Below are 576,716 nucleotides of genomic sequence, written 5' to 3' on the forward strand. Positions count from 1 at the left end.
GGAAAATGACGGCACAAGGCATTGGCCGCCATCCGGGAGCTGTCGGCAACTGCGCAGCCAGGGGCGGAGGGGCGGGGGCTGGAGGGAGAGAGCGCTGCAGCCGGGGACCGGGGGACCGGGGGACCAGGGAGCTACACCTCCGCGCCTCGGGCCCAGCGCCTGGGTCTCGCCTCGCTGCACCGCGCCCGCTTCTTCCTTGCGGGCGCCGGGCGCCTTTGAGGCTCCTCACGCGTTCCGTGACAGAAGTCCCTGGCCTCGGCTGCCTGCACAGCCCTCCCGGAGAGGGAGGGGAGGCGAACTGAACGAGCTGCGGGGCTCTGCCAGTCCCAAGCTTCCGCACTACCCGGAGGTGTGCATTTCCACAAGCGCAGCCTGTTTTCGGGCGCCTTAGCATCGCCAAGATCTAGAGCCGAAAAGGCCTCCCTCTCAGGCCACCGGGGCCCACTCAGGCTTCTCACCGTCTGGGAGACCAAGGCCCCTGGGAGATGAAGTAAATCTCCAAGTTTCGCCGCCCTCTGTCTGCCTGCCCAGCTTTGCTCAGCTGCACAGACTCTTTGATAGGCAAACCCCGGTGCTTACTTACCAGGGCCATAGTCTATAGTAAGAACCCCAGTGCCGAGGAAAGGAGCGGCACTAGGAATGCAGGCAGCAGCTGCTCTTGGAGGTGTCCTGGAGAGGAAGAGGGTTGAAACCCTGGGCCTCTAGCCTGAGTGCCACCCCATCTGAGTTAAGGAGTGCGGCAGGCGAACTGATGGTCTAAAGGGGATGGTGGTGGCTGCTGTTATTAAGAGTTCAGAATTCTCCTACGTTCTAACAACTGCGTTCATTCTCAATACATGGTTTCTTAATAATCATTTTAATTAGAAAAAAGCTGTCTTATTAAAGCTAATTAAAGGCAATTTGGGAGCCTTATTTTCATACAATCATAAAATTAGAGAAACAAGAGGCTGGAGAAATGGGGAATGTCTCAGCCTTTCTGCAGAAGGGGGCAGGGGGGAGCTGGGAAGGGAGATGCTAGCTCCAAGCCAGGCCTGCAGGACAGGAGTGTCGGGTGGATGCACAGAAGACCCCAGATTTGGGTGGCCTCATATTGTGCTGGGGGACAGCTGTGGGGAGGGATCCTCTGTCCACATTTCTCCAACTGGAGCCTCAGAGTCCCCTGACCGTCTCCCTCTGTCCCATAATGAGCCAGTTTTCTCCCTCTAATTATCTTTAAATTGGAAATGAACTACCATTACAGCCCTGATTTACCCCAGACCTCACCTCTTCTCAAAAGCTCCCCATCTGTCTCCAGGCATTCCTTCCTTCCCCATCCATTCTATGGCTGATTGTCCAAAATCACCAGGCTAGCAGTTTCCTTCACCTCTCAGGCCTCTCAGTGCCCTGCAGACTTCAGCCCAGGCTGTTTGCCCAACCCCACCTCCTGCTCTCTGCAGGGAAGCGTCTGCTCCAGCCACTGTTGTCTTCTCAGTATCCTCTCCTGCTGATCCGCTCCTTCCCGTCGCCCAGCCCTCACCCCTGCTTCACCCTTAGCCTCGGATAACCTTGCCCTGTCCTCACTTATGCAAAGAGTAACTTTCCCTCAAGGCCAATTCAAGGTCATTTTTTTAAATTTTATATTATTTTATTTTTTATACAACAGGTCCTGATTAGTCATCAACTTTATACACATCAGTGTATACATGTCAATCCCAATCACCCAGTTCAGCACACCACCATCCCCCCCCAACTGCTTTCCCCCCTTGGTGTCCATACGTTTGTTCCCTACATCTGTGTCTCAATTTCTGCCCCACAAACTGGTTCATCTGTACCATTTTTCTAGGTTCCAAATATATGTGTTAATATACGATATTTGTTTTTCTCTTTCTGACTTACTTCACTCTGTATGACAGTCTCTAGATCCATCCACGTCTCAACAAATGACCCAATTTCGTTCCTTTTTAAGGCTGAGTAATATTCCATTGTATATATGTACCACATCTTCTTTATCCATTCGTCTGTTGATGGGCATTTGGGTTGCTTCCATGACCCGGCTATTGTAAATAGTGCTGCAATGAACATTGGGGTGCATGTGTCCTTTTGAATTCTGGTTTTCTCTGGGTATGTGCCCAGTAGTGGGATTGCTGGATCATATGGTAATTCTATTTTTAGTTTTTTAAGGAACCTCCATACTGTTCTCCACAGGGGCTGTATCAGTTTACATTCTCACCAACAGTGCAAGAGGGGTCCCTTTTCTCCACACCCTCTCCAGCATTTGTTGTTTCTAAATTTTCTGATGATGCCCATTCTAACTGGTATGAGGTTATACCTCATTATTGTAGTTATGATTTGCATTTCTCTAATAATTAGTGATGTTGAGCAACTTTTCATGTGCCTCTTGGCCATCTATATGTCTTCTTTGGAGATATATCTATTTAGGTCTTCTGCCCATTTTTGGATTGGGTTGTTTGTTTTTTTAATATTGAGCTGCATGAGCTGTTTATCTATTTTGGAGATTAATCCTTTGTCCCTTGATTCGTTTGCAAATATTTTCTCCCATTCTGAGGGTTGTCTTTTGGTCTTGTTTATGGTTTCCTTTGCTGTGCAAAAGCTTTGAAGTTTCATTAGGTCCCATTTGTTTATTTTTGTTTTTATTTCCATTACTCTAGGAGGTGGATCAAAAAAGATCTTGCCATGATTTATGTCAAAGCGTGTTCTTCCTATGTTTTCCTCTAAGAGTTTTATAGTGTCCAGTCTTACATTTAGGTCTTGAATCCATGTTGAGTTTATTTTTGTGTATGGTGTTAGGGAGTGTTCTAATTTCATTCTTTTACATGTAGCTGTCCAGTTTCTCCAGCACCACTTATTGAAGAGACTGTCTTTTCTCCACTGTATATCCTTGCCTCCTTTGCCATAGATTAGTTGACCATTGGTGCGTGGACTTATCTTTGGGCTTTCTATCTTGTTCCATTGGTCTATGTTTCTGTTTTTGTGCCAGTACCATATTGTCTTGATTACTATAGCTTTGTAGTATAGTCTGAAGTCAGGGAGTCTGATTCCTCCAGCTCCGTTTTTTTCCCTCAAGACTGCTTTTGCTATTCAGTGTCTTTTGTGTCTCCACACAAATTTTAAGATTTTTTGTTCTAGTTCCGTAAAAAATGCCATTGGTAATTTGATAGGGATTGCATTGAATCTGTAGATTGCTTTGGGTAGTAGAGTCATTTTCACAATATTGATTCTTCCAATCCAAGAACATGGTATATCTCTCCATCTGTTGGTATCATCTTTAATTTCTTTCGTCAGTGTCTTGTAGTTTTCTGCATAAAAGTCTTTTGTCTCCCTATGTAGGTTTATTCCTAGGTATTTTATTCTTTTTGTTGCAGTGATAAATGGGAGTGTTTCCTTAATTTCTCTTTCAGATTTTTCATCATTAGTGTATAGGAATGCAAGAGATTTCTGTGCATTAATTTTGTATCCTGCAACTTTACTAACTTCATTGATTAGCTCTAGTAGTTTTCTGGTGGCATCTTTAGGACTGTATATGTATAGTATCATGGCATCTGCAAACAGTGACGGTTTTACTTCTTCTTTTCCAATTTGCACTCCTTTTATTTCTTCTTCTTCTCTGATTGCTGTGGCTAGGACTTCCAAAACTCTGTTGAATGATAGTAGTGAGAGTGGCCATCCTTGTCTTTTTCTTGATCTTGGAGGAAATGCTTTCAGTTTTTCACCATTGAGAACGATGTTTGCTGTGGGTTTGTCCTATATGGCCTTTATTACGTTGAGGTAAGTTCCCTCTATGTCTACTTTTGGGAGGTTTTTTTAATCATAAATGGGTGTTGAATTTTATCAAAAGCTTTTTCTGCATCTATTGAGGGGATCATATGGTTTTTATTCTTCAATTTGTTAATATGGTGTATCACATTGATTGATTTACGTATATTGAAGAATCCTTGCATCCCTGGGATATATCCCACTTGATCATGGTGCATGATCCTTTTAATGTGTTGTTGGATTCTCTTTGCTAGTATTTTGTTGAGGATTTTTGTGTCTACATTCATCAGTGATATTAGTCTGTAATTTTCTTTGTTTGTAGTGTCTTTGTCTGGTTTTGGTATCAGAGTGATAGTGGCCTCACAGAATGAGTTTGGGAGTGTTCCTTCCTCTGCAATTTTTTGGAAGAGTTTGAGAAGGATGGGAGTTAGCTGTTCTCTGAATGTTTGGTAGAATTCACCTGTGAAGCCATCTGGTCCTGGACTTTTGTTTGTTGGAAGATTTTTAATCACAGTTTCAATTTCATTACTTGTGATTGGTCTGTTCATATTTTCTATTTCTTCCTGGTTCAGTCTTGGAAGGTTATACCTTTCTAAAAATTTGTCCGTTTCTCCCAGGTTGTCCATTTTATTGACATAGAGTTGCTTGTAGTAGTCTCTTAGGTTGCTTTGTATTTCTGCAGTGCCTGTTGTAACTTCTCCTTTTTCATTTCTAATTTTATTGATTTGAGTCCTCTCCCTCTTTTTCTTGATGAGTCTGGCTAATGGTTTATCAATTTTGTTTATCTTCTCAAAGAACCAGCTTTTAGTTTTATTGATCTTTGCTCTTGTTTTGTTTGTTTCTGTTTCATTTATTTCTGCCCTGATCTTTATGATTTTTTTCCTCCTGCTGACTTTAGGTTTTGTTTGTTCTTCTTTCTCTAGTTCCTTTAGGTGTAAGGTTAGATTGTTTATTTGAGATTTTTCTTGTTTCTTGAGGTAGGCTTGTATAGCTATAAACTTCCCTCTTAGAACTGCTTTTGCTGCATTCCATAGGTTTTGGATCATCGTGTTTTCATTGTCATTTGTCTTTTGTTATTTTTTGACTTCCTCTTTGATGTCTTCAGTGATCTCTTGGTTATTTAGTAATGTATTGTTTAGCCTCCATGTGTTTTGTCTTTTTTATGTTTTTTTCCCCTGTAATTCATTTCTAACCTCATAGTATTGTGGTCAGAAAAGATGCTTGATATAGTTTCAATTCTCTTAAATTTACTGTGGCTTGATTTGTGACCCAAGATGTGATCTATCCTGGAGAATGTTTTGTGCACACTTGAGAAGAAAGTGTAATCTGCAGTTTTTGGATGGAAAGTCCTATAAATATCAATTAAATCTATCTGGTCTATTGTGTCATTTAAAACTTCTGTTTCCTTATTAATTTTCATTTTGGATGATCTGTCCATTGGTGTAAGTGAGGTGTTAAAGTCCCCCACTATTATTGTGTTACTTTCCTTTTCCTCTCTTATAGCTGTTGGCAGTTGCCTGATGTATTGAGGTGCTCCTATGTTGGGTGCATATATATTTATAATTGTTATATCTTCTTCTTGGATTGATCCCTTGATCATTCTGTAGTGTCCTTCCTTCTCTCTTGTAACATTCTTTATTTTAAAGTCTGTTTTATCTGATACGAGTATTGCTATTCCAGCTTTCTTTTGATTTCCATTTGCATGGAATATCTTGTTTCATCCCCTCACTTTCAGTCTGTATGTGTCCCTAGGTCTGAAGTGGGACACTTGTAGACAGGATATATATGGGTCTTATTTTTGTATCCATTCAGCAAGCCTGTGTCTTTTGGTTGGAGCATTTAATCCATTCATGTTTAAGGTAATTATCGATATGTATGTTCCTATGACCATTTTCTTAATTGTTTTGGGTTTGTTTTTGTAGGTCCTTTTCTTCTCTTGTGTTTACCACTTAGAGAAGTTCCTTTAACATTTGTTGTACAGCTGGTTTGGTGGTGCTGATTTAGCTTAGCTTTTGCTTGTCTGTAAAGCTTTTGATTTCTCCATCGAATCTGAATGAGATCCTTGCCGGGTACAGTAATCTTGGTTGTAGTTTCATCCCTTTCATCACTTTAAGTATATCATGCCACTCCTTTCTGGCCTGTAGAGTTTCTGCTGAGAAATCAGCTATTAACCTTATCATAGTTCCCTTGTATGTTATTTGTCATTTTTCCCTTGCTGCTTTCAATAATTTTTCTTTGTCTTTAAATTTTGCCAGTTTGGTTACTATGTGTCTCAGCGTGTTTCTCCTTGGGTTTATCCTGTATGGGACTCTCTGCGCTTCCTGGACTTGGGTGGCTATTTCCTTTCCCATGCTAGGGAAGTTTTCGACTATAATCTCTTCAAATATTTTCTCTGGTCTTTTCTCTCTCTCTTCTCCTTCTGGGACCCCTATAATGCAAATGCTGTTGCATTTAATGTTGTCCCAGAGGTCTCTTAGGCTGTCTTCATTTCTTTTCATTCTTTATTCTTTATTCTGTTCCGCAGCCGTGAATTCCACCATTATGTCTTCCAGGTCACGTATCCGTTCTTCTGCCTCAGTTATTCTGCTATTGATTCCTTCTAGTGTAGTTTTCATTTGAGTTATTGTATTGTTCATCTCTGTTTGTTTGTTCTTTAATTCTTCTAGGTCTTTGTTAAACATTTCTTACGTTGTCTCTATCTTTGCCTCCATTCTTTTTCCGAGGTCCTGGATCATCTTCACTATCATTATTCGGAATTCTTTTTCTGGAAGTTAGCCTATCTCCACTTCATTTAGTTATTTTTCTGGGGTTTTATCTTGCTCCTCATCTGGTACATAGCCCTCTGCCTTTTCATCTTTCATTCTGTGAATGTGGTTTTTGTTCCACAGGCTGCAGGATTGTAGTTCTTCTTGCTTCTGCTGTCTGCCCTCTGGTATATTTGTTTTTTTAAACTATTATCCTTTATGCCTGCACAGTCCAAAGCCCATCTCTGGACGCAGGTTGGAGTTGTAACAGCCTGTGCTGGCAATGGATTGGATCCTGTGGCTGATGAGCTGGCGGAAAACCAAGAAAACAGCTTTCTGGGCCAGTTGGGAAGTTCCGAAGGCTGGGAAGTCCAAGATCAAGATGCCGGCTGATTGGTCTCTAGCGAGAGCACCCTTCCTAGCTTGCAGCCAAGGTCCACATTTTGTACGAACCCTTCCCAGGCTATTATAGGCTGGTCCATGACTTATAAAATGTAATATCCCCCCCCATCTATAACGCTTTTCAGCTAGAATCTTTATATATATATATATATATATATATATATATATATATATATATATATATAATTATAAAGTCGGAATTAAACATGGGTTTTAGCATCAGAGACCTTAGTTACAATCTTGGCTTTCCATAAATTTGTGAAGTGATTTATGGGCACATCCTTGCTCTAAATATCTCGTGTCTAGTAAATGGCTTGACTTCCCTGAGCTCTGGTTTCCTCATGAGTAAGTGAGGCTAATGTTAATACCTACATCACTAAGTTATTAGGATGTGTAAATAGATAATGCATGTAAATCATTTTACGCAGTGCAGGCATATGATGCTAAGAGCTCTGTGCTCATTGTCATTGTTGATGTGGCGCACCATTCAGGGGGTATGAACAAGTACACCAAGAAGAGAGAGCCCACAGTCAAAGGGATTCCCTGGCTACCTGAACTCCTGCTAGACGCATCTCTAGGGGTTTCAGTGCCTCAGTGCCTCCCCTTCATCCCTTCTCTCCAGGGTTTCTCCAAAACCCTGGGATAGGACTCTTCTCTGGGGACCACAGGGCAGTGGTTTATGGGCACATACTTGCTACAAGCGTCTACTGTCAGAACTCAGCAGAAGAAAGACAGCAACCCTTCCTGTAAATGAACACATTCTGGCAGGGATCTAACAGTTAAAAAGAGCTCTCCAGTAAATCCTACCATAACACCGAGCATTCTTGCCTGCGCTTGAAAACATAGCTTGGGACATCTGAGGATTTTGCATAGCAGACCTTGCACCTCTCCTTATCTGTCGCTTAGGCCATGAGACAGTGAGTGGCCGTGAATGAGCAGGAGCCTTCCCTGCTGTTCACCCCTGAGCATCCTTTAGATGAAGTCTCAACCATGGCAGAACTGACCACAGAGGAAGGACAATGAACAGATCACAAGGCACTAGTGTTTAGCTGCCTATTCTCCAAGTAATTGTTTAAATAGGGCCTCTGCCTTGATAATAACTATTATCACAAGACCTTATGTTTATTAGAGTCTTCTCATCAGAAGGAAATGCAAACATATGGCATTCTGATTCTGATAAGCAGCACGCTTTCACCTACCAGGGGCTGTAATCAAAACAGAAGTGGCACACAAATTAACCAGCAGTCCCCCACATATCAGACACAGTGTATATTTTCTTCATCTCAGCCAAGAAAGGGACTCATTTCCCAACCCTGAGCATCAAGGGCTGTGTGAGCCTCACCACAGCTTCCGATGGGGCTGGGACTAGCCTGACATATATGATTAAAGCTCCGTGTTATACAGCAGCGGCTGTGTTTTCAAGGAGATAGAGGAAACCTCACAGGACCCCTGGGGCAGGACACAACACTGCTCCTCAGAAAATTCCCTTTAAAAAAGTTGTCATGAAATCCAATTAACCAGCTGGAAGGCCGGTGTGGGCAGCCCTCCTCGGGGTTAATAAATAATAGAACATGCCCTGTATTGGAAGGGGTCTCTCTCTTCTCTGAGCTCAGAGGCTGTGACAAGCCCTCCCCGCAGGAAGAAATGGGTACCATCCCCACCACTACCTCCTCCCTTGGTCCCTGAAACCTCAGTGGGTCCAGCAGGTATGTTCCCCTAGACAGAGGCCGCAACATCCCAGGGGGCATCTCCTCCATCCCCTCCACTGCAAGCCACAAGTTCCTCAACCCAGCCCTGAGAGTAAGGGAATGATGGGGGCTTGTCTTGAGGGAATCCAGCATAGGAATGGGCGCCAGGAGTTCTGGTTTTAGTTCCAGGTCTGGCCCATTCTCAGATAAGCTCTGCAGAGGCTCCTAACCCCAGATGAACTTCATAGTGAGGCCTGTGAGGAGGGCGTAGCAGGCCCTTCCTTGCTGGTCCTCTCTCCAAAGCTGACCACCCTGGATGGGCTCTTTGCTTCACTTTTGCAGGACCAGTACTGTTCAGTAGAAATATAGTGCAAACCAGGTATGTGATTTTAAATTTTCTAGTAGCCACATCTTTTAATTTCAAAGAAACGAGTGACATTAATTTTAATAATATAGTTTATTTAACCCAAAATGTACAAAACATTATCACTTCAACGTGTAATCCATATAAAAATAATGAATGAGATATTTCATATTCTTTTTTGTTGTATATTAAGTCTTTGAAGTCTGGTGTGTATTTTATACAACACATACCACTTAGGACAAGATACATTTCAAGTACTCAATAGCCAGATGTGTCTAGGGGCTACCATACCAGACAGTGTAGTTCTGGACCCTTTGGGCCAAGGCCTGGCTGTGGGTCTAAGCCTGGATCCCCATGATCCCTTGTACAGGGAGACATGAAGCTCCCACCTGGCTCACAATCACATCCCTTCTCCTCCCTGCTGTCCGGGCACCATGTTCATGCTTCTTGGAGACCCTCAGGCCCAGCCCTCTAGTTCAAGGCCATGGGACCAGAGAAAGGCATCAAAAGCTCTGCCTCTCCCAGTGATTTCCAATGAAAACTTCCAGCACCAGGGGGTTAACATCTTGGGCTGGCCTGGCTCTGGTCCATTCTCTCCTCACATCATCCCCACTCCCCAGGAGGGGGTGGGAAGGGGCTGCAGACAGCAGTGTTCCCAGGCTGGCAAAGGCCTCTGTTAGAAGCAGAGCAGTCTTTAATCCTCTGTGCTACCAGAGAGGCGGCAAGTAAAGTCTTGTCGGGGAAAATACTGGCAGGAAGGTGAGCCACATGCCCGGGGAACTGCCAAGTCCACCACGCCCCTCCTTTGATGTCGTGCCTCGGTGCCATGCAGGCCAGGTCAAGCCTGTGACAGACACAGCCCACCCCGGGTGAGTGTGACTGGGTGTGTGAGTGTGTGTCCCAGCCTCTAATCAGGGTGCCCCTGCCTGTCTCTGCATCTCTCCAGTCTGAGAGTATCCCGGGGTAATGAGTCCTGGGTTCATGTGTTGACCCCCAAATTTAGACATGAGAAATGGGAGTGTGATGGAGAGGACCACAGGACTGGGACAGATGGCACTGTACCCATCAAGTCCATCCTTCCTCCCGGACTGCTCGTTGCCACCTTGTGGAATAGAAGTGGGTGGGTGACCACGTGACTGTCCCCACCATCAGTATGTTGAGTAGAGGGAGACGGGGGTTACAAGGAGCAGAGAGCTTTGATGGAAATGATGTTCACAGGCCTGGACTGTGGAACGTGGTGCAGCCTCAGTGAGGCCCTGGGAGTGGGGAGAGGACCATCTGTCAGTGAGAGAACACAAGTGGGGTTCAGTTCTCATACCAGGAATTTGGTGAGCTCTGGCTGGATGTCACCACCAGCCCCCAGATGTTAGAAAAGGAAAAAGTAAGCTGGCTAATTGAGCTCTCATATTATAAAATACTTTTTGGCTTATAAAACCTTTTACCTCGATTGTGGTATAATTCTCCTAACAATCCTATAACGTTGCCAGGGCAGGTATTATTATTTTTGTTTTACAGGTGAGAAAACTGTGTGGCTCAATGAAGCAAAAGACTCCTTCAAGGGGCAGCACCAAGATAAACAGGCAGACAGGCCTTTCCAGCATCCAATTCTCCAAAATCATTGCCCACAGAGACCTGAGAGCAAAGTTCTTAAAATTGGGGGGGTTTAGTTTTTTGGGGGAGTCTTGTTAAAACTTTGAATCCCCTCACTGAAAACCTGGACTTCAAATGGTCTACAACCCCCTTGAAATTTTAGAGAACGTATTATATGTCCATTTTTAGGGGTGGGGAGTAGAGACAAGAAGAAAGAGGATCAGATTTTTAACAGAGTCTATGACATCCAAAAGGTTAAGAATTAGAGAGCTGTTCCAATGCCTTCATTGAACAGATAAGGAAACTGAAGCTCAAAGAGGGCTAGTGATGTACACAGCATTTCTTGGCCTCAGGGCAGAGGTGGGACATCTGAGTCAGGCTGCTCCTTTCACTGTTCACCAAGCTAATGAGGTCTGCAGGGGCCTGAGCTAGCTGCTCATGGATCCAGGGAATCACGGCTTCGGAAGCAAGATAGAGACTAAGAATGGATGTGCCGTCTCAGCTCTACACTTTGCCACTGCACAACCATGGCCACGACTCTGCCCTCTCTGGACCTCATTTTCCCTTCCTGAACCATAGAGAGAGGTATCCCCTGACTCCTTACTTCTGAGGATCAGTGTGAGGATACAAAGGTAGGAAACACAATGGAACTCCAGAGATGCAGGACAGTGGAGGGAAGAACAGAGGGAAGCAAGTGGATGTGGACCCCGGTTGAAGAGGCCAGGGCTGGGCACTCGATAAATGAGATAGGTTTGTTTTAGAGTCCCACTTCATTCCCTGGGACTAAATTTCCCCTGGGATGAGCCCCTTCCCTTGCACTGTGTAGCAAAATTCTCCTCAAACTTTGCCCCTGAATCATCTGTATTATCGGAGTCCTTCTTTGTAAAACAAAACAAAACAAAAAAGCGGTAATCTTCTCCATCTGGTTAAGTATAATGAGATTTTTTAAGGATATTGGGAGGACTGAAAAAATAGACTCCAGCTGAATTTCTAGGACAACTCCCAGAGCCACACTGCAGACCTGGCTGCCACGGGAGCTGCTGCCCCTGTCAGGAGCAGGAAGCTGCTAGCTCCGACCCATACTGTGCCTGCTGCAATCTGATGCCAGCAAAAAAGTATGACCCCTGCTACATCCCTGTCTTTAGGTAACTCTGTTCTCAGTCAAAAGTGCATCTGATGGGTAGAACTTAAAGCCCTTACCTGCCCCCTCACAGCAAGGGAAACTGGAAAACCTGGGCAGTTTCATTTTGTGTTACTTTTCTTGGGGAAGTAGGATGTATGCTCTGAAGAACTATTAAAATATCAAGAGGGTGTCTAAAAGATTTGAGCAACCACAAATAACATATATCTATGATAGTGCCCCTTGGGATGCTGGGGACATAGTCCCAAGAGGTTTGCTACAAGAATTAAGTTTTTTGAGGTCTCTCATTTTAATTTAAATATTTTTTGAAAATTCATGAAAATTCTGTATTATATGTGAATATATCTCAATCTATCTACCTATATAGACATAGGTATGTATATATGTCTACCACAGCACACACATATACTACTCATAAGTACACACACACACACGTACTCTATATGTATATATATATGTGTATATATATATATGTTTGATTTAGCATAGTAATCATATTTCTCCTAAAATCTTCAAATAGAATTGAGATGCTGAGGGAGATATTTGAAGCTAATTTTCTGGTTGCCTAAAACCTCAGCTGCACACACACCTAGGCCCTGAAAGATTTTAGGAAGGGAGGATAGCAAAATGTCCAGGTTTATCTGGAACAGTCCTGGTTTATGCTTGTGGGCCGGCATAATTATTAATAACATCCCTTTCCCTCTCCCAAATGTCCCCATTTTGATGAGAAATGGTATGGTCGTTTTATTCTTGGGGGACACCTGACAGGTCTTTGGCCTCTTGGATGTGCTGGCAGAGATATCATTGCAGCCTGACCCAGCAATCCCAGTGGCTGGGTTTGAATCCCTTGGGGAAAACTTAGCAGTCCGTCAATTTGTCTTTATGCTCCTACTATCAGATGTTGGAGATCCAGGCCCTGCCTCACCACCCTGGACTAGTCAAGCTGAGACCTCTGGGGATGTGGGCTTCTAACTCCTGCTCTCTAAGAGCTAAGAATGTGCAGCTCATAGACTCTCATACTCAGCCTGTTGTCCTATTGTCCTTGCCAAGCCATGGCCATCCAGCTGCTCAAAACTGCCCTTTTATTGGAAACATCCCTAACCCATCCCACTGTAAATATAATTCTTTGGTGAGCTATGTCCTCACTTTGCATGAAATTCAGTGGAGCCTGTTTTCATGCTAATTTGGTATGAGTTTCGTACCTGTTTCATCTACTACAGTCCTGCCTTCCCTATCAGACTGGAGAACCCAGGGTCAGGAGATGTCTATCGGGGATCCCTAAATGCAGGAATTGGATTTCCCCCATGAAACTGGGGTTCTCTAAGGGCAGAGAACTGTCTCTTCTATCAGATGGGGGCTCCCAAAGACGGGAATCCTGTAATCTGGAAGACAAATATTTCAACTCATCCTGGTACTGTCTTTGCCTTCTGTGTCCGAACTTAGCTCCCAAGGTTCAAGGGAAGTTACAGGCGTGAGGCGCATTCTCCTAACTCCTCACCCACTTGGGCTGAGTGAAGGGGTGAGATTTGTCCCTGTTGCTCCCCCTCAGAGCAATTCTGATTTTTCCAGTCTGCCTGGGCCTCCAGGCTGCAGAGTGGACTCCTTGCTTAATGAAGCGCATTCTCCATCTGTGGTCTGGCCCTCCTGGCAGCCCCAGCTGCCGGGGGCCTAGCTTTGGGGGAAGCAGTAAAGAAGTTCCCTCATCCCTGGCCCCCGCCCCTCAAGTACACATCAGGGGATCCACTCCCTCACGGCCAGCCCTGCCCCACCCATTTTAGGCTAATGAGATCCAGACCCCACACCGGAGCTGCTCTGACTGGCTTGACCTATTTAATTAAAACAGCAGCTTCCAAAAATGGAGGTTCTGCTCCCAAGGCTCTGCCCCTGTCCACAGAGACAGACTCTGGCCGTCTCCGGCCAGCTTGGACTTTGGCATTCCTTCTCAGTCCCTGACTTTCTTCTCTCCCTCCCTCCTTCCCTCTCCTCCATTTTCCAACATCTGTGTCCAGAAAGGAAGAAAAACCCTGTTTGGACTGGCCTCCTTCCATCTGTCATTTTTTTCCCCTTTCAAACGTCTTGTCTAAAGCAGAGTCAGTTACATAAACATTCCACCTCTTTCCATAAATTGGCCGCAGTTTCTGAACAATAGAGTTACTGTGAAGGGGAAGAGAGAGCCCAAGGCCACACCCCACAAGTGCTGGTCCCCCAGCCAAATAGAACCAGAGACTTATTCTTTGAAAGAACCAAAGAGGAAATCCAGAATCTTCAGGCGAGACCTTTGCTGTTGTGCTTGGAACCGTTGCTTCACCAAACCCCCTCTTGCTCTGCCCCTCCCGCTGCCGTCCTTCCATCTCTTTAGCTTCAAGCTGTTTGAGCTGATGCCCAACTTCTGTTTTTTCCTCAACTGCCTGACAGTGTATGTCAGTGTGCATCCCAGTCCCTAGGGCAGAGTGTGTGAATGATGGAGTTGGTGGCTGTGGTGGCGGGGTGTGTGTGTGTGTGTGTGTGTGTGTGTGTGTGTGTGTGTGTGTCTTCTGGCATGATTTTTGGAGGCACACCCTGAAGATTTTGTTGCCTTTTTCTTTAAATAGAAACAGTTGGACCTCACTAATTCAGACCAGTTGGAGAACAGTCCGGAGGGGAAGAAAAAATCCGACTTAACAGAATACGTTGAAATGTAGGCCTTCTTATTCCCCCCAAGTTCATCGAGTTACTGGAAATGGACTAACCGCACTGGCAGATGTGGTCCTGCCAGGTCTGCTTCATGTATAGATGAAGTTTGTCATTAGCAACCTCTTGAATACCTAGTTAAATGTGAGAGCTCCTCAGCGTGTGAAAATACATTATTTCATAATAGGTCAGATACTTTCAACATTAGTAGCACTTCTCATTGGCTTAGCAAACTGTCTTCTTAGCCAGGCTGTACGCTCTTTAAGGACAAGTTCCGCATCTTATCCATTTGCTAACCGGTGTCTGTTGTAGCTCCTACTAAGTGTGCAAACTATGTGTTGAATAGTGGAGGGAGGGATAGGTTCATAAGATGAATGAGGTAGGAATGGGGGCACGCGGAAAGAGTCTCGGTAGGGGGAGGTCGGAAGGAAGCTTTCAGCGACCTCACCTGACGTGTGGAGAGGGGGCAGAGGTCTGCGTCAGAGCCACAGCTTGTAACTGAGAGCACCCCCATCAGCATGTGTCAGGAGATGGCAAAGGAGAGATGTCTGGGGATGTGGCTGCAACAGCGAGTCAGTTTCGAGAGTTCCGGTGAAGCCCAGGTAAGGAAGGCTAGAATGGAAGGTGACTGGTGGGACAGTGTAATCATGTTAATGGATCTGTGAGCAGGTCTGGCGCTGGACGACGATGTGGGTGGGCAAAGATAAAAACAGATTAGTCACTTTGTCCCAGCTCACCCTTCCCCCTCCCCATATCCTCAAGTCCATTCTCTAGTAGGTCTGTGTCTTTGTTCCCGTGAGAGAGTGGCATGGACATATATACACTACCAAACGTAAAATCAGTAGCTAGTGGGAAGCAGCCGCATGGCACAGGGAGATCAGCTCGGTGCTTTGTGACCACCTAGAGGGGCGGGATAGGGAGGGTGGGAGGGAGGGAGACACAAGAGGGAGGAGATATGGGAACATATATATATGTATAACTGATATACTTTGTTATAAAGCAGAAACTAACACACCATTGTAAAGCAATTAGACTCCAATAAAGATGTTTAAAAAAACCCAGATTAGTCTGTTTTGAGGAAACAAAGTTCAGCGGATGCTTTTTTTTTTTTTAAAGATGCTTTTGACAACAAGTAGCAAATAGTTTAGTTCGGTTGGCTTACACTAGTGGTTCTCAATGGGGGATGATCTGATCCCCATAGGGGACATTTGGCAATATTTGGAGACATTTTTGGTTTTCACAATTGGGATGGGGGATCTCTACTATTATTATCTAGTGGTTAGAGGCCAGGGATGCTGCTCAATATCCTATGATGTATAGGGTGGCTACCCACGATAAAAGATTATGTAGCCCACAATGAAGGATTATGTAGTCCAAGATGTCAGTAGTGATGTTGTTGACAAACTCTGGCTTAAACCAATAAGGAACAATTTATTGTCCCGTACCACAAGCAGTTCTATGGTTGGTTATTCTGTTTGCTAATTGAAGAGCTAGGTTCTCTCCATCCGTAGGCTTTGCCTCTGCCATTTATGGGGCCTGTGTTCTCTCAGGGCCACAAGAGACTACAATGACTCCAATGCTACATCTTAACCCAAGAGCATCTTCCTGTCCCTTTTTAAAGCTCAACTTCCCTTCCTGTGTCACAAGCCTTGTATCACGTGCCGACTCCTAAATCAGTCCTGGGCAAGGGGAGTCCCATGACTGGTTTTAAATTAATTGTGATTCCTCATCTCCCCCACCCCCCTGGGGCCTGAAACCTGAAGGCAATTTATATTTTGTTAGAAAAATATGTGCCTTCCAGAGAGGAGAAAGTGCACTGTGTAGTTCATAACAAAACCTCTCTGGCTTACTGGGCTCATAAAACTGAGAGATATGCTCCTGGCCCTCAAGACTGGAGCTTGCCACTCACCTATCCACTTGGATCCAGCGCTCCTTAAGTCATTCATTTCATGAGCAACAGCTATTACAGAAAGCCTCCTCCCTGTGCTAGGGGTGAAACAGACATGGCTACTGCCGGCCTGAAGCTTTTGCTCTTGTAGGGGAGATATCATTCAAACAGTCTCATGGATGATATGCAATTATAGACAGAGATATGCTGTGGCTTAAAAGTACCTGGAGCTGTGACAGCATATGACAAAATCTTACAGGGAGGATGGAAGAGAGTCAGATCTGAAGAATGAATAAAAATTAATTAGGTAAAAGGTGGGAAACAGAGGAGATTTTCCTGGGAGGATGGGCACTTGTACACATCCCTCTGAAGGGTGGACCACAGCTCAATCCAGGAATTGGCAAATGGCAGTGGAGTGCAGAGCAGAGATCCAGAGGGTGGCCCAGATTTTGAGAAGTTAGGCCTTGTAGCACATGCTAAGGATTCTAATCTTGATCTTAAGAGCATGGAAAAGTCATTCAAGTGTTCTACACAGATCACGTTGATGGCAGTGTGAAGAACACATTGGAGGGAATCAGGTGAGATTTGGGAAGATGGGGAATGGCAGGGCTAGAGGCCTGTGAGGAGTCATGGTGGTTTGAACCAGGCTGGTAGTGAGAATGAAGAGAGGCTCTTAGATTAGAGAGATATTTAAGAGAGAAAACTGACAGAATTTGTTGTGGACCAGGGGAAAGAAGAAAGGGTTACAGATGAGTAAGCCTGAGTTCTAAGTTTCTGGATTGTGAAAATGGGAGGAAGGTGGAGCCATTTCTGAGAAAGAAAACACTGGAAAAGGAGCAGACTTGTGGGAAAATTAGAGTTTAGCTTTGGACATGGTGAGATGGCAGTTCTTTTGAGACCTCCAAGTGGAGACAATGAGTAGGCATTTGGAATATGGCTCTAGAGATCAAAGGAGAAGACTGGCGTGGAAATATAAATGTAGGAGATATCAGCATACAGATAGGGTAGTGGCTGTCTATTGCCAAGTAACAAATTACCTCGACGCTTAGTGACTTAGAACAACAACAATCATTTATTATCTCTCATGGTTTGGGTCTGTTGGGACTTTGGACAGGGTACAGAGGGGATGACTTAACTCTGCTCTACAATGTCTGAGGTCTCAGCTGGAAGACTCAATGGCTGGGAGCTGGAATTATCTGATGTTTATGTTGGCCGTTGGCTGAGACCTTAGCTTAACTGCTTAGCTGTTGGCTGCAACACCCACATGTAGCCTCTCCATGTGGCCTGGGCTTCCTCGCAATTGGATGGATTGGTCGCCAAAGGAAAAATCCCAAGAGAGAGAGCCAGGTGGAAACTGTATCCTTTACATGACCTAACCTCAGAAGTCATATAGTGTCACTTTCACCATACTTTATTGGCCAAGGAAGGCATAAGCTGCAACCCAGAGTCAAGAGGAGGGAACTCAGACCCCACTTTTTGGTGGAAGAGTGTCAGTTACATTGTAAGAAGAGTATGTGGGATGGAATAAATATATAGATGTGGCTATCCTTGGGCAATACAATCCGTCACAGATGGTAATTGAAGGTAATGGATGAGATCTCCCAAGGAAAGAGAATCTAGATGAGAAAAGAGCCTAGAATGGAGGCTTGGAGTCATCCCACATGGCAGGATGAAGGAGATGGGTCTACCATGGAGACAGAGAAGGAGCAGGCAAGGAGAGAGGAGCAAACTGGAGAGTATGGCATCACAGAAGCCTTTGGAAGACAGTTCATTCATTCATTCACCAAAATTTATCAAGGATCGTCTATGCCAGCCTGTTCTAGGTACTGGGACTATAGTAGTAAATGCAAAATTCCCTGACTTCATGATGGTTATATTCTAGGAGAAAAATATCTAGTTAGGTGAGGACCAAAAATAAATGTGCCTGGATGTAGTGACATGAAGGTCAGTGGTGACTGTTATAAAAACGGCTTTATTTGGAAGCCAGATTGGGGCTGGTTGAGGAACGAACGTAATAAATGGATTGGGGAGGTGAAGATAGCTCTGGCCTTCTGGTGATAAAGATGGCCACCATAGAATCCCCGCCTGGGCATTGCATCCCCTCTACAGCATGTCCTGTTGTCAGTCTGGACATCTGTGTTGGCTCTTCAAGCCCAGGAACACAGAAGCTGGGAGGAGTTGAAGCCCCATTGAAACTGGAAAGAAACCTGGATGAATTTTTCTCGGGCTCCACACGGTGTTGTTCGGGAGGGAACTGAGAGAATGTGCTGCCTTCTGCAGCCCCTCCTCCAAACCTTAGCCAACAGCTCTGTTGTCTCCCTTCCTGTCATGGATTTTTCCCTGAATGGCTTTTGGTTACTGCCCAGCTCCATCCTGAACCTGCAGCCCAGACTCCAGCCACATTGGTTTCCTCACAGGCTACACCTGGTCCCACCCTCTTGATGCCTGGACTCCTCCCTCCCTCCCTCCCTCCCTTCCTCCCTCCCTTCCTTTCTTCCATTCCACTCACCACTTGAGGCCCAGTTCAAGACTCCTTCTCTGTGAAGAAACACCCACTCCAGCCTTCATGGATCCCCTTAAACACTGCCCCAAGCTTGATCCTGCACCTGGTGTGGCTCTGACCAGCCCATGACCTGTCCGTCCTATTTAGTCTCCCCAGACCCCATGCAACCTCCTTGAAAGAGGAGCAGGATTAAGGTGTTTCCTATGTCTTCACAGTTACCCTGAGCAGAGCTCAGCATTGAGCTAAGCAAACAGCAGGAGACCAATATTTGTTGCATCCATTGAATGAATCAGCATAGAGCCTCCCTGTGGCCTCCCACACCTGCCCAGACTACATGTCCTTTGAGCTTGTAGCAATAGCTGAATCCAGGAGAGGGATGGGGATGATTTTTCAAGAATCTGCTTGCTCCTGGGGAATAAACAGAAGAAGAGACCCTTTCTATACTCAGGAAGCTTCCATATGGGGACAGGGGAAAGAGGATATGGTTCCCCATCCCCAGCAGCATTCCTAAATCAGGTAGAATATATGAATTCACAGCAACAGCTGAGCAAGCCCATTTAGGTACAGTGAATAAATACAAAATAGAGAACTGACTGAGGCAGGGTGGTCCAGAGAGGTAGTATTTTTTCCAAGTGAAATGTCTTAAATTTGATGTGGGAGAAATACAAAGCATCACTTGCTAGCTGTATCACATTGTGCAAATTGCATAACCTCTCTGAGCCTCAGTTTTCCAATCTTTAAAATGGGAATAACAATTCCCACCACATGAGGTTGCTAGAAAAAGTGAGTGAGATAATGCACAGTCAGCCCTCATTATTTGTGGGGTTCTGTTTTTGCAAATTCACCTACTAACTCAAATGTATTTGTAAATCTGAAATCAATATTTGCTGTGCATTCAGGATCATTCCTGGACATGCACGAAGAATGCAGAAAGTTTGAGTCACCTGGTATGCACGTTTCCAGCTGAGGTCAAATAAGACACGCTCTGCCTTCTTGTTTCAGCCCTCATACTATAAACAAGTGTCCACTTTATGGTTTATTTAGTGCCACGTTTTCGGCATTTTTGTGCTTCTTGTTGGCAATTTCGCTGTTTAAAATGGCCCCCCCAGCACAGTGCTGATGTGCTATCTATTGTTCCCAAGCACAGGAAGGCAGTGATGTGCCTTATGGAGACAATACATGGGTTAGATGTACTTCATTCAGCCGTGAGTTATAGTGCTGTGAGTTCAATGTTAATGAATCAAAAATATATATTAAATAAACACGTAAAACAAGGTTGTGCGTTGACTGGTTGATGAAAACGTTGTGACCAGAGACTCACAGGAGCCTAACCCCATATTTTCCCCAAAAGCAATGGTTCAGCAATGGTTTGCTAATTCAGGGTTCACAGCGACTTTACAAATAAAACCACCATAAACAATGAGAACGGACGATGTGGAAGCACCTACACAGCACCTGGTGTAGATAAGCGTTCAGAAGTGTTGACTCTGAATCTCAGTGAGAAGAAGGCAGGAAGCCCTCCAGCCAGTTTATTGCCATAATTGTTCATGCTTTGACAGGAATTTGGTTCCTAAAAGAGTCAAAAAAATTCTTTTTGCACGTCCCCACACCATTCTCTCCTGGCAGAATCAGTAATACAACAATGGGGTATAACCACCCCTTATAGCTCCATCCCGCTGCTACAAATTTTGTTCTTGTAAATACGTTGCTCTCTTATTCCTTTTCTAGCCATTGGATGCCTCACATCTCTGTCCTCAGACAAGGAGCTCTAGGCACGTGCTACATCTCCTCACAGCCTGGGGATGTGAAGGGGGCCGTCCGTGACTCTTGCCCTGTGTGTGTTTTCTGCCCTCCTTCCCTCTCAGTCCCAACTGTCTTCTGTTTGTGGCTTCCACTTTGATTGTCCTTCCTGGAGGGAAGAAAAAGAGGAACAAAAGTCTTGTGGGTATCCAGGTTTCCTGGCCGGGTGAGGACACCTCTAAGCTCCAGCCCTGGGGCAGGACCGGTGGAGAGGGCGGGAGGGACCCTGGCCACCAGCTTTCCCCCAGAGGAAGACTCTCCCAGATCGGGCCACTCTTGTCTCCTCCCAGGTCGGGTGGAAGCATCAAGAACAACGGGAAGGGAAGAGAGGCTTTCTCTACACCTGGGTCTCATTAGACTCCCATTCCTGAGATTCTGGGCTTGAACACTTTCTCTCCAGGCAGCCAATTGGAGAAAATCTGTAAACCTGCGCCGAGGCCAGGCTTCAGGAGGCAGCCCCCGGTGAAATGGGAGGGCTGTGGGTACTTGATCTATATCAGAGCCCTCTCTGCCTCCCGGCCTCCTGCCAGCTCCCAGTCGCCCCCAGCCAGGAGTCCCGAGGAATTCAGAGCCTGGGGATTGTATTACCTTCTGAATTCTATTAGCACAGGCTGGCTGGGGCGGGGATGAGGGCCGGTAGCGCTATAAAGGGGAGGGGGGGCATCCAGCAGCTTTTGGTGCCAAGTAGGGCCTTCAGTTGCTTGTCTCTGTTTCTCCAGGTTCCGCTCCCCCTCTGCCCCCATCTCTCAAGCTCTCTGCAGGGAAGGATGTGGGTTAAGTATATTTGAACTAAGAAAGATATGGCGTTTCAGATGTTCACAGGAGAAGAGAAATTAACAATGATGGTAATAATAGCAAAACTGTGTTCTAGGCACTAGTTTAATTGCTTTATATACATTGGCACACTTAGTTCTCAAAATATCCCTATTTTACACATGAGGAAACAGGCAGACCTGTATGAACTTCAGGACATCGACACATCCCTGTTTTGAACTGCCGTTTCCTCATAACTATAAAGAGAGGTTAGATGAGATAAAGCTAAGGCACATTTCAACACCAATATTTTTTTTTCTTTTTGTTGGTCTCTTTTAACAACAAGAAGGAGGAAAAGGAAGGAGAAAGAAGAATTAAGTCCTTACTACATGGGGTTCTGTAACAGAGTCGGTAAACGCTTGTGTAAAGAGCCAGACAGTAAATATTTTAGACCTTGAGGTCTGCGCAATCTTTGTCGTCTGTTGTCACAACTACTCAGCTCTACTTTTCATAGTGTGAAAGCAGCGATAGACAATGTGTGAGTCAATGAGCACAGCAGCGCTTCAACAGAATTTAACCAAATAAGAAGAGGGCTGGATTTGGCCCTTTGGCCAGGTTGCTCTATAAGAAATCTGATTACGCATGCAGGGGCCCTGCTCTCAGAAAGCTTACACTCTGCTCCAAGCTTTGTCATGGGATGCATGCAGTGACTGACAGATTCCATCTGTTAACATGCAAACTACATACATCTGTGGACACACACACACACACACACACACACACACACAGTGTTCCCCAGCCTTATGTCCATTTACACTAGCTAAGCTCCCTTTTACATGTTGTTTGGCAGTTTATATTTCCAGATGAGGTACAGTTGACCCTTGAACAACATGGCTGTGAACTGCCTGAGTCCACTTATACGTGGATTTTTTCCACTAAATACATACTACGGTCCTACACGATCCATGGCTGGTTGAAACCAAGGATGCGGAACTGTGGATATGGAGGTTGACTGTAAAGTTGTATGTGGATTTTCCACTGCTCGGAGGGTGGGTGCCCCTAACTCCCGAGTTGTTCAAGGGTCAACTATAGTATTAAGCAGGCTGTTACTGGGCATTCACTGTGTGCCAGGCACCGTGCTCAGTGCTTTTCATATATTATCTCAATTCGTCCTCCTAACGATTCCATCAATAGAAGTTAGGGTCCCTGTGTTAGTTTGCTAGGGCTACCATAACCAAGTACCACAGACTGGGTGGCTTAAACAATAGAAATTTATTTATTTTTCTCACAGTTCTGGAGGCTAGAAGTGCAAGACCAAGGTGTTGGCAGGGCTGGTTTCTTGTAAGCCCTCTCTCCTTGGCTTGTAGATGGTCGCTTTCTCCCTGTGTCTTCACATAGTTGTCTCTTTGTGCCTGTTCCTGTCCTAGTCTCCTCTTCTTATAAGGACACTGGTTATATTGGATTAGGGCCCACCCACATGACTTCATTTTACCTTGATTACCTCTTTAAAGGTCCTATCTCCAAATACTCACATTCTGATGTACTAGGGTCAGGACTCCAACACGTGAATTTCAGGGGCGGTGGGGAGAGGGCTTACGACTCAGCCCACAACAATCCCCATCTACAGAAAGATAACAGAGACTCTGAGGGGCCAGGTAATCTGCCCAAGGTCACACAGAAGTTTGAATACCTTACTCCAAAGCCCATGTTCTTAATCTCTTGAAGGTAGCTTTTTCGTCATGGAAAAACCACAGCATTTTGAAAGTCAGAGATAGTAGTTTCATAGAGCTTTATGACTGAAGGCTTCTCTATGGAGAACCCTTAAAGTAATAATCCAACACCATCGTGGCCCTTTCCAATACTAGAAATATGGTCACTTTCAAGAGAAAGAAGCTATCCTCCCGCACCAACACCCCCATGTTAGGAATTGTCCTGGAGCTCATTGCAACCACCACTGTTTTCCTCCTCTTCCTCTCTCTCTCATTCCCTCCTTCTCCTTCTTCCCAATAAAGCATCTTCCCAGGGGTAGAGATTTCATCCTAATGGCCTAAGAAAAGGCACCAGGTCCCAAGAGAAATAGCCCTGAGACAGAAGAGGACCTTCCTAGGACCATTTAACCATAGCCCCATGGGGAAGTACCCTGCCCTATGAAGCCCAAGTGACCACCAGGTGGTAGGTCTGCAGTGGTCACAGGGCAAATTCAGGGCAATTGTAGTCACTGAGGTAAGTAAACCAGGGTTTGATTGGGCTAAACATATTTCTTGGGAGAGAAAGAATCACTCACAGCTCCTCGATGCCTAGTACTTTTCCCAGAAGATTCTTTGGAGTTCTCTATAGCCTATTCAACCCTCAGATACCCTGACCACTGTCTCAATCTTCCTTTCACTATTGATTAGTTGCTCCTGTTCTAGAACTTCATATTAAAGGAACATAGAGTATATGTTCATGTTTGTCCGGTTTCTTTGGCTCAGCATAATGTTTTGGGGATTTATCCATGTCGCTGCTTGTATCAGCAGTTTACTCCTTTCTATTCCACTGAATGTATATATCACTGTTTTCTTATTCATGTTTTTCACTGATGGACATCTGTGCTGTTTCCAGGCTGCTATGAATAAAGCCACTCTGAGCCTTCTTACACAAGTCTTTTTGTGGACATAAGCTCTAATTTCTCTTCACTAAATATGTAGGAGTGGAATTGCTGGGTAATAGGGTAAGTGGAATGTTTAACTTTATAGGAAATCGCCAAACTATTTTCCAAAGTGTTTGTACTATTTTACACTCCCACCAGCAATGGATGAGAGCTCTGGTTGTTTGATAGCCTCATCAACGTTCGGTTGTTTTTTCTCTTTGCTACTGGGTTGTAGGAGTTTTGTTCAGGAGATTGACTTCTGACATGAGAGAGTGGGGAGCTCTGCAGGACCACTCCCCAGTGAAATTGGTAACAATTCTTTAAAAACAACAACAACATTTAAAGGCTCTGGAAATGACCATAATGGCATCTAGCAAATAAAGAAATTTCTACTAAAGAAAAATGGACAAATATTTGGTGAGAAAAGTGATAGTCTGTGGTATTTAAAACACTACTTCTTTGTAGAAAGTTTCTTTGACAGGCTGATTCTAAAATTCTTATGGATTTGCAAGGAACTCAGAAAAATCTTGAAGAAAAAAGAAAATAAAGTAGGACTCATACATACCAATTAAAAAACTTACTATAAAGCAACAGTAAACAAACATTATGGTACTGGCACAGGAAAGACATATAATCACATTTCAAATAGTTGAAATGTGAATAGCCACATGCAAAAGAATGAGGTTGGATCCTTACTTCACACCATATAAAAAAATTAACTCAAAGTGGACCAAAGATATGTATGTAAGACCTAAAACTATAAAGCTCTTAAAAAAAAACATAGGGGTAAATATTTATAACCTTGGATTTGGCAAAGGATTCTTAGATATGACACCAAAAGCCCCAGCAACAAAAGAAAAATTAGATAATTTGGACTTCATCAAAATGAAAAACTCGTCTGCTTCAAATGACACCATCAAAAAAGTGAAAAGACAACCCACAGAATAGGAAAAAATATTTGCAAATCACATATATATAAAGGGACTGTATCCAGAATATATAAAGAATGCTTACAGCTCAATAATAACACAACAAGTAACCCAAGTTAAAAATGCGGAAAGGGGGGACTTCCCTGGTGGTGCAGTGGTTGAGAATCCGCCTGCCAATGCAGGGGACACGGGTTCCAGCCCTGGTCCGGGAAGATCCCACATGCTGCGGGGCAACTAAGCCCGTGCGCCACAACTACTGATCCTGCGCTCTAGAGCTCGCGTGCTGCAACTACTGAAGCCCGTGTGCCTACAGCCCGTGCTCTGCAACAAGAGAAGCCACCACAATGAGAAGCCTGCGCATGGCAACGAAGAGTAGCCCCTGCTCACCGCAACTAGAGAAAACCCACGTGCAGCAACGAAGACCCAACACAGCCAAAAATAAATAAATTTATTTTTTAAAAAAAATGGGGAAAGGATCTGAATAGACATTTCTCCAAGGAAGATAAACAAACGGTCAATAAGTGCATGGAATGTTGCTTGACATCATTAGTCATTAGGGAAGTACAAAATCAAAATCACCTGCTAGGATGGCAAGAATCAGAAAGTCATATGCCTGTGCATTTGAGCTTTATAGCAACAGCCTTCAAATGCTAGGTACCTGTCTTCAGAAGACAAGTGACTATGCACCTGACAAAGAGTTTGGGCATATTTTGTAGCAATTTCACATGAGGGACTGTGTTTGTCAAACGCTCAGCTAAAGCAGCCTGAATAGTTGGAAACTGGGCGTGATTTTAAGGGAGATGATAATCTAAACATAGGAAGCAACCAAGAGAGTTTTTCATCTGGGGTCCAGAGACCTCCAAAGGAGTCCATGAGTAGAGCTTTATCTCAATACAATTGGTTTCCCAGGTAATCCCATGTATTTTTTATATATATATATATATATATATTTTTTTTTTTTTTTGCGGTACGCGGGCCTCTCACTGTCGTGGCCTCTCCCGTTGTAGAGCACAGGCTCTGGATGCACAGGCCCAGCGGCCATGGCTCACGGGCCCAGCCACTCCGCGGCATGTGGGATCTTCCTGGACCTGGGCACGAACCCATGTACCGTCCATCGGCAGGTGGGCTCTCAACCACTGTGCCACCAGGGAAGCCCTATTTTATATATTTGAAAACACTATTTGGAGAAGAGGTCTGGAGGCTTCACTAGTTTGTCAAAGTGGTCTGTGGTACCAAAAAAAGGTTAAGAACCCAGGGCCTCTCTCTCCTCTCTCCTTTCTTTCCTTTTCTCTCCTCTCTATCTCCTTTCTCAGTTTTCTTAGCAGGGCAACTGCAAGACAAAAAATGCCCTTTGATGTTAATACCGACCCCTTCTCATAGCACACTTTTTTTAAATTAATAAGACTTTTTTTCATTATTTTTTGGCCACACTGCGTGGCATGCGGAACTTCCCCAACCAGGGATGGAACCTGTGCCCCCTGCAGTGGAAGTGCAGAGTCTTAACCACTGGACCACCAGGGAAGGCCTCATAACATACTTCTGATATGTTTGTTTAAAAATGAAACATCCCTGTCAGGAGAGAATGGGGAAAACAAAGGCGCTGACCCCACTCTCACTTTCTAGCGGGGAAGGTGTCCGTCCAATGGTTTATTTGTATCCCAGCTCCCTCCAGAAAGGGCTTGCGGCAAATAAAAATATTTCAACATATGCAAACCTATGTCTTAGGTATCAGACAGCAGGATAGAGAACACAGGAGTGATCCTGGAATGCTGGCAGAGACCTTGCTCAGCGGTTGAAATCAGCATTAGCATTTGGCTCTATTCCAAAAAGCTCCTTCCCCACCTTTAGAGCATATCTCGGAATCTAATAATAATCTACGTGAGTATTTTTGTCAAACTTAAAAAGCTTAGCATGTTCTGTCCTTTAATAATCCCTTCTCAGAAAAGGTAAGCTACTTAATAAATCTCAGTGGTAATGGATGGAATCAGTCAGGAGGAAGAAAGTTTATTTAACAGTCATTTGACTTAATTAGTCTTCAAAATATTTTCCTGGAAAGGAATCGGACAATTCAAGACTTTTTCTGTCAGTAACAGTGAGAAGTGGCTTTGGTACTTAGGTAGTTGTGGGGTCACTGTAGGAAGTTTCCAGCTTCCAACTCTGTGTACAGTTTGGCTTTTTGAATAGTAGTCACAAACAACATGGTACAACTTTGCCAGGTATTTTCAGAAATCATCAGGAATAAAAATTCCACTTAGTTCCTAAAATATGCATTAGTCCTATAGCATATTGGTTTGCCCCCAATATCCATTTTCCCTTCCCTTCTTTAGTATAGAATCACCAAGATTTATCTGGGCACATTATTACGTAGCTAAAGACCACATTTCCAGCTCTTTTGCAGCTCAGTGTGGATGTATGACTGAGTCTTGGCCAGTGAGATGTAAGCAGAAATGATATGTGCACCTTCCAAATCATTCCTTTAGGAAAAAGATGTGCCCATCATCACCTCTTCTCCCCTTCCCACTGGCTGGAAGGTAGAAGTTATGGCAGGAGCTGAAGCAGCCATCTTAGACCAGGAGGTAGAATTGCAAGCAGCAATATAGAAGAAACCTGGCTCTCCAAGAAGATAGAAGAAGCCTGTATCTCCAACAACACAGAATCACCCCCCTAGCCTTAAATCACCATCTATCCTAATCGTTACGTAAGAGAAATATACGATGTTAGAGACACCATTATTTTGGCCTTTGGCATAGTAGCCAAATCTGTGTTCTACTCCATCTTGGTCCCAGCCACATTTTTTCCTGCTCCTAGTTACTTTTATCCTCGTCTAGACTCCATTTCAAACGGCTGGTCAACCTCTGACATTTTGCCACCATGATCCATTGCCAGTTTCCTCAGTCACTCTCCCTTTCTTACTGCAGCTTATATCACTTCCCCATCCAATCCCATCCTCAATTCTACACCATGGCCCATCTCTAGACAATCTGTGATCTCCAGCTTCTGAAAAGAATCCATCGAAATAAAAGAACAAATGCTGACAATATTTATTCAGTGCTTATCATGGGCCATTTTCTGTTCTAAACTAATTACTCATTCAAGTAACATCTTAACTAATGACATTTCATTTTAACCTTTCAACAACACTCTGAGGTAAAAAGTTTTATTCCCTCTATTCTGGAGATGAGGAATCTGAGGCACAAAATGATGAGGGGATGCTCTTACCGTTAATCATACAGGGATCCTGACTCTAGAAATCCTAAACAGAGACACACAAGGATAAAGTCCTCGAGGTCACTGAAGAGTGTGAGAGCCAGGCTATATACGACCAAGGAGGTCCCTGGGGCAGCTGTGAGCTCTTCTCTGATGGCCCTGAAACCCATGTGCTGAGGGCAGCCTCTTCTTGCACAAGTCACTCCAGGCGACCAGCAGCAGGTAAAGAAGCAGAGCCGGGAGCAGCTGGCACTTCTTGTATTCCAGGTTGTTGAGCTTTACAGGACAAGCTGACGGGATTCCCTAGGCAGACTTTCCTAAATGTGTAATTCCATATATTCCCCTCCTCCGCCATCACCATCTCCCTAGCTCCTCTTGGTAGACCTCATTTTGTCATTGACCAAATCAGTCTTCCTCGCCAGGGACCACCGGGTCTTTGGCCAGTGTCCTTGTGCGGGTCTTAGCTTAGCAGGGGAACAGTCCTGCCATTGATTCACCAGAACTAACATGAGGTGGGCATTCAGAGCCTACCTTGTTCTGGTACCAGGGATGGTTCTGGGCAGAACCCTAATAGGGGTGTAGAGATAAGCTAAGAAACTTTGGGGTCTCCTGCAACACGTCTGGTTCTCAAGAAGCTACTCGGCTGCTCTCAGGGTTCTGTTGTCATTTACACACTGCCCCACTCTTCCTCTTCCTCCTTGCTCCCCACACATAGCTCCACAGTGGTTTTTTTTTTTTTTTTTTTTTGCGGTACGCGGGCCTCTCACCGTTGTGGCCTCTCCCGTTGCGGAGCACAGGCTCTGGACGCACAGGCTCAGCGGCCATGGCTCATGGGCCCAGCCGCTCCACGGCATGTGGGATCTTCCCAGACCAGAACACGAACCCGTGCATCGGCAGGCGGACTCTCAACAACTGCGCCACCAGGGAAGCCCTCACAGTGGTTTTAAATGGTGTTGTCCCCCAGGGCCCCGCAGAATCCTCCAATCCTCACCCTCAGGCCCTCTCCATTTTATCTAATTATTTTTTCTTTGTCAAGCTCCGAGTTTAATTAGAACCACATTCTAGCAGAGAGTAAGTCACCATGCCAGACCCCCAGAGGGCCCTAGGAGGAGGAACTGGGTCTCTCCCCTCAGCCTGAAGACAGCTGTGTCCTTTCCCCACCCCTCACACTGACCAGCTGAAAGACACCCAGTACAGCCACAGAGAAATCAATCTGAAGTAAAAGATGCCTATTCAAAATGGAAAATTCTTCTCCCTCTCTCTCTCATCCTTCCTCTTACCACCTAGAACATCCCTCTGTTTCTTGCTCCCCACTTGCAGTTGCAACAAGGATGGTGTGTACCCTCAAGTTAATAGAGTGTAATTCCTCCTCCCATTAAAGTGTTTGTCCGCGGGGGAGTTTCATGCTCTCCTACTAGGGGTGCCACAGATAGGTCTTTGTTCTTTACACTACCATAGAATAAATGCAACGTGTTAGCTGTATTATTGTTATTCTGCCAAAATGGCTGAAAGGACTGAAGTGATGATGGTCGATGGTCACTTAGTATTTGTTCCACCTCCCCAAGTATGACTTCCTGGATTACACAGGCTGAAACGCTCTGTTTCTCAGACTCCCTTGCAGCTAGGATTTGGGATGAGGATTTGGGCTCTGCCAACTCGATGCACTTGAGGCAAGTAGGCAAAGGCCGTCTTCCTGCAGCTTTGGCTGTTGAGCATCTACCTGAGAACCAGGGATTTCAGCTTGTCTGACCTCATGGTCTTGCCCAGAGTAATCCTGGAACCTGCAGCGGGTGTGGCTGTGTAGACACTATGAGTTCCTGCAGCAGCCTTCCAGTGTTCTGTCACCAGTCTTGTAGGTGTCAAGAAGCAGTGGCTGTGGTGGTGGTGGTGACAGGTTCCTGATCCCTGAATCCAGCTATAGCCATGGCCATGTGGGTTTTTTAATTCATCAGCTTCAGATTCACCCACCTAGGTGTCAGCTCCCGTGTTGGGGCAGTTCCGGGGTGCTCTGGGAGTTATTCCAGAGGCACCATCTAGAGCCTCCTGCTTCAGCCCTTCCAACAATTTTTCAGGCCCCTAACTCCCAGTAGTAAATAATATTTCTGTTTAACATAGGTATAATGGTTTCTGTTTCCTACAACTGAACTCTTTTGAAATAGGAAGATGTGGAAGAAAAGAGAGTTGAGAACTATGGAAAAAAAGTTTTAGTATTTGCCTGTGGAAAGAGGAAGTCATATTACTCTTCTTGCTGAAATGCCCATAAAAAGCTAGAAAGGTATTTCTTTATGGCAATATTTATTCCAGTTTGGAAAGAAGGCTTAGATTTCAAGCTTGCCCTAGGAAAGTTTAATTCATTCACTCAACAAACATTTATTTTGTACAAGAGACTAGGCCAGGCACTGGGGTCAAATGAAGAATAAACCATGATTTTTGCCCTCCAAGTACCTGGGGCAAGCATCCAAAGTTTAAAAAAAAAAAAAAAAGAGGTAACTTGGAAGAAAAATTTTAATCAAACTTTGGGAACAAGACCAAGCTTAAATTGTGATTGATGACAGTTAAAATTAACCGACTCTGTGTAGCTGTTTCCCTGAAATCCTTTTTGGAACTGACATGAGTCAGTAGATAGATATCCTTGCTTATGTGTTTTATTGAAAAGCTTGCTTCCTGAGCATCTTATCCAAATGGTTCATATGCTTTAGCAAAGAATTGTAATTTTCGTTTTTAAAGTATCTGAAAATTTTATCATTCCAGGCTAGATCTTAGGTACAACACACGCAATGTAGTTTGGAATGTGATAGCAAAGCGTCTACCGCCAGCTGGGTGCAGAGCATTCCAATTCTGGGAAAAATAGAACATCCTGAGAGCTGTATCTGTAAAACTAAAGTTTTAAAAGGACAACAATAAAGGGCCAGTGGCTGACACTTCATCTCTGTACCCAAAGCTTTTTGGTAATATTGATTGATTAAACTGACTGCTTATTTTAACACGTACAAAACAAAACCCTTCTTCGTTTTCTTCCCCAAATCTTTCCCTCTCGCAGGGCAGGGATCTTATCTATTTTGTTCAGTGCTGAATCCCTAGCAACTAAAATAGACATAGCTGAGCTCAATAAATATTTTTTGAATGTGGAATAAATGTTTTAAAAGGATCCTTCTGGCTACTGAGTGAAGGATAGGCTGTCAGGGGTATACCAGATGCGAAGTAAGGTGGCCGTTTAGTGGGCTGCTATGGTAATCCAGGTGTGGGATGGTGGTGGCTTGGATTAGGATTGTTGATGGAGGTGATAATAAGTAGTCTGATTTGGGATCTCTTTAGAATGTAAACCTGTCAGGACTTGCTAATGGATTGGCTATGGAGTTTGGGGGAAAAAAGGAGTCAAGGATGACTCTTAAATCCATGGCCGGAGCAATTGCATGAATCATAGGTCCATTTATGGGAACTGCAAGCCTAGGCAGGTGTGGGCTCAGCCTGTTCAAGGAGGCCAGTGAGTGAGCTGAGGTCACAGAGGTGGCAGGAACCAGATCCCAGAGAGCTTGTCAGCCGAGCGAGACTCTTTTGAGTGTTGTTCTAAGTGATGGGAAGGTCTTGGAGGGTTTTGCACCTTGTTGTAACATGATCTGATTTGCATTTTAAAAGGATCACTCGGGCTGCAAGTGTGGAAAATCAACCATAGAAAACAAGAAACAGAAATCGGGAGACTGGCTAGAGGTTATAGTAGTGAATCAGGTGGGAGACAGTGGGGGCTGACCAGGTTGGTAGCGGTGGTGTGGATGAGACAAACCAGATTGTGTCTCCCCTGTGATGAAAACTTGCTCCTTCTCAAGCACACCAAACTCACTCCCTCGTCTGGCTCTGGACTGTGCTTCACTCTCCAACTCACTTCATTCAGCTCTCTGCCCAAACGCTACCTCCTTGGAAGTCTCAATCCCTTTTTTTGTTTAATTTATTTTTTGAAATATAGTTGATTTACAATGCCATGTTAATCTCTATTGTATAACAAAGTGATTCAGTTATACATATATATATATTCTTTTTCATTATGGTTTATCACAGGATATTGAATATAGGTCCCTGTGCTTTACGGTAGGACCTTGTTTTTTATACATCTATACCTCAATACCTTCTTGCATTTGGTGCCAGATACGCTCTTCTCATTCACTCCCTTTCCCTTCTTCAATTTTTTTGGTGGGGGTGGGGGAGGGGTGTGGGCTAGGCCGAGAGGCTTGTGGGATCTTAGTTCCCCGACCAGGGATGGAACCCGGGCCCTTGACTGTGAAAGCACAGAGTCCCAACCCCTGGACCGCCAGGGAATTCCCTCCCTGCTTCATTTTTATTCACATTCTGTATCACTCCCTGTTCTGTAGTTTCTGTTCTATAGTTTATTTCCTTACTTTTATCATCTGTCTTCCCCCACTAGAAGGTAAGCTCCGTGAGGGCAGGGGCTTGGATTTGCCTCTTGGCCAGCGCCTGCAAACAGACCCTTCACAGGTCTTTGGTGAACACAGTGAAGCACTTGTGTAGGAGCTGGGAAGGTTTTCTTTATATGAGAACAGGGTTTCATATGCAAATGTGTAGCGTAAACATGATTTAAGGGCAGGGGTAATATTCAAACTACCTTAGGGAACTTTCTATTCTAAATACCTGTTGCCACACAGCCAACTTGTGAGGGGAGCACCGTTAGGTTGGTACTTATATGGATGTGAGCAATTTCTTGCATCTCAACACAGGTTTAAATGAAAAAATTATTTATTTATTTTAAACAACTTATGACTGATTAATCTTCTAAAAAATAGCACATATCCACAATACATATCTTTATACAAATGCATGTGTCGAGTGTACACATGCTCTTTTATTATTTTTTTTAATGCAGTCTTTCTTTTCATTTCCTTTTTTTATGGTCAGCCCTAGCCGCATTTTCTACCCAGCTTAATGCCTTCAATATAGAGTATATTTTTCGATATTTTCTCTAGGCTCACATATTCTACATAGAATATATACATATACACATACTGAGGGGAGGCTGTTCACTGGTTCACAAATGTGGATCATTTATACACCTTTTATCCCCACGCCGTACTTTTCTCCCTCAATGACATTTCATAGAAATTCCTCTGTGTTATCTGGCATAGCTCTGATTTTTCATGTTCGTTGGTTACATACTATTTCATGGTGTGGATGTACAATAATTCCCTCTTGGAAGGCATTCTCTCTCTGTTTCCTGGTTTTTGCTCCTTTGAACTATGCCACAACGCCCATCCTTGAAATGTACAGTTAGTTTCCGAGCTGGAGGTGAAGTTACTTGTTCTTTCATTCAATCCCATAGTTTTACAATTGAGGCAATGAAGATCAGAAAGGGAAAGGAATGTGTCCAAGATCACACAGCTCTTTAGTATTTGACAAAAATTTGAATAGGCATTATTTCACAGAATCTTCACAAGCAGGGCAAGTATTATCAAGTCATCCTTAAAGGTACAGAAACTGAAGCCAAAGAGACTAACTGATTTGATTTCATGGCCAGTGAGGGCAAAAGCCAGAGCTTAAAGCCAGGACTTTTGATTCCTGATTCCCAGTAGCTTCTTCCACTCCTAGTTTTATTGATGTCATTAACACAAACCATCTACAGGGCTGTCTTTGTTAATTTATTCTGGACTTAATGCACTCTGCCTGCAGAAAAGTTTTGCTAAAAGAATGACACAGTTCGGATTTGCCAACAATTCAGGACACACGTTCCTTACCCACCAGGTGGAAGTCATGGTTGGGGTTGTAAAAAACAGTCTTTGGAATCAGACAGATTTAATTTTGCGTACTGGCTTTGCCGCTAACTCTGCGACTTTCAGCAGATGACTCAGTATCCCAAAAACCCAGTTTCCTCATCTGTAAACTAGGGATAGGATTGTACCACACCTACCTTATCAGACATTGTTAGGATTAGATAACACAAGATGCGTGAGCAGATAGGACAGTGCCTGGCCTTAGTAAGCTCTCCATAAACATTAGCTATTACCTTGGATGTTTGGCTCCACCCAACTGACTGGTAGATATCTATCCTTCCTAACTGTCCTTTATCTGGGATAGGAAAAGCCTTTCTCATGGCAGGCCCAGGTCAGTTAGGATGTCCTTGCTGGTTGCCCTGTTGTTTCTTCATAGGCAGAAGGTAAGAGAGAGAAAGACCTGGAAAGAGTTTTCCCTTTCTGCATTGCACAGTGCCTTAAGTGGAGGGGAATCTGTCTCTTAAAAAGGAAAGCAGGACTTCCCTGGTGGCACAGTGGTTAAGAATCCACCTGCCAAGGCAGGGGACACGGGTTCGAGCCCTGGTCCGGGAAGATCCCACCTGCCGTGGAGCAAGTAAGCCCGTGCACCACAACTACTGAGCCTGTGCTCTAGAGCCCGCGAGCCACAACTACTGAGCCCGTGTGCCACAACTACTGAAGCCCGCGCACCTAGAGCCTGTGCTCCGCAACAAGAGAAGCCACTGCAATGAGAAGTCTGCGCACTGCAAGGGTAGCCCCCGCTCACTGCAACTAGAGAAAACCCCACAGCAACGAAGACCCACTGCAGCCATAAATAAATAAATAAATAAATTTATTGGAGGAAAAAAAAAGGAAAGCAGGAACATTCTGACCTTCCTGAGTGTGCCTGCCTGTGTGAGACACGGCGAGTGCAGACATTTTTCAGCAACAGAGCATAACTGTCAATAGATGTGTTACAGCTATTTTAGTGCCTTCTCCTCTCCAGGAGAAAAGCCATTTTCAAGCCAGTTGCTTGCAATGCATCAAGTGATGAAATACAGATAACAAATTGTGCATTTGTTTGGCTTCATGCTTATTACACCCCGGTTCTGGAAAGCATTGCACTTAGCCCCTTAATAATCCCTCTCGCGAGATCAATTACCGGGATTTATCTGGTTCCTCGAGCATAAAAGTGTTTTATTGTTTTTACTTTTGCTCCAAGTGAAGTGTGAGGGGGTAGGCCAGGTTTAAAGGGACTGTACCAGGCAAGAGTGTGAAGTGGGGATGATTGGCCCTGCTTTCCTGTCTACTAAATCCTCATGAACAGGAAAGTAGGGAACATTTGGAGGCATCTCCCCTGAGGAGTGACCTGGCCCAGATGTTCTCATCCCTGATTATTTGCACTTAGAATGTAGGTTTGCAGGTGCCTGGGAAGGTGGGTGCTGCTTGAGGGGAGAGGCTGGAAAGCAGAGCTAAGTTACCATTTTAGACCAAATCATTTTTCCTCTAAAGTTTCGCTGTAATCCAAACCAGTTGAGCATTTGAGAAGAAGTAGGTACCATGAAAAGGGGTAATGGAATTAGCTTTCATGTTTTTCCAGGACTCTAAACCATATTTCCTGTCACAACTGTACATTATTAATACAAGGCATCTGTTAGCACAGAACTGCCCGAAAATGTGCACCCAAAACCTTACATCTGGTTTCGATAATTTATTTCTGACATTTGTAGTTGGTGGGGAAGGGTGGGGGGAGGATGGGAAAAGATGGGGAATTAAACCAAGATGTTGCTTTTAACCCATCAGAAGCTCCTAGTCGGAGCCAAAAGACGGAGTTCTTAACGTGGTTTTTGCATTAGGTAATATAATTATATTAATTTAGCAGCAAATAGCATGACTCCGGGGCTGGTGGGTGTGGGTCCACGCTCGCTTTTATCCTGCCTTCTCTGGCTGCAGCAATTAGCTTCCTCTCGCGAAGGGGATTAGCAGGACCACCCCCCCGCCCTGCGGGGGCTGGGGGGACTCGCTCAGAGCTGTCAGGTGTCACTCGGTTTTCCCGGGCCCCCTCCCCCTCCCCGCCCCTGCAATTAATTCCCTCTCCTGCTTTGCCCGTAGACAAAGCGGTCTGTTCCCGAGGTGTCTGACCTCCCGCCCCCTTGGCGGGCCCAGCCGGGGCTCCTCCAGCAGGAATCGCCCCAGGCGCTGTGAGCCCGAGCCGGCCAGGTCTGAGACCCGCCCCAGACTTTTCACGATCAGATTTCAGCTCGACTAAAGAGGAGAAAAGAAAGAAAGAACGCGCGACTTCCGCGAGCCGGAGCCGCTGAGGCCCGAGGGAAACGCGGCCCGGGTGGGAGGGGAGGCCGAGGGGCTCCGGGCTCGGCCAGTGTCTGCCCCGGGCCCGGCGGGAGGATGGGTCCCGCACAGGTGTCCGAGGCGGGCCGCCCTTGACCGGATGCGGACGGGCCCCCTGAGCCTCCCTCCAGCTCTGCAATCATCTCCCCAGAAATGCCTCTGCGTCTGCCGGGGCGTCAAGGTCGCGGATGCTGTGTGCGACGAATGTCCGCTTAAAGCCGGCGGTCCTCAGTTACCCCGCCAGAACTGGGGGGCAGCGCCCAGATTGTCCTCAATAGAACACTCAGAAAACAGGGCGTTAGTGGCCTTTGGGACTTTGGGCACTGTTTTTTAAGGCAAGAGACTTCCTTGCTAGACTCGTCAGCTTCGAAACACAGGTTTTCTGTTTGTTTAATATTAGAACCTAAAAGATCATCAAGTCCAACAGCCTTCTCCTTTCCCAGATGAGGGAACTGGAAACCAGAGAGGTTTTGCGTTTTGCTCAAGGTCACACAGGTGAAGTTTGTGGTTGGGCTGGGAGGAACCAAGTCTGTTGAGCCCAGCGCAGTGCTTTCTGCAGCTATGATAGAAAAAAAAAAAAAAGAAAAAACCTTGGCTCTGTGGGAGATGGGGGAGACATCCAGGCCTGACTTGGGCAGCCAGGAGTGAGGCTTAGTCCGGGGTTCAGATTTTCCTGGAGCCAGTCCACTGGCGGTCAGGCCACATGTGAGTAATAAAGGATTGAGTGTTGTATACTTTAGACTGGTCCCCCTCTTCCTGGCCCCCTTCCCCGGCCTTAACTTCCTTTTGGAGTCCCTACTGACTTCTGGGTGTCCACCATGGGCCTTGTTGGAAAAATTTCATCTCCATCTCAGAATAAAAGGAATGAAAACCTGGGGAAAGAAGCCAAGGAGGAAAGCCACAAATACGCATCTGGCCGCGGCAGACGGAGCAGCTCCGAGTCTGCAGAGTGCACTGTGACGGCTGTTTGCAGATGTCAAGCTGCCAGAGGCTCGGGTGCCCTCCCAGGACGGTTCCTGAGAAGTGAGACCAGCCAAGAGAGCAGGCACATCTTCCCTACCACACTCTTCCTCCTGCCGCCCACCCAAGCCCCGCAAGTTGCTGCAGACGGTGGGGGAATAGCAAGAGCCATGGGAGTCAGACAGCCATGCATTGGAATCCTAACTCCACAGTCCATTGGCTGGGGCCTTGAGCCAGTGACTGAACCTCTCTGAGCCTCAGTTTCTTTACTGATTACGTGGGTAACGAGAGGACTGTACCCAGGGCCATATTGTGACTTTCATGGATCATAGCCACTTTTACCTTTGTGGCTGTGGGCCCGCTCCTCAAACAGTTTTCTTTTCTTTTCTTTTTTTTAAAGACAGAGAGGCAGTTTTTATTTATTTATTTTTGGCTGTGTTGGGTCTTCGTTTCTGTGCGAGGGCTTTCTCCGGTTGCGGCAAGCGGGGGGCGGGGGGCACTCCTCATTGCGGTGCGCGGGCCTCTCACTATCGCGGCCCCTCTTGTTGCGGAGCACAGGCTCCAGACACGCAGGCTCAGTAGTTGTGGCTCACGGGCCTAGTTGCTCCACGGCATGTGGGATCCTCCCAGACCAGGGCTCGAACCCGTGTCCCCTGCATTAGCAGGCAGATTCTCAACCACTGCGCCACCAGGGAAGCCCAAAGTGTTCTTTTTTAATAAAAATATATTTTATGATTGCATGGGTATAAAGATGCATATACTCATATTATGTATTAAAACATTTTTTAATCTAAAATTTTATTTTTCCTTCTGTTTCTACAAAGAAAAGATTTTCACGGGCCCCCAAAAGTACTGTGGGCCCTCTGCATGGATAATCGTAATGGTAAGTGGGCTGGCCCTCACCCAGTGAGACTCTGGGCTCTCAGCTCAGAGTCTGCTTTTGGGGCAGCCCAAACTAAGACATACTGCGTTAGAGGAACTCCAGCAGAGAAGCTACTGAGATAGGAGTGTGTTGACCGAGGGCTGGGGGACGGAAAGGAGCAGCTTCACAAACTCATCACCCACTGCCCCCTCCCATCCAGTCTCCACCCCATGTGGGTTGTGGTGCAGACTTCCCTGCAGGATGGGTCAGACCGTGCTTCCTTTACATGTGCCTTCTGCACCTCCATGCCTTCATTTCCACTCCCTCTGCTCATACCCAGGCAAGTAGAGTGAGGCCCACCCACCCCTCTAGCTCCATCTCCTCGGTCCCTTTTCAGGGACGGGCATCTATTCTGCCCCTCCTGCCAGGGGACATCCCGGGCCCTGGGGCTCTCAGCCGGCCTCCCTCACTGCGTGCCTCCTGAGGCCCACATCTGGCATATCTGGCTGTGCCTTCCCCACCCTCTTTCCTCCCTGGAGCAGGCCCCTCTTCAACTTCCGAGAGCCTCAGGAGGAGAGTGGACAGGAGAAAGAAAGCCGCTTTTGCATGATATTAGCTTCTTGCCTGTCTCAAGTCACAAGGCTGGATCCTGCCGCCCCTGGGGCCTCAAAGCCCTTATGATTCTCTTCAAGCTATCAGGCAACTGGCGGGAACTAAAGAACTTATGTTTCGAAAGTGGGAGTGGCTGGTGTTTATCAAAGACTGATGGGCTCCAGTGGCCCCTCCAAACGATGGCTGAGGCCTGTCCCGAGCGCTGTGGAAGCAGGAAGCTCCCGGCTAGGCTGGGGCTTGCTGGCTTTGCTGGAGAACTGGCAGGACCTGAGGAAAGCATTCCTCACAAATGTCTCCTTCAGAGGCTGCTGGATTCCTTTAACAGCTAATTAGTGAGAAGTCGCTACTCTGATGGGGGCTGACCTGGGCCTTCCTCCACCTCCTCCTAGGGGTCAAGGCCCCTGGGGAGGTCAGCAGTGCTTTACTATGGCCATATTTCCTCCCAACGTCAGCTGTTTCTTTGGGAATCATCTCTCCAGCTTAAGCCTTTTTTCAGAAACAAGCTTTCCCCTGACAAGTCTGCAGCTCAAAAGAAGCCGGCCCCTCTTAACTGTTGAAATCAGGCGCATCTGGAAGCAGTAAACTTTTCAACAGGCTGAGAGAAAGAAAAGACATATTGTAGGGGATGGATTCACCTCTGGGACTAATTATTCTTTATATTTCACCCGTCACATTTACAATCTTCGTCAGAGCAAAGAGACAATAAATGATCTCATTAAAACCCAGAAAGATGCTTCTCCCTGTCTAGAAGAACCTCCCCTCAACGCCCTGATCTCTGACGAGAGAGCCGTGTCAGTGAGGCGGGTGCTGGGTCCCGGGGACCAGGGATGGGAGGGGCAGGGCTCTGCCAAATGTTTTTCCTTGTCTGAATACAATATCTAATTTTTCCATCACTGGAAATATCCTCATGAGTCTGAAATCAAAGTCTTCTCTGGCCACATTTTCCCCAGAGGCAGGATTTTGTGGCGGAGACAGTAATCAGGAGGGGGTGTTGGACTGTGAGTTTTAAAAAATCATCTGAACCAACAGAAAGAAAAAAAGAAAGAAAGATGAAGAAGAAAGAAAAAAAAAGTTATCTGAATCAGCTCTTCTTCTTTCTTCCTCCCCTATCAAAAACCCATCCTGGGCTTCCCTGGTGGTACAGTGGGTAAGAATCCGCCTGCCAAGGCAGGGGACACAGGTTCGAGCCCTGGTCTGGGAAGATCCCACATGCCACGGAGTAACTAAGCCCGTGCGCCACAACTACTGAGCCTGCACTCTAGAGCCCACGAGCCACAACTACTGAGCCTGCGTGCTGCAACTACTGAAGCCTGTGCACCTAGAGCCCGTGCTCCACAAGGGAAGGCACCGCAATGAGAACCCTGCACACCGCAGAGAAGAGTAGCCCCTGCTCACCGCAACTAGAGAAAAACCCGCACATGGCAATGAAGACCCAATGCAGCCAAAAATAAAATAAATTAATTAAAAAAAAAAGGTCAAGAACCCATCCTGGTGAAAAGATTCCAGAGAAGACACTGAATCATATTCTTCCAGGGCTGGGGTGATGCCCACACAGTCATTGATATCAGGATCTGAGGGGGCTCTTGTTACCCCCTTTTCCAACCATACAAAGGGATGGCCCAGATTGGGCACCCTAGAGTCCTCCCAGCCATACTTCCTCATCCTCCACCAGGCACAGTGGCCTTAGGGCAACTTAGAATCCCCCCCCCCCAGCTCCTACTCAACTCCCCAGTCGTTGGGGCTGTGTGCCAGAGGAGAAATTCTGCAATCTTGTCGGGTGTTGGCCCTGCAGGTGGGAACTCCTTCTGCTGAAGGGGGCTGGTGTTTTCCAGGTCCTTGCCACTTAAAATGTGATCAGAAGCATTAGCATCACTTGGAAACCCCTTCAAAACACAAAATCACCTCACCCCTTCCACCCCCCTATCCCAGGCATTTTAACAAGACCTCCGGGTGATCTGTATGAATACTAAAGCTTGAGAAGTAATGCCCTAGACCAGCGGTTCTCAATTTTTTACTTGGCTCAGGTCACCTGGAGGGCTCATTAAAACTCGGGATGCAGGACCCAGAGATTCTGATTCAGTAGGTTGGAGTGGCTAAGCATTTGCATTTTGGATACATCTCCAGGTGGTGCAGTTGCTGCTGGTCCAGGGACCACATCAAGCTGATTCCCAAGCCTAACAGGACGCGCTTAAGGAATCATATTTTAAAATACCGATTCCTTGGCTCCACTTGAAGAAATGCAGATTCAAAGATCTTGTCATCTAATAACAGTGTCCTTCCAACAATGTACATCTGTCTAGCACAGTTGACAAAGCACCTTGACAATCAATATTCCATTTACTCTTTGGGAATGAGAAACTTCTTACAAAGGATGAGGCAGCTCAGGCTCTGAGAGGTTATGTGAATTACCTAATGTCTCTTAGAGAGTGAGTAAGCCAGAATTTGAACCCAGAAATGCCAAAGTCACAACCTATACTTTCCCACCTCAACCCAACCTGCCTTAACAAAATCATTTTAAAGACGGTTGAGTCCATTTCAGTTATTTTAGTTTCATGATCATATTTGAGTCAACTGTTCATAGCGTTTCCCAGAGGTGGTTTTATGGTCCTCTGGAGCCTGGTTAATGAACAGGTAAGACTATTTTGTACCGAGCAGCATCCATTGAGATGCTGGTAATATCCTACAATACTTAGAAGCATGCCAAATAGATTGAGCGTACCTTCTCTGATCTTGCCTACCCTTTCAATTTACCTTTAGAAACAGGTTTTTAAGAGAAAGCAAAAAGACCCAACCCTTTCTTCGAAGGTCAAAATGATCGGATTTTGATTTAGCTGTGTCTGAATCGGTGAGTTCACTGGAGTTCACACCTCCAGTGCCCATCACTGCCATAATGCCCAGTGAAGCTTTTTCAGTCAAAGTAAAGGCATTTGCTTGCATTGTAAATACTAGTTGTTGATTAAAAAACAAAACAAAACCCACAAGCAACATTGTATGCCTTAGGCCATAGCTATGAAAAGAAAAAAATCTTCCCCTGAGTCTGTCCTCAGATCCTTTTAGAAGTGCAAGTTGAGACAAGGTTTCCAAGCTGGCTGGAACGGAGAACAATGCCCTGTGGGCGTGGGTGCAGCTTGTCATCCGGCAGCTTTTGAACAGGTATCAAAAAAAGGCCAATTTGGAATAAATGGTCCTGTTGCCTCAAAGAGAGCAGTACCTAGGTCAGAAATGTCCAGAGGTCTCTTTGAAGGAAAAAAAAAACAACTTTTCTGCTCCTCCGTGTCTGGAGGGGAGCAGAGCTGGTATTTTCCCATTGACTGAGCATTTTCTCCCAGAGGTGTTTCTGGAAGCATAGAGATCAAATTACTAAGCCATTTTCTGCCTCACAATTACTTGGTTGGGTTTTTAACTTGTAAAACTTTCTTCTTTCAAAGTTTAGTGCTATATTTATTTTCCCTCCCCCCCCCCCCGCTCTTGACAGGGGTGGGAATCAAGGTGGCATTAGCCATCCCAGAAAGTGAGCCAAGGGTGCCTCTGCGTTAGATCACATGTCCTAACCAGGAAATATTTTTAGAAATTAAAAAAAAAAAAATCTCCTGGGCAAATGGTGTCGATCTTGTGCTGTTTGGGGAAAGTGGCTCATCAGCGTAAATGCTTCTTTCTCTGATGCCTTAAGTATCCTCCCTGCCTCAGATGAGCGGGTTATTAAGGTAATGTTACCCTTTATTGCTGAAAAGCCGTGTAAATAGACACCCAGACTACAGAGATTACCAGCTTTCAAACGGCAGAAATGAGACACTTTCTCTTACAATTTCCTTTTCCTCCAAATAGCATACCCTATTTACTTAGGGGAATAGTCACCTTCTTATAAGGACCACACCCATTCGCTCAGACAGAAAAAGCTGGCGAAGTAAGTGTAGCTATTACGTGGGCAAATCTTTGCGTGTCTTCCCCCTCCTGTGTGCTCCGCTGTGTGCTCACTGCCCCCTGTTCATTTGGTCACGTACAGAAAGTACTGCCTCCTTTCTCCTGAGCCCTCCTTTGACAAGGGTCAGGGAACTCCCAGTCCTAGGACAGAGGATGCCTCTTGACTGGTGGGGGAGGAAACCCTGAGACTGGGTGAGGAGACACAGCCATCTGTGGTTGGAGAGCTCCTAGTTGATGGAGCACAGCGCTGACACTGAGGAAACTTACATATATACAATACACACATATTCGTATATATCCACATACACACGTTCATACATATGTGCACAGCCATATACATTATATATTTCCACTAAACATTATTATATTTATTAATATATAAATTGTTTTTCTTAGAATGCTTATAGAAAAGTGGCATTGATGAATAACGCTGAGACTTGAAAACAAGGACATAATTAGTATCAGCTGACCCAAACTCTGGAGTTAGTGCCGAGGGAAGAGGTCTTTAAAGGGAGAGAGTGTGGCCGGGGTACACTCTGAGTGCTTAATATTAGGCTAGGAAGGAATGGCAGAAACTCCGCCTCCTCTTTCCCGACCGAGATTCCTTCATAACCAAAGCACAAAAGCTTCACCCAGCCCACTGTAACAGGATAAACAAGTTTGATGTAACTTCCAAATCTATTTTCTATTGTAAGTTCCATTTATTGAATAAAATAGCAATTCAACATGTTTGCAAATCATGGTGCTGTTAGATGCCAGTGCTGGCAGGGATTCATGTGTTTACTGTACAGCTCTCCCAGCTAGGCTCTGCGACTCAGCAGAGCATCATTGTGGAATTCCAAACAGCTGCAAGGAGTAAGTTGAAAGAAATTCTGGTTAATCTTTAAGGGGGCTGTGTGGTATGGTGGAAACTGGTTCCAGACAGCAGAAGGTACTTGCTTTTAGACTTAAGACTCAGAACAGCTTCGGATACTTGCTTTTCGGACTGACGAAAATCAAGAGCGAGGCTGTGACATGACATTGCACATTTACATTTAGTATCGTCTAAACGTGAACCTGAATTGGCTTTATGTTCAAAAACCCCTCCTTTTTCAACATTTTTTCGCCCTGGTTCCCAGGCTCTGGGAAAATGCACAAAAGCAAAGATGTGGCCCACTTATGGAGGAAAATGGGAAAGCTAACGCTACCTCCTCAAGCTTCTCCAAATGATTCAGAAATTCTTCAGAGAATTTGTTGTTGAGCTAGGCTGAAGGTAGAATTCACCTTCATGCATTTGGCTAGAGAAGAGTTGATCTTGATTTCCTGGTCAAAGCACATTTTCAAGATGGAGATGCAGAATTTGGTGGTGGTCTACCAAGTACACCTAATCTGTGAATTGCGCCGTTCAAGTTTGGCCACCACAAAATCAGGACTTTGCAGGCCTGATGCTTGGGTCCTTCCTTTTGCAGTGATTCCCAGCCCCATCCCACCACCATGTCCTGCCTACAGCCCATGGAAGCCCAGCCTAGAGGCTGCGTTTCATTCCCATCAGGACCGGGATGGGAAGACCCTCTGCAGCTGCCTTTTGCTGGTAGCTGGAGCACTGTGGACACAGCCTTGAAACTGACTGTAAATAGAAAAAATAGAAGTACATGAGTAGCCAGGCTGTCTGCCTGGTCCCTTCTGCCCTGGTCTTTGGCATGGAGGTAGGCCTAGCCTGTGTTCCAGCCGCCCGGCTGGTTGCTGCCAGTTCAGTTTCCCAGGACTTGGGTCTAATCCCAGTCTCACACCTCACATGGAGCTGGCTGGTTCCTGTTAGCGTTTCAGTCTACCCCTAACAGGGAGCATAGCTGCTGCCAAGAACTCATGAAACTGGATTCCCATTTGGCCCCTTCTGATCAGACCCTGCCGGATCACTTTGCCTGCTTGGAAACAGATGGTGGCTGTACCACGTCTCTCCATATATTCTGATTCAAGTTACCCCCTGTCTCCCCAGCTTGTGGTGCAACAGGCTCTGATCTGGAATTCTAGGTAATGCTAGCCCCCTTTCAGAATAGTTCCTTAGAGATATAACCTGTGCCAAACAAAATAAAGAAACCTTATCGAGTGAGGAGACTTTCAGAGAACTTTATCTATTTTTCAAAGTCTTCCACGGAAAGTTCCCAAGAACATTCTAGAAGATAACATGGTTTTATTTGCTCAGCGGCTTAGCTCAAGTCAGAGGTGATTTGACAGATTTATGACGAGGCCTTTTTTAAATGCGTCGATCTGGTGATCTGGCTAGCTTTGACCTGCCCTCGAAAGAATGCTCTGCCCTGAAGCAGGCCCATCTGGTCAGACATAGTTACACAAATGGGAAGGTTCTTGCAAATGGTCAATCAACTTACAGCGAGCAAAACAACCAGCCGAGCCTTTAGTTGTGTCTCAAAGTACGGCTATTTTCAAAGCTGTTTTCATTGAGACCTTCTGCCTGGAGGAAAACACTTGTTAAATCTGTGTGTTATGAAGTGTTAGGCTAGTGACATTCAAAACTGTTAACACTCAGACAGTTTTTATTTATTAATGGACTTTTCATCTTTTCAAACTGGCTTTTTAAAATCAATAATAATCTCTGTTAATCAAAATGCATACAGAAACACAATTTATGAGTTGGTCATTATTCTTTCTTGCTATAGAAAATTAGCCAACAGCTGTTCAACAGACCCACACAACCAGCAATAACTTTGAAATATAGTTAATAACAAACATATTCATGATTTTTCACTATCTTGCTTGTTTTCAGTGATAAGAATCAATATAAATGTCTCGTGTTAAGATTTGTGTTTGTTCCTTTCTGGTGTGTGCAAAAGAAATAAAACAGTATTCCCAACAGTTAATATTTTAATTGCTTTGTTCTTTTCAGTGTATTTTAGAAATAAATCACTTACTCTGGTCTTATCCATTAATAAAAAGTTATTATGACTTCAAATCCTCTTTTGGCTAGATTGCGAATACAAATAAATATAGAATCCATTGAAAATCTACTACATACAAGTCACCTAAAACAGACCTGTTTTCAAGACCTTTCTACTAAGCTATGGAGACCTTTTTGTTAATTTATGAAAACTTTCCTACTCTAGGGAAAACAGATGAAATAGTGACGGTCATGGTTGAATTGGTGGTGAAAGGCCCAGAACCTGCCAGGAGCTACTCCCCCAATCTCAAGGTCTCTCTCAAGGGTTACCTCCAAGCACTCAGGCTACCGTGAAGCACAGTTAGAAAGCTACAACCTGATAGGCGAAATGTGATTTCAACCCTAGTTCTTCTTGGGTACTGAGGGGGGTCACCTTAACAGCATCAATCCAAATTTTAGTGAGTCTTCTTGCTGTGTATTCAACCAGGACCTTCAACCTATTTCAATAAAGTCCCACCCAGACTCCACAGAGATGTCTCACATGTCCTTATGAATGGTGACCATGTTATTACAGGCAACATGCAGATTCTCCCAGGTGCATCCCCTTTTCCCTGGCCCTGGCCGATCCAAGGTCCTCTGTCCACAAAGCCTCTTGAGGGTGCCTCCCTGACCCCTGCTTCTGGCCACCACAGTCAGAATTTCAACTTTCAAGCCAAAGCAAATAAATATAGGGTCCAAAGCTGCCAATCCATTAGGGTCAGAATAGCGCTATATTCTCGCCCATCTGTCCAGCAGCCTGTGTCATGCTCTCCTGGGGATATAAGAATGCTACTCGCAGAGTCCTTCCTGAAGACCAACCTTACAGCTTTGGCTCAGGCCCTGTTCTACAGGGCTCAAACACCAAGCTAAAGTGCCAGGAGGGAACAAATCCCATGCTGGCTTTTCATTTTCACCCCACCAGTCGTCACTAAACTTCCTCCCTTCTCTTTCAGCCCCATACAACAAAACTACAAACTGACTACTCTCATCTACTCAACAGTGTAGGTACATTCTCTGACACGTGTGGACCTCGGTTCGGGCTCAAGGTGGAATTCATCAGACTATGTTACTTTGAGCCAAGTTTGATATCAGCTGTCCTGCTTTGCTTTAGAATGACACCATTGACTTGTCCAAGCCGAGGCTCTGAGCCCAGCCCCTGAGGTGCCATGAGCTTAAACGCAGAGATGTGCTCAGGATATGAGACAGTTTCAGCAAACACATCAATTCTTTTGGCCCTTGGAATGAATGTGCTACCCAAAGGGCGGCTACTGTCTTGATTATATTTCCCAGAAAGCTACGAGGAAAAACAAACAAACCAACCAACCACAAAAGCTATTTCCTGGCTCTCCCAGCAACTCTGACTAGTTTTGAGTGGTTGTTTTTTATTATCCCTTCCTTTGGGGAACAAATTAAAGTTGTGTGTTTATTTCTGCAACACTGAGAAACACAAAGAGAAAGCCTCCCAAAAGGATGATCCTGTTTCCCATTCCAGAGATTTGCCAACAACCACATGAAAAGGAAAAATAAACTTGAAGGTGTTGCATTATGTAATAGATTTGCCCTTTAATATGACTTATAATTCCATTTCTGTTTTAAATTCACTCAAGGTATGACCATCCTCAACCCCCTAAAAAAGTCATGCTCCCCCGAGACAGACATAGGTAATAAAGTGAATGCTCACTATATACCTAGTATATCTGTTATGTAGAAGTTCTCATTCTCAGGTTCCTCAAAGTGGGGCATAAATGTATTTTTCCATAGTGTCTGCATAAGTCAATCCAAACCTTAGGGACTTTTTATGACAGCTTGTACTCTAACAATGTCATGGTCTCCCCCATGTCTCTGAGATTAGGCGTGATACAGATGGAACTGAGATATTATCACACACACCAGATTGTCAGGGACAGATACCCTGGCCGTGGCCTCCTTGCCTGGTCTAACTTAGTCCTGGTCTTCATGCCCCAATACCCAGGCCAGATACATAGACTTATCTCAGTCATTGTGGGTCTCCTACTTAGTCCCTGCTCCTGAGGTCTAGAGGCTGGATTGTGTGAGTGGGTAAGAAGCAATAAACCTGGGCTATCAATACCACAGGTCTTTGAGCTTTTCCTGTGCCACCCAGTTGCAGGTTCCTACACTGTTTTTCCTGGTGGGTGGCCCCTGGGATTTCCAGGGGATTGACCATAGCCCGGATGGTAACAGAAACCACTTAGCCCACATGTTTCCCCAGAAGGAGATCTGTTCCCAATGAAGGTGCACTGGCTGATCCCAGAGCTTGGGAGAAGATCTCCTTGGGATGAAAGGACTTGCTAAAGAGAGCAGCGAAAGAGCATTGGAGCTTGAAGGCAGCAAGCCCCACTGGCCTGAAAGAACTTACGTGTCAGTTTCCTAGGGTGGGAGAAAAGTTGGAAGGACCCTGAAAGTTCTCTTCAGCTCTATGACTTCTGGTTTTAAGTGACCACATCTGCCTTGAGAGCAGACCTCAGAGAGCTGGGGAAGAAATACAAATGTTCCTGGTCCCAAGGGAGAAAATCAGGGACAGAATGGGGAGGACTTTGCTGTGCATCTGTCAGTGTCTGTGAAGAGAGTAAGGCTGCTTGCCTAAGGCTCCTGGGCTGGTCACATCCCCCTTTCCCTAAGCCCTCAGGGTCATCACCACTGGCTGTTGTCTCTCCCTAGTATTTTCATGCTCATGCTTGACCTGAGACATTTTCTCAAAGGGTTGAAGTTCCTTCTTTCTTTATTCTGCCCACCAGACTGGATAGGCTATTCTACTGTTCCTCCAGCCACCTCACTGCTAAGACGGATGTCTAAGTTTCTGGCCCTTATGTGTATCTGTAGAAAAGTTCTGAGGCAACTATGCATCTATCTCTGGTCCATCTTAGTCAGCTTGGGCTGGTATAACAAAATACCATAGACTGGATGGCCTAAACAACAGACATTTTTGTCTCACATTTCTGGAGGCTAAATCCAAATCAGGGTGCCAGCATGTTTGGGGTTTTGTGAGGTCTCCTTTTCTGGCATGCAGATGGCTGCCTTCTTGCTGTGTCCTCACATGACAAAGTGTGCACACTGGTCTCTTCCTCTTCTTGTAAGGACATTAATCTGATCGTGGGGCTCTACCCTCATGACCTCATCCATACCTAATAACCTCCCAGAGGCTCTGATTCCTAATACCATGACATTGGGAGGTAGGGTTTCAACGTACGAATATTAGGGGCACGGCGCAAAAAGGTTCAGTCCATAACACTGGTCCATAAGCCAAGATGCACCACAGCTGGAAAGAGACACTCATACAGGACATCACCAGAGAGAAAACGATTCTAACAAAAGCGAGTCATGACCATATTCAGCATCTAAGATGGGGAAAACCTACTGTCTCCTTCCCCATTGGCTCTCCTTTTGGGTCACTGGAGACAGTCCTTCTTGAGGACTTCTCTGAGCTGATTTCAGTTAGTGGCTCGTTAGAGTCCAACATTTTCAGAATCATCCAAAAACACCATTCTGAAGCAGTCTTGCTTCTATCAATAGTGATGGCCTCTAATAACTGTGACATGTTATTGTGGTAAAATAACTCCTTTCCAAGGTGAAGGAGGGATGGAAAAAAAGGCAGTGAAGGGAATTGTGAGATACACATGTATTAGTTTGCTACAGCTGCTGCAACAAATTACCCCAAACTTGGTAGCCTAAAACAATAGAAATTTATTCTCTCACAGGTCTGGAGGTCAGAAGTCCAAGGTCAAGGTGTTAACAAAGTTGGTTCTTTCTGGTAGCTCTGAGGGAAAATCTGCTCCATGCCTCTCTCCTAGCTTCTGGTGGCTGCTGCAACTCTTGGCATTCCTTGGCCTGCAGATGCATCACTATGACCTCTGCCTCTGTCCTCACAGCACCTTCTTCACTGAGTGTCTTCTCTCCTATATAAAGAAACTTGTCATTGGATTCAGGGTACATCCTAATTAAGATCCTTAATTAAATTACATCTGCAAAGACCGTTTTTCCAAATAAGGTCACATTCACAAGTTCTAGGGAGACATATCTTTTGGGGAGATACATTTAACCAATACAACATGTAAAGGAAAATCAAGTAAATCCAAATAAGAAAGGTAACCAACATCTCTATAACAATCGTAGAACAGATCAAATAGACTGGAGTTGTGAACTGGGAGTGAAGATATTGGGTTATAGTCTTAGTTCTGTCAAGAATAGTGATTCTGTAATCTTGGGCAATATCCTCCCTTTTGTAGGCTCAATTGCTGCATCTCGAAAATGAGAAAATGGATTAAATGAGCTCTTCCAGCTCCACTGTTCTATGGTTCCGTTTGATAGTCTTTCTTCTAACTAGATCTCATGTGTGCTCATGTGTGCACATGCGCACACACACACATGCGTGCACGCAAAGCACACCCCTCCCTGCTGCAGATCAAGCCAGACACCTCCCAGTCACCCAGCTGAGTATTGAATTTATACTGTTTCATGTGGGGAGTCTGGAATCTCGCTTCCATTGTGTCATGTTTGACTTGGCTGGAGAAATCTATTTGGCAGTGCTTAAAAATGCCGCACCTTTATATCCTGAGTTTTTCCACAATCTTCTTGTCCTGGGTTTCGGAACACTTCTTTTCTTCTTTTCCATTTGAGTATTTCAGTCTCTGGTCTTCGGCGGGTCCACTGCTCTTTCTGCCCCAGGAGTGGTCACGTCTCAGATGGTGTGTCCTGGCTCTGGCAGATCATTCAAAAAGAGGGTGATGGATAAAGAAGAGAGGCTAGGAAATTCCAGGGCTTTGTTTCTTCATGGAACTCCTGGTGGTATAACGACCAAGTACTGGAATTTACATCACGACCCTACTCCAGAAAACATGTGTGGTAGATAATTAATTGTGGTAGATAAACTGTATCTTATAATCCCATAGTTTACATGCGAGGGCTGGGCAAAGGAGGACGGTAGTCATGGAACCCAGGATGAAAGAGCTGGAGAAATCGTTTGCAATCGTTCCTATGTGTATGAATGTTTAGAAAATATAAGTTCTGTGAGAGGACAGGGGTCTTACTGTCCTGTTCTTCACACCTGTATCCTCAGCGCCTAGCTCAGGGTGTGGCACATAGTAGACACCCTTTTAATTTCTGATTATGACTGAAAATGAATGTATGAATCAGATTCTTAGAAGAGTACAGATCTCATGCAGTGCCCTCATTTCTGGTTCATTTTCAGCAGGCATAAGTGTTAATAGGCTAACACTTCTCTACTAAATAACTGATGATCTCAAAATGATTAAAGGTATTGAGGGAATTCTGCTCCATATTAGCTCTGAGGTCCTTCCATTAATAGGTATTAAGAAAAATAACCCTCTACTTACCTGTTTTATAAATTTAGGTATTTTGATGTTGATTATTTTTCTTAAACGTCCATCTTTGCCTCCTCATCCTCTCCACTGGGCACGCTCCTAAACGCACACACACAGACACACACACCACACACAGGAGTAGCTGGGGAGGGTCTGGTGTCTGCCACCAGCTTGTCTCCAACAGGAACAAACAGGTGGTCTGTGTGGCCACCTAGTGGAGTCTCTTAATCCCTGCAGTTCCTCGTAGCTTTTGAAGGAGCTGAGGGAAACTGCACCCACGAGGTACTGCGAAGATTCCCCACTTCCTCAGGACGTTGGAGACCCGCCCTGGAACGTAAGCCAGAGGAGAAAGGCGGGTGAACTTGAAGGCGTGACCGGCTCGGGTCGCTGCCCCACTTCCGCAAGGATGGGTGGCCAAAGCCTGCCGCGCCTGAGGCTGGGCGACCCTGATCCAGCCGGAGGAAGTGATGTCACGGCCTCCTCCTCAGAGATGCCTTTGAAACGGAGGGTGGGGTGTGTGTGTGGGGGGGCGGGGAGAGTGGAATGAGTGCCCGGGTGAGACAGAAAGTCCTTGTTTCCTGGGAAAGGTCAGGCTTTGAGAGACTTTTTAGCAAAGATCTCTCGCCTCAATTTTGAACTCTCCATTCGAGTTCCTTTAGAGAATTGTTCTTTGGGACTGAGAAACTGTAGTGATTGTGGAGGACACAGAAAAGGAGCAGCAAAATGGTGATCAGAGAACAGAGCCAGCAAAACGCAACAGCCGCTGGGAAATGGAGTTTAAATGAGGAGTTTGGGCTGTGACATAGAAAGAGGCTCCTAGGAGGAGACACTCTAGAACCTTCCCACGGGGCCCTCAATCTACGTAGATCCCTGAGTACTGGGCCCCAAGAAGGGAGTGGCGCTGGGAGACGGAACTACAAGATCAGCACTGCTGAGACACACACCATTACCAAGAGCGTCCCCCAATTTCACACTCATCCTGCAGGTGCCACAAAGAATGAGACTATTGTGAGACGTCACCTTTCCTTTGCTAATTTTTTTTTTTTGCGGTACGCGGGCCTCTCGCTGCTGTGGCCTCTTCCGTTGCGGAGCACAGGCTCCGGACGCGCAGGCTCAGCGGCCATGGCTCACGGGCCCAGCCGCTCCGCGGCATGTGGGATCTTCCCGGACCGGGGCACGAACCCGCGTCCCCTGCATCGGCAGGCGGACTCTCAACCACTGCGCCACCAGGGAAGCCCCCTTTGCTAATTTTATCAGGTTTTGCCTGAATGTGCACCACATTGGAAATCACCTCTAGCCCTGGCACCTACCTTTACCCAGTTAGCTCTGTGTAAGCTCTTCCTGTGCGCCTACAAATTCTCCCTATCGATCCTTAGGTTTCTCCATTTAGAATAAGAAGAACTTGTCCTCAGTTCTTGTCGTGCTCCTCCACATCCACTCTCCTCTCCGTACAGGTGTCTCCAAAGAGCAGTTTATTCTTTATTTTCTTTTCCGCATCTTTATTGGAGTATAATTGCTTTACAATATTGTATTAGCTTCTGCTGTACAACAAAGTGAATCAGCCATATGCATACACCTGTCCCCATAGCTCCTCCCTCTTGCGTCTCCCTCCCACCCTCCCTATCCCACCCCTCTAGGTGGTCACAAAGCACCGAGCTGATCTCCCTGTGCTATGCGGCTGCTTCCCACTAGCTAGCTATTTTACATTTGGTAGTGTATATATGTCCATGCCACTCTCTCACTTCGTCCCAGCTTCCCTTTCCCCACTCCTGTGTCCTCAAGTCTGTTCTCTATGCCTGTGTCTTTATTCCTGTCCTGCCCCTAGGTTCATCAGTACCGAAGAGCAGTTTATTCTGACCCCTCTGTCCTATTCCCATCTGGTTCTTGTCTTAACCATTCCCTGGAAATTGCCCTTTTAGAGACTGCTCAGGACTTTCTCAGTGCCCAATCCAAAGGCCTCATTACTAATAACATGTCAGGTTTGATATTTCTTACAGTCTCAGCCCCTGGTGTTCAAGGATATAACTTTATTTTCCTAGAACTGACCTCAGACCAGCAACTCAGACTCCAATGTCTGCTTGGCAGCAGAAAACATAGCCTTTCCTAATTCAACATAAACTCAGCCAATTCTGTTTTATTTTTTGATCCATTTACAGACAATAACTTGGGGGATTATGATTCAAAAATTAGCTTTGTTTTCTGGTACTTCAGGCAGTTCTGTTTTCTACATGGTTGTGTTATATATCACTTTGTCCTTTATATTATGGTAAGGAAAACATAACATAATAAAAGTATGTGTTTTTTATTGAGATGTAATCGACATATAACATTATGTTAGTTTCAGGTGTACAACATAAAGATTCAGTATTTGTATATGTTGTGAAATGATCACCACAATGAGACTAGTTAACATACATCACCAAGCATAGTTTTATATATATATATATATATATTTTTTTTTTTGCGGTATGCGGGCCTCTCACTGTTGTGGCCTCTCCCATTGTGGAGCACAGGCTCCGGACGCGCAGGCCCAGTGGCCATGGCTCACGGGCCCAGCCACTTCGCGGCATGTGGGGTCCTCCCAGACCGGGGCATGAACCTGTGTCCCCTGCATCGGCAGGTGGACTCTCAACCACTGCACCACCAGGGAAGCCCATAGTTATAATTTTTTTTATTGTGATGGAAACTTTTAAGATCTACTCTCTTAGCAACTTTCAAATATGCAATACAGTGTTATTAGCTCTAGTCACCATGCTGTACGTTATATCCCCAGGACTTATTTATCTTATAACTGGAAGTTTGTATCTTTTGACCCCCTTCACCCAGTTCACCCATCCCCTCCCAGCTGCTCCTGCCTCTGGCGACTACAATCTGTTATCTGTGTGTATCTATGAGCTTGGTTTTTGGTTTTGTTTTGTTTTTTAGATTCCACATATAAGCGAGATCTTACAGTATTTGTCTTTCTCTGTCTGACTTTTTTCACTTAGCATAATGGCTTCAAGGTCCGTCCATGTTGTTGCAATGGCAAGATTTCATTCTTTTTTTTAAAACTGGTGTATAGTTGATTTAAAATATTATATTAGTTTCAGGTGTACAACATAGTGATTCGGTATTTTTATCGATTATACTCCATTTAAAATTACTATAAAATATTGGTTATACTCCCTGTGTTGTACATTACATATTTGTATCCTACTTGTTTTATACCTAGTGGTTTGTACTTCTTAATTCCTTTCCCCTGTCTTGCTTCTCCTGACTACCCTCTTCCCATTGGTAACCACCCCCTTATTTTCTATATCTGTGAGTCTGCTTCTGTTTTGTTATATTCGTTTGTTGTATTTTTTAGACTCCACATATAAGTGAAAACATACAGTATTTGTCTTTCTCCATCTGACTTACTTCACTTAGCGTAATACCATCCAGGCCCATCCATGTTGTTGCAAATGGAAGCATTTCATTCTTTTTTATGGCTGAGTAATATTCCATTGTGTACATATGCCACATCTTCTTTATCTGTCATCGGTTGATGGATACATAGATTGCTTTCATATCTTGGCTATTGTAAATAATTGTAAATAATGTTGCTGTGAATATCTGTGGTGCATGTATCTTTCCGAATTAGTGTTTTTGTTTTCTTTGGCTATATACCCAGGAGTGGAATTGCTGGATCATACGGTAGTTCTATTTTTAGTGTTTTGAGGAACCTCCATACTGTCTTTCATAGCGGCTACACCAATTTACATTCTCACCAGCAGTTTACTAGAATTCCGTTTTCTCCACATCCTCACCATTTATTATCTGTGGTCTTTTTCATGATAACCATTCTGACAGGTGTGAGGTGATACCTCATTGTGGTTTTGATTTGCATTTCCCTGATGATTAGTGATGTTGAGCATTTTTTCATGTGCCTGTTGGCCATCTGTGTGTCTTTGTAAAAATGTCTATTCAAGTCTTCTGCCTATTTTGTAATTAGGTTTTTTGTTCTTTCTATATTGAGTTGTATGAGCTCTTTATATATTTTGAATGTTAACCCCTTATCAGACATATCATCAGCAAATATCTTCTCTCACTCAGTAGGTTGTCTTTTCATTTCATTGATGGTTTCCTTTGCTGTGCAAAAGCTTTTAAATTTAATTAGGTCCCCTTTGTTTATTTCTGCTTTTGTTTCCTTTGCCTGAGGAGACAGATCCAAAAGATATGTCGCTAAGACTTACGTCAAAGAGTGTCCTGCCATGTTTTATTCCAGGAGTTTTATGGTTTCTGGTCTTACATTTTGGTCTTTAATCCATTTTGAGTTTCTTTTTGTATATGGTGTGAGAAAATATTCTAATATCATTCTTTTACATGTAGCTGTCCAGTTTTCCTAACACCACTTATTGAAGAGACTCTCTTTTTTCATTGTATATTTTTGCCTCCTTTGTTGTAGATTAATTGACCATATATGCATGGGGTTTATTTCTGGGCTCTCTATTCTGTTCTGTTGATGTGTGTCTGTTTTTGTGCCATACCAACTTGTTTTGATTACTGCAGCTTTGTAGTATAGTCTGAAGTCAGGGAGTGTGACACCTCCAGCTTTGTTCTTTTTTCTCAAGATTGTTTTGGCTATTTGGTGTCTTTGTGGTTCCAAACAAATTTTAGGATTATTTGTTCTAATTCTGTGAAAAATGTCATGGGTATTTTGATAGAGATTGCATTAAATCTGTAGATTGCTTTGGGTATTATGGACATTTTAATAATAGTAATTCTTCCAATCCATGAACACAGGGTATCTTTCCATTTATTTGTATTGTCTTTAATTTCCTTCATCAGTGTCTTATGGCTTTCAGAGTATAGGTCTTTTTCTTGGTTAAGCTTATTCTTAGATATTTTATTCTTTTTGATACAATTTTAAATGGGATTGTTTTCTTGCTTTCTCTTTATGGTAGTTCGTTATCAGTGTATAGAAAAGCAACAGATTTCTGTATATTAACCTAGATCCTGAAACTTTACTGAATTCACTTATTAGTACTAATAGTTTTGTGGTGGAGACTCTAGGGGTTTCTATATCATGTCATCTGCAAATAGTGACAGTTTTACTTCTTCCTTTCCAATTTGGATGTTTTTATTACTTTTTATTGTTTGATTGTTGTGGCTAGGACTTCCAATACTACGTTAAATAGAAATGGCACGAGTGAACATCCTTGTTCCTGATTTTAGAGGAAAATCTTTCAGTTTTTTACTAGTGAGTATGATGTTAGCTGTGGGTTTGTATAAATGGCCTTTATTATGTTGAGATATGTTCCCTCTATACCAACTTTGTTGAGAGTTTTTTTTTTTCATCATGAATGGGTGTTGAATTTTGTCAAATGGTTTTTCTGCATCTATTGAGATGACCAAGTGATTTTTATCTTTCATTTTGTTAATGTGGTGTGTCACATTGATTGATTTGCAGATACTGCACCATCTTTGCATCTCTGGAATAAATCCCACTTGATCATGGTATATGATCCTTTTTATATATTGTTGAATTCAGTTTGCTAATATTTTCTTGAGGATTTTTGCGTAGATTTCATTCTTTTATGGCTGAGTTATATATATATAATTATTATAATATATACAATTATATATTATATGTAATATATATTATATATATTATATAATATATATATATATCTCACCTCTTCTTTATCCATTTATCCATTGATGGACACTTAGGTTGTTTCCATATCTTGGCTGTTATAAATGATGCTGCAATGAACATGGGGGTGCATATATCTTTTTGAGTTAGACTTTTCATTTTCTTCAGATAAATACCCAGAAGTGGAATTGCTGGATCATATGATAGTTCTATTTTTAATTTTTTGAGGTACCTCCATACTGTTTTATAATTCTGGTTCTAAAACAGGATTAAAACATGGTCTCTTTTGGGTAGCTATTCAGGAGTTTTCTTCTCTTTATTCCTTCTACTTCTTTCAGTCTTTGTAGCTGCAGAGGACATCCGTCTGGGGAGTGGAGCTTATGCATACCCTGATTTGGAAGGGAAAGCAGTGTACAGCCCACCAGGAGGCTCTGACACTGCTAGCAGCTCTTCCCATATGGTCCCATTGTCCTGAGCCAGTGTCAGCTCCTGAAGTCCAAGTTTCCACCATTGCTTCTCCTTGCCTATATCATCATAGTCTAGAGTCTAGTTACTTTGAGTCTGTTTGGCTGGCTCAGGGCCTCTTATGCCTTCCTCTTGGTGGCCACAGAAAGTTTTCAGATCTTTTCCCACCTTGCCAAGATGCCTAGAACTCTGTGCAGCCACCCTAGGCTACAGCTTTCGTGTTCTCCCAGCACCATTCTGGATGCAGCAATTCTCCCAGGAGCCGCTGTTCTTCCTGGGACACTCCGAGAGGAGAGACACACGTGCCCTCTGCTATGGCATTTCTGGTATGTGCAAATTTCATTGACTGTGAGTACAGTAGGAAATACATTTTACATCATGGCTGAGTACATGTACACAACATAAGTGAAACAACAGCTTCATGAAACAATATTTACCATTACTCCAATGTACTCCATTGTACTGCAATGTACTCTGGTATTTTCTATTTCATTCCATTTCCTTTAATACCAGCTTTAACCCAATAAATCAATCTTATTATCCACGAGTAGGTCTCAACCCACAGTTTGAAAAACACTGCCCCCTAATAGTGGGTTTCTATCCATCACTAGTCCTGGGATTTGGTTCATGGGGTGGGCACTGGGCCCCAAATCAAAAATCAGGAAACAGTTCCACACTTGGGTGGTTCTTTCTCAAAATGCACAGCTTTTGGAATAAAAGAAAGTTCTGCCTTTCAAGATGTTATCTCTACTACGAGTTATCCATTCAGACATTCAACAGACTTTTAATTTTCAGCTTTCTCTACTCTCTGAGAACAATATGTATAGAATATGACAGAATGGTAGAGGAAAGAGTAGCGGAAAGACACAGAAAGAAATCAAACTTCAGTTAGTATTTCCAAACATCTTATGTTCTATTGCTCATAGTAATAATAATAGCTAATGATGACTGAGTGCATGTTACGGGTCAGGCACTGTACTTGGCTTTTCACATTTACTATTTCAGTCAATCCCCATAACATCTCAGTGATATGGTACAAATATTATCCCCATTTTATAAAGAGGCAATGAAGGCTAACCTACATTTGACTCTGTCCCCTCCCTCAACATCTAAAGACCATTTCTCATTTCTATTTCCTACTTTGTGCTGATTCCACCTCCGTAAGATGAGGGATGGGGACTAGACTATCTCTTTCAGCTAAAAAAGAGCTCAGCAACCTTACACGAGGCACAGCTGCTTTCTGTGAAGTTTGAAAAGTAACAGTCTGGGGCTTCCCTGGTGGCGCAGTGGTTGAGAGTCCGCCTGCCGATGCAGGGGACACGGGTTCGTGCCCCGGTCCGGGAAGATCCCACATGCCGCGGAGTGGCTGGGCCCGTGAGCCATGGCCGCTGAGCCTGCGCGTCCGGAGCCTGTGCTCCGCAACGGGAGGGGCCGCAACAGTGAGAGGCCCGCGTACCGCAAAATAAAAAAAGAAAAGTAACAGTCCGTTGTAAGCCTGTAGTTTGACCTGCACATGATCCCCTCCCGTTGCTCTTAGTCACTTCCCATCCAGGGCTTCTTCCTACGGCCTAGAACTCAAGGTCATCTACAATCTTCTCCCAAACTAGAAGGGATTGGAGTCCTTCCTGGTTCTTAGCAACCTGCAGGCCCTCAGAGGAAATGACTCTAGTGACTTCTCTTTATCTTCTAAAACCCACATCTTTAGAAGGGAGAAAGATGCCTGGATAATGCAAACAAGAGATAAATCACAAACTATGAATTTTTTTCCCTTCCAATTTGGTTAGTTCGTGTATTCCACACATATTTATTGACTATGTACTAGGTACTATGCTATGTAGTATTGGTGATTTGGTGGTGAGCAAGACAGTTCAAACTCTTGCCCTTCTGGAGTTTATATTCTATAGGGGCTGTTTTCAGGGGAGGGTAGACACTGACAGGTCAGGTGCTTTTCAACCTTCTCGCAAATCACACCTCCCAGTAAGAATACTTTTGCACAGCTGAGAAATTCATTCGTTTTCTCTTCCCGTCACCCAACAGAATAAAAAGTTTTGTAGAGTAACACTCTTATTACGTATAAAAAAACCCCCCAAAATTAATATTAATACTTGAATGCAGCATAGAAAAAATTCCCAAATAAGCAATACAAAGACAAAAATTAGGCAAGATTTTATTTAGTGCACTAGGTGCTTGTACGCTTCTCAGTTCATTCCAGTCCAGAACATACAAGGACGATACTTTGTGCATCAACGCACGAGCCTGTTTCTCTCCTTTGTTTTAATCAGTTTTAAAGTTTGAAACTCCTGGTTCATACAATAATGGTAATAATAGTGATGCATTCTTTTTACCTGGCAATGGAGATTCTTCTTTAATCTCACCCTAAAATGGTGACGAATTTAATGCCTTGTGATCATCCTTTAGTGCAAATGAAGAACTAAGGTGCAATAATTCATTTGCCTCTCTGAGGCACCAAGTTTAGGTCAATTATTGCTTCCGAATTTTAAAAAAGAAAATGATTTTTTCATCTGAAAGAATTTTCTTAGTATTTATAATTTCTCTTCTGGAAAGTAATGATTACACATTTGAAACTAAGAAATGGAATGTAACAATTTCCCTAATTTGATTTCCGTCCCTGTCTTTACTGATAATGTCCTTTTCAATATGTCGTGATGATACTGGGAACAAATAGGAGTGAGGGTGATTGCTTTCACATTACTTGCCATAACAAAATGTCGTTTGGAATCCTGGATATGTTTAGCTTGCTGAATTATCATGTTGTTTTCTCCCTGAAGTTATAAATTTCAGTTTATTAAAAATATCAATATCGGGCTTCCCTGGGGGCACAGTGGTTGAGAGTCCGCCTGCCGATGCAGGGGATACAGGTTCGTGCCCCGGTCCGGGAAGATCCCACGTGCCGCGGAGCGGCTGGGCCCGTGAGCCATGGCCGCTGAGCCTGTGCGTCCGGAGCCTGGAGCCTGTGCTCCGCAACGGGAGGGGCCACAACAGTGAGAGGCCCGCGTACCGCAAAAAAAAAAAAAAAAATCAATATCATCAGTTAAATATACTAATTCTAAATCCCAAACATCATCTTCAAAAGTGAGATTGCTTGCCAAATGAGATTGCTTTTCATCTAGAAAAATATGACTCATTTCTGAGTTTATTCACCATGCTTAATAGTGAGTCACATTTTCCTTGGGTTCCCTTAGGACAGTCAGTGAACTTCATTCAGTGTGCTTCAGCATGAGGGTCTGGCTAGCTCCAGTCTGAACAAAACACATCAATATTTTGGCTGTTCCATGAGCTCTCTTTAATAAATTTAACACCTTCACCATTTTTTTTTAACACTTCCATGAGATACAGCAGAATCATTTCTAGAGATGTCAAGTAGAATTCCTATTGATTCTAAGCACAAGTGTTATTAGTAGCTTTTAACAATATTTAAATAATTGTTGTTATGTTTTCTAGCCACATCTGCTGGCTCCACCACTCACACTTCCTTTATTATTTTTCCAGTTCGATAGATATTGACCGACAAGGCATTTTTTTCCAGTTTTGTAAATACATCTGACCCAGTGTATGCCAGGTTAAATTTAAACACACTCACACGCACACACACACATACATTCCTTGTCATCTTGCATAAACTAGAAGAGTTGAATAACTTAGAGCATCCATGCTCTTTTGGAGATGGATCTCAAACTCGATACTGGATTTTAACTACATGAGGAGCATGGCTTTGGAAGTTTCTGCAATAGTGCAGATTCAACTAGAAATAGTATTATCCCAAAGAGTTGTAAATTTTAATTTATCAGCTGATTTAGCATTAAAAATCATACGCATCATTTCTATTTATGTTAGAAGAGTAATGTTTTAACATCTGTATGAGCCATTTTCTCTTTGCCAAACCATACGCAACAAAATATCATTAACAGTCTGTAGAACAACTAAGAAATTGTGCCAATAATTTTTCGTCTTTTGTTTTCATTTAAAAGTGTTTGAGTGGCTTGTTGACAAGTCCAGTATGCTGTGTTTCTAAGTGTCCTACTTAGTTTTGAAGGTGTCATTACAAATAATATATTGGGATTTGTCGCTTTTGTTGGATTTTACTCACTGAAAAAAATACTGTAAATAATCTGCCTCATAAGATCTTCCATTCTTTTTTTCTTTTTAGAATGCTCCTCCAATGAAGTTGAAGCTTATTATTAGAGCCAATACTTTTCTCAACATTGTCTACAGTTCTAGATACCTAGAGTTTGAACTGGGGCGTTCCTCCAATTTTCCCTTCATCATTCTTTGCTCTTGTAATGGTAAGGAGAAATCCCATTAAAGGGAAGTTCATGCTAATTTAATTAAATGTACATTTGACGCAAACCTGAAACATATCATGCTTGATAACGTTCTTTCAGAAAAATGCTTTACAATGAAGTCTGAAAAATTTTAATATAAAATATAAATTCTGGTTAATTGTTTTGTAATGGTGATGGTCATATTCACATCATATACCAAAAAATCAAATGAGATGTTAATTAGAAGAAGGTGGAATAACTTGTATTAGTCAACTGAAATTCATCATAGCCTTCCATTATTTCTCTTAATTCTGTTCCTAGCAAACAGATATAGTATTTCCAAGTTCACAATTCTTAATAAAAATCCAGTGATGTGTTCTCATTCTATTCTATTCTACTCTATTCTATTGTACTTTGTTTAAAAAAAATTAAGTCTGGTTATGACCCATTAGCTTTATTTTACAATCTACTAAAGTATTATGTCTTGCAAATAGCCGGAATAATACTGGCATCGATAAAAAACACATGTTAAAAAACCAAGAGAAGTTCAGAGAGTGGCAGTGCTATAGTAAAATATAAAAGAATAGTGTAATAGAACAGAGAATGACTGGGCAGAGACTAATTTTGCCAAGGTGGTCAGGGAAGGCTTCTTGGAGGAGGTGGCATTGAATTGTCCTCTGTAGAGTTTACCCTACTGATATGAATCCATTCTTCAGCATTTATGGGCAGTTTGAATTATATTACTTTAAATATACTTATTATTTTTTAGCTGTTTTGTGTATATTTGATGAATCCCCAGCTAGACTGCAACTTCCTGTGGGACAAGTCTTTTTTTCACTTAAAAAAATCTCCCCCAGCATTCAATTTGTGCTGTGTGTAAAGTAGTTGCTGGACAAATGCTAGGTCAATGTTGACTATTGCAAATCACCATAAAGTAGAGCGAACATCCTCGTAGGTGGAGCAGATGAGAGCCTGTGCCAGGTGGTGAGGGTTGGGAAGACCCTTGAATCCTTCTGAATAGCTCCCCATTATTGCCTGTGCCTGAAATTTCATAATTAGAAATTCACTCCTTTATCTTTAAGCCTTTATCAATTAAGTCTCAACAATCATTTGTGCCTCTGTTGAATCAGTATAATTTCTATGAGTCATAGTTGAATTCACAAAGAAGAGTTGGCTGGTTAATCCTTCCTAAGCACCAGTCCTGCCATCTGGAGAGTGGCTCCCAGGTGCTCAGGGCTGCCTGTCGAGACAGGAGGCCCCACTAGACTACTTAGGCCCCACTAACTGAGAGGGCCGGAGAGAAAACATGCCCAGTGAAGGTACCTGATTAATGACTTTAGGATCAAAATAATGGTATAAGGAATGACTGACCATTAATTGCCCACATTTACATACTCATTTTGATATTTTTGCTTTTAAAGAAACATAATGCCAAGGCACAAATTAGTTTCCTCTTTTAAACCTCAATTATCATCAATTTTGGTCAGTTTACTCTAGGCATGGTTCGCTTCTCAACTCCAGGGAGGAATTTCTCTGGCTTTACTTGAATGGTCAGAACAGAGGCCTTCCAAGGCAAGGCAGCTCTGGCTATGTCTGGGCCCTGGACTGGCCACTTCAGCTCCAAGTCAGGGAGCTCCAGAACCCTGATACTTCTGCTCTAAGACAGGCACAGATCACTGAAGGCCAGATACTTCCGCCTGTGTGTAAAGCACTGAAGAGAGAAGGGAAAATCCTTTCCTCTTCAACACCCACAACTTTTCTCCTGGTGTCTAGATTCTGACATTTACTCCAGTTATCTTCCCTCTCACTTCCAAAAGGGGCTGAATATCCAACCTTCCACTCTAAACCCTGGCCTTTGTGAGATGTCCATGCTTTTCAACAAATGGTGTTGGGAAAACTGGATATCCACATGCAAAAGAATGAATTTGGACCCTTGCTTTACCCAATATACAGGAATTAACTCAAAATGGATCAAATATCTACTATAAAGAACTAAAACTATAAAACTATGAAAAAAAACAGGGGAATATTAGAAGAAAAGTTTCATAACACTGGATTTGGCAATGATTTCCCGGCTATGACACCCAAAGTGCTTGCAGGGAAAAAAATAGATATGCTGGACTTCATCAAAATTAAAAATTTTTGTGCATCAAAGGACACGATCAACAGAGTGAAAGGGCAACCCACAGAAGGGGAGAAAATACTTGGAAATCATATGTCTGATAAGTGGTTAATATCCAGAATATATAAAGAGCTCCTACAGCAACTCAACATCAAAAAGACAACCTGATTAAAAAATGGGCCAAGGACTTGAATAAACATTTCTCTAAAGAAGACTTGTAAATGGTCAATAGGCACATGAAAAATGGTCAGCATCACTAATCATTACAGAAATAGAGATCAAAATTACAATGATTTATCACCTCATACCTATTAGGATGGCTGTTATCAAAACAAAAAAATAAACACAACATAAAACAACAACAAAAAACAAATGAATTTCAAAATAAAGTGAGGATGTAGAGAAATTGGAATCCTTGTACATGTTGCTTGGAATGTAAAATGGTGCAGCTATGGAAAACAGCCTATGGAAAACAGTACGGCTGTTCCTCCAAAAATTAAAAAGTAGAATTACTATATGATTCAACAATTCCATTTCTGGGTATGTACCCAGAAGAATTGGAAGCAGAGTCTGGAAGAGGTATTTATATACCCATGTTCACAGCAGCATTATTCAGCATAGCCAAAAGGTAGAAGCTACTCAAGTGTCCACTGACAGGTGAATGGATAAAGATTGTCTATACACACAAAGGAATACTATTCAGCTTTAAAAAAGGAAGGAAATGCTGGCACATGCTACAACAGGCTAAGCCTTGAGGTCATTATGCTAAGTGAAATAAGCCACTCACAAAAGGACAAATGCTGTATGATTCCACTTATATAAGTGGCCTAGAGTAGTCAAATTCATAGAGACAGAAAGTAGAATGGTGGTTGCCAGGGACTAGCATAGTGAGGAGTTACTTTTTAATGGGTACAGAGTTGCAGTGCTGCAAGATGTAAAGAGTCTGGAGTGGCACAACAACGTGAATATACTTAACACTGCTGAACTGTACACCTAACAATGGTTATGATGGTAAATGTTGTGTTATGTGTATTTTACTACAAAATTAAAAAAAACTCGATGCTATTAAGCTTGTCCCCTTTTAGAATGTAAAACCCAAGGCTGTATATAATTTGCTGAATTAAAAATAATGTTTAAGGTACTTTAATTACGGTATGGTTATGTGAATGACTAAGTTGATAGATTCAACATAGAACAATTTGCTAAGATAGACCCTAGGTTAACAGACAGCATGCAGAGTTGGCTAAGGTGTTTATATTTAGGGAAAATGTTTTAAGGAGCTTTTACTGTTTAGATAGTTTCAGCATTTAATACATGATTGTGCAAAGGTGAGATTCTAGAGTTTGTAAAACTGACATTATAATAAAAGTCCTTTGTTTTTTAGGGGGTATCACCTTAAGATTTTTCTGTTATAAAATTAATTTGTGCTTAATAAAAATGTGGAAAAATTAAGAATAAAGTCCCACCACCCAAATTTAACCTTATTTCCTTTCCAATCATTTTTCCATGCACAAGTTTAAAAAAATATTTAGGGCTTCCCTGGTGGCGCAGTGGTTGAGAGTCCGCCTGCCGATGCAGGCCCGCATACTGCAAAAAAAAAAAAAAAAAAAATCCAAAGGAGATAATCCATAATGTAGAAAATGCTCTTTACAAACAAAGATTTCAATTTTAATTTATATTGTTTTAATTTATACCATAATAAGGTAAATATAGTATAATGCACCAAAATATACTATAACTGGCGGGGGGATATCCTGAAAATTCCCTAATTTTCCAAAAATAAAAAAGTGGAAATTAAACTAAAACTTATATACTCTGTCATCTATTATACTTGCAACCTCTTAAAATAATGGTTACTATTCATATGTAATATGATCATAACTAATTTTTTTTTTTTTTGCGGTACGCGGGGCTGTCACTGTTGTGGCCTCTCCCGTTGCGGAGCACAGGCTCCGGACGCGCAGGCTCAGCGGCCATGGCTCACGGGCCCAGCCGCTCCGCGGCATGTGGGATCTTCCCGGACCGGGGCACGAACCCGTGTCTCCTGCATCGGCAGGTGGACTCTCAACCACTGCGCCACCAGGGGAGCCCTCTCCTTTGGATTTATTCCCATAAACAAAATTCAACATCAAAAGGTTTAAACATTAAGGGTTTTCATAATTGTAAGGGTTTTGATATTGCCAAATCGCTTACCTACCTAAAAAGTGTATAAGTGCTGTCACACAGCACCCTCGCCAGCCTTTAATGTCATTTATTAATTTTTGTCAACTATTTTTGTGAAAAATTGTGTTATTTTACTTTGCACTTCTTTGAGCTTCTTTCAGTATGTTTGTGTCCTTATTGTATATCCTAGTTTTTTTTTAGTGGATTGTTTATTCATGTGTCTTGCTCATCTACAATTGGATTCTAATGTTTTCTTATTAATTGTATTTAATTTATATATAATAAACAGTAACACTTTGTATCATAGTTCCTGCAAGTACTTTCCCCAGTCTATTGCTTACATTTCAATTTTGACTATTTTTATTTAATTGATGTTTCTAATTTACCTATGATGGAATCTGCCCTTATTTTCATTTGTGTTTTCCAGTGAATATGTTGTGTGTGCAGAAAGTGGTTAAATGTAAATGGCAGTGAACCTACATTATTGTCCAATAGTGTCATTTAGAAATAACACAGGAGTTATCTCATTCCTGTCCCTGAGTCTGACACTACCTGAGTAGTGAGTAAGAACTCTCTACTCTGCCAAACCCTTCAGGTGAGGGTTGCCAGATCAAATACAGGATGCCCAATTAAATCTGAATTTCAGATAAACAACAAATGCTTTTTTAAAAAAGCATCAGTATGTCCCAAATATTGCATGGGCCACATGGATACTAAAAAAATAGTATTCATTGTACATCTGAGACTAGATTCAATTTTAGCTGGGCATCCTGTATTTTTATTTGCTACATCTGGCACTCCTACTTGGGACTAGTTTATTTACACCTGCTTACTTAACACCATCCTGTACTGTGTTGGGGCTGCGGATGGTGGGAGCTGAACGAGGAGATAGTTCCTGTCCTCAGAGAGTTTATATTCTGGTTTCCCAGAGAATTTTGCGATCAGAAAAATAATCTCCTGGACTATTTCAATGACTGCTAGAATATACTTTGAGCACAGCCTCTGTATTTTCCTGCTGCCTAACGCAGAGTTGTCCACGTTCACCTGACCACAGAACCACCTGAAACACCCCTCCCCTGGGGAGTCTGATTCTTTTGGTTTGAAGAGGGATCCAGGTGCCAACGGTTTTAACAAGAGCCCAGGTGATTCTCCTGCCCAGGTAAGTCTGTGGAACTCTGGCAGCCTTGGCGTTGGAGGCCTCTGAGTAACACCTGGCATAAAGTCACGGTCCAAGGCAGCTTCAGATCTTCCACTCTTTTACGACCTATTCAAAATCACTGATACACATTTTGCAGTGCTGATCATCTTTGTAAGCTGCTTTAGTTCATGAAGTTCATCCCATTTGGTCTTCACTCTAATTCTCCAGGAAAGCCGGGAAGCTTATTTCCGCTTTACAGAGAAGGACAAGGAGGCTCACAGGGGCTAAATTCACACAGCAAGCTCCAGAAGCCGCCGGAGCGGCAAGGCCCGCCCTCTTTCCACCCCACCGAGCTACCTCCTTTCGCGTACAAAACGTACGTGGGGACCACTGGGGCTGGACTTCAGGTGACTTCCGCTCCCAAACCTGCAGCCCCAGGCCTGCAATTAACAAACGGGGGTGGAGAGGTCCGTGCGCTGCTGGGCGCAGGCACCGGGGCCCACGGGTGAGCGGGGGCTGGGGCTCCGCGGGCCGGCGCCAGGCGCTCCGGGTGCGGAGTGGCGGGCAGTCCTCCTGCGGGACCCCTCCAGCCGCGCGGCCTGCTCGCTACCGCTCCCGGGGCGCCGCCTGCTTGCGAGCCCGGCGGCCTGGAGCGGCGCGCGCGGGCACGGCGGCGGCGAGGACGCGCGCGGGGCTGGTTCTCTAACCGCCGCTCCCGGGGAAGAGGGCGGCTTCCCGGGAAGCCCGTCGCCGCCGCCGCCGCCGGCTCGGAGGTGCGGAGAGGGTTATTGGGAACTCGGGGCGCGCGTGAGCGTCACCAACGCTGCCGCCACCCGGGACAGCCCGGAGGTTGGTAGCTGGTGATCGTAGCGGGTCCTCGGGAAGTTAGGTGTTGACTTTCTGCTTCGACTGACTCGGTTGAGAAAAAGAAACGCCCGATACGCTTTCTGTTTCCAATTCCCGTTCCTGAGTGCGCGCCCGAGGGCGGGGCAGAGGAGCCGAGACAAAGGCGGGGGGGCGCGGTGAGGGGGGCGTGCGCCCGGGTCAAGGCTGCGTTCCCCCCCGGCCGGCCGAGTCAGCTCACGCCCCTGCCAGCGTCCCCACTCCTTGGCTTCGTCCCCAGTTTCTGGCACTGTTGCTGGAAGTGTGGACGCCGGTCCCCTTGGCGATCTTAGAAGTGCGCCTGCCTGACTGCTGCGGCTCCAGTGACCCCCAAAGTTAGGGACTTTTGCTATCTACTCTCCGGACTCAGTTTCCCTCTTTTCTTCTACCTGTGGCCTTTAGGTGGCATCAGTCTTGATGTGGAAGGGCCCTCCTCCTCTCAATCCCTACAAAGTGGGCGGGAGAGGTACTAGGATGGATAGCACTGGTGATAAGAAATGTGCTGCTTCATTGCTTCGTGGCTCTTGGATCAGGGCAGTCAGGCTAGCCAGTTGGTATCCTCGGTGGTTTACATTATATGGGGGTGCGACTCACTGTTTCTGTCCTTTTCTGATTTGTATTCCTCCTTCATTCATTCGCACAGCTAGGCGTTTACTTCCATGTGATAAGTGTTATGGGAACACAAGGAGAGGAGAGGGAAGGCTTTCCTGAGGAAGGGGTGGTTTTTATACTGGAATTTGAAGAATAAGTATGATTTTTTTTCCCTTTCATTCTTCATGTTCCACCTTTCCTATAATTTGTCTCCCTCCTTTCTCAGTGGCAGCCCCTAACTGTGATTAAGTGTTGGATGGGAACAGTCAGTTCTGACTTGAAAGATTCAGCTAATAGTGATGGGGACGGTGTGCTTGTCAGGTGCTTTAAATCCATTCTTTTTAAACCTTGCAATAACTGGGAAGGACACCTAGTGTTAGCCCTTTTCACAGCAGAAGAAAGGAATACTTAAATGCCAGAGCCACAGAAAGTTAAGTACTGGGATCGGGTTTTGCACTCCTCTTTCTGGGTCAAAGCCTATGCTTTATCTGCTGTTTACTTTGCCCCCTCCTTGGGAAGTAAGTTATATAGACTAACTTAGAGTGAAGGCCAAGTCTTTAGAGAGAGCAGTCATTTTTGTGGGTGGCTAGATGTTGGTGGGAACTCTGAAGGTAATGTCAGGGGCTAGCCAGGGTGGGCCTTACTCATCTGTGTGTCTTCTTCCAGGCCAGGGCCTGGCCAAAGGGAAGTGCTCCTTAACCGTTGCCTGGGAGTTCCATGGCTTGGGTGAGATCCTTGATTCTTTGTAGGGGTTCCTTACCCTTTTTTTGTGCCATGGACTTCTTTGGAGTCTGGGGAAGCCAATTTTTAAAAGGCATTTTAAAGTACGTAGAGTTACAAATTATATTGAAACAGTGATCAAAATAGTGTAAAAACCCCAACATTTATAATAGTATTTTTTTTTCTTGATTAGTGCATTAAGTGACAAAATTCAGGGCTGCATCAGGTAAGTCTCAGAATTTCAAAGTAGTGATGCCCATATAATGATGTTTTGCAGTATTTGCAACAGCTGCACTGTAGTATGACAGAATTTGTGACACTTATTGGTGACAGTCACCAGAAATGCTCTTACTAGTGTGATTTGCTCTTCGCACTTACAATCAAATGAAATCCTGAATTTCAGTTAGAGGTTCGTGAAAATACAGACATATGAGAAAAGGTACTTAAGTTCATGGCCTCCTGAATTCTGCCTATGGACATCTTGTGGGTGGAGGGCTGGGTATCTAGGTTACAAACCCAGCTAGTGGTGGTTTTTCTTCCTCCACGTTCGTGCTGGCCACCCTACAGCGTTACTAATGGCTGTTCCCTTCTCCTTCAGTTTGTGTCTCCTTTTCCGCAGGTGCACAGTTGTTTCTGGTGATAAAAGCTGTTGAGAGAGAATTGCTGGATTGTTTACATGCTCTACCTCTCGCTCCTTCTGTGCGTAATTCTACTGGAGAATATTCCAGTGATAGTGGATTTATTTGTGTCATATAATGCATGACCATCTTCCCTTCCCTCCTTCCAATGGTGTATGGTATTACCAGTGTCAGGGAAGAAAAAAGGAGTTATCACTACATATCCTACAGACATTTAAAAAAATCTTCAGATGTTATTATGAACAATTTTATGGTAATACATTTGAAAATTCAGATGAAATGGACAAGTTTTTTCAATAAAATACCTCATAAGACATAAGAACTAGAAAATCTGTATACTTCTATATCTATAAAGAAATTAAATATGTAATTAAAAATCTTTTCATAGCAGAATTTCCAGGCCTAGATGGTGTCACTAGTGCAATATTACAAACATTTTAAAAAGTGAAAAAGAAGGAATACTCCCTGACTGCTTTTATAAGGCCAGCACAACCTTGTTACTAAAGCTTGATAAGGAGGTTACAAGAAACTATAGTCCAAACTCTCACAGAAAAGACGCAAAAGCCCTAAAATGGGTATTGGTAAATCAAATCTAGCGACCTATACTTATATTTATAGGATAGCAAACCATGACCAAGTTGGATTTATTCCAGGAATGTAAACTTTGTCTAACATTAGAAAATCAATAAATAATTTAACCACAGTTACAGAATAAAGGAGAAAAACTACTTGATAAACTTCAACACCCATCTGTGATAAAAATTCTTTGCAAAGTAAAACATTATTGAGAGAATTTAAAGTTTTAAAATAATGAAGGTAAGTCATTGCTCTACAAATAAATGTGTGGATTCAGTATAATCCCAATCAAAATCCCAGCAGATTTTTCCCAAAAATAGTAAGCCAATTTTAACATATATTTGGAAATTCTAGAAAATCTAAGTAAAAGAACAAAATTGGAAAACTCAAGCTAATAGATAGTACTGTATGTAGTTTGTCAGCATGGTGTTGGCACAGTGCTAGACAGACCACGGAACTGAGTACAGAATCCATAAACAGGCTCACATGTATGAGGCCTCTTGATTTATGACATAAGTGGCACTGCAGTGCTCTGGAGAAAGGACAGCCTTTTCAGTAAATGATGCTGGGCCAACTGGATATTGCAAATGGACAAGATGAATTTTGATCATCTACCTCACCCCATACACAAAAATTAATCAAGGTACATCATACATCTAAATGTGAAATCTGAAACAAGAAAGCTTCTGGAAGAAAGCAAAGTCAAACACCTTTATGACAAAGGTTTATTGACTAGGACACAAAAAGCAGTAGTTATAAAGGAAAATATTGGTAAGAACTACTGTTCATCTAAAGATTCCATAAAGAGAGTGAAAAGGCAAGCTACAGAATGGGTGAAGGTATTTGTGATAGTTATATCCAATAAAGGACTCATACTCAGAATGTAGAAATAATTTTTACAAATCATTGAGAAAAAGCCCAGTAGAAAAACAGGCAAGTCACTTCCCCAAAAGATTTCCAGATTCCCAATAAACATATGAAAAAGTGGTTAACCTCATTAGTAATTAGGGAAATGCAAATTAAAACTACAATGGGATATCACTCTATACTCAACAGAGTGGCTAAAAACAAAAAACAAACCAAAAAACCTGGCAATGCTGAGTATTTGTTAGGATATGGAAAACCTGAACTTCTCATACATTGCTGATGTTATGCAAATTAGTGTAACTTTTGGAAATTGTTTTGCAGTATCATTTACTAAAGATGGGCATACACATCCCCTATGACCTAGTTTACTGTTTAGTGTCTATCATTCTTTGATAAACACTAAGCAGTAAGACAGGTGTATTTGTACCGAAAGACATGTAAAAGTATATGCAGAGCAGTATTATTCCTTATAGCCCCAAGTTGGAAGCAACCCATGGGTTCATCCAGAGTAGAATGGACAAAAGCCTAAGTAAATTGCTTATACAATGGTATACTCCACAGTAATAAGAATGAACAAATTATTGCTTTATACACAACATGGATGAGCCTCACAAATATAAAGTGGGGCCAAAAGAAGGTAGACACAACAAGAGTAAGAGCTATGTGATTCCATGTTTTTGTTTTTTTTTGAAGTCCGAAGATGGGCAAAACTAAATAAACTAGGGCGTTAGGAGTCAGGCTAGTGGTCACCTTTAGTGGAGTTATAAGGAAAGAACAGAAGGGGCATTCAGTTTTTTATCTGAGCAGTAATTCCTGGCGTGAGTCTGCTTTTTGAAAGCCTTACATTTTTTTTTCTTTAAGCATACTTTAATACAAAGTTTACTTAAAATATATTATTAAAAAATTTGATTCACTCAAGATGCCCCTAATCTGGAGAGTGTAAGATGTGGTGGGCATGATTCTTGGTGATTAAACAGGCTTAAAATAGGTTGAGAATTTTCCGGGGAAAGGATACAATATCACACCAGTAGCTTTCCTGAACTAGGGGCTTATAAATCTGACTCCTTTTCTGCCAATCTTTAACAGCAGAGATCTGGCTTAAGGGCAGTTCATATAAAAGGACTTAAGAGTTATGTTTGATATTAAGATTGATATCAGTGTGAGACAGAAGCCAAAAAAAATGCTAAGTTGAGAACTGAATGCAAAATTTTTGTTTTCAGGTTTCACTTTCTTGCAATTTAAGTTTTTAAAGTTTATAACAATTAGATTAAAATATTCTGATGTTTTATATAAATCCCTTTAATTAGGTACTTTCCTTCCACTAGGCCATGAACTAATTGAGGGCAGGGGTAGCATATTAGTTTCTGTAACAAATGACCACAAACTTAGTGGCTTCAAACAACAGAAATTGATTACCTCCAGTTCTGGGGATCAGAAGTCCACAATGGGGTGGCGGGGCTGCACTCCTTCTGGAGGCTTGGAGTGGTGGGGGGCGAGGCAGAGGGATGGTGTCTTTCTTCGTTGCTGCTGTTCTCTGCCCCTACCATTCCTCTGTCCTCGGCCCCTTCCTCCATCCTCAAAGCGTTATCGCTCTAACCTCTGCTTCCATCGTCATAGCTCCTTCTCTGTCTCTGACCCTCCTTCCTCCCTCTTCGAATGACCCTTGTGATTACATGGGCCCACGTAGATAATCAGGGATAATGTCCTCATCTCAAGATCTTTAACTTAATCACATCTGCAAAGTCCCTTTTCCATGTAAGGTAACATATTTACACGTTCAGGGAATAGGGCATGGACGTTTCTGGGGTAGCTGTATTTGGGGGATCCTACGGACGGAATCTTTATATTTTGCCTTCACAAATAGTGCAGTTCCTGATCTTCGGTTGGAGCTCACTGATATCTGTCGAATGCAGGAATGAGTGTAAGATTTCACTATTTGAAGTATAGCTTCGGAAGAAGAGAGACGATGGTCTTGTTCTACTCTTGCTCTGCCACAGCTGGAATTTTGGGCTCAGCTTTAGGTACCTATACTATAAAGAGACAACTGACAGAATGGGAAAGGGTCTGGGAAGCAAGCCACTGAAATGATTGAAGGAAGCATGGGGGTTTGTCCTGGAAGAGGGCTTGGGATGGAGCGGGTAGCATTAATTATCTCTAAATATTTGAAGGAGTATGATTGGCAGGAATAATTAAGCCTTTCAGTATACTTAATAGTAGCAGTAATATTAAACACAACAAGAATGAGCATTTTAGATCTTATTATGGCCAAGGTAATATTCTATCTCTTTGTAAACCCGTTTAATCCTCACAGCAACTCTCTGAGGGTTACTGTTATCTCTGTTTCATAAGTAAGGACATTGAGGCACAGTGAGGTCATGCAACTTGTGCTGGGTCACACAACTAGAAAGTAGCAAAGCTGGGATTCAGCCTTTGGCATTCTGACTCCAGAGCCATCCTCTAAACTATCATACTATCTGGCCTCCGTGCTTTTAGTTCCTGCAGGTACAATAGGACTAGTAGCAGAACGTTTTTTAGAAATAGAGGGGCAGATTTTGTCTCAGTTGAAGAAAAAAAAAGATGATAACAATAAGAACTTCCTAGAAACAGAGTTTCCCTGCCTTGCAGTGTTGCTGGAAGTGGTCAGGTAGGTTATTGTAAAAGGAATTCCCAGACTGGCTGGAGATTAGACCAGATGACAATATTGATTTTGAAATTTTGATTTGAGAACGTAATTCTTTAAAATATACATCTCTCTCAACCTTTGTGACATTTTATGTAATAAAGACCTACTGTGAGATGTAGTTTTTCCACTAACTTTCCAGATTTTATTTATTAGGAGTTCTAACATACTGGTATGGTAAGCTACGTCCCCGCCCCTTTTTTAGGTGCCATTGCTGTTCCTCCAGTAAAGAGATGGAAGCTGTTCTCTCTTTCCCCTTGAATCTGGGCTGGGCTCTTGACCGATAAAATGTTCTTTGAATTCTGGAACCTGGTCCTTAAGAGACCTTGCACCTCTTGCCTTTGTTCTTTTAAGACCCTGAAGCCACCGTGCTATGAAGGGTCCAGCCTATGGAGGATGAGTACCCACATGGAGGAGAAATAAGGCACCTAGGTGACAGCTGACACAAAATGCCAGACATGTGGGTGAGATCATGTTGTCCTCCCCAGTTTCCTTGAGCCATGCAGTGACTTAGTCATCTGAGTGATGCCAGATGAGATCAGCAGAAGAACTGCCCAGATTGCCATCCCATAGAATCACGAGAGAGAATAGATCTTGTTATTTTAAGCCACTGTGTTTCGGGATGGTTTATTGCACAGTGATACATAACATTTGGTGCATATTTAGAAGTAGTGATGTGTATTTTTAAATATTCTGTAATTAGACTTTTGCCCAGCCCAATGGACCTCGTCAATCTAGCTGATCACTCCAGTGCATTGGTGAAGGCTTTCTGGGTGTGGAAAAGCGTTTCTCTGTAGTATCATGTGGGTAGAAGAGTAAGACTCTTTGTAAGACTCTTAAGCAGGGTTTGGAGAACACTGTACTGTGAGAAGACACGATGAATCTGGGTCTGGTTTTCCTGGTGAAAGTCATGTAATTTATATTCTGCAAAATAGGTTTCATCAAATTCTACCTGGAAAAGAGCAAAAGCCTCCTAACATCTTTTCCAGATGTGCTAGAATATTGCTCTACTATTATATTTTCTTTTCTTCAAAGCCATTGTCATTTCAGTGGGCATGAGTTCCTTTTACTTTATTACTCTGTGGTTTCCAGAGTGCTCATTTGTTCCTAAATTTAGAACTATTTCCATTTTAGTCAGCCCTTACCTCTATATAACTCCTGACTTTCCCCTCTTATTTCTGAGGTAAATTGGTTTGGTTTAGTTTGTCTTCTTCAGTAAATCTTCTAAGGAACATACGAGTTAGATGTTTCATGTGTATTTTGAGTACATCTAGTTGATTTTCTTCCTGGGGTGTATCTACGTTATACATAACTTTAAATTCTTTTGCATGTATATAGCTTATATTATCTTCTAGCTTTCCCAATGAATTGATTTTGTCATAGATGTTGAAAAAATGAATCCTGTGAACTCTGTAAGAATAGGGAGGTGGGTGAGAGAAGGCTCTGGAATTAGACTTGATGAGTATGAATCTAAGCTCCGCTGCTTACTAGCTGTGTGATTTGGGGCAGGTTTCTTGATCCTTCTGGGCTTTGGTTATCTTTTGTGTTAGATGAGGATACCAGAAGTACCAACCTCAAAGAGTTGTTATGGAGATTAAATGAAAGAATGCTTGTAAAGTGCTTTCTCAGCATAGGTAATCTGTAAATACTCCTTATTGTAGTACAGCTGTTGCTAAACACTGGGAAAACTCAGAGAAAAATTTCAGTTTAGTTAGTTGGGAGTGATGATGGTGATGGCACTGGAGATTGTTAGCTTCATGCTGCAGGTGCCGTTTTAAAGTCCTCTGGTGCGTGGGAGTATTTGGTGATAGCCCCTTTAGCGCTAAATATCAAGGGTGAGGAGCAGAAAAGAATTTAAAGTGGGAGTGTTGGAATCCATGTGTTGTATTTATCAACAATAAAGATAAAAGACTTTTATGTGCGTGTGTGAGTGGTACGCGGGCCTTACTGTTGTGGCCTCTCCCGTTGCGGAGCACAGGCTCCGGACGCGCAGGCTCCGGATGCGGACCGGGGCACGAACCCGTGTCCCTTACGTCGGCAGGCAGACTCTCAACCACTGCGCCACCAGGGAAGCCCAGATAAAAAACTTTTGAAAAGATATTAGAAGTTACTGGGGAAAAGCATCTTACAGAAGTTATGTGTACACTTCAGGCTCTGGCATAGTGAGCTATACTTTTCTGCCAAGAGTAAAGAACAGGATTTCTGCCTGGGAGAGTGGAAGTTGAGAACTTGGGTTCTCTTTTTTGCTCCATTGCTGGCTTCTCCGGATCCTTGGGCAGATCATGTCTTTTCTCTGAGCAAGATTCTGATTCCTGAAAAAAGAGCTAACAGTTAGCCCTCCTGGTGAGAATGAGAGTGGATGGCATCTTTGAAAGCAGGTGGAGTGTTAAATTACAATGTGAATGCAAATGTACGTTGCTTCAGTATAGAAAAATCCCTCTAAGCTGAGGAATTCTTGCCATTTTCCAGGTAAGATTTTATTATGTGGGCCGCTTGAGTTCTACAGTTCCCAGATAAATATAATACTTTTTGGAAATACCCAGCTTGGGGCTCTTGTACCCAGTATGGGGGTAGAGAAATCTTGTTCCTCCAGTTTGACTTCTTTCCCCTAATCCCAGGGAAAGCTCTGCTATGATTTTCTTCTAAGACCTAATCTTAAATGCATTTTCTCTCTGTCTTCACTTTGTGCCCGTTTCTCACCTTCATCAATAATATTCAGCTTTGAGACACTGTAGTCTTGACAGCTTTGGAGATGCTATTTTATGTCTTTTACTTTCCTCTCCCCCGCCCCGCCCCCCCCATGCCTCCTGGACTAACTTGGTGCCAGGTGCAACTTAATTTTCCCTCCTCTCTGTTGCTTGGTTCTAGCACTTTCTCTCCATTTCCCACCGAGAGCCTGAATCGCTGACCTCCCTGCCTTTAGTCTCTACTGCTATGTCAAGGGGCTTCTTCCTGAAGCTTCATGAAAAAATTAAATGTGCTGGCTCACAAGCCTGAGGTTTCTTCAGGTAATCAGATCCGAGCCTGTCATCATATATGTTTAAAACCCTCCGCCACTTGGCTCCTAAACTGTCCCCATTTTTAAAAAAATTTATTTATTTATTTTTGGCTGCATTGGATCCTCGTTGCTGCGTGCGGGCCCCCTCCAGTTGCGGCGAGCGGGGGCCACTCCTCGCCGCGGCGCACGGGCCTCTCACTCCGGTGGTCTCTCCTGTTGTGGAGCATGGGCCCCAGGCGCACAGGCTTCAGCAGTTGTGGCACGTGGGCTCAGCAGTTGTGGCTCGCGGGCTCTAGAGCGCAGACTCAGCAATTGTGGCACACGGGCTTAGCTGCTCCACGGCACGCGGGATCTTCCCGGGCCAGGGCCCGAACCCGTGTCCCCTGCATTGACAGGCGGACTCCCAACCACTGTGCCACCAGGGAAGCCCTGTCCCCATTTTTTTCTTCCTCACAGTTCTGACCAGTATTCCCACCAAAGTGGAAGTGTTGTCAGACACATCTTCACCATCAGACATCCCAGCAACCCGCCTTAGCTCTCACATATCAGTACTATAACCTCCTTTATATAGATCGATCAGGTAGTCTCCTACTTAAAAACAGGCTGTGTTGCTGTAGATTGGCTGTTTCCTATAGAAGTCATGTTATAAATGGTGACGAGTTTCTAGGCTATCGAATGGATGCCCACTTAGCTGATAATGTTGCTGCAGGACTGAATCTTATGCATGAAAAACAGAAAAGAGGCATTACTTACACATTTGAGTAAGGGCTTCTTTGATTTCATCGTGGTAGCTTATGCCTAAAGAAGAACATAAGCATGTTTAGAAAATGAGACATGGAAACTTGAGAATTCTCTGAGAGAGTTTTTAGGAACGTTTATGGGTTTGGACATTAAAAAAAAAAAGTTCTAGTTACATTCCCAAAGGTACAGCTTTGTGTTGTGTCATTGAATCCTTTAAAACGTATCTACTCTGATTGGCTCTCTGAGTGCACAGCTGAAATGAACAGGGAGGGGGGAGAAACACTGGGGAGAGGAATTTTCTTGAGATAAGTGGACAAGAGTTGAAAAGAAGTATTAAGGAAGAAAGATCTGTTAAGAAGGACAGGTGGGTGTCTGTGTGGTGGTGGTGTTTTGAGGTCACATTCCTGGGATTGTGAATGATGAGGCAAGAAAAGTGAGGACTGTATATAATTCCTTTGGGGCTAAGAGGTGGTGAGAAGAGACAGTGGTCAGAAAGCTCTCCAGGTGGCTCCCAAGGACAGTTTGTTAGCTGTCTGGGGTGGCCTTGGGTCGAATGTGGGGAGAGGATGGGGATGAGAAACTGGAGAGAATTCTGGGGATGCCGATCAGCTGAAGAAGGCCCAGCAGCAGGTAGGATGCTCACCCCCTCTCCCCATGGAAGGTCAGTTAGCTGTCATCAATTCTGAAAGGAAACCAGGGCTCTGGCTAGGTGAGCTCCTGATGAGTTAAATTCACTAACTGGTCCTGCTGGACAGATCTTAGCTAATGTTTATTGAGTGCTTGCACTGTGCCAGGCCCTGGGTAAATATTTTACATTTAATCCATTCAATAACTCTATGAGGAAACGTATCTGGAAAGTTGTGATCCACTTAAATTCCTCAGCCAGTCAGCGGCGGAGCCCGGTCTCCCCTAGGTCTGCATCTCTCCCTGATGCATCTCTCCCTGATGCATCTCTCCCCTAGGTCTGCATCTCTCCCTGATGCATCTCTCCCTGATACGCTGTCAGTAGGAGGCTATTTGGTCCAGTCCCCAAATTTTAAATATGAGGACACAGCCCTGCTGCTTTGTTGTTTATTACTATGTATCTTTGTGTATATGTCTGCAAAACATATACACTGTAGCTAAGCGCAGCATCAAAAAGGAAAATGTTATAAGGCTGAGTTTTCTAGTTTCCTGACAGTTAAATCACTAATTCAGGGGAACTGTCCTAGGAGAATGTCCATGAAAAGTTTCAAAAGAGCAGGGCTTCAGGAACTTTGATTTAATCTCCAAGATTATTTATGTTCAAATTTAGTAGCATTTGAAGAGGGGTTCAGCTCTTTGCTAATTGAGGAAGTCATTCAATATAGTAATACCAACATCCTTGGAAAGGAGAGACAATACGAAACCCAGAGGTTGAAATTCACTTCCCACTAAATTGAAAATTACTATATTCCTACAAAGTTCCAGAAAGAAATCTTAACATATTCTAGGAGATGCCAGGTATTTAAAAATAAAGTGTGACTAGAAATGTATGAAGTTAGAAGTGGCTCTGAAAAGTAGTAGGGGAACCTGAGAAGGTGTTGTTGGAGTACTAGGGCTTAGAGAGCTTGGGATTGAGAGCATGAGTGGCTGCTCTTGCAGCTGTCCATGTAGGTCAGATGGTTATGATGTTCCTGTGAACCTCCAACAAGACAAATGTTATTCTCTGTCCTGCAACTTTTTGTCTCTATATGAACGAAAAAGTATTATACCATTAAAGGTCAGAGCCTTGAGAATGGGCTCTCCTGTATGTTTCAGGCAATATTTTTAACTTGTAGCAAATGCAATAGAATACAAAGGTTAAAAGTTAAACAAAACAGATCCAACATGGAGTCAGATTTGTTCTTCCCTATTACAAAAGCTAAAGTTTATATCCCTTCCTGCTGCGTCTCCCTGTAGCCTGAAGAAAGGAGTTTGTGTGTGGCAGATTCCGAGCCAGACCCTAAGGACAAGTAACCCTGTGAACTGGCAGTAATGGGGCTGGTGGCTGTACCTGAGCAGTGGGGTGAGGACCCAATGGTCCCAAGACCTGGATTTGAGCCCTGGCTCAGTTGTTTCTGATTGTGTGACCTCACCGCGCTTCACATTCCTCATCTGTAAATGCCTACCTCCCTTGCTCCACCTACTTCACCTGGCTGTTGTGAAGGTAAAACGAGCTCATGTGTGAATTCTGATTTTTGGCGTTACTGTCACATATTAGAAATGCTTGCTTGGGGCTTAAAATTTTGCTCTTGTTTTAATTTGACATCCACAATGAGACCTATTTGAGAGGTTTAAGTAAAGCAATGAGGGCCATAAAAGGGTTTACATTTAGTTAGCTCTTTGTTATTTGGGAACTGATCATTTAATTTACAGCATTTTAGGACTTTCTGTTACCTGCTTTATTACTTAGAATATAGACATGGCAGCCATAACAGAGAGATCGAGAACAGCACAGGCTTAAATATCCTGGGGATGCATTTCTCTTTCATGTAATGGTCCAGATATAAGAGGTTCAGGGCAGTTTTGGGGGTGGGGCTGAGGTGGGGCGGTACATGCAGTCAGGGACCGAGGCGCCTCTGTCTTGTTTTTCTATGTGGCTTTTACCTCTTGGTCCAAAGGTGGCTGTTCCAACTCCACCCAGCAGGAAGGGGATGACCACAGCCTCAGAGCCAGAACTATTCAAATGTCCACACTTGGATACACTGTAGAGTTGAGCTCAGCATCCATGTGTTCAGATAGAAATTCAATTACTGTGTAAGAAGGGAGCTTGCATATACAGGGTGGGCAACTAGCAGGCTATTAACTTCTGTTTAAGAAGTGCCCAGAAGATGGACGACAGAGTGGCTTTATTAATCCATTCTTATAAACAACTGTGGGATGACATTTGAAGGGGAGAACAAGGAGGTTAATGCTGTTGGCTTAGAAGAGGTTTGGAGATGATTCGTGCTTTTCTTTTATTCAGGCTTTTGAATAGTAATTTATTATTTATTCATGGAGCATTTAGTAGTCCTTTCCTGCTACATTCCACGTCCTGTGCTAGCTGCTGGGACTCAGAGATCATGGTCCCTACTCTCTAAAGGTCCACAGGAGGAGACAGGTGTGGCAGGTAATGAGAACAGAAGTGTCTGGTGTACAGTGTGACGGGAGACAGATGGGGGGCTGTGGGAACTCATAGGGAAAGACCTGCCCCCCCTGGGCAGGCAGGGTGTGTGTGTGTGTGTGTGTGTGTGTGTGTGTGTGATGTGATGCAGGTGGGATAAGGTCATGGCAGGAGGAGGTGTGATAGGATGAGGGTTATGTCTGTATCCCCTTGAGTAGTGATGGGTCCCTGGGAGAACAAGTAAGATTCTGTCCTCTAGTGTCATGTTTATGGTTTAATGTTTTTATTTCTGTTTCTCTTCCTAGAAACTCTCAGCGTGGGCCACGGGACCCTTTGTCACAAGGAGCAATGCTGCCCCGATGGGAACTGTCTTTTTACCTGTTTGCTTCCCTAGGCTTCCACTTCTATTCTTTCTATGAAGTTTACAAAGTCTCCAGAGGTAAGGCGCCAACTTTTCTAAACTTGTATCAAGAAAGAAAGATGGAGGAGGGAGTGCTCAGAGGTGGAAGATTCAGGAAGGTAGCCTCATGGGCTCAGGGTACTTGAGCCCTGCTTTGTTTTCCTCCTGTCTTGGACAGTCTGAATCAATGACCTGAGTCGTGGAGTTTTCCACCCTAATCCTGGATCTTTTAGGAGATCCTGTGGCTGGTCTTCTGTAATAAGAAGGTTTGATTCAATGGCTACTGAAGGCCATGGAGATGATTTGCATTCATAATTAGCAGTAATCTCTTTAACTTCTCTCTCGCCATTACTCCCCTCAGACACACGGAGGCCCGGACTGTTTACTCTTCTTGTTCTGCTGTCCACAGTGCTTTTGTGCACATGTTGAAGAGGACTCATTACCAAGTCCTCATGCCAGCCCATGGGAAGGGGCATGGGAACCCTCCTTTCCTTTAAGGGCAGCTTGGAATAAACATTGCCCTGTCACTTCTGCTCACACCAGTTGGCCAGCACTGAGTTCCCTGGCCACAGCTGGAAGGCTGGGAAATCTTGTCGTTAGCTTGGTGGCCGTGTGCTACATACAACTTCCCATACTGGGGAAGAATGGAAGAAAGAATTTTGGAGGGTCCATGAGTGATATCTTCCGTAGTCAGGGACAGTTTCCTAGAGGTGATGGTGAGCCTTGTTTTAAGGAAGAACAGAAGTCAGCCAAGTAGAGAAAGGGGCAGAGGCTCTGTGGACAGATATGTGTTTGCAGGCAAATGGACCAGCATGTGCAATGCCTTTGGGGTGTGAGAAAACACAGCATGACCTGGGAACCCCAAACCACTTAGGAGGGCTGGAGTGTAGTGCGTGGAGGGAGAGTGGTAAGAGTTGAGCTTAGATCAAAGAGCGAGATAGATTGTGAATGACGTTGTGTATTCATTTGGCCGAGGAGTCTGGACTTTATCTTGAAGGCAGGGGAGTTTGCTGAAAGTAATTGTGGTCACTTAAAATGGCAAAGGTAGGTTTTGGGAAGCACAGTTGACAGTGCTGCGCCCCCAGCAGCTGCCTCGCTGTGGATCACTGGGATTGATTTGCGTCACTGGGATCAGCTTTGCCCGCATTCTACATATGTCCCACTCAAAGCCATGGGAGAGACTGACCATCTAAAGTAGATGAAGGGGGCTTCCCTGGTGGCGCAGTGGTTGAGAGTCTTCCTGCCGATGCAGGGGACACGAGTTCGTGCCCCGGTCCGGGAAGATCCCACATGCCGCGGTATGGCTGGGCCCATGAGCCATGGCCGCTGAGCCTGTGCATCCGGAGCCTGTGCTCTGCAATGGGAGAGGCCACAACAGTGAGAGGCCCGCGTACCGCAAAAAAATAAATAAATAAATAAATAAAGTAGATGAAGACTGTTTGGTCAAGGCTGTCCAAGTAGCTGCATTCCCTGGCTGGAGCCTCTGAGCTCTCAGGGCCCATGTGCAAGGAACTCACCTGGTCTTTGTCAGGCACCATGTTAGGTACTTTATGTACCCTGTCTCATTCTATCTTTAGAGCAGCCCTGTGAGATGGTGTGTTACTTAGAAGATAGGCTTGGCTGCAGAAACATAGCCTCCAGAATAACTGTGGTCAGGGCTGGTATGGTGTCTGGATAGCATCCATGACCCTGGCTCCTTCTACTATGCTCCTCTGCCATCCTTGGCATATGGTTCCACCTCATGACGTGAGGTGGCTGCTCCAACTCCAGCTGCCATGTTCACTTTTTTCCCAGCAGGAAGCATGCAAGGGAAGGGGGAGGGTAGGCCCTCTCTTTTTTTAGAGCATAACCTTGAAAGTTGCTTATATCGTATTCTTTCATGTGCTGTTTGTTAGAACCTAGTCCGTGGCCATATCAACTATGAGGGAAACTAGTAAATGTAATCTTTGGTTGGGAGGCCATCGTTTTCCCAGCTAAACCAAAGGGTTTTATTATAGAGGAAGAAAGAAAGAATGGGTGTTAGCAGTTAATCATCAGTCTTTTCCATAAAATGGGTGCGATTTTTGTCCATTGTTACCTAACAAGCCATCCTGAAGCTTTGTGATTTAAAACAACTACCGCCATTTATTGTCTCTCACTGCTCTGCGAGGTTCTTTTCCTTTTACGTGGGCTGTTCTTTTAAGAGCAGTTTTAGGTTCACAGCGATATTGAGCAGGAAATACAAAGAGCTTCTATGCACTCAGTGCCCCCTGGCAAGCACAGCCTCCCTGACTATAGCATCCTGCGCCAGAGTTGATACAGTTTGTTACAATTGACAAACCTGTATTGATTTATCATTATCATCCAAAGTCCACAGTTTATAGTAGGGTGCATTCTTGGTGGTGTTCATTCTGTGAGTTTTGAGAAGGATAAATTACATGTACCCATCATAGTATCATCCAGAGTAGCTTCACTGCCCTAAAAATCCTTTGTGCTCTGTCTGTTCATCCCTCCCTTCCCTTTAACCACTGGCAACCCCTTATCTTTTTACCATCTCCATAGTTTTACCTATTTCGGTTTTTTAAAAAAAATTTTTTTTTTTTTTTTTTTTTGGCCGCACTGCACAGCCTGTGGGATCCTAGTTCCCTGACCAAGGATCGAATCTGGGCCCCCTGCAGTGGAAGTGCAGAGTCCTAACCACTGGACCACCAGGGAATTCCCAGTTTTATCTATTTCAAAGTATCATATAGTTGGAATCATACAGTATGTAGCCTTTTCACATTAGTTTCTTTCACTTAATATGCATTTAAGGTTCCTCCATGACTTTTCATGGCTTGGTGGCTTATTTCTTTTTAGTGATGAACAGTATTCCATTGTCTGAATGTACCACAGTTTATTCATTCACTTACTTAAAGGCATCTTGGTTGTCTCCAAGTTTTGGCAATTATGAATAAAGCTGCTGTAAACATCCATGTGAAGGTTTTTGTAAGGACATAAGTTCTCAGCTCTTTTGGGTAAATACCAAGGAGCAATGGCTGAATTGTATGTTAAGAGTATGTTTATTTTTATAAACAGCTTTCTTCCAAAGAGTTGCCAGTTTTCTTCCAAAGAGGCTGTATCATTTTGCACTCCCGCCAGCAATGGGTTCCTGTTGCTCCACATCCTTGTCAGCATTTGGTGTTGTCAGTGTTTTAGATTTTGGCCATTCTAATAGGTGTGTAGTGGTATCTTGTTATTGTTTTAATTTGCATTTCCCTGATGTATATTGTGGAGCATATTTTCATATGTTTATTTGCCATCTACATGCTTTGATGAACTGTCAGGTGAGGACTTTTGCCCATTTTAAAATCAGATTGTTCATTTTCTCACTGTTGATTTTCAACAGTTTTTGGTATCTTTTAGATAATAATCCTTTATAAGATATGTTTTTGCAAATATTTTCTCCCAATCTGTGGCTAGTCTTCTCATTCCCTTTACAGTGTCTTTCATGGAGCAAAACTTTTTAATTTTAACACAGGCAGCTTATCAATTTTTTCTTTCATGGATTATGCCTTTGGTGTTGTATCTAAAAAGTCATTGCCACGTCCAAGGTCATCTAGATTTTCTCTGATGTTATCTTCCAGGAGTTTTATAGTTTAGCATTTTACATTGAGATCTATGATGTCCATTTGTGAGGGGTGTAGAGTCTGTGTCTGGATTCATTTTTTTTTGCATGCGGATGTCCGTTTGTTTCAGCACCTTTTGTTGAAGAGGCTCTCTTTGCTCCACTCTATTACCTTTGCTTGTTTGTCAGAGATTGGTTGTGTATATTTATGTGGGTCTATTTCTGGGCTGTCTATTCTGTTGCATGGATCTCTTTGCCTGTTCTTTTACCCATACCACACCGTCTTGCATACCATAGCTTTTTAGTAAGTCTTGAAGTTGGATAGTACTGGTTGTCTGACTTTGTTTTTCTCCTTCAATATTGTGTTGTCTGTTCTGGGTCTTTTGCCTCTCCATATAAACTCTAGAATCAGTTTGTTGATATATACAAAATAACTTGCTGGGATTTTGATTTGGGTTGCATTGAATATATAGATCAAGTATGGAAGAAATGATATCTTGACAATATTGAGTCTTTCCATGAGCATGGAATATATCTCCATTTATTTAGTTCTTCTTTGATTTCTTTAATCAGAGTTTTGTTGTTTTCCTCATATATAACATGCATATTTTGTTAGATTTATACCTAAATATTTCATTTTGGGGGGTGCTGTTGTTTTTAATTTCAAATTCTACTTGTTCATTGCTGATACATATATTTGTTTATTTATTTTTTGGCTGTGTTGGGTCTTCATTGCTGCATGCAGGCTTTCTCTAGTTGCAGCAAGTGGGGGCTACTCTTCGTTGTGGTGTGCGGGCTTCTCATTGTGGCGGCTTTTCTTGTTGCAGAGCATGGGCTCTAGGTGCGCAGGCTTCAGTAGTTGTAGCACATGGGCTCAGTAGTTGTGGCTGGTGGGCTGTAGAGCACAGGCTCAGTAGTTGTGGCACACGGGCTTAGTTGCTCCGTGGTATGTGGGATGTTCCCGGACCAGGGCTCGAACCCATGTCCCCTGCATTGGCAGGCAGATTCTTAACCACTGTGCCATCAGGGAAGCCCCATTGCTGATATATAGTAAAGCGACTGACCTTTATATATTAACCTTGTTTCCTGCAACCTTGCCATAATTGCTTATTAATTCCAGGAGTTATTAATAATTAATTAAATTATAATATTAATAATTAATAATTAATTAAAACTCCAGTACAGTGTCGAGAAGGAGTGATGAGAGGGAACATCCTTACCTTTTTCCTGATCTGAGCAGGAAAGCTTCTAGTTACTCACCATTAAGGATGATGTTAGCTGTAGGTTTTTGTGGGTGTTCTTTACTCAGTTGAGGAGGGTCCTCTCTATTTCTAGTTTACTGGGAGTTTTGAATCATAAATGGGTGTTGGATTTTTTCAAATGCTTTTTGTGCATCTACTGATATGATCATGTAATTCTTCTTTAGCCTGTTGTTTTGATGGATTACATTGATCGAGTTTCATGTTCTGTGAGACTTTGTTTTTAATAAATCTGGATTGGACTTAGCTGGGCAGTTCTTCTGCTTTGTGTGTTGTTGCTGGGTTGCAATTATCTGGTGGCTCAGCTAGGCTGAAACGTCCAAGATGGCTGACTCACATGACTGGTTATCAGCCAAGAGCTCAGCTGGAGGCTGTCAACTGGAATGCTGTGGCTCTCTGTATGTGGTTCTCCACATGGCTTTGAAGAAGGAGTATTGCATGTGTGTAAAACCAGAAGCTGCAGATCTCTTAAAGCCCAATCTGGGAAGTTGAGTAGGTCACTTCTGCCTCACTTATTGGTCAAAACAAATCATAGGGCCAGTCCAGATTCAAGGGGAGGAAGGACTATGGCTTTTTATGGCTGGAGCAGTGCACATAGACACGGAGACAAGGAATTGATGGTGACCATCTTTGGAGTCTCTCTACCACAATGGGTGTTATACTTCTTTACCCAGATGGGGATACTGAGGTTGAAAAATATAACTTGTCCAAGGCCACACATCTAATAAATAATGGAACAGGTTTGTCCAACTCTAGACCCAATATTTTATTCTATTCTGCCACTCGTATTTATTGATAATTTAATTTCCTAAAGCAGCTTGCTTTATAGGAGAAGCCCTTTTATCCATTATACTGTAAAACTTCAAACCTTAAAATTTTATCCCACTGGAACAAAATTTTTCCTTCTTATGTGGTGAAAGCTACTGGGATGGAGGTGGGAGGGGATCCTTCTGTGGAGAATACAGAACTTTTCTGCATCTCAGTTGATCCAGCGGCTGTCATCCTGTTTGATTTATTACTGACCACACCCTAGCCTGGAGCTTCTTTTATCCTTCAGGCTTTTTCTCTTAATATCATTACCAAAGTGGCCACTCCCAAGAAGTGTCTTATTTCTCTCTTCCTTTTTCCATTCAGCTCATGGAAGCCAGATCCCCCTGCCTTGCCAAAGTGTGTTTAACGCAATGTTGAGTTTTTTTGACTCCACGTCTTACTATCTAATTCAGGAAAAAGTGCCACTTAACCCAATTATGGAAGTAGATCCACTGGAAAAACTGTCTCTTCTGTGAACTTTTTTGGGTGTTTGTTTCTGGAGCAAATATAGGGCCTAGAACATACTAGAGGCTCAGAACTTATTTGGTAAGGGGAATGCCACGGGTGGGCACTTACACGGCTGCTTCCTCTGGGCACAGAGCAGGCATCTCGTTCACTGCTCTCTTCCCCATCAGCAGTAGCAGGGTGGTCTGACCATTAGGGACAGCAGACTGATTATAACAGCCCTAGTCACAAGGGATCTCTTGGTAAATCCACAGCAAGGATTGAACAGAACAGCCCTTCTTCCACTCAGCTCTTCCAAGAGTCTACATAGAGTGTGTCAAAGTCATATGGAAATGCTTGGGGGTGGGGGGGTGGTGGTAGTGGTGATCTTCTATGCTTGGTGACCTCTCCCCTGGTATTCTGCAGTATTGTGGCTAATCCAAACCTGCCACATTAAGTTTGTGTCTTATGGTTTAGAACATGTAGAAATACTTTTATGTCTCTCTGATTGCACTTAATTTGAGGAAAGATACAATGTGTCATGCAGTAACCTTGAAAGAATTAATGCCTCTGCCTAAAAGAGGGCTATGTATTTTTGTCGTTCGTATCAGCTTAATGCAATTCTTGGAATGAAAACAGTTGAATTCTCATCAGTGAAAACTATTGGTGATAGGAGGTCACCTGGAAAAGCATCTGGAAAGGGAAGTCATGGCCTACTGTTTCAGCTTACTGTTGATTTATATTCAAAATTTCTTTCTTCTTGTACCTATTTCGACATTTTGTAGCTTTCTAGCGATCTATGCATTTTATGGAGGTTTTCAACTTGATTAGTATATTGTGGTTTGTAATACTTACCTTAGAAAAAATTTGTTGTTTCTCTAGTTGGCCTTTCTCTCATTGTATACTTTGTTATTTACATCTTCTCCTTCACTCCCTCCGTCCCACTTTTTTTCCCTTTGATCAATTGTGCTAGAGATCTTATTAATCTTTTCAGCTTTGTTAGATATCTCAATTGTTTCTTTTTGTTCTCCAATTCATTGATTTCTGCCCTTATCTGATTATTCCCTTCCTTATTGTTTCTTTGGGTTTGTTCTGTTCCTTCATTCCAACTTCATGAGTTGAATGCTTAGCTCATTTATTTTGTGAGGAATCTATTTGTACTGTTTTATTGTACCTGATTGTTTTTCTCAGAAGGATTTCTGGAAGAGGAAGTATAGAGTCAAACTACATGAATGTTTTTAAGGTTCTTGATAGACATACCCAGACTGTTCTCCAGGAAGGCTGTGTCAATTAACACGTTTTCTATTGGAGAATGTCCATCTTACTGTAGTCTCAGTAAGTTTAGCCTTTATTCTTCAATCCACCTCATATGTATTTGGTATATTGATAAGAAGTGTGAAGAGTTAAATTACTTTTTTTCCCAAATAGGTAACCAAACACTATTTAATAAGTCTTTCTTTATTGAATTATAATGCAGTCTTGATCATGTACTAAATTATTATATCTACTAAATTCTTTTATGGATATGCACACATGCATACACACACAGTATGGGGGCTGTCTTTTCTGTTTCATTGATTTCTCAATTAATTCTTACATCAGTACTGTGCTGTTTTAATTATTTTTGCTTTTTAAATGTCTGAATATCTGGTGGAGTAAGTTACCACTCCTTGTTCTTTATTTCCATTCTTTTCTTAGCTATTCTTACTGGTTTATTCTTCGAGATACATTTGAAATTGGCAGGTTCCAAAAAAATCTCATTAGGGTTTTAATCAGAATTACAGTAAGCCTAGAAATTAATTTGTAAATAATTGACAATCTTATAATATTGCATCCAGGAGGATGGTATTTTTTTCTCAAGGTTTCTGTTACTTCCCTTAAAAAAAGTTCATGGTTGTCTTCATAATAGGCCCTGTTAAAATTCCTAAAATTATTTATAAGTCTTTTTCTTCGTTTTATAATTGGGATACTTTCCAATTATATTTTCTATAATTTCTAGCTGATTATTTCTGGTCTATAGTAAAGTTGTTTATTTTGGTTTCTCTATTTTATGTTCCAAAAATTATTGAATTCTCTTAGGGTTCCACTGGCTTTTATCATTTGATTCTCCTGGTTTTTGTACTTAGATAATATCCACACATAATGATAATGGTTTTGCTTCATCTATTATTACTTAGCCAGGACTTCTAGAACAATATACTAGTTGGAAAAGAATGCTGTCCTTATTTTGTTATCCCTAACTTTAATGGAAAGCCGTATATTTTTACCATTAGTGAAACGCCGAATAAGCTTTTCTTTGGAAAAAAAAGCGTGTTAAGGAATATGTCTAACTCCCTTTTACTAAAACTTTAAAATCAGCAATACATGTTGAATTTTATCCATTTTTAAAGTATCTATTCATATGATTACGTAGTTTTCCTTTCTCAACCTATTGATATTGTAATCATATTTCCAACATAGTTCATATGGTTTCCTACAACAAACCTACTGTGACTATGCTATTTTTAAATACACTGCTTGTTTCTGTGTTTAAAAAAATATTAATAATTTCTAAGTGAGATTAACTGGCCTATAGTTTTATTGTTTCATCCTCAGATTTCAGTATCAGCATTCTGTTAAGTTTTTGAAATGAATGGGGAAGCTCCCCCACTGACTCCACCAATATTATGGAACTAAGTAGTATACAAAGTGTCGGCATCAAAGTTTGATATCATTCGCTTGTAAGTTTGTCTAGCCACAGAGTCTCTTTGGAAGTAGACCTATCGAAAACTTTTCAGTATCTTTCAGGATTATTGGTATACGTAGCTTTTCTTCTTAAGTCAGTGTGAGTAATTTATATTTTTTGATTTCATTGAAATTTTCAGATGTATTAATGTACGGTTGTGTGTCATATTCTTAAAATGTTTTGAATTCTACGTGTGTCCCTTGTTTTAGGAAATTTAAAAAGGTTTTGTCTATTTGGTAGGTTGATTCTCTTTTTCGAAGAACACGCTCTTGGATTTATTTATAAATTCTCCCATTTTTCTGTTCTCTGTGATTACTTTCTGATGAACAGCAGCCACCCTAGATCTTTTTGGCTTTACAGAGCCCAGGCTCACCTTTCATGGAGTAGCTATCTTCCTGAAAATTTGCAGTTAGAGACATTTTTATAAAAGGAACTGTGCTTTCCATTGATTTGAGTTTTTATTTCACAGGTATTTTATTTTCATTTCTTTAATCTTCAGTGACAAGCAGTTAATGTTTCTCTAAGTAAACTCTGTGACACCAGAGAGCCCTGATATTTAAGCAGATATGGAGCAAATCATTTGAATTGCCGCCTCCAGTTTCTTTTTTCTTTCTTTTTTTATAGTAGGTGTTCTTAAAGTGGGATGCAAATATAGTTGAGCATATTCATCTTTTGTTTGTTCCTTTACATGCCTTTTCTTATCACTTGTCACTAATCCCAGCTTATGAGAAAAGGATATAGCAGCTCATTTATGGATTAATTCTTTTATGTCGTTCATGCAACATACTAACCTGTCATAGGGGACAGGCTTTGTCAATCTGGAGGTAATTTTTCCCACTTGCTTCTGTGATTAGGAGTTTGGTTGCAAGACGGCTGGTTACTTATCTGGTGGCCCCAGTTCAGGGTAGGGAAACAAAGGCTACCAGTCCTGTGTTTGTACAGGTGGCCTATGCCCTTGGAACCAGGTGAGCTGGCTGCCCATGGACAGAACCACTAGGGGCCCTTCAGTTAATACAGCTTTGTGAAAGGACCCAAGTGCAGGGGGCAAGGTCTGGACAGCCTGTCTAGATAGCCAGCATTAATTGTGCTGTGGTGCAGCTAAGACTCCGAGTGTTCTATTTGGCAGGGCTTCGAGTTATATTTGATCTTTTTTTTTCCATGTTACCTATGGCCAGGGTCATAGGAAACCGTCAAGTCGCTGCCTTCCTACTGGAATTCCAAGTCTCCTGGCCCACCCCTTCCTCTCAGGCTTGCACTGGTGTTTTCTTCCTAGATTGACACTGATCCTCAAGGGAGGGGCTTGTTGGCTTCCAGAGAGTCGGCTTTCTTAAAGCCTGTGATTAACCTCTCACAATGACTCGGGACCGGGCCCTGGGCTGGGGGGCATTTGAAGGCAACCCTCAGTGTTAGACTCTACAGCGCCTCACTCCTCAGGCCCCCTGCTCCCCCAGCCTTTGCTCTGTGTTGGGTTAAAGCTTATGGCTTTTTCTTTACTGGAGCGTTTCCATCTTAGTCTGGGGCTTCTGGCTCTCCAGGAAGCCCTAAGGATTCCCATGCAAACTGTGTGCCTGGTGGCCTGCCTCGATAGACCCCAGAATTCCTAAGGAGTCGCAGATGAGCAGCTCTTTCAGGGAGATTTGAAGGTCATTTGTGTGTATATCGCTTTGCATCCTATTTACATATATGATTTGTTTTTGCTTGGGCTATTTCTAAACCACTTTATTATTCCCTGAGTGGGAACTGGAAGAGAAGAGAGAAGGAGCCCACGTACTTCAAGAATCTCATGGAAAAACCAGCACCTTTTCTTCCCTCTTGTGTATGATCATGTACCTGTGCATGTTTGAGAGTTGCTTACTATTAAATCTCTTATCGTTAGAAGCCCATCTTTTCGGCTCCCTTCCCCCACTCTCATTTACTACCACGGTCTGCTATATCCTCCGGCTTCCTAGAGAAATAAAGAATCCATAGGAGCTGATTGGAATTTTTCAAATGCATAGAAACAGCAGGACAGTTGGGCCACGGCTGGGTGTGCATGTACTCGACAGCGGCTTGTATCAGACGAGTGTGTGTGTGTGTGTGTGTGTGTGTGTGTGTGTTTCCCTCCCCTTCCCTCTAATTACCCCTACCCCACACCAGAATTGATTTCCCATCAAACTGTTGAGGGTGAAAGGGTAGGTAGGTTAGAGGCTTTAAGTGAACGGTTTACCACCACAGCTCATTGGCGAAATGCAAACCCTCTCACTCAGCAGGTGGAATGGGGCTTTGATGTATCCCATTGTTGGGTGGTGGCTGGTGGTGGAGGGCAGGGGAAGAATCAACAGCTGACGTAGTATTGAGGGCTCTTCAGCAGAAACTGCTTAATTTCTCTGCTCTCAGGCAGTTTTGTGGAGCGCTGAATTTGGGGAAGTGGAACCAGGGCACCTAGAAGAAAGGGCTGGTTCTGCCCACAGTCAGGCCCGCATGGTGTGGAGAAAAGTGCTCAGGTAGAGAAGGCTTCTCTCCATTTGCAGCGTCCTCTTGCTTGAGGGAATGTGAGTTATGATGAAATCTCGTTCTTGCCGAAAGGGTGAGGGTGTGGGGTCCTCACCTAAGCAGGATAATCAGAGAAGTTCTGAGGGTCGTCACCCTTCACGGAAAGATCTCCTACTACAGTTTCTCAGCTTCGGTTCTACCAAATTCTACTAAATTTGGTAGAATTCAACCAAACTTTGGTAGAACTCTACCAAATCCTATAGCAATACACTTCAGCTAATTCAAGACGGTCTGAAGACAGAGATCACCGAAGTATCATGAAAGGATCTAAGTTGTAATTTAAATGTACGTCATACAGCATTTGTTTGTGTCAAGAAATCAGAGAAGGGTGATTGGTAGGAATTCTCCAAAAGCTGAGGGAGGGTTTTGGTGTAGAACCATACTGTCCATTGCTATAGCCGCACGTGGCTGATGAGCTCTTGGAATGTGACCGCTTCAAATTGAGATGTGCTGTAAGGATAATGTGTCCATGGAATTTTGAAGAATTAGTAAGAAGAAGGAATGTAAAATAACTCATTAATAATTGTTTAATACTGATTCCATGTTGAAATAATGTTTGGACATATTAGGGTAAATAAAATATTCTAAAATTAATTTCACTTTGAAAAATTATTTTTTTAAAGTGCGGCTACTAGAAACTTTAAAATTATAAATGTGTCTCAGAGAGTATTTCAACTGGACAGCGCCAGACAGGATTTCATCTTAATTCTCATGTCTGCATACGATTCCTTTTTCCCACTAGAGGGAGGTGTGTCCTGATTTGGGGGAGTCAGCTGCTCAGCTTGTAAACTTCACTGCTTTGGAATGTACCCTTTTAAAAAAGAAGCACTCAAGTTTTTGCTTTGTTTCAATGCTGCATAATTCTGTTGTTTCTGGGGGTTGCACTTTGTAGGAAAGTGAAGCCAAAACAGAGGAGGCAGGAAAGCAGAGAGGTTTCCCCCCTTGTTTTTGTTAGCGTTCAGAGAGACCTGTTACTTTGTTGGATTGTAGCTTGCTGCTTGTTTGTGGGTTGTTCCCTTGGAACTTGAGTCTGTGTACAGCACAGCGCGCACACACACAGACACGCACACACACACACTCACAACGTGGCCTGTGTGCAGCTGTAACAGAAAGGACCAGGGCAATCACACACAGCCACAGAACCTCCTGGACCTTAAGGAATTCAGTGTGAACGTATCCTGGAGTTGCGCCCTGTGGCACACTGGGCCCCAGTACTCGATGAGCCTCGCTTTTCCGCTTTTCCTGGGGGCAGTGTTGCCTGGGGTTTGAGGCTGGGGCTGCTGTTTGCATCTAGTGTGTGTAAATCTGCCCTTTGATCCTACTCTGAAACCAGCATCATTTCATGATTATGTTTTAGTGACGCACTCTCTCCTGGTTTTCCTTTGATCTTTCTGGGTAGCTCCTTTGTGGTCCTCTGTGTTTTTTGTATGTTTGTTGGTCCGATGAGCACTGGATTTTTCTTTTCTTGTCTATGCAGTCTGTGCCCTTTTGGGTGATCTCAGTCATTCTGGAGGCTTCATTGCTACCCTTATACTGGGGACTCCTAAGTCTTTACCTCCAACTGAGGCGCTGTTTTGAGCTCCGTCCATGCCCATCCAGCTGCCTATTGACATCAAATAGACACCCCAGACTCAGCCCCCATAGCACTCCTTACCTCCCATATCATGGCATTCTTCAGCACCATTGTAATTTCTTATTATTTGTTTGTCTCTCTCATCCAGTGTACAGTAAGTCCCAGGAGAGCAAAAGCCTTGCCAATCGTGTTCTGCGTTACTCCTACTATTTCACACCGCGCCTGGTTATTGTTCACCCTTAGGAAGTATTTGAATAAGATTTTAAAATATATATATATTTTAAACCAATTGTACTGTTTACTTGTAAGCATATGTATTACCATTATACAATTCCATCAATAATCTTGTTAGCTTTATATCACAGGGCTATGATCACCATCATTTTGTGGCATGGTCTGTTGAAAAATTTTTTTCACCATCTGTACAAGTGGGGCATTTGCCCTCATCCCTCCTGTGCTTCCTTGTGCTGGAAGCTTTTGCGCTTAATCCCTCTCCTTTTGTGACCCTTATGACAAATTAAAGGGACATTTCCATCAGCCCCACCATGTATTTCCAGGAACTGAGGTCACAGAAATGAAGGAGTGTGACATCTTTCCATGCCTGTAGCTCAGTCCACGGGCAGCTTTTCCAGGACGTATTCCAGTTTCCTTTGGTACCTCTCCTGTTAAACCAAGCCCAGTTTCATGTGGATTCGTGACTAATGCACACTGTTTTTCTTGTCAGAACATGAAGAGGAACTGGACCAAGAATTTGACCTGGACACTGACACTTTATTTGGAGGATTAAAGAAGGTACAGAGTGGGTCAGTGATAAACCTTTTCAATTTTCAAACCTGGTTTCAGTGTTTTGCATCACTTTTGTATTTGGCGTTGACCCAGCCATAGTACTCAGCAACGACTGGACATTAAGTACCTTTCCTGCTGTAAAAGATGCAAGTGTGCCGTGTAGAGAAAGGCATTCCCCGTGCTTTGTCTTTATCTCATCCCATGTTCCCCTCTCAAAATACTAGAGATGTGGATCAGTAACCTTATTGGTTCATGCAGATTTCACTTTTGTAAAGTTTAGGAAGTTCCTTCCTGACCTAGCCATAGCTATTGGAGTCAAATGTGGCTCCTGGACTCCCTATACCAACTCATGGCAACTATGGAACTGTTTCCTTCCTGCCTCTACTGCCCCTGGCCGTCCACACCCTGCAGAGCATGCTGGGAATCCCCCGCCCCTCTGCTCCCTGGTTCCGGGTGGCAGTGGGCCATTTATCCTCCACTGCAGCTCATTGTGCCTGCTTAGATCGCTGGCAGGGTGGCCGCTGTTGCTCTCCTAGTGGTGACGGTTAGCACTTCTGTTCTTCAGAGTATGTCATGGGTAGGTACCAGACCCTCCTCTTTTGACTGCAAGATGTTAGACTACTTTCTGTGTCCCACCAGAACCCCTTTCCTCTTGAGTTTGGAGTTTTTCTCATTCTTCCCCTTTCAGTTTTCCAGGACCCCATTTCAGTAATGACTTGGATCACATGACGTCCAGCTTCAGCTCATAGTTTGGGTTCAGGTCAACCCTAGTGAGGAGCTGTGTATTTGTTTTTCCAGGCATTTGGATATGTTTAAAAAAATGATATCACACCATTGCTTTTTACTATTTTTGCTCTAAGTGTGTAGTGTGCCAGGTATATTGTAAGTTTAATCAGCTTTTGTTGGTTGGCTTGGGGCATAGAATGATGCTGGCACTCCAGGTTCTGAGCACCTGACTTACAAATGAACTTTGGAAGACAATGAGTTTCCAAACTGGGTACTGCCTGTATTGATATCTTCCTACTTTGAGAGTTACAGATCTTACTTAGAATTGAAGAAAACTGGCTTCCATTTCCATTTGATTTTCTAGGGTAACTTGCCCCTTTTCTTCCAGCTCTGGCTCTGTACAGAGCCACCATATTAAATACATGGCTCATGTTTGTCTGGGGCTGGGAAGCATGTCCTGCCCCGCATGATGCTCTTCCCAGTTGTTCTGCCCACCAGACATTTCCGTGAAAAGTTGGATATAAATTTAATTTTCGTACATCGAATCCATTTGTAAATGTTTCTGATTTAAATAAGCCCTTTTTAGGATTATTAGTAAGACGTGTAATGTGGGTGGTATTGTGCCCACTTCAGAGATGAGGAAATTTGGGAAGCTTTATGTCACAGTGGAATTTGAGTTGTCACAGTGTTATAGAACTCAGGTTTAGCTGCTCATCGCTCAGGAATCCAATACTGAGAGATAAGTGTTGGGTAAAAGGAAAGGTAGCTTTATTGAGGTAGCTGTCAATCCTGGCGAGAAGGTGGACTCATGTCCCAAAGAACCAACTCCCCAAGTTTTGTTCAGAAATTATATAGGGAAAAGAGGAAGGGGCTATGTGTTGAGGAGAGGGTTGCAAGGTGCATGATCAGCTCATGGACATTCTTGGTTGGTGGTGAGGCAACCAGGAGTCAACATCATCAACCTTCTGGTTCTGATTGGTCTGGGGTCTACGTGCTTGTGGGCAGCATATAGTTAACTTCTTCCACCTGGTGGGGGTTTCAGTATCTGCAAAACAGCTCAAAGGATATGGCTCAGAATATATCTATAGCCCCTGAGGAGAAACTAAAGGTCCTTGACTTTGTTTAATGGCTAAACTATTATTGTTTTGCCTTGTTTGGCTTTTTCCTTTGTTTTTGCATTTTCTCACTTCTCTGATTAAACTTACTCTTTGATTACGTTTTTCTGCAGACGAGACAGGCGGAGGACAGTGGGCAGGGGGGTTTGTCCTGGGAAGGCCCCACTGGGTCCTGCTCTGGTTACAACAGCAGATAGCCCTTGTGAGTGTCTGGGATCTACTCTTTAGAAATATACTGCTATTGGATCTCTTACAACAGAAAAAAAATGGTGATTTAAAAAAAATTTTAGAGTCATAATTCAGGCATTTCAGATAATACTGAAATGTTTGCCAGAGGCAAAAATAAGCAAACTCATTTTAGACTAAGAGACTTTTCGCTGAAGAGAAGCAACTGTGAGGCAGTATGAGAAGCTGAACGAGGATCAGGCCCTGACAGGTTTGGAGCTCCCATGTATTTCATTGTTGCACGCTCAGCCCTGCTGGGTGTTGCTACTTCTAGACAAAGGGGCTTTGTCTTCGCTGACTTCCCAGCTCCCACCACTCCATCACGTTCAGCTGCTTGACTCCCTGCCAAGGCTTCAGAATCCTGGGGACATGACCTCTTCTGTGCATTCTCCATGACAGCCCCCTGTGGTGATGGGCACAGGCAGTGGATATCAACGTTTAGGTCGACCCTGCCTTTGTGGAACAGTGCACAAGGCTCAGATAAAAGCTCCAAGGACTTTTTCTATTCTGAAAAATCTCTGTTCCTCTGTCCTGCTGACCATCCTTCCATCCATTCATCTGATGGTGTTGAGCGCCTCTTGTCCTCATCTTTCTGTATCTCATTACCCTGCATAGGGGATGAGTAGTTTGGAGTCCTAGAATTTAGAGGGAAAATGATGAGCCAGGGTGGATAGCCAACAGATGAAGGAAATTGATTCTGTGTCCTTGGTGAAGATCATAAAATAGACCCGGGGCCATATGTAGTGACAGGAGGTTCATGGATGTCTGCTGAAAGTCTTATTTCAGCTAAAACAGAAGCCTAATATGTTCTGAGTATTTCCTTTGGAGGTTATGGGAGGTGGCAAGCAAACGCTATTCTGGTCTAAATTCTAATCAAAAGGTGAAATTAGGCATGAGTAGAAATTGTGAACTTTAGAAGGAAGCTTTTATGTCCTCTGACCAGTCTTTAAATGTCGCTAAACCTCAGCACTGCTGACCTCCTTTGTTTGGGGGCCTGTTCTGTACATTGTAGGGTGTTTAGCAGCATCCCTGGACTCCACCTCGTAGATGCCAGTAGCACCAAGTCATGACAGTCACGAATGTCTCCAGGAGTCACCACATGCCCCCTAAGGACAAAACCGCCTCTCTTTGAGAACAGCTGGCCTGCAGTCATATTTAAGGGCTTTGTCATGCTGACTTGGCCATTTCTTACCTTTGCTCATCCTGTTTCCTCCTCTGGATTGTGCTCCACCTCTTCCCTATCTGGTCCTCACTCACACTTCACATCTGAGCCCAGGTGTCTCCTGTCACGGAAGCATTGCGTGGACCTTTAACTTGGACTTTTTAATGCGCATAGTTCCTGACACTTCTCTGCTTCTCTTTTTATCTCCTTCCACAAATACAGCTTTTAACGCATGTGTTTCTGTGCCCAAGTCCATGTGGAGTGCTAGGGACATAGTAGTGAACCAGACAGACACACTTCCTGTCCCAGTGTCTCCTAGTGGGGACAGACCAACAGTAAGTAAATGAATAAACGTTAACAGCCACAGATTGAGCTAAATGATCTGAAGGAGATGAACAGGGTGATGTGTAGTCATGCTTTGGATTGAATCTTGTACCCTATTATGATAAATATATTTGTACAGTGTTATCTTGTAGCATCCGTCCTCCACCAGACTGTGAATCTCACAGGGGCAGGGCTGGGATTTAATGAGTCCTGTATCTTCAGTGCCTGGGACAGAGTAGGTGAGTATTTTGCTGAATTTAACTGCAGGAAAGAGTGAGTAACACTGTGCCGGGTGGCAACATTGGCGTAAAATGCATCAGTCCTAAGTTCACCTTGATTGGCATGTACGTGAATGCCGAGTGGGACAGTGTTGACAGTCAGAGCAGGGAGAGACCACCGTGGGCACAAGCAATCCCACACTGCTTCTGGGGGCAGACCTTCAGCTGCGCTCCACAGAATGAGTGGGATTTGGCAAGGTCATCTGTAGAGAAGACGCTCTTCCAGAGGGGCTCAGTGTGGTTGGAAAAGAGACGAATGTATCAGGGTGATGGTGACTCAAGGGGAAGCTTCCCTTAGGACAGTGAAAGGTTGCTGGGTCTGACCACAGTCCTCCGGTTGCCGGTGATGGTAGGGAGGATTATAGCCCAAATCAGGAATACCTTTGGGTCTTATCATTCCTTTGGTGTAAAGCTGCTTGTTTCTGCCGAGACGCCAGTTGTGGTGGGGGAGATTGCGTAGGTGTAGCTCTCAAGGAGTGTTCGGGTTAGATATGCTGTGACGTTTGCATCCTGTTTCGTGATGTCTCTTTTTCCAGGCTTGAAAGTGCCTCCCCGCGTGGGCTCCAGTGGCCTTTTGGAGCAGTCCTGCGCTGGGAACCTGTGTGTGGCCACGGACAGGTCGAGCCCGATGCCTTTCCAGTTCTGGCCATCTGTCTCGGTGTTTGGTGGTTCCCTTTTGTCTTGCCTAGTGTTCTTGCTAGATGTCCCAAGAACATGAAGGAAACTTTTTAGTGGCCATGTTCCTTGCTTGATATTTCTAGATAGTAGGTTCTGAATCAAACTGACATGAATGAAGCTCCATGTTGGGTTGTATTATCATGAATTTGTTTTCCTTTTATTTCTTTTTTTTTTTTGCGGTACGCGGGCCTCTCACTGTTGTGGCCTCTCCCGTTGCGGAGCACAGGCTCCGGACGCGCAGGCTCAGCGGCCATGGCTCACAGGCCCAGCCGCTCCGCGGCATGTGGGATCCTCCCGGACCGGGGCACGAACCCGTGTCCCCTGCATCGGCAGGCGGACTCTCAACCACTGCGCCACCAGGGAAGCCCCTATTTTTATTTATGATTCAAGATAGTTGTTATAATGGAAAGAGCACAGGTGTGGAGTTGGATGGACTTGAGTTCAAAATGCAGTTTGCTCCATTTTGGAAAATCATTCACCTCATTTGAGCCTTAGTTTTATGTTTTGGAATATGGGAACTTATTTGGAATATGGGTCTTATTGTGGAGAAAGAGATGATGATAAAACACCCAGCATGTATGTGGTTGGTACAGAATGGATCCTCAGTCCATGCTGCTGTGGTCATTATTTTGTCCTTCCATGGATGATGACGTCCTTGCTTTAGAGCTAAGATTTGTTGATTCCCCCTGTCTGGCAAGGAGATAATGTTCTACAGAGAAACGTTTAAATCTAGAAGGGAATGGATTGCTACTGAAAGGAGCTCTCAAAAGCCTAATGCATTATGAAGAATTTTACATGTAATCAATTACTCATTTCTTTCCTGAGGACATCTCTTCCTGTGACAGTTCTGAAATTGGGGCCCACTTGTGAATGAGACATTCTTTCAGAAGTAGAATCAGAGAGGAATTTTCAGTGCCTGCCAAGAAGGTTAGAAAGAGAAGATCAGATCAGAGAAGGGAAGCTTGATCACTTATGTCTTTGAATGTTAAGAGAGAAGAGGTCGTTTCTAAAGTAAAGATAAAATTTTTAGCTACTCAGATTTTACCTATAAAAATTTTAATATTCAACTTATTTATAAATTCCTCTGTATTTTGATACTTAAAAAAAAACCCTCAGCAAGCTCTATGTTGAATCATTTAACAAATATTCATTGAGTGGCTGCTGTGTGAGAGGCTTCTAGGCTGGGTGCTGGGGGGCTGTGACCTTCCAGGCTCTGTCTTCACTGGGCCCTGAATTCGGGGGACACTGATACTGAGACAGTGAGGTAAGTGATGCAGCTATTCACGGGGCATGCAGAAACAGAAGGTGCCTGTAACCCAGACTCACAGAAATTAGAGCTGAGGTACTGGGGAAGGATGGGTGAAGGGAGCAGCAGGACTAAGGACTGGATTTGAGAGAGTCCGTCAGTTTGGCTGGGAGGTTGAGTGAGAGCAAGGGATGATACAGGATAGACAGGGGCTGGATCATAAAGGCCATTGGGTTCCATAGGTGGAGCCTGGACTTTATTCAGAAGGCAAGGGACGGTTACTGAAGGGGTTGGGGCCATTGCCATTTCTTCTGAGGACTCTTTGAGGAGCCTTGGCATTTCTCTACCTTGCCCGCCTCTCCTGATCTCCCCCACTCAAGGTTTGTGCATCCCTGGACTTAACGTCCTGGAATGTATATCTCATAATGTTCCTCAAAACCCATGCATGGCTCCCCATTTCTTACAGTATGAAGTCCAGACTCGGTGGCTGACATTCAGCCCCGTTTGTCCACTGGCCCTACCTCGTTTTAGCAGCCTCACCTCCATGTAGCAACCATGTGCTACTAAATAACAGGATCGTCTGCCATTCCCCAAGGATGCCTTGAGGTTTCCTCCCAGTCATCCTCATGCAGACTGGGCACACTTCCCTGCGGCTCAAGGAACAGCCCACGTGGAACCTTTCCTGACGCCTCTCCCCCCGGCTCCTCCCCCTGTTGGCATTGATTTCTCCCTCCTATGAGCTCCATTCCCAGGACTCCTCCCCGAGCCTGTGTTATAGAGCAGTTACCTGTTTTAGATGTAAGAGGATCTTTCATCCCTGCCTCGCTGGAGCAGGAATTCAGTAGTGGCGGTTGGGTTAAGGTGGACATGGCTGTCTGGTTGGGCACTTACTGTGAAGGATCATTGGCCCCCTGGCAATGTTTGCTTTGTTTCACGTGTCTAAACTCTGGCAGGTTTAGAGAGTGTAGGCCTTACCTCATTTTCATTAAGCCGTAGCTCCTCCAAGATGATTCCGGTGTTCTGGTCGTGTCTGCCTTCCTCCATCTGATGGAAACAGGTGAACGTGTGGCTGTTTGTGTGAATTTTCAGCCCGTCCTTATTAACAGAGGATTGGATTTGATGCAGCTTTGCCCCTTCACAGAGGGGCTGCTCAGCCGAGGTAGATTCTTGTGTCCTGTGCCAGCCCCTCCAGGCAGAGAGGGTGTGGGCTGAGGAGTCTCCAAATGGTCAGAGCAAGAAGCCCGCAGACTAGTAATGGAGGGAATGTTCCTGAGCACACATTGGGCTTGATTCCTTCTTGTTTACATGAAGAACTCCTGCTCTTAACCTGCCAGTACGCTGTCTCTTGTCTAGTCTCATCCCTGCTGGATGTCCTTCCTGATACGTAGGAGATTTGCAACTAGGTGGGGGGAAAAGTGAGGCAGTAGTGATTTCCTGGGGAGCACAGGAAAGGGAAACTCTCTGCCTATGTGAAAATAGGGTCTGTAATGCAGATGGATAAGCATCAAATTTGCTTATTAGCTCAATCACTAAGGCCCCTGCTTGGCCCTCCTCTCTTTTATATCTACTAACTCATGCAAAATATTGTTTTTTTAAAAAAATTAATTAATGATTGATTGATCGATTTTTGTCTGCGTTGGGCCTTCGTTGCTGCACGCGGGCTTTCTCTAGTTGCGGCGAGCGGGTGCTACTCTTTGTTGCGGTGCACGGGCTTCTCGTTGCAGTGGCTTCTCTTGTTGCAGAGTACAGGCTCTAGTCGCACAGGATTCAGTAGTTGTGGCTCACGGGCTTAGTTGCTCCGTGGCATGTGGGACCTTCCTGGACCAAGGATCGAACCTGTGTCCCCTGCATTGGCAGGCATATTCTTAACCACTGCACCACCAGGGAAGTCCTCCCAAATATTGTTTATTTTGTTTTAAAGTTTCTTGAAGGAGCCGGGAGAAGATAAGGTGAAGTTAGAACCAAGGGTCTAGCCCTGCAGGACTAAAAAATCAGGTGTGTGTATGTGTGCACGTACACTTATGGAGGAAGAGAAGAGAGAAAAAGAAACAGTTTGAGAGAGAGAGAGGTTCCCCATGACTACTTAGTAAAACCTTGAGGTGATGATATAGGTTTGGAGCGGTGAGACATTTCTCAGCCACAGGCCAGTCAGTTTACAAGTAATTCTTTGCTAATCAACTGCTTTTCTATAGGTGCTGTGGGTTAGGGGAAGTAAGAAGCATAGCTTCTCTCCTCAAGAAGCTAATACTCCATCTGAGAATGCCAGGCTGCCATGTGGCTTTAATAGGGATGATGCTCTAATTATTTAACTAAGGGCAGCAGCATCTGTCAAGCTGAAGAGATAGCAGGTGTACACAGCCAGGACAACTGACCCTGTTTGTGTGTCCTTCCTGAAAATTGGCATTACATTGAACAAAGTGTTTCCATTTTTATGAGTGTCCCTGGTTGGTAAAGCCCAAAATTGCCAGGTGAGTTTCCAGCCTTGGAATGACCAGGGAAGGCTCCCCAGAGGAGGTGGATCTGAGGAGGATAGTGTTTTGAACTAACCCGAGTCTGTCTGATTGTTGAACAAAAGTCAAATTCTTTGGTTTTACTCTTATTAGCTTCTGGTAGTTGGAGGTGGGTAGGAGTTAAATATCTTCCTTTCCTGTAACCTCACTACCAAGTGGTACGTCATAGGGAAAGAGTTCAGATCTGAATTCTGCCATGTGTGCAAACACTTGTTTATTTCTTCAGTGGCAGGTACAAAATCTGCCACTGAACCTGTTCTCTGTCTTTAGGTTCTCCAACAAGCACCCTGCAGGAAGGATTCATCTGAGGCTGAGGCAGTTCTACTCTGTGGGCTGGAGCAGACACCCTGCTAGTCTGACAGGAGGAATGGAACCTTATGAAGTAAAGGGACATAGAAGCACAGGGGGTGCTAGAAGGAGGGCTGTTTTCTCTGAAGCTCTGGGTGCCTGCTCCAGGGATTCTGATGCCTCACCCTTATGAGGTTATTGGAGGCTGAGAAAATTTCTAACTCACTGCCTATGTTGAACACCACTTCCTTCATTTGTACATTACTTATTTCTAACATCCTTAATGCCAATAAATTCTCAGGTGCAGCTTTCAATACCAATATTGAAATCATTTGAATTGTAGCCATGTCTGGAACTGGATTTCTGACTGGGACCCTTCGGATGCTAACTCATTCCTTCTGGAATGTGGACTCTGCATTTGGGCACTTTTATTGTCAAGAACGGTCCCTCAGGGTAGAGGGGGTTGTTTACACAACACATCCTATGTAAGTGCTCTAACAGATAGGATTCTGAGAGTAGAAGGAGCAGAGTTCAGCAGTGGCTTAGAGCTGAAATTTGGGGAGAGACATGGGGGAGTGGGGAGGAGGGGAAACCCTTCGTTTTCCCAGTACATTCCCTAAAAGTGGTGCCTGTCACCATTCTTTAAAAGGTTATTACCTTTTAAAATCATGACATGACAGTTGATAAGTCTCTGTTAAAAAGAAATTAGAAGCAGCTGCAGGATAAAAGTGAGATCATGGGCCCGTGGGAGATGTGAAGGGTGGTGTCTTTGTGTGGGGAACTGACTGAAGCCACTTGCAGGATCACAGTATCTGCTGAAAAGTTCACGTTGGTGAGGGTTAGTTAGTCCATTATAATTTTGCTCGTGGGTTGTATGAAGGCAGTTCTCCAGCTAAATTTGATCACACATATAAACATTTATTAGGCAAGCAGTAGAAACCAGTTCATACCAGCCTGTTTGCTGGGCTGGGTGAAGTTTCAGGAGGCTCTTTGTCTTTTAGGAGCTGGTACCACTACCATGCATTTAAGGTTCCTCTCATGGCTATGACATCATGCACCGGGGATTCTGGACAATCTGGCGTCAGACCACCACATACTTTACAACTTGGAACTGAATACAGGACCTTTGAGTGGGGCTTCAGGGCCATCACTTAGGATATATGTTTTCAACATTTTAGATTCTTCATTATATAGGGGAGGGAAGGGGAACGGTTCAGTTGTTTTAGTCAATGTTTCTGACGTGAGTGGCAACTGGCAAGTCAACACTTCATCAGTGGAAATTCATTTGACATAAATTTATGACATTTTACTAGAACAGCTCAGGCAGAAAACCAATAAAACTTTATAAGCTTCTTACTTATAATACTAAAACTGTGTAGGTTAATCAGAACAGTTCAGGTAGAAAACCAATAAAACCTTAGCCTATAAGCTTCTTATAATACTAAACTTTGTAGGTTAAGAGGAATAGTGGCATGTTGAAAACGGCGGGAAGATGGGTTATTTCAGAAAGATCATGTCTTTTATTACAACATCAGACACTAGCCCTGCCAAAGCAAGGCCTCAAAAAGTTTGTGGAACGTTCAGACTTAGTTCTCTTCACGGAAATCTTTAGTAAAAGGCGAAAGATTTATTCTATCTGAAGAGAAAACAGACTATAACGCTGGTTTACTAAGGTCATTTCTCCAGTAACCGCAGATCCTACTTCACTGATGGTGGCTCTTTATCCCCAAGGGCACTTCCTGCTTAAAGTTTGTACAAGGGATTTTGTAAGCAAACTTCTCATAGTTAGAAATGTTGAGTTGAAAGGAATATTCTTTTAAACTTGAAAGGATTGTACTCTATACAGGGTACTGTGGGTATGCAAATGAGAAGTCTGGCTCATCAACTTTGAGATTCTGCAAATACCATAGTATTCCTAGCATGCCTCAGGAACCACCGTTAGGGGGCGAAGCAGAGGTCTACGTGGCTGGGCTTTAAACCCCATCCTGGTTCAACCATGGAAACTGCAGTTTTTGTATGTGGTATATTGGGACTTTTGAGTGTGGTTCTATTCCTTTCCTTTCATTAACCACCAACACAGTTAAAATACAGAACCAGAAAGAACTTCCTTTCTGCCTCTTTCTTGTCACACCCATCCTGCTCTCGCCATCCCGAACCCATGGAAGCCACGGTTTTGTTTTTCCATCTCATGATTTTGTCATTTGAGAATGTTATATAAATGGAGTCATACGGTATTATAACCTTTGGAGACTGGCTCCCTCCCCCGCCCCCAGCTTAATGCCCTTGAGATTCATACAAGTTGTGTGTATCAGTAATTTATTCCTTTTCTTTGCAGGGTATTAGTTAATGATATGGATGGACCACAGTTTGTTTAACCATTTGACTCGTGAGGGACATTTCGGTTGTTTCCAGTTTTTGGCTATTATAAATAAATCTGATGTGAATATTTGTGTACAGGTTTTCGTGTGAACTTAAGTTTTATTTTCTCAGGGATAAATACCCAGGTGTTTGATTGCTGGATTGTATGATAAGTACATGTTTGGTTTTGTGAAAATCTGTATGAACTGCTTTCCAAAATGGCTCTACCATTTTACATTCCCACCAAAAAAATGCATGAGATACTCAGTTTCTCTGCGCACTTACTAGCATCTGGCCTTATTAACATTTTAAATTTCAGCTTTTCTGATAGGTGGGTAGTGATATCTCATCATGGTTTTAATTTGCGTTTCCCTAATAGTTAAAGATGTTGAACGTATTTTCATGCACTTATTTGTCATCTCTATATACTCTTTAGTGAAATTCTGTTCATATCTTTTGCCCATTTTCACTTGGATTGTTTGGTTCATTTTCACTGTTGAGTTCAGAGAGTTCTCTGTATAGTCTAGGTACTAGTTCTTTGTCAGGTAGGTGGTTTGCAAATATTATTTCTCAGGCAGTAGCTTGACTTTTCATCCTCTTGGTAGGGTCTTTCACAGAAATCCAGTTTATTAATTTTTTTTTCTCTTAAGAACTGTGCTTTTGGTGTCATGTCTAAGTACTCTTGGCCTAGTTTTATGACCCAAAGATTTTTTTTTTTTTCCCCACAAAGTTTCCTAGTTTTGCATTTTACCTTTAAGTCTGTGATCCCTTTTGGGTTAATTTTTGTGTTAATTTAGGTAGAGATTTATTATTATTATTTTTTTGCTTATGGATATCCAATTGCTACAGCACCTTTTGTTGAAAAGACTGTCTTCCTCTATTGAATTGTTTCACATCTTTGTCATAAATCAGTTGGCCAAACTTGTGTGGCTCTATTTCTGGGCTTTCATTTCTGTTCCATTGATATATTTATCTGTCTTTACACTAATGCCACATTTTCTTGATCACTGGTGAGTCTTAAAATCAAGTAATGTAATCTAACTTTATTCTTTTTTTCCAAATTGTTTTAGCTCATTTAGTTCCTTTGCCTTTCCAAATATGCTTTAGAATAAGCTCTTCTATATCTACAAGACTTTTTGCTGGGATTTTGGTACAATTCTGATAAATTTATAGATCAATTTGGAAAACTGATGTCTTCACTATGTTGAATTTTCCAATCCATGAACATAGTGTGTCTTTAGATTTATTTACATCTTTTCGGATTTATTTCATTAGTATTTTGTAGTCTTTAGGAGACAAATTCTATACATGTTTTGTTACATTTATGCCTAAGTATTTTATTTTTTGAGCGATTATAAATGGTTTTACATTTTAAATTTCAATTTCCACATGTTCATTGCTAGTATATAGAAGTACAGTTGGCTTTTATATGTTGATCTTATATCCTGTGGCTTTTCTGAGCTCATTTATTCCTTATTGGAGGGTTTTTTTTTCCTTTCTTTTTGGACAGACTTGTTGAGTTGTTCTGTGTAAACAATCATGTCACCTGCAAATCGGGACATTTTCATGTCTTCCTTTTCAATCTATTATGACTCTTCTTTTCTTTTCTTATTGTGCTGGCTAGGACTTCTAGTATTATGTTGAATAAGAGTTATGAGAGTGTACATCCTTGGCTTTTTCCCAGTCTTAACCATTAACATCAGTCATTCACCATTAAGTATGATGTTTCTGTAGGTTTTTCTGTAGATGTTCTTTATCAAGGGGGGAAAGTTTCCCTCTATTCCTAGTTTTCTGAGAATTTTTGTGAATCAGTATTGAATTTTGTTAGATGATTTTTCTGCATCAATTGGTGTGATGATGCTATTTTTCTTCTTTAATTAAGAAAATGTTAATATGTTGCATTAGTTTGATTGATTTTTGAGTATTGAACCAGCCTTGCATCCCTGGGATAAACTCCACTTGGTCATGGTGTATAATTTTTTTATATATGTAGCTGGACTACACTTGCTGATATTCTGCTGAGATTTTTCTTGTCTGTGTTCAGGAGGGATATTAGACTGTAGTTCTCTCTTTCTCTCTGAGTACTGACTATGTCTGATTTTTGACTGATTATATATGGTCTTGTATCTTTAATTTCAGATTTCATGTGTTTATTACTAGACTTAGAAAATGAGTTTGGCAGTATCTCTCCTATTACAGAGAGGTTCTTTAGGTGTCAGGGGTAGAATTCTTTAGTGAAACCACGTGGGACTGGAGATTTCTTTTTAGGGATTTAAAAACTATGAATTCAATTTGTTTCATGGTTAAAATGATATATATATATTTTAAAAATTTTTTGAATTTTATTTAATTTATTTTTTAATACAGCAGGTTCTTATTAGTCATCAATTTTATACCCATCAGTGTATACATGTCAATCCCAATTGCCCAATTCATCACACCCCCCCCTCCACCCCCACCCCCCCGCCGCTTTCCCCACTTGGTGTCCATACGTTTGTTCCCTACATCTGTGTCTCAATTTCTGCCTTGCAAACTGGTTCATATGTACCATTTTTCTAGGTTCCACATACATGCGTTAATATACGATATTTGTTTTTCTCTTTCTGACTTACTTCACTCTGTATGACAGTCTCTAGATCCATCCATGTCTCAACAAATGACCCAATTTTGTTCCTTTTTATGGCTGAGTAATACTCCATTGTATATATATACCACATCTTCTTTATCCATTCGTCTGTCAATGGGCATTTAGGTTGCTTCCATGACCCGGCTATTGTAAATAGTGCTGCAATGAACATTGGGGTGCAATGTGTCTTTTTGAATTATGGTTTTCTCTGGGTGTATGCCCAGTAGTGGGATTGCTGGATCATATGTTAACTCTATTTTTAGTTTTTAAAGGAACCTCCATACTGTTCTCCATAGTGGCTGTATCAATTTACATTCCCACCAACAGTGCAAGAGGGTTCCCTTTTCTCCACACCCTCTCCAGCATTTGTTGTTTGTAGATTTTCTGATGATGCCCATTCTAACTGGTGTGAGGTGATCCCTCACTGTAGTTTTAATTTGCATTTCTCTAATAATTAGTGATGTTGAGCAGCTTGTCATTTGCTTCTTGGCCATCTGTATGTCTTCTTTGGAGAAATGTCTATTTAGGTCTTCTGCCCATTTTTGGATTGGGTTTTTTGTTTTTTTAATATTGAGCTGCATGAGCTGTTTCTATATTTTGGAGATTAATCCCTTGTCCGTTGACTGGTTTGCAAATGTTTTCTCCCATTCTGAGGGTTGTCTTTTCGTCTTGTTTATGGTTTCCTTTGCTGTGCAAAAGCTTTGAAGTTTCATTAGGTCCCATTTGTTTATTTTTGTTTTTATTTCCATTACTCTAGGAGGTGGATCAAAGAAGATCTTGCTGTGACTTATGTCAAAGAGTGTTCTTCCTATATTTTCCTCTAAGAGTTTGATAGTGTCTGGTCTTTCATTTAGGTCTCTAATCTATTTATTTATTTTTTGCGGTATGCGGGCTTCTCACTGTCATGGCCTCTCCCGCTGTGGAGCACAGGCTCTGGACGCGCAGGCTCAGCGACCATGGCTCACGGGCCCAGCTGCTCCACGGCATGTGGGATCTTCCCAGACCGGGGCAAGAACCCGTGTCCCCTGCATCGGCAGGCGGACTGTCAACCACTGCACCACCAGGGAAGCCCTCTAATCTATTTTGAGTTTATTTTTATGTATGGTGTTAGGGAGTGTTCTAATTTCATTCTTTTACATGTAGCTGTCCAGTTTTCCCAGCACCACTTATTGAAGAGACTGTCTTTTCTCCATTGTATATCCTTGCCTCCTTTGTCATAGATTAGTTGACCATAGGTGAGTGAGTTTACTTCTGGGCTTTCTATCTTGTTCCATTGATCTATATTTCTCTTTTTGTGCCAGTACCATATTGTCTTGATTACTATAGCTTTGTAGTATAGTCTGAAGTCAGGGAGTCTGATTCCTCCAGCTCCATTTTGTTCCCTCAAGACTGCTTTTGCTATTCAGGGTTTTTTGTGTCTCTATACAAATTTTAAGATTTTTTGTTCTAGTTCCGTAAAAAATGCCATTGGTAATTTGATAGGGATTGCATTGAATCTGTAGATTGCTTTGGATAGTATAGTCATTTTCACAATATTGATTCTTCCAATCCAAGAATATGGTATATCTCTCCATCTGTTGGTATCATCTTTAATTTCTTTCATCAGTGTCTTATAGTTTTCTGCATACAGGTCTTTTGTCTCCCTAGGTAGGTTTATTCTTAGGTATTTTATTCTTTTTGTTGCAGTGGTAAATGGGAGTGTTTCCTTAACTTCTCTTTCAGATTTTTCATCATTAGTGTATAGGAATGCAAGAGATTTCTGTGCATTAATTTTGTATCTGGCTGCTTTACAAAATTCATTGATTAGCTCTAGTAGTTTTCTGGTAGCCTCTTTAGGATTCTCTATGTAGAGTATCATGTCATCTGCAAACACTGACAGTTTTACTTCTTCTTTTCCAATTTGTATTCCTTTTATTTCTTTTTCTTCTCTGATTGCTGTGGCTAGGACTTCCAAAACTATGTTGAATAATAGTGGTGAGAGTGGACATCCTTGTCTTTTTCCTGATCTTAGAGGAAATGCTATCAGTTTTTCACCATTGAGAATGATGTTTGCTGTGGTTTTGTCCTATATGGCCTTTATTATGTTGAGGTAGTTTCCGTCTATGCCCACTTTCTGGAGAGTTTTTATCATAAATGAGTGTTGAATTTTGTCAAAAGCTTTCTCTGCATCTATTGAGATGATCATATGGTTTTTATTCTTCAGTTTGTTAATATGGTGTATCACATTGATTGATTTGCATATATTGAAGAATCCTTGCATCGTTGGGATAAATCCCACTTGATAATGGTGTATGATCCTTTTAATGTGCTGTTGGATTCTGTTTGCTAGTATTTTGTTGAGGATTTTTGCATCGATATTCATGAGTGATATTGAACTGTGATTTTTTTTTTGTAGTGTCTTTGTCTTGTTTTGGTATCTGGGTGATGGTGGCCTCTTAGAATGAGTTTGGGAGTGTTCCTTCCTCTGCAATCTTTTGGAATAGTTTGAGAAGGATGGGAGTTAGCTCTTCTCTAAATATTTGATAGAATTCACCTGTGAAGCCATCTGGTCCTGGACTTTTGTTTGTTGGAAGATTTTTAATCACAGTTTCAATTTCATTACTTGTGATTGGTCTGTTCATATTTTCTATTTCTTCCTGGTTCAGTCTTGGAAGGTTATACCTTTCTAAGAATTTGTCCATTTCTTCCAGGTTGTCCATTTTATTGGCATAGAGTTGTTTGTAGTAGTCTCTTAGGATGCTTTGTATTTCTGTGGTGTCTGTTGTAACTTCTCTTTCTTCATTTCTACTTTCATTGATTTGAGTCCTCTGCCTCTTTTTCTTGATGAGTCTGGCTAATGGTTTATCAATTTTGTTTATCTTCTCAAAGAACCAGCTTTTAGTTTTATCGATCTTTGCTCTTGTTTTCTTTGTTTCTATTTCATTTATTTCTGCTCTGATCTTTATGATTTCTTTACTTCTGCTAACTTTGGGTTTTGTTTGTTCTTCATTCTCTAGTTCCTTTAGGTGTAAGGTTAGATTGTTTATTTGAGATATTTGTTGTTTCTTGAGGTAGGCTTGTATACCTATAAACTTCCCTCTTAGAACTGCTTTTGCTGCATCCCATAGGTTTTGAATCATCGTGTTTTCATTGTCATTTGTCTCTAGGTATGTTTTGATTTCCTCTTTGATTTCTTCAGTGATATCTTGGTTATTTAGTAACGTATTGTTTAGCCTCCATGTGTTTGTGTTTTTTACATTTTTTTCCCCTGTAATTCGTTTCTAATCTCATAGCATTGTGGTCAGAAAAGATGCTTTATATGATTTCAATTTTCTTAAATTTACTGAGGCTTGATTTGTGACCCAAGATGTGATCTATCCTGGAGGATGTTCCATGCGCACTTGAAAAGAAAGTGTAATCTTCTCTTTCTGGATGGAAAGTCCTATAAATATCAATTAAATCTATCTGGTCTATTGTATTATTTAAAGCTTCTGTTGCCTTATTTATTTTCATTTTGGATGATCTGTCCATTGGTTTAAGTGAGGTGTTAAAATCCCCCACTATTATTGTGTTACTGTTGGTTTCCTCTTTTATAGTTGTTAGCAGTTGCCTTATGTATTGAGGTGCTCCTATGTTGGGTGCATAAATGTTTGTAATTGTTATCTCTTCTTGGATTGATCCCTTGATCATTCTGTAGTGTCCTTCCTTGTCTCTTGTAACATTCTTTATTTTAAAGTCTATTTTATCTGATATGAGTAGTGCTACTCCAGCTTTCTTTTGATTTCCATTTGCATGGAATACCTTTTTCCATCCCCTCACTTTCAGTCTGTATGTGTCCTTAGGTCTGAAGTGGGTCTCTTGTAGATAGCATATATATGGGTCTTGTTTTTGTATCCATTCAGCAAGCCTGTGTCTTTTGGTTGGAGCATTTAATCCATTCACGTTTAAGGTAATTTTTGATATGTATGTTCCTATGACCATTTTCTTAATTGGTTTGGGTTTGTGTTTGTAGGTCCTTTTCTTCTCTTGCGTTTCCCACTTAGAGAAGTTTCTTTAGCATTTGTTGTAGAGCTTGTTTGGTGGTGCTGAATTCTCTTAGCTTTTGCTTGTCTGTAAAGCTTTGGATTTCTCCATGAAATCTGAATGAGATCCTTGCGTGGTAGAGTAATCTTGGTTGTAGGTTCTTCCCTTTCATCACTTTAAGTATATCATGCCACTCCCTTCTGGCTTGTAGAGTTTCTGCTGAGAATTCTACTGTTAACCTTATGGGAGTTCCCTTTTATGTTATTTGTCATTTTTCCCTTGCTGCTTTCAATAATTTTTCTTTGTCTTTAATTTTTGCCAATTTGATTACTATGTGTCTCGGCGTGTTTCTCCTTGGATTTATCCTTTATGGGACTGTCTATGCTTCCTGCACTTGGGTGGCTATTTCCTTTCCCATGTTAGGGAAGTTGTCTACTATAATCTCTTCAAATATTTTCTCGGGTCCTTTCTCTCTCTCTTCTCCTTCTGGGACCCCTATAATGCAAATGTTGTTGTGTTTAATGTTGTCCCAGAGGTCTCTTAGGCTGTCTTTTTTTCTTTTCATTCTTTTTTCTTTATTCTGTTCCGCAGCCGTGAATTCTCCCATTCTGTCTTCCAGGTCACGTATCCGTTCTTCTGCCTCAGTTATTCTGCTATTGATTCTTTCGAGTGTAGTTTTCAGTTATTGTATTGTTCATCTCTGTTTGTTTGTTCTTTAATTCTTCTAGGTCTTTGTTAAACATTTCTTACCTCGTCTCGATCTTTGTCTCCATTCTTTTTCCGAGGTCCTGGATCATCTTCACTATTATTATTCTGAATTCTTTTTCTGGAAGGTTGCCTATCTCCACTTCATTTGGTTGTGTTTCTTGGGTTTTATCTTGTTCCTTCATCTGGCACATAGCCCTCTGCCTTTTCATCTTGTCTCTCTTTCTGTGGATGTGGTTTTTGTTCCACAGCCTGCAGTATTGTAGTTCTTCCTCCTTCTGTTGTCTGCCTTCTGGTGGATGAAGCTATCTAAGAGGCATGTGCAAGTTTCTTGATGGGAGGGACTGGTGGTGGGTAGAGCTGACTGTTGCTCTGGTGGGCAGAGCTGAGTAAAACTTTAATCCGCTTTTCTGATGATGGGTAGGGCTGGGTTCCCTCCCTTTTGGTCGTTTGGCCTGAGGCAACCCAACACTGGAGACTACCTGGGCTCTTTGATGGGCCTAATGGAAGACTCTGGGAGGGCTCACGCCAAGGAGTACTTCCCAGAACTTCTGCTGCCTGTGTCCTTGTCCTCATGGTGAGCCACAGCCTCCCCCTGCTTCTGCAGGAGATGCTCCAACGCTAGCAGGTAAGTCTTGCTCAGTCTTCCCTGGGGTCACCGCTCCTTCCCCTGTGTCCCGATGTGCACACTACTTTGTGTGTGCCCTCCAAGAGTGGAGTCTCTGTTTCCCCCAGTCCTGTTGAAGTGCTGCATTCAAATCCCACTAGCCTTCAAAGTCTGATTCTCTAGGAATTCCTCCTGCTGTTGCCAGACCCCGAGGTTGGGAAGCCTGATATGGGGCTCAGAACCTTCACTCCAGTGGGTGGACTTCTGTGGTATAAGTGTTCTCCAGTCTGTGAGTCACCTACCCAGTGGTTATGGGATTTGATTTTACTGTGATTGCACCCCTCCTACCGTCTCGTTGTGGCTTCTCCTTTGTCTTTGGATGTGGAGTATCTTTTCTGGTGAGTTCCAGTGTCTTCCTGTCGATAACTGTCCAGCAGCTGTTTGTGATTCTCGTGTTCTCACAAGAGGGAGTGAGAGCACGTCCTTTTATTCCACCATCTTGGTTCAGGGCCTGCCCTGTGATTTGTCTGAGAGGGGCTGAGAAGCTTAGGGAGGCCAAAATGATATATTTTTATTGGGTGAATTTTGGTAGTTTGTGCTTTTTGAGGAATTAGGCTATTTAATCTAAGTTGTCAAATTTATGTATATAGAGTTTTTCTTAGTATGTCTTATTATCCTTATAATGTCTGTGGAGCAGTGATAGCCCCCTTTTTATTCCTGATTTTGGTAATTTGGGTCATCTTCTTCTTTATTTTTTGCTTGTTTTCTGGAAATTTGTGAGCGTATTGATTTTTACAGAGAACCAGCTTTTTGTTTCATGAGGTTTCTCTATTTTTCTGTTTTTCATTTCATTGATTTCTGCTCTTTATGTCCTTCTTCTTGCTTGCTCTGTGTTTGTTTTGCTTCTCATTTTCTAGTTTATTGTGGTGGTAGCTTAGAATTTTGAGATTTTTACTCTAATGTAACTGTTAAGTGTTTTGTATTTTCTTCAGCACTGCTTTAGCTATACATTTTGATAAATTGTCTTTCTATTTTTTTAAAAAATTAATTAAGTTTTGGCTGTGTTGTGTCTTCGTTGCTGTGTGGGGGCTTTCTCTAGTGGTGGCGAGTGGGGTCTACTTTCCGTTGTGGTGCGTGGGCTTCTCATTGTGGTGGCTTCTCTTTGTTGCAGACCATGGGCTCTAGGTGTGTGGCCTTCAGTAGTTGTGGCATGCAGGCTCAGTAGTTGCTCCACGGCATGTGGGATCTTCCCAGACTAAGGCTCGAATCCATGTCCCCTGCATTGGCAGGTGGATTCTTAACCACTGCGCCATCAGGGAAGTCCCTGTCTTTTCATTTTTATTCAGTTCTATTTATTTTTTATTTCCCTCAACACTTCCTCTTTGACTCGTGTTATTTAGAAAAGTGTTTGGAGAGTTTCCTATTATCTTTCTGATACTGATTTCTAGTTTGATTCCATTGTTGTCAGAGAATACACTCTGTATGATGAAATTCTTTTAAATTTGTTGGGATTCGTTTTATGGCCCAGGATATAGTCTATCTTAATGAATGTTCCATGGGTACTTGAAAAGAATGTGTATTCTGATGTTGTTGAATGGTATGTTCTACAAATGTTGATTAGATCCTGTTGGTTGGTAGTGGTAAGTTTTTTTGTATCCTTAATGATTTTCTGTCTGGTAGTTTTATCAGTTGCTGAGAGAGAGAGGTGTTAAAGTCTCCAACTATAGTTGTGGATTTCTCTATTTTTATCTGTTCTATCAGTTTTTGCTTCATATGTTTTACAGCTCTGTTGTTTGGTGCATATACATTTAGGATTGTTATGTCTTCTTTATGGATTGACTGTTTTATCATAACTTAATGATCCTTTCTGACACTGGTGATTTTCTTTCACTGAAATCTACTTTATCTGATATTAATATAGTCACTCCTGCTTTCTTTTGATTAATATTTGTAGGCCATGTCCTTTTCTAGCCTTTTATTTTCAACCTACCTATATCGTTATTTTGAAGTGAATTTCTTGTAGATGGCATAGAGTTAGATTGCTTCTTAAAAGTCCATTCTGCCAATCTCTGTCTTTTAATTGGTATATTTAATTTGATTGGGTTCAGATTCTTGAATCTTTAGGTTTATTCCTTTTGCAAATTTGGGAAATTTTTAGTTTTTATTTCTTTGACTATTTTTTCATCCCCACATTTTTCTCCTTTCTTTCTAGGATTCCAATGACACAAATGTTAGACCTTTTATAACCGTGTTACAGGTCCCTGAGGCTCTGTTTATATTTTTCAGCCTATTTTTTTCTCTGTTATTCAGACTGTGTAATATCTGTTGACATATCTTTAGGCTCAGTGTTTCTTTCCTCTGTAATCTACCTCTGCTATTAAGTCCATCCAATGAGTTATTTTATTTTATTTATTCCTCAAGTCCTGAGGTCCCTAGCCAGTCTGCCTTCTTCTTTCCATCTTTCAGAATCTTCTTATGTTTGTTTTATAATTACATCCAGGGTTTTTAGCTGTCTTAGTGGGAGGGTTAGGGGGAAATGTGTTCATTGTATCTTGACTGGAACTAGAAGTCTCTGTGTTGAAGTATTTAAAATAAGTTCAGAAATGATAAAAAAAAACCCCGATAAGTCATTTTAATAACAAATAAATTTCTGCAGAGAGATGGCTGAGGCAATGCACTGTGGGGGAATGGTTGGTGGAGATGTGCCCGGAAGATGTGGTGAGCCTTGGATCTTGTTTTTGTTTTTCTGCATTCCCAGCCTTGGAGGTATCTCAGCTACTGTGATGGCTGACAATTCTAAGGGATGCTTTGGGAGGGAAAGGTATAGAAAACCTCCCTTCTCCTGTGTTTCTCCTTTACTCTTATAATACTACCACACTTACAGTACTTCTGACACCAGCTGTGTGTGCGGTTTCCCCACACCAAGCAGTTCTGCAAAACAGCAGGGTGTCCTACAGTTTAACTCAGTTCTGACACTACCTGGAGATAGCATCAGATCCCACAGGTTAAGGGCTCAACCCCACAAGACTGCTCCCCCTACCTCCCTTAAGGTGCCAACTGCAAGTCCAGTTTGTTACCTTTGTTTCTGACCAACTGGTTTTAAATTGGAGCTTCCCACCACCCCTTCCTCAGGTTCAATTAATTTGCTAGAGCAGCTCACAGAACTCAGGAAAACAGTTAACTTACTGTTTACTGGTTTATTATAAAAGGATGTAATAAAGGATACAGATGATCATCCAGATGGAAGAAATGCATAGGGCAGGGTATGTGGGAAGGGGCATGGAGTTTTCATGCCCTCTCCAAGAGCGTCACTCTCCCAGGACCTCTATGTGTTCACCAATCCGGAAGCTCTCTGAACTCTGTCCTTTTGGGATTTTTATGGAGGCTTCCTCATGTAGGCAGGATCGATCATTAACTTCATTTCTAGGCCTTCTCCCTTCTCTGGACAACGGGGAGTGGGGCTGAAAATTCCAAGCTTCTAATCCCGGCTTGGTCTTTCTGGTGACCAGCCCTCATCCAGTAGCCCACTAAAAGTCACCTTATTAGAACAAAAGACACTGCTGTTACTCAGGAAATTCCAGGGGATTTAGAAGCTTTGTGTCAGGAACCAGGGTCAAAGACCAAATATTCAAACAAAATGTGTTCCTAGTGCTCCTATCACAGGAAATTCCAAGGTTTCAGAAGTTCTGTGCTAGGCACCATGGCCAGTCAACAATATACATTTTCTATTATTTCACAGGGAGGTCTCTCTTTGAGAGCTTGGGCAGCCAGCTAATGGGCAAAGGGGACAGATTGAAAAGATACATGGGAGAATCCTTCCACATACTCTGATTGCTCACTTTCCTGGTCTTTCATGCAGTGTGTAAAATTCAAGGAGAGAAATGGTATGTGGGATTATGAAAAGCTCCCCTCCTCCCCCCTAGATGGATGGCAAAAATGTCAGTTTTTCCTTTTTCTCTCTTGTATTATTCTTACCTTTCTTAATTGGCCTTCTGCCCTGGGGAACTTCAACATTTTGGGATTCCATCTGGAGTTGTAGTTTGCTAGTATTTGCCCACCACAGAGACGTTACATGTTAATGAGTTTTCTTGAATGTGTGAAGACTTCCTAAGAAGAAAGCAAATTCTCCGACCATGAGGGCCATTTTAGGGGCCATGGCTCCCAAAGGACTGGGGATCATTGTTTTTTCTCCGTGTTACTGTGACTTTGTCTTTTTGGTGTTCTGGAGGAGTGACACTAATGAGATGCATGATTTTGTAGCTGTGAAATCTTATGAGCTTGTATAACTTGCTGTCTAGTCATCCCAGTCTATTACTTTTTTTTTTTTGGTCATGACCCCTAACTTATTTAGCAGCTTTATTAATTGTTTATAGCTCACTTCTCCACATACCTTATAGAAAATATGGTTAGTGTTTTAACAGTTTGACAGATATGGAGAGTATAATATAGTTTTTGTGCCTTTGATTTCATACCAGAATTTAATATTTCTTTAAAAAAATTGATTCTTTGTTAGCTTTAGGAAGAAAGGGAGAAATATGGAATAGACAAAGTACGGAGAGAGAATCTATATTTGTTTGATCACGTATATTGCACATATCTTGAATAATCTGGAGCAACTTCTAGAAAGCAGGGAGGTAGAGGTATAGCCCGAGGATGTTACTGAGTTTGGGTTGGCAATTGGGTTGAAGAGATTCAAAGAATCCACCCACGTTAATTAGGTCCCCTTGATGAATTAAGTCATTTTGAGAGGTTTTCTCTTTCCTTGTGCAGAACACCTCCCACCCCCATTATACCCTGGACCTATTTGCAAGGCTTAGATGCTGAGGGCCAGTTAAGAGACTGGATGGTACATGTTAAACAGTACTGTTGTTACCGAGTCCAAGCTTGCTCTGCTTGCCCCACGACAGGCCAATAAATCGGGAGACGAGGCGTTGAGGCAAGGAATAGCGACTCTTTTCGGAAGGTCGGCAGACTGAGAAGATGGCGGACTAGGGTCCCCAAAAAACCATCTTACGGGGTCTGGATGACAGTTTCTATTATAGAACAGAAGGGGAGGAGGTGAGGAAGTACAGTAAAAAGGCCATTTATCTTGCAAAACAGGACGGGATGTTCTGCAGCCATCCACAGGTGGGCAGGGTCAGAATGTCTCTCTGTGAGCTGAACAAAGACCTTTTAGTTTAACAGGCAGAGGGGCAGGGTTCCCTGTGGCAGGCCATTATGTATGCTTACAGCCATAGACAGTGATTATAATAACAAAAGCAGTGAAAAGCAAAGGTTAAAGTAAAAGAAGCAGATCCAACATGGAGTCAGAATTGGCTCTTCCCTGTTGCACTGTTTGTGCTAGTCCTGTTGATGGCGTCCCCACCCTTGTGAGCATCTTCTTTACCTGGGCAGGATGGTAAAGATGTTTAAGCAGAGACTTGTTATTTACAGAAAAAAAAAAGTTTTGTTAGTGAAAATATTTTATCTTTGAGGAAATGTTGGGGAAAGAGTATTGTCTCTGGAAATTGTGAGCAGTAAAATAATTTAGTTCAAATTATTTTAGAAATAGCAAAGCATCTGTTGAAAGATAAAGAAAACTCTTCCAATAATTGCTAAATGAATCATTAGCCTGAGTTCATCCAGAGAGCAGTGCTGCTTCTGTGCAAAATCCCTACAAATTAGTCATATTTTTTTCCCTTCCCCTTTGGAGAATTATAGACCATTAAGGTGAGCTTGCTGTCTTTGAATGTGTAGGGAAACATTTCTGGATTCAAGTATTTTATAAAGGTTTTCTCTATTCATAGATAAGTTTTGCTCAGTGTGTTTGGGAATTAAGTATGGTCTCAAAGTAAATAATATGCACAAATGCTGTTTAGGAAACAGATATGCAGAAGTGTTTAGTGTTTCTGTTGTATTGCTTTTTTTTTTTTTTGCAAAATGTTGGATATGAGGTAAGGAAAACAGTAAATATATACAGCTCTCCTTGTTTTCCCTATCCAAGGAGAAAATAGCCATGGTAATGAAAAATACAGACCAGTGGGTAAGGTAGCTAATTTTCTATTTGGTTTTGAAATCCATAAATTGGTGCACTTATGAATGTGAAACACTCACTGCCTTCATTATCCAGTTCTAGAACACTCCTTGGAGTGATCTACCTGGTGTTTTTTTCTCCATTTATTTTTCTGCACTTAATAGACTTATTTCAGAATGATGTTCTTCAAAGTGAATTATTTTCATAATGCTTCTATAATACAGCTAGAGCTGTACTGCAGTCAGAAGAAAAATCCTTTCCAAAGTATGTTGATCAAGGCTCCATTGCAGACAACAGAATCCACCCCAGTCTTTAAGCAGAAAGGACTTTATTGCAGGGATTTAAGGAGATTTCAGAATAGTCGAAAGGTCTATAGGGATGGGCACTAAGTAAGGTTCCTGGAGCAATTCCCAGAGCCACCCTGTAAAACCGTGGCTGCTGCCCAGCTCCTGGCTGGAGAATGCAATGCTGTGGTGCACTAGTAAAAGCTGCCACACCAGGAAGCTACAGCACCTCTGGACTGACTGGACCCTGGAGCCTCCACCGTGGCTGCTGCAGAATAACAAAAGCCTCTGCCACCATTCTTTCAGAAGTCTCAAAGCCCATACATTTTTATGTTCGTTCTTTCACCTTCGGGTCTGTGTATTTTTTCATCAGAAGCTAGGTCCAGAGGGAACATGCTAGCTACAGGGAATTCTGGGAAATGTAGTTTTTTGCCTTCTAACCTCTAATGTATAGGAAGTCAAACTAGAAGTGGTTGGAGGAGTGTTGATTGAGGCAATTGGCAGTATCAGCCATGCAGAGCAGATATTTTATTTTGAGAAGAAGGTTAAGATGGTTGCTTTCCCAAGGCATTTTAGATGTTGCAGCTTCTCTGAATGCAGATGTTCCCCTTTTGCTAATCATGGATTCACTCCTTTCCAGTCCAGTTTCTAGAACCTTTCTGCTCTCCTTTCTTTTGACTGGGTTTGAGGGAATCTTGAGCAGGTCCCCTCTCTACTTCTATCTATCTCCATATCTATGAGTATCTCTATCTGTTTCAGGATATACAGCTTGAAAACTCTCAGATGTATGTTTCTGGGGCTATCAGAATAAAATAGAGTTTGTTGTTTGTTTTTTTGTTTGCATATTTACTTAACAAACACACACATAGTACTTAATAAGTACTAGGCACTATTCCAAGTGTTTCCCATATTTTAATTTATTTAAGTCTTATAATTAAACCATGAAATAGACCCTCTATTATGACAGTACTGTATTTTGTCCATCTCTTTAGAGCAAGTAATTGATATAACCAGAGGGTGGGCCTTGAGTTGGTGAAGATAATCTGCAGAGCACATCATGCACTAGAAATATTCCATGAGTTTCTGTTCTCTAACTGTGATTATAAAGGCATTCAAGGATAGGTGCCAGGTTCTCCACTTTTTATATCTCTTATTCCCTTTTCCCAGTAGACTGTGTTTACACTAGGTTCTTAAAAATGATTTGACCCGGGCTTCCCTGGTGGCGCAGTGGTTGAGAGTCCGCCTGCCGATGCAGGGGACATGGGTTCGTGCCCCGGTCCGGGAGGACCCCACATGCCGCGGAGCGGCTGGGCCCGTGAGCCATGGCCGCTGAGCCTGTGCGTCTGGAGCCTGTGCTCTGCAACGGGAGAGGCCACAGCAGTAAGAGGCCCGCGTACCACAAAAAAAAAAAAAAAAAAAAAAATGATTTGACCCATATGTCATTGAGTTTATTCAACAAGCTTTTATTCAGTGTCTAGTATGTGTTGGTTTCTTGGAGGATACAAGGCTGAATATACATGTAGTCCCTTTTGGGGTGGGGGGAGAGGTCACAGTTTAGTGGAGAGGCAGCTCAGTAACCTACAATTAAAGTACAATGTGGTAAATTGCCATGATATGGGTAACCGTCATACATTGAGGGAGCATAGACAAGGGACAATCTGTCTGGACTATAAATGGATGGATTAGGTAAAGCTTCCTGGGAGAGGGCTTGCCTGACCTGAGGCCTGAAAGATAGGTCATCATCCTGATGTTTGAGGGACAGGTTTCTCCAAGTAAAGGGAGCAAAGGGTGGGAAGTTTCGGCCATATGAACGCAGCACGTTTGGGTGGTCAGCACGGCCATGTTGCAGAACTGGGGAGAAAAGTTGGGTAGGATGATGAAGGCTGGGCAGGGCCAGATAGGAAGAGCTGCGTGCGTCTTGCTGAGAATGTTTCTCTGGTATGCTAAGGGGGAAGCCTGAAGAATGTTAAGTGGGAGAGTGACTTGATCAGCTGTGATCCTAAAAATGTTACTTTGGTGCTGTGAAGAGGGAACAGAATGGGGGGAACAAGACCAATTGTGCAGAGAATAGTCCTCACCTTTGAAGTATGTCCAGCGCAGAGTACCGGGAGGAAAAAGATGTGCAGTAGCTCCGAGTTTTTCCTGGATAACCAAGGGTAATGGGTGTGCTGTGGCTGAGACTTCTGTGGCCTTCGTAGAATCTGCTTCATCTGTAGATGTAGACTTCAGAGCTGATAGTAAATTACCTAAAAATGCCATCCACATGTGTAATAAAACAATGTTCCTGACGTACTCTCACTAGGAGACAAGTGGTGGATCTAGGAGAAATGGCAATCCCTTAGAAGAGGGGCCTGCAAACCAGGGCCTTTGGACCAAATTTGACCCTCCACCTGTTTTTGTGGGTACAGTTTTTTTGGAGCACAACTGCTCCCATTTGTTTATGTCTTACTATGACTGCCTTCGGGCTACACCATCAGAGTTGAGTAGTTGCCACAGAGACTCTATAGCTCACAAAGCTGAAAATATTTACCATCTAGCCCTTTATTAAAGTTTGCTAGCCCTTGTTTCAGTGTGATTATTTTGATAGCAATAAGCAGGATGGATTTGGAGGGATGAGTTCAATTTTAGAGGCATTAACATTTTTTAACTTTAGACTTTGCCCTTCACCAATCAATCCCTTTAGCTTTTATGATCACTTTAAACTCTAATTATATAAATGCCATTTGCAGCAACATGGATGGACCTAGAGGTTATCATACTAAGTGAAGTGAGTCAGACAAAGACAAATATCATATGAAATCACTTATATGTGGAATCTCAAATATGACACAAATGAACTTATCTACAAAACAGAAACAGACTCACAGACATAAAGAACAGACTTGTGGTTGCCAGAGAGGTGGGAGGGAAGGATGGACTGGGAGTTCGGGATTGGCAGATGCAAACTATTACATATAGGATGGATAAACAACAAGGTCCTCCTGTGTAGCACAGGGAACTATATCCAATATCCTGTGATAAACCATATGGAAAAGAATATGAAAAAGAATGTATATATATATAAAGAATAAAGAATATATATATAATACAAAATAAATATATAAATAAAATAAAAAATAAAATAAAATAAAAAATAAATAAAATATAAAAGAATATATATTTATGTGTATATATATATACACATAGATATATGTATAACTTTGCTATACGGCAGAAATTAACATTGTAAATCAACTATACTTCAATAAAATAAATTTTAAACAGTTCTAATTATATAAAGGAGGACTGACCAGCCTGAGGTCACATAAGGGTAGGTGACAGAACTGAGACTCAAGCCTGGCTCTCCTGAACGTGAACACAGTCCAGTCTCTGCCACACACAGCACACCAATGGCTCCATCAGCCACTTCGAGAATAAGGTCACTTTCCCTGCATTGTGATAGACACAAATTCGAGGTGAGAATAGTATCTCCGGGAAACAGGCAGGTCTTCCTCTGAGGCCACCCATGACAATCACTTTCCTTTGTGTTCTTGGTGTCCTTTACTGGGAGGGATGTTAAAGCCCACGATCTCCTCATTAGTGATGTTAATTCCCTCTGTTAACTCTGTGGGAATCTCCACCCGTGCTCCCTTCAAGGCCCCAGAAGAGTGTAGAAATGAAGGTCAGATTTAACTCTGTTGAGTCAATGGAAGTAGCTGAACATTCCAGTTAGGCTGCAGCTCTTCCTGAACCCTGAGGAATTGAATTTTACGATTCTAAGGTCCTGAACCCTCCTTCTGGTGGGTACTGAGCCAAGACTGTCTGCACCCGGGAGATTTCTATCACGTTCTTTCAGTTCCTGATCGCGTTTATGGATGGTAATAAATTTGCTGGTCAGAGCAGATTTCATCATTAAGTAAATAGCCATTTTAGCCTTTGTATCGATCTTAACAAAACAATAATTCTTTCAAACGAACCAAAAGAATTATTGAATTTAAAAAATTCAGATGCAAAATCCTGCAGACTGACAGGATTAACTTTTCAGGGAGCACTTTATGTAATAAGATATATCCCAAAGCCAATTTTTACCCCCTTATTTCCAGCCATTGCTGACGTTTGCCCCCAGGATGAAATTGGAATGTTAAAACAGCAGATTCCTCAAGTGTCTGCCCAAGGAGGTAAGCAGGCTCAGAGCAGCGAGAGGCCTTGTTGAAAGAGCTGAGTTCTCTGTGATGCTAGTAAAACTCCCCGTGGGCAGAGGGTTAGTTTAGGAAACCTTTTTTTTTGGCCTTAAAAACTCAAACTTGGAATGTAAAATGGTGTAGGCACAGTGGAAAACAGTTTGCGGGTTGCTCAAAACATTACACATAGATCGTGATATGACCCAACAGTACTACTCCTAGGTGTAGACCTAAAAGAATTGAAAATGGGTATTTTAAAAAACACTTGTGCACAGACATTTATAGCATTAGTCACAGTAGACGAAAGGGGGAAACAGCTGAAATATCCATTAATGGATGAATAGATAAACAAAATGTGGTATATCCCTATAATGGGATGTGATTCAGCCATAACAAAGAATGGCATACTCGTCTGTGTTACAATGTGGATCAACCTTAGCAACGTTATGCTGAGTAAAAGAAGCCAAGTCACACATTGCAGGACTCCATTTATATGAAATACCCAGCGTAGCTAAATCCACAGAGATAGAAAGCAGGTTCATGATTGTCAGAGCCTGGGGGAGGAGGGTGGAATGGGGAGTGACCAGTTAATGGGTACAGAGCTTCCTTTTGAGGTGATGGAAATGTCTGGAACTAGATAGAGGTGGTGGTCACACAACACTGGAAGTGTAGATGCCACTGAGTTGAGTTTAATGTGATTGATTCTGTGCTATGTGAATTTACCTTAAACCAATAGCAGCAAAACAAGAAATTCCCCCAAACTCAAGCTTTTTCAGAATTCCTAAGTTGTGGAGTTTCAGTTCTGTTAAATCTTGGCAAACACCCTTCTAATAATATGTGAGTTAAAGTTTCAGCTACTGGTAAGAGCAGTGATTTACTGGAAAGTAGGCAAGGTCTTGGGAGAGTCTGGGTTAAAAAACCAGTGGTGGACTTGGTGTAACTGATTTTATCTGTGGGATGACTTTCTCAGCGTCCCTTGGGGTGTCTTGGTAGGTGCCTTGGGGTTGTACTTGGTACCGGATGCTTTAACAACATTTGAGTCCAGTGGCCTGGCCATATTAGCCATGGGATTATCTTCAGCCAATTCAACATGGTCTGAGGAATGCAGGAAAAAAAGCAGAGAAGGAGAGTTTTGGCCATTCCCCTGTGATAACACTGCAGGACTCCAGCTAAGAGGCCAGAAGTGAGGGTGCTGTCATCTGGTGAGCTTCAGGGCTGATGGGAATTCATGGCTAGAATAAGGAAAAATTTACTCAGTGGTGAGTTGGCAACATAAGATCTTCATTTGCCATGAGTTTTTTCTTTTAACTTTCTGCCCTTGAAGTACTAGATGATTTTGAAAGAGATTTGAACAGCCAGATATAAGTACACACGTTAAAAAGAAAAAAAAAAAGGTCATTTGGCAACATTAGGAAATCATTTCAAATTCAAAATACTAAAAAGTAAACCTTTAGCACACCCATGTTCGTAACAGCATTATTCACAACAGCCAAGAAGCGGAAGCAACCCAAATGTCCATTGACAGATGAATGGATAAGTAAAATGTGGGGTATCCACTCAGTGGTGGAATATTATCCAGCCTCAGAAAGGAGGGGAATTCTGCAGTATGCTGCAGCATGGGTGAACCTTGAGGACATTGTGTCAGGTGGAACAAGCCAGACACAAAAGGACAAATGCCGTATGATTCCACTTACATGAGGTACCCAGAGTAGTCAAATCCATAGAGACAGAAGTAGAATGGTGGTTGTCAGGGGCGGGGGTGAGGTATGAACGGGGAGTTACTGTCTAATGGGTACAGAATTCCAGTTTTACAAAACAAAGAGCTCTGGAGGTGGATGGTGGTGATGGTTGTATAACAGCGTGAATGTACTTAATGCCACTAAGCTGCACACTTAAAAATGGTTAAGATGCTAAATTGTATGTTACATGTATTTTACTACGTGAGGCACAGACTCTGCAGCCTGAGGACCTGGGGCTTTAAAGTCGAGCTCTGTCATATATTAGCTGTGGGACCTTGGATGTGATATTTAACCTTTCTGAAGATAGTTTTCTTTTTCTTATCTTGCTATAGGCAGAATCATAGCACATAGTCAGTCTGTATGCTGTAGTTTCTTCCCAATCTGGGGAAGAGGCTGGATGACTGGGGAACTTGCTGGAACAGAACAGGCTGACAGTGTGGATGTGGAACTTGGAGGCCTGGGTTGGTGACATGGGAGTGTGAGGGGGGAATCTCTCCCCCACTACCCCCCGAATGATGGGCACTCAGTCAGGACGCTCTCTGCAGGCGGGTGACTAGCTGTTCTCTTAGTATTTTTTTCCTTTAGTATTTTTTCCTTTAGGAAAGAAATAACTTTTTTTCCCACCCTTTGAAAGCAATCTGCCCTTCTTCTTACATACGGGAAGGCTCAGGGCCAGATAGTGAAGTGACTTGTCCAAGTTTACACAGGGGGAGAAATGTGATGAGAACTTAGGTCACCTGATTTCACTTCCCCACCATTTTAAAGGCCTACTGATTGTTGGGTAATCATGATAGAAATTTGTGGTTAAGTTAAGGTTTTTGCTCTCAGGAGCTTACTATTTTTTCCCTCTAGAGAGAAAATACATGAAATAGCTAGAGTGAAAAGTGCTATACTAAATATGCTGTAGTAAAATGTGCTATCATAAAAGTGCTAGAATTGAGTTGTGAATTGACAGAGAAAGGGTTGCAGTGAGGGCCACCTGGAAGGGTGGAGAAGGCTTCACACTGGAGCTGACGTGTCTGTGGATATGGGGCATTAACGAGGCATCCCTAGGGTTGGGAACAATTTGGTCGGATAGTGGGATGTGTGTATGTGTCTGGGAGTGGTGGGGGAATCCAGGTAGAGCGTCAGCACAAGTAGAAACAGCTTGGAAAAGGGCTTCCTCTTTGGTATCAGACAGGACTGGGTTTGAAACCCAGCTCTGCCGCCTCTAGTTTTGCCTGCTCTGACCTCCAGTTAACTCATCTGTAACATGGATTAAAAAAAAGGAAAGGTCTCAGTTGTATCTCTAGTATATGTAGATGAATGACACCACTGTTACCTGTCTTTCTTTGCAGTGGTTTTCAGAGTCCGGGGTGTTAGTGTTGGTGCCGTGACCTCCTCCAGGGTGAGGAATTCTACATTTCTTCCCCCCGTACCTAGTGTAGAACTCTGCTCTCTATGGGAAAAGAGGCCCAGATCCTTTTCCTTGTTAAGAGTAGGAGAAATAACGTTTCACCAGGAAGTTAGAGTCACTATTTAAGAGACCAAGAATCATCATGTCCTTAGAGTTCTCTGTTCTTGCCTCATTGCACACTGAAAACCTCAGAATGAATAACCATGCTTAACTCACTCAGTTTATTACAGGATGATGGTTGCTCTGTTTGTGAATATTAGGTGGTCAGCTTTAGCGTGTCCCTGCCTGGGAATGGTGTGGGGTGGTGTGAGCTGTTAAGGGTTCTCTGGGCTTATGAACAATGTAGGGAATCATGATTGATGATGTCAATCTCTACTACTTGAAATGTGGTCCCCAGGCCAGCAGCATGGCATCCCCTGAGAGCTTGGATGAAAGACAGAATCCCAGGCCCTATCCCAGACTTCTTGGATCAGAATCTGCATTTTAGCAAAGTCTGTAGGTGATTTGTGTGTCCACTGAGGTTTGAGAAGCGCTGATGTAGAAGATTGGTTGTGAATCTTGGAGTTCAGGCTCCCCTTTCTCCACGGGGGAGCCTCCCTGGTTCTGTCCAGCTAGAATTTATCCCCGGTTTATATTTGACTTCCTTACAGAACCAAAGAAGAGGCTTCTAATTGACTAAGAATTACAGGATCGAGAAAGAAAATGGGGAGGGAACAGAACATGAAAAAGTTGTTCTTGATTTGAGACTTTAAGATTTACCTTGAAATGAGTGAGCTCAGGGTCTATAAGGCTTTTGCTTATGGAATCAGGCAAGTCAACATTTTTCTTCCCCAAATCAGTAACTGCTACTTATTGGCCATCTTCTATTCATTAATTCAGCTTTTCTGTCTGGTTATTTCCTTTAGGTAAATATTTTAAATGGAGAAGAATAGACATAAGAAAAATGTTTTTATTTCCTTTAAATGGCCCTTTTCTGAAATAATTAGTGATGAGAGACTGTGTAGTTTTGATGGGATTTTTAAAAAAATTTTATTTATTTAATTTATTTATATTTGGCTGCGTTGGGTCTTCATTGCTGCGCGCGGGCTTTCTCTAGTTGTGGCGAGCGGGGACTCCGCTTCGTTGAGGTGCACGGGCTTCTCATTGCGGTGGCTTCTCTTGTTGCAGAGCACAGGCTCTAGGCGTGTGGGCTTCAGTAGTTGTGGCACGCAGGCTCAGTAGTTGTCGATCACGGGGTCTAGAGTGCAGGCTCAGTAGTTGTGGCGCACGGGCTTAGTTGCTCCGCGGCATGTGGGATCTTCCCGGACCAGGGCTCGAACGTGTGTCCCCTGCACTGGCAGGTGGATTCCTAACCACTGCACCACCAGGGAAGCCCTGTTGATGGGATTTTACCAGCACAGGGTTTTCAGTAGTTTTGGGCCTTAGGATGAAGCATAAAGGTTTTTTGGTTTCTTGAATGTTATGAGATATTATTTCATTTTTACCCCCTAGAAATTAAACTTGGACAAGTTTTGAAACATAGGTATAAGTCTGAGGTGATGAATTCTAATGTAATTCTGAATGTTCAAAAACATTATTGATATTTAAAAAGCTAAAATGTTGGGATTTTTATTTTGAGGGGGGTAAAAAAAATTCCATCTTGGTTTTTAGTGTATGCATCCATGTTACAAAGTGGCATTTTACTAGCATGGCCTCATCACATGACCTTTGCGCCTTTAACCAGTTGATTGACTCTCCACTAATTTGACATTTTTAAGATGGGGAAGTGAGCTCTGGAACAGGGATAAAGCCCGGTTAACGATTTGAGCTCTCTGCTCTGCTGCTGCCTGGGTGTGCAGCGTGGGCACGTCCTGGGCTCTGATGTAGTCAGTCTTTGAATGGAAGGAATTGGACTAGATCTATGATTTTCATGGGATGGGGGCTCTATGAGCAGGTTGTGTGTGTATCAGGATCTTGATTGTGGGGAAAACGTGTTGTTTGAGAAGCACAGTACTGCTGTCTTTCTTCATTTGGAAAATAGAAAAACTTTTTTTTTTTTTTTTTTAACAAGAGGCAACATGTAAAGCGTGATACAATCTTAGCTGGTTAACACAGGATGGAAAGCACATGGGACTAGCAGTTAGTGGCAAGTAACAATTTTTAGTGAGTACTGTGTGCCGGGTACTGTTTTAAAATTTTGATATGCATGTATTTTCAGTTAAACCTCATAAATTCCTAGAAAATCAGTCCTGTTATCATATGAACAGACAGCGGAAGGGTGAAGTATCTCACTCAAGGTCATCACGGCCAGTATGTAGCTAGATCTGGGATCCAAACCCAAGATGAATCGGCAGCCTTAGCTGCTACATTTGCTACCTCTACATCCATAGTCTGATATGAATCAAGATCACTTCAATCTATATTTTACCTTCTGAAAAAAAGAGTTTTGTAATATGTGTAACTTGTATGAAATTGCCCCTCAATCCTCAGGTGCAAAAAAAAAAAAAATAGAAAAAAATCCTATTTTCCTTTAAGCCCAATTAAAAATTTGACTCAAAGTTTCACTTGTACAGACTGATGAGATGTTCAGTATCGATAGATCAGTAGTCAGTGGGGGATTCCTTCATCACCCACACGATTTGGCTAGAAAATTCTGAGGGCCTCACATCTGCCCTCCATCCTGGTGGTGCCGAGATGCTCATGGGCCAAGCCCACATTATCCGTTTGAGAGTGGCCAATCACTGTGCTTATTCCCTCCATGCTCTGCTTGGCTGCCATGATCTCCCTGGAGCTCCTGAGGCCGAGGCTTTTAGGTGTGAACCCCCAGGTGTCCACGGGTCCAATCTTGCCAGAGGTTTTTCACCTGCCCCTGTCAGGGAGCCATATAGACACCTTGCCTGGTACAGACGCAGACAAAGGGCACTGATGGACATAGCTTCCCAAGGTGAAGGGAAGCATATCTTTCATTCTTTCCTTGTAATCTTATAGGGAATTAGTTAATTTCTCTATCAAATTATCCTCCTGCCTGTAAGTGACAGCAAGATTTAACATGACTGACCTTACACAATTTTATTAGTGTCCAGCGTACATTTCTCTTGCTGGTGAAAGCATCTAGGTGATGAAACTGAGATAACCTAAGTTGTTATTTGTACTATCTATGTGACACTGGGTAAATGAACTGAATTCTTTAAGTCTCTGTTTCATATTTTATAACGTGGGTTCAATAATAGTTTCTGTCCCATAGAGGGTCCAGAGGTTGGCGGATCAGCTTTAACAAAGACACTCAGTGGGGGAATGGCAATGTAACCAGCTAAGCTGGAGGGGAGGGTATAAGTAGGTGCGGTGTGTGGTGGGGTAGATGCTGGAAATGTTGTGTAAATGCCGTTGTATAGCATTTGGACTCACACTGGCCTTCTTGCAATTGTTTTATTAACTGGGGTTTGTGTTCTGCCTCAAACACGTACCAAGATCCCTCTGATAAACTGCTGTTTTGGCCGATTTAGGACCCAACTGACTTTGAGTGGAGCTTCTGGATGGAGTGGGGCAAGCAGCGGCTGGTGTGGCTTCTCCTTGGCCACATGGGTGTGTCTCAAGTAGCCAACCTGCTTGCAAGGAAGGTACGGTTATGTGCATCATTTCCGTTTAAGCTTCTTTCTCCTTTGCTTTTTGTGAAGAAAGAGACCTGAGCTAGCAAATCAGGAGACATGGATATTAGCCTTGGAAGACTGGAAAAGATGAGAAAGAATTGTTACTGGTCAATAGGATAAATTATCAGATAAAAATAAAAGATAGATAAGATAAATTGTTAATGATGTTTGATAAGATAAAAATTTCATACATGCTTATCCTGTGCTTACTTCCTCCAAGTCGTTTTTCAAACCAATGAATATGAAGGTTTTAGACTAAAACTACACTTCAGATGGTATTCTTTAAGACCATTCTTAATCAAATGATCCTATAAAAACCACCTGTTGAGAATATATGTGATTTCAGTTCAGAAGAAAGAGAATGATTTCATTAAGAAGTGGGAATGATTTTCATGTCAAGTAATTTATGCGACAGTAGCGGTTATAGATAAGAATTCTAGTATTTTGCTCTTTCCTTGGCCTGGTTTCGAGAACAAGAGATTCTTCCAAGCAGATGTTTGAAAAGTGCTTTTGCAAGAGGTGGGATTGAGAACCTCTTTATATTGTGGCTAATACGGGGCCTGAGATAGTGCCAGGAGGATCTTTCTCTAGTGTAGGGGCCAGACTTTGTCCAGCATCCTCTCATATATGCATCTTGCCTCTGTGGTTTCCTAATCTGAAAAGAAATGAGTCTGTGCTTGGAATTCTACCCAGTAAAAACAAAGCACAGCCAAAAATGGACTTGGAAGTCAACCCAGGAGAAATGTTTGATTCTTAGAGGTTCATGGAGGTGAAGAAACTGAAGGGACAGGAGAAGCAGGAGCCTCTGGGCTCAAGAGACCCAAACGTGAACTGAGAAAACAGTGCCATGTGCTTAGAGATGTCACCGGACTTGGGCTCTTTTTCAGCTCTTTCCTGAAAATTGGTACTTTCTGGGCCTGCTTCTCGTGCTGGAATACAGAAAATCCCAGTAGCACACCAACTTTCTTTGTTTTAAATATGACAATGATTACCTTTTTGTACTCAAGTAGTTTCCATCTTCTAAAGTAGCAAAAAATAAAAAATTTTAGATGCTGTCAGATCTGAATATATTTTAAAATTTCATACAACCTTTTTTCAGTTTTATTGAGATGTAATTGACATATGGCACTGTATAAGTAAGGTATACAGCATAATGACTTAACATACACATATTGTGAAATGATTACCACAATAAGCTTAGTTAATATCCATTGTCTAATATAGATACAAAGAAAAAATGACAAAAAAGAAAAGAATGTGTTTTCCTTGTCATGAGAACTTTTAGGATCTATTCTGTTCTCTTAGCGGCTTTCAAATATACCATAGAGCAGTGTTAACCATAGTCATCATGTTGTACATTATATTCTTAGTACTTATTTTTCTTATAACTGGAAGTTTGTACCTTTTGATCACCTTCATTCAATTTTATATAACCTTCTGAGCAAACCTAATAATAAGTAATCCACTGTTTTTTGTATTCCTAAACTAGTTATGAACATATCCACCTCAGCCTTCATTAATGTGTTTCTTTTCTTCCACAAATTTGTTTGGTATTTGCTAAGACATCAGTGTTTCTAGAAATTTAACATTTTTGTTTCTAACACAAAGTTTCTCTGCCCCTAGGTAAATGACTTACTGCCCCTAGGTCTTAGTTTTCCCATCTGTAAAATAAATAGCTTAATACTTGTGTTTTCTATCTCTGTGGCGGGGGGGGGGGAAGGTGAACTATTTTGAGGAGTATGTGAAATTCAGCCCGTCTCACTACTGCTGCTGTGGGAAAGGGTCAGCTGTCGTGGAGTGGAAGAGTGCTGGATGATGGATTAGGTCCTGGGCTTTCTCATTTGTTGGCTTTCTGACCTTAGAAAGGCTTTTCACCATTGAATCCTAATTTATCATTTTCTGTAAAGTAGGGTTGATGAGATAGTATTATTCTTTTTCTTTTCCTCCTTTTAAAACATGGTGGGCTTCTCACTATTCACAATAGCCAAAACATGGAAGCAACCTAAATGTCCATCGACAGATGAATGGATAAAGAAGATGTGACACATATATACTGTGGAATACTACTCAGCCATAAAAAATGAAATAATATCATTTACAGCAACATGGATGGACCTAGAGATTATCATACTAAGTGAAGTAGGTCAGAAAGACAAATACCATATGCTGTCACTTATATGTGGAATCTAAAATATGACACGAACGAACTTATCTATGAAACAGAAACAGACTCACAGACATAGAGAACAGACTTGTGGTTGCCAAGGGGGAGAGAGGTGGGGGAGGGATGGATTGGGAGTTTGGGATTAGCAGATGCAAACTATTATATATAGAATGGATAAACAACAAGGTCCTAACTATATTCAGTATCCTGTGATAAACCATAATGGAAAAGAGTATGAAAAAGAGTGTATACGTATGTATAACTGAATCAATTTGCTGTACAGCAGGAATTAACACAACATTATAAATCAACTGTACTTCAATAAAATACATTTAAAAAAAAGGGTGGGCTTCATTTGTTAGAAATTTCATTAAAGAGTAAGGATGAAACATGGAAAAGGTAGGACAAAGAGGAAGCACCAAAGAAATGGCAGAAATAAATGCAAATATATCAGTAGTCACAATCAGTGTGAATGGACCCAATCCACCCCCCAACCCTAGAAAAGGATTGTCAGACTGGATAAAAGTAAAACAGAAAAAAAGGAAAATAAACAAAGAAATAAAACAGCATCCACAGGGGTGCTTCCTAGCAAGATATACTTAAAACGGAAGGACACAAGGACACAGAGTGTTTGAAAGTGAAAGGATGGAGAAAGGTGTTCCAGCAAATATAAGACTCATCTTTGTCCCGTCCACCTAGATACTAGTGCAGTTTCATTAATAGCTGGCAAAGAACATTATTTGTGTCTAAGAGGGTTCTTGTTTAATGATAAAAAGTTCATTTCATTAGGAAGGTATTATAATTCTAAGTTTGCTTATTTTCCTTCCAAATATAGAAAGCAAAAGTTGATCAATACCATAAAGATAGATATATCTGTGATTTTAGGGAGAGATTTTAACATAATTTTATCACTAATTGATATATCAGATAGAAGAAAACAAATAATACAATTAATAAGCTTGATATAAGAAACGTAAATGGGGACTTCCCTGGTGGTCCAGTGGCTGGGACTCTGCGCTCCCAGTGCGGGGGGCCTGGGTTCGATCCCTGGTCGGGGAACTAGATCCCACATGCCACAACTAAGACCTGGCACAGCCAAATAAATAAATAAATAAAAAGGTAGTTTATAAGCGGACTATGAAGGATCTTAAATACTATAGTTTGGGAAGCAGGAATCCACTGAAGGTTTAAAAAAAAAAAAGAAACGTAAATGATTACATCTAACAACTGGAGAATTCACATCCTCTTAAAGAACACATAGAATATTTATAAAAACTGACCACATCTTAACCATAAAGTAATTTTCAATGAATTTCAAAGGCTGTGTTTTAAATAGGTTACCTTCTCTAATCCCAGTGTAATTAAGTTGGAAACCAGTAACACAATGACCTGAAAACTAATTCATTTAGAAATTAAAAGAGAAAGCAAACTTTAAAATAACAATAGGTAAAAAAAGAGATCATACTGGAAATTGGAAAATAGTTAGAAATGAATGAAAAATATATTACATATCAATACTTGTAGGGTGCTACTTGGATAATTTTAAGTTTATGTAAGTACATAACTTTACATGCTCCTATTAAAACAAAAGAAAAGCTGAAAATTAATGAGCTAAGCATACAACTTAAGAAATTAGGAAAGAACAGAAAAAAGAAACGAAGAAGGAAAGAACAAAAATAAGAGTAGACATTAATGAAACAATCAGTGGCATGACTGGTCAAAAAAAATGCACAAATAACCAATATTAGGTGTGGAAAAGAGGATAAAAAATATAGTAAGGATATTTTGCACAATTTTATGACAATAATTTTGAAAACTTTGGCAAAGCAGACACATTTCTAGAAAACGTGTCTTACCAAAACTGACTCATGAAGAAATAGAAAGACTGAATAGTACTATAACCATGAAAAGAAGTTGAGTAAGTAGTTAAAAATCTATTTGTAAAGAAAACAATAGTCTAACACACCACTTCTTCCAAACATTCAAGGCACAAATTATTTAAATCTTTTCCAGGCTTTTTCAGAAAATAGAAAAAGAGGGAACATTCATTTTATGAAGAAGAGAGCATAAAATTGATACCAAAATCAGAGTATGCGCCCTACCAGATACTATGACTTAATGAAGATATAATAATTAGGACATTGTTGTATTGGCACCAGGATAGATAAATAGACCAATGTAACAGAATAGAGTTTAGAAAATACTTGTACATAGATGGAAACTTGATTTTGACAGATGTGGCATTTCAGATCTGCATGGAAAAGATAAACTTCAATAAACAGTGCTGACACAATTGTTGAGTCATATTAAAAAGAAATGAATACTTACCTCATACCATTCATAATCATTTTCAAGGTGAATTAAGTCCTTAAAATAGGACTTCCGTGGTGGCACAGTGGTTAGGAATCCACCTGCCAGTGCAGGGGACACAGGTTCGATCCCTGGTCCAAGAAGATCCCACATGCCGCAGAGCAGCGAAGCCCGAGAGCCACAACTACTGAGCTTTTGTGCCACAACTACTGAAGCCCGCACACCTAGAGCCCATGCTTCGTAACAAGAGAAGCCCACGCACCACAGCGAAGAGTAGCCCCCACTCGCCACAACTAGAGAAAGCCCGCGCGCAGCAACGAAGACCCAATGCAGCCAGAAAAAAAAAAGGACTTAAAAAAAAAAGAGTATGAAACTTTTAGAAAGCATGATGTAGGAGGAGAATATTTCTTGATGGTAGGGTAGAGAAAGATTTCTTAATTAAGACACAAAAAGTATAACTTGTAGAGGAAAAATTTGATAAGTTTAACCACATCAAAACCAAGAACTTATCAATGTATAGTAATCAATGTACATCTTTGTATGTATCCAGAAACACAGTGAAGAAAGTGAAAAGGCAAGTCACTAATTGAGAAGTTATTTGCAACCTGACAGAGGTTTGGTATTGGAATATATAAAGAAATTTCAAAAGGAAAAAACAAGTCACCCAATACAAAAAGGGCTCAATATGGGAAAAGGAATTTGCAGAAGAGGAAACACAAATGACCAATAAACTTATGAAAATGTGTTCAACTTCATTAGTAGTCAAGCAAATATACCTTAAATCTACAAGATACCATTTCATACTTTCAGTTTGGCAAAGATAAAACAAAAATCCCCTGATGATATCAAGTACTGGCCACCTGAACTCATACAGAGAGGTTGTGAGTATGTGTTGGTATGGCTTCTTTGTATTACATTACCTAGTGAAGTCAAAGAGGTGCAAAGTCCACAGCTACCAGTGCTAACTCGGACATGTTCCCTGCAGAAGCTCTTCTCTGCCAATCAGGGGACATGAGCCAGGACGTTCATTGCAGCAATGGGATTGTAGTAACAAAGAGCCAGAAGCAATCCAAATATTCTTTATGGGGAAATGGATGAATTGTAGTGAATTTATTCCATGGAAAGGAATGAATTATAATTGTAATTGTCAACGTGGCTGAATTTCTGGATCACGACATTGAGCTAATAAGGCAAGTTGCAGAGGAATCTATCAGATATGCTCCTATGCACATAGAGCTGTACAGACTACATTGATACATTCACGTGTATGATCACAAAGATGAGATAGCCATGAAAATAAATTCAGGATAGTGGTCACATCTGGTTGGGGAGATAGAATCAGAGGGGAGAGGGATTCCCCTGGTGGCACAGAGATTAAGAATCCGCCTGCCAATGCAGGGGACATGGGTTCAATCCCTGGTCCAGGAGGATCCCACATGCCATGGGGCAACTAAGCCTGTGCACCACAACTACTGAAGCCCGCACGCTCTAGGGCAACTACTGAGCCCACGTGCTGCAGCTACTGAAGCCCGTGTACCTAGAGCCCGTGCTTCGCAGTAAGAGAAGCCACCGCAATGAGAAGCCCGCGCACTGCAATGAAGAGTAGCCCCCGCTCACCGCGACTAGAGAAAGCCTGCACACAGCAATGAAGACCCAACGCAGCCAAAAAAAAAAAAAAAAAAAGCTGAAAAAAGAATCAGAGGAGAGATAACCAGGGCCTTTTTTGGTTTGTTTGGTTTTGCTTTATTTATTTATTTATTTTTATTGAGGTATAATTGACATTTTTAAAATTGAGATGTATTTGACATATGCTCAGGGGCCCTTTAAAGCACTGGTAGCTTTATCTTTCTTAAGCTGGTGCTAGGTATGCAGGTGTTATTTCATTATTCTTTATACCTTATAAACTTTATAAATATTCCTTTCCCTGTGTTTGATATGTGATATATTTTTAACTGAACATGTGGAAGAATGGTGTGGCAGGGAGAAGGAAAGATGAGGCTGCCCTGGGCACACTGAGTTTTCATCCCCTACCTTCCTCACCGTTCTGCCATGTGCATCAGGCCCAACATGGCCCCATCTGACTGCTCTCCTTTGCTTCCCACTCTTTGTCTTGCTACCTCTTGTTTGCTTCCTGTAGATCAGTGTTTCTCTAGCTTTTTTTTTTTTTCATTATTTCTCCCCCAGGAGCATTTTTAGCTATTTTCCCCCAATTGTCACTTCCTCTTTATGACATTTTAATACCACAGATATACTGTCTGTTTATGTACTGTGTACCTGCCTGTGCTTTATGCATAGAGGAAGGTTTTCTTGTCTGCAAGAACCAATTCCCCCCTTCCCTTGGAGTAGATATAGCCCCAGTAGACAATGCAAGATGTAGATTCACCCTCTGCTCGTGGACGGATATTCCTCCCTCTTTCCAAATTTCCTCTGTTTTCAGCTCCTGTTTTGTACCTACCACCATCAGAAACCTACCTAGGTTAGGATATAGATGTTCCTGTGGTTAATTTGCTTGTAACTTTGAGTTAAGTCTCTTCCTGTTAGGAGTCCACATTCAGGGTGGCTAAGGGCTCCTGGCTGAAACCCGGCTTTGTCGCTTTTTAGTGATGCAGTCTTAAGCCAGTTAATTAATATCTTGAAGCCTTTCTCCTCATTTGTACAACAGGGATGGTACCGCTTGCTTCCTGGGGTAGTGGTGAGAGTCCGATGGTTTTCAAGGTTGTGCTGGCATACGTACGATGACAGCCAAGTAAGAGGTGACTGCTGCTGGGGTCCGCTGGCCTCTGCTGTGTGCCGCGACTGTGGTCTGTGTGTGCTCCTGGGAGCCGTTCCCTCTGTGGTGCTCAAAAAGGAGGCAACTGTCAGAACTTCTGAAACCCCAGAGGGCAGAGGCTGTCTGTCCAGCCATACCTACCTTCCTCTCCTGCATGTCTTTGTCTGACCCTGTTTCAAGCTTGAGCTGGGCTGTGGGAGAAAGGATGGGGAGACACAGTCCCGCCCCCAGGAGCTGAGTGAGAAGTGACAGAAGAAACCAAATCCTGATCAGGATGCTGGGAGGAGCGGGCCACATCTGCCTGGGGGTGTCAGGGAAGGCCCCCGAGGACGTAGCTTGTGAGCTGTGCCTTGAAGGGAGTGGAAACATCTGCTTAGTTCAGCTTCCTGCATCTCATTACCAGGCATGAGTGGATAGGTGGACTTGTCTTTTTATCTGCAGAGCACATCTTATCCAAACTCAGTAGGAGGTTTTGTTTGCATTTTTCTTGGAATGTGGCAGAGTTTGCACTGAGCCGTGTGTGTGTGTGTGTGTGTGTGTGTGTGTGTGTGTGTGTGTGTGTGTGTGGTCTCCCATCTCTTTGTGACCACAGGTTTGATTTGTGCAACAGCTGGTGGGCAGGGTTCTGGTCGGGCTGGGGCACAGTGTGCTCTTTGTCTGAGTCCGCTTGGTCCTTATGTAAGTATGAACCACAACTTTGGCCCCATTAGCTCCATGCTTTCACCACCTGGACTGAGTGCTCCAGATGGCCTTAATTTGGGTGGAAGATTTGGGTTGCAGTTGTCTTTTGTTTCTCCATATTCTGGGGCACCATGAACTGTGGACGATGCTGCGCAGAGGATTAGACATTATCACTTCTTGCGGTTACAACCCTTGAACCCTGAAGGATGCTTCCCGCCTTCATCTACTATAATCCCGTCCCTGCCTTTGTGGCCCTGCCTCCTCCCAGAGAGAGGCAAAGAAGAGTTTATTTTCAAAAGTGGGATTTTCTTTTTCTTCCTTTTTTTTTTTTTTTTTTTGCCATGACAAGTAATAAAACTTTCCACTGAGCTCCTCGGCCAAGGTTAAACGCCTTTTCTCTGGGTAGGGCTTTCTCTGGGATTTGGCAAGACTACATCGCGGGTAGTGCCCTGGGAGGGAGGGGAGGCTGAGTAACGGCTCTGAGCTTTGGCTAGGGGTTTGTTATGATTGGAACGTATGTGGGGTGGGTCAGACAGTGGCCTCCTTTCTTGAACACCCTCACCACCTGAGACATTGCGTTCCCTGCCCTCAGAACCAAAAATACACCTGTGCAAACTTTTTGAGAAGGCTGGCCACGTGGGGGGCCGAGGCTGGGTGCTGTTGCTGACCACAGGGTGCGTTCTCACCTGACCTCTGACTGGCGGCACCTGCATTATTAGCACTGGGCCCCGGCTGGCTGAGCTCATTGGCCGCAGGCTGAAAAGCGTGGTCCCATGGCGCTGGCTGAGACAAGTAAACTAACGTCTGGAAGGCCGAGGTGAACAGGCGCTCCCTTCCAGCATATTATCGAAACCACACACCTAATAGGAATCTCATGCATTAATGGTTTTCCTGGAATCAGACTCTTCCACCTCCATCACTGCATCTCTAAGGAGGGATGAAATTGGCTTTGTTTGGGCCCACGGGGCTTTGCTCCCAGGAAAAGGAGGCTAGAAGGCCGTTGTGTGGACTCTGCGATGGTTTTGGTTATTTTCCCTTTTTGTTTGTGTGTGGATACACACACACATACACACACACACACACACCACACACACACCACACACACCACACACACACCACACACCACACACACCACACACATACACACACCACACACACACCACACACACACGCCATACACACACGCCATACACACACGCCACACACACACACCACACACACCACACACACCACACACACCACACACATACACACACCACACACCACACACACACCACACACACACGCCATACACACACGCCACACACACACACCACACACACCACACACACCCCACACACACCACACACACCACACACACACACACCACACACACCACACACACACCACACACACACCACACACACCACACACACCACACACACACACACCACACACACACACACACACCACACACACCACACACACCACACACACACCACACACACCACTCACACACCACACACACACACCACACACACCACACACACACACCACACACACACCACACACCACACACACCACACACACCACACACACACACACACCACACACACCACACACACACACCACACACACCACACACACACCACACACCACACACACCACACACACACACACACCACACACCACACACACACACCACACACACACACCACACACACCACACACACACACCACACACCACACACACACCACACACCACACACACATCACACACACACCACACACCACACACACCACACACACACACACACCACACACCACACACACACACCACACACACACACCACACACACCACACACACACACACCACACACACCACACACACACACACCACACACCACACACACACCACACACACACACCACACACACCACACACACACCACACACACCACACACACACACACACCACACACCACACACACACCACACACACACCACACACACACACCACACACACACCACACACACGACACACACCACACACACACACACACGACACACACCACACACACCACACACACACACACAGCACACACCACACACACACCACACACACCACACACACACACACACACACACTTATATATCTATTTTTTCAGTAGCAGCTGCAGTTGATTATGTAGTATGCAATAAATTATGCCGTGCATAAGGGTTGTTGATTGACTCCTTTTATTTATTTCTCAAACAGTGCCCCCCACTGAGTGGTTTCTGGGCAGATGTACGAAAAGAATTAATATACAGCAAAGTCTGGTCCAGTTGCCAGCAGGAGTCTTCACCAAGCCTTTGCACTTTTGTTCCTCCCTACAGAGGTGAGCTAATGAGGGGAACCACTCAGGCACATCCTGTTATCACTCAGTGTCCACAGCACAGAACAAGCTAAAGCAAAAGGGAAGGAGAGATGGTGTGAGGGGGGCATGGCCAGCCAGCTCCTCCTGTGGCTGGGTCCTGGCTCCCTATGAGGAAGATTTGAAGAATATAGATTTGCAAAAGAAAAGGCCGCAAGTCCATGGTCTTTTCTCAGGGGTGCTGATTTCAGCCTTTGAAACACGCCAGCTGAAATTGTTGATCTCTCGGAAGTCTTCCCTGGGGTGACAGGAATCAGGTTCTATCAGAGAGTCTGCTTTCAAAGGTTGGTGCCTGTACCCTGCCAGTTGTGCACTATTAGAGGCTTCCCCCAGCACAAGACTGTAAGAGATCCCTGCGAGTGAAAACAGGCAGTAGGCAGTGAGATGTGAAATAACACCTTTTTATCCTATCTGCATTGGCCAAGCAGTCTGTTCATAAGGGGTTAGGTGTACAAGCAGAGACTTTGGAAATCAGCAGGTTTTCACATTAGTGACTAAAAAGCCCCAAGTTTTGGTGCTAATTTCTTGTTCTTAGTCATAACTGCCAGGTTAAACCCCAATACCTGGGGAAGCATATCCATCCATCCATCCACCCATCCATCCACCCATCTATCCATCCAACTATTCTAACCATTCATTTATCCAATGTTTATGAAACACTTGCTATGTGCTAGGTACCATGTAAGATTCTTACATTATTGTATTATGAACAAGACAGGATATTAATTTGTTAAGGGAGCCTATCAAAAGGAGAGACGGTTATGCCCTGTTTTGAGAAGTGGTTCAGTATAAACACAGGGGGCAATGGGAACCGAGGGCAAGTTCACCTACCCAGTTCAGTCTGGCCTAGTTCCATCAGAAAGGCCATAGTATTTAGTCTCGCTTTATCTCAACTGCCACGAAAACAGAGTACAGTTTCTTTCTTACTGTTTGTTAAACTTTTAAAAGTTTCTCCTCTTCCCCTGCCTTCCTTTTGGTCTCCTGATCAGGAACTGAAGAACCTGGAATAAAGAAAGTTAAGGGGGTCAGGAGAATTCTGATGGGCTGGCTTCTTGTGCCCCAGCGAAGTTCACTCAGTCCATCTTATTGATGCAGGTTCAGGTTGCTCACGCTTTGATACCCTTTAAAAGAGCATAATGGTAAATGCAAGTTAAAGCCACAGTGGGATCCCCCTGTCCAACTACCAGAGTTGATCAGGTAAAAAATAGTAACAACACCAAATGCTGGTGAGGAGGCAGCATTTGGGTCCCTTGTATGTTGCTGGTGGAAATGTAAAATGGCCACTCCGGGAAACTGTTGGGCAGTTTTTACAGAGCTCTAAACATGCAACTACCATGCAGCCCAGCAAGCTCACCCTTGGGCATTTATCCTAGAGAAATGAAAACATATTTACATGAAAACCTGTACATGTATGTTCATTTCAGTTTTTATTCATAATAGCCCCAAGCTGGAAAACAGCCCAGATGTCCTTCAGCAGGTGAAGGGTTAAAGAAACTGTGGTCCATCCACACCGTGGAAACTACACAGCAATATAAAGGGGGCAGTCCTTTGATACCTGTCACAACTTGGGTGGATTTCACGGAATTATGCTGAGTGAAAAAAAGCCAGTCCTGGGACTTCCCTGGTGGCGCAGCGGTTAAGAATCCGCCTGCCAGTGCATGGGACACGGGTTCGAGCCCTGGTCCGGGAAGATCCCACATGCCGCGGAGCAACTAAGCCCGTGCGCCACAACTACAGAGCCTGCGCTCTAGAGCCCGCGAGCCACAACTACTGAGCCCGTGTGCCTAGAGCCCATGCTCCGCACCAAAAGAAGCCACCGCAATGAGAAGCCCACGCACTGCGACGAAGAGTAGCCCCCGCTCACCACAACTAGAGAAAGCCTGCACCCAGCAGTGAAAACCCAACACAGCCAAAAAATAAAAAACAAGGAAATTTATTAAAAAAAAAAAAAAAGCCAGTCCTAAAGGTTACATACTGTATGACTTTTGAAATGACAAAATTTTAGAAATGGAGAGATTATTAGTGGTTTCCAGGGATTAAGGATGTGGGGTAAAGGAAGCAGGAAAAAGGTGGGTGTGGTTATAAAAGGGCAATGCAAGAGATGCTTGGGGTGATGGAGCTGTTCAGTATCTTTACTGTGGTGGACACTGAACCTATATGTGATAAAACCTTTTATGTGATAAAACCGTAAGAACTAAACACACACACACACACACACACACACACACATACACGAGTGCAAGTAAAACTGGGGAAACCTGAATGTCTGTGGATTGTTGCAATGTCACCATCCTGGTTGTGATATATTCTGGTTTTGCAAAATGTTACCATAGGGGGAAATTGGGTAAAGTGTCCATAGGATCTCTCTGTGTTATTTCTTATAACTGCAGGAGAGTCTACAACTGTCTCAATAAAAATCTCAATTAAAAAAAAGCATCATATAAAATAATACTTGATTCGAATTTAAATCTCTAAACTAGAAACATCACAACCCAACATTAAATTAAGATTGTTTTATTTGTACACATTACTTGATCAACATGATTCTTTGTGCCTCATTTCAAGTGAACAGCAGTTTCCAATCATAATTGTCATTTGAACCTCTTAACTTAAATGAATTGGGCTATTCTGACTTTTAGGCAGATCTTTTATCAATTAATTAAAATTAACTAATTGGTTTTAATTAATTAATTACATTGGCTGCGCTGCCCGGCTTGTGGGATCTTAGTTCCCTGACAGGGATTGAACCCAGGCTCTCAGCAGTGAAAGCACGGAGTCCTAACCACTGGACTGCCAGGGAATTCCCTAGGCAGGTTTTTAAATCTTGAACTTGACATAGATTATGTCTGTGACCAAAACTGTGTGTATCTGCCCAGATCGCCCTGAGAACTTGGAGAAAACATTTTTAAAGCCTTTCTAGTGATGAATCAGAAGTATTGTTTTGGAATAAAACATAACACACTTTCTTTTTTAGTTTTGAAAAGTTAAAAGATTCCTGGCATATTTGATGTCAGAGGCTCAAATGTCTGATATTTAAGCATTTTTGCTAAAGAGGACACAAGTTTGATAAACTAAATACATAAGCACTTTTGGAGTAGAAATAGGTGGGACCGGGCTGTCTTTAGGCCTTTGCATATGAAAATGGTCTTTGAAACACTTGAGCAAAGCCCCCCTCCTCCTCAGAGCAGCAGACCTTCTATGCTGCTGCCTGCACTGCTAGGCAGTGTCACATTTCTACTTCTCGCCCTCTCTGCCCTGCTTCTTGCTGGTCTAGGCGCGTGTGTGTGTGGGGGGTAGGGGGGGATAGCGGTCGGAGGAGGTGTGCCCTAAGGGCTGCATTGATGGTGGGGGACTGTTCCTCTGATGCCAGTCAGAGAACAAGGCGTGGAAGACTAATCATGCTGTATCAGCATCTTAGTGGTGTTTTCAAGGATGGTATTCCAATTGCATTCACTTTATAGAATGAAAAAAATCAATGTTAGTCGGGTTCTAATTTATGTTTTAAAATAGGTGATTTCTTTTTTGCATCGTTCACATCTTTCCCTTTTTATCACCTGCCCGCCGTGAATGTGTATAGCGGAGTTGTCTTTGCCCGTTGGGGAGGATGAGTGTGTAATAGGAGGGATAGCAGAGAATATGAGGTTCACGTGGGTGCATTTTCTGTGATGTCTTAGAGAAAATTAGACGTTGTCTGCCTCTACTCTTCGGCAGGAGGAAGATGGTGAGGGATGAGAGTATAGGACAACCTTGTGTGCCCCCATGGTATCATTTGTGAGCACAGGTAAATTAATCAGAGAATCTCTGGAGTAGATGGGGTTTGCACAGCACTATTAAGTAGTTCCTGAAGGTTCCTCCAGCTTTTTCAAGCTGAAGCAGCTTAAGTCTGTGGTTAAGTTCCCAAATGAATCCCAACAGGCTTCTTCCAAATGGATCAAATAGCATTCAATAAAAATGTAGCTGTGTTATGTGTATATGTATGTAGCCATGCACACATGGAAAAAGACTCCAAGTGGTAAATGCTGTAGATCAAGTTGAAAAAGACACCCCTTCCCTTTTTTTCGTTCATTAGAACTACTTCTTAAAATAGTCTCTGGTGACCTTGTTCCTTACAACTGAACTCTGTCCAGAGGTGAGTGCTTGGGGGAAAGTTTGAAGCAAATTTATGTGGCTGTTTAATGTGGGTAGTAGGATGGAAAAATAGTAAAAATGAACTGCAGATTTCTCTGATTTTCTTGGAACTTCAAAGTGGCTGACCTAGTCCCTCATTTAAAATGTTCTCTCTTAGGCTGGAGTATAAGTTTGGTAAGGAATTGTACTAAGGCAATATTTTGGGACAGTTAGCACTGAAGGGTGGCATTTACAGTGTGCAGTCCACATCTGTCTTTCCCTTAAAGAAGTCTTTTTGTTTTCACAGGAAGACCTAATTTCAAGCAGCCCCTACTTTTCAACTCAGTGTATTCCTGGAAATCCTATTTTTGAATGCTCACCAAAAAGCCACATCATATTTTCCTATAGGAATAATAACTAGTATTTGCCTTGTCCTTCCTGTGTATGCAGACACCATTGTAAGCATTTTACGTGCATTAACTTAGTTAATCCTCACGACAACCTCATGAAGTAGCTACTGTTACTATCCTAATTTTATACCTGAGAAAACCGAGGCACAGAGAGATTAAGTAAGTTGCCGAGGGTCACACAGCTAGTTAATGGGGATACCAGGATTTATTTAGGCAGTTGGACTTCAAAGCTTGAGCAATTACACCACTAAGATATGTTGCCTCTCAAACAATGTTAAAACATTATTGTGTTTTTTTAAGTAAGGATTTACCAGCCAGATATGACCAAGAGTATATTGTAAAAGCAAAGACATGTTAATTTATCTGTTTAGTTATTCAATGTCAATAACTATAAAACTTGATAATGAAATAGAAAAATTCTCTCCTAAAATGGGAATAAATGTATTAATTGGATTGACTATGCAAAGGCCTCACTATCACTGAAAACAGGTAAGCTATACTTTTTCTGTGACACAAACTTGACTGTAAATAATATGCTAATGAAATAAAAATGTAATTAGAGATTTACTTGTAAGTCTCTGGTTTAAACTTTAGAAAGCCTTTTGTGGTTTAGATGGTCCAGTTTTCTCAGTAAGACTCCCGAGAAATTTGCACCAGTATTTTATCTTACCTTCGTTTTGTAGAATAGTGTACGCAGGGGCTAGTGTGCCAGGTTGGCAGCTTTTCAAACTGTCTTCAGGCTCCCATAATGTCTGCTGAAAGTCAGCCGTAAATCTTATTGTTGTGGGATCCAGTGGTCTGGGTGGTTTTGGCTGAAGGCAGGAAAGTGGCTCCTTTCTCTGGGCGGATCTGGTGGAGTTCTGGGGACCTGGGGCTAGGCAGCCATCACTCTGGGGTTAATGTGGAAAGTCCCTCTGAATCCTCTTTGTCTGTGTTACACTAAATCTCCAGGCCAGTGAGAACAGTTTGGTTAATGGGTCACAAGACATGACCCTCTTTTATGTAGAGCCTTCAATAGCAATGCCTGTTAACTTACCCTTCTCTTTTTTCTTCCTCCCCCCCCCCCCATGTCTTTCTCACTGGGTCCCTCCCTGTCTGCAGCACAAAACCTGGATCCTCACAGCCTATGGGATGTGGGCCTGCTGGTGTGTGCTGGGGACCCAAGGCACAGCCATGGTTCTTATTCACACCACCATCTCCTTCTGTGTTGCCCAGTTCCGGTCGCTGTTCCTGTCATGGCTCTGTTCTCTCTTCCTGCTCTCTACACTGAGGCTTCAAGATGTGGAGGAAGTTATGGTAAGAGTCTCCGTTTTACCATTGGGAAGGAGAAGGCCCCTTTGGCAGTGCCTTTATCCAGGGAGATGCCTTTGTTTTCAGACAAGAGTCAATTGAAGAACTGTGGTGGCGCTCCCTCTAGTGGCCACAGGGGGTTGATGCATGTGAACCCTGGTGTTGCGGTCTGCAGTCTTTTGTATCTGACTGTGTCTCAGTCCTTGGAGGTTGCCCAGCGCTGACCTTGTACCTTTTCTCCCAGTTTGGGCAGGCATGGATGGTGCCAGATGTCACAGGAACAAAGGGGAAAAAAAAGCAATAATCCCCTATGCATTTAATAAAACAATCCTCTGTAGAATGCTGCACGGTTTATAGGGAACTCTCACATTCCTTATCTCATCAGAAGGCCACAATAGTCCCTGAACAGATAAGGCAGGTATTTTCCTTGCACAGAACACCTTGGGAAGCTTTTGATATTCTTTCTTTAGTCATGTGGAACTGGGCTTCCCGTGGTGTCTTTATTTTTGTTCATTTGTTCACTCATTCGTTCACCTTTTCATTGATTTAAGTGATGGCACTTAGAATTGGTGAGCCCTGGATCTGCACAGTCATGGGAAAGAATGCAACGGGAAGGATGAGCCAGTGGTTTTCTAGTCTCTTCTATTCACTGTCTCTTCTCCTCTTGAAACTGGAGGCAGTGTTTAACCTCTGAGTCTTAATTTCGTCATTTGGAAAATGGAGGTAATAGCTGCTCTGCCTTCCTCATGGAGCTGTTCTAAGGATCCAACAAGATAATATGTGTTAAGCAATTTTGTAAAAATGGTAGCATTTTGAAAATTCAAGAATTCTTGCTGTTGTTAGGCTGCCTTAATTTTTCTTCACTCTTACCAATGGACTGGGGCGAATACTTCAAGCACATGTCTCAAAACCTGGACTTAAGAGAATAAGCAGGGTAGCGCCTCTCTCCTAACAAAGATACGTAACTTCCCAGAATGATTAAACTAGGCGATCGCTTAAATAAGTGTGCTTAAAAATAGATTTGTGATAAAAATAAAAACAAATTCACACCTAACTTTTGGGGGACCTGGCAAACGTTCAAAGACGGTCTCCAGTTGTAATTATCCTTTATTTGGGGACTCTTAGCATCAGTTATGGGTGTTGGTGGTGAATAAGTATTCCATTTGTTATGTAAGCTGGTGGTGTGAAAAATATTGCTGAAGGGGAGAGAGCAAATGACCAGAAACTAGTTGCGCTGGGTTTCCATACTTTCACACATGCAGTTTTCTTGGTTTTCCTTGGTGGCTGCTGAAGTCCTGGACATGGAATAGAAACTCTGTTTGGTACTTAGTTTTTCAGTGTAAAGCCTTAAAAGACCCTCGTGGATCAACTCTTTCCTTTGTCCCAATTTTATTTCTTGTATCTATTTCCATAACCTATTTTCTCATTAAAAAAGCAATACATATGTATTATAGAAAATATGGAAAATATAGAAAAATATAAAGATTATAAAATGATCCATAATTTTATTCCCTCAATATTAAGATTTTACCACATTTGCTTTTAGTCTTTTGTTCCGTACCTAATTTTGTACGTGCTTTTTATTCTTTCATGCTGTGTTGTAATTATACTTTTACATACCTATCTCCGGTATGAGAATTTAGGTACATTGAGGGCAGGGACTATTTCTTTTGACGATGTTTCTCTAAAGCTTATTTGGAAAATAGTCTTCCACTACATGTGGAGCCAAATTAATGATAGAAGAACAAAAGGAAAGATACGCTGAACACATAAATCGCACGTGACATTTACAGACACACCCCATTTTATTGCACTTTGCAGATATCGCTTTTTTTTTTTTTAACAAACTGAAGGTTTGTGGCAACCCTGCGTTGTTAGATGATCAACAGCATTTTTTCTTTTTTTCAGCGATAAAGTATTTTTAAATTAAGGTATGTTCTTTGTCTTTTTAGACATAATGGCTGTTGCACAGTTTACTAGACTACAGTATAGCGTAAACATAACTTTTATGTGCACTGGGAAAGCAAAAAATTGTGTGACTCATTGCGGTGTTCACTTTAATGCGGTGGTCTGGAACCGAACCTGCAGTACCCTGAGGTCTGCCTGTATAAGTCTGTCTTTGTCTTCAGAGTTGTTGAAGGAGCTGTTAGAGTACCCACTGGATGTAGCTGATCTCCATGCTGTCCGCTGGTGTATCTGACAGAAGCATATCTGGGAAAACCTTCACTGTGTTGCATCAGGCTTAATGCGAAGCTTATGGCTGATGTTAGGGACACTCTCCTGCCCGTTGCTCATTAATTGCTTGTTTTGATGATCGATGATGTTCACCTGCTGTTCAGTGGTTCTCGACTCCCTGGATGGGACAGCTGCTCTGCCCGTGGAAGAGATCTCCTTCCTGGGAGACTGGATGACGTCCCTCCTTGCCACTGAAGGTTGTTGTCTCCTTGTGACTTTGCAGAGAGGGTGGTACCAGACGGAAAATGAGTACTACTTGCTGCAGTTCACGCTGACCGTTCGCTGCCTGTACTACACCAGCTCCAGCCTGGAGCTCTGCTGGCAGCAGCCGCCGGCTGAGCGCCCCTTCTGCTCCTTTCCCTGGATGGTGGCCTATGTCTTCTACTACCCAGTCTTCCACAACGGGCCCATCCTCAGCTTCCCGGAGTTCATCGCACAGGTGAGAGCCTTTCGGGGATTGGATGGGTGTTTCTGCGATGATGCTTCTGTCTTTGTTGCTGTGGTCATCCGTGAGTCTTTTCATACAGGGGTGCCCACAAGTTTAGAACACACATTATTGTCATGATTTCTGATAATAAATGAAATACTTCGGGGAAATAAGCCTTCAAAATAAAGGTCAGCATATCTCTTGTGCCTGTTGGTTGTAGGATTCTCTGTGGACTGTGGCAGCCAGAAATAATAACTGGGCACAGCCAGGAACTTGGGGGTAGGCATCCCCTGCAGGGCCGTCCCAGAGAAAGAAAACTGGCTTCTCGTGGTATTACTTGGAAAGTGGAAGGAGGAACTGGCTAAGCTCTTGTTTGGCAAATAATAAGTACCCTTTTATTTTCACAAACTGCTGATGAAATAGCTCTGCCGTGGCCTGGGAATTGTTCAGGGCGATCTGGATGGGATAACAGAGTGGAGTTGAAGAGGGTTTGAGAGCAATGGTGTGCTTTCGGGTCTGGGTGCCTGTTTCTGCCCAGGATCTCGCCTCTCTACTTCTGGACAGCAGCCTTGTCTGGACAGCAGCCTTGTCTGAAGCTCATGGGAAGCCACCTTCGTCATTGCCACCTCACTTTTCCTCCTAGTTCGGATTTTTTTCCTCATTCCACAGCTAGCCTCGTGGAACACGCGTACTAAGTTAATTCACCTAAAGTGTGAGTAAACAATTGATGTTCTCGAAAAACAGTGTTTCTCAAAGGACATTCCTGTCTCCCTCCCCCCAACAAAACAATCCCCATGGAGGTGAGAACAATAATACGTATGCACACACAGTGCACACATGTGCAAGCACACACATGTACACATGTGCACACACACTGGGGCCTGGACACATAGTTTGAAGAGCAGGGCCAGCAGCAGTGTTTGACATTTTCGGAGGGCAACCTGAAAGGTGCCCCCTGCACAAATAGGAGGGTTCTTAGAAATCCCTTAATTCATCTTAAAAATTTCACTGAGTTGCACATTGTACTCAGAAGTATATTTCTGCATTATAACAATAACTTAATGTTTAAAAATTGCCAGTTAAATCACTGAATGTTTTCCTCTCTGCAACTCTTTAAGTGAAATTGATATCCTGGGCAGAGGTATGTTTAGTACATGGTTTCTCATACCTCAGTTTGGGTTATCTAGGATCGTTCTTTTGCCATGAAGGAATTTAAAATCTGTGTTTGAAATTCATGGTTAAAATTGTTGTGTAAAAGAAAGAGGTGGTTTAGTGATGGCAGCTGATCTTCTAACTCAGTGATTCTCAAAGTGTGGTCCCTGGACCAGCAGCTACAGTATCACCTGGGAAGTTGTCAGAAATGCACATTCTCAGGCCCCTCCCCAGACCTAATGAATCAGGAACCCGGGGGCGGGGCCCAGCAGCGTGGTCCTGATGCTGTTAGAGGTAGAGAACCACTATCCGAAGTTCTTAGAAGAGCAGGGGGTTGGGTGAGGGTGGGGTAGACCCAGGGTAGGGTGGGTTCAGGTTCTCCGAATTTTGTCTCCTTTACAACCTCCTTGCCACTGTAAGTTTTTAATTCTAACGTTGCAGTCAATAACTTTTGGACTAAACATCCACAAGCACACCCCCACCCCTCCCTTGAAGACAGATAATTCTCAGAGAAACATAGACTAAACCCATTAAGAGGAAACAAATTGGGACTTCCCTGGTGGTGCAGTGGTTAAGGATCCGCCTGCCAGTGCAGGGGACACGGGTTCGACCCCTGATCCAGGAAGATCCCACATGCCGTGGAGCAACTAAGCCCGTGCGCCATGACTACTGAGCCTGCGCTCTAGAGCCCGCGAGCCACAACTACTGAGCCCATGCACCACAACTACTGAAGCCCGTGCGCCTAGCGCCTGTGCTCCGCAACAAGAGAAGCCACCGCAATGAGAAGCCCGCACACCGCAATGAAGTGTAGGCCCCGCTCGCCGCAACTAGAGGAAGCCAGTGCGCAGCAACCAAGACCCAATGCAGCCAAAAATAAAATAAATAAATTTATATATATAAAAAAAGGGGAAACAAATTATTTTCCTAACTGCCTCTTATCCATTAAGGAGCTTAGCCCTATGGGATCTGTACTTTGTTGTTAGGCAAATCATCATTCTTCTTAGTTCTTGTCTGTCTCCTCCTTTCTGATTGTACCCTGTAGGGTCTTGAGGGAATATGAGAGGCGGGTCTCGGGGTCCTGAATATGTTACACAGAGGCGAGCTTTGAGATTATCGCTCACCTAAATCCTTAGCCAAAGGCTCTTGTTTTTGAGTTTCAGCCTGGGGAAATGAAGGGGTTTCTCCCTGTAGGGAGTCAGGTCTGGAGACTCCAGGTACCATCTATGTCCCCTCTCTCTGTTTTTTTTACCCCTTTCAAAGTGGTAACAATTGCCGAAAGCAGGGAACTCAAAAAGGCAAGTTGAAACCTTTCTCTGTGGTCTGAGAAGATTCATAGAAAAGTCAGTCTAGAAAAGGCAAAATGTTTAATAAGCTACAGGGCAATAAAAACAAGCCAGGTGGTTTCTGCACTTGCTGGGGGTGTGTAGGGGGCACTTAACCTCCTGTGAGAAAAATGGGTCTAAAAGGAGAGCATTTAAACTAGGGAGCTAATCTAGTAGTGAAAGGGCTCCTTCAGAGAAGCCGGGAGGGGGCAGAAGAAAGCCAACTGGAAGAGCTTGTAAGTAAGGTTTGCTCTGAACGAGTGCTTGTGTGAATGAATAAATGTTAACAGGAAATGGTAATATTGAAATTTTGGCTCTTAGCTTCTCAGGTCAACGTTCACAAACTCTAAAGAGCAGGGAGAGACTTGCCACCAGGGGGCAGCAGAGCCTCACCGTGGAGACGAACCCAGCTGGGCAAACCACAGTCCATAAATTTACAGTACTAGGCCCACCCTGGGAGAATGTTCTCTTTCACCCAGGTTTTTTTTTTTTTTTTTTTAGTGTGTAAATTTACATATCCAAGATGAGTCAAGTATAGAAGAGGTGCCTCTGTAATGTATGGCATGTGAAATGTGTACACATCAATCATGAACAGGGGAAAATGTGCCTGTCAACAGGCCTCAGTGCCTTAACTTGAAGGCCATCTCTGATGGCATTTGGAGTTTCAGGAATATGGGCCCCGTTTATTTTTCTCCCAGGGTTCTATGGAACTCAGATACGGAGCCGGGGGTGAGGTCGGGGGACAGGGTCGGGGAGGTCTAGGGAAAGGCAGGAAATGCTGTTTATTTGCTGAGCTGGGAGCCTGGGCCCACCACATCTTAACTCTGAGCAGGTTGAATCATGAAGTGAGGGAGGAGCTGATATGGGGGGGACGGTGAGCCTGGGTGTGGGAGGACCAGGGGGTTTTCCTTGCTGAGGGCTGTGTTCCTGCCCCGAGGGGAAGAGCCAGTGCTCAAATAGGGAACTAGGTTGGTGGTTAAGAGCAAAGACTCTTGCACCCAATCCTATTGTTACAGGGTTTGAATCCCTGCTCTGCTTTGTCTTGAGAGCTTTTGGTGAGTTACTCACCTTATTTGTGACTCAGTGTCCTTATCAATGAAATGGGAAAAGTAATGATACCTCCCTCACAGGGTTGTCATAAGGATTAAACGATTTTGTATAGATAGTGGGGCTTGACATGTAACACTATGAGGTGTTAACTATTACTATTATTGTTGTTATTGTTATCCAAAAGCAGGGGCATTTCTAGGGTAAGTTGTTGGAGGAGGGCATTGAAAGGATGTGACCACTGGTTGACCTGCAGTCTGGACCTGGGCTGTTGGAGGCTGTTCACCCCTCCCCTGCCCTTGGAATATGCGTTCTGCCTGCCATTCCCACACTAGGAGCCATTTCAGGGACATAGCCTTGACCTTGAACGAGAAAGGTGTTGTTGAGACCATCTGAATTGACTATGGGACTAAACCCAGGTAAGGCCTCTATTTAAACTTTAAAATTCTGGCCAGTGGATGCAGAGATCTACTTGCCTTTCAGCGCCCAAGACAAGGCTCATCTGTAAGCTCCCTTGCTTATTAAACCTGCCACCTGCCAACCCGGAATGATCTGGCTGTTTTTCTTTGGTCTCTCCTCGCCCTCTGTGTACAAGGGGCCAGTTTCAGATTTCACCCAGGGAAGCTCCCGAGGGTGAGAACTAACATAAGTTTATGCCAGAACTGAGGCCCTGGGTGTCCAGGCTGATAGGTGAGGGCCACAGCAGAGGCCATTCTGGGCAGGATTCTGGGCAGGGACCATCCTTGATCTCAGAGGAGGCCAGCGGAAGACAGATGCAGGCAGTGGCTGCAGGTGCAGGGGCGGGCCCAGCCCCTGAAGGACCAGGCCTGGCAGTCAGCGTCCCAGACAAACCACTCAGGGTATGGGGTGGGCTCTGGTTCTAGGGCGCATCTGGAATGGTGCTAACTGTGAGAAGTAACCCTAACCGAGCACTTACTCCTAACCAGGCTTTCCATGTTCTGATGCCTTTCACCCGGGCAACAACCCCAGGAGAGAGGCACTGTCCTTACTCCCACTTCACAGACGGTAACACAGAGGCAAGGACAGGCTAACGCAATGCGCGTTGGGGTGGGAGGGACGAAGACCAGACAGAGCCTTGTCGCCAGCTCGGTGAGCCGCACAGGAGTTAGAGGGAGGAAGCAGTGTGGCCTGGTGGACGTGCGGGTCTGGAGGCTCAAGCTGGCCAGACCGGGTCCCAGTCCTGTGACAGCTACACCAACTGCAGGCCCTACTTGCTGTTCTGCCAGAGACCACTCGGTACTACTGGCCTTGGTCCGGATGCCGGGGAGGGGCAGTGAGGGTCTGATTAGGGAATGATTTCCTGGGAGTAGGGGCACGGTCTATGACCCTGGGCTGGAGAGAAGCTCCCGTGTTACAAAGGAGCCAGACGCGGGCTACAGTGCCCTTGACCCAAGCGTGGAGGTTGGAGCAGAGGTAACTCAGTTGAGCAGTTGCCTCTGGGGGAGGCTTCTGTTTGGTGCTCTCCAACATGGGTATTATTCGTATGCGAAAGAAAAGAACCTTTCATCTTTGAGCACTGTCATCTTTAATCATTAGAATATCTTTGGAGGGCTTCGATATTCCTTTTTATGCAATTTGCATGAAATGAGGTTTTAAAATACAACGTGTTTTAAAATGCGCTTCGCAGATGAGTTAAGGTGTAGTTTTTAGTGGAGGCTTAACTAAAAATTCCCATTGACGGCAGTTTCCATTGGTCTTAAGATTGGCACTCCCCTCAGTTTGAAATATCTCAAGTGAAACGCTTTGCGTGCAGAGGTTGGATAGTGAGCAGCCCTGCTCGTTAGGTGAGCTGTGTATCGTGTGTCTTTTCCTGCTGATGAATTGACAAGGGACAAATATAAATGGGCTGTAATAACAGCACAACTCTGAAGAAAGACTAATAACCATGTTTTTAAGTAAAAGCAAATAAAATGAAAAATTGGATTGTTTTCCTTCTGCTGTGTTTACTTGTGCAATTAAGGAATAGACGTTTCTCTTACTCTGGATGGGGAGGCATCCAGCATCAAAAAGGGAGCATTGCAGAGAAAAGTGCCTCCAGCATCAAAAAGGGAGCATTGCAGAGAAAAGTCCAGCCCTTCTGGTCCAGTGGTGACACATAAGTATGCCTTTTTTTTTTTTTTTTTTCTGCTACACGGGCCTCTCACTGTTGTGGCCTCTCCCACTGCAGAGCACTGGCTCCGGACGCACAGGCCCAGCGTCCATGGCTCACGGGCCCAGCCGCTCCGCAGCATGTGGGATCCTCCCGGACCGGGGCACGAACCCGTGTCCCCTGCGTCGGCAGGCGGACTCCCAACCACTGCGCCACCAGGGAAGCCCATAAGTATGCCTTTTTAAACCTGGAGAGCGAGTTTGGCCCTGGGGAAAGTAGGGAAGTCATTATTGGAAGGCCAGTCAGTCACAAAATGCATCTCATGTTTCTTCTTAATTACAGATACTCGTGTCATTTTAGACCGCGCATTGTTTGGGGAAGGAAAGGAGGGCCTCTGGACTGACCTTAAGATGTGGTCGCCTGGAGCTGGAGGTGATCGGACAGACTTATTTTCCTGATGGCCTGGCGTGGCAGTTTGTTCTGATCTCACAGTGGCTTCCCTCCTTTCTAGATGCTTCTCCTCTCCCTGGGATGGGGCTGCACACCCAGTGATGCTCCAAGGCCTCGGGTGCGGTTCTGGTCTTCAGGGGACCTGAGCTTGGGGTTAGGCAACTGCTCAGGGGCCTGCAGGCCATGTGCATAGTTGCTTATTTGGGAACACTGGAGACAGTTGTGCAAAGATTGTCTTTTGTCAGCACTGCTTTTGAGGTCGTTATCACATTCATTCAGGGAATCTGCTTTCCTCCAAGAGTCTGGCACCAAGAAAGGCCCCTTCTGTTGGTCTGGAATGGTTTTAGGCGCATCTTCATGTCTTAGCTTCCCCAGTTGCCTTGGTGTGAACTGTTCTAGCGTCCATAGACTAATGGACACTGTATTCGTAATTGTTTCTTCATTTGCTGATGGTCATTTGGTCAAAATGAGTTTGCTTTACAGAGCTGAAAAAGGATTGAGAATGAACAAAGGGCAACTAAGTGTGTAACTAAGAAAGTCTCCGAGTGAGGTGGGAAGGTAAGGAAAAATAAAGATGGGTAGCACAAAAGAGAGACAGGCTTGCTTGTTCATAGAGAGGATGCTGGGCTCCCCTGGGGAGGTCCTGAGACTCGGCATTTTTTACAAGAAGGCTGCAGAAACAGAGGGCTTTCCTCTTTAACAGAGAGGACAAAAGTCTTCACGATATCGTAAAGTTACATTACTTTTTGCCCTGATTACAAAAATAATAATAGTTAAAAAATAACAAGAATCTTAGTATCCAAAGATTACCATCACTGCTGCCATTTTGGTGTCTGTGTCTCCAGCCTTTCTTTATTTATGCACATTTATATCAAAAAATAGTTTGCACGGCTACATAAGATTGAGGCGCACTCATGCATTTAACCAAGCCCCAAGCCCATACTGTTGGAAGTTTGGGTTATTTCCTTTTTCTTCTCAATAATATAATGCAGACACAAGGGATCGGGCAGGTAGGGGGTCTCTCACTGAGGATTTCTCCATCCACTGGCTTGTCGATGCTCTGCTCCAGACTTTGTAGCATGCACGCTTGACGTAAGGATTCATATGAAAACCACCCTCAGTTATGCCTAGGGAGGGAAAGGGGCCTGCATTGGGTCCCTGTGCTGCGGCTATAATTGCAGTGAGCTGTGATCCCTGCATGACTGCAAATTCCCCTGTGTCCCACCTTCCTTCCTGGATAACCTTCCCAGCTAGCGCTTCCCCTGTCAAACTTGGCTGGGTGGATCCTTCAAAGCAGTTACTTTTGTTTCCTAATAAATATCTTTCTGAGGTGAACTGAAGAAAATGAAAGGAAATTCCTGTTAATTTGATCAACTTACATTAAAAAATTTAAAACAACAGCTTTCCTGGGCGTATAATTTCTTGGTCTGGTTTCTTGCTGTAAGAGGCCCGTTTGAGACCGTGGTAGAATAGATGCTCAAGAATGGAATAGAAATTAACTCCTTGGAGTGTAGATAGCCCATCACCTCCAAGGGCAGTGCCTGCCGCCCCTCCTGGCTGCCGTGGGACCCACTGCGCCTTGATGGTTAGAGGAGAGGAGAAGTTAAAGAAGCATGTCAGGATCACCTTCCCCTAGGGATGGGCCTCTCTTGTTCATGTAGTGTCTGGAGCCCTAATTGTCAAGCCCTTGCTGAACCAAGTCCATATCCTCTGCCAGATAATGTGTGCAGATACAACTTCATAATTAAGGCCGTCACTTCACCTCTGCATTTCCAGGCAGCCTTCAGTCTAATAAAATCGTGTCAGTGTAAGATCCGGAAAACTTATACGCGCTCTCTTGTTTTTCTGTGTTTGTCTAGGATACATCAGGAACTGCCCTCCATCCTGGGTTTTGGCAGGGCTGCTGCTGGGGTGAAGGGATGCGGAACCCCTTCTTGGTTCTCGGCACTGGGCTAGCTTGTGGCCTCTACCCTTTTCTTGCTCTTGGACAGAGTTTTCTAGCTTGGACATGACTTAAAAAAGTTTTTTTTTATTGAAATATAGTTGATTTACAATGTTCTGTTAGTTTCAGTTGTACAGCAAAGTGATTCAGTTATCTATCTATTCTTTTTTAGGTTCTTTTCCATTATAGGTTATTACAAGATATTGAACATCTTGTAATATATTACTGTGTCTACCGTAGGTCCTTGTTTGTTATCTATTTTATATATAGTAGTGTGTATCTGTTAATCCCAAACTCCCAATTTATCCCTACTCCCTTTTCCCTTTGGTCACCGTAAGTTTCCTTTCTATGTCTGTGGGTCTATTTCTGTTTTGTAAATAAGTTCATTTGTCTCATAATTTTTAGATTCCACACATATGTGATATCATATGGTATTTGTCGGACATGTTTTTTTTTACCCGAGAACGCCAAGTGTTCCCAAGGCAAACTAAACCAGCCCTCCCTTAGAAGATACAGCGAAAATGAAAATTTATAAAAACGTGTCTAGGGGACTCTGAAAAGTTTTAAAAATGGTGGCGCAGTGGTTGAGAATCTGCCTGCTAATGCATGGGACACGGGTTCGAGCCCTGGTCTGGGAGGATCCCACATGCCGCGGAGCAACTAGGCCCATGAGCCACAGCTACTGAGCCTGCGCGTCTGGAGCCTGTGCTCCACAACAAGAGAGGCCACGACAGTGAGAGGCCCGCACACCGCGATGAAGAGTGGCCCCTGCTCGCCACAACTAGAGAAAGCCCTCGCACATAAACGAAGACCCAACACAGCAAAAATAAATTAATTAATTAATAAACTCCTACCCCCAACATCTTCTTTAAAAAAAAAAAAAAATGGAGGTGCCATCTAATGACTTCTTCTGTTTCTACTCTAGATGCAGCGGCAGGAGCAGGGCTCGCCCAAGGCCAACCTTTCCATCCTTGCCCGGGGGCTGGGCCGCCTCCTCTCCTGTTGGTGGCTGGCGGAGCTGATGATTCATTTTATGTACATGCACGCCATCTACAGCAGCACCTCCCTCCTGAGGGCCGTCTCATGTTGGACCTTAGGTAATGGTGGAAATCACTGGCGGTAGAACAAGCATCGAGAGAGGTAGCTTCACGGCGAAGCTGGACAGGGGCAGACAGGGGTGTAGTTGCCTTGAGCAAACCCCCCTTTTTTTCACCTTGTTCCTCTTGTGGCCGAGGTGACGCATGTGTGAGGTGGCTGACAGAGGTGAGGGTCAGGCTTGGTGGTCTTGGAACCAAGGATGGTAGCAATCCCTCTTCCTAATGGAATCCTGCTAAGTTCAGCTGGGTCCACATCTTCCTGGTATGGCCAGCATTGCACTTGACAGGAGAAGGCAAGAGATGCTGGGTGCAGCCTTGTAGCCCCTGCTAAGAGGTAATGCTTTAAGACCGAGTTCTGCAGTAATCCTTGTTGTTTTCCTGTATGATATAAAGCAAAGAGCATGAGCTTTAGAGTCAGACAGATACAGTATTTTTTTTTTATATTGAAGTGTAGTTGATTTACAATGTTGTGTTAGTTTCAGGTGTACAGCAAGTGATTCAGTTATATATACATATATGTGTATATATATATACATACACACATATGTGCATATGTGTGTGTGTATATATATATATATATATATATATATTCTTTTTCAGATTCTCTTCCCTTATAGGTTATTACAAAATATTGATAACAGTTCCGTGTGCTATACAGTAGGACCTTGTTGGTTATCTGTTTTATATATAGTAGTGTGTATCTGTTAATCCCAAACTCCTAATTTATCCCTCCCCCCACCCCCAGCTTTCCCCTTTGGTACCCATAAGTTTGTTTTCTATGTCTGTGGGTCTATTTCTGTCTTGTAAATAAGTTCATTCGTATCATTTTTTTAGATTCCACATATAAGTGATACCATATGGTATTTGTCTTTCTCTGTTTGGCTTACTTCACGTAATATGATAAAATCTAAGTCCATCCATGTTGGTGCGAATGGCATTATTTCATTCTTTTTTATGGCTGAGTAATATTCCGTTGTCTATATGTACTACATCTTCTTTATCCATTCACAGCCAGACATAGGCTTGAACCTCGGCTCCACCAGTCGCTAGTGGGCAATCTTTGGCAGCTTGCTACCGCTGTCTGCACGTTCACCTGTCAAATGAGCAGACTCACCTTTGCAGGGTTGTTTGGAGGATTAAGTGAAACCATGAAGGTGAAGAGCTTACCTCGTAAAATGTCTGATAGATAGAATTAATGGTGTGTTCTTATGTAGGCCCCTCTGTTGGCCCCTTTTTCTTGTTTGCCCATTTCTTTCTGTCTGCAGGTAGGTGGGCTGGAGGTCTTATTTCCTTAGCAGGACACAGTCTCCAGTATAAGACTTTTCTGTGGAGATGCTATCATTCTTTATTCCTCTGGCCGAAACATCAGAGAACATGCTCCTTTCTGAACGAAATCTTTTCATTTCTTTGCACTCCTTTCAAGAACTGAAATTCAGCCCCGTGGTCTGACCTCCAGCCTGTGGCTCCAATGGGAAATGAGTGATCTTCCGGCCAGATTAAGCTCCCTGCCGAGGGCAAGAGTAATAGCCTGACTCCTTATCTGTTTGGTGATTTATAGATTTAAAAAAAAAGATCTTGATTGCCCTTGTTATCACACATGCTTAATCAGAATGTTTTCAAGGAAGATGCCTCTTAGGACTGGAAAAATGCTGAGTTGTTTTAATGACAGTCTGTTCTTCCCAGACAAAATCTTTTTTCATACTTGGGGGTAACTAATAATCTAAGGCTTTAATGATACACTTAGGCAAACAAAATAGGATTAAGTGATGGCTTATGCTAAATCATAGCCCAGTTGTACTACATCCAAATTAAGAGATTGTATCCGTTTGGGTGATTTTAACTATGAAAACTGGAAAGCAAAACTGAAAATGGGGTTTAAACGAAAAGGAAAAGTTATCTCAGGCAGCTATTACTCCTAAGGTCAGCACTAAGGGTGGTAAATCCAGTGACAAAGAAAAGTCATTAGGGGTCCATTTGGGTGCCAACCGCTCAGCTTAAGAGCTAACCAGAATCCTACAAGCCCTTTGTTTGCACCCATAATAACTCCATCACCTCCTTTCACTCCCTCCACAAAGATAACCTGACTTTTGGGTTTATCAATCCCTTTTTATAAAATCTTTTTTTTTTAAATAGACTTTATTTTTAGAGCGATTTTGGATTTATAGCAAAACTGAGAGCAAAGTACAGAGATTTCCCATATATCCCCTGCCCCACACGTGCACAGCCTCCGCCAGTATCAACGTTCCCACCAGTGTGGTACATTTGTTACAATTGATAAACCTACAGTGACACGTCATTATCACCCAAAGTCCATCTTTATATTAGGATTTACTCAGTGTTGTACAGTCTGTGGGTTTTGACGGATGTGTAATGACGTGTATCCACTCCTATAATATGAGACAGAGTAGTTTCACAGCCCTAAAAATTCTCTGTGCTCTATTCATCCCTCTCTCCCCTTTAATCCCTGGCAACCACTGATCTTTTTACCATCTCCATAGTTTTACATTTTCCAGAATGTTGTTGTATAGTTGGAATCATACGGTATGTAGTTTTTTCAGATTGACGTCTTTCACTTAGTGATATGCATCTAAGGTTCCTCCATGTCTTTTTATGGTTTGATAGATCATTCGTTTTTAGTGCTGAATAATATTACATGGTCTGGATGTTCCACAGTTCATTTATCTGTTTGTCTACTGAAGTACATCTCAGTTGATTCTAAGTTTTGCAATTATGAATAAATTTGCTATAGATATGCACGTGCAGAGTTTTATGTGGCCATAAGTTTTCAACTCCTTTGGAGTGATTATATGGTAAGAAAATGTTTATTTTCGTAAGAAACTCTCAAACTGACGTTTTTCAAGCTGGCTTTTTTTTCTTTTTTCCTTACCTGCAAGTTATGAGTGCCTGCTACTGCACATACTTGCCAGTATAACAGTCCTTTATCAGGTGTGTCTTCCGCAAATATTTTCTCCCAGTCTGTGGCTTATCTTCTCTTTCTCTTGACAGTGCCTTTAACAGAGCAAAAGTTTTTAATTTTAATGAAATCCAGCTTATCAATTATTTCTTCCATGGATCGTGCATTTGGTGTTGTATCTAAAAAATCCACCATCCCCAAGGTCACCTAGGTTTTCTCCTGTGTCATCTTCTAAGAGTTTTAGAGTTGTGTGTTTTATGTTTAGGTCTATGATCTATTTCGAGTTAATTTTTGTGAAGGGTGTAAGAAATTAGACATGAATTTCTTCCAGCACCATTTGTTAAAAAGACTGTCGTTGCTCCATTATGTTGCCTTTGCTCCTTTGTCAGAGATTGGTCGACTTTATTTATGAGTCTATTTCTTGGCTCTCTGTTTTGTGCCATTGATCTTTTTGTTTATTCTTTCACCAGTGTCACACTGTCTTGATTAATGTAGCTTTAAAGTAAGTCTTGAAGTCAGATAGTGGCAGGCCTTTGACTTTCTTCTTCTTCTCCAATGTTGTACTGGTTATTCTGGGTCTTTTTCCTCTCCATATAAACTTTAGAATCAGTTTGTCGATATCCACTAAATAACTTGCTAGGATTTTGATTTGGATTGCATTGAATCTATAGATGGAGTATGGAAGAATTGATATCTTGTTATCTTGAGTCTTTCTATCCATGAACATGGCTGTCTTTCCATTTATTTAGTTCTTCTCTGATTTCTTTCATCAGACTTTTTTAGTTTTCCTCATATATAACTTGCACATATTTTGTTATATTTATATTTATACCTGAATTTTTTTTGGGGGGGGTACTAATGTAAATGGTATTGTTTTTAGTTTCAAATTCCACTTGTTTATTGCTGGTAAATAGAAAAGTGATTGCTTGACTTTACTATATTAACCTTATTTTGTACAACCTTGCTACAATTTCTTATTCCAGGAGATTTTTGTTGTTGTTGTTTCTTTGGGATTTTCTACATAGACAATCATGTCATCTGCAAGGAAAAGTAATTTTTTCCTTCCCAAAGTATATGTTTTTTGTTTCATTTTCTTCTTTTATTGAATTAGCTAAGACTTCTAGTATGATATTGAAAAGGAGTGGTGACATCCTTGCCTTTTTTCCTGTTTAATCTCCAAGTATTTTGAGATTTCCTAGCTATATATTGTTGATTTCTAATTTAATTCGATTATTATCCATTATTATCTGAGAGCAGACATTGTATGATTTCTGTTCTCTTAAATTTATTTAGGTGTGTTATATGGTCCAGAATGTGGTCTGTCTTGGAGAATGTTCCATGTGAGCTTGAGAAGACTGTGTGTTCTGTTGTTGGATAAAATAGCCTATAGATGTCAATTATATCCACTTGACCGATGGTGCTGTTGAGTTCAATCATGTCCTTACTGATTTTCTGCCTGATAAATCTGTCCATTTCTGTTAGAGGGGTGGTGAAATCTCTAATTACAATAGTTGGATTCATCTGTTTCTCCTTGCTTTTCTATCAGTTTTTGCCTCACATATTTTGACCCTCTGTTGTTATGCACATACGTATTATATATTATTATGTCTTTTTAGAGAAGTGACCCCTTTATCATTATGTAATGCCCCTTTTTATCTCTGATAATTTTCCTTGCTTGGAGGTCTGATGTGTCTGAAATATATCTACTCCAGCTTTGATTAGTCTTAGTATGGTATATCTTTCTCTATGCCTTTACTTTTAACTTAACTGTATCTTTATATTTCAAGTGGGTTTCTTTTAGGCAATATATGGTTGGGTCCTATTTTTTTTTTTTTTTTTTTTTTTTGCGGTACGCGGGCCTCTCACTGTTGTGGCCTCTCCCGTTGCGGAGCAACAGGCTCCGGACGCGCAGGCTCAGCAGCCATGGCTCACGGGCCTAGCCACTCCGCGGCATGTGGGATCTTCCCGGACCGGGGCACGAACCTGTGTCCCCTGAATCGGCAGGCGGACTCTCAACCACTGCGCCACCAGGGAAGCCCGGGTCCTATTTTTTGATCCACTCTGATAATCTCTATCTTTTAATGGATATATTTAGACCATTGATGTTTAAAGTGATTATTGATATGATTGGATTATTATCTATCATGTTTGTTACTCTTTTCTATTCATCGCCCTTGATTTTTGTTCCTATTTTTATGTTTCATTCTTTGTTTGCCTTTTTTGTTTTTAATTAAACATTTTATATCATTCCATTTTCTTTATTTTCTTAGCATATCAAGTATACCTCTTTTTTAACTTTCTTAGTAGTTGCCGTAAAATTGGCAGTATACATTTGCAACTACTCTGAATCTATTTTCAGATAACACAATATCACTTAACAGGTACTGCAAGTACCTTAAAATATTCCTGATTGTTCCTTATAATAAAATATTCCTAATTCCTCCCACCTGTCGTTCGTGTAATTACTATCGTTCATTTTACTTATATATAAACTGTAGTGGTAAATACATTGTTGCTTTTATGATTTTGAACAAACTGTTTTTTGTTAGATCAAGAATAGAAAAGAATTAGCAAAGGTTTTATTTTACCTTCATTTATTAGCTCTTCCCTTCTTTATATAGATCCAAGTTTCTAACCTATATCATTTTCCTTCTCTCTGAAGAATTTCTTTTAACATTCCCTGCAAGTCAAGTCTACTGGAAACAAATGCCACCATTTTTGTTTGTCTGAGGAAGGCTTTATTTCTCATTCACTTTTGAAGGATACTTTCACAGGACCACAGTGTTCTAGGTGGTTGTTTTTTCTCCTGTCAGTACTTTAAATGTTTTCTTCTACTCTCTTTGCTTGCACGTTTCTAGGAGAAGCGGCAGGTAATTCTTGTCTTTGTTCCTCTACAGGTTAGATGTTTCCCACCTCCACCACCTTGCTTCTTTCAGTGTTTTTTCTTCGCCTTCGGTTTTCTGAAGTTTGAATATGATACGCATAGGTGCAGTTTTGGGGGCATTTGTCCTGCTTGGTGTTCCCTGAGCTCCTGGATCTTTGGTTTGGTGTCTCATGTTAATTTGGGGAAATTCTTAGTCATTATTGCTTCTGTTCTTCTCCTTCTGGTATTCCCATTACATTTACGTTACACCTTTTCTAATTGTCACACAGTTCTTGGGTACTCCGTTCTGTGTTTTTTTTCCTTCAGTCTTTTTTATATTTGCTTTTCATGTTTAGATGTTTTTATTGACAAATCCTCAAGCTCAGAGGTTTTTCCCTCAGCTGTATGCAGTCTACTGATAAGCTCTTCAAAGGCTTTCTTCATCTCTGTTCAGTGTTTTTGAGCTCTAGCATTTCTTTGATTCTTAGCGTTTCCATCTCTCTGCTTACATTATCCATCTATTCCTGCATGTTGTCTACCTTTTCCGTTAAAGCTCTTCATATATTAATCATAGTTGTTTTAAATCCCCAATTCGATAATTCCTACATCCCTGCCATATCTAGGTCTGGTTCTGCTGCTTTGTCTGTGTTTTTGTTTTGTTTTGTTTTTTTGCCTTTTAGCATGCTTTGTAATGATTTTTGGGAAGGTGGACATGATGTGCTGAGTAAAAAGAACTTTAGTATATAAGGTGTTGGGAGAGGGGAAGTGTTCTTTAGTTCTGTGATTAGGTCTCAGACTTTCAGTGAGTCTATGCCCCTGTGATGTGAACTTCACAAATGAGTCTCAGATTTTTTTCCCCCTATCCTCTTTGGTAGTATAGGATGACTAGGGGGTACTGGAGTTGGGTATTTTTTCCATTCATGTGGAAGGCTATATAGCAGACTAGAGTTGGGAATTTTCCTTCCCCCAAGTTGGTAAAGCTCTGATAAAATCCCAGTAGATTAGGCTCTGGTAAAGTAGTTTGTCTTAACAAGGAGGACAGTCCTTGTTAAGAAGAACATATGGACAGGGCTGAGGGGGAGGGGTTGGACTGCAGCTTAAATAAAGGTCCTGCTTGGTATGGGTTACTCTGCTGTACTCAGAGAACTGTGAGTTATAAGGAGAGCTGGACGCGGAGTCTAAGGTATAGTGAGAGATTCTGCCAGAAAGACATGAAGGGTTTTTATTAGGAAGAGCTTCTGGAGCATGCTAAGGAGGATTTGTTCTACCTTTTAGGTGATAGGGACCCATGGACGTATTTATATAGTTTAAGTAACTTAAATACCCAAAGAGTGAAAACCACAAAGTATTTAAGGGGAGAGGAAACAGTATTAGATTTGGGGTTTAGAAATATTCTGCTTGCAGTGTGGAATATGAATCAGAGTGGAGTAAAACTAGAAATAGGAAAATCTGAATAGAAAAAGGTCCATGTCTTTATTCAACAAATATTAAAGAGCCAGACAGTGCTTTACATGATGGAACATTAGACTCAGTCAGGAGCAAGGTGATGAAGACTTGAGTGAAGCAGGGAGGTTGGAGAAGAAGGGAGTGATGAGAGGGATGGAGGTACAGTCAATAGGCTCTGCTCACCAATGAGACAGGGAAGATGAGAGAGGGAAGATCTAGGGAATCTTCTGATTTAGAGTTTAGGTGATGATTGACACTTCCATTCACCAAGAGCAGGGAATATAGGAGGACTGGGAGCAGGTTTTAGGGAAGAATAAAGAGTCCAGTTTTTGACAAGTTATGCTTAAAACTGAACATCCAGGTGGAGACATCTCTGCTACAGTTAGATGGCACTGGAGCTCAGGAGAGGGATTGGGGGTGCAGACAGACCTTTGAAAGCCATCACGTATATGTGGTAGTTGAGTCCATGAGAGTAAAGGGATTTCCTAGAAAAATGTGTGGAGTGAGAATAAAGGAGGGCCAACTATAGAACTTGAAGGAATGCCAACATTTCAGAGGCAGGCAGAAAAGGAAGAGCCAGCAACAAGTGAGAAGGAATATTAACAAATGAAGGAGGAAGCAGATGGATTTGCGAAGGTTTCGATAAGAAAAGGAGGCTCAATTTATCAGAGGTTGAAGAGAGGCCAAGGAAGAGGGGACTGAACAGAGTGTTTCATTCTGAAAGTCATTGTTGACTTTGGCCATGTTTGACTTTTTTTGTTGTTGACTTGGTCATTGTTAAGGAGTATAAACCAGGGTAGTAGAATAATCAGAGGTGAGAAAATAGAGGCAGAAGCTAATATGCTGCTTTAATGGTGTTAAATGATAATGCCTGTTGTGTTCTGTCTCCCTGTCAAGGAAGCTCAGATGGCCTGGCCTGCTTCTCACTTTCTTGTGGCAGACCTGCCACCCCTGTGTCTCTCCTCGGGGTTTCCCTTCCTCCTGGCTGCCGTGGGATTGGAGTAGAGCCTGACAAGCATCCCCTTTCTTTATGCACAGGATTTCCCCAGCTTCAGGGTTTGGGGGCTAATCCCTCTTGGGATGTTCAGAGAGATAAAGAAAATAAGCATCAGGGAGTGTAAGGCTTACAAAGGCCCTTGGGCCCTGGTCTGCAATTTATGATTTCCTTCTGACATAGCAAAGAAATACTTTTATTTTTTTAATTCTGTTAGGCTTTTATTCTCTTGATGAAAGGGTTCTGCCTTCTTCTGTGGTGGCCTTTTCTTCCCACTCTAAAGTTGCAGTTGAGTGTGAGGCAGCAGTGCAGACAGAATAAAAGGTGCCTCTTTGTCTCACATGCGAGAAGATATACAACTGGGTTTTCACCTCCAAGGATCTCAGGACTGAGTAACATTCTACTCTGCCCAGAGATGACTCCCTCTGAGCACCACTAAGTAGGGTGAAAGCTGCTTTGGAGAAGGAATTGTGCCACTACCTTTGGTGTCTGTCCCCCTCACTGCTCACTAAAGAAGAGTGCACTGCACAGTTGCTTAATGGTACTCACATACACGTTCAGGTGAACAAAATAAATCTTATAGGAATTCTGCCTAGTGAATGTGAGTGATCAGACATTCAAACCAGTGATCAATTCAACATTCTGCATAAGGTGCCAAAGGGAGCTCATCCAAAAAGTGATAAGTGCAGATTCAAATGAAGATGGTGGAGTAGGAGGACACAGAGCTCACCTCCCCCCATGAAAACATCCAAAATACATCTACATGCAGAGCAATTCTCACTGAAAACTAACTGGAGACTGGCGGAAAGACTCTTGCACAACCAAAGCTGTAAGAAAGATCCACATGGAGTGGGGTAGGAAGGGAATAGAAGCGATTAGGTTTGGGACCTGTGCCCCTGGGAGGGGACTCAGAAGAGGAGGGGATTACAGAGGTGGAGGTCCTCCCTTGGAAGTGAGAGGTTTGAGCCACATGTTGGATGTCGCAGTACTGGGGTCCAACACCAGGAAGACAAGTCTCCTTAGCTGGTTAGAAAGCCAGTGGGACTAACAGGAGGACTGTAAGAAACCTAGACTCCTCTCAGGAAGAGCATGCACACACTTGCTTACTCCTGGGAACAAGGTGGAGAAAGTAGATTGAAACTGCATGGGACTCTGGCTGGTTTTCTGTGACCACCCTCGCATGCACGCCAGCCTGCACTGAGTGTCCACTCTGGCCCCACTTGCTTCGTGATACAGCTCCACACTAGGGTAAGGGCTGTTGCAGCTGAGCGGAGTACTCAGTTGTGAGGGATACAGCCTGCTTGGACCCGGAATGACATCTGAACAGGGTGGGGACAGCTGTACTGGTCCTTATGGAGGCAGTGCATCAGAAGTCGTCTTGGACTCTAGGGCCAGGGCTGCCACAGCCTGAGCCCTGACCCATGCTGAGCGCCTGCTCCAGCCCCTGCTCCAGGCCCTCTTGCTCCAGCACTGCTCTGCTCTGGGGCAGGGGTGCCAGTGCTAGGAGTGGGGAGAGCACACACTTAAAGGGAATGGAACCATCTTGGACCCAACCCTCAGAGCTTCTGCTCCAGCAGCTTGGGGCCCACCCCTGCCCCTTGTAGGGTGGTGGTGGCCACTGAGCAGAGGAGAAGCCCCAGCTCACACCTGGCTCTGTCCCTATCTGCTCCATCTCCAGCCCCATCTCCTACCAAGGTGATAGCTGCCAGCACACCCTGGGGAAAGACATGACTCCTGCTCACATCAGATCCAGCTCTCCCACTGTCAGACTCAGGCACTGGGCACATGCAGACTGTATAGGGAGACTCCCACACAAGAGCACACCTTCAAGACTGGAATAGGCAACTATTTCACCTAATTTCATACAGACAGAGAAAGTTAAGCAAAATGAGAAGACAGAAGAATTTGTTTCAATTGTAAAAACAAGAGAAAACCCCTGAGAAAACAACTAATGAAACAAAAATAAATAATTTACCCTGTAAAGAATTCAAAGCATTAATAAAAAGAATGTTAACTGATATAGGGAAAAGAATAGACGAACACAGTGAGAATTTTAACAAGGAACTAGAAAATATAAAAAAGAACCAGTCAGAACTGAAGAATACAATAACTGAAATGAAAAAACATATTAGAAGGACTTAATAGCAGACCAGGTGATACAGAAGAACGCACAAGTGATCTGGAAGATAGAATAATGGAAGTCACCCAATCAGAACAGCAAAAAGAAAAACAAATTAAAAAAAATGATAACGGTTTAAGGGACCTCTTGAACAACATCAAGTGCACCAATGGCAAAAGTTAAAGAGAGAATTCTAAAGGCAGCAAGAGAAGAACAAAGAGTCATATACAGGGGAACCCCCATAATGTTGTCAGCTGAATTTTCTGCAGAAACTTTGCAGGCTAGAAGGGAGTGGCATGATATGTTTAAAATGCTGAAAGGAAAAAACCTGCAACATAGGATAATCTACCCAGCAAGATTATCATTTAGAATGGAAGGAGAGATAAAGAACTTCTCAGATAAAGCAAAAACTAAAAGTTCATCAATACTAAACCTACCCTAAAAGAAATGTTAAAGCATCTTATCTAAATGGAAAAGAAAAGGCTATAGCAAGGATCAGTAGATGAGGGGAAAATCCCACTCTATAGTAAAGGCAAATATATGTTAAGGGCTGAGGATCAACTACTTAAATAAGCTAGTACAAAGATTAAAAGACAAAAAATTTTAAAATCAACTACAACCACAATAAATAGTAAAGGGATAAACATGAAGATGTAAAATATGACATCAAAAACACAAAATGGGGGAGGGGAGTAAAAAATGTGGATCTTTTAGAATGTATTTGAAATTAAATGACTACCAGTTTAAAACAAGTAGATACAGTTATAGGTCAACATTTATGAACACCATGGTAACCACAAATCAAAAACCTACAATAGATAACAAAAACTAGAGAAAGGAACACAAGCATACCATAAAAGAAAATCATCAAATCACAAGGAAAGAAACTAAAAGAAGAACAGAGAAGGCCTACAAAAACAACCAGAAAACAGGTAACAAAATGGCAATAAGTACATACCTATCAGTAATCACTTTAAATGTCAGTTTCTAATCAAAATATATATGGTGGCTGATTGGATTAAAAAACAAGACCCATTTATATGCTACTTACAAGAGACTCACTTCAGATCTAAAGACACACACAGATTAAAGTGAGGGGATGGAAAAAGATATTTCATGCAAAAAGAAATGACAAGAAAGTGGGGGTAGCAATGCTCATATCAGACAACATAGATTTAAAACAAAGTTTATAACAAAAGACAAAGAAGGGCATTCTATAATGATAAACGTATCAATATAAGAAGAGTATATAACACTCCTTATCATATATGTACTCAATAAGGAGCATCTAAATATATAAAGCAAATATTAACAGACATAAAGGGAGAAATTTACAGTAATCTTCGATAGCAGGGGACTTTAACACCCCACTGACATCTATAGACAGATCACCCAGAAAGAAAATCAGTAAGGAAACATTGGCCTTAAATGACGTATTAGATCAGTTGGACTTAATAGATATCTACAGGACATTCCATCCCCAAACAGAAGAAACACATTCTTTTCAAGTGTACATGGAACATTCTCTAAGATAGACCACATTCTAGGTCACAAAACATGTCTCAACAAATTTAAAAGGATAAAAATTATATCAGGCATTTTTTTCTGACCACAATGGTATGAAACTATAATTGAAATCAGTTATAGGAAGAAAAATGGGAAAAACACAAACACATGAAACTGAAAAACTAATGGGTCAGTGAAGAAAGCAAAGAGGAAATCAGAAAATACCTCAAGACAAATGAAAATGAAACACATCTTTCCAAAACCTATGGAATGCAGCAAAAATCATTTTAAGAGGGATGTGTACAGAGATACAGGCCTACCTCAAGAAGTAAGAAAAATCTCAAATACCCTAACCTACCATCTAACAAATTAGAAAAAGAACAATGAAAAAAGCCCAAAGTCAGCAGGAAAGAGGAAAAATTAAAGACAGAAAAGAAATAAATAAAATACAGACCGAAAACTGTTAGAAAAGATCAAGGAAACCAAGAGCTGTTTTTTTTAAAGATAAATAAAATTGGTAAACCTTTTGTCAGGCTTATCAAGAAGAAAAGAGAGAAGAACAAAATTTAAAAAATAAAATGAAAGGAGAAATAACAACTGTACCACAAAAAATTATAAGAGAATACTATGAACCATTATTTGGCAACAAATTGGACAACCTAGAAGAGATGGACAACTTTCTAGACACATAGACCTTCTGCAGCTGAATCAGGAAGAAATAGACAATCTGAACAGACTGATAACTAGTAATTAAACTGAATCTGTAATAAAAAAACTCCCAGCAAACTAAAGTCCAGGACCAGACAGCTTCACAGTGGAATTCTACCAAACATATAAAGAAGAACTTGAGAAGAGAGTACCTATCTTTCTCAAACTATTCCAAAAAAATGAAGGGGTGAGGACCACTCCCAAATACATTTGGTGATCCCACCATTACCCTGATACAAAAACCAGACAAGGACAATTCAAAACAGGAAAATTACAGGCTAATATCTTTGATGAACAGAGATGCAAAAATCCTCAACAACATATTAGTAAACTGAATCCAACAATATATAAAAAGGATCATACACCATGATCAAGTGGAATTTATTCCAGGAATGGAAGGATGGTTCAACATATGCAAATCAATCAATGTGATACACCACATTAACAAAAGGAAGGATACAAATTACATGATCATCTCAAAAGATGCAGAAAAAGCATTTGACGAAATTCAACACCCATTCATGATGAAAACGCTCATCAAAGTGTTATAGAGGGAACATAAATATCTCAACATAATAAAGGCCATTTATGACTAACCTGCTGCTAACATCATACTGAATAGTGAAAAGTTAAAAGCTTTTCCTCTAAAATCAGGAAAAAGCAAGGATGCACACTCTTGCCACTTCTATTTAACATAGTACTGGAAGTCCTAGCCACAACAATCAGGCAAGAAAAAGAAATGAGAGGCATCCAAGTTGGGAGGGAAGAAGTAAAACTGTCACTGTTTGCAGATGACATGATGCTACATGTAGAAAACCCACCACAAAACTATTAGAATTAATAAATGAGTTCAGTGAAGTTGCAGGATACAGATTAAATATAATAAGTCTATTATAGCTTTTTATACATACCATATACAAAAATAAGCTCAAAGTGGATTAAAGACCTAACTGTAAGACCAGAAATCATAAAACTCCTAGAAGAGAACATGGGTGGAACAATCTTTGATGTAAATTGTAGCAATAGTGTTTTGGATCTTAAGGGTGAGACAAAAGAAACCAAAGCAAAAATAAACAATTGGGACCTAATTAAAAGCTTTTGCACAGCAAAGGAAACTATCAACAAAACAAATAGACAGGGCTTCCCTGGTGGCTCAGTGGTTGAGAGTCCGCCTGCTGATGCAGGGGATGCGGGTTCGTGCCCCGGTCTGGGAGGATCCCACGTGCCACGGAGCGGCTGGGCCCGTGAGCCATGGCCGCTGAGCCTGCGCGTCCGGAGCCTGTGCTTCACAACGGGAGAGGCCAGCGTACCGCAAAACAACAACAACAACAACAACAACAAAAATAGACAATCTATTGAATGGAATAAAATATTTGCAAATGATATGACTGATAAGGGGTTGATGTCCAAAGTTTATAAACAGTTTGTACAGCTCAGTACATAAAAAACGTGTTTAAAAAGTGAGCAGAAGGCCTGAATAGACATTTTTCCAAAGAAGATATACAGATAGCCAACAGCACATGAAAAGATGCTCAAAACAGTTAATCATCAGAAAAATGCAAATCAAAATCACAGTGAGACATTGTTACCTCACACCAGTCAGAATGGCTATCACTAAAAAGTCTACAAATAACAAATGCTGGAGAGGGTGTGGAGAAAAGGGAACCCTCGTACACTGTTGGTGGGAATGTAAATTGGTGCAGCCACTATGAAAACAGTATGGAGGTTCCTAAAAAACTAGAGCTAGAACTACTGTATGATCCAGCAATTCCACTCCTGGGCATATATCTGAAGAAAATGAAAACGCTAATTCGAAAAGATACATGCACCCCAGTGTTCATAGCAGCACTATTTACAGTAGCCAAGATATGGAAGCAACCTAAATTCCATCAGCTGATGAATGAATAAAGAAGATGTGATATATATATGTGTGTATATATATATATATATATATATATATATATATATATATACATAAAATGGAATATTAACCATAAAAGAATGAAATTTTGTCATTTGCAACAACATGGTTGGAGCTAGAGGGTATTATGCTTTAGTGAAGTAAGTTAGACAAAGAGAAATAATCTGTTATCACTTATTTGTGGAATCTGAAAAATAAAATGAATGGATATAAGCACATAAAAACAGATGCACAGTTACAGAGAACAATCTAGTGGTTATCAGTTTGGAGAGGGAAGGGGGGAGGGCAAGACAGTGGTAGGGAATTAAGAGACACAAACTACTATGTATAAAATGAGTAAGTAACAAAGGTATATTGTACAAACACAGGGAAATATAACCATTACTTTATAATAACCTTAAATGGAGTATAATCTATGAAATTATTGGATCACCAGGTCGTATACATGAAAGTAATATAATATTGTAAATCAACTATACTTCAATTAAAAAAAAGTGATGACTGCAAAGTTAACAGGAATAAGGGTGTAAATAGAGGTTGTTTACTATGGGATTCATTTGGTTTGGTTAATCCAACAGTGAAGATATTCACAAACTCTGTGGAAGGTATTAAATCCTCTCCTGGTGGGGATGGAAAAAGCAGTGGTGGCTGGCTTGGCCATCAGAGCTCAAGTGTGCCTCACTAATTAAGAGGACTTTAGGAACTCCATGGCAACAGGTGACATTTGCTTTTCTTTCATTCCCTTTCATACTTTCCTAGAGATGTCAAAATAAGATATTCTTCTCATGTATTTTATCTCTTCTCAGCGAGATGTTGGTTTCTTTTCCCTTCTACTTTAGTTTCCAGTGAGGCTTAGAGCTGCTATAATCAGATTCTCAGGTGGAGACCAGATTCTAGGAAGATTTGCTACATGAACAGAGTGGACAGAGCTTTAGGGGCTATGGGTGGTGCCCATGCCAGTGTTGTGCATGCCCTCAAGGGGCTACCTCTGTCCCCTGTGGAGCTGTGGGGCTGTTCCAGCACCTCCATTAGACATATCTTACTAGAAGGATAGAACTTTAGAAAACATCAACATTTAAGAGACGGGTAGAAAAGGAGGATCCAGTGACAAATGAGAAGGAATATTAATAAATGAAGAAGAAAGCAAATGGTTTTGTGAAGGTTTCAAGAAGAAAGCAGTGCTCCATTGATCAGAATTTGAAGAGAGGTCAAGTAAGAGGGGACTGGAAGGGATTCTGTTTCATTTGGCAGTTAAGAAGTCATTGTTCTCTTTGGTCATTTTGGAGGAGTATAAACAGGGGTTGTAGAATAAGGCAGCAGTGAGAACATAGAAGCAGTTTGGGGGGTAACTTTTAATGTGTCTGTTGAGACCAACTAAAAACCATCAGAAGGGCAGACACAAGTGGGAACAGTGACAGTAACTGTACATTTCTGAAGGCCAACAGGAGGATGAATTCTGTTAAGATGCAGGAATTTACAGGAAGAGGATGCTGACCAGCTCCTCTTCATGTCTGTTGAGTTCAAACAAGATTTAAGTTAAAGCAAGGAGACCTTGTTAGATATGGTCCTCAAGTGCTTTGCCACAGACTGACCTTCAAGAAGATACACAGCTATCCCTCATGGAGCGCAAAACATGCACATCCTTCTCCAGAGAGGAACAACCCATCAACAACTGCCTCCAAGTCGAAGTCCAGGCTCTCAGGGGGGTGTCCGTGTCGCCTTGAGTTCTGTCGTAATGATAACATTCTATAACTGTGGGCTCAGTTGTAGAGTTCACCACCAACAACACACTTTATGTTAAATAGCAGGGGAATGGGCTAGGAGTGAAGAGGAATATTAGTTAAAATTTATATGTGTTGTCCAATAGGGTAGCCACTAGCCATATGTAGCTATTTAAATATAAAATTAAAATCCGTTAAAGTTACAAATCAGTTCTTCATTTGCACTAGTCACTATATTGGACAATACAGGTGTAATCCATAACTCACAATGTTATACCTCAGTATACTGCTACTTAATACCATCAAAGGCATTGCTAGGCAGGCTCAAACTGCACAGATTCTTCTTGTCCAGGTAATAAAGACACCTATGTTGGGTGAAATGAAAAAAAAAATTTATATGCGAATACAGTGCACAGCAAATAAGAAAAATGGTAAATGTTTTAGAGCTAATTCTAATCAGAGGACTTATGACTTTTGTTCTCTACTTTCCATTCCATGTTCTCTTTGCCTTCAATCAGTACCTTTGTTGTTTGGGGTTCTTTGCCTAGTGGTGTGATCGAAATCTCCATTCCTGAGGGCTCTAAGCCCTAGGTGCTTCTATGTATGTTTGGCTGCTGTAGTCTTCCATTAACTAACCAGTAGAAACAGCAATACTGAGAAGCAGCCCACAAGTTCCCTCTGTATTCCTTCCTGCCTCCAATGTGTAGGGGTAACTCTGTTTCCCCTTGAGAGTGAGGATTAATTTAGCCAGCTAACACCATTATCCCTCTTTGCTTGTTCACCTAGTTCCATGAGGAGCCCCAAATGACTACATAATATTAGCTTTTGATTCAGTGGAATCATTGTGTATCCCCAGATGGAAGCGTTGCCTTGCTGGGTGGTTAAGCCTCTAGACAAGTAGATCAGAGTTGACAGGGATGGGAAGCAGCTATTTTAGGAGTGGATTAATAGGTATAATTAACCCACTTCTACTTCTTGGATACCGACTCTACTTATTTAAGCAATGAGTAAAGCATATGTAGTTTGCTGGTTCAGAACACTTTCTACATCCCGTGAGACAGCACCTCAACATCATAGGCAAGGACAGCATCTCAGCGTCATCGGACAGTGTCTTTCCTCTGGTGCCACACTGGAACTATTGATAGACTATAAGGTCAGCTGCTTCTGGGTGATGGCATAAGACCAGTGAATCCCATGGATGTAACTCATTGTCTCACTCCATTTGATGCAGTCAGGTCACCAGTCAGAAGCTGTGTTAGGTCTGATAACATGGCAGTGAATAAGACAGTCAGTAAGTCCATGGATGGCAGTGCTGGAATGAGCATTGTGGAAAGCAAATTCACATCCAGAATAAGAATAGTTCTCTGGCCCCTCCAGGGTGGAAGAGGTTCAGTGTAATCAACCTGACACCAGAGTATGGAGGCTGGAAAGTTAGATGCTCAGCAGCAGTGATAGGGAAATTTTGGTGAGGGGCATTCTGTATTGTTGATTCCACGCAAAGCCTTCATTGCTGCCACTGTGGCCACTTTGGTCATGGAACCCTTGAAAATCATTGGAATCGCTGTGGAAAGAGGCTGGTTGGTATGTACAGGGCACATCACCTTGTTGTTGAGAGCAGTAGGGCCCTTTGGTTGAGTATTTACATGGGTTACAATCTTCTCATTGGCTTCATTCTAAGGTGTTCACTTAAAATCTCCTTATCAACACTTCCAAGCTTACCATAGACAGCGATCCGTGAACAGAGCTCATTTTTTCCCTTCTTTATCAAATCCTCATGGGGCCTTAGGTGTGGGATGAGAGAAAGATGGCAATTAGCAGGAGTCAACATACTGGGAAGGTGAGGTCCCTTTTCCTGCAACATATTTGTGACTTCAAGATCCTCTCTCTTTGTGTGTATGTGTGTGTGTGTGTGTACGTGTATGAATATATGTACGTGTATATGTATGTGTGTATGAATATACATGTATGTGTATATATGTGTGTGTATCCATTGATGATGGAGTGCTACCAGGCATACCTGATTTTATGGCTAGGTGGATCAGATAACTCCCAGTGGATAAAAGACAACTCGGGTAGCATGGTCTTCTGGTATCCTATGGTTAGGCATAGTTCATCTAGTAAATGATGGGTCAAAGCAGCATGCCCAACTGTGTATATATTGCTTCCAAAGTCCCAAGAGGCTTACTAACAGTTGTACCTCTTTATTAGGACTAAGTAGCATAAGGTGGATCTACTTGTCCTTTACTTGGATCTCAAGGTCCCCCACAGAAATTTCTCTAAGGTAACTCAACCCTATATTCTCTTTCATTTCTGGTTTGCTTGTATCTTACATCTGGTACACCTGGAACTTCTAGGTTTATAGGTCTTATTAGCATGATCCTATTAAGGTACCAAATCAACTTCAGGTCTTCCGTGAGGGAAGAGACAAACTTGTTTCCTACAGGTAAATTAGGGACACAGAACTGGAGAGGTAGTGTTACCCCTAAGGCCACACTGTAGAGGTGTCCTTCTGTCCCAACCAAGTTAAAGTATTCTACTTTTGATACTTCTTCTTATTAGGAAAGAGAAAAAATTTTCCAGGTTAAGAGCTGGAAATCAGGTGCCGGGGGCTGTGTGAATTTTCCCCAATATATTACAGCTAGAAGAGCACCTTCTAAGCCTGTAATTGGAGTCCCTAACTGTATTAAATATACAGTAATGCATAGTCATTCTCTAAGGCTCATCTATCTCCTATACTTGAGAGATTGGCAAGTTAAATGACGATGTGATTAGAATCATTTTACCTACGTCTTTTGGGTGCACAGTCATCCCAGTAAATGACCTCATCTCTTTAGGGAGTGCTAGGAAGAAGAGATGAGTCATACTGTGTACTTGTGATATTGTTGTAGAATTTTTTTCCCTCATAGTAACTTGGCCTCCCCTTCATTCAAGGGACTCTAGATCTATGAATTGACTCAGGTCTTGGGTTAGGTTGAAGAGCTATAACTGTCATGGTGGCTTAGGTCTGGTCTCTGTTCATTAAGACTTGATTTTTTTCCCCTATCTATTCATATAATAATAACGGTAGTGGTAATAATGATATCTAACATTTACTGAGCACTTACTCTGTGCCAGACATTTCCTTAAAACCTTTACATATATCAACATATATAATCTTCACAGCAGTCCTATGAGTAGGTAGTAGGTCTATACCTATATTACAGGTGGGGAAACAGACACAGAGAAACTTAGTAAGTGAAGAAGTTTGTCCAAAGTAAGTGATGAGAATCCCCATTGATTTAAGGTCCAGGGACCTCATGGTCAGTTACCCTTCGCCAAAGATGCCTGTGGGTCAGAGCATTGTGACTACCAAGCTGGCCACATGCCTTACTGTCATAATTACGCCCACTTTGCCTTGAGGGTAAGGCACTGCTGTTTAGTCTTTATCACTTAACATTGTCTCTACAATGAAAGGTGGGAATCTCACTTTCCCTAAACAGCCTCCCCAGCCCACAGAGAACAGCCTTGGCAACGCATTTCAGAGATGTTCCTGCTCTCCTCACTAATGTATAATCTCAAAGTCTTAGTAAAGGGAGTATCTTCTGGGCTCTCTTGGGGACATAGTTAGGGGTGGGTTAGCAGGTCACATGTGATAAATCTACCCAAACACTCTTATCTCCTGAAATGATTCTATTACTTCCTTTATGATTTCCTAAAGAATTTCTGGCATCTCAGTCCCGTAAGTATGGGCAGTTGTGGTGGCTGGGTTTCTAAACTCTCAAACGATTGGCACCATTCCCAGCGGCTACAGCTGTCATATGGAATCCCGCGTTGCTGGTAAGTGCACTCATATTGATAATTCCACCCAATGTAGCATTAGTTCTTTTCTCCTCCATCGAGAATCCTCAGAATCCACGTCCACAATTTTTGTCAATATAAGATGACAAACTCTTGCCGTTCTTTTGGAGTGAAAGCCTTGAAGTAGGCCCCCTGGGTCATGCTGGGGTCCATCCTAGCTGGTAAAGAGTGGTAGGCAGAAGGAACGAGGAAAATGGGTTTCACTGGCACAGGAATTCCCTCAAGTGACTTCACTAAAGGAGTCTTCAGTCAAGGCCAGATCAGCCTTATCTCACAGGGGAAGAAGGACTGCTTCTACTGGCAAGGGATGCTCACTAAGGCTTGGGGGTTCAGGGTATTCTGGGTAGTCTCCACTGTAGTTCTTAGGGGTCCCCCCCTTTAAAGATTGGTGCCTGATGTTTGCATTAAAGGCACGGGTGAGAATTCAGTTAATGTTGTAATTCGATCAAACTTTTGGGTTGCTTTTGGCTCTCGCAGACCTGTGACTGCAGGAGATGAGATTTTTTTTTAAAGCAGAGTAATAAAAGGTCCCTGGATTTCAATCCATTGCTTGAGCTGAGAATTTAGGACTGTGAGCCTGTCATCCTCTTCTTACTCTCCTGTTAAAGCTCTCCATGGCTGTTGGAAGCAAGCAGCCCACACCATATTTCCTGGCTTTCACCAAGGGTATGATGTCTATAGCTACTCTTGTATCAGTTTCTTTCTTTTTTTTTTTTTTTTTTGCGGCATGCGGGTCTCTCACTGTTGTGACCTCTCCCGTTGTGGAGCACAGGCTCCGGACGCGCAGGCTCAGCGGCCATGGCTCATGGGCCCAGCCGCTCCGCGGCATGTGGGATCTTCCCGGACCGGGGCACGAATCCGTGTCCCCTGCATCGGCAGGCGGACTCTCAACCACTGTGCCACCAGGGAAGCCCTGGTATCAGTTTCTTAATCGGTCAGTTTCTTCCTTGGAAGTAGCAAAAACCACCTCTGGGTGATTCATGCAGAAAATCAAATGCATTAAAAGGAAAATGGGTAGTTCATAGAATCGCAGGGAGGGCTAGAGAGCTGAATTCAGGGCATGCAGCCAGGAATCAAACCCCAAACTATGCCACAGAACTGATCTGTGAGGGTAGCACTGCCCTCATCACAGCCACTGCTGGCACCCGTCTCTGTAGCCCATACTGTCAACACCAGCACTGGCCGCTGGGTGCCACCATTAATGTCACTGCCCCCAGAGTGTCCCTGTCTAATTGGCAGAGCCTAAGTAAAGTGCAAGGGAATCTGGGGAAGCACGTGTCTGGCATGGTCTACTTTTATAGTAGGAGGAAGGCTGCACCAACTACAAAGACTTGTAAGATGGGGAATTCCCTGAACACAAGAGGGTAGATGCTAGGCAGCCAAAAGTCATTATAAATGTTCACTGTATCATTTGAAACAAACAAACTCGTCCACTAATTCCTTACATAGTCACCATTCTGTCTCTTTTTCCCCCAGTACAACAGCAATAAGCTATTGCTTACATTTTTCCTCTAGAAGATGATCATTTAATTTTTTATACCCCACCACCACTATACAAATGCATACTTCTCACCCTCCCATCCTTCCCATATAGTTATTTTCAATTCTGGTTAGCTCAGTAGGTAATGCTTTCATTACATGACAATCTGAGTTAGGTATTTACCATCATTATTTTTCTTTTACTGAATAGTTTTTCAGTTTCCCTGAAGTTAATAATTTTTGTCTGTTTGTTTGCTTTTCTATTTATTCATCATTAATCTATTCCCACATTCTCCCCCAGCTATGTATATGTCCTTTGAATGTGTTCACAGAGATTGGGTATATATGAATTTTATCTTTAAGCCTTTTCTGGGGTCTTCTGTCCTGACGCCATCTGGGTTTGTTGATTTCCAGGCCTGCTGCATAACTGTTGTCCAGGGAAATTCCTTTCTCCATTATCCTGGGGATTCCTTTTGCTGCTTTTGTGCATTGGAGCCCTGTTTCCTGAAATACACTTGTTCTTTGAGTTTCTCCCTCATTTAGACAAAGTATATCCTCCAATATCTTTCTTTTTTTTATTTATTATTTTTTTTATTTTTTAACATCTTTATTGGGGTATAATTGCTTTACAATGGTGTGTTAGTTTCTGCTTTATAACAAAGTGAATCAGTTATACATATACATATGTTCCCATATGTCTTCCCTCTTGCGTCTCCCTCCCTCCCACTCTCCCTATCCCACCCCTCCAGGCTGTCACAAAGCACCGAGCTAATATCCCTGTGCCATGCGGCTGCTTCCCACTAGCTATCTACCTTACTACGTTTGTTAGTGTGTATATGTCCATGACTCTCTCTCGCCCTGTCAAAGCTCACCCTTCCCCCTCCCCATATCCTCAAGTCCGTTCTCCAGTAGGTCTGCGTCTTTATTCCTGTCTTACCCCTAGGTTCTTCATGACATTTTTTTTCCCTTAAATTCCATATATATGTGTTAGCATACAGTATTTGTCTTTTTCTTTCTGACTTACTTCACTCTGTATGACAGACTCTAGGTCTATCCATCTCATTACAAATAGCTCAATTTCGTTTCTTTTTAAGGCTGAGTAATATTCCATTGTATATATGTGCCACATCTTCTTTATCCATTCATCCGATGATGGGCACTTAGGTTGTTTCCATCTCCGGGCTATTGTAAATAGAGCTGCAATGAACATTTTGGTACATGACTCTTTTTGAATTTTGGTTTTCTCAGGGTATATGCCCAGTAGTGGGATTGCTGGGTCATATGGTAATTCTATTTGTAGTTTTTTAAGGAACCTCCATACTGTTCTCCATAGTGGCTGAACCAATTCACATTCCCACCAGCAGTGCAAGAGTGTTCCCTTTTCTCCACACCCTCTCCAGCATTTATTGTTTCTAGATTTTTTGATGATGGCCATTCTGACTGGTGTGAGATGATATCTCATTGTAGTTTTGATTTGCATTTCTCTAATGATTAATGATGTTGAGCATTCTTTCATGTGTTTGTTGGCATTCTGTATATCTTCTTTGGAGAAATGTCTATTTAGGTCTTCTGCCCATTTTTGGATTGGGTTGTTTGTTTTTTTGTTATTGAGCTGCATGAGCTGCTTGTAAATTTTGGAGATTAATCCTTTGTCAGTTGCTTCATTTGCAAATATTTTCTCCCATTCTGAGGGTTGTCTTTTGGTCTTGTTTATGGTTTCCTTTACTGTGCAAAAGCTTTGAAGTTTCATTAGGTCCCATTTGTTTATTTTTGTTTTTATTTCCATTACTCTAGGAGGTGGGTCAGAAAGGATCTTGCTGTGATTTATGTCATAGAGTGTTCTGCCTATGTTTTCCTCTAAGAGTTTGATAGTTTCTGGCCTTACATTTAGGTCTTTAATCCATTTTGAGCTTATTTTTGTGTATGGTGTTAGGGAGTGATCTAATCTCATACTTTTACATGTACCTGTCCAGTTTTCCCAGCACCATTTATTGAAGAGGCTGTCCTTTCTCCACTATACATTCCTGCCACCTTTATCAAAGATAAGGTGTCCATATGTGCATGGGTTTATCTCTGGGCTTTCTATCCTGTTCCATTGATCTATCTTTCTGTTTTTGTGCCAGTACCATACTGTCTTGATTACTGTAGCTTTGTAGTATAGTCTGAAGTCAGGGAGCCTGATTCCTCCAGCTCCTTTTTTCGTTCTCAAGATTGCTTTGGCTATTCGGGGTCTTTTGTGTTTCCATACAAATTGCGAAATTTTTTGTTCTAGTTCTGTGAAAAATGCCAGTGGTAGTTTGACAGGGATTGCATTGAATCTGTAGATTGCTTTGGGTAGTAGAGTCATTTTCACAATGTTGATTCTTCGCATCCAAGAACATGGTATATCTCTCCATCTATTTGTATCATCTTTAATTTCTTTCATCAGTGTCTTATAATTTTCTGCATACAAGTCTTTTGTCTCCTTAGGTAGGTTTATTCCTAGATATTTTATTCTTTTTGTTGCAATGGTAAATGGGAGTGTTTTCTTGATTTCACTTTCAGATTTTTCATCATTAGTATATAGGAATGCCAGAGATTTCTGTGCATTAATTTTGTATCCTGCTACTTTACCAAATTCATTGATTAGCTCTAGTAGTTTTCTGGTAGCATCTTTAGGATTCTCTATGTATAGTATCATGTCATCTGCAAACAGTGACAGTTTTACTTCTTCTTTTCCGATTTGGATTCCTTTTATTTCCTTTTCTTCTTTGATTGCTGTGGCTAAAACTTCCAAAACTCTGTTGAATAAGAGTGGTGAGAGTGGGCAACCTTGTCTTGTTCCTGATCTTAGTGGAAATGCTTTCAGTTTTTCACCATTGAGGATGATGTTTGCTGTGGGCTTGTCATATATGGCCTTTATTATGTTGAGGAAAGTTCCCTCTATGCCTACTTTCTGCAGGGTTTTTATCATAAATGGGTGTTGAATTTTGTCGAAAGCTTTCTCTGCATCTATTGAGATGATCATATGGTTTTTCTCCTTCAGTTTGTTAATATGGTGTATCATGTTGATTGATTTGAGTATATTGAAGAATCCTTGCATTCCTGGAATAAACCCCACTTGATCATGGTGTATGATCCTTTTAATATGCTGTTGGATTCTGTTTGCTAGTATTTTGTTGAGGATTTTTGCATCTATGTTCATCAGTGATATTGGCCTGTAGTTTTCTTTCTTTGTGACATCCTTGTCTGGTTTTGGTATCAAGGTGATGGTGGCCTCGTAGAAGGAATTTGGGAGTGTTCCTCCCTCTGCTATGTTGTGGAAGAGTTTGAGAAGGATAGGTGTTAGCTCTCCTCTAAACGTTTGATAGAATTCACCTGTGAAGCCATCTGGTCCTGGGCTTTTGTTTGTTGGAAGATTTTAAATCACAGCTTCAATATCAGTGCTTGTGATTGGTCTGTTCATATTTTCTATTTCTTCCTGATTCAGTCTTGGCAGGTTGTGCATTTCTAAGAATTTGTCCATTTCTTCCAGATTGTCCATTTTATTGGCATAGAGTTGCTTGTAGTAATCTCTCATGATCTTTTGTATTTCTGCAGTGTCAGTTGTTACTTCTCCTTTTTCATTTCTAATTCTATTGATTTGAGTCTTCTCCCCTTTTTTCTTGATGAGTCTGGCTAGTGGTTTATCTATTTTGTTTATCTTCTCAAAGAACCAGCTTTTAGTTTTATTGATCTTTGCTATCGTTTCCTTCATTTCTTTTTCATTTATTTCTGATCTGATTTTTATGATTTCTTTCCTTCTGCTAGCTTTGGGTTTTTTTTGTTCTTCTTTCTCTAATTGCTTGAGGTGCAAGGTTAAGTTGTTTATTCGAGATGTTTCCTGCTTCTTAAGGTGGGCTTGTATTGCTATAAACTTCCCCCTTAGAACTGCTTTTGCTGCATCCCATAGGTTTTGGGTCGTTGTGTCTCCATTGTCATTTGTTTCTAGGTATTTTTTTATTTCCTCTTTGATTTCTTCAGTGATCACTTCATTATTAAGTAGTGTATTGTTTAGCCTCCATGTGTTTGTATTTTTTACAGATCTTTTCCTGTAATTGATATCTAGTCTCATGGCGTTGTGGTCAGAAAAGATACTTGATACAATTTCAATTTTCTTAAATTTACCAAGGCTTCTGTTGTTCTTGGATGGAGTGTCCTATAAATATCAATCAAGTCCATCTTGTTTAATGTATCATTTAAAGCTTGTGTTTCCTTATTTATTTTCATTTTGGATGATCTGTCCATGGGTGAAAGCGGGGAGTTAAAGTCCCCTACTATGTGTGTGTTACTGTCGATCTCCCCTTTTATGGCTGTTAGTATTTGCCTTATGTATTGAGGTGCTCCTATGTTGGGTGCATAAATATTTACAATTGTTATATCTTCTTCTTGGATCGATCCCTTGATCATTATGTAGTGTCCTTCTTTGTCTCTTTTAATAGTCCTTATTTTAAAGTCTATTTTGTCTGACATGAGAATTGCTACTCCAGCTTTCTTTTGGTTTCCATTTGCATGGAATATCTTTTTCCATCCCCTTACTTTCAGTCTGTATGTGTCTCTAGGTCTGAAGTCGGTCTCTTGTAGACAGCATATATAAGGGTCTTGTTTTTGTATCCATTCAGCCAATCTGTGTCTTTTGGTGGGAGCATTTAGTCCATTTACATTTAAGGTAATTATCGATATGTATGTTCCTATTCCCATTTTCTAAATTGTTTTGGGTTCGTTATTATAGGTCTTTTCCTTCTCTTGTGTTTCTTGTCTAGAGAAGTTCCTTTAGCATTTGTTGTAAAGCTGGTTTGGTGGTGCTGAACTCTCTCAGCTTTTGCTTGTCTGTAAAGGTTTTAATTTCTCCATCAAATCTGAATGAGATCCTTGCTGGGTAGAGTAGTCTTGGTTGCAGGTTTTTCTCCTTCATCACTTTCAGTATGTCCTGCCACTCCCTTCTGGCTTGTAGGGTTTCTGCTGAGAGATCAGCTGTTAACCTTATGGGGATTCCCTTGTGTGTTATTTGTTGTTTTTCCCTTGCTGCTTTTAATATGCTTTCTTTGTATTTAATTTTTGACAGTTTGATTAATATGTGTCTTGGCGTATTTCTCCTTGGATTTATCCTGTATGGGACTCTCTGTGCTTCCTGGACTTGATTAACTATTTCCTTTCCCATATTAGGGAAGTTTTCAACTATAATCTCTTCAAATATTTTCTCAGTCCCTTTCTTTTTCTCTTCTTCTTCTGGAACCCCTATAATTCGAATGTTGGTGCGTTTAATGTTGTCCCAGAGGTCTCTGAGACTGTCCTCAGTTCTTTTCATTCTTTTTTCTTTATTCTGCTCTGCAGTAGTTATTTCCACTATTTTATCTTCCAGGTCACTTATCCGTTCTTCTGCCTCACTTATTCTGCTATTGATCCCATCTAGAGTACTTTTAATTTCGTTTATTGCATTGTTCATCGCTGCTTGTTTCATCTTTATTTCTTCTAGGTCCTTGTTAACTGTTTCTTGCATTTTGTCCATTCTATTTCCAAGATTTCGGATCATCCTTACTATCATTATTCTGAATTCTTTTTCAGGTAGACTGCCTATTTCCTCTTCATTTGTTAGGTCTGGTGCATTTTTATCTTGCTCCTTCATCTGCTGTGTGTTTTTCTGTCTTCTCATTTTGCTTATCTTACTGTGTTTGGGATCTCCTTTTTGCAGGCTGCAGGTTCGTAGTTCCCATTGTTTTTGATGTCTGTCTCCAGTGGCTAAGGTTGTTTCAGTGGGTTGTGTGGGCTTCCTGGTGGAGGGGACTAGTGCCTGTGTTGTGGTGGATGAGGCTGGATCTTGTCTCTCTAGTGGGCAGGTTCACGTCTGGTGGTGTGTTTTGGGGTGTCTGTGGCCTTATTATGATTTTAGGCAGCCTCTCTGCTAATGGGTGGGGTTGTGTTCCTGTTTTGCTAGTTGTTTGGCATAGGTTGTCCAGCACTGTGGCTTGCTGGTCGTTGAGTGAAGCTGGGTGCTGGTGTTAAGATGGAGGTCTCTGGGAGATTTCCGCCGTTTAATATTATGTGGAGCTGGGAGGTCTCTTGTTGACCAGTGTCCTGAAGTTGGCTCTCCTACCTCAGAGGCAGAGCCCTGACTCCTGGCTGGAGCACCAAGAACCTTTCATCCACACGGCTCAGAATAAAAGGGAGAAGAAGTAGAGATAATTAGTAGAAGTATGAGGAAAGAAAGAAGGAAAGGAGGAAAGGAAGGAAGGAAGAAAGAAGCAAAGAAGGAAAGAAAGGAGGGAGGGAGGGAGGGAGGAAGGAAGGAAGGAGGGAAAGAAGGAAAAAAGACAAAGAAAGAAGATACAGTAAAAATAAAGTATAATAAAGTTATTGAATTAAAAAATATTTAGAAAAAAAAAAGGGACGGATAGAACCTTAGGACAAATGTTGGAAGCAAAGCTATACAGAGAAAATCTTACACAGAAGCATACACATACACCTTCACAAAAAGAGGTAAAGGGGGAAAAATCATAAAAATCTTGCTCTCAGAGACCACCTCCTGAATTTGGGGTGATTCGTTGTCTAAAGGAGGGAAGGAAGGAAGGAAAGAAAGAAAGAACGAAGGTAAAGTATAATAAAGTTATTACAATTAAAATTAATTATTAAGAAAAAAATTTTTTTTTAAAAACCATGGACGGATAGAGCCCTAGGACAAATGGTGGAAGCAAGACTATACAGACAAGATCTCACACAGAAGCATACACGTACACATTCACAAAAAGAGGAAAAGGGAAAAAAATCATAGATCTCGCTCCTAAAGTCCACCTCTTCAATTTGGGATCATTCCTTGTCTATTCAGGTATTCCACAGATGCAGGGTACATCAAGTTGATTGTGGAGCTTTAATCCGCTGCTTCTGAGGCTGCTGGGAGAGATTTCCCTTTCTCTTCTTTGTTCTCACAGCTCACAGGAGCTCAGCTTTGGATTTGGCCCTGCCTCTGCGTGTAGGTCGCTGGAGGGCGTCTGTTTTTTGCTCAGACAGGACGGGGTTAAAGGAGCCGCTGATTCGTGGGCTCCGGCTCACTCAGGCCGGGGGTGTGGGCGGGAGGGAGGGGCACTGCATGCGGGGCGAGCCTGCGGTGGCAGAGGCCGGCGTGACGTTGCTCCAGCCTGAGGCCCGCCGTGCGTTCTCCCGGGGAAGTTGTCCCTGGATCCCGGGAACCTGGCAGTGGCGGGCTGCACAGGCTCCGCGGAAGAGAGGTGTGGAGAGTGACCTGTGCTCGCACACAGGCCCCTTGGTGGCGGCAGCAGCAGCCTTAGCGTCTCCCGCCCGTCTCTGGGGTTCGCGCTTTTAGCCGCGGCTCGCGCCCGTCTCTGGAGTTCCTTTAAGCAGCGCTCTTAAACCCCTCTCCTCGCGCACCAGGAAACAGAGGGAAGAAAAAGTCTCTTGCCTCTTCGGCAGGTGCAGACTTTTCCCCGGACTCCCTCCCGGCTAGCCGTGGTGCACTAACCCCTTCAGGCTATGTTCAAGCCGCCAACCCCAGTCCTCTCCCTGCGCTCCGTCCGAAACCGAAACCCGAGCCTCAGCTCGCAGCCCCGCCCGCCCCGGCGGGTGAGCAGACAAGCCTCTCGGGCTGGTGAGTGCCGGTTGGCACCGATCCTCTGTGCGGGAATCTCTCCGCTTTGCCCTCTGCACCCCAGTTGCTGTGCACTCCTCCGCGGTCCCGCAGCTCCCCGCGCCGCCTCCCGCAGTCTCCGCCCGCGGAGGGGCTTCCTAGTGTGTGGAAACTTTTCCTCCTTCACAGCTCCCTCCCACTGGTGCAGGTGCCGTCCTTATTCTTTTGTCTCTGTTTTTTCTTTTTTTCTTTTGCCCTACCCAGGTACGTGGGGAGTTTCTTGCCTTTTGGGAGGTCTGAGGTCTTCTGCCAGCCTTCAGTAGGTGTTCTGTAGGAGTTGTTCCACGTGTAGATGTATTTCTGGTGTATCCGTGGGGAGGAAGGCGATCTCCGCGTCTTACTCTTCCGCCATCTTCAAGGTCCCCCTCCAATATCTTTCTGAAAAAGGAGGCAGGGAAGGTCAATTTTGGATAGTCTACATATCTAAAATTTTTTTTTTTTTTTTTTTTTTGTGGTACGCGGGCCTCTCACTGTTGTGGCCTCTCCCGTTGCAGAGCACAGGCACCGGACGTGCAGGCTCAGCGGCCATGGCTCACGGGCACAGCCGATCCGCGGCAAGTGGGATCTTCCCGGACCGGGGCACGAACCCATGTCCCCTGCATCGGCAGGCGGACTCTCAACCACTGCGCCACCAGGGAAGCCCTAAAATGTTTTTATTCTGCCCTCTTCATGCTCTATAAGGTGGCGAGGTATAGAATTCAGAGTTGGAAATCATTTTTCCTCACCAGAGTTTTGAGAACATTGCCCCAGTGTTTTCTGGCTTGTGGTGCTACAGTTGAGTCTGACGTCATTCATTTTCTGGATCTTGTGTATGAAATTCGACTTTTTTGAGCCTCCTTTCTGGGAGCTTTTAAGGTCTTCTCTTTGTCCAGAATGTTCTAAAATTTCATAACGGTATGTCCTGGTTTGGGACTATTTTCATCTACAGTCAGAGGCCCTTTCAAAAAAAGGAGGTGATTTTCTTTAATTCTGGCTAATATTCTTGAATTATTTTGCTAATGCTTTCCTTACCTCCATATTTTAATTTTAATTTTTTAGTTCTGTCTCTTTGGTGCCTTTCGTTCAGTTGTTGGACCTCCTGAACAGGGCCTCTAATTTTCTAATACTTTTTCCTTTAATTTTTCACCTTTTTTTTTTTTTTTGCTCTGTTTTCTGGGATTTTTTTTCAACTGTCTCTAATCTGTCTAATATATTTTTTAAAAATTTTGGCTTTCACAGTTTTAATTTTCATGAGTTCCTTTTGTTCCTCAAATGTTGGTATTTCCTAGCCTTCTGTTTTCATGGATCATGGTATCTTTTCTTATTTCATTGGTGATGTTACTTATGTCTTTGGGTGGGGGGTTCTTCTCTTTGCATTGCTCCTTTTTCCAGGTTCCCATTTTCTCCTTTGTTTTGTTGGTCTGTCTTTCATGTTAATAAATGACTGGTGATGCTTGGCCCTTTACTTTTGAGAGTGAGGCTCTTAAAGGTAGGAGCAGAGTTTCTTTTTTACTGACTGTTGTGTCCCCAGTTAGGTTGCACATAATGGAAGCCTGACTGTAGTAGCACAATCACATAGGCATTTATTTTTCTCACAGAACAAGAAATGGAAGGATGAGCAGGTCAGTGCTGGTGTAGCTGCTCTAAGGAGTTACAAGTGACCTGGGCTCCTTCCAGCTCTCTGTAGCTTGTGGTCTCAAGGTGGCCTCACTTAGGCATTATAAGAAGGAAAAAGTGGGAAGACAGAAAGGTTAAAGATGAGTTTCAAATCATGCTCTACCTTTTGTTGGAAAACAGTCATTTTCCCAAAAGCCCGATGGAATAGAAAATTGCTTATTATATTCTCATGGGACAGATATGAGTCATGGCCACTCCTAGGTGCAAAGCATCCTGGGAAGGTGATTATTTTTAAGAGGGCACATTGCTACTTGAGCAAAGTCAAGATTCTATTAGGAAGAAAGGGCAAATGGATATTGGATAGGTGAGTGGCGGTGTCTTCCACACCAAGCACAATATCTGGCACATCAATATCTGTTGAGTGGACAAATGAAGAATGAGACAGACCTACAGAGCACAGACACATATGTGCCAAGAAACCGAGACATTTAAAAGTAGACATGTGGGGTTAATTGTGAGATAATTAAGAATTCTTTGTGTTTTTGCAACTATAAATAAAAATAAGAGTGGATTCTCTTGGAAAATGCCATAACTGTAGAAGAATAGGGCCAGTTTTGTCCCTTAGATCAAAAGTCAAGTAATCTGGCATTGCTAGGATGCACAGTTCTGCCCCAGGAACTAAAATGGGAGAACTGTTGGTTTTCTCTGAACTAAGAACCTGTCTTTCTATGACTTTCTCGTTCTCATTTTTCCAAATCCTCATTTCCCAATTATGTTCTTTCTTGCCCGGTCTCCGCTCTCAGACCTAACTTCTCCATGATGATATGGCCTATTGCTTTCTCATAAGTTGGAGAGTGTGTGTGTGAGTGTGTGTGTGTGTGTGTGTGTGTGTTTGTGTATGTGCATCATGTTGTATTTGTATGAATGTGTATACATATGTGCTATTTGAATATTTCATACCTGTATGCTGGTTCTAGTGCATCTAAATATTTTGAGCAGATCCGTGAGAAGCTAAAAACATCTTCTGTATGTCCTGAATGTGGTGCCATGTGAACTGGGTATCTACCTGAGGCTTTCTGTTGGGGACAAGAGAGATGACAGTAAAGATCCTGGTGTTAGGAAAAGATCTCCTCTCATGCTCTGAGGCTATTTCTTTGTGGCATCTCCCTTTGCTTAAGGCTGCACTTTCTTTTAGGCCCCAGACTTTTGAGAAAAAGGGAAGAAAAAGACTTTTGAGTGCCTACTGAAAAATGGAGGCCAGATGTTCAGCGTCAAGTTTTTTTTTGGGGGGGGCACTTATCTGATACATACCATAGACACCACCTGAGAATTATTCCCCAGCAGCAAATTCTTCTGTGCATGTATTTGTCAGATGTTGATACCTCTGATCTGAGACTACTATCACTTCTAGCCTTTGTAGTTATACTTGCCTCTCTAATTATCCCATCTCCTGTGGCATTCTCTTTAGACTCTTGGTCATTCTTCCTAGCCAAGAGTTCTGTGTGGTTAAAGCCTGAACTTGGGCTGATATCCCTAAGGGAAAAGCGATTAGATTAGGTGTGTTAACATTTCTTATCCACTGCACTGTTTGATTTGTGGGAAGTGAGACCTTACTTCTGGATATTTTTGGATAGTTAAAATTCAGTAAGAAAATGTACTTGGCCTTCAGAAGCGTGGATGATGAATTATTTCCTTCCAGCATTTCTTAGTAGGATCTCAGGCTCGCTCAGTGTCCTAACAGATAACTTAAAAAAAAAATCAAGACATGGGACTTCCCTGGTGGAACAGTGTTTAAGAACCCACCTGCCAGTGCAGGGGACACGGGTTCGAGCCCTGGTCCGGGAAGATCCCACATGCCGCAGAGCAGTGAAGCCCGTGTGCCACAACTACTGAGCCTGTGCTCTAGAGCCCACAAGCCACAGCTACTGAGCCTGTGTGCCACAACTACTGAAGCCTGTGTGCCTAGAGCCCGAGCTCTGCAACAAGAGAAGCCACCGCAATGAGAAGCCCGCACACCACAACAAAGAGTAGCCTCCGCTGGCCACAACTAGAGAAAGCCCGCGTGCAGCAACAAAGACCCAATGCAACCAAAAATAAATACATAAATGTATACTAAAAAAAAAAAATCAAGACACAAGATCCTATCATGCTAACAAATATCTTTCCTCGTCTGTAGACCTGTGAACAAGAACATAAATGCCATTTGCTCTTTTGCTCATTACCCTTGAGTTTATCTCCAGCCACCTTACTGTGAGTTCTGTTGCAAAAGTATGGACATTGGAATCTTAGGGATAGAAACTAGAAATTTCATAGAGCTTCAGTTCAAGACCTTCTTATAGGATCCATGGATAAAGGTATAGTTCCAGGGCTGCTTGCCAGGAGTGCAGGCTAGAAAGATGGATTGGACTAATAAAGCCAGTCCCAGATTATTGTCCAAGACAGGAGAATAGAAGCTAGAGATAGAAAGTCCAGTAAGATTTGAGATGGGTGACTAGGGTCATGAGAGCTAGAAGGCTGTCCTGAATTGCTGGAATGGAACTCTGCAGGTGAAGATTTGGTTTTAGAAGCAATCCTGACTAAACCAGATGATGAATTTAAAGCTAGGATTGTAACCAAGGCAGGTTAAAAGTTATCAAGCTGGGACTACATAGAAATTATAAATACGCAGAATTCCTCAGATATCTACCTGTAGGGGGCTCAGGGGGTTCCATGGCTGATCAAGGAAGAAGACATGAGCACGAAGTGGCAGTAGCACATAGAAGCTTTATTTGGGTGATGCTTTGACAGGTTGCGTTCAGGGGAAGTCCCTCACGGTATGAGTCCCTCCAGAGGCTACATGGTGTGGGTCCCCACTCAGAAGGGGAGGAGGGCAAGGGAACTCCCTGGGGAGAGTGGAATCAGAGAGGAGAGGGTGTCTAGGTGACGTCGCTCAGCACCATGGCTTGGAGTCTTTGAGTCAGAGAGCACCAAAGGGCAGCAGTGGTGTGGGTCTTTGTAGCCCTGAGGTTTGTCTTGTCTACGGCTAGTAGATGTTGGGCACAGTTTCACAGGGTATGCAAAGCAGGTTCTAGGTGGCAAAGAAGTCTGCTTATTTGGTCTGTGTTTTAAAAAACTGGATGTATAAAAATTTGAGTTTGGCACTAGTGGGGTTGTGAACTAATGGGTCTCAGCCTGATGTGAAGAAATAAACAGTTTAGGAGCCAGTACACAGAAGCCAGTTTTGGCTCATTTATGTAACACTCTCTCCTCTCAAGGTGCTACCTATCAGTGCCATTGGTCTTTTACATAGGTCTAGCTTAGGAGACAGACGGAAAGCAGGTCACAACCCACCTTGGGTCAGAGAATCTGGCCAGGAGGTGGAGCCTTGTGGCAAAGACACTGACAGGTAAAGAACTGTGCTGTAGTCATTCACAAATGAACTAATTGATTCACACCTTTTTTGGTTAGGTAACAAGGATGTAAAGGTGAACAGGCAAGTTCAGCCTCTGTCCTGGCATAATGCGTGGTTTAAAGAGTTGTTTAAGAAACAAAATAAAGGAAAAACAAAAAAAGCAATAACAATGCAGGGCAATAGGTGCTGTGATCATGGGAGTCCAAGGTGCTGTGGAAGTGTCAAGAAGTACGTAGGTCAGTCTAGGGGAGCCTGGAAAGGCTTCTCAGAGGAAGTGATGTCTAAGAGGAAACCTGAAGGATGACTAGGAATTAAGCAGATAATAGGTAGATGAGGGAATGAAGATCGGGGGAAGGATGCTCTAGGCGGAGGCACCAGCACATGCAAAAGTCCAAAGAGGACACATCTAAGGGCAGGTTTGGGGAAAAGAGAGAAGTTCAGCATGGTTAGAAGCTCCTGTGATATGTATGTGTGTGTGTTTTGGGGGAAAGCAAGATTGGAGTGAAGGCAGGCAGACAAGGGGTGATGGAAAGTTTCAAGATCTCTGATAATGAACATAAAAGGAAATTGGGGACATTCATGAGGTGGAATTGACTGGCATTACTAAACAGCTGGTGGTGGGAGTGAGGGAGAGAGGGCAGAGTCAGGGATGAAGGCTGGAATTCTGCCTTGGAAACCTGGCAGGTGAGTTGCCGTCAGCCTTTTAATCCACACGTTCTACCCAGACCTTCTTGCAGCTAAACGTGTCTTCCCAACTCTCCTGTGACAGGTTGATGATTGCAAGCAACCACTATCAACTTCTCTGGAGGTGGCACACTGCATGAATGCATGTGTTGGTTTTTTAAAGACACGCCTGAGATTAAACTAGCCGTTGCCTGAGTATGTAGAGAATTTCTGAAAACTGAGTGCAGGACACTTATTTTTCTTTTGTTCTGGTTCTAAGATTTCTCTGCATTTAAGATTGGGTGTGAGCTCTCAGTTACTCCGGTGCTTCTGAATCCTGGCTGAGTCTAAGGGGTGACTGGGTACAGTTGATTAATCACAGGCAGTAGAACAGCTTCCTTTCTGTCTTTTGGCTTCAGACATTCTTATCCTTTGTTCTTTGACTCTTTCTGAAAATTTCAGGTCAATTTCATAAGTTTTGTTAGGTGCTCTGAAGGGTTACAAAAAGACACAATGTCTGTCATCTATGAATATGCAATGTTTTGGAAGAGACAAACAGGTGGATATTCTGGTAATACTCCTGTTTTTCTGTAATCTTAAGGGTAAAATAGTTAATGTTTTAACTTTTATTATAGGTAACCAGACTGGAGTCCATTTGAGAAATGTGTTTGTTAAATGTTTTTGTTAATATCCATTAATGGTCAGCAGACATGGATCGTGACCTCCATGTGACTGTGTCTCTCTTTCATCATTGTTTGCCTGGTGTAGAATAAGTGCTCCGTACATATTTGTCAAAAGGATCGCAGGTGAACAAATGGATTCCTTTGTTGACTCTTCTGTTGTCAGCCATATGTTTTCTTTGTTTTTCAGTTGATTTTCTTTAAGACATTAATGACGCAGTGAAATAATGTACGGTGATGGTTCAATGCTAAAATAAGGGATTTTTCTTATTCATATGACTATTGTTGAATACTTAAAAAATTCCTCTGTGTACGTGTTTTATTGGTTATAAAAAAATCCTGTCAAACTAAGAGCACCTAATGGGACAAGGTGAATGAAGGCACTTTTAATTAAGGAACATAAGTGTCCTTGAGGCAACCTAAGGCCTCCATTGCTGGTGATCTGCAGATGGTGTTGATTTGAGCAGCAGTGTGAGTACAAGTCAAAAAAGTGTTATATTTTGTTCTGACGCAGAGTGTAGAGGGTGTCTGGGGGGAAGCAAACCAAACAGAGAGCATGTTGAGAGATAGAGTGACCCGACTGACATGGTTTGCCAGAGACTGTCCTGGATTTGGCACTGAGAGTTTTATCCTGGGAAACTCCCCAGTCCTGGGCAAACTGGGATGCTTGATTCCCCTATATGAGAACTCAGAGCTGAATATAGAGCAGATGAAGGGGTGCTTTTGCATGATCAAGTAAGTGCATGTTTAAAAAAGAAGTGCTGTAAAGAATGGCTTCCCCAAGAGGCCCATAGAGGAGGCACCCGAACTGGTTTTGCAGAGTCCAGATTTGTGCTGTGAGAGTTACTATAAAATGGAATTGTTTGAGAAGATCCCCTGGCTTCCAGGTACACTGGGCCATCTGTTTCCCATGGTCCAGGGGTTTCTTTGGAAGTGAAATATTTGGGAGGTTTTGAACTCTGAAATTTTAGAGCCAAATTAGACCTCACAGATTGTCTAACATTTATTCTACAGATCAGGAATGGAGGCTCAGAGAAACTCAGTGGCCTTTCCAGGGTCACGGTTGGTTGGTGGCCAAGCATAGGTGGGAGCCAAGTGTGTCCATTTCCAGGCCCCTGTTCTTTCTGTGGCCTTCACTCCCTCTCATTTGGTCCCGTTGCATCACCGGGTGTGTGAGTGTTGCCAGTCAGGGCTGATGTGGGTGTCTTCCTGTGAAAGGGGTAAGAATGCAAACCATTGACGTCTCTGCCTGTGTGATGCGGAGGGATGGTAAGGAATGAGGACGAGGAAGGGGACTGTAGCCGAGTTTTGCAAGTGTAGTGTTGATTTCAGACAACAGCAGCTTGTTGTTGAATGGCCTGAGAATCTTAGAGTTGCCGCTGAGGCCTCCTGGGGGTTACTAGGAAATCTCAAGCCTGCTAGGCCCTCCACAGGCAGGGAGCTCGGTGGTAGTTTTCACAGAGCTGCAGGCCCAAAGGTCTTTCGAAAAGAGACCTTGCGAACTTCTCTGGTTGATCTTTCTCCGCACCCTCCTGATGCCAAACTCTTACCCAAATGAGTTTCTAACAGTCACATGCTCACCAGCGAGTGTACTAACAGTGCAGAGTTAAAACTGCAAAAGTCTCCCCAGCCGCCCTCTACTTTCCCCATTTCCCTTTTGTTTCTTGTCCAGATTATTTACAAAGATTTGTGCGTTCCCCTGTTTACCTTCCAACCCACTTGTTAACTGAGTATATTCTGAATTTTTCCTTATGTGTTGAAAGAGTCTTTTAGATTCGAATTCCCTTAGAGTATGATTTTTACCAGTTTTACCACGTTCCTTCCTATGACTTGACTGTAATTGAATTGACTGATTCTCTGTTGTTGACCACTGTTTAAAAGTTTGCCCTGTTGTAAATAAACCTTCAGCGAGCATATTTGTGTAAGTCTTTTTGAGCTCATCCCTCATGACGTCCTGAGGGTGATTTCCTAGGTCAAAGGCTACTGTTGCCAAACCAGTCTTTGGAAAGAAAGATAGGGCCGTTTTTCTTTCCCCGTGTCAGCAGTGTTTAAACGTGGGTGTGGAGGGCAGTGATTTTTTATGCAATGAACTTCTATGTAGAAGGCATGTATCCTCCCTACCTTACCCTCTTCCCTACCCCTCAGTGCTCTTCCCCGCCCCCGCACCCAATCTCTCTCTCTTTCTCTCCCCACCATTCTCTTTTCTTGACTCTCCTTCCCTGCTCACCTCTTGGGGTGTTTTTGAACATCTCTTTGCTATGGGACAGCTATAGGTTTTACCTTAAGAGTTGCGGAGAAAGCAGTTGTCAGGCTGCCATCTGAGCAGTGAACTGCAGCAAAGCAGGATAGCCTTGGGCCTGAGGGAGACGCTGCTGTCCCGGTGGGTGAGGGGAGGAGTCAGGCAGCCCCCCCACCCCCACCCCCATGTTTCTGAACTGAGCTCTTCTAGAAGGCAGTCAGTGCCTCCTGGGAGCCTCACTGGGCCTCCTGGGAGCCTCACTGGGCCTCCTGGAGCACAGAGGCCATGAATCCACCACTTCTAAGTATGGGTTTTCATAGATAGGATTCCCAATGAAAATAATCAACAAGCAACCTATAATAGGAACAGAAAAGAGTTTCATTTGAGCCAAACTGAGGACCATAGCCCAGAAGACAGCTTCCCAGATTACTCTGAGAAACTGCTCCAGAGAAGCATGGTTTTCAACACAGTTTTATATCTTGTCAGAATAAAGAACGTCAAATAAGTCAGGGATACATTTCTTCAAGGTTTCAAAAAAACCCCCAAACCCAAAACCAACAGATCAACACATACACAGTGAGTCAGCATGGCTTTGGTACCTGGAAAGGGAGTCGTATCATTGAAGGATTACCAGCACTGGCGTCCCAGGAAGGGAGGCATTTCATCTTTATTTTTAACATGACATTCTTTACTTCTGGTCAGTGTGCCCATTTCTTTAATAATTAAAGCAGATGTGCAATGTGTGTTTGATAAGCCACGAACAGGCTATTTTACTTAGCATAAAATTCAAGTATAAGCCAGAATGGCTTCCCCAGACCTCAGTCTATGAACATTTCTTTTATCAGGACAAACCTTTCTCCTTCTCCCCAGATAACCTGTGTTCTGAGTTTTTCAAATACCTCTTACTTGTTTATGGAAGGCATTGTAAGTTCATCAAAGACTTGAATCGTTGTGCAGTAGGAATAGTGAGCTGATTGAGACTTTGGAATTCTGGGGTGTAAAACCTATTCTAGAATGCTGTGACTTCTTTGAAAGGTGGCACATTTCCGTAGTAGCGTAATGGCTTTCCATTGTGCTTTGAATAAAATCTGACTGATCCTCCTTAACAAAAGGCCGTGTGGTTTGGCTCCCACCCACCTCCTGACTAGCCTTTTACCACCCCCTGTTTGCCCTCTGCTCCCCACAGCACTGAACTTCTTGTTCTTTTTCAGACATAGCCAGTATGGTCCCATCTCAGGGGACCACGCTGTGGTCTTAGCTGTCCCTTCCGGTTAGAATGCTCTTCCCCTTCATCATTGTATGTCTTCTTGGAATTTCCACCTCAGCTTAAATGTCCTTTCCCAGAGAAGCTTTCCCTGGTGACCCAAACGGAAATAGCCAATCAGCATTTGACATCCCCGATTTTATTCTCTGCACAGGGCTTATCACCATCTGAATCTTTCCTTGTTTGTCACTGAATATATGTTCCATGGAATAGGAACCTTATTTAAATTCATCATCCTTTACCTATATGAGAAAAGAATCTGAAAAAGAATGAAAATATGTATGTATATAACTGAATTACTTTGCCATACACCTGAAACTAACATAACATTGTAAATCAACTGTTCTCCAATAAAATAAAATAAAAAAGTAAAGTAGAAATCTTAGATCAAAAAAACAAAAAAGATTCATCCATGTCGTAGCATGAAAAAATAAATAATTCATCATCCTGGTGTTCCAAAGTGCCTAGAACAACAGGTAGCTGATAATTGACTGTCCATAACTAGTTGTTATATAGCAGTAGGTCAGTTGGTCAGGCAGAGTTCCTTTATGTTTTCTGTTAAGAGCTGGCTTCCTCAGTAGACTCACCTGGGGTTCAAAGATGTCAGTTTTAGTCTTAACCCTATATTCACTAATTCTGTGACCTTGGAAAAACCACTTACCATCTCTGAATCTCCGTGTCTTTATCTGTAAAACAAGAATCATAATATTTACCCAAAGAACCCCAAAGGGTGCTTGAGAGGACTAGCTGCAATGAGGGATGTACAAACTCTGTGTAAACTTCTGATCATTCAACAAATGGAAATTATCATTACCTATTTATTGGAAGTACATGGAACTACCGCGGTGCCTCCAAAAGCTTGGAAATAGGGACGGGACAGCCAGTTACAGACAGCTGACTATGGTACCAGTGCACAGTGGAGCAGAGACATCGGATCTCGGTCAACACTTGACTGATGGAAGCTTCACTGGAGGCTTTATCATCCCCATGAAAACATTCTGCCAACCAGAAAGGGAAGTGGATTGGCCAGAACTGGACAGGGAAATATCTCGAAGGCAAGGCCTGATAATTCCCATTCAAGCATTGACGGGAGAAGGATAGATACCCTGTTCCAGAGATTTGCGTTGTCGTGTCCAGTGGCAGAATATTCCAGTTGTGGGGCAGACGACCCCATGTCTCAGAGCCCGATGGCTTTAAAAGTTCATATTCTCTGGCCAGTGCCCTGGCCCTGATTTCCTCCTCACTAAGCAGTTCTCTGAGTGCATGATTTGATCTCCAGTGTGCCTGACCTAGAGAGAAAAGTGGTTCTTGTAGGAAAATATGAGGCCTGGGTTACCCTGGAGGTGATGATTCTCACTCTAAATTGGTACATTGGTGTTTATATATTAGCGATCTGTCTCCGTGAGCTTGGTGAATATGCATCTGCCCCTAGACACAGATCTGCCCTCAGCGTGCCGACAGATTGGGGGCAGGGAGTAGTCAGCCTGGCTGGGGTGACCTTATCAGTGTACAGCTGCCTTATTCAGGGGCTCCCACTCGATATCACAGCTTTACAGTTGCAGTGTAATCATGGTTTAATTTGATGCTCTGTCTAGCTGGAGATGCGTGAATGTGGTAATGGATTTTGTGTGTGTGTGGTTATCAGCACCACGGGTTCAGGGGAGACATACCAGAAAGGGCCAGGAGGTGGCAGTAAAAGCTAGGCAGTCATCTGAGCAATTCCAATTAGACAACATTTTATTAACCTCATTTCAGCCTCTCCTGGGCAATTTCCAAAGTTTTGAAGTGGGGGTAACGTGGTGGTACTACTGCTGGACCAGAGAGAGGTGGTCTACCATAGTGGCCATTCTCATCCCAGTTATCACAATATCCCCGAGTCTTACCACTCTAAGTTCTTTTTATGAAATTCTGTAAAATAATAATAAAAAATCTTAATATACTCTAATTTTCAGGTTTTTTGTGGAACATGTTTTTATATATAGGCTGTCGATCAGATTTCACTGGATTTTAGCTGTGAGCGTCTCCCAGCCCCTTAATTTCTAGACAACGTGAACTTGACTTCTTGTTCCCTGGACTGAGTAGAGCCCAGTTCTCTCCTGAGACTCAGTTCGTGACCTGCTCTGTCTCTCATCTCTTGCTTTTGTGGAGTTTGTTCTGTTTAGGGATCTTGTGCTATCCCCACTGGACATTGCCCTCATTATCACATGGTACTTGGTTCTTTTTCTTTACTACATAAACACACACACACACACGCACGCACGAACTGAAATCTGTTTAGGTAAAGCCTTTGTGTGTGTTAGGGGACTTTAGCAAAGGTTTGGCAGATAGCCACGCTAACAACTTGAAATAGACAACTGGAGCTCCCTGGCTCCTCCACCACGTCGGAACTCAGGCTCAGGTCCCGGCTATGCTGCTCCATCCTTTTCTCTGTCCTCCTCCTCTTTCTGCCCTTCTCCTCTCCGGAACAAAACCATCCCCCGTTTTCTTTTTTTTTTTTTTTTTTTTTTTTTTGCGGTACGCGGGCCTCTCACTGTTGTGGCCTCTCCCGTTGCGGAGCACAGGCTCCGGACGCGCAGGCCCAGCGGCCATGGCTCACGGGCCCAGCCGCTCCGCGGCATGTGGGATCTTCCCGCACCGGGGCACGAACTCGTGTCCCCTGCATCGGCAGGCGGACTCTCAACCACTGCGCCACCAGGGAAGCCCCCCCCCCCCCGTTTTCTTATAGACAGAGCTTTCTAAAATAAAACAGGGCTTCCCTGATGGCGGAGTGGTTAAGAATCCGCCTGCCAATGCAGGAGACACGGGTCCGAGCCCCGGTCCTGGAAGATCCCACATGCTGCGTAGAAACTAAGCCTGTGCGCCCAACTACTGGGCCCGCATGCCACAAATATTGAAACCCGTGTGCCTAGAGCTCAAACTCTGCAACAAAAGAGCCACTGCAATGAGAAGCCCGCGCACCGCAACGAAGAGTAGCCTCCGCTCGCCGGAACTAGAGAAAGCCTGCGCAGCAACGAAGACACAACACAGCCTAAAATAAAATAAAATAAAACAAAACAGATCATCTTACTTTCCTGATTGGTTTCTCAGGTCTTTTACTGTAAAGTTGTGCTTCTTAACTGACAGATGACCCTTTCTGATCATGCCTCTCCTGTCACTGAAGCTGCAGTACCATTCCCGCAAATGCTTTTCCTTTTGGCATATTGAACCGTTTTTTAAAAAAACTTATTTAAGTATAGTCGATTTACAGTGTTGTGTTTATCTCTGCTGTACAGCAAAGTGATTTGGTTATACGTAGATACATTCTTTTGAATATTCTTTTCCATATGGTTTATCACAGGATATTGAATATAGTTCCCTGGGCTATACAGTAGGACCTTGCTGTTTATCCATCCTATATATAACAGCTTGCATCTGCTCACCCCAAACTCCCAATCCTTCCCTCCCCCACTCCCCACCCTTGGCAACCACGAGTCTGTTCTCTACATCTGTGAGTCTGTTTCTGTTTTGTAGATAGGTTCGTTTGTTGGACCGTTTCGTATCCTCATGCTTTGTACACGTCATTGCTTGAGGTTTCCTTTGTCTAACTAACTCCTCCCTCAGAACATCTCACTTCTGGGCTACTTCCCCCATTGCTCAGGTTCCGGTGATGCCTCCCTTCACCTCCAACAACTGTGATGAATTACTTTTGGGTAGGAGAGCAAAGTTGAGTGTCCTAGTCCTGAATTGTCACCAACTTTGCAATACTGGGCATATTAAGGGAGTTGAGATGGGCTCAATGATTGTGAAGTGTTATTTAAGTGCTAAGCTTCCTCAGATCTAGTTGTGGTCAATGAGAAATTGATGGTCGTTTCATTCAAATCAATTCAACAAGGTTTCATTAAGCCTCCAGAAGGGAGTCACTGTCTGCTCACTCATTCTCCAGACCTTCATCAGACACATGTTGGATGCCAGATGCTGTGTGGGGACCAGAGGTATGGAGATGAAGTGGAGGTGTCCAGGGGTACAGTTTTGGAATTCAAGAGAAATATCGGTGTTAGCGATATGTGTTTGGGTTTCATAGCGAATGGGTGGCCATTAAAGCTGTGGGAGCAGTTGACACCAGGTGGGGAAAATGCACTCCACATAGATCGCCGGGGTGTTGGGCACAGCTTGCTTTTCATACGTCTCTCTTCCTGTGAAAGGAAAGGTGCCCAGAGTGTAACTTCCATTTTCTGAAAGATTAAAAGAAATCATTGTATATCTTTTATCGCTGGTACATTTTAAATCATTTTCATGTACCTTAAGGACTATCACAATAGCAGAGGGAACATATTGTGATGAAACTATAGTTTAAATAAACACATAGATAAAATCTATAAACTTTTTTTTCCCTGAAATTCTAGCAGACTTACCAATTACCTGATGATTTACCCTTTGAGGGGAGCTTTGATACCTGCAGTGACTCCTTACACTATGGAATAGAATGGTGTTAAGTTTTTTATTTATTTTTATTTTTTATTTTTTTATACAGCAGGTTCTTATTAGTTATCCATTTTATACACATCAGTGTATACATGTCAATCCCAATCGCCCAATTCATCACACCACCACCCCTACCCCCCCACCGCTTTCCCGCCTTGGTGTCCATATGTTTGTTCTCTACATCTGTGTCTCAATTTCTGCCCTGCAATCCAGTTCACCTGTACCATTTTTCTAGGTTCCACATATATGCGTTAATATACGATATTTGTTTTTCTCTTTCTGACTTACTTCACTCTGTATGACAGTCTCCACGTCTCAACAAATGACCCAATTTTGCTCCTTTTTATGGCTGAGTAATATTCCATTGTATATATGTACCACATCTATTTTATCCATTTGTCTGTCGATGGGCATTTAGGTTGCTTCCATGACCCGGCTATTATAAATAGTGCTGCAATGAATATTGGGGTGCATGTGTTTTTTGAATTATGGTTCTCTCTGGGTATATGCCCAGTAATGGGATTGCTGGGTCATATGCTAGTTCTATTTTTAGTTTTTTAAGGAACCTCCATACTGTTCTCCATAGTGGCTGTATCAATTTACATTCCCACCAACAGTGCAAGAGGGGTCCCTTTTCTCCACATCCTCTCCAGCATTTGTTGTTTGTAGATTTTCTGATGATGCCCATTCTAACTGGTGTGAGGTGATACCTCACTGTAGTTTTGATTTGCATTTCTCTAATAATTAGAGATGTTGAGCACCTTTTCATGTGCTTCTTGGCCATCTGTATGTCTTCTTTGGAGAAATGTCTATTTAGCTCTTCTGCGCATTTTTGGATTGGCTTGTTTGTTTTTCTAATATTGAGCTGCATGAGCTGTTTATATATTTTGGAGATTAATCCTTTGTCCATTGATTCGTTTGCAAATATTTTCTCCCATTCTGAGGGCTGTCTTTTCGTCTTGTTTGTAGTTTCCTTTGCTGTGCAAAAGCTTTGAAGTTTCATTAGGTCCCATTTATTTATTTTTGTTTTTATTTCCATTACTCTAGGATCAAAAAAGAGCTTGCTGTGATTTATGTCAGAGTGTTCTTCCTATGTTTTCCTCTAAGAGTTTTATACTGTCTCGTCTTACATTTAGGTCTCTAATCCATCTTGAGTTTATTTTTGTGTATGGTGTTAGGGAGTGTTCTAATTTCATTCTTTTACATGTAGCTGTCCAGTTTTCCCAGCACCACTTATTGAAGACACTGTCTTTTCTCCATTGTATATCCTTGCCTCCTTTGTCATAGAGTAGTTGACCATAGGTGTGTGGGTTTATCTCTGGGCTTTCTATCCTGTTCCATTGAGCTATGTTTCTGTTTTTGTGCCAGTACCATATTGTCTTGATTACTGTAGCTTTATAGTATAGTCTGAAGTCAGGGAGTCTGATTCCTCCAGCTCCGTTTTTTTCCCTCAAGACTGCTTTGGCTATTCAGGGTCTTGTGTCTCCATGCAAATTTTAAGATTTTTTGTTCTAGTTCTGTAAAAAATGCCATTGGTAATTTGATAGGGATTGCATTGAATCTGTAGATTGCTTTGGGTTGTATAGTCATTTTCACAATATTGATTCTTCCAATCCAAGAACATGGTGTATCTCTCCATCTGTTTGTTTCATCTTTAATTTCTTTCATCAGTGTCTTATAGTTTTCTGCATACAGGTGTTTTGTCTCCCTAGGTAGGTTTATTCCTAGGTATTTTATTCTTTTTGTTGCAGTGGTAAGTGGGAGTGTTTCCTTAATTTCTCTTTCAGATTTTTCATCATTAGTGTACAGGAATGCAAGAGATTTCTGTGTATAGGAATGCAAGAGATTTCTGTGCATTAATTTTGTATCCTGCAACTTTACCAAATTCATTCATTAGCTCTAGTAGTTTTCTGGTGGCATCTTTAGGATTCTCTATGTATAGTATCATGTCATCTGCAAACAGTGACAGTTTTACTTCTTCTTTTCCAATTTGTATTCCTTTTATTTCTTTTTTTTCTCTGATTGCCGTGGCTAGGACTTCCAAAACTCTGTTGAATAATAGTGGTGAGAGTGGACATCCTTGTCTTGTTCCTGATCTTAGAGGAAATGCTTTCAGTTTTTCACCATTGAGAATGATGTTTGCTGTGGGTTTGTCGTATACGGCCTTTATTATGTTGAGGTAAGTTCCCTCTATGCCAACTTTCTGGAGAGTTTTTATCATAAATGGGTATTGAATTTTGTCAGAAGCTTTTTCTGCATCTACTGAGATGATCATATGGTTTTACTTCTTCAGTTTGTTAATATGGTGTATCACATTGATTGATTTGCGTATATTGAAGAATCCTTGCATCCCTGGGATAAATCCCACTTGATCATGGTGTATGATCCTTATAATGTGTTGTTGGATTCTGTTTGCTAGTATTTTCTTGAGGATTTTTGCATCTATATTCATGAGTGATATTGGTGTGTAATTTTCTTTTTTTGTAGTATCTTTGTCTGGTTTTGGTATCAGGGTGATGGTGGCCTCATAGAATGAGTTTAGGAGTGTTCCTTCCCCTGCAAGTTTTTGGAAGAGTTTGAGAAGGATGAGTGTTAACTCTTCTCTAAATTTTTGATAGAATTCCCCTGTGAAGCCATCTGATCCTGGACTTTTGTTTGTTGGAAGATTTTTAATCACAGTTTCAATTTCATTCCTTGTGATTGGTCTGTTCATATTTTCTGTTTCTTCCTGGTTCTGTCTTGGAAGGTTGTACCTTTCTAAGAATTTGTCCATTTCTTCCAGAATGTCCATTTTATATGCATGGAGTTAGTTGCTTGTAGTAGTCTCTTAGGGTGCTTGGTATTTCTGTTTTGTCTGTTGTAACTTCTCCTTTTTCATTTCTAATTTTATTGATTTGAGTCCACTCCCTCTTTTTCTTGATGAGTCTGGCTAATGGTTTATCAATTTTGTTTATCTTTTCAAAGAACCAGCTTTTAGTTTTACTGATCTTTGCTCTTGTTTTCTTTGTGTCTATTTCATTTATTTCTGCTCGGATCTTTATGATTTCTTTCCTTCTACTAAGTATGGGCTTTGTTTGTTCTTCTTTCTCTAGCTTCTTTAGGTGTAAGGTTAGATTGTTTGAGATGTTTGTTGTTTCTTGAGGTATGATTGTATAGCTATAAACTTCCCTCTTAGAACTGCTTTTGCTGCATCCCATGGGTTTTGGATTGTCATGTTTTCATTGTCATTTGTCTCTAGGTATTTTTTGACTTCCTCTTTGATTTCTTCAGTGATCGCTTAGTTATTTAGTAATGTATTGTTTAGCCTCCATGTGTTTGTGTTTTTTACGTTTTTTTCCCTGTAACTGACTTCTGATCTCATAGCATTGTGGTCAGAAAAGATGCTTGATATGATTTCAATTTTCTTAAATTTACTGAGGCTTGATTTGTGACCCAAGGTGTGATCTATCCTGGAGAATGTTCCATGCCCACTTGAGAAGATAGTATAATCTTCTCTTTCTGGATGGAAAGTCCTATAAATATCAATTAAATCTATCTGGTCTATTGTGTTATTTAAAGCTTCTATTTCCTTATTAATTTTCTGTTTGGATGATCTGTCCATTGGTGTAAGTGAGGTGTTAAAGTTCCCCACTACTATTGTGTTACTGTCGATTTCCTCTTTTATAGCTGTTGGCAGTTGCCTTATGTATTGAGGTGCTCCTATGTTGGGTGCATATATATTTATAATTGTTATATCTTCTTCTTGGATTGGTCCCTTGATCATTATGTAGTGTCTTTCCTTGTCTGTTGTAACATTCTTTATTTTAAAGTCTATTTTATCTGATATGAGTATTGCTACTCCAGCTTTCTTTTGATTTCCATTTGCATGGAATATCTTTTTCCATCCCCTCACTCTCAGTCTGTATGTGTCCCTAGGTCTGAAGTGGGTCTCTTGTACACAGTGTATATATGGGTCTTGTTTTTGTATCCATTCAGCAAGCCTATGTCTTTTGGTTGGAGCATTTAATCCATTCATGTTTAAGGTAATTATCGATATGTATGTTCCTATGACCATTTTCTTAATTGTTTTGGGTTTGTTTTTGTAGGTCGTTTTCTTCTGTTGCGTTTCCCACTTAGAGAAGTTTCTTTAGCATTTGTTGTAGAGCTGGTTTGGTGGTACTGAATTCTCTTAGCTTCTGCTTGTTTGTAAAGTTTTTGATTTCTCCATGGAATCTGAATGAGATCCTTGCCGGGTAGAGTAATCTTGGTTGCAGATTCTTCCCTTTCATCACTTTAAATATGTCATGCCACCCCCTTTTGGCCTGTAGAGTTTCTGCTGAGAAATCAGCTGTTAACCTTATTGGAGTTCCCTTGTATATTATTTGTTGTTTTCCCTTGCTGCTTTCAATACTTTTTCTTTGTCATTAATTTTTGCCAGTTTGATTACTATGTGTCTTGGCGTGTTTCTCCTTGGGTTTATCCTGTATGGGACTCTCTGCGCTTCCTGGACTTGGGTGGCTATTTCCTTTCCCATGTTAGGGAAGTTTTTGACTATAATCTCTTCAAATATTTTCTCTGGTCCTTTCTCTCTCTCTTCTCCTTCTGGGACCCCTATAACGTAAATGTTGTTATGTTTAATGTTGTCTCAGAGGTCTGTTAGGCTGGCTTCATTTTTTTCATTCTTTTTTCTTTATTCTGTTCCACAGCAGTGAATTCCACTATTCTGTCTTCCAGGTCACTTATCTGTTCTTCTGCCTCAGTTATTCTGCTATTGATTCCTTCTAGTGTATTTGTCATTTCAGTTATTATATTGTTCATCTCTGTTTGTTTGTTCTTTAATTCTTCTGGGTCTTTGTTAAACATTTCTTACACTGTCTCAATCTTTGCCTCCATTCTTTTTCCGAGGTCCTGGATCATCTTCACTATCATTATTCTGAATTCTTTTTCTGGAAGGTTGCCTATCTCCACTTCATTTAGTTGTTTTTCTGGGGTTTTATCTTGTTCCTTCCTCTGGTACATAGCCCTCTGCCTTTTCATCTTGTCTTTCTGTGAATGTGGTTTTTGTTCCACAGGCTGCAGGACTGTAGTTCTTCTTGCTTCTCCTGTCTTCCCTCTGGGGGATGAGTCTATCTAAGAGGCTTGTGCAAGTTTCCTGATGGGAGGGACTGGTGGTGGGTAGAGCTGGCTGTTGCTCTGGTGGGCAGAGCTCAGTAAAACTTTAATCTGCTTGTCTGCTGATGGGTAGGGCTGGGTTCCCTCCCTGTTAGTTTTTTGGCCTGAGGCGACCCAACACTGGAGCCTACCCGGCTCTTTGGTGGGTCTGATGGCAGACTCTGGGAGGGCTCACGCCAAGGAGTACTTCCCAGAACTTCTGCTGTCAGTGTCCTTGTTGTCATGGTGAGACACAGCATGGTCTCTGCTTGAGACCCTCCAGCACTAGCAGGTAGGTCTGGTTCAGTCTCGTATGGGGTCACTGTTCCTTCCTCTGGGTCCCGATGAGCACACTACTTTGTGTGTGCCCTCGAAGTGTGGAGTCTGTGTTTCCCTAGTCCTGTTGAAGTCCTGCAGTCAAATCCGGCTAGCCTTCAAAGTCTGATTCTCTAGGCAGTCTTCCTGCTGTTGCCAGACCCCCAGTTTGGGAAGCCTGACGTGGGGCTCAGAACCTTCACTCCAGTGGGTGGACTTCTGTGGTATAAGTATTCTCAAGTTTGTGAGTCACCCACCTACCAATTATGGGGTTTGATTTTATTGTGATTGTGCCCTTCCTACTGTCTCATTGTGGCTTCTCCTTTGTCCTTGGATGTGGGGTATCTGTTTTGGTGAGTTCCAGTGTCTTACTGTTGAGGATTGTTCAGTAGTTAGTTGTGATTCCGGTGCTCTCCCAAGAGTGAGTAAGAGCACGTCCTTCTACTCTGCTACTTTGAACCAAGTCCTCTATTTCTGTTTTTTATATAGATTCATTTGTGTCATTTTTTAAGATTCCACATATAAGTGATATTGTACGATATTTGTCTTCCTCTGTCTGACTTACTTCACCTAATATGATAATCTCTAGGTCCATCCATGTTGCTGCAAATGGCATTATTCCATTCTTTTTTATGGTTGAGTAATATTCCACTGTATATATACACCACATCTTCTTTATCTGTTCATCTGTTGATGGATGCTTAGGTTGCTTGGCTGTTGTAAATAGAGTAGCATGACTTTTTGAGGACGTATTTATTTTAGCAGAACTCTTTGCAGAGAAATTTGGGGCTTCCTTTCTCTAATGGAGGGTATCAGATTGGGCCCAGGAGACCACTGGTCTTCCGTCTCAAGCTAGAAGAATATTGTTTCTTCACAATTATGTTGCTGTTATCAAAATTATAGCAGTCTTTAGCTAAGAAGATTGAAGGTCAGTCCTGTGGCTCAGATTTTCCTTTGAAATTCCCTGCATGTTCCCTTTTTTGGTAACTCGGCCATGAGTGTCAGAATGAATCTGAAACATTACCTTTGAAGTTCTGTCATAGAACCAACAGATTGAGCAAGAGAGGCGTCTCTTTTCTATATATGAAAATCAGAAAATGTGAATGAACAGCAGCAGAAAGGTAACCTTACTTTCCCCAGGAAAATTGCTGTTTACACTTTGATGTATGTTTTTAAACATGGGGAAAGGGAATAGGGTGTGGATTTTTTAACTCAGAATTTCTCAAACTTGACTGAACATAACTTCCCAGGACTTGTTCTGCATTCAGATTTCAGGGCTCTGACCCAAACCTACTGAACCAGAATCTGTCAGGGAGGGGCCTGGGAATCTCTGTGATTACCTGTTATCCTAGGTGATTCTTAGGACCAAATCAACTTGAGAAACGTTGTTATTGATGAAGATCGCAGTGGGGCATCTTCCTATATGGGGACATGCTTCTTCATGGGCTGCCAGTTCCCAGTGATTCAGGGACTGATAAGCAGGTTCATTATTCCACCTCATGGCATTCTCTCCCTTCTCCTTCCTGTAACTGGCCTCTCCATTTTACCCTTTTCAGACTTTCTGTGCTCACAATGTGAGAAGGAGGTGGAATTGTGCTGGTATTAGTACATTTTGCTCACTATCCCCTGCAAATGTGTTTGGTTGGTGGGTAAACAGGAAGTTAAATATTTCTGGCTAAAATTCAGCGTTCTGGTGGGGGCTCTTAATGCCTCCCATTTTAAAAGTTCATACTTTGGAAAAATAAAAGCATAAGCATATAATTAACCCCCAAATATTCATCACCCAGGTTCAACAATTATCAACTCATGGCCATTTTTTCTTTCATCTGTACTCTCTCCGATACTACTGTTTGGAAGCAAATCCCAGATGTCTTATCACTATATATAAACATTTCAGTAGTATCTCTAAAAGATAATAACTCTCATTTTCTTTTCTTTCATTCTTTTTTAAAAAGACTTTATTATTTTTTTATAGCACTTTCAGGTTCACAGCAAAATTGAGAGGAAGGTACAGAGATTTCCTATATACCTCCTGTTCCCCCTGGCTGCCCACTGTAAACATCCCCTATCAGAGAAGGTACATCAGCTAAAATTGATGAACCTACATTGTTGATACATCATTATCACCCAAAGTCAATGGTTTACAATAGGGGTTCACTCTTGGTGTTGTACATCCTGGGGCTTTGGACAAATGTACGATGACATGTATCCTCATTTTCTTTTGAACATCAGAATCTTATAAGAAGACAAAATATGGCAACCTGAAACTATACCTGAATTTGAGTTTAGGAGTTTAGGATTAAGGAGGGCAAAGGCAATAACTTATGGCTTTTCTTTAAAAGACCCCAAAAAGATCACATTTCTTGAGTTCATTATTGAATAGTGTTTCACCATGGTAAATCTATGGTAAATCCAGGTATATGAGGTTATGGGGATAAAAGAGAGCTTTGGCAAGGGACTTGAGAGTGATTGAAGGGGTGGGGTGGTGAAAATAATTGCAAGTGAGTTGTTCTCACCTCATAGGTAAAGATATAATGAAGCTCTGCTGAATGTACATTAGAGTCTTTTGAAATCTTAACTGTTCACTGGTTGGACTTTAGAGCCCCATCTCCTGAGTACATGTAGTTTTGTAACTCATTGTTTAAGCACTAGCTGTGGTTGAAATAATGTCTGCGCACCTACCTAAATGCTAATGAAATGCTAACAAAGCCATCCATTGGCTTTTTCTCCTTCTACAACATCACAATGAAGGAAGAGGGATCAGACATTTGACATCTGATGTCTGTCTTGAAAACTAGGGACACAAACACGTGTCAGATAGCGTTAAGAGTCTCTTCGTTTTTTCACCCTTTGGAGGCATTAAATATGCCGAGGTTTGTTAAGATACAACAGAAAATTTTTATAAATTCTCTCCTTGGATTAGAATCCTGAGGTTATTTAAAATTAATATAGTGTGAACCCGTAGCTACACTGGGATTTACTACCGTGGGACTTGACTGTTCAATTACAGGTGCTCCGGGTGGTGGGAGGATAATTTCATGGTGCATGCTTGCAGAATGGGAGAGATGCCTGCTCCATGTGGGGTCATAAAGGGTAGCAAGTTGCACCACAGTTATTTAAAACACTAAAACACTATCCCTTGCCCTCCCTTTCCCTCCCCAGTGTCCCTCAGAATACTGTGATCTTTGTTGATCCCTACCTAACCCATTATTGTGCTCAGGTAGCTTAGTGTACAGCTAACTTCTTAGATACCATAAAATAGGCGTATTTTTCTTTTAAGCAAAGTTGATATATGGAAATCTAAATTTGTTGGATACTTTGGGGAGGCAGTTATTTGCTTCCTAAAGGGATTTTGTGGTTTCTTGAGGATTTGCAATAGAATACTTTAATTAGTAGTTAATTTCCAATTCTTTTTGCACATAGATTTTACAGACCACTTCTTCTGGGCAAAATGAGTTACACTGAAACATCAAAATTCAAACAATAATCTACACCTGATCTCTACCTGCAGATTTGCTTTTTAGAGTTTTCAGATCACTCAGCCCCGTGTAAATCTCCCTCCTTTCCCACATAACTTCATTAAGTCTTACTTAGCTGTGTGTGTAGTATTACTTTGTTTCTGCTGCGTGGGTTCTTCTTCCCTCACAGTTTTTGGATGGGGAGGGGCCTTTGCAGACTTATATAAACTCTTAATTCAGCATGTCTATTCTGCTACATGACAATATTCATTTGTTAAAAAGATTTTAAATTTATTTTACCATTTAAAAATGCTTCTGGAACACTTTGATTTTACTTTAAGATATATTTTGTGATGTATTTAATATTTTTATTGGACAGTTATAATTTGATATTAAGTGTGATTTATTGTGGCTTATAGCCTTTTCCCTAAAGATGTTAACAATTTATAATTAAAGAGGATGGGAAAATAGGATTTAATATTCTATCCAGATAACTTTTTTTCCCCCTGGCAACATACCTTTTCTTTGAAGAGAGGCATTTTGGTGCTTTAAACTCTAACAAGAAGAAAGTTTTGAAAACTAGATTTTGCATTAACTAGTATGCCCAAAGATTAAGCATTTTGGAAGGTAAACTTCCTGAGTTTCTGAGTTAATAACTACTTATTTTGATGCTATGAGGATCAGAATTCTCACATCTGTGAATCCAGAGTTGCTCACCACAGCACATTTGTTTTTTGCATATCTTTACTTACTGTGTGTTCCTTGAGGCTGGCTTCCTGAGGATCTTTAGAGCCCGGTCCCTGCCTGTTTTTTTCTGCTTGGAATACCTCCTTCAACTCCCTTTAGCAGCTCACTTGTTGTCCTGTCATCTGGTCTACCTCACACAGACTCTGTTCCGAGTCTGGTCTCAGAGTTGTATGTGAATCTAGTAAATGTGGTGACTTGGAAACAGCAGATCCAGATTCAAGTCCTGACTCTGCTACTTTAGTGTGTGATCTTAAGCAAGCTTTGTAACCTTTTTTTGTGCCCAGGTTCCTGTCTGTAAAATGTGGGTCGTAATAATACCCATGCCCACAGAGGGGTATGTTGTGAGAATTAAAAATGATGATGCATACTGCTCGGTGTATAGAGAGAGCAAGTGCTTAGTAACCAGTAGCTTCTGCTAGTATGCCAGAAACTAGTTTGTTGGTAAACTTGTCCTGGCAGTGAGACTATATTTTATACACACACACACACACACACACACACACACACACTCTTGAGATATTTCAAAAGTCATTAAAAATATAGTGAATATGTGTTTATCCATCACTTAGTTTAAAAAGTAAAGTATCACCAACATAGTTGAAGCCCCGTGGAGACCCCTCCTGATTGCCTTTCCCTTCCTCCTTCTAGATGGTAACCGCTATCCTGAGTTTGGTGATTTTTGCTCTCATGTGTTTCTTTACACTTTCACTACGTATGTGACTATTGTTTTAAATGGCTGTTGGTAACGAATAGGGCATGTGGAAAATGAACTAGAGTTGTTTGAGGAGCCTCATGTAAAGGATGTTGTGGGTCCCATCCTCACAGTCGTAGGGAGAGAAGAAAGGGCAGAGCTCTGACTTACACCCTGTCAGGAGAGCCCAGGCCTTGGTCCCCTTGCTTGGCTGCTGCCCCGCCCCCCGCCGGAATGGGGACCCACCTGAGGACTACAGCCTGGCCTCTCTGTCCTCTGCTGTACGTCACTTAGAAAGAAATTGTGTGGCCAGAAAGTTACATCTCCAGGATCACTCTTGAACAACTTGAGTGTGTTCTTGTTTCATTTGGCATCCACCCTCTTGGCTCACCTCCAGTTTGGGGGTTTGGGCACTTTGATTACCATTCCTCTAGCCTCTCCAACTCATTGCCTTTTTTTTTTGACTCCTCCCAGCTCCTTGGTTTGGCATTACTTGCACTGAATACTCAGTATTTGCATTTCTAAGAAGCAGCCTTCTCTGAACTGCTCATGGGGGAGATGCAGCCTGGGTGCTGGGACCACCGTCCCTCCTTTTTGAGCCCTGGAGGGTCAACTGCTGGGCGTGGGTGACCTTGTCATCTACATGTACAGCCAGTTGTTTAGAGCATATTATTACTATAGTATGAGCAGGGAATCTTGTGATGCAAACCATGCCCCGGTAGATAAATGACAGGTATTCACGTTAGTTAGAGATTCCTCTCAGGATGATGTAGTGGATGAGTCTGAACTCATTACTGGGTTCCAGCTGGTTTCTCCTTCAGTAGGTCAGTTATCCTGTTGAGCCCAGAAGGTGAGACACTGACTCCTACCTGGTGGGGCTACAGGTTCAACTTCTAAATCCTTAGGTTTAGGTTGAAACTACAGAATTTGCTGTAGTTACTTATTGAATTCCTTTTATCTTCTTGGCCTCGGCAGCCTGGGCAAGGTTCATGAGCTCCGTTGGCGGCATCTCTCACCAGCACGCCGTTCTTTCCTTTCTGACTTCAATGCTTGCTCTTCTGTAGCTCGTGGTAGCAATTCCTCAGTTTTATTATCTCATGCCCTTCTCCCGTCAATCACGTTTACTGACTTGGTTTTCTTGGCACCAGTCCATCTTCTCCTCCTGACAAAGAGTGTTATGTAACCACTGCAAGGCAATAGCTATCTCTGCTTTAGTGTCTCTAAGGGAACCTGTGAAATCATGGTAATTCTGACCACAGGTGTTGACCTTCCCAAGACATGAGCTCCCCTTCCTCCTGATAACCCCAGCGGGAAGGGAAGAATTGCCAATTCTATCATGGCACTACTTCTCTTTAGGTTGTGGTTCCTGATCTGTATTCTTACTGACTGATCTTTATACTTCTAGCACTCACCCTGATCTTATATAGGAAAGGTTCTTTTTTTTAATTATTGTGGTAAGAATACTTAACATGAGATCTATGCTCTTACCACATTTTTAGGTGTAAAATACGGTACTGTTCACTGTAGGCATGAAAATTCTTATAAAGAACTTTATGTGTGAGGAAACTTTTATAAAATATCTAGGCTCCCTAATCCGAACAGACAGTCACAGAATGGTTCACAAAATCTAAAATCAGTTAGATGTAGGCAAGATGAAAGTGACTGGAGTCACTTGCCTTGGAGCAGAAAAGGTCCAGGGTTGAGGTCAGGGTATGGACTGAGGCAGGAGCCTAGGACAGGCTGGAGATAGGAGTATAGTGGTGGGTCAGGGTGGCACAAGCTGGTGGGGACAGATACGACAGTATGATAGTGCAGAGACAACATGCCTCCTGAAGCGGAGTGAAGCCGGAGCCAGTGCCTTTCACTGACTGTTGGCATCCCAAGGACAGGGCTCAGGCATGCAAAGATGGCAGCTCTGCAGCAGGCCAGCAGAGCCAAGGGATGTCTCTCTTCAGTCCTTGGCAAACTGTGGCATAAGACATGACTTGACCCATTCTCTGGTTAGTGAAGGCTTTTCGCTAGAGGGAGAGGTCATTGATTTTGGAAACAAGAGACCTGGGTTTTAAGATCCAGTGTTGATGACCCCTGAGACTTGAGGAGGTCATAATCCTTACAAATGTTTGTTTTTTTAAATCTGACAATGGGAGTAATACTTATGACCCAGGGTTGAATAAAAAATAGCAGTGGGTTAATATACATGAAAGTACATTTATTTTTTTCAGTGCATTCCTTCATTCAGCAAATACCCATTGGTCATATCCATGCTGTGTCAGACACTGCTGGGGGCTAAGGGGATGGAGGTGGAGAGGACAGCTGTGGCCCCTGCCCCATAGAGCTTACGGTGACCGGACTTCGCAGAAAGCTGTCCCACGTTGTGTACTTGCAAGGAAGCATGTGACTGTTTTGGCTGGAGCTTTAGGGAAGACTTTGTGAAATAATGGCCTTAGGTGGGGCCTTAAAGAAGGATACAGTTTCAGCAGACAAAATGGAGAGGGGAAGACCTTTAGGCAGAGGAATGAGTGAGCAAAGAGAGAGTGAAGGGTGCGATTGGGTAAAATGAGTAGTTCCAGGGAGGAAAAGTGAGTTGGGCCTGACTCACTTTCCCCTTCACACCTACCCGCCCCCAATATGAAATTCTTCATCTACTTGTTTGAGGACCGGAGCTGAGAGGAGGGGGCAAGCCAGATGGGAGCCCATCACCAGCTGCTTTAGATCAGTTCAAGTTGCGGTGAGGTCGCATCAAACGCGGAGAGTATGGAGGGCTGGGTAGGTAGGGGTGTCAATGGAGGGAGGGCTGAACTCAAGGGAACCCCAGCATTTGGGGCTTTTTCTCAGTCCCCATTCTCCTAGAACTCTTTGTAGAATTAATCTCCTCCTGTCTCGAAAGTCTACTCTGTCTCTGGTTTGGAGGGAGAGAAAGCCTCATTCTCTTTGGACAAGTTGAGTTTGAGGCCCTTCCAGTTGGAGGTGGCCCACAGGTGGTAGAAGTCGCTGCACATTCAGTCACTTGGAGGCAATAGCAAGCAGAGGCCTAGGGCTTCTGTTTCTGTCTCCCTTTCCCGGCTTTGTTCCTGATGCTGGGAAGTCCCAGACCCACAGAGGATTCTTTTATTTGGTGGCAGGTCTGAACTTCAGTAGTGGCTTAGCCCTCAGAATAGAGGATTAAGATCTTAGAATATCAGTATACTTCCCAGAAAAACCCTGATACAAATAGTTTTCATACTACAGGGTGAATTATCAATTCAGTTACTTTTCAAGGAAACATTTATTAAGCTTTAATTATAGGTCAGATATTAGGTGCTGGGAATACAGGAGGCATAAGATATAATTCCTGATCTTGAAAAGCTTGTGGTCTCGCAGAATGGGTGCAACTGTGGTCTGGTGTGATAATCACAGCACAAACCATAGAACAAAGGATGATGACAGCCTGGAGAGAGCCGGGGGGCTGCACAGCTCACCCCCTTACCTTCAAGTTTTTGCTCAAATATCCTCTTTTCAATGAGGACCACCCTGACTCCCCTTTTAAAAGATAGCAGCACCTGCCATCTCTGCATTCTGAGTTCCCTTACCCTGCTCAACAATTTTTATTTCTTTTTCCATTGCATTTATCACCCTCTGTCCCAGTGGGCTGTTGCTGAATAACAAACCATCCCCAAACTTAGTTGAAAACAGTGATTTCCTCTCTCTCACTGTTTCGTTGGTTGACAGGACTTGGTTGGGCAGTTCTTTTATTTATTTATTTATTTATTTATTTTGTGTTACACGGGCCTCTCACTGTTGTGGCCTCTCCCGTTGCGGAGCACAGGCTCTGGATGCCCAGGCTCAGCGGCCGGCCACGGCTCACGGGCCCAGCTGCTCCGCGGCATGTGGGATCCTCCCGGACTGGGGCACGAACCCGTGTCCCCTGCATCGGCAGGCAGACTCTCAACCACTGCGCCACCAGGGAAGCCCGGTTGGGTAGTTCTTGCTTGGGGTCTCTCCTGTGGTTGCTGCCAGATATCAGCTCGTGCTGCAGGCATCTGAAGGTTCTACTGGGCAGGACATCGAAGGTGGCTCCTCACACGGTTGGCAGTTGAGGCTGACTTGGCTGGGAGCTCAGCGGGTGCTGTCCTCTAGATCATCTTCATGTGGCCTCTCTACGTGGCTCGGGCATCTCGCAGCCTGGCAGCTGGATCCAAGAGTGAGCGTTCCAAAGGGCAGGAAGCAGAAGATGCCAGGCCAATGACAGGCTACACTTGGAATTGGAACAGCATCACTTTTTCTGAATCTCTTGGTCCTAGGATCTGCCCAGATTTACTTTTGATGGGGGGAGTGGCAAGATTACATTACAGAAGGGCATGTGAGATGGAAGATATCATTGCAGCCACTGTTGGAGAATATGTTCTGCCATACTTCCTTAGTATCCATATAGAATTTATTTATTTTTATGTCTGTTTTTTGTTGAGTCCTGTTAGGATGTAAGCCCCATGAAGGCAGGAATGTCCACTGATGTATACCAAGCATCTACACCATACTAGGCATGTAATAATTACAACGAATAGTTTTAAGTGTTCTAACAAATGTGTCTAAGTCACTGTGTTCAGATGGTTCTAGACGTGAGGATTTTAATCCCACTCCTGATTTACATTATTTTCTGTCACTTTTAACACACTGTATACTCTATAAAGCAGGGATCTCATGTCTTTATTCAACACTGTATGGCTCAGTATCTGGTAAGCCGTTGGTGCTCAATAAGTATATATTGAATTAATGCAAAATAAGTTATTGATTCCGCTTGAAGCATAGGGAAATTAAGAAGAGGCCATATTGGAATTGGGGCCTGAAGGATAAATGGGATTTTGCCAGGAAACGGTGGGATAGGGCATAAAGGCAGAAGAAAACACCAAGTGCCAAGGGGAGAGATAAATGGAACTGTAATGAAACTGACCTGTGAGCTCCCTGAAGCCTGGATCCCCACCTGGTCTGACCACTAGTCTACTTCCCATAGCAACTAACTAGTGATTCAGTGGTCAGGTGCTCGGGCCATGCTTGTTGAATAAATGAGTGTAACGTATGAACTCATCTATGACTTTTTTGGGAGGAAGGTGTTGGGTTAGGTAAAAACCAATCATAACTCCTGCTAGTAAGAAGATCTTTTAAATATGATCCTGGCAAAAATGTTTTAAAGTATTAAAAAAATAGCTAAATTTTGTATTTTTAAATATACTGAAAGTGAGTTCAATTTATGTACGTCAAATGACTTTCAATCAGAGTAGAGTCACTTGTATTCTTTTTTCTGAATTTTTATTGGAATATAGTTGATTTACAGTGTTGTATTAGTTTCTGCTCTACAGCAAAGTGAATCAGTTATACATATACATACATCCACTCTTTTTTAGATTCTTTTCCCATATGGGTCATTACAGAGTATTGAGTAGAGTTCCCTGTGCTATAGAGTAGGTCCTTCTTAGTTATCTATTTTAGATATGTCAATCCCAATCTCCCAGTTTATTCCTCCTTCCCCCTTTCCCCCCTGGTAACCATAAGTTTGCTTTTTTTTACGTCTGTGACTCTATTTCTGTTTTGTACATAAGTACATTTGTACCATTTTTTAGATTCCACATATAAGTGATATCATATGATCTTATGTTGCCTTCCAGCATATCATATTCCTAGTGGGAGATTGTTAATCCCTAGGGTTAGCCCTGAAACCTTGGGCCAAATCTTAAAAGGGAAAGACTAATCTTCAGGTCAAGGGGAAAGAAGAATGAGCCATGCGTCTTTCATAGGGATGATAGAAATCAACAGCAAGAGAGCAGAACTGTTAAACTCATGGGTTTAACACATGGGTTTAACACATTTTTTTTCCAGAAAGACTAAATACAGAAATCACAATTATAATGTTTTAACAACCACTATGCATCATTTCTTTTTCTATAAGCTTATGAACCAGTTACTAAAATGTCAAGGAAAAAGTTAAGCCTTTTGTATCTTAATCCATAAAAAAGTAGTCAATATCAGGTAAATGGGGCACTTGTTGCATATTGATAAATATGTGGCTTCTTATGCTTTCCATCCATATTGGGGGAAAAAAATCCCCAATTGTGTTATCTTCAATTAGATCTAGCCACAGAGTTCTATTAAATACCTGTACAAAGTCAACCCTTTCCTTAGCCTAGTTCCATATAAAAGTACTAACAAATGGTGACGATTGTATGCAAATGGTGATTCATAAAAATGTAGATTCAGTTATGGATTTTAATTCATATGCTGCATATATAACAGCTGTACGAAAAAAATGTCAAATTAAAGGCAGCATTTGAGACGAGGAGCAGCCTGTTCTTCCTGATCTGGTATCCGTTAACAAGGAAAAGAAACCTCTGATGCTTCATCTATAAAAGAGCTCTGGGTGGCCTTGACCATCCGTATTCAGTCTTCCATAGGTCCTTCGATACCTTCAGTTCTTCAGGCTGATCATTGTCAGATCTGGAAGCTTTGTGCCTTTTAATTAGTCATTCTTACTTCTGTCCTGCCTTTTGGTAGCTCTGAGACTTGTCTGACTAGAGCCTGGTGGTTCATTTTGAAATATGTTATAGGTTCCCTCACTGCCATCTCAGCCAATGGAACTGATTTCTCCACCATTCAGGGTGGTCCTGTGCCCCCCAGCAAATGCTTTTAGGATGGTATTGTTAGCATATATACCCCTCTTCCTGTTGAATTTGTATACACACACACACACACACATATATATGTATTCACACACACACATGCACACACATCAGCTTTTTTCTTGTCTCTTATCAGATACATCCAAGAAGGCTACCATTATATACCAGCCCTTCCAACAGATATGACTGTGGTCTGGTTTCCAAAAAGAACCTGTTTGACCACTCCCGAGTGGGACTGAGACACGGTGATTCCTGGGGTTTTCTCCTTATAAGACACATGGCTGTTGAATTTGAACCACTGTTTGCCTTTGCCCAAATTGTATATTCAGAAAATGGCTTATGTGTTTCTTCTGGTACAGAATTACTATTTATAGACACACATTCCATGGTAGTGATATTCTTTAAAAGATCCTTGTGTAACATCAAGAGGACCAGATAGTAATATCTTCTGCTAGTACTTCTTTAAGTCTTCGCTCTTTCCTTCAGACTATCCCACAGATAAGCTGGTCAGTGGCATCAGCCTGCCCTGCATTATTTCCCTGCACGCTGGGGAAGGTGAGTTTGGAGGTTGGACAGCATGTGGCCACTGGTCACCTACTCCGGGGTTTCCTCGTGCACTTTGCCCTTGGCCTTCTCCTTATGGGCACTGCTCTGGCAGACTCACTTCACCTCCTCACGCTGCTGCCGAGGCCAGCAGTTTGCCCGGGTTTGTGGTGCCCCGTAGACCTATAGCCCAGATGCCCCATCCTCCTCTCAGGGTGAAGAGGTTGGAAGCAACTGGCCCAGAAGCCCACAGGGCTGTGTCAATCAGTAGAGCATCCTGAGCTCCAGCTGGAGACATGGGTCGCCCTCAGAGGGCACAGGCGGAGGCCTGTGGCGCCAGAGTATGTGTCTCGGCCTCAGATCTCACCCTGCGCCCACACCCTGCATTCCTTTTGCTCCAGGAGGACACAGTTCTGGCCAAGAAGCTGCTGGTTCTTACAGCTTGGGGCCCTTATGCTTTTTTTTTTTTTAATAGCTTTATTGTGATAGAGTTCACGTATCATACAATCCATCCATTTAAAGTGTACAACTCAATGGCTTTTAGTATATCACAGATATGTGCAAATATCACCACCACCGATTTTAGAACATTTTCATTACCTCAGAAAAAGCCCCTACCATTTAGCCACCACCCGCCATAATCTTGCTCTCCAGCCCCTCAGTGCTACAGAACTAGTAATCAACTTTCTGTCTCTATTTCTGTTTTTGTTTCCCTCTTCTGGACTTTCATTTGAATGGAATCATGTAATATGTGGCCTTTTGTGGCTCACTTCACTTAGCATGTTGTTTTCAAGATTCATGTTGCAGCATGTATCAGTACTTCATTTCTTTCTTTCTTTTTTAAAATTTATTAATTTTGGGCTGCATTAGGTCTTCATTGCTGCGCACGGCCTTTCTCTATTTGCAGCGAGCGGGGCTACTCTTTGTTGCGGTGTGCGGGCTTCTCATTGCAGTGGCTTCTCTTGTCGCGGAGCACGGGCTCTAGGTGCATGGGCTTCGGTAGTTGCAGCACGCGGGCTCAGTAGATATGGCTCATGGGCTCTAGAGCTCAGGCTCAGTTGTTGTGGCGCACGGGCTTAGTTGCTCCAGGGCATGTGGGATCTTCCTGGACTAGGGCTCGAACCCGTGTCCTCTGCATTGGGAGGCGGATTATTAACCACATTATTGGGTGAATAATGCAGCTATGAACATTCAGGTACAAGTTTCTATGTGGACCCCTGTTTTCATTTCTCTTGGGTATATACCCAAGGGTGGAATTGCTGGGTCATATGGTAACTGTATGTTTAATCATTTAAGAACTGCCAAATGTTTTCTAAAGTGGCCGCATCAGGACTTCCCTGGTGGTCCAGTGGTTAAGACTCTGCGCTTTCACTGCAGGGTGCATGGGTTTGATCCCTGGTCAGGGAACTAAGATCCCCCATGCTGTGTGGCATGGCCAAAAAGAAAAGTGGCCACATCATTTTACATTCCTACCAACAGTGTATGATGGTTCCAGTTTCTCCACATCTTTGCCCCCTTTTTGATCTGACTTTATGCTTTTAACCATCCTAGTGGGTGTGAACTCACGTGAGGTTTTGAAAGGATTTGGGAAGGATTTTTCCTTTCTAATAGTTTTTAATGCCATATATATATATATATATATATATATATATATTTACATATCTATGTATTTTTAAAGTGTGCCTTTTTCTAGCATTTGTAAAAGCATGACGGTTAAGAGGTCCTGTTGCCTGTCACAATAATAAAGGAGATTTCAATATTTGTTAATCCCAAAATATCATTGCCCAGAACCGACATGGGAGACTTGTTAAATGTGTGAGTTGCGGGGAGGGGAGGGGAGTGGTCGGAGAAGCGGGAGCAGGTAGTGTGTTTCTGGAGCCTTGCATCTTTCCCAGGAGATTGCTCCACTTCTTGTCGCTGTGTCTAACAGGCCCCTCTGTCTTTCAGGAGGACTGGCGTTGGCCCAAGTGCTCTTCTTCTATGTGAAGTACTTGGTGCTCTTTGGTGTCCCAGCTCTGCTCATGCGCCTGGATGGACTCACGCCACCGCCCCTCCCTCGCTGTGTGAGCACCATGTTCAGTTTCACGGGGATGTGGAGGTTAGTGTCTTGGTTTATTAAGGCCCTTCAGGGACATCCAGTGGGAGGACCCATGGCTTGGCCAGCTTCAAAGCGCCTGGGCCACCATCCTTTCACTGCCCTTCACTCAAACCGCATTTGGCACTTCGGTGTTTTTAATCTGTCTAACAGGATGACAATCCATGTTTTCTGACCCTCTCAAAAATATTGTCAGGCTATGAAAATTGTGAGGTAAGAAAGTTTCTCACCAAGTTTGTGTACAGATACACAAAGGGCTATGTCTAAAGCAGTTTTTTACTAACTTCGGACATGACGTATATATATATATATATATATATATATATATAATTAATTAATTAATTAATTAATTAAGTTTTGGCCGCACTGGGTCTTTGTTGCTGCGCTCGGGCTTTCTTTAGTTGCAGTGAGCAGATGCTATTCTTCGTTGCGGTGCGTGGGCCTCTCACTGCGGTGGCCTCTCCCACTGCAGAGCGTGGGCTCCGGGCTCGCGGGCTTCAGTAGTTGTGGCTCATGGGCTCCAGAGTGCAGGCCCAGAGGTCGTGGTGCACGGGCCTAGTTGCTCCGTGGCACGTGGGATCTTCCTGGACCCGGGATCGAACCTGTGTCCTCTGCATTGGCAGGCGGATTCTTAACCACTGTGCCACCAGGGAAGCCCCCATGACGTATATTTTGATGATTTTATCACTGTCTGTTTTTCTTGAAAATAACATCTTTGTATGTGGGACTGTAGATTAAAAAAATAGTCTTAGGTTAATAGCACAGGCCAGGGCATTTACTAGCTCTCAGATCCAGGGCAACTTACTAAATCTAAGTTTCAGTTTTCTTATCTCTTACATGGTAATAATAATGGTAATGATAATAATAATACTCATCTCTAAAAGCTGTTTTGAAGATTAAATAAGCTAATATGTACGTTGAAAGCATCTGGCACATAGTAGGTGTTTACAAACGTTAGCTTCCATCCTTATTTATTTATTTGTTTGTTTATTTATTGGCTGTGCTGGGTCTTCATTGCTGCACGAGGGCTTTCTCTAGTTGCAGCGAGCCGGGGCTACTCTTCGTTGTGGTGCGTGGGCTTCTCATTGTGGTGGCTTCTCTTGTTGCGGAGCACGGGCTCTAAGTGTATGGGCTTCAGTAGTCGCAGCATGCGGGCTCAGTGGTTGCGGAGCACGGGCTCTAGGTTGCATGGGTTTCAGTAGCTGTGGCTTGGAGGCTCTAGAGCGCAGGCTCAGTAGTTGTGGCGCACGGGCTTAGTTGCTCCGCGGCATGTGGGATCTTCCTGGACCCGGGATCGAACCTGTGTCCCCTGCATTGGCAGGCGGATTCTTAACCACTGCGCCACAAGGGAAGTCCCTATGCTTATGTTATTCCTACACTCATGCACTTGGCTACACAGGTGCTTCTTCTGAGTTTTCTTAGCCTTCTTGATTTTGCCCCATAAGCGTATAGTTGCCCTGGAGTCTTTGTTCTAAAAGATCCCTCAGCTCCCCCTGCCATTTCTGATTATTGTTCTCCAGATGGGCTTGCTTGCCACTGTGTTTTATTATCACTTCCAGTGTGGAACAAGTGGCCGGCTTTCTGGTTTTCCATAGTAATTTATTATGGAGGCTGAATTGATCTAAGCCTCTTGTACACATTTTATTTTTGGTCCACTTTGCTTCTTGGGGTTAGAAATGTCATGTCATTATTGTAAGGAATGTCAAGTAATTGCTTTGATTTGTCTTTTTTTTTTTAACATCTTTATTGGAGTAAATTGTTTTACAATGGTGTGTTAGTTTCTGCTTTATAACAGAGTGAATCAGTTATACATATACATATGTTCCCATATCTCTTCCTTCTTGCGTCTCCCTCCCTCCCACCCTCCCTATCCCACCCCTCTAGGTGGTCACAAACCACTGAGCTGATCTCCGTGTGCTATGTGGCTGCTTCCCACTAGCTATCTGTTTTACATTTGGTAGAGTATATATGTCCATGCCACTGTCTCACTTTCTCACAGCTTACCCTTGCCCTCCCCATATCCTCAAGTCCATTCTCTGGTAGGTCTGCATCTTTATTCCCATCTTACCCCTAGGTTCTTCATGACTTTTTTTTTTTTTTTCTTAGATTCCATATATATGTGTTAGCATACGGTATTTGTTTTTCTCTTTCTGACTTACTTCGCTCTGTATGACAGACTCTAGGTCCATCCACATCACTACAAACAACTCAATTTCGTTTCTTTTTATGGCTGAGTAATATTCCATTGTATATATGTGCCACATCTTCTTTATCCATTTATCTGATGATGGACACTTAGGTTGCTTTCATCTCCTGGCTATTGTAAATAGAGTTGCAATGAACATTTTGGTACATGACTCTTTTTGAATTATGGTTTTCTCAGGGTATATGCCCAGTAGTGGGATTGCTGGGTCGTATGGTAGATCTATTTTTTGTTTTTTAAGGAACCTCCATACGGTTCTCCATAGTGGCTGTATCAATTTACATTCCCAGCAACAGTGCAAGAGGGTTCCCTTTTCTCCACACCCTCTCCAGCATTTATTGTTTCTAGATTTTTTGATGATGGCCATTCTGACTGGTGTGAGATGATATCTCATTGTAGTTTTGATTTGCATTTCTCTAATGATTAATGATGTTGAGCATTCTTTCATGTGTTTTTTGGCAATCTGTATATCTTCTTTGGAGAAATGTCTATTTAGGTCTTCTGCCCATTTTTGGATTGGGTTGTTTGTTTTTTTGTTATTGAGCTGCATGAGCTGCTTGTAAATTTTGGAGATTAATCCTTTGTCAGTTGCTTCATGGAAAATATTTTCTCCCATTCTGAGGGTTGTCTTTTGGTCTTGTTTATGGTTTCCTTTACTGTGCAAAAGCTTTTAAGTTTCATTAGGTCCCATTTGTTTATTTTTATTTCCATTTCTCTAGGAGGTGGGTCAAAAAGGATCTTGCTGTGATTTATGTCATAGAGTGTTCTGCCTATGTCTTCCTCTAAGAGTTTGATAGTTTCTGGCCTTACATTTAGATCTTTAATACATTTTGAGCTTATGTTTGTGTATGGTGTTAGGGAGTGTTCTAATCTCATACTTTTACATGTACCTGTCCAGTTTTCCCAGCCCCACTTATTGAAGAGGCTGTCTTTTCTCCACTGTATATTCTTGCCTCCTTTATCAAAGATAAAGTGACCATAGGTGCGTGGGGTTATCTCTGGGCTTTCAATCCTCTTCCCTTGATCTATATTTCTGGTTTTGTGCCAGTACCATACTGTCTAGATTACTGTAGCTTTGTAGTATAGTCTGAAGTCAGGGAGCCTGATTCCTCCAGCTCCATTTTTCATTCTCAAGATTGCTTTGGCTATTTGGGGTCTTTTGTGTTTCCATACAAATTGTGAAATTTTTTGTTTAGTTCTGTGAAAAATGCCAGCGGTAGTTTGATAGGGATTGCATTGAATCTGTAGATTGCTTTGGGTAGTAGAGTCATTTTCACAATGTTGATTCTTCCAGTCCAAGAACATGGTATATCTCTCCATCTATTTGTGTCATCTTTAGTTTCTTTCATCAGTTTCTTATAATTTTCTGCATACAGATCTTTTGTCTCCTTAGGTAGGTTAATTCCTACATATTTTATTCTTTTTGTTGCAATGGTAAATGGGAGTGTTTTCTTAATTTCACTTTCAGATTTTTTATCATTAGTGTTTAGGAATGCCAGAGATTTCTGTGCATTAATTTTGTATCCTGCTACTTTACCAAATTCATTGATTAGCTCTAGTAGTTTTCTGGTAGCATCTTCAGGATTCTCTATGTATAGTATCATGTCATCTGCAAACAGTGACAGCTTTACTTCTTCTTTTCTGATTTGGATTCCTTTTATTTCTTTTTCTTCTCTGATAGCTGTGGCTAAAACTTCCAAAACTATGCTGAATAATAGTGGTGAGAGTGGGCAACCTTGTCTTCTTCCTGATCTTAGTGGAAATGCTTTCAGTTTTTCACCATTGAGGACGATGTTGGCTGTGGGTTTGTCATATATGGCCTTTATTATGTTGAGGAAAGTTCCCTCTATGCCTACCTTCTGCAGGGTTTTTATCATAAATGGGTGTTGAATTTTGTCAGAAGCTTTCTCTACATCTGTTGAGATGATCATATGGTTTTTCTCCTTCAATTTGTTAATATGGTGTATCACGTTGATTGATTTGCATATATTGAAGAATCCTTGCATTCCTGGAATAAACCACACTTGATCATGGTGTATGATCCTTTTAATGTGCTGTTGGATTCTATTTGCTAGTATTTTGTTGAGGATTTTTGCATCTATGTTCATCAGTGATATTGACCTGTAGTTTTCTTTCCTTTTGACATCTGTGTCTGGTTTTGGTATCAGAGTGATGGTGGCCTCATAGAATGAGTTTGGGAGTTTTCCTCCCTCTGCTATATTTTGGAAGAGTTTGAGAAGGATAGGTGTTAGCTCTTCTCTAAATGTTTGATAGAATTCACCTGTGAAGCCATCTGGTCCTGGGCTTTTCTTTGTTGGAAGATTTTTAATCACAGTTTCAATTTCAGTGCTTGTGATTGGTCTGTTCATATTTTCTATTTCTTCCTGGTCCAGTCTTGGAAGGTTGTGCTTTTCTAAGAATTTGTCCATTTCTTCCAGGTTGCCCATTTTATTGGCATAGAGTTTCTTGTAGTAATCTCTCATGATCCTTTGTATTTCTGCAGTGTCAGTTGTTACTTCTCCTTTTTCATTTCTAATTCTATTGATTTGAGTCTTCTCCCTTTTTTTCTTGATGAGTCTGGTTAATGGTTTATCAATTTTGTTTATCTTCTCAAAGAACCGGCTTTTACTTTTATTGATCTTTGCTATCATTTCCTTCATTTCTTTTTGATTTATTTCTGCTCTGATCTTTATGATTTCTTTCCTTCTGCTAACTTTGGGGTTTTTTTGTTCTTCTTTCTCTAATTGCTCTAGGTGCAAGGTTAGGTTGTTTATTTGAGATGTTTCCTGTTTCTTAAGGTAGGATTGTATTGCTATAAACTTCCCTCTTAGAACTGTGATTTGTCTTTAATTATTTTATCAAATATCATAGGTTGCCTGGCTTTAATGGCAAGTTTAGGAAAGGGGCTCTCTCTGTAGCTAGGGGGCCAGGAAGTGGTTCTGTTTGAAAGGTGAGCCTCGTTGGAAGGCTCTGTTCACTTTTGACCTGCTCATAAAAGTAATTTACTGAATAGATGGGTTGGGACCTAGCATGGCCTGGGGGACATGTGTTGAATGCCTTGTGGGCACCCAGCACGGTTCCTCTGCCTCCTTGGTGTGAATGCTTGCTCTCATGCATTTCTTGGGAAGCACATTCTCCTAAAGGGCTTCTCCACTGTTGGCTGGGATAATAAAAAAATCCTTGACTCTTGGCATGCATGCTGGCTCCAGGCGAGTGAATTAAGTGTTTTATTTTTTGTCTAGGATCCTCTGTTGTAGACAAACCACTGAGGTGGAGAAAGTATGTCTGCCAAGACCTTTGTCATTCTTGTTTGGAACCAGACTCAAATAGTGTAAACCCCAGCTTGTTGAAACCCTCCCTCCTCCCTCTCAGTTACTGTGCGGGCAAGAGAGTAATAATGTAAAGTTACTCTGAGGGGGCGCTCTGGGGTGACTGCTTGGAGTGATGTGATTCTAAAGGGCGGTGCTCACAAGGGCATGGGATGAAACAGCAGACATGGTCTTTCCTGGTGGTGACCTAGACTTGTATCCTGACTTCCTTTAGCAGGCATGGGTGTAGATCTGCCCCTTCATGTTTGTTTCAGTTTCTTGAAGGGTTTTCTGGTTTGTCAGTTATATGTAGAAACACTTGGGCCTTCATTCTCTGTACAATAACTGTTCCACATTAAGTAGTTGAATTTAGGAAGGGAGATGAACTCTTTTTGAGCAATTCGGTGCCCAATTTAAGGTTAAGAAGAAGTAGTTTTTTAAGTGAAAAAAAAAGAATAAAAATTGTAGATTCTCCTTTGCATTATTTATGATGTTCCTCCACCCGTAGTTTACGATGCTCATAGTCAGGATCTGGTCGCATAACCCTGCAGTGGTCCTGGTCCCCATTCTCTAACTTTTCTCCATAAGAAGGCATGCCAAAGGAAAATAAAATTTCCAATCTGTAGTTTCTATTTATATCTAATATTTCTGGGCCATCATTGAGGCATTGCTGTAGACAGGGCGTTGCTCCCCCTTCCTGGGTTAAGGTTCGAGAAGAATTGAATCATGAGCAGCTGTGAAAGCTGGTGATGCAGCTCATTCTGCGGGGCTGTGGCAGCCACTCATCCAGTGACACAAAGGGCAAGGTGGATGGGAAGTGGAGGGAAGAGATTTAAAACCAATCTCCGGAGATTGTTTAATGGCTACCTAAGCGTCTAGAAAATCCACACTGAATGAGGTTTACAGCTGAGGATGGGAGATGGAGTTTTAGCCTCCTATTTGAAAGGAGCCTTACACACCTGAACAGTGTGCTGACAGATTGCACCATCTTTCAGCCCACTTAGCAGTGAGAGAAGACTTGAAGCCGGCAGCTGACCGTATCAGAGGAATCTGAGCTCCACATTACAGAAGAGATGAAACTGGCCATCAGCAGAGAGATAATGTTCCCTGACATGATAGTTCAAATTGATCATGAAAAATTGCTATTCGCCCAGATGGCCCAAACGTAAAAGTTAGGACCTGATGTGTTTATTATTATTTTTTTTCCTACTAGCTCTTCTGTTTCGTGTAATTCTTGCTCAGATATTTGCAGGCAGAACAAACCCCTAAGGAGTGTGTGTATTCCCGCTTGTGTGACTTTTCTGTGGCTGTACAGACATGAGAAATTGAGAATTTTCTGCTTAATTTGGGGGGGGGGTTTCAGGTTTTAATTTAGGTAGGCTGAGATCTGTAATGAGCATCTTTTTCCAGGAGTCATTAAAGATGACATTGCGTGTCCGAGGTTCCAAATTAGAAATCTGATCATGTTCTTCTGATGTGATTTCTAGCTATGGAAGCAAAGTGTGCAAAGTGATAGAATTTCCCATGGTGGCTGGTGAGTTATGGGTCAATTTCAATTATCTCAGGAATCTCGCACAGCTTGCCCTCTGCATTTCTTGAACTATGATGCTCTCAGGTCTTCACAGGCAAGTTCATGCATCACTGCTTATCCCAGAGGGATCTGGGTGCTGTTGGTGGCTACTAGACTTTAATGTATGGGGACATCTTTGGGCTGGGGATGGGAGGAATCCGAGCCTCCTTTTTCAGTGGGGCATTGATTGCATGAACTGTTAGGTCAATAGAAGAATTTAGGTTCCCAGATGGAGAGTTGGTCCAGGCCTGCAGTAGATGATTAAAAAACAGCTACACAAACTGCTGGCCTTGTGTGAGTCCTGCCTTTGAATCACGTTTAACCTCAAGTTGCGAGGCAGGATGGCAAGCATGGAGTTTGTGAAATACACACCGTATCTACCAGCATTGTTGGGGGGAAAGCAGGGAAATTATGAACATAAAGGAGAAAGGATGCTTATTAACAGGTGCAGTTAATAAGAGTTCACTTGTTTTTTGGAGGCAACGTAGTTAACGAAGAGTTTGCTACGCCACATACTAGCTATGTGATTTGGGCAAATGATGAAAAGTCTCTGGGCCAAGCTTTTTGTTTCTAAAATGGAGATAATAATAGCCCTTGCCTCCTCGTGGTGACATGAGGGTTGATTGAGCCTGGGGTATAGTCGTTCCTCAGGAAGTGGTAGCTTCTTACTTTTTTGCACTTGAAAATCTAACAAAGCCAGAGGTGACTGAGAGATGGGCCGGGCTGGGGAAGCAGTGGATGAGACTGGCTGAAGAGAGGCTCTGGTCCAGCTCTGAGCCTGAGATGTGACAATTCAGAGATACAGACTGTGGTGGAAAAGAGACAGGCTCTGCCCTCAGGAGGGAGCTTGGTCAGGTTACTTTTACCTCAGTTTCCTCCTCTGTTAAATGAAAGACAGACTCTCGTCGCTAGATGATGTCTATGGTCCCTTGCAGTTCTACCATTATATTAGCCCCAGCCCCATTGGATGGAGATGACCACCAGTATCCTTGTGCTAAAATACTCCCACCCCTCCCCCACCCATGTAATTGGGCAGGTGATTTAACCTCCTTATGCCTGTGTTTTCTGAGGTATCAAAATGGGGCGAATCATAGTGTTTGCCTCACTGGGGAGGTACGAGGGTTAAGTGAGACCATGTGTTGAAGCAGTGAACGCAAGCAGGCACACTGTAGACATCAACACGTTAGCTAATAATCAGAATTGCAGACAGGAGAGTAAAGGCTGCACTGTTTGTTTTTTAATTTCTCAGAAAAGAAAGGCCTGATCGGGTGGCCGGGTGAGGATGTGGCAAGCGGGGGTGGAGGGCGATATGTGGGAGGCGTGGATTTCAAAATGAAAGCACGGGGGTCCCCGAAATCTAGACCATCGTGACCTCCCCTTCACCCCTGCGGGAATTGTTTTTGCAAATAGTTTCCAGCTGCAGGCCATTCGTATTCTCTCACATTTTGGATACCTCTCTTAGTCTACCCTTCTCTCTTCTGAATCCCAACAGACTCAGAAAACATATTTTCTTTCTTCTTCCATTCATATTTCAAAAATCCTCTTACCTTTTCCTCCAAGCACAGACTTCCGTAAATCAAAGCAGAAATGGGATGTCAAGTTGAGACAGATTTTGTGAGCCATCATATGTTTTGCTTCCCGGATTTATTTTTACTTCAAAGACAGTTGCTCTGCTCCTCTCTCCATTTCTCCCTGTGTGGAGAGTGTTTTCAGTTCACATATTACTGAGCGAACCCTCAAACTTTTTAGAGCACGAAGCGCTTTGATGCAGGAAACACCAGGGCATCTTCAAACAGAAGGCTTTCGCTGGTCACCCGGTCACCAGAGCCCAGATGTGGAGTCCGGCTGCCTGCATTTGAATGCTGCCTCTGTTCCTCATTACCCAGTGACCCCCTCTGTGCCTTAGTTTCCTTCTCTGGAAAATGGGGATATTGTAGTACTCATCTCTGGGAACTGAGACCCTATACTTGTCATGCAGCAGCCATGCTCCACAGTAGTTGTCTCCGTACTTGTTCATATCCCAGCAGACTATAGGCTCTTTGAGGGCAATGATCAGATCTTGTTTTGTTCAGTGCTGTGTCCCCAGCACCCTCCCTGGCTCCCAGCATGTAGTGGGCACTCGGGAAATATGTGCTGAATGGGTGAATAATCAGTCTTCTCTGTAATTTTGGGCACTAGGTCTGAAGAGTGAGATTTTTCAAATAGTTTGATCTGGTGTTTGAGCAGTTGCTCTGTGTCGCTGGCACTGACATGTCCTTGCTGAGGTACACACACCGTGACCAGTGTCAATACCCCACCCTCTCTATCTCCCTGTTTTTCTCGTTAAATGTGTGTACATGGCTTGCCAAAATACTGTGTCTGCTTGCAGTTTTCCTGAGAATGAATCTGCCTTGTGAGGGAGGAGGGATGTACGCCTTTCTCACTTAATTACTATCATTATTTTATCTGACATTGTGCCACGTCCTTGATACCAGATGAGGGAGAACGTTACAAACTTACAGGAAGAAAAGAGATTTCATTCAGACTTTGATGTGAGAGAGGAGTTTGACAACTGTTTCTCTTTGGAGATAGGATTTTTCCGAGGGAGGGGCTATGATGGAAGATGGAGAACGCGGAACAAGACTTGGAGGGAAGTGCTTTGAAAACATGTCCTCACAACGAATACAGCTGACCCCTGAGCAGCTCAGGGGTTGGGGCGCCGACCCTCCTGACAGTTGGAAATCCACGTATAATTTATGGTCGGTCCTCTGTATCCATGGTTCCGTGGTTCCGCATCCTTGGATTCAGTCAGCCTCGGACCAAATAGTACTGTAGTATTTACTGTTGAAAGAAATCCGAGGATGAGTGGACCCACAGAGTTCAAACCCGTGTTGTTCAAGGGTCAACAGGTATGGCAGGAGTAATAATAATAATAGAGGCAGTGGCAGCAAACAGCACGTACATCACGCCAGGCACATTTCTAAATGCTTTTATAGATTTAACTTATGTAATCCTCACAAAACTCCTACGGTGTAGGTTCTATTATCCCCACTTTACAAATGATGAAACTGATGGAATCACACACCTTAAATCCTTAAATCGCACTGCTAGTTAGTGGTGGAGCTGGGATTTGAGCCCGAGCACATGGCTGTAGCATCTGTGCTCAGAATCACTGCCTTTCACTGTCTCCAGTGAAATGGAGCTGAAGTGGATTCCTCCTCCAGGGTCTGGAATGTAAGGCTTGTGTGACAGGCTCTGGAACGCAGGGATGCTTGAGAATGACGATGGCTTTTGTACTGACTCCCTAGAGAGGGAGATGGTGCAGGGAGTGAGGGGAGGGGGCAGTCGGGCAGTGGGTTGACCTCTATGTACCAAAGGGATGAGGAGACAGGGAGTTGCCATTTAACCCTGAGTAACTGACCAAGGGAATGGTGTGGGGTCCACGGGGTTTCTGTTCTTACGTTACATCCCTTATGTTACAAATGGCGATCCAGAAATGGCTGCCCCAGTGGAGGTGGGAAGGGGGCCACATAAAAACTGGACTTTGTTTCTCCTGCCATTGTCTCCTCCTCCTGTGTCCCCTGGCACGTGGCCACCTTGATGGCTGTCCTCCCCCTCCTGCTCTGTTTCTTTGCCTTACATCAGGCTGGGTCAGAGCCTCTTTGTCAACAAGGATAGAGAATTGTCCCACATCTGCCAGCCGGTAACCTAATGGACACTTAGCACTCTCTTGTTTCTAATTCACGCCCTCCCTTTAGCAAACCCTTGTTGCTTTTTGCCCCACCTCCGTTCTGAGGATTAAATTCAAAGTGCAACCTGCTGTTTCCCTGAAATGTTTATAGGCATTTTGATGTATCAGTTTTACGTTCGTATGCGGTCAGGTCTCTTCTTATTTTCCTGTGTAGTTTCTGCCTTTGGTGATAATCTGAGGAAGTCCATTTGACATTTACTAACTTTTATATAAGGCAAGAATCCTTCATTTGGGGATCCGTAAGCTACTGAAAAAGTTTTTCTGTAGATTCTCAGAAACCCGCTCTCCATAGTCTCTGCATCACCTAGCACTGAGCCTGGCACATAGTAGGCCCTCAACGAACATATATCCCAAGTAAAGAAAGATGATCCCCCAGGCCTCCCACTCCTTTAAGAGATAAAAGGGAAATTGGCTTACATGTGAAGTATGGGTCGAACTTAATTATTCCCAGTGGCTAACCTGCCTTCCTGACCGCATTTATGGTGCATTTATACAATGCCACCTGCTTCCGTATAATTCGTTTCCTATGTTGTACCTGAGGCTCTTTCTGGGCTCCCCCTCCTACAGCGTGCATTCTAGGTTCTGTGTTTCTTTCAAATGTGAATGTTTCTATCTTTTCTGTATTGAACGACTTACCATTAGAACCCAAGAGGGAATTTGTGTTTCTTTGTTGGGTCTGGTGCAAAAAAGAGCAGGGGGTGAGTAAAGAAAAGAACTCTTTTATTCCTCCTCATTAAAGGCCCCAAACCAGCAAACCAGCCACCGTCACCATCACCATCACCACCACCACCACAACAACAACAAAAAAAGAAAAATGTAAAGGACTTTCATTATTTCAGGGACAACAGACTAGGGAGAGGCTGTCCTCTTTCAGCGGGTGGGAAGGAGTGAAACCCTCATCGTGGACCGTCAGTGGTGTTTGTGCAGAAGCAAAGGATAAGGGTCAAATTTGGAGCCTCCTGAGGAAAAGAAAGGGGCTGAGTAGGTGTCATCTGGGGTGGGAAAATTATGCCCCCCGGGGGTTCTGAGTAACTGAACCTCAGATTCTCCTCCTTGGACCCCCTGGAGCTTTCCATCCATTGCTTCTCCTCTCTGTCCTCTCTCCCTGTTTTACATGATATAACGTCTCCTGCCTGGGCCCGGGCTTGGGAGGAGTAGGACCAGCTTGATCACTTATCAGTCGAGGGGAAGGCAGGCCCTTGCTTCTTTGCTTTGAGTGAAGATTGCTTCTGGCATGCCAGGTTGCCCCCCTGAGTGCATGTTCCCTTGGAAAATTGGTCTAAGCCACGGTCAGATTCCACATTACTATTACTAGTGCACTGAGGAGTAGGCCTCAGATGATAGTATGTATTAGAAGCACCTGCACGGCTTGTTAAATGGCAGAATAGGAGTCCATGTCTAGATTCTGTTTGAGTAGTTTGGAGTAGGGCCCAGTAATCTGAAGTTTGTCAAGCAACTAAAGTGATCTGTGGTCCACAGACCGCACTTTAAGAAACATTTGCTACCATCACCCTTAGCCTTGGGAAGGAGAACAGATTCCTGCAGAGCCTTTCCTGATGTGGCCCCAGCTACTGTCTTTCATTCTCTTTATTCTGAGCACTTGCCATGTGATAGTCTAATGGGGAAGAGAGATACGAATTCAAAGACTAATAGAATTGCACTGAGACAGATGCTGTGAAGGGGAGAACCATGGTGCTCTTAGAACCTGTGTAGGGGGATTTGTTCTCATCGTAGAAAGCTCCTCTGCTGAGATATGGATTGACCTGAGGCCTGAAAGTTGAGTAGAAGGGGAAAGAGTTTTCCAGGAGGAGGAAATGACATGTCCAAAGGCCCTCTGGTAGGAGAATGTGACAGTTCTCTGGCCCAAAGAAGGCCATTGTGTGGTGTGCGGAGAGCACATGTTTGGGGCTCATTTGAGATGAGATTGCATACAGGTGGGGTCTCTGACCAGAGATGACCTTGTAGGCCCAGGGAGGAATTTAGTCTTCAAATAAGGACTGAGATTTGAGGTCTTCAGCACTTTCAGCCTGGGTGGACAGGTTTGAGCCTGTAAAGCAGATAAAAAAAAAAGGATTGGCTAGAGAAGGCCGACTTCTCTTGGTAAATAAAAAAGAACAACCAGGGAGCATATTTTACCGAGAAGAACAAAGAGTGTTTTGAGAAAGGAGGAAGCGGTTACCAGAGCCCAGTGCTTCTGAGGTTGAGGGTAATGAAGCCTTTTGGGGTTTGTCAACTGAAGGTTATTACTAACCTTATCAAGAGAGGTTGCGTCAGTGGAGTAAAGGGGCTGGGGGCTGGATGTGAGGGGTCTCAGTGTGAGAGGGGAGGGAACCCTTATCTCCTTGCAGCCCCTCCCTCAATTCGATGTCCTGGCTCTGTCGGACTCTTTGTTGCCTCCAAGGCCATCAGCTGTCTCTTCACTGAGAGCCTTTGCCCATTCACATCCTCCTCCACCCATTCTGTGTTCCCTCCTACTTCTGCATCTTCTGCTCTTACCTCACACTGCATCTTTTCTGGGATACCTGGTTCTCTAAGGTTGAATTAGGTACCCTTTTGCTGTGCTTCCGTGGTACTCTCTGTACTTTCACTATTACCATGGTTTGTACCCATTGGCATTATTATCACTTGTCAGCTTGCCTGTCTCTGTCTGTTGGGCTCTGAGCTCCTCAAGGCAGGGCCAGCACTGTGCTCCTATCGTATCACATACGCCTTTTGCATCACTGAGCAGTTAGGAGGCATTCAGTAAATGTTTGTGGAATGAACAGTGAATGAATGAATGAGCGTATAATTCAGTTATGGCTAGAGTGATGTCTGTGGTAGGATCATTATCATGTATACCCCTATCATATATAACATCTTGTTACTGACTATATGACAATATACCATTGTTATATAGCTGGTAATACGCGTGCTCTTAGCCATTCAGGACTCTTCTTTGTAGAGGTGAAACGTACCGTGGTTCCCGTCTTTTCTAATGCCACTTCCATTCACTTAACACGTAACTATTAAGTATATCCCATGTGCTAAGAAGAACAGAGGGAAATAAAGAAATGTGAATTTTGTTTGCCCTCTGAGGACATGTGCTTAAATATCAAATACATGGCAGAATATGGCAAGGCTTAAAGACTAATTTAGGCAGTGAGTGTATGTGGAGCACAGGGGCAGTGGAGATTACTTCCAGCTGGGCTTATCAAGCAAGATGTTCTGAATGAGTTGGCATTAAGAGGAGGGCTCAGGTCCATCCACCTAGAGTCTGTCATACAGAGTGAAGGAAGTCAGAAAGAGAAAACCAAATACCGTATGCTAATACATATGCACGGAATCTTAAAAAAAAAAAAGGTTCTGAGGAACCTAGGGGCAGGACAGGAATAAAGACTCAGACGTAGAGAATGGACTTGAGGACACGGGGAGGGGGAAGGGGAAGCTGGGACGAAGTGAGAGAGTGGCATGGACATATATACACTACCAAATGTAAAATAGAGAGCTAGTGGGAAGCAGCCACATAGCACAGGGAGATCAGCTCGGTGCTTTGTGACCACCTGGATGGGTGGTTAGGGAGGATGGGAGGGAGACACAAGAGGGAGGAGATATGGGGATGTATGTATACGTATAGCTGATTCACTTTGTTATACAGCAGAATCTAACGCATTGTAAAGCAATTATGCTCCAATAAAGATGTTTTAAAAAAAATAAAGAGGAGGGCTCATTTCTTCATCTATCATCATGTCTACCATGAACCAGGCTCTGTTAGGTTTCGGCTGTACAAAAGTGTATATGATAAAGTCCCCAGACTCTTGGAGGGATGGGAAAGGAGTGGAGCAAGAAGGCTGAGCAAGTGATCACATGTGCCAGGTACTGGGCTGGTCATTTTCATATTCTTCACGTCATGGAGCGTAGTTCACGTGTTATCACTCTAATATACCAAATAAATGTAATCTCTCTGTTTCCAACAGTTTATGCGCTCTTCCTCATTATGATGCCTGGGAATGGGGCTGGAAGGGGGCATTTCAGTTTTAAAAGCCAGTCAGTAAATGTCGAGTGCCTATGTGGGAGATGCTGTTTTAGGCTCATGACGTAAAGTAGTGAGAAAAGAAGCAGAACATCCTGCCCTTTATGGAACTTCCATAATAATAATAAGACGAAGATAATAAGCGAAATAAGTAATCTAGGTAGTTTGTTAGAAATTCGTAACTACAGAGAAAGATAAGCCAGGTGAAGGGGATAGGGGGTGGTAGCAGTTGCAGTGTGAAATGTGGCGGGGACGAGGAAGTTTCACTGAGGAGGCGCCACGTGAGCAGAGCCTTGGACGAAATGAGCGAGCGGCCACATCGGTGGCTGAGCAGAGTGTTCCCGGCAGAAAGTACGTGGAGGACAGAGCGTGAGCCTCGGTGTGGAAGGCATGGCAGGGCTGCCAGTGTGGTGGGGCAGAAGGAGCAACAGTAAATGTAGAGGCAAATGGGTGGCCAAGAGAACGGGGGCCATTTTAAGGACTTTGGATTTTATGTTTGCTTTATGGATTTTAAGCTCTGCTGCTGCGTGCGCACTCATTTGGGAGTATTATACTTTCTTGATGAAGGAACCATTTTATCATTTTATAATGATCCTCTTTATTGTTAATATTTCTTGTTCTGAGGTTTATTTTGTCTAATATTAATATAGTGAATCCAGCTGTTTTGATTTTTTGATGTGTTTTCACGGCATATCTTATTCCATCCTTTTACTTTTAACCTTGTGTGTTTTTATAATTAAAATAAGGTTTTTTTGTAGACAGCATAGAGTTGAGTTTTACTTTTTTATCCAGACTGACAGTCTCTGCCATTGGGGCATTTATGTTATTATTGGTGTGGCTGCATTTAAATCTACCATCTTGATAATTGTTTTCTGTTTATCCCATTTGTTATTTGTTCTTTTTTTATGCCGTCGTATCTACCCATCTGTCTCTCTGTCTGTCTATCTATCTATCATGGTAACATACACAATTTAATATAAAATTTACTTGTTTTGTAGTATGAGGAGCTCACATTTATTGAAGGTTTACTCCATGTCACTATATAGAGCTATGTATTTTTCAAAGGTTATATCAATGCCCACAATATATCTCTGAAGAAGAGTTTATTTCCCTAATGAACAAGTAAGTAGTTTGGAGTTTATAAAGTTTATCACCTAAGGTCACTATACTAATGTGAACTTGAATGCAGCTCAGGTCAGTAGCATCATCTGAGCTCTTATCAGTACTTTCCTTTTCTGTGATATTATGACGCCCTTCAGTTACGGAACTATCTACATTTTTTCCCTTAACGAGATGGGAAAATTTACCATTTTAATTATTTTATTTTATTTTATTTTGCCCGCGCCGTGCAGCATGTGGGATCTTAATTCCCTGACCAGGGATCAAAGCCATGCCCCCCCTGCATTGGAAGTGCAGAGTCTTAACTACTGGACCGCCAGGGAAGTCCCTTAACCATTTTACAGTGTACAGTTCAGTGGCATTAAGTGCATTCATATTATTCCGTGATCATCACCACCATCCATCTGTGCAACTTTTTCATCTTTCCAAACACGAACTCCAGACCCACTAAACGATAACTCTCCTCCCCAGCCCATTTCTGGTGCTATTAATTTCTTTGTATAAATCCAAATATTCCATTTGATATTGTATTTCTTTCTGCCTGAAGAACTTCCTTAGCCTTCTGGTCTGCTGGCAATGAATTATATAAACTATTATTTCTTTTTTTGGGGAAAATGTTCTTATTTTGTATTCATTTTTGAAAGATATTTTTACTGGATATGGAATTTTATGTTGACAGTTATTTTTTTCTTTCAGCGTCTTAAAGATGTCTTTCCATTATCTGCTGGCTTGCATAGTTTCTGACAAGAAGTCTCATATAATTCCTCTGTGTGTTATGTTTCTTTTTTTTCCTTCTGGCTGACTTCAAGATTTTCCCTTTATCTTTGGTTTCAGCAGTTTGACTGTGATGTGCTTAGGTATAGTTTTCTTTGTTTTCTGCCTGGAGTTCTCTGAGCTTGGATCTATGATTTATTTTCTTTCATTAATTTTGAAAAATTCTTGGCATTATACCTTCAAATATTTCTTTCCTACCATTTTCTCTTTTCCTGCTGGCATTCCAATTAGACTGTCTGGTATTATCCCACAATTCTTTGATGCCTGGTTTGTCTTTCTTGCCTCCCAATTCTTTTTTTTTTTTCCTTTTTGTGTTTTGATTTGGATACTTTCTATTGGCTTATCTTTACGTTCATTGCTCCTTCCTTCTGTTGTGTCCAGTCTGCTGCTTCATATCCCTACCTAAAGTAGTAAAGGAAGATGAGGATCGACACTGGAGTTGCCCCTATGGAGGTCACTGGTGACCTTGACAGAAGCAGTTTTAGTGAAGTGGTAGGAGCAAAAGCCCCATTAAAGTGGACTCAAAGGAGAATGCGGATCTTATCTGAGCCCCAGGAACCTGTGCAGAGTCTAATACGAAGAAGCCGGTGAAGCTGGCCCAGACTTCCTCTCTTCCTGACTCAGCCTCATCACAGTTCTTTTGACCAGGCAGACCCCTTTGAGTCTCGGCCAGGCGCTGGCAAGGCTGTGCACTACACTTTGCAGTGTACTCGCCTTGCCATTCATCACAGGTGTCCCTAAACCAGGTTTATTGGCTCTCATCTTACTACCTTCCATGCAGAAGTTCTGAATCTCTTTTGCCATAAGTTTGCTGAAGGAGGCTCAGCGATGCAGCTACGCTCTCTCCTTCACTCTGCCTAACTATATATCTTCCAATATGCCCACCCTTTGTTGTAGAGAGCATCCTGCAAGGTGGTCTCTCAGAGTTCCAACTAGAAAGGAAAGACGGAGTCTCTCTGCTTGGGTTTTTATCTCCATCTGTATAATGGACTTCCCTTTTAGGGTGTCATGGGGTGGGCTGATGGGAAGAGGAGCCGGGACAGGTTTCTGAATTCTTCCATCCTCTTTCATCCCTTCCTCCCCTTCCCAGAGTCCGCTGGGTCACAGGGGCAGGTCTTCTGTCTTCTCTTTTGACATATTCTTCTCCTCTAGGGCAGAGAGCCTTGTGGCCCAGGTATTATAGATAGAAGGGGGTATTCTTTATTAATATGGAGAAAAATACCCTAAGATCCAACTCAGTTAGACTTAGTGCTAAATCTGTGAGCAGTCGGACAAACCGGAAGTAGGGATTGCTGAGAACAAAATACATTGTTTTAGTTTTAAAAAGTCCCCTGTTAGAATTAACTTATTTTTTCTGGTAGTAGTATCGTTGGATAAGGATTTAAATATCATCATCACCATGTAAGAACCAGAGATGTAAGTAATGTTTCCAGAGTCACATAGGCAGTACATTCTAATTGCATTAAAATCTAAATGCTAATCCTCTTAATAAGCAAGGTTTAGATGCATAATGCATTTGCTTGTAGATGAGTATGTGAAAATTCATACCTTCACTAGCACCGTGGGTAAATAGGTTTCCTTCTCCCATTATACCAAGAAGAAGTGCAAAAATATTTGATGTCATCCACCTTGTGAGTCCTGAGATTTCAGACTACTTTAGCTCCAGACATGTTACCTGCCATCTTTATTCGATCCACCTGACTACAGTAGGCATTCAAAGATTTTTCTCTTGGTGTGCTAATGAAATTCTCTGATACTGTCCAACTACTTACCTAATGAACAAGATGAATACTGTCGCCTCCTGAGTACTGTACGCTATAGATAACCTGAAGGGTAAAGTTAAGACTAATTCTCTAATAATATTTCATTGTTAAGCATGACATACAAACCTGGCTCCAACCTACCATTTCAAATGCTTCTCACTCACCTTATAAGACAACGGAGCAGAACTGGTCACTGTTCCTCAGTCGAGCCCATCCAGTTCTCTCACAAACCTTCATGACCTTGGTGCTGATGTGCTAGTTCTGCAGGGCTCGCTGTCATGCTTCTCCTTCTATCAGGCAAGATACCGCATAGTCTTCAAGTCAGTCCCAGCTTCAGTGTCTGTCAAGCTGTGCTCAACCCCCCAGCAGAGGGATTGCTCTCTCCTCTTTACTCCATGGTACCGTGTACGTTCATGTATTTTAATACGTATACATGCTCTTGCAGTCATTGTGTCTAGGTCACTGAGCTTTTGGAGGCCAGGGACTACCATACCTTACTTATTTTGTATTTGGTTATTTTGTATTTTTGGTATTTCATACAGCCAATGTCTGTATTTAGCAAGAGCCATGCTAGCCCAAGTATGGTCTGGGGAATAGCCTCTTCTGGGAGCTTGTTAGAAATGCAGAATATTGGGTCCCACCCAAGACCTACTGAGTCAGAATCTGCTTTTTAACAAGATCTCCTAGGACCATTGTGTGCACATTAAAACTTAAGAGGCACTGAGCTGGGCTAGAGGTCTCCTAAGGACTCCTCCTCGCTGACATGCCATGACCGTAGACTACCTGGAGGATGGCCTTGGGTGACTCTAAGTATCTGTGAACGTTCAGTATCTTACATTCACATGGGTCACAGGGACTGGGCCCCGGAAGAACTCCAGCAGGAGCTTTTGCTGGTGTTCTCAGGGGAGGGGACCACAGAGGGACTAAAGAGATGGGGAGGGGGGGAGGGTGAACTCAATCAGCCCCAAGGTAAGGAGGGGCCTGGGGGGTAGCTCTTGATGCGGAGATAAGGAATCAGTCAAACCAGACTTGGAGCCACCCAAGCAAGATGGAGGCCACTGACCTACTGTCACAAAAACTTAGGAACAGTGAGCCACCCCTATTGGTTGTCCAGGATGCGTTTGTCCTCCAACTTGTTTTTCCTTCACGTGGACCTCTCCCTTTCTCTGCCCTCTTCCCTCAGTTCTCCTAGAATTGTTCCTCTTGTGTAAGAAGCCCATGGGTGAGGGAATGTGCCATCCAGGAAGGAACGTCTGACCTCTCTCTCCTGGGAGCTGACTGTGTCCTGCAGACAACCTTCTTTGGATTTTGGAGGGCTTCCTTCCTGCTCCCCATTGCAGGGAGGGGCACGGCTTTCCCTATGAGACTATTTACACAGGAGATCTGGCCCACCAAACTTCTGGAAAGCAATGCCTGCGGACATGACCTTACTGTTAAAGTCGAGATGATAGATACAAGTAGTCATGATGTTTCTGGGAAATGTTGCTAGCAGCAGTGTATAGAGGATTTGCTAAGAAGTTAATTAAAATATACATCTTGGGTATCCTACAGGTGCCAACTGGGTTGTGAACAGTGAATGAGTTAGCAGCAGTCAGATGAGGTTGCTGGCTTCCTTATTACAGTTGAGGTTCTTCCGCTGTGGGTGGGAAGCAGGGTTGTTATCTGGGGGACAGGAAAATGGACTCACAGAGGCTTGGTGGTGACGTAGCCCGAATCCCATTATGATACACTGTCACCCTAATGTTATCGAATGGGGGTCCCGCTGATCACTGCTTACAAAATCATTACACATGGTAGAAAGGAAAGTTGCCTTTAATCAGAATGCCAGCAGTCTGGGGAGATGGTAGACTCAGTGTCCCCCAGAAACAACCTCTGAAGATTCTACTCAGCCATGAAAGCATTTAAAGAGCAACAGGGGGACTTCCCTGGTGGCGCAGTGGTTGAGAGTCTGCCTGCCGATGCAGGGGACATGGGTTCGTGCCCCGGTCTGGGAAGATCCCACATGCCGCAGAGCGGCTGGGCCCGTGAGCCATGGCCACTGAGCCTGCGCGTCCGGAGCCTGTGCTCCGCAACGGGAGAGGCCACAACTGTGAGAGGCCCGCGTACAGGAAAAAAAAAAAAAAAAACAACAACAGGGAAGTAATTTCAGTTAGGCATTGAGATGGGGGTCAGAGTCGACGCCACCCACCAGTGTGTGCAGGCTTGTGGACTCCTCGTGATCTTCCTCCAGATGTTCTCTTGTTCACACGCTTTGTTCACGGCTTGTTCCGGAGATTACTGAAGGGGAAGCTAGAGAGGAGATCTGGTCATCTGTTAATTACTTATTCTTCATTTCCACTTCTTTGATCTATGGAAAGAACCGACAAGTTAGGCAAGGTATCATGTGATTAAAATATCTGAAAGCTGTGCTTGGGCTGGAAATGAGTAGAGCATGCAGGTGCCTGGTTTGAAAGTTAGTTACAATATAGCTTTGCCAAAGTGACAAGAAAAGGGGCTTCCTGCTGAGGGCGGTTTCCTGTAAAGAGCTGCTTACAATAACATAAGTATGCATGCAAAGATATTACTTGCCTAGTTGGCAACTGACTTCATTGGTAACAGTAATTGTTGTAGCAATATATCTCCCAGACTACTTATATTTTTGTTACAGCTGGGATTAGATACCCTTCTTGCAGTCTGTGGTTTTACTGCAAGAACTGAGCGCCAAAATTTTAGATTCCCTAGGATTACTCAAGTGAGTTTCAACAACAGGGTGAGATGTGGTGTATCTGAGACAGGGTGTGTTTTCCCCTAATAGTTGTGTGGTCACTCAGTTCCATGAGGTTGGTCCATAAAGAAATCCGAGGGACCGGTTTTGTATGTCAGGTTTTCTGTGTTTCATTTCCTATTTGACAGCAGATTTAATTTCCTAAAGGTTGCTAGCAAGATCGTCTGCCAGAATTTTGTGTTTGACTCAAAATCATGAGCAACTACCACGTGGTCTTTGCACTTTACTTTCTGAAGGTCATTGGTCCCTCAAGTCCTATCAGTAAAGCCAAGAAACTGTGCCATCACCTCGTGTGGGTTTGAGTGGGAGACCTCGGCTTGAATGACCTGAGGGATTTGACTGTGGTCCTTGACTCCTTGACATGGCAAAAGGGGAGGGTTAGGGTTACCTCTTGTAATCTGGGAAAATCCTTAGTAACCTGAGGTCCAGGTCTCCTGGCTGAGGAGTCAGAGGAGAGGGGAGGGTATGAGGTGAGGTGGGGAAAGCGATCGTCTCCCACTCTATAAAAGCTCTTCCCTGATGGAGCCTGGGCTACAGGGATTTAGTGCTATGTCAGCACAATGTAGAGAGGTACAGGAGTTGCCTTCCAGAACTCCACACAGCCTGTTCTTGTGAGTTTCTCAGACATGCTGCTCCTCCAAACACAGATGGATACTTGAACTGCTGGCAGCAGGGAATGTGCCTTGATGTTTTTCTGGTATCGAGAATAGTTGTCCGAAGCCCCTGCCTCCACGATGAGAGAAGGGCATTTGTGAGAGGATTAGCAGGATGGGGCGGTCTGTCTGCAAAGCCACTTGGACCGTGTGGGGTTAAATTCATGACTGATGGCTCAGTGCTGGGACCACTGGTGGAGGTGCCCAGCAGCAGGGGCAGCAAAAAACCCGTCTGCTTTTCCAAGGCAAGTTTCATCAGCATCTCACTGAGCAGAGTGTCCCTGGTGCATGGGCTTATTTCCAAATTATTCTGCAACTTCATATTTGATTCTCAAATATTAAAATGATTGATTTTATTATTATCTTCCACTTACAGACTATTTAAATAAATTGTAAATGCCGTCTTAAGGGATTATAACTAAAAGTCCAAATTCTCTTTGTTCAGTAAGTATTTATTGAGCACCTACTATGTGCCAACCACCAATTTATGCATACAGAGCTGAGTAGGGTAGTCTCTGCCCTCAGGGAATTAAATGGCAACAAGTAATGTATCCCAAGTCAGGCATGACCATCCTTGACCCTGTAAAGTACTTCAGCATTTAAAAATACTTCCACATCTGTTGTCTCATTTGTGGGTTCAGTGGGTTAGTCAGAGAAGGTCTTATTTTTATTATTCCCATCTTATTGACAAGGAAAATAAAAGCCATAGAGGTTAAATGATTTGCCCAAAGAGGTAAGTAGTAGAGCTGGGACCACACCATGTCCTTTCTCAATAACATGTCTTCATTTATTTAATGTTAGCTTTTTAAAAAATATATTTTAGCAATAATTAGGTTTAAACAGTTATGTCTTTAAGGTGCAAATATCATAGAGTTAATGGACACCATGAAAAATAAATCGATTTATACGAATTCCCTGAAAATATATAAGATAAGTTGTTTCATTTGGATAATAGTATGTGACCATTAACATAAAGCTGTCGAGAAAGTACAGCAATTTTTATATCAACTTGTTTAAAAAGAATTTAAAGAATTACATAGTACAGAGAATAAGGTGGAGCTTTGGAGTCTGACAGACCCGACATCACATTCTTTCTTTAGTAGGTCTGTGACCTTGATTAAGTTTGTTTAACCTCTCTAAGTTTTAGTTTCTCCACCTGTTAATGGGCTAATGCTGCGTACGTGCTGGGGTGGAAATGAGGGTTCAATCTTTCTTTATAAATTAAATAAGGTTCATGTTCTGGCTGTTACTGAATCATGCAGACATTAAAGATGTATGTGGTTGGGGTGAACTGACTTAAAATATGAGCTGCACAGCATATCAGAATTCACTTGGGGCAGGATGGGTTGCGGTCACCCTACGGGTGTGCTGACAGCGAGTGAATGAGGATTGGGAGAGGTGTAGCCTGTGTAGTTCAGACTCCACAGGCAGAACACAAGCTGAGTTGTCAGAGTCGAGCCCCAAGTCAAAAGTTGCCCGGGCAGACACTCTGACCTGCAGCTGTTGACTGGTGAGACAGTCCTTCTTACCTGGGCACCTCTGGAACTTATTCCGGGGGAACCAACGTCAGCATTTTATTTATCAAGGATTATTAATAATTTCTTTTAGCAGTTCTGCATTGACCATATAGAGACCTAGGAAACGTTATGGGTGCTCCTGGCACCCCCTTTCCCCTCCATTTGGAGCTCATTGGGTTCTGTGTCCCGGGTGATCTGCACCTTCCCAGTGTACAGTCCACCTTTAGAAACCTCCTAACTGTCCACCTGGTTCAGCTTCAGAGCCTGCGGGCAAACGTCTTCTGTCCCATCTGGCCTCCACCTCCGTTAGTCCCAGCTGACCCTGAGCTGTTGTTTCTCTCACCTTCCTCTGATAAACCCTATCCAGCCCAGAATTGCCACCGTATTCCTTGTTTCTCTGCATGCCCTCGTGTGTGACTTACCCTGCAGGAACCTTCTTGTCCAGACCCCTGCTTCAGGGGAAGTTCTGACTGTCCGTTGATTTGTGTATTCGTTTATTGATCCAACAAATATTTTCTGAGTGCCTATTATACCAAAAACTGTGCTAGGTGCTAGGGACAGAGCAGTGAACAAAACAAGTGAGAGCATGCCCTCTCACAGAATTTACTTTCCAGCTGGTGAGACAGATAATAATCAACATAATAAATAAGTAATATGGCATGTTAGGACATAATAAATGCTGTGGCAAAACTCAAGCCAGGTAAGGGAGATCTGGAGTTCCAGGGGAAGCGTTGCAATATTCAGTCAACAAAGGTTCTGCGAACACTGAATCAGCGAATACTGAGCCATCGCTCCTAGGGAAATACAGGATTCGGTTCCTGTGAGTCTCTGGTTGCAACATTTTTGTCAGCCGGTCAATATGTAACCTTGTTTTAATGTACGTTTCTGTTTAAGGGCACTTATCTAATATATATTGTTGATTCATTAGCCTTGAACTCATGGCCTACAGCACTATAAATCATGCCTGAGTGAGGTTGTCTAACATACATGTTTTCTCCATAAGGCACATCACAGCCTTCTTGTGCTTAGGAACAGTAGGCAGAACTTCAGCAGTATCCTTGGGGGCCATTTTAAACAGCGAAATCACCCCCCCAAAAAAAAGGCACAAAAGTACAAAACACATGGTACCAGACACACTATGAAAAGGACACTTGTTTACAGTCTGAGAGCTGAAACAAGAAGCAGAGCGCTGCCTCGTTCCGTCTTGGCCAGGTACATGGGTGCTGGGTGGTTCACATTTTCTTCTGCTCTGAGCTTGTCTGTGAATGACTGCCGAAGCACCTCAAGTATTGATTTTGGGGTTACAAACAAATTTCAGTGAGTAGGCAAATTCGCAAATACAGAATCAGAGAATAATGAGGACTGACTGTAAATGGGGTGATCAGGGTCGGCCTCACTGAGAAGGTGACATTTGGTGAAGACTTGGAGGAGACGGTGTGAATCACATGGATATCCGGAGAAGGGTTCCAGGAAGAGGGTGCAGCCAGCGAGGAGGCCCCGGGCTGTAAACACGCCCAAAGTGCTCAAGGAGGAGCAAGGAGGCCAGGGCAGCTGCAATGGAGTGCGGAGTGATCAGAGGAGATGGGAGTGGGGGGGATGGCAGGTCACATAGGGCTTTGTAAGCCATTGTGCATTTTATTGCAGTTAGAAGATTTACTAGATAGAGTTCTCCAGAGAAACAGAGCCAGTAATCAATGCAGTTGACCCTCGAACAACATGGGTTTGTATTCCGCAGGTACACTTAAATAGGTGAATTCTCTTCAGTAGTTAATACTACAGTACTACACGATCTGCATTGGCTGAATTAGTGGGTCCAGAGGGGCCGTATATACAGAGGGACAACTGTAAGTTATACCTGGACTTTTGACTGTGTGGTGAGTTGGTGTCCCTAACCCCCATGTTGTTCAAGGGTTGCCTGTGTATCTATACGTGTGTGTGTATATATACATATGTATGTATACGTATGTGTATATATATGTATGTATATGTGCACGTATATATGTATACGTGTGTGTAAATGTGTATATATATAAAATTACGCACATACACATATAAATAAAATATATGTGCGTGTGTATGTATATGTGTCAGGTAGGGCTTTGTAAACTATTGTGCATTTTATCCGAGTTAGATAGTTTACTATTTAGGGTTCTCCAGAGAAACAGAACCAGTAATACATGCAGTTGACCCTTGAACAACATAGGTTTGAACTGTGCAGGCCTGTTTATACATGGATGGTTTTCTATAGCAAATACTAAAGTACTACACGATCCATAGTCAGTTGAATCTGTGGATACGGAGGGCCGACTCTTAAGTGATACATGGATTTTCGACTGCACAGAGGGTTGATGGAGCCCCTAACCCCAACAGTGTTCAAGGGTCAACTGTATATATGAGGAGATTTTTTATAGGAATTGGCTCATGTAACTATGGAGGCTGAGAAGTCCCACTGTCTGCCATCTGCAAGCTGGAGACCCAGGAAAGCTAGTGGTATAATTTAGTCTGAGTCCAAAGGCCCTGAGTCCAGGGGATCCGATGGTGTAAGTCCCAATCCAAAGGCTCGAGGATCAGGGGCTGATGGTGTACATCCTGGTCTGTGTAAGAGGGTCTGGGAATCAGTAGTGTCTGTGGCCGAGGGCAGGAAAAGATGGATGTCCCAGCTCTAGCAGAGAGCGCATTCCCCCTTCCTCTGCCTTTTTGTTCTATTCAGCACCTCCGTGGATTGGGTGATGCCCACCCACACTGGTGAGGGTGGATCTTCTTTACTCAGTTTACTGATTCCAATTGCTAATCTCTTCTGGAAACACCCTCTCGAGCACACCCAGAAATAATGTTTTACCAACTATCTGGGCGTCCCTTAGCCGAGTCAAGTCATCACATAAAATGAACCATCACAGATGGGGAGGCATGGAAAGGATTTGAGCTGGAAGTGACTCTGTACTGTGTTATGAGACCAGTGCTTAGGGGTCAGGGCAAGAGCCGTGAGCAGTTAAGAGGGTGTTGTAGTAACCCAGAACCAGGCCTTGATGTTGTGAGGCTCACAGCTTACAAGAACTTTCCAGCCCCTCCTCTGCCCCTAAACCACTCTCAGGTTGAAAAAGGGAGCACAGCCTCAGGAGGAACTAAAAGAGAGCTGAACCACAGGATTGCTGTACCCAATGCTACCGGTGCCTGTCTGAAGATGTGCTCCAGCTTGAAACTGAACTAATTGAAGCTTTAGTTTGTATAAAGCAAGTTGGCAATCTGCATTCTTAGTCTTGCACATTCAAATTAAATACAGGACGCCGAGTAATTAGAAAAATACTCCATTGTTTTTCGTAATGAAAGGTACGGATGTATCCTTACTGTTTTGACTTTCCTTTTCACAACCACAATCACATCCCTTGAGAACCACATCTCATTCACCTTGACAGGGAAGGAGAACGTGGCCAGACAGATTGCCTGCGTGAAGATATTTGTACCCAGAGTAGAGTGTAGAAATAATTCATGTCACGTTGCTGCATGCATGGCTCAAATGAATACAGAAAAGACTTTGGGTAATGCATTATTAAAGGCACGTACGGCAGAGCTGCCTTGTATACAATCTAAGTGTGAACTTATTAGCATTTCAGGTTGATGCCTCTTTTCGATTTAATTCGATTTCAGGCTTCAGTCGGTTTATTAAATGAATTTCTCACTGCTTAAAAGGTGTAATGGGCTCACGACGGTAGGTTTTCATCACTCTCTCATTTCCTCACGCTCTCAAGCGGATCTCGGCTTCCCGTCTTGGATTCAAAGCCGGGGGTTATTTTCCAAAGATACTGTGTTGTGTTGTGTAGCCACTTTTGTGCTTCCAGACACTGGGGCCATGTGGTGGGCTGTGTTTTACCCACATTGTCTGATGTGAATGTACCTCTTGTAGATTTACCACCAGTAAATTTAACTAATGCACAAATAATAGCACTGTTTTCTGTTTCGATGGCCCTTTGTCTCTGTGAATCTTTCTAGTGTTACTTTGGCACCGAGTCCACAGACCTTTACTTCTAGTGCTATGAGGAGAGCCCTGAGACTGTTCACACGGTGGAAAATTAAAAGTAATGAATCAAACCATATTAGTGATTCTCAAGATGAGCTGGAGAGCTAGACTGTGAAATGCAATAATTTATACTGATTGTATAAATTTGTTTAGAAGAGTGCAGTGAATGCTTCTTGGAGCCTCTGGCAGATCCTAACCCCATAGTTAGTGTTGCCTGCTTGCATGAACTTAAGTCAGCTGTGATTGTCTCATCTGTGAAGTGGGGCCCCTGATATCTTCTCATCCTAAGACAGGGAGAGGTCTGCCTGATTTCTAATGGCTCCTTCCAGCTGTAGGTTGTGTGTGTGTGAGGGGCAAGGGGAAGTGGTGTGAAAAATAGATAAGCTTCTGGTTGTGTTCAATAACCATGATCTAGATAAATAATTCTATAGTACAAAGTCGAAGAAGTGATGCATTTTAGATATCCAGCTGAACTAGGACCTCAGCTCCCAGAAGGAAGTTGTTTGTATTACATGTACTGTATATCTTCAAATGTACTGCATTTTGAAAGTTCAGTTGGAAAGGGGATTAAGACATAGCAACCAAAGTAGGATAATAGAAGTATAAATCCACCGTTCTATAGTATAAATCTATTTCTCTAGTATAAAGATAAATCCATTTTTTACCACAAAGCAAAAGCTGGGTTCAGAATGCTGTGAATTCACAATTCAGAAAAAAAAAAAATGAGTTAAGAAGCAAAGTCCAGAGGCAAAGTGGGATTGTGGCTGATTGGCAGGCTCATCTTTGAAGAGAGGGCTAACTTTATTTATTTTTGCAAGATTCAGTGTGGGCTGGCTTATGTAAGAGATCTGTGAATTAGAAAAAAACAACTTCTGATTTTCCATCCATTCATTATTCATATAGGAATGATATACCCTGTTATTAACTCCATGCCTGATGTCTTTCAGAGGAGAGAGTGGAAAGTTCTGGGCTACCATGGAGCTGTGGTTGTAGGGTTTCCTCACACCTGGAAGATTTTCACAGCCCTTCTGTCTTTTATGACATTGAAGAGTATAGTTCCCTTCTTATTTAATAGAACATTCCCCATTTTGAGTTTGTCTGCTGTTTCCTCGTGAGTAGATTTAGATTGTGTCGTTTTTAAAAAAAAATATGCATTCATTCATTCATTCATTTATTTTTGGCTATGTTGGGTCTTCGTTGCTTCACGCAGGCTTTCTCTAGTTGCGGCCAGCGGGGGCTACTCTTCGTTGCAGTGTGCAGGCTCCTCATTGTGGTGGCTTCTCTTGTTGCAGAGCACGGGCTCTAGGCATGTGGGCTTCAGTAGTTGTGGCACGCGGGCTCAGTAGTTGTGGCTTGTGGGTTCTAGAGCGCAGGCTCAGTAGTTGTGGCGCACGGGCCTAGCTGCTCTGCGGCATGTGGGATCTTCCCGGACCAGGGCTCGAACCCGTGTCTCCTGCATTGGCAGGCGGATTCCCAACCACTGCAATACCAGGGAAGTCCTGATTGTGTCCTATTTAGGGCATCACATCTGGAGGCAGATCATGAGCAACCGTCTCATTGGTGATGTTAGTTTTCACCATCCTGGAAGAGAATACTGAACACTTCAGTAGATAAGGATTTATCTACTGTATAGTTAGTACTACTTTTTTGGCCTTGTAACTCATAAGCATTCTGTAGGAGACACTTTAGTATGATACAAATATTCTGCTCTTCTTTAAGACATTCCCCCCAGATTTACCATTGTGGGTGATCGTTGCCTGAGCCAGTGTTCATTGTGGTGATTGCAAAATGATGATTTTCCAACTTTGGCATTTACCAGTTGGCACTTGGCATTCTATTGTAAACAGCAGCCTCTCCCCCATTTGTTTAACTCACTATTATCTGTATAATTGCACCACTTCCTATTTTCCAGAGGCTTATAATTTATCACTGTACTTCATTTTTTAGTGCTCACATTGTCCCAGTCTTAGCCAGTGGGGCCCCCATCAACCTGCCTTGGACATGCTCAAATGGTATTTGGGAAGGATACTCATATGTGCAAACCTCTGTCCTGCCAATAACCTTTCTCTCCTCTGGTCCCAGAAGTGTCTACAAATAAGTCCAGGGTCATGGCTATGTGCAGAGTACTAGTAAGATGAGGTTTTTGGGGTCTCTTTGCTCATTATTGGACCCAAACTTGAACTTCAGTGTCTTGTCTCATGTCAAATGACTCAAGAAGAACAACAGAGAGAAGAGGGTATGTGAGAATGTGAGTGAGGAAGGAGAAAGAACAAAGAGGCCAGACCCCCCCCCCGCCATGTAAGAGGGGGCCCAGGACGTAGATGGGAATGAGAATAAGGAACACACCTGTGTGCTTGGCTTTTAACACAGGAACTCCTCCCTCTAGTACACGTGGCACAGTTAGAGTTCCAGAATATGATCACTCGGAGGCTGGTCCTTCTCTGTGGGTTCAGGGTCAGGCTCTGTAGACTTGTTCACCAGTCATATCCACTCAGAGCTACGGCCTCATCCTTGTGTTCACAGATGGTTAAGAACAGGGGCTATGTAATTGCCTCCTTGGGGGCTCCCAGCAGAACTGACATGTGGACCTCTTCCGCCAGCAACTCTTCATGTCCCAGGGCCACTTGGACCATGGGATCAAAGGCTGCGTGCCCTATGTTGTCTTGTGTTTCCAGAGGGCATCTAATAAGCTGTCATATTGGGCCTCAGTTTCCTTTAATGCTAAAAGAGGGACTAGAATTAGGGTCTTTAAAATCCTCCTCAGCTTTAAAATTCTCTAATTCTGAAAGTTGAGGTAGGGATTTTATGTGCTTGAATTGATACTCTCACATATTTGTCTGTACCCATCAACCCTACAGATTCTGCTCTTGGGTCAAGCAAAACAGGCACTTGGGAGTCAGCCAGATGGCAATGCAGCAGGTGTGGACGGAGGGAGGGGCTCAGGACCACGGGTGAGAGCACGGGGAGTTGCAGAACTGGGAGGGTATGGTAATGGCCAGGAATGCCTAGGATTAGTTAAGACTTAAAAATAAGGGAAAGCTACCAAGAAGGCTTTTCAGCAATGGAAGAGGATAAACACGGTTTCCTGCAGAGCCACACAACACCTATTTGAGTTTCTTCCCGGACTTCAAAGAGAATGATCTTCGGGGCATCCAGCTGAAAGATGGAAGATCAAGAGCGTTCTGAAGGAAGGTTCACGGTGGTCGCCACAGAGCACCGTCCTCCTGCACATTTGTTTTGACGACCGGGAAAGATGGGTATGTTTCATTGTGATGAGAGATGGATAGTGAACACCTTGGAAAAGAGGTCCAGAGTTGCTGGAGAACTTGACAGTTCAGGGCGGTAGTTCATAACACAGAGGGACACCTATAAAAGTCACCTGGCTCTTCCTTTCTTTCTTCTGGCCTTCCCCCAAACTTCTGTATCAAACATTCCCTCATCTCCTTCAGGTCTTGACTCAGGGGTCACCTTCAACATGAGACTCACCCTGACCATCCCCACCCATCTCCCTTTCCCCACTCTACTCTTTCTGTTTGCTCCAGCGCTCACCGTCCCCTGACACACTATACGGTCTACTTACCTATAGTGCATGTTGCTTATTGTTTCTCTCTCCCCGTTGGAACAGATCTCCGTGTTTGTGTTGTTCACTGATGTATTCCAAGAGACAAAACGATGCCTGGCACCTAGTAGGTGTCCCGTTATTATTTGTTCAATGGTTGAATGAAATGACTAAGATAGAAAACATTCACAGATAGCCCAGAAGCCAAATAGGGTCCTGGAGGAATCCCATGATCAAGTTTGGTGTAAGAGGAAAAGGGAATTTCCATAACAAAAGGTGAACAACAGAAGGATGCTTTCCTGAATGGTTTACGATAAATTCTATCAACTGATATGTAATGGGTTTTCCGGTGCTTGTTCATTCAAGATTCAATCTTTTTGATAAAAAAGCAAAGCAGCGGGTGGGGGTGGGGTGGGGTGGGGTGTGTGTGATGAATTGGGAGATCGGGATTGACATATATATACTAATATGTATAAAATGGATAACTCATAAGAACCTGCTGTATAAAAAAATAAATAAAATAAAATTCAAAAACTCAAAAAAAAAAAAGAAGCAATGATATTAAGCGCTAGACTAAAAGATACTACCTGGAAGGAACACCTAAGACATTCTAGCCTTGAAAAACAGTAGGTGTAACCAAATTTCACAGTAATGCACATAGTGTGTTCTCAGATGACAACTCAAAAAAAAAACAAAAGCATTATTTTGACTATTCATTTTTGGTACAGCTGAACTTGAATGCAATATAAGTTATTTCTTTCAAATATGACAGTCTTGCAAAAGGTCGTGTTACTGTTGGTAATAGTTTTCTGCTGGCGGTGAAGAGCCAAGTGTGGGGAGTGCGATTAGCCAAGCTGGAGGGAAGAGAGTGGAAGAGCGGAAGAAGAAACCTGGGGTCAGGGCCGCACCGGGATTCTTTAGGAGAAACAACTCAGGAGTCATTTAGAGACCCTGTGAATTTCACTACATAATTGCTCTACATAGTTAAATACAGAAATGTTGTGGACACGCCGATTAAAGTCTTCACGAGAGAGAAGCAGGCCTGATTTGAGGATCTTATTACGTGCTATTGGCTTGTGTTTGTAATTGTCCCCATAGCATTATTTTGTTTGTTCTCAGCCTCCCCGAGTTTTCTGGCAGTTTCTCTTGACCGGGGTCTCTTTTTGTAATGTTCTCTGTCTACTCCATGGCACCTGGTCTTCAGTGCAGTCCTGGTAACCATCAACTGCTGTGTTTCAGCTTCTTATTTGGAGCTTGTAAAGCTGAGGTTGGAGGTCAGGTGTCCTACGTGTTGACTAATCTGGAGAATCCAGGAAAACTACCCCTGACCATGTTAATCAGAGCGTACACCTGTCGAGTGCACGCCTTTAGTTAAAGAAGGGCGCGGTGGAAAGTTTTGGACGCTTATCCCACGTTACTTGCAAGTATTTGCCTCCAGTGGCCTATGGTGCTTCCTTTGGGAAGGTCGTTACATCACGTAAGGTTATTTCAAATCAACTGAGTGGGCTTATCTGTCGGAGGCATAGTCCTTAAACATTTTCCCGTGTCCTAACATAGAGCCTTTACTAACCACTGAGATGTAAGGAAGCAAAGAATCTTATCAGCCCATTTTATTTTTTTATTTTGAAAATTTTATTGAAGTATAGTTGACTTACAGTGTTGTGTTAATTTCTGCTGTACAGCAAAGTGACTCAGTTAGACATATATATATATTCTTTTCCACAGGATATCGAATATAGTTCCCTGCGCTATCCAGGGGGACCTTGTTGTTTATCCGTCCTATATATACTGGTTTGCATCTGCTAATCCCAAACTCCCAATCCTTCCCTCCCCCACCCCTCTTTCCCCCTTGGCAACCACAAGTCTGTTCCTTATGAAACCATTTTAGAAAGAACAGTAACTTGACAAAAGTCCACAATGTATCTGAAACACGCCATTTTGGTAACCAGCCAAGAGGCCCCTGAATCAGCCCAGGTTTGGCATCTGAGCTTGGCTCCCTGATGTCTGATAAGGGAGCTGGACTCCGGGCTCATAGGCTGCCAGACCTTCAAGTTCCATTGGGCCTCAATGAAGTGATGGGCCAACCAATGTTTTAGAAGAAGGGGAGGCAAAGAGACTTGTTAAATTAAGAGGAAAACTGGCCTTTAACACGTTCTAAAGAAAGAAAATGTATCTCTGAGCATCTCAGAGAAATTTCAGCCCCCTGCAGTGCTCTGCCAGAAGTAACGACCACAAATTTAAATGAGTGAGGAGGTGTTTCTACTGATTTTCTTGAACCATCTTCATTTGGTGTTGACACACCTTTACTTAGACCTGGCTCCCAGGAGAATTCTCTAGAGGAGAACCCCTCTGGACATGAAAATTGAGGCTCAAACACCAAATCTGAGAACGTTCATGTTCACCCAAGAGGTGGTATTCTGGCTGAATCACATGCCTTAGAAAAGTCCCCAGGTTTGACATGCCTGCGTGTCCTCAGTCCTTATCTTTAATAAGATTAGTCAAAACTAATGTTCTCACGAAAGGAATGAAACAGGACCCACAGACCTGGTGGTGGCATTATACTAGAAATTGAAATTAGGCCTGTGGCATTTAACCTGGGTGTCAACATCATAATTTTCGTCAAGTCTAAGCTGAGAAATAGGGAAAGATTGTGAAGACTTTCATCTACCAAGAAAAACATACACAGGAGAGATTTTTACTTTGCATCTAGAAGAGTACTTACAATATGAAATTACAAAACCATTTTATTCACACCAGAGACAAAAATAACACATTGCAAGGAGCACCAGGCCAAACCCAGAAGTCCCATAAAGAAACAGTTGAAAACAGCCAATGTGTGTTGAAGCTTTTTTATTCTGTAACCATCTCATGTAACCTGCCCAAAGACACCACTTTTTTTTTTTTAATGACGTTAAATAAAGCCCTTGATTGAAAGTGGGAAGAGATGGGAGAGGGTCAGTGATTTCTTTATGTGCTGCTAAATCCTCTGTGACCCTAGTCCATCCTGGTGCAAGCCTGGTCCAGGCACCTCGGGCTAATCTCAGCAGGACCACCGCCATCTCTCAGAACTGGCCTCCCCACCTCCTCTGTTCCCTCACTGGGGCCAGGGTGGGATCTTTGGTAGAAGACGAATCTCTGGCCAGTCGTTCCCTTGCTTGTAATGGCTGCCTAGTGCCCTTAGGATAAACTGCAAACTCTGATGTGCAAGCTTGTTGAGAGAGGCAGTGTGAAGGCCGAGCTCACCGCTCTGGGTTTGGAGCCACACCTCCCGGGTTAGGATTTGCCTGTGCCGCTTCCGGCTGAGAACCCTTAGGCAAACTATTTACCTTTCTGGGCTTCAGCTGCCTCAACTGTAAAACAGATGATAGTGATAATAGAATCCTTTAGGGTTGTTGTGAGGATTAAATGAGTTCTAACACATGCCAAACACCCAATAAGCATTCACTGTTATGATGATTGCTACCTAAGGCAACTTCATGTGCCCAAAGCACAGTGAAGCCCAAACAAACCGAAAAGGTAGAGTTTGGAGCAGAGAAAGGTTTATTGCAGGGCCGTGCAAGGATACAGGTGGCTCATGCCCCCCAAAAAAACCCAGCTCCCAGAAGGGGTTCAGCAAAGCATTTTTAAAGGCCCGGTGGATGGGGGTGGGCCGCAGGGTGTGTGATCAGCTTGTGCACAATTCTCTGATTGGTTGATGGTGAGGTAACAGGGCAGCGTCACAGGGGTTAACATTTTCAGTCCTTAGGCTCCAGGAGGCCTGAGGGCTGTGTGCTCATGGTCATCAGGTAGTTAACATCTTACATTTGTTGGGGTTTTCACATCTGTAAAACAGCTCAGGAAATGTGCATCAGATACTGTTATCTAGGTACTTCAGAGAGGAGCGAAAGCAGAGGATATGAGGGGAGGGGGCTGTCCCTGGAAGGCCCCATAGGGTCCTGCTTGGTTACATGATTATTTATATTTTGTTGTCATTTTGCCTCTGCCCCTCAGTCGTATCAACTGTTTGTAGTACCTTCCCCACCTCCATTCACCTAATGGGACATATTTCCTCTGGTCTCTGTTTCTATAAGCCGCTTCCTTTGATTGGAATGTCACCACACACACACACACACACACACACACGCGCATGCACACACGCACTCTTACACATCTATGTACATCCTCTCCATTCACCTACTACATCCTCTGGCTAACTCTTCAACCTCCAAAGCTCAGCTCAGTCAAGTCTCCTTTCCTCTGATTGGCCTACCCACATGTCATTGTCTGCATCTTCTAGGCTCCCATTGCTCCAGCTCTTGCTTTAATCCTACCACTTATCACATGATAGAATGACGGCCTATTCACGTGTAGGTCTTTCCTCACTGCTTTTATACTTGTGAAAGAGGGATTATATCTTGGTCCTTTCTGTATACTCACTGTCTATGCACTGTGTGCTTGTGATCTCGGAGAGACACCAGAGAGTGGTGGCTTGAAGCAAGATCTTAGTTCCCTGGCCAGCAATTGAACCTGGGTATCCTGGGTGAAAAATCAGGAATGCTAACTGCTAATCCACCAGGGGCTAGGGGCTAGAGGCTAGAGGCAAAGTTGCCCTGGACCTTGCCCCATTTGAAAAATGAATTTCTCGAGGAGACAAAAACTGTAAAAACAGGTACAAAGTTTATTATTAGAGACACAGCACAACATGTGGGAGAGCACACAGAGAAACAGTTTGTTTATTTAAGACAGAGGCAAGGCAGAAATACACACTGGGAGAGAAAGAGTGTGTGCATCCTCCCTAATGAGGAGTAGCGCAGTAAGGAGGTAGTTAAATCATTTATATAGGGCAGTTCTTCCGGGTCTTTGTTTACTTTTGGCCAGTTATCTTACTTCTTTTCCCACACCTGACCTGTCCTAGGACCCTCCCCCATATGTGTGCACATCTTTTTCGAAGATGGAGTCCAGCGCAGAGGCCTATGGGGGAGGTTGACACCACCTATAATAGGGTGGCGCCCCCTCCCTTTTTGACCCCCATGGAACTTTTCTGCACATTTGTAGTTGGGGAGGTCTCCTTAACCTCAGGAGTGGGCATCTTATCTCTTTACTCCAGCAGAGCTCAGCTCCTCCCATTAACTTTGTCCTTGGAGTGTCCAGGGAAAACAAAGCTCCACTTTTACTCCACTTGACAAACACCAGCTGTTGGATGTGCTAAGTTTGAAACTTCTTTTAGACATCTGACTAGATATGTTTAAAAAACACAGGGAGATGTGTGGGTCTGGAGGATGAGAGGGAGGTCTGGGTCGGAAATACCAATTTGGGAGTTTTGGGCATACAGATAGCATTTAAAATTTGGATATAGGATGGCGGGACTGCCAAAACAATGAATATATGGGGACGAGAAGAGGACCGAGGACCAGTGAGCCAAGGCTCTCTGACCTGACAGGTTGGAGGTCGGCAAAGGCATCTGAGAAGGAACAGCCAGTGAGTTGTGAGGAAAACCAGCAGAGTGTGAAATGAAGGGCAGGGGAGATATTTATATGATAGATTACAAACAATATCAATATACATCATATGTAACAGTTAAGATGAATATGTAATAAATACTTCATATAAATATATCTTTATATAAATACAAATAGATTAGAAAGTATATGTAATGGATTACATCTGGGGGAATAACCAGGTATCAGAGCACCTGGGTGTTGGGCCCAGTTCTCCTGTTCTTAGTATTTTGACTCTAGACAATTTAAATAGCTATTTTGAGCAACATTTTTTTACTCATCTGGAAAGTGGGGATTTTAATCCTGGTTTTACTATCAGAGTTATTGTGAGAATCAGTTGAAATAATTGATATAGATATGGTTTGTTAGCACGTACTCCCTCTCTCATATCTATATTCTCTATCTCTATCCATATACACACATGTATATATGCATGTATACTTATATGTGAATATATGCATTTATGGGATTCCAGATATTTGGTATATTATTAATGTCTCATGAATCACTCAGGTTTATGACCTATTAGTGGGTCATAATCATTTTCGTGGGTTGCAGACAGCGTTTTGAAAAATAGAATAGAAAGCCTCACTATGAATTGCTCAGAGTAAAGGTAAGTCAGATTTCTTGAAAGTCTCTGTTTCAGTTATATACCTGTAGTAGTTATCTCTTCCTATGTAACAAATCACCCCAAAAGTTAGCAGTTTAAAACAACAAGCATTTATTATTTCTGAGGGTCAGTGGCTGCCCAGCTGGATGGTTTGACTCAGGTTGAAGACAAGCTATCCTCCAGGGCTGTGGTCTTCGGGAGACTTGACTGGGCTGGAGGAACCACTTGCAACCACTCTTGTGCCCATTGGCTGGAGGCTCAGCTCCTGGTCATGTGGGTCTTTCCTTAGGGCTACTCATGACATCGTAGCTGGCTTCCCCCAGGGCACATGAGCTGAGAGAGAGAGCAAGAGAGCATCTCCAAGACAGAAGCCACAGTCTTGTTTATAACCTCCTCTCATCACTTCTGCCATGATTCTCTTCTATTCCGTTAGTCACACAGACCAATCCTGGCACAGTGGGGACTATACAGGGGTGTGATGCCGGGAGGCAAGGGCCGTTGAGGACCACATTGGAGCCTGGCTACCACAACCTCTCTAGATATTTGTGAATACTGGGTTGAGATATAAACTACATTTCTTAATGTGGGTCATGTGAAAAAATGTTTAAGAAACACTGCTCTACGATGTCTCATACTGTGTGCCATTGGACAGAGGTGTACATTAGCTGGCAGAAGCCCATTGAAGAAGCTCCGCCCTTTTATACCAGTGACTTTCAGATCATGAATATGAACACCAGTGATTTTTATAATGAAACAATACAACTGAAGTCTTAAATGGGCTGTGTGGGTCTGTTTATCCTTAAATAAAATGAGCCTGTGCTTGTGTCCTTTCCTAGTCCCCCATCTGATTTCTGTAGTGCTGCATCACTTACCATCTGGTCATCTGCCAACACACCTGCTGTTTGTGGGTTCTCACTTCAGATCTGTGGCCATATTTTATGCCAACTGTGTGACTTGTTTCATGTATCTTGTGGAATATGATATCTGGGTTTGTGATAGTAATTATACTTTCTGCTTTTTTTTTTTTTTTTTCTGTTTGCTTATTGGCCTGTGGGTGTGGTCTGAGTAATGAGCTTGTGGGAAATTTTACCTGTAGATAAAGGGGTTTACCTGTAGATAAAGATGTAGGTTTATAATTAAACTTTTATGTTTTGTGAAGAAGGCTTATTACATGCATAACAATGTGCCCTATTTAAAGGACTCTCATAGAATGTTTATAGCTGTGACTTTTAATATAGCTTAATATACCCTGCTGTGAAAAACAAACCTGTTTTAGCTTTCCTAGCCGATTTTTTAAAAAATTAACGCTAAGTGACTGAAAAAGAACAAATGATCTTTGAAGCACTAAGAGACTCTAAGCAGGCTAGGAAGTCTCTAGTTAAACAGTTAAGAGAACAGTGGAAAGCACAACACTAAGTAAAGAAATATGGCCATTGGCTTTTTTTTTTTTTTTTTTTTGCGGTAACGCGGGTCTCTCACTGTTGTGGCCTCTCCTATTGCGGAGCACAGGCTCCGGACACGCAGGCTCAGCGGCCATGGCTCACGGGCGCAGCCGCTCCGCAGCATATAGGGATCTTCCCAGACCGGGACACGAACGCGTGTCCCCCGCATCGGCAGGCGGACTCTCAACCACTGCGCCACCGGGGAAGCTTTCTTGGCTCTTGGCTTTTAACTTAAAACTGTGGGAGTTTCAAAATGGAGTCGTTTCTTAGGGGTAAATGGAGCGCTACCAATTGATTGGAAAGCAGCTGTTTTACAAGAAGCCTTGTGGTTTGCTGTTTACTGTTTGTGCTTCAAAATGCTCATACTGCTTCTCAGCCCTGCAACCATAGGTTTTTTCTGACTTGTTGAGATCTTGTGACTGAGGGCTTTTCTCCATCGCAAGTTGCAGGGGAGGATCAGAGGAGGACTGATATTCTCAGCAGGCTCCCAGGGACAGAGGCCCATTTGGTTCTCAGAGAGGAGCTCTCCTAGCAATCTGGGCTTACTGTAGTTTTTATTTGTGTATTAGTTGCCTCCCTAACCAGTAAACTCTTACAGTCGGACACTGTCCTCCGCACCTACCAGTAACTGGCCCAAGGCAGGGACTAGACACATATTTGTTGAAGGGAGGAAGAAAATTCTTTATTCTGTTGAATGGGTTTATGTTTAGAAGAACAAGGTTTGTGGTACAATATGCATATGACGCTACTTTTTCTCAGTGTTTCTATTTCGTGTAGTAAAATTTAATTTTCCCTGAAACATGTGGACTTTCAAATGTTGAAGGCTATTTACAATATCATTTTTCTTTCTTGAAGTAAGGTCTTTGTTTCCTTTGAAGCCTGTCTCATTTTAGGTAACATTCAATGGGAGAAGGGCTTAACTTTCATAACGCAGACGTGGCCCACTGACAGTGTGAGTGAGCAGGTCGAGGACTGCTGAGCTAAAGAACTGAAGGCCTCTTGAGGTTCAAAGCTGTGTACATCCCTGAAGGCCAGAGTCCTTGTAGACCAGGCAGCATCATCAGTCAGCTGTATGAGATGCCTTCCTCTCTATCCATGTTACCGAACCAAACTTGGGTACTCTCCCCCCACGCGCAGTAAAGCCAATCTACTGACATGGGGTTGTGGTGAAGGAAAGTGCAGCGCTTATTGTAAGGCGCCAGACAAGGAGTCCTGGAAAGCTAATGCTCGAAAAGCCCAAACTCTGCGATGGGTTTCAGCAAAGCATTTTTAAAGGCAAGCTGAGGGAGGGTATTTCTAGGTCATGTGATCAACTCGTGTCCAATTCTCTGATTGGTTGATGGTTAGGTAACAGGGTGGTGTCACAGGGGTTAACATTATCCATCTTTAGGCTCTAGTAGGCCTGGTGACTATGTGCTCATGGTCATCAAGTAGTTAACTTCCTTTGGTGGGGTTTTTCTGCATCTGTAAAATAACTCAGGAAATGTGCATCAGATACTGTTATCTAGGTACTTCAGAGAGGAGCGAAAGCAGAGGATACGAGGGGAGGGCTGTCCCTGGAAGGCCCCATAGGGTCCTGCTACAGCCCTGCAAAGTTCCAACCTCATCTGTGCCCCTCTGCTCCCTGCTCCCCATTCCCTATACCTGTATCTGCTTTATTGCGATGTGAGTTATTTTCCCTTTGACAAAGGTTGCTTTGTAACCTCTTCTATTTTTTTCTTCTGAATTTCAATAAAGAGAATTTGATAGAAAGTTACAGAAGGAAAGATAGTCATATTCACCTTGATTAGCTGAAGCCATCTAGGTAAAAGAGATGCCTAAGGAGAGACTAAGAAATTTTGCTAGTAATTAGCATAGCAGAGGCCGCAAAGACTTGGAGACCCATTGTTTTAAAACCCTGGAACTCTGCTTACATCTTGGACAGTCAAGTAGGGAATAAATAACAAAGGGGCATTCTTATCAAGGCTCCCATATATAATTAGTATGAAAATAAAACTGAAGAGGGAAAGGGCACAAATTAGTGAGAATTGACACTAATATCAAATTTATTTATAAAATGTATTATCAAGTATCATTTTTATATATAATGATATATATAATATATATATTTCATTTTTTTGAAATTCCAATTATGATAACGAATCTTTTGTTTCAGTATAAAAAAAGAGGAAGAACCTGTGTCCCTCACCCCAGTTAAACATACTTGAGTCTTATTTCTGTCTTTTCAAACCTATTGGCCTTAGATTATTAATAGTGGCAGAACCAAATGTTTGACTGTCCCAAGGAGTGAAACTAGATCATTGATGATCATGTGATGCAATTTTTCAGACCATAATGAACAGCTTCATGAGGCACATGGCATGAGTGATCACTCATCGTAATGTTGTATGCACAAGAGAAATGCTGTATGGTGGAACAGGATTTTAATCAGATGACTGATTGTAAATATACATGTACAGGGAAGACTTTTCAACTTTTAAGACTGTGTTAACATTTGCTCTGTGTTAAATTCCTGTGTTTTGGTGGCATTTGGGGGATAAGTATTGACTTGTTTAATTGCCTAGTTCCCAATCCCAACCTTCTGAGGCCTGACCTACTTTGTCGAGGTTCCTGAAACACTGAGTATCTTGGGTCCGGTTTACTTTATAAACAGAAGCTGAGGCCCATGTCTCTATATATCTTCCCTGATGGGGGAATGAAAGGCGAAGATCAGATGTTCTCATTTTCTATTTGGAGATAATTCGGTAGTCAGGTTGTCAAGAGCAACCTGGGCAGAAAGATCAGGAGGGCCGTATCAGCAATTCCATGGGGGTATGTTTTCTCTCCTTTTATCTTGTTGCTTCTGGTTGCCTTCTGGGCATCATCACTGCAAGTGCTGCTTGGGAGAGAGAAGAGTACATCTATCACCATCTCCTGTGGCTCTGGAGCCAGCTCTCCTCCTACTCAGCAATATTTTAGATTCCAGCCCATAGTGATGTTCTGTGGGGGTCCTAGTAACTGGCTTCCAGGGGGAGGAGCCTGAGCACCATGGAATTGACATGCTGTCTAGATGGCACTTCCCACCCAAGATGGGCCAACTTCTATTTATCCTACAAACCCCAGCTAGAACATTACCTCCTCTGGGAAGCCCTTACTGAATGCCTCCCCTGCTGTTATAGTGTAAATACCTGTTTCGTGAGCAGCTGGACACTGTGTTTGTTTTTTGGGGGGTCTTTTGGTTTGCTTGATTTTTTTTTTTTTTTTTTTTGTGGTACGTGGGCCTCTCACTGTTGTGGCCTCTCCCTTTGCGGAGCACAGGCTCCGGACATGCAGGCTCAGCGGCCATGGCTCACGGGCCCAGCCGCTGCGCGGCATGTGGGATCCTCCCGGACCGGGGCACGAACCCGTGTGCCCTGCATCGGCAGGCGGACTCTCAACCACTGCGCCACCAGGGAAGCCCAGTTTGTCTGATTTTTTACAAGACGCTGTCCATCCCATCAGTAGGTGCTTTAATTTTATTAATGTGAGGGGACCCCCTCTACCATAGTCCTACCTCAGCAATTAATATCCCCTATTACTATGTTTCAGGCATCCAAACCCAGTGTATTCTTCTTAAGAATAAAAAAAAAAATCTTTCCTAGTCCAGAAATTACAAACACAATCTTTTGATAAGCATATCTCATTTGATTTATAATATATGTCACTTTAAAAGCCCTGAATTTTTTTTTCCCGTCTTGCCCCTAGGTTTTTCTGACCATTTTCTTTCTTTTTATTTTTAGATTCCATATATATATGTTAGCATACGGTATTTGTTTTTCTCTTTCTGACTTACTTCACTCTGTATGACAGTCTCTAGGTCCATCCACCTCACTACAGATAACTCAGTTTCATTCCTTTTTATGGCTGAGTAATATTCCATTTTATATATGTGCCACATCTTCTTTATCCATTCATCTGTTGATGGACACTTACGCTGCTTCCATGTCCTAAAGCCCTGAATTTTTAATGAGGAGATCTGAGTTCAAGTTGAAGTTGGGTTCCTTATTAACTATGATTGTAGGCAAATCATTTAACCTTCATTCATGCATTTATTCATTCATTCATGTATTTATTGAGCCTGTGGGCCAGGCCCTGTTAGGCACCCTGCATTGGCTTCCTTAGCTAGCAAATGGGCATAATATACGAGCCCTAATTTTCCTTACAGTTTGTTAAGAACGGTTTGTGACAGTGCTTTGTAAATGTAAAGCTCTATTGAGACATTATTTATTATTGTTTTAGTGGACAAGGACTTGTGCATTAGGAATAGAATAGAACAAAGAAGCGCAGAATTGCTTCTTTAGTAGAATTTGTTGTAGCCACATCAGAAAAGTGTTATGGACATATCAAAGTGCAACATCTGGGGTGGATCAGCCTTAATTCTTTTTTTTTTTCTTCCTTGCTGTCTCTATATTTGAAATATAATCCTGAGAACAAGAACCCCATTGGCTTAGCCTCGGTGTCTTTCCTATCCTCCTCAGGAAGGCAGAAACAGGAACTGACTATCTCACTAGAACTGGACACAGTGGGTGAGAGGGAGGTCCCCAGAAGGATGTCAGACTTCCCCAAAAATAAACAAGCAAACAGAAGCAGCAAATGTCTACCACGTAACTCTTATCCATTTTTCTCTCAACGGATGACTGTCTCTTACTCTGTTAAAAGACCTCCCTCTACTAATTCTGCTGGCTTCTGCACCCATCCCTTGGCACAATGGAAAATTTCCCCCTAGATGGACAAAAAAACCACACCTCTCATCCTTCTGAAGCTACCACCCTCCCTTCTCCCCTTTAGGACCACACTGTATACCCAACCTGGGAGTTATTTATACCCACTGTCCCTGCTTCCTCTCCTTCCCATTCACTCTTCACTCTGGCCTGGCTTCCATTTCAGCCACTCAGTGAGACTGCACTGGTCCAAGCTGCCAGTGACCTTTCATGTTGGCCAGTATGTCTAGTGGATAGTTTTACATGAAGAAATGAAAAGCAAGATGAACTTAGATCACCATGCACAAAAGTTAACTTCAAATAGCTCAGCGACTTAAATATAAGAGCAAAACTTAAAGCTTTTAGAAGAAAACATAGGAGAAATATCTTCAAGACTGTGGGTTAGGCAAAGATGTCTTAGCCATGACACTGAAAGCATGATCCGTAAAAGAAAAGTTGATAAGTTGGACATTTAAAAATTCAAAATTTTTGCACTTCAAAAGACCATTTTAAGAAAATAAAAAGACAAGCTACAGACTGCGAGAATATATTTTCAAGTCACACATTGGATAAAGGACCTGTTTCTAGAATGTACACAAGCGTAGGAACTTAGCTTTCTTGTTCACTGTTATATTCTAAGCATCTATTGCAGTGCATGACATTTGGAAGGGGCTCCATAAATGTTTGTGGGATAAATGAATCAATATAAATAGCACTAATGCAGTTTGGAGAAGAGTTTTTAGGAACATAATAAAGACTGAGGAGGAGAGAAAATAATCTCGAACATTTGTAGAATGCACTTGTACCCACTACATTTATTCCTTTTTGGCACTGTAGGTATCATCATCTCCATGCCACGGTGAAGGAAACTGAGACATGCAGGGATGATTTATTTTTTTTGCCTGAGATCAAATACTATGAAGTGGGAGAGCCAGAGAGCAGACCTCGAATTTCTAATTCCACATAAGGAAACATGGGATGTGGTTTCCACTGTAGTTTGGGAAAGCTCTTCACTCCCGAGCCACTTATGCCTGGCAGTGTGCCTTCTCTTCTTGTCTTTCTCCGACAGTATGAGATGTCCAGATCTCTAGGCTTTGGGGTTATTTTCTCAGAATTTGCTCCCTGATAATCTGATGGCAGACACACTTGTCTGATGAAGTGAAGAGCTGTCATGTGAAAACCTGGCACTAGCTTTCACTATGTTTGTTTTTGAGAATTTGTCCTCCCAGGGCTACAATTCTCATTTTCTACCTTCCCGTCAAACTGTGTTTCACCAAACATGTTTTGGCAGCCAACTGGGATCTGACTGGCCTAACTTCACTTTCACTTTTCCCTGTTTTCCCCACATCACTTTCTGTTCGTGACCGTGCAGGCTCTAATCTCAAATTGATAGGCAGGTTAGATCCAGACTGGACCAGACTGTGGAAAAGCATAAGAAAGTGAGGGAATGGCATGCTGCAGACTCTATACACGTGACTTTTACAGGTGGTGATGGAGATGGTGTGACCTGATGTCGGTTATTATATGATGTCCACAGGAAGCCTGTTCTAAGTAACAATATTATGTCCTGAGCATTCTCAGAAAATAAAGACGCTGATTGAGGCCGAGAGGAGGGCGCTATTGTGACACTTTGAATAAATTAGAACTGGGGTCTAGGGGACCTGGACTGTTAAGCCTCAGCTCTGCTGCTCGTTGTGTTTCAAATTATTTCATCTTCCTTTTATCCTTTCTTCCCTAATCTGCCAAGTGAGGAGGTTAGAGCCGATAAGCTTTAAGGTCTTTTTCACTCTTTGAAATTAAGTTAGGTAGCCCAACCAGAACTAATCAGGGCTTCTTGAGTCTGGGTGTAAACTTTATTCTCCTAGTGATTTGATTTCGTTTTGACCTGCAGCCCTCTAAGTCAGTCTTCAGACTTCCCAGGTAGGAATGTGAGAGCTAAACTTTGGCAGCCCACTCGTGGGATAAACAGGTCTGGAGGTGAAAAACTGTGAGGATTGTACATTGAAGAAGGCGAGGCAAGGATTGAGATCTGAATATGGTACCTCATCAAATACTGCCCCACATGTGTCATGCTAAGTGGCCATAACAACAGTGGTTCTAAACCAGGGGTCCCCAACCCCTGGGCCATGGACCACTACCAGTCTGTGGCCTGTTAGGAACCGGGCCTCACGGCAGGAGGTGAGCAGCGGGCAAGTGAGCAAAGCTTCATCTGTATTTACAGCCACTCCCCATCACTCACATCACCGCCTGAGCTCCGCCTCCTGTCAGATCAGCGGCGGCATTAGATTCTCATAGGAGCGTGAACCCTACTGTGAACTGCGCATGCGAGGGATCTAGGTTCCTTATGAGACTCTAATGCCTGATGATCTGAGGGGGAGCTGAGGCGGTGATGCTAGCACTGGGGAACGGCTGCAAATACAGATTATCATCAGCAGAGAGGTTTGACTGCACAGAGACCATAATAAATCAATTGCTTGCAGACTCATATCAAAACCCTATCAGTGGGCTTCCCTGGTGGCGCAGTGGTTGAGAGTCCGCCTGCCGATGCAGGGGACACGGGTTTGTGCCCCGGTCCGGGAGGATGCCACGTGCCGCAGAGCGGCTGGGCCCGTGAGCCATGGCCGCTGGACCTGCGCATCCGGAGCCTGTGCTCCGCGACGGGAGAGGCCACAACAGTGAGAGGCCCGCATACCGCAAAAACAAAAACAAAACAAAACAAAAAAACAAAACCCTATCAGTGAGTGGCAAGTGACAGCAAACTCAGGGCTCCCACTGATTCTGCGTTATGGTGAGTTGTGTAATTATTTCATTATATATTACAAGGTAATAACAATAGAAATAAAGTGCACAGCAAACGTAATGCACTTGAATCATCCTGAAACCATCCCCCACCCCATCCCCGGTCCGTGGAAAAATTGTCTTCCACAAAACCGGTCCCTGTTGGCAAAAAGGTTGGGGACCACTGTTCTAAACCATACCTCACTGATTATATGACATTTGCAGCTTCTGGCCACAGTTCATTGCTTTTTTGTTGTTGTTGTTAAACTCTAGCTCCCAACCAGCCAAGATCAGCCTGGGAGAGAGGACCAGGACCCCAAAAGGCAGGCAGCCTGGCAGAGCAGAACAGATCCTGGATCTAACTGCGGGCTCTGGTCTGAGTTCTGCCATGGACATGCTGTGTTGGCCTGACCCTTCCTTTTCTCAGAGGGGGTTCTCTGTGCTCTGTGAGTAAATGTAAGTGCACACCACTCTGGCAGGCGGTACGAACCTAATTTTGATGCACTGTGAGGCCCCAACAGGAACAGCAGTCAGAATCGTAATAAATAAACCGTCAGGGTTGCAGTGGAAGCATTAGCCCAGGCACAGTCTACTGATTTGCTCATGGTTATCAGACACGAGCTACTGCTATGGAAGTGAGGCTTCATACTTAGAGATGCTTCCTGAAAGTGACTGAAACAGGGAGTCGGAAGCCTGAGGCTAGGTGGCAGCTTTAAGTTCATCCATCCTGGTTTTCTATCTGATGGTTCAGTCTCCTCTAAACACCCTTTTAACCCATGCTTGAACTCATCTTGTGATGGGAAATTCACAGCCTTGTTAGGTTACTGCAGCTTGTTCCAAATTTCCCTCTCCTCTGTCAAGCTGTTGCTGCTATCAGGTGATGTTCAGACAACAAAAATGTCCATGTCACATATGCACACAGAAGATTTCCCATCTTTATTTTCCTTAAGGAACCAGGAATAATATGCACAGGACCGCTGCTGCTTATGTCTCCTCATAAGGGTATCTTGGTTTACTGTGAGCTGGTAGCCGTGAGAGATTACTTTCTTAAAAGGTGATCAGAATAATGGTGCCATAGTTTGGTAGGTATGTTATTTCAGGAGAGAAGCCCCATTTCTATCTGTGGGTGTTAATTTTATGTATTTACATGTAGTAATGGCTGTGTTAAATGATTACTTTTGAGCATCTGCTGTCTGCTAAGTGCCAGAGCAGGCAGGGGCGTTGGTGCCTTATGACAGCACATCAGTCACACGTTGACTTGTTACCCATCTGGGTTCTTGGACTCTTTAATCAATAGAAATTGATAAGAGGGCAGACGAGAAATTCAGGCAAGGCTTTTTTGGGACTCCTGCTGCAGCACGAGGGGGCGAAAACAAGTAACAGGTTCCCTTGCTCGCGCCTGAGGAGGAGCCAGCTGGTCCCTTAAATGGGGTTAGGGTTGGGGCGGACCGGTGGGTTGGGCTGGAGGAGTGGCTTGGGTGACCCCTTGTGGTGCGCTGTGAGTGTGTGGCGGGGAGGGGATGGTGCGTAGTGCCCTGCTTTTGCTCCATGCACCTCAGAAGTGGCAGTTGGGTTTTGGCCTTTTTGTATCTTGTTCATAATTTGCCCCAGCTGTGTGCATGCATGCATTTATTTTTAGTCCCTTATAGTTTCTTTGTATTCTGTTGCCCAAGGAGACGTTTGTCCAGGTACAAGCATTGCAGCAAAGAGTCCTGGGCCCCAGGTCCCAACCTGTCTCAGATTCACCCAATAGATACTTACTGAGAATCTACTTGGTGACCGCCTTTGGTTCTTGCCCTTAAGGAGTTTGCAGTTCACCGAGGGAGACAGTGTTTGATATCGATCGCACTGTATTGAATTATTATTGACTTTCCCACCTCTTTACTAGGCTCTGCTCTCCTTGAAGCGGCGGCGGGGGGGGGGGGTGTTATGTACCATGCATTACTGAATCCCCACCACCTGGCACATTGTAGGCACAAGGTAAATATTTGTTAAATGGGTCAGTAGCTAAATGCATGAAGGGAAAAACACAGACTTTGGCATCTGGTGCTCTGAGCTAGGTCTTGACTCAGCAATTTGCCAGCTAGGTGGCTGGGGATAAGGCCATGCAGCTTTATGAAATAGGGGCCTATTTTGCAGGGTGGTTGCGAGGATTAAAAGAAAGAATACACAGATTGCCTAGCAGTGCCTGGCATACAAATCTAAAAACAAAAATAGTATTCTCTTCCTACTCTAGCTCCCTTAAGGTACCTTTTCCATCTATCCAGGAAAACCAAGGAGAACATATTTCTAGAGTTCACTGGTTTGCTTGTGTTTTGAAATTAAAGACAAAGCCCCACAGGTGAGACCCCACCCCGAACCCTTTGGAAGGAGCCCAAATCAGCTTTTCCATTGTATAGAGGAAACCCAGGGTGTCACTTGAGGAAGATGAAGTTCTGGAGATGGATGGTGGTGATAGTTTTACAACAATGTGAATGTACTTAATGCCACTGAACTATACACTTAAAAATGGTTAAAATGGTAAATTTTATGTGATATATACTTCACCACAATAAATTAATACAACAGAAAAAAGAAAAAAATATTGCTATGACTTAATAGCTCTCCCAACAGGTGGGCCATTTTTAAGTGTAACTAATCACCAGGCCATTCTCATTCCCTTAATCTACATGTGGGTCACCAAGCATTATTGAGGTGGTAATTCCCTAAGAAGCCAAGACTTTGAGGCTGCTTGGTTTGAAATTGAGTGATAAGAGGCACTCGCACCTATTTTGCAGGTTATGTTTCCCTTTCCTTTATTTGCTCCACCCTGCATGAGTCTGTCAACAAGTCTTTTTGACTCTACACAAAATCCTGTTGGAATCCGTCCCTGTCTCTCCTCTCTCGTTTCCAGTATTTCCATCTGGGGGCTGAGCCCCCATCATCGCTCACCTGGACTGCAATGGCTGTTTAAGTGGTCTCCCTGCCCTCCTGCTTCTCTTACCATCCATTCTCTTCAGGACACCCAGAGTGTTCTCTTTAATATGCAAACCAAAGCATACCACAGCTCTACCGCTGGAAGAATGAAATTTAAATAAAGGAAAAAATACTGCTCCTCTGTTCCTATCAATGTTAAATTAAAACCCAAACTCCTTATCATGCATGCACAGTCCTTTAAGATCTGGTCCCTGCCCCCCTCTCCCAACCTCTGCTGTCCCCGTCTCCCCTCGCTCACCATTCTCCAGTCACGCTGGCCTTCTTTCTCCATCTCTCACCTGCCCCATTCCTTCCCAACCTGGACCCTTTCTCTGGATGTCCTGCTGCCTGGAACACTAGATCCTCTGATCTTTGCATAGCTGGCTCTTTCTGACCATACAGATCTCAACCCAAATGTCACCACCTCAGAGAGGCCTTCCCGGAGTGCCTGTATGGCTTGTCCCTCTGTGCTGTCACTGTGTGTGCATCCTCTGCCCTCTGATGTTATCTTCTGTATATAAGTGCTTATTTGTTGTTTACCTCTTCCACCTAGAATGTGAGTGCCATGAGAAGTAGGTGCCTTGTTATGTTACCCTCCACTGCATCCTCAGGGCTAGACCAATGCCTGGCCCATAGAAGACCCAGATGGAATATCTATCGAATGAATGAATACCAGATGAATTAATGCCGTAAAGGAGTAAGATATGTTTACCTATGAAATAGTTCTGTTTTTGTCCTCTTACATTTTTCCTGTCACGTTTTCTGATGCAAATCCCCATCCCACCCTCACCTCGACCATCTCCATTCTACTTGTTTCCAGGTAATTATTAACCCTTTATAGCAGGGGTCCCCAATCCCTGGGCCTCGGGCCAGTAGCAGCCCACGGCCTGTTAGGAGCCTGGCTGCACAGCAGGAGGTGAGCGGCTGGGGAGCGAGCGAAGCTTCGCCAGCCACTCCCCATCGCTCCCCATCGCTCGCATTACCGCCTGAACCGTTCTGCCCCCCCACCTGCCCCCCGGTCCGTGGGAAAATTGTCTCCCACGAAACTGGTCCTTGGTGCCAAAAAGGTCGGGGACCCCTTCTTTATACTGTTCTCTTGACAGCTTGCCTGTCACAAGGATGCTGAAAGTCCTCCGCTTGTCCCAGCCTCAAATTCCATCCGCCACCAGTCACACGTGTATGAGAGGAAACAGTCTGAAACACAACCTGTGTCACAGTCCCTCACTTCTGTACATTTAGACCCTGACTTTTAGGGCCGCCATAGCTACAGGTGAAGCTGGGTGTGCACAGGTGTGTATTGGTGTGCCAGTATGAGATGCTGGTCAGGAGCGGGGCAGGCAGGGTGAGGCTCCCCGTAACCCCAGCCCTCACCCCTGCACTCAGCTTCAAGGCTCTTTGTGGGACGCTGATCCTCCGGCTCGCCTGCCTATGCCCTGAGCTTCGTGCTCGCCCCTCAGAGTTCCAGCCCTGCTGCCGCCTTCTCCAGGGCTCAGGCCCTGCCCGTGCCCTGGATTAAATGGCCTCCCTTTCTGGGCTGCATTGTAAGACAACTTATGTCCTTCTTTTTATTTATTTATTTATTTTTGCGGTATGTGGGCCTCTCACTGTTGTGGCCTCTCCCGTCGCAGAGCACAGGCTCCCGACGCGCAGGCCCAGCGGCCATGGCTCACGGGCCCAGCCGCTCCGCGGCATGTGGGATCTTCCCGGACCGGGGCACAAACCCGTGTCCCCTGCATCGGCAGGCAGACTCTCAACCACTGTGCCACCAGGGAAGCCCCATACGTCCTTCTTTTTAATGTGGCTTGCTTCTCCTGCTGAGTTATTAGGAATGGGGCTGCCATTAAAACAACTCTTAAAAACTGGAGGAAAGGAGACTACTATTTATTGAGTACACGTGGTGGACCAAGCCCTGTGCTAAGCCCCATATCTCTATTTTCTCACTTAATTCTCATAACCTCCCTACGAGTAAGGGGTCTCCCTTTTTCCCAGTGGGGAAGCTGGAGCCCAGAGAATCGACACAACTTTCCAGAGCCTGGCTGACTCTAAGACCCGAGGAGGTAGGTGGTGCCTGCAGAGACGGTGGGCTTGCCCGGAACAGGGCAGCCACTTTGGGGGAAGCAGAGGTCAGGTGGAGGTGGAAAGGGAGCGCTGATTTAAAATCAACAGCCATTTTCAATTAGTAATAATGAGGGGCAGTGAGAGCCTGTACTTTTAGTGGGAGGAGCACATAATTCGTGGCTGTCAGGGCTCAGTTTGACTCCCAGCTCTGTCCTCTCCTAGCTGTGAGCTCTGTGCCAGTTACTTAGCCTCTGCACTCTAGTTCCTTCACCAGTAAATGGGGGTGCCAGTACCTACCTCGTTGGCAACCAGGTACGTGTGTGAGTACTGAACAGAGTAATTGCCACCTTCTAGGTGCTAAATGAATAACAATTTCTATGAATATTATTAGGTTTTTCATTATTGCTTCAGGGTCTTCTTCCCCTACCGCACCTCTACACTGAGGGTCTCTGTGATTCCTTTCATGTCTGTTTCATCCTCTGATTCCTGTAACAGAGTCTGTTGCTGGTGTAATTGAAAAGACTGAAATCTTTGTTTTAATCCATACATACTTCTACCGCCCATATTGCTGTTCTGGCAAACGTACAATTGCTGTCTGTCATATGAAGGTTTTACTTATGTAGCTGAGCAATGTAGCCTTGGTTTTGGTTGAGAGGAGGGATCATTTCTGTTTCTGTTTCTTTTTTTAAATCTGTGTTAAATATGAGTATAGGAATTGACCTTATCCAGGTCAATGTAAAATCAGCTGAAACAAATCAGCTATACCCTGCAGGTATATCTCCCTCTAGAGCTCTGCTCAGAGGCTTATGAGTAGATGGAATTTACACACAATACCTTGACTTTGAGTTTCCCTGAATTATATAACTATTTCAGGTAAGTGATATAATTAATGAGGTACCTCGTATTTTGGCTTTGTTTCTTTATTCTCACCTACCCTGTGTCTATAATCTATAAACAGATGCTTGAGCGCATGAAAGAACCTTGTCATTTAAAGGTATCCCACAAGGAATCTTAATATCTATAATCACCTGCTATATGTCAGGGACGGTGGGGTGCCAAGTAGGCTGAGATGTTCCAGGGAAAGGGCTAGGGTGGACCCGGATGCTAGGGACAGTCAGGGCCTGCCTGGGCAGTTGGACCCCGCTCTAAGGGGAATTTCTGAGTCCACTGCTCACTGTCTGTAGGGACAGAAGTCCCTCGGGCTTGCCCCAGGCTGCTTGCTAACTGGGGAGGCCAGTCCTGTGGGTGGCACATAACCACCACCATCCAGGTGTTAGGAGTAGTGATTATACCTGGTGGGCAGCACCATCATGACTCGGGCCAGACCCAAAGGTGAGAGAAGGACACCGGCTAAGCGGGCAGAGGTTTAGGGGGAACAAGCGTGCTCATTAGGGCAACCAGGGCAGTCCCACTCATATGGACTGAGCTAGTCTGGAGGTGTCAGAGGGAGGCTGTGACTGAAGGGGTCCACTACCGCCCAGGGCTTTCTGGATGCTGGTGTGACGCCCAAGAACAATGCAGGCTCACCAGCGAGTGCGTGGAACTGCCTTCTCCCTTCCCTGCTAGAGCGGACCCGGATATGGGGGGGTCGTTCTCTCCTGCGAAAAGCTCCAGGGACTATGGCTGGGAGGAGATGGAAGAACAGAGTTGACCTTCCCCCACCCCTCTTCTTCCCTCTGGCCAGTGTGGATTCATGCTTTTAAATCATAATTTCATTTATTTTTGAGTAAATGAACATCAGAGACAACTAGTGCTATAAAATGACTCCCCTTTTGGAAAAGTGGTGAAGTTCACTTTTCTGGCTTCTGTTTCGAGAGAGAGAGAGTTTAGGCTTGCTGAGATACTTTTGCTCTCATGAAGCAGTGGTTCTGCATCAGAATCATCTGGTGGGCTTGTTAAATCTAATTACTGGGCCTCATCCCCAGGATTTCTGAATCAGTGTGTGAGGGTGGGGACTGAGAATTTGACCAAGGAATGCTGCTGTGGTTGCTCCAGGGGTCATGCTTCGAGAACCACTGTCATGGAGTAATCCATATATTCACCATGTTCCAAATGTGAACGATATATTTTTGGTCAAGTCCACCACTGCTGTGAATATCTTCTATTGATATGCTTGTCTTTGTCTCCCTTCAACAGGTATTTTGACGTTGGACTGCATGATTTCTTAGTTAGGTAAGCCAATCGTTTTTATTTTAGGCATCATTGGAATAGCGTGTCTATTATGGAATACTGAGATGAAAATAAAATCCTTGTGAGATATCTTGATAAATAATGGCAACCATATATTTGACAAGAAAACACCACTAGCTCTGTTTTTTGTGCCTCCCAGAATCACACAAGAATATCCTTTTTAAACAATCAAAGGAATTTATTTTTAAAGGGGTTTGTATCTGAAATGATAGTTACCCAACTATTGGGCTACTGGAAAGACAAATAGAATAGTGAAGAGGGGACTTTCCTGGTGGCTCAGTGGTTAAGAATCCGCCTGCCAATGCAGGGGACGTGGGTTCGATCCCTGGTCCAGGAAGATCCCATATGCCGTGGGTAGCCCCTGCTTGCTGCAACTAGAAAAAGCCCATGCGCAGCAATGAAGACCCAACGCTGCCAAAAATAAATAATAAAGTAAATAAATAAATTTATAAAAAAAAGAAAAGTGAAGAGAGCCAGCTTGCATTCATACATTAAACAACCCTCTTGACCAATTTTCCCTCCGTTGAATTTAAGCTTTTTAAACTGAATCTGCTACTTGTTTCACAGTCATGAAGATACAGTCTTGTTCATCACTGAAAGAGATCACAGATGGCAGTTTATATCCTAGTATATTGGTGATTTTTCCCAGCGTTGGCTTATGGGGCATATTAATTCCAAATAGCTATTAAATCAAACAGAGGTTAAATGGAAATAAACCAGAAGATTAACAGTGTTGGTAATAATATGCACGATATTTTTCCTGTTATAAACTTTATTGTACTTTTTAGATTTTTTATTATACTGAGCATGTATTCATTATTCTAATAATGGTGGAAAATGGTCATTAAAAATACCTATCAAAAATATATGTGGGGAGCAATAATGGTTGCTGAGGGACTATAAGCTAAGATCACAAGGAAACCAGAAATCATGTAGAGTGATTTCCTTTCTGCAAATATGTAGCTCTAAACGCTAATTAATTCTGAGTCCACTAATAAACAGTATTGTAAATCACATGTGATTTCTGGGTAGATGTTTTAGTAGTTCAGTTCTCCACAATGCATGGCCATCTCCCTGTGGTTAAGATGCTGTCTGAGGGGACATGTACCTCTTTGGCATCACCTTGATCCCAAACCAGCAGCGTTTCCTCTGTGACAGATTGCATATGGTGGTGTTCCGAGCAAGGCCATACATACCTTGTCCTTTCTCTAGGTCTTTATGCAAGGCTGTGCTTGGAAATCTCCTTGGCCTACCCCAGACCCAAGGAATCTGGATTATCCTGGCTTTCTCCAGGATATCACACACACAAGGCGGTGTGTAAACAGTTACCCTTGACACATCAAGGGTAAATGTATTTTAGTTAGGAGGGTTAAAGGGCCAGTGGTCATGGGAAAGGCAGGCATGAGAATTCTATATCTAAACCGATAAGAAAAACTGTCTGGGTGTACTTCAGGGAGTTTGGATTTTTTGAGTTAATGTCTTTGGTACTTTGTATTACTCCTGTGCTACTGTTCACATAATTACTGTGGTAGCTGCAAGTTTGTACTTTTCTTACTTTCTCTAGTAACTTTCTTGAGGGCAGGGAACACGCCTCAATCACCTTTCCATAATTAAACTGTATGGAATCAACCTTCAGCAAACATTTGTGTATGGGAATGTAAATTGATACAGCCACTATGGAAAACAATATGGAGGTTCCTTAAAAAGCAAAAAATAGAATTACCATACGACTCAGCAGTCCCACTACTGGGCATATACCCTGAGAAAACCATAATTCAAAAAGAGTCATGTACCACATGTTCACTGCAGCTCTGTTTACAATAGCCAGGACGTGGAAGCAACCTAAGTGTCCATCCACAGATGAATGGATAAAGAAGATGTGGCACATATATAGAATGGAATATTACTCAGCCATAAAAAGGAATGAAATTGAGTTATTTGTAGTGAGGTGGATGGACCTAGAGTCTGTCATACAGAGTGGAGTAAGCCAGAAAGAGAAAAACAAATACTGTATACTAACACATATATATGGAATCTAAAAAAAAAAAGGTCATGAAGAACCTAGGAGCAGGATGGAAATAAAGACACAGACCTACTAGAAAATAGACTTGAGGACACGGGGAGGGGGAAGGGTAAGCTAGCAGAAAGTGAGAGAGTGGCATGGACATATATACACTACCAAATGTAAAATAGATAGCTAGTGGGAAGCAGCCACATAGCACAGGGAGATCAGCTCGGTGCTTTGTGACCACCTGGAGGGGTGGGATAGGGAGTGTGGGAGGGAGACGCAAGAAGGAGGAGATATGGGGATATATGTATATGTATAGCTGACTCACTTTGTTATAAAGCAGAAACTAACACACCATTGAAAAGCAATTATACTCCAATAAAGATGTTAAAAAACACAAAAAAACCCAACCAAACAAAGAAAAAAGCAAACATTTGTGTGGAAGTGACTGAATGAGTAAATGAATGACATGAGGCAGAAAGGACACAGAGGGTGAGGATTAAGAAGAAGCTGTTCATTTGTTCAACAAATAGTTATTAAGCCTACCATGTGCCACTTCCTTGGTTACATCTGGGAATACCACGGTGAGGAAAATAGACATTTGATTGAAAGCTTTCCCTGAGCTCATCTCTTGCCAGCCTTGTGGTTTGAGCAACTTTAAGTGAGGAAGAGGGTGGTCTGCCTCTGGGACCCCTCCTCCCTGTCCTTCTTCTGGGCTCTAACTGTGTTTCCTATGTTGGGTGCAGAGGAGGCAGAGGGAAGGGTTAAGTGCCTCTAATGTAACTGGAACAGACGCTGGGACGCCCTGGCCCTGGCAGGAGGCCCTTATGGGTGCGTGCTAGTAAGATGCTCAACTAGTCACCTTAATCGGTTGTTCTGTGGACCAAGCAGATCTGGGGCTTGTTTCTGCCCTGCTATCTTCCTGCAGTTTTCCTTTCTTTTACTCTGGTAGGGGCGGGACAAGTCAACGTGCCCACTGTTATCCACTGTGGGAGTAAAAGTCTCCCCTTCTTGCAGGCAGGCCCAGTCTCTGGATGAAGTCTCTTCATCCCCTCCCCCAACATACAGCAGCACTCCCCATTAAGCCAGGAACCTAGGGGCTCGAAGGAGTCTCTTCCTTGGTCCTCTTACCAGCTTGGGGATAGGGTGGGGCCGGGTGTGGGGTAGAGAGGCGGTTGGGGAAGCAGTCAGTTGTCCATCTCTTAGTAATCCCAGGATGGGGTGCAAACCCTTTTGTTTGCAGCTGTCTTTAGAAAATGGGTCGTTTCTGCTCCCAGTTTTGGAGGCCATGCCTGGTGGGGACTGAGCCCTGTTGATCTTTGGGCACCTTAGTGAGAACTGTTTCATCTGCATGTCGACCCCAGAAGCCAGCGGGGTTGAAGAAGGGTGTGGGCACAATGAAAGTGGGAGGTGAGGGAATGGCAGCCACAACTCCTTTAAGAAGTTAAGCCGTGATAGGGAGGAAAGAAAGGCATGGCAGCTGGTGAAGAAGGTGGTTTGAGTGGGGATTTTTTTTTTTTCTTTTTAATTGGAGGAGCTCTTGTATTTAGCCACCAGAAGGTCTTAAGTGCCCTTTAGACTTAGAGAAAGCATTTTCAGTCGGGTGGAGAGAAACAGCACACGATTGCCGGGGGAACGAAGAAGCAAAGCAGTGAATGGTGACTTAGTGACTCCAGTGGGCAACGGTGCTTTCCTGGAAGTATACCGCTGGAGAGCACCTTAGAGGTTGGAAGAATGTGGGGTCGTACTTGTGGGACCCTTCTTGTTCTGTGATGGCCGGGAGAAGAAAATATATTTCCCTTTGTAAAAGAGGAGATGTTGGAGAAATTGGCATCGGTTTTTTTTTGTTTTTCTTTTTCGTTAACTGCATTTATTGGCTCCAGTAAACTCTTAGCATGTACTCTGGGTTGGCACACTGTATTGAATGCTTAGCGTTTGGAAGGAAAGAAGCTGCAGCTCTGTGATCTCAGTCTGGGCAACTGCAGGGAGGGACATGTTTCCTTTTAAGTTGTTGGAGTGCTTCACTGAGCTATGGGGCAGGAAGGCGCTGTCACGTTTAATGAAATGTGAGCACTTTTGATATTGGCGTTTTATGATGACTGTGGGAAAACTCAGTGTGCTCGGTCCTTCTGCATCTTGTAGAAACCAAAGGGAAGACTTTCAGGAAACAGTAATCACAACTCACTTAAGAAATAGCCTCAAAAGAATATTGGCTGGAATTCTTAATGTGATGCTACAAAAGAAAAAGGAAAAAAGTGACCAATCTAGGAAAAGAGATTACAGAAGAAACCAGCTCTTTGATTTTAGATAACAGGATGGCTTGTTTAAATTTAGCTTAGTTAAGTTTTGGCAAGAAAGTAGAATTGACTAGTGATGTTCGGTTTGATTCTTGCTGACCGAGGCATATTTCATGTTACCCAGAATTGTAGCCAGCCCTACCCCTTTTATGAAAGGTATACTCTAATTGCTTTGTACCTACCTCCCTGCCCTCTTCTAAGTTCCTCAGGTTGGGGAATCGGTTTAAGTAATACAGGATGCTCTCGTGACTTTTAAAAGAAAACCTGGAGACATCCCTCTTACATATTGTCTGAAAGATAAAATTTGTCAGTTTTTTTTTTAAACAATTGCTCCTACGCTTATGCGTGTAAAAAACAGGAAAGTATTCACCTGTGTTTTCGTCTTATTTTCTGTATTGTTTATATTTAGCTATTTAAGCCATTTCAAATACATATTTCAAATAAGAATCTAACTTAAAAAAAAAGAGCAGGAATTCCTTGGTGGTCCAGTGGTTAAGTCTCGGTGCTTTCACTGCCGTGGGCCTGGTTTCAATCTGTGGTTGGGGAACTAAGGTCCCACAAGCCTCATGGCACTGCCAAAAAAAAAAAAAGCAATTTATTCAATAAAGGTCATCACTTTCCCTTTTTATTCTAAAGTCCATGTGTGAGTGCATCAGAGCCATTACTTTTGCCCTTAGGAGACTGTTTTGATATCCTGTCAGGACCAGAAGTGCAGTGTGGCGGTGATGCCATGGGTACTTCTTAGGCAAACAGAAAAAGGCAGTGAGCCTCAGGCATGGCCCTAAAGGTGTTTGAGAAGCTCTCTGGAGTTAATACACTCATCAGAAGATAAATCCCTTTGCATAAGCAAACAGATTCTGCTTAGAGAATGTTCAGTATAGTGCAGATTCAATCCTGTACAATGCTAACGTGTCCATGAAACAGCACAGCTGTGCCCTTTTGAAGCGTGATTTTGTTCTGGTGAGAGAGAAGGTAGAATGGGCCAGCTGCTCACTTCTGAAGTGTCTTTTGTTCTTCTTCTGGAGGTTGATCCTGGGATCCCACAATGGTCTGGAGGGTCTTTGAATTGTCAGAGGGCAGCACATTTCAGTGATGTGTGAATTAATGGTTCACTGAATTCTGAAATAAGCAAAACGGTTTTTAGCTTTTCCTTAGTGACAACCTGTACCTACCTGACCCATTCATAAAACCAGCCCCACAGCAGAACAGAAGCTTCATGAATCACAGGGTAGTTTTTCTCCACCTCTATTCTGAGCACCCTGAAGTTCACCACCACATTTGCTATAGTTAACGGTGCTGATAAAGAAGTCATTTGAAATATGTCTTGGATTGTATGATGTCCAAAATGTTCAAAAGAGTCCGCCTTGCATCTTTAAGAAGTCTAGTAGTCAAGGGCTTCCCTGGTGGTGCAGTGGTTGAGAGTCCGCCTGCCAATGCAGGGGACACGGGTTCGTGCCCCGGTCCGGGAGGATCCCACATGCCGCGGAGCGGCTGGGCCCGTGAGCCATGGCCGCTGAGCCTGCGCGTCCAAAACCTGTGCTCCGCAACAGCAGGAGAGGCCAAAACAGTGAGAGGACTGCGTACCACAAAAAAAAAAAAAAAAAAAAAGAAGTCTAGTAGTCAAAAGCGAGATTCATTTCGGGTTAAAGGCGTCCTCCTGAGAAGGAGAAGGAAGAGTGCTGGGGATAAGCCTCTCTCTTTCCTGTGTCTCCTCAGGACAGTTGAGACCTGTTTAGGCTCTGAGCTGCTCTGGAAGCGGAGACGTTGAGGAAGAATGTGGGCATTTGGTCCTGGGAGTAAGAATCAGGAAGATAATTAGCATCTGTATTCAGTCTAGTAGCTTAGAAACAACTTAAATACATACTTGAAACCATTATGTATATATATATTTTTTTTCTTTTTTTTTGCGGTACGCGGGCCTCTCACTGTTGTGGCCTCTCCCGTTGCGGAGCACAGGCTCCGGACGCGCAGGCTCAGCGGCCACGGCTCACGGGCCCAGCCCCTCCGCAGCATGTGGGATCTTCCCGGACCAGGGCACGAACCCATGTCCCCTGCATCGGCAGGCGGACTCTCAACCACTGCGCCACCAGGGAAGCCCTCTGTATATTTTTATAGACAAATATAAAAGGAGGGAAGATAAAACCAATATATATCTGTTTTTCAGCACACACAGAGGTGATAACCCAGAGGCCAAATACCTGATTTGTTACATAGGATTTTGAATTTGTTATTGTGTGACTATAACACGGAAGTCAACTTTTGTTTGTCTATGTAGATAATTTTTTAATAGTGGTATAAAAAGTAAATGAGCTGATTAAAAAGCTGCCCCCGCCTGAGGGAGCCTGAACTGTGCATTTCTGCCCCTGATTAGGCACTGCTGATCCCCTCTTAGTGGCAATGGGAGGAGAGATGTGGCACCTGGGTCGGAGCCACCAAGTCCCCTTGGTCCCTGGCCACTGCACACTCCTCTCCTTTCAGGGACTGCAGCCTCCCAGTGAGGAACATGTGCGTGAAGAAAGTCAGATCCCAAAGCGGCCCCACGGAGGCAGATCATAGGATGCAGGCAGGATGCTGAAGAGAAGGTGACTGCAACCACCGTTGCTCCCGGGCCCCGTCAGCTTCCAGATCCTGTTGAGTCTGTCTCCTCACCATCTCTCACAGCACCCTTTCCTTTGTTTCTGGAGGAAAGATACGCACCTTTGTCAGTAATTTGGGCTTCTTCCCTCATAGGGCTGTAGTGAGGTTTAATACTATATGCGAAACACTTAGCTCCGTGCCTGGAAACAGTGGGGACGTAGTAGGGGTTAGTTTTGTCCTTCCCCCTACCCCACTTCGCCTCTGGAATCAGGGTAACAGGGTTTGAGGCCTGGCCCCTCTCCTAACTGTGTGACTTTAGGCAGCTCACTATCCCTTTCTGAACCCTTGACGACTTACCTGATGCTGTCACTCCCTGCTCAGAACCAGTCAGTGATTCTCTTTCCTCTGTCAGAACCAGACTAATCCCCCCCACCCCCAACACCAATGTCCTGGGTCCACCACAGTAGGTCTCAGGCTCCCTTTCCATCTCATCTCACCATTATTCTCCTTTGGGTCACCGCCAAATGGGTCTAAATGCTGCTTTCTGTCTTTCCCCCATTCCCTGGCTTCCTTTCTTGGCTCATGTGTTCCCTGTGCATGAAGTGCCCACCCTGCCCCCATATCCAAGTCCTGCTTTTCTCAGGTCCATCTCAGATGCGGCCTTCTCCATGCTCAGCATAAGTGTCTCCATCTTGGGCCTATTGTCTTGTTTTTAACAGGCTATATGTCAATTATATCTCCATTTTAAAATAATGTAATATTTATTCCATTAAAAAAAAAAGAGTAGAGCAGTGGACGGAGAAAGTTCCTTTTCCTGGTGACAGACCTGAAACCGGTACCTCTAGTCTGACTAACCCAAGGACATAGAGCATAGGGAAGTGGTCGCCTGCGTATTTGGCGCCATTAATTTAAAAAAATGTTTAATGAATACGTTTTATTTCTCAAAAATGTAACATGACTTAGTAACCATCTCCTTTTTTCTTTCTTTTTTTTCTTGACTCGTGAATTTGTTTTTATTTTTATTGGGCTATAGGGGATGGGCTGGGAAATATCTCTGTAAGTTGTGCCCTCCTAGGGAAATGTCCATTCTCATTTTCCTGGAACAGCTTTCAGAGCTTTTTCTTTTTCTTGGAGCTGCAGCTCTTGCTGCCAGCAGTCTCTTCAGGTTCACTGCTGAGAGGCTCCTCCTTGGAAGAGAATTTCCTCTTTTTCTTGGGGACCCTCTTGTTTCCTGACTCTTCAGGGTCACTATCTGGTTCCTCTTTGGGGAAAGATTTCTTCCTCTTGGTAAGACTTCCATTGCCAGCTGTCTCTTCATGATCGCTACTAACCAGCTCCTCCTTGGAAAAAGATTTCTTTTTTGGGGGTTTGGAGGAGACAGATGGGTCTTCCATTCCATTCTCCTGAGGAGCCTCCTGGGGCTTTTGCTTCTTCGTCTTTTTGGGTCTTTTCATCTGTCTCCTCACATTCCTCCGGGGTCCTACTGCTGTTTTCTGAAGATGCAGGGCAATCACAGCTAGCCTTTTCTTTTCCTTCTTCAAGCATTTCTTCTACTGTTTCTCCAGTTTCCTAGTAACCTCAGGAGCCGCTTCCTCTGCCTGAACCATTGCCTCCTTCATGACATCCAGATTCTTTCGTGGAATCTCTCCAGTCTCATAGAAGGACAGCCGCTCCTCAACATGTTCTCGAAGCTTCTCCCCAGGTACACTGGTAGGTACCTCAGAGAAGCAATCAATTCGTGAGGCAATACTGCATTTGTTTGCCAGGTATCAGGAGATGCAGCCTTTGTTCTTGGCAGCTGCTCGGCCAATGAAGGTAGAGTGGAAAATGAGTCCATGTTTCGGGGTGTTACCCCTTGTCTTCAGGCCTCTGGAAAGTTGGTCCCTGTGCTGGGCCCAGGGAATCACTCAGACACCAGGACTGGCCATCACCCCCATAGCAGAGGCCTGTACAGGTCAGGGAGCCCTGGTCAACCATCACCGTGATCCTTTTTTCTTTTAATCCAGTTATTTATGCAACCAATTAAGTGCTCTAAGCACTATTCCAGGAGCCGGGGTAAAAGCAATGACGGGCTAGACAATACCCCTGCCCTCCCTTGGCTTGCCTTGTGTGGGTGAAGACAGAGAAAACAAGTAGGCAAGCCCTGTAATGCCCATGATGTGATGGAGGAGCCAGGTGGGAGAGCTAGCTCCCTTTGATAGCATGGGCAGGAAGGGCCTCTTGGAGGCGGTAGGTGACCCTCGGTAAGAGAAGGGTGAGTGGGAAGAGGCTTCCGGGGGAGATCTGAGGCTGGACTGTTTCGGGCAGAGGGAAGGGCAAGCGCCAAGGCCCTGAGATGGGAAGGAGCCCCTTGAGGAACGGAAGCAGGGAAGCCCGTGGGGCTGGAGGGTGTGGAGCAAGGAGCCAAGGGTCCAAAATGATTCTGGAGGACGAGACGACGGCCGGACGGTAAAGAAGAGCAGGGTCTCTTTTAGATGCGGTAAGAGCCATTGGAGGGTCTTCAGTAGGGGTGTAACAGGTCTGTGTCAGGCTTAGCTAGGAATTTAGTGAAATTGTGATCTTTGAACCTCAGCCATTACCATGCTGCTCTACCGTGAGCTGGAGCTTGGTGACCCAGGCCTGTCCATGCTCCTCAGGGAAGTTTCTTTGACAACCAGCTGCTGTGAAAGCTACTCTGTGTTGAGTAACAGTAGCCCTAACTATCCTTTAATTTCCTTCTGTTTACGTTTGCTTGGTGTGTTGTAAAAGGTGTGATTATACATGTGGACATGAACCTGGAGGCAGTTAAACGATGGTGGAACCTGGCAATAGGCATTTGGAGACCGTGGCTTGGCTCTGGGAAGGCCACCCGGGGTGGTGTTTGTAGCTTTCTCATGGGGACAAGTAACCATCTTGCCTCGTGAGCTCTCGCTCCTTCACTGTGGAGTCTCTGAAGGTCCAGTTCTTAACCCTCCGTGCTCCTGTCTTTGTGCCGCTCCCCTTGGATGTCGGCCACCCTCAGGACAGGAGGCCTCCTCGATCTAAGTACAGCACTGGTCCCCCACCTTGGGGCTGCCTGGAGGAGAACTCCATCTGGTTCGCTCATGAGAGCTGTTGCATAATGAGTTGGTATATCCTCCCCTCATATTCTCGGTTGGTACATTCTCAGTTTTTGTCACAGACTGAACCCCTTCCTGGCTTCCCCCATCACAATCACTGTCCAAGACAGCATTTCTCTTCCCCCAGACTCCAACACCTGGAGTGATTTGTAGTCTTTTCCTTCCCTTTGTAGAATCTTAGGATGGAAGAGCCTCGATGATTAAGCCTCACATTACAATACTTTTCAGTTCTTAGAAGATTTCTCAGATCCACTCTTGCTTCCTTCCTACTGCTGCCACTTCTGAGGAAGAACTTTCCAGAATTGTTCATCTTCATGGCTGTGCTATATCGAGTTTGTTAATTAGAAAATCCAGATTAAAAAAGAAAAGAAAAGAAACCCTTCACGCTCCAAGAGTCGAAATGCATAATTCACTTCCCACCATACATAGCTTCTATCAATATAGATGTTCTGGTGAATAAATGTATCCTTTAAAAAAATTGAAAAGAGCCCCTGGTGAATTAATTGAGAAAATTTGCAATATAGAGACATAATTTTAAGTGTACAAATCTCTGGGTCAGGGAAGGATGCTGCTGAGTGGGATGGGCTGTAAAACCCATGGTCCAAACCAGTACAGATGGGGTATTTATTCAACAGGGCATTTGTTAAGTGGTGGTGGTGTTGCCTTTTTTTTAATTTATTTATTTTAGTTTTGGCTGCTTTAGGTCTTCATTACTGCCCGCGGGCTTTCTCTAGCTGTGGCGAGCAGAGCGGGGGCTTCTCTTGTTGTGGAGCACGGGCTCTAGGCACTCAGGCTTCAGTAGTTGCAGCATGCGGGCTCAGTAGTTGTGGCTCACGGGCTCTAGAGCACAGGCTCAGTAGTTGTGGCACACAGGCTTAGTTGCTCCGCAGCATGTGGGATCTTCCCAGACCAGGACTCGAACCCGTGTCCCCTGCGTTGGCAGGTGGATTCTTAACCACTGCACCAACAGGGAAGCCCGGTGCCTTTTTAAAAAATTCGTTTCCTAATTCCTGGGGATTGTTCTGACCTGTGGGGCTTCTGCACCAGGTAGAAGCCAGAAACTTGTTTTCCTTTGTCGTAAGAGTCTCCTCCCCTCTCTTTAGCTTTTACTGAGAATGACATGTGGAGGGAGGGGGCCGTGGAATGCATTCTGGTGATCCTGGCAGCAGTGCCGTCCAGCGTGGAGAGGCAGATATCTGGCTGGCCGCTCCCCTGAGCCCAGTGGCAAGCACAGTAGGGTCCCCATCAGAGCAGTGGTGGTGTGATTTGACAACAGTACCTGACTGCATAGCCTCCAAGCCTGGCTTTGAGACCCTCTCTCAGAGATTGTGCAAACTGCTGATCCTTCCTTAATCGATTCCTTTCCTATTAAAACTAACCAGAGTGGGTTCTGTTATCTGCATCTAAAGTATCTGATGTAGCTACTTACCCAGGGATGTTTGGGATGTCTCGCTCAGCAGGGGGAGTACATGATCTTTACTTGGCTTTGCCCATGAGCCGCATCGATTCCACACTCCAGATTTAAATAAAATTGCAGTCATTTTTGCATCAGTACCAGAAGCAGCCTGTGAAATGGAAAGGGCGTTGGATCAGATACAGAAGGCCGTGGCTCCAGCCTGCCTTGCTGCTCTCTCGCTGCAATGATTTTGTGCACGTCACTTCTCCTGTTGGGGGCCTTAGTTTTCTTCTTTGTAAAATGAGAAAATTATACCTGATAAACTCTAAGGTCCCTTCCAATCTCGGCAGCCTCTGATGAGCAGCTCTGGTGTTGTTATTATTAGCGAGCCGCTCCTGTTCAGATCTGTGCTCTTTAATACAGCAGCTACTAGCCACCTGTGGCTATTTAAGTTTAAATGGTTTAAAGTCCGACAAAATTACAAACTTTGTTGTTCCTTAGTTGCACTAGCCACATTTTAAGTGCTTAGTAGCCACGTGTAGCTCTCATCTTGGACAAGGCAGATATAGAACATTTCCATCATCACGCACATTCTCTTGGCCCACACTGGTCTACCTGATAATGCCAAGTGTCTTCTTCCTTTGTAGAGGTGCTGGTTGTTCAATTGTATTTCTGCCTGCTTAGTTGAAAGATCAACGTCCATCTTATTAGCCATTCAGCTTGCCGCAAAAGGAACTCCTTATCCACTCTTACCCCCTCCCAACCTCCCCTTTGTCCCATCCCTTACTCTCCGCCCATCTTAGGGATGGCTCCCCACCCATATTAACCAATGCAGAAACCTTGGGGTCGGTCTGGAAATGCCCTTCATCACCACCCTTCACGTCCCGCATTTTGGTCCCTAAGTTCTGTCAGTTCCTCCTGTTAAATATTAACCGAGCGTGCCCTGTTTTCCTCATTTGTACTGTGTGCACCGTAACCGAGGCCCCTCATCTTCCGTTTCCCTTCTATTGTGAACCTCACCTTTACTTTGTTCCTCATTCCACCTGTCCCCTCAGTCCAGCCATTGAATCGAAACACAGTTTACAGACAAACCAACAAAAGGCAGTTTTAATCAGCCATTTTCCTCCCTCCACCGCCATGTATTCAACTGCCTTTTCCTGACTTAACTCTTAGCCCCGTGAGCAGCCGCATTAACTACTTTCTGTTCCCTGAACAAGACTCACTCCTTAATTTTCTTCTTTCTTTTTGTGCGTGTTTGCTTCCCTCTTCCCATATAGGCCTTCTCAGCACTGGGTGCAGAGGTCATGACCTCTCTTGCAGAGCCCTTGCTGGCTCCCCTGGAGGAGTTAGGTGCTCCCCCCTGGGGCGCTCTGCTGTCTTGAAGGTCACGGTTGGTGGCTTGGGGTTCAGGCTCCGGTGTTGGGCTGCCTGGGTTTGAATGCTGGTTGCATCACTGTTGATTCTGTGACCAACTTGACAGCTCTGTGCTCGACTTTCCTCATCTATACAATGAGTATCAGTAATAATACCCAATTCCCAGGCTTTTTTTGAGGATGAGGTGACATTGATATATTTAAAGTGCTTAAAATAGCACTCAGCATGGAGTAAGCACTTGATAATTGTTCATTGTTGTCACCATCCTTATACTTCACTTGACTCCTTGTTCATCTGCTGGGGTGATAGTAGACTGAATGGCAACACCAATTTTTTGTTTTTAAAGAGAAATCTAGGATGGTGCTTTCTCCGGTTTGATGATTGACATGTAAGCTCCGTGAGCTTGCTTTCTCTGCCATTTTCCTTTGAGCACCTGGCAACAGATGGTGTGTCCACAGGATGGACGTGAACAGGTGGAGTTGGCTGTAGCCCAAACCCAAGCCAGCTCTGGTACTTACTAGCAACGTGACTTGACTAGCAAGTTTTTTCACATCACGGCTGCCGTTTCCCCATTTGTGAAATGCTGCTATTAGGAGGAAAGTCAGGCACTTCAAAAACATGAGTTAAATCAAGCAAATCAATACCACATGGGTGAGATCAATCATTCTAAATGCAGGGATCCACTCATTTATCATCAGATCATTTTTGTACCTACTCTGGGCTAGAACACAGTAGGAAGCAAATAGAGACATGGCTCCTGCTCTCATGAAGCTTAGGGTTTGGGAGCAGAGAGCTGTCTGTGGGACATCATACACGTTTGTGGACAAATATAGTAGCCAGCAGTGCCAAGAAGGAGACACATGGTCCTACAAGTGCGTAGGGCACTTGACCCAGGAGTGGAACGGGAGCTCCCCGGGGGGAAGGCTCCCCAGGAGGCAATGCTGAGGTGGAGGGAAAAGTATCCTCAAAGAGCAGGGTGCATTCCAGGAGGAAGGACAGAAAGAAGGTCCTAGTGGTTGAAGCGCAGAGTGACGGGGGCACAGGGAGGCTGGGAGGTTGTCCTGGACCAGACCATGCAAGGTCTTGAGTGCCGATTGTTGTTTTTACTTTTGAACTGTACGCCCTCCTCCTCGCTCTCCTCTGCATTGATTCAAGTCCTTGGGTGGTGAGAATGACCACCTTAGCCTCTGTGTGCATCCCTGCCTCTCGCCTCACCCTCCTCAAATCCACCCTCTACTCTGCCGCCACAGATGCCTCAAAAAGTAGGTTGGGTCCTGTCATCTGTTGAAATCCGCCTGAAGCTTTCTCCTCTTCAGGCCATACAAGCCCTGTGAAGGTCTGACCTGCCTCAGCTCCCACCACTTTCCCTCCTGCTGCCCTGGCACCAGCCATAGTCACGCCGAACAGTGTCGCCCTAACCGGCGATGCTCTCTTTGGCTTTTATATCCTCTCCCGAATGTTCTTCCCCTTCCCCCTTGCTTCCAGGCTGTTTCCTACTCAACCCTTCAGTCACAGGCCATCCATCACCTCTTCAGAGTTGCCTCCTTGCTCTCCAACATGTATCCACAGCCTCTTGTGATTTCTTTTTCCTCACAGCTCTTACCCTGCCACGTCATCATGGCACACTTCCTGTCTCCCCAGAGAGGCAGTGAGCTCCATGAGGACAATTTGTGGTGTTAATTTTGTCTATCAACATCTCCTGAGACAGGACCGTTAACTGGCGGGGGGGGGGGGGGGGGAAGTGTTGATATGTGTTGGTTAAAATAAGCTCCACTGAATGCTGTTTGAAAGATCAAAGTCAGGCAGGGAAACAACCTAACTGTCCACCAACAGAGGAATGGATAAAGAAGATGTGGTACATTTATACAATGGAATATTACTCAGCCATAAAAAAAAGAATGAAATAATGCCATTGGTAGCAACATGGATGCAACTAGAGATTATCATACTAAGTGAAGTAAGTCAGAAGGAGAAAGACAAATACCATGTGATATCACTTATATGTGGAATCTGAAATATGGCACAAATGAACCTATCTATGAAACAGAAACAGACACACGTAGAGTACAGACTTGTGGTTGCCAGAGAGGTGGGAGGGAAGGATGGACTGTGAGTTTGGGATTGGCAGGTGCAAACTATTATATATAGAATGGGTAAACAACAAGGTCCTACTGTATAGCACAGGGAACTATATCCAATATCCTGTGATAAACCATAATGGAAAAGAATATAAAAAAGAATGTACATGTGTATAACTGAGTCACTTTGCTGTACAGCAGAAATTAACACACCATTAACACAACTATACTTCAATAAAAAATTTTAAAAGAATAATCAAAGTCAGGCTCAGATTCTAAGCAGTAACTTGGAAATGGGTGACTAAAGAGTTTGCTGGGAAAGTGTAGCTGTAGTTAAAAATTACTTATGTATATGTATCCTAACACATCTGAAGTCCTCACTTAGACAATGGAATTGATGTACTGAAGGGAAAAAACCTTCAGTAGAAAATGCATAGTGTAGCCTATTAATTAATGTACTAGAGTGGGAGGATCTTTATCACTAATATGTCAATAATACCAACATTTAAAATGATGAAAACTTTTATATCAATTAGAGAAGTTTCATTTGCATTCAGAAAACCTCTACCCAAATGAGAAGAATGTGTGAAGGGACAGTCAGCGAGCTGGGAGTTGGGCATACCCTGCAGTCTGTAGGAATGAGGAGTTGCTGATGTACCAGGGAAGAGGTATGATGCTGTGAGTCAGGGTAGCGATTTTCTTCTCCATCATTTCTTTTGGGGGATTGTCAAAATCCTGGTGTGCTCGTGGGAATATGTTACTCCTTTGAACATGACCTGTTAATAAGTGCAGCCTTGGAACCTTGGGGATGTTTCCAAATGTTAGTCAACGTACAAGATCAAGGTCTGTTGCAATGAGCATGATACGTGCTGTTGAGTTGGTGGACATCAGACAGAACATTGAAGCAAGCACACCTGTGAGGAAAGGGGTCGACTTGCTGTGGGGGAGGGGCTTGGTAGGGCACCAGCCTAGTACCAGGAGATCAGTGTTTGCCAGGAGTTGGGTACAATTTGCTTCCTAAGTAGAGTGGACATTTGCTCCATCCTCTGGTGACTCAGTAAGTACCTTTTGGACATCCTTCTGGCTTGGGGAAATGTCTGGCCTTCTGAACTCTACCTCCTCAAAGTACAAGTCAAAAAGTCACTTTCTGCGTCTCCCTGGCAGCCAGTACCGGAATATATTACAGGCTCTGCCAGTCAGATGCATCAAAGGGGGTGACTTTGATTCAGAAGGCAGTCAGGAGAGGCATCCCACTGAAGTGTTTCTCGAGAGGGTGCTAGTTGCATCTGCAGTAGGGCCTGCAGGGGCTCTCTGGTGAATCCGTCATCTCCCAGCCCGATTCACTGGTCCACCCAGATGTTCTGTGACCTAATGTCCTTAAGAAATTTCGATTCTGCTCCAGTTATCTAGAGTGCCTTCTGTTGTTTGCAACTAAAAACTCTGAATGATATGGGAGACTATATAAATGGACGTGGCCAAGGCAGCTCTGTTCTCACAGCAACTCAGTGCTGACCAGAGACCATGGGAATCTTGAGGAAACTGGATACAGTTTCATGCTTTTGGTTGTGCTGCCAATTCAAGGTGTTTCTGGCGTAATGCGAGGCATACAAACTTGAAAAATCTCAGGTTATATAAAATGGCACACAAAAAGATAACAGGACTTACGGAAAAAGAGAGTTGGGTAGATCACCCCAAATCTCTGAAACTCCATCCAGAACACGAAGAAAAACAACAAGCCTAATAAGGATATCGGCTCAACTGGAAAGTCACACTGAATTACTAAGAAATAAATATTCTAGGGAGTATCAGCCTTTACCTTAAAAGGTGACGGTACCTTGATGGGAGGGGGGGATAGAGACTGCTGAGTTCTGAAGGCAGGGTTAGAGGCGGGTGGGGAAAAGTGCTTGTAGGCTTTACACAGATTTGAGTGATGACTGAGATGGATGGCTCTGGATCCTTGTTTTGTGATGTTCTTTTACACTGCATCTTCGAGAACTGTGCATTATGTCTGTCTGTGGCAGAGCATGTGGCTCTGCTAGGCTAATAGGAAAGAGGGGCGGGATGAACGGGTACCTGGTACGGTAATGTAATCAACTCTGTTAGTGGGTTTTGTGTTCAGATGCTTTTACTTGGGGCTGAGTATTAATAAGCTAAGAAAAAATTACATATAAACAGACACCATTTGTGTTTTGTATGGGCGTTGTCCTCCTATTTACCAATGACATATGGACTATGGTATTTAGGGAAACGTGTGCTATAGTAGACGAGAGTGTGTTTGAGAGTGTTCCATAAACCTGAAAATATGGAAGACGCTTGGCCTGTAGATAAAGGGACTGTGGGATAAAGGATCCCCAGCATTATTTAAGAGGAGGAACCCCAGGAGAAGAGTAGACTGTCTTATTGCTGAAGGCAAGAGATATGGCCTGGCATAGAAGTTAGAGGCACAGGCTGTGGACAGACCACCTGGATATGAATCCCTCCTCTCCCATGTGCTAGGTCTGAGCCCTAGTTTGATCATTTGTAAAATGGAGATAATAAGGATACCGCCTTAAATGTGTTAATGCATGTGAAATACTTGGCGCAGTTCCCTAAATGATGGCCATTGTTGTTGACTTCTCATCTATCTGTCTACGATCCGATCTGCTTCAAGGGTAAGGAGAGAAAGCTCGCGTGAAGTACTTCTCACAGGGTCTAACATGTAATAGGCATTCAGTCCACACTTGTTGAATTTGGATCCAGTGAGAAATATCCACATAGACTGCAACCAGCACAGTTTCCTTTCCTCCTCCTAAGTCAGTGTGGACACTGCTTACTGGCAAGGACTGGATGATCTGTATTGAAAGGACAGATTCAGGAGCACATTCTGGACTGGCGGGCTGTGTGTGCATCCCGGGTGCTTGAGAGTACTAACACAGAATCCCAAGGGAAGGTCAGACCTTCAGAACAGAGCCTGAGCAGAAAGAATTTGCCTCCAGCCTGATTTCAGTTGCGACCAGGACATTTCAATTAAAAACGCTTTAGATGCTGGAAGCCACAGCGTCTGTTTCTAATCGAAAGGTTATTTGCAGACAATATGTTCTTCACAGAGTGACATTTGTATGTGTTTATTAATACAGAGCCTATTGCAGTAAAATCCATTTTGGAAATGGAAATAGATAATTGTTTTTGAACCTTTTAATCATTTTTTAAGCCAAACAGTGAACTGGAAGCATGTAGCCGAGGAAGTACATCTGATTATATGAGCAAATTAGTCAGCTGGGATGGGATGCAAATATATGCCGTCTCCTTCTGTTCTATCAGGGTGGGCAGAGGGGAGAGGTTCCTCATTTTATCTCCGGGTTCTGTGACATTTTTTTACTCACATCTGATGCTTTAGAGGCCTGCGATTCTAGTCCTGGCTTTTCCGTTCATTTCATGGTCTTGGGAAAGTCACTTTGCGTTTCTGGGCATCAGTTACTCACCTGTAAAATACCTTATGATTTAAAAGGTCTCTTCTAGCTCTGACCATAGGTAATGGCAGGATTCCGTGCCTTGGTGAAAGTGGACAAATTCCTGTGAGCACTTGAGCCATCCAAGAACACTGGTCTCCTTGATGCCCCAGACTGGAGTTAAAGACACTAGATTTTCTGTTTTATTCAGCACCATGCACAGAGCTCCTACTGTGTGCAGAGTACATTAAGGCCAGTGAGGGGGCAGAAGAGTAAGCAACTGCTTAAATTTCCCGTGGTCTAGTTGCAGAGGGAAAGCAAACATTTATAACGTAGTCAGGAAGATTAAGCCGGTTAGAAATGCCAGTGCTCAAGCTTTCCCAGTTGTTGTGGAATATGGAAGGAAGAGTGTCCTAGTGGGAGATCTGGGGAATTGGACAAATTCCTAAGGACAATATTTATAACTGAATGATGGGACTTGGTTTTCTACTCTCTTTGCTGAGCCAAATCTAAACTATTTATTTTCTTTCTTTTTTTTTTCTATTTTTTAAAATTTTGAAGTATATTTGACTTACAATGTTGTGTCAATTTCTACTGTACAGGAAAGTGACTCAGTTACACACATAGATACATTCTTCTTTTATATTCTTTTCCATTATGTTTTATCACAGGAAATTGAATATAGTTCCCTGTGCTCTACATTAGGACCTTGTTGTTTATCCTAGACTATTTATTTTCTTTCTATCATTTTTTTAAATATAGTTGGGTGGGTCTTCCTCCCTTCCGCTTTTCCTTGAGTGTTTGAAAAACCCATGGCATCTAGTATAGCGCTTTGTTTAATATAAATGTCTTGAATGGTGGAATGCCCGCCCCCCCTGCCCATCCTCACCCTGGGGAGGACTGGGTTAGATGATCTATGCAGAAGAACTTGGTACCCTTGTAAAATATCGTTAAGGTTAATTACCAGCCCGTTGTTCTAACCCACTGCGTTGTAATCTTGTGGGGACAGGGGACTGGATAATGTGGCAGTCGGTTGCCTCTTGCTGTTTTCTAAGGTGGAAGAAATGTGCCCTGCTTTCAAGGATCTAAGAGAAACAGATACATAAAAATAATCGATGTTTCGTAGCTGATGATTCTCTGGACATTGGCTGGAATCCCTGTGGCTGGAGGAGGGAGAAGAGCAGGAAACCAGTCAGCTTAGTGTACAGAAAGCTCTGTCCACACATCAGACGTCAGACCTGGACTGGCCTTTTATAACAGAAGCTACTTTGAGGGATGCTCTTGCTGATGTGTGTGAGGGTCTGTATCTCCTTATGCTGCACCTGCATGGGAAATACAGCAAAGGTTTTGGTTGATTTTTTTTTTTTTTGGAGGTGGGGAGAATCCCTGTGTCTAGCATACCCACGGGTGTATTTCCAAGAGCCAAAAAACAAAGACACAAAATAAACAATGTTCCAGATCAAACCAAAGTGACAACCACAGAAAACATGTAAAAACGCTAAGAGCGTTGCAACCGGTAGCATTACCCCCCGTGGTTCTGAATTACAGAGCCCAGAAGAGCATGTTGGCAGTGGGCGTTGAGGTCTCGAGGCTAATTCCAGCAATTACTCAGCCAGCAGCCAGCTCCTTGACTCAGAGAGAGCTGCCGCAGAGAGGCCTGGAGTACCGGGCCTGTCACGTCCAGCCGTGCCTCATGGGTAACTGGTCTCGTTCTCTTAAAGTGGCAGAGTTTTTAAAAAATGTCTTCTTCCCTTTAACTGGGGAAAATACTTTCAGAGCTTTCGTCAGGCAATCACTGAAGCCACTGCTGTTCAGTATACAGATGCCTATCTGAAGGCGCTGAGACAGCTGTATAAATGTAGCCCGTTCCCGCACGCAGACCCACACAGTCCATCACCCATGCAGCCCAGAGGTTCTGACTCCTGTTGGCTCAAAGCTGCTGCTGGTATTCTGAGGATGAGTTCCGGAGCATCTTTCCGGTGCTCTTTCAACCCCGTTTGTCTAATTAGACAAAATGTGTCCTGTTCGCCCCAGTTTCCCACTGGGGAACCCAGCTGTCTGCTGTTGTTGTGCGTGTCGACCCCAGTCATGCTGGATTCAGCACCGCTTTACTGCTGGTGGCCTGGGGGCTTTTAGGGATGGTGTGTCTCTCCTGCACTGCATCACCGGATGGGAAGACCAAAGAGGGCAAAAGCTGTCCTTTCCCATTGCAGCTGGAGAAGGATTTGTGTATTCTAATCAACAGAAAATTAATGTAGCTGGGGCATTCAGATAAGGGATGTGGTGCTAATACAGGTGATCGGGAGAGTAGCAAAGGCCTCTGTCAAATAGCTCCCCCAAGAGCTACTGTCTAAATTGGACCCTTGCTAAAATATAAAGCAGGATTTCTCAACCTTGATACTTGTGACATTTTGGATCAGAAACATCTTTGTTGTGGAAGGATGCCCTGTCTACCATAGATGTTTAGCAACGTTTCTGGCCTCTAGTCACTAAATACCAGTAGTATCCTCAGTTGTGACAACCAAAAATGTCTCGAGACAGTGGAGAATGTCCCTGAGGGTGGGGTGAGGAGAGAAGAATTGCTCTTGGCTGAGAAACTTCTATAAAATAAAATACCATGTCTGGTTTTGAACTGTACCTAAAGAGGATGTGAAAGAGGTGGCTATAAGGACTTCAAGTTTAAAATGATGTCTGCCTCTGGCTTCTGATACAGCCTCACTCATTTACCCATGATGATGTCTGGAAAACACTGGAAGAGATGAAAATAAATACTGGGAAGTAGGGCTGGAATTCAGCTTGTTGTCAGAATCAATGAGAAATTTCCTTTAACATTGGCACACGGAGCTGGTCTGAAGAAGGAACTCGGTGGCTCCTGCATACGGTGCTGTGCAGTGCCCTCGCCCCTCTCCTGGTATCTGTTCCACCAGTTTGGAAACACATGGTCTGTCCCCACCAGAAAAGTGAACTGCCCTCCGCCAGTCCATAGCTGTTGTATTTTGTCCCAATACGGTTGTTCTGTTCCTCCTCCCTTCATAAGCACCTCTCTTTCTGCATCAATATGGAGACTGACTCTGATGGTAATAAGTTAAGTAGGCAGGAAGTGGGAGATGTGGGATTGGACTGGCAGTGGTGCATTTCTGCTGGAGGTGAGAATGGAGACGGAGGGGCCCTGCCAACACATCGGAAATCATCATTTTAATGTGTCCTATTGGTTGGTTGATTGGATGAGCAAGGAAATGGACTGAGGAAAGATGAGCCATATCAGAGAATACCCATTAGAAACTGGAAATGGACTGGGTGCTGACACCTCGTTATATTCTTCATGTGCATTGCCTGAGAAGGAGCTCGGACTCTTGTTTGTTTAAGAAGACAGAGAACATTCTGAGGGTCATCTTTTAGTCTTGTTTGTGGTTTCCTTTGCTGTGTAAAAGCTTTTAAGTTTCAGTAGGTCCCATTTGTCTATTTTTCATTTTATTTCCAGTACTCTAGGAGGTGGGTCAAGAAAGACCTTGCTGTGATTTATTTGTAAATAGTGCTGCAATGAACATTGGGATACATGACTCTTTTTGAATTATGGCTTTCTCAGGGTATATGCCCAGTAGTGGGATTGCTGGGTTGTATGGTAGTTCTATTTGTAGTTTTTTAAGGAACCTCCATAGTGGTTCCATAGTTTTTTAAGGTTCTCCATAGTGGCTGTATCAATTTACATACCCAGAAACAGTGCAAGAGGGTTCCCTTTTCTCCACACCCTCTCCAGCATTTATTATTTCTAGACTTTTTGATGGTGGCCATTCTGACCGGTGTGAGGTGACAAACATTGTAGTTTTGATTTGCATTTCTCTAATGATTAGTGATGTTGAGCATCCTTTCATGTGTTTGTTGGCAATCTGTATATCTTCTTTGGAGAAATGTCTATTTAGGTCTTCTGCCCATTATTGGACTGGGTTGTTTGTTCTTTTGATATTGAGCTGCATGAGCTGCTTGTATATTTTGGAGATTAATCCTATGTCAGTTGCTTCCTTTGCAAATATTTTCTCCCATTCTGAGGGTTGTCTTTTCTTCTTGTTTATAGTTTCCTTTGCTGTGCAAAAGCTTTAAAGTTTCATTAGGTCCCCTTTGTTTAGTTTTGACCTTATTTCCATTTCTCTAGGAGGTGGGTCAGAAAGGATCTTGCTGTGATTTATGTCATAGAGTGTTCTGCCTATGTTTTCCTCTGAGAGTTTTATAGTGACTGGCCTTACATTTAGGTCTTTAATCCATTTTCAGTTTATTTTTGTGTATGATGTTAAGGAGTGTTCTAATTTCATTCTTTTACATGTAGCTGTCCAGTTTTCCCAACACCACTTGCTGAAGAGGCAGTCTTTCCTCCACTGTATACTCTTGCCTCCTTTATCAAAGATAAGGTGGCCATATGTGCATTGGTTTATCTCTGGGCTTTCTGTCTTGTTCCATTGATCTATATTTCTGGTTTTTGCCAGTGCCATACTGTCTGGACTACTGTAGCTTTGTAGTATACTCTGAAGTCTGAGAGCCTGATTCCTCCAGCTCTGTTTTTCTTTCTCAAGATTGCTGTGGCTATTCAGGGTCTTTTGTGTTTCCATACAAATTGTGAAATTTTTTGTTCTAGTTCTGTGAAAAAAGGTAATTGGTCATTTGATAGGGATTGCACTGAATCTGTAGATTGCTTTGGGTAGTAGAGTCATTTTCACAATGTTGATTCTTCCAATGCAAGAACATGGTATATCTCTCCATCTGTTTGTATCATCTTTAATTTCTTTCATCAGTGTCTTATAGTTTTCCACATACAGGTCTTTTGTCTCCTTAAGTAGGTTTATTCCTAGGTATTTTTTTCTTTTTGTTGCAGTGGTAAATGGGGAAGTTTCCTTAATTTCTCCTTCAGATTTTTTATCATTAGTGTATAGGAATGCAAGAGATTTATGTGCATTAATTTTGTATCTTGCTACTTGACGAAATTCATTGATTAGCTCTAGTAGTTTTCTGGTAGCATCTTTAGGATTCTCTACGTATAGTATCATGGCATCTGCAAGCAGGGACAGCTTTACTTCTTCTTTTCCGATTTGGATTTCTTTTATTTCTTTTTCTTCTCTGATTGCTGTGGCTAGAACTTCCAAAATTATGTTGAATAATAGTGGCGAGAGTGGGCAACCTTGTCTTCTTCCTGATCTTAGTGGAAATGGTTTCAGCTTTTCACCATTGAGGATGATGTTGGCTGTGGGTTTGTCATATATGGCCTTTATTATGTTGAGGTAAGTTCCCTCTGTGCCTACTTTCTGGAGGTTTTTTTTTTTTATCATAGATGGGTGTTGAATTTTGTCGAAAGCTCTCTCTGCATGTATTGAGATGATCGTATGGTTTTTCTCCTTCAGTTTGTTAATATGGTGTATCACATTGATTGATTTGCATATATTGAAGAATCCTTGCATTCCTGGGATAAACCCCACTTGATCATGGTGTATGATCCTTTTAATGTGCTGTTGGATTCTGTTTGCTAGTATTTTGTTGAGGAGTTTTGCATCTATGTTCATCAGTGATGTTGCCTGTAGTTTTCTTTCTTTGTGACATCCTTGTCTGGCTTTGGTATCAAGGTGGTGGTGGCCTTGTAGAATGAGTTTGGGAGTGTTCCTCCCCCTGCTATATTTTGGAAGAGTTTGAGAAGGATGGGTGTTAGCTCTTCTCTAAATGTTTGATACAATTCGCCCATGAAGCTATCTGGTCCTGGGCTTTTGTTTTTTGGAAGATTTTTAATCACAGTTTCAATTTCAGGGCTTGTGATTGGTCTGTTTTATATTTTCTATTTTTTCCTGGTTCAGTCTCGGAAGGTTGTGCATTTCTAAGAATTTGTCCATTTCTTCCAGGTTGTCCATTTTATTGGCATATAGTTACTTGTGATAATCTCTCATGATCTATTAATTTTATAGAAAGTTTATGGGTCCTTTTTTGAGTGATTAAATGCTGTAAGAATTTTTAGTGGTTTTCTTCTCTTCATAGTTAGAAAGAGTGATTAGAGTATCTTTTATATTACATGGCATTTTTCCTTTCAACAGTTGTATGTATTTTGTATTCTTTGCTCTTCTCCATATGGACTTTAATCAGAATGGATTCATTGTGTGCTATAATCTGCTATTATCCTACATCATGAAAATGAGTTATTTCCATCTCTGAAATATAATGCTGAATGTAATATATAAAAAAGTAAAAGGCAATATAGTTTTTGTTGATAGATATTGAGTTGTTGATAGATGCGAAGTCTGAATATAATTTACTTCATCTAGGGATTTATATATATAAAAAAATAATATTTAGCCATTGAAAAACAATTCCACTATAAAATAAAGGCCACATCACCCTACATCTCAGCGCAAGAGCAGACCTGTAAGGTGATTTATTGTAAGAAACAGGAGAAATATTTTTAAAATTCTTTACTCAGAATGAAACAAGAAGATGGTGGTATATAAGAAATAGGAGTGGTAAGCCATACATAGAGGAGAAGAAGGGAAGAAAATGGAGTTAGGGGAGATAAGAAAGGATTATAGGAAGAATAAGGATGCAAACACATAATTAAAATTCACTTGAAGAATGTTAAGATCAGAATTGACACTTTTAGAATATGGACTCATATGTGGAAGGCAATCTTGAGATGTTCTTCCACAATGTAGAAAAAACAGCTGAATATCGTGAGAGGAAGTAGTAAATACAGAATAGAATTATTGAGGTTCCTGACGATGAAACCGGAACAATGAGAGCAGAAATCATTTTTAAAAAGAGAAAAGAAAACTTTTCTGGGCTTAAAAGGACTAACCGTATTACAGACAAAATACACAGAAAGGGAGCCATATGGAGGCACAGTCTGCCATAATTTTAAAATTCCTGAATCAAGGAAGAAAGTGTATGAGGATCCAAGCATAAAACAGGGTTGCTTATAAGGAGGAAAAAGATGTCAGACGTCTGCTTGGTAACACTTCATGCCAGACACAGTGAAATGATGTAACCGAGTACTGAGAGGAGAAGACGGTAGTTGGAGAAGTTTATATCCAGTAGAATTGCTTTAATGTGTGAAGTCAACAGAAGGACTGCTCTAAAGATGCTTTGAGGTGCCTGCTGTGGTCAAGCCCTCTTCTCGTAGAATCACCTTCAACCCTAAGGACCCTGAGGAGTAGGTGGGCCCTTGAGCCACGTGATTTGCCATCTCCAGCTAACCTGGTTGGACTAGGAGTGGACATCTCTCGGAAGTAACCTGTAACTTAAGAGTTGGCTAATGGAGATGAGCGAGCCAATTAGATTCTTCTTCAGGGATTTTGGAGCAGAGAAAATGTTGTGGTTGGTTTGAAGACTAGAGCTGGGAAGTCACAGGGATGAGAGTATTGCTAGCACCGTGGCAAGTCAAACCATGTGCAAACTAACCTTCAGGGAGGGCTTCCCTGGTGGCGCAGTGGTTGAGAGTCCACCTGCCGATGCAGGGAACACGGGTTCATGCCCCGGTCCGGGAAGATCCCACATGCCGCGGAGCAGCTGGGCCCGTGAGCCATGGCCGCTGAGCCTGCGCGCCTGGAGCCTGTGCTCCGCAACGGGAGAGGCCACAACAGTGAGAGAGGCCCGTGTACCGCAAAAAAAAAAAAAAAAAAAAATACAGAAAAAAACACCTTCAGGGAGAAGCAGAAACTAGGAGGGCGCAGAGAAGCTGATCGGGGGAGAGACAGGAGAAGAGACCAGGGTCAGAGGGAAGCAGAGTGGCCGTGAAAGGAGACAGCGTTGCTACCTCAGTTCCTTTCTTGTTCCCATGAAGCCCTTTCATCTTTCGAGTTTTATCCTGTGCCATTACAGTAAATCCTCTTGGACATGGGCAGGTGACTCTTCCTTCCAGTCAAGAAAAGTTCTTACTACAAGGACATTTTCAGATAATCAAGGACTTATGAAGCCTGCCACCTTGGAATCTGCAATTGAAAAAGTTGCTTGAAGTAGAATAAAAATTATAAATCAAATAATAACGAAGTATGAAAAGTTTGGATTTCTCTGTGGGCCTCTCATCAGGCATAATACTAAATTTATCACTAAATTCTTGAGGGCACTCGTCACCTAGTGAGCCACCCTGATGTCTTAGCCACTCTCATGACAGAAGATGGCGGAGGGTTTGGTGCTTCTTTTCACAGTGGCACCAGGATGAAACTTAAAAGTAAAGAATGTTGTTAGGGATCATTATTCCTAATTTAGGCAATAATCCTATAATCTGACATAAAGGATCTTCCAGAGCAGCTTCTCTCTGAGGTAGTATTTATCATCAGGATTTTCAGCAAATATTTATTAAGAATTAACAGTGTGTAGGCTACTTTGTTAGCTAAAGGTTATCTGTTGATTAGAATGCTTGGTTATAAGAGAAATAATGATCTTATATGTTTATCATAGGGCATTATCTTTTTAAAAAATTAATTTAAAAAAATTGAAGCACAGTTGATTTACAGTGTGTGTTAGTTTCCGGTGTACAGCAAAGTGATTCAGTTGTACATATATATATATATATATATATATATATTCTTTTTCATATCCTTTTCCATTATGGTTTTATCATCAGGATTTTAATTGCATTTAAATATAACTACAACAATGTAGCAAACATCTACAACGTAGCCTGGGAAGAAAACTGGGGAAAAACATACCAAAATATTGACATGATTTTCTTTGATGGTGGGACAAGAAGTGATGTTTTGTTTTCTTTTCTCTCTTTCTGTCTCATACACCACATATCCACACAGATGTTTGTGTGTATATGTTTGCTTCAGTGAGTAAATGTTGATTTTTAAATGAAAAGATAAACTTTATATTATTAAAACATTTGAAAAAATACTGAGCAACATTTCCAAATAAAACCGTAGTAATGACTTGCTAAGAGCCTGCTATTTGTGGATACCGTGTTCAGGCTGTTTATAGGCATTGTCTCCCCAAATGTTGTGAATCCAACAAAGAGAGGGTGGGTTATTGCCGTTTTCTAGAGTAGGAAACTCATGCTCTTTGAGGTTAAAGACTTGACAAGGTGTCACAGGCAGTAATTAGCAGGTCTGGGAATTTGAATCCAGATCCCTTCCACTCCCGAGTCCTCTCTCTACCCCACTGCACTGCATCTTCTGAATAAGCCAGGGATTGAGATGGGACTTGTAAACTTGTGTCACTGCACTGGGATTAATCACTATGAAGAGGAATAGATGTTGGGGAGAATTCCAGGGTTTTGAAGGAAGGTTATTTAGAGAAACCACCAGGTATATGATATGGAACAAGTCATCGACTCTTCTCCCTTTCAAGCTTCAGTTTCTTTGTGAAACTAAGGACTTGGGTCACTCAGTCCCTTGGCATCTTGCCACTCTTATGTTCTTGGGCTCATCTAAACAAGCACGCCAACCAGAATTGGGCTCGTTTCTTTGTTGTTGCTTGCTTTTCCTTTTTTGCTTTAGCAGGGATTTGAGATGGGAACGAAAAACATGGGCAAGGTTGTAAAGTACAGTAGAGTTCAGTTAGAGAGTTTTATGGTTAAAGTCCCAGAAAGCAGTAATTATTATGCAGTACATAATATGGGTTGAACAATGACTTGGAAACATGCAATGACTTTTTCATCTGAGTTGTACTTTTTTTTTTTTTTTTTGCGGTACGCGGGCCTCTCACTGTTGTGGCCTCTCCCGTTGTGGAGCACAGGCTCCGGACACGCAGGCTCAGCGGCCCTGGCTCACGGGCCCAGCTGCTCCACGGCATGTGGGATCTTCCCGGACCGGGGTACAAACCCGTGTCCCCTGCATCGGCAGGCGGACTCTCAACCACTGCGTCACCAGGGAAGCCCCTGAGTTGTACATTTTTTGTGGAAAAGTCTAGTTTTTTCATTCTAACCAGAAATCATAACACATGTTCCAGTACTTTCCTTAAATGACACTAGTTACAGACGTATTCACACTATAATGAGTCAGTTGACCTAACCGTAAGTTATTATCTTAATTTCTTTCTGTTTTTGTGCCTGAATACATCATGTTCCACGTGTGTATTAAAGAGAACAATGGCTTAGGAGCCAGGAGATTGCCCCTACCTATCTATATAAAACTGGCCAAGTTACTCTACCTATCGGGCTTCAATTTTCTCATCTATAAAATGAGTTGAACTGTGCCCATTCCAACACTCGCTGTAGCCTACAAACTACTTTTTCCTCACTTTTTAAAGAGTTCTTGACTCCGCTTGACTGACAAAATACACAGAAAATACGACAGTAAGAGCCAGCATTTACTGAGTACTCATTAAGTTTCAGGTACTTTCTGAGTGTTTTGTATGTGTTATTTCGGTTAAATCTCAGGACATCCTTTTGACGTTAGAGAGTACTGTTATTACTCCACTTAAAGTTAGAAAGCTCAGACAGTGTCAGTAACTATATAAGGTTAAACGGCCGAACATTTACTCAAGTAGTTCAACTCCAGGACCTGAGTTCTTGGGCACTTTGGTAATATCAAGGCCACACGGGGGTGGTGGAAGGGCCCCTGAATAGCAGTGCGTACGTGGCTGGGGGTGAAGAGCTGCAGGGGTAGGTCTGTGCCTCTGGAGATGGCTTAGGGTAATCCCTTACAATTGGTATTTATGCAGTACCTGTGAACCTACCCTCTGAGAAAATGTACATTACCCATAAAGGTTGACTGTCCTCAAAAAGAATATCCACTTCCACGGGGGAACTTTAGAGAGCGTTGATGGAATCACCTGCGGCCTAGTCTGAATGAGTCAGCCCGGGGTCCGCTCAGTGTTCCAGGCCAGCCATGCGACTCCTTGGTGATCATCTTCTGAGTTGGCCAGGGGAGCCTGTCAAGGTCTTTTTTCAGTGGTTGCCTGTAGTGCCCCACTGTCTAAACAGGGCAACTGACCAGTTGGTGGATTCGTCTCTCTCCTCCCCCTGCTTTCTATTCCCGCTCCCCCTGGATGTCTTCCTGGCTGTTCTCTTTGCCTCCAGCCCTACTTTTTGGGTGGCAAAGGAAGGTGAAATTGAAACTGTTTCAAGATGGACAAGGCGAGAAACTGTCACTATTGACAGGAATGATGCCTTTGCATCCTTATAGACCTTGACTATCCCGCTTTCCCATCTGCCAGCCTCTCCAACCTGGAGGTGGGAAATAAACAAATGAGGGAGACTGGCTTCCAACTGCCTAGATGTCTCTTGCTGTCACTGAACTGTTACCCCTGGGTTACCCACTGTCATGGTTATCCCACTGGGGTCATTGTGTTTGACAAACACATCTTGATTTCTCTCCAATCCAGCAAAAGCATTAGCTTCTTTTCCTGTTTTTGCCGTTTCAGTGTTAGGTGTAGGAAATTAATAAAATTCTGAAACTGTTTTTACTGGTTCAGTGTTTTGTGTAAAAGAATCAGTATTATGCTAAGTCATATATGTGTTGTATAGATATTGCATATATGTGTGTGATTCTGTATTTTCGATTGTTTTGTTCTACATTTGCAAAAGGTTTAGGGGCTGTTCTCAGAGCTGGTGGCCAATAGAGGTGGGTTAATGTGACACTGTTGCTCACAGGCAAGCATCATGGAGAAAATTACATTTACTTCACTGTAATGACCAGAGTTAAGTAAAGGTTTTAATTTTCCTGTTCCAAAGCCTCTATAGAACCTCAGTCTGACTGAGAGGGGGAAGGCACATTTAGTGAGTCCATGATCAGGAAACGACAAAGGAACTTTAAAAAAAAAAAACAGGAGGGTTTTGAAGGAAAAGAAATTCAGCACATTTCATAAAGGTAGGCTAACTAGAAGGATAGGGGGAGAAGGTGACAGGAAGGGCTAACCTCATGGGTGGAATGGTTCTCCCTGCTTTATCTGAAAAAATGAAGGGGTTGCTCAAATAATCTCTCTTGACACTTCTAAACTCAGGTTTTATGAATTTTTATAATTGCATGTTTTTCCTTCTTTTAATTTGTTGTTAGGCTCTCATCATTTCTTCATAGGACCCTTCCAATAGTCTTCTTGCTGTTGTTTCATATTATCGACTGTGTTCTTTTGCCCTTTCAGCCCAGCCCTTCCACTGCCTCATTACCTTCTCAGAACATGGATCAGAGTCTCCTTTGAAAGCTCCCCTCCCTCTTCCCACAGGGTGAGGGTCAGAGGCCTGCCAATCAGAGGCTTTCATATTGGACCCCAGGTCACCTTTCCAACCTTACTTCTCTACACCTGCTTTCCTTACCTTGCACTTAACCTCGGAGCTGAAATGGTTGTTAGTCCAGAACACATTGTTGACAGTTCTCCCCTCTGTGCCTCTGGGTTGCACATAGCCTATGAACTGTCTGTAAGATCCAAGATCTGTCTGTTCCGTGGTCCTTGGCCCTCTCAAACACCAGTCCCTGATAAAAGGACAGAGAAGGAAGTGGTGTGCCCTGCCATCCACTCTATTCTCCCAGCACTGGTCCTGAGGCGAGATCCTCTCAAGCTCTCAGCATCTCCCTGGAGAAGGGTGTAGCAGTCAGTGCACACAGTTTTCATGACTTTTGACTGTGTGGGTTCCTGTCAAGTGACTTTGTCAAATATCTTCATCTAGGGAAAGTCAGAAGGGTCTGATGGGGTTCCAGGTTTCAGTTCTCTTACATGTGGCCCCCTCCTGGTTCATCCAAAACATATTTAACTACAACTCATGACCTTTCCCCAAGATCTGACCTCTTCAAGAGTTGTTATCTCAGTAAACAGTGCTATTACTTCTCCTGCTACATGTACCAGACTGCAGGAGTCATGTCTGATATCTTGTCCTCACCTCCAGGTCAATCCATTACCAAGTCTGTTGATTGTTAAGTCCCTAATGTCTCCCAGATTTGCCCATTGTCTCCAAATCTTCATTGCTACTCTCACCTCTTGTCTGGACAACTGAAATAATTTCTTCTGTGGTCAACCTCCATTCATTCCCCCAGTCCTACCCCCAGTCCATTCTCCATATTGTTTTGTTCGTTTTGCGGTACGCTGGCCTCTCACTGTTGTGGCCTCTCCCGTTGCGGAGCACAGGCTCCGGACGCGCAGGCTCAGCGGCCATGGCTCATGGGCCCAGCCGCTCCGCGGCATGTGGGATCTTCCCAGACCGGGGCACGAACCCATGTCCCCTACATCGGCAGGCGGACTCTCAACCACTGCGCCACCAGGGAAGCCCCATTCTCCATATTGTAATGAGAATGACTTTTTTGAAACACAGTTCTGATCATGACACCCTTTGCTTAAACACTCAGTGGTTTCCTTGCTTTGAAGATGAAGACAAAATTCTTGAACTGACCTGGAAAGGGCAAAGAGGTTGCTCTTGGCCTCTCACCTTTCTTACCCCTCCAGCCTCAACTTCTGCTGTGCATCCCTCGCTCTCTGCACTTCAGCCTCATGAGTTCTCTTTCATTCCTTGCATGCACTCTTTCCCTTCCTGCCACAGGCATGTGCACAAGTTATTCCATCTGCTTAGAATACTATCCCTCTCTCACTTGCTTAATAAAGTTTCCCTTTAGAACTTAATTTAGTCATTCCTTCTTCAGGAGAACCTTTTCTGATCTTCAAGTCAAATCCTCCTATTACTTCTCTCTAAATAGTATGTTCTACCTCTTTGGGGCCTCATCACAGTTTTTTATTTATTTGTTAAATGATTCAGTTGCTTTATTTCCCTGTTGGGCTGTAAGCTCCATTAAGGCAGGAATCATGTCTGGTTGTGCTCATTATTAGATCGCCAATACCTGGTACTTAATAGGTTCCTTTAAATATTTGTTGAAGGCCGTGAGGAAGGACATTTACCGTACACTTAAGTTCATGTCGTCTTCTCAATGACGCTCCTCTTTTTCCTCCTCTTACTTAAGGTTCAGTCTAGATGCCTGATCCTAGATTGTACTATCCTGGGCCTCAGCAGCCTGAATTACTCTGTGATCCAGCTGATCAGTTCAGCTAACATTCTCTCAGTGTCTGCTGTGCCTGGCAGTGCACTGCTCCTTGGGGATATACAGACGGAAAAGACATGGCAGGATGACCCATAGCTTACCAGAATATGGTGTGACTAAGTGCTGTGCTCAGTGATAACATAAAGTGACAGTGAAATACGGAAGAGGGAGCATCAGCTCAGCCTGGGGAAGCCAGGGGAACGCTTCAGAGACTGTGACACAGGGGCTGGATGTGGAGATTTGAGTGTGATTTTGCTAAGCCTGCTGGGCGGGGGAAGAGGGCATTGTTGGAGAGGAAGCCATGGGAGCAGAGGTGGGAAGATGAATGTGTGTTTGGAGAGAACGAGGTTCACTGTGGCTGGAGCAGAGGTGTCAGGCCCATGTGGAGGACTGTGGTTGTTACAGACCTGGGTTATTGGCCTCCTTAATCGATAGAAATTGATAAGAGGCCAGACAAGAAATTGAGGCAAGGCTTTATTGGGGGCCCCTGCTGCAGCACAAGGAAGCGAAAATAAGCAACAGGTTCCCTTGCTCGCTCGCTTGCTTGCCCAGGGGCAGCGAGCTGGTTCTTTATATGGGGTGAGGGTAGGCGTGTGTCCACGGGTTGGGCCAGAGGCGGGGCTTAGGTCGTTTTCCCACCCTTTTTGGTGGTGCTATGTGCCGGGGACATGCGCAGTACCCTGCTTTTACTCCGACAAGGTGCTTTCCCTCCCGCAGCTCTTCAGAAGTGGTAGTTGGGGTTTTAGTCTCTTTGTATCTTCTTGTCCATAATTTTCCCCAGCTGTGCATGCACGCATTTATTTTTAGTCCCTTGTAGTTCCTTTGTATTCTGTTGCTTGAGGAGATGTTTGTCCAGGTGCAAGCACTGCAGCAAAGGGTCCCAGGTCACAGCCTGTCTCATGCTGAGAGGGGAGGCTTGAGGAACAGGCCAGGGAGCTGGGGCTTAACCCTACCCAGGCACTGTGGAGCCTCTGCATGGCTTTAAACACAGGATTAACAGGATCATATTTTTAAAACGATAGCCCAGTCTTAGTATGGAGAGTATGCGGCGGCTGGTGGTGGCAAGGATGGAGGCATAGTGATAGGTAAGAAGGTTGTTACAATGATCTGCGCCCTCAATGAGAAGGGCTTGAATCTTCGCCGTGGAAGTGGGAGGGGGTCGGATGGGATGATTTGAGAAAATCACGAAAGTGAGAGAAACAGGACTTGATAATGAATGAGTCTTGATGGGTAAGAATGAGGGGAGAGTGGAGTCAAAGATGGCTTGGGGCTTTTAGTTAGAGGGAAGTGATAGATAACGATGCTTTGAATTGAGCTGGTCAGGACTTCTCTGGACTCTTTCAGATGGTCCCAGGTGGCCTTACTGGTCTGCAGATAACAGTGTGGGTTGAAATGTAATACAGAGAATTAAATTTAATAGATTGCAAGAAAAAAAATATTTGATTCATAATCTGAGGACAGCCTGAGCAGAAATTTGAACTGGTTTTTTATGCAAAAGCAAGCTACTTGACTTGTTAATAGTATTAACAGAAAATGACAGGGGCATGTGTGAGCCCGTTCAAAATCTGGATCCCGGCCCCTAAGCAGTGCTCTTGCTAGCTGTGACGAGGGCACATTGGTTTTATCTGCTTATTAAGGCACGTCCCGAAGGGCCTCTATTTAGCAATACTCCAGTAATCTAGTTACTGTTTTTATTTTCTAGACTTAGCGGACCCCCACTGTGTATATAACATTGAGTTGGGAGCTGTGAGGAATACGATTGAGTTGAGTTGTGAAAACCTCATTTCTTCTAAAGCCTCTGGTGGCTGAGACTCCCAAGTTTCCCCCCAGATAGCTTTATTTTATAAATCTGCCCAAGTGCCCCAGGGGCTCCAGAGCCTCCCTCAGGGACCCACTTCCCATGGCCTGTACTGAACCTGGGCTATTTGAGCAGGTGTGTCACACCGCACAGATGCTGGTTCCCAAGTGTGTGTGGAGAGCTCAGCAAATTGGCTTCGAAGTGCGATGGCTTGAAAAGTCGCAATATGAAACTATTCACATAAAAGGGGTATAAAACAACCTAGCGGCAAGATGGTGTTTCCATGAAACAGAGTCCAAGAAGCTTTCAGGGGAGACTGATGGGAGAGCTGTGTTTGCTCTCTCATTCCATATCCCACCGTGCTTACTGTCACCAGAAGTGATGGGCCGTCCTCGGGAGTTGCTGTTGTCTTATTTGAACGTTTCCATCTGCTTGGTGCCCACTCATGGAACTTGGGGAAAGCTCCCACAGACACCTGGGAAAAGGGCCTGACCCAGTTACTAAAGCCAAGCGAGCCACTGTGAACTCAGGCCTGATTGTGGCCTGCGTTGGTGTTCTCGAGATGGGTGCTGGGGCAGATGCGAGGAGGTACAGAGCTTCTGGGGCTCTGTTTAAGGGGACGTGATGCTAGGGTTAACAGAAACAGTAGCTACTTTGAAAGCCTGTATCCCCCCAGCCTACAACAAGGCTTAGGAAATAGTAGATCTTTTTTTTTTAAATTAATTTATTTTATTTTATTTATTTTTGGCTGTGTTGGGTCTTTGTTGCTGCGTGCGGGCTTTCTCTAGTTGTGGCGAGCGGGGGCTACTCTTCATTGAGGTGCATGGGCTTCTCATTCTGGTGGCTTCTCTTGTTGTGGAGCACGGGCTCTAGGCACGCGGGCTTCAGTAGTTGTGGCTCGCGGGCTCTAGAGCGCAGGCTCAGTAGTTGTGGCGCACGGGCTTAGTTGCTCCGCGGCATGTGGGATCTTCCCGGACCAGGGCTCGAACCTGTGTCCCCTGCACTGGCAGGCGGATTCTTAACCATAGCACCACCAGGGAAATCCTAAAAATGGTAAATCTTTAATAGTTACTTGTAAGTTCAATGAATGCACGAACAAATGAATGAATGAAGAACAAATGGATGAAAGGGTGAATCAGGGTCCAAGCCAAGGACCCCAGAGTAGGAGGCAGGGGACTCCAGTGAGAAGGTGGGTAGAGGAGGCTGGAGACAGGAGCCAGGCTGCAGCTTGATGCCCATGCCACATCCAGGGCTCTGGTTCTCCTTGGTGCACTGGGGAGCAGGCAACAGACTGTTCTAGACCCCCGCTCACCAGGGGGAAGGTATTCTGTGCTTTACCACCAGCCTCTCATTGGGCGGGGCCTCCCAGGTGGTAGATGGCAGTGCAGTGGTTAAGAACATGGACCCTGGAGCCCGACTCCCAGGTTTCAGTCTCGGCTCTGCCACTGACTGCCCTGGGCATCTAGTGCTTTAGTTTGCTCATCTATAAAATGGGATTAATAATAGTACCTACCTCACAGGGTCATTGTGAGGGTCAAATGGCATAATACATTCAAAGTGCTAAGTTAGGTATTATTGTTGTTTTTGTTTTCACTGTTATTTTTATTATTGAAAGTAGGGTGAAGGAGGCAGGATCAGATGTCATCTCTTTTTTTTTTTTTCAACCAAGGCTTAGGTTCTTAGAATGAAGGGTCAGTATTGAGCCACTGGCAGTGAGGGAATGCGTTTTGTTGTTTATATACGAAGGATATATACAACAAGGCTTAGAAAATAGTAAATCTTTTTTAAAAAAATTAATTTATTTTATTTATTTTTGGCTGTGTTGGGTCTTTGTTGCTGCTATAGCAGAGTGTGGTCTTGTGTGGGCTTTGATATTCAGAGTCCCTGGTCCTCTAGGAAGTCCATGGTAAGCCGGCAGCGCTGCTGAACTTGTGAAACTGTATGAAGGAGAGTGTGTGGAGGAGAACCCAGAGCTCTGGTCAGTTCTCTGTGGCCATTTCGTGGGAAATCATCCATCCCCCTGCAGGGTCTGGCAGTTACGAGTCTTGAGTTTTAGGTTCACCATTAACCTGGGGCAGTTGTGGGTCAGTTACGCCTTATTTTTCCTCTCTTTAAATTGAGTGGTATAATGCGTGCCCTGTTAACCCTGTGGCATTATGACAGCATAAAAACGAAGAAGGGAAAGGTTTGAAAAGATTAAGATATCCATAAATGCAATTTTTTATTCTTATTAAATTGGACCCCACTCCTCACATTCTGCCTTTTAAAACAGCATAATGAGTCATCCTCTATCCTGGGACGCATGTACCAAAGGCTCATTACGGCCAACGAGGAGGAAATTTACTGTCAGTCCCCACCTCCCAATTCCCAGCACAGGCCTTTGTGCTGGTTCCTGAAGTGTTTTCTTTCCTATTTCTCATCATCTAAACGTGACTCTGCCTTCACGCCCAGCTTACGTTTCACGCTCTTCTCCAAAGCTGTTTGACTCTTCCAGCCACAAGGCGTTCTCTCTTTTCTAAAATCCAAAACTCAGCATCGACTTATGCTTCAGCTAGCTTGGGTTTCTAACCGCTTTGTAGGTGACTTGCCTGTACGAGCCACGGTTATCATGTGTGCGTCCAGAAGTACGCTGGAGAAATAGATCTGTCTGTACAGCAGGAAAAGCACTCTCAGTCTTGGGATTGGAATCTGCCTTCCACAGTCTGTGTTCTTGGGTGGGTTACTTCAGCTCTCTGAACCTCAGTCTTCTCAACCGTGAAACGGTGATATTAATATCTACTTCAGGATTTCTCTGCAGCTTAAATGATGGAAAGCTCTGAGCACAGTGACGAGCACGTGGTAGGCGTTCAGTAAATGCTGCTTCAGTTCCCTTCTCCCCTGCCGGGAACGGCTTAGCGTGGTAGGGGAGGAGAGGTGAAAAAGATATTTTTAACCCCACTGAAACCCAACATTTACTTCTCAGTGGCTTGTCTCATCTTCAGAAGTGATGATTTCTCAACGGGAATGAGGACATCTTCTCAAGACTGACACCATTTGGATGCACACATCCTGTGGTGTCAAGAATCCTGACATTAGCCAGAGTGTGGGTTTCAGCAGCGATGTCCTGACTCTTCACAAGTCTTGGGTTCCTTGTATGATGTGACGCATACTCCACTGCACAAATTTAAGTGCCTGCAGGTTCTTAGTGCTGCCCTACCGCAACCCCCAGTGGAAGTGCCGTCCATGAGACAAGATCCAGAACCCTTGCCCTCCCCCACCCCTATTCCATGACCAGCTGGAAGGAGGGCACCCAGCCCTCCTTGTCCCCATTCTGATGATCCTGCACCATTTTAGAGACAGCTCAGATTTAGTAATTCTTCTGAAAATTCTAACCCTGCTAGAAGATTGGTAGTTTGTTTTTCTAATTGTGTTTCTGAGTAATCCCCGAGGAGAGGCAGCTGGGCTGTTGGCTTCCAGGACCAGCCACCAGTGACTTTAAAGTGATGAATGCTTTCCCCCTTCATTATTCAAGATACAGTTTTACCATCACAAGGAACGACTTAATCAAAATACCAGGAATCCTCTCGGTTATAAGAAATTTATTGGAATGATTCTTTTTTAATCTCAAGTCATAAAACCGTTTTAAACCTTAAATGTCATAGCAACATTATGAACGATTTATGGAGGGGAAAACAAATTGGTTTATTGTCTCCCAGGCTGCTCTGGTAACCAAGGTACTTTGGAGAAGCTTTTACCTTTGTAAATAGGCGTGCAAGCTTTGCAGAATGGCTGAGCTCCTGAAGGTTTTGTAATGTTGAAGATTTGGAAAGGGAAGCTGGTTTTTTAATTCACTCTCAAGGCCATTTCAGTTATGCCTGAGCTCTGATTTTTCTGCAAAGTGGCGAAAATACACTCTAGTTTAGTTTAGGGAAACAGGCTGTCCTTACTGACAGTCAGCTACAACGTGAAGAGTTCAGTTTCCTTTCTTTCTGCTTCAAAATCCATGACCAGCAGTTAAAAAAAAAAATAAAAAGTTTGCAGTGACATTGTTCCCTCGGCGTTATTGATTGCCTCGAGAGCAGCTTTCCCCCCATTTGTGTTCCTTGTGACAGCGGTAACATTTTGTTTCTGTGGATAAACAGGGTTGTGAAGAATGAAGAGGGTCCACAGGGAAGCAGGTGGCGGGAATTAAGTTTCGAGAGAACTCCTCCAGGCATTAGAATTTTCCGTATAGATTCCTCCAGACGTCTCATAACTTTGAGTGCTTTGGGAGAAGGTTTCATCTTTGACAAATAATTAGTGCTTTACTTGTTTAAAATGTAAGTTATTTATGCATCAGACTTATCTCCTTCAGAGATGTCTTCCCCCAAAACCTCTGCCTGTGCCCTGTACCTGGCTGAGGTAGTGGGTTATCTGGGAAAGAGATTCCAAGGTGGAGATTTGAGTGCAGGTTCTTTGTTTTTCCCCTTTGGGTTTTTAAAAAATTTTATCGAAGTATAGTTGATTTACAGCGTTGCGTTAATTTCTTCTGGACAGCAGAGTACCTCAGCTCTCTCTCTCTCTATGTGTGTGTGTGTGTGTGTGTGTGTGTGTATTCTTTATCATATTCTTTTCCGTTATGGTTTGTCACAGGGTGGATAAACAACAAGGTCCTACTGTATAGCACAGGGAATTATATTCAGTATCCTGAGTGCAGAGTCTCTTCTGGGAAGTGCTCTTTGGACAAACACCTTTGAGGGAGCGCGGGAAGAGGGTTTAAGCAGAGGGAAGATTGAGCTGCTGTCATTCACAAAGAGGCCTCCCTTAGTGAGCCCCACGGGTAGCTCTGGAGCTGGGATGCTCTTCACAGTTGAGACAGAGAGGCTAGACCTTTACAGCCCTCTCCCTCTTGACCAGTTACTGGATGCAGCTGCCTCTAGGAAGCGGCTGGGCCCTTGGCAGCTCTGACTGAGGGCAGTTCCTGGAGAGAGACTCAGCTATCCACCAGGAAAACAAATGCACGTGGTGGTTGTGTCCTGTCACCGTCAGCACTCCTTTGAGAAGTGTCCTATGACTTTCTCCCCCCGCAGGGTGATTCTTGCCCTCCTTTGTGCTTGGCTTCTGCGCGACCATAGCTGCCCATCCCCCTCCCCGTCCCGCCCCCTGCCCGCCTCTCTGTAGGACTGTGAGCTCCATGAGGGCAGGGGCAGGTCTCCTCTACCTCCTCCATTTCTTGTCCCAGCATTTACCGCAGTTCCTGGGCTCAGTAAGCACAGGTTGAATGAATGACTAAATGCAGTTTCTCTCTCATTCCAGCGACTGTAAACAATCTGTGCTTGTCTGCAGCATCTTTTACTGCTCCAGTAGACTGAGGGGCTGAGGAGAGGAGAGGAAGACAGGTTTCCAGAGGCAGCTGTGGAGGTTTCCTGCCCCCAGGGGCTCCAGGGCTGCCCACAAGGAGGGGACCGAGGCTGGCTTCTCGGTCCACAGCAAGAAGGGCCAAGTCCGGTGAATTTTCAGAGCCTGGCAGCCCCTGCTGCCTCTTCTTCCTCAGCTCTCAGCTGGGGCCCCTCTCTGCACTCTGACTTCAGAGGCTCCCAGAGAGGTTGGGGTGGAGAGAGGCTACACAGCTTCCCTCTTCTCAGGAACCTTCCAGGCGGAAGGGAGGGACATTATTCCTTCCATCGAGCTGCTTCCAGGATCATGGAGAAGATAGACACACACCCACGAAGGCAAAAGGGAGAGACTTTAGACACAAGAGCATGCGCAGGGCAAACAGGCTGAAACCCATCTGCATTTTGGAGTGGCAGCTCGCTTACCTATGGGGTTTCACAGACCCCTCCAAGTTCCGTCCCTACACCTGCTACCTGCTCGCAGAGCATCCTACAGTGCTCTTCTCGGAGGCCAGGGTTAAACATCTTGGCGTTCAGGACTGGTCTAGTCCCCTGTGGTGTGAGCTTCCCAAACCACCCCTCCGTGGGCCTCGGTTTCTTCCTCTGCAGGCGGGGCTGTTGCGGCCACGCTCTGCCTCCTTTCCTCTCTTTCTCTCCCCCTCTGGTCGCCCCCGGCCCTGCCTTCTCCTGGTGCTGGTACTTATCCACCTCATTAGTCTCCAGCTCCCTCCTACTCCTGTCTGGGGTTGACGTGTTATTAGAAATGGCCCTGAGATTGTTTTCTCCCCTGGATAAAATATTCATCACTTAGGTGTGTATTTTTATGGAAAGTTTCAAGAGGAGCAGGCTCCGTTTATGTTGTCATATATCACGGGCACGCAAAGCCTTGCAGTGAGTGAGCGAGCGAAACCGAGGGCTGACGGCGTTTATGAGCCGTGCGTGTGGAGGGGCAGGGATGGGGACGGTGAGTGCCTGTGATTTTTCTAGCAGGAGTTTTCAGAGAATGTAATAGTAGCAGCAGCAGCAGCAGTAAAAACACATAGGTTAATAATTTTAGGACGAGGACAGCCCACTGTTATAATTGTGTAATTAGAGTTTTGTTCACTGCTGTATCCTCAGTACCATCTAGAGTGTTTATGATAATGTAGGGGTTCAAATATACTGTTGAATGAATGACTTCCAGGAAAATCATAGCTCTCTACTCTCATTCAGCTAAGGGCATAGCCTCATTTTGCTGCTTTGCTCTCCTGGCTTGGCAGACAAGCTTTGGTTCGGTACTGTGCTCTGATGATGGCCGAGGGAGTGATTTCACTGTTCAGTGAAGTCTCGGTTAGAGCTCAGTGTAGGGTCTGGGCCTCGAAGGTTGAGATTTGGCTTTGGGGATGAAGGTACCATTCTCTACGCAGAGAGAGTCATGGGTCTGTGTGTGTGAGTCTGTGGAGGTGCCGTGAGCATGTGTGTCAGTGCATTGCTGGTGTGTGTAGGGGAGATGCTGGGGAGGAAGCGGGTAGCTTTCAGCTTAAGCCTGTAAAGGTGCTGTGGTCCTTTAAGCGGGGAGATGCCATCCCTAAACCATGGCCAGGAGGGTGGGTTTTTCGGGATTTCCTGTCCTTAGGAATGGATTTCTCTGGAACCATCTAGTCTTCCTCAAGGTGCCCCATGTGGTCAGTGGAGATCTGAGCTAAGGGTGGGTAACTGTTGGAACGTGATGCCAAGAGAGATTTTTCTTTTTATTCTGGGAAGCTGGTGAAGATCCAAAGCTGGGACAAGAGGCAATTAACCCCACATTCTAAGTTCAGAGGGCTGCCAGGGCTTATTGAAAGTCCCGAGTCAGAGAAGCAGCCCTACGTGCCCCCTCCCGCCACCTACCTGCCAATATTAAGGGACCAGAAGAGAAGAAAGGGGTTTAGGGGGAGTGAGGTGTTTGTAAATAGATGCTCTTGATTTCCTCCATTCCCTATCCCTGGGGGAAGGAGAAGGAGTATTTCCCCTCTCTGATGCTGAGAGAGGAAGATCCCAAGAAAATAACTCATAAAATTTGGGGGTGCCCAAAACTCTTCCCCCTCAGTTAAATCAGGACTAGTGATTACCTCACCTCTGAAAGTTGTCGAGCCACCAGGTTTGCAAAATCCCAAAGCTGCTGTGGTTTGGAGATGGGGTCAGGGGAGAAATGGAGAGTCTGGAAAGGGGTTGCCATCCAGCAGTCTGCTCTGTGGCCATCTGGCAAGGCTAGAATACCCGAGGTTCATGTCTGTTGGATGGGCCTCTTGGAAGGTGCCAGGGCTTGAGCCGTCTTGCTGGCATCTTCTCTTCTGCGCTTCTCCCCCTTCTTCTGCCGAGAAAGCTGTCTACCAGGTAAGGGGTCGCAGAAGCAAGAAGGTATGGGTTGGGCCTCCTCTGAGAAAGACCAGAGGATGGATGGATGGGAGCTCCGTGGTGAACTTTTGGGTGGACACCTCACACCCAGACCCTTCTGGAGGGGGTCTCTCCTAAGAACCAATAAAAGCTTGCCACAAAAGACTGGCATTTGGACACATTGCCACAAGGAAAAAGTCACCACGAGCCAGTTTGAGGAAACAGGGACAGGCCACAGAAAGGGGACTATCTCATTGTCATAAGCCCTCACCTGAGAAGAGCTCTATCTGTTCCTCCCACCATCCCACCCTGACACCAGAAGTGAAGCACACACCGGGGGAGGAGAAACGTTTGCTTACAGAACCCACTTCCCCTTCTCTCTGAGCTGGTAGAACATACAACGATTCCTGCCTGTACTGGGGCGACAGGAAAGAGATTAGTTTTAATTCATGTATGAGATTGGAGTGTTGTAGGTCACATGGCCTGAGAAGTCCTGGAATTGGGCTGAGATCCTGTTCAGGAAGTGGCAACCATCAGTGGGAGTTCCCGGGAGGGTGGGGATGACGTAGAATACCTGGGGCCGTTAGGGAAATATCAGAAGAGGCCATCAGTCAATCACTGTCGGAAGAAGTTCTCTGGTTTTCTGTTTTCGTAGGGGAGTTTGTGCTGTTTCACACAGCCAGTCTTGCACGTGCCATCCCTGATAACCGTCAGATAACAGGACTCAGCAGTGTGGCCGTGATCAGACCCCTGGGTTGAAACCTTTAGAGGCCAACCAACAAACCAACTGAACTAATGGCACGAGACTCCTGTATGGTTGACAGGCACTCAGGGACAGCAATGATGCCTGTTGGGCCCCGTGGAAGCCTAGCAGTAAATTCGGTGCTGGTGGCCTCGTTAGTATGCATGTGTGTGGACTCCAATCAGATAAGGGCCGGGAAGTGTTATTAAACCCAGCAAGAAAAGGTGGGCCAGCTGAGCTTTATTAGTATTGATTGGAATTTCTTCCCACCAGTAAATCTGCTTATTAATGTTGATGTTTGGAGTCCCTGTTTTCATAAGAGCAGCCATCTTTGTTCTTTTCTCTTTCACCCTTCCTTCCACCTGATGTTTTTTTTTTTTTTTTTTTGCAATGACAGTTTTCATTTGAAAACGTAATTTGTGAAGGCTCAGCCCTGTGTTCTGCAGAGGGTTTGGTCTGCTCCACACTTTTGCTCCTCTTCCTTCCCCCCCACCCCTGTCTTTTTTTTTTTCTTAATTTACTTTACTGAAGTGTAGTTGATTTACAATGTTGTGGTAATTTCTACTGGACAGCCAAGTGATTCAGTTATACACATATATACATTCTTTTTCATTTCTGTTATGGTTTATCCCAGGATATTGACTATAGTTCCCCGTGCTATACAGTAGGACCTTGTTGTTTATCCATTCTATATATAATAGTTTACATCTGCTAATCCCAAACTCCCGGTCCATTTCTCCCTCACTCCCCCTCCCCCTTGGCAACCACAAGTCTGTTCTCTATGTCTGTGAGCCTGTTTCTGTTTTGTAGATAAGTTCATTTGTGTCATATCTTAGATTCCACATACAAGTGATGTCATATGGTATTTGTCTTTCTCTGTCTGACTTACTTCACTTAGTATGATAATCTCCAGGTCTATCCATGTTGCTGCAAATGACATTATTTCATTTTTTATGGCTGAGTAATATTCCATTGTATATATGTACCACATCTTCTTTTTTTTTTTTTTTAACATCTTTATTGGAGTATAATTGCTTTACAGTGGTGTGTTAGTTTCTGCTTTATAACAAAGTGAATCAGTTATACATATACATACATTCCCATATCTCTTCCCTCTTGCATCTCCCACCCTCCCTATCCCACCCCTCTAGGTGGTCACAAAGCACCGAGCTGATCTCCCTGTACCACATCTTCTTTATCCATTCACCTGTCAGTGGACAGTTAGGTTGTTTCCATGTCTTGGCTATTGTAAATAGTGCTAAAATGAGCATTGGGCTGTATGTATCTTTTCAAATAAGAGTTCTCTCTGGATGTATGCCCAGGATCCCTCACCCCTGTTTTTTCTCAGCTAGTCCCCAGCTCTCAGGAGGGGTGGGGATAGGGCAGGGTCGGGGGGCAGGGCAGCAGCTACAAGTCACAGTCCCACCAACCACCTCCTCATGTCACCCAGCCTTCAGAGAGAGTTTCCTCTTAGGTGGTATCTTTCACCTAGTTTTCTTAAAACAAGCAAAACCCCTAAACCTTCTATAATTTGACTCCATCTTTGCTAAAATGGCAGTTCTACTAGAGCAGCACTGTGTCCCTTTTGCTTATCACTACATGCGTTATCTGTGGTCAGCCCCAGACATTGTTAAGTGCATGAATATGGAAAAGCATCCTCACCCATCCTGTTTCCCACTTCTCCCCGCTGCTTCACCAGGACTCTGGGGGCTGCCCTCCCTGCCATCTTACCAACACATGGTACTGCCTTCCTGTCATCACCTTCCTACCCCTGCACGTCCTTTCCTTCCACTGATACACACATAGACCATTCCCGCAGGCTCAGAAGTCCAACACGACAGCTCTGCTTTTGTGCCCACGTTAGACTGATTGCAGCTTGGCAGATGCTGTCGATTAGCTCTTTGAGTTGCAGACTGGCACTGATGAGACCAAGACTGTGAAATTTAACTTCATGTAATTTGCCCCAAAATAGCAACTTGTTGACCACAGATGTTACCCCTAAACTGGCCAGTCGCTCACAAATGGGCATGATTTGTTCTGGGAGAGTGAGTATATCAGACTCACCATAATTTAGTACCACCAGGAAAACAGCTCAAAGTCAGTGACCTCCTGCAGGGCCAGATAGGCATTTCATCCTTTTACATGAGGGAGGGTGCAGCATTGTGGCTGGCGGGGCATGGGAGCCAAATTCATGTGAGGTTTCCTACAGACTGTGCTGTTTGTCGCCCACACTCAGTCCTTACCCCCTGAGTGTGTTGAAGGAGTGTGGAGAAAGCCCAGTGACACTAAAGACTCATACATGAGAAAGAGACCTCAGGAAGTAGAGGCTGTATTTGCTGGGGCCAACTTTGAGTATATAGTTCATTTAAAGAGTAAAATGCATTACGCTATTAACTGACACTTGGCAAATTGCTGGATAAACGATACAGAAAGGTCTTTCTTATGAGTCAAGGACTGGTTCCTTATAGTAAATACCCCCGCAGATGTCAGAGTTTCCTTAGATGACAGGTGAGTCCCAGATGAGCCAACCTCCCCTCCCTACCTTTCCAGCTCCACAATCCCTGGTTCAGAGAGTTGAGCAGTTTTGTAATCTTCCCAGTGTTGAGATCATAACCCAAGTCACATTTCTCAATGACTGCCTCCTGCTTGGGTAGTAGGTACCCAGGGCCAGTTATCTGTTGGCTACTGTCAGGGAAGAAGTGGGAAAGGTGTTAGCTGATTATTTGGGTGAACAGGAGTATGTAGGTAGAGCAGGCCAGATGACACTGTCTACATGAGCGTTCAGACACATCTTCTAGGAGGGCCAGAAGGGCAGTGTTCCTACTTGACCTTCAACTGTCTTGAGCAAGTGGCTACCCTTCACATGGGCCTGGATCCCCAAGGATTTTTTCTTCAGCTTAGGTAATAACAGTGGTTGACTCCACTTTGTATTTGGGGGAAATACCGTATTGCAAGTGGCAGAGACTTTCTTCTTACTCAGGTTTGAATATCCTATAACACCTAACACTGGACCTTCTACTAGAAGGTATTCAACAAATTGTAGTTGGGTGAAAGCTAAAAAAACTATGAAATGTGCCTCACAAAGCACAAATATTAGGTGGTTCCTAATATTACAGAAGGAATCAGGATAGTGGGAGCTTTAGGCGAAGGCTGGTGACTTTGTTTTGCAGAGTGCTGCAGCAGAGTTCTCCTACTTGGCTGACGCTGTGTTTCTTTCTCTTGCTACTTTATTCAGAGACAAAGGATGCATTTGTCCCAAAGGTCAGACACTTGCCACCTGCCAGGACTTGCCTTTGGGTCTGTTTTTGTTGGCTTGAGTGGTTTTTTAGTGTTTAGTGATTCTGGTGGGAGAATTGCTAGGGAAAAGGAATAGGGAAGGAAAAAAAGCTGTTTAGCATTAGGAAATGGATTTAGTTACTTTCTTTTCTTGTTGCTTTCTGGTCAGTTTTTTTGTTTGTTTGTTTGTTTGTTTTCGGTACGCGGGCCTCTCACCGCTGCGGCCTCTCCTGCCGCAGAGCACAGGCTCCGGACGCGCAGGCCCAGCGGCCATGGCTCACGGGCCCAGCCGCTCTGCGGCACGCGGGATCCTCCCGGACCGGGGCACGAACCCGCATCCCCTGCATCGGCAGGCGGACTCCCAACCACTGCGCCACCAGGGAAACCCCAGTTTTTTTTGTTTGTTTGTTTGTTTGTTTTGGTTTTTTATGCGGTACGCGGGCCTCTCGCTGTTGTGGCCTCTCCCGTTGCGGAGCACAGGCTCCGGACGCGCAGGCTCAGTGGCCATGGCTCACGGGCCCAGCCGCTTCGCGGCACGTGGGATCTTCCCGGACCGGGGCACGAACCCGCATCCCCTGCATCGGCAGGCCATGGCTCACGGGCCCAGCCGCTTCGCGGCACGTGGGATCTTCCCGGACCGGGGCACGAACCCGCATCCCCTGCATCGGCAGGCGGACTCCCAACCACTGCGCCACCAGGGAAGCCCTGGGAAGCCCTGGTCAGTTTTGAGGTATCCCTCATTGAAAGGGCTCACATGTTTTGGCAAAATGAGGAAGGAAAATACTTTCCTTTCCATGTGGTTAAACAATCTCTGCTCTTTTCGTCATAGCTCCAGAGCAGCTCCAGAGGAAAGAGGTTTTTCTCAGGATTAGGCATAACCATAGATTGGGGTCAGATGGTTGGTATGTGGTTTGATGGAACATCCTTGGGGAAGGTGCCCAAAGAAATTGAAATGGAAGGCTAGGCTCTGTCTTGGCATCAGATCAGTTGCAAGGATGAGGAGTATATAAGATACCTCCTAGTCTGGAAATAGTGAGGAGGCTGCATTTGTAAAGTTCCTATTTATTTCATAATGATGTCAAGTAGTAACTCATGGAATTAGATAACATCTAACTTGAAGGAATCCTCTTTAGCCAGTTCAGTTTTAGTCAGTTGATAGGAATTTGCTGAACATTTGCTGTGTACTTCACACTCTAACAGATGTCATAGAGAATAAAGAATTTATAGGCATGATTTGTGTGCCCAAGAAGTCTATCTCCTAGTTCAGGATATGGATTAACATACAGGAAAGAGTAGTGAATAAGACGGTGTCATCTATAGTGGGATTCTAAATTACGTCATCCTGCTCTAGCCCCTTATCTTGCTTTATTTTTACACAGAAAGTATTATTAATTAATTATTGTTAACAAAAGTATAATCAGAATTATTATGGATCAAAGCATTTCACCTATTCATTTGTTTACCTATTTAAGTCTCCTCCACTAGAATCCTTCGTGAGAGCAGAGACTTTGTTTCGTTCACAATTTTAAATAAACAATTTAATCTCTGTCTGCTTGGCCCACATTAGGTGCTCAGTTAGGTATCTGTTGAACCAGTGGAGTGGATCTTAAGTGCTAGAGGAGAGGTTTGTCAGAAAAGGTTAATGTGAAGCAGGGTTTAGTAATAGGCCTAATTTTTAATTCCATTCAGCATATATTATTCAGCACCCGTTGTATGCAGATTTTAGCTCTTTGCAGAGTCACGCTGATGTTTGGAGTAGTGGAGCTGGGGTTTGGACCCAGGCTCCTAAAGCCACATCTTCCCGCTGCAGGATTCTGCCATCTACAAAAATGGCTGGGTCTTCCCCGCAAAAGGTCCTGGGGACCACAGGTCAGAGACAGAAATTCAGATCTGGTCTACATGTGCTCAACCAACCAGGATTTAATTTTTATTTTATTTTATTTTATATATTTATATTTTAAATTTATTTATTTATTTATTTACTCTTGGCTGTGCTGGGTCTTCGCTTCTGTGCGTGCGAGGGCCTTCTCCAGTTGCGGCGAGCGGGGGCCACTCTTCATCGCGGTGTGTGCGCCTCTCGCTATCGCAGCCTCTCGTTGCAGAGCACGGGCTCCGGACGCGCAGGCTCAGTGGCCGTGGCTCACGGGCCCAGTTGCTCGGCGGCATGTGGGATCCTCCCAGACCAGGGCTCGAACCCGTGTCCCCTGCATCGGCAGGCAAACTCTCAACCACTGCGCCACCAGGGAAGCCCCAGGATTTAATTTGATTGTGATGCTGTGCTGGCAGCTCTGCCATGAGTTATGTAGATGTTGTTCCTTCTTTCAGCTCTCTAGTCATTTTGCTACCAGGAAAATGAAGGTATTTTGTGTGTGTGTGTGTGTGTATGTGTGTGTGTTATAAGTGAAAAAATATGTTCCAGGCTCCATAACTTATTATGTAAGAAATTATAGCATTTCCACCCAGAAATGTTTCTAATAAGGCTGAGAACCTGATGAGTCTGAAATAATTTGGGTAATGGTCAGGGGAGTGAGAGCTTTGGTCCACTATGACATTAGAAGGCCCTAAAAGGCCATGTAGTAGGATCCAATGTTTGTTTCTTTTGGTTTGACCACCTCGTAGCTCTGCCACTCTGTAAAGTTTTCCTGTGCTTTCCTTTCTCATGAACCTTTAGAATCATGTGAAAATACTCAGTACTGAGGTGTTTAGGCCTCCAGGTTCTCTCTGGGACCATTCTAAGGAGTAGGCCCTACCTTCGAATTGGTATTTAGTTCTTGAAGATTAAATTTAGTTCTTGCTTGTTCTCTTTTAGAAATGTGAACAAAGAGAGAAAGGATGAGAACGTGTCTGACATCTTGCCTCTCTCATACTTGGTTGCTTTTCCCCAAATGGGATTATTCTGAGACATGTTTGTGGTGCAGAGCGCTTACACTGCAGGTTAGAAAGAGCTAGTAGAAAAAGCACAGCAGTGACATTGTCAGATAGCATGAGCGGGGGACAGCATGGTGGATTCCTTTTTTCCTTTTTCTTTTTTCACTTTGAAAGCTTTGCAGATTAAGAAATGCCAAACCCTGAGCTACACTGACCATGGAGACAGAAGGAAGCTGTCTTAGTCCACTCGGGCTCCTACAACAGCATACCATAGACTGGGCGGACTAGAAACTTACTGCTCACAGTTCTGGGGGCTGGAAGTCTAAGATTCAGGTGCCAGCATGGTCAGGTTCTGGTGAGGGTGCTCTTCCACCTGGAGACCGCTGGTTTCTCATTGTGTCCTCACATGGTGGAAGGGGCAAGAGAGCTCTCTGGAGTCCCTTTTATAAGGGCACAAATCCCATTCATGAGGGCTCCACCCTCATGAACTAATTATTTCCCAAAGGCCCCACCTCCTGATGCCGTCACATTGGGGGTTAGGATTCAACATACGAATTTAGGGAAGACACAAATCAGTCGATCACAGAAATTAATCATTACTGAGGGCCAGATACTCTACAAGGTTCTTTCATAAACCTTTTCTCAAAGAAAGAATTGAGAGATATGGTGACAGTGGCCACCCTCTTTCTTAGTTTAAATACAGAATCATTTGCCATGCTCCAGTCCCCAGCTGAGTTTGGGACGGGCCCTGTGGAACCAGGTAATTTCTTTCCTGGCCTATGCTCTTGACTCTTGTTATGGCTTCTGGGTGATCATGGGCTACATTTTTGGGCAGAGAGAGGGGCTATTGGTTTAGTCATAAAGAGTTTATAGGATTAAAAGACTAAGAACTCTTAAAAATAAATCTGTTTGTAATTTTAAAATATGAGCAGGGCCCTTAACCATTCTATACCTCATTTTGCATAAATTTTATATAAATAAGTTTTAGCTGAAGAGGTTGAGCTAAGGGTTAGCATGGTATGGCGACAAAATGCCAGTTTCAGAGACAGATCTGAGTCCAAGTCTAAACACACTGAGTAGTTTTCCTCTTCTGGAAAATGGGAAGTTTTTAACTTACCTGATAGGTTTAAATGTGGCAAGTGCCCAGCCAGGTGGCTGGCATATAGAAGGTACTGGATGAACGTTAATTGTTATTCCTCTTTCAGAGGCACTCACACTGCTGTCTCTTTCAAGCAGTGATTGTTTAGTCTATCAATCAGATCATCAGTTCCATGGAGGTAAGGAGTGTGTCTCTAGCATTTTTATGTTTCTCATCGTGCCCAGCACAGTGTCTGATACCTAAAAGCCACTTAATAAATCCTTAATGAAGGTTCACCTAGAGATGGTGAAACAAGAGGTATTTGGTGCCATGACATTTTCAGGGAGACATCATTGAGGTGTGTATATCCCCAATACTTAGCCCAGTGCCTGGTGCACAGTGGGTGCCCAAAGTAGGGAATGAATGAATGCATGAGTGAATGAATGAATATGACAGGTTAACTGAATATGACAAACTTCATCATATTAAATCAACCACTACAGAGCCCTGGCATTGCAGGGACTAATGAAGCCTTAATTACAGGATTACAACTCACAAATATCATGCAATAAGCCAGTTCAATTTTAGCTAGCTATTGAACTCTTAGGACATTGGGTATTTACTGCTATTTCTAGAACACCCTTTAGTGTAAAATATACTAGCCATACAAATCATGTAAACACTAATTAGAGAGGGTACTTGGGAATAACGTGTATTTTTCTAATCTGAATTGTTGACGTTTGGGACTCCCACTGATCCAGCTTATTAAGGCTTGTAATGCTTATAAGGAAAAGAGTGCTTTGTAGAAGTTCTTTTCAATCCGATCACTAAGGGTGAAGAGGGTGGGCGTGGGTGAAGAATTGTGAAGTTGCTGTGGATGTGAGGACATTAATGCTTTGGAGAGAGGACTAGGCTCTCTTGCTTTCTCTTCACTTGTCTTCTTCTCAGGTGTGTTTTCCCTGTCACAGCTGACATCTGACATCTGTTGGGTGCTTGCTGTATGCCCGGCACTGTTCTGAGCTCTTTACATTCAGTATCCCAGGTCATCTTTATGACAAGCCTATGAGGTGGGTTTTATTACCTCCACTCGACCAGTCAGGACCCTGAGACTCGGAGCCTCACAGCTAGTAAGTGAAGGTGGAATGAGAACCCAGGGGAGGAGTCACGCTCTCAACCACTGTACTTTAAGCTCCTATGTTAATGCCCCTGGGTCAGGTGATTTTGCCTGTGGCGAGCACCTAGAGGGAATAAGGAAGTATACTGGGCATTTGGGGCTGTAGATTCAAGTAACAGACCAGGTCTCAAGCCTATGGCGTTCAACTGTAGTCAAGAAAATGAAGCAACTGAAAACTTGTATAGTTATAAAAAGTTAAGAATAGCAAAAAAAAAAAAAAAATTGTGTTGGAGGTCAGGGGTTGTCCTTTGGGTTTGGCAGCTGAATGACATTAATCTGGGAAAGAGCTGAGAGGTGAAGCTGGGGTGGGTTAGGGAGTGGAAGGCAGTTCATGAGAGAGTGGGTGGGAAGGTAGGAGGCGTGGTGGGCAGGGTTCTAGAGTGAAATACAGGGAGCACTTCTTCCGGGTCACCTCCCGCGTGGTGGGCAGGGTTCTAGAGTGAAATACAGGGAGCACTTCTTCCGGGTCACCTCCCAAGGGTACCTGTGCCCAGGGATTGCTGGGGGCTGATCACGCTAGGGGCCAGTTGGGAGCTTCTTCTTGCCCATTCAGTAGTGCATCTCAGCCACTGCGTGATAGATCCAGCTCTCAGCAAAGGCGTGAAGGAGAGAGGTTGGTTTTGGTGCTTCTCTGTCGTTTTCCCTTCACCCCTTCTTTCTTCTTTTCCTTGCCCTCAGATGGGTCTACTGCTGGGGAAAGTCATGGCCGCAGCAGTACTGCTCCCCAGAGCCCTTCTCCCCCTTCCTCTTGCCTCTGACGAGTGTAGCAGATACTCCTTGAGCATCTTCTGTATATTAACATCTCTGTTTACCTGTTCTGTGTGTGGCAGACTAGCTGGCTGTGATAGACGAACCCACGCTCAGTGACAGCTTTGTCAGTGTGCCAGTGCAGCCCCCCAGTGTGAGCGCATAGAGGTCTAGGGAGAGAGCCCTGAGAAGCTGCTGACACTTTCAGAACGAGGCAGAGAGTGAGAAGCCTGCGATGGAGACTGAGAAGCGAGGGCTCTGGAGGTAAAAGGAAAACAAAAACAGTGCTTTCACTGGAGCCAAGGGAGGAAAGAATGTGAAGAGGGAAGGTGGAGACACAGAAGGATGCTCCTGAGAGATTAGGTGAACAGAGCAGTTTCCTAAAGTGGTACATAATGTGTATTTATAGGAAGATGTCAGAGAGAATGTAGACAAAAAGGTCATTGGTGGTTATTTCTGGATTTTTTATATATCTGTTTCTAAATTTTCTATAACGAACATAAGTAGTGCTGTAACGGTAAGACATAAAGCAGAAATTTATCAAAAGGGGAAAATGCAAGACACAGGCAATGCCAAATATAGCAGACAAGTAAGAGGAAGATATAAATATATTCATTGGCTTTGGCGATCTGGAGGCCATTAATGATCTTGACAAATGTTGTTTGAATGGAATGGGGAGGGACAGAAGTCAGATTGCAACAGGTTAGGGATCGATTGGGAGTGGGGGAGCTTAGAGACTGGGTGTAGACTGCTCCTTCAAGGATCTTGAAATACTCGACTGTGAAGAAAAGTAGTTAGGATCAGAGTTGAAGAAGTAGAAGTTGCGGGGTAAAAGAAGGGTGTTTATAAAATAGGGAGGACTGGAAAATACATCTTTGTGCTAAGGAGGGAACCATTTCAGTTAAACTGGATAAGGATACAGGGTAATTGATGGAGCATGGTCCCTCAGGAGTCAGAAGGGGATAGAACAAAAGAGCAGAGGTAGCCTTAGTCATGGAAAGGACATCTCTTCCACTGTGGGCACATAAATGAATGAGTGGATAGGTACCGATAGAGATAGAAACATACGTGGCTAGGGAAGAAGTGAGGGCACTCTTATGCGATGGTCTTGACTTTCTCAGGAACATAGTAGGTGCAGACTTTGGTATGAGATGAGGCTGCCTTGAAATAAATGTCACAACGGGCTTCATCATTATAACAGGTTAGATGTAAGCTCTCTGAGGGCAGTCTTCCATGGCACGTTCCTGAACGTCTCCACTGCTAATTGTTGTACCTGGAATATAGTAAATGCGTAGAAAATGTTTGTTGATGATATGAATATATGGTTAGAAAAAGAATACGGTATTCCGAGTCCCTTCTTCACTATTCATGTCATTCCATAAGTGTGCAGTCTATTTCAGGTATCACAATCCCAGGGGAATACAGACAAATGAGGAAATATCTAGAAAAAGGGAAATTATAACAGGAGATTTGGAACTGAGTGTAAAAGAATGGATAAAGAAACTGAGGATACGTTGTGTCCAAAATCAAACCTTTGGAGAGACATGAGAACCTTCATCAGATGTTTGACAGGCTGCCAGTTGAAGACCTGGTACCCATGTTCAAAATGTTGCTTCAGAAAGGAGAACCAGGGTCAACAGTGAGAAGTACAGAGAAGCACGCTCTCTCCAACCTAAGTTGCCCTAAAAGGGTAGAAAAGACTGTCTCAAAAAGCCAAGAGCTCTTGGTCACTGAGAGTGTTGAGTTGTAGGCTGGATGGTTTCTGGTTGTGGGTATAGTACGGGAGGGATCCATACACAAGATGAGCTCTCAGATCCTTACTGTCTCCAGGGTCCTTTGTGCCAAGAGGTCCTTGACCTCTAGACTTTGAGGTGTTATGATACATTTCTACCAGATTTATTTGAGTGGAAGTTCACTGGATTTTTGTCATCTCATAGTGATCTGGACACTTATCTAGAACTGTCATGCTTTGCTGCTACAAAGATAATTTAGGTTCCCAGAAAAGACTCTGAGGCACCAAAAAATGCTAAAGTGCCATCTAAATCAAATGAGATGCTGTAGAAAGCACTGAATATGGTGATTGGCACCTATTTGGGGCTCAAAAGATGGATAGTATTTGATCTAATATTTCTTAACTATCTTTGTAATGTTAGGCATACAGGTTATTTATGCCTCAAGTCTATAGTTATCGTGGGGAAGCCACTTGATCTAGTGAAAAGAGCATGCGTTTTTGGAAGCAGACCTGACTCTCCTTCCCCGCTCCACGATTAGCTGTGTTCCTTTTCTCCTTTCAGACAGCTCAGCGTGAAGAGAACATGCTTGCCTGTGATTCTTACCAGTTGGTCTGGGTCCTGCTCTCTGATGCAACATAGATCTAGTCTGCCAGCTCTTTGGCTGGGGCTGTAAATAACCTTCTCTGAGCTTTATTTTCCTCATCCGTCAATGGAGGGAGGGGGCAGATTCCCTGGGTAGTTTGGGCCATTGAATAACATGTAAAATGTTCAGCACAGGGCCCGCCTTACGGTGAGCAGTGTTTTCTCTCTCTCTTCCTTATTAAGAAAAATATTTAATTCATTGGAAATTCCTTCCTTGATTATTATGGATAATGGTAACCCTAATATACTATTATCTATATACTGTTAGTATAATAATCATTTGTTTTACATTAATTTTCAGTTCTTTTCATCCCTTTTGCCTTATCTGATGATCATGTACAATCCTATGAGGTGAACTGGACGTGGATTATAAATAGTGTATCTCCTAGATTGACACTCTGGTCCTACCTGGGTCACAGCAGTTCAGGGTTATGGAGGTAGAGACAGATCCTGGCATGTACTTAAGGTGCTGCCTGCCAAGCCAGGCTCACCCCCCAGGCAGCCTCATTAACATCCACGTGTGACATCTAGGTGCCCTTGGTTCCCAGGTAACTCGTTAAGAAAGCCTCATTTTATTTCGTGTGTCGTGTGCCCAAATATCTCTCTGTAGCCTGCCATTTAGATTTTCCAAAGGGAAATGTAAGATTACATTTTCTAAAGATTTGTCAACTTTTTTTTTTTTTGCGGTACGCGGGCCTCTCACTGTTGTGGCCTCTCCCGTTGCGGAGCACAGGCTCCGGACGCGCAGGCTCAGCGGCCATGGCTCACGGGCCCAGCCGCTCCGCGGCATGTGGGATCTTCCCGGACCGGGGCACGAACCCGTGTCCCCTGCATCGTGAGGCAGACTCTCAACCACTGCGCCACCAGGGAAGCCCTTTGTCTGCTCTTTTACCGGGAAGCAAGGTGGTGGTGTGGGAGGGGAGAGCTGGCAACAGCACTTCTTTCATTTGGACCCCAGCTGCCTCTCTGCAGGCTCAGACTCAAGATCTGGCTTTTCTCTGCAGCTACATTAGCCACAGGTTGCTTGAGAGAACCTGATTTCCCGTCATCCTCTCCGCCCGCCTTTCTCAGGGATAAGGTAAAAGTCAAGCATAGTCCTCTCCAGCCCACAAAGCTTCTTTCTTCACCTCGACCCCACTTGAGAGGGAGCCTGGCGAGCAAAATCCCATTCTGATGGTCTACGTCTTTCTCCAACCCTTGGGAAGTGACTGTTTCCCAACATGGATGACCATATTAATATCCAGTTCCATGACTGACATCTTTGGATTTCATATGGTTTTATTGTATAAACGGTGGCATTTTTCATCTACAGAAGACTCCCTTTTGTGGCACACATTGAATGTCATCCTTGGACTGTCTCTGTAAAATGCTAGCTCTTAAAATATTAATCTCTAAATGGGCACTCAAGAGTTCATTCAGTTATACCATAGCATCTTTTGAATAAGCAGCGTCATCTGGGTGGCTCTCACTGCATTAAGGGGAAAATGCTTATGGGGCATTGTTTCCCGGGCATGGGATGATGCTCTTGCTTTGTTTCCATTAAGTGTTGCGCTGGCGTGGTTTTGTTGGACGCTGCTGCAGATTTATCGTCATTCATGCCCAAACCCAAGCATTATCAGTTTTCTCTTCCAGTGCCCAGCCTTAAAAGGTATCATGTCTGGTAGGGACTGTGGATCATAATCATGACAAATGAGAGGCACTCGAAACAGTTCTGTTAGAGCTGATTTGTCAGAGTACTGATTTCAGTCCAGAGAGGGAGCAGCACCCTCTTTATTACCACCAGCAACCATTTCTCTTTGATTTTTTTTTTTTTAGGATAATTTTTCTTTTTTTTTTAACATCTTTATTGGAGTATAATTGATTTACAATGGCGTGTTAGCTTCTGCTTTATAACAAAGTGAATCAGTTATACATATACATATGTTCCCATATCTCCTCCCTCTCGCGTCTCCCTCTCTCCCATCCTCCCTATCCCACCCCTCTAGGTGGTCACAAAGCACCGAGCTGATCTCCCTGTGCTATGCGGCTGCTTCCCACTAGCTATTTTACATTTGGTAGTGTATATATGTCCATGCCACTCTCTCACTTTGTCCCAGCTTCCCCTTCCCCCTCCCCGTGTCCTCAAGTCCATTCTCTAGTAGGTCTGCGTCTTTGATTATTTTTTAAACAGCACTTCGTTGCCTGGGACCTTTATTTTTCTTCCTCCTGAAAACAGTCTTCAATGGCAGTGTTTTGAAAGAGGTGCCTGTATACCTGCTGGTATTTCCTCCCAGTTTTCTTCCTTTCTGGGCATTGAAACCCAGCTGTGGCGCGCTCAGCTGAACATTTTTATTACCAATGACTGTTACTTTTTAAGGAAGTCCAGAATACGTATGTCTGAAGTGACGAAACAGATAAACTGGGAGTGGGGTGGGGGTGGGGGTGGAAATTTGCTCTTAGGAAAGGATTTGTCACCTTGAGTCAAGATTCACTTCAGGCTTCCTTCAGATAACCCTCTCCTTGTGCATTTTGCGTTAGTTCATACGTTAGCTTCATGGTAGCAGAGAAGTGGGGGGAATGGGGAACTCAGGAGCAGAAGCTATGGTTTTAGGAGCTCCGTGTCCTGAAAATCCATTAGGGAAGACAGATCTTTCTGTTTTAGCAGGGACCAGTAGCAAAGCAGCACACTGTTGTAATTGATCATAACTCTTCAAGACCATTCGTGCTTATGTCCCAAATGTTCCAAACTATATAGACCTCACCCCTAGTTGTCCTGTAGCCCTGAAACTTTTACCAGTTGTAAACCAAGGCCTGGCAAAGAGACCATCACTGAAATCTGTGACCCTGGCTTCCCCATCCACACTCCACTCTCCTCTGTGCTCTGAGGCACTCTGTGTGTGTGTGTGTGTGTGTGTGTGTGTGTGTGTGTGTGTGTGTGTGTGTGTGCGCGCGCATTCGTTCATGTCCAACAGTGGTCCTGACCCCTCACTACTTTTCTTGTGACCAAAGTGCACATCGGACTTGGAAGTGATGTTCACGGCAGAGGAAGAGATTTTGTTAGCAAAGTTAAGCCAAGCGATCCAGCGAAGGGCCAAAGCCACACTCCCGCTGGCCTCGTGAACACCCACCCCCGCACGCATCTGGTACTGAGGAGCATGTCCAGGATTTTATTTGAGGCTTTTAAAGTTAATATCACAAATCTTAAACCTCCCAGTTTGGGTGCTCTAATATTAAAACCATTTAACGCTGAAGTTTTGCTTTTTGGTTAAATCTCCCTTTTGGGTACTTCTGGCAGCTTCCTGGGGAAGTTGGAGTTGCTAATTGTCCCACCTCTCGGTCCCTGCCAGCTGTCCCCTCACTTAGGGGCACCTCCAGTTGGCATCTGTGATTTAGTCTGACTTTGTAAATATCACCCTCCAAACCCCATAGCTCTTCAGAGAAGAAAGTGGTGGAGGCAGACGTGAACAAGGACATCTACTCAGGAGGCCACGCTTTCCAGATGGAGAATTCTCTTTTGTGTGTATAGAGTGACAAGGAAAAGAGGAAGGGAATGAATGAATGAGTCAGAGAAAGGAGGATGAGGAAAAGAACAGGAAAAGAAAGCAGTTGGTCAGGGTTCATTGAGCACCCCCTGAGTTCAGAGTTTAAGTTAGATTCTGGGGGAAATAAAAAGAGAAATGTTATAGTTCTCTGATCCATGTCTTGACTGTGAGGTGGGGAGTCCCACGTACCCTCAGACCTGATGAAGTAGCTCAGAATTGCTAAGGAACAGCACATCAACAACCCTGAAGAAATAACTGAGCCCGAGACGAACACATGAATTCTGCAGAGATGAAGAATCATCGGGCCGTCCGCATTCAGTGGGATCAGCTGGGGGAAATAGTCCCTGAAGTGAATGCCGAACCCATTTTGAAAGATCAGATGGTGGAAAGGACAGACAGAGGTCTTACATGATTGGGGGGTGGGCTGACATGATTGTAGGGCCCACACTTGTGCAAGAATGAAGTTCATTAATTGGAGTGGAGAATCTGTTCTGGAGACTCGTAAGATGGAGTTGATGGCATAGGAGGGAGCCAGCGGGAGAATGATTTTTAAAAAGCCAGGCTGATGGGTTTTAGTTTAGGACGTAATGTGATGGCTATGCGCTGTAAGCAGGACCCCTGAGGCTAGGGACTGCCATTCTAAGACTGGTTGCTTCCCGGGGACAAAGGATTTGCCTCTTCTTTGCCTCAGCAGTTCATTTTTGTTTTTGCCCGAGGGACCAACCTACTGGGCTTTATCACTTGAGATACTGTGTCACCATAGGAATGTAGAGTATACACCTGTCAAGGCTGTGGGCCCGCCTCTGTGGGGACCTGTCCAGCACAGCTGTCTCAAAATCATCACACCACCAACCCAGATGGAGAATGAAACGCTTCAGCATTCAGTCAGGCATTTCTTTAGCGCGCTTGTCTGCAGAGCGCGTTCTTCTAGAGCCCCCCAACCCACCCAAGGCATTGTACCAGCACAGTCATTTTTGAGTTGTACATGTTCGTTTTATAGTGAACATTTTCCTAACAGCTGTGATAAATGAGTGAGAAGATTAGGACGAGCAGGAGTGGCCCTGAATAGGATGTGGGTGAGAGGCAGAGCTGAAAAGGGAGCACAAAGGAGACACAGTACAGCCGCTGATAAGAGGAGGCATATGCCCCAGACGGTGGTAATTTGGACCCTGGGTTTGGGATCTGCTGATGGAACAAAGGCTGAGAAGTGTGTTAGGAGAAGGGGACAATGGGGTCTCTCCCCTCAACCCTTTCCTTCTGACTCTGAGACACGGAATCACACACACCTCCATCCTACAAACATGCGGGTTTGCCTACACAACAGCCGGCTTTTTGTACCCTCCCCCTCTTGGTCCGGCCTAGGGCAGCTTATAGATGCTTTCAGCATCCTCTCAGGAGGAAGGTGGGAAGACAGGCAGGCAGCCAGGAAGTCTTGGTGGTTATTAAACTGAGGCTTTGAGGACCTTTTTATTAGCGATGAGACTCAAGTCCTTAGCACTAGAGAGTGCAAACTCCCGCTCACTCTCCTTTGCTCAGACCTCCAAAGAATCTGTTTTATATGGTGTTTATGTATAACCCAAAGTAGATGTGGGCCCGGGAACCCTGGGGATTGCTGAGGCTTCAGTGTGCTCTTAAACAAAAGAGGGTTAGCAGCCCCATGGAGGGAAAAAGCACACACCCCTTTCTTTGCTCACTCCCCCCCCCCCGGGCCTTCCCATCTCTCATTGGTGACTAGAAGCTCATTTTTGAAGAAGGACATCTTGAAGACTTGTTTGTTTTTTCAGTCTGTAAGCACGAAGGTTGTAATACTCCAAAGACTTGGGCATCACCAAGACTCTAACCTCTGGGACCTTAGTAGGCTGCTTTAAACGAGTTGAATGACTAAACCGGTATAAGCACTTTCTGGTCCTGCCCGCCCAGCAGTCCCCCATTATAAGGAAAGGACTTGGTGAGGTGACTTGTACTCTGTAGATAAGAGGGGACCTGAGCGGAAGGGCTACGGCGATTTGAAGGTGAGATGTTGGTATCAGACCAAGTTGTGGTAGAGGCTGCTTTGCCCTGATCCGCCCACATGGCCCCTACAGGATCCTCTGTAGCCTGTATCAGGTGTCTGGGTTAAGCATAATCAACAAGTCCATGTGAGTGTTGAACCCATCACTTTGAAGGGGGGGCAGAATGTGCCACCCCCCAAAGATGCCACTTTGGCATGTGGATTATTTTGAGCTGCAGGCAATCAAGATCCAGCAGACTCAGGAAAAACTTTTCCCTCTTACTGAACTATCTCAAAGAATTTAGACAGGGGGCCTGTACCAGAAAAAGAGCTATTACCAGAGATAACATATTTATCTGAAAGACCTATCTGCGGGGCAGGGCAAACTTCTAATGGCCAAACATCTGCTCTTCTTAATCACCCTGTGAATTCCCTTCCTACACTTTGAAGCCCCAGATCCCTATCCCATTCCGTAGCTCAGGACAGCATATGAGCCTCAACTGCCTCACTTGCCCTGGAGTCTCACTGTCTTTGTGAACTCCCCTGCATATGTAATTAAATTTATCTTTCTCCTATTAAGCTGCCTATGTCTCTTATGTTGTTAGCCCAGCCAAAGAACCTAGAAGAGTAGGAGAAAAAAATTTTCCTCCGCTCTAGCTTTGACCCCTTAGCACTAAGCGACCTGGTGCCAATGGTGGCATATTTAAGGCTAATGGTTTTAAGTGAAGAACATCCCTGAGCAAGCAGGCCGGAGGTCTTGATGCCTTGAAATGCTTGTGAAAAATATAGGGATGCTATTCATTATGATAACGGCACCTTGTTTTTTCCTGAGTGCAGGCATGCTGCCGCTGGCCCATTGTTATTAAGTATGCATCCTTCCGTTTACATGGGGTGTTCAAATCTCCAAACTCCTTAAACATGTATTGTATCATCTGATCTTTACAACAACTCACACCAAAGAAGATTTTAACATTCCCAGTATGTGCTCAGTGTACAGACTTAAGCTGAGCAGCCTTGATTGTCAAGGTCAAGGTTACAGAGATTGGTAAGTGGCAGAGCAGGACCAAGTCCACATCTCCAGCATCCGGGTGCTGCCCTCCTTCTTGTCCCATGCCTTGCTGCTGTTGCTGCTTGGGCGTGTTCTACTGGCAAGGGCAGCTGGGCTGAGCCATTCATGCTCTTTTAGCCTCTTCCGCAGGAAGGAAGGTAGAGCTTTTGGGGAGCTAGAGTTTGGGTTTTGGTTTATGAGGGTAGAGTTGAATCTTTCTCTAGGATGGAAGTTATAGGCTTAGGTTCATCAGCACGGTACTTCAGCCCACTGAGCTACTGGCTTCGTGGAATGAAAAGATTAATTTTTTAAAAAAATGTTGGCATCTAATTACATGAACCTAGAAGTTTAAATGTAGACTAAATATAGCCAGGTTTTAATCTCTCTTTTATAAATTCCACAGTATTTTGTTGCCAAATAGGACATAACACTTTTAATAGGCAATTTTTCAGAGTTGCATACAAAACCTTTAGCCAGCATCTTTCAGTAAAGTCTTAGCCCAGCTCAGACATGCCCTCTGCTTTGAAAGTGGACCTCTCTTAGCCTCCAGAGATGATAAGGTCTGCAGATGCCCATTAACCAACTGCTGGTTTTTACTTATTAAAATCCCATTATGATCTGTACTGGGCAGAAAGATATTAAAAGTAAATTTTACTTTCTGCGTGCATCTTCCTTTGAAAACTCTTAATAAGTAAATATATAGTTTAGTTCCTTTGTGAGAACTAAACACCAGACCTTTGTCCACTACCTGGAGGGATGGGGATTTGACTGGTGGGTCATCACTGGGCTGTGAGAAAGAGAACTCAGACGTGGGCCAAGGCCAAAGCCAGAGCCAGGGTCGGGTTGCGGGAGCCACTGCCCGTGAGAGCTGGGTTTAGGAGAGCACGGCCACCTCTGCAGAGAACTCTAAGCAGGAACTCATCTCAGAGCCCAGGTGAAGCCAAGGTGGGGTCACCTTACCACCAATGAGACACAGCCAGAAGTCCTCCCTTCCCAGCCACTAAAGACTCTAGTGTTTAAAAGGCTAGTACTTGTCATTTTTGAAATCTCTCAAGGTTGGGATATGTCTGGAGCTTTGGGGCTGCATGAGTTTTACTTTAATAGGGGAAGTAGGGTTACAAAGCGTGGGGAGACTTCAGAGCCATCAGGTCTCTATATTCTTTGGGAATGGGTGCCTTCCAAAGTCTCCCCAATAATGAGAGCAGGTCCGTGTAATCCTTCCTTGTTTCCTAATCTTTCGTAATGGGTCTGTGACAGTGTGACAGTTTATCACAAATGTAAAAGCTATTGGAGATTATGAAAAGTAAATGAATATTATATTGTTAGGTATTTAAATACTGTTGACTAGTAACTATATAATAACGCATGCATGCATACACACACACACACACACACACACACACACACACACACATACATATGTAGAATTGCCTAAAAGAATTTTACAGTTTAGCTGAAATGACCATCATAATAGAAAAGACATCTTTTGATGAATAACTGTTCAATTCAGTGGTACAAACAGTAGGTTCTCTGGGTTAAATAGAGAGTGGGAATATTTAAAAGGGACTTCCTGGAGGAGTTGGGAAACCAGAGAGGATGGAGGATATGAAAATGGTATGACCAAAAGCACAGAAGTGTGAAAGCCCCATTTGTTCAGGATTTCAGGATTTTTCGAGAGAACTAGTGGGAAATAGGGTAGAAAGATAAGGCAGAGCTGGAATAGGATGTCAGCCACTGCCTGCCCCAGCTCAGCCAAGTAATAGGTAATTAAAGATGGGAAGTCAGCAACTTCAACTCAATCCATGGGACAGTAAAAACCAAGTCTTTCAGTATCTTAGGTGCCTCATCCTCTTACCTTGCTAGGGTCTGGGGTTCGTGGCAAAGGGTTTGAAACTAACATGGCAAGCCAGGAAGCAATTGAGTAGGTCCTGGAAAAAAAGAGAGAATTGTGATGTTAAGAGTAATGTCTTTTTAAAATTTTTTAAAATTTGTTTTACATCTTTATTAGAGTATCGTTGCTTTACAATGCTGTGTTAGTTTCTGCTGTGTAACAAAGTGAATCAGCTATATGTATACATATATCCCCATATCTCCTCCCTCTTGTGTCTCCCTCCCACCCTCCCTATCTCACCCCTCCAGGGGGTCACATAGCACCCAGCTGATCTCCCTGTGCTATTTATCTGCTTCCCACTAGACATCTATTTTACATTTGGTAGTGTGTATATATCAATGCTACTCTCTCACTTTGTCCCAACTTCCCCTTCCCCCCGCCGTGTCCTCAAGTCCATTCTCCATCTCTGCATCTTTATTCCTGTCCTGCCCCTAGGTTCATCAGAACCATTTTTTTTTTTTTTAGATTCCATATATATGTGTTAGCATATGGTATTTGTTTTTCTCTTTCTGACTTACTTCACTCTGTATGACAGTGTCTAGGTCCGTCCACCTCACTACAAATAACTGAATTTTGTTTCTTTTTATGACTGAGACTTACATTATATTTTATTATATTTTTATATATAACATAGTATAATTATATATTATATATAATATAGTATATATTATATACTGTATTGTATTATATTTATATTCCATTGTATATATGTGCCACATCTTCTTTATCCATTCATCTGTCGATGGACACTTAGGTTGCTTCCATGTCCTGGCTATTGTAAATAGTGCTGCAGTGAACATTGTGGTACATGTCCCTCTTTGAATTATGGTTTTCTCTGGGTATATGCCCAGTAGTGGGATTGCTGGGTCGTGTGGTAGTTCTATTTTTAGTTTTTTAAGGAGCCTCCATACTGTTCTCCATAGTGGCTGTATCAATTTACATTCCCAGCAACAGTGCAAGAGGGTTCCCTTTTCTCCACACCCTCTCCAGCATTTATTGTTACCACGTGGATTGTCACCACCCCTGTCCCAACTGTCAAACATTCTTGAGTTGTTTTTCAGAGTGGGTATGAGGGAAATAGATACTTTCTTCTCCCTTCACGTATGCTACTACTCAGCAACAAGCCCCAACCATCAACCTCTTACACTTAACTTCTAACATAGACATCTGCGGGATGCCTGCCTGGACAAGACGGTAGGTGGGACAGAAGGAATGTATTTAGTCTGTTTAAAAATGGAACTTGTAACTCTGGCTTTCTGGCACAGAGCTCCTTGGCCTAAACTCCTTTGTAAATAATGAGCATCTTTCTTCAGTTAATAAAATACTGGTTGGATGTTTCTGTGGAGACCGCTTTGAAGATTTGGTTGAATCAGAGGAACATCTCACCAAGAGATGCTCCCATTACAGTAAATGGCTTCATAGAACGCAGGCCTAGGGGTTCTGAAAGTAGAACATTCTAGGTTAGGATTCCACCTCTCCCATGTAAAATAGGGCTGGTCCTTGCAAAGTTGTGTAAGTGATTAGAAACAGTTTATATAAAGTACCTGGTACATGGATATTCAGTAGAGGGTAGACGTTGTAAATAACATCTACATTTTAAATAGGTTCCTCCTCCTGAGTTGGGGGTTTGCTATGTTGCATTAATTCTGTTAGATGGTTTTAAATTAATAAGGTGGCACAGATGGATGGTAACTACCTCAGGCAACATTCTCTGCAAGCAGTGACCCCACGAAGCCATCCTGGCAGGGGCAGGCCTTGTGCACACTCAAGCTCACACAGTCACTGACAGGAAAAAAAATCTTTTTATTTTTGCTTCGCTGAGAAGGTGGTACTGAATGCTTTCTTCCACTGGGAAATCAATTTCAGTGTGCAGCGGATCTAAGCAAGTGAGGTCGTACTACTGCTTTTCTAAAAGAGACACGTACTTCTGTTTTTATTAATCATGGAACTGACACAAGCCTGGTAGAATTTGTAAGAAGGAAACATGCTCGCTCTCCTTGCTGTATCTACTGCCTTCTAGAAATTAAGAGAGAAGAAGGGATTTTTGTCTTCCAGTCTAGAAACCATACCCTCTTCTGGTTTAAACCAAGCAAGCAACCTCATGTCCTTGGAGACCTGCCATATATGAGTTTCTGGAGTAAAAGGAATTTTCAGAGATTTTTGTCGGCTGTCACTTTTGAAGGCAAAGTAACAAAGCCATGATGCCAAGAGATGCCTGAAATAGCTGTGCATGTAATTATGGGGCTAGATGCTTCCTTGTCACAAGCTTGGAAACATGTTCTTTTTGGAGTCGAATCTAATATTAAGGACCATTGATGTGGACGATGCGAGGTTTTTATTCTGTGCTGGGGTTTTCTGATATATGTAGTGCAGCTCACTTTAACGTAGTGAGATACAACAAAAATCTCAACATAAAACACACCAGTGTTGGATGAGAAGAGTATTAGGATCAGAATTAACTTGTTTTATAAAATGATTATCTGCAAGGTTTCTGTAAACAGCAGTTATTTCTTATCCTTTTGAACTTGGTTTGACCACCCCATTTTTTTTTTTTAACATGCAACCTTCTTACACACAGAAGTGATTGTATGAAGTGGAGTATAGCCCCATGGAGCTCCATGATGGGTCAGTCGTTACCTTCATGCAGGTAGGAGGCTGCAGAGGTTTGTGGTCCGTTTTTTGCCTCTGCTGAGCATTCTACACCAATAACCAAGCAGCCTGTAGGGGGCAGCAGAATGCCAAATAAAACACCTGTTCCTGGGGCTGGCAGGCTTTTCTGGCTCATTGCCCGCCCCTTCTTGGTCCATGATGCAGCACCCACCCTTCTCCCCTTTGCCTGGCAAAATTCATCCTCTAGGCCTTGCCAGGGTGGGGACCTTTACCATTAAGCCTCCCATAACCCACTCGCCTCCACTGACCCTGTTCTCCTCCACACTCTTAAGCCGTCCTGGTATACTTTCTACCGTATCATATAGCAAACAAGTACCATATCAGCTTAATGATGGGACTTGTTTGCTATTGTTTCACAACCAGCTATACCTGTCCTTTGGGCAGGAACAACGTCTCATGTCTCTGCGTTGCTCATAATGCCAGGCCTGCCCTGGAGGCCTAAATAAATGCTTGACAGCAGATGGAGGATTCCTTAATCGGTAGTGAGTGCTTGATGCGCATTTGCTAACTTGATTGTCAAGATGGTCTTGTTTGTGCACAAGAGAAAGTATTTTCTTTGCTTCGCTTGTTTCTGAAATACCTACACTCTCACATCCTTTCCGGTTTGTTTCAGATTGGGATGTAAGATAGGAGGGCTTTCAAAATAAACCCAGGGGTGTAATGGAAAACATTAACTCTGGTGCCATAGTCGCAGATTTGCATCTAGGCTCTTCCCCTTCTCAGCCCGTTTTTCTCACCCAGATAGTGGGGCTAGCTAAGCTGATCACATAAGCTACCGTCTAACCTGGAACACCTTGGAAGGTGAGGGAGGACATTTAAAAATACTTATAGTCACATAGTCTTTAGAAGTATTTATTGACTGGGGAATGGTTTTTATTTTGTTTTTTTCGGCTTTCCTATAAAACTGTTCTATTCGAAAATGATTTTAAAGATAACATTTCTGACAAAATATTAAAATAATATATAAACAAGACAACTTGTCCATGGGTTGGCATGCTAGAACAGCATATGGTGTTTCAAAGAATCAAGCTGAGTGATCCATGGAAAGTGTCTAGTGCCGTGCCTGGGACACACTGTGTATTCAGGGAATGATGATTTCCTTCTCCTTCGTGGAAGAAGGTTGGGCAAAGAAGCACTGACCAGCAGTAAACAAAGGCCTATGGGCTTTTTAAAAAAGGCTGCTGTAAGGAGGGCGTGTTCCTAGTTGTCCAGATCCTGACAACCCAAGATGTGAGTTTTGCCCAACTCTAGCAGGAACATACTGATTGAAGAACACGGCTCTGTGGGTATGTAGTCGGACAGCTGTCTCAACAGTAGAGAACATACCCGAGGGATGGCTGTAGCTTTCGGGTGATAAGTTGGCTGCCCTGTGAGCACAGTGCGAATTCATACTGCTTCTGGGCACCTTCCCAGGAAAGCACGAGGGTCTGGCCTTGGCCCCCCTCTTCTGCAGGAGCTGTCCTGCCATTTAGGGGCCTGAATTCAGCAACTGTGCTTAAATACTGGGTTTACCAGAAACTTAATAGTTTTGAACTGTAAAATACATAGCTGCCTTGAAGTCTGGTGTCCTCATGTAACCAGAAACTTAACTGCCATTCTGTGAGTGAGCTTCTACGGTGGGGTGCATCCCTTTTAGAAACTCTAAATTCAGTACTCCTCACCCTGCCTCCTATAAGTGCTATTTTGCTCGAGTAGTGAGAGCTCTTTAGCCTGTGTGTTCATTTAAGCTAAAGCCCCTCAGAGCTGAGGTTTATGTATTGCCACCTCCGTGTGTGATGGAGAATTCAGGGAGTGCTCTGTGGCTTCCTGGAAGTCAGGAAGGGTCTGCACACAGTGAACAGCAATGTGTGATGGGAGAATCAAGCCCGGGAGAAAGCGGTATTGCCGGGACAGCCCTCCACATGGTTCCTAAAAGCCTCTTCTGTCTCTAGGTATGTGTACATTCCAGCGGGCGGGTCCCAGCACGGCCTGCTAGGGACACTGTTTTCCACTGCAATGACGTTTGCGTTTGTGAGCTTCTGGCATGGTGGGAATGACTACCTCTGGTGCTGGGCAACACTCAACTGGCTGGGAGTCACCGTGGAGAACGGAGTCCAGAGGCTTGTGCAGGCGCCACGTGTCCAGGACAGCTTGGTGAGCTGGGTCCACGCTCGGTGGACTGGGTTTGGGAGGGAAGGCGGTCATCACGTTTACCCCATTGTGGGTCATTCCTGCTAGATTGGTTCAAAACTTGTGTGCCCAGAGGTAGGACAGCTGAAAAAGAGGCTTCTGTAGCTATTTTTTTTAAATAAATGTTTTAACTATAAAAGTAATACATATTTATTATATGAGAATTAGAAAATTCAGACAAGTATAAGGAAAGAAAAAGGTCTCCTCAAGAGAAACCACTGTTAATCCCATTCTTCTATATTTTTTCTCTCTTTACACACACACACACACACACACACACACACACCCCATTTAAAACATGCTGTTATACTAGAGATACAGTTGTATCAGGACGCCTTTCTTTGTCATCAAATGCATTTCTAACAACCCTTTTTTTTTTTTTTTTTCCTTTTTTGTGGTACGCGGGCCTCTCACTGTTGTGGCCTCTCCCATTGCGGAGCACAGGCTCCAGACGCGCAGGCTCAGCGGCCATGGCTCACGGGCCCAGCCGCTCTGCGGCATGTGAGATCTTCCCGGACCAGGGCATGAACCCGTGTCCCCTGCATCGGCAGGTGGACTCTCAACCTCTACGCCACCAGGGAAGCCCTCTAACAACCCTTTTTAATGGCTTCATAGAATTCCATTATGTGGATGTGTCATAACTTATTTAATTAGTCTCCTATTATTAACATGTTCTTCCAGTTTTTCTGCAGTTACCAGTTGCATTGAGATGACTATCATAACCAGGGTGCATTCTTCAGTGTAACATTGCTAAGTTAAAGGTTTTTCTCACTTTTAAGTTTTGCCATACATACTTGCTTACATGTTTCTTAACTGCCCTGTAGACAAAGTTTGCCAATTTACATTCCTACCCAACAGTGCCTGAGAATGCCCTTGCCAATACTGAGTAGTACTGGTATTTTTAATCGTTGCTGTTTTGATAAGTTCTAGTAGCATAAAAATCAGGTAAGGATTTAAGATACATTCGCACTCTATAGGCAAATGATTTGGAAAATTAAGCATTTTTCTTTACACACATATTTTAAGTGATTTTAAACTATGAGCAAGTGTTTTATCATGTAAGTGTGGCATGGTATGTATTAGAATCTTATAGGAAATCATCAATTCTGAATATGCAGCAGTATTCCGATAACCCTGAAAAAAAGTATCTAAAAAGAAATATGCTAGCATCAGTGTTCATGGCCGGCGGTAAAACACAAGAGATTTACTGGGAAATGATTAACGTGGGTAAATTACCCCCGTATTTGCAACTAAAGCAAATGTATTTCAGAAAGCCAACATCACCAAAATATAATACATCTGAGTGTTTTTCTATAAAGATAGCCATAGTACAAGTGGACAGTTGTTTCAATAAAAACTGATACAAAGCACATAACAAAAATAACACTCCTGAAGGAAGTTAAATATGTTTATGTATGTTTACAGATAAGTATTTTATTCAGTACTGGTACCCAGCAATCAGCAGGAAAGAAATGTCAGTGAATTCCAGTAGAAAGTGGAATTTCAATGAAAGTCATGGCTTTGTAACACAAAGAAAAACCATAAAGGGTGGTATCATAAAGGTTACAAACTTCACCGTCAAATCTAAGTAGTCTTCCCCAAAGTGGGAAACCCAGTCATCAGGCATGAGAGCCAGAAAATTCTTTTCAGCCCCGGCTGAAGCCCTATGACACATTTCCATGTTCCCTCGTGAAGGGTCTGACATTAACCTTGAACTTAATCTTATGCAGAGCTCCGTAGACTTTGAGCCATGGCTTACATTACTAAGAAATCTAAAGAATTTAAAATATTAAAGGAGTAACCCATGCTGTGCAATGTAGTGTCTGGCTTATTAATTTTGGTTAAAAATGAAGGAAGACAGTGAAAAGACATGCTCACAGGATGAAGCACTTGAATGTCTGCTCTGCCCCATCACAGCTCATTCCAGGACCTTCACGTTGTTCACCTCATTTGAGCTTCCATCCACAATTTAAGCTCCCAGGTGTATAGTAATTTCTGAACACGCATTTCTTTGGTGAGATATACGTCTTGTATGTTGCAAATGTGGTGTTTAGTTTACATATTTATTGAGCAAGAACACATTTTGTAAAACCTATTTTTATCACCTGCCTTGCATCCTGACAGCCTGGTGGTTGGCTATGGCTGTTTAGACTAGGAGCTTCTTGAGCACAAGGTCAGGACCCCATTATCACTTATATCCCCAGTGGTTAGCTGCGTGTCTGAGTTAGCCTCAGTAAGTCAGTACGCAATTAATGCTTCCAAATTGGGTTCTTTAGTTCTTCTTCCACTTGTTCACTTAAGGACTTTTTCTCCATTACTCTGCTTCTTATACAGTTCATCACAGATTCTGTTTTCTTTCAGAAAAACATGGCTGGCATTCCAGACGTACACAGCCTTTTGAATAAATTGTTTCCCCACTTGGGTTACATCCTTCCCTCTCTTTCATGAATCCATTTCCCATTCATTTTTAAAATTGAGGTACAATATTATTGTACAATATTATATGTTACAGGTGTACAACATAGTGATTCACAGTTTTAAAGGTTATACTCCATTTATAGTTATTGTAAAATATTGGCTATAAATTTACCATTCTTTTGTCAAAATCCAAATAAGCACTTAATGCCTCCTTGGTACTTAATTTCATCTGATTTTAGTCTCCCCAGTTGATCTGATAGTATTTTTAAAATATGGGCTCTCTCCCCATGCCTCTTATACACTCTCCCCATGCCTTTCATCCTTCATCTGTTTTGTTTTGTTGTTTCTTTTTTATGATGGATTGAAAGATATCTGAATAACAAGGATTATCATTACTTCTTTTCCCATATCTTCTTCATCTTCAACCTCAAAGCTTTGTCTGGGACACAAAATACAGTAGGATTCTATTTCTTGGTGACAGTTGAACGCTCACTGAAAGACCAGTCAGAGCTGAGTGTTGTAAATAGGAAGCCCTCTGACGTTCTAGCCAGGGCTTTCCCATCGAACTTTATGCAGTAATGGAAATGTCCATTGTGTTGTCCAATACAAGTAGTCACGAGCCACCCTGAGTACTTGAAATGCGCCTAGCATCACTGAGAAACTAGTTTTTTAATTTATTTAACTTTAATTAATTTGAATCTAAGTAGCCCCCTTGTGGCTAGTGGCTTCCATTTTGAATAATACAGTTCTGGAACATACCCCTTTTCTAGAAAAAAAAAAAAAAAAGTAAAGTAAAAGAATATAGTGTTTGACTCTGCTATAATATAGAAGGATTTTTATTACTGATGTGGTGCCTTGTATATCCAGCTGGCTACTGAACGTCTCCACTTGAATATCTCACAGATATCTCAGACTTAACATGCTTAATACGGACCTCGTGGACCCCCGTCCCCCAATAATTCCAATTAGCTCCTTTGCCTCTAGCATTCTCTCTTTCTACAAAAGCCACCGTCATCTTTCTAGTCACTCAAGGCCAAAACCATCAAGTTATCCTTTGTACCTCCCTCTCTCCCAGTTCTACCTGTATGTACTGTACGTTCTACCTCCTAGGTAGATCTTAATTTTTAAAAATTGTTTCCATTTCCACTGAATCATCCTAACCCCACTGTTATCATTTCTTGCCCAGTCTACCAAGTAGCTTTGAACTGGTCTCTCTCTTCCACTTTTGTCTTCTTCAGTTCATTATTCTCATAGTAGTAAATGATGCTTCTCAATAAAAACCTAACGAACCATGCTGTTGTCCTTAAAATCCTTAGTGGCATACCGTTTTCTCTGGGCTCAGTCCACTATTTAAGATGACCTATAAGGCCTTGGCTGATCTCGATCTTGCTACCTCTCTCCATCCTCTCTGCCTCTCTCCCCTCGCACTCTGTCCTTCCTTCTGTTCGTTTACATACCTGGGCCCTCCAGCCCCAGCTCCCCCGCACAGGCTCTTCCATCTCTACAATGCTCTTGCTCCTTTCCCTCCTATTTCTTCCTTCAGATTTCACCTTCAATGACAGCTTGATTGGGTACCCTTTACTGACCCTCCTAAGTCAATCAGGTCCCAATTAGTAACTCATTTGGGGGCACCTTGTACGTGGTCTCTTCTGTTGTACCTATCACAGTTACAATGAAATACTTTTATACAATAATTTATTTAATCCTTATCTCCCTCACCAGACTGTAAGCCTCATGAAATCAGAGATCTGTATCCTTGACACATATGATGCCTGGCGCAGAGGAAGCATGCAGTACATACTTGCTGAATGAATGAGTGAATATATTTTCTGACTTTACTGAGGGGCATATAAGAGGTAATAAGCTTACACAGCAGCACGAAGAATATAGATTGAATACTGGAAGAACTCACTAAGGCTGAGGCTTATTGAACATTATATAGGGAGATTGTTTTGTAGCAGGGTAGACACTAATTGGTCTAGTGACAGCAAAATGCTAATTGGTTTAGTGATGCACAAAATATATATAGAAGAAAGAAAAGGGTAGGGAGGAGTTAGTCTTCCTGGTACCCTGCTGCTTTATGAGAGGGGGGAATATTGGCTGTGACTCACTGAGGCCCAGAGCTGTGGGAAGCTGACAAAAGGCATTTTCACAAGGCACCAAGCAGGGTGGATGAAGAGGAGTTACTGCTAAAGCAGCATGCTTCTTCTCTGTACAAGTACTCTCCCGGGGAGCTAGAATTTGTGTTCAGCACAGAAATCTTTTAATAAGTGGAAACATTTTGAAGCATCAGTAGAGAGACACTACTTCTTGCCAATTCTCGATTTGATCGCTCCTTTTTTTTTTTTAATATCTTTATTGGAGTATAATTGCTTTACAATGGTTTGTTAGTTTCTGCTTTATAACAAAGTGAATCAGTTATACGTATACATATGTTCCCATATCTCTTCCCTCTTGCGTCTCCCTCCCTCCCACCCTCCCTATCACACCCCTCTAGGTGGTCACCAAGCACCGAGCTGATCTCCCTGTGCTATCTGGCTGCTTACGTTTGGTAGTGTATATATGTCCCTGCCACTCTCACTATGTCCCAGCTTACCCTTCCCCCTCCCTGTATCCTCAAGTCCATTCTCTAGTAGGTCTGCATCTTTATTCCCGTCTTGCCCTTAGGTTCTTCATGACCATTTTTTTTTTTTTTAGATTCCATATATATGTGTTAGTGTACGGTATTTGTTTTTCTCTTTCTGACTTACTTCACTCTGTATGACAGACTCTAGGTCCATCCACCTCACTACATATAACTCAATTTCGTTACTTTTTATGGCTGAGTAATATTCCACTGTGTATATGTGCCACATCTTCTTTATCCATTCATCTGTTGATGGACACTTAGGTTGCTTCCATGTCCTGGCTGTTGTAAACAGAGCTGCAATGAACATTGTGGTACACGACTCTTTTTGAATTATGGTTTTCTCAGGGTATATGCCCAGTAGTGGGATTGCAGGGTCGTACGGTAGTTCTATTTTTAGTTTTTTAAGGAACCTCCATACTGTTCTCCATAGTGGCTGTATCAATTTACATTCCCAGCAACAGTGCAAGAGGGTTCCCTTATCTCCACACCCTCTCCAGCATTTACTGTTTCTAGATTTTTTGATGATGGCCATTCTGACCGGTGTGAGATGATATCTCATTGTAGTTTTGATTTGCATTTCTCTAATGATTAATGATGTTGAGTATTCTTTCATGTGTTTGTTGGCAATCTGTACATCTTCTTTGGAGAAATGTCTGTTTAGGTCTTCTGCCCATTTTGGGATTGGGTTGTTTGTTTTTTGATATTGAGCTGCATGAGCTGCTTATAAATTTTGGAGATTAACCCTTTGTCAGTTGCTTCATTTGCAAATATTTTCTCCCAATCTGAGGGTTGTCTTTTCTTCTTGTTTATGGTTTCCTTTGCTGTGCAAAAGCTTTGAAGTTTCATTAGGTCCCATTTGTTTATTTTTGTTTTTATTTCCATTTCTCTAGGAGGTGGGTCAAAAAGGATCTTGCTGTGATTTATATCATAGAGTGTTCTGTCTATATTTTCCTCTAAGAGTTTTATAGTGACTGGCCTTACATTTAGGTCTTTAATCCATCTTGAGTTTATTTTTGTGTATGGTGTTAGTGAGTGTTCTAATTTCATTCTTTTACATGTAGCTGTCCAGTTTTCCCAGCACCACTTATTGAAGAGGCTGTCTTTTCTCCACTGTATATTCTTGCCTCCTTTATCAAAGATAAGGTGACCAGGGCTTCTCTGGTGGCACAGTGGTTGAGAGTCTGCCTGCCGATGCAGGGGACATGGGTTCATTCCCCGGTCCGGTAAGATCCCACATGCCACGGAGCGACTGGGCTGCTGAGCCTGCGCGTGTGGAGCCTGTGCTCCGCAACAGGAGAGGCCACAACAGTGAGAGGCCCGCGTACCGCCAAAAAAAAAAAAAAAAAAAACGATAAGGTGACCATATGTGCATGGGTTTATCTCTGGGATTTCTATCCTGTTCCATTGATCTGTATTTCTGTTTTTGTGCCAGTACCATACTGTCTTGATTATTGTAGCTTAGTAGTATAGTCTGAAGTCAGGGAGCCTGATTCCTCCAGCTCTGTTTTTCTTTCTCAAGATTGCTTTGGCTCTTCAGTGTCTTCTGTGTTTCCATACAAATTGTGAAATTTTTTGTTCTACTTCTGTGAAAAATGCCAGTGGTAGTTTGATAGGGATTGCATTGAATCTGTAGATTGCTTTGGGTAGTAGAGTCATTTTCACTTGTTGATTCTTCCAATCCAAGAACATGGTATATCTCTCCATCTATTTGTATCATCTTTAATTTCTTTCATCAGTGTCTTATAATTTTCTGCATACAGGTCTTTTGTCTCCTTAGGTAGGTTTATTCCTAGATATTTTATTCTTTTTGTTGCAATGGTAAATGGGAGTGTTTTCTTAATTTCACTTTCAGATTTTTCATCATTAGTGTATAGGAATGCAAGAGATTTCTGTGCATTAATTTTGTATCCTGCTACTTTACCAAATTCATTGATTAGCTCTAGTAGTTTTCTGGTAGCATCTTTAGGATTCTCTGTGTATAGTATCATGTCATCTGTAAGCAGGGACACCTTTACTTCTTTTCTGATTTGGATTGCTTTTATTTATTTATTTTTCTTCTTTGATTGCTGTGGCTAAAATTTCCAAAACTACGTTGAATAATAGTGGTGAGAGTGGGCAACCTTGTCTTCTTCCTGATCTTAGTGGAAATGCTTTCAGTTTTTCACCATTGAGGACGATGTTGGCTCTGGATTTGTCATATATGGCCTTTATTTTGTTGAGGAAAGTTCCCTCTATGCCTACTTTCTGCAGGGTTTTTATCATAAATGGGTGTGGAATTTTGTCAAAAGCTTTCTCTGCATCTATTGAGATGCTGATATGGTTTTTCTCCTTCGATTTTTTAATATGGTGTATCACGTTGATTGATTTGCATATATTGAAGAATCCTTGCATTCCTGGGATAAACCCCACTTGATCATGGTGTATGATCCTTTTAACGTGCTGTTGGATTCTATTTGCTAGTATTTTGTTGAGGATTTTTGCATCTATATTCATCAGTGATATTGGCCTGTAGTTTTCTTTCTTTGTGACATCTTTGTCTGGTTTTGGTATCAGGGTGAGACCCTCGTAGAATGAGTTTGGGAGTGTTCCTCCCTCTGCTATATTTTGGAAGAGTTTGAGAAGGATAGGTGTTAGCTCTTCTCTAAATGTTTGATAGAATTCGCCTGTGAAGCCATCTGGTCCTGGGCTTGTGTTTGTTGGAAGATTTTTAATCACAGTTTCAATTTCAGTGCTTGTGATTGGTCTGTTCATATTTTCTATTTCTTCCTGGTTCATTCTCGGAAGTTGTGCATTTCTAAGAATTTGTCCATCTCTTCCAGGTTGTCCATTTTATTGGCATAGAGTTGGTTGTAGTAATCTCTCATGATCTTTTGTATTTCTGCAGTGTCAGTTGTTACTTCTCCTTTTTCATTTCTAATTCTATTGATTTGAGTCTTCTCCCTTTTTTTCTTTTTGCGTCTGGCTAATGGTTTATCAATTTTGTTTATCTTCTCAAAGAACCAGCTTTTAGTTTTATTGATCTTTGCTGTCGTTTCCTTCATTTCTTTTCCATTTATTTCTGATCTGATCTTTATGATTTCTTTCCTTCTGTTAACTTTGGGTTTTTTTTGTTCTTTCTCTAATTGCTTTAGGTGTAAGGTTAGGTTGTTTATTTGAGATGTTTCTTATTTCTTAAGGTAGGATTGTATTGCTATAAACTTCCCTCTTAGAACTGATTTTGCTGCATCCCATAGGCTTTGGGTCGTCATGTTTTCATTGTCATTTGTTTCTAGGTATTTTTTGATTTCCTCTTTGATTTCTTCATTGATCTCTTGGTTATTAAGTAGTGTGTTGTTTAGCCTCCATGTGTTTGTATTTTTTAGAGATCTTTTCCTGTTATTGATATCTAGTCTCATAGCGTTGTAGTTGGACAAGGTACTTGATATGATTTCAATTTTATTAAATTTACCAAGGCTTGATTTGTGACCCAAGATATCATCTGTCCTGGAGAATATTCCATGAGCACTTGAGAAGAATGTGTATTCTGTTGTTTTTGGATGGAATGTCCTATATATATCAATTAAGTCCATCTTGTTTAATGTATCATTTAAAGCTTTTGATCTCTCCTTTGAAGTAAGACACCTTCAGGGTGCTTGTTAGTTATTCCTACACAAAGGAGAATCTATATCTCAAGCTGCTCACCCACCCTACCCCTGATTTCCATTTCATTGAGTAATTTAAATACATCCTCTTCCCCCAGCCCTTGTCCCTTCTTCTTTGCCCCAAGAGTGTCCTGCTGAGCTGATTTATGTCCTATCTGAAGCAGTAAAATTTTTATGTATAGACTTAATTGAGAAAACATGCCTCCAGTGAAAATCATGGATGGTCAGTTTAATGGTTCTTGGAGGGACCTGATGCTCTGCTGTGTCAGAAAGAACCCATAGCTCTGTGGTGATGTCCATTCAGTTTATCAGTTATATTGATCAGTTTGATTTTGAAGAGGAGTTTGAGAGGTCAGTCAACTTGAAAGGATAATTGATTGTAAAACTATTGGCATGATCCACCCAATGGTTTCCTAGTTCTGTGGAACCCTAACTCACCAGTTGGCACGATGTACATGGCAGTTGGCCTGATCAGAAAACCTTTTCACTGGAGGTCAGTGATCATAGCCCAGCTAACTCACTGAAGGAATACAAAGCAAACTGGTCTGAGAAGAGTTATTCTGTTGGACAATGGCTCATAATCTTCTATTCCTCCACCACTTGCATTGATTTCGACAGAGATCAAGTGCTTCCTGTCAATGACCCTTTTCTTCAGACCAGAACCCTTCTTAGACCGAGCCCATTTAGGCAGAGTCAACCTGGTCCTTTGTTTCTGAGTTTGCTCATCTAGGAAAAAAAAAATTACAGTGTCCTATGTGGGAGACACATTGCAGTTAGGGAACTCTGAGTGAAAGACTTGATCCCTCCCTCCTCATTCCTTTTTTTTGCATATTCTTTTGGTGCTTCAGTGAATACAGTGTACTAGTCTATCAGTGTATAATGGTACAGTCTATTATTAGTTGATTTTCTCCATGAATAAGGTATCTCACCTGGCCTCCTATCAGGATGATCATCTTTGCAGTGGCTCCTTTGGAGTAGAGAGGCAATAAAACCACGGAATGAGAGCTTTTCTCCATGAGGAGCTAAGTGATTTATATTTTAAAAATGGACTTGTCTTCATAAATATCATAAAATACTAATTGGCCTATTCTTCCCAGGCATTGCTCAGAAGAAAGGTCTGGGCTGGAGACAGATGTTTGGGAGCATGTAGATGATAATTTGGAGCTGTGGAATTGTCTGAGACTTTCTAAAGAGAAGGGAGTACAGAAAGAGAGGAAAAGGAGACTGCCCAGGAATGAACTGAGGACACCAACATTTAGAAGTTAGATAGAGAGATAGGAGGGACCAAGAGGTGGGAGGGAAATCTAGAGGATAATTTCACAGAGACCAAGAAAAAGAAGGTACTTCATGGAGGGAGTGGTCAATGGTGTTGATGCTATTGGGGAGTCAAGTAAGGTGAGGTTATGGCTCCATGTCAGAGAGCTAACAGTGGAAGAGAAGAGCGGTGAGTCATCATCCCCATCCCCACGAGTTTATGATTTGGTTGGAGAGGCAAGATGTGTGCACACCAGTTGAGGACCAGTATAAGGCATTATGTGCAGAGAGACCCGACTGAGTCATAGAGGCAGCTGATGTTCTTATGGGGTGGTGGTCAGAGTGAGTTCAGCTTTTAGGAATGGTTTATTTAAAGATCTGGGGCTTGAGTAGGATTCTGAGGAATTAAGATCTTGGATTTGGATAGGTAAGTAGGGAGAAGACAGGCCCAAGGCCAGGGGAATAGCACACACAGCCTGAAGTCAGGTGTGGGCGTGCCATGCTCAGGTGAGGAGGCTGCTTTGACAGTCAAGGGGCTGTCACTGGGGATAATGGAGGAAAAGAGGTTAGAGAGGCCAAATAGTCCCCCCATAAAGAGATTTGAATGCCAGACTTAGAAATATAGAAATGCAACACTTAACCAAACAGGAGAGCATCAAATTAACATATTAATCCCACACGTTAAATTAGCCTTTGTAGTAGCTTGCTAGCCCTCACCTGGGCCCCTGGGTCTCAAAAAAGCAATGCCTGTTGTTATGAACAATGTGTTCCTTGGTGGATGACGACCTCTTGGCGCCCCCCTCATTGTCTCCCACTCCAAAGGATCATTAACAATGCAGGAAACATGGTGCAATTCACTGGTTATACATTTTCTTCTCTGTGGGAATCTGAACCCGTGCCTTAACCCCTCTTTGTCTGAGTGGTAGAATGCTGCAAATAATTCCACCTTTTAGTTCAAATATATTTAGAAAGGCAAGAGCATTTTCAAAGGTTCTTTTTTAACTTTCCATTACTGAGTCTGCTATCTGACAGAGAGAAGGCTTGAAATGGAGGCAATTTTCAGATATTCAGCCCCCCCTGGTCTGGTCAGCTTTGGGGCTTCTGCTGCCTTTCCCGTCCCTCTCAGTTTAGGCTTAAGCAAGGTAGGGGCAGCTCTCTCATCATTGCTGCTTCCAGGGCACTCTTGTCCATTGTCCCCTCCAAGTGCACAGCACAAACCCTCACCCTGGGGAACTGTAGCCTCGGGAAAGAATACTGAGCCAAAGTTGAGATTCCACGGCTTGAACGTAAATGGTTGAAACGGGCTTTTCTAGGTGGCTTGTGGTGTGAGATTCTTTATGTGAGAGACCCTGATTTCTGCTTCGACAGCACAGTCTAGTGCCTAGCAGTTTTCTATAGATGAACTTAGGACGAAGCACAATCTTATTAGGTCCATGCTGAAGCTTTGGATGTGTGTTTCCTAATCTGGGTCTCTTTTTCCTCCCAGAAAATCCAAATTACCCACTGGAGGTAGCAGACCTTGAGTTTCCAGTGTTCCTATTATCAATGGAAGGGTAAAATAGTCCCTTCATTCCAAAATAATATGCACATACTTAGTGCAATATAGTTTTACAGTATGTATTTATTTACAGTGTATATTTATGGATTATGTATGATGTGTATTGTGTATATATGCTGTGACTGTGTGTAGCATATATATAGTGCATTTATATATGTGTATATGTATGTATATGTGTATATATCTATACATTTTATTTGGAATTATATTTTATTTATTTTTTAATATAGCACTTTCTTATTAGTTATCCATTTTATACATATTAGTGTACATATGTCAACCCCAATCTCCCAATTCATCACACCAACCCCCCTCCCCACCACATTCCTCTCTTGGTGTCCATACGTTTATTCTCTACATCTGTGTCTCTATTTCTGCCCTACAAACTGGTTCGTCTGTGCCATTTTTCTAGGTTCCACATGTATACATTAACATACAATATTTGTTTTTCCCTTTCTGACTTACTTCACTCTGTATGACAGTCTCTAGATCCACCCACGTCTCTACAAATGACCCAATTTCGCTCCTTTTTATGGCTGAGTAATATTCCACTGTATATATGTACCACATCTTCTTTATCCATTTGTCTGTCGATGGACATTTAGGCTGCTTCCATGACCTGGCTATTGTAAATAGTGCTGCAATGAACATTGGGGTGCATATGTCTTTTTGAATTATGGTTTTCTCTGGGTATATGCCCAGTAGTGGGATTGCTGGGTCGTGTGGTAGTTCTATTTTTAGTTTTTTAAGGAGCCTCCATACTGTTCTCCATAGTGGCTGTATCAATTTACATTCCCAGCAACAGTGCAAGAGGGTTCCCTTTTCTCCACACCCTCTCCAGCATTTGTTGATTGCAGATTTTCTGATAATGCCCATTCTAACCAGTGTGAGGTGTTGTTTTGATTGTAGTTTTGATTTGCATTTCATTAATAATTAGTGATGTTGAGCAGCTCTCCATGTACTTCTTGGCCATCTGTATGTCTTTTTGGAGAAATGTCTATTTAGGTCCTCCCTCCATTTTTGGATTGCGTTACTTGTTTTTTTAATATTGAGCTGCATGAGCTGTTTATATATTTTGGAGATTAATCCTTTGTCCCTTGATTCGTTTGCAAATATTTTCTCCCATTCTGACGGTTGTCTTTTCGTCTTGTTTGTAGTGTCCTTAGCTGTGCAAAAGCTTTTAAGTTTCATTAGGTCCCATTTGTTTATTTTTGTTTTTGTTTCCATTACTCTAGGAGGTAGATCAAAAAAGAGCTTGCTGTGATTTATGTCAAAGAGTGATCTTCCTATGTTTTACTCTAAGAGTTTTATAGTGTCCGGTCTTACATTTAGGTCTTTAATCCATTTTGAGTTTATTTTTGTGTATGATGATAGGGAGTGTTCTAATTTCATTCTTTTTTTTTTGCGGTATGTGGGCCTCTCACTATTGTGGCCTCTCCCGTTGCGGAGCACAGGCTCTGGACGCACAGGCTCAGCGGCCACGGCTCACGGGCCCAGCCGCTCCGCAGCATGTGGGATCCTCCCGGACCGGGGCATGAACCTGTGTACCCTGCATTGGCAGGCGGACTCTCAACCACTGTGCCACCAGGGAAGCCCTAATTTCATTCTTTTACATGTAGCTGTCTGGTTTTCCCAGCACCACTTATTGAAGAGGCTGTCTTTTCTCCATTGTATATCCTTGCCTCCTTTGTCATAGATTACTTAACCATAGGTGCGTGGGTTTATCTCTGGGCTTTCTATCCTGTTCCGTTGATCTATGTTTCTGTTTCTGTGCCAGTACCATATTGTCTTGATTACTGTAGCTTTGTAGTATAGTTTGAAGTCAGGGAGTCTGGTCCCTCCAGCTCCATTTTTTTCCCTCAAGAATGCTTTGGCTATTGGGGGTCTTTTGTGTCTCCATACAGATTTTAAGATTTTTTGTTCTAGTTCTGTAAAACGTGCCATTGGTAATTTGATAGGGATTACATTGAATCTGTAGATTGCTTTGGGTAGTATAGTCATTTTCACAATATTGATTCTTCCAATCCAAGAACATGGTATATCTCTCCATCTGTTGGTATCATCCTTAATTTCTTTCATCAGTGTCTTAGAGTTTTCGGCATACAGGTCTTTTGTCTCCCTAGGTAGGTTTATTACTAGGTATTTTATTCTTTTTGTTGCAGTGGTAAATGGGAGTGTTTCCTTAATTTCTCTTTCAGATTTTTCATTACTACTGTATAGGAATGCAAGAAATTTCCATGCATTAATTTTGTATCCTGCAACTTTACCAAATTCATTGATTAGCTCTAGTAGTTCTCTGGTGGTATCTTTAGGATTCCCTATGTATAGTATCATGTCATCTGCAGACAGTGACAGTTTTGCTTCTTCTTTTCCAATTTGTATTCCTTTTATTTCTTTTTCTTCTCTGATTGCTGTGGCTAGGACTTCCAAAACTGTTGAATCTTACTGACCAGAGTGGACCTCCTTGTCTTATTCCTGATCTTAGAGGAAATGCTTTAAGTGTTTCACCACTGAGAATGATGTTTGCTGTGGGTTTGTCATATATGGCCTTAATTATGTTGAGGTAGGTTCCCTCTATGCCTACTTTCTGGAGAGTTTTTTTTATCATGAATGGGTGACGAATTTTGTCATAAGCTTTTTCTGCATCTATTGAGATGATCATATGGTTTCTATGCTTCAATTTGTTAATATGGTGTATCACATTGATTGATTTGCATATGTTGAAGAATCCTTGCATCCCTGGGATAAATCCCACTTGATCATGGTGTATGATCCTTTTAAAGTGTTGTTGGATTCTATTTGCTAGTATTATGTTGAGGATTTTTTCATCTATATTCATCAGTGACATTGGTCTGCAATTTTCTTTTTTTGTAGTATCTTTGTCTGGTTTTGGTATCACGGTAATGGTGGCCTCATAGAATGAGTTTGCGAGTGTTCCTTCCTCTGCAGTTTTTTGGAAGTGTTTGAGAAGGGTGGGTGTTAGCTCTTCTCTAAATGCTTGGAGAATTCACCTCTGAAGCCATCTGGTCCTGGACTTTTGTTTGTTGGAAGATTTTTAATCACAGTTTCCATTTCATTACTTGTGATTGTTCTGTTCATATTTTCTATTTCTTCCTGGTTCAGTCTTGGAAGGTTATACCTTTCTAAGAATTTGTCCATTTCCTCCAGGTTGTCCATTTTATTGGCATAGAGTTGCTTGTAGTAGTCTCTTAGGATGCTTTGTGTTTCTGTGGTGTCTGTTGTAACTTCTCCTTTTTCATTTCTAATTTTATTGATTTGAGTTCTCTCCCTCTTTTTCTTGATGCGTCTGGCTAATGGTTTATCAACTTTATTTATCTTCTCAAAGAAGCAGCTTTTAGTTTTATTGCTCTTTGCTATTGTTTTCTTTGTTTCTATTTCATTTATTTCTGTTCGGTCTTTATGATTTCTTTTCTTCTCCTAACATTGGGTTTTGTTTGTTCTTCTTTCTCTAGTTCCTTTATGTGTAAGTTAGATTGTTTATTTGAGATTTTTCTTGTTTCTTGAGGTAGGCTTGTATTGCTATAAACTTCTCTCTTAGAACTGCTTTTGCTGCATTCCATAGGTTTTGGATTGTCGTGTTTTCATTGTCATTTGTCTCTAGGAATTTTTTGACTTCCTCTTTGATTTCTTCAGTGATCTCTTGGTTGTTTAGTAACGTATTGTTTAGCCTCCATTTGTTTGTGGTTTTTACGTTTTTTTCCCAGTAACTGATTTCTAATCTCATATCGTTGTGGTCAGAAAAGATGCTTGATATGATTTCAGTTTTCTCAGATTTACTGAGGCTTGATTTGTGACCCAAGATGTGATCTATCCTGGAGAATGTTCCATGCACACTTAAGAAGAAAGTGTAATCTGGTGTTTTTCAATGGAATGTCCTAGAAATATCAATTAAATCTACCTGGTCTGTTGTGTCCTTTAAAGCTTGTGCTTCCTTGTTACTTTTCTGTTTGCATAATCTGTCCATTGGTGTAAGTGAGGTGTTAAAGTTCCCCACTATTATTGTGTTCCTGTCGATTTCCTCTTTTAGAGCTGTTAGCAGTTGCCTTACGTATTGAGGTGCTCCTATGTTGGGTGCATATATATTTATAATTATTATATCTCCTTCTTGGATTGATCCCTGGATCATTATGTAGTGTCCTTCCTTGTCTCTTGTAACATTCTTTATTTTAAAGTCTATTTTATCTGATATGAGTATTGCTACTCCAGCTTTCTTTTGATTTCCATTTGCATGGAATATCATTTTCCATCCCCTCACTTTCAGTCTGTATGTGTCCCTAGATCTGAAGTGGGTCTCTTGTAGACAGCATATATATGGGTCTTGGTTTTGTAGCCATTCAGCGAGCCTGTGTCTTTTGGTTGGAGCATTTAATCCATTCACGTTTAAGGTAATTATCGATATGTATGTTCTCATTACCATTTTTTTAATTGTTATGGGATTGTTTTTGTAGGTCCTTTTCTTCCCTTGTGTTTCCCACTTAGAGAAGGTCCTTTAGCATTTGTTGTAAAGCTGGTTTGGTGGTGCTGAATTCTCTTAGCTTTTGCTTGTCTGTAAAGCTTTTGATTTCTCCGTTGAATCTGAATGAGATCCTTGCCGGGTAGTGTAATCTTGGTTGTAGATTCTTCCCTTTCATCATTTAAAATATATCATGCCACTCCCTTCTGGCTTGTAGAGTTTCTGCTGAGAAATCAACTGTTAACCTTATGGGAGTTCCCTTGTATGTTATTTGTCATTTTCCCTTGTTGCTTTCAATAATTTTTCTTTGTCTTTAATTTTTGTCAATTTGATTACTGTTTGTCTCGGCATGTTTCTCCTTGGGGTTATCCTGCCTGGGACTTTCTGCGCTTCCTGGACTTGGGTGGCTCTTTCCTTTCCCACGTTAGGGAACTTTTTGACTATAATCTCTTCAAATATGTTCCCTGGTCCTTTCTCTCTCTCTTCTCCTTCTGGGACCCCTATAATGCGAATGTTGTTGTGTTTAATGTTGTCCCAGAGGTCTCTTAGGCTGTCTTCATTTCTTTTCATTCTTTTTTCTTTATTCTGTTCCACAGCAGTGAATCCTACCATTCTGTCTTCCAGGTCACGTATCCGTTCTTCTGCCTCAGTTATTCTGGTATTGATTCCTTCTAGTATATTTTTCATGTCAGTTATTGTAATATTCATCTCTGTTTGTTTGTTCTTTAATTCTTCTAGATGTTTGTTCTTTAATTCTTCTACGTATTTGTTAAACATTTCTTGCAACTTCTCGATCTTTGCCTTCAATTCCTTTTCCCAGGTCCTGGCTCATCTTCATTATCATTATTCGGAATTCTTTTTCTGGAAGATTTCCTATCTCCACTTCATTTAGTTGTTTTTCTGGGGTTTTATCTTGTTCCTTCATCTGGTACATATCCCTCTGCCTTTTCATCTTGTCTGTCTTTCTGTGAATGTGGTTTTTGTTCCATAGGCTGCAGGATTGTAGTTCTTCTTGCTTCTGCTGTCTGCCCTCTGGTGGATGAGGCTATCTAAGAGGCTTGTGCAAGTTTACTGATGGGAGGGACTGGTGGTGGGTAGAGCTGGCTGTTGCTCTGGTGGGCAGAGCTCAGTAAATCTTTGTCTATCTATTCATTTTTAAATCTCTGAGATGTCAGAAATGCGCAGGACTTCCAAAATATCTCACATTCCTTTCAATGTCTAGAAATAAATGTTGCTTTAAAAAGCATATCAAGCAGCTGCTGGCCTTTTTTGAGATGAGCTGGGTTGGAATCAATGTACTCTTGATCACCAACATGTATTGAAACACACAATTTAAGGTGGCTCTTGCTTTCTCCTCTGGTGTCAACCCTGTAATCCACTCAATAGGCCAGACTGAGTGTTGGAACGGCCACTGTTTAACCCCTGAAGGGTGACAGGAAAGAGTATAATATAAACGGTGCAGGACATCTGTCAAGCCAGCTATGCAGCTTTTGAAAGTGATGATGTTGAAATAATTTCACTGTGAGAAGATGAAAATGAAGAATGTGAAATAGCAGGTATAATAAAAATGCATTTTTATTTAGAAATTGAAACATAGAAAAGCGTATGGAAGGTTATACACTGAAACGTCAGTGGTCAGATTATTTATGGTGCATGTTTTCTTGTTTTGGCTCATTTATATTTTCAACCTTTTCTACAGTGAATAAGTATTGCTATCTAATCAAAGATTATTGAGAGAAAAGGGAAGAGGGTGGACTTACCCGCTGGTTCTGCTTAGTTGACCCTGGATGCTTAGTTTATGTTAGAAATTGAAGGTTAAAGTTGTCATTCTCAGGAGCACATGGATGTGCGACTATTGTAACTGCCATCCTGTGCTGTAGAAGGAACTGCACCAGACACTGCACAAAGATCTTTCATGTTCGTTATATTATTTACCCATCACAACAACCCTTCAGGGCAAGTGTTACTACCTCCAGTTTTACAGATGAGGAACCTAAAGATGAGGAATGTAAAAGTAATCTTTCTAAGAACAGATGGTTAGTTTGATAGAAAGAAGTCAAATCCAGTTTCTCATGATCTATTCAAGCCTCCTTGATTTCAGACTAGGAGTCTTCCATGATAAACCGAAGCCACTTAGATTACTCATCCACGTCCCATCTCCTTGCTGCTTGTGCAGATTTGGCATTCGATGAGTCGACAAAACAGCCCTCAGTTCTTAGACAACTTGTGTTTTAAGTGTGGCTCCACACAACTTGTCTGTGGAAGAACTCTTCTGAAAAATTGGTCCAAGGGAAGTGAGAATGTTCCCCAAAGCACTTTTACTGCATTATCTCGTGTGATTTTAATAGTAGCTTGATAGGTAAGTATCATCATTATCCCTATTTTACAGTGTGAAAAACTGAAACCCAGGAAGTTTAAAAAAAATAGATTCATGGTTCAAAAGTCAAATATTACACAAGGCTTCATTTAGATAAATAAATAGAAGAGCTGTCTCCATTCCTCCCACTCTTATGTTCTTATCTCCATTAGCAACAATTTTTTTGAATTTTATTTTATTTATTTTTTATACAGCAGGTTATTAGTTATCTGTTTTATACATATTAGTGTATATATGTCAATCAAAATCTCCCAATTCATCCCACCACAACTTTCAATTCTCTTAGTTGTTTCTGATATTTACCTCTGTCTTTTTAAAGTGTATTCTATTATTCTTCACTTATGGATTATAAATATTGAGTGATTTCTACATGAGGTTTTAGCCTCTTAGACATACTCCCCACTTCTCCTCCTAATGTAATAATATCTCTCCCTTTTGTTAAATCAGAACTCAATGTTTACATTATCATCACTATGTTAAGTGTGGCTCCCTGCCAAACCAGTTAATGTTCTATAATTGCATTTTCTTTCTTAGTCAACCGTTTCCACAACTCAGATTAAGAATTGCCTTGCCTATTTTGTTTGATTAGTTGGTTTACTGTCATCACTTCTTTCCAAACTCCCTAATAAAATTGGAAAATCCCTGAGAATAGTGTTTTATTTTCCATGTGGTCAGATGTCTCTGGTAATCTGTCAGTTCTCTTTACCTGGAGAATATTTCTTGGAGACCTTCCATCCTCCCTTCCCATCTGGATTATTTCTCTTCAGATCTGCTCTGTGGCTGTTGTCCTGACATGTCCCCTTTCCTCTCTCCTAGGCTGAATCTCTGTGTCTTGGGCCCCAGATCTCCTTGTTTCCCCCCCCCCCTTTGATTTGCTGGAGCACATCCTTTAGTAGCTTCCTTAGAAAGGGATCATGGGTGATACCTTTTTATTTTTTTTTGAGACCTAGTATTTCTAGAACTCTCTTTATTCTACCCTCACATTTAATTGATTATCTTAGCACTGAATTTTAGGTTGAAAAGTAATTTCTCCTGAAAATTTTCAAGATATTATTTGTCTTCTAGTTTTTAGCTTTACTGTTGAGAAATGCCATTTAATTCTTGATTCCTTGTATGTACTGTTTTTCTCTCTAGAAGCTTAATGCAGATACCTTTGGTAATTCTGAAATGTCATTGTGCTTATTGTCCCTGACTTTAGAATCTCTTTGATGGAGTTTATTTATGGGAAAAAAAAACTTCATCATGGGTGGGGGTGGGGATGGGGAGAAAGAAGGATCTTTATCCTTGTGGTCCATATGCTCATTACCCAGGTTTTTAACCAATCTCTGGTTTTTTCCTCCATGGTTTACTGTTGTCATCTGTGGTATATGGTATCTCTAATGCCTGGGACTTCTGGGGACCTGGTATATGAGTGACTTTTCTTCTCTTTGGCATCTAGTAGTATTCAGGTATCTCAGCTCTGCTAATTCATTCATCTGCTTTCTATCTTATAAAGATGGTTTGACTTTGCTCACTTGCTGTTCACTTCTCTTCCATTCCTTGTCTGTGGACTTACACCTTTTCAAATGTTTACTTTTCATTTTAATGGGGTTTGTGAAGAGAGCAGAGATGTCTCATCTACTATGTTTACCTGAATGTCACTAGAAGAATTTTCTGTGCCATCATTTGGTGAATTATTTTGGAATGCTTTACCTGTTTGTCAGTTTTAGATTTTTAAATGTCAAGTTTGCTTTAGAAGCAGGCCTTGCCCTAAGCTGTTGTTTCTGTGTTTGAACAGGATATAGCTGAGGCCATAGCTGTGACATCCTAGGTTTATTTAATAGTCCCAATGGACCTCAGTGCTGCTTAGAGAGGGAGGACCCCAGTGCCATGAGCAGCCACGACTTGGGTGTGATGGTCGTCTGGATTCCATCTTTCCACCCATGTGCCTTGACTCTCTATACTCAGGGGAGGTGGCCAGGCTCTAGGGTCATTTAGTGGAAAGATTCCTAGATTTCCTTTTTTTATTCTTTTATTCTTTATACTTTATGAAGCCATTTATGACCATATGATCTTGAAAAAAATACAGATAAGGCTGAAGTTCCTCTGAGGCACTCATCACCCAAACAGACACACCTTGTTCACTTTCCTCCCATGAAAGGTAGCCATTGTTATCAGATTGCAGTGTAGCCTTGCATACCTTTCATACTTTGTGTGTACATATATGTGTGTGTGTGGTTTAGAAATGTATAAATATTTTTAAGTTTTCACTTTTTTCCCTCCTCATATTATGTTTTGAAGATGTTTCTATATTAGAGTATGTAGATCTGCATAACTGGACATAATATGGATATGTGATAATTGATTTATTCTATTGTTGAAAATTATTCTATTGAAAATTTAGGCTGCCTCTCATTTTTTTTTTCTTTTGCAAATGCAGCTGCAGTACATTGCCTGTTCATGCCTCCTTGTTCATAAAGTGTTTCTTTAGGGCAATACAGAGAATAGAATAGAGCAGGAGTTGGCAAAGGATGGCCCAGGGACCAAATCTGGTCTGCTGCCTGTTTTTGTATGGCCTGCACCAAGAATGCTTTCTACATTTTAAAATTGTTTCATTCAGTAATCTTTCCCTCACTGATTTGAAAGATCACATTTAATATATTGTAAATATCCAGATACACACGGGTTCATTTTTGGGCTCTCTTTTCTGTTGCATTGATCTATTTAATTAGGCCTGTTTAAAATATTAGAGTTTTGAATGTCTTGATTCCCAGTAAGGAAAGTCCTGTGCTCCTTTTTGTTCTTTTTTGGAGTTACATTGGCTGTTTTTGCACATTGCTTCTTCTGTATGAATCTTAGAATTCCTCAAAAGTGAAGTTTCTCAAAACTCCCTTTGGTATTTATATTGGAATTTATTAGATTTGCTTTGAATTGTATCTTTGAGTAGAGTTGACATGTCTGTAATGCTAAGTCTTCCCAGCCTTGAATAGTTATTTATTCAAGTCTTCCTTTATGTTCTTACATAAAGTTTTATCATTTCTTAGAAGTCTTGTGCATTTCTTTTTGAATTATTGCTATTGTGTAGGAAAGGTATTGATTTTTGTTTTGAGTTGATCATTTTGCATCTACTTTAAATCTTTTTTTAGCTCTAGTGATTTGTCGGTTGTTTCCTTTGAATTTTCTAGATTGATGGTCATATCATCTACAAATAATGACAGTTTTGTTTTTGCCAACAATTTTAACTCTTGCTGCATTTAATTGTTTCACTATACTTGGTCCTTTGGTACAGTTTTGAATGATACAGGAAAAAAATGTCTTTTTCTTTTTTTTAATTACTGTTTTGTAAAAAAATAGTTATTTATATTTGGCTGCGTTGGGTCTTTGTTGCTGCGTGTGGGCTTTCTCTCGTTGCGGCGAGCGGGGGCTACTCTTTGTTGCTGTGCGTGGGCTTCTCATTGCGGTGGCTTCTCGTCACTGAGCACCGGCTCTAGGTGCACGGGCTTCAGTAGTTGTGGCTCATGGGCTCAGTAGTTGTGGCTCGGGGGCTCTAGAGCACAGGCTCAGTAGTTGTGGTGCACGGGCTTAGTTGCTCCGCGGCATGCGGGATCCTCCCAGACCAGGGCTCGAACCCATGTCCCCTGCATTGGCAGGCGGATTCTTAACCACTGCACTGCCAGGGAAGCTCCAAAAATGTCTTTTTCTTGAAGCTAGTGGGAATATTTTCTCTGGGTTTTTGACATAGCCTCTTTATCAACTTAAAAAAGCTTACTTTATTGTCATCTATTGAGTGATCATATGATTATTCTGCTTTAATTATTTAATCCCATGAGTTACATGGATTTCTACTGTTTCTCATGTGGAATCATCCTTCCATTCCTGCGATAAATCTTACCTGATCGAGAGTATTCTTTGAACCATTCCTGTATTTGATTTGCGGCTATTTAATTTAGAATTTTTAAGGTAATTTCTGGAACAAAGATTGACTTCTGGTTTTCTTTTCTTGTTTTGGCTTTTTGTGACGTTGGTATCAGAGTTATGCTGGCATCCTCAAATGAGTGGAAGCTTCCCATGGTTTTCTACCCTCTGAAACAGTTCCTATGAGATGGAAATTATCTGTTTCTTGACCATCTGGTAGAACTTGCTCATTAAGAATATCTGGGCAGTGTTTCTTTGAGCATAGAGCTTTGACCACAGTTTCAATTCTTCTATGTTTATGCTTTTTTTTTTTTAGTCTTCCTACTTTTTCTATGAGAGTTTTAGGTAGTTTAAATTTTCTAGATAAATTATCTTTTATCTAGGTTTCCAAATATATTGCTGTATACTCTCCAAAGATTTTTAAGTATCCTATGTATTATTTCCTCTTGTTGTTTATTTCACCTTATTTTCTTAATTGATCACACTTGCCAAAGTTTATCCATTTTATTACTCCTGGAATAAAAACTTTTAGCTAAAATGAATGAAATTTGAAGTAATTTACCGGTGTGTTAATTTTTGCTAATATTTGTTGTTGGTGAGCATAAACTTCATGATAAATTTTTAAAATGTACTTATATTCCTTTCCTGGCTTAGTACACGTTCAGTTTGATTATGGCCCACATGTATATGAAAACTGCATGTATTCACTATTCGGCAGATCTGTCTATTAGACAAGGCCTAATAATTCTTGTGATAAAACGTACATAACAGAAAATTTACCAGTTTAACCACTTTCACGTGTAAAATTCAGTCATTAAATACATTCACATTGTTGTGCAACTGTCACCACCATCAGTCTCCAGAATGTTTTTATCATCCCAGATTGAAACTCTGTGCCTACTAAACAATGACTCCTGTTTCCTCTTGCCCCTAATCCCTGGAAACCACTGTTTCACTTTCTTTTTCTATGAGTTTGACTATTCTGGGTACTGTATATAAGTGGTATTGTGCAATATTTGCCCTTCTGTGTCATGATTGTAACTGAACCTAATGTCTTCATGATTCATCCATGTTGCAGTGTCTGTCAGAATTTCCTTTCTTTCTAAGACTGAGCAGTATTTCCATTCTACATGTATACCATAGTTTGCTTACACATTTATCCATCAGTGGACATTAGGGTTGTTTCTATGTTTTGTCTATTGTGAATAATACTGCTGTGAACATTGGTATACAAATATCTGTTCTGTCCCTGCTTTCATTTCTTTTGAATATATACCTAGAAGTGGGTTGCTGCATTATATGATAATTCTGTTTTTAATTTTTGAGGAACTGCCATACTGTTTTCCACAATGGCTACACCATTTTGCATTCTCACTAGCAATGCACAAGGATTCAATTTTTCTACATCCTCATCAACACTTATTTTCTGTTTTTGATTATAGCCATTTTAATAGGTGTAAATGTGTGGTTCATGTGGCTCATTATGGTTTTGATTTGCATTTCCATAATGAATAGTGATATTGAGCAATCTTTTCATGTGCTTATTGACCATTTATATATCTTCTCTGGATAAATGTCTATTCAAGTCCTTTGCCCACTTTTGAATTGGGTTGTATTTCTGTTGTCAGAATTCTTTATATATTTTGGATATTAATCCCTTATTGATATGTGATTCTAAATATTTTCTCTCATTCTTTGGGTTGCCTTTTCACTTGGTTGATAGTGTCCTTTGATGCACGAAAGTTTTTAATTTTGGTGAAGTGCAGTTTATCTATTTTTACTTTTGTTGCCTGTGCTTTTGGTGTCCTATCCAGGAAATCATTGATAAATCCAATATCATGAAAATTTTTTCCTATGTTTTCTTCTAAGAGTTTTATAGTTTCAATTCTGTTGTTTAGATTTTTTTTTTTTTTTTTTGGCCGCACCACGCAGCATGTGAGATCTTAGTTTCCAGACCAGGGATCGAACCTGCACCCCCTGCATTTGAAGCGTGGAGTCTTAACCACTGGACCGCCAGGGAAGTCCCTGTTGTATAGATTTTTGATTCATCAACTTAATTTTTGTATAAAGTGAGGGTTCAAATGCACTGCTTTGCCTGTGGTTATCCTGTTTTCTCAGCACCATTTGTTGAAGAGTTTAACTACCCCAGCCTCCTTTGTTTTACATTTTCATGAAATATCTTTTTCCATCCCTTCACTGTGTGTGTCCTCAAAGCTAAAGTGAGTGTCTTGTAGGCATGATATAGCTGGATCTTGTTTTTTAATCCATTTAGTCACTCTGTGCCTTTTGATTGGATAATTTAGTTCATTTACACTTAAAGTAATTATTGATAGATATGAACTTACTAGTGACATTTTGTTAATTATTTTCTGTTTGTTTTGTAATTCCTTTGTGTTTTGGTTCCTCTTTTGCTCTATTCCTTTGTGATATGATGATTTTCTGTAGTGGTACGCTTTGATTCCCTTATGTTTGTATATCTACTGTAGGTTTTTGCTTTGTGGTTGCCATTATGCTTTCATAAAACATCTTATAACAGTCTATTTTATGCTGATAACAAGTTAACTTCAAATGCATACAAAAGCTCTAGGTTTTTACACTTCCACTCCACACATTTTATGTTTTGGAGTTTTTTACATTGTGTATTCATTAACAAATTGTTGTACTTGTAGTTATCTTTAAAACTTTTTGCTTTTAACCTTTATACTAGAGTTATAAGTGATCTACCCACCACAATTACAACATTAGAGTACTCTGAATTTAACTATGTGTTCACCATTAACATTAGGCTTTATACTTTCACATGTTTTCCTGTTACTAATTAGCATCCCTTTTTTTCAACTTGAAAAAAAATCCCTTTAACATTTCTTGTAAGGCTGGTCTAGTGGTGATGAATTCCTTCAGCTTTTTTTTTTGTTTTTGTTCGGGAAAACTCTTTATCTCTCCTTCAGTTCAGAAGGACAGCTTTGCCAGGTAGAGTATTCTTGGTTGGCAGTGTTTTTCTTTCAGCAATCTGAATATATTATGCTACTCCTTCTGGCCTACAAAATTTTTATTGAAAAATATGCTGATAGCCTTATGGGAGTTCGCTTGTATATAACAAGTTGCTTTCTCTTGCTGCTTTTAAGGTCCTCTCTGTCTTTAACTTTTCACAGTTTAATTATAATGTGTCTTTGTGTGGGTCTCTTTAGATTTATCTTATTTGGTACTGTTTGGGCTTCCTAGATATAGATCTTTGTTTACTTCCCCAGGTTAGGGAAGCTTTTAGCCATTATTTCTGTGAATAAGTGCTCTGCCCTTTTCTCTGTTTTCCTTCTGGGACCCCCATAATACATTGGTCTGCTTGATGGCATCTATAAGTCCCTTAAGCTATCTTCACTCATTTTCATTCTTTTTTTTTTTTTGGTTCCTCTGATTGGATGAAGTCCACTGCCCTGTCCTTGAGTTTGCTGAGCTCTTCTTCTGCTTGATCTAGTTTGTTGTTGAACTGTTGAACCCTTCTATTGAATTTTTCAGTTCAGTTATTGTATGCTTCAGCTCTATGATTTCTGTTTGATACTTTCTTATACTTTATTGATTTATTCACAGGGAATTGCTCCATATATAGCTGTCCATTCAGTGCCTCCATGGGAGGAGTGGAGTTCAGGACCCCCTTATGTCACCATCTTGATTGACTCTCCTGTTCTTTTTCAAGATTGTTTTGACCATTCAGGGGTCCCTTGAGATTTCATGTTAACGTTAGTATGAATTTTTCTGTTTCAGCAAACAAAAATCTTTGGGATTTTGATAGGGATTTAATTGAAGCTAGAGACAGCTTTGGGTGGTAATGTCATCTGAACAATATTAAGTATTCCAGCCCATGAATATGGATGTCATACCTACAATGTTTTGTAGTTTTCAGTGTACAATATTTTGCCTCCTTTGTTAAGTGTATTCCTAAGTATTTTATTCTTTTTGATGCTATCGTCAATGGAATTATTAATTTCCTTTTCAGATTGTTCATTGTTAATGTATAGACATACAACTGATTTTTGCATGTTAATTTCATATACTGCAACCTTTGCTGAATTTGTTAGTTATAACTTTTTAAATAGAATCTTTAGTGCTTTCTACATATAAGATCATGTCATTTGTGAACAGAGGTAATTTTTCATCCTTTTCAATTTGGATGCTAGGCCTATTCATTTCTATTCAGCAACTCTGTATTCTTTCTTACTTTTGGTCTGTTAGGTATCATTTTCTGGGGAGATATACTGAACCTCCTTCTGTAATTGTGAATTCCAATTGCTTTTTAAAAGTCCAATGTCATTCTAAGCCATCTTGTTCTTGAAAATATTGAGGTCCTGAAATTGACACTTGGTGGGTATCTATCAACCATTGCTAAAGGAACACATGCATGAAGTATCTGTGGAACAAACATTTCTTGAAAATCTACTTTGTATCTGGCACTGAAGAGATAAACTCCTTGAAGATTCCAGTCTAGAGGAGGGGATAATCACTGTTACACAGACGTGAAGTTGTATAATGTAGTGGGGGGTAGGAAGACATTGAGTTAGAGAAACCTGTGTGAATCCTGCTCTGTACTTACCAGTGTATATAACCTGGGACCAGTTACTTAATGTCTCCTCCTCTAGTTCGTCCTTTGTAAAATGGGAATAATTTAACCTACTTTGCAGTATAGGTAAAGCTCCTCACATAGTGAATTTTTTTACATTAAAAATTGTAGCTCTCTAAGACCTATATAGATTGATGCTATCTATCCCATAGCTTATAGAAACAGAAAATAGGTGATCAACACTCCCAGGTTTAGGGTGGCCTACAGTTATCAAATACCAACTGTGAACTAGGTAGATGGGGATACTGAGCTTGTGCTGGGCAGCGCAGTTAAAAGGTGGAAAGCCAGAACCTGAACCCAATTTGGGCTGGTCCAAAGCCATTGCTCTCCTGAGCTGACAATGGGCTGGAGCTTGAAGGAAGGAATAAGGAGGGCACATTCTAAGTAGAGAAAACAGCTTGTACAAAGGCACAGAGATGTAAAAGTGCATGTTATGTTTGGAGAGCAGTGAATAGAGCTATACCATTGATAAAGAGTGGTAGGAGTTAAGGTTGGAAAGTGAAATGGTCTCTGATTGTAAAGTGCCTTCCCAGTTTGGATTTTAGTCTGTAAGCAACGAAAAACCACTAAAATACTTTGCATAATGGAGAGTCATAGTCAGTGTGCTTGATGAACTAGAGGAGTAAAGGCTAGAGTAGAGCATGCCAGTTAAGAAAGAGGCTTCTGCGAAATCCAGGGCAGAGACGTACAGACTGGAGGTGGGTCCATGGTAGTGGAAAAGTAAAAACACAGGGTGACACGGTTCTGTTGGCCATTCCAGAACTTTTAGCAAGACCCCAGGCACTTAATATATGGCTTAAGCTTTCTAAATGTAACAGGAGACAGCTGTTTGCTTAGTTATTTGAGAGTTCTCTGAAATCTTTTCATATGCTGCATGGATTTGGATCCTAAGTTATAGCCTCTGCTGTTTTTAACTGAACTGGACTTCTAAACTGTGGAGCAGGTAACTGTTCCGTTTAAGCAAAGCCGGCTTTGCCTTCATCACTGCAGGTATCTGACTCTCTCTTAGGAGCATGCATTGCTTAGATCACAGTAACAAACAGAGATTGAAAATTTTAACTTCATTGGCCAGAGATTTTTTGACACTCCATACGTGTACAAAGTGTTGCTTTCTGAGTGCCTTCATGTATTCATTTGGCTTGGATATAGCATGGGGATGGAATAGTAAGGAAGTCAGGAGATTCCGTAACTTACGTAGGGCAAAGGGAGGAACAGGTGTAAGATAATTACTGAGCGCACACAGAGTATGCATGGGCCTTGGGTGATACAGATTGAAGAATAGGCCACGCTGTCCTTCAGGAACTTACCATGCTGGTGGGAATATGAGAGAGATGGGTAACTGGTAAAACAGACTTCTAAGTGGAAATGACCCAAGTGCCTTGAGAATGGAAGCAAGGGGAGCAGTGTCCTGGCAGGTTGGTACAGAGATGGGACAGGGACACTGGAATGAGTTTGGGGTTTGGGTCCTCCTGACCCTGAGCGTTTCACTCTGACCAGCCTTCTCTTTCACAAGAGCTATAATTGTTTCTTTTGTTGTCTTTGGTCTCATCTTTATGGCCTGTGGGGTGTCCACCCCTCGTTTGCTCTCCCTGGTCTGCACTAGTCTCTCCCGTTGCCATGTCCTTGTTTATCCTCTCTTTCCCTCTCTTTAGTGTTTTTATTAGAAAATGAAAAACTTCAGTGATTATATGGAAGAACTGTGTCCAGCTGCTCAAACCCACCCAGTTTCTTTTTTTAGCTTCTCCCCCACTTAAAAATAAAAAGCATCAGGTCCCACTTGCCAAGCCTTTGTCACTGTCTCCAGCAGCCGTTCCTCCGGCCCATATGCTCCCCCAGATGCTCAGCCCGTCCCCTCCTCCTGTCTCAGCCCCACGTGCGGGCCCTCCGTGGACAAGTGCGGAGCCCCCGGAGCACAGCCACCTGCAGCCCCACCACACCATCTGCTTCTCACCCCCATGGCCACTCTGAGCATCACTTCTGACCCAGATTCCGTGGACCGCACCCCCCACCCCAGGCCCTGGCTTGTTTGCCTGGCCAGTCCTGTGATTTCCAAGGACAGGATGTTGACTGGAAAAGATAGAGGGGTTGCCATGGAGATATGAATAAACACACTTGCAGACACCTCGCAGCAGGAACTGCAAACTTCTGACAGACGTTTAGTTCAGCCCCAGGTTTCCTTTGTTTGGGTTACATGCCTCACCTTTGGAGTTAGTGTCTTAGAGGGAAGTTTAGAGCCGTTGCTAAACTGTTAGTTATAGCATTTCCACACACCAGCCCTTGTTTCTTCTTTCAGAGACAGCGAGCTCACCCCGAGGAATTAGAGGGTACCTGCTCTTGGACCTGAAGAGTGGGTTATAGTGACACTAACATGGAGAGAAACTGCCCCAACCTGTCGCATGAGTTAAGAGTCAGTGCGAGAGCACTGGTCATCCCTGTAGGGGAACAAAGTGGTGCTTTCCAACGTGCTTGGCCTCCCATTCTTCCTTTCTCCTCCAGGTCTCAGGGCTGTGAGGGTGAGGAGGTTGCTACGTCTTGCCTGAACATAACTGGGGACACAGGAGGCTCCCCCTCTCTCAAATGTGATACCAGGTGGTAGTGGCGGGGGGGTGGGGGAGCGAGGGGGCCAAGCACTGGGACACTATAAAAGAACGCTTTCCCTGCCCTGGGGTGCATTTTTCTGGGCCCCAGGGGGAAAGAGGCATGTTTTTGCCATTGCTCCTAATGAGAGAGGAAGGAAGGTTCTGTGCCCCATGGGCCGAGAGAGAAGTTAGCTCTATAATGAAAGTAGAAGAAAACCTTTGACCCTTTCTCAAGAGGGCGCTGTTGACATTTTGGGCAGGACGGTTCTATCCCACACATTGCAGTATGTTTATAATCCCTGGCCCATCAAATGCCACAGTTACCTCCTGCCAATTGTGTTGTCCTTGGGACAACCAAAAATGTCCAGCAAATTTCCAAACATCCCCTGGGGTTTTTTGCTGCCAGAATACTGGATGGCCACAGACTCATCTGTCCTCTGGGAAGAGACCTTGACGAGACCAGGGCTCTTTTTTACCCTCATGTAGTCATGGTAATGAAAATGAAAATCTGTTTACTAATCAGTGCCTTATCTGATCAAGTTGGCAGCTCTTTTCATACCTGACGGACCTTCATTGCGCAATTATTTTTTTTTTCCCTCCCTATTTGGTTTACAATTCCTCAACCTTTCAAGCACCTGAGCCATGAGGATGGGTGACTAACATGTGAGGCTTGGCCCTGCACATGAACAGCCTGCATCCTAGATGTGAAGGACCACAGGAGTGATGACAGTAATTGCGATAGGACTTCAGAAGAGACAGTGCAAAAGATAGGAAGTGTTTAAAGTGGGAATTTTGGCCCTGTGGCCCTAGGGGCCCAGAAAGTCATATTTATTGACGGAGCTGGCTGGGCCAAGGGAATATACTCTTCCAGCCTTGCCCAGATGGCATTTTTTTTCTCCTGGGAACCCTGAATGTGGTGCTTACCTCTGGAGTTCCTGTAAACCAATGACTGAGGCCAGATGGTTCCGAAGATAGAAAGAAATCCCTGATGTCAAATCTGTCACCTTCTACAATGAGACGAGGGAACCCAAAGAGGAAAGACGAGTTGCAGCCAAGGCTTCCATCCCCTTTGCTATTAATTATTACCCTCCTGTGGATTATCCAGACAGGTCCTCTTTTTCTTTCTTCTGGCTCATCATTCTGCCTTCCCACTGGTTCACAATGAAGAGACACAGTGTTCTGTCAAGTTTGCTGCGTGTTGGCAAGGCTAATTTTGCCAGTCAGAGGATGGGGCTCTTAGTTAAAATTGGGTTTTGGGATTTTCTTTATCATCATCTATTTTGTCTTCCACCCACTCACCCCGGGGTGGGGGTCAGATAATCAAGAATTGCCCATGAGCATCTTGATTTCTCCTTAAGTCTTTCTAGCCTATTGATTCCAACAGCCTGTGCCTTTACCATTCTTGTTAATTTTTTAAAAATAAATTAACTATTTCTAAAGATTGACTTGTAGTCGGTCATTTCAAATCTTAGATCTTCCCTCCTGTCTCTGAGATAAGAGGCTCCTTTGTATTTGCTCTTACTCTGACTTCTGTTTTTCCTGAGCAGAAATAGGAATTTATTGAATCATGTAGCTGAGAGAGATACTGGGGTAATCAGAGAATCAAAGGAAGAGCAGTAGAAACCAGGGTCTCAGGTGCTGGAGAGAGGATCCCTGTGCCTCCAGCCCTCACTGTCTGCTGTATCTCTTCCCTTGCTCTGCCTCTTGCCCCCCAGCTTTGCCTCCCCCTGTAGCCCGGCCCTCGCCCTGTACCAGGTAACCCGGCACCACAGCCCCGCTTAGCAACCTAACGCAAACAGTGTTTTCCTCTCTGGTTATCTCTGTGTTGATTATTTAATAATTGTAATCATTTCCCACAAAAGGAGAACCACTTTGAGCTTTAACCAAGCAACGTGCGCTCTTTGTAATCGACATTAAAAAGGGAAAGATCAGTGGGGTCTTTGAACTCCCCTAACAGGATATAAGGTTAGGGAAGACTGATAGGGTTTGAACAGAAGTTCCTCACGTTCCTTAGAAATCAAATGTGTTATCAGTGACCCCTGTACCTGGAGAGAATTATTTGGGCACATTTATGTCAATTACAACAGTTCATATTTTCTTGACTTATTATTGTGGATTTTTCCCCCATCTCCCTGCTTCCTCTCACCCCACCTCCTGAGTCACTGCTAACTGAGTCAGTAACACTCAGAAAGTATCTTCCTCTGCTCGAAAATGCAGAAACGGGCAGATTAATGTCTCCTTATTCTCAGAGGTGAAGAGTGCTGAATTACAATCCTGCTTCATCCCTATTTCTCTTTCAATACCAGTTTTTATGCTGTGTAGTTATCTCTTCTCTGGTCTTGTTTGGCAGCATCGCCTGTGCATGCTTGTGGCCTCTCAGAGGACGGGGAGAGACTAGAGGTCATCTTGTCTGGTGGCCTCTAACCAGGGGCATGTCAGCATCACGTGAGAGCTTTCCAGAACAACCATGTGCAGGCAGACAACTTAGTCACTGCCTGCTACACAGCTTATCCATGAGAAAGCCACACTCTGGCAGTTGGTGGCAGTAAAACCCATGCTCCAAAATGATGCTGGAGGAGAGAGCCATGGATGGGAAGCTATAGGGTAGCAGGTATATCTGAGCCTACAGACCAGACCTGGGACTGGCAGGGGAGAAACGGGGAGGGGATCAGGAATTCATTTCTCTAGGCTTTCAGAGGACACTACCAAGGCTTACAGAGTAGCCACAGATGATCCATAGTAGGGTCACCAGGAATAAGTAAATCTCCTATTTGAGACTCACCCTCTAGCTTAGTCCTTTCTGCTTGTTAATTCAGAACTCTGTTTGTAACAGGAGCACAGCTGAAATCAAGATGCAAGTGACCCCAGAGATGTGCAGGCTTTAGGAAGATATTCAGGAATGATCTCTAGAACCTCTGCTCTCTCTCTTTTCTATGTCTTTTTTGTTCTTTTAAAAAAAATCTTTAAAAATCTTTATTTATTTGGCTGCGTCGGGTCTCTTTGCGGCACGCGGGATCTTTTCGTTGCAGCCCGCGGGCTCTCTAGTTGCAGCGCACGGGCTTAGTTTCCCCACAGCATGTGAGATCTTAGTTCCCCGACCAGGAATACGAACCCATGTCCTCTGCATTGGAAGGTGGATTCTTAACCACTGGACCACCAGGGAAATCCCTCTTTTCTGTGTCTTTGGATTAGGCTGAGGTATTTGTCAGAAAGCTTGGGTTGAGCCGTACCTGGTTCTCATTCTGAATCTGCAGTCCCGAAGGACAATCCCTGTGCACGTACTGATCTCACTCAGTAGGGCACCAGAATGATCAACGCTGAGAAATAAACACTTTGTTTAATTTATGAAATCCCTGAGAAAATATTAAAAGGGGAGGAAAAGTGCAGTGAAGACCTTGGACGGACGAGCAGAAATTTTTATCATCATTACTGGAAAACACCTCTCCAGTTCCTGCATGTTTCAGGCGCTGTGATAAGCTGACATTCTCTGTTGCTGCTACAAGTTCACTCTCGGTGGGGCATGTACCCTGAGCTCTGATTCCAGGAAGGGGGTTGGCTTGTACTGATTCTCCTGAACCCTTTTAATAGGATTCCTTCTAATAGTGGGTCAGATTTATGGGGGTGCTTCCCTGAGTCAAGTTAACTGGCCCAGAAGATCGCCCTGAGCTTGACCTCATTACATAGAGTTGTGCTTGTTATCATGGAGAGGAGCCTAAACAGTTCTTGTACCTGTAGATGTATGTGCAGAAAGCGTGTGGAGACATCTCAGCTAGATCCTAACTAGGTTCCATGCTTGTGTTACACATGTCAGAGGGAAGCCCATTTTGGCAATAGGAAATAGCAACTTGGGAGTGTGTCACTTCATTCCTTAGACCAGAATGAGCATCTTGCAGGAACAGAAGTTTTGAGAGCTGTTTAAATATCAACCTACCTCAGGCTCTGCAGGGAGGCATCCTGAGCTGGTAACGAGAAAGGCTGTGTGATGTCTCAGCCCGATTTTTTCCACCCTTGTGATGAGATGCCTTCTCCCTTTTCCCTATAGGCCCAGTTCCTCTCCCCACAAGCTCGCCGTCGACTCCATGCTGCCCTGGCATCTTGTTCCACCTCCATGCTGATCCTGTCCAACCTGGTGTTTCTTGGGGGCAATCAAGTCGGGAAAATCTACTGGAATAGGATCTTCATACAAGGTAAGTTGCTGTTTTCAGACAATTTCTTGTTTTCCGCATTTGTGCAGCTGGTATCACGTATGTGACGGCGGGGAGGCATTCCTTGCTCTATGCGTGGTGTGTGACCTATAAAAATACCAGCCGGGAGCAAAGTCCTGTGTTTAGCTGTGGTTTTAACTGTTCCCTATTTTGATGTACATTTTATCTGCCGTGTGTGATACTCATCATCAAAATGTACCATCCCAAATCTCCCAAACTCTGTCATTCCCTTCTACTAAGTTACCTCTCCAATTATTGGATTTTTCCTAATCTTCCCTGCTATCTTTAGATCAGCCTTCACTATACTGTAGAGTCTTAACCTTGTTCCACTTACTACCCTGAACGTCCTACCAGGAGAATGTCCTAGAAGCCCCATTGTGCTGCTGCTATGGGCACGGTGCCCGGTTTGCCACACCTCTTTGTTGTGGGTGTTTTTTTTCTGAACACTGGCTTGCCAGAATCAGCAACCAACCTGATGTTTAATGTACATGTGTTTCATGTCATGTATGTCTCCATGTCCACAGCAGAGTCACAGCTGCAGCGGGTAAATTGCATTAGTAATTGCATTGCATTAGTAATTGGTCATCATTTATTTACGGTCATCATTTCCTTTGGGCTAGAACTGAGAGTTATATCACGTCCTAAGAGCACTGGGAGAATGGGAACTACTCACAGAGCACATTATTCAGCCAGTTCACTGTGTGTTCAGAGCCAAGGTCCCCTGTTCCGTTTCCCTGACCAGTGACCTGGTTTTGTGTTTTTGGTTTCGGAAGTTTTGCCAAGTGGTAATGGTCATGGCTAGGCTGTTGCCTCTACATCTGGGTCCCCGACAAGCCAGCGATGCTTTGGCTGCAGCTCTTTTCACAACAGAAATAACCCCAACACAGCTGCATGATCCCAGGGTGCCAGGTCATGAATCTAAACTGTGACAGGCTTAGGTGGGCCAGGCTCAAAGGGACCGCGAGAGAGCCCTGTTCTGCTTTCCTCTTGTCACTACAATACCCCTTTGATCTTGCTTTCTGAGAAATGTTTTAGCTGATAGTTCCTGAAAGGACCAGGTACTTTTTTAAGTGGAAGCTGCCCTTTGATAAAGATGGGAGGTGGACTGTCCTGGTGGCGCAGTGGTTAAGAATCTGCCTGCCAATGCAGGACACATGGGTTCGAGACCTGGTCCAGGAAGATCCCACATTCCGCGGAGCAACTAAGCCCGGGTGCCACAACTACTGAGCCTGTGCTCTAGGGCCTGTGAGCCACAGCTACTGAGCCCACGCACCACAACTACTGAAGCCTGTGCGCCTAGAGCCCGTGCTTCGCAACAAGAGAAGCCACTGCAATGAGAAAGCTGTCGACACAACTAGAGAAAGCCCACACGCAGCAACAAAGACCCAACACAGCCAAAAAAAAAAAGATGGGAAGTAATGGGGTGCAGAGGACCTAAAGATAAAAGAATCCTCCTTGAAGTGGGCAACACAATGTTGACCTTTCTTGCCTCCTCCCACCATGCCTAGCACAGTGCAAAGAACACGATGACTGGAAAATGCTGACTTGGGCTTTGCTGGTCACATGAGCAAGAAGACTCTAATCTTTGCTTCAGTAAATAAACACAGCGGGTGTTTGCTACTTGTGAGGCACTGAGACGACAAGGGTGGAGAAAGAAGCACAAATGTGGGAGCCAGACATGCAGACGTGTCAACAGAGTCAGGTAATTGCTGTGCCAAAGGCATACGGGATTGCTGGACACCACAGCACAGAGGGCTGGCCTTCCCGTGGAAGATGAACTTCACAGAGAGTATGGAACACTAGCGGCTACGTCAGACCATCCCAAACTCTCAGCAATTTTTCCCCATAGAAGTGTATTCCTCTCACAGTTCAGTGAAGGTCCAGTGGTTTTTTCTAAGCAGTGACTCCAGGACCTAGACTGTTTCTGTTTTGATTCTTCACCTTGTAGTCCCGGCATTATGGAGAAGAGAACACGGAGACAGTGTCACCAGGTACTAAACACCCCCACCAGAAGCAACACTCGGCGTTTCTGCCCACATTCCGTTGGCCAGCACCAGTCATGTGACCACCCTAAATGCAGTTCAGGGAGATGTGGGGAAGCACACAGGTACCGTAGGCTGTGGCACGGCAGGACAGGGCACCATGAGGCAACTGGCTGGAGGCGCCCAGGAGGCAGTTAAAAATGTGACCTGGCATTGGGGAGGAGAATGGGACGGAATGACTGCAAGACAGGGCATGGGCGGTGGGTGAGGCCGTGGGAGTGGATACAGTTCGCCAAGCAGCATGCACAGAGCGAGAAGAGACAGCTGGGAGGTAAAACCTGGCGATGCTGGCATTTAAAGGGGCAGAGGAAAGATAGCAGCTATAAGATGTTCTTTCTGCTTCCCTAAGACATGAAGATCAAAGCGTGATTTGCCCTGCACCCGGTGGAGCTAACATCAGGCACACGGGGGAGCGGGGAGCGGGGGTCTGAAATATCTGGTCTGCTTCTGCTGTGTGGGTCCTATTATGATCTACGACTGGATATACCTGTGTCCTCCTTGGAGCCACGTGCTGGAGTCCCAAGCGAATGATTCTCTGAATATGGAGGGCTCTGGAATCGTTTCTCTCTGGGTTCTGAGGCCAGGGAAGCTCAGCTTAGAAGGCATTTTCTGTGTCAGAGATTCTACACATCAGCCTGGTCCCATCTCAGCTGGTCTGTCCCATGGGTGCCCTCAGTCAGGGAAGGTTTCCTGGGGTTTTGGTGGTTACCTCGTTTGTTCCCCGCTGCGGGTCTTTTATCCCTGAGTGATTGAATTTAGATATCTCTTGGAGGGAAGTGAACCAGATGGTACCAAATCCACCATCCTTGAGAACTCTGGATTTCTTTTCATAACTAATTTGGTTGACCTGATAGAAGATTAGTATGAATATTCATGTTTTGGTACAAAAAAGTATTAATGAGTTTATAGGCTGCTTCCTCAGCCACTGCTGGGGGTGTCATATTAGCTTTCTAAAATAAAAAAAATCTGAATTCTGAAAATCGTCTGGCTCCAAAGGTTTCAGATAAGGGATTGTTGTGCTGTACCTATAGCTGCTGATGGATGAGCCAGGACTTAGACATCCTGCTTGTCTCTGGCCTTTTCCTTTGGCCACGTGATCAGGAGCTGTTTTTCCAAGACCCATCTCTACACACGGAGGAAAACGCGAAGGAGTGAGCCAGGAGGTCTGACTGTGGGGAACGGGGAGCGGTTAAGCTCAGTCTCTAGATTTCCAGCTTTCATGGGAAGGTAAATCTTCCCCCAAGGGTAACCACCCTTGTCCCTTTGTGCCTTGATGGGATGGGACTTGCAGTGACAGAGAGGAGCTGGTAGCACCACAGACTTCCAAGGTGTCCAAGGAGGACAGGGATTATGGAGGAGATTACCAGTGCCCCACAGTGAATGGGATGTGGATACACACACGCCCTAAAGGACAGCCTCTTTAATCCTTAGGGAGCCTTTTCCCGGTATCACTGGTGTCTCTAGAAGTATCTCACAATTAGCCTGGAGGAGTTGCCTTGTCTCCTTGACTCCAGTTCACTGCTTTAGACATGGATTTGTTTGCTTTAAGCTACAAAGCTTGTTTTAGTAAATATCTAAATATTTACCTTATGTAAATATCTCTATCCTGGTCTCAACGGGGTTGGTGATGTGAGGCTGTAAAACCAGATCCTTCCCTTTCTGCTGTGCACTCTGCCCAGCTGTCCAGAAAAGTGGACGATGCCAGCCACAGGATGGAAATGCTGAGTGGCTTTCTGGGGGTCTGGTGCATGTCACACAGTGTTATCTCTGCTACAGAGATTGGAAAAGTAATGTTCAGTTAATTCAGTGGAGAATAAAGAATCTAGATCTTTGCCTTTAAAAAAAATCCCCCAACTTTTACTATTGAAATTTACGTCAAGCAGCTTGAGGAGTGTGACTGTTTAAGCCTATTATATATGTATTTAAAGGAACTTAGCTGGGTCTAGGGATCTGAGAAGGCTGTGGCTGGGGATTTGGTCCCTAAGCCTGCTCTAAGAGGGACCCTGCTGTGTCATGCTTTGCAGAGGCAAACACAGGTTGCTTCTTACATAACTCTGTGGCTCTGTAAAGGATTTGTTGTTGGAAGGAGCTTTCTCATGTCTGCCTTAAAATCTCGACATTGAAGTGTAAGTTAATTTCTTGAACAAGCAGTTGATGACTGCTCTGTAACTCAAAAATATCAATGCATTATAACTCCAGATCTCCAAATCTGTGTCTTAAGCATCCTTGCAGTGCTCTGTCGTCCTGGGACAGTGGGGAGAAAAGGCAGTCAGTGGGGATGGGTATGCACTGGGAATATATCTGGCCTTGAGAGGGCTGAGAGCTTTACAGTGTTGTTTGGGTGCAGGGTCGTGTTCCTTCTGAAAAGTCCATCTAGTCAACAGAAGGCATGGATTTTGTCAAAAAGGAACCTAATCATTTCCTAAGTGGTAGAGCCCCAGATCCTGCATCTGTTGGAGGTGGTAGAGGCATGGTATCCGTCAACCTTTCTCCTGCCTGACTCCTCTTCTCTCTTACACAAACACACACACATACACACACACACACGTGTTTGTTTTCCCTTCTTCTTGTTGCCTGATCTAGGTTGGCAAACTCCATCTCAACACTTAGCTCCTGACCCTGTGACAAGGCGAGGAGAATTGGGTTGTTTTCCCACCAGATTGCAATGAGAGAGGAGCTAGCAATTTTCTTATGTAGGTCAGAACCTTTACACTCCCCATATTTGCTTGCTATCTCTAGCTGAGAAAGGAGACAGTATATTTTCTCTCTGATTACTAGCTTGTCCAGGCAGTTCAGTCATGTCCTGAGTCAGATGGCTCTGGACAGGCATTTTATTTAAAGCCGAATTGGGGTGTTGCCCTGGAAATTCCTAAAGGCTGTGGTTAAATAGAAACTCATTCCCCTCACATCTCGTTACATTCTTGGGACTAAAATTTCATCTTTGATGAGGGGAGACAGAAGGCAGATGTCAGTGTCTCAGGCACCTTCTTTGTGATTACTGATTTCACCCTCTTCACTAGCCCTTACCTTGCAATGGAGTTTTCATTGCTCTGATTGATTCTGCTTCTGCCCCACTGGATCCTCTGCAAGTTCTAGAAGCATTTGAGGAGCAGGTGCTTCCCACCCATCGTATTGGCAGTGAGGTTGATATGTAGATATAGGTGAAGCGAGTTATCCATGGTTGCACATTGGTCCATTACAGACCATTCTTGGAATCTGAATTTCAAGACTTTCAGATGCCTTGGTTTCTTCTTTAGTCTGCGCCACGTGGTCACCCAGATGTCGTGGGCATCAGTTTTCCTAAGAGTATTTCAGCACAAGTCACTAGGCATAGGACGTGAGAAATAGAGAGTGGGAGTTCTTCTCCAGAAGTGTGCCTGGGGTTATGTTATAGCTGAGAGAATTTCTAAAATATCTAGAAAGGAGTTTGAATCATCATGCATTTAAGTCCTGCTTTCTGTGAGGTTGTGTGAAACTTTTTGCTGTTAACCAGGAGTTTTTGCGAATTCATTTGAAAAGAGTTTTATGGAATTTGGGAACATTTTAAAGTGTCTTTAAATAGAATATCAAGTAAAGGATAGTATGGTTAGACACAGTTCATCGAATAAAAAGAAAACAATTTTGATTTTTACTGACTCGAAGTCTCTACCTCTCATTGGCCCTCAATCATATATATGCAGTGTGATATTCAAAAGCATATTACAATCAAATCATTATATTGTACACCTTAAATGAATACAATATTACATGTCAATTATAGCTCCATAATTATATGTCAGTTATTTCTCAATAGGAAAAAAAAGCATGTTACAAATTAAAATCAAACCAAAATAATTTAAAAAATTTAAATAAGTTCCCTTTATCCGCTAATTAAACCTGATATGTGTTCAATATATAACAGGCTATCTGTAGCCGCATTCCCAAGTCTGTACTCTAAGGCTCAAACCAAGAAGTCACGTGGTATTTCTGAAATGAACACACATCCTGGAATCTATATTATTAATTTATTTGACTGCTTATCACTGTTGTTATTATATTACCAGTGGGTGCAGAAGTAGCTCAGCACCAGCCGTGCCAGTGAATACCAACTGACGGTGAAAGGGAAGTGCCCTGGCAGTCTGAAATGGTTATCACACACGCTGGAGGCCCTTTTCACCAAACCTTCTCCTCAGGTCATTACTGAACATTTTTTTTAAGTGTTAAAAGTTAAGAATATTTAATTTGGAATTCAGTAACATTTTTGTAACAGAAGGGCACATCTAGCAAGAGTCATCATTCTCAGGTGTCTCAGCTCTGGGAGCAGATTCTTTTGTGCAGTAGACCCCATCCTTGAGTTTGTTTCTGTTTACCAGCGCACCGGACAGTGACCACTTGCTGTGTGCTGCCACTCGCATTAGTTTCCTGTGGCCACTGTAACAAATTAGTATGCACTTAATGACTTCAAAGAGCACAGTTTTACCTCTTACTGTTCTGGAGGCCAGAAGTCTGAAATCAGTCTCGCTGGGCTAAACTCAAGATGTTGGCAAGACTGGTTCCTTCTGGAAACTCTAGGGGAGAATTTGTTTCTTTGCCTTTACCAGCTTCTGGAGGCCGGCTACATCCCTTGGCTCATGGCTTACCTTCTTCCTCTTCAAAGCCAGCAGTGTAGCATCTTCCTTTTTTAATTTTATTTTTTATTTGAGTATAATTGCTTTACAATGTTGTGTTAGTTTCTGCTGTACAGCGGAGTGAATCAGCCATACGTATACATATATCCCCTCCCCCCGCCCCATCCCACCCATCTAGGTCATTACAAAGCACCAAGCTGAGCTCCCTGTGCTGTATAGCACGTTCCCACTAGCTATCTGTTTTACACATGGTAGTGTATATATGTATTGACATATAATCTCCCAATTCGTCCCACCCTCCCCTTCCCACCCCGGTGTCCACATGTTCATTCTCTACGTCTGCGTCTCTATTCCTGCCCTGGAAATAGATTCATCTGTACCATTTATCTAGATTCCACAGATATGCGTTAATATACAATATTTGTTTTTCTCTTTCTGACTTACTTCACTCTGTGTGACAGTCTCTAGGTCCATCCACACCTCTACAAATGACCCAATTTCGTTACTTTTTATGGCTGAATAATATTACACTGTATATATGTACCACATCTTCTTTATCCATTCATCTGTCGATGAACATTTAGGTTGTTTCCATGTCCTGGCTATTGTAAAGTCTCCTCCTCTCTGTCCTGCTTTTCTGCTCCCATCATCGCATTGCCCACTTTCTAACTCCTCCTGTGTCTCTCCTATAAGGACCCTTATGATTATTGAGCTCACCTGGATAATCCAGGATAATCTTCCCATTTCAAGATCTTTAACTTGATCACACCTGCAAAGTCCCTGCAAAGCCAGGTAAGCTAACTTGCATGAGTTCCAGGGGTTAGGACGCGACCATCCTTGGAGGAGCCATTATTTAGTCCACCACGGCGCGACTGAGTAACATTTGCTATTACACAGAACATCCGCCACTGGATGTGGCACCACTGCACCACTGCAATAGCTTCTTTCTTAAGAAATTTGACTGTAAAATGGCAATTTGGACACACTGCTAGTCTTATTAAAATAAGAACCTGTGAAAAGAAATGATGCTTAATTTCACAGAAGTACACATGTGAGATTTGTTGCTTGAGGGTATTTAGAGAGCAGTGTAGGGGAAAGCTGCAGTTTTGCTTGTGCAACACTTGCTCCACATTCTTTGGTAACAAATCTCTGTTACCCCACTCTCAGTCTATGTCACACTGAGATCTAGGGGTCAACATGTGAGGAGGACTGGCCCGTCAGTATGGTCTGTCTCCCCATGTGGTACAATTCCAGATTTTTTGTTGGAACTGTCAGGGAGGAGAAGCTCTCTTTTGTTGCAGAGGTGTCAGAATATTGGGCTGGAGCTGCTGGCAGCCCTCTTGCTGTCACCAGTGGAGAGCCAAGTAGAGAGGGAAGCCGACTCTGAGGAAAGAAGAACTGCATGTTGGAAACTGTATTTTGGAGGTAGTATTTTGAGACAACCCACTGCAACATATCCTTTTTTACCTTTTTTTTTTTCCTTTCTTTGCGGTACGCGGGCCTTTCACCGCTGTGGCCTCTCCCGTTGCAGAGCACAGGCTCCGGGCGCGCAGGCCCAGCAGCCATGGCTCACGGGCCCAGCCGCTCCGCAGCATGTGGGATCTTCCCGGACCGGGGCACGAACCCGTGTCCCCTGCATCAGCAGGCGGACTCTCAACCACTGCGCCACCAGGGAAGCCCCAACATGTTCTTTTTAAAAAAATTTTTATTGGAGTATATTTGATTTACAATGTTGTGTTAGTTTCAGGTATACAGCAAAGTGATTCAATTATACATATTTTTTTTCCCACATAGGTTATTGCAGAATATTGAGCAGAGTTCCCTGTGCTGTACAGTAGGTCCTTGTTGGTTATTTGTTTTATATATAGTAGCATGTGTATGTTAATCCCAAGCTCCTATTTCCAGGAGATCTTGAAGCCAACATATACGTGTACTTTTCAATAATAGGAGCCTCTATTCTTTACTCAGTTCACATGATTCTCCAGGGCTCTCTTGTGTTTCTGCATGTCTTTTGAGCAGATATACTGACTGCTTTTGTTCCAGGCTGTCTTTCCAAGAATATTTGTATGGCAAACGTCTTTGGAAGACGGAGACAGTGTCTTTCTCCAAAGTAGAGGGTATTTGATTACTGTCCAGTATAATAAAAGTAATCTCTCTCTCTGGGGCAAAGGTCAGGCAGGCTTACTGCCCATTATAAAATATTTAGATTCCTATGTTTGGGGCTTATCCCCTATATCATAACCACTGCACGTGCAGGCATCACCTTGGCCCTCTTCGCATCGCATTGTGGGATCTGGGGCTCAGGGAAACGGTGCAAATGCTCTGGCTACTTTTATTGCTATGAGCGAGAAAGTCCTTCGTCTCTGACCTAAGAGTCTCATGTCTTCTGCCAGAATCCATGGAACTGTGTCAGGCTAATTTGTTGCTCGCAAGTAGAGTTAAATCTCAGATCCTTCGCTTATTGACAATCCAGCTTGGTTAGGTTTCTGTAACTTGTAACCAAAAGCATATGACTAACGTAGGTTAATGAGGTGATGTAGGTGGGATACACCACTGTTACACGTTCTTAAGGGAAGGATATTTGGGGAGATTCTTTGATACTGAATCTTTTTTTTGGTATAATTTTTTTTGGCTTATGTGCCTCCTAATAGAGTAACTTTGAGAAATTATGTACCCGGTTAAGTGTTTTAAAGTACGCATATAAAAAAAAAAGTGGGCATCTAACTTCTTGTATTATAAATTTAAATAATTATGAAATACCTAATTTTTGCCACATTATAAATATTGACATTTAAAAGATAAACCAACGCCTCTAAATAATATAAATTATAAATAACTTAGTGATTTGATATCCACCATCATCCTTTAAAAATATAAATGAGCAAGATGATCTTTCACAGCAACGTTTCCTTGATTTCATATTTCCATTTCATTGCTCCCGCAGAATTGTGTCTTGTCTCAAAGTTATGTCCTTTATCAACTATCGTACTTCTCTGTGGCATTGGGTTTTTTTGGTTTGTTTTTTTACCACGGTAAGGCTAGAAGTGTAATCATTTCTCTCCTGGGTTGGGTTATCATTACACTTCTTAGTAGTGCATAACTCCTCTTAAAGATGATACCGTTTGATACATAATTATTAAACATAAAAAGTAAAATTTCTCTTGAATAGATGGAGTAGGAATTTATGGTTATTTGATTAAAGGAATTATCTAATTGTCCCTTTATGTTGTTCCTCTATTGTAAAGCTTTTTATTGAAATATAACATAGCCTAGCAAAGTGCACGTATCATAAGAATTTTCTCTAGGCAAACACACATGTATAACCAGCACCTAGAGGCTCCTTCTCATGACCCCTACCAGTTACTACCTGCCCTATTCTGACATCTAAATGCATAGCTTTCTGTGAGGAGCTTGCTCGTTTAATGCGCGCGCACGCACACACACACACAGATACATACTTTTGTGTCTGGCTTATCTTGCTCAATATCGTATTGAGAGATTCATTCATATTTTTGAGTGTTGTTATAGATTTTTCCTGCTTATCACCACTATAAAGTATTTCATTGTGTGAACATGCCACAGTTTATCCATTCTAATGTTGATGAACATAATAGCTGTGAGCTCCTATGGGCTGTCATGTATATGACCTGTGGGGAAGCTCTGTATGCATTTTTGTTGGGTTTATACCTGGGAAGGGATTGCTATGTCACTGGGTGTACATATATTCAGCTTTCATAGCCACTGTCAAATAGTTTCTCAAAGTGTTGTACTGCTTCTCTTGAGGTTTTTACATCCTGGAGCAATAATCTGGGATAAGAAAGATGGGGAGGAAGTTTGCTTTTTTTGTTTTTAAAGTGAGATGAAGGATATTTTATGAGAAGAGAAAGGGAAAGGAGAAACTTAGCCTTAGGTTAATTGTTAGGATCTGGAAATCCATTCTTCTAAAGTTTTCCATGTTGTTTATACTTTGGAAAGTCCTGCTGAATACACCTAGCGGTGTGCATAACCCAGTTTGAAGACTACTGCTGTACTGGGGAGAGAAGGTCACTCTGTCCTCTGAGTCCCACCTCACCATCTTTATTCTAGCCCAAAGGAAAAGAAGTGTTAATTTGGACTGGACAGTTGAGGTTAGCATGTATCAGTTAGCTACTGCTACATAACAAACCACCCCAAAACTTAATGGCTTAAAAGAATAAGCATTTATATAACTCATGGGTCTCTGTGTCAACTGGGGTCTGGCTGGTCTAGGACAGCTGCATGCATCCATCTATGGGTCAGCTGTTGTTGGGTTGGATTTGCTGATCTTAGCTGGGCTGTCACATTTCTAGGGCCTTGTCTAGGACAAATTGGCTGAGTAAGGTCTGCTCCATGTTGATTTCTTATCCTTCAGCAGACCTGTCCAGGCTTGTTCCTATGGCAGTCATAGTGGTTCAAGAGAGAGGGCAGAAAGTATGCAAGGCTTTTCAGGCTCAGAACTGGCACATAATCAGTCTTGTTGCATCCTTTTGGCCAAAGCATGTGATATACTAGCCCAAATTCAAGGGGAGGGGAAATAGATTCCATCTCCTGATAGGAAGAGCTACGAAATCATATTGCAAAGGGTGCTGATACGAGTAGGAGTGAAGGAGTGTGACTGACCATTTTTTGCAGTCTACCTCACTTGACACAAGAGTGTGGTCGTTTAGACGATCCCATGAATTTGGTCCCAGTTTGCCGTCTCTCCCTTGACCTCTTCTTCCCAGATTCCCTCCCTCTTCTCCCTGCAGAGAGTTTCTCTGCCTCCCGTGTGGTAACTCAGACCCTTTGTTTTGGTTGGGGAAAGCCAGGAGCAAGCCTGGGGGCTAAGGCCTTGGCCAGCTCTGCATCTTTCTGTGAAATAATCACTAACACTGTGTGTGTGTGTGTGTGTGTGTGTGTGCGCGTGTGCGCGCGCACATGTGTGTGTGAGAGAGAGAGATCCACATTGTTAAAATCTGGGACATTGAGACATTCAGGCTGATCTCACTTAAAGGAGCTTCTCTGTGGTCCAGCCTGGACACGTGGAGTCCGCATAGGGTGTGGGACCAGAGTCCAAGTATTCCTTTCCTTTGCACAGATTTCTAGGCTACCTGGCATTCAGATTTTCCTGAGTCCTCTGACTCAATATAATTTAATGCCACTTAGTAGCATCCATTGTTACTATTTTAACTCTTCACTGTTGGTTAAGTAATTTCCAGGTCACTAATTCAGTTGATCTTCTCAACAACCCCCTGTGAGATAGTTAGGCAGACATCATCACAGTATTACTAACAACACTGAGGCTCACAGAGGTCAGGACACTTGGTTATCGTTACACAGCTGGGAAGCAGAGGAACCAGGTGAGTTAGAAGCCCTTTGATGCCAAATCCCATAGCTTTGTATTATACTACACTGACCTCTCTGCTCTGTGAGAACTAAACCGTGCAGGTGACCACAGTTTTCATCACAGAACATGCCTGTGTGTCATTGTTGGAGACAAGAGTCTAGGGTGCCTGGTTTATTGTTCTGTTTCTGGTAGTTGTCAGTAGGCGGTTGGGGCCAGGTGACAGTGGTCAGACCTAGAGTTTCTGGAGCTGATAGGCCAGCCCGTGGCCACTAGCTGGATTGGCCGCCAGCTGGTCTGTGTCTCTCTACAACTATAGCAGTAGCCACTTATCCTATGTTTCACGTTCCTCAGTTTCAATTACCCTTTGTCAACTGCAGTCTGAAAATATTAACTGAGAAATTCCAGAAATAATTCTTAAGTTTTAAATTGCATGCTATTCTGAGTAGTGTGGTGAAATCTCGTGCTGTCCTGCTCCAACCCACCTGGGACATGAGTCATCCCTTTGTGCAGCTTGTCCTGCCTATTAATCACTTAGTACGCGTCCTGGTCATCAGGTTAGCTGTTCACGGTATCGCGGTGCTTGTGTTCAAGTAACCCTCATTTTACTTAATTCTGGCCCCAAAGCACAGGAGTAGTGGTGCCGGCAGTATAGATATGCCAAGGAGAAACCATGAAGTGCGTCCTTTAAGTGAAAAGGTGAAAGTTCTTGACTTAATAGGGAAAGAAAAAAAAATCATATGCTGAGGTGCTAAGATCTACAGTAAGAATGAATCTTCTATACATGAAATTATGAAGAAGGAAAAAGAAGTTCATGCTAGTTTTGCTGTTATACCTCAAATTGCAAAAGTTATGGCCACGGTGCATTACAGGTACTTAGTTAAGATGGGAAACGCATTAAATTTGTATGGTAAGATATTTTGAGAGAGAGAGAGAGAGACCATATTCACATAACTTTTATTACAGTATATTGTTATAATTGTTCTATTCTATTGTCAGTTATTGTTGTTCATCCCTTACTGTGCCTACCTGGCAAATTAAACTTTATCATAGGTGTGTACGTATAGGAAAAAACCCAGTATATATAGGGTTCAGTACTATCCGCAGTTTCACGCATCCGCCAGGGTCTTGGAACATATCTCCCGCAGACAAGGAGGGACTGCTGTAGTTTTATCCTAATCTTGTTCAGTGGGTGGAGGACTCTGGCTCACCCGACGAGCCAGCCCTCAGGGTGTTGGTTTTGCCTCTTTTAGGCTTACTCGGGCATTGCATTAGCTTGCTCTCTTGTGTCTCATCACCCTTGCTCAGACCAAGAAAGCAGTGGAAGGAGAAAATGGTTTTGTATGGGTGTGCCATCTGAATTACCAAAGAAACGAAACGATCTCAGGAATGGCTATTGTAAGAGCCGAAGGCCTGTGATCGTGATATATTATGTGGTGCAGTGCTGGAAATGCAGCAGAAGGCAGCAGCATGGGCTGCTTGTGGTTCTTTTCTCTGCAGTACAGATCAGGAGCTGGAATCCAGGGGAACGTTCCCTCACCTCAGGAATTCTGTCGGGCACTGTGGTCACCTCTCTGGAGTATAACTGAGGCAGTCAAGTATTTGTGTGAATATTCAGTAAATGAGAATGAAAACTATGGAGAAAAACCTTTCATTGTCTTGAAATAAAGATAGAGAAAAAGAAGAATCCTGTTTTGGGAGCACCTGTTGGGTTCCACACAGGATTGTTTGGGAGGTTAGAGCTTCATGCCGACAGGCACTTGAGCCTCATCTGGACCATTTTTCTCTGCACTGACCCTGCGATTGATTCTTGTAGCCTGCCAGCTGCCCCCGGTCATATTACCTGCTGTTGTGGCGTTTTCTTTACAAGGGGAACCTACTCAGAGAGGAGGGCATGGCAAAGGAGGTGCTATGGATTGAATTGTGTCGCCAAAAAGATAGGTGGAAGTCCCCATCCCAGTATCTCAACATGTAACCTTATAGGGTCTTTACAGAGGGACTCAAGTCAAGATGAGACCATTAGGGTGAGCCCTAACGCATAGGACTCGTGTCCTTATCAAAAGGGGAAATTTGGACAGACAGGCGTACACAGAAGGAGGATAATGTAAAGTCACAAGGAAAAGGTGACCATGTGAAGACAGAGGGAGAGATTGGACTTGAGCTGCCACATGCCACGGAAGGCCTGGGACCACCAGCAGCTGCAAGAGGCAAGGAAGGAACCTCCCCTAGAGGCTCGGAGGGACCATGGCTCTGCCAGCTGCTTAACTTCAGACTTCTAGCCTCCAGAACTGTGAGACCATAAATTTCTGTTGTTTTAAGTCATTCCGTTTGTGGTACTTTGTTTCAGGAGCCCTAGGAAGCTCGTACAGGTTGTGTGGTGTGGGAAGGTGGGTGGAGGGGTCGGATGCAGTACTGAGCTGGACGGGGAGTGACTCCTTCCCCACTATAAGAAACGCAGTACAGAGCATGAGTCCAGAGCTGGACGGTCAGAAATACACTCTTCAGGTGTTGAGATCCACACCTTAGACTTTGCTCTCTGGGCATGGGCCTCAGGACAGGCATCCCAAAGGTCTGAAATGAGGGTAGGAGCAGTTACACGCCGGCCGCAACAATGCCACGTGGTAAATGTAGTCACTCAGAGTAGGGTATTCTGAGCCAGAAGCCCAGTGGTGAGAGCCCAGTGAAGGTGAGAAGCAAGGAAAGCTGACCTCCTAGTTCCTGGAGAAATCTCGTCTTTCATGGGTGATCCCTGTCAGGTTAAAGAGTGGTGATGGTTGGTGAAGATGGGCGGGCAGAGGTGGGGACCCACAGTGACCATCCAGGGATGCACTAACTAGCTGGTTTTATTTATTTTGTCCACGCCATGTGGCACGTGGGATCTTAGTTCCCCAACCAGGGATCGAACCCGCATCCCCTGCATTGGAAGCGCGGAGCCTTGACCACTGGACTGCCAGGGAAATCCCAAATCAGCTGATTTTAAAACAAAGCCAAACTTCCAACTACCGCCTGCCTTAACATTTGTCTCTTGCTCGTGTGACCTTCTCTGACCATGACATTGATTATACAGGAAGCGGCAGATAGAAATAGCTGGTCTGGAGGTATACGTCACCCTACGTCAGGCTTCCGGGGGGGCAGGCAGGGCCGATGCTCCACTCGGCAGCTGCCCAGCATCCAGCCAGCCCGAGGCTCGAAGCCTCTGTCCCCTGCTGGGGGACAGAGCATGGCCGCGGCAGCATGCCCGCGGCGCCTCTCTGCTCCCCTCTGTTCTCCTCTGGGTATTGTCACACTCCAGCTGCTGCCAGTTCTTGCCCGGAGAGGGAGGCAGCTGCTAATTTTAGCCCTATTTAGGTCTCTAGGCAGCACATCTCCGGACTTTTCTTTATTTTTCTGGTGACATTTTCACGTGACCTTGGGGGAAAAAACTGAGAAGATTCACCTGTTGTCAGGAAAATAAAAGGGGAAATCTGATATCTTGTTTTAAATGGTGATTGTATTCCTTTGCTGTTAGAAGACTTCCAGGGGCCAGGGGTATGTACCAAAGGGAGTTGCCTATAACCTCTGGCTTTTAGGGGGAGAAGAAAACAGGTAACTGAGGGTTGAGCCAGGGGATATAACATTCTGCCCAGGAAGATGTCTCTGGGCTGTTTGGAGGAGGCCAGGCCACCCAGTTTATGACACGGCAACATGGGATTTCGCTTGATGAACCTGATTTCCCTTTCCCCAATTGTTTGCACATTGGGTAACAATGCGAGTGGGTCCAAATGAGAGCGGGTCCACTCTCATTTGTCTTGGTTCCAGGTTGAGTTTCCTATGTGAGAAGGTTTTTGACAACATTTGTAATAAGGGACAGGAAGGGACCATTTGCATTCTGAGGGCTGTCAATCACGAAGATGTCAGATAACATAACGAGTGCTGTTACTTGGCTGACTTTCAAATGACAGATAGACAAATGGTGGTCACACAGACCTGTCATGGGAGCCATGCCTTTCCTCGGAAAGTCATTGTTTTTTTAACAAAACTAGAAGAGAACAGGTAACTTATAATAAAATTGTTTCTGCTCCTGTTTTATCATTCTATTTGTGTCCACAGTTACCTATCACTTACTTTTCTTATTTTTCAAGCTTGCCTCTTGATTACTTTTCTCACTTCATGGCTGCCCCAACAAGATAGCTGGAGGGTTGGGTCATACTTTTTGCCTTGCTGTAAAAAATTGCTACCAGAGGGAGGATTTTACGAAACGAAGCAAAAGTACACAGTAAGAAAATAAGAAATGTGGGAAGCGTCTCTGCCTATTTGATTCAGGAAAAAGAGGTACAGTGCTCAGATGAGTCTGGATGAGGCTAAGATGTTTTTTTACAGAGAAAATTGCTTAAAGGAGAGGGCCTTCCTGTATTTCTCCTGGTCATTGTGCTAGGTGCTTGGGAGACAGTGATAATCAAATACGGCAAAGTATGCCACAGTGCTTCGGGACATAGTGTTTTGGGGACAGAGAGGTGAATGGTTAACTTTATCTTCTGGGTGAGAAATTCACCGTGGAGGAGGTGACCTCAGAGTTGGGCTTAAAGGATGTTTAAGTATCAGACCTAGGGGATGGGCAGAGCTTGCACAAAGGCATGGAGGCATAAAACTGTATATTCAGGAAACTGCAAGCATCTTAGGGTCATAGCAGGAGAAGATGTGACGTGTGATGTCAGGGAATAGGCTGGTTGCACCAGGGAACACCAAAAAGGTAACTCGAAGACAAGATAACGAAGGCCACGCATGCCATGCCATGGAGCGTGGACTTCATCCTTAATAGGCTGAAATAGGGGTGGGTCACAGAAAGACTTTTGCGAGGGAGTGGCACAAATCTCATTTTTGAAAGATCCATGTAGAGGTAATGTGGAGGCTGATTTGGAGGAAAGCAGTACTAGGAACAGGAAGGCCAGTCAGGAAGGCTATGTGAGGAATGACAAGGGCTTCTGGGTGTCAAAGACAGGAAGGATGGAAGAAGGAATCTTCAGAATTCTCCCACAGAAGATTTTAGGGAATTGCTTAAGTCTTCATATTTGTACAGTTTAATGGTTTTGGCACCTGAGACAGGGACAAAAATACTTGAGGTTTATCCACTGTTTTTGTAGCTCACATAGATTAATTTCTGAGTTTTGGAGAAAGAATGGCCAGGACAGATTTCTCCTCTGTTTCCTTACCTTTGCTCCTGAAGTAATATTGGTAATATTATTATATTATATTATTATATTCTACTCACATGGTCTCTTTTTCTTCTATCAAAAATACTTTGGTGGATATCCACATACAAAGGAATGAAGTTAGACCTTTACCTCATACCATATACAAAAATTAACTCAAAATGCATCAAAGATCTAAGTGTAAGAACTAAAACTATAAAGCTCTTGGAAGAAAGTAGAGGGCTAAATCCTTGGGACCTTAGATTAGCCAATAGTTTCTTATATATGACACCAAAAACACAAGCAACAGAAGAAAAAATGGATCAATTGGACATCATCAAAAGTAAAAATTTTTGTGACTGAAAGGACATCAAGAAAGTGAAAATGCAACCAGAGTACAAGAAAAATTTGCAAACCATACATCTGATAAAGAATTTATCTATATAAGGAATGATTACAACTCAATAATAGAATAACACATAACTCAATTTAAAATCGGCAAAGGTGAATAGACATTTATCCAAAGAAGATGTACAAATACCCAACAAACACATGACAAGATAGTCAACATCATTAACCACCAGGAAAATGCAAATTAAAACCACAGTGAGATACCCCTAAGATGGCTATAATAACAAATAAACAAACAAAAAGTGGAAAATAAGTGTTGGAGAGGATATAGAAATATTTGAACCCTCATACACTGCCTGTGGGAATGTAAAGTAGAAAACAGACACTTTGGAATATAGTCTGGCAGTTCTTCAAAAAGTTAAACATAGGGACTTCCCTGGCAGTCCAGTGGTTAAGACTCCGCACTTCCACTGCAGGGGGCGTGGGTTTGATCTCTGGCTGGGGAACTGCATGCTGTGCAGTGCGGCCAAAAAATAAAAAATAAATAAGTAACATAAAATAAACAGGACTTAAAAAAAAAGTTAAGCATAGAGTTACCATATGACTCAGCAATTTTACTCCTAGGTATATACCCACACAAAAACTTCGTACATGAATGTTCATAGCAACATTATTGATAATAGACAAAAAAGTGAAAACAGCCCATATGTCTATCAGTTGAAGAACAGATAAATAAGAAGTGGTATATCCATACAATGGAATATTATTCAGCAGTTAAAAGGAATGAAGTACTGATTCATGCTACGACATAGATGAATCTTGAAAACTTTACTGTAAGTGAAAGAAGCCAGTCATTAAGGGCCACATATTGTATGATTCCATTTATATGAGATGTCCAAAATAAGCAAATCTGTGGAGACAAAAAGTATGTTAGGTTGCCTAGGGCTGGGAGGGATGGGGGTTTGGAGGGTGATGGCTAATGAGCAGGGGTTCCTTTTCTGGGGTGATAAAATGTTCTATAATTGATTGTGGTGATGGTTGCACTCCTCTGTGAGTATATGAAAAGCCATTGAATTATATATACTTTACATGGGTGAATTGTATGGTATTTTAATTACATCTCAATAAATCTGTTAAAAATAGTTTAGGGATAAAAGATAATTGATCTGACATGGTTCTTTTACATTTTCTTCCAGCCATCTGTCCATCCCTCTTTCCATCCACCCATCTATCATCTATCCATCCATCCATCCACTCTTTATCAGTCCATGCGTTTATCCATTTCCCTTGTCTTCCAGCCTCTTATCCCATCCTATCTCATTTTCTCCTTCCTTGCTCACTCTATAAATCCAAAAAAAAAAAAAAAAGATTTATTGGTCATCTGCTAAAGTCTAGGAACCAGTCTATCCCTGACTTTCATCATGTTAGTTTGACATTTCTGGTGTCCTTATGCTTTGCAACTGCCTAGCATAAGGTGACTTTTCCAAGCTCTCCAGAGGAAATGCTCTTTATCAATCCATCTGGTAAACAGATGGATGCATAGAAGCGGGGAGAGTGGGGAGATTGATCCGTAGTCAGGGGCATGCTGAAATGGCAGGAACACCTCACTTCTGGTCACATCTCACTTCTGATGAGTCCTCAGAATGGTGTGTAGGAAATTTTCTGGTTTTGTTTATTTGCTGTGACAACTCAGTGTTAAATATGTATGACATTCTCTCCTGCCTCCTGTCTGTGGCTCAGTGCAGGTTTGATGCCTGGTTGCTGCATTTCTCATTATTAACACAGTGTTGAGTGATTTCAAGGTTGATCTGGTCTAACACAGCTTCCTTAACGAGATTGCTTCCCTTTGTGTCATCACTAATCAGTATGTTGTCAGCCGTTCTCTTGCCCAACCTCCAGGACAGTTGTTTCATAACTTTATTGCCCATCAGAACCACCTGACAAGCTTATTTAAAATGCGTAACCCTGAGATTCTCTAAGAGATTCTGATTCGGTAGGTCTAGGATAGCACCCCAACTCTGTATTTTAATGAACACTCTTAATGATTCTAATTGAAATGCTCTCTCTGCACCCTTGAGACCTTTGGTCATATAATTTGGTCTGTTAATACAAGCATTAGTTAACAATATGGGAAATTTCTAGTTTCCCTTCTAGTGTCCTTCTCTTCAAGCGTGGAAGAGTTGCTTTATGGCTAAGAAGGAGCAAGCATTATTCTGTGTGTGAACCTCTCCCACTGAGTTTAGTGGGTAGAATTTATAATGAGCTTTGAGATTCCGGAAGGAGATAAGAACCCAACAGCCCAGCACCTCTAGGCAGCATCCATATATACAATGATATGGATAATCCAAAAGAACTTATCCAAATAATCAGCATCTACGTTTATTTTTTATAAGATTTATTTATTTAGTTAGTTTCTTTGGTTTGTTTTGGCCACGCCGCATGGCATGGCATGTGGGATCTTAGTTCCCCAACCAGGGATCGAACCCCTGCAGTGTAAACACGGAGTCTTAACCACTGGACCACCAGGGAAGTCCAGCATCTGCGTTTAGAGGCATATTTTTAGATAACAGATTTTTGTGCCCTCTTCAATTTACTTGATAGAAAAAACAAACTCAAAATTTAGGAGACAGGATGGAGGGGCCTTAGGAAGAGAATGAACCAGGGTCAGGGGGAGTGGAAAGGGGGCAGTGTTAGCTGTAGCAAAAACTCTTCTCTGAACACAGATAACTGAGTATTGACTCCAACATGGTGGGCAGGAAGCTTTACAGTGTCTCTAGATCTGCACATACCTCCAAATGCTGAGTGGACACATGTTTTCCTGATGAAGACATTAATGCATCAGAGCACCAAATCCCTCACGACATCACCATCAAAATGCCTTTGTGAAAGCCCTAATTACACACGAGGCTGTATAAAAAAATTTAGGCTAATGCCAGCCATCCTTGTTATTTGGGATTTTGATGTCCACAACATTGTTGATGTACACCAACAGGGAAAGAGGAGGCTTAAACTAAATTTTAGTTAAACATGAGAGAGAAAATACTGTATCAACACCTTATGCATGTATATCTCTTTACATTTTGCAAAGCATTTTCACTTGCATTACAGTCCTATTTTACAGATTGAACAGAATTATTATACTTATTTAGTGGGTGAGGAAACTAGAACTTAGGTGAAGTGACTTGCCAAACCCAATTAGCTAGAAAATGGCACAGCTGAGACTTGAATCCATGTCATGTAGTTCCTTCTTCAATGCTATTTTCACCTGGCTAAGAAAATGCTGCAGTTTCTGCTAAACTGTTGGTCTGGAGTTGATAATTTAGGAATCCTCGTTTGTAATTCTTTGGGGTATGAATGATGAACTACTGAACACTGCATGGAAAGAGCTGTATAAATGTGACATGAGTGTCAGTGATTAGTGTACCCTGTGTTCTGCGAGGAACTGGATGTCCATACAGTGGGGCAGGAAAATCTCAGTACTTATCCTAAAAGCCCAGGAAGCCTTCCTGAAAAGGGGCAGATTTTTTTCAATTTTAAAAGTTTTTTTGAACTTTTATTAAAAAATATATGTAAATCAACGGCCACGAATCTTAAGTGTACAGCAGGATGAATTTTCATAAACTGAACATACCTGTTTAGCTAGTACCTAGCGCTCCAGAAGTTTCTCCTTGCGATCCCTCCTAGTCACAACCCACTCTAGGGTAAACAACATCCTCATGTCTAATGTCACGGATTAATTTTGCCTGTGTTTGAACCTTATTTAAATAGAATAATAAGGTACTATCAGTTCTGCTGTAGTGCTTGTTTTGGGAATGCAAATTTCCATCATGATTGATACATTAGGGAACAATTTGAGCATAATGCAGTTTAGTGTTTGCTTATGCACAGTGTTGTCCTCAAGAAACTCTAGGTGAATGCAGAAAACTGCACCCAGCTGAACCGAGCCCATAGGAATACACTACACGCACCCACGCACACACCTCAAAGGTCTGCCAGCCTCCGCAGTTCAGCTAGCATGTTGTGAGCCACACCCAGCCATGTCTACTGTTACAACACTCCATCCAATGTCAGTCAACCCTCCTTCCATCACTTTGTATATAGTAACTTGCAGGCTGCAGCCCTTCTGACACCCACTTCCATAAGCAAACTTCAGATCTTTGTAAACCTAAAGTACTGTTTGTTTTAGTATTTACTCATTTCTTAATCATTTTACATGTGCAAAACCATGCTACCACTTTGATTAGATTTCTTTTTTTTTTCTTTTGTGTGTCACTGGCAAGGTTTTTGAGTATTATGCCCCCAACTCTGTTTTTTTCCCCCTTAGGCCCTATGGTTTTAACTGCATGACTTTGCATAGTGTGGTGATTTTTAGGAGCACATACATCATGTTTTAGCAGATCTTACTGTATTTCTCTTTTGTGCCTTGCTTCTTCTAACATTGTTTGAGAGATTCATCAATATTATTACATATAGCTTTAGTTTTTTCACTTTCATTGATGTATAAGATTTCATTGTATGAATATACCACAATTCATGTATCTGTTCCACTGGACTTTATAGGTTGTTTTTAGATTGAGGTTATTACAAATAGCGTTACTGTGAAAAATCTTGTACAGGTCTTTTACTGGACACATGTACACATTTCTATTGGGTGTGAGCCCAGGAGTGGAATTGCTGGGTCTTAGAATATGCATATGATCAGTTTCCGTAGAAGTCACCAGTTTTCTAATGTTGTTGCACCAATTTATTCTCTAAACATTGTGCACGAGGATTCCAATGACTCTATATCCTCTCCAGAAGTTGGAGTTGTCCATCTTCTTGATCTTCTGCTCTGTGTGTGTGTGTGTGTGTGTGTGTGTGTGTGATTTCATCATGAATTTACTTACATTTCCCTGATGACTAAAGTGTAATTAGCTTTGCATATGTTTATTGACCACTTGTATATTCTCTTTTGTGAAACGCCTTTAGAAGTCTCTAGCCTTTTAAAAAAATTGAGTCAGTTGCCTTTTTTTCCCTTGATTTGTAAGCATTCTTTATATATTCCAGGTTAAGAGTCTTTTGTTGGTTTTATATATTGCAAATACGTTCTCCCCCTCTGTGGCTTCCATATTTTATTCTTTTTTTTTTTTTTTTTTTGCAGTACGCGGGCCTCTCACTGCTGTGGCCTCTCCCGTTGCGGAGCACAGGCTCCGGACGCACAGGCTCAGCGGCCATGGCTCACAGGCCCAGCCACTCCGCGGCATGTGGGATCTTCCCAGACCAGGGCATGAACCCGTGTCCCCTGCATCATCAGGCGGACTCTCAACCACTGCGCCACCAGGGAAGCCCTGAATCCTATTTTTTACTTTTATGAAAATAATAATGTCTCTGGAAAGTAAAAGTGTGTTTCTTTTGAAAATATTTTTTATACAATGAGGAAATTTTAAAAGTTACCAAAAAAAGAAAAATTACCCATAATTCCATAGCCCAGAAATAATCATTGTTAACATTTTGTCTTTGCTCACAGATCTTGCAGAAATGCATCTTTTATCTTCTGTTTGTGAATTTGTTATACTGTTAACCATGGAGTATAAAAATTATTTTAAGCCAAAATCCTAGATGTTTTATATAAAACATGTTCTCATTTATATTTAAAATAATTTTGAGGAATTAAAGGGTAATTGACAATATATAAAGGTCTGCAATTTGGTCATCATTGTAAAACAAAAAATGTCAGCATCCCCAGTTATTCCAATTTTGAATAAAATTACACACTCAGATCTTCAAAGAAGGAGTGGATGATTTTTTCTCTATCATATTAGGTCCCTAGAACTGATATAACAGAATACCATAAACATGGTGGCTTAAACAACAGAATTTATTCTCTCACAGTTCTGGAAGCTAGAAGTCTGAAATCAGGGTGTCAGCTAGGCCATGCTCTTCTGGGACCCTGGGGAGAATCCTTCCTCGTCTCTCTGTTTCTGGTGGTGGCCGGCAATCCTTGGTGTCCCCTGGCTTGCAGATGCATCAGTGTCATCTCTGCCTCTGTCATCACATGGCAGGCTCTCTGACTGTCTGTCTCCGTGTCTCTCTTTCTTCTTTTCATAAGGACATCAAACATATTGGATTTAGGACCCACTCCAATTGACTATGACCTCATACTTGATTACATCTGCAAAGACTGAATTTCCACATAAGGACACGTGCTTTGGGGGCAACACAATTCAACCTATAACACCATTTCCTGTCCTTACCCACTCTACCAGCGGTGGGTATACTTGCCAGGACACCTACCTTTCAGTGTGACCAGCAGAGATGCCTCAGACAGGCATGTTCTGTGACACATCTTGGGGGAGTCACCCTCTGCAGTGCCCTGACCACCACCTTCCCTGCTCCTCCCACCACCATTAGCCTTATTACCTCTCTACTCCCCTTTTCTTAACCTCATCCCAACATCTCTGCTAAATAGTTTCAAGAGTCTTTACTAGAGCTGGTGGCCTCTCTCCAGTTTTTATAAGAATACAAACTAAGGGTAGAGATAGAACTATGGGAAGGAAACAGGTTTTTTTTTTCCCTTAAATTTCCAGATTGAGATTCAGAAACAATTATTGAGTGTCTGTTTTATGCAGCCGCCGAGCCAGTTTCCTCTGATATGTGTGACATCATTTATTTTAAATGTTATGCGATTTTTACTGATGAGGAGAGAGTTTAAGTAGGTTGAGTCACACAGTAGGTAAATTTCAGTATAGGTAGATTTCATTTAAATCCCTAAATGACAGCTGGAAGATAGGAAGATGATAATAAATATTCTGGCTCCATTTTGGATGTTCGACTGCTGACAGCACCCAAACCCCACCCTCCTTCATCCCGTTGTGTCCCATCTCTGGGCAAGCCAACAAGAAAATGGACTCTCTCCTTCCCTGGGTGCTGGTGGCAAACTCAAACCATGCAGACCCAGCCACTGCTCACCCTGGCCCTGCCCCCAACCACGACAGAAACCAAAGCCATTTGCCACTCCCTTTCAGGATGGCTTGGGTGCCTGCTTTCCCCAGAAATCCTCATTATGTGAGTAATACAACTTTCTATACCCTCTTGGTACATGTGTGGCATCATCATTTCTCAACACCTGAAGCACTTTTGCAGAAGGTGGTGGCGTTCTGCAGGGCAACCACAGATAAAAATATTCAAGCAAATTGAGTGCCGTTGTGCTAATCCTCAGAGGACTCCTATGAACATATAGTCAGTGTATGTTTCGCTGAGGAGACTTGAAGCCATGCATTTATTTATTTTTAGTATTATTATTATTTTTAACATCTTTATTGGAATATAATTGCTTTACAATGGTGTGTTAGTTTCTGCTGTATAACAAAGTGAATCAGTTATAATATACATATATCCCTATATCTCTTCCCCCTGCGTCTCCCTCCCTCCAACCCTCCCTATCCCACCCCTCTAGGTGGTCACAAAGCACAAAGCTCATCTTCCTGTGCTATGTGGCTGCTTCCCACTAGCTGTTTTACATTTGGTAGTGTATATATGTCCATGCCACTCTCTCACTTTGTCCCAGCTTACCCTTCTCCCTCCCCGTATCCTCAAGTCCATTCTCTAGTAGGTCTGCGTCTTTATTCCCGTCTTGCCCCTAGGTTCTTCATGACTTTTTTAGATTGCATATATATGTGTTAGCATACGGTATTTGTTTTTCTCTTTCTGACTTACTTCACTCTGTATGACAGACTGTAGGTCCATCCCCCTCACTACAAATATCTCAATTTCGTTTCTTTTTATGGCTGAGTAATATTCCATTGTATATATGTGCCACATCTTCGTTATCCATTTGTCTGTCGATGGACACCCAGGTTGCTTCCATGTCCTGGCTATTGTAAATAGAGCTGCAATGAACATTGTGATACATGACTCTTTTTGAATTATGGTTTTCTCAGGGTATATGCCCAGTAGTGGGATTGCTGGGTCATATGGAGTTCTATTTTTAGTTTTTTAAGGAACCTCCATACTGTTCTCCATAGTGGCTGTATCCATTTACATTCCCACGAACAGTGCAAGAGGGTTCCCTTTTCTCCACACCCTCTCTAGCATTTATTGTCTGTAGATTTTTTGATGATGGCCATTCTGACTGGTGTGAGATGATATCTCATTTTAGCTTTGATTTGCATTTCTCTAATCATTAATGATGTTGAGCATTTTTTCATGTGTTTGTTGCTAGTCAGTATATCTTCTTTGGAGAAATGTCTGTTTAGGTCTTCTGCCTATTTTTGGATTGGGTTGTTTGTTTTTTTGATATTGAGCTGCATGAGCTGCTTGTAAATTTTGGAGACTAATCCTTTGTCATTTGCTTCATTTGCAAATATTTTCTCCCATTCTGAGGGTTGTCTTTTCATCCTGTTTATGGTTTCCTTTGCTGTGCAAAAGCTTTGAAGTTTCATTAGGTCCCATTCGTTTATTTTTGTTTTTATTTCCATTTCTCTAGGAGGTGGGTCAAAAAGGATCTTGTTGTGATTTACGTCATGGAGTGTTCTGCCTATGTTTTCCTCTAAGAGTTTAAAAGTGTCTGGCCTTACATTTAAGTCTTTAATCCATTTTGAGTTTATTTTTGTGTATGGTGTTAAGGAGTGTTCTAATTTCATTCTTTTACAGGTAGCTGTCCAGTTTTCCCAGCACCACTTATTGAAGAGGCTGTCTTCTCTCCACTGTATATTCTTGCCTCCTTTATCAAAGATAAGGTGACCATATGTGCATGGGTTTATCTCTGGGCTTTCTATCCTGTTCCATTGATCTCTGTTTCTGTTTTTGTGCCAGTACCATACTGTCTTGATTACTGTAGCTTTGTAGTATAGTCTGAAGTCAGGGAGCCTGATTCCTCCAGCTCCATTTTTCATTCTCAAGATTGCTTTGGCTGTTTGAGGTCTTTTGTGTTTCCATACAAATTGTGAAATTTTTTGTTCTACTTCTGTGAAAAATGCCAGTGGTAGTTTGATAGGGATTGCATTGAATCTGTAGATTGCTCTGGGTAGTAGAGTCATTTTCACAATGTTGATTCTTCCAATCCAAGAACATGGTATATCTCTCCATCTATTTGTATCATCTTTAATTTCTTTCATCAGTGTCTTATAATTTTCTGCATACAGGTCTTTTGTCTCCCTAGGTAGGTTTATTCCTAGGTATTTTATTCTTTTTGTTGCAATGGTAAATGGGAGTGTTTTCTTAATTTCACTTTCAGATCTTTCATCATTAGTGTATAAGAATGCAAGAGATTTCTGTGCATTAATTTTGTATCCTGCTGCTTGACGAAATTCATTGATTAGCTCTAGTAGTTTTCTGGTAGCATCTTTAGGATTCTCTATGTATCGTATCATGTCATCTGCAAACAGGGACAGCTTTACTTCTTCTTTTCTGATTTGGATTCCTTTTATTTCTTTTTCTTCTCTGATTGCTATGGCTAAAACTTCCAAAACTATGTTGAATAATAAGCCATGCATTTATAATTCAGGCCCTTCCTCCCCTGGCTGTGTACTTGGTGGAGCTGGTGGTGGAGAAAACGTTCCCCCCATCTTGGCAGCATCTGTTTTTTTCTCTGTCATTTCACTGCTCTGGGTTCATTACTCATCAATAAAGGTCTTCAGTCTTGCCCTCAGTGTCCAATTGCTTATTCAGTGCTGTTTGGTTATTATCCCAAGACCCTAAATCCATATGGACTTGGTGTAAAGCCCCACAAGCTGATTGATTATGCATACCAGCATATGCATTCTCCAGCAGTTATTTTTTTTTTCCCTCCAAGGAGGATTCATTTGTTCTGTAGAGAAGTCTGTGGCTGTATGTATTGCATGTGTGTTCATACAAAATGCAGGATTAATTGTAAAATTGCACAGAGTTCTGAAAGTGCATTATGCAAAATGCAAAAACTGGTTGTATTATGAACGTTTGAATTAACATGTCTGCATGCAAAAATATTCAGGGAATTTGTGGTTCAGTTAAAGTGACGCCAGAATTGAGCCTTTTAAAAACAGACCATTCCCAGCATAATGATTCTATAATTTATTCAGACTCAGACATCTACCACTGTTGAATTTTGTGTTAAATAACCCACCTGGGGTATATGAAACAGCTTACACTGATTTAAATCCTTGGAATAAGCCCATCTGTATAATCTTGGCCTCAACCATTTAAATACTTGGGGAGGGTACAAGGGGTATTTAGCATATATTTGGCTATATATTCAACTCTAGTATATGGGGATTATCCTCAGATACATGGCAGTCTTCAGATGGCATTTGGAATCCCATTCTGGGTGCCCTCTGACCACCCAGCATACACAGAAGTCCCTTTTCCCCCATGTCTCAGTGGGCTTAGGAACATAGACTCATTTCTAGGAGTCTAAGCATAGCACAATTACAAAGGAATTCACAAAACAAGCCGTGGATTCATATCAGCTCCCAAAGAATAACCTAGATAGGCCTGAGTGGGTCAGACCGAGGTAGCTCCCACATGGTGCTGGCCACACTGAATACAGCAATGATTGGTGGTACTGGAGGCAAACCTTGCCATGGCCATAGTAGACCTTTCTGTACAAGGATGACCCTCAGGTAGTGGGATGCAGGTAGCACACTATTTTTCCAGTTATGAGGGTGGGCTGCTTGGCGCCATCCACACTGCCCACACTGTGTCTGAAAGGTGGCTGCCTCAGGGTCCGTGTTGTCTCTGGCAGTGACCACGTAGGGGTCAGAGTCACGAATGACCTTGACCTGTCATATGTAGGTGTCAACCAGCTTGTCTGGCTTATGGGAAGTGGGAAAGCAGAATGTTGAAATGTTGGGCATGGGGATCCAAGCTGGTGTTACAGAAATCATGCTGTTGACAAACAGCGATGCTGATGGGATGATAGGTTTAAGTAACAGCAGCAAGTTTGGGGTTAGAAACAACAAAATAGCAAAATGTTTATGCAGGCAGAGTATATTCAGGGTTTGTGTCTCCATACCTCTACAAGCCAGAAATGGGCTTGTTCAACAGCAGGTTTTAGGCATAAGGAAACCTTTTTGGACTTAGAATTTTGAGATGTTTTGCTCTCTTCAGGCATCCTACTGAATGAATGGAGAATCATAATGATTTTGTGAGTGGAGATTTTTAAATCTGGTTTTAAAGAAAAGAAAACAAGAGGTTCAGAGAAGTTAGTATATATAGCTAACATGAAGTTAGTATATATAACTAACGTGAGGTGAAACTCAGACTCCTGAGTCCAAGGGCAGGGCTCTTTTCTGGGGCTGAGAGTTCTGGCTTCTGAAACTGGCCCAACCATGGAGGTAGGTAATATTACTCCTTTATGCTTTGTGGTTCCTCATCCTAGAGAGAGGATGGAAGTAAGAGAGGATTTTTTAAAACTTATTTTTAAAGATTCCATTGAACAGGTTGGAGTATAGGTACATTCTTGGGTTTAACAAAGGGGAGAACATAGTCTGATTATTTTTTGCTTTTTATTAAAAGGGCAAACATAATACAAAAGCCTTTTATTTGCAGTTTTGGAATTTAGCCAACTGTAAACACATTTAAGGGGATTCAGCTACAACTCAAATTCTCATCAGAATGATGGGAAGCTCTTGGACAAAAGGCAATTTTTTAATTGAAGAATAGTTGATTTATAATATTGTATTAGTTTCAGGTATACAGAAAAATGATTCAGCTATATATATACATTTTTTTTACAGATTATTTTCCAATATAGGTGATTACAAGGTATTTAATGTAATTCCCTGTGTTATACAGTAAATCCTTGCTGCTTATCTATTTTATGTATAGTAGTTTATCCCATACTCCTAATTTATCCCCCCACCTCCCCTTCTCCTTTGGTAACCATAAGTTTAGTTTGTTTTCTATGTCTGTGAGTCTGTTTCTATTTTGTATATAGATTCATTTGTATTATTTTTTAGATTCCACATATAAGTGATATCATACAATATTTGTCTTTCTCTGTCTGACTTACTTCACTTAGTATGATCATCTCTACGTCCATCCACGTTGCTGAAAATGGCAATATTTCATTCTTTTTTACGCCTGAATAATATCCCATTATATATATATGGCTGAATAATATCCCATTTATATATTATATATAAAAAATGGGACATAAGTATATCACATCTTAAAACCGTCATTTGTTGTTGGGCACTTGGGTTGTTTCCATGTCTTGGCTAATGTAAATAGTGTTGCTGCGAACATTGGGGTGCATGTATCTTTTTGAATTAGAGTTTTCATCTTTTCTGGAAATATACCCAGGAGTGGGATTGCTGGATTATATGGTAGCTCTATTTTAGTTTTTTTTAAGGAACCTCTGTATTGTTTTCCATAGTGGCTGCACCAGTTTACATTCCCACCAACAGTGTGGGAGGGTTCATTTTTCTCTACACCCTCTCCAGCATTTGTTATTTGTAGGCATTTTGATGATGGCCATTCTGACAGGTGTGAGATGATACCTCACTGTGGTTTTTAAAAAACATTTTTATTGAAGTATAGTTGATTTCAATGTTGTGTTAGTTTCTGATATACAGCAAAGTGATTCAGTTATTCTTTTTCATTATGGTTTATTACAGGATATTGAACATGGCTCCCTGTGCTATACAGTAGGACCTTGTTTTTTATCTATTTTATATATAGTAGTTTGTATCTGCTAATCCCAAACTGCTAATTTATCCCTCCCCTGCCGCCTCTCCCCTTTGGTAACCATAAGTTTGTTTTCTATGTCTGTGAGTCTGTTTCTGTTTTGTAAATAAGTTCATTTGCATCATATTTTAGGTTCCACATATAAATGATATCATATGATATTTGTCGTTCTCTTTCTGACTTACTTCACTTCGTATGATAATCTCTAGGTCTATCCATGTTGCTGCAAATGGCATTACTTCATTCTTTTTTATGGCTGAGTAGTATTCCATTGTATATATATACACACCACATCTTTTTTTATCCATTTATCTGTCAATGAACATTCAGGTTGCTTCCATGTCTTGGCTGTTGTAAATAGTGCTGCAATGAACACCGGGGGTGCATGTATCTTTTCGAATTAGGGTTTTGTCTAGATATATGCCTAGGAGTGGGATTTCTGTGTTGTATGGTAGCTCTATTTTTAGTTTTTTAAGGAACCTCCATACTGTTCTCCATAGTGGCTGCACCAATTTACATTCCCACCAACAGTGTAGGAGGGTTGCCTTTTCTCCACACCTTCTCCAGCATTTATTATGTGTAGACTTGTTAATGGTGGCCATTCTGATGGGTGTGAGGTGATACCTCATTGTAGTTTTGATTTGCATTTCTCTAATAATTAGTGATTTTGAGCATCTTTTCATGTACCTATTGGCCATCTGTATGTCTTCTTTGAAGAAATGTCTATTTAGATCTTCTGCCCATTTTTAGATTGGGTTGTTTATTTTTTTATATTGAGTTGTATGAACTGTATGTATATCTTGGACATTATTAACCCCTTGTCGGTCACATCATTTGCAAATATTTTCTCCCATTCCATAGGTTGTCTTTTCATTTTGTTGATGGTTTCCTTTGCTGTGAAAAGCTTTTAAGTTTGATTAGGTCCCACTTGTTTATTTTTGCTTTTATTTCTGGACAAAAGGAATTTTTTATCTCATTCTAGAGCAACTGGATATCCCTGTATAGCTATTAATTTAGACAAGATAAGCTGTTGAACCTTCTCTCCTTATAAGGTGATGGAGAAGGTAGGGAATGAGCTAGAGGTATGTGGGCACTGGGCAAGCCTACCCTTTTAACTTATTTGCTTCATGGCACACTCCTTCTCTAGTTTGTCCAGGAGGGCCAAATATAGGGGGGGTTTTGTGTTTTTTTTTTAACATATTTTCATATTATAAATTCAGAAGGAGAAAGAGAAGATAATTCACTATAAGAAATTTTACTGACTAAATGTTGTGTTGAGAAGCCCTGGATAACTGTCTCCTGGGAGTTGTACAGTCTCATCTCTGGCGGGGAGAGAAGAACCAGCTCAGAATGGAGCCTGGAGCAATTAAAAAAACTACAACAGATCATGACTCTGACTATGGGAGAAATAATACTTGGATGAGAACCCTCCAGGTGATTCTCTTTAAATGCTGAACCCCCAGAATCTTGGGTCCCTCCTCTGTGCATGGCAGTCTCCCCCATTCACCTCTCCAGACTCAACATGATTATTGTTTTCTCCTTCCCTAGTCCTCCTGCTAACACAGGGGGCACTCATAAGGCTCTGGGCTAAAATTGGGAGTTAAGTGATGCACAAAGTCAAGGTCTATTCAGGAAAATAGAGATGATGCAAGGTATTTCAAACAGAGGGATTTAATACAGGGAACTACATAAGCATCAGAAGGCTGAAAGAGCAAAAAGGGACCCTAAAGTAACCCAGATATTAGCACCTGTAGAAAGCAGTTACTAAGCCTAGGGCTGGGGAAATAAAAAGGAAGGGGTAGGATCACTGGACTGTGGGAGCACAGAGAAGAGGCCCCTGGCAGCTGGTGTTCAGATCTCGGAGGGGTGCCCTCTGGCTTATGCCTGAACCTCAGACCAGGGGTGCTGTGGCTGGTTCCTAGACCTTAAGGGAGTCCAGTGTTGCTGAGTTTGAGAGTGTGAGTAGGAGCTGGAGTTTGAAGCCACTGCTGCCTTCTGGTGCTGGGAGGAATACTGACAAGAACTGGAAACAGAAGGAAGTCCATTCTTCCCCTCCTCTTCCTCCTCCATTCTAGTAGAAATTGCTCAGAATTGAGGAGCAAAACAAGCTTAATGATCAGCCCTGGACCATCCTGGAGAGGAACATAGAAAACCCGGGTTTCACAGTAATAAGCAGACATCTGGACTTGCCCCTGGCAGCCTCTAGGCCAGGACTCGGCTGGCGGTAAGGAAAGCCCAGAGAAGGGGCTAGTGGAGCAATAGATGAGAGGCTCACTACAGCCCAGAACCCTGGCCTCGAGGCCCATTGCATGGTGTGGCTGAGGCTCATTTATATAATCCTTAATTCCATCCATTGTGATTGGATCAGAACTGAAGGAAGACCTAACTGTCAAGGAGGTAGAGGGTAAGTAATTGGAATAGATGCTAGGTACAGTATACATGTCACCCAGCTATACTGGGAGATGCATGAGAGAAGGCTTAGGGAGCAAAGCCTTGCCTGCCCCAGAATTCAGTATTAAGTGAGCAGTGGATGGGGTGGATAGAAGGAAGAGAGGGGAGCGGAGGGGAGGGAGATGAATGAAAGGGAGAGAGCAGGGCAGGAAGGAAGGAAGGAAAGAAAGGAGGGAGGGAGGGAAGGAAGGCAGGCAAATAAAGCCTTGCCCCAGCTCCCAGCTGAAGGGCCGTATCGAGGGAGAATAGAAGTATACAGCCTTTCCTGCCTGGCTCACCAAGAACTCTCTGCAGAGATTGTGATGCCAATAGTAAAGAACTTTGTCTTGATTTCTTCACTTAATAAAGACTCAGAAACAGTGGAACACTGAGCTGCTACAGAAGGCGGAACCTAGTGCCGGCCGTGTTCTTTGGGCAGGGATCCCTGCACGGGGGCCCCTTGATTGCTCAGGGTGACTGCTCCCATCTCAGCAGCTTGTACCCAGGCCTGTCCCTGACTGTGGCCAGCTACCCACTGACTCAGCGCCCTTGACCTCACACTCTTGTTGATGGTTGCAGAACACCCTTCAGGCTGGGCATAGTAATAACCACTCTCACCCCTAAAATTTGTGAGAAAAAAAGCACCAGCTTAGTAGAAGAGTGGAAAAAGGACTTGAATAGACAGGTCACAGAAAGGTGAAACACAAATGGCTCTGAAACAAATGAAAAGATGCCCAACCTCACTCTTTTTTTTTTATTGAGGTGTCATTGACATATGAAATTATATTAGTTTCAGGTGTACAACATAAGGAGTCAGTATTTTTATATCAGCCTCAATAAGAGAAATGCAAATTCAAGCACCAGATTGCACAGATCAAAAAGTTTAACCTCATACATTCGTCTTGGGGTATAAAGTGGTAACTCCTCTGTAGGGAATGGTTTGGAAATATCTACCAAAACTGACGCAGCAGCAATTCCACTTCTAGGAATTTGTCATTCACATATACTTTCATACATGTGAAATGAAATGTTATACAAAAATATTTATTGTGACATTGTTTGTATTAGCAAAACTTAGAATGGACGTAATACCCATCAGAGGGAGTCAGGTAAATAAATTATGGTATATAAAGTCAGAAATTTCCACAGCCATTAAAAAGGATGAAGCAGCATTACGTGTACTTACATGGAACAATCCCCCATATATAAAACCTTAATAAAATAAGGAAATGAACAGTGTGTGTAGTGTTTGTGTTCAAAATAATACATATTTCAAAATGAAGAGTTAAAAACCATTTTAAATATATATATGTGTATGTATGCATTTGTATGTGTGCATGTGTATATATGGATATATATGTTTATGCTTCTGTGTGCAAAGAATGTCTCTGGGAGTAGAAACAAGGAACTGGAAACAGACCTTCTAGGAAGAGGAATTGGGTGGACTGGACATGAGGTTGGGAGATGGAGATTTACTTTTCCTTGCTTACTCTTCGATACATTTGAATTTTATATTGTGCGTTACCTGGTCAAAAAATAGATTAAAATCTGGGGGAAAAATCCATTCTAAGTCTTGTTGGATGGACAGTCTTACTGGAGGGCAGGCCTTCTTCCACTGAGGGAGGGTTTATCCAGAGGATGGAAATTACTGGAAGGTATGTGCTTAAGAGAGTGGAATAGCTAGCCATGGCTGGCCCTTCTGGCTCACGCACTGGTGATGGTCAAAGTCAAGGCGGTCCACATTTCCTTAGCTCTCTCTGCTCCTATGTCCTCCACGGCCGGGCTTTCGGTGCTCTGGGTTCTCCTTCTCCAGAATGGAGCTCTTTGAGCACAGAAGCCAGTTCTTCCTGTCCAGTTTTACCGCCTTTGACATTATGTCCAGTGCACGGAAAAATCCTCCACATTGGGAAACACCCTGAGGTCATGACTTATCTTTTTACGTGGAATTCCTGTATCTGTAACTGCAAGTCAGCCTTTCAATCTCTCCAGTATCCCTAGCACTTAACCCAGTGCCCTGTATGTAGTAGGAGCTCAGTAATGTTGAATGATGAGTCATAAAGATGATTAGTTTAAGATCAGATCCTTCCCAGCCCTTACAGCAAGAACGGAGCCAAATCTTCCCAAATGGAGCACAGGGCAGCCCCCTAGGGGAGGGAGGTGGAGGCTCTGCAATGAAAGATGCCAACAGCCAAGGTCAGACCTCCACCCAGGAGTGTCATGGGAGAGGGGACTGTCACAGTTCCATCACCACTTCAAGCTCCGTTGCTGGGACACAAGTTAGGAAGAACTGGGTAGATGTGACAGGTCAGATGGCGGAGGAGTCCAGATCCACGCCATAGAGCTGACTCGCGGAGACACACTGCCTTGTCCCTTTAGAGGAATCCGAGAAAGCGCATTACGGGCTGGTTCCACGCCCTGAGTTGACCCACACCGAGGCAGCATCTGGGAACTCTGCAAGGAGTCCAGAGTGTCATGTGTGCTCTGAGGTCACAAGCAGAACCACGCCAGAAACTGCGGCAACTGAGATCCCTTCCCTGGAGGCTGTCCCTTCCCTGGAGCCCGACAATTAATCCCATGTAAAGACTACCGGGAAGAGAGTAAACAGTGGGATGAGTTTCCTTGAAGGGTCCCAGCCTCCCGCCACTCCTGCTGGCTGGGCAGGAAGCTCAGAGGAGGCGGCGGGGAAGGGTGCCCATTCCTTATTAGTGACTACAGCTAATTACCATTAGTTAATTCCTAACATTCCTGGAGAGATCCGGGCTGCCTTTGCCTTGCACCTCCTCAGCTCCACTTCAGCAGAGCCCTGTCCTGTCTTCTCTGCCCCGTAGAAAACTGGTTCGAGGTGTTTGGTTCTGAGCAGATAGGCAAGGGAGGAAGAGCGCTTCCCTGTGAGCACCCCGTGTGAGATTGCTGAATGTTTGCTCCCTGCAAAAGTTTGCATGGGATCAGGTACATCCAGGCTGCCCAAGTGAGCAGGGGTGCCAGAAGGGACCCTTGGAAGCGGGGGACAAATCCCGGCTTCTGGCAGTACTAGCCTTGTTGTCCCAGGCAGACCCACCCTCGGGATCATGGGCTAGAGTCAGTAGCCTGAGAGGAACACAGTGTTCCTTTGGAATGGGGTCTTTAAGGCACAAAAACATCTTTCTCTGTAATCAAAAACGTGTCTGAGTCACTCTATATGTCAGGTAAATATCGTCATAAGCACCTCACTAAGGATCTGTCGTATCTTGAGACATTTCCACAGTTTGCTAGAACGCTGCTTTCTGCTCCCAGTCCAGACAGGATGCGCCTTCTCCCCCTGCACCTGACTGCAGTGGTCTTTTAGTCTAACTTCAGTCTTTGTCTGTACCTTTCCTGGGGCAGGGGGAGGGGAAGATGATTTGAGGACTTGAATTTTACAGGGCTGTAATCTCTTTAAGAGTTGGAAGGGGTCATCTGGTCCCATCGCCCATCAGAGGCAGCCATCCATACTATGAATGCCGACAGGGGTGGAAATCCAGGATGGGGAGGCTGTAAATGTCACAGGCTCCTTTTGGTAAGAGCCAAAATCTGCCTCTAACTTCCATCTCTTGGCCCTAGTTCCGTCTTCCGGAGTGACGTCAAACAAGCCTAATTAATTCTCTTTCCACGTGGCCTCGTGGCCTTTTTCCAGGCTAAACTTTAACTTATCAGCATGCCCACCCTGAGGAGCCCTTCTAGACCCTCCTTGAAGTGGCTTCTGTGTGATCGTGTCACTTGTAAAACATGGTGCCTGGAATTGGTCAGCCTTGCTCGAGTCCACACTCATACGTGTGTGCTTTCTCTCACTCTCAGGCTGAACACACATCCCTCTCGCTAGCCCCTGTGTGCCCTGTGGCCTGAGGTGACAGCAGCAGTGACCATGGCTACTGTCCAGAGCCATGCTTGCCCCATGCTTGCACATGGCCCCATAGCCTTACCCTCCTGCAGAGGAAAAGCAGCTATGATGTGGGGCTGCTCTGTGCCTCTCTGTTCACCCTCAGCAGAGCCCTGGGTCTCCAGTGTGTGTGGGTTTGATGGGAGGGCCCTATGGAGTCTTCTGTGTTTCTTTTCCCTCCCCAGAACAGTGACCTAAGAGCCCTTGCCCCATCCCATGGAAGCGCTGATTTTTCTTCAGCAGAGAAGGGCCCCGGGCTCCCTGAGGCTGTGGCTGGCCGTTCCCTGTGCTGCCTTCACCTGGTGCTCAGGACCACCTAGGTGCTCTGCTACTGTGGGATGATCAGGCTGCTACCCCCGCCTCAAGCTGGCTGGCTGGACGGGGGACATGTGGACGCTGCTGCCAGCAGCACATCCCCTGAGCTTAGACACTCTTCTTACCTCTGTTTCCCACAGCCTTCCTTACACCAGCACCTAGGAAGTGAAGATGCCTTTCCCGAATACCATTTATGAATGTTGGAGCCACATTTTTTCTGAACTCATCTCAGAGCTGTTTCGTGCTTCTGTCAAGTGCCTTTTGAAGAAGGCGAGCAGCAGCTCAGGTGGTTAAAGTCGGCACTAATGAGACCAAACCTCTGGGCTCAGTACCCTTAGAGAGAAACTACATCCTGGCCACTGACTGTGCCCACTGAGGATGGTGCACAGACAAGCCCTTTGCTCCGCCGTACCTCCTGTGCTCAATCTGAACCCGTTCCTCAGCGTGGAGATGAGCAAAATACACTTTTGCAGACACAGTAAGTGGGAGCGGCGAGGTGAGAACAAAGGTGGCTCTGACAGGCAGGAACATTTCCTTCTTCCCGAGGGGCGGCTGGAGTGCCTAGCCCGCTGTTGCCCCCAAGAGCTCCGGGGGAGAGATGCTGCTGCCGCCGCCGCCGGGAGCTTGGTTTTATCGTTGCGTTCTTTGCTGAGAAATTTAAGTCAAGTAATTTGGAGTCATTTATCTAATAACTGCTTTAGGAAAAGAACGTGTCAGCCGGATCTGCTGACATCACCTTTTCAGAGGTTCACGTGATTTAGGCGTCACTCTCTCTTCCTTTCCAGCTCTCCCTGGTGTATTCCTTTAGTGGTGACAGGAAGCGGGATGACTGGAGTGGCTTTCCTGCTCTGCCGTCCTTTGCTAAAGTCTAGGTGTTCTCAGCCAGTACCTGCCAGGCGCCTCTTCTCCCAGGCACGCACACAAGTGTAGATGATGCTTCAGCTCTTCAACTGTGGGCACTTCTGTCCATTGGCTGCATGTCCCATGGGCTGGGAAGATAGAGGCCAGATGTACATACATAGGGTTCCTTGATCAGGGATTTTGCAACAACTGTTAATTTTGATTACCTGTATTAGGGATTTGGGAGTCTTGTGGCTGAGTACTCAGAGGTACTCATGTACCCATGTCTGTTTATTCATTGACCATTTTACCATGGATGCCCTGGTCCTAGTGACCTGGGAAGAAAGGAGCCGATTCACAGACTCTCAGACCTATTCCACCTCCAGTCCAGAAGAGGAATCTCCTTGCCGCCTGTCCTGCCTCTGCTGCCTTCCCCTGGATGGGGATGCTCAGAGTGTCCTGAGCTTGTTCCAGTGCTGGAGGGCTCCAGCTGCCAGAGTGTTTCTCTGCCTCCAGAGTGTCCCTCCCCCAACCAGCACCCCCTGTGGGGTGTGCACATGTCTCCTCATCCTGCTTCCAAAGGGTAGACTGTTCTATACTTGCAGGTACTTCTTTTCTCTTCTCCAGAGTCTCCGTGATTCCAGATAAACATTGCCAGGTCTGTCAACCCCTCCTCCCGTGACATGGATCCCAGGCCGCCGCCATCCCATATGTATGTAGTTGGATTAGGAAACAAAACGAAAACCGTTAAGCTCAGCCATTTTTATCCTAGTGCAATGTCAACTTACTAGTGTCAGCCCATCATCCCGGCTGGCCCAGGTGTTTGAGAATTTGTCTCTGTCGTCTGTGTTTCCCCAAGCCTTCCGTTATGTGCACGTTTGGAGGTGGAGCTGTAGAGCCAAACGTCAAGGTTAGGTGGAGAGTTGGGGGCCCTGAGCGTGCTCTTAGCCTTTGGGGGCACGTTCTCACAGGCCTCAGGTGAAGGCTCAGACTGCTTGTGTGACATGTGTCAAGGCTGCCTGTCTAAACGCTGGGCACACGGTAGGTGCTTCATAAATGCCCAGGTGGGTGAGTGGTTGTCAGGGCGGTGCGACAGGGAGCCTACCCCACACTGCGCGCCATCCCTTTGTTTGCGGGAAGCCGCTTCCCCGAGCTCATTTGCTAGGCAGTCTCCGCCGTGTTATGTTACGTGGTCATGAATGAACGATGAACAATAGCCCTAATCAGCCTGTTTAAAACAAAACACGTTAAGGAAGAGAAACAGCTGGGAAGCATGATCCGACTGCGCAGCCTCTGGCCCCAGTGGCCGGAGTTGGGGGCGTGGCAGCAACGGCAAGGACAGTTTTCTCCGAAGCAGGTCCCCCACCTGCCCTGGAGAGAGAAGAAAATCTGTGTTTTCTCAGCTCCACCTTCTACTCACGCTGTCAGGATAAGAAAAAGTGGCTCTGGTCTGTTCTCCCCACTTCCTCAGTTTCACGTGAAATGATTTTGCTTTATGGCAGCGAGTGCTTCAGTAAGCACCAGTCTGTGGGGCTTGTGCTGGGAGGTGGGGAAGGGTGAAGACTACAGCACAGGTTGGTTTCCTCAGAATGTGAAATTGACTGTGAACAACGCGAGTTATTAACGGCACGCTATTCGTGCCTGTTAAAATGTGCACACAGCGCCCAGCAAATGACTGTTGCTCAGGATGGCAGGAAGCCCTCTGAGGGCCGTCAGTCACCCCTTCCTCTCTGTCTCCCTGCTGGATGCCCTGTGCAGGCTCAGCCCATGGCCAGGATCAAATAACTGTGACTCTTACAATTTTAATAAAAGACCATCCAGGCACTGGGAACATGCTCCATAGTGGCCCCAGTCTAAATTAGGCAGCTGCCACCACGAGGGGTGTAAAATGTTCATCCAGGCTTCCTTTTCCCAGTTATTACAAAGATGGGGAAACTGAGGACCCCAGAGATGGGGTGACCAAGCAAGTTAGTGATGATGACGCCTAAAAATATGAACCTGATGCTTCCCACTTCCTGTTGCCTTAGCACCATGAGTAGAGGGATGAAACAAGAGTTGGAGGCAGAGGATTTAAAGGAAAGACACCATGCTAGGAGGTGGGGCTCTGACGTGAGCCTTTCCCCGATGTGCTCTGAGGCCAGTCAGGGCTTTGGAGCTTAGGCGGCCGAGCACACTTGGAGCCACGCGGTCATGAGTTCCAAGTGTGACCTGATGACCAGTTGGCTGTCAGACCTCAAGAAAGTTACTCTCCTTCTCTGATCCTTAGTATCCTTTTCTGTGAAGTGGAGCGAATAATACCTCCCTGAGAAGGTGTTTGTGAGGATGTGGAGTGCAGCCAGCAAAGCACCTGGTGACCTGTAACGCTCAGTGCTCGTCCATCCCCTCTGCTCGAGAGACAGCCCAGTCAGTGTGTGAACGACCGGTATAAGCTCTTCCCTCAGCCCTGTGCAGAGTGCCCTAGAACAGGGGTCCCAAAGGGTGACTCTTGGACCAGCAGAATCCACATCACTGGGGATCGTGGTAGAAATGCAAATCTTGGGCCCACCCAGACATCCTGGATCAGGAACTCTAGGGGATGGGACCTTGCATTCTAACATGCCCTCCCGGTGACTCTGATGTGGCTCGCGTTTGAGAACCAGTGCCCTAGAATTTCATGCTTCAATTTTGAACAAATTAGAACCACCTAGTTCTTCTTTCTCACGCGAGGGTGTGAAAGAGGCAGCTGAGCGTTTTTTGAAAGAACACCGAGGCCTCAAAACCTGGGTTTGAGGCCCTGGTTTATAAACGACTTGAAGGCAAGAAATGGTTATTCTAACACTAGATAGCAAAAGCCTGTTCTTTAGACCTTCTGTCCATATGCCCATGGGTTTGAAAATAGACCCAGCAGTGTACAGGCTTGGAAGCCTGGGCAGCTGTGCTCTTGCTGTGTATCCTTCAATAAGGTAGCCCTGGGCTTCCCTGGTGGTGCAGCGGTTGAGAGTCCGCCTGCGGAGGCAGGGGACACGGGTTCGTGCCCCGGTCCGGGAAGATCTCACATGCCGCTGAGCGGCTGGGCCCGTGAGCCATGGCCGCTGAGCCTGCGCGTCCGGAGCCTGTGCTCCACAACGGGAGAGGCCACAACAGTGAGAGGCCCGCGTACCGCAAACAATAAATAAATGAATAAGGTAGCCCTTGGACAGGAAAAGGCTCCTGTCCTATAGCTTTATTAAGATGAAAGCTCTAAATTGAGCTGTGAAGGAAGGTCTGCAGGCTCAGGACCATTTGATGAACGGCTCCACAATATCTTCGGGCTGGGGCTACTCGGGAAAATAAGTCTGAAATAAAGCTACCAAGGCCCTTTATCATTTCCCTGCATCAGATCTGAGTATGGTTAAAAATAAAGTGCTGTCAAGAGCAAGCTGTTTTAATGAAGACAGCGTATAAAGTCCTTCTGAATAATTAATGAAATGACAGTAGTGAAGCCGGTGGGGCGGTGCAGAGAGTGCCCTGGTGTTTCTCAGATCCTGAGCCAGCCCCTCTGGGACTAGAGTCTGATGCACGAGCTCGTTCTCCAAGCAAAGAAACACTCGGCCTTCACTGGCCTCAGAGTAGAAAATGCCACCAAGGCAGAGCAATATATATGTAGGATGCGCAGATGGTATTCAAAATATCTAACAAATGGCAAGGCATGGGCACAGACCAGTCAACTCAAAGAGATGGTGGCTAAGTGCTCGAGCAGGTCCTAGAGGCCCCTACAGAACCAGGTGTGAACTCCTTTGGATGTTATATATATCAGAGGACAGGTCCTGAGGGGAGGCTGGGACCATGGCTTTTACTAACTAGTAGGGTAGCGCATCAGTCTATTAACGTAAGGTATGGTCTCTCTGATGTGCACCAGCTGGTGTCAGCCCTGAGGGTACTGTCTGAGGCAGTGCTCAGGGTCAGTGAGAGGGAATGTGTTCTTTGGCCCCCAACTCCATCAGTCACCACATCCTATGTCTCTGTCTTCTGCAGCATCTCCGAGAATCACCTCTTCATTCCATTTCCCTATTGCATATGCTCCGAGCCTGCCCATTCACAAAGGCCCGCTGTAGAGGTTGAAATTCATCAGTCTCACATTCGTCTTCACCCACATGGTGATGTGGGCTGTTATATATGCACCTGCATCCCCAGGGTTATGGATGGATATGTTGGTGGCCCTTGATGATCATGATACATCCTTCACATTTGTGTTCTAGGCTCCAGCCAAGGCGAGTTTGTCTGGAGAGGTGAGACTTGTTTCCTTTGTAGCCTGGTGGCTCCTAGGATGGGAAGCTCCTCTTTTTCCTTTCTTAGAATGGCTGTGAGTCGCTGGGTGACATTGCTGCTTCATGGGGCCAGAAGGTGAGAGTCTATCCGTCCAGCTGTAGGGACCCAAGAGCCAAGACGAGAGGGTCAAGATGTTCTTCAACCCTCAGGAGAACTGTGGCTCAGCAAGGGGACGACTGAGCAGTGGATGAGTGGGAGGGACAACGGGCCACAGGGCATCAGAGCCTCTGGCTAGAAATCTTGCCTGAGTGGATGGAAGGAGGAAGCTAGGGCATTGTTAATGGTAGATAAATGATAGATAATTGTAGATAAAACTAAAGGACAGACTCAAGTCCTTCAGACTATTCTCCGGGTAGGATTCAGTCTGACACCCTGGCCTTGGGATGTGGACTCTGGGCCCCTTTGAGGCAATATAGCTTCAAGAAAGAATGTTAGTATAGGTTAGTAATTTCTATCTCAAGGTGTTGTGAGGATTCACTAGGATTGTGTATTCTTGGGCTTCCCTGGTGGTGCAGTGGTTAAAAATCCACCTGCCAAGGCAGGGGACACGGGTTCGAGCCCTGGCCTGGGAAGGTCCCATGTGCCGCAGAGCAACTAAGCCCGTGTGCCACAACTACTGAGCCTGCGCTCTAAAGCCCATGAGCCACAACTACTGAAGCCCGCGTGCCACAGCTACTGAAGCCCACGTGCCTAGAGCCCGTGCCCCGCAACAAGAGAAGCCACTGCGATGAGAAGCCCGTGCACCGCAATGAGAAGCCCACGCACCACAACGAAGAGTAGCCCCCCGCTCACTGCAACTAGAGAAAGCCCACGCACAGCAACAAAGACCCAATGCAGCCAAACAGATAAATAAATAAACTAAAAGAAAAAAAAGATTGTGTATTCTTTGTAAACTGTACAGTAGATTGCATATTCTTTGTAAACTACTCACATATGGATAGGGACTATGTTTCTGGTTGACTGGAAGCAAGGATGGGAAGAAGGCTTCACTGCAAAGTTTGTTCACATGCTGGTCACCAGCCATTTTCTTCTAAAAATGGTTAACAGCGGGATGTGGCCTTTAAAAAAGCCTTGTTAGGACTTCCCTGGTGGCACAGTGGTTGGGAGTCCGCCTGCCGATGCAGGGGACATGGGTTCGTGCCCCGGTCTGGGAGGATCCCACGTGCCGTGGAGCGGCTGGGCCCGTGAGCCGTGGCCGCTGAACCTGCGCGTCCGGAACCTGTGCTCTGCAGCCGGAGGGGCCACAGCGGTGAGAGCCCCGCGTACCGCAAAAAAAAAAAAAAAAAAAAAAAGCCTCGTCAGAGCCAAGATGGCGGTCACAGGCTCAGCAGCATTGCCTATCCTGACAGCAGAGCAAGCCTTTGATGGGGTAATTGAGAGCTCATACACAATTCAGCAACTCAGTTAACTCCTCTCGCATTAGGAAGGACTGAGGTCTTCCCCAGGATAGGGATTTGTGCTGATTCATCTGCTGAATACATCGGCATGGCTGAGAGTTCCTCTGGTTGTCCTCCTCGGAGGCCCCAGCAGAAGAAAGCATGATGAGAGGAGCCCAGTGTTCAGTCCCACACATGGCAAGTCCTCCTGCCCCTAGGGAGGTGAGGGACTGAAGACCCAGCATCATATCAAAAAATGAATTGCATCCCACTACTGGGCATATACTCTGAGAAAACCGTAATTCAAAAAGAGTCGTGTACCACAATGTTCACTGCAGCTCTATTCACAATAGCCAGGACATGGAAGCAACCTAAGTGTCCATCGACAGATGAATGGATAAAGATGTGGCACATATATACAATGGAATATTACTCAGCCATAAAAAGAAACGAAATTGAGTTATTTGTAGTGAGGTGGATGGACCTAGAGTCTGTCATACAGAGTGAAGTAAGTCAGAAAGAGAAAGACAAATACCATATGCTAACACATATATATGGAATCTAAAATAAAAAAAAATGGTTCTGATGAACCTAGGGGCAGGACAGGAATAAAGACGCAGATGTAGAGAATGGACTTGAGGACACGGGGAGGGGGAAGGGGAAGCTGAGACGAAGTGAGAGAGTGGCATGGACATATATACACTACCAAATATAAAATAGAGAGCTAGTCGGAAGCAGCCACATAGCACAGGGAGATCAGCTCGGTGATTTGCGACCACCTGGATGGGTGGGATAGGGAGGGAGGGAGGGAGACACAAGAGGCAGGGGATTTGGGGATATATGTATATGTATAGCTGACTCACTTTGTTATACTGCAGAAACTAACACACCATTGGAAAGCAATTATACTCCAATAAAGATGTTAAAAATAAATGAATTGCATCTTTTGTTTGAATACCTTGGGGCATATATAGCCTAGGACATTGCAGTAGAGTACTGCAAGACTGTGATTTGCTAATGTTCCAAGAACACCTTTAAAAATTTTTTTATGACAACTTTATTGAGAAATAATTTACGCACGATAAAATAGATCCATTTAATGTATTTTCCAGTTGTATATAACCTGAAAAAACTGTCCCATGATCAAGATGCAAAACATCTTCATCATCCCCAAAGATTCCTAGTGGCCCTTTGTAATCTATTTCTCCCTCTGCTCCAGCCCCAGGCAACCACTGACATGCTTTTTGTTACTATAAATCAGTTTGCATTTTTTATGCGTAGAATAATACAGCATGTGTTATTTTGTTGATGGCTTCTTTCATTCAGCATAATTTTTTATTGTGGTAAATTATATATATAACATAAAATTTACCATTTTAATTCTACAGTTCAGTGGTGTTAAGTATATTCACATTGCTATGCAAGCATCACCACCATCCATGTCTAGATCTTTTTTCCCCTTGCAAAACTGAAACTCTGTACCCATTAAACATTAACTCCCCATTCCTCCCAGCCCCTGGCAACCACCATTGTATTATCTGTCTCTGTGAATTTGACTACTCTAGGTACCTTATATAAGTGAAAATCTTGCAGTATTTGCCCTTTTGTTACTGGCTTATCTCATTTAGCATGATGTCTTCAAAGTTCACCCATGTCGTGGCACGTGTCAGAATTTCCTTTTTTGAGGCTGACTGATATTCTATTATATATGTAGACCACGTTTTGTGTATCCGTCTGTCCGTGGATGCTTGTTGCTTCCACCTTGGGACTGTTGGAAGCAGTGCTGCTGTGAACTTGGGTGTACAAATACCTCTTCTTTCTTTTAATTCTTTTGGGTATATATGTGGTAATTCTGTTTGATTTTTTTGAGGAACCTCCGTACTCTTTTCCACTGTGGCTGCACCATTTTACAACATTACTTTTTAAACAATATTTTTCATTAGACCTGCTTCTTGTTCTGATTATCCCTTCACTTTCCAGAAACCCAGCTGGAGATATCCTTTGACTTCTCATGGCCCTGCATGATAACGGTCTTTTCCTTCAGTGTCCTGAACCTCTGCCTTTCTAGTCCTTTCCTACTGATGTAATTGCTCAGAGAGTGGCTCAGCCTTAATAACCTCAAGTGAAATTACATGGCTCACTTTCTATTAGCTACAGCCATTCCCCTCTGTGTCCTACCTGTCTCTCATTAGCTGTAGTTATTATACAACCCACCAATATCCTATTAACAATATCATGATACAGCCACCTATTAACTCCATATATTATACGCCTACCTTGGTCCTCTTAATTGACTTTATTGTGCTATCCTACTTATATGCATTTTGCTGTATCTGTTAAATAATCTGTCCTATTAACTGTATACCCCAATCCTTTGCAACTGTTGTCTGACTCGCTAGCACACTGTTCTTAATATCTTCAGTGCTGCCTCGCTGTTCACCTGTTCAAAGTGTTCACCTGTTTGCACCTTGTTAGGTCCAGGTATCAAAAGCCCACCAGGAAGCTGCACATATCATCGACTCTGGGGGCCCAGCCGTAAATGAACAGCGTGTGCAGGGGGCTTCAGCCCTAAAGTAGGATCTTTTCCTTTGACCAGTACAGTACAGCCTACCAGTCTTTATAAGCCACATTAATGATGTGTGTGTGTGTGTATGCATGCATGGGTTTGAGGATGTGGGGATAAGGGAGTTTTCTGGACACATGGGTTTGGAAAGCCTGGTGAGAAGGGACAACATGGAAGAAGAAAACTTAGTAGGGAGAGGCCAGGGGGAGAGAGGGCCGAAGGATGAGATCCCTGTTCCTTTGGCAGGACAGAACCCTTTCTGATGCCATCTTTTTTGTTAACGGTTGACAAGCTTGGATGACCGTGTATCACAGCAACCCTTGGCATGTTGCCAGAATGACAGTCCCTTTATTTCCAGTTTTATGATCCTGTGCTTCTCTGAGCCCTGTCACGCTTGGGCCACATCTGCTTGGTTAGCAGCAGCCACAGTTGAAGAACAGAGCCAGGCACATAGCAACTGCTCGTCCAATGTTGGTTGAATGCTGTGGAAGGGTGACTTGCGGAATCTCTCTTTTTTGTTGTCATCACGTATCTTACTCCTGAGGTCAGGAAAGGAGACCGGGTTCTTGAACGCCATCTGGTACACACTGGGGCTACTGTCTGGAGGAACACTCATGCATTAAAAAGACCAATGAGCTGTGTGTACGTAAAAGAATTCTCAGGTAATCCTTTGCCTTTCTGAAATACTTTTTAAAAGCACTACCAAACCTGTGATTTTATTTTATTTCACATGCTTTTATTTATTTTTGACCTCCAATGTGTAGACAGAGAAACTGAGATCCTGCTACGGTCTCCTAGTAGCGTCAGGATTACTGCTGTCTAGCTGCCTCTGTGCATGGCATGCAGTAACACCAGGGAGAATTTTCAGGGCCCAGCTGTGGTCCAGACTGAACATGTATATGCCTTACCTCTGGGCAGGGCTCCTTGCAGTTCTGTGTGCCGGGCAGAAGCTTTCACAGGGATGTCCCTTGACAGCCTCGGGGCCAAGCACAGCTGTGCCATGCCCCAGGCCCAGCTTTGTGTAAATGAAACATCCCCATTCTCCCACTTCTGCAGCCAGCCTCTGGTTTCTGTGTTTACCAAACACGTGCTGATGCCTTACCCTAAACACAGCTGAAGTCTGGGTTTGCCTCCTGCACCTGAAGCCCCCTCCCCTCTTCCTGCTCCCTGAGGCTACTGAGGACCAGGTGTCGAAAGGTCCCCTGGCATCTGTGTCCGAGCCACAGGGGTGAGGGATCTGAGGGTGCCTCCAGGCAGGATGGGTCTGTCTTGAAGCTTGAAAAAGTACCTGGCTGTACTGAGCTGAATAGCACCCACAAAATTCGTATGTACGTAGAACCTCAGAATGTGACTTCGTTTGGAAATAGGGTCTTTGCAGGTATAATTCGTTAAGGATCTTGAGAAAAAAATTATCCCGGATTTGGGGTGGACCCTATATCCAATGACTGGTCGTGTCCTTATTAGAGAAGAGGAGACAGGGAAGAAGGCTTCCATAAGCCAAGGAAGGCCTGGGGTCACCAGAAACTGGAAGAGGCAAGGAAGCATCCTCCCCCAGAGCCTTCAGAGGGGAGCTCTGCCAACACCTTGATTTCAGACTTCTGGCCTCCAAAAGTGTGAGAGAATAAATTTCTCTTCTTTGAAGCCACTAAGTCTGTGGTAATTTGTTCCAGCAGGTATAGGAAACTCTTAGCCTGGCCGACTAGCAGACGGGAGGTGGGACTGCAGGACTGGTCCTAGAGCCAGGCTGTTGGGCCTCCTCTGCTGCCCTTTCTTCTCTTGCCTTCAGGGCCTGGGAAAACACTGTGCCAGGCCAGTCCCAGGAGCAAGGGGAAGACAGGAGTTAGGAGGAAGACCAGGGCTTGCTCTCCCTGTTGTCACTCTAACCTTGGTGCAGAAAGACTTCTGTGCCCTCTCAATACCACTATTACGTCACTACCTTTCTTTAGTGTTCCACCATGGGCCAGGCACCGTGCAGGTCTTTACATCATTTCACACAGTTGTTGTATCTTAGCTCAGGCTGCCATCACAACATACCATAGACTGGGTGGCTTAAACAACAGACATTTATTTCTCTGGAAGCTGGAAAATCCAAGATCAAAGTTTTGTTGGTTGATGGTTTTGTTCGTGGTGAGGACTCTCTTCCTGACTTGCAGATGGCTGCCTTCTCACTGTGTCCTTATAGGCCATAGAGAGAGAGGAAGCCAGGTCTCTGGTATCTCTTCTTATAAGGGCACTAATCCCATCATGAGAGCCCTACCCTCATGACCTCATCTCAACCTATTTACCTCCCAAAGGCCCCACCTCCAAGTACCATCACACTGAGGGTTAGGGCTTCAACATATGAATTGAGGAGTGAGCACACAATTCAGTCCGTGGCACCTTATAAAGACACTATTCAGTAAGTTGCTCTATCCCTCCTAGTTTTACGCTTGAGATTCCTTAAGCTGCTCAAGGTCACACAGCTGGCAAGTGGCAGAGCCAGGATTTGAACTTGTGTCCAATTCCACTTCAGCAACTGCACTTAACCACTATGCTATATTGACTGAACCTATGTCATATTAATAATAGTAACTAATGGTTGACTTAGCAAGGAGAGAGCCTGCCAGAGTTATAATCACCCTCAGTGGCTTCCCCCCTCCTACTTCTGTCCCTACCCTGCCCGTCCCTCCCTGTGCAGTAGTCACATCACATGATCCCTGTTCCTTGGATGACGTCAAGTGGTCTCTCTGGTAGCTTGTCCCTGGTTCCTTTCCATCTGACATCTCTTGCTCATCCCCCATGGTGCAGTTTAAATGTGCTCTGTACACATCATTACCTAGCACACATTACATGGCTTGTAAATCCCACTGGAGGGTGTTTGTCTTTTCCACACTGAAGTGAGAGCACCTTGGACACAGGACTAAATCTTTCTATTTTGGCATTCCACAGCACCTCTGGCTCCCCAAGCCCCCAGTGTTTGAATAAGTGAAACATGTAGAAGACATGGAGATCGTTAAGTAACAAGGAGCAGAGAGGGCTGTTATTTTTTAAAAAAGAAGAAAACAACATCAGATATTCTAAGACAAGTACTTACAGAAGGAACCACTAAAAGCTTTGACTTTTGAAACTGAATGTTTAATGTAGGCCCTCTTCTGTGTGCTGGCAGACGGCACTCAATTCAATATGATGGTCAATGTACATTTTTGAGATTTGCCATGGGTCTCATGGATGTTTCATCTTTTTTGATTATTAACTACGTTAGTCTTCTAAACATGTATTCTTTAAAAGCTTGTCCTGTTTCTCAACGTAATTTGCATGTGCTATAGTGCACCCCCTCATTTTATGCTGACCCATTCCCACTGGGGACATAGGGATCAACTTGCCGGTGTTCCAGTTAGTACAGACTTTCTAGGAGGCACGTGTCTTAACGCATAAACGGAGGCCCACGTTGTTTCCTGAGTTGCCTTCTCCAAAGGGGACAGTTTGGACCGGTGGGAGCTCCTGCCCCAGACATTCCTAACCATCCTCTATCTCTGTCCTCCCCCTGCAGGCTGGCCGTGTGTGACCCTCTCTGTCCTGGGATTCCTGTACTGCTACTCCCACGTGGGCATTGCCTGGGCCCAGACATACTCCGTGAACTAATGGCGCTGGGCCCCGGTCAGCCCTTTTGGCTGGCTTCCAAGACAAATAGTGCTTCACCCTGACCTTGCACCTCAAGGTAACCTCCAGGGGAGCAGTGCCTGATCTGCTCATCTTTTGTCGAACTTACCTCACTCCAAGACTGGAAGCTTGAGCTCTCATAACTTTGGGAACTTAGAGATCATCTTCCCAGCCTTCCTGTTGAGTAAGCTGGGGTCCAAAGCAGTAAAGTGTCTTGCCTAGCTGCACATGGTGACGTGATCCAGAATCCAGTCCCAAGGGCCCTTTAGGTTCTTTCTCCTTTACCAAGAATGAAATGTAATAGACATTTCTTGACTGAGGCATAGAAATTCTCATTAGTGATAGGCCTGTCCTCCCCTGGGCGGTATTTCTGAAACATGTTGGGTCAGTGGCATTCGAGTGTCCCCTTCCCCATGTCCTGCAGTGTAGTCTGTAGAACCAGCCCTGGGTTCAGCTTCACACTTCAGCTCCTCAGCAGGGAGGTGACAAAGCCACAAAGCCAGGGAGGTGTTTCTAATTACCGGGTCAGAGAAGACTGAATGTGTTCTGTGGCATTGCAAGGAGTCAGTACCCAAGGAGAGCTGTTACTTGAGCTGATCTACATTTGGCTGCTTCTTGCCTAGATTTGCAGAGAAGTATGAACATGGCAGTCCCTCTACCTGACAGTTAACTCTTTCCCAATAAAGAAGCAGAATTTAAAAACCAAGGAATAGTGTATCACAGACAGGTGCTATCAGGCAAGTCATAGAGGGTAAAGATGACTTCCTGTGGTCTCTCCTCTCTTCACACAAGTCTCAGCAGTCATCTTCCCACTGAGCGGTTTACACGCTGTGGTTTACCTTGTTTTGTTTTGTTTCCAATAAAATGGAGCCTTTTCTATCACATAGATAATTCATATTTTTGTAAAATTGTTTTGAATATTTTTTGAGGAAAATGTTTAAAATCAAAACACACGTACCTAATTCTGAATTATTCACTCTCCTGGAAAGATGCTGACAGGCCACTAATGGCCCCAAGTGGTAGATAATTCAGAATACTTCTGTGTGGCTTTGGATTTTTTTCTTCTGAGGGGGCAAGAGGGTAAGTGAAGCAGTTTCAAAATTTGAATCCAGAGTGTACCCAATTATGGGAGAATAGAACATCTCAAGCACATGAATTAATCGTCATTGAGTGAAAGGTGCACCTGGACCTGGTCTGGGCCCCGCTGTCTCCCGTTAGTCATTTGCTGTTGTCCTTGTGTCCGGGCTGTGGTTATTAGCTCAACGAGGTTTAAACTCCTGGTGCAGGACCATTTTGCCGACGTGCTTTCTTCCTAGCCACTCTGCTCGGAAGAGAGTTGGGAGGGGACCAGCCATGGATGCCAGGGAGGGGCACACACCGTGTTAGCTGCAGCAAAGGACAGAGGCTGGAGGGAGGCAGGCAGACCAGGGCAGCAGTCGCCTCGGCAGCTGCCTTGGTAAAGGACGGGGGGGGGGGGGGGGGGGAGGGGGGCGGGGAGACAGGCAGGTGAGTCCAAGGTGCTGCGAAGTCTTGAGGCGGGGATGAAGTTGAGGAAGATTGAGCCGTCAGATGAATACAGTAAAACTTCATGGACTCTTAACACATTCAAGATGTGTGGTCAGCCAGAACCCTCTTGGCTGAAGTTTACAGGGGAAAGAGTAGTGTGAAGACGATTGCAGGGAAATGTCTAATGCATGTGCATATATAAACAGTGCAAAATATTTTCAACTCTTCAGAGACGCCATTTATATAAAAATAAATAGGCTTATTTACTCGTTAAACTACATTGGAAGAGTCAGTGAATATATTTGAAAGTAATAGCCCTGAATTTCTTTCAAGCTATTCTATGATTTAGAGTGGTTCTCAGGAATGAGTAAATGATTACTGTCTTTAGCTATATATTTGAGGCCTGGTTACACAATATGTGGATTATCCAGGACCAGTGTTTTCTTTAACCTCTTGCTTTTCTCCAACTGTGATATGAAAACGATGTCTCTTTTCATGCACATGAGCTCAAATCTTGGAGTTCCTTTCAATGAAAGACTCCCGAGGTGTCTGAGCAGACGGAGCAGTTCCAGCTGAGGCGCGTCCGATGCGTCACTTTCCATAGTTATCAGCCCTGGGCCACTTCAAGCACGGGGAAGGGAAACAGCTAGACAGATCCCAAGATCATTTCTAGCCCCAGGATCCTCCGACTCCAACCTAGCTCTGTGAGCAAACCGGAGAGCTCCAAGCATGATCGTCATGATGAGCCCCAAGGAGGCAAGTAAAACATCTGAAGGACAGCAAAATATCGGTGATTTTGACTAATTCTTGGGACCGTGCAAGAAGACTGAAAAGTGTTTATTTCGTTATTTCCTCAGATTAATTAATTTGAGAAGTGGCAGCAGAAGCCTTTTATTCTACTAAATCCTGCAGACTTAGAAAGAAAATATATCAGTCATATATATAATTGTATAATCTGCATATTGGGAGAACAGTAATTTAGTGGGAGGGGGATTCCCCTTAGAGAAACTGAGCCTGCTCATTGCTTATTTAAGGTAACAATATAATTACTGATTAAGTATAACAAATTAACCATAATACAATGAGTTTCTTTTCTAGCAAATGTACCAGAATACATCCATACAGAAAGGCCAACTGTGGAGAAACCAGATTATCTTGACGGTCCTGGCCTCTCTCAGTGCATGGTGAGATGCCTCTCTGAGGCCCTTCTTCAGGGTAATTGTTTTATTTTAAAACCAACCAACAAAATCCCTCTTTTTTATTGTTGAAACCCATTTGTCATCCAATATGTAGTATCTGTTACTTGGCTCTGTGTTGCTTAGTCCTTTTGACTAATTATAAAAATCATAGTCACAAAGAAAGATTTTTTTTCATCGTTGAGGATATCTAAAGAGTACAATATGTTTAGTGCTTTGTTAGGTGGGACTTTTGAAATGAACATCAACCATTTGGAATTAAAAAAAATATCACCCTTAAAATAGTTTTATTATGCTCTTCTGCAATGTAAAAAAATAATAGGGTGTGGGGAGAAAGTCATCAAAAATACTGGATTTATACTGTGGCCCTATGAAATCAAGCAGGGGCCTGAATACGGCTTGCAGATCACAGATTCCTCATCCCTAAGTTGTACTGTCTATAAGAAGAAAAGCGCCATTTTTGAAATGTAGTCCGTTAGTATGAAATAAGAACGCATGTTGGCAGTATCGTGGAGACCCTTGCCATGAGCGGGAAGCAATAGCTGTTCAAACCACAGCAGAACTGAAACAGTGCTGGTGTACAGGACTAGCTTAGGGACACGCGGTCCTCTACCTTAGTGGCCTCTGTGACGATTAGTGAATTAAAGCACAGATCAGAACTCATACTGTTGACGCTGAGTCATTCCAAAAAGACTCAGTAAAGTTTTTGACAGTACGTATGTTTTAAAAGGCAGCAAAGCACGAGTACACAAATGTTAATCCAAATTGTTCAAGAAAGATTAAAAAGTTCAGTTCTAGGTGGGAGGTCAGCTTCAGTTCTGTGTTCAATCAGTGTGTTGTACCACAATTTTCCAGTGATGCCAGGTTTGGAGGGCATCTCTGTACATTTGTATAGCAGATACAGCTCTATTTCAAGATCACACGGTGAAGCTCCTTCACAACCATTCTCTTGCTATGCAGTACTTTGACTGACACACAATCTTGGTGTCTCTAGAATTTTAAGTTCTCCGAAAACCGGAGTTACAGGTGCTATCCAAATGAGAGCTCTCCGGGCTCTTGAAAAGGACTAGAAAGTACCACCTTGTTCTGTCATCATCTTAGGTGCGAACACCCAATTCAATGCCTGGAAATTCTATAAAAGGCAAGGCAAAAGCAATCATGTATGATCATGTATAAAATAGTTTATTACCATAATAAATAAAATTAAACTTTTTTTTTTTAACAAATATCATTTGTGCTTGTTTAAAAATGTTGAGAAGGGAATATCAATGGAGGGGCCCACCTGTCCCTCTTACCATCCCCAGGCTGCAGTCATGCAGTGGAGTTCTGTCAGCGTACTCAGCTGACCACACAAGTAGTCTCAGCTCGTTTGCACGTCTGTTGATTCATGCTCCTGTGGACAAAGTGACAGATGCAAAGGAAGAAGAAAAATCCAATGAAGGATTTGGCAGGACTCAATGGCAAGAGTGTTGATACAAGGAGGAGCCCCAGGATGACGAACTGCTCGTGAGTAGAAGTGTCCTCGCAGTGTCAGTGAGATGTCAGATGTGGGCAGTCTCCAACAGATGCACAAATACGGCGTCTGAATATTGAGAATACATTCATCGTGGGGGGGGGGGGGCGGGTTTGCATCTTTCTTTGCATAAAAGCAGTTCATATCCTGATACAAGATCCGTGAACGTCTCATTGAACAACTAATGGATCTGTTGGCTGACTGACTCAGAAGTCACAGATAAAGAGACAGTGGCTCTAAGAAAAGTTTAATGGTGGGCGGGGAGGGCACCCACCGGTCCGGCACCTGCAGTGTATTCAAGTCCAGTTCTAAAGGTTCCCGAATAAGTCTGATATGCTCGCATGAGAATGAAGTTTCATTTGAAACTAATTTAAGCAGGAGGCAAGTTCACATTGATTCTTTTGAACCGTGAGGGGGTGGAAATGAAAACATCTCAACATGAACATGATGGGTGAGAAAATGGTGCTGTCTCTGATGGCCGCAGCTAGCGCTGGGAGGACAGTGAAATCTCGTCCAGCTGGAGGGCACGAGAGCTGGTGAAGGTAATTTTTATCGAAGCGAGAAAGAAGGCAGTACAATGATGGAGTGACAGAAGAGAGGCTGTCCGGGGGCCTGAGTGCGCCCTCAGTGGGCCTCCTCTTTAAGCAACACTACATGAGGAGGGAGGAGAGGAAAGAGTGTTGGCGGCTCCATCACAGTTGGAGTGCCATTCAAGGGTCTTAAGGCTAAACATCTTTATTGCAAAACACTGTACAACCTATGCATCAAGCGCACGTCCACTTGTACGTCCACCGGGGCTCCTAAAATTTCCCAGAGGGTGCATGTGCTAACTGGTGGTCAGGGCAGCAAGGGGAGACGAGGCTCTTCCTACACCTACCTGGTTATTTCGAAGGCATTCATTCATTCACTCCCCACAGGCTTGGGCACAAAGCTTAACAGCTGGCTTAATGCTTTCCCCTCCCACCTAAGGATTCAGGAGAGGAAGGTCGCTGGATGGGGTGGTGTGATGGGGTACCTTTTTACTCTGAGCTGTGCTAGCTAACTCCACTTCCGAAAGAGGATTCCAGGACCAGCAGCAGCGCAGAGGATGATCTAGAAGGCTGAGGGTAAAACAAGCCCAGGAATTGGAATAACAAGAAACGGGAACAGCCTTGAAATGCTAGGGCCCATGTTGCTGTAGCGTCAGAGTTTTTAGAAGCCATTGGCTGCCTACCACGAGCTACAAACCCTTTGCCCACAGATTTAATCTGAGGTCCAGAATATAAAGAAAAGTCTTAGAAAGAATCAAGCCAGGGGGTGTGAGTGCGAGGGAAGGGGATGGATGAAGGTGGAGATACCAAGACTGTGCACTGGACCAAGGCTTCTCAACCAGATGGCTGCCTCCCATTCCTGCCTATGGGAATCTCGTCATAGCCAGTGGGGGAGCCTTTGATGGAACGGGAGCAGTCATTGCTGGAGATGGCGCCTCCACCAAGAACAAGCACTCCATCTTGTTGACTGCCTTATTTCACTGACTCACCCCTCACTCCCACACCTCCAGCCAAGGTGGGGGCAGGGGTGGGAGTGGCCGTGTTCAGCAACCAACCAAGTGGTAGGGGCAGGACCTCCTACTCTAAACAGCCTGTCTGTTAGGATACTCTGGGAAATGGAGCCTCCCTATGAATGACATTCAAGGTAAGGAATTGATGTAAGAGATCAAGTAACCAGCAATCACTCTGCAATGGTATAACGACATGTCCCCTTCCCTCGAAAAGAAAAAAATAGCTCAGGTAAATCTACATCTCTCAGCGTAACTTTTCTAAAGTCTAAAGGTTGGGTCCAATACCCAAATACCTTTTGTTTCCCTAATCTCTCTTCAGCCACCAGATAACGGTTTATAAGTGGAAGGCTGAGTCAGTGGTATCTGAAGCTCGTGGTTCTTGCTTGGGAAGCCAGAGCGGCATCTGGGCAAGGGTGTAGGTAGTTAGTTAGTACAAAGCAGCCCACGGCCAAGTGCATGTCATAAAAATGCAAGGAAAGAAGGTTTGGCTCATTTAAAAATGTTTTGTTTTTGTTTTTTTCCCAGAGAAAACCATTATAGCAAAAATCCCTAAAATCCTTAAATCCTTAAGGGGAGAAGAATAAAAGCATATACAGCCATACCTGTGGTGCGCTGTCACCCCCCAGGAGCATGGGTTGCAGGCCCTGCGACCCCAAGATGAGCAGATCCGGGTTTCTCATCACTAGCCCAGTTTGAATCCTAGGAGTTGATCAAGCAGTACATTCACGAAGCATTATTTTCCCCCCAAAACAGGTCCGGACTTCAAAGCCTCACACGTTAGCATCTTTGCCCCTCAGAACCAGCTGGGGGGGTCATTTCTTAATAGACACCTGTACCCCTCGGGCAGAGCTGGAGGGAAGGGCCTGCAGGGTGCTGGGCAGGTGCTTCTGAAGTTGGAGGTTGCAGTTATCAGGGTCCTCGCCCCGCCTTACAAGTGGTGAGTCCTAAACTCCGGAAGCAGGTTGATGAGCCTGTTTAAGGAATGGCACACTGGAACGATTCAGGGGCAGCTAGCAGATGGGATTCCAGATATTTTAGAGCCTCAGCCCCGAAGACTAGTTGGCAGCTTCTCAAGTTAAAGAGGCTGAAAGCCCCACGGCTTACCCAGAGTCATTAACAGTCATGACTCTCGGCCCTGGGAAATTTCACTTCTTCTTTGTATGCTGCCATCTGAGGCTGAATCCAATAATGTCTCAGCCTCGGGAAGCATCGGAGCACCGCTGTAAGACTCGCGGAAGAAGCTGCATGAGTGTGTGGGGCCTCTGGGGAAGGACCCTCACGTTGACCTTTCAGACTCTGCTCCCCAAGGCTGTCTGTGCCAACCCTGGCAGCCAGGAGAGGACAGCCCCACTCTTGCACAGACAACTGAGGTCCAAGTCCTGGGTCATGCCATGGCCACTGAGCAGGACTAAAGAGAGTGGGTAGGCTCAGACAGGAGGCTTTCAGAAACACTAGATATCTTTGGTAGGGCAGGTCCTGACCTGTCAGGTTCCCTTCAGTACTGAGGGACATCAACTTTGGGATCCAGAATCTCTACTGCAAAGCAACGCCAGGCAGAGGTGCTAAGGACGGGATTGCCACAGCATCACATGTGCAGAAGGTCAGTACCCTAGACGATTCCATGCTGTCACTAATCATTCCAGATCACTTCCAGATCACTCCTAATTTCACTCTCTCAAAGCTGAGTTTTTAGAGCTGAACTTCCAATCTTACTTATCAATTTTTAGGGTCCTGACCCCTCTCTCCACTTTGTCTGGGAGAGATCTCTTTCCTTTCTCAGACACCACTGAAAGGAGCCCAAGCACACGAATAACCTGAACCCAGGGGACTGTGAGGCAGTGGACAGTCCCGAGCATCATGGCATAGGGACCTGGATGGCCCATAGGTGGCTCCGTGATCATCGTTCTAAGCTCAGACCTTCCTCGTGGACCACTGTCCCGCAGCCACCTCTCTCCATCACTTTACAGAGACAGTCTGGAAACCCCTGCCTCTTTCTCTTTTTCCAGCTCCTGAAGCCACTACAATCACAGCCCTGCAATCTCATGGTTTCTCTTGAAGTCCTACTGACTTTAGTATGAGATAAAGAGATTAGCTTAAAAATAAGGCCAAGCACGGCTCCCGAGTGTCCTAGAATGAACCCATGCCGTGGACAAAATACAAACGTCTCTAGGGCAATCCCAACAAGAGTCATAATAGAAACACAGCACTCGCTACAATCATTTTTCTGAGGTCATGTGTGTGTGTCTGCTTTGCTAATAAAGCAAATCTGGGCTCATCACCCTTCCTGCCGATGCCCCATACCCTGAGGAATGCCACAGGAACACTTGGGAAGAGGTCAAGAAGGAAAAGAAGCAAAGGGCCTGTGTGATGAGGCCAGTGGCATGGAGCCGAGCCAGAGATTCATCCGGGGCCTCCAGGGCCCTCCCCTTCCACTATCCTATAGGAGCAGGGTGCAGACCATAGCCCAGAGAACCTCTGGATCGCCACCGCCCCTCTCCAGCTCTTACACTTGGCTCATTTCTTTTGGGAAAGGAGACCTGAAGATTCCCGGCTCTAAGTGTCTACAGGAGGCACCCAAAGCACCTCAGCTGCTTTTCGGCCTTAACCGTTAGAGACAGAAAGTCGAAAGGCTCTACCCTCCCCTCCCTGTCCCTCAAGCTCCCCCTGTCCCGAGCTTGTTACAAATGACTACAGTAGGGAAACAGACGGTGACCTCAGACACAGGCTGTCCAAGGACAGGGAATGCTGGGAACTCCCTGTGCCCACCACAGTCTCCGGCGGTCCTGGCGAAGGAGCCCAGGGTGGTAATATACACGAGGGGTTCTCGGTGCTCTCCCACCAATCCCCAGTGGCTGCTGTTCTTTCCTGGTAGTTTTCATCTTTTACAAATATCATGGCAGTAAAAAATTTTAAATGAAGGAAAATACCCTTTAGATGGCGTGCCTCCTCTTCCAAAATTGTGCAAAGACAGTTCAGATGCAGCTGCCATCTTGCAGGGTGGTGGCACAGTCCTCTTCCCGGATCTTCCCCCAGATAGAGAAAAGGAGAGAGCGCGCCTAAGCGACTGGTCCCACTTGGATTTTCTGTCGGGAAGAGGCTACTTTGAAAGTTGTTGGTCATGTAGGTGTGTGCGGTAGAGGTGATGTCTATAGGGCAGGAGGGTATAGGGTGTTTTGTCTTCGACTTGTTTTTTTTTTTCAGCAGACCTCTCAGCTCGCTCCAAAAATGTCCCTCTCTGATCCTGGGGACTGGGGCCTCGATATTTCAAACAGCTCCTGAGGAGACTGAGAGGATCTTCTGGAAGTTAATATCCTGAGTATCTCAGAGAGCTGGTTCTCAATGTTCGTCATTTTGGTGTTCAAGGCCTTGATGTCCTCCTTCAGCTCGTGTTTCACCTCCAGGACGGTGGCCTGCAGTGTCTGCTCAGGGATGGGGTAGAACGAATGCTTGACCTCGGCCAAGATGGGGCTCCGGTCCTGGGGGCTTCTGGCCTCGCCCACGCTGTCCAGACGCAGGTCGCTCTTGGTGATGCCGCTGTCACACGAGTCTGTCTTCTTGAGCGTGGCCTCACCACTCGCCTTTGTCCTCTCGGGGAGCGTCTCCATGGACTCGGCCTTGGACACCTTGCTCCAGTCCTCAGCCTTCCCACAGGAGTCCTTGAAGCGGGCCCAGCCCTTGCGCTTGGCCCAGTCACCCCCGCCGGCCTTGGGGCCCAGGCAGTCGGCCCCCGGCGGCGCCTGCAGCCTGGCGTGGTCCAGCCCTGTTGATGCGGCGGCCGCAGGGAAGGCCACGGGCGTGGCAGGGCTCTCGCGGACGGTGACGACGCTGGCCTTCACCAGGCCGTGGTGGGTGTGCTCGGTGAGGATGCTGCCCTTCTCCACATCCAGGTCGTCCAGGTCCCGGCCGCCCCTCTCCGCAGCCAGCCTGGCCTCCTTCTGCTGTCGGAACCTCTGGAAGAGCCGCCGGACAGGGTGGTCCGGCGGCAAGATCAGGGGGGCCTCGTTCTTCCGTTTCATGCGCTCTTCCTCCTCCCGTTTCACATCGCTGATCTTCCGGAACACGATCTGGAGGGAGACAGAAGGACACGTCCTGTTAACCCAGCTGTGGCATCAGCGAAGCTCGGCCCCTCTGCCCATCACAGGCCTGGTGTCCTGCTCCAGCCTTAAGGGAGGGGGCTCACAGTCCAGTCACATCCCTGCAAGACGTCCGGGTCCTTGCTCAGTGACTGCCATCACTTTCCTTTGCTGACCCTCGTTCCCACCTCTCCAACAGCAAGGAATTGACTCCTGCTGTCATCCTCTTCAACAGAAACAAACCCCCAACCTCTCCATTTCTACAGGCCTAGAGGTTGGAGATGCCAAGTGGCCTCCTCCAAGGAGCCTGTCCTGGCCTCTGAGCCTGGGTCCCCTTTAACCCGTTCTGGCCTGCAATTCAGTATCACCTGGTAAGCTTTTCAAAAATCATTTCTCTGACCCCACCTCAGACCTTCTGCACTAAAAGTCACCAGATGGGAGGGCCTTGAATCTGTAACTTAAAAGGCTCCCCCGGTGATTCTGATGCACTGAAGTTCTACACCACAGTCCAGGGCAAGAAAGTTCAGCCGAGTTCCCAGGCAGGGTGACGGCTAAGGCTGCCCTTGTCATCTGCAGATCTGGACCCTAAGTGAATGCAGTTGGCTGTGAAAAGTACACGCTGTTCTCACATAGAAGCCCTCCCTGTCGTGAGGGAGCTTACGGGAGAAGAAAGGCCCCGTGACCTTAATGTTACTTCGTATATTTCTTACGACGACACTGTAAAGTCACAGGGACACATATTGTTATCCCCATTTTAGAGAAGAGGAGTGGCTAAATGTCACATAACAGATAGGTCTCCTCTAAGACACTTGTACTCAAGCAGTTAAGCCCCAGACCCATTCAACGTCCAACAAGTTCTTCCTGACGATGACAATGCTTCATGCAGTGGATGGACAGCAGCCAACAATACCGTCTCAAGACTCTGGATCTGAGTGGAGCGTAAGCCACATATTACAGGGTTTCCCTCGCGCCGACATCCGATTATGGGAAAGCCCTGTAATTTCTGACTTATGTTGCATGTAGCAGGTACACTCAGGGGCATGTCTGACTCATCCCATACCTGAACTTGTAAGAAAGAAGCAACCTGCAATAGGTCATTTTTTAAACTGTAAATGCTGGTTTGGGGACCAGAGGAATTGAGATCCTTGAGAAGTAGAGGAGAGGTCTGTGGGAGGGACAGGGGCAGCTTTTCCATCACAATCTGGACAGCCCTGTGCGGGCAGCCTCTGACCAGCCCAGAACCTGCCCCAGAGACTTGCTGCAGGACCCCCAGCTCTTGGGGAGGCACATGTGTTGGCATGCCCAGAGCCTGGGCTTCGGGGTCAGACAGAATTAAGTCCCAGCTCTGCCAATTAGTTGTGTGATCTCAACAGGTATCTTAACTTCTGAGTCTCTGTTTCCTCCTTCAAAAGTGGGAAAAATCCCTCCTTTTCCGACTTGATGGAAAGCCAACAGAAGAGTACTTATGTGAAAGCACTGGCTAACTGTGAACGCTCAAAATGAATCCTCCTGTCCCCACCGTTTCAAGGCCTTTTTGTTTTTTAACTTGTAGACACATATAATATGTGACTCATTCTACCTCCTCCAGGAAGGCCCTGCCCCACCCCACCCGGGGCTCTCGGATGGCACCACTCATTAGGTTCTCAGATATGACCGACAGCGTTGTCATTTTATATAAGGTGCCAATAAATACAGAGGAACCCAACAAACACTGAATTGTGTGCTTGATGATGCCAGCGATCAGTCAGCAGATCGTTGGCAGACTGGCTGCTCACCTGTCACGTGACTTCTCCATCAAAGCTTCTGTCAGTGGATGACTTGACACTAACAGGTGGGAAGGATGGAGCAGCTGCCCCTCTTGCCACCTGGCTAAATCTTCAAGCCACATTACTTGGGTCCCAGTGAGTGGCTTTCTGACCTCCACTGGACAGCATTTCTCCCAGCCCTGCCCTTATCCATCTTCTGCCCTGCCCGGGGTTATGTGATCTCATAACCCTGTCTCCCCAGGTCCTTTTCAGCCATACCCCATGTGCTCCTGTAGTCTGGATCCTGCAGATCCAAGCCACGGCACTCAGGACAATCCCATCCACTCTGAAGAGGAATCTAACTGAAGGCATCATAGGGATGGAGGGATGATGATAAGTAGAGTGATCAGGACCTTTTCTGTCCTCCCGGTGCTCTGAGTTGGCAGTCTTCCACCTCCTTTCTCTGTTCTGGCAATGGACCCCGATCTCTAAGAGGAGTCCAAATCCTCCTCACACCAAGGCCCAACTCAAACAGCACCTCCTCCAGAAAGCCTTCTTTGATTCCATGGAGCTCTAGGTCATCCTCCCACCTCCCAACCCTAACGGCCCTTGCTGTGCTCACATCATTCTTCTGCCCTAATTACTATCTTGCGTCCACTTGTAGTAGTGGTGCCATCTGTTGCCTCCCCTACTCACGCCCCTTCTTAGAGAAGGGGGGAGGGGCAAAGGGGATAAGAAAGGAAGGTGGGACAGAGAGGAGGAATGAGAAAAAGAGGGAGGAAGGGAGAACGTATGACAACGTGAATATACCCCAAAGAGATGATGGCGTTTAGAGCCGACTGCTCTGGTCCTGCCTTTATTCTGAAGGACATCTGATTCTTATCAATATCCCCCTTTTTACTTGAGCTCGTTTGGGTGGGGTTCTATTCCTTGCAAGCAACAATCCCCAAACAAGATACCAGTTACTTACGTCCATACCTTATCCCCTCGGAAGGCTCCCTGCAGGTCTAGCACTGTACTTTGCATGTCACATTGTGTCTTTTACTTTTTAAAGATTTATTACCTACCCTAGGAGAGCAGGGATTGTCTGTTTTGTTCGCTATTTCCAGCACGTAGAAAGTACCTGGCACCTAGGGGGTCCTCGGTAAATATCTGTAGAATGGATGAAGAAATTAATGGATGAAGAACAGATAAATATGAGCCAATGAATCAATGTTAGAATGTCTTAACCTGGAAAGATGCAATCACAGAGGTCATAATGTTATAAAAGGAAGGGATTGGCTCAGAACACACAGGGTCCTCTTAACAGCTCTCTCAACATCAAAGGTCAGGCGGCCCTTGAGACCGGAAATGAGATGTTTTAAGACTAAAGAAAAGGAAGTACTTCTTCAGATATTGAGGAGTCAACCCCAAACTTCCTACACCAAGCGGTTGTACGGTGAAGTATGAAGTATACCAGTAGGCTCACAAATGCTTATTATGCATCCATGGTGGATATGTGTGACGGGAAATGGTAGCTCTTCCTTGAGGGTGTGGAAATACTGGGCTCTTCAATCCAAATGCCTCATGGGGGTCAGAATCCTGGACCAGGGGCCAGGGGCCTGGCCTGGGCAGCATATTCGTATGTTGTAGCCACATCATCAGTGGGGTCAGTTCAGCACTCACGGGCTGGGGCTCTCCTGGGGAGGGGACGTGGGTGTCTGGGTCTGTGCTGAGTCTTCTGAAGCTTCTTGGCTTTTCCTAAAGGGTCATCTTGTGTGCCTGGGGTAGCCCCACCTGAACATCACTGGCTCATCCAATGGGCAGGTAAACTAGGGAACATCTTTCTGCCCTGCAGAAATGCCTGAGCCTGCCTTTGAGAATCAGCAAGTAAAATTAGCATTCCCCCAAGGGGACCAGAGCGGATGTGGTCTAACAGCTTTTCTAGTCTGAGGCCTAGGCCTCTGCTTCCTAGCTTCAGCTGATTTTTTGGAGAAGTTACTCATGGAGTCTTCATCTCCAGAGGCAGCTGTGACCAGGCATTTGACCAAGTATTTTAGATCTAAGGACAACTGCTCTTGAATTTTTCTTTTATGTAAACTTGGATCTTCCTGTGGAAGACAATCTGATGTCAATGGGAAGAGCCTGGACTAGGAATTGGAAGACGGGAGTGCTCATTTCAGCCCTGCTGGGCCCTGAGCAAGCCACCCCTTCGCACCCAGCGGGACAACCTCCTCCCTCAGCTCCCAGCAGAGTTGTGCCGGGTTTTCTTTCTTTCCATTTTCCTGTTACGTATTGGGCTTCAATGTAAGATTTCATCCCAGGAAAGGATTCTGTGGCCTGAACTGTCATTTTGAAAACCACTGGATGAGGTCATCTCTAAAGTCCCTTTGAGAATGAACAATTAATGATTTTAATAATACAGTACTTTGTGTTGTGTTTTATAGCATATTCCACATACTCAAGTGCATCATCTCATTTAAGCTAAAGCTCCTGGGAGGTGTGCAAGGACTTCCTCCACAATCTGACAGTGGAGGAGACTGGGGTTTAGTTGGTAGGGTGGCCTGCTCAAGGTCACACAGCTAAGCAGAAACAGAACTCCAGGGTATTGGCCAGTGCTCTCGCCTTGACGTCACCTTTCTTCACATCAGCAGTCCGTAGACAGGGGCCACATCAACAGAGAGGTGCCAGGGTCTGTCTGGAGAGGTTATTACCAGGGACCCCCACTAATCACCCACTGGGGAGGTCCAGCCCTAGACACAGGCTAACACTGGTCCAGGCACCACTGATGGGATAGGTCTGGATCCTCCCTAGCCAGACAGAGTCCTGCCAGCCCACAGGGGTGCCTGATGTGTTGGGCATGGGAGACCCATGCTGAATGCTGAGCAGCTCGTGACTGACTGTATATGGGGAGACAGAGAATGCCCCAGGGCAGAGGTGGCTGCTGTGCCTCACTCATCTATCTCCACATTCCTCTGAAGGCTCAGCAAGCAATGGCCTAGAGCCTGGGAGGCCGTTAACAAACAGTTGTTGAGCTGAACTGAATTGACACCCGGCTCTTCAATCTGCAGGGCTTCTTGAGCAGTTATTTTCAAGTTTGCCTGAAAAAGTAATCCCACTGGAAGCTGAGGTGAGTCAGGACCATCGATTGCCTCTTCTGGGTTGCATTTAAGGAGGGCCCAGTCCCTCTTAAGCCCCCTTAAGACCAGACCAAGGGGAGGAGTCCCCTCAGGGTCACTGAGCAACAGGGTCCCTGCAGCACATGTAGGGGAAAGGCAGCCCTGGGAGGGTAAGGGACCACCTAGAGTTCTGACAGCACAGAGAACGGGAGTCCAGTTGCTTAAAAGAGCTTAGATTGGGGAGTAAAAAGATTTACATAATGTCAGTTCTCAGTGGTTTGCATAAATAGAGACTGACGTATGAATCAGAGAAAACCATAGATAAACCAAAAGGGATTTATTTTGGTTTTAATTGAATTCAGACGCATGGCCCAAATCTGAAACACACAGAGAACAGTAGAAAGAACACAGGCTTAGAGTGGTCCCAACTCTGCTGCTGACTGGCTGCTATGTGACCTCGGGCAAGTCATGTCCTTGCTTGGCTGGACCAGAACAACAGTTCTCAAATCTAGCTGCACTTCAGAACCACCTGGAGGTGTTGTTATCTACTGAGGGAGAATTTCCCGTGGCAGCGTCAGAAACTGGCATTTGCAACAAGATCCCAGGTGATTCTGACCCAGGCAGCCCAGGCCAGATCTGCTGACCAGGGACTCAGAACCCCAGGGCTGGTGACTGGCGAGATCACTGCCACTCTGCTGTCCTCCATGTGGGCACATGCTGAAGCACAAGGTGCTAAATGTGCCCGGAGTGGGGAGGGGGGGGAGGGCGGAGTCAGTGGAGTCACGTGCAACATGAGCACAAGCTTTGGATCCCAGACAGACTTGGGATCATGGTCCCCAAGCCTCAGTTTCTTTGTAAAAGCAGATAAAGCTATTGATTTCATAGGGTTATCATGAGGACAAGGTTGGATAATATAAGTAAACTCTTAAGAAGAGTACCTGACATTTAATAGTTGCTGAGTAAATGTATTATGTATCATTCTTTGTGGGGACGACCCGTGAGATGATTCTAGAAGGATGAGCTGGAATTGGGAATAAAAGGTGAAAGATTTGGGCAAAGGGGCTCACACAGGGAGAAGCACATGTAATGACACAAAGGCAGAAAGGCCACCCACCAGGGAAAGATGTCTTTGTGGTAGTAGTCCCAGTGGGAGGGGCTGACTTTGTTACATTTTTGACTTTGTTAAATGTGTGCTATCTCATGACATCCTCATAGCAGCCCCAGCAGGTGGGGAAAGTCTTTATCCTCATTTTTTAAATGAAGAAACCAAGCTTAGAAAGGGTAGGTGACCACCTAAGGATACTCAGATAGTGGAGCTAAGATTCAAACCTCAGCCATCTGAGCCCCCATCCATGCCCACGTTCTAAGCCATTCTGCTAGGAAAATGCCTTGTTTTTAGGGAAAAGGGTGATTTTCTCTCACATACGTTAATAACCTCCATCCCTGCCCCACCACCTCTCTCCACTAGTTTCTCTTACTCCCAGTCCATCAGCAAGTTCTCTAAAGAATCCAGGGACAGAACTGTGAAGCAGAGAGATCAGGCCAAGGTGAGGGGAGAGGCCATGAAGCTGAGGCTCTCAGAGCTTTTAAGGAGAGGATTCACTAGGTACATTAGGACCTGTTAGTGTGGTCCTTTAATTTATCAGGATAGGGGTGTGACTTAGCGTGAGAGTCAGGCTTTGATTGGTCAAGGCAAGGAAGAGGAGCTGTAAGACACGTGAGCTGAATGTTTTGGTTACTGGGAAGATCTCGCCTCCTTGCACAGTGGTGAGGTCACCAGTTACCCTCAGGGCACGGCACCGGGTAGGAGGAACAGGAATGCAGAGGTCCCAGTGGACTTTATCTATGAAGAATCTAGAGGTTAGAGGTCCTCTGCTCTCAAGTGGCCTGGTCCAGTGGCTCTCAGAGTGCGGCTCACAGGCCAGTCCCTCCCACTACCATGCAACATCTGTACTTTCTTCTGGCATTAATCAAGAATGACCTTGTCCCTTAGGGACCATGACCATGATCCCTTAGTGACATCCCATGAGGAGTGGCATCATCTCATTCACTCTTGTAAGGGCCCCCACTGAGAACTAGAGGATCAGCAAGGTGTTCTGTTGACAGACTGGCCTGTGTCTGAAAGACTCCTACAGATGCACCTGTTCCTGTCTTCAGGAAGATTCAAACCCAAGAGGAATGAGGATCTCTCCTTCTCAAAGCCACCAAGTGAAGGAGATACATCCCTTGTTTGCTGCTCAGAGAAGAGATGGCACTGCTGTGTGGGAGCCACTGGCCTCTGGCCTTTCACTAGGGCCATATTTGCCACTCTCTTCCTTGCTTTGTGCTCCCTCAGTGCAGGAGACTGAATTACAGACACCAAAAGATACGTCCACCCGAAACTCAAAATGTGATGTTACTTGGCATAAGGGTCCTTGCAGATGTAACAAGGTAAGAATCTTAAGGTGAGATCATTCTGCATCAGGGTGGGCCCTAAATCCAAAGATGAGTGTCCTTCTTAGAGACAGAAAAGAGAAGACATGAAACACAGAGCAAAAGGTCATGTGAAGACAGAGGTAGATACTGGAGTTTTGTAGCTACAAGCCAAGAAATGCCAAGGATTGCTGACAGCAACCAAAAGCTAGAAGAGAGGCATGGAACGATTCTTTCTCAGAGCCTCCAGAAGGAGCCAACCCTACAGACAACTTGGTTTCAGACTTCTGTCCTCCACAACTGTGAGAGAATAAATTTCTCTTGTTTTAAGCCACCCAGATGGAGACAATTTGTAACGGCAGCCCTAGGACTCGGTTCCTTTACGGCTTCTTCTTCCTCCATCCCCTAAATGCGGTCCTCCCCCAAAGCCCTGCCCTTTGCTCTCTGTGCTCCATGAGGTCTTTCTGCTTCAATGCTCACCTCACCTTCATGCAGCTAAGAGCCAACAGAGGTGCTGACAAGACTGGTACAGATGCCCACCCTGCTGTGACCCTGAAGAAATTTCTTGATCTTTCTAAGCCTCAGTTGTCTTCTCAACAAAAATTCCTACTTCCAACCTTGCTGCAGTGATGCAGTGAAGTGACACTTGTGAGAAACCTCTCCCTCCCTTCACATTCACAAAGTAATGTTGCTTTTCACTCCAGCCCCAACTCTAAACCTGAATTTTCCCACACACAGCATGGCTATATCGACGTCTCGTAGACCTTTCAACCTCTCCCAGCCAGATCAGTCTCTCTTCCCACCCGTCTTTCCTCAGTGTGAGCCAAGTCACCAATCAAGAAGGAAGAAATGGGGCCAAATGTGGAGCTGGTGACACGCCTCCCCCATCAGAGTTGCTCCAGTGCTAAGACAGGTAGACCAGCGTTCAGCCTCCAACTCTCCCTCAACAACACCTCCCCCCTGTCTAGGGAAGCACTAGTCATGACCTTTGAAATCAGGTTAACACTATCCTGTCTCATGATTCCACAGGAGAACTTAAGAAAGTGGAAGATGCAAAGAACTAGGACAAATAATCCTAAAATTTATATGGAACCACAAAAGACCCTGAATTGTCAAAGCAATCCTGAGGAAAAAGAACAAAGCTGGAGGCATAGCCCTTCCAGACTTGAGACAATGCTACAAAGCTACAGTAAGCGTGGTGTGGGCACAAAAACATACATATAGATCAATGGAACAGAATAGAGAGCCCAGAAACAAACCCACACACCTACAGTCAATTAATCTACAACAGAGGAGGCAAGAGTATACAATGGAGAAAAGACAGGCTCTTCAGCAAGTGGTGTTGGGAAAGCTGGACAGCTACATGTAAATCAATAAAATTAGAATGTTCTCTCACACCATATATAAAAATAAACTCAAAATGGTTTAAAGACCTAAACATAAGACATGACATCATAAAACTCCTAGTGAGAACATAGACAAAACATTCTTGGGACATAAATTGTAGCAATATTTTCTTAGATAAGTCTCCCAAGGCAAAAGAAATAAGAGCAAAAATAAACAAATGGGACCTAATCAAACTTAAAACCTTTTCCCATTAAAGGAGATGATCAACGAAACGAAAAGACAACCTACAGAATAGGAGAAAATATTTGCAAACGAGGTGACCGACAAGGGCTTAATATCCAAAGAATACAAACAGCTCATACAATTCATTATAATAATAAAAGAAAAAACCCCTCAACCCATCAAAAAAACGGGCAGAAGACCTAAACAGACATTTCTCCAAAGAGGACAGATGGCCAACAGGCACATGAAAACATGCTCAACATCATTAATTATCAGAGAAGTGCAAATCAAAACCACAATGAGGTATCACCTCACACCTGTCAGAATGACTTCATCAAAAAGTCTCCAAGTTATAAATGCTGGAGAGGGTGTGCAGAAAAGGGAACCCTCCTACACTTTTGGTGGGAGTGTAAATTGGTGCAGCCACTATGGAAAACAGTATGGAGATTCCTCAAAAAATTAAAAATAGAGCTACCATATGATCCAGCAATCCCACTCCTGGGCATATACCCTGAAAAAACCATAATTCAAAAAGACACATGCACCCCAATGTTCACTGCAGCACTATTTACATTAGCCAAGACATGGAAACAACCCAAGTACCCACCAACAGAGGACTGGTTTAAGAAGATGTGGCATACAAACACACACACACACGATGGAATATTACTCCATTAAAAAGAATGAAATATTCCCATTTGCAGTAACATGGATGGATCTAGAGAATATCATACTAAGCGAGGTAAGTCAGATAGAGAAAGACAAATATTGTATGATATCACTTACATGTGGAATCTAAAAAATAATACAAATGAATCTATATACAAAATAGAAACAGACTCACAGACAGAAAACAAACTTACGGTTGGTTACTAAAGGGGGAAGAGAGTGGGAGGGAGAAATTAGGAGTATGGGATTAACAGATACAAACTACTATACATAAAATAGATAAGCAACAAGGATTTACTGTGTAGCACAGGGAACTATATTCAATATCTTGTAGTAACCTATAATGGAAAATTACATATATATATATATATATATATATATATATATATACACACATCTGAATCACTTTGCTGTGCACCTGAAACTAACACAATATTGTAAATCAACTATAATTATCTAAAAAAAGGTGAAGATGAACTGCGACTTGCAGAAATCGAACCCACCAAATACTTCCCTGTCTGAGGGTTCAGCTCATTGCCCTCCACCCCCTTCAACCTTCTACTCCTGCACAATCCTGCTTATCATGGCTTTGGAAAGTTGGGACCAGGTTTATCTCCACCCTAGGCATAGTCTTCTGAATATTCCTTTTGCCTTCCGGCCTGGAAAACAGGGGAAAGGGTCTGTCCTGAAAACAGCAGCAAGGGGAGCCAGCGTCAGGAGAGACAGGCGAGCGCTGAGACTTGACGTTTCATCACCACCTTACATCCGAGTCGCTCTCCAGCGCTTCTCCCTTCCTCAGCTGAGCCTTCAACACAAGTAGCGGCTAACACCAACCAGGCATTCAACAAAGGACCAGATATTGGGCTAAGCACTTTGTACACATCTGTGACTCACTCCTCACAGCCACCCGGTGAAGTGGATACGGAAGTCATTCACCCAGGCAAGCCTGCACCTGATGTACTCTGGATTACCTCTGCAGTTTGTCCTTCTCACCGCCAAAAGAGGACAATAATTAAGGAAGGATCCATCCACCTCCCACCCCCAACATCTTCTGGTTGGCTGCATTCTCTTATTTTTTCTGGATTAAAGAATCGGATACAAAGCATATATTTGCATAGTTGTAATTCCACTCTTAAAAATTGTCGCTTTCTACCAAAATGGACAAACAACTGAGAATTCTGAGAACTTGTATGTTACCGAAGAGTTGGCTCTGACATCACTGTCACTGTCCCTTGTGATCTGTGCCACCCTGTGGCATGTGACTGGGCTACTGTGACACTCGTCGTTTCAGCCAGCGGATCATACCGTCCCACGCACAAAGCACTAGAGCAAAGAATTCGATTCAAGCAATTGTCTAGTTTTGAAACATGATGGTTAGAACAATTTCACTGGATTATTCTAGGGTTTGACTCTCCCAATAAATAATTTTCTGTTGCACTGTTAAAATTCCCATTTCTTATACTAGGATGCTGACTTTCAGAGCCATCAAATGCATGACCCCCAAGTGGGGTGCCTTCCCACTGCTCCATCAGGGCGCAGCCGCTCAGCTGCCAAGGAAACTTGCCGGTTCTGCCCTCCTTGAGAAAGTATCCACTACCGTCCCACTCACATCTGAACTCCAGACATTCATCACACCTAGGCTATATGGTGAAGTCTCCCACCCCCCTCACGGGGAGAGGTGAGAGGTGGTGTGGGAGAATCCCAGAGTGAGGACCAGTTCTCTCACTGGTGTGCACTCGGGTACATGTGCCTTCTCGCGAGCTCTCAGCAGAGCAGCCCTGAACGAAGCGATGGGACTCGTCTGGAGAGCTAGTCCCGTTTGCCCCTATCCCTGGGGGGGTGTTTCAGTGATGGGGATGCGGTGGGGAGGAACTGGGAGCCCAGTTGGGAGGAATCTTGCATTCCCCACAGGGCCGTGCAGAAGCAAGAGCGCCTGGGTGGGGGTGGGGAGTAGAAAGAGTGGTCTGGAGACGGGCTCCCCGGAGGTGGAGGGCTCTTAATGATAAGGGAGAGGGTTATTGGCTCCCTGAGCTTTTCCTTTTGAGGCCTAGTCCCCTCCCCTATGGAATATGGGGTGCATGTGTAAGAGGGGTGACTAGAGGGGGTCTCCTCCATCCTCACACTTGCATTCTCTGCTCGTGCAGCACTGCGTTACAGCGGGGTCTCTGCCCCAGTAGCTCCACTGCCTTCCTAGGCCAGGACAGAGGTCTCCCTGTCCCTGCTAAAGTGTGGGCACCATACCCCAGCTCTAGAGTCACGCCTGGTCCCACAATGACCACTGAGAGTCGGGGCTCACTCAGGAGGGGTGCACAGGAGGGAGCAGCCTGGGCCACGTAGCAAGGTGAGCCCACCCAAGGGCTCAAGCAGCCTTCTCTGCAAACACCATCAGAAGTAGAGGAGGCCAGAGCTTGAGTCTGCGTTCTGTTTTCTCACAGAATCCTCTTCCAGCACTGTATGTAGAGCCAGCTAACCATGTCTGAGTCACACCCCAGCCACAACTAGTGGAGAAACTTTCCTCTCTGAGCCTTATTTTCCTCATTTGCAAGCTGAAGACGCTAATGCTTGCTTTGGCTCTCAGGCAGCACTGGCGCAAGGTAGACTGCTGTACACACAAGCTACATCAGAGCTACATCTCAATTATTCCCCTGTAACCTCCCAGCAGGGGAGGCCATCTCCGAGCTTTGCCCCAGGGGCCACAAGAACCTTTCTCTTTGTGCAAAGCACAAAGGGCAGCAAGGTTTAAGAAATGACTGGGTAGGGCTTCCCTGGTGGCACAGTGGTTGAGAGTCCGCCTGCCGATGCAGGGGACATGGGTTCGTGCCCCGGCCGCTGAGCCTGCGCATCTGGAGCCTGTGCTCTGCAACAGGAGAGGCCACAACAGTGAGAGGCCCGCGTACAGCAAAAAAAAAAAAAAAAAAAAAAAAGAAATGACTGGGTAAGGGGGGTGGGGTGTTTGGACAATTGAAGGGAGGGAGACCAGGTAGAAAGCTGTGACTCTAGCTAACGACAGGTATGGAGGGAGTGACCCAGGGAAGCAGAGGAAAGGGCAGATGAAATGAAACATGGCTTGCTTCTAGACAGGCATGCCAGGTCATGGTACAAGAGAAATGGACATGATCTGAAAACTCTGAATCTCAACCTGTGGCCTCACCTACACCATGTTCCCAAGGGGCATTTGCAGCACTGTGGACATATCCAAGAAACACATGCTACCAATTCCTCTGTTGTCTCCCACCCTAGGAAGCCGGATGAAACCATCTGTAAGCCATGAGGCTACCTTTAGTCCTATCAGAGGCAGTTTTAGTAGCTTGCCTGTCCATGCCTCCACTCCTAGGGGCTCCCACTCACCCCACTGGCCTTTCAGGGAGAAGGGTCACAGTGGCCCCATTCTCAGAAGAAATCATTAGAGTAGAAGAAAACTTGGGGAGACCAGTCCTAAATGGCACCTCTTAGAGACTGAAGAGCTTTTAACCTCTCCCCACTTCTCATCAAAAGCTCCATCCTTGAAGCACACGGCCCAACTGTGTAACTCAGAGCTCCTTCACTTTGGCAATACCTTGTGGGAGGAAGCCTAGAGTCACCCACCTCCCCTGTCCCAGCAGTGGTTATCATCTGGGAAGAGGGCCAGAACCACCTGATGATCTTTTAAAAAATAGATGTCTATGAGAAATGGATAAATTCTTAGACACATACAATCTTCCAAGACTGAATCATGAAGAAATATAATCTGAATAGACCAATTATTAGTAAGGAGATTGAATCAGTAATTTAAAAAAAAACAAAAAAAAACTCCCAACAAACAAAAGTCCAGGACCAGATGGCTTTACAGGTGAATTCTACAAACACTCAAAGAAGATTAAATACCTATCCTTCTCAAACTCTTCTGAAAAGTTTTACTAGGCCAGCATTACACTGATACCAAAACCAGAGAAGGACACCACACAAAAGGGAAATTACAGGCCAAAATCCCTGATGAACATAGGTGCAAAAATCCTCAACAAAATATTAGCAAACTGAATTCAACAACACATTAAAAGGATCAGACACCACGATCAACTGGGATTTATTCTATGGGTGCAAGGATGGTTCAATATTCACAACAATCAACGTGATACACCACATTAACAAAATGAAGAATAAAAATCATAGGCTCGTCTCAATAGATGCAGAAAAAGAATTTGGAAAAATTCAATGTCCATTTATGATAAAACTCTGAACAAAGTGGTTATACATGGAATGTACCTCAACATAATAAAGTCCATATATGACAAACCCACAGCTAACATCCTACTCAAATGTGAAAAGCTGGAAGCTTTTCCCTTAAGATTGCAAAGAAGACAAGGATGCCCATTTTTGCCATTTTTATTCAACATGGAATTGGAAGTCCTAGCCAGAGCAATTAGGCAGGAAAAAGAAATAAAAGGCACCCAAATTGGAAAGGAAGAGGCAAAACTGTCACTATTTGTTTGCGGATAACATGATTTTATATAGAGAAAACCCTAAAGAATCCACCAAAAAAACTGTTAGAACTAATAAATGAATTCAGTTAAGTTTCAGGGTACAAAATCAACATATAAAAATCTGTCCCAGTTTTATACACTAATAATGAACCATCATAAACTAAAATTAAGAAAACAACCTCATTTACAACTGTAAAAATATAAAGTACCTAGGAATAAATTTAAGAAGGTGAAAGATCTGTACACTGAAAACTATAAGATATTAATGAAAGAAATTGAAGAAGACAAAAAAATGGAAAGATATACCATGCTCATGCATTGGAAGAGATAATATTGTAAAAATGCCCATATTACCCAAAGCAATCTACAGAATCAATGTAACCCCAACCAAAATTCCAATGGCATTTTTCACAGAAATAGAACAAAAAGTCTTAAAATTTATATGGAACCACTGAAGATCCCAAATAACCAAAGCAATCTTGAGAAAGAACTATAATCTGGAAGCATCACGTTTCCAGACTTCAAACTATATTACAAAGCCACAGTAATCAAAACAGTATGGTATTAGCATAAAAAGAGACACATAGATCAATGGAACAGAATAGAAAGCCCAGAAATAAACTCACACATATATGGCTAACTAATTTATGACAAAGGAGGCAAAAATGGAGAAGGATATCCTCTTCAATAACTGGTGTTGGGAAAATTGGACAGCTACATGCAAAAGAATTAAACTGGACCACTATCTTACACCATACACAAAAATTAACTCAAAATGAATTAAAGACTTGAATGTAAGACCAGAAACCATAAAATTCCTAGAAGAAAACATAGGTAGTAAGCTCCTTGACATGCCACTTGGTGATATTTTTTTGAATCTGACTCCAAAGGCAATGGCCACAAAAGCAAAAATAAACAAATGGGACTACATCAAACTAAAAAGCTTATGTACAACAAAGGAAAAGATCAACAAAATAAAAAGGAAACCTACTGCATTGGAGAACATATTTGCAAATCATATATCTAAAAAGGAGTTAACACCCAAAACATATAAAGAACTCATACAGCTCAATAACAACAAAGCAAACAATCCAATTAAAAAGTAGGCAGAGGACCTGAATAGACATTTTTCCAAAGAAGACATACAGATGGCCATCAGGCACATGAAAAGATCTTCAACATCACTAATCATCAGAGAAATGCAAATCAAAACCACAATGAGCTATCATCTCACACCTGTCAGAATGGCTATTATCAAAAGGACAAGAAATAACATGTGTTAGCGATGATGTGGAGAAAAGGGAACCCTTGTGCTCTGTTGGTGGGAATGTAAATTAGTGCAGTCACTATGGAAACAATATGGAGGTTCCTCAAAAATTTCAAAATAGAACTATGATATGACGTAGGAATTCCACTTCTGAATACTTAGCCAAAGAAAATGAAAAAACTTGTTTGAAAAGATATATGCACTTCCAATGTTTGTAGCAGCATTATTTACAATAGCCAAGACATGGAAGCAGACTAAGTGCCCATCGATGGATGAACGGATAAAGAAGGTGCAGGAGATACACACACACACACACACACACACACACACACACACAATGGAATACTACTCAGCCATAAAAAAGAATGAAATATTGCCATTTTTGACAACATGGATGGACCTTGAGGGTATTATGCTAAATGAAATAAATCAGAGGAAAACAAATACTTTATGAATTCACTTATACGTGGAACCTAAAAAACAAAACAAATGAACAAACAAAAAAACCTCATAGATACGGAGAACAGATTGGTAGTTGCCAAGGGGAGGGTATCGGGGAGTGGGTGAAACAGGTTAAGGGGATCAAGAGATACAAATTTTTAGCTATAAAATAAATCAGTCATGGGGATATAATGTGCAGCGTGGTGACTACAGTCAATAATACTGTATTGCAAATATTAAAGTTGCTCTCATCACACACACCAAAAAAATTCTGTAACTTTCTATGGTGACAGATGGTAACTAGACTTATTGTGGTGATCACTGCACAATGTATACAAATGTCAAATCATTATGTTGTACAGCTGAAACTAATGGAATGTTGTATGTCCATTATACTTTAATTTAAAAAATATGACAATTCTGGTGAATGCAATCTATAGATTCAGTACAATCCCAATGGCATTGTTACACACATAAAATAATACATCCTAAATTTCATATATATTCTCAAGGGATTTTGAATAGACAAAACTATCTTGAAAAAGGAGAACAAAGTTGGATGGCTCATACTTCCTGATATAAAATCTTACTACAGTGCTACAGTAATCAAAATAGAGTGGTACTGGCATAGGACAGACTTACAGAACAGTGAATGGAATAGAGAATCCTGAAATAAACCCTAAACCTATACAGTTAATTATTTTTGACAAAGGTTCCAAGGAAGGACAGTCTTTTCATCATATGATGCTGGGAGACCTGGATATCCATATGCAAAAGAACAAAGCTGGACCCTTTCCTTATACTGCATACAAAAATTAACTCACAGAGGATCAAAGATCTAAATGTAAGAGGTAAAACCATAAAACTGAATTTTATGTTGGAAGAAAACATATGGAGAAATGTTTGTAATATTGATTTGGCAATGATTTCTTATCTATGAAACTGAAAGCATATGGAATAGAAGAAAAATAGGTAGATTAGACTTCATGAAAATTAAATACTTTTGTGCATCAAAGGATACAATCAAGAGAGTGAAAAGGCAAACCCACAGAATGGGAGAAAATATCTGATAAGGATTTCATGACCAGAAATATATAAAGAACTCCTACAACTCAACAACAAAATACAAGCCATCCAACTAAAAAATGGGTAAATAACTTGAACAGACATTTCTCACAGAAAACATACAAATGACCAAAAAGCACATGAAAAGATACTCAACAATACATGTCATAGGAAATGCAAATCAAAACCATAATGAGATACTACTTCACATCCTTTAGGATGGTTTTTAATAAAAAAAAAACAAGAACAGAAAATAACTAATTTTGACAGGGTATGGAGAAACTGGAACTCTCACACATTGCCTCTGTGGAAAACTGTTTGGCAGCTAACACACAATTACTGTGTATTCCAGCAATTCCACTCCTAGATATACACCTAGAGGGACGGAAGGCAGGCACGTGAACAGATACCTGTACACCAGTGCTCAAAAGCAGTATTATTCACCATAGCCAAAGGGTGGAAACAACCCAAATGTCAATCAACAGATTAATGGATAAACAAGATGTGGTATATACATAAAATGGAATATTATTCAATCATTGAAAGGAATGAAGTTCTGACTCCTTCTAAAACATGGCTGAATCGTGAAGACATTATGCTAAGTGAAATTAGCCAGGTACAAAAAGACAGATATTATATGATTCCACTTATAAGATCCACTTATCTAGTATAAGCAAATTTATACAGACAAAAAGTACATTAGATGCTATGAGAGTTTTGGGGAATGGGGAATGGGAGTTATTGCTTAACGGTTACTGAGTGTCTGTTTGTAATCATGAAAAAGGTTTGGAACTGGATGATGGTGATGGTCACACAACCTTGTACATGTAATTAATGGCACTGAATTATATAGTTAAAAAATGAAATTAAAATGTCTATGCATCCCACCCCCTGCCCCAAACTTCACCTCTATTTGAGAACCAGTGACCTAAAAATAGACATATACTGGGAAATACAGCAAGACTGCCACGTAGGCATATAGTTCACTCTTGTTTAGAGGTCATGCACGTGTACACACACACACACACCCACACCCACACACACACACACACACACGCTCAGAAGACAAGATGTCCCTGCTCAGTGCCTGTGTACCAGCTGCACACACGTAGCCCCTGACCCTCCTGACTACACCAGCCCTCTCTCCTTCTGTGCTTCCCTCCTGGACACCAGGCATCCCTATCCCCACTTCCCAGTTCCAAGTTCCATCTTGGACAGAGCCCTGAGATGCTGAATCTGAAGACAAAAATAACTCTGCCAGGGTGATTTATGTCTGTACTGTCTGAGCTTTCTGCCTGCAGGGCATGTGCAGGTGGGGAGAAGAGCCACGCCCTGTCCCCCAGGTAGGGAGGAGCTCTCAGGGGTCTGCAGCTGTAGGCACCCTAGAATGCATTCCATCCTAGGGATGGAATGGGGCCTGGATCATATAGCCCATTCCTCTGACACCAGAGAGGCCCCAGTGAATCACCCGTGGAGTTGGACCACCCCATCTGGCCCCTACCCCCGCCCCAGACCCTGTCAGGAGAGCAGCCGGGGCCCTCTGTGTTCAGTACTTCCTTTCTTAGACCTATCCTGAATCCCTCACGCTGGTTTTAAACCTCATGCTGTGTCTTACAGAGAAATGAAACCCTCCCAAAACCTCATTCCACAAGGAAACAGGTCTGGTCAGCCATTCAAAAAGTCTTCATGCAGTGCCCACTGAATATGATGGGCGAGGTGGCTGGTCCACACTTAAGGAAAGCAAAAAGAACCCTCCCCTCGGGAGCTGATGGTCCAGTGCTTTCCTGACCTGAGCTGATCTGAAGCAGCTGCATTTTACAGAAGGACCCACGGAGAATGAGACAGAGTGGGAGGGAGGCCAGGCCAGGGGCTTCTCCTTAGAATCCTAGAGATGGTTTAGACCCTGTGTGCCTTTATCCTACTCGCACCATCCAGGGCAGCCCACCTTTTTATGATGCTGGCACTCTTTACAGGTCGGCGCTGCTCTGTTCCTGAGCCGTGGATTGAGCCACTCTCCTAACGAGAGGGGGCAACTAACAGTTCCTGAGAGCAGCTCTGGCCTTGCCACTGAGGGCTCAAGGCCTTTGCTTACCTCATCCAGCTTCATCATGATGAGATGCCCCCTGATCTGCTGCTCTGCAGAATCTGCTCTGATGAAGAACCTTTCCACACCTGAGAGCAAAGCTCTCAGTTCACAGATGTGGAGGGTGACTCAGAATGGCCACTGGCCATTCACTTGGGTTCTTGGTATTTAGGACATACCTGTCCCCTGAAGCCTGGACCTCTTCTAACTTCCCATAACACCTATTTGCTTTTGGTACGTGAGAGTATTGATGTATTTACCTGTCTATATGTGTGCTTTGATTATCTCCTCATCCCATTGTCTCCACTCCCCCAGTTATAATACAAGTGTCCTTACTGAAACAAGCTCCGTTTTGTTCACTGTTGTGGTCCTAAAGCTAGAACAATGCCTGGCACACAGTAGGCATTCAAGGACTATTTGGTGACTGACTGACTGACTGACTTGGGCAAATCACTGAGCTTCTCTGGTCTTTGGTTTTGTCTTTCTAACTTGGGAATAAAACTCTTTACTACGATCTATATATGAACACCAGGAGGGTGAAATTAGACAGTGCACCCCAGGGTGTGTGTGTGTGTGTGTGTGTGTATTAGTTATTTACTTATTGCTGATCAGCACCAAATCCACCCTCCATACTCTGCGTGGAAATGCTTGCACTGAGAGCCAGCCAACCATGTTTGCCAGACTCCCTGCCAGCTGGCTTGCAGTTAGGTTCTACCAATGGCAGGCCCTGGCAGGAGTGAAAGGCAGGAGGAGAAGAGACTTCCTCCTTGCTTTCTGCTCCTATATTTATGGCACCAGCAGCAGTGGTTAGCTTCAGCCCCCACCCTCCAGCAGCGTCCGTGGTATTCCCTGCACAAGCTTTGCCATGCTTCCTCCAAGGCCCAGGCAGCAGCCCAGCTGTGTGCACAGTGCAGTCAGAGTACAATTCCATGGCTTTCCTCGTGAACTGAGCATCCCCAAGCCAAGCTCTGCCCGCAGAGCTCTGGGGACACGCCCTGGGGTATCTCTTCCTCAGGTGTCCCAGCACCAAACGTGCAGCACTCTTCCTCAGAGGTCTGACACCAGCTGCATGGAGCGCCCCTTCCAGAAACTGGGGCCCTCTTCTGGCCTTCCAGGATTTAATAATGCTACTTTTTATCTGCCCCCATCCCTGGGAGGGAGTGCTGCTTCTTCTAATTATTAATCTCTGGGCATCCTCAACCTTTCCTTTTTGCTCTTTCACCAATTCCCTTATTTAAATCCTCTCTTAAAAAATTAGTGTAGTTTCTATTCACAATAGCAGGACATGGAAGCAACCTTATCAACAGAGGAATGGATAAAGAAGATGTGGTACATATATACAATGGAATATTACTCAGCCATAAAAAAGAACAAAATAATGCCATTTGCAGCAACATGGATGGACCTAGAGATTCTCATACTGAGTGAAGTAAGTCAGACAGAGAAGGAGAACTATCGTATGATATTGCTTGTATGTGGAATCTAAAAAGAGGCTACAAATGAACTTATCTACAAAAACTGAAACAGAGTTACAGATGTAGAAAATAAACTTACGGTTACTGCGGGGGAAGGGGTGGGGGAGGGATAAATTGGGAGATTGGGATTGACACATACACACTACTATATATAAAATAGATAACTAATAAGGACCTACTGTATACCACAGGGAACTCTACTCAATACTCTGTAATGGCCTATATGGGAAAAGAATCTAAAAAAAAGAATGAATATATGTATTTGTATAACAGATTCACTTTGCTGTACACCTGAAACCAACACAACATTGTAAGTCAATTATACCCCAATAAAAATTAGTGTAGTTTTGGGCTTCCCTGGTGGTGCAGTGGTTGAGAGTCCACCTGCCGATGCAGGGGACACGGGTTTGTGCCCCAGTCTGGGAAGATCCCACATGCCGCGGAGCGGCTGGGCCGGTGAGCCATGGCCGCTGAGCCTGCGCGTCCGGAGCCTGTGCTCCGCAACGGGAGAGGCCACAACAGTGAGAGGCCCGCATATCGTGCAAAAAAAAATTAGTGTAGTTTCAAAAACAAGCAAACAACGCTTAACTATATGTCGCTTTCAAGAGACATATTTTAAATACAATGATGTCACATAAAGATGAAAGGAAAAGGAAGGAAAGAGATATACTGTGTAAACAATTAAGCAAGCTGATGTGACAATACTAATATCAGACAAAAAGATGTTAAAGCAAGCAGCAGTATTAAACATAAATATTATATCCTCAGCAAAAAAGAAAAGAAAAAAATTAGTGTAGTTTCAATTTCCGTTTTCCTGATTGGACTATCACTGAGGAGGGAGCCTTGAAGGAAGAAGGTTCCAGTGGAAACCTCACCACATATGAGAAGGAGAGGAACTTGAACCGCCACATGATGACCCACAGCCCCTGTTTTATTCACCACAGGCTGCCACTGGGGGCTGGGGCAGGGGCCCTGGCTAATGTCACCTTTGCTGGTGTCATTAGCACTTTAGTCTCTCTCTCTGGAGCCTGTGAGGGCTACAGTCAAGGCCTTGACTTTCTCCTTGTTCTCTTGGCTACGAGAACTGAGGGTCCCCTCCCTCCCTCCTCTGTGCTCGGTCTATTCTCATCATTTAAAGGACCTGTTGTTTCTAAAGCTTCCAGAGAACAGTGTGCACAGAGGCCTGTGCAGGGAAGGCAGAGGCAGGTTTTTACCCAAGTCTGTCTTAGAAATACTCCGTCTTTAGAGGAATCATCCACTGGCCAGCTGTGACCTTGGGTGAAGCAGTGTAATTCACCGCCATCTACTGAGCCCAGCCCAATGCTAAGCCTTTACAAGCCTTATCTTAACTCTCAACCACAAGCCCATCAAGTTGGAACTATTATCACCCCTCTGTAAAAGGTGAGGGACTCAGGCTCAGAGAGGGTTAAGTCCTCTGCTGACAGTTCACTCAATTAGTCTGCAGAACCATGACCAGAGCCCAACTGGGCTGATATCCAAGCTTTGTCATCAGAGCCGAGATCCCTGCAGATTCCAGGGTGAAGGGACCTTGGGTAGGGCAGAGGTTCATGCTTCTCTGCTCTGGAAGATGTGCTGGGAAGGTCACCAGGGCTCTGGAGAGAGCTGAGCACGTGGGGGCTAGTAGGACTTTTCTGGTAGACTGAACACAAGAAACATGGCAGGATACCTACTTGCACTGGGCTTGGAGCATGTCCTGGGCTAAGCACTGAACACCCCTGAGGATTAATGAGATAATGATAAAGTAGGACCAATGTCAATTACCCAGACCCTGTACTGCCTCCTACACTGGGATCAGGCTCCAGGCCTGGGGGCTGAGAAGTCAATTCAGCCCTCAGGGGTGCTCCTCTGCTTCTCTTGCAGCCCCCTAAGACCCTTTAGCCAAATGCAGACATAGGGTGCGTTTATTTCAATCCCACATGACTCCTCATTCCTAGAGGAGCAAATGCAATAATTTGTGTCCCAAACTGCACATTCACACAAGATTACAGACTGTACGCTGGTGCTGCGGCCACTCACTGACACAGAGGGAGGGGGTTTGCCCTCCTTCTGGCCCATGGATCTGTGCTGAGCTCAGGGACCAGCTCCTTGCTAAAGGGGCCTGGCCATGCAATCTGCCAAAGGCCATCTTTTCCAAGGACTTTGATCTTGCTTCCATCAGACACACCCCTGCACCAGGCAAGCCTGTTTCCAGTAGAGTAACGCACATCAATGCGTCTGGGAAAGTGATGTTTTAATTTTCAGGAAGCAGCTAATGCAAAATTAGGGGGCTTGTGGTGCATATCAAGTGGCGACATCACTTCCACCTCCTTTTCCTCTTCATGTGCTTCACACGATATCATTATAAGCACATGGTGCGTGGATAGGCAGCTTACAGATTGTATTTCTCTCCTCCTTTTGATATCCAGATGGCAGAAGTTGGTCCTGAATCCCACACAGGATAGGAAGGCTGGTTTGTTGGGTTGCAGAATCTGGCCTTCAGTTTTTCAACATTTCTCTGATGAAGCTTTCACTGTAGGAACAACTTTTGGCGTCTGAGCTGACCCAGAAGCTGAACGTCTGGACAATTTGTCATTCCCATCCCACGTCTATATCAGCCCACGAACTTGGAGCAGGGATGCCTGCAGCATTCTTGGCTTTTCTCAGGGAGAGGAGGCGATGGGAGCACAAGTGCTGCAAACTGGCCCCACTTGTCTGTTCTGACCACCGAGGGCTGGTGCCTCCCCCAGCTTAGCCTGTGGGAAATCCTCCGTGAGCAAGAAATGGGCCACAGGGTCCGGAGGAAGCAGGAGAAGTGGGCCTGGAGGATGCCTGCTCCCGCTCAGGGGGAATCAGGCATCCTAGAGGGACAGAGGCCCTAAGAGATGATAGACAGAACAGAGCATAGCAAGAGGGAGAGAAGAAGAGAAAGAGAAGAAGCCTTTGCAGAAGAGCTTCACAGAGAGGATAAAATAAGAAACAGCAAGAGAAACGGCAGAGAAGAGAGGGCACAGAGACATTAAACCCAAACCATGGAAGGGGAGAAGCAGGGGCTACAACCCCAGAGGGGACCCAGAATCATTTGATGACAGCGGCTGCCAGGTGCTGTGCGCTCCCTGTGCATCAGGCCTTGTTCTAACACTGTGCACGCGTGATTTCAATGAATCCAGACGAGGTAGAAGGTAGCTGTTGTTGTCGTCCCATTATACAGATGAGAAAGCTGAGGCCAAGAGAGGGTACACAGTGAGTGAGGGGCCAAGCCCAGGCTTGTCTGACACCCGAGGCTGTGGGCTGTAGCATCTACGTGCCTTCCAGCTTAAGCCCCCTCCAGGAGGCATGTGCAGCTGCTCCTTCCTCCTTGGTTCTCACTGGGAGTAGAAAACGCCTTTATTTGAAAATGGGACTCACCTTCCTTCTCGCCAGTCTTTCCCCTAGCCTACTGTGTAACAGACCCACGTGGGTAAGCTTATGTCTTGTCAATGAAAAAATGTTGCCTGCCATATCAGTAAACAAAGGATGTTACAGCCATGAGCCACCAGCCACTACAGCTGCCTCCACGGTGCGCCCTGAGGGAACTCAGGATAGAAGCAGGATGCCCACCAATGGTATACCCTGAGGACACTCGGATGAGAGAGCACTGGCCCCAGATAGCTGAGGTGCACATCAAAGGAATGATTTCAATGAGCCCAGACTTTCTCGCATCTTCCCTTACGCTAAATTCATTAATTTGAGATGTCTGGTTTTCTTTAATTAACAGTAATCTTTTGATACCTGGTCTTTGTTGCAAAAACTCCTGTATATCCTGGCTCCTCCTTTGCCTCTTCTGAGCAGCCCCTTAGAGCTATCTGAGCTGCGTCCCAGGCGTAACTCCTCAGTTTTGTCTGCCAAATAAAACATTACTCTCAACTTTTAGGTTGTGCATTTTTTTCAGTCGATAGCCTCCAGGCCAGATGTCTACCTTCACTCTCTGCCTCTGTATTTTGGACCTTCTCCTCCCCAAAGCAGGTCTCTCTGACACATTTATAGCCAGTATAAAGAGAACGGTGTGCTCCCTGGGGCGGACATGTGGATTAAGGGAGATCTAATACAGCACGCGGCACGGCACTCGTGACGCCCAGTAATAAGTGCAGTTCCTGCCCTGAGTCCCCCTGGATTGAAGGTCTCACCTTCCTCATTCTGCGAATGTGGTCCTCCTGTGTCACTGATTCAGTGGGAAGGGCAGTCCTGCCACCGGGGCCAAAGGAGCTGTGTGTGGTCAGACCTGGGCACTGTGTGGACACAGAGCTGCTCAGACCAAGACTGGTAGAGGAATACCTTTGTAATGTGACTGTGGGAATGGCCAAGAGAGAGCCCCACTTGGTGGAGAAGAAGCTTCCATAAGCCATCTTTGGGGCAGGAGTAGAATCCCCCCACCCTCCTGTTAGGGAACTGATGACTGAAACAGCCCACCTTGGCCAGGCATGATGAAAACCACTTGCCTGAGTTGTCTCACAACAGGAGGTCCCAGTAAGGAACAGGGTGCCGCCACCAAAAACTAACCAGGAGAACTCAAGAGGGGCCAAAAGGAGGGAGGAGACGCTAGCCCATAATACTGTCCCGCCAACATTCCAGAATCTGTTGCACTGGAATCCATCTTGGCCGAGAGATGCATGCGCCACCAGGAAGGATGCTGAGTCAGACCAAATATGGGCACAAACAAGATAACTGGCCAGAGACAACCCAGAAACTAACCCCATTACCATAAAACCTGAGACTGCAAACCACGTGGCTGAGCAGTTCTCCTGGGTTTCGTTACCCTGCTTCTCTCTTCCCAGACGCCCCTTCCCAATAAAGTCTTTTGCTCCTTGGACAATTCATTTCCAAGAATTAGACAAGAGCCCACTCTGGGGGCTTTTGTCCCCCTTCCTGCAGCACTCCCCGCCTGGGGTCGGCCAATCCACAGGCAGCAGGGGAAGTCACTCTGCATGACCAAAGGAGAAACGTGGGAACCAGAGAGGTTAGGATGGGAGGTGGCCAAAGAGTTTTACTGCCCACCACTGGCAGGATCCACAGATTCCTACGTGCCTTCCTCTGCGCCTCTCACCCATCCCCAATTTCCAGGGATATTTCAAAAGTATTTCATCAGTATACCACATTCTACACATGTTTTTTTTTCTGGATTAAAAAAAAAAAAGTCAATCTTATCAGATAAGTAGAGTCAGCAGCTGGGTTACAACGCTCATCACCTATTTCATAAGTGTGTACACCGAGGCTCAGAGGTTATTTGGTTGATAATTAGTGGAGCTGGGATTCAAACCGAGGTGTGAGCCCACAAAGCCAGGCTTACTTCGCTTCCCTCCTGCCCAGCTGCCAAGGACACAGCCACTCCTCAGTGGTGACTCCCTGATGGTCCCAGGTACCCCTCCTGGGGGGTACCTAGGAGGAGCCCCCTCCCTGCTGCTGCCCCTTGAAAATCAGCCAGCCAACATGTGAGCCAATGAAGGCAAGTTGGGGGTGACAAGCCGCCGAAGATACCGCTCACAGGACACATCTATCATATCACATAGGCAGGTCTTAATTTGTTGCTGTTTACATATGTTATAAAAATCTCCTTGTTCACTGGTTGGCAAACTTTTTTCTGTAAAAGACCAGACAGTACATATGTTCTGCTTTGCGGGCCGTACTGTCTCTGTTGCAACTGTGCAACTCTGCTATTGTAGTGCAAAAGCAGTCAGACAAAACGTAAATGAATGGGAGTGGATGTATTACAATAAAACCTTATTTACAAAAGCAAGTGGTGGGCTGGACTTGAGTCTGGTTTGCTAACTGCTGTCCTGGTCCATAACTTTGTCTTTTAATCGTTTTCTATGGTTTCTTGTCATACCAATATTTTTCACTTCGACGTGATCAAAATTTTCCATCTTTTTCGTGTACAGTTTGTCCTGTAATCCATTCACTGTATAGGTAAGGAAACTAAGGCCCAGAGAGGGAGAGCTGGCTTACTAAGGTCACATAGTTACTCTGCAGCAGGGAGAGCTTTCTTCTCCTGTAAGATCCAAAGGCACCAGGGACTTCACTGGCGGTCCAGTGGTTAAGACTTCGCCTTCCAATGCAGGGGATGCGGGTTCAATCCCTGATCTAGAGCTGAGATCCCACATGCCTCGCGGCCAAAAAAACAAAAAACATAAAACAGAAGCAATATCGTAACAAATTCAATAAAGACTTTAAAAATGGTCCACATTAAAAAAAAAAATCTTAAGAAAGAAAAAAGATCCTAAGGCACCAACTTTGGGATCACAGTCTTAGCTTCGAATTTTGCCACTTAGCCAAGGTTTCCTTTGTTTTTGTTTTTGAATACAACCCTTTCTTCTTCCTAGAGTTAATTATTATCTCAGACTTTTTAATTGGCCTCGTTGTCCATGAATCCATCACTAAGTTATTTCCTGTGTTCTAATACCTCCATTTTATGCCCATTAATAACATATCCCATGTATTTAAGTACATTAGTTCCATTTTTTACCCTTGGAGACACGATCTCTGGAACGCTCAGTCCCTTTGCTCCAATTTGGTCTGGCTGATCTTTCCAGTCCTAGGATCTCCCTCCACTGCTGTCCTATGGTTGGATTTTCTCTTTTTTACTTTCCTCTTCATTTTGTAGAAGCCACTAGTGGCTCCACATGGGAAAAATGTCCTGAAAGTCATTTGAATCCCTGCATTCCTAAAAATGTCTTTATCTTCACCCTTGGCTAACAGTTTGGGTATAGAATTCTGGGATAAGATATTTTCCATCAGAATTTTGAAAGTATTGCTCCACTAGCTTTTGTATGTCAGCGTTGCTATTGAGATATCCACTCTGATTAACAGTCTTCTGAAAGTAACCTGTTACATCCCTCTGTAGGTTTTTAGGATTTATTTTTCAATCCCTTGAAGTTCTACAATTTCACAACAATATGCTTTGATGTGGGCAAAGAGCTTCCTTCCTCAAAGAGCTGGACACCTGATGACCTTGAAACCTGAGGGTTCTTCTTCTTCAGTTTTGAAAAGTATTATTATATTATTTTCTTCAATAGTTTTTCTCGCCTCCATTTTTTTTTTTTTTTTTGCGGTACGCAGGCCTCTCACTGTTGCGGCCTCTCCCGTTGCGGAGCACAGGCTCCGGACGCGCAGGCTCAGCGGCCATGGCTCACCGGCCCAGCTGCTCCGCGGCATGTGGGATCCTCCCGGACCGGGGCATGAACCTGTGTCCCCTGCATCGGCAGGCGGACTCTCAACCACTGCGCCACCAGGGAATCCCTCTCTCCTCCATTTTTAAATCTTCTTTCTTTATGGAACTCCTATGAGTTGAAATGTGGGATTGATGGTTCAATTTTATCACCTTCCCCCTACCCCCTTTTTTCTCACTCTGTTTTCTTATTTTACCTTCTGAAAGATTTCCTTACTTTACCTTCCAGACTTATTTTGTTTAAAATTTTCTGCTACCCTATATTTTAAGACTCAAAAGTTCTTATTTACCTTTTGATTACTGCTTTTTTATAGCATTTTCTTTTTGATTCCTGCACTTACTCTACAGCTACCCGGTGGCATGAGGCTGAGATATAGAGCTAGAGAGGTTACTGTGACCAGATAAAGACTTTAAATCAACCGCCTGGTTTTAGTGCTGCAGTTTATCTCTCCCCACCCCCATGGTGATTTGAACTTCTAAGACCAGAGCTTTTCTAGGGTTTCACAAGAGAAAAAAAAAAAAAAAGACTCCTTTCTCATCTTCAGCCCCTTTTGCATCTGGGCTGCAGCTTCCTCCGCTTTACTATATCAGTTTCCATTCCTCCATCCACTATCTATCTGCTAAAAATTTATCTCAATTTTTTTTGTCCTTATGGGTTTCTTTTTTTTTTTTTTTAATTTCTTTAGCATAATTTCATTGGGTTTTCAGGAGAAAGAAGAAAAAATAAATGCCTATGCCCAATGCCCCCTGTTTAACATAATTTTACTATTTTAATTTTTAAAGAGACCACTGGCAGCCCTTTCTAACTAACTTGGAAACCAGAAGCTATAAATTAAAATAGTAGATTTGGTTACATAAAAAACCCTCTGCATGACAGAAGACGACTTATGCAAAATTAGAGACAAATGACAAAATGGGAGAATATCTGTAATTTATATTATTACAAAAACTAGCATCTAAAAATTGATTTAAAAAATTCCAATTTTCAGAATGGACAAGTATATGAAGAGAGGTCACAGAAAAGGAAACTTAAATGACTCTAAGCATATGAAAAAAAGCCAAATCTCACTCATAATAAGAGAAGTGTAAATTTAAACTATCCTGAGATACTTTTTTTTTTTTTTTAAATTACCAGAGAGGTAAAAATTCAGAAGTTTGGCAATCCACGTTGTTGATAAGGGTGTGGGGAAGCCAGCGTTCTCATATGTTGCTGGCAAAGTTTTTAATGTCTTTGAGTATTAGTTTCCTCATCTGTAAAATGGAGCGAATAACAGTGCCTACCTACTTTATAGAATTATTATAAGGATTAAAAGAAATAATGTATGTAAAGTGCATAGCACATACATAACACACACTTAATGAATATTACCTATTAATATTATTAACATATACTTGATCATGTCCTTTTGTTTTTCTTCACTGATGCTTCTACAAAAGGTAAGATTAAATGTTACCTTCCTAATTCTCTAATGAGATGTCTGAGGACAGAGACCATGTCTCATATTTCTGTGTCCCTCTCAGTTCCAGGCATCATGCAGGGCACACAGCATCTGATTTTGACGTATACCAGTCTATTCTTCGGCTAAACCTGTAATCTTGGGCTTGTGCTCTTAGTTTCTCATTTTGCTGTGAAATGGTCCAGCTCCAAAGCAGGAAGGCATAGGCCAGCAGCTAAGATGAACAACAGGAATGCAGGAGCCCGGCAGGAGGGTCATGTTCAGAGATGGAGCTCCAGGGCTGCAGTGCAGAGCACTCCCCCCATCAGCAGACAGCCCTGTGAGAGATGAGGCCCATCACTCTGCCATTGCCAAGACTGCCAATCACTGATGCCCAGCTTTCAGCTTAAGGAGGCAACGCCAGGGCAGGGAGAGGTGCCCTGGGCCAGGACAGACACCACAATGCAATCTCCCTGGGTCAAGGATGAGGGAAGCTTCTGGTGCCACCTGAGAACAAGTCTCAATGGCAGGGGTCCTTCCTGCCCCCTGCTGGGAAGCCTAAGGGAAGGGAGGGGCGAGGAGCAGTACAACAGGAGGATTCTTGACTTCCTGGCCATTTCAATGTTTAGACTATCATCCTCTTTTCCAATAACAATCACTAAACCTCAAAGATTAGAGACCTCAGACCCCCCAAACACACACACACAGCCTTTCCGCCAGACTCACTCCCATTCCTCCTCTTTTGTTTCCCAGCAGCCGGGGCTCCTCTGATAACAAAGGCAGAGGAGCCTGGAGAGCAGTGCTAGAGTCAGGGGGACCTCAGGAGGTCACCTGGTCCAGTCCTTCGTCTTCAGGCCAGTGACCTTCTCAACCATTCAATGCAACGGGCGTCACGCCTGGCATTATTAACAATATGACAACTGACATTTGCTCCCTGTTTACGGTTGACAGAAAGCTGGCACACACAGTGTCTCCTTTGGGATCACAGTGGCCCCGCAGTGTATGTGGGCCAAGTATTCTTACTTTCTGTAGATGAGGACAGAGGCTGGGAGAAGCAAGGTCCCTGGCTCTTCCAACCCTAAATGCTACTTTTGTTCTTAAAGGGCCATAGAGTCAATTCTGTATTTAATCATCCAATGGTCAATTTCATTTACACACACAGCTCTGTCTGCTTTTATTTCAATCCAATTCCACTTGCTCATTTCTTCTCAGACATGGAGAGCACATTGTCAGGACCCTTTCTTCCTATACATACATTGCAAAGTCAAGGACAGCAAATGATTCATTCAGAAGCCTTCTCCTTGCCAGGCTGCAAACTCAAGCTCTCTTTCTCTCCCCAGTGAGCAGAGGTCTGTGGGGCTGAAAGTGGGTCAGGGAGGGGCTTGGTCTGGGTTTTCCCAGGTGGAAGTGAGAGGAGGGGGAAAGCAGGGAGGTGGGGCGGCGCCTGGTCTGGAGATGGGAATTTATCTCATCGGCATTGACAGTTTTGGAGAAAACCACAGACATCAACATCCCTCCCCTCTGCCTCCCTGCCAGCCCACAGTGGAGGGAAAAATAGAGGGTGCCTGCTGAGAAGGACCCGAAATAAGCAAGACCTGCCAGCCTCTCTGGGGAAAGGAACTGTCAGCTCAGGCCTTTGGTGAAAACACCCTTTCTTCTAAGCTTCCAATCTGAAGTCTCCTGCAGCTGGCAGACTCTTCTCCACCTGAGGAGCTAACAAAGCTGGCAGAGAAGAATTACAGGCCTCTCAAGTCTCTCTTCCCTGGGGGTTTAACCTTCACCTCAAGAAATGCATGGAGGTCACAGGCCAGACAGAGAAAACGAACTTCTTGGGGCGTGGATTTTTGGTTAACCAAGCAGCATCCATCAGAAGGACACTGATGGAGTCTTGGGGCTGGCTTTTGGGAGCTGGGAAGCCAAATTCTAGTGCCACTTGAGCCAGAGGTGTACCCCGGGAACTGAGGCCCAGACAGAGTCCACTTGGCTGCAATTTCCATAACCAAAAAAAAAAAAAAAAAAAAAGGCTAAAACACCCTAATTTGATTGCTCTGAAGATATTCAATATAAGAGAAGGAAAGTGATCAGAAGACAAATCTCAGGGCTCCCAACTCTGAGGCTTCATTGCCTCTCCTCGGTCGTCCTCCCCCTGGGGATCCCCTTGCCCTGTAGTTCTGAGTCAGGGTCCCTTTCCCTGCCCACACTCACCCCCTTATGATCACCCCTCCTTACATCCTCCCTCCCAGGCTATACTGCATCTCTCCCCTATGCTGGAGGCTCCTAATTCCAATTCCAGCCTGTTCCTATGCCATGCCACCCCTAAACAACGCTCCCCCCACAATAGTCATAATCACCAGCAGCATTACTGAATGCTTACTGAGAGCCAGAAGATGTGCCATCTGCTCTTTGCATGTTATATTTTATTTAATCCTTACAATAACCCTAAGGTAGGTACTATCACTGGCCCCATTTTACAGATGAAGAAACTGAGACTTGGAGAGGTTAAGTGGTATAATTGAGACTCATATCCAGAGAACTGGGCCCCAGATCCTGTCTTTTCACCGATTAATTCTACTCCTCATTGTCACTATTTTCATTCATCCTGAAAATCTCCCCTTTTCGATGAAGCCTTCTGTAGAAACAGGAAGAGGTAAAGCCTCTTCCAGACTCACTCAGCCTTTGCCGCCATCAGCTTCACAAAATTCAGACACCACCGCTCACAGCCAGGACTGTGTCAGGAGGAGAATGTTCCCCGGAGGGCGTGATGACGCCCCTTCCTTACCCAAAGTCACGGGTGTACTCAGGGGATGCAAACAAAGCAAACAACCTTTAGTATTTGCCTGAGCAAAATGCAACGTGGAAAGTAAAATCTACCATAAAATAAGCAAAATATTTGAAAGTCAAACAAAAATGACCTTTGCTTTAGCCACTACTTGGGATTATGTGAGCCATGGCTGATGACTCAGAACGTGGGTGTTTGCTGCCGAATGATCTAATTAGAACCACAAACTGTCAAGGCTGGAAAGGACCTCAGTTCTCACTTTGTTCAACTTCTCTGTGTCACAAATGAAGAAACTGAGGCCCAGAGAGGGGTAGGCATGTCCTACAGGCCCCACAGCCAGGAGACAGCAGCGTGAACTGGGGACCGGCCAGCTCTCCTAAGTCTCAGACTGTCCCCTCTTATCAGGTGGGTGGAAGGCAATAAGAGCGCTTACTGGTAATATGTGCTAAGCACAGTGGCTAATTCTTACTGCAATGCCCAGGTAGATGCGATTGTTTTCATTTCACAGATGAGAAGACTGAGGCTTAAGGACACATCAGCACTAATGGAAGAACCTGGGCATGGTTGGGGAGGGGGGCGGGGGTGTCCCTGATGGGCACTTGCTCTTTTCCCTCTCTTACCTCTCATTTGACAAACAGTACTAAACCCGAGTGATGTCAGGACCACACAGAAGGTTGGGTGTGAGGCAGAAAGCGTGGTCCCTCCTCTCTGGGAATTCAAGGTCCCGGAGAACGGCAGGTGTTAGGGGAGTGGGGAGGGAATATGTGCGGGGATGGGTACAAGAGGGCACTGAGGTCCGCTTTCCATTTACACTGTTGTTGGACCAGTATCTCAGAGGAGTCTGGTAGGTGTGGGCAAGGGCAGCGATGCCTAGAAGGGGCAGGAGGGAATGCCAGGTAGTCAGTGGCCAAGCAGGGTCCCCCATGCCAGAAGTGAAGTGTCCATCCTTGTGCTCCCAGGACCGAGAAGCACAAGGCCTTAGCCTCCGCAGGGCGCGCAGAAAATCTTCCCGTAATGAGGTGGCAGGCATCCACTCTGGCTTGACCCAGACTTTGCTCCCAGAGACAGCTACTTACATCAAGAACTGTTCAAGGACAGGGACAGCACAAGCAATTACTGGCAGTAAAACCCAAGCCCAGCTCTGCTCCACTCCCCTGTGCGTGTTTTATATGGTCAGTGAAGTGGCCACCTGAGCCGGGTTCTTGGCAAAGACCTTAGGTGTGAGTGGAACAGCCAGGAAGATGCTGGCTGCGCAGGGGAAAATTGACCATCTTCCCCAGGCAGCTGGGTTCATGCCCGAGCCCAGGGGCCGGCCATGGGCTCCAGATGTGGCCTGTCTGCGGGAGCATTTTCTAAGAAGACCCTCCGTGCTAACAAAGATGAAAACTCCTACAGCCTGGCCATTCTTTCCCCTTCAGAGCCTATAAAAGGGCAATCAATGCATCTGGTCCTGGGGACAGAACAAATAAAAGGGGCCTTCCCTGTGCTCCCTGGAAATGTCAGATGAATCTATTCAAGCAGACACAATTTTCACAGAACTGCCAACGAGGCCTTCCTTTTGGCCTGCCACCCAGTCTGAAGTGTGCTCCAGCTACCTTACAGGCATGTAACTGGGGCACATGATGAGACCGGACACAATGCAAACACGACACACCTGTGCATGTAGCACAGATGCGTAAACACAATGCAACGCGTGGAGCTGCATCACATGTGTTTACTAAAGCCCTCACTCTCCAGGCAGAGGACACCAGTGCTGCGTGCCCACCATCCACCCCACTCCAGAAGCTGTTCATGCTGCCTTCAGACTGGATTGCTCTCTCCTTCCCCCATGCCCATTTCCACTGGTTCAAATGCTATCCCTGTAGCAAAGGCCTGAGGAATGCCACTTCTTCCAGGAAGCCTTCCTTGAGCCTCCCAGCCAGAAGTGCTCAACTCTTTTCTCAACATAGCTCCATCTCCATTCTGCTCTGATTATAAGCAACACTTTCTACCCTGAATTAGCCTTTTGTGTAAATGTCCAAATTCCCCCACTAACTTATCAGCCCCTCAGGGCAGGGTTCATGGCTGATTCACCTCAGCATCCCCACAGAGCTCAGCACAGTGCTTGGCACATGGCAGGAGCTCAGGAACTGTCTCTTGAATGAATGAACACAACCTTCTTACACGATACACATGAAGAGCACACAAGGAGAGCAGGAAGCTTTTTCAGTTACCCTCACCTATTTCACTCCTTTTCCTGTCCACCCCGGGTAGAAGAATTTTGTTTCTGTTTTTGTTTTCTCCAATGAATCGTTGAATTTCATTTCAAATTTGTGCAGTGAGTGGTAGCTGGCATTAGCAAAAAGGAAGCTTGTTGTCTGGGAGTCCAGTAGATGCTGCCTTCTCAAGGCTTGAAAAGTCAGCCATCTGCTCCCTCGGAGGGACTAAAAGGTCCACTGTGATTCTTTGAGGAAAGAGCCAGGGCTCTTGAGAGGATAGTGGAGTTGGAAAAGGTCGGGGGACGGGTGGGTGGCTGAGAGAAGGGACTCCCCAACCAACGGAGCTCTCCAGGGGTGGCCTCCATGTGCACAGTGATGGAGAGATAGGTAGGAAGGCATTGGACCTCCTGTGAGCTCCTAAGGGTCTGGCACTAAGACCGCATTACCCTGGAGCCGACAGGGGCTGTGGAGCTGTGCCCCTTCCTGCAGTGATGCACAATGCAGAGAGGCCTCCACACCTTATAGCACCCAGAGCATACATCACACGCGAGGACCCATGAGGTTTCCTCCATTCACGGAAACTTTCACCGTCTAGGAAACCTGAGCCTCTAAAGTAGGACATACCCTTTCTGTGCCTGGACGTGTAATGAAACAGTAAACATCCCTAGATCTTCCATGGACACAGTTACAGGTGATAGACAGTTTCATATTTACTGGCTCCACAAATTAACTCTTTAAACTTGCTGATCACTCCCAGATTAGACAGAGTTCCTTTACTTTTGCAGGATTGCTGGAGTTCACCAAGGGGAAGGGTCCCCTCACACTCATTCTCAAGTATACTCAGCCACTCAGGCACAAGTGCTGAGGCTACAGGCTGAAGTAAGAAGGGATTTGAACGTGATCAGGATAATTTGTGAGAAGGCTTCCTGCAAGGCTAGAACATTTGGTCTTATTGCAACATTCAGATTCCCAATTCCAAAGTGAAAAGTCTCCGTTTGGTTACTTTAACAGTCTCCAAACTCCTCCCACCAGCACGAGTCTTATTTCCCTGGGAGGAAGGACAAGCTGGGGGCGGTATCTGTGTTTGAGGCCTAAGATCAGGGGCTGTAGTACCTGGGAGGGGTGTATGGACTAAGGGTACCCTGGTACTTCTCTCTCTTTTACACGTGCAGGAGACAGGCATAAATAACTCAAGATGATGAGGTCCAAGAGATAAAATTAACCACCCACTTTTTAGGTCCTAGCAAATCAAGGTTGGGGATTCAAGTTCTAGGCTCTCAAATCCCCCAAACCCCACTTCATTTTGTGGCCATGACCCTACACGGCCGTGTCATAAATGCAAGGGCAGTTGGATAAAAGAGTGGGAGACCATTATGGGTTGAACTTTGTCTTCCAAAATTCATCTGTTGAAATCCTAAGCCCTAGAACCTCAGAATGCGGCCTTATTTGGAAATAGGGTCATTGCAGATGTAATTAGTTAAGATGAGGTCCTACTGGAGTAGGATGGGCCTCTAATCCAATATGACAGGTGTCCTTATAAAAAGGGAAACTTTGGACACAGAGACAGACATACACACAGGGAGAATGCCATGCGAACATAAAGGCAGAGATCAGGGTGATGCAGCAGAAGCCGAGGAACACCAAAGGATCCCACAAGCCACCACAAGCCTGGGGACAGGCCTGGAGCAGCCTCTTCTTCACAGAGCTCAAAAGGAGCCAATCCTGCTGACACCTTAATCTCAGACTTCAAGCCTTTGGGACTGTGAGACAATAATGCCTGCTGTTTAAGCCATCCTGGCTGTGGTACTTTGCTATGGCAGCTTTAGCAAATTAACATAGAGTCTTAAGACAGACCATTTGTGCTGATGGTGCCATCATGAAGCTAAGTTAACTAAGGGTCAGAGCCACAATGCTATTAGTTTAAAATATAGATATATAGAGATAGAGATATATACACACATACATTCAGAAGCTAGAGATGGATGGATAGGTAGATAGATAGATAGGTAGATAGATAGATAGATAGATAGATAAATGGATCCAACAGCTATACAGGCACTGTGCCTGGGCCCTCCCCCAGCTCAGTAGCTCCCCCACATGGGGCTGGGAGAGACTGTCCTCCTGTTTGGGGATGCATCACACAGGGAGACAATGGGCTCTACGCTGCACAATCACTATGTCAGTTGGTCCTCCTGAACACACTGTGGTATAGATATTCTTATCCCCACTTTATAGAATAGAAAGATGAAGCTCAGAGAGGTTAAGTCTTTTGCCTGACACCACACGGCTAGTAAGTGGCAGGGCTGGGATTCATTCTCAAGTCTGCCTGGCCTCAAACACAGGCTCTTTTGTCACACCTGCTGCTTTGCACAAACCCTGCCCTCATGGATCCCATGTTAAAATAAGGGAGCTCAGCAGACTCAGCCAGGGATGCAGAGTGACCTAGAAAGGGAAGGTTAGGGACTTCTCTGGTGGCGCAGCGGTTAAGAATCTGCCTGCCAATGCAGGGGACGTGGGTTCGAGCCCTGGTCCGGGAAGATCCCACATGCTGCGGAGCAACTAAACCCGTGCGCCACAACTACTGAGCCTGCGCTCTAGAGCCTGTAAGCCACAACCACTGAAGCCCGCTTGCCTAGAGCCCATGCTCCGCAACAAGAGAAGCCACCACAACGAGAAGCCCGCACACTGTAATGAAGAGTAGCCCCCGCTCGCCACAACTAGAGAAAGCCCGCACGTAGCAACGAAGACCCAATGCAGCCAAAAATAAATAATTTTTTTTTTTAAAAAGGGAAGGTTTTGTCTTTCCTCTCCATCATCCAGGCCAGCCCGCCCTCACTTCTGCAGTAACAGAGGATGATCAGGGGCCATCAGGAGGCCCCTGCCCGCTGCTCCAAAATTCCAACCTGCTGCCCTTCAAAGTACCAGCTCTAAACACGCTGCCCATCTGGCCCCTCCTGGACTCCGCTCTTCTGCAGAGGTTCCAGCTCAGTCCTCCTCTCTGGTCCCAGAGTTTCCTTTTACCTGTGGAACTCACCCCTGGTCCACTCCTAGCCGAGCCAGCCTCTCCCTGGCTAGCCCTGGCCCCTCCGTGGGGAAGGGAGAGCAAGAAGCAAGACACTATGGTTGATGCAAATGTCATCCTACTTGCAGTCAGAAATCTTGCTGGGCCATCACACCGGGGTTGCTACCTGGGACTCTGCTAAGATGTGAGTAAATCTTAAAGTCTTGAGGAGCTGGGGGGACTGGTGGAGGTAGCCTCTTCAGGGCCCAGGCCTGGCTCCCCATCATCTCCCCAAACTGCACTCCCATTCCCAAGCCTCTCACAGGAGGAGGAAGGAGAGAGGGAGAGAAGGAGATAGAGATAGAGATAGAGATAGATAGAGAGAGATAGAGAGAGAGAGAGAGAGAGAGAGAGAGAGAGAGAGAGAGAGAGAGACTGACTTCCTGCTCTTTCCAGATCTGTTTGGCCCAGAATCTGTTCTTGGCAGTATGGTGAGTGAAGATTCGATGCTAGACCTACTTTGTTTTGACTTTTTCCTCAACTAGCTTGGCTGTCCATTCACCTAAAAACAATGCTGAAGGAAGCAGGAGGAGATGTCTAACTGTGTTGCTCCTGCCATAAATAATTTGGCTTCCAACTTTTCAGAAGACTCATTTTCGCTTTCTCTTAATGCCTGGGGCCCTCATGCTTTTGTCTTAAGTTCACTAAAGGGTCTGAGAGTTGCATATCCACATGAACAGGAATCTGCGAGCCCCAGAATGCTAGCCTGTGAGCCCCTGCCCAGTGCCAAGGCCTTGGAGAAGCTGTGAACAGTCTCCCTCTGCGTCCCGGCCGCAGAGCTGGTGGCCTCCCTTCTGCCTGGCTCACCCGGCACTTGTTCAGAGAGCTCTGTGCATCCTTTTCGCTCCACCTTCTTCATCGGGAGGGTTGCTCTTATGCAGGCAATAATCCTTTACTTTGGTTTGCTCCTGTGTTTGCCAATTGATTTCACTCACCTTTAAAAAACCTTTTCTCCAACTCAATTTAAAAACCAACAGAATCGGCGGTGCTTTTTTAAATGCATAAAAGACAAGATAAATGATAACACTAGCAAGAAAATGAGGAGAGAAGGAAAACAAAGGTAGCAAATGAGATATAGCCGAAAACCGAACACAAAGTTCTAACAGATGCCATCAATCTAGTTCTGTGTCTCCTAGAGGCCAAAGCAAAGATGGCCATAGGACCAGGCACAGGATTGGAAGTTTCCAGACCTTAAACCACAAAGAGATCATCAAAGTCCCAAATCACTCTTTCAGCACTAAAGTTGCAGTTCTGTTCTGGCTTTGAGGAATGCAATCCATTCTCTCTTTCTTCCATAAACATTAAATGAGCATCTTCTAATTGCCAGGTCTGTAGGCTCTGGGGGTAAAATATATATCAAGATGTGATCCCTTTCCCTGATCTTCTTAAAGAAATAGATTTGCCTACCCAATTATCCTTGGCTTCGGTGGTGAGTTTTTGCCCAGAGGTGTGGGAGTTAGGGAAGTGGTTGGGGGAAGAACAGACCTTCTGTCTCAGCTTTACTCTCTTCTCAGCCTGCAACGTCTGGCCCTTCTTTCTATGCCCAGAGAACTTCTCCTCTTTCAAGTGCAACTCGAATGCCACCTCCTCCAGGAAGCCTTCTTATATATTTCCAGGCTAAAGTAATTGTTCCCACAGTTCATGACAATTGCTTCAATTTAGCACTTATTCATTTTTCCTTCTGACATAGACTTTTCTGCCTTTCCCTCTGGCCTGTCCTATTCATGTCTGAATTTTCAGGACACAGCCCAGGGCCAGGCCCATAAGCAGTAATCAGTATACACCTGCTTGCATTGCCTTAAAGCTAATCTATTTTCACGAAGTGGAAAGTTCAGAGGTCAAATACACAGAAGTTAACTTCATTCAGGACCAAGGTGGCTCTGGGTGGAACTAGCAGGAATTCAGCACCAACAAAGCAGACCGGTGTGCTGGGAGCCTCAGTGACCTCGAAGCGCTCAACCATTCTCCCACCACTCAGGGGGGTGGCTTCTCTTGACTGTCCTAAACAAAAGGGTGTGAATATTGATAACTGTCTCCAACCTGCAGATCAATGTGCTGCCTGCACTGCTCCTGATGTGAGAAGTGAAGAGGCCTCTGTCTCGTGTCGGGTGCAGTGGGGAGGCACGCAGTTCACAGAAGGAGCTCTGGGCTGTGGAATGGCATGTGAGCTGTGATGCAGCATCTCTGTGCAATGGCTGAGGGCTGCGTGTGCTTAGCGTACATCACTTAACCTCTCTGACTCTCAGTTTCTCATCTGTCAATAAGAAGAGTAAAATCTATCTCGTGGAACTTTACGACAATCGTTATAAGGTAGATGAGAGGGTTTTAAATGAAACCTGCTTCGGGATAGGTGCTTGTTAAGCATTTTCTTCTGTCCTTTCCCCCCACCCCCGGCCTTTACCTGGGGTTGGGCTGTCTGTTTCTTACTTACCATATGACTTTAGGCAAATTTCCCAACCCAAAACTCAGCGCACGCATCAGTGAAATGGGCCGTCGAGGACTAAACGAGATGATTCATGCAATGGGTTTGCTGCAGTACACAAGGGGTCAGTATTACATGTTCATTACAGGGGTCAATATACATGCACACCCTAATTCATGAATTATGGTCTTAATTCATCCATTCACTCAAATATGTAGCCCCGCGGCTCCAGTGTTCTAGGCTATATTCTGGAGACACAATGAGGATCACCACACCGTTCCTGTCCTCAGAGAGGATGTGGTCTGTATCCTTTTTGTCTTCATCTGTTATGCATTCCAGCTCCTCTCTATGCCATTTGTCTATCGAGGCGTCTCTCCTTTGGGGGGAACAACCCAGAAGGTAAGAAATGAACGCGGGTACTTAATTCAGGCAGTACCCGTATGAGGCTGATGCGTGATGCCACCTGCCAGTGGCATTGCTCTAAGAGGAGTCCCTTGGAATGTTCTGGGGTGCACGCTGTCTCCTCAGACAGAGGACTGGTTCCCAAAGGGATGCTCCATGGTGATGTCTGACCAGCAGAGACTCTCTGTCGGAGGACTGTGTTAGTCCTGGAAGGAGGGCATGGAGAAGCCAGACCTCGGAGCAGGAAGACTTCAGATCAAGTCCACGGAAAAGATCTGCCTTCACGGGAAGGCCCAACAGCAGTAAAGACCAGTAATGACTCAGTGAAAGTTCTAGAATAGAAACTCCCAGCTCTCTTCCATCAGGGGCCAGGACAGGCCTCCACCCACTCTGACAGGCTCAGGACCATTTCTGGAAGAACAGATGTGCTGCCTGCACCAGATGACTCACGCCCAGGCACTGAGCACGCCTCTGGCCACTCCCTGCCTGTGGACCAGAAGGGATGCGGAGCCCAGTTTTCTTTTGCTGAGCCTCGACTGTCAACAGCCAGATTTACACAACTCACAATAAAAATCTTAATGGGATTAGTCTGACTTGGTTCGAGTTTGTATCACTGATCTCTCATAACAACCTCCCCGGGATTTTGCACCATAATCACTAGGGCATAATTTTCCTATCAAGAGTTAATTGTTATAGACAATCATGAGTCACCGTAATTTTTCGGGGCTGAGAAAAAGGGGCTTGAGGTTCTAACCCAACGTCAGCAACAATAATCATAAACACCAGCCCATGTGTGACTCTCTGTGGGGACTGGAGGAGACATGCTCTCTGAGGTATATAGCCAAACAACACAGCTTTTGGGGGCCCTGGGACAGGAGGAGTCCTCGGTGGGGTCTTTCTAGCCTCAGCACAGGCTCTGAGACCAGAGTAGCAGGACAGCTCTCCAGACAGAACTTCAGGAGATGCTGCAGGAGCCCTGCTGCCCTGGTCTCAGGGATCCAAAGGGAAGCAAATCCTGGGACAATGGGAATAGTCCCTCAGAGAAGGCCACCGGCAAGTTGACGCACCACGTTTCCTGGCATCTGTTTTCTAAGCACCCCCATCCCTGCTTAAAGATGTTTTGTTTGCAACGCTCAGGTGGGTTTTGATTTGAGAAAGTGTGTGACCCACAAAAAAAAAATCCAGATTTTTCTGAACCGCCCCCCCAACAATTGTATGCTACTATTGAAGGATTTACATTGTGGAATGATTTGCTGCGGGTTTCTTCAAACAGTGGGGTCTCCCTTACAGACATTTAAAATGGAATTTGATTTCTGAACTCCAACTTGCATGGAAGTTTACCTTCCCCAACATGTCTACTACGTTCACTGAGGCCTCCGTTCCCCACCTCCAGGTGTTTATGTGCTCCATGGGCACAGTGACCCACGGCCTCTACAACCAAGCTCCCTGAGGGCTCCTATTCTCCCCATTCCAGCCATGGAGATCATTAGGGCTCTGCAAAGCGTAGGTGCTGGGCACACAAGTTGATCGACGGACTGAGAACAACAAAAAAGATGAGTTCACATCTTTGGTTTGAGTTTTGTCTTCTATTTGACCACACACTAATTCATTTCTAAATTGCTTTATAAGTGGCCCCTCTTTGCCTCCCAGGGAGCCTCTGGGATTAGGTGTCCTCAGTTGCCCAGTGTGTTCTACAAGCATTCCCCAAAGGATTTTGAAGGGCCAGGCCCTCAGCTAGGGTCTGGGGTAAGAGAGGGAGGATCCAATTGCGGACCTGGGGACTGAATGCCTTGACTGGTGGTCACACCCAGAGGTGAGACACCCTGGGGATGTGATGGGATTCATCAGTCAAACCCTGATGGGTCAGCATATGCATGCACTTTAGTCCCCAGACTGCCCTCAGCAGGCCCCTGCTCTTCCCTCTCCTCAGGGATTCAGCTTTTGACAAGGTGAGGCGGGCCCTGCCCTAGGCTGAGGCTAACTGTACTTTCTCCTTCCCTCCTGGGCCTCACTTCACTCCCCGGACAGACCCTCAGCCTGTAGGGAGGTCCAGCTCCAGGCTGGGAACCCTCTTCTCTTTTAGAACTCACCGGAGAGCCCAGGTGCTGGGGTGGGGGGAGTAACACTGTGAAATGTGTATTTCCAGTTCTGCCTTGATCCTTCCCCATCCTGGAGGCCAGACTCTCAGGAAATGGATTTGCATCTCCCTCAGGAGACTCGGAGTAGCACGGTGATTCCCTTGATCAGTGCTCTCCACCCGAAATTTAAGCCAAGCCACGGATGCCACACATGTGAATTTTCTAGAACTACATTAAAAAAGTAAAAAGATAAAACTAATTTTATATATTATATGTATAAAATATATAGGGGTGGGGGAGTGGGAGGAATAGACTATTGGCTATAAGATAGGTTCAAGGATGTATTGTACACCACGGGGAATATAGCCAATATTTTGTAATAACTGTAAACGGAAAGTAACCTTTAGAGATTATATAAAAATAAAAAAAATTAAAGAAATTTTAAAAAAGAATAAGGAAGAATAAAACAATGGAAACTAAACAAAAAACCCCACTAATTTTAATAATATGCAATTTAGCCTTATATGTCTAAAATATGATCATTTTTTAAACATCTTTATTGGAGTATAATTGCTTTACAATGGTGTGTTAGTTTCTGCTGTATAACAAAGTGAATCAGCTATACGTATACATATGTCCCCATATCTCCCCCTTCTTGCATCTCCCTCCCACCCTCCCTATCTCACCCCTCTAGGTGGTCACAAAGCACTGAGCTGATCTCCCTGTGCTATGCGGCTGCTTCCCACTAGCTATCTATTTTATATTTGGTAGCGTATATATGTCCATGACGCTCTCTCACTTCATGCCAGCTTACCCTTCCCCCTCCCTGTGTCCTCAAGTCCATTCTCTAATAAAGACGTCTGCGTCTTTATTCCTGTCCTGCCCTTAGGTTCTTCAGAACGTGCTTTTTTTTTTTTACGGAGTGAAGTAAGTCAGAAAGAGAAAAACAAATACTGTACATTAACACATATATATGGAATCTAAAATAAAATAATAATGTGATATTCTTTTTTTTCATACTAAGTCTTCAAAATCCATTGTACTTTTTTTTTTTTTTTTGCGTTACGCGGGCCTCTCACTGCTGTGGCCTCTCCCGTTGCGGGGCACAGGCTCCGGACGTGCAGGCTCAGCGGCCATGGCTCACGGGCCCAGCCGCTCCGCGACATGTGGGATCTTCCCGGACCCGGGCACGAACCCGTGTCCCCTGCCTGCATTGGCAGACGGACTCTCAACCACTGCGCCACCAGGGAAGCCCTCCATTGTACTTTTTACACTACATATCCTGACCCATCAGGGTTTGACTGATGAATCCCATCATATCCCCGACATGTCCCAGCTCTGGGTGTGACCACCAGTCAAGGCATTCAGTCCCCAGGTCCGCAATTGTATCTTCCTTCTATCAGTCTTCACCATCTGTATTTCAAGTGCTCAACATGTGCACATGGCTAGTGGCCCCATGTTACACAGTGTCATCCTAGAGCCAATGAACTGTGAAGAGGTGGTGAAGAGGGAGCCAGTCCTAAAGAGGCCCAGGGTCAGGAATAAAAGGGACCCAGGAGCCTGCAGGGACCAACACCTTGGACATTTCAATAGAAACGAATCATTTTCAGGGTTCCCAACATGGTAAATGACGGTTCCCAGATAAGCCCTCAGCTAAGACCCACCAAATGCCTTTGAATCATGTGATTTTGCCCACAACTGCATTGTCTAGTATGATAGGCATTCATACATGGCTCTTTAAATTTAAATTAATTTAAAGAAAACTGAAAAGTCATTAGCTCAGTTACATTAACCACATTTCAAATGCTCAACAGTCACCTATGGCTAGGAGCAAGGTGCATGGAGCAGTGCAAATATGTTTCCATCATCACAGAAAGTTCTAAATGAACAGTGCTGGCCAGAACTTGGACCACTCCCTGAGAAATGGGGGAGTGGCCCCAAATCTCCTGAGTTGAACGTGCTGCCACTTGTAGTTATGGGGGCTTGAAATAAAACCTAAATTGATTTACAGAAAAATAAGGTCATTTTTCTTGCCTAACTGAATCTGTGGAATGAGATGCATAATTCTTTTAACTTTTAATAGACACTCTTTTTAACTCTTGGAGCATGTTGCTTTGGTCCAATACTGCCTCACAAAATGTTATGAGGATCAAATGAGACAAAAAAGGTTAAATCCCCAACCCAAGGCCTGGCACATTGGGCTCCCTTCCCTCCCTCCATCTCCTCGGGCTGTGTGTGTGTGTGTGTGTGTGTGCGTGTGTGTGTGTGTGCGTGTGTGTGTGTGTGTGTGTGTGTGTGTGTGTTTCCCCATCCCCTTTCCTCCACTCCTCTTGAATGGGGGAGTGGGCAGATTTTCAGCTCTCTGAAAGCGAGGGCCACACCACTGCCCTACCCTGAAGCCCCCATAGCAGGAGGGCCATGCTATGGCCAAACAGGACTTGTGAGAAGGCAATTTGCAAACTGCCAAGTAGGTAGAATTAACAGGAGAAAACCGCTTTACAGAAGGCAGAAAGAGCATCAAGGATTTGTAGAAGCAGTAAAATTAGTATGGTGAGCCAGAACTTCTGGAGAGAGTACAAGAAAATAAAGATGTGTGGGAAGGAAGAATTGGGGAGGGGAGAGAATTGAGGAATTCTTGGCATTCTTTTGACTAAAAAATGAGGTGAACCAAGAAGACAGCAGGGTTTAACCAAATAGAATTTCCTGAAGGCTGACACTGCACTGGCTTGTCTAGACCATGAAAGCCCATCTCATAGGCAGTGATACCAAAGTGAGAATGAGCAGCTGCAATTAAACAGTAAAGAAGGTGGAGTCACTCAAGGGCAGGTTAGCTGGGGGACAGTCTGGGGAAGAGCACAGAACAATCTGTGCTAAAGAAAAGGGAAAAGTCATAAGGGTTATCATTTTAATTATATCTAAATGGGTTCACTTGAACCTGATTGTTCAAAAGAGCTGGGAACAATATAGATCTATTGTTTTTCTCACCAACTCTGGCCAAAAATGGCGTGTGTAAGAAAACAGGTAGTGGCATCGCCACACTGTCTCACCTGTTCTCCTTGGCTGAATCCCTGCCTAGAGGGACCCTGGCTGGGAAAAGGTGGCAGATCTCACTCCTGACCAAGGAGAGGAGCAATTAGAGCAGCTGAGATGTTCTCTCTGCCCCTCACTGTTTGTCCAGAAAGTTGGGCCTCCTCAGGGGCTAGTGGGAGGAGAACAGTCAACAAAAACTGGGTGTCATAGAACAAGGATAAGCCCTGACACTGCTGTCATCTTGCCCTTCTGCAGCTGCTTCCTTTATCATTCTTGCAAGCCATACTACTGCCCCTGGTGCCTTAGAGCTAGGAGGACCCTAAGGGACCCAAGTTCAACCTGCTTTTTTATACCTAGGACTCAGTGGCCCAGGGAGCAGGAGGGAAGTGCTGGCTGTACACAGGAGCCTTGAGCTAAGGTGGGGAAGCCAGGCCAAGCCTCCTGGCTCAGCTCAAGAGCTCTCTCCACTGGATCCTGTGGCTTTTCCACCTGCCACTGGATTTGCACACACGATACATAACTGATGCTCTGGTGACTAAAAGCACCTAAATTTAACCAGCATGACCCAGGTCCTGCTGTCCTAGCTCTGACCGCTAGCCTGGTCATCAGAGTGATTTTTAATTCTAATGAAAATTCTTGAATGCAAGAGCTCAGGCTCACAAAGGCTGCGACCAGCTGTATAAGCACTTGGTGGTTTGGGTTAATAAAATGTTTAGCTCTTATAAAATGCCTTTTCTCTTGAGGTGTTTTTTTTTTAATTTTTTTATTTTTTGCGGTACATGGGCCTTTCACTGTTGTGGCCTCTCCCGTTGAGGAGCACAGGCTCCAGACGCGCAGGCTCAGCGGCCATGGCTCACGGGCCCAGCCGCTCCGCGGCACGTGGGATCTTCCCAGACCGGGGCACAAACCCGTGTCCCCTGCATTGGCAGGCGGACTCTCAACCACTGCGCCACCAGGGAAGCCCGAGGTGTTTTTTTTTTTATTTTATAATAATGAGATCCCTGACATGACTCTGAGACTTAAGTGCGTAAAAGTGGATGGCTGGAATAAAATTTAGACTCCGTGGATGAACACAATTGCCCCCAGGCAACAAGGCACAGAGAAGACTCTGTCTCAGCTCCTCCTTGCTTTCTGAGACATGTCAGAAGCTGCAGATAGAAGCTGTCAGAAGCCAGCTACTACATCTGAGCTGTCCTTTTCCCTGTGGCTCCAGGAAAGACCACAAACCTGGCCCACCTTTTTGTCCTTAGGTTTCTAAGCTGACTCATGATCTGCTGAAGATTGCCTCTCCCTCATATCCCCTCACCCTCCCCTCCATGCCCAACAGTCCATGACCAAGCACTGAGAAAGTTGCAGTGGGTTCCAGCCCCAGACTCTATAAGGAGACTAATGCCCTGAGCTGGAGCCTCACAAGAGACCACGAGCTTCACAAAAACATAAAATGGAAAATCTGCTCTGAGGCCAAGAGATTGCACTTTAAACCCAAGCAGGCTCCCCACACCCCACTTGTGAACAGGGATAACAATCTAGGCTGTGCTGCTTCTTGAGGTGGAGTGAAAAAGGTGAGGATGGAAAGACACTTGCAAAAGATGAAGCCCTACAGAGAGAAAGGACTATTGATTTATCCCCAGAAGGGTTCCTGGGGCTCCAAGGGCTGTTCTGGCTTTAGAGTTTGCTGTTACGTGTGCTTATACATAGTCACCGTATTCATATTTTACTCTCCCATTTTGCAGGGAGGCACCCACCTCCCCCATTATTCTGGCCATCACAGATAGACTGCGGCTGTCTTGTTAATTGCTCTATCCTTAAGGCTGAGAGCAATGCCTGGCACATAGCAGGAGCTCACTGAATAGCCAGGGAATGAAGGAAAGCCGGAGCTCCCTGAGCGAAGGGATCAGTTTTCCTGTGCCCAGCGAGCGGGTAGCAGAGAAGTGCCTGGTTGGGTTGATAGCGCAGATGAATTCTGCACTCCACCACCCCTGCCTCTGTGTGCACCTGCCCCATGTTTATCGCCTTTATTCTTCAGAATGATAATAGAGGAACAGTATTCCTCGTAGCCACCTGAGTTCCTTGGGGTCTGATTCATCTTCCATCTCTTGGCTTGGCATAGTGTATGACTCAATACAAGTTGATGGAATGTATGATTATCCTTCTCTATGAATTTCTGAAATTCCCTATAATTGGGTCTAGTAAAATATAGTAATCTAAAGCCTGAGAGATGGAAGAAGAGAGATTCAGTTTACATGATGAACAGAGGACAGCTTCCCAGAAATTGGACTGTTTGTTTTAACCCCATATGTGTAGAGGAACAAAGGCATTCCTGGAAATATCTCATACTAGCCTTGCTGGGGTTAATGTACTGCCTGTTCCTGTCAGGCCTCCAAGGAGATAACTTATCCTGATAAAACCAACACCAATTTATGGAAATGTAAATAGACTTGTGAAGGGCATTCAACTGTAAGGGTAAAATTAATCAGTAAAGATGTTTGACCAAAGTACTTAAGTAAGCAGGGCAGATCAGACAGGAAACCCATTTGGCCTCACCCATATTGGGTATCTCTGAAGAACTCTCAAATCCCTTTCTTCCCTGAAAAAACAGAGATAACTTACATTTTTAAACTTAAAATTGAAAAACTATGTTATATATAATAAGGACCTACTGTATAGCATAGGGAATTCTACTCAATACTCTGCAATGACCTATATGGGAAAAGAATCTAAAAAAGAGTGGATGTATGTATATCTATAACTGATTCACTTTGCTGCACAGCAGAAACTAACACAACAATTGTAAGTCAACTATACTCCAATAAATATTTTTTTAAAATAATAAAAATAAAAAGCCTTGCACTTCTCTGTAAAACAAACAAACAAACAGAAAACAACTATGTTATACAGAATAAAAATATCACATCTCTCACCCTTTAGCCACCAGAAAAATGTTCTTTTGTGAGGAAGGTCACGGTGGTCATGGTCAATCATGGCAGTCAATGCTAACATCTCTGCGCTAGGAGTGATGGTGGCCCTCAGGGAGAGAAGCCCTCCTTTGTGGGTCCAGCCACTCCTCAGAGGTGGAGGAGAGGAAGGGAGGTAGGGTTCACTCTGTCCCCCAGAAAGCCCTCCCCAGGGAAACACAGAAGAAACTCTTTCCTAATGTATCTTTCCTTTAAAGTAAAGCTAATTGGTAACCTGATGACCTCACCAAAACAGAAAGGCCTTCTCATGACAGTCTGGGGACTGTCAGCCCATGTGCTAAGCAACAAAGAGAAAAATAAAAGCGAGGTGATTTTGCTCCCATGGCTCTTCTGGCTTCAGGTCCTGATTTCTTGAAGATTAAAAAGAAAAAAACAAACAAGAAATCAATAATTCTAGAACAAAGAAGACAAACAATGGAAGTTAGCCATGGGAGTGGAAAAGTCCAGCCCTCAGAAGGTTAACCAAGTGGCACTTGTGAGTCAAAGCACAGTTGGTCGGACAGCATCCGATGTCCTCATGTGGAAAGAAAGCCTGTGATCTGTCCATGCGGTGAGCTGAACACTCCTTGCTACACACCACACATGGGTATCCACAGCCTCTCATGTGGTCCCCACCACGGCTGGGAAAGAGTGTGGCCTGGGTTGTTCACATGGGAAGCCCAAGGTCACCAGCTTCCATGGGCCATCCATGATCCCATCTTTAGCAATGTGGTAATAGCTGTCAGTAATCATCACTTACTGAACAGACCTTATCTGATTTCATCCTCACGATTCTGTGAGTTTCATATTATAATGCCCAGTCTACAGGCAAGAAAAAATAAGACCCACAGAGGTTGGGTAACTTTTCCGAGGTGATTCTTTTATAAAATACAGTAGTTCTCAACCATGGCTGACTCTTAGAACCCCAAATCACAGTGCCCAGACTGCATGGTCAGCCAATTAAATCAGAATCTCTGGGGTAGAGTATTTTTTTAAAGCTCCCTGGATGATTCCAATGTGCAACCAAGGCTGGATAACCACGAATCTAGTCACTAGTAGGATCTGAATCTGATTCCAGGCCTCTGCTTACTTTTCTCTGCAATACTGCCAATCCTGAAGGAATAATCTAGAGATTTAAAAAAATTCATCAGATGGCTTTCCTACTGGACATACTGGGAGACCTGGGTTTCAGAAAAAGGAAATCCCATTTGACATCATGTTTACTTTCCTTATAAATAGGATTAAAAAAACAGGCTGAGGGCTAAGAGTCTTTCCCATACAACAGAGTGCATGGGCTTTGTGAACAGGATTTTCAGACATTCAAAATGCTTTTATTCCACCATGTGCTTCTGGAAGGCTGAGCTGGAGACTGACTTCAGGGTCTCATGCTACCTTTTGGGGCCCACAGTGAGTGTTTCAACTCACGAAGGCATCCACGGCCCACCCCATGCTGATACCTCATCCGTTGAGACAGATAGGTCCTGCCTGCCAATTCCAACGAATGCTTCAGTTAATGGTTCTCATTTTCTAGGGCAAAATCATCAGGATTTAAACATCCTCCGCTGACTGCCATGTGGAACAGAACATCCCATCTCCCTGACTTTTCCTGTCATAAGGAAATGATGGAAAATAATTTTCCATATTAAAGCGTCTGTTTTTCTGAGGATGAGAGCCCCCATGGCCACTTTAGCTGAGACAGCTAGTTTGGGTTGTATAATAAAGGCTTGGATACTCAGAGCCTTCAGCCTGTCACTGCCATCTAATTAAACCTTTCCTCTTTACCCTATAAGATTATGGCTTATAACTGCCTTAAGGCATCCCTCACAGTTCATCTCATGCAACTTCCATTCTCACTACCCACAGCCGCATAGCACAGACATGTTTTGGTGTCTGAATTACTTATGAAAGTATTTTTAAGCCCCTCAGTGTGACATGTTAGGTTCCATCTCACAGGGGAGTGTAGGGCACTCATTCAGTTTCCATACATTCATCCAAGGTACATTTACTGAGCATCCTACCTGTGCTAGACATGACCCAAGATTCTGGGTGAAAAACACCAAGTAAGGTCCAGCCTCTGACCTGAGCAAGTTTCTAGTCCAGCGGGGAAGCATGATACATAAAAGGCAAATATAACCCAACGTGGTGGCTAAATGGTGGACCTGCCCATGGATCACTTAACTCAGCCGAGGAGGAGGGGATGAAGGGTGATTGGGGAAGGCCTCCTGAACAAAAGGAAATCTGAATGGAGGAAATCTTCACAGAGGCATCAAAGATGATCGGGAGCTTAGTGACCAGTTGTAGAAGCTCACTTCTGCAGGGCAGCCAGGACTGCATTTCCCTCATTTAAATGTTTTAAGTCACCCTGAAGGCCCTTCACAAAATGGCTTTCCAGCTCCTTCTCCTTCCCAGTCCCCTGTGCTGAATCCCAGACCACACCGTTCCCCAACCAGGTCATATATTAATACATCCATATATTTCTGTTCTTGCTGGGCCTGTATTCTTTGTCAGGAATGCTCATTACCCCTCTTGGCCCACTAAGCTCCTATGAATCCAACAAGGTCCAGTACAAATGTTACCTTCTCTGTGAAGATTTCCCCACCTCGGGGCAATCACAGCACTTGTGACATTATATTATAGTTATCTGTTTGCCTCTCTAGGCTATATGCTTCTAAAGGACAGGAACTGCCTCTTAATCATTCTCACATGCCCAGTGTTTGGTAGACAGGAGGCATATCAGTGCCTTCTTTTTGACGAAGGAATGAAGGAACAAAGCAACACATCAAAAATTCACATGCTGTGTGTGGTTAGGAAGGCCACGAAGTCTTTTCATGCTCTCTTGTAAGTTCCTTGTACTGCAAAAGAAACTATTCTGGCAAACAGAACACAGAGAAATGTGTATTTCAAAGGGGGAAAAGAAGTACATATTTCAATACTGAAGCCCTATTTTTGATCAGCAAAACCAAGGCAGATTCCCACAGGGTCTCCTTCACGGTAAGTATGTGATAGTTCCAACGTGCACACAGAGGCTTCCCTTACTCAAGAAGTCCATAGGACACAGGAGCACAGCCTCTGGTTAGTTTTTTGCTGTTGAGGACAAAATGGTGCAAGAGGTGTGTGCAACTACAGGCATGGGAGCAAGCTGAGATACTGATAATCTTTAAAAAATATGTCTAGATGCTCTGCCACCAGATATACAAGAAATTATCCTGACTTCAAACAAAACAAGCTCCTTTCAATCAAAGCATGAGAAGGTCTGTTTCTTTGGAAATGACTTGACAAGCCTTCTCTGGACTCTAGCTTCTGCTGACATGTAAGAGCCAGGCACATTTTCATCCTCCCTCCAATGTTCGAAAGAGTACAGAAGGCTGTCATGGGATAGAAAGCAGCAGAACATTTAAAAACAAAACCCTTCTGGGAACTTCCCTGGTGGTCGAGTGGTTAAGACGTCGCACTCCCAATGCAGGGGGCCTGGGTTCAATCCCTGGTCAGGGAACTAGGTCCCGCATGCTGCAACTAAAGATCCTGCATGCCACAATGAAGATCCCTCATGCAGCAATGAGGATCCCGCGTGCTGCAACTAAAGACCTGGCACAGCCAAATAAATAAATAACTTTAAAAAAATAAATAAAAACAAAACCCTTTTGAAGGCTATCTCCTGTCCCTAGGGATTTTCACAGCTAATCCCACAGGGATCTTGGTGATCCTCCAAACAAGAGATTGATCTGAACCACAAAGCAAAGTGAAGCAACTGTGGCTGGACCACTAAAGGACAGCAAAGGAGGCTTGGAGGTTCTAATCCTATATTCTTTATGGTCAGACCACCTGCTTCACAATCACCTGGTACCTGTTAAAAATGCACACTCATGGGGAACACTCAATATCTCCTGAATCTTAATTAATCTACTCTGGGGGCTGGCACAAGCGCTTACATTTTAAAATAAGCTCTTCAGGAACTAAAGTTGGCAGACAACTTCTCTCAAACCATAATGAACTGAGGCCTAAGGGTATGAAGACTCTTGGCACCCTTGTCCAAGTTCTGATGAGCTCTGTATTTCCAGACTGAGTTTGTGCCTTCTTTTTTGAGAACGTCAGAGCCTCAGTCCATGTGAAAGAGACTGTGTCTGTCCTTTCCAGTGCTTGGCACATAATGAATTCTCAATGAATGGTGGAGGGTGGAATAGGTGAATAGACTATACAGAGAGATCACATAGAAGGACAGGTGATTGCATAAATGCAACAATGAATGATGGAAACTATTGGAGAAATAATAGATTTCAATACAGCAATTACCAAACATGAACTTAGGGTGAGTTTTTTGCCTTGATGACATAGAAATCACAAATAAATTTCTCTCTGGACATTCCATGTCAGGCACTTAATTGAAATAGGGAAAGAAATAGTGTGGATCATTGGTCTGAAGTATGTACACAGGCATGTGCTATATGCATGTATATACACACACACACACACACACACACACACACACACCCCTAGGGATCTAGCGGCCGCATTCAATATTGATCAGCTCAGCAGGAAGAGCCAGCTTCAAATGTATTTACAATGGAAAACTTCAGCCTTGGATTAGAAAGACCCTTAGGTAGAAGGTGCAGCCTTTCTTGATGGCTTTGCTACTTAATCTCGGGGGCATAAACAGAGCCAGAAAATGTCTTGCTGGAAATGGAAATTTTAAAATCCATCCTGTATTTTAAAATTCCCCAGCATGCAGATAGAGAGGGGAATGGAATTTAGAGCACAAGGTACATTTATAAATCAAGAGATCAAATCAATCATAATAAGTGGCTTCTTCTTTAGGTTTCCTTTCATTTTGTATTTGCCTATTCTTCCTGCTGCTGGCCTGAACTTTGGTTAAGAGAGTATCAAGAAAAAATTCACCTATCTTTCCCCCATGCTTCAAAATCAAAGGGAAACTTCAGGTGGAAATACTCCAAATCTAGCATTAAATGCTTTGGGCAATAGTGTCACCCTGACACGTGGCAACGGATGTTCAAACACAGTGTACATTGCCATGGGACCCTCCCAGCTTGTGAGCTATAATTCCCCCTTTCTCTCTACTCAAGAAAGCAAGTTGAAATACAAGTGAGTGAAATGGCATTACTATAAGTATAATCTTGAATGCAGTATAATTCTTTTAAAGTAAATCATCTGAAAACATTTGTAGTTGATTGTCATTAGTAATAAATTACTCGCAAAACACCGCATAACTTATTGGGAAAAAGAAATCAATCTGTCTTACTCAGTAATAGATGGAGTACTTGTTCCTCAGGGTGTGGGAAAAAATGAAAATTCCTAGCAAACTGAGAAGACCCTTCCCCCTGGATAAATATCCTTTCAAAAGCGTATTATCAGTGCTCTATAAATAGCTCTCAAAGTTTGCAAATGAAGAGTTAAGTCAACACCAGAGCATTGTAATGCTGTAGGTTGGCATATCACCTTGCTTGAGACTTATCCATTAGCTAAAGAATAGCTAAAGATTATCCATTGTCTTTTTGCCCACCCCACCCTCTTTTATAAACCACCCAGTGAAGGAATGGAGATTGGAGAGTCCCCCAGCCTCTGGCTGGGCCCTCCCTATTCATTCCTGCAGGCAGCTCTCAGTAAAGCCCAAAATCGTACTCTAAAATAAGGGTCAGTCGTCTTATTTTCCAGAGCAATTATGACACAAGGGTAAGATTAAAATAGTTACATCTGCAAAGTGCTAAGCATTGTACCTGGCCCATAGTAAGTGCTGTATAAGTGTTTGCTATTATGATGGTGACGAATCTCAAAGCTACAGCTGAGAACCATCACTGCCTGAGGCTAGGCAGGAAAATTAGACTTAATGTCCAAATTATTTTCTTTCTAAAAGGCAGGTGTTACCAGTTTCCAAAGGGACATGGTCAGAGCTAAACCCCTGGGTGTCAAAGCATGGCTCATCTAACTCAGAAAGAGCTCTTGACTGGAAAGTATAAAAAAAGAGTGAAATGGCCTAAGCCATTCACCAGGTGACCTTGGGTACCTAGTGGCTTCCTGGCAAGTCATCTTTTTAAGGATAGCAAATGGCTTTGAGCTGAGAAGCAGTTGAGTGATAACCCTGTCTCATTCCCTACCTCTGACACCCTCCAATTTTGAGTGTATCTAGTAATCAGTGATGAAACTTGCCAACATTTCCCATGCTTTTCTAACCTGCAGTCCTTTTGGTGTCTTATGACTTTGAAGGAGAGTCAGGGGTGGGTAGGGGCAGGACGACTTTCTGAGAAGGCAGGAAGTCTGACATGGCAGCCAGCAAAAGTGTATTCAAACAGTCTGGATTCCTGGCCTGGCCTCAAGGGCTGCCTGGCCCTGCAGCAAGCTTCTTATCCAGGCACGAGCCCAGCACACCCTTGTGTTTCATACTTTTCCAAAGACACTTAAAGCAATTTGGAATGCTCATGTTGCCTACTCATGCTCAATCGTAATCAAACCAAGTGGCTTTTCTGTTTTCAATTGTGACCTGCAATATATCCAATGACCATTATAACCCTCTCCTCTGGACACCATCCAGGCAGGTACCTGGACATTTAGCATACTTGTCCTGTCTTTTTAATTCTCCTCTTCCTTATTAAAGATGAGGATTCTGTTGTTTACAAGACAGCTGAATCTATGACAGAGAAGGGGCCAACTGATTAGAGAATAGGGAGAGAAGATTTGAGAGTTGTCTCTGCCCTGTTATTTTCTTGTGTTTTATCTTTCCAGCTAGACTGCAAGCTTTTTAAGCGCGGAAATGATGCTGAAATATGTCTAGCTCTTCCATCACCTTCCCTGACTTCCTATGAAATGTTATTTGTAGTTACAGTAATAATGTGTACATAGCTCTTCGCATTTTATAAAAAGCTCTTACTCTTGGGGTCCAACTCTTTTCTGCCACTTACCCCAGAGACATTAAGAGACTTTCCCATGTCAATACTACCCAAAACAATTTACATATTACCACATTATCACATCACCAGGTAGGAGAGACAGAGCCAGCATCTGGACCCAGGTGGTGTGGCTTCAGAGCCTGCATACTTCACCATCACTGTACAGCCCCTCACCACGGTGGGCCCACTTCTCTTTTTATTCTATCACAAGACCTTCTCTCTCCATAGACAATTTATTTACAGAGTTTTAAAAAGTGAGTTACTGGAAGAAGAGGAACTCAAGGTCTTATTTCCAGTTACTGGAGAAATTTTATGAAAGAGGTAGGATTTCAGGAAATGCCATAAGCCCTTTGAAAAACTATGAATGGTGTAAATTCACATTAAATTACCTTTTCCAAAACACATACGTTGCTGCTCAAATACACAGCTGTCTTAGGGAGGCTCTGATGGACTTCTCAGGTAAAGTAACAGAGCTCTGGGTACATTTATTAAACCCACAAATCATTACCTGAGCAAACACCGGGCAAGTGAGAGAACCAATATACGAAAGTCAGCCCTGCCTGATTCTTTTTTTTTGGCGGTACGCGGGCCTCTCACTGCTGTGGCCTCTCCCGTTGCGGGGCACAGGCTCCGGACGCGCAGGCTCAGCGGTCATGGCTCACGGGCCCAGCCGCTCCGCGGCATGTGGGATCTTCCCGGACTAGGGCACGAACCCGTGTCCCCTGCATCGGCAGGCGGACTCTCAACCACTGTGCCACCAGCGAAGCCCAGCCCTGCCTGATTCTTGCTCCCAGTTCAGCAGGTGCTTCACCACCCACGCCAAAGAGGCAAGATCACACCTTTTATTCTCAGCCACTTCTGATTTTCTGTGCAGAGCTGACTTGTGTCAGGTTGGAACAAATGAAGCAAATGAGTGCTCTCCTGTAGCCCGAGGCCCGGAGTACCAAAGAGGGAGGCAGCCCCTGGGCACCTCAGAATCATTTAGGAGCTCATCAGATCAGAGGGCGCTCAGGCCAGCTGTGGCCATCAGAGCACGGAAAACAGTGGCAGATGCTCCTCCTACCATGAGGCCAGGGCCCCGAGAGGGGCTAGCTAGCTGAGGATAAATTCCCCTCCAGGAACTGTGTTCTAAGCCCCGCTCCCAATAGGCAGAATGAGGTAACCCTGTGTGGGCTCCTCTGGGATTCACCACCAGCTCCAGTATCAACCCAGTAGCCTCACATTCAGAAAGCAAGCAGTCCACGGACAGACGATCAACATGGCAGGAGAGGTACCTGGGGAGACAGCGCGTCAGACAAGAAAGGGGCATGATTTGTGCACAAGCACCAGGGTTCTTCCCAACCACTGGAGTCTACCCTGACCTCTGCCCTTATAGAGCTCCTACAGCAGGGCATCCTTGCCTTATACTCCGCCACAAGCCTGGCCATCTCATCTATTGTGTGTTCATGGCTCAAGGGCAGAGTTCTTCCCTCTAGCTGTCTTCTAGGACAGAACCTCCTTCAGTCTTCAGCACACAGGAGGCCCCAACACTTTCTGGATTAGGTGATGAGTCATTCAGAGCCCAGGGTGCAGCAGCTCCCTGAGCTGAATCCTTCAGATGCCCAGGGCCCCTCAAGCTGTCAAAGTTGAACAAACAAGCTCCTTCCTACTTGCTTTTGGTGACAGAAGAACCAGGAGATCAAATTATCAATTAAATGAAGCAAGCATAATGGAAAACAAAGTATCATTTGACAGGGCCTAATTTTTCCTTTCTTTCTTGCCTTAAGTTTTTGAGAGAATGTACTTCTTCCCCTTCCCAGAAAGCTGTGCAAATTGCGTATGGACTTTCTGAGTAGAACTCAAGACAAATGAGCTTAAGTTTGGGAAACGTTCTGACTTAGAAAGAAGAAGCAAAGCTCATGGGAATTTGGCTAAGGGTTGGAATTTACCTGAAGGTTAATCCAGACTATGATGGGCGGCTATAAAGCAGCACAATGCTTGTCCAGTTATGTGCAGATGAAGTAGGGGATCTGGCAGCTGTCAAGAGGCTCCCTTCACCCTCAATTACTTTCCATACCGGCCTGTCACAAAGACTAAAAAATCACACTATTAACAATTAATTGATAAGGTTCTGCATTAAAATTTATGTTTTAATGGGAGCAAGTTCAAGATATCACTATAGTTAGTAAAATGGCATTGCCTCCTGTGATAAGTAAGCCATACTGGCCGTGAGCATGTATCAGGGTTCTCCCGGATTTTGAACTTTCTTGCCTAAGAGGAAGCCCTCATATGACTCACAATCAGGGAACAGGACACAGATGCTTCTGAGGAGAGCAGATTTGGGCAGGGCTGTGAAGAGAGAGACTGGGCTGGGGGATACAAATTCATTTGAGATACACAACAAAGAGGGGAAGATCATGGGAGGAGAGGGTAGGAGGACAAGTCAGCTGCTTCATTGTTCTGCCCTGTGCAGGGTCTGGTCATAAACACTTTTTATCTCCACAGAGTTAGTGCCTGGAGCACCTTCAACTAACCTTTCTATTTCTCACATTTCAGAAATCACACTCAGCTCCCCTAGAGTCAGTAACAAATCAGTCCTGGCTCATGTAGCTCTGTCCATGGTGCTACCAGACAAGGTTCTGAAATCTTGCAACAAGGCATCATAGACTTAAAAGAACAAACAAACAAAAACCTTCAAATATACATGACTGTCATTATTTATACTGCACTCAGTTCCAAAGAATGATGAACTTACAAAGCTGATGTAAGTTTTGGGGGAGTCGTGGCCGGTGTCCCACTCCTCAGCTGGTCCCAACTACTCTCAGGCAGCCCCCACCTACAGAGACCTCGCTAGACGCTGTTTCTTCTTTGGGGGTCAGAACAATGGTTTCCTGAGCTTCTTAAACCTTCCCACCGAGATGTTCCAGAAAGGGCAGGAAGCAAGAGGGAAAAGAGAGGGACAGCTCAAGGCCCATCAAAAATGCAACATTTCTTTTATCTTACGTTTATCTTATAATTAGACAAAGTTTGCATCCTACTCCATAAAGCATCTGCTTTTATTCTTACATAATTCTCCCCCGACTCTGAAATTCCTGGGTACAGTGGATGCTCCAGGAAGCAGTATTTTTGGAGCAGAGGCAGGGACCTCTCCGGGTGGCTCAGCCTTCTTTTTTGCCATCTGAGCCACATGTGGGCAGATGCTAAGCCCTGTGCCAGAGAGCTGCAGGCCCTGGCTCTGTAATGGCCCGCCTGCTCTTGGGGCCTCTTAGGACCTGGAGGGGGTGCCCACTTAAACACAAAGTCTTAATAGTACCTGCCCTATAAGGCTGTTAGAAGGATTAAAGGAAGTAATACATATGAAATGCTCCATGCCAGGCACTCAAGAAATGTTAGCTATTAATATTAATATTTCTCTCCTCCTTGTATCTAGTTAGAAAAAGAAAAGATCATATCCTTTCCCTATTTACAGCCCTTTGGAGGCCCTCAGGCTACAAGGCCCTCCACATGGGCCTCCACCAAACTCTCTGGCCTCATTTTCTGCTTCTTTCCCCATCACTCATGCTTGGACTCCACCATTTAGTCTGGGATGATTTAAAGTCCCCATACTTCCCTGATCTTTCACACCTCTGGGTCTTGTATGTTCTGAGTGCTATCCCTGGAATGCCTACCATACAGCCTCCCAATCCACCTGTTACCCCCCTAACCTGATGAGACCTAAGGGAGACAGCACCCTGTCTGTGAGACGTCTCAGCCCCTCAAGCCTCCACGGACCTAGTGTGTGACCCTGAGGCAGCACCCATCATGCTCTATCTCCATTATTTGTTATTTGTCCATCTCATCTTTCAGACGTCCTGCTCATCGCAGAGTAAGACTTCAGCTCTCTATGTATTTTCTGCACATAGAAGACACTCAACAAATGTTTGATGAATAAATGTGTGTATGTGGGCATGTGGGTGGGAGCATGTATAATGCTGGGATGGGGTTGTGGGTGCCACAGAAGATGAAGGATATACTTGCCCAGCACTACAGCCTGTAAACATGAACTGTCACACCCAGAGAGTAGGGATTCCATCTACACAAGTGGACTGGTCAATCCTCAACCCAGTGCTGTAGGATAAGAAGGCTACCAAAAAGTTTCTATATTTTGACTGCAGTGGATACAGGGTTTTTGCTTGCCTATGAGTCTAACAATACTGTCTTCTCCCCACCAGCTGAGTGCACAGGTCCAGGGGACACGGACACACGCACACACACACGACTTTCCTGATACTAGCCATTTCCTGTCACTTCAGTTTTGCCAAAACTGTTTCTTTACTCCTGCATGGGTGTTTTGTTCAAAGCTTTATATGTTTCATTATAGTCATTTTCATTATCTTATCCATTTTGCTTTCTGCAGGCTGCATTTTAAGTTATGACTGTTTTGCATTATTTTACGTTTTTTTTTTTTTTTTAGCCTTTAGATTAAAAAAAAAAGGGGGGGATTCTCCTGAGGAAAGGGAGCAGCTCTAAGATTGTTCAGGACCGGGGTACAGAGGTTGCATACAGTCTGTGCCTTTGGGAATTCCCAGATTAATGGTAAAGACAGGAAACAAACCCTGAAAAAGAAGACATATCAATTCTTAAAAGGCACACAAAAATGAGCCCCAAATAGTCTCAAGCACCTCAGTACCCAGGTTGCAGGGGGATGAGTGAAGGAGGAGGTTAGACAGGCAGGGCAGAGTCAGGGAAGTAGTTTCTCAAACGGTCATGACTACCTCTCAGATTGTCTAGGCTGTAATTCTCAAAGTACTCGCACCTCCTTCCTGGGTTTTCCACACAGCATGGACAATCACTAGGCAAGATTATGAGGCTGGGCTTCTTGCTCACCCAAGAGCCTTCCCCCACCCCGCACCAAGCATCACCATTTGAATTATATGATTCAGCACTTCCTAAAGGAGGCTGCAGCCACTTTCTGATACAGGATCAAAGCAAGGAGAGAAAGGAGAGGACAAAGCCAAGAGGTGATCAGATCTTTTCTTTCCAGCCTCCCCATGCCCTAACATCTGGGTTTCTACCATTGAATTTAAGGTGGGAAGGAGGGAAAGAGGAAGGGTGGTCACTGGGCAGCCAGCAGGCACAGCAACAAGCAACTGTGCTCAAGATGTTGGTGGAAAGTGGTCTCAGCTAAGTGGTTCAGTCACACAGAGAGCAAGGATGAGGGGAGACAGCCAAAGGGAGGAGACCAAGGGAAAGAAAGAAAGTCATCTGTTGCATAATGAGAAGGTGGGCTTCTCATTATGCATTAAGGTATGCTTAATGAATGTTTTGATTGTTTTTCTTCAGTAACAAAAGACTACATGCTTCTCTGCTATCTTACCTCTTGACATTTAGAATTATGGACATTAGTCCTTCACTCAAGTAGTATTAGGTCAGTTAATATTTATACTCCTCTACTCAGGGTGGAGACCTCCGACCTCTTCCCTTTTCCATAGGTATTTACTCTCCAGGTCATCTCATACTCATATCTCATCCAGTACTGTGGCTTTATATTAGATAGGTGGATAGGTAGATGGGTAGATAGGTAGGTAGATAGATAGATAGCTCTCAAATTTATATAGCCAGTCCCTTTTTGATCTCTGATTCTGAAATCCTGATTCCACCCCCCCCATCCCTCACACTCCATCCTCTAAAAGTTTCTATCAACTTAGTCTCAACTCCATCCTTCCATTTAATTAGGCCAAAGGTCTTGCAGTTGTCTACCACTCTCTCTCATACTCCCACAGGAAAATCTGTTGTAGCATCCAACCACTTTTCCTCACACCTCTACTGCTACCATCCTGCACCAAGTCACCATTATTTCTTGTCTGAATTATTACAGTGTTTTCCTAACTGATCTCCCGGCTTCCATCCTTGTCCTATTCTGTTCTCAAAGTAGCTACCAGATTGATGTTTTCAAAATCTAAGTCAAAGCATATGACTCTCCTACTCAAAATCCTCCAACAGTTCCATCTGCCATAGAGTGAGGGTCAATGTCCACATATTGTCCTACAGGGATGAGTCTCCCACCTCCACCTCTCTGATTTCATCTCCAAACACTCTTCTCTCACCTATTCCACACAACAATATTGGTCTCTTTGCTTCCTCTTGGACACCCCAGGGCCTATGCACTTGTTGTTTCTTCTGTGTGGACTCTCTTCCCCAGATAACTACACAGCCTGCTCCCTCATATAATTTGAGTCTTTCCTCAAATGTTTTGCTAATCTGTGTGAAGGCTTCTCTGACCACCCTATATCAAGTGATTCGTGAAGGCACCAGTTTTGTTCACTGATATATGCCTGATACATAACACAGCCTGACATATCAAAGACACTCATTACATGCTTTTGAAGGATGAGCAAATCTAGCTAAGTTGGTCATATGATCCAAGTTGGGACATTTGACCTTTCTCTCCTGGGTCTGTGAATCCTGAGGAATGGGAGGAAGGAAACACCAACTGGAGTGTATCCATCCCAGCAGTGGGGCCCTGAGAGTCTTGGCCTGGATACCTGGCCTGTCCTGGATCCATTTTTTTCTCAGACTGACTCTTCATCTATACCTTCAATTCTGTGAGCCACTCTACCTCTTTCCAATAAATTCTCTTTCTTTTTCAAATTAGCCAGTGTCATTTTCTGTTGTGTGAAAACTTAACAACTTTAATTGACGGGCCGTCTCATTTCCCGATTCTTGTTCTCTCCTGCTCTGAGTTCCCCAGCCACTCAGCAGAAGTGTTACACGTTCCATGAGAGTTCTAGTCAGACTAGTTTAGTTGTCTTGCTATTGACATTCTAAGAACTCCTCTCCCCTAAAATGTCACTTTTGTACTAAAAATAATACTAACAGGCTCCCATATTCCTTTATAGCTCTAAAGTGTAGGTTAACTCCTCATTTTACTGAAAAGAAAACGGAAGCCCAAGAACTGAAGTGGCAGAGTGTGTGAAAAGAGTCCAGAGTTTAGAGCTTGGTTGCTAAAGAAAGAACACAGAATTGAGAGGGAGAGTGGCCAAGTGTGTGCTCAAAAATGCTCATTCTCAGTCCTGGCAAGTGCTGGAACAGTAGAGTCAGTCATCTTCCTGCACAGTGTCTAGGACTGATCCCTTCCGCCTAAAGCATAGCTGCTGGAATACGACAGCCCCCGTGAGCAAATAGCTTGAGGTCCCCACTGGACTGCATCGTTTGCTTTCTTGCCTTTCCAAGGCCGTGTCTGGCCATGGAAAATCCTCAGAGATGATGCCCACCTGGCAGGACCCAAACCACCATGAGCTTTGTCTGTTGGGCTGCTCCTGCACAATTTCTCTGACATCACCAGGCTTGTTTTCATTGGAAGGAGAGCAGCAGGGGTCAGGGAGAAAGAAATGCTGGTAAAAGCTCTTTAACAGTCTGGCATGAGTGCCCACTGATAGTATTTCTCAACTCTAACTGAAATCAGCCATAGGGCCTTAGCCAAAATGAATTTTTGGTCTAAGATTTCTGGAAGTTCAGAAGGCATCTTAACTGAATGACCAACAGTTGATCAGCACCCTGGACAGTGTCCTCCATGAGCCCAAAGAGGATGGACCCCTGAAACCAGCTCCAGGAGGCCAGGTCCTACACTCTGCAGGTGGAAGAGCCCAGCTGTTCCATCTTAGTGCCTGTCCTCAAGATCACCCCAGAATACCAGGAGGAAAAACAAACACATGAACACAAACAAACAAAAAATCTGCAGCAACTCCGTAGAGTAAATATCAGACTGCTGGAGGGATAAGAGCTAAATAAAGATAGTAAAGCTTTCTGGAAAAGAGAGGCCTACCCAGGGCTTTGAAGGAAGGGAGGAGCTTGGTGTAATAGAGAGACGGGTACACAAGGCAGGAGGGCACAGACAGATAAAGACGAACCAGACAATCAAGTCCGACACACTGATTTCCGTCAATACATTTGAAGTGTTCCCCCATCACACCAGGAAATACCATCTCTGAAAAGGATGCCCAACCCTGTCTTCTTCAAATTATATTCAGTTATATTCTTCCAATAGTCTCAAAATCAACTCTCTGATAAAGCTCTTTTCATTCCCTCCTATCTTTTTCTAAAAATGGACTTTTACCTTCTAACAATGGTGACTATATTTAGACCTGATGAAATATTAGCCATGCTATGAGACCTCTCACTTGCAGCGCTGCTGTTCCTCTCCTGATTACTCAGTTCTATTGTTTCTGGGTGCATTTTTCCTTCCTTTATTCCTAGATCCTCAGTCCTACACTCTGCCAGAACTGTTCTCTTCTGGAAAGCTTTTAGAATTTTACTTACAGGCTGCCAATGTCTTATTTCCTTTGCCCTTTGTTATTTACCTGTCGGGATTTAATTAGGCGAATTAGAAATAGTCACCTCCCTTTCTCCCTACTTTGAGAAAAAGTCTCTGATTAAATTTTATGATTAAAAACTATTTTTCTTTATTCAAGAGCCTTTTGAGGAACCAAACTCAGGCTAGTGAGAGCCAAAACGCACTCAGCATGTCTCTTTCATATGGTAATGACAGGGAGTGAGGAGCAAGGGACGAAGAGCATTTCTGCAACAATGGACAAGAGGGAGGAATCCTAGATCATCAGGCAGAGCCAGTTCCAGAGGCCAAGACTGGGAAAGGTAAGCTGTCTCAAAACCAGAATTGAAGCAGTGCCTTCAGTCACTCCTAATCAGAGTGATCAAGGTGTCTGCTTTCTCCCCATAAGATCAAGTCTCTAAAGGGACTAAATAACTTCCACCTGAAGGGACACGTGCTCATTTAAATTGGCCCACTGTGGGCTTTGATCACCTGTCACTGGGGCCCTTCAAATGGCTGGGGGGTGCGGTACGCGGGCCTCTCATTGTTGTGGCCTCTCCCGTTGCGGACCACAGGCTCCGGACGCGCAGGCTCAGCGGCCATGGCTCACGGGCCCAGCCGCTCCGCGGCACATGGGATCTTCCCGGACCGGGGCACGAACCCATGTCCCCTGCATCGGCAGGCGGACTCTCAACCACTGCACCACCAGGGAAGCCCGGGAGAGCTTTCTGAATCATGTCACCACATGACTCATGATCATTAAGACGTAGAAAATAATAGAATCTTGCCAAACTTCCTCTTCACTTTGGCTTCTGTAAACATAGAGCCTACCAACAATGGGATGGATGAATTCACATTACTGAACCAAAACACACTGGTAAATATAACACGCTCAGTATAAATGGTGCAGGAAAATCCCCAAAGGCAAGAAGAGTGCAGAGGGACCAGGCCAAACAGATTCCTCCTTAGCAGTCTTGTTCCTCAGGACTTCTTGTACAGGCACGGGAGGAGGAAGGAGGAGGGACAGGGAAAACACAGCAGCTGTAAAAGATGGGGCCAGGCAGAAGTGAAGATTCAGGCCATCTTCCTTCCTGGGCCTTCAAGCCCTGGGCCTTGACACTAAGCTGCACCTGAGCAATTGTTCTACCCAAGCCCTGCTGCTGGGAAGCAGGCATGAGGAGGATGAAGGTAAAAGTGCTGAATGCAAGGCCCTCACAGAGAGCCCTAGCCCACAGAGTGTGCATCTCAAACTTGTAAGCAGATAGGTTGGCAGTCCCCAGAGAAAGAGAACCAGGAATGGTTTTCTTGACATAAGAGAACCCATTTTGGCCAAAGCCATTTTGTGATCTGAGCTTGGCCACAATGCTTCCCCTTGAACAGGTCTCAGTAATTAACGACCTTAAAAGAACAAAGGAGCAGTGGTTAAGAATCCGCCTGCCAATGCCCGGGACATGGGTTCGAGCCCTGGTCTGGGAAGATCTCCCGTGCCATGGAGCAACTAAACCCGTATGCTCTACTATTGAGCCTGCGCTCTAGAGCCCGTGGGCCACAACTACTGAGCCCACATGCCACAACTACTGAAGCCTGTGTGCCTAGAGTCCATGCTCCGCAACAAGAGAAGCCACTGCAATAAGAAGCCTGCCACCACAACGAAGAGTAGCCCCCGCTCGCCGCAACTAGAGAAAGACCGCACACAGCAACAGAGCCAACACAGCCAAAAATAAATAAATAAGTAAATAGAACAAAGGAATGCAGGAACAGAGGAACAGAGGAAAGGCCAAACAATAGTGCAGTGATAAAGCAGAGTCCTAATCCCTCCTCAAGGGATGTATATAATAATATATCTTTGAGTTCTATAGGAAATAAGGCTCCCACCCAGGTGGAAGATGGAATGATGATGTTGACCCCTGACTTCAATCAACTAAAGCTTGGACTCTGTGGACCTTGGTCCCAATTCTACTCTGAGTTCTCCTCTGCTTAAGCCCCTTCATGAATATGCATGTACCCGTAGCCTAAAACTTCCCCAATTTTGCTGTTGGGGAAGACACTGCTTTGGGAATGATCCTCAGTGCTCTCCTTACTTGCTGCAAATAATAATAAATCCTTCCTTCTCCTATCTTTGGCTTGGTTGTGTCTTTTGGCTCGACACCCAAGAGGTGAACCTGAAACAGTAGGGAAGGGGGCAACCTTTAAAAGAATGACAGCCATTGGGGATATGACACAAACTGGTTAGAACCAACTAGGTCCAAGACAGCAGAAGACTCCACTTCCAGTAAAACTTGAGCCTCATTATATGCTCATTGTAATACGTTAGCATGCTAAATGACACACCCTCAGGCACCAAGACAGTTCCGAGGTCGACCATAAAAGGCCCCAAAGTGGGAGGGGCCCAGTTCCCAGAAATCCCCACCCCTTTCCCCAAATAGTTGGAATAATCCTTCCACTCATTAGCCTATGAAATTACCCAGCCCATAAAAAGTAACCACACCATATTTTGGGGCTGCTCTCACTTTCGAAGATGACCCCATGCCCTGGGGCTGCTCTCGCCTTTTGAGACAGACTGCATTCTTTCTATGGAATGTGTCTCTCTCTAAATCTACTTCTTGCCTATCACTTTGCCTCCCGCTGAATTCCTTCTGTGCTGAGACATAAAGAACCTGAGCCTTAGTAAGTCCTGACACCAGGTGAATGATTCTAATTAGAAGACCATGGGCTCAAGTCCCAATCCGGGTTTCGGCGGGGTTTGAGTCCCAACCTGAGGTGTGTGGTTTCAAGCCCAGTTTTCAGGTGACACATTCAGTGTACAGCCAATATTCTGTGCGCCGGAGACCAGCCCTAGGTACCAAGTGGCAAGAGTCGACATCCTGCCAATCTGAAAGGACAGCCAGCCGGGGCACTTGGGGACCCCTGCAGTGACCGTCTGCGTTAATTAACTTGACATCAATGTGGAAGTGTTCTAAAGAACTGCATTAAAAAAAACCTGTTGGGGCTTCCCTGGTGACGCAGTGGTTGAGAGTCCACCTGCCGATGCAGGGGACGCGGGTTCGTGCCCCGGTCCGGGAGGATCCCACATGCCACGGAGTGGCTGGGCCCGTGAGCCATGGCCGCTGAGCCTGCGCGTCCAGAGCCTGTGCTCCGCAGTGGGAGAGGCCACAGCAGTGAGAGGCCCACATATGGCAGAAAAAAAAAAAAAAGGAGTAGAGTAGACAGGATTCCTGGCAGGCAAGATTTGGCTTAATTCGCCTGAGGTAAATTGATTACTGATAGTGCCCTCATAACTCCTGCAAGGAAGACAACTGGGTGAGCTGCCAGGGCTGAGTCAGGAAGTCACCTGCTGGAGCCCAGGGCAAGTGGGGATGACGCTACACAGACGCAGGCCTTCTCAGAAGCAACAAGTTAGGGCGCAGAAAGGCCGAGAGAACAAAAACAACGAAGAAAATGACAATGGATCAAACCTAGTCACCATGAATTCTGAAGGAATTATTCTATTTCTGGGAATTTAGCTGGAACAAATCTTATTTTATTTCTGAGAATTTGGCTGGAGTAAATCTTAGCAAAAGGGGACCATTGGTTCAAGGAGACCTTTGGCCAAAGAGAGTTGTCATAAAAGGATTCCCTTCACTCAACCAGAAGTCCTTATGTACTAGTACCCATGGCTTTTCTCTCTAAGTCCACACCTGAACCAGCTGGAGTCCAACAGAGGTAAAGTGGGATTCCTTATTTGAGAATCCCATACCCTCCATTTCCTGTGGGCTCAACACCCAGACCCCTGAATCACTCGTAGTTTTCCTGGGCACACAGCAACGCTTGTGGGATTGGGCTGAATTACAGAGGGAGCATTGTGGTTCACGTCTTAGTCTGCTTCTGCTGCCTCAGGCACTTTTCCAATAAAGGACAGTAAATAAAGGCCCTGGCTAGGTCCCTAATGCCCTACCCTCCCAGCTCTCACCTGTGGATGAGGTCCCAGAGAAGCTGCCTGGAGGGTAATCATATCTGGAGCAGGTTTAATGAGTTGCGGGAGCCTAATGCAGAGGAAGAGGAAGAATAATGGACCTGAGAGATTCAAGTTATAGAAACAGATCGGTGCAGCTCAGTTCTTGGTATGTCTGTGTCTGTGTGTATCTGATTGTGTTTTCAGGGGTGGAGGATACTACAAAAATACTTCAAAGCATTGTCAATGGCCTTATTTATAGGTCCAGAAAATGTATTGCAGCAGGAAGGAAATAAGAAAGAAGATAGAGATTAAAGCACTGAGAAGAAATTAAGAGTCAAGGAAGGGAGCCATTTGTAAATGTTTCATGTGATAAAGACGTTACTTCACAAAAGATGGGGGAGAAATGTGAACTTCTGGCCAAAGCAAGAGGCATGGAGGGTAGAGGAAAGAGATGAGAGCCTGGGGTTGGGGGCCTGCCCACCAGACAGCCCCTGCCATTTCCCTAGGTGGCAGGGAAGGCGCTGTGTAATTGGTTCCCCACCAGTTGTTCGGAGGCTACTAATTAAGCAATTACAGTCAATCCGAGTGCCCTGGGAGAGGCTCTTGGGAGAAATGGTGGGAATACAGGCAAGGTCAGCTTCCCAAGGAGGGCCAGGCCGCCTCATGGAAAGGCTTTGGGGTCAGATCTTTAGATAGATCTCCCACTGGGGTAGAAAGAAATACTCCCAGTCACCGTCTCTACCTGGGCGGTCCTGGGGGAGAGGGACTGGGACTGTTCACTGGCCTGAGTAGGCCTGACAGCCTGGGGGTGCTGGTTACAACCAGAGGGGTGGAACCGAGAACCCTCAAGGCCTCGCAGGAAGCCAGGCTGCCGGCGTGGGAGTGAGGAATCGGGAAATCCAGCACAAGCACCTGTTTTTAGGTGTGAGGACTGGTGCTAATGTAGCTTCTGGCCCGCCCATCAAGAGAGATCATTAAACAATTCAGCTTCAATAATCGAGAGCAGTTGTGAGTCTGCTGGTGACCAACCCAAACCTCAGAAAAGCAGAATCAGTCTCAAGAGTTGGAAGTGACCCTACTTATTCACCCCTAAAAGCTCGTATGCCTGCTATGTGCCAGGGCTGTGAGCAGTGCTGCCCCAGGACGACCCAGGGATCTCACCCTGCATTGTTTGGGCCGTGAGCCAGCTGAGACTGGGAGCGTCCCCTTCTCCCTGTGGGCAGGGTGGCGCTCAAGCGGTGCTTCCCAGGGGCGGGGGATCTCCATTCTGTTGGAGTGGGGTCTACAGCTTCTCTGGGTACCAGGCAGCTAGCTTCCCCAGACTACTCCTGTAATCCGCTGGCTCCCCAGCTCCAGCCTGCCTGTGCCAAGGCCCTTCTAGGCCCTTCATTCCGGCCTGCTCTTTCCCTTACTGTCTGAGAGGGAAGATGCGTGAGCGGTGGGGTCCCTCCGCTGGAACGCAGACCCGGAATGGGCCCCGACACCTCTCTTTAATGTCTCTCTTCTCTTACTGACCTTCAGCCCACGTAAGGCTGTTCCTTAACCCATGCCGTGTGACACTGTAGAATTGGTCCCAAACCCTAATGCAATGGTTCTCAAGATTTAGAGGCATTAGGATCACTACAGGAATGGAAATACAGGTTTCTGGATCCAGCTCCAGAGATCCTAAGTCAATAGATCTAGGGTAGGGCCAAGAATTTGCCTTTCCAACCAGGGACCACGCCTTGGGAACCACTGCCTAATGCCTGAGAGGTAAAGATCAGAGGGACCCAGCCTGTAACACACAGGTACCATTAATTACTGGGGATACAGCAGGGGAAAAAACTCTGAGACGCAAATATCAAACAAAGATTGTATATTTAAAATTATAAATTGTTTAAGGCTACAAAGGAGAAAAAGGGTGCTGTGAGTAAAAGCCAATAGGAGGACTAACTTGCACTGGGAGCACGAGGGTCAGGGGAGGTCTCTGGGAGGAAATGCTTTATGGGGGCGTTGTATCCCCTCCATTTTCTGGGGAAACAGGATTTAAATATTCTCCATTTTTTTAAAATATGGAAATTCGGGTATTGGTATATCCAAACTCTATTTCCAGATATACATTTGCTCCTGAAAGCAGCTGAAAAGACCTTTGCTACGTAGTAACTCTGTCAAGGGGCCACAGCTGCAAGGGCACAGAGGCCAGGTCCTGGGACGATGCATCGTGTGTAAGATACAGGAGGCTAATAGGACCCAACAAGCCATGCTCCTGAGTCCAGCTGGACTCTGTGGGGATGGAGGGGAAGGGTGGGAATTTGGGTTCTCTTACTGCATCATTTCCACTCCTTAATGCCCAACCTTGACCATCAAAAACAAAACAAAAACACACATACACACACCACATTCAACGTGTCTCACAGACAGCCACTTTTCAAAGATCAGAAGGAGAAAGAAATCCTCGGTTAACGGAGGAGTTATTGAGCAACTATTATGTATAGAAGTACATATAATCCCCCAGACATAGTCCCCACCCTTGAAATCCTTAGATTTGTTTTAGAGACAGCACGGTGCCTAGCACAGGGCAGCTCATTAGGAAGAAACTCAGTACTGGGAAATGGTAATAAAAACAACCAACAACAAAAACAATGTTATGGTATTGTGTAAATTATATAACCATAATCATAACTCTGCCAAAATATGTTGCTCCCCTAGGAGGGGAGCTTCCCAGGCCAAGATCAACAAACACAGGCCCTTCCAGGGGAGACCCAAACCCTTGTACCAAAGACCCTCCTGGCCCACTCCAAGCGGACATCCACTCTGAGGTGCTTTTCTAACTGGAAGGCTGGATCTGGCTTTGTGGAGACCTGTCCCCTTCCCCGACTGGGCTGTCTGACCCCCCCATGGCTCCTGTCACCCAGAGGCCTCCCTGCACTAGACCCCTTGAGCCAGGCCTGCCCCTCCTCAGCTTTCTTTAAAGTCTCAGGTCTGAAACCCTTACACTGTTCTGTTCCTACTGTCCCTGGCTTCAGCCTTCTAACATTTCCTGTTCACAGCCTCTCCTCACCCTACATTTGCTCTGCTTTGGCCTCCTTGCTCTGCCCGAGGCTGAATTCTCCCTCTGGCTCTACTGCTTTCGGCAGCCAGGTCTCACCTGGCTCTGGAGGCTCAGCCCTGGACACCATCCAGTCTCCCGTCCCACTCAAACGTCGTCAGGGTTCCCACCAGGTTCACTTAGCCCCTCAAGAAGAACCCAAATAGGACAGGCCTCCAGTGCACCTGGCTGGGCAAGAAAGTTACCCACGGCAACCTCAGAGCCCAGGCAGGCACACCGCCTGTACACAGACAGGCAGACGGGATGTAGGGCACCAGGGAAGGCTTTTGGGAGTGTTTTCAACTGGGCTTTTAAATAAGAAGGGATGATATTGGATGGGCAGGTTTTCGCTAGGGCGAGAGAGGATACCTAGTATAGGGGGATTGAACAGCAAACAAAGGACAGCATGGGCAGTACTCAGAGAGCCCCAGAGAGAAATAGCTCAGAACTATGCTCAGAACCTCAGTGTCAGGGTGAGAAGGGACCTTCACCATCATCTCTCCGGCAGCCCCTCACCTCCCCACCCTGACTGCGGCCCCAGGGAGACCGCCTGTTTTCACCACCTGAGCCCTGGGTGATGGCAACCGTGAGCTGTTTCTACACAGAAGCACTCCCTCTCCACCCCAGGGATCAGCGTTCTTGGGCCTCTCAACATCCTCAGCCACTTAGGGAAGAACAGTGGACTCCAGGGTACAGGCCTGGGAAGATATAGATTCCTCATCCTTTCCCCTCTGCATGCGTCAACCAGAGCTGCCTACGGCCCTGCCACTCAAGTGTGTTCCTCAGTGTCCACAACCATCAACGACAACATCAGCCGGGCGCTCAGAAATGCAATTCTGACCCCTCCCCAGACCCGCTGAATTAGAACCTGCATCTTAGCAAGACAGAAGCTGATTTGTGTGCGCATTAAAGATTGAGAGGCGCTAGTTTACAGCGCTAACCTGGGGAGGAAGCAGCTCCCCTCGGCCACCTCTGTCAGTGCAGTGTTCTCAGGGCCCTTGTTGGAGGTGGGGGGATCCAACGCAGGCACACACGGGCAGGTGGCCCAGTGGAAAGGATGTGGGATTTGGAGTTGGAGGATCTGAGTTCAAGTTCTATTTTGCCACATACTCCCACATTTCCCTTGTTTGAGCCTCAGGTTTTGCATGGAGAAATAAGAGCATCAACCTCACCAAGTTACTGCAAGGATCAGATGAGATAAAATATGTGAAAGTAAAGTGGGTGCAGACGTTAAAACGGTGTGTGCACCACACGCAGAGACATGCACACGTGATAGATTTTGAAGCAGATGGTCACCCAGCCCATTGCTTCAACAGATTCAGCTACATGGAGGACATCCAAGGGCAGCAACAAGTAGGTCCTGACAAGTTCATCTGGGGCACGGAGGGAAAAATCAGACATAGCTTTGGGTCTGGTGGAAACTGAGCCAGGGACAAGGCTCAGGAATTGAACCTCTCCTCCTAAATCTTCAGTTTTGTAAGCCAAGTCATGGGAAAGGAATCATGGTCTTCGAATTGTACTTTAAAATCTCTTAAGCTGTAGGTGGCAGCTTTTGTGTCCTATTCACAGCCAGGCCAGGATGGGATTATGGGGAATCAAAGGATAAAGATGGGAATTACAAGTCAAGCAGGGACAGGTGATAGGGGATGTGATCTCAGAGGCCTCCTGCTAATGCTGCCTTGCTTAGGACATTAGTATCTATGCTCTCCAGAGTAGACAGGGTGGGCAGGTAGCCTTAGAATCCAAGTTTGGTAAGGCTGATAAAAACATTAGAGTTCACTCAACTTTCTCATTTTACAATGAGCAAAACTGAGGTTAAGAACGTGCCCTAATGGTAAACTTGTGGTAGAACCCAGGTCCTGACAGCTAGTCCAGGCCACCAGGTACTTTCCCCAAGAGGTCCTGCTGCATTCAATCACTTAGGAGCCCCCAAAGGAAGAATGATGGGTGGTGGGTGGGTGATAAGCTGGCAGGAAGGAGTTTCCTGGGGAGAGCTTTATGGAAGAGGCATCTTTGAGTTGCGGCTCCAGAGAGGGGAGGGTTCTGACTGGGATCAATCCTCCCAGGACCTCTTTGATGGGATAAAGGCAAGCAATTGGGTGGGGGAGGAGAAGCCAGCAGTTGCCTGGGAGGGTCAGCTACTTGGATCAGGTGAGTTTGGGTTGAGGTGGAACGGAAGAGAGAGCAGGAATATGCGGACGCTGCTGGCTGGTGGGAAGTTCACAGTCACATTTATGAGACTGCACTGGGGGAAGCCCTGGGGAGGCTATGCAGGGCCAGAGCCAGACAGACACCCACCTGCAGGTAAGGAAAGCGGTTTTAGTGGCCATATGACGAATGTCTAGAGAGAGATGGAGGCTGACTTACAATTCAACTCACAGAGATTTTCAGCAAGAGTCAGGAGAAGGTGAGCGTGGAGTAGGGTGACCAGTTTGCCTGGGACTGAGGCGTTTCTGAGGATGTGGAGCGTTAAATGCTGAAACCAGGATGGCCCCAGGCAAATTGAGATGACTTGTCACCCTGGGGGGGGGGCGGGGGGCAGCCGGCCTGGCCTGAGGGCGCCTGCTGGAGACAGGTGGAGGAGGAAGCTGGCTGAGAACACGGGGCCCCACCTGCGAACTTTAAACTTGAACCACAAAGGCAGGGTGAGTGGCAATTTATTTGGGACTCTAGTAGCCTAAACTATTGTCTAATGAGTGCCAGGCCCTGGAGGAAGAAATGCAAGGAATAAAAATACAAGGCCCCCAAATCCAAAGGAAAAATTAAATATGTGCTTAATCCTACATGAAACCATGAGTGACAGCTCCTCTAAAGGACAAACAAAATAGCAGAGGAGAGAGAGATTCTAGCTGGACACAGACTGAGGGAAGAAGTGGGAAGAAGAATCCGAGTTGGGGTTTGAAGACTGGATTGGTTTGAAGGGAGGTGGTGAGGAAGGGTGAAGGACATCCTGAGGGAGAGGACACATGCAGAAGTAAGTACACAGCATGTTCTGTAACTTGTGGGGCTGGGCATCGGACAACAGCATGAAGATGCAACGTGCATTGCAGCTGGAATATGAGCTTATATGAGATCCCTGGGCCTGGACTTTATTCTGAGACTGGAAAAATCCATCAAAGATTTTCAGAACAAGAAAACGACAGAGATCAGAGCTAGACAATCAACAAAGGGTTGTTCTTAACCATTTGCAGGGAAGGGGAGTCCATAACCCGCTTAGGTATTACTTACTGCACCTCATAACCTTTACCAGCAGGAAGTTCTCTCTAATGTCTAACACAAAGCTCTTTTCTGTGACCCTGATGCTTCCTGTGCTTTGTGAATCTCTATGTCAAACCGAGAGTTACACAGGGTTCAAAGGAGACACTACTCAAGAGAACGCAAAGGAAAATGATATTTTATTCTGGGACTTGAAGGATTAACCAAATACTGGGACTTTATTCCAAGAACCATGAACCATCCAGGAGAAGAAACACAACTTACACAAGACTATTCCTTATGACAAAAAAAATTCCTGTGCTGGAAATGTACTCAAGGAAGAGATGTAGGGAGAGGAGGAAAGGGGAGCAGAGGAGAAGGAAGGAAGAAGGAAGGATGAGGAGGTAAAAGTGTAGAAAGAGGAAGAAGAGAAGGCAGATGAGGAAGAGGAAAGGGAGGCATACTGAGTTAAACGACACCCTTCCCCATCAAATATATCCAAGTCCTAAATCCCAGTACCAGTGAATGTGACTTTATTTGGAAAGAGGGTCTCAGCAGATGTAATTAACTTAAGGATCTCGAGATGTGATCATCCTGGATTTAGGGTGGGCCCTGAATCCAACGACTGGTGTCTTTATAAGTGAAAGGAGAGGGAGGTTTGATGCACAGAGGCCAAGGGCGAAGGCCATACAGAGGCAGAGATGGACGTTATGCCTCCACAAGCCAAGGGACGCCAGGAGCCACCAGAAGCTGGAAGAAGCAAGGAAGGATTCTCCCCCAGAGTCTTCAGAGGGAACTCGGCCCTGCTGACACCATTTCTGACCTCTGGGCTCCAGAAGTTGTGAGAGAATAAATTCCTGTTGTTTTAAGCCCTGCAGTGCGTGGTCACCTGTTACAGCAGCTGCTACAGCAAACTAATGCACTTGGGGACCCCTGTGTGAGTGCGTGTTGGGAGATGGTGGGGAGGTACCAGTGTGCCAACCTAGAGAAGCTTCTGGGCTGATGGTTTGCTTTATCCTGGGAAGCTCCAAGGAAATCTGAGACTGCTAGGCCATACAGGACATAGTCGTAAATGATAGTAGAGACATGCAGATAACGTGGAAACAAAGTCAACTACAATTGAAACTTGAAGCCCAAATGCCACTGACAGCCTAAGAAAGCCTGAGGCCAGGCTCCTCCGTGGGGCTGTCCTTGGCCTCAGTGACAGGAAGCGTCAACACGTTCCCTGGACATTTGTTGTCAGTCTCAGGCCAGGGCCTCGGACGCACGTTTCCCACTGTTTCTATGGAGGAGCATCTTTTGTTTCCTGAACCAAAGCCTCAGGATCATAAATAACCCATGGTAAACCCACTGGGGGCTTGTAGGCATGAATTATTTGTAAATGCCATGAAAGGCCCCTGGCCTAGAAGGTCCTGCACCCAGAGTGCTTTACATGCACGGGTCCTATTCTCCCCAGGCCCTTCCCCAGCCCTATAATCAGCCTATTGTACTTACAAAGGATTTGGGGCTCAAGCAAGTAGCCCCAAATGGGGACACTTACCCTCCATAATGTACACATGTAGATGAATAACAACGGATCACCACATGGCTCATGACAGGGTTTCTGAGCTTACAGATGTCAGGTGAATCTTTACCGCTAATGCAAAGGAAGAGAAAAATACTTCCCTAGCCAAGCAAAGCGGACCCGACAACACCAGCTGGTGAAGGAACAGGACGCTTGGGGTGATTGGATCCAGGGAATGGTTGGTGGATTATCCAGCTCTCTTCTCCCTGGCTGCTTCCTTTAGGACTAGTATTTGACAGGAGGAAATGCTGCGTGTGTGCACGTGAGTACATACGCATACATACACATACACACACCCACACGGCAACAGCAACACTGCTGGCAGACAGCCCGCATACCTCTAGCCATGGATGTGAGAAGGGCTCGCGTGCCCACGTGCAAACAGTGCCTGGCTCTGCAGAAGGAGACGGCAGCCAAAGCCCACACAGTGACAAAGGGGCAGCTGCTCATGCTCTGGCCCCCTCTGCGAGCCCTGAGCACGTGAGCGGTCACCAGCAGTGCGGAGCGCGGAGGAAGCAGCACAGAGTGCCACGGGTGCTACCCCTGCACATGGCACGGGACGCAGCTGTGCGGTCAGGTGAGCTGGGCTGGGGGACGCGGAGGAACACTGCTTGAAGTGACTGATAGACTCCAAGGAGTTTTGTCACTGGGACCGTAATTAGGAGCACCAGCCAGCAAGCCTTGTGCCCAAAGCATCCCTGTTCAGGTTCTAACCTGAGAGAAAAGTCAGAGTGGAATTAGGAAGGTGCTGAAACACAAAGCCCAGGATGAAAAGCCTGGCAGCTTCTCAGCTGCCTTGACATGCGGTGAAACTAACAGTGAAACAAAGCCGCTCTGCTGCTGGATTCATCTGGCCTTGAGGCAGAAGGGTTGAGAAAATTGAATTTGGAACGCTGGCTCTGCCCCGGGTTTTTCTTCCAGCCCAGCTCACAGTTCGGGGTTAGCAAAGGCATCTGCCTCCCTGCGTGAAATTTCAGCTGTGCACAGCAAGGACCGGGTTCCCCTCTTCAATAAGTAATGCCTGCCAAATCCGCTCAACCCCCTGCAACTCTCCAGTCACAGGTATCCTTTGCCTTTATTTCTCTCTCCCCTTTCTTTCCCTTAGCCCAATTCTTTCCCCACACCCTCACTGTCCTAGAGCAAAAGGAAGCGGCTTCCACTCAGAGCAAGTTTTCTGAGTCCTCCCCAGAGCCAAGTGAAAACCAAACAGAGAGGATGTCGGAGAAAGCAGCACCCTTCACACCCCACCCCCACCCCGAGCCTTACATAATCATTTCATCATCTCTTTTATGAAATCGAGTTCAAATTCCTATGGCAAAATTCCTCCAACTGCTGGAGAATGGGACTTCAGGGAAGGAAGTGTCACCAGTTTACTACATGGCCTGCTGCTAGCTAGAGCCCTGAGTAGTGTACTTTGTCAAGATTTTCAGTATTGTTTTAATTGAGATATAATTGACAAGTACCATTCTATTAGTTTCAGGTGTACAGCATAATGATTCAATATTTGTATATATCGTGAAATGATCATTGCAAGTCCAATTAACATCGGTCACCAAGGATTTTAAGTGATCTATGCCAATTCCTAACCCTGCAGGTGCTCTCTTCTTTTTCCATGTCATTCTCCCACCCGCTGCCATCTGCCATAGGATTTGTCCCAGGCCTGGGGAAGCCCTCTCCCTGTTTCAGTTACTGGGACCAGCTTCTCTTCTCCATGCATCCAGTTGGTTACAGAGGTCCAACACGGTTAGATGCACTATCACACCTCACCAACAGGAGGCGCCAAATGTATGATGTGCTCCAGCTGGAGGAGTGCAAGATTTTCCCTGCGATAATACAAACAAGTACCCTCTTTTAAAAATTCACACTCTGTGAACCAGAAGCTATTTCATGTCTGGTTTAAGCACTTGCGAGGAGTGTGCTGGGAAATGCAGCAGAACGCAGGAGCTGTCTGCAAATAGATCTCCGAGGAAAAAGGCACCATCCTCGGCATGCTGCCTGTAGCAAGGGGCTTCTTAAAAATTAAATCTGTTCACGAAAATACGCAGGCTCTTGCTATTATAGGCAGCCCAGGGACAGTCAGGTGGATGTAAAAGCCTGGAAAGTAAAAAGGTTTGAGTTGCTGCTGGGTTCCTATAACACTGCTGGGTACAGAAGAGATAGCAAGCTCACTCTAGACCCCGGAGAGCATCATATCCTAGTCCACTTCTCCTTGGGGTCTCTAGACACCTCTAGGAAAGGAGAATCCTGAAGCTGCCCTCGCCTGTAAGTCTGGGACAAATGCCCTTTTGAAGTCTTCAAGCAACCTCTTCATAGGTAAAACCAGGTGGAGTTATAGAAAAAAAATTGAGGGGTGAGGAGACTGGCTGGTGGTTCCCTCAGCCGGCCCTCTCTTCTCGGATTCTTACAGAGTAGATTCACTATTTTCCCGTCATCCATGCAGCCATTTAACCAGCCATCTCTACGTGCTGTCCACCATGAGGCATGAAACCAAGCAGGACCCTGTGGGGCTCCCGGGCAAGGAAGCCCTTCTGTGTCCCCCGTTTCTGGTTTGTAGGGAATAGACTCCAGCCTCCATGACCTTCCCTGAGTCCCAAAGGGCAGATTCGAACAGTTGCTAATCAGGGAAGGGAGGGGATGCAGAGACAAGGGAGGAGTAGCCAAGAAACACTAGTGCAGCCTTGGGGCAGGTCCTGGTTCCACCTCAAGGGATACACATAACAATATCTTCGAGCTCTTCTACAGAACTAAAACCCCCAACAAATGGAAGATGTCAGCATTCTTCATTCCAGAGAAGACGAACTGAGGCCAGATGAAAAGGATCAGAGAAGCTCATCAAGAGATTACCGGAGGCCAGATTAAAGGAGTGCAGGCCCTACACATACTCTGATCTTATCCGCAACCCCACCCTTGAACCATCGCTATAAAACTCCTCACCAGATCCTCCCAGGTTGGGACAATTTTTCGGGGCACAAGCCCACTGTGCCCCCTTTGCCTGGCAAAGCTATAAAGCCCTTCTTTCCTACTTCACCCAAAACTCTGTCTCCGAGATTCGATTCAGCACCAGTGCACAGAGGCTGAGTTTTTGGCATCAGGCATGGGGGGTACCCTCCATGGGGCATAGAGTTGCCTTCCATAAGACACAAGTGTACCCCCATAGGACTGGATTTCTCTCCCAGTCAGGTAAATTCCCATCTCCTCTCCATCAAGATCCAGCGCAAAGTTACCCCCTCAAAGCCTTTGCTAATTACTCCTGGGCTAGAGAGGGCTTAGACTCATGGTCCTCATATGCCCACTCTGACGTTAAGGCCTTTCCCCAGCCCTGGCTGTGTTCTGGGCCCCAGCGTGACTCTCCAGCCTGCCCAGCTGCGAATCTCCAGCCCAGCTGGCCACCCACTTGAGAGCTGAAGGTCATTCCTCTGGCCTTTCATGATGGTCTGGGACACGCTGCAGCTCTGGACGTTCCAGCCACAGACCATCACAAGGATTTTATGCCACCTCCGTGGTGCCAGAGCTGACCCACGTGCCAAAGAGAGCTTGTCAGGAGGATCACTCTGCCTCCGATTTTCTGGTTTCTCTACTCCACCGTTAGATTATGTGACTCACCTGGATCCCCCTCCCGCTTCTCTGAACAAACAGCAAACCATCTAGCCCTGCGGTGCCTTCCAGGAGGCCGAGATGCCCTTAGGCCACAGCTCTCTAATGGAATTACACAGGAGACAGGCAGGGCGTGCTGCAGCCTCCAAAGCCCTGTGTGGCTGACAGGCTCCTCAGGGGAACTGAGGGCACAGGGACCAGTGCTGCTATCCCTGGATCTGGGACGTGGGGTTCACATTTAGAGGAGGGGCACAAAAGCAAGAGTACAGTCTTGGTGATTGCCAGACCTGGGCTCAAGTTCTAGCCCCAATTAGCTTACTGGATCTGGGGCAAATTATTTAACCTAATTGGACCTCAGGCTGCTCTGCACAGAAATGAGATAATAACGCATAGAAAAGTTTTAGCGTGTACTTGGCTGGGAAACACTCAATATATGAGGGTGATTGTTATTATTTTATGCTGGCATCAGTGGTACCTACAGAGGCTGAGAGATCTCTATACCCAGGGCCTGGGGAAGAAAAAATGGGAAAGGGATGGTGTGGGATATATGGGCAAAGATTAGGAGGGAGAAAGGAGAGGTGTCTCTACAGATACCATCTTACAGTCAAGGCTTCAAAAATCTATAGCAATAACAAGAGAAAGGCACATGGCCAATAAGTTGATGGACTTGTATGTTCATTTGTTGGTTGGCTGGTTGGTCGGCGAGTCTGTTCATTCATTCATTCACTCATTCATTCATTCAACTACTGAATGCTTACTTTGTACTAAGCTCTAAGACAATTGATCAGGACAGAGGCGAGTCAGGCAGACAAAGGCTCAGCCCTCAAGGAGCTTCTATGTAGCAAGAAAGACACACAGAGTTAATTGGAAGTATAGCGAGAGCTACCAGGGAGATGACCAGTGCTTACTGGATCAAAAGGACACAGGGCCTCACCTATACCAGAGAGACTGAAGAGAAGCTATATGGAGTCCTGGCCTGACTGTGGATTTACTCTAGAAGTTTAAGTTAAGGAAGGGCAGGACAAGACCATTAAGCGACACTGGTAACAAGTAAATTACACCCAACAAAGTTTGCAGTGAGAAGCACCAAAATTGGGTAGCTCCGTGACACACATTATACTAGAAACCATCTACATAGGCATCTGGGCTGGGATAGATTTGCGTGTGAGCTCCTGATGCCAGCATCCCAAGCTCCCTTGGAGGGGTTGAACTCACATTTGATTCCTTTATTCTAACATCTCTTAGAAGGTAGTTATCATTACGACAGGCAGCCTAGGTTCAAATCCTGACTTTCCACTAACTAAGAGCAGGGGCTGGAATAAAAACCTCCATGGCTCACTGGCAAAATTTATAAGAATGAGCTCATAGCCAAAGAGAAAACTTTTCAGAGTAGGAAGAGCATTTAAATGGGAACAAGGAAGCTCAGACACATGGCAGATGAGGTAGGAACGTGAAATCTGACTGAGCCAATAAAATAACCAGAAAGTAACTTGCAAGGAGGGCCTTTGAGGCCAGGGCGAAAACATGTCTCAGCAGCCTTCTATTAGCGCATGTGCAGCCAAATTCTCTTTGATAACGTAAGGCTGGCTGCCCTCTAGAAAGCAATGGCTACTGAGCCCTTGTGGGGAGGTGAGGGAAGGCTGAGTTCAGGAGGATGTTCAGAAAGCAGGGAGCCTCCGCGAGCAACCTCTGCTGGGGCTTTACCGAGGACCCAGTGAGGGACACTCCCACTGCTGAGTCTCTTTGGCTTCTTGATGTTTCACCGACAAGCCCTGTCCATTCTACAGGTCACTGACCGTTTGAGCCAGAAGAGAGATTAAAGATCATCTAGTTCCTGTTTCCCAAAGATGTTCTGCAAAACACTAGCTCTGATGGATGCTATTAAGTATATTAAAATAGATAATAAAAAAAAGATAATAAATACTTATTGGTATAATTCAAAAAAGTGTTCAGGGGCCAAATAAATGTGAGAAATGTTGGGCTACACATCTGAGACTTTGGGACGCCAACTTGCTCACCTGGGGACTGAGTCCATGGCCTGAGACTCATTAGCACCACCCTATTTATTATGAGTCAACCACACACTTCTAAGAAAATACTAGGAAGGTACGTCACTCTCCAAAGGACTGCATTGGCATGGCAGTCCTCTAAGGTAGGCTGGATCCTTTCTAACTTGTGGTAAACACACTGTGTCACAGGACATCAAGGATGATAAGAGTTAAGATAAATTACGGCTTCCCTCCCCCACCACTGCCTCCACGTCGGGCTCTTCCAGTCCCTCCATCTATTCTGTCCTAGGAGGAAATCGGATCTGTGATGACGAGTCCAACAGCACCATTCTTTACCAAACCCCCCTGATGAACCACCTGGTCCTCTGGTGTTACTTGGGGGGCCCAGGCACAGATCTTGGAATCATCTGTCTGGGAGATTTCCAGGCGTTACAGTTTAGCCCCTACTCCCCTTTTAAAACATTTAGCACCTGACAGGGTCTCTGAATTCCCAGAAAAACTAAGCTCATCCATAACAATAATGATAGCAACACGTACATTGAGAACTTGCTTCGTCAAAGCACCTTTCTAAGGTACTATTACCACTCCTATATTATCAATGAATGAATTGGGGCCCAGAGAGGTTAGGCAACTGGCCCAAGGTCACTAAAAGGACAGCCAGGATTTGAAGTATTTCAAGTATTCTTGACTTGCCTCCATATGATTATTCTATGAGCCAAACTATTACAGTCCCTGCTCTCCTTCTTTGCTCTGCTGCCTCCACTCCTACCTATAATGGAAGAGAACTAACCCAGCTGTGTACCTACTACCTGTAAGGCACTGTGCCTGGCAACTTAATCACCCTTCCACAGCTACCCAGTGGGGTAGACAGGATGAATCCACAGAAGAGAAATAGTTGTACTTGTTCAAATTCCCACCCCCCCTGCTGCCCACACCTCCCCAGCTCACAAGTGGCTGAGCCCAGATGTGAATATCTTCCTTTAAAGCCTCTACTTATCGTAGAACTTTATTACTACCTTGGAAATGGCTGGATATAGCCTGACCACCTGCAGTTTAAGCAGAGTTATACATAGTGAAGCATGGAGCCCTTTCATTATCTCCCACCCCCAGGATCATGATGGGTTTCTGCTATATGCTTTTGGGGGTACTAAGGAGTGTCCCCAAAAATCCATAGAGGGCCTCCCAGGTCCCTAACATCACTTCTGATCCTCTTGATGAGAAAAGGACGTGGCTTTGGTTTATATTTTGTTGTCCAGAAAGAATTATGTTCTTATCACTCACATCATTTGTCCCCTTCCCACCCTTAATTCCAACACCCTGATTTTAAAATAATCTTTACAGCTTGACAGCTTAATAGATGATTTTAATTCTACAGAAGCCCTCCCTGTGGAAGAATGACAAGGAAAATATGGGCTGTGTAGAGATCGTTTTGAAAACTTAGCTCTTCAGTGAGGAAGGGGATGTATTTCTAAGCACCTGGCTCTGTGGTGCTTTCTTTCCATCTTATAGCCTTCCAGAAGAATTCGTTCAGGGAGAAAACTGAAAGCCTTTCCAATGCCACTTATACACAGAGCTCTCTCCAAACCTCCAATGCTTTGACCTCCTCTTCGCCAGAATAAAATGCCCTTTTGTTAAAGTGGGCTAGAAATGTACATATAGTATTCAAGACAATTCACTATGGCAACCTCAGTTTTAGAAAACTGGTGCTTTGAAACCACCGGTAACTACAGTCCCAACTCCCTCCCAAACTCACTATGTGGGGGCCCTATCAAGCTAAGAAAAATCCATCCTGGAACAAATTACTATATGCAAACACGATGCAAAACATACTTAAAAACATAAAAATACTGGCTTTACAAATAAAGCGCCCCACACAGAGAACGAGCTCCACCCAACTAACTACCTACATGCCAATTATCCCATGCACTGACTGCTGCTAATTACCTAACGGCTTGTCTGCAATACATCATTTAACTGAGGTGCACTTCCTCTGCTGTCCTAACAATGAGCAGGAGAGCCAATCTCCTAGCCAGCACCTGGGAAGTGAGACCTCTTCCCCAGTCGCGAGGAGAGTAGAGCCCAGGTGAAACACGATTCAAGGAAGGGTCCGGTTATAAATGAAGAGGAGCAAAGCATGAACTCAGAACCTCCTGGACTGAAGGTGGAAGGTGAGGATGGGTGGCGGGGAAGGGAGGGAATAAATATGTAGCGAGTGGTTCCTATAGGCACTATGTCAACTTGTTTTTGTTTCAATGCATATGATCTTCTCAATAAACCTAGTTAGGAGGGATTTTTATTAGACCCTCTTCACAGATGAGGAAACGGAGGCTTAGAATAGTTCAGTAACTTGCACAAGGGCACACAGCTAATCAGGAGCCACACCAGGGTTCAAAACCAGGTCCTTAACTCCAAAGCGGGTACTCTTTTTAGTAAGTCACTAACATCACGGCCAAGCTGACCTGCTGGGCCATGCCTCCCCAGCACACCCACCAATGGTGTAGCTGTCACTCTGACGGGAAAACCTCTTATGTCTCGCAACCTGGGATATGACTGGGATTTACTGTACAATAGAGTATCCTCCAAGTGTTCTGAAGGATAGCAAAGGCCACTGGAGATATCTTGGAGACAATCTGTGCCACCCCTGAAAAGTCAACAGACGGGGAGAAAGCAGAAGCTGAAGAATGCCAACATGGGAAAAGCTGAGAGCCACACTTAACCGAGGCCCACCACAGGATGCAATGCTGCTTATCAGGAAGATGGGGGCAGGTGCCGGTTTGGAATCTACCCCTTATGAGCTGGGTGGCCTTGGAAAAGTGATTCTCTTCTCCATGGGGTCCTAGCTGCTTCCTTTGAGAAGTGGGGTTGGTACTGTAACGTCATGAGGTTGTTCTGAGGATTTAATAAGCTGACATAAAACATATACTGACATTGTGACGTATCTGGAGTTGGTAATAATGTTACTATTAATAGTGCACAAAGCTCCGACGGCCTGTAGGAAAATGCCCGGAGATCCTGACATCCTAGGAAGCCGAGGGTCTGAGATGAGGAAGGTCCCACTTCCCCTTTTTTCATGAACAAGTACACGCCACCTCCTCAGAAGAGAGGAGGATGCCGTGCTTTCCTTTTGGCAAAATACTGATGCCCTGGTGGCTGACCTAACAGGTCAGAACAACCTCATTTTTCCCTCCTTGAATGGAACTAGCCAAAAGAGTGGGTGTGCGCCGACCTCACCACTGACAGGAGCTAAAGGGACAGTGAGGCCAGAGCAGCTGGCCCCTCCTTTCCTGCAAGAGGTGCAGAGAACCCTGGGATAACATCCACCCCACGGAACATTCTGCAGAGCAAGTGCCCTGCCATTCTGCAGAGCGAGTACCCTGTATACACAAAGGCAGAAGCGTAAGATAAGAAAGAAGGGAGTGTCAAGTGGATGAAACAAAATAATAACTCACAGTTTAATTGAGCACATACTATGTTCTAGAACCTGTATGTAGGAGCTTTGCAAATATTATCTTATTTAATCTTCATAATTATCTTACAAGTAGACCTTTCCATCAGCCCCATTTTACAGATGGGGAAGCATTTAGAGCTTGCAGAAGCACTAAGTGGTAGAGCAGGATGCAGACTAAAGTCTCATCTGGCTCAGAGCCCACAGACAAGGAAAACCAAAGGTCAAAATGCTGCATCGGACTTCAGGTTCTGCCTCCTTCATCCTTGCCTGTGACCTCAGGTGTCTTTGGAGGAAGGTAACAGGTCCTCCACGAGTTGGGTCCCAAGAGCAGTGCCAAGGGCTGGGTGGTGCTCATACGCATGGGTTCAGGGATAAGGGGGTGAGACTTGGAATACAGAGGCTAGGGTCAGCTGTGAAGCTGTGAGAAGCAGGAAGAGACCTGGTCAAATGAGTCATTTCTGGCTCCGGTTCTTTCTTTACTGTGACCTTTCTATAAAATGTCATATTTGTGAAATGAGGGTGGTGGTGAAATGGAGGAGAGACTGGATGTTCATTGAGGCACCTTCCAGCACAGAGTTCTTGCTGTGCGCTGGAGGACATCTACAGGACCGAACAACTCCCCAAACAGATGTCAAAGGCACTGTGTTCTCAGGAATCTTTGCAAATAACACACTTGATTTTGCCAAGATAGAAACAGCCGCAAGAATACACTTCATTTGGCCAGAAAAAAATAGCTACAAGAATGATTCATGCATGTAATGTTCTCATCTTCTATGCCCTATGTAACTAGGCATTAATTCGCAAAAGGACAAAATGAGAGACTACAATGAATATACCAAAATGCCTCTCTTTTTTTCTCTTTATATAAAAGATCTCACTAAAATTCTCTCAGATCCATATCAGACTCATAGGCACTTGAGATTGGAAGGACATTTGAAGATCAACTGATCTGACTCTCCATTGGATGGCTAAGTCCCCTCCACAGTGTCTCTGAGGGGTCTCCAGGGGATGCCTAAATACCTCCAGGACAAGAAACCAGATACCTATTGAATTCAATGGGCAGCTCCGATCTTTTCCGAGGTCTTTCTTATACTGTCTACAGCTTTGGTTCCACCTCTGCACCTTGTGGCCACACAGACTACGCCAAATGCTCCTCCACACAGTCCTTCAGAAACGTGGTCCCCGAGTCTTCTCTTCTGCAGAGCTGTCAATCATTCTGCACTTACAAAAACAATCTGACCGCTGACACACTGTTGTTTTTGTTGTCGTCCTTGTTTTTCTAAGACAGATTTACTTGACCCACAATTTTTCCATGATTAGTCCTCCAAGTAACCCAAAACCTATATTATCAGCAACACTGAGGGCTGATCATAAGCCCAGAGATCCCATCTCTTTCTCCATGCCATCCCCTGATGTTTTTATAATACCCCGTGCTGGGTTAGGCACTGGGGATACCAAGGCCTTGCCCTCCCAGGTCTCTGAGCAGGGACTCACAAGGCAGTGTAATTCAAGGAATGTAAAATAGGTAGAAGCACATTGTTGGGGTAACCCAATGACAGGCGTTTGGAACTTTGTACAAAAAACTTGGCAAAAGGCTGTTTCCTTTCTCTGTGCCTTTACTCAAGCTGCTCCTCCAAGTGTAACCCTCCTCTTTGTTTGGCAAACTGATCCTTTAAGACTCAGCTTAGGTATCACCACCCCCACCAATACTTTCTCCCTGACTCCCGCTTTATCTGCCCTTCTCCTTTATGATCCCGTTAACACCTTGTACAAATCACACTCATTGTACTTGGCATCATGTACCACACTTAGCCTTCCCGTGTGGATTGTCTCCATTAGACTTGAGCTTCCTGAAGCTAGGGAACTGAGTTTTACTCAGTTTTATACATCTAGTCTAGTTCAGTTGGCATGTACTGGATTTGATGAACAAATAAACATTTCAGCAGACTCTTAAGGGTTAACAGGAATGTGTCACACACAGAAGAAGAGAAGAGAATTCCAGGTCAGGAAGCCCATGCAGAGAGACAGTGCTCTGAAAGGGTGTGGCATGTCTGCAGAGCTGTGTGGGCCATTCTCCTGGTGGGCGTTGGAGTGCTGGGGTTGGAGCTCCGGGGTTAAGTTTGGGCCAGATGTGAAAAACCACATAAGCCGTGCTGAAGTTTGCAGACATTATCCTGTAGTTAGGGTGGGTGCAAAAAGTCTTTATGGAGGGGAGTGACGTCATCCCATTAGTCTTTAAGGTCACATAAGTGGCCAAGGAGGAAGCACCGCATTGAGGAGAGATACAGGGAAGGAGGGTGTGTTTGGAGCCTGTGCTTGCTTCAGAACAGGGGGAGACTCTGTATCAGGGGCACCGTGGTGCAGGAGCTCAGGAAGAGCCCTGAGGGGGGATGCAAAGTGTGGACCCAGGTTTGAGAGCATCGGTGGAACCAACAGGATCTGATGAGTAAACTGAGGCGTGGGAGACAGGGAAGAAGCATCAGTGTTGACGGCAGTGTTTCTAACCTGGAACCCCGGGGCGAGACAGACAATGTTGATAGAGACAGGGGCCACGAGAAGAGGAACAGTTTTGGCGGGGGGCAGATCGTGAGGTCATTTCTGGAAAGATTCCTATGACAATCCTCCCAGACGATGTCTATAGGTTGAGAGCTGCTTCTTAACTAAAGGACATAAATGAAATGCAAGAAAATCAGTCATGAAAACCTCAAGAGTACAAGACATATTTTAATCCTCGCAGAGACAGATAGAGCAATTCTGATGATTTGAGGGTGAAAGAAACAAGTTCAGATGAGAAATCTTCTGGTTTTAAAACTACAAATCATTTCTCAGTCCGTTAAATTGACAGTTGTATACAAAATATTCTCTAGGCAATCAGATTCCATCTCTTATTTTCTGGACTCAACTGAATCATTTTCATATCTTTAAAAAAAATTCTTATTACCAGCTGGCTAATAGCCTCACACCATTTAGTGGGTCCTAGTCGCCAGGGAGAATTCACTTTATATTAATTAAATGGTCCCGCTCAGCCATTTTATTGACTAACAACCTCATTTTTTACTCATCTTTTCAAAATACTAGAAGGTCAGGATTTTACTGAGGAAAAGCCCACAGACACACTCATGAGCAAATCCCTTCTGCACCAAAATCAATCCATCTTTTAATCTAGCAATATCCTTTCCTCTCTCATTTCTTAGCAAAAGCTCCAAAGAGCAAGCAACAAACAGAACCTCTACAGAACCAACTGCTCCACTGAAGTAAACAGCAAGAGGACTTTCCTGGCTCACGTGGTTATCCTAAGTGTACAGAGACTCTGCTCTTGGTAGAAAAGAGACTGAGATTGCCAGCTTACCCTCTTCCTCAAGTTGTAGGTGAGAATGAGGTTCCGGGAGAAGGAGTGGGAGAAGGCTGTGTAGAATTCCAGCACTTTCTGCAGGGCGTCCCGCTTGATCACATGCAGGTCACAGTAGGTCAAGGCCCTGACGTTGGCACAGGACTGGGCAAGGGTGGCTTCCTTCCAGAACACGTCTCCAAACACGTCTCCCTTCCCTGAGGAGAGAAAATGGTGATGAGGAAAGTATCAGTAGGAGGTGTCTGGCTATCGGGGCTGTCTTCCCACTGTCTCCCAGAGTTGCTGTCCATTTGGCATCCCATGGCTTGGGCTCAGAAAAGGCAAAAATGGTTTTAATTTGGACCTTAGCAACATGCAATTTAAGAAACTTTAAAATACCATAGGATATATGTCAAAGTTCAACCAATAACTGTGGGTTCATTTTGTGACGTCCTGAACACCCTAACCAAAATGGGAGCCCCGTGTTATTCTTTATCACCCACGGTTTTCCGAAGCATCAATCATAGTCTGCAATTATATTATTTACTTGTTTTTTGTCTGTCTCCCAACATGAGCATTCCTGTGTCTCATCTCTCCACTAACACCCAGTGCCTGGCACACAGTAGGAGTTCTCACAATACCTGCTGGCAAAAGAGAAGTGAGGAAGGAAGGTGAACGGTGGGTCTACATTAGTGGGACTTAGAGGCACACACTAGGCTGCGATGGGGAGGGTGTGGACTCCTCATTGGAAGCTGAAGAACAGGCGGTGTCTCCCCCGTTTAGGATGACCTACATGGAAGGAGTCAGGCAAAAGTGGAGTTCCTCTTCTCCCACACTCTGTCCACTGCCCTGAGATTTATGTTTGCGTGGCGCCTCATTCCTCACCCTCTCTCCCATACCTCCTTCCATGTTCCTCCCCTTGCCAAATGCCCTAATGGCGGTATAAAAAGATGGGCCCTATATAAGTGGCATCTCCAGGATCCTCTATACCTAGTATTCCACAAGACTATATTTAACAATATATTTAATAGTAAGTCAGTGGAGTACTCATTCCACATAGCCATATTCTGGGTCAAACTCCTATCAATCTCCTCTAAATATCTGTTTTTCACACCTAGGGGTATTCTTCCTACCTTTCCCAGAATCCCATGTTTTAACATATGTCTAATGCAAAGCTTAATTCATTCCTGGCACAGCCTCTGGTTATAAATAGCTTGAAATGTTGTTTCTCTTGCTTTAAAATTTTCAGCACAGATAAACACAAATTTGAATCCCCAGGGAGCCAGAGAGGAGTATTTGGGGGGGGGTGTGTGTGGTGGGGGGAAGGAAACAATGCAACAAGGGTGAAAACCAATCTAACAACTCTCAAGGGAGTTGTCAGCCCATGCATCCAGATAAGCCACACTCTGCAGCGAGAACCCAGGTAACCGCGACTCAGTGTGATCTACAGGGCAACTGTTTTCCTAATTCAGGCTAAGGAGGCAATTAGAGTTTTAAGCATCTGGACAGAACTTGACTTTTTCTCAAACACCAAAAAGTGTCCACTCTAAGTACATAAGGTACTCCACGGGTACAGCCCTCTCTACGCACCTCCACGACATGAGCTGAAAAGCAAGTATACTGGACACATTACTCTATGTGTTTGTGAAATAATGTGTAGTTCTAATTTATGAAGACGGTTTCACCAACTCAATATGAGTAGGATACATGCTTGGGGTAGCATTTAGGTAAATATGCCTTTAAAACTGTGCTAGTTAAATTCCCTTACCAGGTGTTTTTCAGCCATCTGTTATGAGTGGGCTAATGTAGGGCAGGGGCCAGCGGATGGTAATGTTTCTCTCAGTGTGACACCACCTGGCTTCCATGGAGAGGGGTTCATTCAGTGTGTGCTCCCTAGCATGGAGTTCTCACCAAAAAGGCTGGCCAATTCATTCATACATACGGAGCATTCTATAACCCCTCTTTACTGCTCTGCAGTGCCTCTCACACCTTTCATAATTATGTAATCCTGTTCTCCTAGAGAATGCTCTTTATCTGACATGCAGTATGGTAAACAGTAAAAAAAAAAAAAAATGGACCCTACACATATACTGCAACTTACTTCAAGAGGCAAAGCCTAATTCCCTTTCCTTGAATCTGAACTCACTTTAGTCTCTTGCCTTCATCAATAGAATGTGGCAGAAATGATGTTGCAGGATTTTCAGGCAGAGTCATAAGAAGCCTTGTAACTCCTGCCTGTGTCTCTTGGAACACTTACTCTCAGGATGCTCCCTCTTGGACCCAACCACCATGTTTTGAGAAGAACAAACCACACAAGAGGTCACATAGAAGTGATCTGGGGACAGCCAGGCTCTGTCAGTCATGTAAGCAAGCCATCTTGGCCATCCAGCCCAGTCGAGCCTTCAGATGACTGTAGCCCCAGCCAATGCTGGACAGAAACCACGCGTGGGAAGTTCAAGGGAGAACAAGCCATCTGAGCCAAACAACCCACAGAATCATGAGAAACAATTACTTTCTTAAGCCACTAAATTTAGGAGCTGTTTGTTAAGCAGAAATAGATAACCAGAACAAACAGAATCATGGAATTCTAGGATGAGAGGCCCATGAGAAATTACTTAATGGTTTACCTAATATTCTAGCAGAACACTGAAAAATCATCCCAGCTCTGAACCGGCACCCCACTTCCTTCCCTGAAATAACGAGATGAGAAAGAGCTAGAGGTGGCTCTAATGGGCAGGTTCTCTTAAGTGAGTGTTTTGCCCATCAGTGAGAAAATGCAGAATTTACAAGTTCTGCAGTCTCCTACTGTGATCAAATGTGGTATAACTAAGCCAGAACTATTGAGAGTAGACCATTGGTAATCTTGCCTAATTCTTACTAAGATTACTTCCTTTAAGCAACTTAAGCTTCCATCAACAGATGACTGAATAAAGAAGATCTGGTGTATGTGTGTATACATGTCACAAACACACAATGGAATACTACTCAGCCATAAAAAAGAATGAAATGTTGCCATTTGAAGCAACAGGGATGGACTTGGAGGGTATTATGTTAAGTGAAGTAAGTCAAAGAAAAACGAATACTGTATGATATTACTTACATGTGGAATCTAAAAACAATACAACAAATTAGTGAATAAAACAAAAAAGAAGCAGACTCACAGATACAGAGAACAAACTAGTGGTTACCAGTGTGGGGAGAGGGGAGGGGGAGGGGGAATTTTGGGGTAAGGGAATAAGAGGTACAAACTATTAGGTATAAGCTAAGCTAAAAGGACATACTGTACAACATGGGGAATATAGCCAACATTTTCTAATAACTATAAATGGAATATAACCTTTAAAAATTGTCAATCACTACTCTGTATACCCATAACATATAATATTGTATGTCAACTACACTTCAATTTAAAAAGCTATAGAGGATTGGTTCAAGGTGGCAGAGTAGAAGGATGTGCTCTCACTCCCTCGTGTGAGAGCACTGGAATCACAACTAACTGCTGAACAATCATTGACAGGAAGACACTGGAACTCAACAAAAAAGATACCCCACATCCAAAGACAAAGAAGAAGCCACAATGAGACGGTAGGAGGGGCGCAATCACAGTAAAATCAAATCCCATAACTGCTGGGTGGGTGACTCACAAACTGGAGAACACTTATACCACAGAAGTTCACCCACTGGAGTGAAGCTTCTGTGCCCACGTCAGGCTTCCCAACCTGGGGGTCTGGCAACGGGAGGAGGAATTCCTACAGAATCAGACCTTGAAGGCTAGCAGGATTTGGTTGAAAGACTTCGACAGGACTGGGGGGAAAACAGAGACTCCACTCTTTGACGGCACACAAAAAGTAGTGTGTGCACCAGGACCAAGGGGAAGGAGCTGTGACCCTATAGGAGACTGAACCAGACCTACCTGCTAGTGTTGGTCTCCTGCAGAGGCGGGGGTTGGCTCTGTCTCACCGTGAGGACAAGGACACTGGCAGCAGAAGTTCTGGGAAGTACTCCTTGGCATCAGTCCTCCCAGGGTCTGCCATTAGCCCCACCAAAGAGCCTGGGTAGGCTCCAGTGTTGGGTCACCTCAGGCCAAACAACCAACAGGAAGGGAACCCAGCCCAACCCAACAGCAGAGAAGCAGATTACTGAGCTCTGCCCACCAGAGCAACAGCCAGCTCTACTCACCACCAGTCCTTTCCATCAGGAAACTTGCACAAGCCTCTTAGATAGCCTCATCCAACAGAGGGCAGACAGCAGAAGCAAGAAGAACTACAATCCTGCAGCTAGTGGAACAAAAACCACATTCACAGAAAGATAGACAAAATGAAAAGGCAGAGGGCTATGTACCAGATGAAGGAACAAGATAAAACCCCAGAAAAACAACTAAATGAAGTGGAGATAGAAAATCTTCCAGAAAAAGAATTCTGAGTAATGATAGTGAAGATGATCCAGGACCTCGGAAAAAGAATGGGGGCAAAGATCGAGAAGATGCAAGAAATGTTTAACAAAGACCTAGAGGAATTAAAAAACAAACACCTAGAAAAATTGAAGAACAAACAAACAGAGATGAACAATAACATAGCTGAAATGAAAACTACACTAGAAGGAATCAATACCAGAATAACTGAGGCAGAAGAATGGGTAAGTGACCTGGAAGACAGCATGGTGGAATTCACTGCTGCAGAACAGAATAAAGAAGAAAGAATGAAAAGAAATGAAGACAGCCTAAGAGGCCTCCGGAACAGCATTAAACACAACAACATTCGCATTATATGGGTCCCAGAAGGAGAAGAAAGAAAGGACCCGAGAAACTATTTGAAGAGATTAGAGTTGAAAACTTCCCTAACATGGGAAAGGAAATAGCCACCCAAGTCCAGGAATCGCAGAGAGTCCCACACAGGATAAACCCAAGCAGAAACATGCTGGGACACATAGTAATCAAGCTGGCAAAACTTAAAGACAAAGAAAAATTATGGACAGCAGCAAGGGAAAATGACAAATAACATACAAGGGAACTCCCATAAGGTTAACAGCTGATTTCTCAGCAGAAACTCTACAAGCCAGAAGGGAGTGGCATGACATATTTAAAGTGATGAAAGGGAAGAATCTACAACCAAGATTACTCTACCCAGCAAGGATCTCATTCAGATTCGATGGAGAAATCAAAAGCTTTACAGACAAGCAAAAGCTAAGAGAATTCAGCACCACCAAACCAGCTCTACAACAAATGCTAAAGGAACTTCTCTAAGTGGGAAACACAAGAGAAGAAAAGGACCTACAAAAACAAACCCAGAACAATTAAGAAAATGGTCATAGGAACATACATATCGATAATTACCTTAAATGTGAATGGATTAAATGCTCCAAGCAAAAGACACAAGCTCGCTGAATGGATACAAAAACAAGATTCATATATATGCTGTCTACAAAAGACCCACTCAAGATCTAGGGACACATACAGACTGAAAGTGAGGGGATGGAAAAAGATATTCCATGCACATGGAAATCAAAAGAAACCTGGAGTAGCAATACCCATATCAGATAAAATAGACTTCGAAATAAAGAATGTTACAAGAGACAAGGAAGGACACTACACAATGATCAAGGGATCAATCCAAGAAGAAGATATAACAATCATAAATATATATGCACCCAACATAGGAGCACCTCAATACATAAGGCAACTGCTAACAGCTACAAAAGAGGAAATCGACAGTAACACAATAATAGTGGGGGACTTTAACACCTCACTGACACCAATGGAAAGATCATCCAAACAGAAAATTAATAAGGAAACACAAGCTTTAAATGACACAATAGACCAGATAGATTTAATTGATATTTATAGGACATTCCATCCAAAACAGCAGATTACACTTTCTTCTCAGGTGCCCACGGAACATTCTCCAGGATAGATCATATCTTGGGTCACAAATCAAGCCTCAGTAAATTTAAGAAAATTGAAATTATATCAAGTATCTTTTCTGACCACAATGCTATGAGATTAGAAATCAATTACAGGGGAAAAAACACAAACAAATGGAGGCTAAACAATACGTTACTAAATAAGCAAGAGATCACTGAAGAAATCAAAGAGGAAATCAAAAAATACAATGAAAACATGACGATCCAAAAGCTATGGGATGCAGCAAAAGCAGTTCTAAGAGGGAGGTTTATAGCAGGACAAGCCCACCTCAAGAAAAACAAACATCTCAAATAAACAATCTAACCTTACACCTAAAGAACCTAGAGAAAGAAGAAAAAACAAAACCCAAAGTGAGTAGAAGGGAAGAAATCATAAAGATCAAAGCAGAAATAAATGAAATAGAAGCAAAGAAAATAATAGTAAAGATCAATAAAACTAAAAGCTGGTTCTTTGAGAAGATAAACAAAATTGAGAAACCATTAGCAGACTCGTCAAGAAAAAGAGGGAGAGGACTCAAATCAATAAAATTAGAAATGAAAAAGGAGAAGTTACAACAGACACTGCAGAAATACAAAGCATCCTAAGAGACTACTGCAAGCAGCTCTATGCCAATAAAATGGACAACCTGGAAGAAATGGGCAAATTCTTAGAAAGGTATAAGCTTCCAAGACGGAACCAGGAAGAAATACAAAACATAAATAGACCAATCACAAGTAGTGAAATTGAAACTGTGATTAAAAATCTTCCAACAAACCAAAGTACAGGAACAGATGGCTTCACAGGTGAATTCTATCAAACGTTTAGAGAAGAGCTAACACCCACCCTCCTCAAGCTCTTCCAAAAAACTGCAGAGGAAGCAACACTTCCAAAGTCATTCTACAAGGCCACCATCACCCTGATACCAAAACCAGACAAAGATACTACAAAAAAAGAAAATTACAGACCAGTATCACTGATGAATATAGATGCAAAAATCCTCAACAAAATACTAGCAAACAGAATCCAACAACACATTAAAAGGATCATACACCATGATCAAGTGGGATTTATCCCAGGCATCCAAGGATTCTTCAATATACGTGAATCAATCAATGTGATACACCATATTAACAAACTGGAGAATAAAAACCATATGATCATCTCAATAGATGCAGAAGAAGCTTTTGACAAAATTCATCACCGATTTATGATAAAAACCCTCCAGAAAGTGGGCATAGAGGGAACCTACCCTCAACATAATAAAGGCCATATAGGACAAAACCACAGCAAACATCATTCTCAAAGGTGAAAAACCGAAAGCATTTCCTCTAAGATCAGGAACAAGACAAGGATGTCCACTCTCACCACTATTATTCAACAGAGTTTTGGAAGTCCTAGCCACGGCAATCAGAGAAGAAAAAGAAATAAAAGGAATCCAAACTGGAAAAGAAGAAGTAAAACTGTCACTGTTTGCAGATGACATGATACTATACACAGAGAATCCTAAAGATGCCACCAGAAAACTACTAGAGCTAATCAATGAATTTGGTAAAGTTGCAGGATACAAAATTAATGCACAGAAATCTCTTGCATTCATATACACTAATGATGAAAAATCTGAAAGAGAAATTAAGGAAACACTCCCATTTACAATTGCAACAAAAAGAATAAAATACTTAGGAATAAACCTACCTAGGGGGACAAAACATCTGTATGCAGAAAACTATAAGACACTGATGAAAGAAATTAAAGATGATACAAACAGTTGGAGAGATATACCATGTTCTTGGGTTGGAAGAATCAGCATTGTGAAAATCACTAAACTACCCAAAGCAATCTACCAATTCAATGCAATCCCTATCAAATTACCAATGGCATTTTTTTACAGAACTAGAAACAAAAGAATTTTTAATTTGTATGGAGACACAAAAGACCCTGAATAGCCAAAGCAGTCTTGAGGGAAAAAAACGGAGCTGGAGGAATCAGACTCCCTGACTTCAGACTATACTACAAAGCTACAGTAATCAAGACAATATGGTACTGGCACAAAAACAGAAATAGAGATCAATGGAACAGGATAGAAAGCCCAGAGGTAAACCCATGCACCTATGGCCAACTAATCTATGACAAAGGAGGCAAGGATATACAATGCAGAAAAGACAGTCTCTTCAATAAATGGTGCTGGGAAAACTGGACAGCTGCATGTAAAAGAATGAAATTAGAACACTCCCTAACACCATACACAAAAATAAATTCAAAATGGATTACAGACCTAAATGTAAGACCAGACACTTTAAAACTTTTAGAGGAAAACATAAGAAGAACACTCTATGAGATAAATCACAGCAAGATCTTTTTTGATCCACCTCCTAGAGTAATGGAAATAAAAACAAAAATAAACAAATGGGACCTAATGAAACTTAAAAGCTTTTGCACAGCAAAGGAAACTATAAACAAGACGAAAAAACAACCCTCAGAATGGGAGAAAATATTTGCAAATGAATCAACGGACAAAGGATTAATCTCCAAAATATATAAACAGCTCATGCAGCTCAATATTAAAAAAACAAACAAGCCAATCCAAAAATGGGCAGAAGACCTAAATAGACATTTCTCCAAAGAAGACATACAGATGGCGAAGAAACACAAGAAAAGCTGCTGAACATCACTAATTATTAGAGAAGTGCAAATCAAAACTACAATGAGGCATCGCCTCACTCCGGTTAGAATGGGCATCATCAGAAAATCTACAAACAACAAATGCTGGAGAGGGTGTGGAGAAAAGGGAACCCTCTTGCACTGTTGCTGGGAATGTAAGTTGCTACAGCCACTATGGAGAACAATATGGAGGTTCTTGAAAAAACTAAAAATAGAATTACCATATGACCCAGCAATCCCACTACTGGGCATACAGCAAATACCATAATTCAAAAAGACACATGCACCCCAATATTCATTGCAGCGCTATTTACAATAGTCAGGTCATGGAAGCAACCTAAATGCCCATCAACAGGCAAATGGATAAAGAAGATGTGGTACATATATACAATGGAATATTACTCAGCCATAAAAAGGAACAAAACTGAGTCATTTGTAGAGACTTGGATGGATTTAGAGACCGTCATACAGAGTAAAGTAAGTCAGAAAGAGAAAAACAAATATTGTATATTAACGTATATATGTGGAACCTAGAAAAATAGTACCGATGAACCGGTTTGCAGGGCAGAAATTGAGACACAGAGGTAGAGAACAAACGTATAGACACTAAGGGGTGAAAGTGGCGGGGGGGGGATGGTAGTGTGATGAACTGGGAGATTGGGATTGACATGTATACAGTAATATGTATAAAATGGATGACTAATAAGAACCTGCTGTATAAAAAAATAAATAAAGTTCAAAAAAAACGCTACAGAAAAAAAATATGAGGAAAAATTTTGAAGACATGAAGTGGGGAAATGTGGGTCAGTTAGCAATGTAGTCATTATGTTCCCATGTCATAAGAATGGACATAAAAAAAGACTCAATGGAAATATATCAAAATATTAACTGTGCTACCTGGGGATGGGGAGGTGGATTTACAAATTGTGATTTTCCTTATTTATGCTTTTACTCAATTAAAGTGTAATATTTTGTAATCAGAAAAAATATTACTTCATTTAAACAAAGCCCAATATGTGAACATTCGCAAATGAATTAGGAGTAGTCTTTCTAATTATAAAAGAACCCATAAAGTAAAATAATAGCCCCTCATGTGCATTTAACATATGAGTTTACCTTTAAAAATTCAGTTTATAAACAACTCTTCAGGAGCATATCTACCGCATACAACAAAGGGCAAACATATTGTATTTGAAACACTCCAGGAAATAAATCAGTGCATCTTTAGAAATGACAATATTCCCACTGTGAAGAGTATTCCAATCAAAGGTTTTGACAGAAACAATAAATGGAGACTAGTTCCTACTACAAAAGGTAATTCAAGGTAAGATCATCATGATTAACTTGTAGGGTCTAGGAAGTCTCAGTGTTGTCATAACTTGCATTTGATTTTCAACCCAAATTGAAAATCATACAATCTTTCTTGCTGTCAAGGCAGCCTTTTTGGTATAAATGACCTGTTAGTGAGATTTAAGAATGTGGTGTCAGAGGACCTGTCAGATTCAAAACAAACCCAAGACTATTCTGGCAAATGAGAAATAAAGTTATGACACATATAACTTGGGAAAACTGTCAAAGGGAAGGACATAGAGCATTTGGCAGGCTGCTTGTAAGTTACACACATCGCTGGAATAATGACTTACCAGGTCAGGGTTACGAATCGGAGGCCAGGACAAACTCTGTAACCACATTCATCTCTTGTTCCCTAGTGTGAAATGATCGTTCGCCGAAGAACAAAAGGTACCCAAATGCACTTGGCAATCAAACTTCTTGAGACCCTCAGCTTTTTGATTTATTTATTACACTGAGGCGCTGGGTGCAGAATGTTAAAACCTAAGGTTCTAAGATTCTAAAAGACATTCTAAGTGGATATTCTGAGCTGGGGGGAAAAGAAAAAGGAAAAAAAGGGAGGGGGAATAAAGGAAAGGCAGTCTCATTAAAACTCCAAGCAAACATCCCTGTGATAATTAATCCTCCTGCCCTCCCACCCCCAATTATACGCAGCTTTCTTTACTGAGCCTCCACTTTCGCCACAGACATAAACAGCCCTCTGGGTACAAACGTGGGGCTGAGGAACATTCACAAAACAGAGGTGGGAGTTGGGACATAGGGATAAGGTGGCACCGGGAGAGAGGGAGGGGAGATCTCTGCAAGGAGTCCAGCACAGGAGGAAACAAACACCCTGTAGACAATTTGGCGTCATGAAGGGCAGAGGCTGCAACAGCCACTTGCAGAGGCTGAAGCGGGAAGGAAGATGGGAGTGGGGGGGGTTGGGAGGGTTAAGAGGGGTGATTGGGGACAATTCAAGAGGTGCTGGGGACCTGAGAAGATCCACAGCCTGCTGAATATTAAAGAGTTGCAAAAACGGACAACCGAGTTCAGAACACTCCAGAAAAAGCCCCGCTTTTAAAAGACTGGCTGTGAGTGAGCTTGGCGGACCAGAGGGGTCAGAGCAAACATGAAACTCCAGCTGCTTCTCTTCACTACTCCCTATCATGTCCTCTTATAAAGACCACTCACAGTGGTATCCTGTATTAAGCAAAACATAATTCTGCAGTTAAAGTCATCATATACTGCTAAAATCATCAGCCATTTCTAGGCCCACACCACTGACAAAGAACTGATTCGGTTACTCATGCAATTCTTGGCAGCCACTGTTCTGGGTGCTGAGGTATAGCAGTGGGATGACAGATGCAGTGGAGTTCAGAGAGGCTCAGGTGATTCTAACATGTTAGGGGCTATGATGCGGAGAGTACAGGAGGGGTATCCGGCTCAAGCTCAGGCTTCCAGGAAGACGTGGCGTCTGAGCTGAGACCTAAAGGATGAGTTCCAGTGAATCAGCATAAAAACATAGCACAGATGATTCCAGGGAGAGGGAACAGCATGTGCAAAGGCCCTGAGGCACAGGATATGTCCCTTTAGCAGGACTGAAGGCCATTCGGAAGCCTCTGGGTTCTCCAGGTTTTGGATTATCTGCTCCTTCACTTGCCTGCAGGGATGAGCGTGGACAGTATATTTTGTAATCCTTTGACGAAAATGCCTGGTCTCCTCATTCAGCTGCAAACTCATCTAAGCACCTTCCAGACTCTACAGTGAGCATGTGATACCAACGCTGCTCGGAGCTCCACCCAGGGTGCTGAGAGAGGTGCCAGGAATATAGACTGCAGTGAGGGCCATCCCTAGTGCCTTTATTCCTCCTCTCTGGGGCATCAGGAAGTCCTCTGCCCTCAAGCCATCTCGAGACTAGAGGGGCCTTGTCACTCACTGCATCAGGACGGTGAAATGTGGCTGCAGAGATCCTGGCATAGTCGAGGGAGGCTCTGAGGGAGAGCCATTCTCTCTCCTGGCCCTTGGGATAATTCTGCTTATGGGACATAACAAAGAAGCTGGATTAAACCCTCCAGGCAAGTCCTGAGCAGACTGTGCACACCCACTGAACTGGATAGTTGAGGAGGATGAGGCTCTCAACACAGGCTTCAGGGCCAGACAAGCTGGCTTCAAGCTCAGGTCCGCCTTGCTGGGTGCTGGAGCAGCCCCTGCCAGCCCCTCCCCCTCGCTCTCTGCCTCTAGTCACAGTGGGTTCTCAGATTCCCTCCAAGTCCGGCTCCCGGCTCACCTCCGGGCCGTCTCAGCACAGCCTCAGACATTCCGCCCTGCTCCTTGGTCTGGATAACTCCTTCTCATGCCTCGAACTACACCCACACCTCCTCTCTGACCCTTGACCAGAGCAGCTCCCCATTACGTGTGCCCCTGCACTCTGCAAACACTCTTCATCCCTGTCATTGCCGGGTCCCCAGCAGGGTCTTGGGCACACAGCTGGCGTTCAATGGTTGTTGGATGCATAAACAAAGCAAAGGCACTAGGCATCTTACTAACCTCTCCCAGTCTCAATTCACTCAGCTAGAAAATGTGGGTAATAATACCCGCCTCACAGGGCGGTTTTAAGGCTTACATGAAATAATGTGAACAAAGCACTTAGCACTGTGCTTGGAACAGAGTAGGTGCTCAAAAACTAGTAGTCACAATGAAAGAAGAGTCCTCTATAACAGCCCTGGGAGGCAAATCCCACAGGGATCATCAGCCCCGTTTGAAAGAGAAGAGAGAGCTCCAGAGAGGTTTAAATGATTGTCCGTGACCCACCGGCTTTCCCCCCACTGCCATGCAGCCTCCACATTGGGAGAGGCCACGAAATGCTCCCAGTGCGTTGTCTTCTGCATCCCCTCTCTCAAGCAGCCTCCTCTTCAGTCAACATTTAGGGAGCTCTACCTGGGGCGGGCACCATGCTAGGTGATGGGAAAGAGGATAGATGAGGGACAGCCTTGACCTTAAGGAGCCATGGCCTAGGAATCCACATGTTCCCCAGAACCAATTCTCTCCTCTTATGGAAATAAAACCCATGCCTTATAGCTGGGCACAAAGATGACCAGAAGAAAGACTACACTACAGCTAAATGTGGCCATTTGTCTGAGCTCTGGTAAAGGGGAGGGGTGCAGAGGGATGTGTGCCACCTCTAGGGTCATGCCCTGTCCTTCCCCTCTCCCCGCTTCCTCCTGGCTGGAACAGGATGTGAGCTCTCTTGGACCAGGAAACCAAGGTGACAACCTCGTTAGGATGAAGCAACAGGCTAGAAGGAGGTTGGGTGCCTGACACCATGAAGTCACCACTCCAGCCCTCTATGCCTGGACAGCTGGCTCCGTGAGAGAAAAACAAGTTTCTGTCTTGTGTAAGCTTCTATTATTTCGGGTTTTTGCTGGAGCAGCTGAATCCACATCCTAGCCAATTCAGGAGTCCACGGTCCACTGGGGCAGTACAGTGTGTTGGGTTCTGCGGGGGCAGATATACACACATCTGATTTCTTCACCTGCTCCAGGAAAAAGCATGGGCTTCTGCACCTCTGAAGAATCGGATGGACATGACGATGGAGGCTCTGGCAGCACATTCAGAGAAAAAGCTACAACGACTTGAGCTAAACACCTTGGTGGTACCCACCCACCTCCCACACCAGCCCTGACTATGGACAGGGAACCAGGATCTGCTGAGGGGTCCCTGTGCATGAGGCCAGGCACTGGCCAGGGACCCCGCTTCAGGCATCCACCATGTACCTCGCCCCAAAGGTGCTAAAGTCCAGGCTTTCAAGCTAATTTTGGAATAGTTAACTCTCCCGCATGCGCTTATGGACATTTCCCTTGCATTATCTGAGACCATGGGGGACAGTAGCTAAGCAGAGTTCTGACACCTCATAAATTTTGCCTCCTCTTATCTGTAGTGAAACCACCAAGCCCTTCTTGTTCTCACTGGAAAAAAAAAAAGCTGTTGGCAGTCTGTGACCTCTGCTTCATCTGCTGTAGTTTAGAGACATGAGAATGTACATCAGAGACAGACAGACATGGTGGAAATCTCATCCCTTTGCCTTCCCATCCAAGCCATGAAGATCTACTACTAGGAATAAAGCCTTAGCTTTAAGTGCCAGATCGTATCGGATTGTGTTGTGATGTCAGGTGCTGAGCCAACATGTTTTACTGGATTTTTTTTGTTGACAGAGAAAGCAGGGACTGGAGATGCTCAGGAGGCGTGGCTCCAGGTGTGCAGTTCACCCCACTTCTCAGAGGGGCGTCTCCTTCTAGAAAGGTTTGGTCTCATGTTAGGCTTTGTAGGAGAGTTCAGAGACGTTCAAGAAACATTTGTTTTCTTTTGAAGTTGGTACAAAGGAGAACAATTGTTCTGCTCTTCTGCAAACCATCTCTGTATTAGGGATGGGGCCATGCTGTGGTTCAGCCACATATCTGGTTAACGAAACCCACACGAGAATCTGTAACGTCATACACCAGGTGCCATGTGAACTGCCCCTGATTCTCCCAGGCAGCTATGAGATTGGGAGTTCCCAAAGGTGGGGTTACGTCTCACCACCCTTCTGTACACAATTCAAACCAGTTCAGCAATTTGGCCTGACCTATTATGGATCAGGCAATGTTCCAGCAATTAAGGGAGATAGAACAAAAAGATAGGACATCATCTCTGCATTCAAGGGGCTTACAATATGAGACAAAACTTACATGTATGTAACAGTGAAGTTAAAACAAACAAAAATGTAATACCAAGATATGTGGGAGGCTAGTCTGGGCAGAGCTAGAGAGATTTCATAGAGAAAAAGGGAACGGGGCTAGCCTTCTACAGTGAGGCAAGAGAATTCAGATACATGAAAGAGAAGGGAAATCCCTTCAAACAGCAGGAGGAAAGCTGGATGGTCAGGAATGAAGAGAGCTGGTTTGGGCTATGTTCTCCTTTCTTTCAGGGCTCAATTTCTTGGCTGTGTTATTTACACTGCCTCCATGCTCTGACTATCAAGGGGGGAATGATTTGTTCCATTCCTGATGTTTTCTGCCCAGAAGACAGCTTCAGGTGCACCACACTCCTGGCCTCCCTCGTGCCCTCATCTGATTAATGAGTTTGGGAGGAGACCCTGCATGTGTGCAGGCCAGCCCCTTCGCTCTCCTTGGGATCTGCCTGCCAGGAGCTTGTTCTCTCTGTCCCTCCTGCCACCAGAGATACAGGGCAGACCCTCACAGGGGTAGGCTTGTGCTGGTCAGCAACACAAGGGTGGGTCTAATCCTGGGGCTTAATATTGGGAAGCCTTCTTGGATGCAAATATAATGCATATTCTCTGATATTAGTTTTATCACAAAAATAAAAGGTGATAGTTTGACTGGTACCCATCTTACTTATTATCTCTCTCTTGGTTCAGAGCTCTGGGAGAGATGTATGCAAATTATGAAGCACCCCTGAACCCAACTCCCACCCTCTTCATTTCTCAAGCTCCTCTAATCTTGCTTCTGACCCTATACTCAACATTACTCTCACCGTGGTCAATAACTCTTCCTGTTAACAGCCTAAAAGATGGTTTTTAGTCCTCAACATGTTAAAGCTCTTTGATTCTAAGATATACTTAAGTTGTTTAGCATTTTTTATCTCTGAAATCAGAAGATCCCTTACAATCGATGATATGTCACAGTTTAACTGGCAGCATTGTTTCTCAGTGGGCCATAGAATACTGGTGTGTCTTATCATCCATGGCATCTTCTAGTCACTGAAATGTGGTTCTGTAGCATTTGAGAATGCCCTTTTCTGCCCCTCCTTGGCTTCTGTGACATCCCACTCTCCTGGTCTCTCCCCCTCTGATGGCGGTCCATCTAGGACTCCTACATGTGTCCTATATTAACTGGTATTCCTTGGGACTCTGCTCTAGACCTTGTTGCTTCTTACCCTCCTCTCTCTCCTCGAGTTTTCTTAGCCTCTCCCTTAGCTTCAGTTGTCACCCGGATCTCAGTGATCCCCAGGTTTATACCTCGAGCTTCGATCTCTCCTCCGAGTCCATAGAATCTCCCACTGGATACTTGCACTTAGCTCAAATCCACAGATTCAAAACTGGAACTGGTCCTGCTCCCAGGGAAACCTGCCCATCCTCCAGTGTTTCTCCTCCCTGTGAAAGTTGTCCAAGTCACTGCAGACTCTACCCTCTTGCTTGTCTCCATATTCAATAAATGACCAAGCTCTGATAATTTTATTTATCAGATATCTCTTGGATCTGTCTACTTTTCTCCATTCCCACTGTTGTTAAGTCAGTTCAGGCCTCTCTCTTCGCTCAGCATCCTCCTCACTGGTCTCCCTGCCTGCTACCCATTCTCTTCACAGCAGCCAGGATGATCTTTCTAAACACAAATGCGATTTTGTGACTCTTCTCTTTTAAAGTCTTTGCAGATGCTGCCCCTCTGCCAGGGAACACTCTCTCTTTAATCCCCTACGCTCAGAACACCCCGCTCCCACGCACCTGGTGGAATTCGGTTCATCATGGAAGTCTCAGCTCAGATGCCACCTCTGTCAGGAAGCCTTCCTTGATTTCTTCTGGCTGGGCTGAATTAGATGCCTCTCTTATAAGCTCCCATAGCATCCTGTTCGTACTCTTATTACAACTCTTGGCACTCTATTTTATACGTGAAACTGCATATTCACTTGTCTGTTTCCCTGGTGAGACTGTTAGTTCTATGCCAGGAGTGTATGTTTGGTTCACTGTTGTATCTCCAAGACCCAGCACTACACCTGGCATTTTTATGGAATGAACTAATCAACAGATCAATGAAAAGATGGGTCTGAGTGGAATAATGTAAGGTGGGACAGGATTTGAAAGACTATGAATGACTTAGGATGGATGACTTTGAGGACAGGACTGGCCCCCAGTCCAAATGCAAGAACCTTGGTGTCCTCAGGTGGCTACATTGTCAGCCTGGCTCCAGAAGGAATTTGCTGACCTGCTCAGAAAAACTCCTGTAATTCCCTCTGATCCAGCTTAATGCTGAGCTGAAAATTTATGGACCTATTTAAAAAGAAGAAATAAAAATGATGGATGTTAGAAATTACCCTATGATACAAATGCTCTCCTTAAAGGAATTAAAATTTCACCCCAATATGGGTCACCAGCCTTCCTCGTGGAGACTATACTGAGTCTGAGGAAACAATGTTGGCATAGCTATCTGAAGGGGGGCCCACACATAAATGGTTACATTAAAGCAGTGGCTTGGAAACATCATGACAATTCTCCTTCTGTTCTTCACAACTGCAGTTAGATAAAATTAAATTAGCCAAATGTCTCTCCACTAAGTGAACAGATCACAAATCTTCCACTGAAAGCAGGTGATAATTTTCCAGGATGGCTACAGATAAGAATTCAAAATTGACTTGATTTTTCCCCTTTTGTTTATAAAAGGATATGTGTGCATTGTATAAAATAAATGAAATATATTGAAAAAGTAGAAAATATTGGCTCTTAAGACCACCATGCGGAAAGCTTCAGTTAACGTGTTGGTACACTTTCCATCTTTCTTCCACTCATATGCATTTTTATGTAGTTACAGCTGCTGCATATATAGTTATATATTCTGCTTTTTTCTCCACTTAACATTATATTTGAAACATTTTGCATTCCAATCAAACTTCTTATACCATCATCATAACAACTGCCCTGATTTACCATATTTTTTGATTTAACCAGTACCCTCTGTCTGGGCTCTAAAGTTATGAGAATTTCCTTTAGAAAGCTCTATTAACTCTGCACCTATTTTTTCTCCCCAGGTTCCTATTCTTTCCTCTGAATCCTAAATCTCTGTCTTGAGCCCTGGCTTCTTTTCCCAGTTCCAGACCTGCCTTTCTGAGTAGCTGTTAAACACTCCACTTGGATACCCCACTGGCCTTTAAACGCAACAAGTCAAACCGAGCTCATCACCTTTCCCTCTCACCACCACCTCTTCCTCCTGACTGGTTTCTTTTGTTGCCGGTGCCTCCATCTCTCCACCCACCGGGGGTCAGTCCCCTCTCACCTCCCTGTATCTGCTCCCCACATCCTATTATTTACAACCTTTCAGACTCTCCTCCCAGAATGTCTCAGCCACCTGACCCTTCCATGCCAGCTTCAGCAAATACAGGTCACCCAGTTAAATCTGAATTTCAGATAAATGGGTACATTTTAGCAAACACATGCCCCATCAATATTTAGGAAATACTTCAGCTAAAAATTATTCTTTGTTTATATGAAATTCAAATTTAACTGGATATCTGTGTTTTATTTGGCAGCCCGACTCCCGTCTCGGCTCCTCCTGCCCACACCATAACACCTTTCATCCTTACTATAAGCCGCAGTCACCTAATGGTCTCCTTGCCTCTATGTCACATTCATTAATTTTTGCAAATCACAGCTCTAACAGTGTCATACTTTACTCACCACCCTTGGTGGTTTCCCACTACCTAGTTCCTCAGGCTCACATTTAGAAACGTCAACAGGCTAGCCCAGATCTGCCTCTCCAGCCCACGTCCCACTGCTGCCCTTCAGGGTTCTCAGCTCCATATCCTGGAGGTTCCCCCTCTCCCGCTCTCTCTGGCTCTTCTTCCCCATCTCCCTTCCACCACCTCACTCAGGCCCTCATGATTTCTCACCTGAGCCTCCCTGTTAGCCTCCATGCCTCGATATTTGTGGAACCCAAATCTTCATGTCACTCCCATGTTTAAAACCCTCTCTGGGCCCCTCATCCCCCCAAGATGAAGTCCAGCCCCTTATTCTGGACCATGGGGCCCTTCACAGCCCAGCCTCTGCCTTTCAATTCAATTCAGCTCAATTCAGCAAACAGCCTCCAGTACCTTCCATGTGCTGGGCCATGCCAGAGATATGAAACCAAAGGACCTCAGCTCATAGGCAACAGGTGAGTAAACATGCAATTGCGGCAGTGTGATGGTCTTAGCAGAACCACGGGAGGCCTTGGAGACTTAACCAGTTGGCGGCAACTCCTGCAGGGAGTTAGTGCAGAACCGGGGTTACAGTTACATCTCCGGTCCCAGGTCCAGGGCTCTTTCCACTACTCAGTGTAGCCTGGCAACAAAAACACCTGTCTTGCCCAAGACGATGAACCAAACCAAAACAAAAAGATACAAGATGATCTGAGATTAAAATATAAATTAAGTATTAAAATGCAAAACGCATAGAAGTTACTACAGGGATTCTAAATCACAGCGAAACAGGAGCATTTAAACACTGCACTTATAAGATGGAAACACAGAGAGATGGATCACACTCAAGCTGAGCCCTGATGAAAGCTCATCCCTCATTTACATTGGTCAACTAACACAGAGCTGAGATAACAACTTACTTGCAGGTGCTAAGAGTACCACTGGGGCAGGGACAGAATGAGGACCTGTGACTTTTTATTCTGATATCTATGAAAAACTAGAAGAAGATTACTTTTAAAAAAATCTAGGGCTTCCCTGGTGGCGCAGCGGTTGAGAGTCTGCCTGCCGATGCAGGGGACACAGGTTCGTGCCCCGGTCCGGGAAGATCCCACATGCCGCGGAGCGGCTGGGCCCGTGAGCCATGGCCGCTGAGCCTGCGCATCAGGAGCCTGTGCTCTGCAACGGGAGAGGCCACAGCAGTGAGAAGCCCGCGTACCGCAAAAAAAAAAAAAAAAAAAAAAAAAAAATCTAATGAATAAAATGCACAGGCTAAAGGCTTGAATTTATTTCAAAGAGCCAAGAAACTAAATTAGAGAAGCCACGAAGTGATTTCTAAGAGAATTCCAAAAGGAGATTAGGAGGCTATCACCTCAAAAATCAGGCAGAGAACCTCAGAGGGAAAGGAGAACACAAGAGATCATCTAGTATATTCTCTGTCCTCAGGGGACGGCATAGCTTTCAATCCAGGAGAGAGATCGTCTGTGTTTGTGGAACCATGTTTTTAAACTGCGGGCTGACAGCAGCTCAAGTAAGTAATTTAGTGGGTCATGACAGTCAATTTCTTTTTAAATGAAAGTGAATAGAATCTAGTAGAAAACACGAGGTTGCATTTCATGCAGCAAGAGTTCAGTGCTGAGTTTTATGTATAATTGTGTGTGTGCACATGTGTTTATTAGTTCATAATACAGTATACATTGAGTCAAGAAAGTCTGAAAAACACTTTTCTAGAAAACTTTTATTAGAAAGGGTTTTATTTTTAACACATACTGAACACACTCAGTTATGAGTCCTGACCCTTTTCCTCATTTTTGGAGTCTGTGCTAAAATGAAACAGAGAATGGGGGTGGAATGTTAGAACTGGAAGGAGGAAACAAATGAGCAGAGTGTAAATGAGTGAACTGATAACAAGAGACTAGAGACCAAAGGAACGAGATGGATGAGTTCTGGGCTTTCTCCAAAAGCCTCCTGTTTTATGGTAACTAAGGGTTCCCTGGCTGTTCTCACTGGAGCACTGGGTACACAGTAGCTGCTCAATAGTTACATATCCTATAACCTTCTAGAAGCACCTGTATTCTCTCTGTGGTAACAGTTGCCAAGCAGTGTGACTGGTGCCTTTTAAATAATGTCAGTCTCCTCCTTGAGGAACTCCTTGCAGCAGCTCCTTGAAGGCTGGGCTCATATTTGATCCAGTGATGCATTCCCCACCTCTGTGACAGTTGCCTCAATAAATTTCAGTTGGATTGAACTGAAAGGCATCAAAGGACACTAAAGATCTAGTTCTAATAGCTATTGGATGCTTAAACCCTCTCTACAAGAACTAACTGATTTCAGTTCATTGAGCAGGAGGTACTCTAATTAGAGGAAAACAACAAAACTCTGAAGTTTCCAAGGGAAAAAGAGCGTGGACTCTCTTACACCTCTTGGCCCAGAGGTCAAGTTCATTCAAAGGGCCTGTGTTGTCCTTTTAAAGAATAAGAGTCTCTTGAAATGTCAAAGATTCTTTAGGACGTCAAGCTTGGACCTACTTTCTGGACCCAATCTGGCTCCTGGGGATACCTGCTTTTTCAAGTCTGGACAGCTTGAGGGCAGCAACCACTTTGAATCTGAAGCTGCTGAGCTATTTCAGAGGCCCCATCCACGCTGCTGGCTAGAGCTGGCAGGATGCCCAGGAGGGCCCGAGGCGGAGGGCTGGACTTGGAGAAGTAGTCAATTGACCAAATAAATCAAAATTGAACCAAGCCCTGGCTGCTGAGGCTAGATGGCACTGGTCTGAGGCTAGACTCCTTGGAAAGGCATATGGTGAGTTATCAGTGAAGGGAATGGGTGAAAGATGCCCTACACCAAAGGATCAAATTCAAATTCAAATAAGGAAAGCCCACTAGTCACTAGTGACTCTTCTTCCCAGCCAGGCAAATGTCCTGAGAGAGCCATCGCTAAAGGAAAGTCCTCTTTATTGGGGACACTGATAGTATTAAAGGTAGAGATCCTTTCCCTGCAGTGATACTAAAGCAATGGCTTTGCCCTTAATGTGTGCTGTTCCTTACACACAGTCAAATCTCATGTCTCTGTGGATGAGAAAGGCAAGGAACAGAATAATAATCCTGTCTGTAGAGTTCAGTGGACACTAGGAATCCAAAACTTATTTCGACAAACAGTTTCAGCCTCCATCCCCCACTGAATCTCTATCCCAGCCTCCCTCCCACCATCTGTCAGCACACACTGAAGGAATACAAAGCATCCTTGGGTTAACCTGAGTAGAATATGATCAAGAGGGCAAGTTGGCTCAGGGTCAGGGGAGAAAAGAGGCTGCATATCATATACTCTCAAATCAAGCAGAAACAAAGTTTAGGCTTTAGAAAAGAAATAGTATCTATGTCTTGATACTTGGTTTGAATCTCAAGTCTAACTTCAGTTTAACAATGTCTCCCTGCCTCAGTTTCCTAAGAAAGCACACCCAAAGATTAAAAAAAAAAAAAAGAAGCCCACAATGTCTAGCAGTGTCTGGCAACTGAACGGGCCAGCAAACTACATACTAACACTGGGAATGAAGTGATGCTAAATAGATCAGAGCAGAGGTTCTGGAGTCAGAGGGACCCCAGGATGCTGGCTCCATGGACCTCATCAGCTATGAAGACTTGGGAAACTTCCTCAACCTCTCTGAGCTGTCAGTGTCTCATCTACAAAATGGGGATAATAAAACTACTTCATAGGGTTACTGTAAAGATGAAGTGAGAATCTGTATGTAAAATGCCTGATACAGAATAGATGACCATAAATGATGGTTATTATTATGAGGGCCTGCCCCCTCAGAGAGGTAAGCATGCCCCCACTAAAGAGCTGTTCTGCAGCTGCCTCAGGCAACCAGATGAATCTCTCAAAGGCCACTGATGCTCAAATACCCACGTTCCCCCATGTCAGGCCTCCTCCCCCCACACTCCCTATTACAGTGCCTGGCACGCCGCCTCCCAAGTTTCCAAGTGAGGGATCTTGCAGTCCTCATCGACTTCCCTCTCCCCCCACAGCCAAACCATCGTCAGGTGCTGTTGATTCTACTTCTTAAATACGTCAACTCCATTTGCTTCTCTCCCTCTGCCCACCACAAATATTAGTTCGGGGCTCCACCAACTTGCCCCTAGATAACAGGTCTCCAGGCTCATCCCCCTACCCCGGCCTTCCCCCTTCAATTAACTCTGCAACTACAATTATCTTTCTAAAGTACAAATCTGATCGTGCCTCTCCCTTCCCTTCATCGGCTCCCCAAAATAAAATCCAAGTCCCTTAACATGGCTTCCAGAGCCTGCCATGATCTGCCTAGTGCTCAGAGCTCCCTTCCCAGACTCATCTCTCACCACACCCCTCCTTACACTGCGTGTTCCAGCCACACTGAGTACGCACACGTGTACAAATGAATCATGACTTCTCTCTCTCTCTGCGGTGATTTCACACATGCTTTCCCCTCTGCATAGAATACTCCTTTGTCCCTTCCCTTCACCATGTTAATTCATATTTATTTTTTAGGTTTCAATTTCGATGTCATTTCTTCCAGGAAGCCATCCCCAATACCTGAATCCCGGGTTAGATGTCCCTTCCACTGTATACAAATGTCTGCTAATTTGTTCACCTCTCCCCAGTAGAGCCCCTGTAGGACAAGATCCATTTCTTTCATTGAAACATCCCAAGTGCTTCAAACACTGCCTGGCACAAGACAGTCACTCAGATATCTGCTGGATAGATGTATGGATGCCAACCATTGGTCCTGCCCTGTGGAGCCACTTCTGGTTGAAGGCAGTAGCTAAACCAACCCCAGGTACCAGCAGGTTTCCATCCAGCAAAGGCAACACCTACCTAGAATGGCTACCACCTCGTCATCCTGGATCACCTCCAGGGAGCCGGAGACCACAAAGCAGAGGCTGTCGACACTCTCTCCCGCGTGGTAGATGAGGTCCCCTGGGGCGCAGTGCACCGTCTGGAACTCCATGGCCAGTGCCCGCAGGCAGCCATCGCTGGCCAGCCGGAAGGCCGGGTGCTCCTTGAACACCTTGCGGTTCAGGTGCACGCAGATGTCAGCTCTCATGTCCTTGGGGCAGATCTGCAGGACCTGGCCAAGCACGGGGAGAAAAAGTGTCAGGATCCTCGGTGTGGCCTCCAGCTCACTGCTTCGCAGGGCGGAAGCAACACCCACTAGACTAGACCATACTTTTCAAGGCACCAATGGACAAGACAGCCGCAGTGACCCCAAAATCTGTGCTAAATGCTCAGGACAGGGGCCTGAGTCGGGGGCTGGGAGTATGTTGGGACCCTTTAGACAGGAAATCCGGGAAGCCCTCTCTGAGGAGGTGACAATTAAGCTGACATCTACATAACGTGTCAGAAGGAGCCCTATGAAAGAAGAACATTCCAGCGGAATAGCCAAGGTTGTGAGGAGACCTGAGCAATAGCCAGTGTGAATGACGGGAAAGGTGGGCATGGGAGATGAGGTTTCAGGAGAACGTCAAGCACAAGAGCATGTGGAGACTTTTAAACTATGAAAAGATCTTGATTATGATACTGAGTGTAATGGGGACACATTGGAGGACTTGGAACAGAGGAGTGACAGGGCATCCTCTATATTTTAAGACGATCATTGCAGCTCCAGAGTGGAGTTAGAGGGCCAACTGTAGGCTGGCAGGAGTGGAGCCAGGAATCGAGTTAGCTCACTCCTGCAGGTGTCTAGGTGAGCAGTGAGGGGACTTGGACTGGGATGCTGGCAGGGAAGCCAGTGAGAAGTAATCAAATTCCGAATGTATTCTGAAGATACAGCTGACATGGTCTGTTGATGGACTGAAGGTGGATGTGATTTGAAGAAAGATATTAAGTAATATTTACTGAGCACCTCCTACATGCCAGGCATTGCTAGGCACTTTGGAGTCATTCATTCATTTCACACACATCTATGGAATACCTTATTGTATGCCGGGAATCATTCTAAGCTCTGAGGATGTAGCGTGAACAAAACCCCCTGTCTTTGTGTGACTTACTATCTAGTGGGAGGGGACAAATAAGAAGCAAAATAAGTAAAATTTAGAGGTTAGGGCTATTTGCAAATAAAAAGCAAAATAAGTAACATTTAGCAGTAAGTGCTAAGGAGAACTATGAAGAAAGAAAGCAGAGGGAAAGTCAGGAGAGTTGTGATTTTACGTTTTCAAGCTAATTGAAATCCTCACATAAACCCTATGATGTAAGTGCTACTACGGTACCATTTTACAGATGAGGAAACTGAAGTACAGGAAAGATCAATAACTTGCTCAAAGTTGCACAGCCAGGAAACTGCAGAGCTGGGCTCTCCAACTAGGTAGTCTGACTCCAGAGCCCAGTTTAGATACAAATCGCTTTCCATATGATAAAGCTGCCCAAAACAAAAGGGCTTGTAATTTGACTCTCAGCGTCTAGGAACTCAAGGCAAAATGGGAACTGTAAGAGGCCATGGGGGTCTCATATTCCAAAGAAATAAAAATTTCTCAGCCTTTCCTATGGAGAGAAATATTTCTCTGGACTAAATTTTTGCAAGAAATCATTCATAGCTCCTTACGTAGCAAGCACGAAGTAACACAAGAGGACACCTTCAAGTGTACTTTTCCAGAGAAGTCAGGAGTGTTCCTAAAATAATCCTTTCTCCTGTCCTAGGCTGTGAACAAAGCGGGGGGCATTAAATCAAACGTGTTAAGTGAAGACATTTCCTTGGGGTGCTGGTTACTTCCCCACCCCTGCTTCTCCGCCTCAGCACAGGACATTTGCCTCTGCATCTGGTGCTCACCTCCGAATTTGGAAGTCCCTCAGCCTCCTTCAAAACCCAGCTCAAATCTCACCTTGCCCAGGACAGCTCTGCTCCAATCCCACCCCTTCTGCATGCCCCCATGCTCTGCACTGGAAAGAGGAGGTCAAACAGTTGAAATCCCAGTTCCTTCCTCTCCAAGTGACTTAACTGCTCTACACTTCAGTTTCTTCTGTAAAAAAGCATGCTGCTAATGTTGCCTTATGAGGATTCAATGAAATTATATATCTACCAGTACACATCCTCAGGACAGCACCTGGCCCCAGTAAGGGACTCAATAAACGCAGGTCCCCGTCCTCTATGTGCCTCTGCGTTCTTGCTCTGGGGCTGTAGGATGTCAAGGAAGTGAGCATGCTCTCTGGGAGTGGGGATGGAGGACTGACTGAGGCAGAGGAAAACTCAGACAGCCAATGCTTAGGCAGAGCGCTCACTAAGTACTTCTCCTTCAGGTTCAGTAAAACAAGACTGCTGTAGAAATGCAGGTTTAAGTTGGATCCTCTTCTCTCCAAGCAGAACACCAGGGAGTGGGGAACACTTGCTTGTCATGTCAAAACTGTGCCCCGTGGTTTGAAACAAAGATTTGTTCTCTAGGTGATTTCACCTTTAAATATTTCCTTTCCCTTGGGCTGGGCTTTGCTGGCAGAGTGTGGAGATAATGCTTTATTCGTGGGCACTGTTCCAGAGCCACGGGAAAGCACATGTGGAGAGGAGAGGGCACTTGGAGTGGAGAAATTACACTCTCACGGCCATCGGCATCTCCATCATTCTTCTGTTGGCTTCACACTGGCGGGGGCTCCTGAACGTCTCTCTCTGAGGGGCGGTGTCAGCTCGAGACCCCGCAGCCTTCCCGGGCCACCTGCCCTTCTACTTGGTTTGAGGAGAGACCACTCTTGCTGATCTCTGAGGCTCTGAAGGCCCCAAGGAGCTGTCACCACAGAAGTTCATGGAGTCTCCCTTGGGGAGAGGAGGGGGGGGTGGTTAGGATGAAGCATGGATGCGAGAACAGGCTTTAGGATCAAGCAGATCTGGATTCAAGTCCTGGCTTCCACATGTACTAGTCGTGTGGACTTGAAGCTATGCTTCTTTCCCCAAGTCTTCTTCTTCTAACTTGAGTATAGAATTCTTCAGAGGACTCCATGAGCTGCTGTGTGAAAGTCCTGGTACGATGCCCGTCGCGGGACAGGGCTCAATGCATGGGAGCTGCCATGTCTGGCATTGTTATCACAGCAGAGCAGCAGGTCATCCTGAGGGAGGCTTTGAAGTCCAGGAGGTCAGGGCTAAAAGGGCCTTAGAGGTCAGCCTTATTCTTAAAAGTTATCTAGTTTCCATGTCACAGACAAGGAAACTGAGGCTCAGAGGGACCAATGATATGCTCAAGGTCATCAGATAATTACTGGTAACACCGGAGTTGCCCAGCACTCCCACCCTTCTATCGCACACACATCACCTGGTCATCATCGACCATTCTGACCTGGATTGGAGGGGAGGGAAACCAGGGAAGGGCTCAGAACCTTGGGACTGGCTTTCTCCCCAGGAGCTGCCTGCCAAGGAAAAGCGGCCGCCCCAGGCTGGGCTGGGCTCTGCACTGAGTGTCACAATAGTCCCCCTTCCATCTGGATCAGGACGTGGGGCAAATCCCAGAGCCCTCTGGGGAGATAGCAGGGAGGGGAAGAGAGGGCCAATGCTGATGGGTGCTGTCTCCCATGGGCAGCCACCCAGCCCAGACCTGCAGTGAGGGCAGGAAAGGGTTTCTTTCCCAACAACCAGATTTACAAAGGCATCCTGGCCCCTGGGAAAGGGAGCCCCAGGGCTGAGAGATCAAAGTTCCTTTCTGCTCCATCAGCTGCCAGGCACCCACAGAAGCTACAGGGACCTGGTTGAGAGAGCAGAGCAGAAACAACAGGCACAGTGGCGCCAGGGGTTAGAGCTGATCCCCAAGGCAGCTGAATTTGGCTTTGAAGGTGTCATAAGGTATTTTTGCAATCGTGATATCGTTCTGTTTGCCTCCTTCTAACAATGAAAGGTATCAGTATTCCCTGAGTACTTAAGGAATGGTGATTAAAGGGCGAAGTGCCATTAAAAAGACTTGAGAAGCAGAGAAAAACTAACCTAGGATTACATCTTTGCTCAAAGAAAATATTACAAAGGAGATCATTCATAAATGATTAATTGAAAGTCCACTGTATCTTTTCTCTATTCTTTCCAGTACCACTAAATTTTCTTCACTTTATTGAAATGCATCTAGAATAATGCAACTCTTGGAGAATGATAGATATTTATTGCCATTTCCACTTTACAGGTGGGAAAACTGATGCCTAAAAAGGAGCCTAAGGGATGCTCTGGTTAAGTCAACTGCTTATTAAGGCACAAGCCCTTGGTCGGTATCTCCCAGGCTCATCTAACTAATAGGACATTTGTTAAAAATGCAGATTTCCAATCCCCGCTCCACCCCATTCCTCCCCACAAAATTCTGATTCCAAAGATCTGGGATTGTGGCTGGGAATCTGTTTTTAACAGGGCCAAGACTAGAGTAAGGCAACAGCCTTGGACACAAAATTTAAGGAGATGCTAAAAACTCAGTCATCAAGATAAATCAGAGTTTAGGGCAATACTCTGAAAAATCAAAATTCATGCAAAAAATCCATGATGAACAAAATAGCGCAAGTTTGAATAAAGAGCGGATCAGCAGCAATGCTGTACCATCTTGGAGTCCGAGGTGAAAGGAAAATCAGTAACACTGGTCATCTCACCCTGGGTGGCCCTGATTCTTATCAGCATACCAGCCTGGGAAATCCTGTCCTAGACAGTTAGACTGCAAGTCCGTCTCTTCTCCAGAAGACACCCCTGCCTTTCCAATTTCTAAAATAATATCTCTTAATTGCCGGTTCTTGAGAAAGGCTGATCTGGAAGCAATCAAAATCTTTGGAGGTAGGACCTGGGATTCCAAAACTACACCCAGGAGAATTCAGATGCACAGTCAGGTGTGAGAAGCACTGCCCTAGGTGAGCCTCAGGTCTCCCTGGGAAAGCCGAGAGACAAGTGGTTTACCTGAGCCTGTCGCCTCCTTACCTTCTCTGTGTCGATGCCTCTGGACATGGACCAGGTAGACACGATGTAATCCATGACGCGCTCGCTCAGTCCCTTGGGAACCTGGTAGAGCTTCAGGAAGTCCCGGACGCTGTTGAGCATCTCATGATACCTGTTGGTGTTGGCATACATCTGCTGGAAAATGGTTGTCACATTCCCGAAGATGGTGGCATACAGAAGTGCTAGAGAAGAGAGGCGGAGGAAAAATACACATCAGTGGTCCGTGAGCTAGGGCCCAAGAACGCGCAGCTGGCTCAGAGCAGTCCAATGGTCAGAGCTGCCCACCCATTGGCAGATGCTTCTGACCTTCTCAGAAGAACCTCACCCCATGAAGCCTCTGGGAGTGGACCCAAAGAAAGAGTCTGCAAACACCAGGCCACTAGGACAAACTTGTGGGAGGCAGGGCTAGGGTGGGGCAGCTGGCATGACTGGGGCCAGAAGTAGGAGACAGACAGCAGTGGGGGCTGGGGACAGGACAGCTGGACTGCTTCACTGTATACGTTTTTTCACAAAAAGCTTGAACCATGCCTGAAGCCATCAGTCAAATGTGTTCTTATGTGCTCTGGACCAGCCCAAATCCAAACCTATCAGCAAGTCATCTTTTTAAAGCCCTGCTATGTGCCAACTACACTACCTGCCAGAGACAGGATGGGGAATGTGCCACTCAGTCCTGGTTCTCACACAGCAAACAACATAGCAAACAGACTTTAAAAATGTAATCACAAATAATTAAATAATAGCAAGTCTGCCAACAGCATTGAAGGATGTTATATCTTTGCTTTGTATTTATTGTTAAGGTGCATGTCAACACAACAATACACTTCACTGTGATGTGGCTCCTGGGGAAAAAAGCATGGCTTTGATATGAACAGAATAAAATCAGGTCCCCTGGAGATGTAACAAGCACCTACTACATGCTACTGCTGCTCCGCCTACATTAGTGTCATGAAGAAGGACCGTTACGTCATCATAAAACCCCACATTCTACACGTAACCCCCATTTGCCCTTGAATGCTAAGCTCAAGTGCTACCTCTTCCAGGAAGCCTCCCCAACACTCCTCCCCTCCACCTGTCCCCGTGAGGGTGACTGCAACTCCCCAGGCATACAGATCTTCCTCGATTTACGACAGGGTTACATTCCAATAAGCCCATCATAAATTGGAAATATCGTAAGTCGAAAATGCATTTAATACACCTAACCTACCAAACATCACAGCTTAGCCTAGTTACCTTAAACACGCTCAGAACACGAACATTAGCCTACAGTTGGGCAAAGTCGTGAAAAACAAAGCCTGTTTTATAATAAAGTGTTAAATATCTTATGTAATTTATTGAATCCTGTATTAAAAGTGAAAAACAGAATGGTTGATCCTTGTGATCGCGTGGCTGGCTAGGTGCTGCCGCTCACTGCCACGGCCCAGCATCACAAGAGCATATCGTACTGCATATCACTAGCCCAGGAGAAGATCAAAATTCAACATTGGAAGTACAGTCTCTACTGAAGGCATATCGGTTTCACACCATTATAAAGTCGAAAAATCCTAACTCAGGGACTATCTGTATTTCCACTGAGCTCGTGTTATAGACACCATTTTGCAATCATATTCTTCTTTCTTTGCCTGTGCCCTTACATTAGGCTTGAAGGCTGGACTCAGCTTTTCCTTGCCATTGCAGCCGGGGGAGCTAACACTATACGAGTACCCAATAAATATTTGTCATATTAGTGAATTTCACATGCTTTTGCTATGCCTGACTTTAAAAATGAGTTACTATATATTCACGGGACCAGCCGCTCCGCGGCATGTGGGATCTTCCCAGACCGGGGCACGAACCCGTGTCCCCTGCATCGGCAGGCGGACTCTCAACCACTGCGCCACCAGGGAAGCCCAAAAATGAGTTACTACTGACATACAATGAACTGTACATGTTGACGTATACAATTTGATAAGCTTTGACGTACGTATACACCCATAAAACAATCACCACAATGCAGATAGATAGTAACATATCCATCACCGCTAAAAGTTTTGTCATGTGCATTTATAATCCCTCCCCCTCCGCCTCCCATCTCCAACCAACTGATGTCTTCTGTCACCATAGATTAGCTTGCATTTTCAAGAATTTTATATAAATGTAATCAGACAGTATATATTCTTCTTAAACATCATAAAATACATTCATTTAAAATGTACAGTTCAATGGCTTTTAGTACATTTATAGAGCTGTGCAACCATTAGCACAATCTAAGTTTAGAATATTTTCATGCCCCCCCCCCAAAAGAAATTCCTATATCCATTTATCAGTCATTCCCCATTTCCTCCCTAATCCCCTAATCCTAGGCAACTGCAAATCCACTTTCTGTCCCTTTCGACTTCCCTTTTCTGGATATTTCTTATAAATTAAATAATACATGTGGCTTCCTGTGAGTAGCTTCTTTCACTTAGCATAACGTTTTCAAGGTTCATCCATGTTGTAGCATGCATCAGTACTTTATTCCTTTTTACCGTTGACTAATGTTCACAATATTATGGATATTCCGTATTTCATTCATTCATTCATCAGTTCATGGGCATTGGGGCCTTTCCACTGATGAATGATGCTGCTATGAACACTGCCGTGCAAGTTTTTGTATGAACATGTTTTCAATTCTCTTGGAGTAAAATTACTGTGTTATACGGTAACTATGTTTAACATTTTGAAGAACTGCCATAGTATTTTCCAAAGTAGCTGCACCATTTTACATTCCCACCAGTGGGGTATGAGGGTCCCAAATGTCTCCATAACCTTATCAACACTTGTTATTATCTGTCTTTTTGATTATTGCCATCCTAGTGAGTGTGAACTGCTATCTCTCTGTAGCTTTGCTTTGCATTTCTCACATGACTGATGATGTTAAACATCTTTTCATGTGCTTAATAACCATTGGCATGTCTTCTTGGAGAATGTCCACTCAAATCCCGTGCTCAGTTTTCAGTTGGGTTTGTCTTTTTATTATTGAGTTATAAGAGTTCTTTACATATTCTGGATATAAATCCTTTATCAGATACATGATTTGCAAATATTTTCTCACATCATGTCGGTTGTCTTTTCACTTCCTTGATGGTATGGTTTGCAGCATTAAAGTTTTTAGATTTGATGTAGTCTAATTATCTGTATTTTTTTTTTGTTTCCTTTTCTGACTGGCTTATTCATTCAGCATAATTATTTTGAGATTTATCCATGTTGTTGCATATAGCAATAGTTATTTTTTTTAAAAAAGTTTTATTTTAAAACAATTATAAATTCACAGAAAGCTGTGAAGATAGTACAGAGAGATTCCATGTGTGTACCCCTTAGCCAGTTTCCTCACTGGTTACAGCTTATATAACTAGAGCGTAATATAAAACCCAGAAGATTCACATTGCCGTAAAGTGTATGTATAATTCTGTGTCACAGTGTCACATGCGTAGATTCATGTACTGAGTACCACATTCAAAATACAGAACTGTTCCATCACCACAGCCATCCCCTTATACTACCCCTTTATAATCACTCCACCCAGAAACCACTAATGTCTTCTCCTTTTTTTATAATTATGTCATTTCAAGAACATTATATAAATAGGATAATACAGTATGTGACCTTTTGAGACTGGCTTTTTCCACTTAGCAGAATGTCCAAGATCCATTCATGCTGTTGCATGTATCCATAGTTTATTCCTTCTTACTGATGAATATAACCCATTGTATGGATACACCCCAATCATTTCTTTCAAATAATCTTACTCATGCTTGGCTGACAGACTAAGGGAGGGAAAAATAATAAAGGCATAGCTCTAGAAGGAAGGGAAGGAAATCTTCCGTTAAATCTGCCCAGTAGCACTGGACACGGCTGCCTGGAAAACCGAGGACACGAATCCACCCAACAAGAATTGCAAACAAGGATGGGAAAGAGGACTGCCAGCTCTGGAAAGGCGCCAGGAGTGGTGCCAATCTGAACAAAAGGAACCAGATGAAAAGCAGAAGTCGTCAAGCCTGAATAACGCAGACACAGCTCTTCTAAGCTCAGAAATAACCTCACACAAGACGGGATCGAAGCTGCTCCTCCAGCCCAGTAATGCCACCAAGTGTGGTCAGGACCAGCCTTGTTCCCAGTGAGTCTGACCGTAACTCAACAAGCCTGCATGGCACTCCTGCCTCAGCTCTGTTTTCCAGTCCACAGTGAACCAGAAGTCAAGAATGCAGGGTAGAGGTGTCTTTTTTTAGAATGGCTGCCAAAAATTGATTGAATCTTAAGCTTAAAAAAATAGTTACACCAAATCAATACAGTAAGAATAGCTCTCTTGTCCATGATCTGAGAACCAGGTGCAGGTCTGAGACACTGGTGTGCTGGTCAGACAGTTAAGGCAGTGATGCCACGTCCATCATGTACAGCCCAGGGCTGCTCCCACCCTACTTTGTTTCTGAGGCGTTCAGAAGGTTAAGGCTCCTCAGGAGGGCCTTATTCAATTATTATTACTATTATGAAATATTATTATTAAAAACGGGTAATTCTGCTTTCAGTGTCCCTTCTCTAATTTTATGTGAAGTAGGGTTATATGCTCTGAATGTGTATATTTTATTTATTGATATCTATACATGAGGCATTATGCCTTTAAATACTCAAAACCTAACCGGAAGGGAAGACCTAAAGTCCATCTACGACTTCAACAGATATTTGAGTGTGGTATGGGGAGGGAGAGAGGGAGATTGTAACGTCGCTGTGTCACTGGCCATAACTGAACCCCACAGTGAAGAGGATGCCCTGGATGACTCTCAGTGTGGATTAGTTAGGTCCTTCCAAGTTGGGAAAGAAGTAAGAAGACCTTTACCAATGCCAAGGCAAAATGCTGATTTGGATAAGAGCAGGTTTCTTTATTTGAGTGGTTAAGAGTTAATACTGTATCACACCAAGAGCTCTGGGCCCTACCCAGAGAAAAATAAGACAGTATTCTCTGACCCTTAATTAGAAATTGCTGTATGGAATTTGGGGGGAAGGGTAGCAAAAGTTTTCATTTCTCTTTAGAAAATTTTGTGTTTCTTTTTGTATACATTATACATACACATCATTTAAATGGCCAAGACATTTTTTAAATCCTTAGTCCTCTCAGCCTTCTTCCTTTTCAATTTCCTGTTCTGCAGAAGCAGCCACTTTCAATTAGCTGATTGCTCTTCTATTGATCGCCACATCTGAACATCATGCTCAAATCACTGTGTGCTGATGCTCCAGTTTCAGGCATCATCCACCCACCTCTGAGAATTTAGCTTCCTCCTACTACCCCATCCCTTACTTCCAATCTCATACTCAAACCCCACTCCTTTTCCCATTGCCCCATCCTCCCAGGATATTTATATCACCATCTTGGTGAGACAATTATCTGTGCTTATATTATAACTAGATGAATGCTAGTCACATCTAAGTCATGTAATTACTTTTCATGTGATGACTGTGGTTACTTTTCCTTTCCTGCAATGTTTTCTAATAACAGACGTTGTCTTTTCATTTGCTTAGCTTACCTGTGGCTAATTTGACTCCAAACTCTCCCACAGATAAATAAGTTTCTTCTTAACATATTAAAACACATTAGTTGGTCTATCCACTCCATTTCCATAAAGAAGTCCTCCCTGGAGGCTTCTGAACTGATCTAATGCCAGCTGTCTCCACTCCAGTATCCTGGGAAGTCACTCCACTTATTCCAGTTAGAGCCCTCAATTTCTGCACCCCGTGTCTTCTGGTGCCTTGGTTTACTTGTTTTTGTTGGTTGAAGACATCCTCTAATAGCTTTCTGAGAAAGGCTATAAGGGAGCAAAACCTTTGAGACCTAATATGTTGACTCGTACTCCGTTAATACCTTGTCTGGATGTAGAATTCTAGATTAGAAATCATTTCTCGCAGAATTTTGGAAGCATTGCCCATTGTCTTGCTGTTGAGAAGTCAAAAGCATTCAAATCCTTCATCTTTCACAGTGAATCTGTTTTTTTCTCTCTAGAAGCTCTTTTTTTCACAATGTTCTGCAAATTCATAAGGATGTACCTTTTGCTGTGGTTCAGTTTTCATCCATTGTGCTAGGCTTTCAATAAGCCCTTTCGACCCAAGAATTTATGCCCTTCATTTCAAGAACATCTTTCTGGGTTTATTTCTTATTCTTTTCTCCCTTTATTCTTTTCTTAACTTTCCTCCAGCAGATCAAAGTGACAAGAAAAGGAAAAGAGAGGAGAGGTGAGAAAGAGTAGATGATCAGGGTGGTAATAGTAATCACGGGATGGAGTGAGGGAAGGATAAGCATTAATAAGGATACTTTTTATTTCTAGTCAGCTATCTTTCAGCATCTGGGATAAAATTCACAGTTTCTCAAAAGGCAAGAGAGAAGGGAAATTGAGAGACTGTTCTATTCTATGAACGCTAGATAGAAGGAAGCCCTAGTCAGAAGCAACACATTAAGAGCAATGGCAAAGGAAGTAGGCATCACAACCCCTAGGATCTTTGGTGGGACAGAAAGCAGATGGTCAAGGAGTGAGTCTGGAACTAAGAAGTATGTTGAGCAGGAAGCCACAGGTCCTAAGCTCCTGGCTATTCTCTGCGACATGTAACTGGCTCTCTAGCTCCCCATTCTCCTCACAGCATCCTGGTCTTGAGAGCCATCTGTCACAATCCCCTCCCCCCTCCCATCTCTGTCTCTTTGGGACATCTACGACAGGTGCACCTAATCTTCCTGCTACCAAAAGGAACTGAAGAAGGGAACAGCCTGTCCTTTGGTTAGAAGGGCATCTCTGGAATTCCAGGTGACCAGCTTCTGCAGAGCTGTTAGACCCTCACCACCATCCTTTTAATAATTGGTGGGTTAAACAGACTTGTGGGCTTCTCTAGGAAGTTGGTCATTATTCATAAAATTATTTGTTAGAAAATGCACCCCACCTTCTAATAAACAACTTGCACAGGATAATGGACTCCTAAACTCAAGAAGAAAAATAAGTAAGTTGCCACTTCTGCAGTTGCACCAAAGCTTAGAGATAAAGAATATGAATCATTTTCCTTTTCATAATCATTTAAAAATCATTGCCCTCTGTTGGTAGTTTATGGGTCTATCCAAACTGACTTCGTTCAATGCAGAATTCCAGATAATAAACTGGAATTTAAAGAAGACTCTACCTTCAAACCTATGTTTGTTTCTGTACTCTTAATTCCCAGCAAAAGTTCATCAGGGCTTTTAAAACAGTTTGGGGGGTCTTACTGCTAGTTTCTGATTCAGTAGGTCTTGAGTGGGCCCTAGAGAATTTTTATTTCTAACAAGTTCCCAGGTGATACTGCTACAACTGAGACCTTTGAGAAGCATGCTACTAAGACTTTCTATCTTTTATTGCAGTTCGTGTTTTAATTTACCATATGTCGTCAAACTCTACGGACATAAACATTGGTTTTGATTTCTTCTTTAGGTAAGCTGGTTAGATTATTCACTGATTTTTTTTTAAGAGCAGGGATAGATCAAAAGAGTTGCTTATAGGGACCTCCCTGGCAGTGCAGTGGTTAAGAGTCCGTGCTTCCACTGCAGGGGACGCGGGTTCGATCCCTGGTCAGGGAACTAAGATCCCGCATGCCGCACGGCCGGCCAAAAAAAAAAAAAAAAAAAAAAAGAGTTGCTTATCTATAAAAAGCCCATTTTCTGAATATAGACTATAACATTCTCTTTCCCTCTCTCCCCTCGCCCCTTCTTTAACTCTACTCCCTCCCTGGCTACCCTGCACCCCAGATTTCATAGGTACCTACAGGAAAAACGGAGGAAGCAGAAGCCCCTTCCAATCCCTGTTTTTAAACCAGATAGCGCCTGAAATTCAATATCCATTAAGAGTATGCCTCACTGCTGCTTATTTTAATGCCGCTTAATTTCTTCCTTTTTTTTTTCTTTTGAAGAAAGAAAAAAAGACGTTATATGAATTTCCCTTAAAACAAAATCACAAGTCTAACGATCCTAATTCCCCATTTGGCAGCCATCTGATGAGAATGAAATGCTCGTTAAGTCAGGTAGCTACACTGGTGGGTTTGGGGGGAAGGTTATTAATACACCCAACATTGGCATTGAGAGCTTAAAGCAGTCCAGAGACACCCTCTCACTTCCAAGACATTAATGAGATACAGCAATTAGAGTCTAAAAAGGCAGAGAAGGAGCTCAGAAGTTGAATCTTCTGCTTCCCACATTAGGTGTAGCCCAGCAAATCCTGATCGGTGAACGCAGTGACTTGTGCACCCATCATATTATCTGATAAGGAAATAAAGATGCGGGCTACAGAGTTATACCCTCCTGGGTTCAAATTCCAGCTCAGTCACTTAGAGGCAAATTACTTTACTTCTCTTTGCCTTCCATTTCTGCTAGTCTGACAAAAGGAGAAACACCTGCTCACCTCCCTGGGTTGCTGGGGAAATGGGATACTGTGTGAAAGTGCCTGGAGTACAGAGCAGGAACATACAGACCCTAAATCTATATTCCCCTACAGCTCACTGTCCTGCAGTCAACTGTCAAGAATACGCACATCCAAGAGCAGTTCCTCAAGACAATAACCTGGAACACTAGCCTGAATGGGACTCTCGTCTTTCAATTGCATAGGTGGACTCAAAATTTATCATTACAGAAAAATATTGGAGTCCAGAAGAGAGATGTCTGAAACCAGCTCATCATGTACAAAAAGAGGCCTTCAAAGGAATCTCTAAAATCCATAAATGCTAAGAACTTTGACATACCAGCTGAAATACTGACTACTTAGTGATTTTGAATGAAGCCATCTGTGCATGAGGAAGGACTGAAGAATAAGGGTAAGCAGGGAGGGGGAAGGGAACAAGGCCTGGGAACTAGATCTAGTCCTTGCTCCATGTCATCTGGCCCACATGACAGCAACACATCTATTTCTGTTAATGTCGTAGTTTTGGCCTTTGCTGCCGTTATTGCTTTTGCTTTTTCTAACGTGATAATGATGGAGTGGGTGTGAGGATGTTTGTATTGGCATGGTAACTGGTGACTAACTTTCACAATCTTATTTCCTATGACTTGAAATCCATAGCTAATGAATCTCATTGTCTGGGAAGAAATGGGTAGTAACCATGGGAAGGAAAAGAAGTAACTGCTCATTGCCATGCTAGCAGATCAAGCCAGCATACGAGAACTCAAGAAGCCCTGCTTTGGAGACTAAAAGCTGCAATTTGGAATCCTGGTTCCACTCCCAACCTCAGGGTGATCATTCACCCTCTCTAAATTTCATCATATGTAATGGAGTTAATAATTACCTTTTAGTTTATTTTTAAATAAGTGGTATAAGGTACATAAAATGCTTATCACAGTACCTGGTATATAATAAATGCTCAATAAGTAATAACAAGAATTAATTGCAGGATGGTGAAGAACTGTTTCTATGTTATCGTTTCCTGGAAACGTTCCCTCACTGACTTAATCATCAGATGTTTTAATTCAACAAACGTCAACCCAGTACTCAGGTGAGTCACGTGCTACGCTGGGAAGCAACATGGCACAACGAAAATAGCTTGGGCTCCGAACAGAAGAAACCCTGAGTTTGAATTATGGGCCCAGCCCCTAATTCAAGTCTTAAGAGCCTCAGGTTCCTCATTTATGAAAGGGAGAGGGTAATCTCCACCTCTCAGGGTTTCTGTGAAGATTCAACGAATTAACATGACAAATACCAACCACAACGCTGGCATGGGGTAGACCCGAAATAAATCTTAGCTTTCTTTCTTGAACCACCAAATGTTAACATCCCTCCATCAATCAGCCCTGGACTCTAGTCTCCTCAGTCCTTGGCTTTGAGTGGGTACCTCTTCCTGAAATATATAGCTTGTGCTTTTCCTTAAACAGAATACTTTACAGAGTGCAGGAACTTTGGTGGAGTCATTTCAGGGGCATATTCCTTTGCATTCCTTTGCAGGTGCTCAGTAAATGCAATTGACTAACAATTGAAGAGACTGTTCCAAAGAGGTGAGTCTGCCCAGGTTCAATTACACAAGGTAAGAAGAGTTCTAGATCCAAATACAATGTGGGTGGGCTTTTCTCACACAGTGTCACCAATTCTCCAACACCTGCTGGGTGTCTTACAATTCGGCTCAATTCTGAGAGCATCAGATTCCAACAAGCTGAGGGCTCAGTCCCAAGACAGCCCTCCACTTCAGATGCCAACTGCAAGTCTAGGTTGTCACCTGTGCTTCTGATTGTCTGGTTATAGATCAGAGCTTCCCACAACCCCCTCTTTGGTTTGATTAATTTGCTAGAGTGGCTCAGAGAACTTAGGAAACCCTTTTACTCACTAGATTAATGGTTTATCACAAAAGATATTAAGGGACAAGAATCAACAGCCAGATGAAGAGACACATAGGGTGAGGCTCCAAACAAAGGGACTTCTGCCCCTCTGGAGTTTGGGGTCTAGCATGGTGACATGTGGAAACATTCTGGTTCACCAACCTGAAAGCTCTCAAAACCCATCCTTTTGAGTTTTTATGGAGGCTTCATTACATCGGCATGATTGATTAAATTATTGGTGACTGCACTCAATCTTCAGACTTTCTCCCCTTCCAGGAGGTCAGGGGTGAGACTAAAAGTTCTAAGCCTCTAATCACGTGGTTGGCTCCACTGGCAACCAGGCCCCATCCTTTGATGGGACCCATAAGTCACGCATTAACACAACAAGAGACACCTTTACTGGTTTCATCACAGGAAATTCCAAGGGTTTTAGCTGTGCCAGAAACAGGGACAAAGGCTAAATATATTTATATTTCTTATTATAAATCATAATATCACACAAGAGCGTCTCAAAGTTTGGTCTTGGACATGGGCATTTGGTAGAAATGCAAATTCTCAGGCCCACCCCAGACCTACTGGATCAGAATCTCTGGGAATGATGCCCAGGCATTTGTATTTTTTCAAACTCTTCAGGTGATGTTGAGGCACCTTGAAGTTTGAGAAGCACTGCTTTAAATCATACTCATCCTCAGGATTTCCCTGTAAGTTTTAAGTTTAAGGCCTACCCGAAGGGAGGAGGACGGTCAGAGGCAAAAAAAACAGACAGTGGGCCAAACTGAGGAAGCACAAAGGAGCTATGAAGAAAGCTAACCTTACTCCACTGGACAGAACAATGGAAATAAAGCCAGGAGAGAATCAAAGAGCAATCCTACAGGCCAGCAATACCTTGATGCATGGGACACTGATGGATAGACTACACTGAGCTCTGAATTTCCTGCTAGAACTATGCCCTCATTCCTCCTCAAGTTGGACAGCTATTGCCCTGGGCACAGAAATCAGAGAATATAAAACACTCTTACATTCCCTATTTTATAACAAGAAAAGCCTGCAAACTCTCATTTAATATCTTGCTAAGAATAGCACAAATTCCTATACCACGTTAAAACTCTGCCGTGCTGGTGACTGTCACTTAACAAGCAAAATTCTTACAGGGGAGACAGAAGGTTATTTTCAGCTATTTCTCATCTGTCGAATAAAACAACAGCTCCCACCCCACGGTAACCCATTAACAATGCAGCCTGTGCCACCTCATTTCAACCAGTGTTTTAATAGCAACACAGATAAAGGCCCAGCAATTTCCACAGGGAATTACTTCTGCACATGAATCAAGAAGGTCAGATGCAGGTTGGAAAGGTCTCCGAATAATTTGCTACTTCACTTATTTTGTGCTTGCTGAGTTCTTGATCGCAAAGAGATGACCACTTAGGCAGTCATACCTGGCTAACGGTAGGCTGGCTTGCAGGTTTGCAAACCCAGGTCTTGCTTTACTTCACAATGAGAGCCCTATTTCTCCAAGATGAGTCATCAAAAAGAATCTAATTAACAAAGCCATCTAAAATGACATCATTTTTAAAGCCATTTAAGCAAGCATGTTAACTACCATTGGAAAATGACCCCAGTTAAGGTTATGTCTACTAAAGCTATAAGCTCACACAAAGCTCAAACATTTTTTTAAAATGCTGGTGTCATTTCAATGGCCTTTATTGTTTTTTATATCTTTATCGGTGTATAATTGCTTTACAATATTGTGTTAGTTTCTGTTGTACAACAAAGTGAATCAGCTATATGTATACATATATCAGACTTATCTTTTACATCTCAAAATGAAAAAAAAAAACTTTTCAGAAAGTACTACTATCACCACGGTGAACTAAACTGGACGAGCACAATGACCACAGACAGGGCCTTTTAAAGAAATACCTCCTTCAATAATAATAAAAGAATTAAAATCACTTTTTCATTGTTGACTACTCTGATCTCAATACCTCCAGCAACCGCTGGTTTTCCTCCCTGAACCACCATCAGTCTCCTAAGAGGTATTTAGTTGCTAAGTGACACGGTAGGTCATGGTGCCTCTCTCCACATTGCCTCCAAAGTAATAATTACCCAGAATGATAGATCCCTCAGCTTTCTACTGCCCAGAAGCAGAGAGTTGTAAACGATCATACTGGACAGAGCTTTCCTAAGTCAGTGGTCCTAATGCCGACTCTGCTGTCTAATACTAGCTGTAAAGCAAGTGACTCCACCCCTTTGGACACAGGAGGCCCAAATACTTGTTTAATGAATGAATAAGTAAATAATAGTAACAGTGATGACAGCTGGTACTTATATGGTTTTTATGATGTAAGAGTTATTGTTCTAATCACTTTGCATGAATGACGTACCTTAATGATAGATACTATTATTTTCTTCATTTTACTCATAAGGATCCTGAGTCAAGAATGTTTAAGCGACTCGCCCAAAGTCGCAAAACTGGTAAGAGGCAGATGGAGGATTCACGCCCAGGCAGGCTGGTTCGGGAACTGACTCCACCACTGTACCAGATGCCTCTCTAAACACGTCTGCTGTGCCAGATACTGTTCCAATGCTTCACTGATATTGAATATTTAAATCTCTTAACAGTCCTCTGAGGTAGGACTGCATCAGCCTTAATTGCAGATGGGCCACAGAGAGGTCAAGTAACTTAGCCAAGGTCACACAGCTAGCAAGTATGAAGCTGAATTCAAACCCATGCAGTCTAAATACAAAGTCCATGCCCTGAACCTTTACACCAGAGTTTTTCAGCCTCAGCCCTATTGATGTGTTGGGCCAGCTAATTCTTTGCTGTGTGAAGCTGTCTTTTGTGTTACAGGATATTTAGCAGAATCTCTGGCCTCTACTCACTGATGCCAGTAGCACCTCCCAGTTGTGGCAATGAAAAATGTCTCCATATGTCCCTTGGCGGGCAAATTCACCTCCAGTTGAAAACCATTGCTCTACATTCTGCTGCATTTCCTTGAATAAATAAATCTGCCAAATGAGGGAGTCAGACAAGAAACAGGATGCATGGGATCTAAAGTCCCTCTGATCTCCAAAAAGTGACCGTGATTATGAATTCTGATTATAGAATTAGAAAGAAAACTCGAAGCGGGTGATAACACACTAGGCCTACTCCTGATGATAAAAACGTGGCCTTTCTCATCTTCTTAGAGACATCAAGATAATTTCCAGTCTAATGATGATGTCCATAATTGACTCTGAGGACTTCTTATAAGCCCAGATATCTGTCTTCCACAAAGATGTTGATCAGGTACGAAATAATTCTCTTGCCAATACACACACCTTGAGTCTCTGTTACTTCCTTCCCACTAAGTCTGACACGTCATAGCAGTAGAGCTTTAGAGTCACACGACTGAGGGTTAAATGCCAGCTCTGCTACTTACTTGCTGTGTAATTTTGGGCAAAGCACTTGATCTCTCTGATCTCTGTCTTCCTCATCTGTAAACAGGGGATAACACCATCTGCCTTACAGCAGGATTTTGGTGAGGATTAAATGTGATGATGTATGTGAAGTGCTCCGCGCAGTACATGCCCAGTACAAGTCAATTATTGCTATGTTATTATCATTCAAGATCCAACTCAAAATGTAAGTCTTCCAGAAGCATCACAGATCTATCACATCTGACTTCCCCGCTGTGCTCCCTAGTGTAACTAATACGTGAAATCAACAATACTCAGATGGGTCCTACCCACCGGGAACCACCATAAGCATGATTCTCAACCAGGGGCCATATGAGAATCACCAAAAAAAGCCCTTTAAAAATTATAGTTTCCTAAAATTTAGTTATACTCAGGGGTAAAGTGGGGTAAGAAGAGGTGAGCAAGTAGAGGTTTTAAAACATCCCATGATTCTTATAGGCACCATTATCTCATCCCCATCTGTGAACCTCTAAATTTGTCTGTGAGTAACCACTAGATGCCTTGTTTTGAGAAAGTCTGGTTATGTTCAACTGTTTTAAAAATGTTTAAGGCAAAGAGTGTGATGTCTTTCTGAAACAGATTATAAAACACAGGCTTAGCCAAGAAGTACTTAGTGCTAATTGGGTACTGATGATCAAAAGAATAAAACAGGGGGAGTAGTTAATTGAAGAAATTAGTACTAAGTTGATAAATGAACTCTTTTCTTAGTTGAGGAGAAATAATCATAGGCTAGCTTGAGATTTTACAGAGACTAGGAAAATATCACAGTCTTTATTTTTTTCTCTTTTCTCACTTTAAAGAGGAAAGTTTAAGAAATAACGTGTAGAGAAAAAGGTACTTTTAGGCCTTGAAATTAGCAAGGTCATTATGTTTCATGAAGAGAGATGGCTAAGGAGACTCATCAAGTGTCAGGGGGAGAAAACAGAGCCCTCACCAGGGCTTGGAACAGCCAAGCTTTAGTGTCTGCTGTGACACTTAGGACAGGCCAAGGGTCCTGGGCTTTCTGCCCTGAATCACTGGGGCTGCAAGACAGTCAAGTTTACCCTGAGGGTAGGGAGGAAAATAAAAAGTAAGCTTAGCAGTGGTGGATGTGTTGAGTTTAGGGAGGAAAAAAAACAACGTTCAACTTGTATTTAGCTTATTTAATAATGTATTTCCATACCTTGATAAATTTGTCCCCAAAACAGCAATCAGAAATTATTGAATTCTACTGTTCTGTTGATAGTGATGTTGTTAATAGAAAAGCCCCAAGTGGTGAATTCCTCTAGATTTCTGATTCAGTTTCACCATGGCATCACCACTGAACAGTTGACTTGGCAGAAGCTATCAGAGAATCTAAGAACAGTCCTTAGAAAAACACAATCAGCCTTGAGAAAGTAGAAGAAATAACCCTCAGAGAATTCTGCTGGAGGGGCAAGGCCAAGGTTAGAAGGAAGCACGTGGGAAGGTGTTCCAGATGACAGAAATAACGTCTGCAAAGGAGCTGAAAGCAGGGACAGGGCAACATGGGCTAGAGAACAGGCGAGGTTATTTAGCTGCAACATAAATATATACATGAAAACAGAGTCTGCATCTAGCTGACCCCATTTGGGGAACTGAGCAAAGAAAGGCCTTCTGCATGAGAAGATGCCAGAACATCTTGAATTATTCTGATAAATGAGGGAGTGGGGATACCTGGAAAATTCCACGCAAAGGGAAGAGTATGTCCAAGGCATACTATACCTTGATTTGAGAGAACAAATCTTGTCTGAGTAACTGCAAGTCTCTCAGCATGGCTGGTGCCTAGAATTCAAGGGTAGTGGTGGGGCAATCCTAAGGGAAGAGCTTGGGGTATGACAAGACCCACATCACGAAGGGTGTCCTCGGGTTTTTATCCCGAAGGCAATGGAACTCCTTATCTATACTTGCTATCTCCCACCCTGAGCTCAGCACAGACATGACCAACTGAAACAGCATCCCAGGATGTAGATGCTTCTCCGCTCATGGGTTTCAAGGGAGGGATCAGAGCAGCCCACGCATCGGCTGGCCTAAGGCCAAGGAAGACACTAACCGTTTCCATGTTTATGAGTGATCCATTGGTAATTTGGTTTGCCAAGACAGGGTCTCAGTATCTGTTACAGAATTAACTTGCCATTTGCTAATTCTGATATAAAATGTTGGCTAGTAAAAGTTTTCAAATTACCACAGCTTCTGTAACTTTTGAAATATTTTCCAACTTAATTCAGCACAAGGCAAGGAGTTTCAGAAACATACTGAGTGAGGTCTACGTGTGCAGGTTAATTGGAAGATCAGCAGTAGACCCTCCTCCCCTCCCTTAGACATCTCTCCCCCGCAGGCATACACACAGAGCAGAGGTCCTGGCTCTGTGACAGCCCTCCACTTCTCTTCTAAAACTTAGATTCCAACTCTACTCGGAGGGGCTCTTCTGAGCCACTGACCCTCTGGATGGCCCCCCCCCAAATCTGAAAGGAGGGATGCAAAGAACCCAAGAAGTGACAGGGCTGCCCTAGGAGGGTCACTACGACATTGCCATCAATATGAGGAAAAGGGAAGTTCGAAGGGGCCCAGGGCTTAGAAAGAGCAGATAAATAGTCTGTATTCTGCCCTGAGAGGCATGATCAAAACCTTGTGCTGCTCCCCAATGGGGCTCACTGGGTCGCTCTGAGGGACGAGTATGATCAGTCTCTGAGGGGGAGGAGTGTTCTATCACTGACACATTTAGAACTGCCAGCTCACGGTGATCATAGAAATATTCCAACTTTCAATCAGTATTTTAATTTTTTTAAGTATTCATTTATTTTGGCTGTGCCGGGTCTTAGTTGCAGTAGATTGTGGCATACGGACTTCTTGGTTGTAGCATGCACGCGGGATCTAGTTCCCCGACCAGGGATCGAACCCTGGTCCCCTGCATTGGGAGTGGGGAGTCTTAACCACTGGACCACCAGGGAAGTCCCTGTATTTTAATATTTTAAAATTCTCACAGACAAACCACTAGTGTGGACCACTCCCACCCCCATCTCCCACTTGGGACAGCCCTGCTCCTCCCTGGTCTCTGGTTACAGCACCTGGGCTGGGCTGTCAGAATGATCAAACTGAACCTCATTTGGCATTTGGTTATTCTGCTGTTTAGAAATTTCAGATCTTATGCCCATTCTGGAACTAAAAGCAGTACAACTACTTAACTGAAATTGAATGGGTTTTCAGACAATCACTTCAGTCCAATGGACAAACTTGATCTCTTCATTCATTTACTCCACAAACATTTGCCAAGCATCTCTTTTCTGGTAGGCCTGGCGCTAGCGCTCAGATACAACGTCTGATAAGACCTGGTCCCATATGAACAAACAAATGAGCTGTGGTGTGGTCTGGGTGAGATCTAGACTGGAGGTGGCGGAAGCGGGCAGGGTGTGCAGCATGCCCAGAAAAGACTTTTGAAAGATAAATGGGAGCTAAGGGGTATGGCAGTGGAGTGGGGAAGGAAGGCTCCCAAGCAAAGGCAACTAGTTCAGCCCTGGGGCACCAGGTATGGATGGAGAGTGGTGAGAGAAGAGGCTGCATCAGTGGGCAGGGGCCAGGCCTAAGACTTATGCCCAGCCAAGACACTTGGATGTGCATTTAATCAAGACTTGCTCACCAAGCCACTAGTGTGTGCTATGAACCCATGGACATTTTCAGAGCTTCATTAAATATAATGAGGGGGGATTCCCTGGTGGTGCAGTGGTTGAGAGTCCGCCTGCCGATGCAGGGGACACGGGTTCGTGCCCCAGTCCGGGAAGATCCCACATGCCACGGAGCGGCTGGGCCCGTGAGCCATGGCCGCTGAGCCTGTGCATCCGGAGCCTGTGCTCCGCAACGGGAGAGGCCCCAGCAGTGAGAGGCCCGCGTACAGAAAAAAAAAAAAAAAAAAAAAAAAAAATATATATATATATATATATATAAACTGAGGGTACAGGGAGTGCCCTTTGCAGAAGAATGTACACACACTCAGTTATTTCCACCATTTAACTCTTTCTGCTTGGCTAAATCCACTGCAGATAATTAGCCAATCGTTCAAAGAACATGGATTGAATGACTGACTTCCTCACCCACCAACTCTCCTTCAACTTTTCTTATCAGTCCCATCACACAGGCTAAACATTTTGGTATCATTTCTGCATACGCCTTTCCTCACCCTTCTCAATTCCATTACCTGACATCTCTATTTCTTCTATGTGTCTGGCATCCACTTTTTCCATTCCATTCCTGCTGCTTCTTCTAGAACCACTCCTTTTCAAAAGGTCCACATTTCAACTGCTTCCCAAGCCATGGTCCTCTCTTCAGTTCCTCCCAAACCACCTCAAATCCTGCCTCTACACTGCAGTAGCCATCTTTTCAAAGCATTCTTTTGGTCATATCAATCCCAGCTCCAAACTCAGGGGTTCCCCATCCAGTCCATCCTCCTAAGCATGGTGTCCAAGCATGTGGCGCAACTGTAATAGGGAAGAACAAATCTGATTCCATATTAGATCTGTTTCTTTTACTTTAACCTCTTTATTCTATTGCTTTTGCTTTGAGTTAAGAATCTTGCCTAGGGACTTTCCTAGTGGCGCAGTCATTAAGAATCCGCCTGCCAATGCAGAGGATAAGGGTTCGAGCCCTGGTCCGGGAAAATCCCATGTGCCGCGGAGCAGCTAAGCCCGTGTGCCACAACTTCTGAGCCTGCGCTCCAGAGACTACAAGCCACAACTACTGAGCCCGTGTGCCACAACTACTGAAGCCCACACACCTAGAGCCCGTGTTCTACAACAAAGAGAACCCACCACAGTGAGAAGCCCACATACCGCAACAGAGACCCAACTCAACCAATAAATAAATAAATAAATAAAATTCGAACACAAACCATTTAATTAAAAAAAAGCAATGTTGCCTATAGCCTAAAATATACAGGATAGCCTATTCTCAGGGCTCTGATTTTTGAGTCCATTCATGTAGAGATAAAAAGTTGCAGAACAGAGAATAACACTTGTCTTGTTGGAGGTTTATGGGAACATCGTGACCTGATCTATCCAGACAGCTGCAAGAACAAAGGATTCCTACACCAATAAGTTTGCAACAACTAACCACACCCCTCCCTCGACTTGCCTTTAAAAATGCTTTGCTGAAACCCTTCAGTGAGTTCGGGGTTTTTTGGGCACGAGCCACCCATCTCTTTGCATGGCCCTGCAATAAACCTTTCTCTGCTCCAAACTCTGACCTTTTGGTTGGTTTGGCCTCACAAAACTTGCATTCAGTAACACGACCTGCCTTTGCACACTTGTCTTCCACCACTCACAGTCACACAGCTATGCTTCAGACAACCCTTCCCTTCCAAGTGTGCACCCTGCATTGAGGACTGAGTCCACTGACATACAACCTGTGCAGTCACATGGACTCTGCCCTTAGAAGGTCCCCCACTTGGTTAAATGCTCTGCTGTCACTGATTTGAAATTCTTAATGATTATTGAACAAGGAGCCTTGCATTTCCATTTTGCACTGAGCCCCACAAATCATGATACTGCCTGCTATATTCCTTTTCTTTTGGGGGGGGGTCATGCTGCATTTGGGATCTTAGTTCCCCGACCAGGGGTTGAACCCACGCCCCCTGCATTGGAAGCACGTAGCCTTTTTTTTTTTTTTTTGGAAGCACATAGTCTTAACCACTGGATCACCAGGGAAGTCCGATGCTGCCTGCTTTACATCCTTATCTTTAGTCATGTTGTTGTCTCCATGGAAAGACCTTTCCTACCTACTAGAACCTGACCCCACTTTCAAGGCCCAACTCAAATGCCATGAGGTCTTTGCCAGCCTCCCAGAGCCTGAAACAGACTCTCCACTGGGTTCCCAAAACACTTTTCTTTTACTCCTGTTTTAGCACTTGTCATACACAACTCACAATGTAGTTATTTGCAAACATTCCTCATCCTCCTTACTAAAAGGACAGGCAAACTTCTCTGAGATGGGGGTGGGAGGTACATTCTTTCACTTCTGTTGCTTCTCAGTACCTGGCACAGAGTAAACTCTCAATACATTATTGATGAACTGAATTTCACTCCCCATAATAACCCAGTGATTTCTTGGCCCCTAGTGCCTCTTCTCCCAATGGGCTGCTCGCAGCCCAGCCCAGTTCTGCAAACGGTGCTCACGGTAACATCTGGCCACCTCAGAGACTATGGTAATGTAAGAAGAGGCACTAGGCAGCCAATTACTTGAGGAGAGTGAAATGATTTTGTAACTAGTAAAGCACATGAAGTGCTGTTTGAGAGAACAGGAGAAACAAAAATCAACCCAAATTTGAAAGTTACTAGGCTAGCAAAATTTTCCACAGAAGAGAACTGACTCCCAGTTGTATGTAAAATTGCTCCTAAAGTAAGTGTTGCACTGGGATGCCCAGGAGGCTTCGTGAGGTTGAAGATCTCCACCGCAAACATAGCCAGTGGAACTCAGACGTGTTTTGCTCTGAGGACCATACTGCATCAAGGAAAGCTGAAACTACAACATGCACCCTCCCCGTATGTCACTTACAGCACATCTTAATCCAGTCATGTCTTTATCTTGCTAAAAACCCTCTCAATACTCTCCTTACTAGAGAATAGAGTCCAAACACCTTAGTATAGCCAACATTTATTGAGAGCTTTCTTTGTGCCAAACACCACATCAAGTATTTTATAGAGATTGTTTCATAAATTCTTACAGACTTAGATAATAGATGCTGAGACAGGCTGGGACCTGGGACCCTTTGCTGCCGTGCTTGCACCTGGACAAACATCTCCTGGAGCAACAAAATACAAAGAAACTATAAGGGACTAAAAATAACTGCGTGTATGTGCAGTTGGGGCAAATTATGGACAAAAAGATACAAAGAGACCAAAAACCCAATTGCCACTTCTGAAGAGCCCCCTGCACTCAACACTACCAAAGCTGGGGCAAAACACCTAAGCCACGCCTCTGGCCCAACCCCTGGACCCGTCCCTACTCTCACCCCATATAAGGAACTGGCTCACCCCCCACTTGGGATGCGAGTGAGCAAGGGAACCTGTTACTTGTTCTTGCTCCTCCCTGGTGTAGCAGGGGCCCCAATAAAGCCTTGCCTGAATTTCTTGTCTGGTCTCTATTGATTAAGGAGGCCAAGAACCCTGGTCGCGAACAGTGCTATGATTATCCCTATTTGAAATATTTGAAAACTAAGATAAAGAGAGGTTAAGTAATTTGCCCCACATCACACAGGAACCAAGTGGTGGAAGACGATTCGAAGCAGTTCATCTTCGAAGAGCCTGAGCACTTCATCACTGCGCAGGCCCCTGCCCACCAGCCAGCCCCCTGTCTCACACCTCTGCTCGTCTCCTGCCCCACACTGGCACCCATCTGAGCATGTACAGTCCTCTGAGCTGCCTAGCTCTCCCACTCGGGCTTCCAAGCCTTTGTTCCCAGCATGTACATTATTCTGGTGAATGTGACCCTGTTATACTTTGGCTTCAAATTTGGGTCTCAGGCCTCCTTTCCACTTAAAAGACTGTGGGAAAAAAAGAGCTTTTATTTATGTGGATTACATCTATCACTATTCACCATGTTAGAAATTAAATCTGAGGAAATTAAAAATATTTGCTTATCCACTTGAAAAAAATAATAAACTCATATGTTAACATAGATAATATACATGATGAAAATAACAATATTGTCCAAAACATTAAAAAATTAGTAAGAAGACTGTTATTGCTTTACATTTTTCCAAATCTTTTTAATGTCTGGCTTCAGAGATGACAGACTTTTTATACCTGCTTCTTCACTCAGTCTTAAGTGATATGTTGTTTTGGTTGAAGTATATAAAGAAAATCCAGTTTCACACAGATATGTAGATGGAAGAAGGAAGACTATTTCAATAGCCTTTTCGGATAACTGAGAACATTGTTCTTTGACACTACCCTAAAATTCAACAAGTGGGAGTTTCTTACAATTTAATGTGGAGTCTGAAACCACATCAACAAAATTATCATACTCTGTTACATTAATCCATTGGTCTTTCTTACTCTTTGAAAGGACCTTCTTCTCATGCGTGATTCTGAACATCATGCGCTGGTCATTTGGAAAATATGGGTTCCCTGAGTTACAAAGCTCTTCCGAAAATCACATTCCTTTGTGCCGAACCGACATTTCACTAAAAAAGACCAAAAAATCCTATTTGTTAATCACATCAGTTCCATCAAACCATTCTTTGGAAACCGTCAAATTCATGGTGGCAGATACCAGTTTTTCACAATTCTAATTTTTGCTTGAAAGCTTTAATTTTATCATTGGCAACGAATACCGTCAGTTGTTTTCCTTGAAGTGACAGGCTCACCTCATTGATTTTCAAGAAAATGTCTGCCAAATACCCAAGTCTGAACAACCCTAGTTTGTCGGTTGTTCTCTCAAGTAAAAACGGTACTGAAAACAGCAGCTATTTCAGTTAGAAATTCAACTGCACAACATCTTTTCCTTGAAACAGCCAAAGAATGTCAGTATGCAGAAGTGCTTTATGTATAATTCTCATTTTGTTACACAGGATATTAAAATATGTACTCAGGGGTCGAAATTTAATAAATTTAATCATTTTTGCTTCATCAAGGGCATTCTTGAGTGAAACCAAATTTTTTGTTTAATGAGTGCACAGCAGTGAAAAATACAGTGACTACAAATACAATTTGGCACTCCCTTTATTCATGCTAAGGGGCTAGTGTTTCACACACCATTGCTTTTGTACCATCAGTCCACACATCAACACAGACAAACAATGTCTCAGTATTATTATGTACATAGTTTTGACCTCACAAACTCCCTGAAAAGCTCTTGGGGATCCCCATGGATACACAGATCACGCTTTGAGAACTATTGCCCTACACACCTTTCTAGAGCCATCGCAAATGTAACTTCCCTGAGAAATTTTACCACCTCTCCTTCTCTGTGCCACCACTGTGATTTGTATAAACTTCTGGCATAGTACTTATATTTTATTACATATAGTTAATTATATCTTCTTTCTCTCCTACAATTGTCAGTTCCTTTAGGGCAGAAACCATGTCTAATTTATCTTTGAATACTCAGCCCTTAACAGTATCAGGCACATAGTAGGTGCCTGATAAATATCTGTTGAATGAATGAATGAATGACTTGTATGGCAGATTATTTTCTAAAGATGGTTACAAAAATATGTCCCATCACACACGCTCTTCTATAATCCTGCCACTTACCCATCAGTAGGTCTGCTCCCTTCTCTTTTAACCTGGCAGGTCTTTGTGACTGCCTGTAAAAGCAGGTCTTTGTACAACCTATAAAGCTCGTAGAAGAGATGCTATGTGACTTCTGAGGCTAGGTCTTAAAAGCGCCATGCATTTCTGTCCTGACCTCTTGGGACACTAGCACTTGGAACCCAGCCATCATACTGTGAGGATGTTCAAGCAGCTTGTGCAGAGGTCTACCTGGAAAGCAACCTGGGTCACTGGCTCAAAGCCCCAGCCGAGTTCCCAGCCTACAGCCAGAGACCAATTTGTTGCCCATGTGAGTGAGCCATCTTGAAAGTGGATCATCCAGTCCCTATTTGAGCTGAGCCTACTGACAACCTAACAGAAATGAGACACCCTGGTGAACCACTGCCCAGCTGCTGATGTATGAGCTAAATAAAAAATCATTTATTGTTTTAAATCACTAAGCTTTGAGTAATTTGTTATGCAGCAACAGATAACCAACACCCTATATTTGTCAGCTCACAGACGACAGGAACTATGATTGACTTACTCTAGTATTCCCTACTACATGTAGCACAGGGCCTTGCATATTGTAGGTGTTCAAAATATATTTGTTGACCTGAAGCTAGCACCTTTTTTTGATGCCACATATCCAGTTCAATATAATCAGTATAATCATGGATCTTACACATGGGATGGTGAAAACACCTCATTCCTCCGGGACACAATTAGATATTACTCTACTCATTAGGAAATAACATGAAAAGTAAAACACAAGGCATGAAACCCTGGTCTCCCTGTTTTTTCCATGAATTAGGCTACAGAGGGATTTTAAACAACAATTCCTAGAGAAATGTCTTCCTACCCACCTCCTCGTCAGCTCACATGAGAAGTGTCGATTAAGAAGTCAGATGAGAGAGGCCACAAAAGACAAGGAAGATAGAGAAAATGTTGGCATGGATTTACTTTTCTAACTTATTATTCTCATGATTTCAATTTTTAATCAACCGTGCTTAACTTATAGCTTAACATTACTAGCTAAATTGAGAAAGAAAAAACTGTATTACTCATTTTTATTTCTAATTTACAAACAGTACAAGAAATTACACATGACTTTTTTGTTCGTTTCAAGAAAAGACATACTTTATCTGAATGCATCAGTAGAAGGAAACCAAATAATGGCAATGGAAGTGACTCCGAAGAAATGGAGACCAAAGACTTCATGCTAGCTTTATTTTGAAGGATCATTCCTCACATACTAAGTTTGGGTTGGGTTTGTAGCCATGTTGGAGGATGGCATGCTAGACCCAAAAGTGTGTTATTGGCAGAAATGTTCCAACTAGTGATTCCTTCAAAACTTCTTGGGCAGCAATTTACTCACAAAAGGCTAAAATAAAAGCTCAAAACTAAAAAGAATTCTTTGAAATAAAAAAGTATTGCATTAGAAAGCCACAGAAGCAAATGTTCAATATTTTACTTATTAATGCTTTGTGCACTTCTACTAAAATAGCACCTCAGGTTGCTAAGACCAAAAAAACCTATGCAATTGATGAGACATTAGCGACAATCTGCAGCAGAGGTGTTTGTTTGGAAACATGAATCTTTGGCAAAGAAGGTAGCTCCACTACCACTTTCAAATGACTCCACAGATTAACATACCAGGCTAATGATATGGAAGACCAACTCATAGACCAAATAAAGCAAGTGAAGTATTTTTCATTGCAACCTGACTTGTGCAATGATACGGCTAATATGGCAATCTTTCAGTACAGATGTAATTTGAACACGATGGTGATATGAAGGAAGAATCTTTTTTTAAAAAATTTTTTCGTGCTCATTGTCAAAAGACACAACTAGCTTTCAAATGTATAAAGCTAAAAAGAATTACACTGTCAACAGGTGTGGTCTGGAGTTTAAGTTTTGTGTACAAGTATGTTCTGACAGCACAGTTGCAATGATAGGAAAACATTCTGGAGTGAGTACCCATATTAATAAACTTACACCAGAATGTACATTAATGCACTTCTGCCTTCGTTGAGAAAGACTGGCTTCAAAAATAAGTCAGCTAAACTAAACATTGTACTTAGTGACGTAGTAAAGATAGTAAATTACGTAAAGGTCAATGAGTTAAATTCACGGTGACTCTGAATGAATAATCAAGAAGGTGGCTAATCATAAACGACAGTACTGCATGTTGATGTTTGATGGTTATCGAGAGGAAAAGCTCTCTCAACGATGTCTGCAGTGCGGAATAAACTCTTAGTGTTTTGCAAGGTAAGAAATCCGCTTGGTCCCAACTTTGTAAAGATAGGAATTAGAGCCAGACTTGTTTATTTGCCTGTCCTTGCTATTTTAATGATCTTAATACTTTCATGTACGGGAGAAACAATGTTTTTCAATGGCAGATAAGACTGAAGACCTAAAACAAAAGCTAGATGCTTAAAAGAACACTTTCCACATTTACACCACGTTCCAGAATTTAACAGTTATCAGTGAAAGAGGTGATGATATTGATACAGCACATCTGCTGAAAGTTCTCGCCAAATATTTTCTGAATTTGATAGAATGTTTTGAATCTATTTTCCTAGATTTGTGCATAAAAAATTCTATGGATTCATTTTTCATCAAAAGATAATTTAAAGTTAACTAATTATTTTTGGAACTGCCTACTGATGAAGACCCAAAAGTGAATTTTCATTTTTCATCAAAAGATAATTTAAAGTTAACTAATTATTTTTGGAACTGCCTACTGATGAAGACCCAAAAGTGACTTTTGAAAACACAGCACTACTTGCCTCGTTTTAGATAAAAACTGAACATGAATAAAATAAAATAACAATAAAATAAAGGAATCAATTCTCCAAGAAGTCATAACAGTTCTTAATGTGTATACACCTAATAACAGAGTGTCAAACTACACAAGGCAAAAACTGATAGAGCTGCAAGGAGAAACAGATGAATCCACTATCATAATTGGGAATGTTAATATCCCTCTGTCAGAAATGAAGAGATACAGCAGGAATGAAATCAGTAAGGACCTAGCTGAACTCAACACCACCAATCAACTGGATATAATGGACATCTATGGACGACTTTATCCAACAACAACACAGTACACATTCTTCTCAAGCTCACACAGAATGTTCGCCAAGACAGACCACATTCTCGGCCATAAAACACACTTTCACAAACTGAAAAGAATAGAAATCACACAGTGTCTGCTCTCAGACCACAATGGAATTACACTAGAAATCAATAAAAGAAAGACAACTGGAAAATGCCAGAAAGAACAATCTAATCATCAACAATCTACCTTAATTCAGCATGCTTTTGTTGAGTGTCTGCTACATGGCATGTCCCCAGGGGCGAGGACCACGGCTGTATCCTTGGTGCATTCATTCCCTG

The 576,716-nt window shown here is 43.8% G+C and overlaps 2 protein-coding genes and 2 non-coding genes across 4 annotated transcripts; 2 read left to right on the plus strand and 2 right to left on the minus strand.

The window, feature by feature from the left end:
• The first annotated feature begins 80,597 nt into the window (after positions 1-80,597).
• Positions 80,598-426,502, plus strand: HHAT (hedgehog acyltransferase). Its single transcript, XM_022593463.3, has 11 exons — positions 80,598-80,770; positions 94,382-94,449; positions 130,368-130,481; positions 146,448-146,642; positions 149,095-149,310; positions 158,247-158,418; positions 221,356-221,506; positions 274,662-274,697; positions 341,712-341,913; positions 375,428-375,572; positions 424,980-426,502. Exons 1-11 carry the CDS (start codon positions 80,680-80,682, stop codon positions 425,069-425,071), a joined length of 1,482 nt encoding a protein of 493 aa, XP_022449171.2. The 5' UTR covers positions 80,598-80,679; the 3' UTR covers positions 425,072-426,502.
• LOC115803127 (U5 spliceosomal RNA) lies at positions 104,536-104,651 on the minus strand. The gene has a single exon (XR_004023784.1). It is a non-coding gene; the product is annotated as a U5 spliceosomal RNA (small nuclear RNA).
• LOC115803124 (small nucleolar RNA SNORD86) lies at positions 283,499-283,584 on the minus strand. The gene has a single exon (XR_004023783.1). It is a non-coding gene; the product is annotated as a small nucleolar RNA SNORD86 (small nucleolar RNA).
• Positions 426,503-438,228: 11,726 nt separating the features above from the next.
• LOC149750493 (uncharacterized) lies at positions 438,229-445,826 on the plus strand. Its single transcript, XM_089921793.1, has 4 exons — positions 438,229-438,283; positions 439,713-439,771; positions 442,054-442,190; positions 445,181-445,826. Exons 1-4 carry the CDS (start codon positions 438,229-438,231, stop codon positions 445,581-445,583), a joined length of 654 nt encoding a protein of 217 aa, XP_089777919.1. The 3' UTR covers positions 445,584-445,826.
• The last annotated feature ends 130,890 nt before the right edge of the window (positions 445,827-576,716 follow it).

This window comes from Delphinapterus leucas, chromosome 1 (assembly GCF_059928025.1).
Source record: "Delphinapterus leucas isolate spDelLeu-1000000601 "Yukka" chromosome 1, BTC_Dleu_Yukka2, whole genome shotgun sequence".
In the NCBI taxonomy this organism is placed as follows: Eukaryota; Metazoa; Chordata; class Mammalia; order Artiodactyla; family Monodontidae; genus Delphinapterus; species Delphinapterus leucas.

Excerpts from the sequence above, each read along its gene's own strand:
- HHAT (XM_022593463.3), top strand. The coding sequence starts at position 80,680 with ATGCTGCCCCGATGGGAACTGTCTTTTTACCTGTTTGCTTCCCTAGGC. Across the intron at positions 80,771-94,381 it reads AGTTTACAAAGTCTCCAGAG|AACATGAAGAGGAACTGGAC; the intron begins GTAAGGCGCCAA and ends TTTTCTTGTCAG. Across the intron at positions 158,419-221,355 it reads CGTCTCATGTTGGACCTTAG|GAGGACTGGCGTTGGCCCAA; the intron begins GTAATGGTGGAA and ends TCTGTCTTTCAG.
- LOC149750493 (XM_089921793.1), top strand. The coding sequence starts at position 438,229 with ATGGGGGTCAGAATCCTGGACCAGGGGCCAGGGGCCTGGCCTGGGCAG. Across the intron at positions 438,284-439,712 it reads CTGGCCTGGGCAGCATATTC|GGCTTCTTGAGCAGTTATTT; the intron begins GTATGTTGTAGC and ends TTCAATCTGCAG. Across the intron at positions 439,772-442,053 it reads TAATCCCACTGGAAGCTGAG|GGCCATATTTGCCACTCTCT; the intron begins GTGAGTCAGGAC and ends GCCTTTCACTAG.